This window comes from Anomaloglossus baeobatrachus, chromosome 2 (genome assembly GCF_048569485.1).
Source record: "Anomaloglossus baeobatrachus isolate aAnoBae1 chromosome 2, aAnoBae1.hap1, whole genome shotgun sequence".
Lineage (NCBI taxonomy): Eukaryota > Metazoa > Chordata > Amphibia > Anura > Aromobatidae > Anomaloglossus > Anomaloglossus baeobatrachus.
This window is the reverse complement of record NC_134354.1, coordinates 22,160,736-22,737,451: the sequence shown is the minus strand read 5'-3', so window position 1 is coordinate 22,737,451 and position 576,716 is coordinate 22,160,736. Positions and strand designations below refer to the sequence as shown.

The 576,716-nt window shown below is 47.0% G+C and overlaps 1 protein-coding gene across 4 annotated transcripts; it reads right to left on the bottom strand.

The window, feature by feature from the left end:
- Positions 1-307,417: 307,417 nt before the first annotated feature.
- ILDR2 (immunoglobulin like domain containing receptor 2) lies at positions 307,418-568,383 on the bottom strand. 4 transcript variants are annotated; one of them, XM_075334918.1, is made up of 10 exons: positions 568,045-568,383; positions 444,541-444,861; positions 438,006-438,125; positions 351,112-351,168; positions 325,089-325,235; positions 323,243-323,413; positions 322,285-322,398; positions 315,435-315,630; positions 310,094-310,721; positions 307,418-308,718 (listed from the first exon to the last, which is right to left on the bottom strand). In XM_075334918.1, the coding sequence occupies exons 1-10, from the start codon at positions 568,088-568,090 to the stop codon at positions 308,683-308,685; spliced, it is 1,836 nt and encodes a 611-aa protein (XP_075191033.1). In that variant the 5' UTR covers positions 568,091-568,383; the 3' UTR covers positions 307,418-308,682. The 4 variants fall into 4 exon arrangements, with proteins under 4 accessions (XP_075191033.1, XP_075191035.1, XP_075191034.1 ...); XM_075334920.1 differs by lacking the exon at positions 351,112-351,168; XM_075334917.1 differs by lacking the exon at positions 307,418-308,718 and having other exon boundaries at positions 309,002-310,721; positions 568,045-568,382.
- Between the last annotated feature and the right edge of the window lie 8,333 nt (positions 568,384-576,716).

Below are 576,716 nucleotides of genomic sequence, written 5' to 3'. Positions count from 1 at the left end.
GGTTTTTGTATCTTTGGAGTAGAGTCTCTTTGAGAAAATCTATAAATTTATAAGACTGTCAGAGAGTAGTAGAAGTCAACCTATATATTTGGGATTCAATAGTCATCCAGTATCTATTAAATTGTCCAACCATACTCCCCATCTTTTATGGTAAGTGCCGAATGAGTTATTAAATGTACCATGTTTCCTTTCAAATTTGTGATGTAGTATCAGCTTGTTGTTAATTTCTTTATATTTGGTATATTGTCACTATTCCAATTTGCTACAATGGAATTTTTTGTTATGAGGAGAATATGTATAATAATTGGAGTATGACAAGGGTTAATGGATTCTAGGTCCATTTACTGTGTGTAAATGATATCTGTGAATTGAGAGTGAAAGATCAGTCCACGAGGAGGAAGAAGCAGATTTCTCTGATATATATTAAGATATATAAAGTTTTCTTATTTTCATTTGTAGTAATAATTTATGACAAGAATAAGAAATTCATAAATACAATGATAGTGACTCTTTAAGAAATGACAGCTGTGCTGTGATCCCAGTTATTTCTTAGTGATTTCCCATAGAAACCTATTACGTCTCTCTGCTGAGGGATGACAACAATTGAAAGCAGCAGTGGCCGGCTCCCCATTCATACAGCTGATTTCACTGCAGACAGCCAAGGCCGCTGGTGGGCACAGACGACAAAAGACCCTTGTGCAAGAACAGGATATGGGCCCTTTACAGTCCAATAAGGTATCATAATCCACAATTACACCTGCTTTGGAGGTCAAAATGGGCCTCCTTACTAGAGATGAGCGAACCGGTCCCGGTTCGGCTCGAGGTCGGTTCGCCGAACGGAGCTCCCGTTCGAGTTCGGTTCGTCGAACGTTCGATGAACCGAACTCGAACCGCATAGGAAACAATGGCAGGTATTCACAAACACATAAAAACACCTAGAAAACACCCTCAAAGGTGTCCAAAATTTGACAAACAACTCACAACACAACACAAACACATGGGAAAGTGACAAGGACATATACTCATGCGAAAACAAAAGAGCAGGACAAGGAAAAAGTGGAGGACACACAGATATAGGCATGGCATGCCCTTCTAAAATCATGTAAAACACCGCAAGGTGACTCCAAGCGGAGTCTCCCTTTTTTCCAAAAATTGGGCCCCACACACACCCACCCCTTCAGTGGCAGCAGTTGTGCCCCAGTTGTACACTTCACAGCTAGATTTGCATCAAGCACATTCAAAAATACGCCATTCTTAACCGTCCCCAGGATGACACCGGGGTAGGTAGCAAAGTCTTTCCTGATCCCAGCTCTGTTCATCTTGGATCCTTTTAAAAAACACAGCAAGCAAGGGTTACTCCAAGCGGAGTCTCCCTTTTTTCCAAAAATTGGGCCCCACACACACCCACCCCTTCAGTGGCAGCAGTTGTGCCCCAGTTGTACACTTCACAGCTAGATTTGCATCAAGCACATTCAAAAATACGCCATAATTAACCGTCCCCAGGATGACACCGGGGTAGGTAGCAAAGTCTTTCCTGATCCCAGCTCTGTTCATCTTGGCTCCTTTTTAAAAACACAGCAAGCAAGGGTTACTCCAAGCGGAGTCTCCCTTTTTTCCAAAAATTGGGCCCCACACACACCCACCCCTTCAGTGGCAGCAGTTGTGTCCCAGTTGTACACTTCACAGCTAGATTTTCATCAAGCACATTCAAAAATACGCCATAATTAACCGTCCCCAGAATGACACCGGGGTAGGTAGCAAAGTCTTTCCTGATCCCAGCTCTGTTCATCTTGGATCCTTTTAAAAAACACAGCAAGCAAGAGTTACTCCAAGCGGAGTCTCCCTTTTTTCCAAAAATTGGGCCCCACACACACCCACCCCTTCAGTGGCAGCACTTGTGCCCTAGTTGCAAACAGGATGTTTTGATTTGCATCAAGCACATTCAAAAATACGCTATTCTTAACCGTCCCCAGGATGACACCGGGGTAGGTAGCAAAGTCTTTCCTGATCCCAGTTCTGTTCATCTTGGATCATTTATAAAAAACACAGCAAGCAAGGGTTACTCCAAGCGGAGTCTCCCTTTTTTTCCAAAAATTGTGCCCCACACACACCCACCCATTCAGTGGCAGCACTTGTGCCCTAGTTGCAAACAGGATGTTTTGATTTGCATCAAGCACATTCCAAATCCACAAGCATTTACTCTCCCCAGGATGACACAGGGGTAGTAAATTCCTTCTGGATCCATGACTTGTTCATTTTGATGAACGTCAGTCTTTCCACATTGTCACTGGACAGAGGCGTGCGCTTATCTGTCAGCACACACCCAGCAGCACTGAAGACACGTTCAGAGACAACGCTGGCAGCTGGACACGACAAAATCTCCAAGGCGTAACTGGATAGCTCTGGCCATTTTTCTAGATTTGAAGCCCAAAATGAGCAAGGCTCCATTTGCAAATGGCATCGATGTTCATTTGGAGATACTCCTGTATCATCCTCTCCAGCCGTTGACTATGTGTCAGACTTGTTGTCTCTGGTGGCCTTGCAAAGGAGGGTCTAAAAAAATTATGAAAAGATTCCATAAAATTGCTGTTACCAGCACCAGATACAGTGCCACTGGTACGGGTAGACTGTTGAAGATGACGAGACCGTCCCATGTTTGTCAAGTTACAACTGGGAGATTCCCTCCCTGCACCTGCACGGTTGTTTGGTGGAAAAGCCGAGCTAAGATCGAGTAACAGCTTCTGCTGATACTCCTGCATACGTGCGTCCTTTTCTATGGCTGGAATTATGTCACAAAATTTGGACTTGTACCGGGGATCTAATAGTGTGGCAATCCAGTAGTCATCATCACTTCTAATTTTGACAATACGAGGGTCATGTTGGAGGTAGTGCAACAAGAAGGCACTGATGTGTCTTGCGCAGCCATGCGGACCAAGTCCACGCTGTGTTTGTGGCATAGAGGTGCTAACCGTTCTTTCTTCCTCTAACATCTCCCCCCAACCTCTTTCAACAGAAATTTGACCAAGGTCTCCCTCATCTGCTGAGTCTTCCATGTCCATGGACAGTTCGTCCTCCATTTCTTCATGTTCTCCTGCACCTTCCTCAACATTTAGCCTGCTACCATGCGCCCTTGTTGATCCCTGTCCCCCATGGTCCCATGCCTGCCGCGTTGGTGATGATGAACGTCTGGACCTTGGTGATGTTGTTGTCCCTTGCGCATATGAATCCTCCTGTAGTTCCTCTCCTTCCTGTTGTCCCACCCCCTGACTCCGAATAGTGTTTAGCGTGTGCTCCAGCATGTAAATGACTGGAATTGTCATGCTGATAATGGCATTGTCAGCGCTAAACATATTCGTCGCCATGTCGAAACTGTGCAGAAGGGTGCATAGGTCCTTGATCTGAGACCACTCCATCAGGGTGATCTGCCCCACCTCTGCATCTCGTTGGCCCAGGCTATACGTCATGACGTATTGCACCAGGGCTCGGCGGTGCTGCCACAGTCGCTGTAACATGTGGAGAGTTGAATTCCAGCGTGTCGCCACATCGCATTTCAGGCGATGAACCGGCAGGCCGAAAGACTTCTGGAGCGATGCAAGTCGCTCAGCTGCGGCGCTTGAACGGCGGAAGTGAGCAGACAGTTTTCGTGCCCTGTTCAGAAGGCCATCTAGGCCGGGATAGTGTGTTAAGAATTGCTGGACAACAAGGTTCAACACGTGAGCCATACAAGGCACGTGTGTCACCTTGCCCAGGCGAAGGGCCGCACCCAGGTTTGCAGCATTGTCGCACACGGCCTTACCAGGCTGCAGGTTGAGCGGAGACAACCATTTATTAAACTCGGACCGCAGAGCTGACCACAACTCCTCAGCTGTGTGACTCTTATTCCCAAGACATGTCAAGCTAAAGACCGCCTGATGCCGTTGCGCTCTGCTGCCAGCATAGTAATGAGGTGTGCGTGATTCCTTCTGCGCAGTGAGAACGCTGGTGGCCTGACCAGGCAGGCTTGGGACGGAGGTGGAGGACCCAGATGAGGTGGAGGAGGCAGAAGCAGTGGCGGAACTTGGACAGACAGAGGATTGACACACAAGTCGTGGGGACGGCAAGACTTGTGCAGCAGACCCTTCAACATCTATCACCATAGTTACCCAGTGCCCAGTCAGCGACATGTAACGTCCCTGTCCATGCTTACTGGTCCAAGTATCGGTGGTGAAATGCACCCGTTCACACACAGAGTTTCTCAAGGAAGCGGTGATGTTGTGTGCGACATGCTGGTGTAGCGCGGGCACACCTTTCTTAGAGAAGTAGTGGCGACTGGGCATCTGGTACTGGGGCACAGCGACAGACATAAGGTCTCTAAAATCCTGTGTGTCCACTAGGCTTAAAGGCAGCATTTCGGTAGCCAAGAGCTTACAGAGGGATAGAGTCAACCTCTTAGCTTTGTCATGGGTCGCAGGAAGTGGCCTTTTATTTGACCACATCTGAGGGACAGAGATCTGGCTGCTGTGTGTAGACGGTGTTGAGTAGGGTGTCCCTGGAAAAATGCAGGTTTGTGAGGAAAGTGCAGGCGGAGACATGATGTTGCCTTCATCCAACGTTGGTGCTATCGATGTCTGAGAGAGCTGTACACACGCACTTGTTTCCCCTTCCAAACCAACTGACGACCTACCAAGCAAACTGCCTGTTGCGGTTACAGTGGTGGAAGTTGTGCGTGGAAAAAGAGGTGTGACAGCTGTCCCCACAGTCATAGAAGATGAAGAGCGCGCGGATGCACTGGAAGGGGCAGGCGGTGGATGGTTCGCTCCGCTAGGCCGCATTGCAGCAAGGTGAGCTTCCCACCGGGACATATGATATTTATTCATGTGACGATTCATGGAAGAAGTTGTCAAACTGCTGAGGTTTTGACCTCTACTAACAGAATCACGACAAATTTTACAGATCACATAATTTGGGCGATCTTTTGCTATGTCAAAAAAGGACCAGGCTAGGCAAGGCTTAGAGGGCATGCGACCTGTTGATCCACCCCGACTAGTGCTCAGAGGCAGAGTGGTGGCTGAGGATGCAGTTGTAGACGTGCTACCAGTACTCCGACTCTGTCCAGGAAGGCGCAAGGTAACTTCGTCATCAGTTGCATCCTCCTCCACCACCTCTGTTGACCTCCTCGAGTGCCTGACTGTGGGTTGACAGTAGGTGGGATCTAGAACTTCATCATCAATTGTTGTGTTTGCACTCCCCTCCCCCTCAGACCGAGCCTCTTCTTGCCCTGACCGAATATTTAAGTTGTCATCCCAATCGGGTATCTGCGTCTCATCTTCATCAGTATGTTCCTCATTGTCTATAACCACAGGTGTTACAGTTTGTGACAAAGGGTCAACATTATGCTCAGAAACTTGGTCCTCACGTCCTGAATCAGAGTCACAAAGGTTCTGGGCATCACTGCAGACCATTTCATGTTCTGTACTCACTGTAGCTTGGGAGCAGACCTCTGATTCCCAGGCTATAGTGTGACTGAACAGCTCTGCAGACTCAGCCATCTCAGTTCCACCATACTGTGCAGGGCTGATGGAGACTTCAGAGCTGGGAGAAAGCAAGTTTGATTGGGATGACAACTCAGAGGACTGGTGTTTTTTGGATGTGGTAGTTGAGGTGGCGGAGAGGGCACTTGTTGGACCACTTGAGATCCATTCAAGCATTTTCCTTTTTTGGCCATCATCTACCTTTGTTCCTGTTGTTCGTGTCCGTAAAAAAGGGAGCACATCGGATTGTCCACGGTAAGTAGTAGACATCTTACTTTTGCTGGTAGATGGTCTATCTTCAGCAGATGATAATGGAGCTTTGCCACCTTCCCCACGGACAAACCCTTTTTTTCCTTTTCCACCACGCCTCTTCCCCTTTCCACCAGCATCTGTCATTTTGCCACTCATGTTGATTGCGACAAGATTGTGCACTGAAAATGTGGTAGTAAAAATTGAGAGGTGGTGTAGATTGCAGCGGTGGTCTAGCTTTATTAACAGCAGAATAATAAAGAATAAATATCCCTGACAATGCAACTACGGCCCTTAAACTGTCAGCATAAATTGCTAGTATAATGGCTTAGTTATAATGAGTTGGAGTGTGCAATGCAGGCAGACGTGCTGCAAATATCTTTGCACTAGTGGGACTAGACAAAAGTCCAATAGCCACGTTTAGGATGCCACTAGGTACACTGAGTGTTTGCTAGTATAATGGCTTAGTTATAATGAGTTGGAGTGTGCAATGCAGGCAGACGTGCTGCAAATATCTTTGCACTAGTGGGACTAGACAAAAGTCCAATAGCCACGTTTAGGATGACACTAGGTACACTGAGTGTTTGCTAGTATAATGGCTTAGTTATAATGAGTTGGAGTGTGCAATGCAGGCAGACGTGCTGCAAATATCTTTGCACTAGTGGGACTAGACAAAAGTCCAATAGCCACGTTTAGTATGCCACTAGGTACACTGAGTGTTTGCTAGTATAATGGCTTAGTTATAATGAGTTGGAGTGTGCAATGCAGGCAGACGTGCTGCAAATATCTTTGCACTAGTGGGACTAGACAAAAGTCCAATAGCCACGTTTAGGATGCCACTAGGTACACTGAGTGTTTGCTAGTATAATGGCTTAGTTATAATGAGTTGGAGTGTGCAATGCAGGCAGACGTGCTGCAAATATCTTTGCACTAGTGGGACTAGACAAAAGTCCAATAGCCACGTTTAGGATGCCACTAGGTACACTGAGTGTTTGCTAGTATAATGGCTTAGTTATAATGAGTTGGAGTGTGCAATGCAAGCAGACGTGCTGCAAATATCTTTGCACTAGTGGGACTAGACAAAAGTCCAATAGACACGTTTAGGATGCCACTAGGTACACTGAGTGTTTGCTAGTATAATGGCTTAAGGCTACTTTACACACTGCGATATCGGTCCCGATATCGCTAGTGTGGGTAGCTGCCCCCATCTGTTGCGCGACACGGGCATATCGCTGCCCGTGCCGCACAACATCGCCCACAGCCGTCACACATACTTACCTGTCCGGCGACGTCGCTGTGACCGGCGAACCGCCTCCTTTCTAAGGGGGCGGTCCGTGCGGCGTCACAGCGACGTCACTGAAACTTCACTGAACCGCCGCCCAATAGCAGCGGAGGGGCGGAGATGAGCGGGACGTAACATCCCGCCCACCTCCTTCCTTCCGCATAGCGGCCGGGAGGCAGGTAAGGGGAGCCTCCTCGTTCCTGCGGCGTCACACGCAGCGATGTGTGCTGCCGCAGGAACGAGGAACAACCTCGTTACTGCTGCAGTAACGAGATTTGGGAATGGACCCCCGTGTCGCCGATTAGCGATTTTGCACGTTTTTGCAACGATGCAAAATCGCTTAACGGTGTCACACGCAACGGCATCGCTAATGCGGCCGGATGTGCGTCACGAATTCCGTGACCCCAACGACTCCGTATTAGCGATGTCGCAGCGTGTAAAGCCCGCTTTAGTTATAATGAGTTGGAGTGTGCAATGCAGGCAGACCTGCTGCAAATATCTTTGCACTAGTGGGACTAGACAAAAGTCCAATAGCCACGTTTAGGATGACACTAGGTACACTGAGTGTTTGCTAGTATAATGGCTTAGTTATAATGAGTTGGAGTGTGCAGAGGACAGGAGGGTACAGTGCCAGGGTTGTGGGGCTCTGGGTAGAGGAATGGAAGCCTGCCTTTCTATTCCCTCCTAATGGGGAAATGCAGCGACGAAATCCCTGACCTTAGCTACACAGACGCTGTCTCTGTTTTCAGGACCTGTCACCTATGGCTCTGACCCTGCCGGTACGAGCCCTTAAAAGGAAATATAGACAGTGCTATCCCTAAGCTTTCCAGCGCTGTGTATGGAGCGCATACAGCAGTATCGGCGATAGGACAAAGGACGGAGCTGCGCCAGTGATGTCTGACACCAAGGACGCAGAAGAGATAATGGCGTCCGGACGGGCAGATACTCGTTTTTATAATGCAGGGACATGTGACATGGACATCCTATCACACATGCCGTTGCTTCTCTGGCTAAAAGTACACTTAGCTGTGTGTGTTTCTGGGATTGGCTGCCATAATGGCCCTCCCCACTACACGCGCGTGCTTAGGGAAGGAAGACAAGGAAAAAAAAAAAAAAATGGCGATCGCCATTATACAAACAGCAGTGATCTGAAGGCGCTGTTCACGCACACTATACACTGAAATGTCATAATAGTGTGAGTCACAGAGTGACTTACACTATTACAGCGGAAAGCCAGCTAGGAATTAGCTGGTTTTTTGCTGTTAGAACCATTATCGAACGTTTCTAGAACTATCGAGCTTTTGCAAAAAGCTCGAGTTCTAGTTTGATCTAGAACAGGCCCCAAAATCACTCGAGCCTAGAACTGGAGAACCTCGAACCTAGAACCGCGCTCAACTCTACTCCTTACCTCTCCAGATTGCACCAATGATCTGTCCGCTCCTGGCCAAGGCTAAACAAGCAGTCCTTCTGCAGTTAATGCAAAGTAAATATAGTATTACATGAAGACCTTTTTGTTGATAGCTTTTTAGACTAATGGCTATGCCTAAACAGTGGGTCTGCCCTGTAAAAACATATTTTTGCTGTTTTAGAAGCTTTTTGACCTCTACCTTAGGTTTGGCCTCCCATTGAATGCAATGGGGTTCAAAATCGCTTGACGAACTGCATGGTGAACATCGGGAAGATTGGCAAACTGAACTTTGAAAGGTTCGCTCATCTCTAGCTGTAACTTGTAGGATTGCTTGATTAAAAGAAGGCCAAATGTGTTATGGCATACAGAAAGAAAAGAATACTGAACTCCTCCGGGATTAGGTTTTTTTAAAGAAAAACATTTTAAAAAAAATTAAAATGCCATTCTGAATACTGCGTTGTATTGCTTCATAATATGGTGCCCATTAGATTCTATGGAAAGATGCTGTTTTTTGTTTTACTCCCAGATCATTGCTTTTAGGAGAGGATATATTGCCCAGGGCCGGATTATAGAAAGGGCATATGGGGCATCAATTAGGCTTCTTCCAATGACTATGGACTGGTAAAATCACAACTGGATCATGAGGACTGGTAATCTGATAGGTGCAAATTAGTCCCCAATTCCAATGTTACAATGATGATGAGTGTCATTGTGCCCATCTGTTTGTTGCCTCCAAAGAATCCATGGATTTTATTATTGATCTGCCTTCGTTTTCGAGAAAGACTGTAGTTTTGGTAGTTGTGGATAGTTTCAGTAAGATGACGTATTTCATCCCGTTGCCAGCACCTCCAAATGCCAAAACTCTGGCTCAGGTGTTCATCCCTGAGATCTTGAAGCTTCACGGGGTTCCTTCTGATGTGGTCTCAGATCGGGAAACCCAGATTGTTTCCAAATTTTGGAAAGTCTTTAGTGCTCGACTGGGGGGCGGTTGTCTTTCTCTTCTGCTTTCCTTCCTCAATCGAATAGGTAGACCGAGCACACAAATAAAAATTTGAAACCTTAACTCGGTGACGGTGTTTTGTCTCCGAGAACCAGGAGTATTGGGCATCTTATTTACTATTTGCTAAATTTAAATAATCATCACCAGGAGTCTACTGGCAAGTCACCATTCTTTGATACATGTGGTTTTTATCCGCAGTTTGGTACCTTTAGTGGTAGGGGTGCTTCCTGAGGAGGAGCATTTTGTCTCATCAAACTCTTCTGTATGGCAAGGGTTCAGAGTAATTTGAAGCTCATGGGAGAGAGATACAAATGTATGGCTGATAAAAAAAACGCTTGGCAGGTCCGGACCTAAGTGTAAATGACTATGTCTGCTACCAGGAACATAAAGTTGAAGATTCGTTCCTGGAAGCTGGGGCCTAGGTTAATCGGTCCCTATAAAATAACCGCCGTCATTAAAGGGAACCTGTCAGGTCACCTATGCACCTAAACCCCCGAGCTGTTCTGTTTGCATATTGCTAATCCCTGTCTAAATGTCCCTGTATCTAGTAGCAATATAAGCATAAGGATCGGCACTCACAAAACAATTCTTTATAGTTGAAGAATTTATTCCATATCTTTCAATCCATTTTCATTCTATTTTCTTTCAAAAATTAAATGCAAGATGACGCACATTTCGGTCTAGAGATGCAGACCTTTTTGAAATCATATACATATATGGATTTCGTTGGTGGGGGTCCCTGGGCAGAAAATCTGGTGGGGGCCCCATAACGTTGACATTTTTAGCCATAACAGTAGAGCGCGAACTGTAGCATTTAGATATAAATCCAATGAGCATGTATCTTATCCTGTTCTGCCACATTCAGATTTACAGTACTACAATACAGATACAGTCCAGGATAACTCAAAGCCATCCACTTATACACAGAAAGTAGAGTTACTAACATATTTTTTATTGATCCCAATGTTAAGGCAGTCAGGGCCGGCTCCAAGTTTTTGTGGCCCCGGGTGAGTCTCAGTGGGCCCTATCCACACACAGACACGCACATGCAGGGATACATACATATACATATTTGAAGACAAATTCACAAAAATACATATAAACAGACAAATATATGCACAGTCATAAACACTGACATATATGCAGACACAGATGCATTACAGGTATTAATATGGGGAAGTTGCCAGCAGCCTCACTCACCTCTCCCGCTTGTTCACGTCCAGCTCCTCCAGGACATGTGACTGTGTTGCATGAGGGTCGTCGCTAACAGACATGAATACACACCGTGCACACTGACACAGCATTGCTGTATATACATCACAGGAGGGGCTGGGGGGCTACAATATATACATTACAGGAGGGGCAGGGGGCATAGACATTACTGTGGGGGGTATAGATGTTACTGAAGTGGCAAACAGCTCTGGTGGCCTACACATTACTGGGATGGGTGGCATAGTGCTCTGGGGGACTCATATAGTTCTGGGGGGCCACAAAGCCGGCTCTGATTCATACACTCACACAGCTCCGAATAACGCACACACAGACACACACACACACACACACACACAGCTCTGACACACACACACAAACAGCTCTAGTTATCGCCTTTTTTATCTCCTTTTTATACAAGAGCTTTAACATGTTGGGGGCAGCTGAGATATGTGCACACATGGCTCTGGGGGGCCACACACACAGATCTATGGGACAGCACATACAGTTCTGAGGGGCCAGCACACCACCGGAAGGCAGCGCTGTGTTGGAAGACGTGGGCTGGCGCTGCGGCTCCTCTTCATCTGTGGGACTCAAGCACACTGTGCGGTAGCCCCGCCCACAGATGAACTTCAAACCAGGAGCGTGCAGCGAACGCTGTGGACTGCGTGCCATTGTGGGTTAAAGGGACGGAAGCCGCACTTTCCTGCCGAGCTCTGCGGTCCCCGGAACTCGGCCCAGGGGCTGCAGAACTGACTGGCCCAAGGCTGTTCAGGGCCATGGCACTTGTTAATAAAATGGCGGCCACACAGATGGTGGTGGGTAGGGCCGTATTTGGCCTTCATGCTGCCCTAGGTACTGTAAGTGGTCGCGCCCCTCACTGACAACATAAAACTACGAGTCTGTGCACACAACATTATTTAAGACGGATCTTCTCTGTAACGCACTTGAAAAAGGGGTAAAATGGTAAATGAATGAAGATCAGCACTTGCTGCGCACACGTTTATAGGTTTTTAGGCTTCTTTCAACAGCTTCAGGTTTTCAAAGACACTATGTGGTTAAAACTGGCAACCAAACCATTTTTCAGGCTCCCGGGATGTGACTGACTAGTACAAAATACAATTTCAATTTAAGAAAACAAACAGAAAGCAAAAAAAAACCACTGGCGAGTCCTCGTAGCACACAATGAGCGCACTGGGAGGATTCACAAATCGAGTGACACAGAGTGACTGCAGACGTATCATTCTAGATCAGACAACCCTTTTAAAATTTGCTTCAAAATATATTTTTAATATGCAAACGAGGTGGCTTTGCTATACCAAAACAAAGACCCCACCAGCGATGCACTAAAGCGCCCTCATTTGCATGTTAAATAAAAGTAGAATTTTTTTAGCAAATATTATGGACGCATTCAGGTCATTTTCTCCCTTGAAACTGTGTAAATGTTAGTGCAGTGTAATGTCTGTGATAATACTCACTGATCGCTGATTTTTCATGTGCTGGACTCCATAATGACGTCACATCCACAGCTCGTCTCTGCAGACTTCCCTCTTCTCAGACTTCCTTATTCTGCAGCACATCTCAATATTGTGCCCTGAAAAATAACATTGTCATTATAATGTTCCTGAATAAAACAGCCACTAATGCTGTGTATTAAATAAGTCCTATGCTGTGACCCTGAAAAAAATAATTGCACCTCACTGTGCTCCCTGTAAAACGAAAATAACACTACCCCATACCGTGCCTCTTATTGTACATGGCCTCCACGCTATCCTCTCCTATAAAATATTCCCAACACACAGTCCCCCCATATATACTATGACCGCCACACCATCCATCCTTACATACTATGACCGCCACACCGTCCACCCTTGTGTACTATGTCCGCCACACCGTCCGCCCCCGTGTACTATGTCCACCACACCATCTGCCCTTGTGTACTATGACCGCCACACCATCCGCCCTTGTGTACTATGACCGCCACACGGTCCGCCCTTGTGTACTATGACCGTCACACTGTCCCCTATTATACTAAAACGCCACACTGTCCCCCTTATATACTATAACCGCCGCCCTTATAAGTTATACCAACTACACCTTCCTCAATTATGAAATATGATCTGCACACTGTCCTCACTTAATGCTGCCCCCTCCTCACAATGTCCCATGCATGCTGATCCCTCTCCATATGGAGCCCTCACACTGCCCCTCTCCATACTGAACCTCCCATGCTTCCCCTTCTCCATAATGGGACCTCCATGCTGCCCCACTCAATATACTTAGACCACCACACTACCTCATGCCTTATGCTAAGAGCCCCCACACACTACCCCTCTTTTCATACTGAGTCTCCTATATTGCTCCCCTCCATACTGAGCCCACACATGCTGCCCCATTTCCATACTGAGTCTTCCCACTGCCCCTCTCCATATTGAGCCCCATGCTGCCCCTTCTCCATAATGAGCTCCCAATGCTGCCCCCTTTTTCCATACTGAACCCCCAACATACTAAGTTCTTATAGTTTTCCCCATCAGTTTTGTCCCTTGCACTATCCCTCACTCTAGAAGCCCCCCTAAACCCACCCCCTACAGCAATAGCCCCTCTAAAACCATTTCCTACAGCCATCTAAACCTCATGTTCTCTAATAGGCCCCTTCCCCGTCTGTCTCCCCCTCCCCACACATACTGTCTGCAGCATTAGTCTGTCACCCCCTCCTTACATGACCAATCTGCTGCATTAGTCTGTCACCCCCCTCCCCACACATGCACAGTGTACAGCATTAGTCTGTCACCCCCCTCCCCACACAACCACAGTGTGCAGCATTAGTCTGTCACCCCCCTCCCCACATGCTGCACAGTTTGCAGCATTTGTCTGTCACCCCTCCACGCCGTGGAACTCCTCACCCAAGTCCCCGCGTGTAGCGCCACCTCCCTTGCAGAGCGATGTGACCCCCGAGTCCGTGAGAGGCTCGAGCCACCACCCGCAGTACGAGCACGGATCCGAGCGGCTCGGTGGTCGCAGCCGAGCCCGCGGGGCGGTACAGAGGTCTATACATGTAGAGTAATGGAAGAAACTGAACAGAGGTCCATATGTTGCGGGCGGAGGGGTGGGAACGGCGCTCGCCTGGGATCGCTGGCACTCGGGTCCGGTGCTTCTGCTCCTCGGTGGCTCGAGCACGGGGCCGGACCCGGGGCTCGAGCAGCGCCTCCTCGCCCACGAGTGAAAAGGGGAGATTTTTGGTGGAGATTTGAGGATGTCGGTCATGACGCCACCCACGGGTTGTGGTGATGGTGGGCACCACCGCTGCTCGTGACAGGGAATCCCAGGAGCGATGGCGGAGAGCAGCTGAGGTGTTGGCCCCTCCGTGGGTAGGGGGCTGTTGGTCCCGGGGCCCCGGTTGGAGAGTAGGGAGGAGGTATAGGTGCAGGTGCCGATGCGGGGAGGCAGCGTGGGCACGGGTGCAATGTTGCGGTGCCGGATGGCACTGTTGTACTCACTCAGACACAGAAGGACAGAGTCTCTGGTAAACCAAATGGCTGGATGGATGGGGCCCACAGCCGGCTGCGGTGTTCTCACTCTCCCCGGACGGGTTGATGGTGGCTGTCGTTTTCCTGCACCTGTGTAAGTGTGTTTGACTCCTATGGCTTCCCACGGGTAGTCCGCTCCCCGGCGTGTACGTGTCGGGAGAGCCCATTTGCCCACAGGCGCTGGCCCTTGGATCTCTGGCCCTTAGCGGTGGCACTTATCCGGACGGGTTGGGCTGTTGCCTTCTGACAGGACTTGGTTGGGAATGAACCCCTGAGGTCCAGACTGCAAACAGATAATTTGACCTTTACGGCGGCTCCTAGCCTGGTCGGGGTCTGAGTACCCTGCCTTGGAGTTTGGCTTCAATCTGCTCCCTGGTTCGGTACCGGCGGGCCACTGCCCGACCCCGGTCCTACGGTTCCGCTGACCTACGCCAACTCCTGCAGACGGCCACCACCGTCTGCCGACCTTGCTGAACGTGCCTGGGCTCCAACCCAGACACCAACAGTTTTCACTCCTCTCACGTTCACTGTCTAACACAAACTACTGTCTTTTCCCGCCTCCAGGCCTGTGAACTCCTCGGTGGATGGGGTCAACCGCCTGGCTCCGCCCCACCTGGTGTGGACATCAAGCCTGGAGGTTTTATTTTCTGAAAAGATAATTAACAGGGAAAAACAAACAAACAGTATGCATTTTCCTTTCTCTCCTTTTCATTGGGGGACACAGACAGTGGGTTCTATGGTGTCTCCAGGGGAGGCTTTACACTAGGTTTAAAAAAGAGTTAGCTCCTCCTCCCACAGCATATAACCCCAGCTAGGCGGGAACTAGCTCAGTTTCTTTTAGTGTCAGCAGGGAGGCTGTCACGTCTGGCCTGAGCCCCAGGCCAGCTCATGTTTTCCTAGCTTCCATATACGTTCAAGATGCTTATTTACACATTCCCATATGTGTCTCTCATCAACAGTTCCTTCGCTTTGCCGTAGGACACCGTCATTTCCAATTCAGGGCCCTCCCCTTTGGGCTGGCCACTGCGCCTTGGGTCTTCACAAAGGTCATGGCGACCGTCATGTCCATTTTACACCCCAGAGGCATCCTGGTCGTTCCCTATTTGGACGACCTTCTTGTCAAAGGGAGCTCTCTTCACGTTTGCTCAGAAAGCGTGCAGATTTGCCTAGACACGCTGTCAAGGCTAGGGTGGCTTATCAACTTCAAAAAGTCATCCCTCATTCCTCATCAGCGCATCACCTTTCTAGGTATGCTGATAGACACGGCTCAGTCCCGGGTTTTTCTTCTAGAGGAAAAGAGGTCTTCCCTGATCCGGGCCGCCCAATCCCTCCGCTCTCGCCGTCACACATCCCTTCGGAGTGGAATGAGAGTGTTAGGCAAGATGGTGGCGGTCATAGAAGCCGTGTCCTTTGCCCAATTCCATCTGCGCCCTCTACAACTGGATCTTCTATCCTCCTGGGACAAGAATCCAGCTTCCCTGGACCGGTCAGTCCGCCTATCTCGGTCTGCGCTCAGGTCCCTCGTCTGGTGGACTCAAGCCTCATCCCTATCTCAAGGGAAGTCCTTCTGCCCGGTCCACTGGCAGGTAGTCACGACGGATGCCAGCCTGATAGGCTTTGGGGCGGTGTTTCTCCACCACTCTGTTCAGGGACTCTGGTCTCCTTCCGAGTGCTCTCTGCACATCAATGTTCTGGAGATCAGAGCCATATTTTTGGCCCTTCAGAATTTTCAACTCCTACTATTGGGCCTCCCTTTTCGGATCCAGTCAGACAATGCCACGGCCGTGGCTTACATCAACCGTCAGGGAGGAACTCGCAGAAAGGCAGCGATGAAGGAGGTATCCAAGATTCTTCTTTGGGCAGAGAAGCACATCCCCATTATTTCAGCTGTCCATATCCCAGGGGTAGACAACTGGGCTGCAGACTTTCTCAGCAGGCAAGGTCTAGCGGCAGGGGAATGGTCCCTCCACGACAAGAGTGTTCCATCAGATCACTCTTTGTTGGGGACTCCCGGATGTGGACCTCATGACGTCTCGAATGAATGCCAAAATACGTCCCTTCATATCTCGGTCGAGAGACCCGCTAGCGCTCGGCTCCGACGCCCTAGTCTTTCCATGGTCGCAGTTTCGCCTGCCCTACATCTTCCCTCCGTTTCCTCTCATTCCGAGAGTAATCAAGAAAATCAAAGCGGAGGGAATCCCGGTGATCCTCGTGGCCCCGGACTGGCCCAGGAGAGCCTGGTATCCAGAGCTCCTCCAACGTCTCAGCGACACTCTCTGGCGTCTTCCCGACTGCCCGGATCTTCTGTCGCAAGGTCCAATATTCCACCGGAATACAGCACAGCTGCATTTGACGGCGTGGAGCTTGAATCCCTGATTCTAGCCAAATCAGGTCTTTCTTCCAGGGTAGTTCATACCATGCTTAATGCTCAGAAGCCTTCCTCTGCCAGCATTTACCACAGGACCTGGAAGACCTATCTTTCCTGGTGTGACCGTCATAATCGGTCGCCCCTGACCTTTTCAATCCCTAATGTTCTTGCTTTTCTGCAAGACGGTCTGGACTCGGGTCTTGCTCTCAGTACCCTTAAAGGACAAGTTTCTGCCTTGTCGATTTTTTCTCCAGAAGCGGCTGGCTTCTCGCCCTCAGGTCCGTACCTTTCTTCAAGGGGTAGCGCATTTGGTCCCTCCTTATCGCCACCCCTTAGATCCCTGGGATCTGAATCTGGTTCTGGGAGTCCTTCAACTTCCTCCTTTCGAACCTCTGAGAGAAATCTCTCTTCAATGACTGTCTTGGAAAGTTGCCTTTTTAGTTGCTATTACCTCTATCAGGCGAGTGTCCGAACTGGCAGCTCTTTCCTGTCGCTCACCTTACCTGATATTCCATCATGATAAGGTGGTCCTTCGGCCTTCCCCCGCCTTCCTTCCGAAGGTCGTATCCTCTTTCCACCTGAACGAGGACATTGTGTTGCCGTCATTCTGCCCGGCCCCGGTCCACTCCTTTGAGAAAGCCCTTCACACTCTCGATCTTGTCAGGGCTCTGTGGATCTACATCTCCAGAACAGCGCCGTTGCGCAAGTCCGATGCCCTCTTCGTCCTCCCAGTAGGACACAAAAAGGGCAACCCGACGTCTAAATCCACGATTTCTCGATGGATCAGGACTGCCATCTGTGAGGCATACAAAGCACGAGGTGCCATTCCCCCTCAATCTGTGCGGGCCCACTCTACACGAGCAGTGGGTGCCTCCTGGGCTATCCGCCATGAGGCTTCGGCGGCCCAACTTTGCAAGGCCGCTACCTGGTCCAGTGTGCACACGTTCACAAAATTCTACAGAGTGCATACGCATGCCTCCGCGGATGCTGCTCTTGGAAGACAAGTCCTTCAGGCGGCAGTGGCCCATTTATAAGTGGCCACTGCTCGGTTCTTGACAGTGTTTTGATATGAGTTCACTGCAGTTGCAGTTGTTAGTCAGCTCTTAGTCTGATGTTATACGTTATACACTGTTAATAGTTCAGTTCCCACCCAGGGACTGCTTTGGGACGTCCCACTGTCTGTGTCCCCCAATGAAAAGGCGAGAAAGGAAAGGACATTTTTGTGTACTCACCGTAAAATGTCTTTCTTGGAGCCTTTCATTGGGGGACACAGCTCCCGCCCTTGTGGTTTTGGTTACCCTTTTCCTACTGCTTTTACACCAAACTGAGCTAATTCCCGCCTAGCTGGGGTTATATGCTGTGGGAGGAGGAGCTAACTCTTTTTTTTAAACCTAGTGTCAAGCCTCCCCTGGAGACACCATATAACCCACTGTCTGTGTCCCCCAATGAAAGGCTCCAAGAAAGACATTTTACGGTGAGTACACAAAAATGTCCTTTTTTCAAATCTTCCCTGACGGGAGGCATGTTACTTCAAACGTTACCAATGGTAGTAAACATTTTTAATAACAACGGACGGGTCCCAGTTCTTCTGCTTTCCCACCCAAACAACCTAAACCTTTAAGCTGCCCCTAAGAAGCGGGCAGCACCCCTTTTCCCCAGTCCGGAAAACAGAACCTGGTTCAGGTTGCCCAAGCGGGAACGGGTACGGTGTCTCACACCCGACTGTCATTCAGGGAGCCCCACGTCCAGGGGGACCCCTGACCCCGGAGGATGGTCACCGGTCCTGGTGGTGACCGGACCCCAGCCTGCTCTGCTGCGTGTCCTACCTCCAACCTGCCTCTCCGGAGGCGGTTAACGGGACTCCAGCCCGGAATTATTTACAAGCCCAACAGTTTGTGGGTGGCCTGTTGGTTCTCGGCCATGTTCATGATTTCTCATGTGGAAAGGGCTGTTAGGGTTTAAGAAAACATAACTTAGGGTCCCAACGGGGGACAACAGTTCTGCAACGGGGGTCCGCTGCCTTTACTGCTCATCCTCATACTCCTCGCCTGGCTCTGGGCGAAGAATCACATCTTCCAACCCCTCCAGCACACGGCAGGTGCGGCGGGAGAGGGCCGCCCGACACCCGTTGTTCCCGCTCCGCGGGATGTAGGTGGCCTCCATATCATACAGGCCGAAGACTTCCTCCTCCTCTGAGACAGGCTCTATGTCAGTCCCTGAGCTGCTATCATCTGACTTCAAGTGGCTGGTGGCGGGGCCCAGCAAATCTGTTACGGTTTCCAGCTGGGCCCAGAACAGCGGGCTCCTCTGCGGCAGGCGGGTCATCGTCAGTTGTAGCACGGGGGCCCACCCTCGGCACCGCTGAACTAACCGCTCCTGCGGCCTGCACGGGGGCTTCAGTGCTCTGCTGGCTGGCGATCTCTCTGACATCCGGGCCCCGGCGGGGCAACATCACGGACTCCGCTTCCGACGTTGAGGGCAGTGGGCTGAGCGGGGAAGCAGAGGCAGCCAATATGGACGGTGGGGGAGACCATATAGGGGCCGGGAGCAGACCGGGCTCTTCAGCCGCAGCGGCCGGTCCCTCAGGGACATAAGGACGTGGGTCAATTACCAGCTCCTCTAAAATGGTCTCCACTCCATGCGCCCCGCACGACCGCAGCCAGCTCCTCCACTTCAACGGTCCATCGGTCTAGCAAGAGACACACTTGGGCCCGGTTGCGGCAGCACAGCAACATCACTTGGGTCTTCATCCACGCCGCTGTTCTGGGCGCGGGCTCTGGGGACTTACGCTTTTCCGATGGGGCAGACAGCTGTATGCTTGGGTCCCAGGAACAAAACGACTGGCAGAGTCCTGGCGTCCCTGCCCATTATCCCTTCGGTTACATGAGACAGGCCTTCACCCGCCCCCCCTTGGTTCTCTCTGGCACCTCCTTCTCATGGGGGCGGGGCTTCACCTTCACGCCTTCCCTGCTCTGGGAAGATGACTTGAGCGGGAATTTCCGCGCCCAAGATGGCGGACTTTCAAATTTTTCGGCCGGACACCGCCAGCGGAGACTGCAAGGCGCACTTCTACTGGTAAGTAGACGGGTAGGATCCTGTTTGTAAAGCCAAGTTGTCGCGGGCGGAGGGGTGGGAACGCCGCTCGCCTGGGATCGCTGGCGCTCGGGTCCGGTGCTTCTGCTCCTCGGTGGCTCGAGCACGGGGCCGGACGCGGGGCTCGAGCAGCGCCTCCTCGCCCACGAGTGAAAAGGGGAGGTTTTTGGTGGATATTTGAGGATGTCGGTCGTGACGCCACCCACGGGTTGTGATGGTGGGCACCACCGCTGCTGGTGATGGGGAATCCCGGGAGCGATGGCGGAGAGCAGCTGAGGTGTTGGCCCCTCCGTGGGTAGGGGGCTGTTGGTCCCGGGGCCCCGGTTGGAGAGTAGGGAGGAGGTATAGGTGCAGGTGCCGATGCGGGGAGGCAGCGTGGGCGTGGGTGCAACGTTGCGGTGCAGCGCGGTGCCGGATGGCACTGTTGTACTCACTCAGACACAGAAGGACAGAGTCTCTGGTAAACCAAACGGCTGGATGGACGGGGCCCACAGCCGGCTGAGGTGTTCTCACTCTCCCCGGACGGGTTGATGGTGGCTGTTGTTTTTCCTGCACCTGTGTAAGTGTGTTTGACTCCTATGGCTTCCCACGGGTAGTCCACTCCCCGGCGTGTTCGTGTCGGGAGAGCCCGTTTGCCCGCAGGCGCTGGCCCTTGGATCTCTGGCCCTTAGCGGTGGCACTTATCCGGACGGGTTGGGCTGTTGCCTTCTGACGGGACTTGGTTGGGAATGAACCCCTGAGGTCCAGACCGCAATCAGATAATTTGACATTTACGGCGGCTCCTAGCCTGGTCAGGGTCTGAGTACCCTGCCTTGGTGCTTGGCTTCAATCTGCTCCCCGATTCGGTACCGGTGGGCCACCGCCCGACCCCGGTCCTAAGGTTCCGCTGACCTACGCCAACTCCTGCAGACGCCCACCACCGTCTGCCGACTTTGCTGAACGTGCCTGGGCTCCAACCCAGACACCAACAGTTTTCACTCCTCTCACTTTCACTGTCTACCACAAACTACTGTCTTTTCTCGCCTCCAGGCCTGTGAACTCCTCGGTGGGTGGGGTCAACCGCCTGGCTCCGCCCTACCTGGTGTGGACATCAAGCCTGGGGGGTGGCAACAAGGATTTTGATTGACTGGTGTCACCTCACCAGGGAAGGGGGTGTGTGTGTGTGATGTTAGTGTACTGTGAACCCTGGGGGCCCAGGGCGTCACACATACATGTACACTAATGGAAGAAACTGAACAGAGGTCCCTACATGTACAGTAATGGAAGAAGCTGAACAGAGGTCCCTACATGTACAGTAATGGAAGAAGCTGAACAGAGGTCCATACATGTACAGTAATGGAAGAAGCTAAACAGAGGTCCATACATGTACAGTAATGGAAGAAGCTGAACAGAAGTCCATACATGTACACTAATGGAAGAAGCTGAACAGAGGTCTATACATGTACACTAATGGAAGAAGCTGAACAGAGGTCCATAAATGTACACTAATGGAAGAAGCAGAACAGAGGTCCATACATGTACAGTAATGGGAGAAGCAGAACAGAGGTCCATACATGTACACTAATGGAAGAAGCTGAACAGAGGTCCAAACGTGACGCCCTGGACCCTAGGGGTCACAGGTAACAACACCTACCACATTACACACACACCCCCATCCCTTGTGAGGACACACACAGTCACCCGAAAGGGAGACCTGATGCCTCCCTCAGGGCCAGTAGGGCACACCAGGTGGGAGGAGTCAGGCGGAAAGGTACGCCCACCGAGGAGACTACTGTCCTGAGGCAGGAGATACAAAGAGTCTAGTGAGAGATTAGTTGTAGAGTGACAGTGACAGGAGGTGTGGAGGAGCAGAGCTGTCAGGGACCTGGGTTTGAGCCTGAGATCCCCGTAACGTCAGGCAGGCAGACGGTGGTGGCCGCCTGCAGGAGTACCGGTACAGCAACCGGCGGAACCGTAGGGACCGGGCCAGGGTTGGAGCCCGTAGGGACCGGGCCAGGGTTGGAGCACGCCGGCCCTAAACTGGGGAGTCAACCATTTACCGGACCACCAGAAACCGGGTACTCAGACCCTGTCCTAGCTTAGAAGCCACTGAGTTTAGGCAAATTAACTGATTGCAGTCTGAACCTCACCCAAAGTCCCGAAAGAAGGCAAAAGCCCACCGATACCGGGTGAGAGTCACTGCCAAGGGCCAAACATCCGACGGGCCAGTGCCTGCGGGCAACAGAGGGCTCCTCCGGCAGCTAAACGCCGGGGAGCGGGCTACCACTGTCCAGGCAGGGAAGCCGAAAACCACAACAAGAGGTGCAAGGGAAAGGGGCCACCATCAGCCTCACAAGGGACATAAGCAGCCGGCTGCAGGACCCGACTATACCCGAACTTTGGTTTACCAGTGACTCTGAGTGTGAACTAATCGTGAGTACACCAGTGCCATCCGGGCATGACACCGCACCGAGCACAGCACCCTGTACCCCGACAACCACACCGTCGCCAGCCCCCTGGAAGAAACTGAACAGAGGTCTTTACATGTACAGTAATGGAAGAAGCTGAACAGAGGTCTTTACATGTACAGTAATGGAAGAAGCTGAACAGAGGTCCATACATGTACAGTAATGGAAGAAGCTGAACAGAGGTCCATACATGTACACTAATGGAAGAAGCTGAACAGAGGTCCATATATGTACAGTAATGGAAGAAGCTGAACAGAGGTCCATACATGTACACTAATGGAAGAAGCTGAACAGAGGTCCATACATGTACAGTAATGGAAGAAGCTGAATAGAGGTCAGTAGCCAAGGCCATACTTGTAGTGTAGGTTGTCCAACATCAAAAACCTGTTTACAATGCGTTCTGTTACTATGCCTGTTAGGCTGTCCACATTCTCCTTCCCACTGACTTTCAACAGATGAAATAAAGGACTGATTTTATAGCCAGTGAGATCCAACCTTTTCTTCTTCTAGCATGCCAAGGCCATACCCCTGGTAGCCAGTGGAAGTGTCATCTTAGGAATGGACAGGTGTTATCGTATAGAAATCTGGGGAGTGAAGGAGGATTTATACCAAGGTGTTAAGGGGGCTTTACACGCTACGATATCGTTACTGTTTTGTCGTCGGGGTCAAGTTGTTAGTGACGCACATCCGGCGTCATTAACGATATCGCAGCGTGTGACACTGACCAGCGACCTTAAGCGACCTCAAAAATGGTGAAAATCGTTCACCATGGAGAGGTCGTCCCAAACTCAAAAATCGGTAAGGGTTGTTTATCCAGGTAGTTCATCGCTCATGCGGCAGCACACATCGCTATGTGTGACACCGCAGGAGCGAGGAACGTCTCCTTACCTGCCGCCGGCCGCAATGAGGAAGGAAGGAGGTGGGCGGGATGTTACGTCCCGCTCATCTCTGCACCTCCGCTTTGATTGGCCGGCCGCTTAGTGACGTTGCGGTGACGTCGCTGTGATGCCGAACGTCCCTCCCCCTTGAAGGAGGGATTGTTCGGCAGTCACAGCGACGCCGCCGACCAGGTAAGTATGTGTGATGCTGCCGTAGCGATAATGTTCGCTACGGCAGCGATCACAAACGCATGCGCGACGGGGGCGGGTACTTACACGCTCGATATCGCTACAAATTGCTAGCGATATCGCTACCGTGTAAAGCCCCCTTTATTCCCTGCTTGACCTTTTATGAATAAAACAAAATAATAGAAGACATTTTTGAAAACTGTAGCCAGGAAGAGTGAAGCAGTGAGCGATAATCACTAGGAGCTCAGCCTGACATGTACCTGCACTTTACACCTTTATCTATAACAGCTGGAATTGCTGTACCTGTAACCACTTAAAACTATAGCACTTACATATTATCTCTCCTGCACAAATGAACACCCCCCCAAAACACCAGAAAATCATTTGTTCCTTTCTTCACCCCTCCAAAAACAGATTTAAAAATTGACTAGTTTGATATAATCCAAAATGGTACCAATGAAAAGTGGATACACGTTACCACCACATTACATGCACCCCATGCTCTTAAGGGGTGGAATGTAAAATACTTATCCATGAAGATACAAAATAAATCTACTACTACTAGCACATGATGGTGAATGGTTTTGTTTATTGCTAGTAAATATCTTTTTAAATTCTTAGGTTCCTCTCTGCCACTAGTCGTGTGAGCTCCACCGAGGGCAAAAGGACTATAAGTTGCCATTTTCTTGTTGTATTTATCCATCGGCACTCAGGAGAGGAAAAACCCCCGTGGGGAAACCTCTAGGGAACCATGGCCTACGGATAAGTGCCCTTCCCTGGGGGCACAAGGCAACATGTTGTCTTGTAGTGCCGGTCCACGGTCATATTATTGACTCCTGGTAGGATTTTCATAGTGTACAGCTCCATGGCTTAAGGATAAGAGCCCTTCCCTGGGGTCCCAAGTCAACATGTTGTCTTGTAGTGCTGGTCCACGGTCATATTATTGACTCCTGGTAGGATTTTCATGGTGTACAGCTCCATGGCTTAAGGAAAAGAGCCCTTCCCTGGGTCCGAAGTCAACATGTTGTCTTGTAGTGCTGGTCCACGGTCATATTATTGACTCCTGGTAGGATTGTCATGGTCTACAGCTCCATTGCCTAAGGATAAGTGCCCTTTCCTGTGGGAATAAGGCAATATGTTGTCGTGAAATGCTGGTCCACGGTCATATTATTGACTCCTGGTAGGATTTTCATGGTGTACAGCTCCATGGCTTAAGAATAAGAGCCCTTCCCTGGGCTCCCAAGTCAACATGTTGTCTTGTAGTGCTGGTCCACGGTCATATTATTGACTCCTGGTAGGATTTTCATGGTGTACAGCTCCATGGCTTAAGGAAAAGAGCCCTTCCCTGGGTCCCAAATCAACATGTTGTCTTGTAGTGCTGGTCCACGGTCATATTATTGACTCCTGGTAGGATTGTCATGGTCTACAGCTCCATTGCCTAAGGATAAGTGCCCTTTCCAAGGCAACATGTTGTCGTGAAATGCTGGTCCACAGTCATATTATTGACTCCTGGTAGGATTTTTATGGTCTTCAGCTTCTTCTTGTATTTGGACCCTGCAGATGCAGCAACAACCCCTAGCCCTGATTATGGCAAGGCGTAGGAGTAGATATGGCTACACTGCAGGTCATGGCCCTCAGGATACTCCTAGTGCTGGTGGAATAGGAACCGGTGAACAGCATTTCTCAGAGCTGTTCACTTCCAGGATTTTATCCTCCTCCAGATCCTGTGGAAAGCGTCCTTCAAAATACTGCCAAATGTCCTGCCGGGAGAGATAATAGGTTAGAAATAATTGTTATATGCCAATAGGATACATAAATTGGGACTGTCCTAAAGGGATAACATGTAAGTGGCAGTCAGTAAGAGGCTTCCACACTACACTCTGCTGACAGATTCATAGAATAAGAGATGGGCCTTAAAAAGTCACCTTATCCCCATCCCATTTACACTGACTCACCTGCGATGCGGTTTTACAGGTCTTCGATTAGATCTTACAGGCTTTGGTATTGATTTTATGACCTTCCATCCGTCATTGGCAAACGAGAATCCACAGAACAGTTTTTGATCTGTTTCGGCTATTGGTGGATGAAAGGCTTCAGTGTAGGACAGGACGTCTTTCATTGTATCTGATGTCATCACTGGTGGCTGCGGGGAGAAGATACAAGAGTGAGGTGTTCATAAAAAAGAAACAACAGAAATGTAATGCTGCCACTATCTTCTCTGGGTCATATACTTACAGGGGATAGCTGGAATGGAGGACATGATCTGGCTTCCTCTATATCTGTCCAGTTGATCTCCTTAAAGAATGGATGATCTCTTATGTTGTCCACAAATTTCTGTCGACTCTCTGGTGACTTATCCAAGAGCTGGGAACATATAATGAAGATGATTATTCAGTCTCTAGTCGTCCTCCATTTTCATTGTTTATTTAATTACATACAGTATATCTGCTGTATTACTGAGATGTGTCTTTATACTCACCCCCTCAATGATGGCTTTGAGTTGGGGATCCAATCCCTTTGGAAAGAGAGGATCATCATTGATTATTGTCTCAATGATGGTCTCAATAAATTTACCTTCATAGAATGGATACCTGCCAGTAGCCATCTGGTATATCACCACACCAGCAGAGAACCAGTCCACTGCCGTGTTGTAGGGCTCCTCTTGAAGAATCTGTGAAGACATGAAAAAGACAATAAGAACATTGTCCAGCCAGCAGAAGACATGGAGATGTCCAGCCTTGTACACAGTGATCACTCAGGGACATGTAGATGATTCCTTACCTCAGGAGCCATGTAGAAAAGGCTTCCGACACAATCTGAAGTTTTTGTATCGCCAAAGATGTTCATTACTGCGAGACCGAAATCAGCAATCTTCAAGTGACCGTTGCTGTCCAGTAAAATGTTCCCCGGTTTTATGTCTCTGGAAAGAGTTTACAAAATGCCATAATGTAATTATTATATTAGCCTGGCTGATGACATATTATGGCCTGAGATATCAAATGTCTACAGGGGGCATGAGGATGAGGGTATGATTTTATATACCAGGTCTAGACAGTGGAAGACGTGCTACACCTACCTGTGTATGATGCCTCTAGAGTGGAGAAACTGCAGCCCACAGATCAGCTCAGCTGCAATAAATCTAATGAGAAACAAAACCAACAGAAAACCATCAAAATCCAACATTTCATCAACTAAACTAAGAAACTAACAATGAAGTAAAGCCAGATGAGCCTGACAACTATTATCTTCATCTAATATATCCATGATCTGTCTTACCTGGTGACTGCAGTGGGAAATGGGGCATTGGTTGACATGATGTTTCGAAGGTCTCCTCCACTGAGATATTCCATGACATAGAATAAGTAGTCCTGTGATAAAACAGAGGAGATAATAGGTGTTACTGGTATAGTCTAGATATGAGATACTGGTGGTAATGTTATAATACATGTAATACTATGATAGTGGCCTAGAAGAACATTGCACACAGATGGCCATATAGACAGGCATTCATATAATATATTGAAGACCCAGAGCTGTTAGATCCTCAGCCTCTTACCTGGGACTGGAAGGTGGAAAAAGCCCGAGAAATGAATGGACTCTTCCTAGTCATCTCCAGGACCTGTCTCTCTATCAGGACATCATCTTTTAAGTTCTCAAGTAGGAACCTCTTCTTTACCATCTTCACTGCCACTTGTTGTTGTGAGGCTTGATGTGTGGCCAATATTACCTGTAGGATACAGAGCATTAGAACTGAAGGAAAGGCCCATCCTGCCATGAGATGTGACGAGAAGATATGAAGCAGAGATGTTTCTAGAGTCATATTACTGCTCCACATCATACACATGAAGTAGACGTCACCACAATTCCTAATACTTACTTTACCAAATCCGCCTTTTCCAATGATTTTATGGAAGGTGAAGCTCTCCAGTCCAGTCACAATGATGGGGGATTCAGCTGGGGTTGTACCTGATGGAGAGATAAGATGTATTATTCCAATATAATGCTAATGTGGCCTCTTATAGCAATTACAACATGGGGTTGGACAATATTAGAGCAGGGGTGGGATTAAGCCGATTCTGTCCGGTTCGGGAGAACTGGTTGTTAAAATAGTAGCCGGTTCCCAGAACCGGCAAGAAACAGCTTTGGCGATCCGGTTCCTCCCTGTATTCATTTGTGTTAGTGTCTCTAAGACTCTAACACAAATGAATCCCCGTACCTCCACGCTGCACTTCCGGGTTGAGTGGAGCCTGTCTCCCTGACCCGGCGTGCAGCAACGCGCTGACACTGCAGAGGTCATGGCAGCGTGGAGAGGTAGCTCCTCCTACTGCCATCTGTCAGCGTGCCTGCAGAGTGCCACGGAGGAGGACAGAAGACAGAGGAGAGGCCGCCGATGCTTGGAGCAGGTAAGCGCTCAGTGAGCCGAAGATGCAGGGAGAAGGCTGTATAAGAGGGCAGCTATATGGGGAGAGGGGCCACATAAGATGGCAGCTATATGTGGATATATGGGGAGAGGGGCCACATAAGAGCGGAGCTATATGGGGAGAGGGGCCACATAAGATGGCAGCTATATGTGGCTATATGGGGAGAGGGGCCACATAAGAGGGGAGCTATATGTGGCTATATGGGGAGAGAAGGCCATATAAGATGGGAGCTATATGTGGCTATGTGGGGCGAGGGGCCACATAAGATGGGAGCTATATGTGACTATATGGGGAGAGGGGCTACATAAGATGGGAGCTATACGTGGCTATATGGGGAGAGGGGCCACATAAGATGGGAGCTATATGGGAAAAGGAGCCATATGGGACAGAATCTGCAGTGGAAAAGGAGCACTGGGATGGGATCTGCAGGGGGAAAGGGGCCATAAAGCTATGGGATCTGCAGGGGGAAAGAGGCCATAAGACTATGGGATCTGCAGGGGGAAAGAGGCCATAATGGGATGGGATCTGCAGGGGGAAAGAGGCCATAATGGGATGGGATCTGCAAGGGAAAGAGGCCATAATAGGATGGTATCTGCAGGGGGAAAGGGGCCATAAAGCTATGGGATCTGCAGGGGGAAAGAGGCCATAAAGCTATGGGATCTGCAGGGGGAAAGAGGCCATAATGGGATGGGATCTGCAGGGGGAAAGAGGCCATAATGGGATGGGATCTGCAGGGGGAAAGAGGCCATAATGGGATAAGATCTGCAAGAGGAAAGAGGCCATAATGGGATGCGATCTGCAGAGGAAAGAGGCCACATGGGATGGGATCTGTATGGGGAAGGTCACCCATTCCAATTTTAGCAGGGCTCCTTTAGTAATAATTTTTAAAAACATCTTGTGCTGGACAGGAGAGTGAAGGTATAGAAGGGGAAAGAGATTATACTTTAAATTACTTGTATTTTTTGGTTGAGAAAAGTGCGTGAAAATGGGTGTGGCTAACAAAATGGGTGTGGTTACTGAATGGGTGTGGTTTTCAAATGGGCGGGGTTTACCGAGAACCTGTTGTTAAAAATCTGAATCCCACCCCTGTATTAGGGGGTATCAAAGAGAAATGACACAACAATCATAATAGGTGGGGTATTCTAAAGGTTCACAATCCTGTTAATTACTACTTTGTGGGCTATGGACTCTTTGGGTCTTAGATCTGCACTCACCTGACAGCTGCTCAGTGTCAGCTTTGGGGGACACGCTGGATCCATCATCAGCTTTGTCCCCCATCGCTTCTCCCCTTTTCATTTTGTTCACGATACTCTCCTGTATCGGGCTTCCAGGTCTTTTTGAAGCCTTGAAAATGTTTTTTTTGGTGCCATCTTTTTCACCCTCTGATGTTTCTATTCTTTTTTTTGGCACCTCATCTATGCTCTCTCTCTTTCTCAAACTCTCCATATTCAATTCAGGGTTAGCTTTGGGGGACACGCTGGATCCATCATCAGCTTTTTCTCCCATCACTTTTCCCCTTTTACTCTTGCTCACGATACTCTCCTGTATCGGGCTTCCAGGTCTCTTTGAAGGCTTGATAAGGCTTTGGTTGGTGCCATCTTTTTCACCCTCTGATGTTTCTTTTCTCCTTTTTCTTGGCACCTCATCTCTTCTCTCTCTCTCTCTCTTTCTCTTTCTCAAACTCTCCATATTTAGTTCAGGGTTTGCTTTGGGGGACCCGCTGGATCTATCATCAGCTTTTTCTCCCATCACTTTTACCCTTTTACTCTTGCTCACGATACTATCCTGTATCGGGCTTCTAGGTCTTTTTAAAGCCTTGATAAGGCTTTGGTTGGTGCCATCTTTGTCACCCTTTGATGTTTCTTTTCTCCTTTTATTTGGCACCTCATCTCTTCTCTCTCTCTCTCTCTTTCTCTTTCTCAAACTCTCCATATTCAGCTCCATAGATGAAATTCTGGGCTGAGGAAGGTCCTGTCCACCTCTAGAGCGCTCTCGGATAGCGTCTGGAACTGCTCTTCTAACAGGCCTTCTATTATTCAGTATTATATTATATATAACACCAAGATTTGCTAAGCGCAAGTAAAAATCGCCTTCACCCACTAAGTGATGAACACAAATGGACGATAGTAAAACTGCAGCAACATTCTGATGATTGTTCTATGACATCACAAAGGGCTTTGTGACATCATCACATTCTAAAGGTCACATGACAGGACCAAAGCCAAAGGTCAAATGACATCACAGAGAGAGCAGTGACATCATCTGTCGCTGCAGGGGAACTTGCAGTAGAATATCTGTGTCTGCCTGTAGCTTCTCCCTCTCTCCATAGAACTATTTGTGCACTAACTGTCATCTCCTAACTCAGTAATGGCAAAATCTGTACAAACTGGACTCAAAGTCATTGAGGAGTTTTTGCCAGCATTTTCATGTAAACATTTTTAAAATGTCATAAATGTTTTATGCAACTCTTAGTTGCACAAATGTTTTATGATTTTTTTTCTGTCCTAGTTGTACAAATGTGGACAGAGCTTGGGCGGAACGATGCAAGCTCATGGCTGCCAGACACATTCATCATAACTTGCTTGAAAAAAGTGGCACATTTTTTGCTAGAAATGTACTCCAATCACTGACTGGAGTATACCCCTGGCTGCACACATGGCAGTTGTAAGTTACGGCAAATTCATTGAAAGGTGCACACCTCTTATTGGATTTGGCGCATCTTACTTCAGCTGTGCTACACTGTGATTTTCAATCATTTTTATTGTATTTTAAATTTGAATAAATAAAACAGAATTAATTTCATTAATAAATTTGTTCGACTACATTATGAATAAGTATACTTACAGTAACCATTTAGTATATATAGGGGGTAAGGAAGGCGGGGTTAGGGAGGATAAATTAGGGAAGAACAACTTTATTGGGGCAAACCTAGGAAAAAAGGTGGGAAGGGTAAGTAGTAAAAGGGAGAATTAACCTTAAGTAATGAAGGAGGGGGAAAAAAAATATTATGTTGTAAAGAAAAGAAGGAAAGGAGAAAAGATAGAAAGAGAGAGAGGGTTGGGTAGTGAGGAACAGAGGTTTTTGTATCTTTGGAGTAGAGTCTCTTTGAGAAAATCTATAAATTTATAAGACTGTCAGAGAGTAGTAGAAGTCAACCTATATATTTGGGATTCAATAGTCATCCAGTATCTATTAAATTGTCCAACCATACTCCCCATCTTTTATGGTAAGAGCCGAATGAGTTATTAAATGTACCATGTTTCCTTTCAAATTTGTGATGTAGTATCAGCTTGTTGTTAATTTCTTTATATTTGGTATATTGTCACTATTCCAATTTGCTACAATGGAATTTTTTGTTATGAGGAGAATATGTATAATAATTGGAGTATGACAAGGGTTAATGGATTCTAGGTCCATTTACTGTGTGTAAATGATATCTGTGAATTGAGAGTGAAAGATCAGTCCACGAGGAGGAAGAAGCAGATTTCTCTGATATATATTAAGATATATAAAGTTTTCTTATTTTCATTTGTAGTAATAATTTATGACTAGAATAAGAAATTCATAAATACAATGATAGTGACTCTTTAAGAAATGACAGCTGTGCTGTGATCCCAGTTATTTCTTAGTGATTTCCCATAGAAACCTATTACGTCTCTCTGCTGAGGGATGACAACAATTGAAAGCAGCAGTGGCCGGCTCCCCATTCATACAGCTGATTTCACTGCAGACAGCCAAGGCCGCTGGTGGGCACAGACGACAAAAGACCCTTGTGCAAGAACAGGATATGGGCCCTTTACAGTCCAATAAGGTATCATAATCCACAATTACACCTGCTTTGGAGGTCAAAATGGGCCTCCTTACTAGAGATGAGCGAACCGGTCCCGGTTCGGCTCGAGGTCGGTTCGCCGAACGGAGCTCCCGTTCGAGTTCGGTTCGTCGAACGTTCGATGAACCGAACTCGAACCGCATAGGAAACAATGGCAGGTATTCACAAACACATAAAAACACCTAGAAAACACCCTCAAAGGTGTCCAAAATTTGACAAACAACTCACAACACAACACAAACACATGGGAAAGTGACAAGGACATATACTCATGCGAAAACAAAAGAGCAGGACAAGGAAAAAGTGGAGGACACACAGATATAGGCATGGCATGCCCTTCTAAAATCATGTAAAACACCGCAAGGTGACTCCAAGCGGAGTCTCCCTTTTTTCCAAAAATTGTGCCCCACACACACCCACCCCTTCAGTGGCAGCAGTTGTGCCCCAGTTGTACACTTCACAGCTAGATTTGCATCAAGCACATTCAAAAATACGCCATAATTAACCGTCCCCAGGATGACACCGGGGTAGGTAGCAAAGTCTTTCCTGATCCCAGCTCTGTTCATCTTGGCTCCTTTTTAAAAACACAGCAAGCAAGGGTTACTCCAAGCGGAGTCTCCCTTTTTTCCAAAAATTGGGCCCCACACACACCCACCCCTTCAGTGGCAGCAGTTGTGTCCCAGTTGTACACTTCACAGCTAGATTTGCATCAAGCACATTCAAAAATACGCCATAATTAACCGTCCCCAGGATGACACCGGGGTAGGTAGCAAAGTCTTTCCTGATCCCAGCTCTGTTCATCTTGGATCCTTTTAAAAAACAAAGCAAGCAAGGGTTACTCCAAGCGGAGTCTCCCTTTTTTCCAAAAATTGGGCCCCACACACACCCACCCCTTCAGTGGCAGCACTTGTGCCCTAGTTGCAAACAGGATGTTTTGATTTGCATCAAGCACATTCAAAAATACGCTATTCTTAACCGTCCCCAGGATGACACCGGGGTAGGTAGCAAAGTCTTTCCTGATCCCAGTTCTGTTCATCTTGGATCATTTATAAAAAACACAGCAAGCAAGGGTTACTCCAAGCGGAGTCTCCCTTTTTTTCCAAAAATTGTGCCCCACACACACCCACCCATTCAGTAGCAGCACTTGTGCCCTAGTTGCAAACAGGATGTTTTCATTTGCATCAAGCACATTCCAAATCCACAAGCATTTACTCTCCCCAGGATGACACAGGGGTAGTAAATTCCTTCTGGATCCATGACTTGTTCATTTTGATGAACGTCAGTCTTTCCACATTGTCACTGGACAGAGGCGTGCGCTTATCTGTCAGCACACACCCAGCAGCACTGAAGACACGTTCAGAGACAACGCTGGCAGCTGGACACGACAAAATCTCCAAGGCGTAACTGGATAGCTCTGGCCATTTTTCTAGATTTGAAGCCCAAAATGAGCAAGGCTCCATTTGCAAATGGCATCGATGTTCATTTGGAGATACTCCTGTATCATCCTCTCCAGCCGTTGACTATGTGTCAGACTTGTTGTCTCTGGTGGCCTTGCAAAGGAGGGTCTAAAAAAATTATGAAAAGATTCCATAAAATTGCTGTTACCAGCACCAGATACAGTGCCACTGGTACGGGTAGACTGTTGAAGATGACGAGACCGTCCCATGTTTGTCAAGTTACAACTGGGAGATTCCCTCCCTGCACCTGCACAGTTGTTTGGTGGAAAAGCCGAGCTAAGATCGAGTAACAGCTTCTGCTGATACTCCTGCATACGTGCGTCCTTTTCTATGGCTGGAATTATGTCACAAAATTTGGACTTGTACCGGGGATCTAATAGTGTGGCAATCCAGTAGTCATCATCACTTCTAATTTTGACAATACGAGGGTCATGTTGGAGGTAGTGCAACAAGAAGGCACTCATGTGTCTTGCGCAGCCATGCGGACCAAGTCCACGCTGTGTTTGTGGCATAGAGGTGCTAACCGTTCTTTCTTCCTCTAACATCTCCCCCCAACCTCTTTCAACAGAAATTTGACCAAGGTCTCCCTCATCTGCTGAGTCTTCCATGTCCATGGACAGTTCGTCCTCCATTTCTTCATGTTCTCCTGCACCTTCCTCAACATTTAGCCTGCTACCATGCGCCCTTGTTGATCCCTGTCCCCCATGGTCCCATGCCTGCCGCGTTGGTGATGATGAACGTCTGGACCTTGGTGATGTTGTTGTCCCTTGCGCATATGAATCCTCCTGTAGTTCCTCTCCTTCCTGTTGTCCCACCCCCTGACTCTGAATAGTGTTTAGCGTGTGCTCCAGCATGTAAATGACTGGAATTGTCATGCTGATAATGGCATTGTCAGCGCTAAACATATTCGTCGCCATGTCGAAACTGTGCAGAAGGGTGCATAGGTCCTTGATCTGAGACCACTCCATCAGGGTGATCTGCCCCACCTCTGCATCTCGTTGGCCCAGGCTATACGTCATGACGTATTGCACCAGGGCTCGGCGGTGCTGCCACAGTCGCTGTAACATGTGGAGAGTTGAATTCCAGCGTGTCGCCACATCGCATTTCAGGCGATGAACCGGCAGGCCGAAAGACTTCTGGAGCGATGCAAGTCGCTCAGCTGCGGCGCTTGAACGGCGGAAGTGAGCAGACAGTTTTCGTGCCCTGTTCAGAAGGCCATCTAGGCCGGGATAGTGTGTTAAGAATTGCTGGACAACAAGGTTCAACACGTGAGCCATACAAGGCACGTGTGTCACCTTGCCCAGGCGAAGGGCCGCACCCAGGTTTGCAGCATTGTCGCACACGGCCTTACCAGGCTGCAGGTTGAGCGGAGACAACCATTTATTAAACTCGGACCGCAGAGCTGACCACAACTCCTCAGCTGTGTGACTCTTATTCCCAAGACATGTCAAGCTAAAGACCGCCTGATGCCGTTGCGCTCTGCTGCCAGCATAGTAATGAGGTGTGCGTGATTCCTTCTGCGCAGTGAGAACGCTGGTGGCCTGACCAGGCAGGCTTGGGACGGAGGTGGAGGACCCAGATGAGGTGGAGGAGGCAGAAGCAGTGGCGGAACTTGGACAGACAGAGGATTGACACACAAGTCGTGGGGACGGCAAGACTTGTGCAGCAGACCCTTCAACATCTATCACCATAGTTACCCAGTGCCCAGTCAGCGACATGTAACGTCCCTGTCCATGCTTACTGGTCCAAGTATCGGTGGTGAAATGCACCCGTTCACACACAGAGTTTCTCAAGGAAGCGGTGATGTTGTGTGCGACATGCTGGTGTAGCGCGGGCACACCTTTCTTAGAGAAGTAGTGGCGACTGGGCATCTGGTACTGGGGCACAGCGACAGACATAAGGTCTCTAAAATCCTGTGTGTCCACTAGGCTTAAAGGCAGCATTTCGGTAGCCAAGAGCTTACAGAGGGATAGAGTCAACCTCTTAGCTTTGTCATGGGTCGCAGGAAGTGGCCTTTTATTTGACCACATCTGAGGGACAGAGATCTGGCTGCTGTGTGTAGACGGTGTTGAGTAGGGTGTCCCTGGAAAAATGCAGGTTTGTGAGGAAAGTGCAGGCGGAGACATGATGTTGCCTTCATCCAACGTTGGTGCTATCGATGTCTGAGAGAGCTGTACACACGCACTTGTTTCCCCTTCCAAACCAACTGACGACCTACCAAGCAAACTGCCTGTTGCGGTTACAGTGGTGGAAGTTGTGCGTGGAAAAACAGGTGTGACAGCTGTCCCCACAGTCATAGAAGATGAAGAGCGCGCGGATGCACTGGAAGGGGTAGGCGGTGGATGGTTCGCTCCGCTAGGCCGCATTGCAGCAAGGTGAGCTTCCCACCGGGACATATGATATTTATTCATGTGACGATTCATGGAAGAAGTTGTCAAACTGCTGAGGTTTTGACCTCTACTAACAGAATCACGACAAATTTTACAGATCACATAATTTGGGCGATCTTTTGCTATGTCAAAAAAGGACCAGGCTAGGCAAGGCTTAGAGGGCATGCGACCTGTTGATCCACCCCGACTAGTGCTCAGAGGCAGAGTGGTGGCTGAGGATGCAGTTGTAGACGTGCTACCAGTACTCCGACTCTGTCCAGGAAGGCGCAAGGTAACTTCGTCATCAGTTGCATCCTCCTCCACCACCTCTGTTGACCTCCTCGAGTGCCTGACTGTGGGTTGACAGTAGGTGGGATCTAGAACTTCATCATCAATTGTTGTGTTTGCACTCCCCTCCCCCTCAGACCGAGCCTCTTCTTGCCCTGACCGAATATTTAAGTTGTCATCCCAATCGGGTATCTGCGTCTCATCTTCATCAGTATGTTCCTCATTGTCTATAACCACAGGTGTTACAGTTTGTGACAAAGGGTCAACATTATGCTCAGAAACTTGGTCCTCACGTCCTGAATCAGAGTCACAAAGGTTCTGGGCATCACTGCAGACCATTTCATGTTCTGTACTCACTGTAGCTTGGGAGCAGACCTCTGATTCCCAGGCTATAGTGTGACTGAACAGCTCTGCAGACTCAGCCATCTCAGTTCCACCATACTGTGCAGGGCTGATGGAGACTTCAGAGCTGGGAGAAAGCAAGTTTGATTGGGATGACAACTCAGAGGACTGGTGTTTTTTGGATGTGGTAGTTGAGGTGGCGGAGAGGGCACTTGTTGGACCACTTGAGATCCATTCAAGCATTTTCCTTTTTTGGCCATCATCTACCTTTGTTCCTGTTGTTCGTGTCCGTAAAAAAGGGAGCACATCGGATTGTCCACGGTAAGTAGTAGACATCTTACTTTTGCTGGTAGATGGTCTATCTTCAGCAGATGATAATGGAGCTTTGCCACCTTCCCCACGGACAAACCCTTTTTTTCCTTTTCCACCACGCCTCTTCCCCTTTCCACCAGCATCTGTCATTTTGCCACTCATGTTGATTGCGACAAGATTGTGCACTGAAAATGTGGTAGTAAAAATTGAGAGGTGGTGTAGATTGCAGCGGTGGTCTAGCTTTATTAACAGCAGAATAATAAAGAATAAATATCCCTGACAATGCAACTACGGCCCTTAAACTGGCAGCATAAATTGCTAGTATAATGGCTTAGTTATAATGAGTTGGAGTGTGCAATGCAGACGTGCTGCAAATATCTTTGCACTAGTGGGACTAGACAAAAGTCCAATAGCCACGTTTAGGATGCCACTAGGTACACTGAGTGTTTGCTAGTATAATGGCTTAGTTATAATGAGTTGGAGTGTGCAATGCAGGCAGACGTGCTGCAAATATCTTTGCACTAGTGGGACTAGACAAAAGTCCAATAGCCACGTTTAGGATGACACTAGGTACACTGAGTGTTTGCTAGTATAATGGCTTAGTTATAATGAGTTGGAGTGTGCAATGCAGGCAGACGTGCTGCAAATATCTTTGCACTAGTGGGACTAGACAAAAGTCCAATAGCCACGTTTAGTATGCCACTAGGTACACTGAGTGTTTGCTAGTATAATGGCTTAGTTATAATGAGTTGGAGTGTGCAATGCAGGCAGACGTGCTGCAAATATCTTTGCACTAGTGGGACTAGACAAAAGTCCAATAGCCACGTTTAGGATGCCACTAGGTACACTGAGTGTTTGCTAGTATAATGGCTTAGTTATAATGAGTTGGAGTGTGCAATGCAGGCAGACGTGCTGCAAATATCTTTGCACTAGTGGGACTAGACAAAAGTCCAATAGCCACGTTTAGGATGCCACTAGGTACACTGAGTGTTTGCTAGTATAATGGCTTAGTTATAATGAGTTGGAGTGTGCAATGCAGGCAGACGTGCTGCAAATATCTTTGCACTAGTGGGACTAGACAAAAGTCCAATAGCCACGTTTAGGATGCCACTAGGTACACTGAGTGTTTGCTAGTATAATGGCTTAAGGCTACTTTACACACTGCGATATCGGTCCCGATATCGTTAGTGTGGGTAGCTGCCCCCATCTGTTGCGCGACACGGGCATATCGCTGCCCGTGACGCACAACATCGCCCACAGCCGTCACACATACTTACCTGTCCGGCGACGTCGCTGTGACCGGCGAACCGCCTCCTTTCTAAGGGGGCGGTCCGTGCGGCGTCACAGCGACGTCACTGAAACGTCACTGAACCGCCGCCCAATAGCAGCGTAGGGGCGGAGATGAGTGGGACGTAACATCCCGCCCACCTCCTTCCTTCCGCATAGCGGCCGGGAGGCAGGTAAGGGGAGCCTCCTCGTTCCTGCGGCGTCACACGCAGCGATGTGTGCTGCCGCAGGAACGAGGAACAACCTCGTTACTGCTGCAGTAACGAGATTTGGGAATGGACCCCCGTGTCGCCGATTAGCGATTTTGCACGTTTTTGCAACGATGCAAAATCGCTTAACGGTGTCACACGCAACGGCATCGCTAATGCGGCCGGATGTGCGTCACAAATTCCGTGACCCCAACGACTCCGTATTAGCGATGTCGCAGCGTGTAAAGCCCGCTTTAGTTATAATGAGTTGGAGTGTGCAATGCAGGCAGACCTGCTGCAAATATCTTTGCACTAGTGGGACTAGACAAAAGTCCAATAGCCACGTTTAGGATGACACTAGGTACACTGAGTGTTTGCTAGTATAATGGCTTAGTTATAATGAGTTGGAGTGTGCAGAGGACAGGAGGGTACAGTGCCAGGGTTGTGGGGCTCTGGGTAGAGGAATGGAAGCCTGCCTTTCTATTCCCTCCTAATGGGGAAATGCAGCGACGAAATCCCTGACCTTAGCTACACAGACGCTGTCTCTGTTTTCAGGACCTGTCACCTATGGCTCTGACCCTGCCGGTACGAGCCCTTAAAAGGAAATATAGAAAGTGCTATCCCTAAGCTTTCCAGCGCTGTGTATGGAGCGCATACAGCAGTATCGGCGATAGGACAAAGGACGGAGCTGCGCCAGTGATGTCTGACACCAAGGACGCAGAAGAGATAATGGCGTCCGGACGGGCAGATACTCGTTTTTATAATGCAGGGACATGTGACATGGACATCCTATCACACATGCCGTTGCTTCTCTGGCTAAAAGTACACTTAGCTGTGTGTGTTTCTGGGATTGGCTGCCATAATGGCCCTCCCCACTACACGCGCGCGCTTAGGGAAGGAAGACAAGGAAAAAAAAAAAAAAATGGCGATCGCCATTATACAAACAGCAGTGATCTGAAGGCGCTGTTCACGCACACTATACACTGAAATGTCATAATAGTGTGAGTCACAGAGTGACTTACACTATTACAGCGGAAAGCCAGCTAGGAATTAGCTTGTCTTTTTGCTGCTAGAACCGTTCTCGAACGTATCTAGAACTATCGAGCTTTAGCAAAAAACTCGAGTTCTAGTTTGATCTAGAACAGGCCCCAAAATCACTCGAGCCTAGAACTGGAGAACCTCGAACCTAGAACCGCGCTCAACTCTACTCCTTACCTCTCCAGATTGCACCAATGATCTGTCCGCTCCTGGCCAAGGCTAAACAAGCAGTCCTTCTGCAGTTAATGCAAAGTAAATATAGTATTACATGAAGACCTTTTTGTTGATAGCTTTTTAGACTAATGGCTATGCCTAAACAGTGGGTCTGCACTGTAAAAACATATTTTTGCTGTTTTAGAAGCTTTTTGACCTCAACCTTAGGTTTGGCCTCCCATTGAATGCAATGGGGTTCAGAATCGCTTGACGAACTGCATGGTGAACATCGGGAAGATTGGCAAACTGAACTTTGAAAGGTTCGCTCATCTCTAGCTGTAACTTGTAGGATTGCTTGATTAAAAGAAGGCCAAATGTGTTATGGCATACAGAAAGAAAAGAATACTGAACTCCTCCGGGATTAGGTTTTTTTTAAAGAAAAACATTTTAAAAAAAATTAAAATGCCATTCTGAATACTGCGTTGTATTGCTTCATAATATGGTGCCCATTAGATTCTATGGAAAGATGCTGTTTTTTGTTTTACTCCCAGATCATTGCTTTTAGGAGAGGATATATTGCCCAGGGCCGGATTATAGAAAGGGCATATGGGGCATCAATTAGGCTTCTTCCAATGACTATGGACTGGTAAAATCACAACTGGATCATGAGGACTGGTAATCTGATAGGTGCAAATTAGTCCCCAATTCCAATGTTACAATGATGATGAGTGTCATTGTGCCCATCTGTTTGTTGCCTCCAAAGAATCCATGGATTTTATTATTGATCTGCCTTCGTTTTCGAGAAAGACTGTAGTTTTGGTAGTTGTGGATAGTTTCAGTAAGATGGCGTATTTCATCCCGTTGCCAGCACCTCCAAATGCCAAAACTCTGGCTCAGGTGTTCATCCATGAGATCGTGAAGCTTCACGGGGTTCCTTCTGATGTGGTCTCAGATCGGGAAACCCAGATTGTTTCCAAATTTTGGAAAGTCTTTAGTGCTCGACTGGGGGGTGGTTGTCTTTCTCTTCTGCTTTCCTTCCTCAATCGAATAGGTAGACCGAGCACACAAATAAAAATTTGAAACCTTAACTCGGTGACGGTGTTTTGTCTCCGAGAACCAGGAGTATTGGGCATCTTATTTACTATTTGCTAAATTTAAATAATCATCACCAGGAGTCTACTGGCAAGTCACCATTCTTTGATACATGTGGTTTTTATCCGCAGTTTGGTACCTTTAGTAGTAGGGGTGCTTCCTGAGGAGGAGCATTTTGTCTCATCAAACTCTTCTGTATGGCAAGGGTTCAGAGTAATTTGAAGCTCATGGGAGAGAGATACAAATGTATGGCTGATAAAAAAAACGCTTGGCAGGTCCGGACCTAAGTGTAAATGACTATGTCTGCTACCAGGAACATAAAGTTGAAGATTCGTTCCTGGAAGCTGGGGCCTAGGTTAATCGGTCCCTATAAAATAACCGCCGTCATTAAAGGGAACCTGTCAGGTCACCTATGCACCTAAACCCCCGAGCTGTTCTGTTTGCATATTGCTAATCCCTGTCTAAATGTCCCTGTATCTAGTAGCAATATAAGCATAAGGATCGGCACTCACAAAACAATTCTTTATAGTTGAAGAATTTATTCCATATCTTTCAATCCATTTTCATTCTATTTTCTTTCAAAAATTAAATGCAAGATGACGCACATTTCGGTCTAGAGATGCAGACCTTTTTGAAATCATATACATATATGGATTTCGTTGGTGGGGGTCCCTGGGCAGAAAATCTGGTGGGGGCCCCATAACGTTGACATTTTTAGCCATAACAGTAGAGCGCGAACTGTAGCATTTAGATATAAATCCAATGAGCATGTATCTTATCCTGTTCTGCCACATTCAGATTTACAGTACTACAATACAGATACAGTCCAGGATAACTCAAAGCCATCCACTTATACACAGAAAGTAGAGTTACTAACATATTTTTTATTGATCCCAATGTTAAGGCAGTCAGGGCCGGCTCCAAGTTTTTGTGGCCCCGGGTGAGTCTCAGTGGGCCCTATCCACACACAGACACGCACATGCAGGGATACATACATATACATATTTGAAGACAAATTCACAAAAATACATATAAACAGACAAATATATGCACAGTCATAAACACTGACATATATGCAGACACAGATGCATTACAGGTATTAATATGGGGAAGTTGCCAGCAGCCTCACTCACCTCTCCCGCTTGTTCACGTCCAGCTCCTCCAGGACATGTGACTGTGTTGCATGAGGGTCGTCGCTAACAGACATGAATACACACCGTGCACACTGACACAGCATTGCTGTATATACATCACAGGAGGGGCTGGGGGGCTACAATATATACATTACAGGAGGGGCAGGGGGCATAGACATTACTGTGGGGGGGTATAGATGTTACTGAAGTGGCAAACAGCTCTGGTGGCCTACACATTACTGGGATGGGTGGCATATTGCTCTGGGGGATCCATATAGTTCTGGGGGGCCACAAAGACGGCTCTGATTCATACACTCACACAGCTCCGACAAACGCACACACAGACACACACACACACACACACACACACACACACAGCTCTGACACACACACACAAACAGCTCTAGTTATCGCCTTTTTTATCTCCTTTTTATACAAGAGCTTTAACATGTTGGGGGCAGCTGAGATATGTGCACACATGGCTCTGGGGGGCCACACACACAGATCTATGGGACAGCACATACAGTTCTGAGGGGCCAGCACACCACCGGAAGGCAGCGCTGTGTTGGAAGACGTGGGCTGGCGCTGCGGCTCCTCTTCATCTGTGGGACTCAAGCACACTGTGCGGTAGCCCCGCCCACAGATGAACTTCAAACCAGGAGCGTGCAGCGAACGCTGTGGACTGCGTGCCATTGTGGGTTAAAGGGACGGAAGCCGCACTTTCCTGCCGAGCTCTGCGGTCCCCGGAACTCGGCCCAGGGGCTGCAGAACTGACTGGCCCAAGGCTGTTCAGGGCCATGGCACTTGTTAATAAAATGGCGGCCACACAGATGGTGGTGGGTAGGGCCGTATTTGGCCTTCATGCTGCCCTAGGTACTGTAAGTGGTCGCGCCCCTCACTGACAACATAAAACTACGAGTCTGTGCACACAACATTATTTAAGGCGGATCTTCTCTGTAACGCACTTGAAAAAGGGGTAAAATGGTAAATGAATGAAGATCAGCACTTGCTGCGCACACGTTTATAGGTTTTTAGGCTTCTTTCAACAGCTTCAGGTTTTCAAAGACACTATGTGGTTAAAACTGGCAACCAAACCATTTTTCAGGCTCCCGGGAGGTCACTGACTAGTACAAAATACAATTTCAATTTAAGAAAACAAACAGAAAGCAAAAAAAAAAACACTGGCGAGTCCTCGTAGCACACAATGAGCGCACTGGGAGGATTCACAAATCGAGTGACACAGAGTGACTGCAGACGTATCATTCTAGATCAGACAACCCTTTTAAAATTTGCTTCAAAATATATTTTTAATATGCAAACGAGGTGGCTTTGATATACCAAAGCAAAGACCCCACCAGCGATGCACTAAAGCGCCCTCATTTGCATGTTAAATAAAAGTAGAATTTTTTTAGCAAATATTATGGACGCATTCAGGTCATTTTCTCCCTTGAAACTGTGTAAATGTTAGTGCAGTGTAATGTCTGTGATAATACTCACTGATCGCTGATTTTTCATGTGCTGGACTCCATAATGACGTCACATCCACAGCTCGTCTCTGCAGACTTCCCTCTTCTCAGACTTCCTTATTCTGCAGCACATCTCAATATTGTGCCCTGAAAAATAACATTGTCATTATAATGTTCCTGAATAAAACAGCCACTAATGCTGTGTATTAATAAGTCCTATGCTGTGACCCTGAAAAAAATAATTGCACCTCACTGTGCTCCCTGTAAAACGAAAATAACACTACCCCATACCGTGCCTCTTATTGTACATGGCCTCCACGCTATCCTCTCCTATAAAATATTCCCACCACACAGTCCCCCCATATATACTATGACCGCCACACCATCCATCCTTACATACTATGACCGCCACACCGTCCACCCTTGTGTACTATGTCCGCCACACCGTCCGCCCCCGTGTACTATGTCCACCACACCATCTGCCCTTGTGTACTATGACCGCCACACCATCCGCCCTTGTGTACTATGACCGCCACACGGTCCGCCCTTGTGTACTATGACCGTCACACTGTCCCCTATTATACTAAAACGCCACACTGTCCCCCTTATATACTATAACCGCCGCCCTTATAAGTTATACCAACTACACCTTCCTCAATTATGAAATATGATCTGCACACTGTCCTCACTTAATGCTGCCCCCTCCTCACAATGTCCCATGCATGCTGATCCCTCTCCATATGGAGCCCTCACACTGCCCCTCTCCATACTGAACCTCCCATGCTTCCCCTTCTCCATAATGGGACCTCCATGCTGCCCCACTCAATATACTTAGACCACCACACTACCTCATGCCTTATGCTAAGAGCCCCCACACACTACCCCTCTTTTCATACTGAGTCTCCTATATTGCTCCCCTCCATACTGAGCCCACACATGCTGCCCCATTTCCATACTGAGTCTTCCCACTGCCCCTCTCCATATTGAGCCCCATGCTGCCCCTTCTCCATAATGAGCTCCCAATGCTGCCCCCTTTTTCCATACTGAACCCCCAACATACTAAGTTCTTATAGTTTTCCCCATCAGTTTTGTCCCTTGCACTATCCCTCACTCTAGAAGCCCCCCTAAACCCACACCCTACAGCAATAGCCCCTCTAAAACCATTTCCTACAGCCATCTAAACCTCATGTTCTCTAATAGGCCCCTTCCCCGTCTGTCTCCCCCTCCCCACACATACTGTCTGCAGCATTAGTCTGTCACCCCCTCCTTACATGACCAATCTGCTGCATTAGTCTGTCACCCCCCTCCCCACACATGCACAGTGTACAGCATTAGTCTGTCACCCCCCTCCCCACACAACCACAGTGGGCAGCATTAGTCTGTCACCCCCCTCCCCACATGCTGCACAGTTTGCAGCATTTGTCTGTCACCCCTCCACGCCGTGGAACTCCTCACCCAAGTCCCCGCATGTAGCGCCACCTCCCTTGCAGAGCGATGTGACCCCCGAGTCCGTGAGAGGCTCGAGCCACCACCCGCAGTACGAGCACGGATCCGAGCGGCTCGGTGGTCGCAGCCGAGCCCGCGGGGCGGTACAGAGGTCTATACATGTACAGTAATGGAAGAAACTGAACAGAGGTCCATATGTTGCGGGCGGAGGGGTGGGAACGGCGCTCGCCTGGGATCGCTGGCACTCGCGTCCGGTGCTTCTGCTCCTCGGTGGCTCGAGCACGGGGCCGGACCCGGGGCTCGAGCAGCGCCTCCTCGCCCACGAGTGAAAAGGGGAGATTTTTGGTGGAGATTTGAGGATGTCGGTCATGACGCCACCCACGGGTTGTGGTGATGGTGGGCACCACCGCTGCTCGTGACAGGGAATCCCAGGAGCGATTGCGGAGAGCAGCTGAGGTGTTGGCCCCTCCGTGGGTAGGGGGCTGTTGGTCCCGGGGCCCCGGTTGGAGAGTAGGGAGGAGGTATAGGTGTAGGTGCCGATGCGGGGAGGCAGCGTGGGCACGGGTGCAATGTTGCGGTGCCGGATGGCACTGTTGTACTCACTCAGACACAGAAGGACAGAGTCTCTGGTAAACCAAATGGCTGGATGGATGGGGCCCACAGCCGGCTGCGGTGTTCTCACTCTCCCCGGACGGGTTGATGGTGGCTGTCGTTTTCCTGCACCTGTGTAAGTGTGTTTGACTCCTATGGCTTCCCACGGGTAGTCCGCTCCCCGGCGTGTACGTGTCGGGAGAGCCCATTTGCCCACAGGCGCTGGCCCTTGGATCTCTGGCCCTTAGCGGTGGCACTTATCCGGACGGGTTGGGCTGTTGCCTTCTGACAGGACTTGGTTGGGAATGAACCCCTGAGGTCCAGACTGCAATCAGATAATTTGACCTTTACGGCGGCTCCTAGCCTGGTCGGGGTCTGAGTACCCTGCCTTGGAGTTTGGCTTCAATCTGCTCCCTGGTTCGGTACCGGCGGGCCACTGCCCGACCCCGGTCCTACGGTTCCGCTGACCTACGCCAACTCCTGCAGACGGCCACCACCGTCTGCCGACCTTGCTGAACGTGCCTGGGCTCCAACCCAGACACCAACAGTTTTCACTCCTCTCACGTTCACTGTCTAACACAAACTACTGTCTTTTCCCGCCTCCAGGCCTGTGAACTCCTCGGTGGATGGGGTCAACCGCCTGGCTCCGCCCCACCTGGTGTGGACATCAAGCCTGGAGGTTTTATTTTCTGAAAAGATAATTAACAGGGAAAAACAAACAAACAGTATGCATTTTCCTTTCTCGCCTTTTCATTGGGGGACACAGACAGTGGGTTCTATGGTGTCTCCAGGGGAGGCTTTACACTAGGTTTAAAAAAGAGTTAGCTCCTCCTCCCACAGCATATAACCCCAGCTAGGCGGGAACTAGCTCAGTTTCTTTTAGTGTCAGCAGGGAGGCTGTCACGTCTGGCCTGAGCCCCAGGCCAGCTCATGTTTTCCTAGCTTCCATATACGTTCAAGATGCTTATTTACACATTCCCATATGTGTCTCTCATCAACAGTTCCTTCGCTTTGCCGTAGGACACCGTCATTTCCAATTCAGGGCCTTCCCCTTTGGGCTGGCCACTGCGCCTTGGGTCTTCACAAAGGTCATGGCGACCGTCATGTCCATTTTACACCCCAGAGGCATCCTGGTCGTTCCCTATTTGGACGACCTTCTTGTCAAAGGGAGCTCTCTTCACGTTTGCTCAGAAAGCGTGCAGATTTGCCTAGACACGCTGTCAAGGCTAGGGTGGCTTATCAACTTCAAAAAGTCATCCCTCATTCCTCATCAGCGCATCACCTTTCTAGGTATGCTGATAGACATGGCTCAGTCCCGGGTTTTTCTTCTAGAGGAAAAGAGGTCTTCCCTGATCCGGGCCGCCCAATCCCTCCGCTCTCGCCGTCACACATCCCTTCGGAGTGGAATGAGAGTGTTAGGCAAGATGGTGGCGGTCATAGAAGCCGTGTCCTTTGCCCAATTCCATCTGCGCCCTCTACAACTGGATCTTCTATCCTCCTGGGACAAGAATCCAGCTTCCCTGGACCGGTCAGTCCGCCTATCTCGGTCTGCGCTCAGGTCCCTCGTCTGGTGGACTCAAGCCTCATCCCTATCTCAAGGGAAGTCCTTCCGCCCGGTCCACTGGCAGGTAGTCACGACGGATGCCAGCCTGATAGGCTTTGGGGCGGTGTTTCTCCACCACTCTGTTCAGGGACTCTGGTCTCCTTCCGAGTGCTCTCTGCACATCAATGTTCTGGAGATCAGAGCCATATTTTTGGCCCTTCAGAATTTTCAACTCCTACTATTGGGCCTCCCTGTTCGGATCCAGTCAGACAATGCCACGGCCGTGGCTTACATCAACCGTCAGGGAGGAACTCGCAGCAAGGCAGCGATGAAGGAGGTATCCAAGATTCTTCTTTGGGCAGAGAAGCACATCCCCATTATTTCAGCTGTCCATATCCCAGGGGTAGACAACTGGGCTGCAGACTTTCTCAGCAGGCAAGGTCTAGCGGCAGGGGAATGGTCCCTCCACGACAAGAGTGTTCCATCAGATCACTCTTTGTTGGGGACTCCCGGATGTGGACCTCATGACGTCTCGAATGAATGCCAAAATACGTCCCTTCATATCTCGGTCGAGAGACCCGCTAGCGCTCGGCTCCGACGCCCTAGTCTTTCCATGGTCGCAGTTTCGCCTGCCCTACATCTTCCCTCCGTTTCCTCTCATTCCGAGAGTAATCAAGAAAATCAAAGCGGAGGGAATCCCGGTAATCCTCGTGGCCCCGGACTGGCCCAGGAGAGCCTGGTATCCAGAGCTCCTCCAACGTCTCAGCGACACTCCCTGGCGTCTTCCCGACTGCCTGGATCTTCTGTCGCAAGGTCCAATATTCCACCGGAATACAGCACAGCTGCATTTGACGGCGTGGCGTTTGAATCCCTGATTCTAGCCAAATCAGGTCTTTCTTCCAGGGTAGTTCATACCATGCTTAATGCTCAGAAGCCTTCCTCTGCCAGCATTTACCACAGGACCTGGAAGACCTATCTTTCCTGGTGTGACCATCATAATCGGTCGCCCCTGACCTTTTCAATCCCTAATGTTCTTGCTTTTCTGCAAGACGGTCTGGACTCGGGTCTTGCTCTCAGTACCCTTAAAGGACAAGTTTCTGCCTTGTCGATTTTTTCTCCAGAAGCGGCTGGCTTCTCGCCCTCAGGTCCGTACCTTTCTTCAAGGGGTAGCGCATTTGGTCCCTCCTTATCGCCACCCCTTAGATCCCTGGGATCTGAATCTGGTTCTGGGAGTCCTTCAACTTCCTCCTTTCGAACCTCTGAGAGAAATCTCTCTTCAATGACTGTCTTGGAAAGTTGCCTTTTTAGTTGCTATTACCTCTATCAGGCGAGTGTCCGAACTGGCAGCTCTTTCCTGTCGCTCACCTTACCTGATATTCCATCATGATAAGGTGGTCCTTCGGCCTTCCCCCGCCTTCCTTCCGAAGGTCGTATCCTCTTTCCACCTGAACGAGGACATTGTGTTGCCGTCATTCTGCCCGGCCCCGGTCCACTCCTTTGAGAAAGCCCTTCACACTCTCGATCTTGTCAGGGCTCTGTGGATCTACATCTCCAGAACAGCGCCGTTGCGCAAGTCCGATGCCCTCTTCGTCCTCCCAGTAGGACACAAAAAGGGCAACCCGACGTCTAAATCCACGATTTCTCGATGGATCAGGACTGCCATCTGTGAGGCATACAAAGCACGAGGTGCCATTCCCCCTCAATCTGTGCGGGCCCACTCTACACGAGCAGTGGGTGCCTCCTGGGCTATCCGCCATGAGGCTTCGGCGGCCCAACTTTGCAAGGCCGCTACCTGGTCCAGTGTGCACACGTTCACAAAATTCTACAGAGTGCATACGCATGCCTCTGCGGATGCTGCTCTTGGAAGACAAGTCCTTCAGGCGGCAGTGGCCCATTTATAAGTGGCCACTGCTCGGTTCTTGACAGTGTTTTGATATGAGTTCACTGCAGTTGCAGTTGTTAGTCAGCTCTTAGTCTGATGTTATACGTTATACACTGTTAATAGTTCAGTTCCCACCCAGGGACTGCTTTGGGACGTCCCACTGTCTGTGTCCCCCAATGAAAAGGCGAGAAAGGAAAGGACATTTTTGTGTACTCACCGTAAAATGTCTTTCTTGGAGCCTTTCATTGGGGGACACAGCTCCCGCCCTTGTGGTTTTGGTTACCCTTTTCCTACTGCTTTTACACCAAACTGAGCTAATTCCCGCCTAGCTGGGGTTATATGCTGTGGGAGGAGGAGCTAACTCTTTTTTTTAAACCTAGTGTCAAGCCTCCCCTGGAGACACCATATAACCCACTGTCTGTGTCCCCCAATGAAAGGCTCCAAGAAAGACATTTTACGGTGAGTACACAAAAATGTCCTTTTTTCAAATCTTCCCTGACGGGAGGCATGTTACTTCAAACGTTACCAATGGTAGTAAACATTTTTAATAACAACGGACGGGTCCCAGTTCTTCTGCTTTCCCACCCAAACAACCTAAACCTTTAAGCTGCCCCTAAGAAGCGGGCAGCACCCCTTTTCCCCAGTCCGGAAAACAGAACCTGGTTCAGGTTGCCCAAGCGGGAACGGGTACGGTGTCTCACACCCGACTGTCATTCAGGGAGCCCCACGTCCAGGGGGACCCCTGACCCCGGAGGATGGTCACCGGTCCTGGTGGTGACCGGACCCCAGCCTGCTCTGCTGCGTGTCCTACCTCCAACCTGCCTCTCCGGAGGCGGTTAACGGGACTCCAGCCCGGAATTATTTACAAGCCCACCAGTTTGTGGGTGGCCTGTTGGTTCTCGGCCATGTTCATGATTTCTCATGTGGAAAGGGCTGTTAGGGTTTAAGAAAACATAACTTAGGGTCCCAACGGGGGACAACAGTTCTGCAACGGGGGTCCGCTGCCTTTACTGCTCATCCTCATACTCCTCGCCTGGCTCTGGGCGAAGAATCACATCTTCCAACCCCTCCAGCACACGGCAGGTGCGGCGGGAGAGGGCCGCCCGACACCCGTTGTTCCCGCTCCGCGGGATGTAGGTGGCCTCCATATCATACAGGCCGAAGACTTCCTCCTCCTCTGAGACAGGCTCTATGTCAGTCCCTGAGCTGCTATCATCTGACTTCAAGTGGCTGGTGGCGGGGCCCAGCAAATCTGTTACGGTTTCCAGCTGGGCCCAGAACAGCGGGCTCCTCTGCGGCAGGCGGGTCATCGTCAGTTGTAGCACGGGGGCCCACCCTCGGCACCGCTGAACTAACCGCTCCTGCGGCCTGCACGGGGGCTTCAGTGCTCTGCTGGCTGGCGATCTCTCTGACATCCGGGCCCCGGCGGGGCAACATCATGGACTCCGCTTCCGATGTTGAGGGCAGTGGGCTGAGCGGGGAAGCAGAGGCAGCCAATATGGACGGTGGGGGAGACCATATAGGGGCCGGGAGCAGACCGGGCTCTTCAGCCGCAGCGGCCGGTCCCTCAGGGACATAAGGACGTGGGTCAATTACCAGCTCCTCTAAAATGGTCTCCACTCCATGCGCCCCGCACGACCGCAGCCAGCTCCTCCACTTCAACGGTCCATCGGTCTAGCAAGAGACACACTTGGGCCCGGTTGCGGCAGCACAGCAACATCACTTGGGTCTTCATCCACGCCGCTGTTCTGGGCGCGGGCTCTGGGGACTTACGCTTTTCCGATGGGGCAGACAGCTGTATGCTTGGGTCCCAGGAACAAAACGACTGGCAGAGTCCTGGCGTCCCTGCCCATTATCCCTTCGGTTACATGAGACAGGCCTTCACCCGCCCCCCCTTGGTTCTCTCTGGCACCTCCTTCTCATGGGGGCGGGGCTTCACCTTCACGCCTTCCCTGCTCTGGGAAGATGACTTGAGCGGGAATTTCCGCGCCCAAGATGGCGGACTTTCAAATTTTTCGGCCGGACACCGCCAGCGGAGACTGCAAGGCGCACTTCTACTGGTAAGTAGACGGGTAGGATCCTGTTTGTGAAGCCAAGTTGTCGCGGGCGGAGGGGTGGGAACGCCGCTCGCCTGGGATCGCTGGCGCTCGGGTCCGGTGCTTCTGCTCCTCGGTGGCTCGAGCACGGGGCCGGACGCGGGGCTCGAGCAGTGCCTCCTCGCCCACGAGTGAAAAGGGGAGGTTTTTGGTGGATATTTGAGGATGTCGGTCGTGACGCCACCCACGGGTTGTGATGGTGGGCACCACCGCTGCTGGTGATGGGGAATCCCGGGAGCGATGGCGGAGAGCAGCCGAGGTGTTGGCCCCTCCGTGGGTAGGGGGCTGTTGGTCCCGGGGCCCCGGTTGGAGAGTAGGGAGGAGGTATAGGTGCAGGTGCCGATGCGGGGAGGCAGCGTGGGCGTGGGTGCAACGTTGCGGTGCAGCGCGGTGCCGGATGGCACTGTTGTACTCACTCAGACACAGAAGGACAGAGTCTCTGGTAAACCAAACGGCTGGATGGACGGGGCCCACAGCCGGCTGAGGTGTTCTCACTCTCCCCGGACGGGTTGATGGTGGCTGTTGTTTTTCCTGCACCTGTGTAAGTGTGTTTGACTCCTATGGCTTCCCACGGGTAGTCCACTCCCCGGCGTGTTCGTGTCGGGAGAGCCCGTTTGCCCGCAGGCGCTGGCCCTTGGATCTCTGGCCCTTAGCGTTGGCACTTATCCGGACGGGTTGGGCTGTTGCCTTCTGACGGGACTTGGTTGGGAATGAACCCCTGAGGTCCAGACCGCAATCAGATAATTTGACCTTTACGGCGGCTCCTAGCCTGGTCAGGGTCTGAGTACCCTGCCTTGGTGCTTGGCTTCAATCTGCTCCCCGATTCGGTACCGGTGGGCCACCGCCCGACCCCGGTCCTAAGGTTCCGCTGACCTACGCCAACTCCTGAAGACGCCCACCACCGTCTGCCGACTTTGCTGAACGTGCCTGGGCTCCAACCCAGACACCAACAGTTTTCACTCCTCTCACTTTCACTGTCTACCACAAACTACTGTCTTTTCTCGCCTCCAGGCCTGTGAACTCCTCGGTGGGTGGGGTCAACCGCCTGGCTCCGCCCTACCTGGTGTGGACATCAAGCCTGGGGGGTGGCAACAAGGATTTTGATTGACTGGTGTCACCTCACCAGGGAAGGGGGTGTGTGTGTGTGATGTTAGTGTACTGTGAACCCTGGGGGCCCAGGGCGTCACACATACATGTACACTAATGGAAGAAGCTGAACAGAGGTCCCTACATGTACAGTAATGGAAGAAGCTGAACAGAGGTCCCTACATGTACAGTAATGGAAGAAGCTGAACAGAGGTCCATACATGTACAGTAATGGAAGAAGCTAAACAGAGGTCCATACATGTACAGTAATGGAAGAAGCTGAACAGAAGTCCATACATGTACACTAATGGAAGAAGCTGAACAGAGGTCTATACAGGTACACTAATGGAAGAAGCTGAACAGAGGTCCATACATGTACACTAATGGAAGAAGCAGAACAGAGGTCCATACATGTACAGTAATGGGAGAAGCAGAACAGAGGTCCATACATGTACACTAATGGAAGAAGCTGAACAGAGGTCCAAACGTGACGCCCTGGACCCTAGGGGTCACAGGTAACAACACCTACCACATTACACACACACCCCCATCCCTTGTGAGGACACACACAGTCACCCGAAAGGGAGACCTGATGCCTCCCTCAGGGCCAGTAGGGCACACCAGGTGGGAGGAGTCAGGCGGAAAGGTACGCCCACCGAGGAGACTACTGTCCTGAGGCAGGAGATACAAAGAGTCTAGTGAGAGATTAGTTGTAGAGTGACAGTGACAGGAGGTGTGGAGGAGCAGAGCTGTCAGGGACCTGGGTTTGAGCCTGAGATCCCCGTAACGTCAGGCAGGCAGACGGTGGTGGCCGCCTGCAGGAGTACCGGTACAGCAACCGGCGGAACCGTAGGGACCGGGCCAGGGTTGGAGCCCGTAGGGACCGGGCCAGGGTTGGAGCACGCCGGCCCTAAACTGGGGAGTCAACCATTTACCGGACCACCAGAAACCGGGTACTCAGACCCTGTCCTAGCTTAGAAGCCACTGAGTTTAGGCAAATTAACTGATTGCAGTCTGAACCTCACCCAAAGTCCCGAAAGAAGGCAAAAGCCCACCGATACCGGGTGAGAGTCACTGCCAAGGGCCAAACATCCGACGGGCCAGTGCCTGCGGGCAACAGAGGGCTCCTCCGGCAGCTAAACGCCGGGGAGCGGGCTACCACTGTCCAGGCAGGGAAGCCGAAAACCACAACAAGAGGTGCAAGGGAAAGGGGCCACCATCAGCCTCACAAGGGACATAAGCAGCCGGCTGCAGGACCCGACTATACCCGAACTTTGGTTTACCAGTGACTCTGAGTGTGAACTAATCGTGAGTACACCAGTGCCATCCGGGCATGACACCGCACCGAGCACAGCACCCTGTACCCCGACAACCACACCGTCGCCAGCCCCCTGGAAGAAACTGAACAGAGGTCTTTACATGTACAGTAATGGAAGAAGCTGAACAGAGGTCTTTACATGTACAGTAATGGAAGAAGCTGAACAGAGGTCCATACATGTACAGTAATGGAAGAAGCTGAACAGAGGTCCATACATGTACACTAATGGAAGAAGCTGAACAGAGGTCCATATATGTACAGTAATGGAAGAAGCTGAACAGAGGTCCATACATGTACACTAATGGAAGAAGCTGAACAGAGGTCCATACATGTACAGTAATGGAAGAAGCTGAATAGAGGTCAGTAGCCAAGGCCATACTTGTAGTGTAGGTTGTCCAACATCAAAAACCTGTTTACAATGCGTTCTGTTACTATGCCTGTTAGGCTGTCTGTGGGGGTGCAACACCATCAGTGATGCTCAAACCAAAATTCGTAACAAATTCCAGTCATGTTAGAAGAAGAAAAGGTTGGCAAGAAGTTGGGACCTGTTGAAGCGTGAGGACACGCGCAAACGGACGCCATTGTTTAGAGCACCCCACATTCTCCTTCCCACTGACTTTCAACAGATGAAATAAAGGACTGATTTTATAGCCAGTGAGATCCAACCTTTTCTTCTTCTAGCATGCCAAGGCCATACCCCTGGTAGCCAGTGGAAGTGTCATCTTAGGAATGGACAGGTGTTATCGTATAGAAATCTGGGGAGTGAAGGAGGATTTATACCAAGGTGTTAAGGGGGCTTTACACGCTACGATATCGTTAATGTTTTGTCGTCGGGGTCAAGTTGTTAGTGACGCACATCCGGCGTCATTAACGATATCGCAGCGTGTGACACTGACCAGCGACCTTAAGCGACCTCAAAAATGGTGAAAATCGTTCACCATGGAGAGGTCGTCCCAAACTCAAAAATCGGTAAGGGTTGTTTATCCAGGTAGTTCATCGCTCATGCGGCAGCACACATCGCTATGTGTGACACCGCAGGAGCGAGGAACGTCTCCTTACCTGCCGCCGGCCGCAATGAGGAAGGAAGGAGGTGGGCGGGATGTTACGTCCCGCTCATCTCTGCACCTCCGCTTTGATTGGCCGGCCGCTTAGTGACGTTGCGGTGACGTCGCTGTGATGCCGAACGTCCCTCCCCCTTGAAGGAGGGATTGTTCGGCAGTCACAGCGACGCCGCCGACCAGGTAAGTATGTGTGATGCTGCCGTAGCGATAATGTTCGCTACGGCAGCGATCACAAACGCATGCGCGACGGGGGCGGGTACTTACACGCTCGATATCGCTACAAATTGCTAGCGATATCGCTACCGTGTAAAGCCCCCTTTATTCCCTGCTTGACCTTTTATGAATAAAACAAAATAATAGAAGACATTTTTGAAAACTGTAGCCAGGAAGAGTGAAGCAGTGAGCGATAATCACTAGGAGCTCAGCCTGACGTGTACCTGCACTTTACACCTTTATCTATAACAGCTGGAATTGCTGTACCTGTAACCACTTAAAACTATAGCACTTACATATTATCTCTCCTGCACAAATGAACACCCCCCCCAAAACACCAGAAAATCATTTGTTCCTTTCTTCACCCCTCCAAAAACAGATTTAAAAATTGACTAGTTTGATATAATCCAAAATGGTACCAATGAAAAGTGGATACACGTTACCACCACATTACATGCACCCCATGCTCTTAAGGGGTGGAATGTAAAATACTTATCCATGAAGATACAAAATAAATCTACTACTACTAGCACATGATGGTGAATGGTTTTGTTTATTGCTAGTAAATATCTTTTTAAATTCTTAGGTTCCTCTCTGCCACTAGTCGTGTGAGCTCCACCGAGGGCAAAAGGACTATAAGTTGCCATTTTCTTGTTGTATTTATCCATCGGCACTCAGGAGAGGAAAAACCCCCGTGGGGAAACCTCTAGGGAACCATGGCCTACGGATAAGTGCCCTTCCCTGGGGGCACAAGGCAACATGTTGTCTTGTAGTGCCGGTCCACGGTCATATTATTGACTCCTGGTAGGATTTTCATAGTGTACAGCTCCATGGCTTAAGGATAAGAGCCCTTCCCTGGGGTCCCAAGTCAACATGTTGTCTTGTAGTGCTGGTCCACGGTCATATTATTGACTCCTGGTAGGATTTTCATGGTGTACAGCTCCATGGCTTAAGGAAAAGAGCCCTTCCCTGGGTCCGAAGTCAACATGTTGTCTTGTAGTGCTGGTCCACGGTCATATTATTGACTCCTGGTAGGATTGTCATGGTCTACAGCTCCATTGCCTAAGGATAAGTGCCCTTTCCTGTGGGAATAAGGCAATATGTTGTCGTGAAATGCTGGTCCACGGTCATATTATTGACTCGTGGTAGGATTTTCATGGTGTACAGCTCCATGGCTTAAGAATAAGAGCCCTTCCCTGGGGTCCCAAGTCAACATGTTGTCTTGTAGTGCTGGTCCACGGTCATATTATTGACTCCTGGTAGGATTTTCATGGTGTACAGCTCCATGGCTTAAGGAAAAGAGCCCTTCCCTGGGTCCCAAATCAACATGTTGTCTTGTAGTGCTGGTCCACGGTCATATTATTGACTCCTGGTAGGATTGTCATGGTCTACAGCTCCATTGCCTAAGGATAAGTGCCCTTTCCAAGGCAACATGTTGTCGTGAAATGCTGGTCCACAGTCATATTATTGACTCCTGGTAGGATTTTTATGGTCTTCAGCTTCTTCTTGTATTTGGACCCTGCAGATGCAGCAACAACCCCTAGCCCTGATTATGGCAAGGCGTAGGAGTAGATATGGCTACACTGCAGGTCATGGCCCTCAGGATACTCCTAGTGCTGGTGGAATAGGAACCGGTGAACAGCATTTCTCAGAGCTGTTCACTTCCAGGATTTTATCCTCCTCCAGATCCTGTGGAAAGCGTCCTTCAAAATACTGCCAAATGTCCTGCCGGGAGAGATAATAGGTTATAAATAATTGTTATATGCCAATAGGATACATAAATTGGGACTGTCCTAAAGGGATAACATGTAAGTGGCAGTCAGTAAGAGGCTTCCACACTACACTCTGCTGACAGATACATAGAATAAGAGATGGGCCTTAAAAAGTCACCTTATCCCCATCCCATTTACACTGACTCACCTGCGATGCGGTTTTACAGGTCTTCGATTAGATCTTACAGGCTTTGGTATTGATTTTATGACCTTCCATCCGTCATTGGCAAACGAGAATCCACAGAACAGTTTTTGATCTGTTTCGGCTATTGGTGGATGAAAGGCTTCAGTGTAGGACAGGACGTCTTTCATTGTATCTGATGTCATCACTGGTGGCTGCGGGGAGAAGATACAAGAGTGAGGTGTTCATAAAAAAGAAACAACAGAAATGTACTGCTGCCACCATCTTCTCTGGGTCATATACTTACAGGGGATAGCTGGAATGGAGGACATGATCTGGCTTCCTCTATATCTGTCCAGTTGATCTCCTTAAAGAATGGATGATCTCTTATGTTGTCCACAAATTTCTGTCGACTCTCTGGTGACTTATCCAAGAGCTGGGAACATATAATGAAGATGATTATTCAGTCTCTAGTCGTCCTCCATTTTCATTGTTTATTTAATTACATACAGTATATCTGCTGTATTACTGAGATGTGTCTTTATACTCACCCCCTCAATGATGGCTTTGAGTTGGGGATCCAATCCCTTTGGAAAGAGAGGATCATCATTGATTATTGTCTCAATGATGGTCTCAATAAATTTACCTTCATAGAATGGATACCTGCCAGTAGCCATCTGGTATATCACCACACCAGCAGAGAACCAGTCCACTGCCGTGTTGTAGGGCTCCTCTTGAAGAATCTGTGAAGACATGAAAAAGACAATAAGAACATTGTCCAGCCAGCAGAAGACATGGAGATGTCCAGCCTTGTACACAGTGATCACTCAGGGACATGTAGATGATTCCTTACCTCAGGAGCCATGTAGAAAAGGCTTCCGACACAATCTGAAGTTTTTGTATCGCCAAAGATGTTCATTACTGCGAGACCGAAATCAGCAATCTTCAAGTGACCGTTGCTGTCCAGTAAAATGTTCCCCGGTTTTATGTCTCTGGAAAGAGTTTACAAAATGCCATAATGTAATTATTATATTAGCCTGGCTGATGACATATTATGGCCTGAGATATCAAATGTCTACAGGGGGCATGAGGATGAGGGTATGATTTTATATACCAGGTCTAGACAGTGGAAGACGTGCTACACCTACCTGTGTATGATGCCTCTAGAGTGGAGAAACTGCAGCCCACAGATCAGCTCAGCTGCAATAAATCTAATGAGAAACAAAACCAACAGAAAACCATCAAAATCCAACATTTCATCAACTAAACTAAGAAACTAACAATGAAGTAAAGCCAGATGAGCCTGACAACCATTATCTTCATCTAATATATCCATGATCTGTCTTACCTGGTGACTGCAGTGGGAAATGGGGCATTGGTTGACATGATGTTTCGAAGGTCTCCTCCACTGAGATATTCCATGACATAGAATAAGTAGTCCTGTGATAAAACAGAGGAGATAATAGGTGTTACTGGTATAGTCTAGATATGAGATACTGGTGGTAATGTTATAATACATGTAATACTATGATAGTGGCCTAGAAGAACATTGCACACAGATGGCCATATAGACAGGCATTCAGATAATATATTGAAGACCCAGAGCTGTTAGATCCTCAGCCTCTTACCTGGGACTGGAAGGTGGAAAAAGCCCGAGAAATGAATGGACTCTTCCTAGTCATCTCCAGGACCTGTCTCTCTATCAGGACATCATCTTTTAAGTTCTCAAGTAGGAACCTCTTCTTTACCATCTTCACTGCCACTTGTTGTTGTGAGGCTTGATGTGTGGCCAATATTACCTGTAGGATACAGAGCATTAGAACTGAAGGAAAGGCCCATCCTGCCATGAGATGTGACGAGAAGATATGAAGCAGAGATGTTTCTAGAGTCATATTACTGCTCCACATCATACACATGAAGTAGACGTCACCACAATTCCTAATACTTACTTTACCAAATCCGCCTTTTCCAATGATTTTATGGAAGGTGAAGCTCTCCAGTCCAGTCACAATGATGGGGGATTCAGCTGGGGTTGTACCTGATGGAGAGATAAGATGTATTATTCCAATATAATGCTAATGTGGCCTCTTATAGCAATTACAACATGGGGTTGAACAATATTAGAGCAGGGGTGGGATTCAGCCAATTCTGTCCGGTTCGGGAGAACCGGTTGTTAAAATAGCAGCCGGTTCCCAGAACCGGCAAGAAACAGCTTCGGCAATCTGGTTCCTCCCTGTATTCATTTGTGTTAGTGTCTCTAAGACTCTAACACAAATGAATCCCCGTACCTCCACGCTGCACTTCCGGGTTGAGTGGAGCCTGTCTCCCTGACCCAGCGTGCAGCAACGCGCTGACACTGCAGAGGTCACGGCAGCGTGGAGAGGTAGCTCCTCCTACTGCCATCTGTCAGCGTGCCTGCAGAGTGCCACGGAGGAGGACAGAAGACAGAGGAGAGGCCGCCGATGCTTGGGGCAGGTAAGCGCTCAGTGAGCCGAAGATGCAGGGAGAGGGGCTGTATAAGAGGGCAGCTATATGGGGAGAGTGGCCACATAAGATGGCAGCTATATGTGGCTATATGGGCAGAGGGGTCACATAAGAGGGGAGCTATATGTGGCTATATGGGGAGAGGAGGCCATATAAGATGGGAGCTATATGTGGCTATGTGGGGAGAGGGGCCACATAAGATGGGAGCTATATGTGGCTATATGGGGAGTGGGGCTACATAAGATGGGAGCTATACGTGGCTATATGAGGAGAGGGGCCACATAAGATGGGAGCTATATGGGAAAAGGAGCCATATGGGACAGGATCTGCAGTGGAAAAGGAGCACTGGGATGGGATCTGCAGGGGGAAAGGGGCCATAAAGCTATGGGATCTGCAGGGGGAAAGAGGCCATAAAGCTATGGGATCTGCAGGGGGAAAGAGGCCATAATGGGATGGGATCTGCAGGGGGAAAGAGGCCATAATGGGATGGGATCTGCAAGGGAAAGAGGCCATAATAGGATGGTATCTGCAGGGGGAAAGGGGCCATAAAGCTATGGGATCTGCAGGGGGAAAGAGGCCATAAAGCTATGGGATCTGCAGGGGGAAAGAGGCCATAATGGGATGGGATCTGCAGGGGGAAAGAGGCCATAATGGGATAAGATCTGCAAGGGGAAAGAGGCCATAATGGGATGGGATCTGCAGAGGAAAGAGGCCACATGGGAGGGGATCTGTATGGGGAAGGTCACCCATTCCAATTTTAGCAGGGCTCCTTTAGTAATCATTTTTAAAAACATCTGGTGCTGGACAGGAGAGTGAAGGTATAGAAGGGGAAAGAGATTGTACTTTAAATTACTTTTATTTTTTGGTTGAGGAAAGTGCGTGAAAATGGGTGTTGCTAACAAAATGGGTGTAGTTACTGAATGGGTGTGGTTTTCAAATGGGCGGGGTTTACCGAGAACCTGTTGTTAAAAATTTGAATCCCACCCCTGTATTAGGGGGTATCAAAGAGAAATGACACAACAATCATAATAGGTGGGGTATTCTAAAGGTTCACAATCCTGTCAAATACTACTTTGTGGGCTATGGACTCTTTGGGTCTTAGATCTGCACTCACCTGACAGCTGCTCAGTGTCAGCTTTGGGGGACACGCTGGATCCATCATCAGCTTTGTCCCCCATCGCTTCTCCCCTTTTCATCTTGTTCACGATACTCTCCTGTATCGGGCTTCCAGGTCTTTTTGAAGCCTTGATAATGGTTTTTTTGGTGCCATCTTTTTCACCCTCTGATGTTTCTATTCTTTTTTTTGGCACCTCACCTATGCTCTCTCTCTTTCTCAAACTCTCCATATTCAATTCAGGGTTAGCTTTGGGGGACACGCTGGATCCATCATCAGCTTTTTCTCCCATCACTTTTCCCCTTTTACTCTTGCTCACGATACTCTCCTGTATCGGGCTTTCAGGTCTCTTTGAAGGCTTGATAAGGCTTTGGTTGGTGCCATCTTTTTCACCCTCTGATATTTCTTTTCTCCTTTTTCTTGGCACCTCATCTCTTCTCTCTCTCTCTCTCTTTCTCTTTCTCAAACTCTCCATATTTAGTTCAGGGTTCGCTTTGGGGGACCCGCTGGATCTATCATCAGCTTTTTCTCCCATCACTTTTACCCTTTTACTCTTGCTCACGATACTATCCTGTATCGGGCTTCTAGGTCTTTTTAAAGCCTTGATAAGGCTTTGGTTGGTGCCATCTTTGTCACCCTTTGATGTTTCTTTTCTCCTTTTATTTGGCACCTCATCTCTTCTCTCTCTCTCTCTTTTTCTCTTTCTCAAACTCTCCATATTCAGCTCCATAGATGAAATTCTGGGCTGAGGAAGGTCCTGTCCACCTCTAGAGCGCTCTCGGATAGCGTCTGGAACTGCTCTTCTAACAGGCCTTCTATTATTCAGTATTATATTTTATATAACACCAAGATTTGCTAAGCGCAAGTAAAAATCGCCTTCACCCACTAAGTGATGAACACAAATGGACGATAGTAAAACTGCAGCAACATTCTGATGATTGTTCTATGACATCTGTCGCTGCAGGGGAACTTCCAGTAGAATATCTGTGTCTGCCTGTAGCTTCTCCCTCTCTCCATAGAACTATTTGTGCACTAACTGTCATCTCCTAACTCAGTAATGGCAAAATCTGTACAAACTGGACTCAAAGTCATTGAGGAGGTTTTGCCAGCATTTTCATGTAAACATTTTTAAAATGTCATAAATGTTTTATGCAACTCTTAGTTGCACAAATGTTTTATGATTTTTTTTCTGTCCTAGTTGTACAAATGTGGACAGAGCTTGGGCGGAACGGTGCAAGCTCATGGCTGCCAGACACATTCATCATAACTTGCTTGAAAAAAGTGGCACATTTTTTGCTAGAAATGTACTCCAATCACTGACTGGAGTATATCCCTGGCTGCACACATGGCAGTTGTAAGTTACGGCAAATTCATTGAAAGGTGCACACCTCTTATTGGATTTGGCGCATCTTACTTCAGCTGTGCTACACTGTGATTTTCAATCATTTTTATTGTATTTTAAATTTGAATAAATAAAACAGAATTAATTTCATTAATAAATTTGTTCGACTACATTATGAATAAGTATACTTACAGTAACCATTTAGTATATATAGGGGGTAAGGAAGGCAGGGTTAGGGAGGATAAATTAGGGAAGAACAACTTTATTGGGGCAAACCTAGGAAAAAAGGTGGGAAGGGTAAGTAGTAAAAGGGAGAATTAACCTTAAGTAATGAAGGAGGGGGAAAAAAAATATTATGTTGTAAAGAAAAGAAGGAAAGGAGAAAAGATAGAAAGAGAGAGAGGGTTGGGTAGTGAGGAACAGAGGTTTTTGTATCTTTGGAGTAGAGTCTCTTTGAGAAAATCTATAAATTTATAAGACTGTCAGAGAGTAGTAAAAGTCAACCTATATATTTGGGATTCAATAGTCATCCAGTATCTATTAAATTGTCTAACCATACTCCCCATCTTTTATGGTAAGAGCCGAATGAGTTATTAAATGTACCATGTTTCCTTTCAAATTTGTGATGTAGTATCAGCTTGTTGTTAATTTCTTTATATTTGGTATATTGTCACTATTCCAATTTGCTACAATGGAATTTTTTGTTATGAGGAGAATATGTATAATAATTGGAGTATGACAAGGGTTAATGGATTCTAGGTCCATTTACTGTGTGTAAATGATATCTGTGAATTGAGAGTGAAAGATCAGTCCACGAGGAGGAAGAAGCAGATTTCTCTGATATATATTAAGATATATAAAGTTTCTTATTTTCATTTGTAGTAATAATTTATGACAAGAATAAGAAATTCATAAATACAATGATAGTGACTCTTTAAAAAATGACAGCTGTGCTGTGATCCCAGTTATTTCTTAGTGATTTCCCATAGAAACCTATTACGTCTCTCTGCTGAGGGATGACAACAATTGAAAGCAGCAGTGGCCGGCTCCCCATTCATACAGCTGATTTCACTGCAGACAGCCAAGGCCGCTGGTGGGCACAGACGACAAAAGACCCTTGTGCAAGAACAGGATATGGGCCCTTTACAGTCCAATAAGGTATCATAATCCACAATTACACCTGCTTTGGAGGTCAAAATGGGCCTCCTTACTAGAGATGAGCGAACCGGTCCCGGTTCGGCTCGAGGTCGGTTCGCCGAACGGAGCTCCCGTTCGAGTTCGGTTCGTCGAACGTTCGATGAACCGAACTCGAACCGCATAGGAAACAATGGCAGGTATTCACAAACACATAAAAACACCTAGAAAACACCCTCAAAGGTGTACAAAATTTGACAAACAACTCACAACACAACACAAACACATGGGAAAGTGACAAGGACATATACTCATGCGAAAACAAAAGAGCAGGACAAGGAAAAAGTGGAGGACACACAGATATAGGCATGGCATGCCCTTCTAAAATCATGTAAAACACCGCAAGGTGACTCCAAGCGGAGTCTCCCTTTTTTCCAAAAATTGGGCCCCACACACACCCACCCCTTCAGTGGCAGCAGTTGTGCCCCAGTTGTACACTTCACAGCTAGATTTGCATCAAGCACATTCAAAAATACGCCATTCTTAACCGTCCCCAGGATGACACCGGGGTAGGTAGCAAAGTCTTTCCTGATCCCAGCTCTGTTCATCTTGGATCCTTTTAAAAAACACAGCAACCAAGGGTTACTCCAAGCGGAGTCTCCCTTTTTTCCAAAAATTGGGCCCCACACACACCCACCCCTTCAGTGGCAGCAGTTGTGCCCCAGTTGTACACTTCACAGCTAGATTTGCATCAAGCACATTCAAAAATACGCCATAATTAACCGTCCCCAGGATGACACCGGGGTAGGTAGCAAAGTCTTTCCTGATCCCAGCTCTGTTCATCTTGGCTCCTTTTTAAAAACACAGCAAGCAAGGGTTACTCCAAGCGGAGTCTCCCTTTTTTCCAAAAATTGGGCCCCACACACACCCACCCCTTCAGTGGCAGCAGTTGTGTCCCAGTTGTACACTTCACAGCTAGATTTGCATCAAGCACATTCAAAAATACGCCATAATTAACCGTCCCCAGAATGACACCGGGGTAGGTAGCAAAGTCTTTCCTGATCCCAGCTCTGTTAATCTTGGATCCTTTTAAAAAACACAGCAAGCAAGAGTTACTCCAAGCGGAGTCTCCCTTTTTTCCAAAAATTGGGCCCCACACACACCCACCCCTTCAGTGGCAGCACTTGTGCCCTAGTTGCAAACAGGATGTTTTGATTTGCATCAAGCACATTCAAAAATACGCTATTCTTAACCGTCCCCAGGATGACACCGGGGTAGGTAGCAAAGTCTTTCCTGATCCCAGTTCTGTTCATCTTGGATCATTTATAAAAAACACAGCAAGCAAGGGTTACTCCAAGCGGAGTCTCCCTTTTTTTCCAAAAATTGTGCCCCACACACACCCACCCATTCAGTGGCAGCACTTGTGCCCTAGTTGCAAACAGGATGTTTTGATTTGCATCAAGCACATTCCAAATCCACAAGCATTTACTCTCCCCAGGATGACACAGGGGTAGTAAATTCCTTCTGGATCCATGACTTGTTCATTTTGATGAACGTCAGTCTTTCCACATTGTCACTGGACAGAGGCGTGCGCTTATCTGTCAGCACACACCCAGCAGCACTGAAGACACGTTCAGAGACAACGCTGGCAGCTGGACACGACAAAATCTCCAAGGCGTAACTGGATAGCTCTGGCCATTTTTCTAGATTTGAAGCCCAAAATGAGCAAGGCTCCATTTGCAAATGGCATCGATGTTCATTTGGAGATACTCCTGTATCATCCTCTCCAGCCGTTGACTATGTGTCAGACTTGTTGTCTCTGGTGGCCTTGCAAAGGAGGGTCTAAAAAAATTATGAAAAGATTCCATAAAATTGCTGTTACCAGCACCAGATACAGTGCCACTGGTACGGGTAGACTGTTGAAGATGACGAGACCGTCCCATGTTTGTCAAGTTACAACTGGGAGATTCCCTCCCTGCACCTGCACGGTTGTTTGGTGGAAAAGCCGAGCTAAGATCGAGTAACAGCTTCTGCTGATACTCCTGCATACGTGCGTCCTTTTCTATGGCTGGAATTATGTCACAAAATTTGGACTTGTACCGGGGATCTAATAGTGTGGCAATCCAGTAGTCATCATCACTTCTAATTTTGACAATACGAGGGTCATGTTGGAGGTAGTGCAACAAGAAGGCACTGATGTGTCTTGCGCAGCCATGCGGACCAAGTCCACGCTGTGTTTGTGGCATAGAGGTGCTAACCGTTCTTTCTTCCTCTAACATCTCCCCCCAACCTCTTTCAACAGAAATTTGACCAAGGTCTCCCTCATCTGCTGAGTCTTCCATGTCCATGGACAGTTCGTCCTCCATTTCTTCATGTTCTCCTGCACCTTCCTCAACATTTAGCCTGCTACCATGCGCCCTTGTTGATCCCTGTCCCCCATGGTCCCATGCCTGCCGCGTTGGTGATGATGAACGTCTGGACCTTGGTGATGTTGTTGTCCCTTGCGCATATGAATCCTCCTGTAGTTCCTCTCCTTCCTGTTGTCCCACCCCCTGACTCCGAATAGTGTTTAGCGTGTGCTCCAGCATGTAAATGACTGGAATTGTCATGCTGATAATGGCATTGTCAGCGCTAAACATATTCGTCGCCATGTCGAAACTGTGCAGAAGGGTGCATAGGTCCTTGATCTGAGACCACTCCATCAGGGTGATCTGCCCCACCTCTGCATCTCGTTGGCCCAGGCTATACGTCATGACGTATTGCACCAGGGCTCGGCGGTGCTGCCACAGTCGCTGTAACATGTGGAGAGTTGAATTCCAGCGTGTCGCCACATCGCATTTCAGGCGATGAACCGGCAGGCCGAAAGACTTCTGGAGCGATGCAAGTCGCTCAGCTGCGGCGCTTGAACGGCGGAAGTGAGCAGACAGTTTTCGTGCCCTGTTCAGAAGGCCATCTAGGCCGGGATAGTGTGTTAAGAATTGCTGGACAACAAGGTTCAACACGTGAGCCATACAAGGCACGTGTGTCACCTTGCCCAGGCGAAGGGCCGCACCCAGGTTTGCAGCATTGTCGCACACGGCCTTACCAGGCTGCAGGTTGAGCGGAGACAACCATTTATTAAACTCGGACCGCAGAGCTGACCACAACTCCTCAGCTGTGTGACTCTTATTCCCAAGACATGTCAAGCTAAAGACCGCCTGATGCCGTTGCGCTCTGCTGCCAGCATAGTAATGAGGTGTGCGTGATTCCTTCTGCGCAGTGAGAACGCTGGTGGCCTGACCAGGCAGGCTTGGGACGGAGGTGGAGGACCCAGATGAGGTGGAGGAGGCAGAAGCAGTGGCGGAACTTGGACAGACAGAGGATTGACACACAAGTCGTGGGGACGGCAAGACTTGTGCAGCAGACCCTTCAACATCTATCACCATAGTTACCCAGTGCCCAGTCAGCGACATGTAACGTCCCTGTCCATGCTTACTGGTCCAAGTATTGGTGGTGAAATGCACCCGTTCACACACAGAGTTTCTCAAGGAAGCGGTGATGTTGTGTGCGACATGCTGGTGTAGTGCGGGCACACCTTTCTTAGAGAAGTAGTGGCGACTGGGCATCTGGTACTGGGGCACAGCGACAGACATAAGGTCTCTAAAATCCTGTGTGTCCACTAGGCTTAAAGGCAGCATTTCGGTAGCCAAGAGCTTACAGAGGGATAGAGTCAACCTCTTAGCTTTGTCATGGGTCGCAGGAAGTGGCCTTTTATTTGACCACATCTGAGGGACAGAGATCTGGCTGCTGTGTGTAGACGGTGTTGAGTAGGGTGTCCCTGGAAAAATGCAGGTTTGTGAGGAAAGTGCAGGCGGAGACATGATGTTGCCTTCATCCAACGTTGGTGCTATCGATGTCTGAGAGAGCTGTACACACGCACTTGTTTCCCCTTCCAAACCAACTGACGACCTACCAAGCAAACTGCCTGTTGCGGTTACAGTGGTGGAAGTTGTGCGTGGAAAAACAGGTGTGACAGCTGTCCCCACAGTCATAGAAGATGAAGAGCGCGCGGATGCACTGGAAGGGGCAGGCGGTGGATGGTTCGCTCCGCTAGGCCGCATTGCAGCAAGGTGAGCTTCCCACCGGGACATATGATATTTATTCATGTGACGATTCATGGAAGAAGTTGTCAAACTGCTGAGGTTTTGACCTCTACTAACAGAATCACGACAAATTTTACAGATCACATAATTTGGGCGATCTTTTGCTATGTCAAAAAAGGACCAGGCTAGGCAAGGCTTAGAGGGCATGCGACCTGTTGATCCACCCCGACTAGTGCTCAGAGGCAGAGTGGTGGCTGAGGATGCAGTTGTAGACGTGCTACCAGTACTCCGACTCTGTCCAGGAAGGCGCAAGGTAACTTCGTCATCAGTTGCATCCTCCTCCACCACCTCTGTTGACCTCCTCGAGTGCCTGACTGTGGGTTGACAGTAGGTGGGATCTAGAACTTCATCATCAATTGTTGTGTTTGCACTCCCCTCCCCCTCAGACCGAGCCTCTTCTTGCCCTGACCGAATATTTAAGTTGTCATCCCAATCGGGTATCTGCGTCTCATCTTCATCAGTATGTTCCTCATTGTCTATAACCACAGGTGTTACAGTTTGTGACAAAGGGTCAACATTATGCTCAGAAACTTGGTCCTCACGTCCTGAATCAGAGTCACAAAGGTTCTGGGCATCACTGCAGACCATTTCATGTTCTGTACTCACTGTAGCTTGGGAGCAGACCTCTGATTCCCAGGCTATAGTGTGACTGAACAGCTCTGCAGACTCAGCCATCTCAGTTCCACCATACTGTGCAGGGCTGATGGAGACTTCAGAGCTGGGAGAAAGCAAGTTTGATTGGGATGACAACTCAGAGGACTGGTGTTTTTTGGATGTGGTAGTTGAGGTGGCGGAGAGGGCACTTGTTGGACCACTTGAGATCCATTCAAGCATTTTCCTTTTTTGGCCATCATCTACCTTTGTTCCTGTTGTTCGTGTCCGTAAAAAAGGGAGCACATCGGATTGTCCACGGTAAGTAGTAGACATCTTACTTTTGCTGGTAGATGGTCTATCTTCAGCAGATGATAATGGAGCTTTGCCACCTTCCCCACGGACAAACCCTTTTTTTCCTTTTCCACCACGCCTCTTCCCCTTTCCACCAGCATCTGTCATTTTGCCACTCATGTTGATTGCGACAAGATTGTGCACTGAAAATGTGGTAGTAAAAATTGAGAGGTGGTGTAGATTGCAGCGGTGGTCTAGCTTTATTAACAGCAGAATAATAAAGAATAAATATCCCTGACAATGCAACTACGGCCCTTAAACTGGCAGCATAAATTGCTAGTATAATGGCTTAGTTATAATGAGTTGGAGTGTGCAATGCAGGCAGACGTGCTGCAAATATCTTTGCACTAGTGGGACTAGACAAAAGTCCAATAGCCACGTTTAGGATGCCACTAGGTACACTGAGTGTTTGCTAGTATAATGGCTTAGTTATAATGAGTTGGAGTGTGCAATGCAGGCAGACGTGCTGCAAATATCTTTGCACTAGTGGGACTAGACAAAAGTCCAATAGCCACGTTTAGGATGACACTAGGTACACTGAGTGTTTGCTAGTATAATGGCTTAGTTATAATGAGTTGGAGTGTGCAATGCAGGCAGACGTGCTGCAAATATCTTTGCACTAGTGGGACTAGACAAAAGTCCAATAGCCACGTTTAGGATGCCACTAGGTACACTGAGTGTTTGCTAGTATAATGGCTTAGTTATAATGAGTTGGAGTGTGCAATGCAGGCAGACGTGCTGCAAATATCTTTGCACTAGTGGGACTAGACAAAAGTCCAATAGCCACGTTTAGGATGCCACTAGGTACACTGAGTGTTTGCTAGTATAATGGCTTAGTTATAATGAGTTGGAGTGTGCAATGCAGGCAGACGTGCTGCAAATATCTTTGCACTAGTGGGACTAGACAAAAGTCCAATAGCCACGTTTAGGATGCCACTAGGTACACTGAGTGTTTGCTAGTATAATGGCTTAGTTATAATGAGTTGGAGTGTGCAATGCAAGCAGACGTGCTGCAAATATCTTTGCACTAGTGGGACTAGACAAAAGTCCAATAGACACGTTTAGGATGCCACTAGGTACACTGAGTGTTTGCTAGTATAATGGCTTAAGGCTACTTTACACACTGCGATATCGGTCCCGATATCGCTAGTGTGGGTAGCTGCCCCCATCTGTTGCGCGACACGGGCATATCGCTGCCCGTGCCGCACAACATCGCCCACAGCCGTCACACATACTTACCTGTCCGGCGACGTCGCTGTGACCGGCGAACCGCCTCCTTTCTAAGGGGGCGGTCCGTGCGGCGTCACAGCGACGTCACTGAAACTTCACTGAACCGCCGCCCAATAGCAGCGGAGGGGCGGAGATGAGCGGGACGTAACATCCCGCCCACCTCCTTCCTTCCGCATAGCGGCCGGGAGGCAGGTAAGGGGAGCCTCCTCGTTCCTGCGGCGTCACACGCAGCGATGTGTGCTGCCGCAGGAACGAGGAACAACCTCGTTACTGCTGCAGTAACGAGATTTGGGAATGGACCCCCGTGTCGCCGATTAGCGATTTTGCACGTTTTTGCAACGATGCAAAATCGCTTAACGGTGTCACACGCAACGGCATCGCTAATGCGGCCGGATGTGCGTCACGAATTCCGTGACCCCAACGACTCCGTATTAGCGATGTCGCAGCGTGTAAAGCCCGCTTTAGTTATAATGAGTTGGAGTGTGCAATGCAGGCAGACCTGCTGCAAATATCTTTGCACTAGTGGGACTAGACAAAAGTCCAATAGCCACGTTTAGGATGACACTAGGTACACTGAGTGTTTGCTAGTATAATGGCTTAGTTATAATGAGTTGGAGTGTGCAGAGGACAGGAGGGTACAGTGCCAGGGTTGTGGGGCTCTGGGTAGAGGAATGGAAGCCTGCCTTTCTATTCCCTCCTAATGGGGAAATGCAGCGACGAAATCCCTGACCTTAGCTACACAGACGCTGTCTCTGTTTTCAGGACCTGTCACCTATGGCTCTGACCCTGCCGGTATGAGCCCTTAAAAGGAAATATAGAAAGTGCTATCCCTAAGCTTTCCAGCGCTGTGTATGCAGCGCATACAGCAGTATCGGCGATAGGACAAAGGACGGAGCTGCGCCAGTGATGTCTGACACCAAGGACGCAGAAGAGATAATGGCGTCCGGACGGGCAGATACTCGTTTTTATAATGCAGGGACATGTGACATGGACATCCTATCACACATGCCGTTGCTTCTCTGGCTAAAAGTATACTTAGCTGTGTGTGTTTCTGGGATTGGCTGCCATAATGGCCCTCCCCACTACACGCGCGCGCTTAGGGAAGGAAGACAAGGAAAAAAAAAAAAAAAATTATACAAACAGCAGTGATCTGAAGGCGCTGTTCACGCACACTATACACTGAAATGTCATAATAGTGTGAGTCACAGAGTGACTTACACTATTACAGCGGAAAGCCAGCTAGGAATTAGCTGTTTTTTTGCTGTTAGAACCATTATCGAACGTTTCTAGAACTATCGAGCTTTTGCAAAAAGCTCGAGTTCTAGTTTGATCTAGAACAGGCCCCAAAATCACTCGAGCCTAGAACTGGAGAACCTCGAACCTAGAACCGCGCTCAACTCTACTCCTTACCTCTCCAGATTGCACCAATGATCTGTCCGCTCCTGGCCAAGGCTAAACAAGCAGTCCTTCTGCAGTTAATGCAAAGTAAATATAGTATTACATGAAGACCTTTTTGTTGATAGCTTTTTAGACTAATGGCTATGCCTAAACAGTGGGTCTGCCCTGTAAAAACATATTTTTGCTGTTTTAGAAGCTTTTTGACCTCTACCTTAGGTTTGGCCTCCCATTGAATGCAATGGGGTTCAAAATCGCTTGACGAACTGCATGGTGAACATCGGGAAGATTGGCAAACTGAACTTTGAAAGGTTCGCTCATCTCTAGCTGTAACTTGTAGGATTGCTTGATTAAAAGAAGGCCAAATGTGTTATGGCATACAGAAAGAAAAGAATACTGAACTCCTCCGGGATTAGGTTTTTTTTAAAGAAAAACATTTTAAAAAAAATTAAAATGCCATCCTGAATACTGCGTTGTATTGCTTCATAATATGGTGCCCATTAGATTCTATGGAAAGATGCTGTTTTTTGTTTTACTCCCAGATCATTGCTTTTAGGAGAGGATATATTGCCCAGGGCCGGATTATAGAAAGGGCATATGGGGCATCAATTAGGCTTCTTCCAATGACTATGGACTGGTAAAATCACAACTGGATCATGAGGACTGGTAATCTGATAGGTGCAAATTAGTCCCCAATTCCAATGTTACAATGATGATGAGTGTCATTGTGCCCATCTGTTTGTTGCCTCCAAAGAATCCATGGATTTTATTATTGATCTGCCTTCGTTTTCGAGAAAGACTGTAGTTTTGGTAGTTGTGGATAGTTTCAGTAAGATGGCGTATTTCATCCCGTTGCCAGCACCTCCAAATGCCAAAACTCTGGCTCAGGTGTTCATCCCTGAGATCTTGAAGCTTCACGGGGTTCCTTCTGATGTGGTCTCAGATCGGGAAACCCAGATTGTTTCCAAATTTTGGAAAGTCTTTAGTGCTCGACTGGGGGGTGGTTGTCTTTCTCTTCTGCTTTCCTTCCTCAATCGAATAGGTAGACCGAGCACACAAATAAAAATTTGAAACCATAACTCGGTGACGGTGTTTTGTCTCCGAGAACCAGGAGTATTGGGCATCTTATTTACTATTTGCTAAATTTAAATAATCATCACCAGGAGTCTACTGGCAAGTCACCATTCTTTGATACATGTGGTTTTTATCCGCAGTTTGGTACCTTTAGTGGTAGGGGTGCTTCCTGAGGAGGAGCATTTTGTCTCATCAAACTCTTCTGTATGGCAAGGGTTCAGAGTAATTTGAAGCTCATGGGAGAGAGATACAAATGTATGGCTGATAAAACAAACGCTTGGCAGGTCCGGACCTAAGTGTAAATGACTATGTCTGCTACCAGGAACATAAAGTTGAAGATTCGTTCCTGGAAGCTGGGGCCTAGGTTAATCGGTCCCTATAAAATAACCGCCGTCATTAAAGGGAACCTGTCAGGTCACCTATGCACCTAAACCCCCGAGCTGTTCTGTTTGCATATTGCTAATCCCTGTCTAAATGTCCCTGTATCTAGTAGCAATATAAGCATAAGGATCGGCACTCACAAAACAATTCTTTATAGTTGAAGAATTTATTCCATATCTTTCAATCCATTTTCATTCTATTTTCTTTCAAAAATTAAATGCAAGATGACGCACATTTCGGTCTAGAGATGCAGACCTTTTTGAAATCATATACATATATGGATTTCGTTGGTGGGGGTCCCTGGGCAGAAAATCTGGTGGGGGCCCCATAACGTTGACATTTTTAGCCATAACAGTAGAGCGCGAACTGTAGCATTTAGATATAAATCCAATGAGCATGTATCTTATCCTGTTCTGCCACATTCAGATTTACAGTACTACAATACAGATACAGTCCAGGATAACTCAAAGCCATCCACTTATACACAGAAAGTAGAGTTACTAACATATTTTTTATTGATCCCAATGTTAAGGCAGTCAGGGCCGGCTCCAAGTTTTTGTGGCCCCGGGTGAGTCTCAGTGGGCCCTATCCACACACAGACACGCACATGCAGGGATACATACATATACATATTTGAAGACAAATTCACAAAAATACATATAAACAGACAAATATATGCACAGTCATAAACACTGACATATATGCAGACACAGATGCATTACAGGTATTAATATGGGGAAGTTGCCAGCAGCCTCACTCACCTCTCCCGCTTGTTCACGTCCAGCTCCTCCAGGACATGTGACTGTGTTGCATGAGGGTCGTCGCTAACAGACATGAATACACACCGTGCACACTGACACAGCATTGCTGTATATACATCACAGGAGGGGCTGGGGGGCTACAATATATACATTACAGGAGGGGCAGGGGGCATAGACATTACTGTGGGGGGGTATAGATGTTACTGAAGTGGCAAACAGCTCTGGTGGCCTACACATTACTGGGATGGGTGGCATAGTGCTCTGGGGGACCCATATAGTTCTGGGGGGCCACAAAGACGGCTCTGATTCATACACTCACACAGCTCCGACAAACGCACACACACACACACACACACACACACACACAGCTCTGACACACACACACAAACAGCTCTAGTTATCGCCTTTTTTATCTCCTTTTTATACAAGAGCTTTAACATGTTGGGGGCAGCTGAGATATGTGCACACATGGCTCTGGGGGGCCACACACACAGATCTAGCACATACAGTTCTGAGGGGCCAGCACACCACCGGAAGGCAGCGCTGTGTTGGAAGACGTGGGCTGGCGCTGCGGCTCCTCTTCATCTGTGAGACTCAAGCACACTGTGCGGTAGCCCCGCCCACAGATGAACTTCAAACCAGGAGCGTGCAGCGAACGCTGTGGACTGCGTGCCATTGTGGGTTAAAGGGACCGAAGCCGCACTTTCCTGCCGAGCTCTGCGGTCCCCGGAACTCGGCCCAGGGGCTGCAGAACTGACTGGCCCAAGGCTGTTCAGGGCCATGGCACTTGTTAATAAAATGGCGGCCACACAGATGGTGGTGGGTAGGGCCGTATTTGGCCTTCATGCTGCCCTAGGTACTGTAAGTGGTCGCGCCCCTCACTGACAACATAAAACTACGAGACTGTGCACACAACATTATTTAAGGCGGATCTTCTCTGTAACGCACTTGAAAAAGGGGTAAAATGGTAAATGAATGAAGATCAGCACTTGCTGCGCACACGTTTATAGGTTTTTAGGCTTCTTTCAACAGCTTCAGGTTTTCAAAGACACTATGTGGTTAAAACTGGCAACCAAACCATTTTTCAGGCTCAAGGGATGTGACTGACTAGTACAAAATACAATTTCAATTTAAGAAAACAAACAGAAAGCAAAAAAAAACCACTGGCGAGTCCTCGTAGCACACAATGAGCGCACTGGGAGGATTCACAAATCGAGTGACACAGAGTGACTGCAGACGTATCATTCTAGATCAGACAACCCTTTTAAAATTTGCTTCAAAATATATTTTTAATATGCAAACGAGGTGGCTTTGATATACCAAAGCAAAGACCCCACCAGCGATGCACTAAAGCGCCCTCATTTGCATGTTAAATAAAAGTAGAATTTTTTTAGCAAATATTATGGACGCATTCAGGTCATTTTCTCCCTTGAAACTGTGTAAATGTTAGTGCAGTGTAATGTCTGTGATAATACTCACCGATCGCTGATTTTTCATGTGCTGGACTCCATAATGACGTCACATCCACAGCTCGTCTCTGCAGACTTCCCTCTTCTCAGACTTCCTTATTCTGCAGCACATCTCAATATTGTGCCCTGAAAAATAACATTGTCATTATAATGTTCCTGAATAAAACAGCCACTAATGCTGTGTATTAAATAAGTCCTATGCTGTGACCCTGAAAAAAATAATTGCACCTCACTGTGCTCCCTGTAAAACGAAAATAACACTACCCCATACCGTGCCTCTTATTGTACATGGCCTCCACGCTATCCTCTCCTATAAAATATTCCCACCACACAGTCCCCCCATATATACTATGACCGCCACACCATCCATCCTTACATACTATAACCGCCACACCGTCCACCCTTGTGTACTATGTCCGCCACACCGTCCGCCCCCGTGTACTATGTCCACCACACCATCTGCCCTTGTGTACTATGACCGCCACACCATCCGCCCTTGTGTACTATGACCGCCACACGGTCCGCCCTTGTGTACTATGACCGTCACACTGTCCCCTATTATACTAAAACGCCACACTGTCCCCCTTATATACTATAACCGCCGCCCTTATAAGTTATACCAACTACACCTTCCTCAATTATGAAATATGATCTGCACACTGTCCTCACTTAATGCTGCCCCCTCCTCACAATGTCCCATGCATGCTGATCCCTCTCCATATGGAGCCCTCACACTGCCCCTCTCCATACTGAACCTCCCATGCTTCCCCTTCTCCATAATGGGACCTCCATGCTGCCCCACTCAATATACTTAGACCACCACACTACCTCATGCCTTATGCTAAGAGCCCCCACACACTACCCCTCTTTTCATACTGAGTCTCCTATATTGCTCCCCTCCATACTGAGCCCACACATGCTGCCCCATTTCCATACTGAGTCTTCCCACTGCCCCTCTCCATATTGAGCCCCATGCTGCCCCTTCTCCATAATGAGCTCCCAATGCTGCCCCCTTTTTCCATACTGAACCCCCAACATACTAAGTTCTTATAGTTTTCCCCATCAGTTTTGTCCCTTGCACTATCCCTCACTCTAGAAGCCCCCCTAAACCCACCCCCTACAGCAATAGCCCCTCTAAAACCATTTCCTACAGCCATCTAAACCTCATGTTCTCTAATAGGCCCCTTCCCCGTCTGTCTCCCCCTCCCCACACATACTGTCTGCAGCATTAGTCTGTCACCCCCTCCTTACATGACCAATCTGCTGCATTAGTCTGTCACCCCCCTCCCCACACATGCACAGTGTACAGCATTAGTCTGTCACCCCCCTCCCCACACAACCACAGTGTGCAGCATTAGTCTGTCACCCCCCTCCCCACATGCTGCACAGTTTGCAGCATTTGTCTGTCACCCCTCCACGCCGTGGAACTCCTCACCCAAGTCCCCGCGTGTAGCGCCACCTCCCTTGCAGAGCGATGTGACCCCCGAGTCCGTGAGAGGCTCGAGCCACCACCCGCAGTACGAGCACGGATCCGAGCGGCTCGGTGGTCGCAGCCGAGCCCGCGGGGCGGTACAGAGGTCTATACATGTACAGTAATGGAAGAAACTGAACAGAGGTCCATATGTTGCGGGCGGAGGGGTGGGAACGGCGCTCGCCTGGGATCGCTGGCACTCGGGTCCGGTGCTTCTGCTCCTCGGTGGCTCGAGCACGGGGCCGGACCCGGGGCTCGAGCAGCGCCTCCTCGCCCACGAGTGAAAAGGGGAGATTTTTGGTGGAGATTTGAGGATGTCGGTCATGACGCCACCCACGGGTTGTGGTGATGGTGGGCACCACCGCTGCTCGTGACAGGGAATCCCAGGAGCGATGGCGGAGAGCAGCTGAGGTGTTGGCCCCTCCGTGGGTAGGGGGCTGTTGGTCCCGGGGCCCCGGTTGGAGAGTAGGGAGGAGGTATAGGTGCAGGTGCCGATGCGGGGAGGCAGCGTGGGCAGGGGTGCAATGTTGCGGTGCCGGATGGCACTGTTGTACTCACTCAGACACAGAAGGACAGAGTCTCTGGTAAACCAAATGGCTGGATGGATGGGGCCCACAGCCGGCTGCGGTGTTCTCACTCTCCCCGGACGGGTTGATGGTGGCTGTCGTTTTCCTGCACCTGTGTAAGTGTGTTTGACTCCTATGGCTTCCCACGGGTAGTCCGCTCCCCGGCGTGTACGTGTCGGGAGAGCCCATTTGCCCACAGGCGCTGGCCCTTGGATCTCTGGCCCTTAGCGGTGGCACTTATCCGGACGGGTTGGGCTGTTGCCTTCTGACAGGACTTGGTTGGGAATGAACCCCTGAGGTCCAGACTGCAATCAGATAATTTGACCTTTACGGCGGCTCCTAGCCTGGTCGGGGTCTGAGTACCCTGCCTTGGAGTTTGGCTTCAATCTGCTCCCTGGTTCGGTACCGGCGGGCCACTGCCCGACCCCGGTCCTAAGGTTCCGCTGACCTACGCCAACTCCTGCAGACGGCCACCACCGTCTGCCGACTTTGCTGAACGTGCCTGGGCTCCAACCCAGACACCAACAGTTTTCACTCCTCTCACTTTCACTGTCTACCACAAACTACTGTCTTTTCTCGCCTCCAGGCCTGTGAACTCCTCGGTGGGTGGGGTCAACCGCCTGGCTCCGCCCTACCTGGTGTGGACATCAAGCCTGGGGGGTGGCAACAAGGATTTTGATTGACTGGTGTCACCTCACCAGGGAAGGGGGTGTGTGTGTGTGATGTTAGTGTACTGTGAACCCTGGGGGCCCAGGGCGTCACACATACATGTACACTAATGGAAGAAGCTGAACAGAGGTCCCTACATGTACAGTAATGGAAGAAGCTGAACAGAGGTCCCTACATGTACAGTAATGGAAGAAGCTGAACAGAGGTCCATACATGTACAGTAATGGAAGAAGCTAAACAGAGGTCCATACATGTACACTAATGGAAGAAGCTGAACAGAAGTCCATACATGTACACTAATGGAAGAAGCTGAACAGAGGTCCATACATGTACACTAATGGAAGAAGCAGAACAGAGGTCCATACATGTACAGTAATGGGAGAAGCAGAACAGAGGTCCATACATGTACACTAATGGAAGAAGCTGAACAGAGGTCCAAACGTGACGCCCTGGACCCTAGGGGTCACAGGTAACAACACCTACCACATTACACACACACCCCCATCCCTTGTGAGGACACACACAGTCACCCGAAAGGGAGACCTGATGCCTCCCTCAGGGCCAGTAGGGCACACCAGGTGGGAGGAGTCAGGCGGAAAGGTACGCCCACCGAGGAGACTACTGTCCTGAGGCAGGAGATACAAAGAGTCTAGTGAGAGATTAGTTGTAGAGTGACAGTGACAGGAGGTGTGGAGGAGCAGAGCTGTCAGGGACCTGGGTTTGAGCCTGAGATCCCCGTAACGTCAGGCAGGCAGACGGTGGTGGCCGCCTGCAGGAGTACCGGTACAGCAACCGGCGGAACCGTAGGGACCGGGCCAGGGTTGGAGCCCGTAGGGACCGGGCCAGGGTTGGAGCACGCCGGCCCTAAACTGGGGAGTCAACCATTTACCGGACCACCAGAAACCGGGTACTCAGACCCTGTCCTAGCTTAGAAGCCACTGAGTTTAGGCAAATTAACTGATTGCAGTCTGAACCTCACCCAAAGTCCCGAAAGAAGGCAAAAGCCCACCGATACCGGGTGAGAGTCACTGCCAAGGGCCAAACATCCGACGGGCCAGTGCCTGCGGGCAACAGAGGGCTCCTCCGGCAGCTAAACGCCGGGGAGCGGGCTACCACTGTCCAGGCAGGGAAGCCGAAAACCACAACAAGAGGTGCAAGGGAAAGGGGCCACCATCAGCCTCACAAGGGACATAAGCAGCCGGCTGCAGGACCCGACTATACCCGAACTTTGGTTTACCAGTGACTCTGAGTGTGAACTAATCGTGAGTACACCAGTGCCATCCGGGCATGACACCGCACCGAGCACAGCACCCTGTACCCCGACAACCACACCGTCGCCAGCCCCCTGGAAGAAACTGAACAGAGGTCTTTACATGTACAGTAATGGAAGAAGCTGAACAGAGGTCTTTACATGTACAGTAATGGAAGAAGCTGAACAGAGGTCCATACATGTACAGTAATGGAAGAAGCTGAACAGAGGTCCATACATGTACACTAATGGAAGAAGCTGAACAGAGGTCCATATATGTACAGTAATGGAAGAAGCTGAACAGAGGTCCATACATGTACACTAATGGAAGAAGCTGAACAGAGGTCCATACATGTACAGTAATGGAAGAAGCTGAATAGAGGTCAGTAGCCAAGGCCATACTTGTAGTGTAGGTTGTCCAACATCAAAAACCTGTTTACAATGCGTTCTGTTACTATGCCTGTTAGGCTGTCTGTGGGGGTGCAACACCATCAGTGATGCTCAAACCAAAATTCGTAACAAATTCCAGTCATGTTAGAAGAAGAAAAGGTTGGCAAGAAGTTGGGACCTGTTGAAGCGTGAGGACACGCGCAAACGGACGCCATTGTTTAGAGCACCCCACATTCTCCTTCCCACTGACTTTCAACAGATGAAATAAAGGACTGATTTTATAGCCAGTGAGATCCAACCTTTTCTTCTTCTAGCATGCCAAGGCCATACCCCTGGTAGCCAGTGGAAGTGTCATCTTAGGAATGGACAGGTGTTATCGTATAGAAATCTGGGGAGTGAAGGAGGATTTATACCAAGGTGTTAAGGGGGCTTTACACGCTACGATATCGTTAATGTTTTGTCGTCGGGGTCAAGTTGTTAGTGACGCACATCCGGCGTCATTAACGATATCGCAGCGTGTGACACTGACCAGCGACCTTAAGCGACCTCAAAAATGGTGAAAATCGTTCACCATGGAGAGGTCGTCCCAAACTCAAAAATCGGTAAGGGTTGTTTATCCAGGTAGTTCATCGCTCATGCGGCAGCACACATCGCTATGTGTGACACCGCAGGAGCGAGGAACGTCTCCTTACCTGCCGCCGGCCGCAATGAGGAAGGAAGGAGGTGGGCGGGATGTTACGTCCCGCTCATCTCTGCACCTCCGCTTTGATTGGCCGGCCGCTTAGTGACGTTGCGGTGACGTCGCTGTGATGCCGAACGTCCCTCCCCCTTGAAGGAGGGATTGTTCGGCAGTCACAGCGACGACGCCGACCAGGTAAGTATGTGTGATGCTGCCGTAGCGATAATGTTCGCTACGGCAGCGATCACAAACGCATGCGCGACGGGGGCGGGTACTTACACGCTCGATATCGCTACAAATTGCTAGCGATATCGCTACCGTGTAAAGCCCCCTTTATTCCCTGCTTGACCTTTTATGAATAAAACAAAATAATAGAAGACATTTTTGAAAACTGTAGCCAGGAAGAGTGAAGCAGTGAGCGATAATCACTAGGAGCTCAGCCTGACATGTACCTGCACTTTACACCTTTATCTATAACAGCTGGAATTGCTGTACCTGTAACCACTTAAAACTATAGCACTTACATATTATCTCTCCTGCACAAATGAACACCCCCCCAAAACACCAGAAAATCATTTGTTCCTTTCTTCACCCCTCCAAAAACAGATTTAAAAATTGACTAGTTTGATATAATCCAAAATGGTACCAATGAAAAGTGGATACACGTTACCACCACATTACATGCACCCCATGCTCTTAAGGGGTGGAATGTAAAATACTTATCCATGAAGATACAAAATAAATCTACTACTACTAGCACATGATGGTGAATGGTTTTGTTTATTGCTAGTAAATATCTTTTTAAATTCTTAGGTTCCTCTCTGCCACTAGTCGTGTGAGCTCCACCGAGGGCAAAAGGACTATAAGTTGCCATTTTCTTGTTGTATTTATCCATCGGCACTCAGGAGAGGAAAAACCCCCGTGGGGAAACCTCTAGGGAACCATGGCCTACGGATAAGTGCCCTTCCCTGGGGGCACAAGGCAACATGTTGTCTTGTAGTGCCGGTCCACGGTCATATTATTGACTCCTGGTAGGATTTTCATAGTGTACAGCTCCATGGCTTAAGGATAAGAGCCCTTCCCTGGGGTCCCAAGTCAACATGTTGTCTTGTTGTGCTGGTCCACGGTCATATTATTGACTCCTGGTAGGATTTTCATGGTGTACAGCTCCATGGCTTAAGGAAAAGAGCCCTTCCCTGGGTCCGAAGTCAACATGTTGTCTTGTAGTGCTGGTCCACGGTCATATTATTGACTCCTGGTAGGATTGTCATGGTCTACAGCTCCATTGCCTAAGGATAAGTGCCCTTTCCTGTAGGAATAAGGCAATATGTTGTCGTGAAATGCTGGTCCACGGTCATATTATTGACTCCTGGTAGGATTTTCATGGTGTACAGCTCCATGGCTTAAGAATAAGAGCCCTTCCCTGGGGTCCCAAGTCAACATGTTGTCTTGTAGTGCTGGTCCACGGTCATATTATTGACTCCTGGTAGGATTTTCATGGTGTACAGCTCCATGGCTTAAGAAAAAGAGCCCTTCCCTGGGTCCCAAATCAACATGTTGTCTTGTAGTGCTGGTCCACGGTCATATTATTGACTCCTGGTAGGATTGTCATGGTCTACAGCTCCATTGCCTAAGGATAAGTGCCCTTTCCAAGGCAACATGTTGTCGTGAAATGCTGGTCCACAGTCATATTATTGACTCCTGGTAGGATTTTTATGGTCTTCAGCTTCTTCTTGTATTTGGACCCTGCAGATGCAGCAACAACCCCTAGCCCTGATTATGGCAATGCGTAGGAGTAGATATGGCTACACTGCAGGTCATGGCCCTCAGGATACTCCTAGTGCTGGTGGAATAGGAACCGGTGAACAGCATTTCTCAGAGCTGTTCACTTCCAGGATTTTATCCTCCTCCAGATCCTGTGGAAAGCGTCCTTCAAAATACTGCCAAATGTCCTGCCGGGAGAGATAATAGGTTAGAAATAATTGTTATATGCCAATAGGATACATAAATTGGGACTGTCCTAAAGGGATAACATGTAAGTGGCAGTCAGTAAGAGGCTTCCACACTACACTCTGCTCACAGATTCATAGAATAAGAGATGGGCCTTAAAAAGTCACCTTATCCCCATCCCATTTACACTGACTCACCTGCGATGCGGTTTTACAGGTCTTCGATTAGATCTTACAGGCTTTGGTATTGATTTTATGACCTTCCATCCGTCATTGGCAAACGAGAATCCACAGAACAGTTTTTGATCTGTTTCGGCTATTGGTGGATGAAAGGCTTCAGTGTAGGACAGGACGTCTTTCATTGTATCTGATGTCATCACTGGTGGCTGCGGGGAGAAGATACAAGAGTGAGGTGTTCATAAAAAAGAAACAACAGAAATGTACTGCTGCCACCATCTTCTCTGGGTCATATACTTACAGGGGATAGCTGGAATGGAGGACATGATCTGGCTTCCTCTATATCTGTCCAGTTGATCTCCTTAAAGAATGGATGATCTCTTATGTTGTCCACAAATTTCTGTCGACTCTCTGGTGACTTATCCAAGAGCTGGGAACATATAATGAAGATGATTATTCAGTCTCTAGTCGTCCTCCATTTTCATTGTTTATTTAATTACATACAGTATATCTGCTGTATTACTGAGATGTGTCTTTATACTCACCCCCTCAATGATGGCTTTGAGTTGGGGATCCAATCCCTTTGGAAAGAGAGGATCATCATTGATTATTGTCTCAATGATGGTCTCAATAAATTTACCTTCATAGAATGGATACCTGCCAGTAGCCATCTGGTATATCACCACACCAGCAGAGAACCAGTCCACTGCCGTGTTGTAGGGCTCCTCTTGAAGAATCTGTGAAGACATGAAAAAGACAATAAGAACATTGTCCAGCCAGCAGAAGACATGGAGATGTCCAGCCTTGTACACAGTGATCACTCAGGGACATGTAGATGATTCCTTACCTCAGGAGCCATGTAGAAAAGGCTTCCGACACAATCTGAAGTTTTTGTATCGCCAAAGATGTTCATTACTGCGAGACCGAAATCAGCAATCTTCAAGTGACCGTTGCTGTCCAGTAAAATGTTCCCCGGTTTTATGTCTCTGGAAAGAGTTTACAAAATGCCATAATGTAATTATTATATTAGCCTGGCTGATGACATATTATGGCCTGAGATATCAAATGTCTACAGGGGGCATGAGGATGAGGGTATGATTTTATATACCAGGTCTAGACAGTGGAAGACGTGCTACACCTACCTGTGTATGATGCCTCTAGAGTGGAGAAACTGCAGCCCACAGATCAGCTCAGCTGCAATAAATCTAATGAGAAACAAAACCAACAGAAAACCATCAAAATCCAACATTTCATCAACTAAACTAAGAAACTAACAATGAAGTAAAGCCAGATGAGCCTGACAACTATTATCTTCATCTAATATATCCATGATCTGTCTTACCTGGTGACTGCAGTGGGAAATGGGGCATTGGTTGACATGATGTTTCGAAGGTCTCCTCCACTGAGATATTCCATGACATAGAATAAGTAGTCCTGTGATAAAACAGAGGAGATAATAGGTGTTACTGGTATAGTCTAGATATGAGATACTGGTGGTAATGTTATAATACATGTAATACTATGATAGTGGCCTAGAAGAACATTGCACACAGATGGCCATATAGACAGGCATTCATATAATATATTGAAGACCCAGAGCTGTTAGATCCTCAGCCTCTTACCTGGGACTGGAAGGTGGAAAAAGCCCGAGAAATGAATGGACTCTTCCTAGTCATCTCCAGGACCTGTCTCTCTATCAGGACATCATCTTTTAAGTTCTCAAGTAGGAACCTCTTCTTTACCATCTTCACTGCCACTTGTTGTTGTGAGGCTTGATGTGTGGCCAATATTACCTGTAGGATACAGAGCATTAGAACTGGAGGAAAGGCCCATCCTGCCATGAGATGTGACGAGAAGATATGAAGCAGAGATGTTTCTAGAGTCATATTACTGCTCCACATCATACACATGAAGTAGACGTCACCACAATTCCTAATACTTACTTTACCAAATCCGCCTTTTCCAATGATTTTATGGAAGGTGAAGCTCTCCAGTCCAGTCACAATGATGGGGGATTCAGCTGTGGTTGTACCTGATGGAGAGATAAGATGTATTATTCCAATATAATGCTAATGTGGCCTCCTATAGCAATTACAACATAGGGTTCAACAATATTAGGGCAGGGGTGGGATTCAGCCGATTCTGTCTGATTCAGGATAACCGGTTGTTAAAATAGCAGCCGGTTCCCAGAAGCGGCAAGAAACAGCTTCGGCGATCCGGTTCCTCCCTGTATTCATTTGTGTTAGTGTCTCTTTAAGACTCTAACACAAATGAATCCCCGTACCTCCACGCTGCACTTCCGGGTTGAGTGGAGCCTGTCTCCCTGACCCGGCGTGCAGCGACGCGCTGACGCTGCAGAGGTCACGGCAGCGTTGAGAGGTAGCTCCTCCTACTGCCATCTGTCAGCGTGCCTGCAGAGTGCCACGGAGGAGGACAGAAGACAGAGGAGAGGCCGCCGATGCTTGGAGCAGGTAAGCACTCAGTGAGCCGAAGATGCAGGGAGAGGGGCTGTATAAGAAAACAGCTATATGGGGAGAGGGGCCACATAAGATGGCAGCTATATGTGGATATATGGGGAGAGGGGCCACATAAGAGGGAAGCTATATGGGGAGAGGGGCCACATAAGATGGCAGCTATATGTGGCTATATGGGGAGAGGGGCCACATAAGAGGGGAGCTATATGTGGCTATATGGGGAGAGGAGGCCACATAAGATGGGAGCTATATGTGGCTATATGGGGAGAGGGGCCACATAAGATGGGAGCTATATGTGGCTATATGGGGAGAGGGGCTTCATAAGATGGGAGCTATATGTGGCTATATGGGGAGAGGGGCCACATAAGATGGGAGCTATATGTGGCTATATGGGGAGAGGAGCTGCATAGGATGGGAGCTATATGTGGCTATATGGGGAGAGGAGCTGCATAAGATGGGAGCTACATGGGAAAAGGAGCCATATGGGACAGGATCTGCAGTGGAAAAGGAGCACTGGGATGGGATCTGCAGGGGGAAAGAGGCCATAATGGGATGGGATCTGAAGGGGGAAAGAGGCCATAATGAGATGGGATATGCAAGGGAAAGAAGCCATAATAGGATGGTATCTGCAGGGGGAAAGGGGCCATAAAGCTATGGGATCTGCAGGGGGAAAGAGGCCATAAAGCTATGGGATCTGCAGGGGGAAAGAGGCCATAATGGGATGGGATCTGCAGGGGGAAAGAGGCCATAATGGGATGGGATCTGCAGAGGAAAGAGGCCACATGGGATGGGATCTGTATGGGGAAGGTCACCCATTCCAATTTTAGCAGGGCTCCTTTAGTAATAATTTTTAAAAACATCTGGTGCTGGACAGGAGAGTGAAGGTATAGAAGGGGAAAGAGATTATACTTTAAATTACTTGTATTTTTTGGTTGAGGAAAGTGCGTGAAAATGGGTGTGGCTAACAAAATGGGTGTGGTTACTGAATGGGTGTGGTTTTCAAATGGGCGGGGTTTACCGAGAACCTGTTGTTAAAAATTTGAATCCCACCCCTTTATTAGGGGGTATCAAAGAGAAATGACACAACAATCATAATAGGTGGGGTATTCTAAAGGTTCACAATCCTGTCAAATACTACTTTGTGGGCTATGGACTCTTTGGGTCTTAGATCTGCACTCACCTGATAGCTGCTCAGTGTCAGCTTTGGGGGACATGCTGGATCCATCATCAGCTTTGTCCCCCATCGCTTCTCCCCTTTTCATCTTGTTCACGATACTCTCCTGTATCGGGCTTCCAGGTCTTTTTGAAGCCTTGATAATGTTTTTTTTGGTGCCATCTTTTTCATCCTCTGATGTTTCTATTCTTTTTTTTGGCACCTCATCTATGCTCTCTCTCTTTCTCAAACTCTCCATATTCAATTCAGGGTTAGCTTTGGGGGACACGCTGGATCCATCATCAGCTTTTTCTCCCATCACTTTTCCTCTTTTACTCTTGCTCACGATACTCTCCTGTATCGGGCTTCCAGGTCTCTTTGAAGGCTTGATAAGGCTTTGGTTGGTGCCATCTTTTTCACCCTCTGATGTTTCTTTTCTCCTTTTTCTTGGCACCTCATCTCTTCTCTCTCTCTCTCTCTTTCTCTTTCTCAAACTCTTCATATTTAGTTCAGGGTTCGCTTTGGGGGACCCGCTGGATCTATCATCAGCTTTTTCTCCCATCACTTTTACCCTTTTACTCTTGCTCACGATACTATCCTGTATCGGGCTTCTAGGTCTTTTTAAAGCCTTGATAAGGCTTTGGTTGGTGCCATCTTTGTCACCCTTTGATGTTTCTTTTCTCCTTTTATTTGGCACCTCATCTCTTCTCTCTCTGTCTCTCTTTCTCTTCCTCAAACTCTCCATATTCAGCTCCATAGATGAAATTCTGGGCTGAGGAAGGTCCTGTCCACCTCTAGAGCGCTCTCGGATAGCGTCTGGAACTGCTCTTCTAACAGGCCTTCTATTATTCAGTATTATATTATATATAACACCAAGATTTGCTAAGCGCAAGTAAAAATCGCCTTCACCCACTAAGTGATGAACACAAATGGACGATAGTAAAACTGCAGCAACATTCTGATGATTGTTCTATGACATCACAAAGGGCTTTGTGACATCATCACATTCTAAAGGTCACATGACAGGACCAATGCCAAAGGTCAAATGACATCACAGAGAGACCAGTGACATCATCTGTCGCTGCAGGGGAACTTCCAGTAGAATATCTGTGTCTGCCTGTAGCTTCTCCCTCTCTCCATAGAACTATTTGTGCACTAACTGTCATCTCCTAACTCAGTAATGGCAAAATCTGTACAAACTGGACTCAAAGTCATTGAGGAGTTTTTGCCAGCATTTTCATGTAAACATTTTTAAAATGTCATAAATGTTTTATGCAACTCTTAGTTGCACAAATGTTTTATGATTTTTTTTCTGTCCTAGTTGTACAAATGTGGACAGAGCTTGGGCGGAACGGTGCAAGCTCATGGCTGCCAGACACATTCATCATAACTTGCTTGAAAAAAGTGGCACATTTTTTGCTAGAAATGTACTCCAATCACTGACTGGAGTATATCCCTGGCTGCACACATGGCAGTTGTAAGTTACGGCAAATTCATTGAAAGGTGCACACCTCTTATTGGATTTGGCGCATCTTACTTCAGCTGTGCTACACTGTGATTTTCAATCATTTTTATTGTATTTTAAATTTGAATAAATAAAACAGAATTAATTTCATTAATAAATTTGTTCGACTACATTATGAATAAGTATACTTACAGTAACCATTTAGTATATATAGGGGGTAAGGAAGGCGGGGTTAGGGAGGATAAATTAGGGAAGAACAACTTTATTGGGGCAAACCTAGGAAAAAAGGTGGGAAGGGTAAGTAGTAAAAGGGAGAATTAACCTTAAGTAACGAAGGAGGGGGAAAAAAAATATTATGTTGTAAAGAAAAGAAGGAAAGGAGAAAAGATAGAAAGAGAGAGAGGGTTGGGTAGTGAGGAACAGAGGTTTTTGTATCTTTGGAGTAGAGTCTCTTTGAGAAAATCTATAAATTTATAAGACTGTCAGAGAGTAGTAGAAGTCAACCTATATATTTGGGATTCAATAGTCATCCAGTATCTATTAAATTGTCCAACCATACTCCCCATCTTTTATGGTAAGAGCCGAATGAGTTATTAAATGTACCATGTTTCCTTTCAAATTTGTGATGTAGTATCAGCTTGTTGTTAATTTCTTTATATTTGGTATATTGTCACTATTCCAATTTGCTACAATGGAATTTTTTGTTATGAGGAGAATATGTATAATAATTGGAGTATGACAAGGGTTAATGGATTCTAGGTCCATTTACTGTGTGTAAATGATATCTGTGAATTGAGAGTGAAAGATCAGTCCACGAGGAGGAAGAAGCAGATTTCTCTGATATATATTAAGATATATAAAGTTTTCTTATTTTCATTTGTAGTAATAATTTATGACTAGAATAAGAAATTCATAAATACAATGATAGTGACTCTTTAAGAAATGACAGCTGTGCTGTGATCCCAGTTATTTCTTAGTGATTTCCCATAGAAACCTATTACGTCTCTCTGCTGAGGGATGACAACAATTGAAAGCAGCAGTGGCCGGCTCCCCATTCATACAGCTGATTTCACTGCAGACAGCCAAGGCCGCTGGTGGGCACAGACGACAAAAGACCCTTGTGCAAGAACAGGATATGGGCCCTTTACAGTCCAATAAGGTATCATAATCCACAATTACACCTGCTTTGGAGGTCAAAATGGGCCTCCTTACTAGAGATGAGCGAACCGGTCCCGGTTCGGCTCGAGGTCGGTTCGCCGAACGGAGCTCCCGTTCGAGTTCGGTTCGTCGAACGTTCGATGAACCGAACTCGAACCGCATAGGAAACAATGGCAGGTATTCACAAACACATAAAAACACCTAGAAAACACCCTCAAAGGTGTCCAAAATTTGACAAACAACTCACAACACAACACAAACACATGGGAAAGTGACAAGGACATATACTCATGCGAAAACAAAAGAGCAGGACAAGGAAAAAGTGGAGGACACACAGATATAGGCATGGCATGCCCTTCTAAAATCATGTAAAACACCGCAAGGTGACTCCAAGCGGAGTCTCCCTTTTTTCCAAAAATTGTGCCCCACACACACCCACCCCTTCAGTGGCAGCAGTTGTGCCCCAGTTGTACACTTCACAGCTAGATTTGCATCAAGCACATTCAAAAATACGCCATTCTTAACCGTCCCCAGGATGACACCGGGGTAGGTAGCAAAGTCTTTCCTGATCCCAGCTCTGTTCATCTTGGATCCTTTTAAAAAACACAGCAAGCAAGGGTTACTCCAAGCGGAGTCTCCCTTTTTTCCAAAAATTGGGCCCCACACACACCCACCCCTTCAGTGGCAGCAGTTGTGCCCCAGTTGTACACTTCACAGCTAGATGTGCATCAAGCACATTCAAAAATACGCCATAATTAACCGTCCCCAGGATGACACCGGGGTAGGTAGCAAAGTCTTTCCTGATCCCAGCTCTGTTCATCTTGGCTCCTTTTTAAAAACACAGCAAGCAAGGGTTACTCCAAGCGGAGTCTCCCTTTTTTCCAAAAATTGGGCCCCACACACACCCACCCCTTCAGTGGCAGCAGTTGTGTCCCAGTTGTACACTTCACAGCTAGATTTGCATCAAGCACATTCAAAAATACGCCATAATTAACCGTCCCCAGGATGACACCGGGGTAGGTAGCAAAGTCTTTCCTGATCCCAGCTCTGTTCATCTTGGATCCTTTTAAAAAACAAAGCAAGCAAGGGTTACTCCAAGCGGAGTCTCCCTTTTTTCCAAAAATTGGGCCCCACACACACCCACCCCTTCAGTGGCAGCACTTGTGCCCTAGTTGCAAACAGGATGTTTTGATTTGCATCAAGCACATTCAAAAATACGCTATTCTTAACCGTCCCCAGGATGACACCGGGGTAGGTAGCAAAGTCTTTCCTGATCCCAGTTCTGTTCATCTTGGATCATTTATAAAAAACACAGCAAGCAAGGGTTACTCCAAGCGGAGTCTCCCTTTTTTTCCAAAAATTGTGCCCCACACACACCCACCCATTCAGTGGCAGCACTTGTGCCCTAGTTGCAAACAGGATGTTTTCATTTGCATCAAGCACATTCCAAATCCACAAGCATTTACTCTCCCCAGGATGACACAGGGGTAGTAAATTCCTTCTGGATCCATGACTTGTTCATTTTGATGAACGTCAGTCTTTCCACATTGTCACTGGACAGAGGCGTGCGCTTATCTGTCAGCACACACCCAGCAGCACTGAAGACACGTTCAGAGACAACGCTGGCAGCTGGACACGACAAAATCTCCAAGGCGTAACTGGATAGCTCTGGCCATTTTTCTAGATTTGAAGCCCAAAATGAGCAAGGCTCCATTTGCAAATGGCATCGATGTTCATTTGGAGATACTCCTGTATCATCCTCTCCAGCCGTTGACTATGTGTCAGACTTGTTGTCTCTGGTGGCCTTGCAAAGGAGGGTCTAAAAAAATTATGAAAAGATTCCATAAAATTGCTGTTACCAGCACCAGATACAGTGCCACTGGTACGGGTAGACTGTTGAAGATGACGAGACCGTCCCATGTTTGTCAAGTTACAACTGGGAGATTCCCTCCCTGCACCTGCACAGTTGTTTGGTGGAAAAGCCGAGCTAAGATCGAGTAACAGCTTCTGCTGATACTCCTGCATACGTGCGTCCTTTTCTATGGCTGGAATTATGTCACAAAATTTGGACTTGTACCGGGGATCTAATAGTGTGGCAATCCAGTAGTCATCATCACTTCTAATTTTGACAATACGAGGGTCATGTTGGAGGTAGTGCAACAAGAAGGCACTCATGTGTCTTGCGCAGCCATGCGGACCAAGTCCACGCTGTGTTTGTGGCATAGAGGTGCTAACCGTTCTTTCTTCCTCTAACATCTCCCCCCAACCTCTTTCAACAGAAATTTGACCAAGGTCTCCCTCATCCGCTGAGTCTTCCATGTCCATGGACAGTTCGTCCTCCATTTCTTCATGTTCTCCTGCACCTTCCTCAACATTTAGCCTGCTACCATGCGCCCTTGTTGATCCCTGTCCCCCATGGTCCCATGCCTGCCGCGTTGGTGATGATGAACGTCTGGACCTTGGTGATGTTGTTGTCCCTTGCGCATATGAATCCTCCTGTAGTTCCTCTCCTTCCTGTTGTCCCACCCCCTGACTCCGAATAGTGTTTAGCGTGTGCTCCAGCATGTAAATGACTGGAATTGTCATGCTGATAATGGCATTGTCAGCGCTAAACATATTCGTCGCCATGTCGAAACTGTGCAGAAGGGTGCATAGGTCCTTGATCTGAGACCACTCCATCAGGGTGATCTGCCCCACCTCTGCATCTCGTTGGCCCAGGCTATACGTCATGACGTATTGCACCAGGGCTCGGCGGTGCTGCTACAGTCGCTGTAACATGTGGAGAGTTGAATTCCAGCGTGTCGCCACATCGCATTTCAGGCGATGAACCGGCAGGCCGAAAGACTTCTGGAGCGATGCAAGTCGCTCAGCTGCGGCGCTTGAACGGCGGAAGTGAGCAGACAGTTTTCGTGCCCTGTTCAGAAGGCCATCTAGGCCGGGATAGTGTGTTAAGAATTGCTGGACAACAAGGTTCAACACGTGAGCCATACAAGGCACGTGTGTCACCTTGCCCAGGCGAAGGGCCGCACCCAGGTTTGCAGCATTGTCGCACACGGCCTTACCAGGCTGCAGGTTGAGCGGAGACAACCATTTATTAAACTCGGACCGCAGAGCTGACCACAACTCCTCAGCTGTGTGACTCTTATTCCCAAGACATGTCAAGCTAAAGACCGCCTGATGCCGTTGCGCTCTGCTGCCAGCATAGTAATGAGGTGTGCGTGATTCCTTCTGCGCAGTGAGAACGCTGGTGGCCTGACCAGGCAGGCTTGGGACGGAGGTGGAGGACCCAGATGAGGTGGAGGAGGCAGAAGCAGTGGCGGAACTTGGACAGACAGAGGATTGACACACAAGTCGTGGGGACGGCAAGACTTGTGCAGCAGACCCTTCAACATCTATCACCATAGTTACCCAGTGCCCAGTCAGCGACATGTAACGTCCCTGTCCATGCTTACTGGTCCAAGTATCGGTGGTGAAATGACCCGTTCACACACAGAGTTTCTCAAGGAAGCGGTGATGTTGTGTGCGACATGCTGGTGTAGCGCGGGCACACCTTTCTTAGAGAAGTAGTGGCGACTGGGCATCTGGTACTGGGGCACAGCGACAGACATAAGGTCTCTAAAATCCTGTGTGTCCACTAGGCTTAAAGGCAGCATTTCGGTAGCCAAGAGCTTACAGAGGGATAGAGTCAACCTCTTAGCTTTGTCATGGGTCGCAGGAAGTGGCCTTTTATTTGACCACATCTGAGGGACAGAGATCTGGCTGCTGTGTGTAGACGGTGTTGAGTAGGGTGTCCCTGGAAAAATGCAGGTTTGTGAGGAAAGTGCAGGCGGAGACATGATGTTGCCTTCATCCAACGTTGGTGCTATCGATGTCTGAGAGAGCTGTACACACGCACTTGTTTCCCCTTCCAAACCAACTGACGACCTACCAAGCAAACTGCCTGTTGCGGTTACAGTGGTGGAAGTTGTGCGTGCAAAAACAGGTGTGACAGCTGTCCCCACAGTCATAGAAGATGAAGAGCGCGCGGATGCACTGGAAGGGGCAGGCGGTGGATGGTTCGCTCCGCTAGGCCGCATTGCAGCAAGGTGAGCTTCCCACCGGGACATATGATATTTATTCATGTGACGATTCATGGAAGAAGTTGTCAAACTGCTGAGGTTTTGACCTCTACTAACAGAATCACGACAAATTTTACAGATCACATAATTTGGGCGATCTTTTGCTATGTCAAAAAAGGACCAGGCTAGGCAAGGCTTAGAGGGCATGCGACCTGTTGATCCACCCCGACTAGTGCTCAGAGGCAGAGTGGTGGCTGAGGATGCAGTTGTAGACGTGCTACCAGTACTCCGACTCTGTCCAGGAAGGCGCAAGGTAACTTCGTCATCAGTTGCATCCTCCTCCACCACCTCTGTTGACCTCCTCGAGTGCCTGACTGTGGGTTGACAGTAGGTGGGATCTAGAACTTCATCATCAATTGTTGTGTTTGCACTCCCCTCCCCCTCAGACCGAGCCTCTTCTTGCCCTGACCGAATATTTAAGTTGTCATCCCAATCGGGTATCTGCGTCTCATCTTCATCAGTATGTTCCTCATTGTCTATAACCACAGGTGTTACAGTTTGTGACAAAGGGTCAACATTATGCTCAGAAACTTGGTCCTCACGTCCTGAATCAGAGTCACAAAGGTTCTGGGCATCACTGCAGACCATTTCATGTTCTGTACTCACTGTAGCTTGGGAGCAGACCTCTGATTCCCAGGCTATAGTGTGACTGAACAGCTCTGCAGACTCAGCCATCTCAGTTCCACCATACTGTGCAGGGCTGATGGAGACTTCAGAGCTGGGAGAAAGCAAGTTTGATTGGGATGACAACTCAGAGGACTGGTGTTTTTTGGATGTGGTAGTTGAGGTGGCGGAGAGGGCACTTGTTGGACCACTTGAGATCCATTCAAGCATTTTCCTTTTTTGGCCATCATCTACCTTTGTTCCTGTTGTTCGTGTCCGTAAAAAAAGGGAGCACATCGGATTGTCCACGGTAAGTAGTAGACATCTTACTTTTGCTGGTAGATGGTCTATCTTCAGCAGATGATAATGGAGCTTTGCCACCTTCCCCACGGACAAACCCTTTTTTTCCTTTTCCACCACGCCTCTTCCCCTTTCCACCAGCATCTGTCATTTTGCCACTCATGTTGATTGCGACAAGATTGTGCACTGAAAATGTGGTAGTAAAAATTGAGAGGTGGTGTAGATTGCAGCGGTGGTCTAGCTTTATTAACAGCAGAATAATAAAGAATAAATATCCCTGACAATGCAACTACGGCCCTTAAACTGGCAGCATAAATTGCTAGTATAATGGCTTAGTTATAATGAGTTGGAGTGTGCAATGCAGACGTGCTGCAAATATCTTTGCACTAGTGGGACTAGACAAAAGTCCAATAGCCACGTTTAGGATGCCACTAGGTACACTGAGTGTTTGCTAGTATAATGGCTTAGTTATAATGAGTTGGAGTGTGCAATGCAGGCAGACGTGCTGCAAATATCTTTGCACTAGTGGGACTAGACAAAAGTCCAATAGCCACGTTTAGGATGACACTAGGTACACTGAGTGTTTGCTAGTATAATGGCTTAGTTATAATGAGTTGGAGTGTGCAATGCAGGCAGACGTGCTGCAGATATCTTTGCACTAGTGGGACTAGACAAAAGTCCAATAGCCACGTTTAGTATGCCACTAGGTACACTGAGTGTTTGCTAGTATAATGGCTTAGTTATAATGAGTTGGAGTGTGCAATGCAGGCAGACGTGCTGCAAATATCTTTGCACTAGTGGGACTAGACAAAAGTCCAATAGCCACGTTTAGTATGCCACTAGGTACACTGAGTGTTTGCTAGTATAATGGCTTAGTTATAATGAGTTGGAGTGTGCAATGCAGGCAGACGTGCTGCAAATATCTTTGCACTAGTGGGACTAGACAAAAGTCCAATAGCCACGTTTAGGATGCCACTAGGTACACTGAGTGTTTGCTAGTATAATGGCTTAGTTATAATGAGTTGGAGTGTGCAATGCAGGCAGACGTGCTGCAAATATCTTTGCACTAGTGGGACTAGACAAAAGTCCAATAGACACGTTTAGGATGCCACTAGGTACACTGAGTGTTTGCTAGTATAATGGCTTAAGGCTACTTTACACACTGCGATATCGGTCCCGATATCGTTAGTGTGGGTAGCTGCCCCCATCTGTTGCGCGACACGGGCATATCGCTGCCCGTGCCGCACAACATCGCCCACAGCCGTCACACATACTTACCTGTCCGGCGACGTCGCTGTGACCGGCGAACCGCCTCCTTTCTAAGGGGGCGGTCCGTGCGGCGTCACAGCGACGTCACTGAAACGTCACTGAACCGCCGCCCAATAGCAGCGGAGGGGCGGAGATGAGCGGGACGTAACATCCCGCCCACCTCCTTCCTTCCGCATAGCGGCCGGGAGGCAGGTAAGGGGAGCCTCCTCGTTCCTGCGGCGTCACACGCAGCGATGTGTGCTGCCGCAGGAACGAGGAACAACCTCGTTACTGCTGCAGTAACGAGATTTGGGAATGGACCCCCGTGTCGCCGATTAGCGATTTTGCACGTTTTTGCAACGATGCAAAATCGCTTAACGGTGTCACACGCAACGGCATCGCTAATGCGGCCGGATGTGCGTCACAAATTCCGTGACCCCAACGACTCCGTATTAGCGATGTCGCAGCGTGTAAAGCCCGCTTTAGTTATAATGAGTTGGAGTGTGCAATGCAGGCAGACCTGCTGCAAATATCTTTGCACTAGTGGGACTAGACAAAAGTCCAATAGCCACGTTTAGGATGACACTAGGTACACTGAGTGTTTGCTAGTATAATGGCTTAGTTATAATGAGTTGGAGTGTGCAGAGGACAGGAGGGTACAGTGCCAGGGTTGTGGGGCTCTGGGTAGAGGAATGGAAGCCTGCCTTTCTATTCCCTCCTAATGGGGAAATGCAGCGACGAAATCCCTGACCTTAGCTACACAGACGCTGTCTCTGTTTTCAGGACCTGTCACCTATGGCTCTGACCCTGCCGGTACGAGCCCTTAAAAGGAAATATAGAAAGTGCTATCCCTAAGCTTTCCAGCGCTGTGTATGGAGCGCATACAGCAGTATCGGCGATAGGACAAAGGACGGAGCTGCGCCAGTGATGTCTGACACCAAGGACGCAGAAGAGATAATGGCGTCCGGACGGGCAGATACTCGTTTTTATAATGCAGGGACATGTGACATGGACATCCTATCACACATGCCGTTGCTTCTCTGGCTAAAAGTACACTTAGCTGTGTGTGTTTCTGGGATTGGCTGCCATAATGGCCCTCCCCACTACACGCGCACGCTTAGGGAAGGAAGACAAGGAAAAAAAAAAAAAAATGGCGATCGCCATTATACAAACAGCAGTGATCTGAAGGCGCTGTTCACGCACACTATACACTGAAATGTCATAATAGTGTGAGTCACAGAGTGACTTACACTATTACAGCGGAAAGCCAGCTAGGAATTAGCTTGTCTTTTTGCTGCTAGAACCGTTCTCGAACGTATCTAGAACTATCGAGCTTTAGCAAAAAACTCGAGTTCTAGTTTGATCTAGAACAGGCCCCAAAATCACTCGAGCCTAGAACTGGAGAACCTCGAACCTAGAACCGCGCTCAACTCTACTCCTTACCTCTCCAGATTGCACCAATGATCTGTCCGCTCCTGGCCAAGGCTAAACAAGCAGTCCTTCTGCAGTTAATGCAAAGTAAATATAGTATTACATGAAGACCTTTTTGTTGATAGCTTTTTAGACTAATGGCTATGCCTAAACAGTGGGTCTGCCCTGTAAAAACATATTTTTGCTGTTTTAGAAGCTTTTTGACCTCTACCTTAGGTTTGGCCTCCCATTGAATGCAATGGGGTTCAGAATCGCTTGACGAACTGCATGGTGAACATCGGGAAGATTGGCAAACTGAACTTTGAAAGGTTCGCTCATCTCTAGCTGTAACTTGTAGGATTGCTTGATTAAAAGAAGGCCAAATGTGTTATGGCATACAGAAAGAAAAGAATACTGAACTCCTCCGGGATTAGGTTTTTTTTAAAGAAAAACATTTTAAAAAAAATTAAAATGCCATTCTGAATACTGCGTTGTATTGCTTCATAATATGGTGCCCATTAGATTCTATGGAAAGATGCTGTTTTTTGTTTTACTCCCAGATCATTGCTTTTAGGAGAGGATATATTGCCCAGGGCCGGATTATAGAAAGGGCATATGGGGCATCAATTAGGCTTCTTCCAATGACTATGGACTGGTAAAATCACAACTGGATCATGAGGACTGGTAATCTGATAGGTGCAAATTAGTCCCCAATTCCAATGTTACAATGATGATGAGTGTCATTGTGCCCATCTGTTTGTTGCCTCCAAAGAATCCATGGATTTTATTATTGATCTGCCTTCGTTTTCGAGAAAGACTGTAGTTTTGGTAGTTGTGGATAGTTTCAGTAAGATGGCGTATTTCATCCCGTTGCCAGCACCTCCAAATGCCAAAACTCTGGCTCAGGTGTTCATCCATGAGATCGTGAAGCTTCACGGGGTTCCTTCTGATGTGGTCTCAGATCGGGAAACCCAGATTGTTTCCAAATTTTGGAAAGTCTTTAGTGCTCGACTGGGGGGTGGTTGTCTTTCTCTTCTGCTTTCCTTCCTCAATCGAATAGGTAGACCGAGCACACAAATAAAAATTTGAAACCTTAACTCGGTGACGGTGTTTTGTCTCCGAGAACCAGGAGTATTGGGCATCTTATTTACTATTTGCTAAATTTAAATAATCATCACCAGGAGTCTACTGGCAAGTCACCATTCTTTGATACATGTGGTTTTTATCCGCAGTTTGGTACCTTTAGTGGTAGGGGTGCTTCCTGAGGAGGAGCATTTTGTCTCATCAAACTCTTCTGTATGGCAAGGGTTCAGAGTAATTTGAAGCTCATTGGAGAGAGATACAAATGTATGGCTGATAAAAAAAACGCTTGGCAGGTCCGGACCTAAGTGTAAATGACTATGTCTGCTACCAGGAACATAAAGTTGAAGATTCGTTCCTGGAAGCTGGGGCCTAGGTTAATCGGTCCCTATAAAATAACCGCCGTCATTAAAGGGAACCTGTCAGGTCACCTATGCACCTAAACCCCCGAGCTGTTCTGTTTGCATATTGCTAATCCCTGTCTAAATGTCCCTGTATCTAGTAGCAATATAAGCATAAGGATCGGCACTCACAAAACAATTCTTTATAGTTGAAGAATTTATTCCATATCTTTCAATCCATTTTCATTCTATTTTCTTTCAAAAATTAAATGCAAGATGACGCACGTTTCGGTCTAGAGATGCAGACCTTTTTGAAATCATATAGATATATGGATTTCGTTGGTGGGGGTCCCTGGGTCTGGTGGGGGCCCCATAACGTTGACATTTTTAGCCATAACAGTAGAGCGCGAACTGTAGCATTTAGATATAAATCCAATGAGCATGTATCTTATCCTGTTCTGCCACATTCAGATTTACAGTACTACAATACAGATACAGTCCAGGATAACTCAAAGCCATCCACTTATACACAGAAAGTAGAGTTACTAACATATTTTTTATTGATCCCAATGTTAAGGCAGTCAGGGCCGGCTCCAAGTTTTTGTGGCCCCGGGTGAGTCTCAGTGGGCCCTATCCACACACAGACACGCACATGCAGGGATACATACATATACATATTTGAAGACAAATTCACAAAAATACATATAAACAGACAAATATATGCACAGTCATAAACACTGACATATATGCAGACACAGATGCATTACAGGTATTAATATGGGGAAGTTGCCAGCAGCCTCACTCACCTCTCCCGCTTGTTCACGTCCAGCTCCTCCAGGACATGTGACTGTGTTGCATGAGGGTCGTCGCTAACAGACATGAATACACACCGTGCACACTGACACAGCATTGCTGTATATACATCACAGGAGGGGCTGGGGGGCTACAATATATACATTACAGGAGGGGCAGGGGGCATAGACATTACTGTGGGGGGGTATAGATGTTACTGAAGTGGCAAACAGCTCTGGTGGCCTACACATTACTGGGATGGGTGGCATATTGCTCTGGGGGATCCATATAGTTCTGGGGGGCCACAAAGACGGCTCTGATTCATACACTCACACAGCTCCGACAAACGCACACACAGACACACACACACACACACACACACAGCTCTGACACACACACACAAACAGCTCTAGTTATCGCCTTTTTTATCTCCTTTTTATACAAGAGCTTTAACATGTTGGGGGCAGCTGAGATATGTGCACACATGGCTCTGGGGGGCCACACACACAGATCTATGGGACAGCACATACAGTTCTGAGGGGCCAGCACACCACCGGAAGGCAGCGCTGTGTTGGAAGACGTGGGCTGGCGCTGCGGCTCCTCTTCATCTGTGGGACTCAAGCACACTGTGCGGTAGCCCCGCCCACAGATGAACTTCAAACCAGGAGCGTGCAGCGAACGCTGTGGACTGCGTGCCATTGTGGGTTAAAGGGACGGAAGCCGCACTTTCCTGCCGAGCTCTGCGGTCCCCGGAACTCGGCCCAGGGGCTGCAGAACTGACTGGCCCAAGGCTGTTCAGGGCCATGGCACTTGTTAATAAAATGGCGGCCACACAGATGGTGGTGGGTAGGGCCGTATTTGGCCTTCATGCTGCCCTAGGTACTGTAAGTGGTCGCGCCCCTCACTGACAACATAAAACTACGAGTCTGTGCACACAACATTATTTAAGGCGGATCTTCTCTGTAACGCACTTGAAAAAGGGGTAAAATGGTAAATGAATGAAGATCAGCACTTGCTGCGCACACGTTTATAGGTTTTTAGGCTTCTTTCAACAGCTTCAGGTTTTCAAAGACACTATGTGGTTAAAACTGGCAACCAAACCATTTTTCAGGCTCCCGGGAGGTCACTGACTAGTACAAAATACAATTTCAATTTAAGAAAACAAACAGAAAGCAAAAGAAAACCACTGGCGAGTCCTCGTAGCACACAATGAGCGCACTGGGAGGATTCACAAATCGAGTGACAGAGTGACTGCAGACGTATCATTCTAGATCAGACAACCCTTTTAAAATTTGCTTCAAAATATATTTTTAATATGCAAACGAGGTGGCTTTGATATACCAAAGCAAAGACCCCACCAGCGATGCACTAAAGCGCCCTCATTTGCATGTTAAATAAAAGTAGAATTTTTTTAGCAAATATTATGGACGCATTCAGGTCATTTTCTCCCTTGAAACTGTGTAAATGTTAGTGCAGTGTAATGTCTGTGATAATACTCACTGATCGCTGATTTTTCATGTGCTGGACTCCATAATGACGTCACATCCACAGCTCGTCTCTGCAGACTTCCCTCTTCTCAGACTTCCTTATTCTGCAGCACATCTCAATATTGTGCCCTGAAAAATAACATTGTCATTATAATGTTCCTGAATAAAACAGCCACTAATGCTGTGTATTAAATAAGTCCTATGCTGTGACCCTGAAAAAAATAATTGCACCTCACTGTGCTCCCTGTAAAACGAAAATAACACTACCCCATACCGTGCCTCTTATTGTACATGGCCTCCACGCTATCCTCTCCTATAAAATATTCCCACCACACAGTCCCCCCATATATACTATGACCGCCACACCATCCATCCTTACATACTATGACCGCCACACCGTCCACCCTTGTGTACTATGTCCGCCACACCGTCCGCCCCCGTGTACTATGTCCACCACACCATCTGCCCTTGTGTACTATGACCGCCACACCATCCGCCCTTGTGTACTATGACCGCCACACGGTCCGCCCTTGTGTACTATGACCGTCACACTGTCCCCTATTATACTAAAACGCCACACTGTCCCCCTTATATACTATAACCGCCGCCCTTATAAGTTATACCAACTACACCTTCCTCAATTATGAAATATGATCTGCACACTGTCCTCACTTAATGCTGCCCCCTCCTCACAATGTCCCATGCATGCTGATCCCTCTCCATATGGAGCCCTCACACTGCCCCTCTCCATACTGAACCTCCCATGCTTCCCCTTCTCCATAATGGGACCTCCATGCTGCCCCACTCAATATACTTAGACCACCACACTACCTCATGCCTTATGCTAAGAGCCCCCACACACTACCCCTCTTTTCATACTGAGTCTCCTATATTGCTCCCCTCCATACTGAGCCCACACATGCTGCCCCATTTCCATACTGAGTCTTCCCACTGCCCCTCTCCATATTGAGCCCCATGCTGCCCCTTCTCCATAATGAGCTCCCAATGCTGCCCCCTTTTTCCATACTGAACCCCCAACATACTAAGTTCTTATAGTTTTCCCCATCAGTTTTGTCCCTTGCACTATCCCTCACTCTAGAAGCCCCCCTAAACCCACACCCTACAGCAATAGCCCCTCTAAAACCATTTCCTACAGCCATCTAAACCTCATGTTCTCTAATAGGCCCCTTCCCCGTCTGTCTCCCCCTCCCCACACATACTGTCTGCAGCATTAGTCTGTCACCCCCTCCTTACATGACCAATCTGCTGCATTAGTCTGTCACCCCCCTCCCCACACATGCACAGTGTACAGCATTAGTCTGTCACCCCCCTCCCCACACAACCACAGTGGGCAGCATTAGTCTGTAACCCCCCTCCCCACATGCTGCACAGTTTGCAGCATTTGTCTGTCACCCCTCCACGCCGTGGAACTCCTCACCCAAGTCCCCGCATGTAGCGCCACCTCCCTTGCAGAGCGATGTGACCCCCGAGTCCGTGAGAGGCTCGAGCCACCACCCGCAGTACGAGCACGGATCCGAGCGGCTCGGTGGTCGCAGCCGAGCCCGCGGGGCGGTACAGAGGTCTATACATGTACAGTAATGGAAGAAACTGAACAGAGGTCCATATGTTGCGGGCGGAGGGGTGGGAACGGCGCTCGCCTGGGATCGCTGGCACTCGGGTCCGGTGCTTCTGCTCCTCGGTGGCTCGAGCACGGGGCCGGACCCGGGGCTCGAGCAGCGCCTCCTCGCCCACGAGTGAAAAGGGGAGATTTTTGGTGGAGATTTGAGGATGTCGGTCATGACGCCACCCACGGGTTGTGGTGATGGTGGGCACCACCGCTGCTCGTGACAGGGAATCCCAGGAGCGATTGCGGAGAGCAGCTGAGGTGTTGGCCCCTCCGTGGGTAGGGGGCTGTTGGTCCCGGGGCCCCGGTTGGAGAGTAGGGAGGAGGTATAGGTGTAGGTGCCGATGCGGGGAGGCAGCGTGGGCACGGGTGCAATGTTGCGGTGCCGGATGGCACTGTTGTACTCACTCAGACACAGAAGGACAGAGTCTCTGGTAAACCAAATGGCTGGATGGATGGGGCCCACAGCCGGCTGCGGTGTTCTCACTCTCCCCGGACGGGTTGATGGTGGCTGTCGTTTTCCTGCACCTGTGTAAGTGTGTTTGACTCCTATGGCTTCCCACGGGTAGTCCGCTCCCCGGCGTGTACGTGTCGGGAGAGCCCATTTGCCCACAGGCGCTGGCCCTTGGATCTCTGGCCCTTAGCGGTGGCACTTTTCCGGACGGGTTGGGCTGTTGCCTTCTGACAGGACTTGGTTGGGAATGAACCCCTGAGGTCCAGACTGCAATCAGATAATTTGACCTTTACGGCGGCTCCTAGCCTGGTCGGGGTCTGAGTACCCTGCCTTGGAGTTTGGCTTCAATCTGCTCCCTGGTTCGGTACCGGCGGGCCACTGCCCGACCCCGGTCCTACGGTTCCGCTGACCTACGCCAACTCCTGCAGACGGCCACCACCGTCTGCCGACCTTGCTGAACGTGCCTGGGCTCCAAACCAGACACCAACAGTTTTCACTCCTCTCACGTTCACTGTCTAACACAAACTACTGTCTTTTCCCGCCTCCAGGCCTGTGAACTCCTCGGTGGATGGGGTCAACCGCCTGGCTCCGCCCCACCTGGTGTGGACATCAAGCCTGGAGGTTTTATTTTCTGAAAAGATAATTAACAGGGAAAAACAAACAAACAGTATGCATTTTCCTTTCTCGCCTTTTCATTGGGGGACACAGACAGTGGGTTCTATGGTGTCTCCAGGGGAGGCTTTACACTAGGTTTAAAAAAGAGTTAGCTCCTCCTCCCACAGCATATAACCCCAGCTAGGCGGGAACTAGCTCAGTTTCTTTTAGTGTCAGCAGGGAGGCTGTCACGTCTGGCCTGAGCCCCAGGCCAGCTCATGTTTTCCTAGCTTCCATATACGTTCAAGATGCTTATTTACACATTCCCATATGTGTCTCTCATCAACAGTTCCTTCGCTTTGCCGTAGGACACCGTCATTTCCAATTCAGGGCCCTCCCCTTTGGGCTGGCCACTGCGCCTTGGGTCTTCACAAAGGTCATGGCGACCGTCATGTCCATTTTACACCCCAGAGGCATCCTGGTCGTTCCCTATTTGGACGACCTTCTTGTCAAAGGGAGCTCTCTTCACGTTTGCTCAGAAAGCGTGCAGATTTGCCTAGACACGCTGTCAAGGCTAGGGTGGCTTATCAACTTCAAAAAGTCATCCCTCATTCCTCATCAGCGCATCACCTTTCTAGGTATGCTGATAGACATGGCTCAGTCCCGGGTTTTTCTTCTAGAGGAAAAGAGGTCTTCCCTGATCCGGGCCGCCCAATCCCTCCGCTCTCGCCGTCACACATCCCTTCGGAGTGGAATGAGAGTGTTAGGCAAGATGGTGGCGGTCATAGAAGCCGTGTCCTTTGCCCAATTCCATCTGCGCCCTCTACAACTGGATCTTCTATCCTCCTGGGACAAGAATCCAGCTTCCCTGGACCGGTCAGTCCGCCTATCTCGGTCTGCGCTCAGGTCCCTCGTCTGGTGGACTCAAGCCTCATCCCTATCTCAAGGGAAGTCCTTCCGCCCGGTCCACTGGCAGGTAGTCACGACGGATGCCAGCCTGATAGGCTTTGGGGCGGTGTTTCTCCACCACTCTGTTCAGGGACTCTGGTCTCCTTCCGAGTGCTCTCTGCACATCAATGTTCTGGAGATCAGAGCCATATTTTTGGCCCTTCAGAATTTTCAACTCCTACTATTGGGCCTCCCTGTTCGGATCCAGTCAGACAATGCCACGGCCGTGGCTTACATCAACCGTCAGGGAGGAACTCGCAGCAAGGCAGCGATGAAGGAGGTATCCAAGATTCTTCTTTGGGCAGAGAAGCACATCCCCATTATTTCAGCTGTCCATATCCCAGGGGTAGACAACTGGGCTGCAGACTTTCTCAGCAGGCAAGGTCTAGCGGCAGGGGAATGGTCCCTCCACGACAAGAGTGTTCCATCAGATCACTCTTTGTTGGGGACTCCCGGATGTGGACCTCATGACGTCTCGAATGAATGCCAAAATACGTCCCTTCATATCTCGGTCGAGAGACCCGCTAGCGCTCGGCTCCGACGCCCTAGTCTTTCCATGGTCGCAGTTTCGCCTGCCCTACATCTTCCCTCCGTTTCCTCTCATTCCGAGAGTAATCAAGAAAATCAAAGCGGAGGGAATCCCGGTAATCCTCGTGGCCCCGGACTGGCCCAGGAGAGCCTTGTATCCAGAGCTCCTCCAACGTCTCAGCGACACTCCCTGGCGTCTTCCCGACTGCCTGGATCTTCTGTCGCAAGGTCCAATATTCCACCGGAATACAGCACAGCTGCATTTGACGGCGTGGCGTTTGAATCCCTGATTCTAGCCAAATCAGGTCTTTCTTCCAGGGTAGTTCATACCATGCTTAATGCTCAGAAGCCTTCCTCTGCCAGCATTTACCACAGGACCTGGAAGACCTATCTTTCCTGGTGTGACCGTCATAATCGGTCGCCCCTGACCTTTTCAATCCCTAATGTTCTTGCTTTTCTGCAAGACGGTCTGGACTCGGGTCTTGCTCTCAGTACCCTTAAAGGACAAGTTTCTGCCTTGTCGATTTTTTCTCCAGAAGCGGCTGGCTTCTCGCCCTCAGGTCCGTACCTTTCTTCAAGGGGTAGCGCATTTGGTCCCTCCTTATCGCCACCCCTTAGATCCCTGGGATCTGAATCTGGTTCTGGGAGTCCTTCAACTTCCTCCTTTCGAACCTCTGAGAGAAATCTCTCTTCAATGACTGTCTTGGAAAGTTGCCTTTTTAGTTGCTATTACCTCTATCAGGCGAGTGTCCGAACTGGCAGCTCTTTCCTGTCGCTCACCTTACCTGATATTCCATCATGATAAGGTGGTCCTTCGGCCTTCCCCCGCCTTCCTTCCGAAGGTCGTATCCTCTTTCCACCTGAACGAGGACATTGTGTTGCCGTCATTCTGCCCGGCCCCGGTCCACTCCTTTGAGAAAGCCCTTCACACTCTCGATCTTGTCAGGGCTCTGTGGATCTACATCTCCAGAACAGCGCCGTTGCGCAAGTCCGATGCCCTCTTCGTCCTCCCAGTAGGACACAAAAAGGGCAACCCGACGTCTAAATCCACGATTTCTCGATGGATCAGGACTGCCATCTGTGAGGCATACAAAGCACGAGGTGCCATTCCCCCTCAATCTGTGCGGGCCCACTCTACACGAGCAGTGGGTGCCTCCTGGGCTATCCGCCATGAGGCTTCGGCGGCCCAACTTTGCAAGGCCGCTACCTGGTCCAGTGTGCACACGTTCACAAAATTCTACAGAGTGCATACGCATGCCTCCGCGGATGCTGCTCTTGGAAGACAAGTCCTTCAGGCGGCAGTGGCCCATTTATAAGTGGCCACTGCTCGGTTCTTGACAGTGTTTTGATATGAGTTCACTGCAGTTGCAGTTGTTAGTCAGCTCTTAGTCTGATGTTATACGTTATACACTGTTAATAGTTCAGTTCCCACCCAGGGACTGCTTTGGGACGTCCCACTGTCTGTGTCCCCCAATGAAAAGGCGAGAAAGGAAAGGACATTTTTGTGTACTCACCGTAAAATGTCTTTCTTGGAGCCTTTCATTGGGGGACACAGCTCCCGCCCTTGTGGTTTTGGTTACCCTTTTCCTACTGCTTTTACACCAAACTGAGCTAATTCCCGCCTAGCTGGGGTTATATGCTGTGGGAGGAGGAGCTAACTCTTTTTTTTAAACCTAGTGTCAAGCCTCCCCTGGAGACACCATATAACCCACTGTCTGTGTCCCCCAATGAAAAGCTCCAAGAAAGACATTTTACGGTGAGTACACAAAAATGTCCTTTTTTCAAATCTTCCCTGACGGGAGGCATGTTACTTCAAACGTTACCAATGGTAGTAAACATTTTTAATAACAACGGACGGGTCCCAGTTCTTCTGCTTTCCCACCCAAACAACCTAAACCTTTAAGCTGCCCCTAAGAAGCGGGCAGCACCCCTTTTCCCCAGTCCGGAAAACAGAACCTGGTTCAGGTTGCCCAAGCGGGAACGGGTACGGTGTCTCACACCCGACTGTCATTCAGGGAGCCCCACGTCCAGGGGGACCCCTGACCCCGGAGGATGGTCACCGGTCCTGGTGGTGACCGGACCCCAGCCTGCTCTGCTGCGTGTCCTACCTCCAACCTGCCTCTCCGGAGGCGGTTAACGGGACTCCAGCCCGGAATTATTTACAAGCCCACCAGTTTGTGGGTGGCCTGTTGGTTCTCGGCCATGTTCATGATTTCTCATGTGGAAAGGGCTGTTAGGGTTTAAGAAAACATAACTTAGGGTCCCAACGGGGGACAACAGTTCTGCAACGGGGGTCCGCTGCCTTTACTGCTCATCCTCATACTCCTCGCCTGGCTCTGGGCGAAGAATCACATCTTCCAACCCCTCCAGCACACGGCAGGTGCGGCGGGAGAGGGCCGCCCGACACCCGTTGTTCCCGCTCCGCGGGATGTAGGTGGCCTCCATATCATACAGGCTGAAGACTTCCTCCTCCTCTGAGACAGGCTCTATGTCAGTCCCTGAGCTGCTATCATCTGACTTCAAGTGGCTGGTGGCGGGGCCCAGCAAATCTGTTACGGTTTCCAGCTGGGCCCAGAACAGCGGGCTCCTCTGCGGCAGGCGGGTCATCGTCAGTTGTAGCACGGGGGCCCACCCTCGGCACCGCTGAACTAACCGCTCCTGCGGCCTGCACGGGGGCTTCAGTGCTCTGCTGGCTGGCGATCTCTCTGACATCCGGGCCCCGGCGGGGCAACATCACGGACTCCGCTTCCGACGTTGAGGGCAGTGGGCTGAGCGGGGAAGCAGAGGCAGCCAATATGGACGGTGGGGGAGACCATATAGGGGCCGGAAGCAGACCGGGCTCTTCAGCCGCAGCGGCCGGTCCCTCAGGGACATAAGGACGTGGGTCAATTACCAGCTCCTCTAAAATGGTCTCCACTCCATGCGCCCCGCACGACCGCAGCCAGCTCCTCCACTTCAACGGTCCATCGGTCTAGCAAGAGACACACTTGGGCCCGGTTGCGGCAGCACAGCAACATCACTTGGGTCTTCATCCACGCCGCTGTTCTGGGCGCGGGCTCTGGGGACTTACGCTTTTCCGATGGGGCAGACAGCTGTATGCTTGGGTCCCAGGAACAAAACGACTGGCAGAGTCCTGGCGTCCCTGCCCATTATCCCTTCGGTTACATGAGACAGGCCTTCACCCGCCCCCCCTTGGTTCTCTCTGGCACCTCCTTCTCATGGGGGCGGGGCTTCACCTTCACGCCTTCCCTGCTCTGGGAAGATGACTTGAGCGGGAATTTCCGCGCCCAAGATGGCGGACTTTCAAATTTTTCGGCCGGACACCGCCAGCGGAGACTGCAAGGCGCACTTCTACTGGTAAGTAGACGGGTAGGATCCTGTTTGTGAAGCCAAGTTGTCGCGGGCGGAGGGGTGGGAACGCCGCTCGCCTGGGATCGCTGGCGCTCGGGTCCGGTGCTTCTGCTCCTCGGTGGCTCGAGCACGGGGCCGGACGCGGGGCTCGAGCAGCGCCTCCTCGCCCACGAGTGAAAAGGGGAGGTTTTTGGTGGATATTTGAGGATGTCGGTCGTGACGCCACCCACGGGTTGTGATGGTCGGCACCACCGCTGCTGGTGATGGGGAATCCCGGGAGCGATGGCGGAGAGCAGCTGAGGTGTTGGCCCCTCCGTGGGTAGGGGGCTGTTGGTCCCGGGGCCCCGGTTGGAGAGTAGGGAGGAGGTATAGGTGCAGGTGCCGATGCGGGGAGGCAGCGTGGGCGTGGGTGCAACGTTGCGGTGCAGCGCGGTGCCGGATAGCACTGTTGTACTCACTCAGACACAGAAGGACAGAGTCTCTGGTAAACCAAACGGCTGGATGGACGGGGCCCACAGCCGGCTGAGGTGTTCTCACTCTCCCCGGACGGGTTGATGGTGGCTGTTGTTTTTCCTGCACCTGTGTAAGTGTGTTTGACTCCTATGGCTTCCCACGGGTAGTCCACTCCCCGGCGTGTTCGTGTCGGGAGAGCCCGTTTGCCCGCAGGCGCTGGCCCTTGGATCTCTGGCCCTTAGCGGTGGCACTTATCCGGACGGGTTGGGCTGTTGCCTTCTGACGGGACTTGGTTGGGAATGAACCCCTGAGGTCCAGACCGCAATCAGATAATTTGACCTTTACGGCGGCTCCTAGCCTGGTCAGGGTCTGAGTACCCTGCCTTGGTGCTTGGCTTCAATCTGCTCCCCGATTCGGTACCGGTGGGCCACCGCCCGACCCCGGTCCTAAGGTTCCGCTGACCTACGCCAACTCCTGCAGACGCCCACCACCGTCTGCCGACTTTGCTGAACGTGCCTGGGCTCCAACCCAGACACCAACAGTTTTCACTCCTCTCACTTTCACTGTCTACCACAAACTACTGTCTTTTCTCGCCTCCAGGCCTGTGAACTCCTCGGTGGGTGGGGTCAACCGCCTGGCTCCGCCCTACCTGGTGTGGACATCAAGCCTGGGGGGTGGCAACAAGGATTTTGATTGACTGGTGTCACCTCACCAGGGAAGGGGGTGTGTGTGTGTGATGTTAGTGTACTGTGAACCCTGGGGGCCCAGGGCGTCACACATACATGTACACTAATGGAAGAAGCTGAACAGAGGTCCCTACATGTACAGTAATGGAAGAAGCTGAACAGAGGTCCCTACATGTACAGTAATGGAAGAAGCTGAACAGAGGTCCATACATGTACAGTAATGGAAGAAGCTAAACAGAGGTCCATACATGTACAGTAATGGAAGAAGCTGAACAGAAGTCCATACATGTACACTAATGGAAGAAGCTGAACAGAGGTCTATACAGGTACACTAATGGAAGAAGCTGAACAGAGGTCCATACATGTACACTAATGGAAGAAGCAGAACAGAGGTCCATACATGTACAGTAATGGGAGAAGCAGAACAGAGGTCCATACATGTACACTAATGGAAGAAGCTGAACAGAGGTCCAAACGTGACGCCCTGGACCCTAGGGGTCACAGGTAACAACACCTACCACATTACACACACACCCCCATCCCTTGTGAGGACACACACAGTCACCCGAAAGGGAGACCTGATGCCTCCCTCAGGGCCAGTAGGGCACACCAGGTGGGAGGAGTCAGGCGGAAAGGTACGCCCACCGAGGAGACTACTGTCCTGAGGCAGGAGATACAAAGAGTCTAGTGAGAGATTAGTTGTAGAGTGACAGTGACAGGAGGTGTGGAGGAGCAGAGCTGTCAGGGACCTGGGTTTGAGCCTGAGATCCCCGTAACGTCAGGCAGGCAGACGGTGGTGGCCGCCTGCAGGAGTACCGGTACAGCAACCGGCGGAACCGTAGGGACCGGGCCAGGGTTGGAGCCCGTAGGGACCGGGCCAGGGCTGGAGCACGCCGGCCCTAAACTGGGGAGTCAACCATTTACCGGACCACCAGAAACCGGGTACTCAGACCCTGTCCTAGCTTAGAAGCCACTGAGTTTAGGCAAATTAACTGATTGCAGTCTGAACCTCACCCAAAGTCCCGAAAGAAGGCAAAAGCCCACCGATACCGGGTGAGAGTCACTGCCAAGGGCCAAACATCCGACGGGCCAGTGCCTGCGGGCAACAGAGGGCTCCTCCGGCAGCTAAACGCCGGGGAGCGGGCTACCACTGTCCAGGCAGGGAAGCCGAAAACCACAACAAGAGGTGCAAGGGAAAGGGGCCACCATCAGCCTCACAAGGGACATAAGCAGCCGGCTGCAGGACCCGACTATACCCGAACTTTGGTTTACCAGTGACTCTGAGTGTGAACTAATCGTGAGTACACCAGTGCCATCCGGGCATGACACCGCACCGAGCACAGCACCCTGTACCCCGACAACCACACCGTCGCCAGCCCCCTGGAAGAAACTGAACAGAGGTCTTTACATGTACAGTAATGGAAGAAGCTGAACAGAGGTCTTTACATGTACAGTAATGGAAGAAGCTGAACAGAGGTCCATACATGTACAGTAATGGAAGAAGCTGAACAGAGGTCCATACATGTACACTAATGGAAGAAGCTGAACAGAGGTCCATATATGTACAGTAATGGAAGAAGCTGAACAGAGGTCCATACATGTACACTAATGGAAGAAGCTGAACAGAGGTCCATACATGTACAGTAATGGAAGAAGCTGAATAGAGGTCAGTAGCCAAGGCCATACTTGTAGTGTAGGTTGTCCAACATCAAAAACCTGTTTACAATGCGTTAGGCTGTCTGTGGGGGTGCAACACCATCAGTGATGCTCAAACCAAAATTCGTAACAAATTCCAGTCATGTTAGAAGAAGAAAAGGTTGGCAAGAAGTTGGGACCTGTTGAAGCGTGAGGACACGCGCAAACGGACGCCATTGTTTAGAGCACCCCACATTCTCCTTCCCACTGACTTTCAACAGATGAAATAAAGGACTGATTTTATAGCCAGTGAGATCCAACCTTTTCTTCTTCTAGCATGCCAAGGCCATACCCCTGGTAGCCAGTGGAAGTGTCATCTTAGGAATGGACAGGTGTTATCGTATAGAAATCTGGGGAGTGAAGGAGGATTTATACCAAGGTGTTAAGGGGGCTTTACACGCTACGATATCGTTAATGTTTTGTCGTCGGGGTCAAGTTGTTAGTGACGCACATCCGGCGTCATTAACGATATCGCAGCGTGTGACACTGACCAGCGACCTTAAGCGACCTCAAAAATGGTGAAAATCGTTCACCATGGAGAGGTCGTCCCAAACTCAAAAATCGGTAAGGGTTGTTTATCCAGGTAGTTCATCGCTCATGCGGCAGCACACATCGCTATGTGTGACACCGCAGGAGCGAGGAACGTCTCCTTACCTGCCGCCGGCCGCAATGAGGAAGGAAGGAGGTGGGCGGGATGTTACGTCCCGCTCATCTCTGCACCTCCGCTTTGATTGGCCGGCCGCTTAGTGACGTTGCGGTGACGTCGCTGTGATGCCGAACGTCCCTCCCCCTTGAAGGAGGGATTGTTCGGCAGTCACAGCGACGCCGCCGACCAGGTAAGTATGTGTGATGCTGCCGTAGCGATAATGTTCGCTACGGCAGCGATCACAAACGCATGCGCGACGGGGGCGGGTACTTACACGCTCGATATCGCTACAAATTGCTAGCGATATCGCTACCGTGTAAAGCCCCCTTTATTCCCTGCTTGACCTTTTATGAATAAAACAAAATAATAGAAGACATTTTTGAAAACTGTAGCCAGGAAGAGTGAAGCAGTGAGCGATAATCACTAGGAGCTCAGCCTGACATGTACCTGCACTTTACACCTTTATCTATAACAGCTGGAATTGCTGTACCTGTAACCACTTAAAACTATAGCACTTACATATTATCTCTCCTGCACAAATGAACACCCCCCCAAAACACCAGAAAATCATTTGTTCCTTTCTTCACCCCTCCAAAAACAGATTTAAAAATTGACTAGTTTGATATAATCCAAAATGGTACCAATGAAAAGTGGATACACGTTACCACCACATTACATGCACCCCATGCTCTTAAGGGGTGGAATGTAAAATACTTATCCATGAAGATACAAAATAAATCTACTACTACTAGCACATGATGGTGAATGGTTTTGTTTATTGCTAGTAAATATCTTTTTAAATTCTTAGGTTCCTCTCTGCCACTAGTCGTGTGAGCTCCACCGAGGGCAAAAGGACTATAAGTTGCCATTTTCTTGTTGTATTTATCCATCGGCACTCAGGAGAGGAAAAACCCCCGTGGGGAAACCTCTAGGGAACCATGGCCTACGGATAAGTGCCCTTCCCTGGGGGCACAAGGCAACATGTTGTCTTGTAGTGCCGGTCCACGGTCATATTATTGACTCCTGGTAGGATTTTCATAGTGTACAGCTCCATGGCTTAAGGATAAGAGCCCTTCCCTGGGGTCCCAAGTCAACATGTTGTCTTGTAGTGCTGGTCCACGGTCATATTATTGACTCCTGGTAGGATTGTCATGGTCTACAGCTCCATTGCCTAAGGATAAGTGCCCTTTCCTGTGGGAATAAGGCAATATGTTGTCGTGAAATGCTGGTCCACGGTCATATTATTGACTCCTGGTAGGATTTTCATGGTGTACAGCTCCATGGCTTAAGAATAAGAGCCCTTCCCTGGGGTCCCAAGTCAACATGTTGTCTTGTAGTGCTGGTCCACGGTCATATTATTGACTCCTGGTAGGATTTTCATGGTGTACAGCTCCATGGCTTAAGGAAAAGAGCCCTTCCCTGGGTCCCAAATCAACATGTTGTCTTGTAGTGCTGGTCCACGGTCATATTATTGACTCCTGGTAGGATTGTCATGGTCTACAGCTCCATTGCCTAAGGATAAGTGCCCTTTCCAAGGCAACATGTTGTCGTGAAATGCTGGTCCACAGTCATATTATTGACTCCTGGTAGGATTTTTATGGTCTTCAGCTTCTTCTTGTATTTGGACCCTGCAGATGCAGCAACAACCCCTAGCCCTGATTATGGCAAGGCGTAGGAGTAGATATGGCTACACTGCAGGTCATGGCCCTCAGGATACTCCTAGTGCTGGTGGAATAGGAACCGGTGAACAGCATTTCTCAGAGCTGTTCACTTCCAGGATTTTATCCTCCTCCAGATCCTGTGGAAAGCGTCCTTCAAAATACTGCCAAATGTCCTGCCGGGAGAGATAATAGGTTATAAATAATTGTTATATGCCAATAGGATACATAAATTGGGACTGTCCTAAAGGGATAACATGTAAGTGGCAGTCAGTAAGAGGCTTCCACACTACACTCTGCTGACAGATTCATAGAATAAGAGATGGGCCTTAAAAAGTCACCTTATCCCCATCCCATTTACACTGACTCACCTGCGATGCGGTTTTACAGGTCTTCGATTAGATCTTACAGGCTTTGGTATTGATTTTATGACCTTCCATCCGTCATTGGCAAACGAGAATCCACAGAACAGTTTTTGATCTGTTTCGGCTATTGGTGGATGAAAGGCTTCAGTGTAGGACAGGACGTCTTTCATTGTATCTGATGTCATCACTGGTGGCTGCGGGGAGAAGATACAAGAGTGAGGTGTTCATAAAAAAGAAACAACAGAAATGTACTGCTGCCACCATCTTCTCTGGGTCACATACTTACAGGGGATAGCTGGAATGGAGGACATGATCTGGCTTCCTCTATATCTGTCCAGTTGATCTCCTTAAAGAATGGATGATCTCTTATGTTGTCCACAAATTTCTGTCGACTCTCTGGTGACTTATCCAAGAGCTGGGAACATATAATGAAGATGATTATTCAGTCTCTAGTCGTCCTCCATTTTCATTGTTTATTTAATTACATACAGTATATCTGCTGTATTACTGAGATGTGTCTTTATACTCACCCCCTCAATGATGGCTTTGAGTTGGGGATCCAATCCCTTTGGAAAGAGAGGATCATCATTGATTATTGTCTCAATGATGGTCTCAATAAATTTACCTTCATAGAATGGATACCTGCCAGTAGCCATCTGGTATATCACCACACCAGCAGAGAACCAGTCCACTGCCGTGTTGTAGGGCTCCTCTTGAAGAATCTGTGAAGACATGAAAAAGACAATAAGAACATTGTCCAGCCAGCAGAAGACATGGAGATGTCCAGCCTTGTACACAGTGATCACTCAGGGACATGTAGATGATTCCTTACCTCAGGAGCCATGTAGAAAAGGCTTCCGACACAATCTGAAGTTTTTGTATCGCCAAAGATGTTCATTACTGCGAGACCGAAATCAGCAATCTTCAAGTGACCGTTGCTGTGCAGTAAAATGTTCCCCGGTTTTATGTCTCTGGAAAGAGTTTACAAAATGCCATAATGTAATTATTATATTAGCCTGGCTGATGACATATTATGGCCTGAGATATCAAATGTCTACAGGGGGCATGAGGATGAGGGTATGATTTTATATACCAGGTCTAGACAGTGGAAGACGTGCTACACCTACCTGTGTATGATGCCTCTAGAGTGGAGAAACTGCAGCCCACAGATCAGCTCAGCTGCAATAAATCTAATGAGAAACAAAACCAACAGAAAACCATCAAAATCCAACATTTCATCAACTAAACTAAGAAACTAACAATGAAGTAAAGCCAGATGAGCCTGACAACCATTATCTTCATCTAATATATCCATGATCTGTCTTACCTGGTGACTGCAGTGGGAAATGGGGCATTGGTTGACATGATGTTTCGAAGGTCTCCTCCACTGAGATATTCCATGACATAGAATAAGTAGTCCTGTGATAAAACAGAGGAGATAATAGGTGTTACTGGTATAGTCTAGATATGAGATACTGGTGGTAATGTTATAATACATGTAATACTATGATAGTGGCCTAGAAGAACATTGCACACAGATGGCCATATAGACAGGCATTCAGATAATATATTGAAGACCCAGAGCTGTTAGATCCTCAGCCTCTTACCTGGGACTGGAAGGTGGAAAAAGCCCGAGAAATGAATGGACTCTTCCTAGTCATCTCCAGGACCTGTCTCTCTATCAGGACATCATCTTTTAAGTTCTCAAGTAGGAACCTCTTCTTTACCATCTTCACTGCCACTTGTTGTTGTGAGGCTTGATGTGTGGCCAATATTACCTGTAGGATACAGAGCATTAGAACTGAAGGAAAGGCCCATCCTGCCATGAGATGTGACGAGAAGATATGAAGCAGAGATGTTTCTAGAGTCATATTACTGCTCCACATCATACACATGAAGTAGACGTCACCACAATTCCTAATACTTACTTTACCAAATCCGCCTTTTCCAATGATTTTATGGAAGGTGAAGCTCTCCAGTCCAGTCACAATGATGGGGGATTCAGCTGGGGTTGTACCTGATGGAGAGATAAGATGTATTATTCCAATATAATGCTAATGTGGCCTCTTATAGCAATTACAACATGGGGTTGAACAATATTAGAGCAGGGGTGGGATTCAGCCAATTCTGTCCGGTTCGGGAGAACCGGTTGTTAAAATAGCAGCCGGTTCCCAGAACCGGCAAGAAACAGCTTCGGCAATCTGGTTCCTCCCTGTATTCATTTGTGTTAGTGTCTCTAAGACTCTAACACAAATGAATCCCCGTACCTCCACGCTGCACTTCCGGGTTGAGTGGAGCCTGTCTCCCTGACCCAGCGTGCAGCAACGCGCTGACACTGCAGAGGTCACGGCAGCGTGGAGAGGTAGCTCCTCCTACTGCCATCTGTCAGCGTGCCTGCAGAGTGCCACGGAGGAGGACAGAAGACAGAGGAGAGGCCGCCGATGCTTGGGGCAGGTAAGCGCTCAGTGAGCCGAAGATGCAGGGAGAGGGGCTGTATAAGAGGGCAGCTATATGGGGAGAGTGGCCACATAAGATGGCAGCTATATGTGGCTATATGGGCAGAGGGGTCACATAAGAGGGGAGCTATATGTGGCTATATGGGGAGAGGAGGCCATATAAGATGGGAGCTATATGTGGCTATGTGGGGAGAGGGGCCACATAAGATGGGAGCTATATGTGGCTATATGGGGAGTGGGGCTACATAAGATGGGAGCTATACGTGGCTATATGAGGAGAGGGGCCACATAAGATGGGAGCTATATGGGAAAAGGAGCCATATGGGACAGGATCTGCAGTGGAAAAGGAGCACTGGGATGGGATCTGCAGGGGGAAAGGGGCCATAAAGCTATGGGATCTGCAGGGGGAAAGAGGCCATAAAGCTATGGGATCTGCAGGGGGAAAGAGGCCATAATGGGATGGGATCTGCAGGGGGAAAGAGGCCATAATGGGATGGGATCTGCAAGGGAAAGAGGCCATAATAGGATGGTATCTGCAGGGGGAAAGGGGCCATAAAGCTATGGGATCTGCAGGGGGAAAGAGGCCATAAAGCTATGGGATCTGCAGGGGGAAAGAGGCCATAATGGGATGGGATCTGCAGGGGGAAAGAGGCCATAATGGGATGGGATCTGCAGGGGGAAAGAGGCCATAATGGGATAAGATCTGCAAGGGGAAAGAGGCCATAATGGGATGGGATCTGCAGAGGAAAGAGGCCACATGGGAGGGGATCTGTATGGGGAAGGTCACCCATTCCAATTTTAGCAGGGCTCCTTTAGTAATCATTTTTAAAAACATCTGGTGCTGGACAGGAGAGTGAAGGTATAGAAGGGGAAAGAGATTGTACTTTAAATTACTTTTATTTTTTGGTTGAGGAAAGTGCGTGAAAATGGGTGTTGCTAACAAAATGGGTGTGGTTACTGAATGGGTGTGGTTTTCAAATGGGCGGGGTTTACCGAGAACCTGTTGTTAAAAATTTGAATCCCACCCCTGTATTAGGGGGTATCAAAGAGAAATGACACAACAATCATAATAGGTGGGGTATTCTAAAGGTTCACAATCCTGTCAAATACTACTTTGTGGGCTATGGACTCTTTGGGTCTTAGATCTGCACTCACCTGACAGCTGCTCAGTGTCAGCTTTGGGGGACACGCTGGATCCATCATCAGCTTTGTCCCCCATCGCTTCTCCCCTTTTCATCTTGTTCACGATACTCTCCTGTATCGGGCTTCCAGGTCTTTTTGAAGCCTTGATAATGGTTTTTTTGGTGCCATCTTTTTCACCCTCTGATGTTTCTATTCTTTTTTTTGGCACCTCACCTATGCTCTCTCTCTTTCTCAAACTCTCCATATTCAATTCAGGGTTAGCTTTGGGGGACACGCTGGATCCATCATCAGCTTTTTCTCCCATCACTTTTCCCCTTTTACTCTTGCTCACGATACTCTCCTGTATCGGGCTTTCAGGTCTCTTTGAAGGCTTGATAAGGCTTTGGTTGGTGCCATCTTTTTCACCCTCTGATATTTCTTTTCTCCTTTTACTTGGCACCTCATCTCTTCTCTCTCTCTCTCTCTTTCTCTTTCTCAAACTCTCCATATTTAGTTCAGGGTTCGCTTTGGGGGACCCGCTGGATCTATCATCAGCTTTTTCTCCCATCACTTTTACCCTTTTACTCTTGCTCACGATACTATCCTGTATCGGGCTTCTAGGTCTTTTTAAAGCCTTGATAAGGCTTTGGTTGGTGCCATCTTTGTCACCCTTTGATGTTTCTTTTCTCCTTTTATTTGGCACCTCATCTCTTCTCTCTCTCTCTCTTTTTCTCTTTCTCAAACTCTCCATATTCAGCTCCATAGATGAAATTCTGGGCTGAGGAAGGTCCTGTCCACCTCTAGAGCGCTCTCGGATAGCGTCTGGAACTGCTCTTCTAACAGGCCTTCTATTATTCAGTATTATATTTTGTATAACACCAAGATTTGCTAAGCGCAAGTAAAAATCGCCTTCACCCACTAAGTGATGAACACAAATGGACGATAGTAAAACTGCAGCAACATTCTGATGATTGTTCTATGACATCACAAAGGGCTTTGTGACATCATCACATTCTAAAGGTCACATGACAGGACCAAAGCCAAAGGTCAAATGACATCACAGAGAGAGCAGTGACATCATCTGTCGCTGCAGGGGAACTTGCAGTAGAATATCTGTGTCTGCCTGTAGCTTCTCCCTCTCTCCATAGAACTATTTGTGCACTAACTGTCATCTCCTAACTCAGTAATGGCAAAATCTGTACAAACTGGACTCAAAGTCATTGAGGAGTTTTTGCCAGCATTTTCATGTAAACATTTTTAAAATGTCATAAATGTTTTATGCAACTCTTAGTTGCACAAATGTTTTATGATTTTTTTTCTGTCCTAGTTGTACAAATGTGGACAGAGCTTGGGCGGAACGGTGCAAGCTCATGGCTGCCAGACACATTCATCATAACTTGCTTGAAAAAAGTGGCACATTTTTTGCTAGAAATGTACTCCAATCACTGACTGGAGTATATCCCTGGCTGCACACATGGCAGTTGTAAGTTACGGCAAATTCATTGAAAGGTGCACACCTCTTATTGGATTTGGCGCATCTTACTTCAGCTGTGCTACACTGTGATTTTCAATCATTTTTATTGTATTTTAAATTTGAATAAATAAAACAGAATTAATTTCATTAATAAATTTGTTCGACTACATTATGAATAAGTATACTTACAGTAACCATTTAGTATATATAGGGGGTAAGGAAGGCAGGGTTAGGGAGGATAAATTAGGGAAGAACAACTTTATTGGGGCAAACCTAGGAAAAAAGGTGGGAAGGGTAAGTAGTAAAAGGGAGAATTAACCTTAAGTAATGAAGGAGGGGGAAAAAAATATTATGTTGTAAAGAAAAGAAGGAAAGGAGAAAAGATAGAAAGAGAGAGAGGGTTGGGTAGTGAGGAACAGAGGTTTTTGTATCTTTGGAGTAGAGTCTCTTTGAGAAAATCTATAAATTTATAAGACTGTCAGAGAGTAGTAGAAGTCAACCTATATATTTGGGATTCAATAGTCATCCAGTATCTATTAAATTGTCCAACCATACTCCCCATCTTTTATGGTAAGAGCCGAATGAGTTATTAAATGTACCATGTTTCCTTTCAAATTTGTGATGTAGTATCAGCTTGTTGTTAATTTCTTTATATTTGGTATATTGTCACTATTCCAATTTGCTACAATGGAATTTTTTGTTATGAGGAGAATATGTATAATAATTGGAGTATGACAAGGGTTAATGGATTCTAGGTCCATTTACTGTGTGTAAATGATATCTGTGAATTGAGAGTGAAAGATCAGTCCACGAGGAGGAAGAAGCAGATTTCTCTGATATATATTAAGATATATAAAGTTTCTTATTTTCATTTGTAGTAATAATTTATGACAAGAATAAGAAATTCATAAATACAATGATAGTGACTCTTTAAAAAATGACAGCTGTGCTGTGATCCCAGTTATTTCTTAGTGATTTCCCATAGAAACCTATTACGTCTCTCTGCTGAGGGATGACAACAATTGAAAGCAGCAGTGGCCGGCTCCCCATTCATACAGCTGATTTCACTGCAGACAGCCAAGGCCGCTGGTGGGCACAGACGACAAAAGACCCTTGTGCAAGAACAGGATATGGGCCCTTTACAGTCCAATAAGGTATCATAATCCACAATTACACCTGCTTTGGAGGTCAAAATGGGCCTCCTTACTAGAGATGAGCGAACCGGTCCCGGTTCGGCTCGAGGTCGGTTCGCCGAACGGAGCTCCCGTTCGAGTTCGGTTCGTCGAACGTTCGATGAACCGAACTCGAACCGCATAGGAAACAATGGCAGGTATTCACAAACACATAAAAACACCTAGAAAACACCCTCAAAGGTGTCCAAAATTTGACAAACAACTCACAACACAACACAAACACATGGGAAAGTGACAAGGACATATACTCATGCGAAAACAAAAGAGCAGGACAAGGAAAAAGTGGAGGACACACAGATATAGGCATGGCATGCCCTTCTAAAATCATGTAAAACACCGCAAGGTGACTCCAAGCGGAGTCTCCCTTTTTTCCAAAAATTGGGCCCCACACACACCCACCCCTTCAGTGGCAGCAGTTGTGCCCCAGTTGTACACTTCACAGCTAGATTTGCATCAAGCACATTCAAAAATACGCCATTCTTAACCGTCCCCAGGATGACACCGGGGTAGGTAGCAAAGTCTTTCCTGATCCCAGCTCTGTTCATCTTGGATCCTTTTAAAAAACACAGCAAGCAAGGGTTACTCCAAGCGGAGTCTCCCTTTTTTCCAAAAATTGGGCCCCACACACACCCACCCCTTCAGTGGCAGCACTTGTGCCCTAGTTGCAAACAGGATGTTTTGATTTGCATCAAGCACATTCAAAAATACGCTATTCTTAACCGTCCCCAGGATGACACCGGGGTAGGTAGCAAAGTCTTTCCTGATCCCAGCTCTGTTCATCTTGGATCATTTTTAAAAAACACAGCAAGCAAGGGTTACTCCAAGCGGAGTCTCCCTTTTTTTCCAAAAATTGGGCCACACAGACACCTTATCAGTGGCAGCACTTGTGCCCTAGTTGCAAACAGGATGTTTTGATTTGCATCAAGCACATTCAAAAATACGCTATTGTGGCGCCCCTGAGGCTTCCGTCGCCACACGTCATTGCACCCCACCAGCGGTGTGATGCCCCATTCTGGGAGAGGAAGAGAGTGAACTCCGGTCCCCTGGTAAATCCACACTACACCCATTGTTAGGCACATACTAGGACCAGGGAAAGTGGCAGGCAACCCTCCCATGCTGCATGCTGGGAGGGGCCGTAAGACCCATCCCCTGCTCCTATGGGTTACAGCTTAGCAACTGGGAGGTGGGAGGAGCCACAAGAGTGCAGACACAGATAGGAAGGTCTAGTGAAGTCAGTCTACCTCAGGGAGAGCAAGGGTAAAGAGCCAGCATGTAGTTGGAGAACAAGAACGAGAGAAAGGAGGGAAGAGGAGGCCTGCTGGAGGCAGGCAAGGAGGAGAAAGGAAAGAAAGAAAGAAAGAAGGAAGGAAAGCTCCAAGTCAGACAGGAGCAGAGAAACCAGAAGGAGACGCTTCCTGGTGAAGACCCTGGGACCCAGAGGTCCAGGTGACACCACATAGGAGACAGAAAGAGTCGCAGGGCCGCGGGTAGACCTGGAAGTATCACGAGCAGGCCTAGAGGTACCAAGGAGAGAGGGCCCTAGAAGTGCCACGGGTAGTTGTAGGCTGCGGTGGCCTGTTCCACAGTAACATCGGTGGAGGGACTAAGCTGCGACAGGGGACAGTCCCTAGAGACTGGAGGAGTGCAAAAACATCTCCAAACGGTAAAAACCGAGGCCCAGGGACGTTGTAAGCTCCCAGGGCCAGAACCCATAGCAGACTTCCAGAAAAGGGGTAATCAGCCGACAGGTGACCCCCCAGCCTGGAGGCTGTAGTGGAGGCCAAGCCAGGTCCATCCTAACAAAGGCAAGGCTAAGGAAGACAGCAGAAGCAAGAGACACTAAGCGAAGGGCACCGGCTTTCACTCTCAGAACCACCCAGAAACGGCGGAGGTCCCTGACAGTGGTCCCAGCAGTCCAAGGGTCCCTACAGCCGTGACAAGAAGTGTGAGTAAAGAACTTGAACTGCACCCTTGAAGTGGTCTCTGTTATTTCGGCTGCATAGACACTCACAAGCACCAACTGTGCCCCGGGCATTGCTCCACCTGTGGGGAGCAGTAAAACCATTGCTGCCATTACATCATCCCGGTGGCCTCACACAGCAGCGGCGGCATAATAGCCGCACACCACAGGTGGCGTCACAAACACAACCATTAACAAGCAAGCCACATATTCAACTGACACCCACCAGGGCCACGGAGCCGGGCCCAGCCACCACAGACTACCACCGGACTAGTCCGGCCCGGCACCGGGTGTCCCATAGCCCTGGGGTGGGCGAGTCACTATTCTTAACCCTCCCCAGGATGACACCGGGGTAGGTAGCAAAGTCTTTCCTGATCCCAGCTCTGTTCATCTTGGATCATTTTTTTTTTTTTTCCAAAACAATTTTTATTGATTTTACAAACTTATTTCAATATCGTATCAAAAGTAGTATGAGTTACAAAAGACAAGATTTCAGCTGTCGATAAGTATCATTGGAAGGGGTAGAATCCCCGCTCTATCTCCAATCCCGCTTCAGATTGCATTGACAAATAATGAATCAGAGTTAAAAAATCCAAACATAACATAAAACAAACCCCTGAACCCCTGTGCCATTCTCTAATAGTTCTAGTGCCAATGTCATGTCTTGATGACGTCATATTGTCTCGCCTTTATCCCTCACCTGGGTCCCTGCTAGTTAGTCCTCAGCTTTCCCAGACTATCCTGGATTTCATTTGTGAGGTACCACTCCGTATGTCTGAAGGGTGCCACTAAATGGTTTATGTCCTCCTGTTTGTAATGAACTTCTATAAAAGTTTTCCACCTCCTAAAAAACTTGGTTGTCAAATTATCCTTGTCCCTTTCTGCTTCTAATTTCTCCAGCCTCAAAAGGTTGTGCAGTTCACTGATGACTTCCCCTATGGCTGGGGCCTCCTCCTGTATCCAGTGCCTTAGGATGCATCTTTTAGCTATCATGGCTATGTCATGTATGATTACAAATGTTTTTTTGTCCTGAGCGTTCAATCCCCCTCTAACTCCACCCTCCAAAAAGTGGAAGATCCACACCATTAGTTCTAATTTGCAGGAAATTTTCCATGTTGTTTGAACTAACGCTCTGACTTGGTTCCAAAACCTCTTTATTGGACTGCATTCCCACAAACCATGCATCATGTCTGTTTTTTCTTTGTGGCACTTAGGACACCGTGCCACTCTGCCCGGTATGTTGAAGCCCAAAACCGCCCTGTGTAATATCCTAAATTGGGTGTCCCTCCAGCTCTCGTTAGTGACTTGTTTCCTCATCTGGACCCATCCTTTCAATATGACCTCCACCACTTCTCGTCCTTTCAATTGTTTTTCCCATGCTAGAAGTGTTCGACTGTCTTCCCTGGATATTAGCACACCTCTAAATGTTTGGTATATTCGGGAGACATTTACATTTGTTACGCTACATCCCATAAGCTCATCAATCATGCTCTTGTTCAATTCCCTTCCAATCTCACCAAGCTCTTTCAGTACTCCATGTTTCAATTGTTCGTACTGCATAATGTGGAGGCCGTTGAGATTGTACTTGTCAAGCACCTCCCGACCTGTCATCCATCTTCTCTCTTCCACATTCATGACATCTATCAGACTCCTAATGCCTCTCTCTTTCCATTTGAGGAATAATTTATTCTCTCTCCCCTGGAGAAAGTTTGGTGACGCCCAAGGATTTAGGTATTTTGATACCTTCCAGGAGAGTCCCAATTTCCGTCTAACCAATCTCCAGGCCAACATGGTGTCTCGAAATATAACCGAGTTTCTTATATGACCTTCAACCTTAGACATTGGGGAGTGTAAAATGGACGTCAGGTCCCATGGTTCTGCATACTTGAGTTCCGTTCCATAATCTGAGTGCCTGCTCGTTCCTCTCAGCCAGTCAATCACATGTCTCATAATGCATACAATGTTATACCCTCTGACATCCGGGAAATTTATCCCACCCTCCTCCACTGACTTCATCAGCGTGCGCAGCTTTATTCTGGGTTTCCTTCCCCTCCAAACAAAGTCTGCATACGCTGAATTAAGTCTGTTGACGTCTTTTAGTGTTATCAATAGAGGGATCGTCTGAAAGGGGTACAGCAGCCTAGGGAAGCTCATCATTTTTATGAGGTGACATCGTGCCAATAGTGGCAGGGGCAGCCCCTTCCAGCCCCTCAACTGGTTAATGATTTTTCTAATCAATGGACCATAATTCAATTTATAGATTAATTCCGTCGTTCTCCCTATATGTACTCCCAGGTACTTTACTGATGAGAGCGCTATAGGGATCCCATTCACATGACCCTCACTTGGGTTTCCCACAGTTGGTCCTTTGCCTCCGCTCAGGAATAAGAGCTCGCATTTTTTTTTGTTTAACTTAAAGCCTGAAAAGGCACCAAACTTTCCAATCATGTCAAGTGTCCATGGTAGGTCCGCAACAGGGTCTCCCATATACAAAATCACGTCATCGGCGAACAGCGCTAACTTCATCTCTTTTCCCCTTATTTTGATCCCTTTAAAACTATTGTGACCCTGCAGCACTCTTGATAGGGGTTCTATTGCAAGATTAAAAAGTAGGGGGGATAGCGGGCATCCCTGTCTCGTCCCTTTCATCAAGGGGAACACGTCGGACAAAAATCCCGGTGTGTGTATCCTTGCTCCCGAGTTGGCATACAAATTGTTAATGTAAAGTCTCATCCTACCCACTATCCCTGCGGCCTCCATCACCTTGTCCAACCAGTTCCAGTTAACATTGTCGAACGCTTTCTCAGCATCAAGCGTGACTAAAGCAGGGCTTGCCTTTCCCTCTGTACGCCCCAGTCTAACCGCATCAACCACTAATATCGTCTTTCTAATATTGGTCACTGCATTTCTTCCTTTTATAAACCCCACCTGGTGTTCTGAAATTAATCTAGGTAAGACTGCTGCCAGTCTGTCAGCCATGATTTTAGACATTATTTTTAAGTCCTGGTTGATGAGCGAAATGGGTCTATAACTCGAGGGGTCGTCCAGGTCCTTGGCTCCCTTAGGAATTAATTTAATGTACGCTATATTTGCATTTTTAGGGATTTCTGCTCCTCCCAGTATCGCATTAAAGACTGAGGTTAAATCCGGCGAAATCTGGTCCTTGAGGGCTTTATAAAATTCACTATTGAAACCATCGGGCCCTGGCGCCTTGTTAGTGCTAAGTTCCCCAATGGTTCTTGAGACCTCCTCCTCCGTGATGTTTGTATTTAGGGCCTCCCTTTCCTCCTCCGTTAATCTAGGTAGTTGGGCTTGTCGTAGCCACTCCGATTCGTCAGTCATGTCATTCTGTCCTGGTCCGTACAGCTTTCTATAATATTCTCCCAGCACCTTGTTAATTTCTTTAGGGTCCGAAGTCAACCCCCCATCCTTCGTTTTCAATGAAGAGATTACTGTCATTTTTCTGTTGCCTCTTGCTAGATTTGCCAACATCCTCCCCGCCTTGTTACCAAATCTATGAAGATCTGCCTCTTTATGTGACCAAAATAGTTGCTCCTTTTTTTTTGCCCACTCGTCAAAATCTCTCTTGGTTGCCAGCCACCTATCCCTTGCCCTGCTAGACCTGTCTGACAGATAATTAGTATACGCTAGACGTACTGCCTCACTGTGTAAGTTGTAATTTGCATTCGTCTTCCGTTTGACCATGGCAGCATATCCCATCAAGCGTCCTCTCAAGACCGCCTTTGCAGTTTCCCAGAACAAAATCGGGGTCACCCTGTGATCCCTGTTATCCTCTGAGAACTCCTCCCACCATTCTTTTATTATCCTGCGAAAATTGTCCTGTCTAAGGAGAAACGTCGGGAATCTCCAAATAATATCTGATCCCCTTTTGAATTTTTCTCTAAGGTCCACTCTCACCGGGCTGTGGTCTGAGATTACCATATTCTCAATCATACAGTTTTGCACACCATTCGCAAGTTCCATAGATAACCAGATCTGGTCTATGCGAGACCAACTGTTGTGCGGGTGAGAAAAGTGCGTATACTCTCTATCGTGCGGGTGAATTAGTCTCCAGATGTCTTTTAGGCCTACATCCTCCAGTGATACATCTCTGTGATTTGTTCCCTTATCCCCGGATCCTGGCTCCCCCTCTCCCTTGCTTCTATCCTCCACCGAGTCTGGCACTACATTGAAGTCCCCCGCCACTATGATGTTAGGCTCCTTGTCCGAGAGAATTATGGCTTTTATGGTGTCGTGAAACTGATTCTGCTTCGAGTTTGGGCCATAAATATTATATATGCTGAGTGTCCCCGCTGGGCTATTAATTATTATGTGCTGCCATCTTCCCTGGTCATCCTCTTCCTGAGCCACTATTTCATGTCTAAGTTGCTTGTTTATCAAAATCATTGTGCCCGCCTTCCTTCCTTGCGCCGCTGCCCCATATACTGAGCCCACCCAGTATTTTTTCATGCGAAAGAAATCTTCCTTCCCCAAGTGAGTTTCTTGTAATAGAGCAATGTCTGTTTTTAATCTTTTCAAGTGTCTTAGTACCATTGCTCGTTTGTTAGGTGATCTTAGGCCCTTAACATTCCATGTCGTTAGTTGCACCATGACTGTCTGGGTAATTTGCTCTTATCAATACCACCCCCCAGGTCCCCAGCTGTAGGAGAGACACGACTATCATTATATCCTTCACACGTGGTTTCCCCAGAATGGCATTTCTTTTCCCCAACTTGTGTGTAAACTCTTAAACAACATAAGCAAAGTATAAATCCTACAACAGTATAACAAGTTGTCCCTTTGGTGGGACTTTCGGCACTTTTTGCCATGCTAGTGACTTCCCTTTTTCCTGGCCAAAATATGAGTCTCCCTAGTCCCCCCCCAATAGACAGGTTCAGAGCTCTATCCCCCGCGTAAAACATAACGATCTGAAGTAATATGCAGAGATTAAAACATTATGTTAAAAGTGGTAGGACCTTAAAGAGAGTTCATCTACTGGGTTAGTCCTAGTTTCGTGGGACCTTCCTGTCGACCCATTCGTGCCCACTGTATTTGGACCTGCAAAGCAATCCACAAAGAGAGAAGAACAACGGAGCAGAGACAAAGAGATAAAAGAGCCCAGCATAGAGATAGATAAAGGATAACATAGCCAAGAAGCACGAGAGGGGAAAACACAGCGCAGAGGAGGAGAGAAGAAAGAAGCGAGGAGTAGTATCGGAAAAAAGGCAAGAGAGGTAGAACCGGGGAGGGCATAGAGAGAGAGAGGGGGGAAGCACCGAGGGGGGAAAAGAGGGGAAGGGAGAAAGAGAAAAGAAGGGAGAACACACCAGAGACAAATTAGGGGAGAGAAGGGAGGAGGTAGGGAAGAAAAGAGAGAGGGAGAGGAAGAAGAGAGAAGGGAAAGAAAGAAAAAAAAAAAGAAAGGAGAAAAAAAAAAAAAAAAAAAAAAAAAAAAAAGGGGGAGGAGGGGGGGGGAGAGTAGGTGACTTGTTCAGTCTCCCCTCCGTCCCCTTCACGCTGGCCTGTCCCCCTCGGCTCGGCCACCTTCCTCACTCAGGAGGATAGATAGATAAGGGCCAGTAGAAATCAGTTCAAGAGTCATCTTGTGTCTTGGTGTCTTTCAAGAACGCTGCTCCCTGGGTCCCATCCCTGGGCTAAACTGCTGGGCTGGACTGCATCTCCCCTCTCCACTGGCCTCGGGTTGTGTTTGCCTTCCTCGTTGTCCACCCTCTCCTCTCGAACCCGTTGGGGAACCTTTTCTGAAGTTTTCTCCTCCACTGGATCTCCTCTCCCGCCCCTCCGTCCGGTTCCCTTTATGTTCTGACATGAGAATATTTTCCGCCTCCTTGTGGTCTTTATAGTATGAGAACGAACCATTGGAGTTCCTGACCTTCAGCACTGCCGGGTAGAGTAGTTGGCATTTTATTCTTTTATTGTACAGAAATGTGCACAGTTTACTGAAGTCCTTCCTCCGTTTGGACACATCAACGGAATAATCCCCAAAGATCAGCAGTCTACTTCCTTGGTATTGTAAAGGTCGCTTTCGTTCTCTAAAGGCTTTCAGAATTTCCTCTTTGTGCTTGTAGTCAAGGTATTTGACTATCACCTGTCTGGCTCTTGAGGGCGGTTTATTGCTTGAATTTTGCCCTTCTCCCTCCTTCGCCTCTTGCTGCCTCAATGGTCCCACTCTGTGGGCTCTCTCCACTCTAAATTTCGCCTTTATGCCCAGCGCCTGTGGTAGTTCCGCCTCACAAATATTGTCCAGCTGTCCCGGTGTTACCGATTCTGGCAGCCCCACAATGCGAAGATTGTTTCGTCTCGATCTGTTTTCTAGGTCCTCTGCCTTGTCTCTCAGGTAATCATTAGATTTTACAAGAGTTGCTATCTGTGCTTGCATGGTCAAGATTGTCTCCTCAGAATTAGAGATTCTTTGCTCTGCTTCTGTGAGTCTCTTTGAATGATCAGTCAATTGCTTCTGCATGGCGGCTAGTGAAGTTTGTACGGCTGCCTCAATGGCTATTTTTATGTCTTTGGACAAGTGAGATGCTACTTCTACTGCCAGTTTTTTGTAATCCATATGGAACTCTTGCACTTGCATGTTTTGGTCAGCAGGTGGTGCTGTTTTCTTAGATCTGCTTATTTGCATTGAATCTCTGCCTCCCTCAGATGTCTTGTGATATTGTGATGTCATTAGATCCTGCTGTTGTTTTTTTTTTCCTCCTTTACAGGGGGTGCCTGAGGTTGATCTCCTCCTGTATTGCGACTGTCTCCCTCTGGGCCCTCTACTTCGCTGGGTTTCGTTTTCCTCCAGCCCTCCTGTTCCTCCATAGCTCCCCTCCATAACGCCAGCGTTTTCCTCTCCAGTCTCTCCCCCCACCTCCCCCTCATCCTCCCACTGTGAGCTGCCCTCCTCCGACCCCTGCAGCCACCTGTCTCCAGCTCCACATTCCTCTGTCTCTGCAGCCGCGTCCTCTGCTAATCCCTCGCTCCGACCCGGCTCCATCGCGTCTCTTCCCCGCACCTCTGGCTCCGCCCCCGGCACGCTCGTCGGCGCCATGTTCCTCTCCTCCATTCCCCTCATGTCCGCAGCGTCGCCGCCTCTCCCAGGCCCTTCACCGCCGCTGGCGCTCCTCAGCAGGTATCTATCCATAGCTGCAAATCTCCGCTTTCAGGCTGGGTCCCTCCCGTCCCGGACTCCGATGCGGGGGGGCTGCTTTCTGACTGCTTTTCTCGGGGGGGGGCAGGAGCTTCTCCTTTATGCCTCCACCGCGGCCAGGACCGGAACCGGAAGTCCTTGGATCATTTTTAAAAACACAGCAAGCAAGGGTTACTCCAAGCGGAGTCTCCCTTTTTTCCAAAAATTGGGCCCCACACACACCCACCCCTTCAGTGGCAGCAGTTGTGCCCCAGTTGTACACTTCACAGCTAGATTTGCATCAAGCACATTCAAAAATACGCCATAATTAACCGTCCCCAGGATGACACCGGGGTAGGTAGCAAAGTCTTTCCTGATCCCAGCTCTGTTCATCTTGGCTCCTTTTTAAAAACACAGCAAGCAAGGGTTACTCCAAGCGGAGTCTCCCTTTTTTCCAAAAATTGTGCCCCACACACACCCACCCCTTCAGTGGCAGCAGTTGTGCCCCAGTTGTACACTTCACAGCTAGATTTGCATCAAGCACATTCAAAAATACGCCATAATTAACCGTCCCCAGGATGACACCGGGGTAGGTAGCAAAGTCTTTCCTGATCCCAGCTCTGTTCATCTTGGATCCTTTTAAAAAACACAGCAAGCAAGGGTTACTCCAAGCGGAGTCTCCCTTTTTTCCAAAAATTGGGCCCCACACACACCCACCCCTTCAGTGGCAGCAGTTGTGCCCCAGTTGTACACTTCACAGCTAGATTTGCATCAAGCACATTCAAAAATACGCCATAATTAACCGTCCCCAGGATGACACCGGGGTAGGTAGCAAAGTCTTTCCTGATCCCAGCTCTGTTCATCTTGGATCCTTTAAAAAAACACAGCAAGCAAGGGTTACTCCAAGCGGAGTCTCCCTTTTTTCCAAAAATTGGGCCCCACACACACCCACCCCTTCAGTGGCAGCAGTTGTACACTTCACAGCTAGATTTGCATCAAGCACATTCAAAAATATGCCATAATTAACCGTCCCCAGGATGACACCAGGGTAGGTAGCAAAGTCTTTCCTGATCCCAGCTCTGTTCATCTTGGCTCCTTTTTAAAAACACAGCAAGCAAGGGTTACTCCAAGCGGAGTCTCCCTTTTTTCCAAAAATTGGGCCCCACACACACCCACCCCTTCAGTGGCAGCAGTTGTGCCCCAGTTGTACACTTCACAGCTAGATTTGCATCAAGCACATTCAAAAATACGCCATAATTAACCGTCCCCAGGATGACAGCGGGGTAGGTAGCAAAGTCTTTCCTGATCCCAGCTCTGTTCATCTTGGATCATTTATAAAAAACACAGCAAGCAAGGGTTACTCCAAGCGGAGTCTCCCTTTTTTTTCCAAAAATTGTGCCCCCCACACACCCACCCATTCAGTGGCAGCACTTGTGCCCTAGTTGCAAACAGGATGTTTTGATTTGCATCAAGCACATTCCAAATCCACAAGCATTTACTCTCCCCAGGATGACACAGGGGTAGTAAATTCCTTCTGGATCCATGACTTGTTCATTTTGATGAACGTCAGTCTGTCCACATTGTCACTGGACAGACGCGTGCGCTTATCTGTCAGCACACACCCAGCAGCACTGAAGACACGTTCAGAGACAACGCTGGCAGCTGGACACGACAAAATCTCCAAGGCGTAACTGGATAGCTCTGGCCATTTTTCTAGATTTGAAGCCCAAAATGAGCAAGGCTCCATTTGCAAATGGCATCGATGTTCATTTGGAGATACTCCTGTATCATCCTCTCCAGCCGTTGACTATGTGTCAGACTTGTTGTCTCTGGTGGCCTTGCAAAGGAGGGTCTAAAAAAATTATGAAAAGATTCCATAAAATTGCTGTTACCAGCACCAGATACGGTCCTACTGGTACGGGTAGACTGTTGAAGATGACGAGACCGTCCCATGTTTGTCAAGTTACAACTGGGAGAATCACTCCCTGCACCTGCACGGTTGTTTGGTGGAAAAGCCGAGCTAAGATCGAGTAACAGCTTCTGCTGATACTCCTGCATACGTGCGTCCTTTTCTATGGCTGGAATTATGTCACAAAATTTGGACTTGTACCGGGGATCTAATAGTGTGGCAATCCAGTAGTCATCATCACTTCTAATTTTGACAATACGAGGGTCATGTTGGAGGTAGTGCAACAAGAAGGCACTCATGTGTCTTGCGCAGCCATGCGGACCAAGTCCACGCTGTGTTTGTGGCATAGAGGTGCTAACCGTTCTTTCTTCCTCTAACATCTCCCCCCAACCTCTTTCAACAGAAATTTGACCAAGGTCTCCCTCATCCGCTGAGTCTTCCATGTCCATGGACAGTTCGTCCTCCATTTCTTCATGTTCTCCTGCACCTTCCTCAACATTTAGCCTGCTACCATGTGCCCTTGTTGATCCCTGTCCCCCATGGTCCCATGCCTGCCGCGTTGGTGATGATGAACGTCTGGACCTTGGTGATGTTGTTGTCCCTTGCGCATATGAATCCTCCTGTAGTTCCTCCCCTTCCTGTTGTCCCACCCCCTGACTCCGAATAGTGTTTAGCGTGTGCTCCAGCATGTAAATGACTGGAAACATATTCGTCGCCATGTCGAAACTGTGCAGAAGGGTGCATAGGTCCTTGATCTGAGACCACTCCATCAGGGTGATCTGCCCCACCTCTGCATCTCGTTGGCCCAGGCTATACGTCATGACGTATTGCACCAGGGCTCGGCGGTGCTGCCACAGTCGCTGTAACATGTGGAGAGTTGAATTCCAGCGTGTCGCCACATCGCATTTCAGGCGATGAACCGGCAGGCCGAAAGACTTCTGGAGCGATGCAAGTCGCTCAGCTGCGGCGCTTGAACTGCGGAAGTGAGCAGACAGTTTTCGTGCCCTGTTCAGAAGGCCATCTAGGCCGGGATAGTGTGTTAAGAATTGCTGGACAACAAGGTTCAACACGTGAGCCATACAAGGCACGTGTGTCACCTTGCCCAGGCGAAGGGCCGCACCCAGGTTTGCAGCATTGTCGCACACGGCCTTACCAGGCTGCAGGTTGAGCGGAGACAACCATTTATTAAACTCGGACCGCAGAGCTGACCACAACTCCTCAGCTGTGTGACTCTTATTCCCAAGACATGTCAAGCTAAAGACCGCCTGATGCCGTTGCGCTCTGCTGCCAGCATAGTAATGAGGCGTGCGTGATTCCTTGTGCGCAGTGAGAACGCTGGTGGCCTGACCAGGCAGGCTTGGGGCGGAGGTGGAGGACCCAGATGAGGTGGAGGAGGCAGAAGCAGTGGCGGAACTTGGACAGACAGAGGATTGACACACAAGTCGTGGGGACGGCAAGACTTGTGCAGCAGACCCTTCAATATCTATCACCATAGTTACCCAGTGCCCAGTCAGCGACATGTAACGTCCCTGTCCATGCTTACTGGTCCAAGTATCGGTGGTGAAATGCACCCGTTCACACACAGAGTTTCTCAAGGAAGCGGTGATGTTGTGTGCGACATGCTGGTGTAGCGTGGGCACACCTTTCTTAGAGAAGTAGTGGCGACTGGGCATCTGGTACTGGGGCACAGCGACAGACATAAGGTCTCTAAAATCCTGTGTGTCCACTAGGCTTAAAGGCAGCATTTCGGTAGCCAAGAGCTTACAGAGGGATAGAGTCAACCTCTTAGCTTTGTCATGGGTCGCAGGAAGTGGCCTTTTATTTGACCACATCTGAGGGACAGAGATCTGGCTGCTGTGTGTAGACGGTGTTGAGTAGGGTGTCCCTGGAAAAATGCAGGTTTGTGAGGAAAGTGCAGACGGAGACATGATGTTGCCTTCATCCAACGTTGGTGCTATCGATGTCTGAGAGAGCTGTACACACGCACTTGTTTCCCCTTCCAAACCAACTGACGACCTACCAAGCAAACTGCCTGTTGCGGTTACAGTGGTGGAAGTTGTGCGTGGAAAAACAGGTGTGACAGCTGTCCCCACAGTCATAGAAGATGAAGAGCGCGCGGATGTACTGGAAGGGGCAGGCGGTGGATGGTTCGCTCCGCTAGGCCGCATTGCAGCAAGGTGAGCTTCCCACCGGGACATATGATATTTATTCATGTGACGATTCATGGAAGAAGTTGTCAAACTGCTGAGGTTTTGACCTCTACTAATAGAACCATGACAAATTTTACAGATCACATAATTTGGGCGATCTTTTGCTATGTCAAAAAAGGACCAGGCTAGGCAAGGCTTAGAGGGCATGTGACCTGTTGATCCACCCCGACTAGTGCTCAGAGGCAGAGTGGTGGCTGAGGATGCAGTTGTAGACGTGCTACCAGTACTCCGACTCTGTCCAGGAAGGTGCAAGGTAACTTCGTCATCAGTTGCATCCTCCTCCACCACCTCTGTTGACCTCCTCGAGTGCCTGACTGTGGGTTGACAGTAGGTGGGATCTAGAACTTCATCATCAATTGTTGTGTTTGCACTCCCCTCCCCCTCAGACCGAGCCTCTTCTTGCCCTGACCGAATATTTAAGTTGTCTTCCCAATCGGGTATCTGCGTCTCATCTTCATCAGTATGTTCCTCATTGTCTATAACCACAGGTGTTATAGTTTGTGACAAAGGGTCAACATTATGCTCAGAAACTTGGTCCTCACGGCCTGAATCAGAGTCACAAAGGTTCTGGGCATCACTGCAGACCATTTCATGTTCTGTACTCACTGTAGCTTGGGAGCAGACCTCTGATTCCCAGGCTATAGTGTGACTGAACAGCTCTGCAGACTCAGCCATCTCAGTTCCACCATACTGTGCAGGGCTGATGGAGACTTCAGAGCTGGGAGAAAGCAAGTTTGATTGGGATGACAACTCAGAGGACTGGTGTTTTTTGGATGCGGTAGATGAGGTGGCGGAGAGGGCACTTGTTGGACCACTTGAGATCCATTCAAGCATTTTCCTTTTTTGGCCATCATCTACCTTTGTTCCTGTTGTTCGTGTCCGTAAAAAAGGGAGCACATCGGATTGTCCACGGTAAGTAGTAGACATCTTACTTTTGCTGGTAGATGGTCTATCTTCAGCAGATGATAATGGAGCTTTGCCACCTTCCCCACGGACAAACCCTTTTTTTCCTTTTCCACCACGCCTCTTCCCCTTTCCACCAGCATCTGTCATTTTGCCACTCATGTTGATTGCGACAAGATTGTGCACTGAAAATGTGGTAGTAAAAATTGAGAGGTTGTGTAGATTGCAGCGGTGGTCTAGCTTTATTAACAGCAGAATAATAAAGAATAAATATCCCTGACAATGCAACTACGGCCCTTAAACTGGCAGCATAAATTGCTAGTATAATGGCTTAGTTATAATGAGTTGGAGTGTGCAATGCAGGCAGACGTGCTGCAAATATCTTTGCACTAGTGGGACTAGACAAAAGTCCAATAGCCACGTTTAGGATGACACTAGGTACACTGAGTGTTTGCTAGTATAATGGCTTAGTTATAATGAGTTGGAGTGTGCAATGCAGGCAGACGTGCTGCAAATATCTTTGCACTAGTGGGACTAGACAAAAGTCCAATAGCCACGTTTAGGATGCCACTAGGTACACTGAGTGTTTGCTAGTATAATGGCTTAGTTATAATGAGTTGGAGTGTGCAATGCAGGCAGACGTGCTGCAAATATCTTTGCACTAGTGGGACTAGACAAAAGTCCAATAGCCACGTTTAGGATGACACTAGGTACACTGAGTGTTTGCTAGTATAATGGCTTAGTTATAATGAGTTGGAGTGTGCAATGCAGGCAGACGTGCTGCAAATATCTTTGCACTAGTGGGACTAGACAAAAGTCCAATAGCCACGTTTAGGATGCCACTAGGTACACTGAGTGTTTGCTAGTATAATAGCTTAGTTATAATGAGTTGGAGTGTGCAATGCAGGCAGACGTGCTGCAAATATCTTTGCACTAGTGGGACTAGACAAAAGTCCAATAGCCACGTTTAGGATGACACTAGGTACACTGAATGTTTGCTAGTATAATGGCTTAGTTATAATGAGTTGGAGTGTGCAATGCAGGCAGACGTGCTGCAAATATCTTTGCACTAGTGGGACTAGACAAAAGTCCAATAGCCACGTTTAGGATGCCACTAGGTACACTGAGTGTTTGCTAGTATAATGGCTTAGTTATAATGAGTTGGAGTGTGCAATGCAGGCAGACGTGCTGCAAATATCTTTGCACTAGTGGGACTAGACAAAAGTCCAATAGCCACGTTTAGGATGACACTAGGTACACTGAGTGTTTGCTAGTATAATGGCTTAGTTATAATGAGTTGGAGTGTGCAGTGCAGGCAGACGTGCTGCAAATATCTTTGCACTAGTGGGACTAGACAAAAGTCCAATAGCCACGTTTAGGATGCCACTAGGTACACTGAGTGTTTGCTAGTATAATGGCTTAGTTATAATGAGTTGGAGTGTGCAATGCAGGTAGAGGTGCTGCAAATATCTTTGCACTAGTGGGACTAGACAAAAGTCCAATAGCCACGTTTAGGATGCCACTAGGTACACTGAGTGTTTGCTAGTATAATGGCTTAGTTATAATGAGTTGGAGTGTGCAGAGGACAGGAGGGTACAGTGCCAGGGTTGTGGGGCTCTGGGTAGAGGAATGGAAGCCTGCCTTTCTATTCCCTCCTAATGGGGAAATGCAGCGACGAAATCCCTGACCTTAGCTACACAGACGCTGTCTCTGTTTTCAGGACCTGTCACCTATGGCTCTGACCCTGCCGGTACGAGCCCTTAAAAGGAAATATAGAAAGTGCTATCCCTAAGCTTTCCAGCGCTGTGTATGGAGCGCATACAGCAGTATCGGCGATAGGACAAAGGACGGAGCTGCGCCAGTGATGTCTGACACCAAGGACGCAGAAGAGATAATGGCGTCCGGACGGGCAGATACTCGTTTTTATAATGCAGGGACATGTGACATGGACATCCTATCACACATGCCGTTGCTTCTCTGGCTAAAAGTACACTTAGCTGTGTGTGTGTCTGGGATTGGCTGCCATAATGGCCCTCCCCACTACACGCGCGCCATTATACAAACAGCAGTGATCTGAAGGCGCTGTTCACGCACACTATACACTGAAATGTCATAATAGTGAGTCACAGAGTGACTTACACTATTACAGCGGAAAGCCAGCTAGGAATTAGCTGTTTCATTGCTGTTAGAACCATTATCGAACGTTTCTAGAACTATCGAGCTTTTGCAAAAAGCTCGAGTTCTAGTTCGATCTACAACAGGCCCCAAAATCACTCGAGCCTAGAACTGGAGAACCTCGAACCTAGAACCGCGCTCAACTCTACTCCTTACCTCTCCAGATTGCACCAATGATCTGTCCGCTCCTGGCCAAGGCTAAACAAGCAGTCCTTCTGCAGTTAATGCAAAGTAAATATAGTATTACATGAAGACCTTTTTGTTGATAGCTTTTTAGACTAATGGCTATGCCTAAACAGTGGGTCTGCACTGTAAAAACATATTTTTGCTGTTTTAGAAGCTTTTTGACCTCAACCTTAGGTTTTGCCTCTTATTGAATCCAATGGGGTTCAGAATCGCTTGACTAACTGCATGGTGAACATCGGGAAGATTGGCAAACTGAACTTTGAAAGGTTCGCTCATCTCTAGCTGTAACTTGTAGGATTGCTTGATTAAAAGAAGGCCAAATGTGTTATGGCATACAGAAAGAAAAGAATACTGAACTCCTCCGGGATTAGGTTTTTTTTAAAGAAAAACATTTTAAAAAAAATTAAAATGCCATCCTGAATACTGCGTTGTATTGCTTCATAATATGGTGCCCATTAGATTCTTTGGAAAGATGCTGTTTTTTGTTTTACTCCCAGATCATTGTTTTTAGGAGAGGATATATTGCCCAGGGCCGGATTATAGAAAGGGCATATGGGGCATCAATTAGGCTTCTTCCAATGACTATGGACTGGTAAAATCACAACTGGATCATGAGGACTGGTAATCTGATAGGTGCAAATTAGTCCCCAATTCCAATGTTACAATGATGATGAATGTCATTGTGCCCATCTGTTTGTTGCCTCCAAAGAATCCATGGATTTTATTATTGATCTGCCTTCGTTTTCGAGAAAGACTGTAGTTTTGGTAGTTGTGGATAGTTTCAGTAAGATGGCGTATTTCATCCCGTTGCCAGCACCTCCAAATGCCAAAACTCTGGCTCAGGTGTTCATCCCTGAGATCTTGAAGCTTCACGGGGTTCCTTCTGATGTGGTCTCAGATCGGGAAACCCAGATTGTTTCCAAATTTTGGAAAGTCTTTAGTGCTCGACTGGGGGGCGGTTGTCTTTCTCTTCTGCTTTCCTTCCTCAATCGAATAGGTAGACCGAGCACACAAATAAAAATTTGAAACCTTAACTCGGTGACGGTGTTTTGTCTCCGAGAACCAGGAGTATTGGGCATCTTATTTACTATTTGCTAAATTTAAATAATCATCACCAGGAGTCTACTCGCAAGTCACCATTCTTTGATACATGTGGTTTTTATCCGCAGTTTGGTACCTTTAGTGGTAGGGGTGCTTCCTGAGGAGGAGCATTTTGTCTCATCAAACTCTTCTGTATGGCAAGGGTTCAGAGTAATTTGAAGCTCATGGGAGAGAGATACAAATGTATGGCTGATAAAAAAAACGCTTGGCAGGTCCGGACCTAAGTGTAAATGACTATGTCTGCTACCAGGAACATAAAGTTGAAAATTCGTTCCTGGAAGCTGGGGCCTAGGTTAATCGGTCCCTATAAAATAACCGCCGTCATTAAAGGGAACCTGTCAGGTCACCTATGCACCTAAACCCCCGAGCTGTTCTGTTTGCATATTGCTAATCCCTGTCTAACTGTCCCTGTATCTAGTAGCAATATAAGCATAAGGATCGGCACTCACAAAACAATTCTTTATAGTTGAAGAATTTATTCCATATCTTTCAATCCATTTTCATTCTATTTTCTTTCAAAAATTAAATGCAAGATGACGCACGTTTCGGTCTAGAGATGCAGACCTTTTTGAAATCATATAGATATATGGATTTCGTTGGTGGGGGTCCCTGGGCAGAAAATCTGGTGGGGGCCCCATAACGTTGACATTTTTAGCCATAACAGTAGAGCGCGAACTGTAGCATTTAGATATAAATCCAATGAGCATGTATCTTATCCTGTTCTGCCACATTCAGATTTACAGTACTACAATACAGATACAGTCCAGGATAACTCAAAGCCATCCACTTATACACAGAAAGTAGAGTTACTAACATATTTTTTATTGATCCCAATGTTAAGTCTGTGAGGGCCGGCTCCAAGTTTTTGTGGCCCCGGGTGAGTCTCAGTGGGCCCTATCCACACACAGACACGCACATGCAGGGATACATACATATACATATTTGAAGACAAATTCACAAAAATACATATAAACAGACAAATATATGCACAGTCATATACACTGACATATATGCAGACACAGATGCATTACAGGTATTAATATGGGGAAGTTGCCAGCAGCCTCACTCACCTCTCCCGCTTGTTCACGTCCAGCTCCTGCAGGACATGTGACTGTGTTGCATGAGGGTCGTCGCTAACAGACATGAATACACACCGTGCACACTGACACAGCATTGCTGTATATACATCACAGGAGGGGCTGGGGGGCTACAATATATACATTACAGGAGGGGCAGGGGGCATAGACATTACTGTGGGGAGGTATAGATGTTACTGAAGTGGCAAACAGCTCTGGTGGCCTACACATTACTGGGATGGGTGGCATAGTGCTCTGGGGGACCCATATAGTTCTGGGGGGCCACAAAGACTGCTCTGATTCATACACTCACACAGCTCCGACAAATGCGCACACACACACACACACACACACACACAGCTCTGACACACACACAAACAGCTCTAGTTATCGCCTTTTTTATCTCCTTTTTATACAAAAGCTTTAACATGTTGGGGGCAGCTGCGATATGTGCACACATGGCTCTGGGGGGCAACACACACAGCTCTATGGGACAGCACATACAGTTCTGAGGGGCCAGCACACCACCGGAAGGCAGCGCTGTGTTGGAAGACGTGGGCTGGCGCTGCGGCTCCTCTTCATCTGTGGGACTCAAGCACACTGTGCGGTAGCCCCGCCCACAGATGAACTTCAAACCAGGAGCGTGCAGCGAACGCTGTGGACTGCGTGCCATTGTGGGTTAAAAGGACGGAAGCCGCACTTTCCTGCCGAGCTCTGCGGTCCCCGGAACTCGGCCCAGGGGCTGCAGAACTGACTGGCCCAAGACTGTTCAGGGCCATGGCACTAGTTAATAAAATGGCGGCCACACAGATGGTGGTGGGTAGGGCCGTATTTGGCCTTCATGCTGCCCTAGGTACTGTAAGTGGTCGCGCCCCTCACTGACAACATAAAACTACGAGTCTGTGCACACGACATTATTTAAGGCGGATCTTCTCTGTAACGCACTTGAAAAAGGGGTAAAATGGTAAATGAATGAAGATCAGCACTTGCTGCGCACACGTTTATAGGTTTTTAGGCTTCTTTCAACAGCTTCAGGTTTTCAAAGACACTATGTGGTTAAAACAGGCAACCAAACCATTTTTCAGGCTCCCGGGATGTGACTGACTAGTACAAAATACAATTTCAACTTAAGAAAACAAACAGAAAGAAAAAAAACCACTGGCGAGTCCTCGTAGCACACAATGAGCGCACTGGGAGGATTCACAAATCGAGTGACACAGAGTGACTGCAGACGTATCATTCTAGATCAGACAACCCTTTTAAAATTTGCTTCAAAATATATTTTTAATATGCAAACGAGGTGGCTTTGATGCACCAAAGCAAAGACCCCACCAGCGATGCACTAAAGCGCCCTCATTTGCATGTTAAATAAAAGTAGAATTTTTTTAGCAAATATTATGGACGCATTCTGGTCATTTTCTCCCTTGAAACTGTGTAAATGTTAGTGCAGTGTAATGTCTGTGATAATACTCACCGATCGCTGATTTTTCATGTGCTGGACTCCATAATGACGTCACATCCACAGCTCGTCTCTGCAGACTTCCCTCTTCTCAGACTTCCTTATTCTGCAGCACATCTCAATATTGTGCCTGAAAAATAACATTGTCATTATAATGTTCCTGAATAAAACAGCCACTAATGCTGTGTATTAATAAGTCCTATGCTGTGACCCTGAAAAAAATAATTGCACCTCACTGTGCTCCCTGTAAAACGAAAATAACACTACCCCACACTGTGCCTCTTAATGTACATGGCCTCCACGCTATCCTCTCCTATAAAATATTCCCACCACACAGTCCCCCCATATATACTATGACCGCCACACCGTCCATCCTTACATACTATGACCGCCACACCGTCCACCCTTGTGTACTATGTCCACCACACCGTCTGCCCTTGTGTACTATGACCGCCACACCATCCGCCCTTGTGTACCATGACCGCCACACGGTCCGCCCTTGTGTACTATGACCGTCACACTGTCCCCTATTATACTAAAACACCACAATGTCCCCCTTATATACTATAACCGCCACCCTTATAAGTTATACCAACTACACCTTCCTCAATTATGAAATATGATCTGCACACTGTCCTCACTTAATGCTGCCCCCTCCTCACAATATCCCATGCATGCTGATCCCTCTCCATATGGACCCCTCACACTGCCCCTCTCCATACTGAACCTCCCATGCTTCCCCTTCTCCATAATGGGACCTCCATGCTGCCCCACTCAATATACTTAGACCACCACACTACCTCATGCCTTATGCTAAGAGCCCCCACACACTACCCCTCTTTTCATACTGAGTCTCCTATATTGCTCCCCTCCATACTGAGCCCACACATGCTGCCCCATTTCCATACTGAGTCTTCCCACTGCCCCTCTCCATATTGAGCCCCATGCTGCCCCTTCTCCATAATGAGCTCCCAATGCTGCCCCCTTTTTCCATACTGAACCCCCAACATACTAAGTCCTTATAGTTTTCCCCATTAGTTTTGTCCCTTGCACTATCCCTCACTCTAGAAGCCCCCCTAAACCCACCCCCTACAGCAATAGCCCCTCTAAAACCATTTCCTACAGCCATCTAAACCTCATGTTCTCTAATAGCCCCCTTCCCTGTCTGTCTCCCCCTCCCCACACATACTGTCTGCAGCATTAGTCTGTCACCCCCTCCTTACATGACCAATCTGCTGCATTAGTCTGTCACCCCCCTCCCCACACATGCACAGTGTGCAGCATTAGTCTGTCACCCCCCTCCCCACACAACCACAGTGTGCAGCATTAGTCTGTCACCCCCCTCCCCACATGCTGCACAGTGTGCAGCATTTGTCTGTCACCCCTCCACGCCGTGGAACTCCTCACCCAAGTCCCCGCGTGTAGCGCCACCTCCCTTGCAGAGCGATGTGACCCCCGAGTCCGTGAGAGGCTCGAGCCACCACCCGCAGTACGAGCACGGATCCGAGCGGCTCGGTGGTCGCAGCCGAGCCCGCGGGGCGGTACAGAGGTCTATACATGTACAGTAATGGAAGAAGCTGAACAGAGGTCCATATGTTGCGGGCGGAGGGGTGGGAACGCCGCTCGCCTGGGATCGCTGGCACTCGGATCCGGTGCTTCTGCTCCTCGGTGGCTCGAGCACGGGGCCAGACCCGGGGCTCGAGCAGCGCCTCCTCGCCCACGAGTGAAAAGGGGAGGTTTTTGGTGGAGATTTGAGGATGTCGGTCATGACGCCACCCACGGGTTGTGGTGATGGTGGGCACCACCGCTGCTCGTGACAGGGAATCCCGGGAACGATGGCGGAGAGCAGCTGAGGTGTTGGCCCCTCCGTGGGTAGGGGGCTGTTGGTCCCGGGGCCCCGGTTGGAGAGTAGGGAGGAGGTATAGGTGCAGGTGCCGATGCGGGGAGGCAGTGTGGGCACGGGTGCAATGTTGCGGTGCCGGATGGCACTGTTGTACTCACTCAGACACAGAAGGACAGAGTCTCTGGTAAACCAAATGGCTGGATGGACGGGGCCCACAGCCGGCTGCGGTGTTCTGACTCTCCCCGGACGGGTTGATGGTGGCTGTCGTTTTCCTGCACCTGTGTAAGTGTGTTTGACTCCTATGGCTTCCCACAGGTAGTCCGCTCCCCGGCGTGTACGTGTCGGGAGAGCCCATTTGCCCGCAGGCGCTGGCCCTTGGATCTCTGGCCCTTAGCGGTGGCACTTATCCGGACGGGTTGGGCTGTTGCCTTCTGACAGGACTTGGTTGGGAATGAATCCCTGAGGTCCAGACTGCAATCAGATAATTTGACCTTTACGGCGGCTCCTAGCCTGGTCGGGGTCTGAGTACCCTGCCTTGGTGTTTGGCTTCAATCTGCTCCCTGGTTCGGTACTGGCGGGCCACCGCCCGACCCCGGTCCTACGGTTCCGCTGACCTACGCCAACTCCTGCAGACGGCCACCACCGTCTGCCGACCTTGCTGAACGTGCCTGGGCTCCAACCCAGACACTAACAGTTTTCACTCCTCTCACTTTCACTGTCTAACACAAACTACTGTCTTTTCCCGCCTCCAGGCCTGTGAACTCCTCGGTGGATGGGGTCAACCGCCTGGCTCCGCCCCACCTGGTGTGGACATCAAGCCTGGAGGTTTTATTTTCTGAAAAGATAATTAACAGGGAAAAACAAACAAACAGTATGCATTTTCCTTTCTCGACTTTTCATTGGGGGACACAGACAGTGGGTTCTATGGTGTCTCCAGGGGAGGCTTTACACTAGGTTTAAAAAAGAGTTAGCTCCTCCTCCCACAGCATATAACCCCAGCTAGGCGGGAACTAGCTCAGTTTCTTTTAGTGTCAGCAGGGAGGCTGACACGTCTGGCCTGAGCCCCAGGCCAGCTCATGTTTTCCTAGCTTCCATATACATTCAAGATGCTTATTTACACATTCCCATATGTGTCTCTCATCAACAGTTCCTTCGCTTTGCCGTAGGACACCATCATTTCCAATTCAGGGCCCTCCCCTTTGGGCTGGCCACTGCGCCTTGGGTCTTCACAAAGGTCATGGCGACCGTCATGTCCATTTTACACCCCAGAGGCATCCTGGTCGTTCCCTATTTGGACGACCTTCTTGTCAAAGGGAGCTCTCTTCACCTTTACTCAGAAAGCGTGCAGATTTGCCTAGACACGCTGTCAAGGCTAGGGTGGCTTATCAACTTCAAAAAGTCATCCCTCATTCCTCATCAGCGCATCACCTTTCTAGGTATGCTGATAGACACGGCTCAGTCCCGGGTTTTTCTTCCAGAGGACAAGAGGTCTTCCCTGATCCGGGCCGCCCAATCCCTCCGCTCTCGCCGTCACACATCCCTTCGGAATGGAATGAGAGTGTTAGGCAAGATGGTGGCGGTCATAGAAGCCGTGTCCTTTGCCCAATTCCATCTGCGCCCTCTACAACTGGATCTTCTATCCTCCTGGGACAAGAATCCAGCTTCCCTGGACCGGTCAGTCCGCCTATCTCGGTCTGCGCTCAGGTCCCTCGTCTGGTGGACTCAAGCCTTATCCCTATCTCAAGGGAAGTCCTTCCGCCCGGTCCACTGGCAGGTAGTCACGACGGATGCCAGCCTGATAGGCTGGGGGGCGGTGTTTCTCCACCACACTGTTCAGGGACTCTGGTCTCCTTCCGAGTGCTCTCTGCACATCAATGTTCTGGAGATCAGAGCCATATTTTTGGCCTTTCAGAATTTTCAACTCCTACTATCGGGCCTCCCTGTTCGGATCCAGTCAGACAATGCCACGGCCGTGGCTTACATCAACCGTCAGGGAGGAACTCGCAGCAAGGCAGCGATGAAGGAGGTATCCAAGATTCTTCTTTGGGCAGAGAAGCACATCCCCATTATTTCAGCTGTCCATATCCCAGGGGTAGACAACTGGGCCGCAGACTTTCTCAGCAGGCAAGGTCTAGCGGCAGGGGAATGGTCCCTCCACGACAAGAGTGTTCCATCAGATCACTCTTTGTTGGGGACTCCCGGATGTGGACCTCATGACGTCTCGAATGAATGCCAAAATACGTCCCTTCATATCTCGGTCGAGAGACCCGCTAGCGCTCGGCTCCGACGCCCTAGTCTTTCCATTGTCGCAGTTTCGCCTGCCCTACATCTTCCCTCCGTTTCCTCTCATTCCGAGAGTAATCAAGAAAATCAAAGCGGAGGGAATCCCGGTGATCCTCGTGGCCCCGGACTGGCCCAGGAGAGCCTGGTATCCAGAGCTCCTCCAACTTCTCAGCGACACTCCCTGGCGTCTTCCCGACTGCCCGGATCTTCTGTCGCAAGGTCCAATATTCCACCGGAATACAGCACAGCTGCATTTGACGGCGTGGCGCTTGAATCCCTGATTCTAGCCAAATCAGGTCTTTCTTCCAGGGTAGTTCATACCATGCTTAATGCTCGGAAGCCTTCCTCTGCCAGCATTTACCACAGGACCTGGAAGACCTATCTTTCCTGGTGTGACCGTCATAATCGGTCGCCCCTGACCTTTTCAATCCCTAATGTTCTTGCTTTTCTGCAAGACGGTCTGGACTCGGGTCTTGCTCTCAGTACCCTTAAAGGACAAGTTTCTGCCTTGTCGATTTTTTTTCCAGAAGCGGCTGGCTTCTCGCCCTCAGGTCCGTACCTTTCTTCAAGGGGTAGCGCATTTGGTCCCTCCTTATCGCCACCCCTTAGATCCCTGGGATCTGAATCTGGTTCTGGGAGTCCTTCAACTTCCTCCTTTCGAACCTCTGAGAGAAATCTCTCTTCAATGACTGTCTTGGAAAGTTGCCTTTTTAGTTGCTATTACCTCTATCAGGCGAGTGTCCAAACTGGCAGCTCTTTCCTGTCGCTCACCTTACCTGATATTCCATCATGATAAGGTGGTCCTTCGGCCTTCCCCCGCCTTCCTTCCGAAGGTCGTATCCTCTTTCCACCTGAACGAGGACATTGTGTTGCCGTCATTCTGCCCGGCCCCGGTCCACTCCTTTGAGAAAGCCCTTCACACTCTCGATCTTGACAGGGCTCTGCGGATCTACATCTCCAGAACAGCGCCGTTGCGCAAGTCCGATGCCCTCTTTGTCCTCCCAGTAGGACACAAAAAGGGCAACCCGGCGTCTAAATCCATGATTTCTCGATGGATCAGGACTGCCATCTGTGAGGCATACAAAGCACGAGGTGCCATTCCCCCTCAATCTGTGCGGGCCCACTCTACACAAGCAGTGGGTGCCTCCTGGGCTATCCGCCATCAGGCTTCGGCGGCCCAACTTTGCAAGGCCGCTACCTGGTCCAGTGTGCACACGTTCACAAAATTCTACAGAGTGCATACGCATGCCTCCGCGGATGCTGCTCTTGGAAGACAAGTCCTTCAGGCGGCAGTGGCCCATTTATAAGTGGCCACTGCTTGGTTCTTGACAGTGTTTTGATATGAGTTCACTGCAGTTGCAGTTGTTAGTCAGCTCTTAGTCTGATGTTATACGTTATACACTGTTAATAGTTCAGTTCCCACCCAGGGACTACTTTGGGACGTCCCACTGTCTGTGTCCCCCAATGAAAAGGCGAGAAAGGAAAGGACATTTTTGTGTACTCACCGTAAAATGTCTTTCTTGGAGCCTTTCATTGGGGGACATAGCTCCCGCCCTTGTGGTTTTGGTTATCCTTTTCCTACTGCTTTTACACCAAACTGAGCTAATTCCCGCCTAGCTGGGGTTATATGCTGTGGGAGGAGGAGCTAACTCTTTTTTTTAAACCTAGAGTCAAGCCTCCCCTGGAGACACCATATAACCCACTGTCTGTGTCTCCCAATGAAAGGCTCCAAGAAAGACATTTTACGGTGAGTACACAAAAATGTCCTTTTTTCAAATCTTCCCTGACGGGAGGCATGTTACTTCAAACGTTACCAATGGTAGTAAACATTTTTAATAACAACGGACGGGTCCCAGTTCTTCTGCTTTCCCACCCAAACAACCTAAACCTTTAAGCTGCCCCTAAGAAGCGGGCAGCACCCCTTTTCCCCAGTCCAGAAAACAGAACCTGGTTCAGGTTGCCCAAGCGGGAACGGGTACGGTGTCTCACACCCGACTGTCATTCAGAATATCAACAGAAGAAAAAAGACAGGTATTTTGCCGCGCTTGAAGACCATAGACTATGATGTCAGGCAAATGATTCTTTTTATTTCATCCTACGCGTTTCGGAGACCACAACTGTCTCCTTCTTCAGGTAAAGGAACTATTACAGAGACCAAGGAAGAGTGCTTTTAGAAAGCAGTCAAAAAAAAAAAAAAAAAGAGGGGAGGGAAAACAAAGGAAGGAAACCCTGCCCATGACATCAGGGCAGGGTTTCCTTCCTTTGTTTTCCCTCCCCTCTTTTTTTTTTTTTTTTTTGACTGCTTTATAAAAGCACTCTTCCTTGGTCTCTGTAATAGTTCCTTTCCCTGAAGAAGGAGACAGTTGTGGTCTCCGAAACGCGTAGGATGAAATAAAAAGAATCATTTGCCTGACATCATAGTCTATGGTCTTCAAGCGCGGCAAAATACCTGTCTTTTTTCTTCTGTTGATATTCTACTTGTGCAACAGGGCTGCTGCTGGACCTTTTTGGCGCTCACGTTATGCTGTTAAAGGAGTTGTGACTGGCACAACTCGATCAGGTGAGTGCATCACTTTTACATGATCTTTCCCACCCAATATATCGGGTAAGACCCTATTGCGCCTTCTCTCTCCTATTTAGACCGACTGTCATTCAGTGAGCCCCACGTCCAGGGGGACCCCTGACCCCGGAGGATGGTCACCGGTCCTGGTGGTGACCGGACCCCAGCCTGCTCTGCTGCGGGTCCTACCTCCAACCTGCCTCTCCGGAGGCGGTTGGACTCCAGCCCGGAATTATTTACAAGCCCACCAGTTTGTGGGTGGCCTGTTAGTTCTCGGCCATGTTCATGATTTCTCATGTGGAAAGGGCTGTTAGGGTTTAAGAAAACATAACTTAGGGTCCCAACGGGGGACAACAGTTCTGCAACGGGGGTCTGCTGCCTTTACTGCTCATCCTCATACTCCTCGCCTGGCTCTGGGCGAAGAATCACATCCTCCAACCCCTCCAGCACACGGCAGGTGCGGCGGGAGAGGGCCGCCCGACACCCGTTGTTCCCGCTCCGTGGGATGTAGGTGGCCTCCATATCATACAGGCCGAATACTCCCTCCTCCTCTGAGACAGGCTCTATGTCAGTCCCTGAGCTGCTATCATCTGACTTCAAGTGGCTGGTGGCGGGGCCCAGCAAATCTGTTACGGTTTCCAGCTGGGCCCAGAACAGCGGCTCCTCTGCGGCAGGCGGGTCATCGTCAGTTGTAGCACAGGGGCCCACCCTCGGCACCGCTGAACTAACCGCTCCTGCGGCCTGCACGGGGGCTTCAGTGCTCTGCTGGCTGGCGATCTCTCTGACATCCGGGCCCCGGCGGGGCAACATCACGGACTCCGCTTCCGACGTTGAGGGCAGTGGGCTGAGCGGGGAAGCAGGGGCAGCCAATATGGATGGTGGGGGAGACCATATAGGGGCCGGGAGCAGACCGGGCTCTTCAGCCGCAGCGGCCGGTCCCTCAGGGACATAAGGACGTGGGTCAATTACCAGCTCCTCTAAAATGGTCTCCACTCCATGCGCCCCGCACGACCGCAGCCAGCTTCTCCACTTCAGCGGTCCATCGGTCTAGCAAGAGACACACTTGGGCCCGGTTGCGGCAGCACAGCAACATCACTTGGGTCTTCATCCACGCCGCTGTTCTGGGCGCGGGCTCTGGGGACTTACGCTTTTCTGATGGGGCGGACATGCTGTATGCTTGGGTCCCAGGAACAAAACGACTGGCAGAGTCCTGGCGTCCCTGCCCATTATCCCTTCGGTTACATGAGACAGGCCTTCACCCGCCCCCCTTGGTTCTCTCTGGCACCTCCTTCTCATGGGGGCGGGGCTTCACCTTCACGCCTTCCCTGCTCTGGGAAGATGACTCGAGCGGGAACTTCCGCGCCCAAGATGGCGGACTTTCAAATTTTTCGGCCGGACAACGCCGGCGGGGACTGCAAGGCGCACTTCTACTAGTAAGTAGACGGGTAGGATCCTGTTTGTGAAGCCAAGTTGTCGCGGGCGGAGGGGTGGGAACGCCGCTCGCCTGGGATCGCTGGCGCTCGGGTCCGGTGCTTCTGCTCCTCGGTGGCTCGAGCACGGGGCCGGACGCGGGGCTCGAGCAGCGCCTCCTCGCCCACGAGTGAAAAGGGGAGTTTTTTGGTGGATATTTGAGGATGTCGGTCGTGACGCCACCCACGGGTTGTGATGGTGGGCACCACCGCTGCTGGTGATGGGGAATCCCGGGAGCGATGGCGGAGAGCAGCTGAGGTGTTGGCCCCTCCGTGGGTAGGGGGCTGTTGGTCCCGGGGCCCCGGTTGGAGAGTAGGGAGGAGGTATAGGTGCAGGAGCCGATGCGGGGAGGCAGCGTGGGCGCGGGTGCAACGTTGCGGTGCAGCGCGGTGCCGGATGGCACTGTTGTACTCACTCAGACACAGAAGGACAGAGTCTCTGGTAAACCAAACGGCTGGATGGACGGGGCCCACAGCCGGCTGAGGTGTTCTCACTCTCCCCGGACGGGTTGATGGTGGCTGTTGTTTTTCCTGCACCTGTGTAAGTGTGTTTGAATCCTATGGCTTCCTACGGGTAGTCCACTCCTTAGCGGTGGCACTTATCCGGACGGGTTGGGCTGTTGCCTTCTGACGGGACTTGGTTGGGAATGAACCCCTGAGGTCCAGACCGCAATCAGATAATTTGACCTTTACGGCGGCTCCTAGCCTGGTCAGGGTCTGAGTACCCTGCCTTGGTGCTTGGCTTCAATCTGCTCCCCGGTTCGGTACCGGTGGGCCACCGCCCGACCCCGGTCCTAAGGTTACGCTGACCTACGCCAACTCCTGCAGACGCCCACCACCGTCTGCCGACCTTGCTGAATGTGCCTGGGCTCCAACTCAGACACCAACAGTTTTCACTCCTCTCACTTTCACTGTCTACCACAAACTACTGTCTTTTCTCGCCTCCAGGCCTGTGAACTCCTCGGTGGGTGGGGTCAACCGCCTGGCTCCACCCTACCTGGTGTGGACATCAAGCCTGGGGGGTGGCAACAAGGATTTTGATTGACTGGTGTCACTTCACCAGGGAAGGGTGTGTGTGTGTGTGATGTTAGTGTACTGTGAACCCTGGGGGTCCAGGGCGTCACACATACATGTACAGTAATGGAAGAAGCTGAACAGAGGTCCCTACATGTACAGTAATGGAAGAAGCTGAACAGAGGTCCCTACATGTACAGTAATGGAAGAAGCTGAACAGAGGTCCCTACATGTACAGTAATGGAAGAAGCTGAACAGAGGTCCCTACATGTACAGTAATGGAAGAAGCTGAACAGAGGTCCCTACATGTACAGTAATGGAAGAAGCTGAACAGAGGTCCATACATGTACAGTAATGGAAGAAGCTAAACAGAGGTCCATACATGTACAGTAATGGAAGAAGCTGAACAGAGGTCCATACATGTACACTAATGGAAGAAGCTGAACAGAGGTCCATACATGTACACTAATGGAAGAAGCAGAACAGAGGTCCATACATGTACAGTAATGGAAGAAGCAGAACAGAGGTCCATACATGTACACTAATGGAAGAAGCTGAACAGAGGTCCAAACGTGACGCCCTGGACCCTACGGGTCACAGGTAACAACACCTACCACATTACACACACACCCCCATCCCTTGTGAGGACACACACAGTCACCCGAAAGGGACACCTGATGCCTCCCTGAGGGCCAGTAGGGCACACCAGGTGGGAGGAGTCAGGCGGAAAGGTACGCCCACCGAGGAGACTACTGTCCTGAGGCAGGAGATACAAAGAGTCTAGTGAGAGATTAGTTGTAGAGTGACAGAGACAGGAGGTGTGGAGGAGCAGAGCTGTCAGGGACCTGGGTTTGAGCCTGAGATCCCCGTAACGTCAGGCAGGCAGACGGTGGTGGCCGCCTGCAGGAGTACCGGTACAGCAACCGGCGGAACCGTAGGGACCGGGCCAGGGTTGGAGCCCGCCGGCCCTGAAGCGGGGAGTCAACCATTTACCGGACCACTAGAAACCGAGTACTCAGACCCTGTCCCAGCTTAGAAGCCACTGAGTTTAGGCAAATTAACTGATTGCAGTCTGAACCTCACCCAAAGTCCCGAAAGAAGGCAAAAGCCCACCGATACCGGGTGAGAGTCACTGCCAAGGGCCACCGAGGGCTCCTCCGGCAGCTAAACGCCGGGGAGCGGGCTACCACTGTCCAGGCAGGGAAGCCGAAAACCACAACAAGAGGTGCAAGGGAAAGGGGCCACCATCAGCCTCACAAGGGACACAAGCAGCCGGCTGCAGGACCCGACTATACCCGAACTTTGGTTTACCAGTGACTCTGAGTGTGAATTAATCTTGAGTACACCAGTGCCATCCGGGCACGACACCGCACCGAGCACGGCACCCTGTACCCCGACAACCACACCGTCGCCAGCCCCCTGGAAGAAACTGAACAGAGGTCTTTACATGTACAGTAATGGAAGAAGCTGAACAGAGGTCTTTACATGTACAGTAATGGAAGAAGCTGAACAGAGGTCCATACATGTACAGTAATGGAAGAAGCTGAACAGAGGTCCATACATGTACAGTAATGGAAGAAGCTGAACAGAGATCCATACATGTACACTAATGGAAGAAGCTGAACAGAGGTCCATACATGTACAGTAATGGAAGAAGCTGAATAGAGGTCAGTAGCCAAGGCCATACTTGTAGTGTAGGTTGTCCAACATCAAAAACCTATTTACAATGCGTTCTGTTACTATGCCTGTTAGGCTGTCTGTGGGGGTGTAACACCCTCAATGATGCTCAAACTAAAATTCGTAACAAATTCCAGTCATGTTAGAAGAAGAAAAGGTTGGCAAGAAGTTGGGACCTGTTGAAGCGTGAGGACACGCGCAAACGGCCGCCATTGTTTAGAGCACCCCACATTCTCCTTCCCACTGACTTTCAACAGATGAAATAAAGGACTGATTTTATAGCCAGTGAGATCCAACCTTTTCTTCTTCTAGCATGCCAAGGCCATACACCTGTTAGCTAGTGGAAGTGTCATCTTAGGAATGGACAGGTGTTATCGTATAGAAATCTGGGGAGTGAAGGAGGATTTATGCCAAGGTGTTAAGGGGGCTTTACACGCTACGATATCGTTAATGTTTTGTCGTCGGGGTCAAGTTGTTAGTGACGCACATCCGGCGTCATTAACGATATCGCAGCGTGTGACACTGATCAGCAACCTTAAGCGACCTCAAAAATGGTGAAAATCGTTCACCATGGAGAGGTCGTCCCAAACTCAAAAATCGGTAAGGGTTGTTTATCCAGGTAGTTCATCGCTCATGCGGCAGCACACATCGCTATGTGTGACACCGCAGGAGCGAGGAACGTCTCCTTACCTGCCGCCGGCCGCAATGAGGAAGGAAGGAGGTGGGCGGGATGTTACGTCCCGCTCATCTCTGCACCTCCGCTTTGATTGTCGGGCGCTTAGTGACGTTGCGGTGACGTCGCTGTGATGCCGAACGTCTCTCCCCCTTGAAGGAGGCATTGTTCGGCAGTCACAGCGACGCCGCCGACCAGGTAAGTATGTGTGATGCTGCCGTAGCGATAATGTTCGCTACGGCAGCGATCACAAACAATCGCATGCGCGACGGGGGCGGGTACTTACACGCTCGATATCACTACAAATTGCTAGCGATATCGCTACCGTGTAAAGCCCCCTTTACTCCCTGCTTGACCTTTTATGAATAAAACAAAATAATAGAAGACATTTTTGAAAACTGTAGCCAGGAAGAGTGAAGCAGTGAGCGATAATCACCAGGAGCTCAGCCTGACGTGTACCTGCACTTTACACCTTTATCTATAACAGCTGGAATTGCTGTACCTGTAACCACTTAAAACTATAGCACTTACATATTATCTCTCCTGCACAAATGAACACCCCCCCAAAACACCAGAAAATCATTTGTTACTTTCTTCACCCCTCCAAAAACAGATTTAAAAATTGACTAGTTTGATATAATCCAAAATGGTACCAATGAAAAGTGGATACACGTTACCACCACATTACATGCACCCCATGCTCTTAAGGGGTGGAATGTAAAATACTTATCCATGAAGATACAAAATAAATCTACTACTACTAGCACATGATGGTGAATGGTTTTGTTTATTGCTAGTAAATATCTTTTTAAATTCTTAGGTTCCTCTCTGCCACTAGTCGTGTGAGCTCCACCGAGGGCAAAAGGACTATAAGTTGCCATTTTCTTGTTGTATTTATCCATCGGCACTCAGGAGAGGAAAAACCCCCGTGGGGAAACCTCTAGGGAACCATGGCCTACGGATAAGTGCCCTTCCCTGGGGGCACAAGGCAACATGTTGTCTTGTAGTGCCGGTCCACGGTCATATTATTGACTCCTGGTAGGATTTTCATGGTGTACAGCTCCATGGCTTAAGGATAAGAGCCCTTCCCTGGGGTCCCAAGTCAGCATGTTGTCTTGTAGTGCTGGTCCACGGTCATATTATTGACTCCTGGTAGGATTGTCATGGTCTACAGCTCCATTGCCTAAGGATAAGTGCCCTTTCCTGTGGGAACAAGGCAACATGTTGTCGTGAAATGCTGGTCCACGGTCATATTATTGACTCCTGGTAGGATTGTCATGGTCTACAGCTCTATGGCCTAAGGATAAGTGCCCTTTCCTGTGGGAACAAGGCAACATGTTGTCGTGAAATGCTGGTCCACGGTCATACTATTGACTCCTGGTAGGATTTTTATGGTCTTCAGCTTCTTCTTGTATTTGGACTCTGCAGATGCAGCAACAACCCCTAGCCCTGATTATGGCAGGGCGTAGGAGTGGATATGGCTACACTGCAGGTCATGGCCCTCAGGATACTCCTAGTGCTGGTGGAATAGGAACCGGTGAACAGCATTTCTCAGAGCTGTTCACTTCCAGGATTTTATCCTCCTCCAGATCCTGTGGAAAGCGTCCTTCAAAATACTGCCAAATGTCCTGCCGGGAGAGATAATAGGTTAGAAATAATTGTTATATGCCAATAGGATACATAAATTGGGACTGTCCTAAAGGGATAACATGTAAGTGGCAGTCAGTAAGAGGCTTCCACACTACACTCTGCTGACAGATGCATAGAATAAGAGATGGGCCTTAAAAAGTCCCCTTATCCCCATCCCATTTACACTGACTCACCTGCGATGGGGTTTTACAGATCTTCGATTAGATCTTACAGGCTTTGGTATTGATTTTATGACCTTCCATCCGTCATTGGCAAACGTGAATCCACAGAATAGTTTTTGATCTGTTTCGGCTATTGGTGGATGAAAGGCTTCAGTGTAGGACAGGACGTCTTTCATTGTATCTGATGTCATCACTGGTGGCTGCGGGGAGAAGATACAAGAGTGAGATGTTCATAAAAAGAAACAACAGAAATGTACTGCTGCCACCATCTTCTCTGGGTCATATACTTACAGGGGATAGCTGGAATGGAGGACATGATCTGGCTTCCTCTATATCTGTCCAGTTGATCTCCTTAAAGAATGGATGATCTCTTATGTTGTCCACAAATTTCTGTCGACTCTCTGGTGACTTATCCAAGAGCTGGGAACATATAATGAAGATGATTATTCAGTCTCTAGTCGTCCTCCATTTTCATTGTTTATTTAATTACATACAGTATATCTGCTGTATTACTGAGATGTGTCTATATACTCACCCCCTCAATGATGGCTTTGAGTTGGGGATCCAATCCCTTTGGAAAGAGAGGATCATCATTGATTATTGTCTCAATGATGGTCTCAATAAATTTACCTTCATAGAATGGATACCTGCCAGTAGCCATCTGGTATATCACCACACCAGCAGAGAACCAGTCCACTGCCGTGTTGTAGGGCTCCTCTTGAAGAATCTGTGAAGACATGAAAAAGACAATAAGAACATTGTCCAGCCAGCAGAAGACATGGAGATGTCCAGCCTTGTACACAGTGATCACTCAGGGACATGTAGATGATTCCTTACCTCAGGAGCCATGTAGATAAGGCTTCCGACACAATCTGAAGTCTTTGTATCGCCAAAGATGTTCATTACTGCGAGACCGAAATCAGCAATCTTCAAGTGACCGTTGCTGTCCAGTAAAATGTTCCCCGGTTTTATGTCTCTGGAAAGAGTTTACAAAATGCCATAATGTAATTATTATATTAGCCTGGCTGATGACATATTATGGCCTGAGATATCAAATGTCTACAGGGGGCATGAGGATGAGGGTATGAGTTTATATACCAGGTCTAGACAGTGGAAGACGTGCTACACCTACCTGTGTATGATACCTCTAGAGTGGAGAAACTGCAGCCCACAGATCAGCTCAGCTGCAATAAATCTAATAAGAAACAAAACCAACAGAAAACCATCAATATCCAACATTTCATCAACTAAACTAAGAAACTAACAATGAAGTAAAGCCAGATGAGCCTGACTACCATTATCTTCATCTAATATATCCATGATATGTCTTACCTGGTGACTGCAGTGGGAAATGGGGCATTGGTTGACATGATGTTTCGAAGGTCTCCTCCACTGAGATATTCCATGACATAGAATAAGTAGTCCTGTGATAAAACAGAGGAGATAATAGGTGTTACTGGTATAGTCTAGATATGAGATACTGGTGGTAATGTTATAATACATGTAATACTATGATAGTGGCCTAGAAGAACATTGCACACAGATGGCCATATAGACAGGCATTCAGATAATATTTTGAAGACCCAGAGCTGTTAGATCCTCAGCCTCTTACCTGGGACTGGAAGGTGGAAAAAGCCCGAGAAATGAATGGACTCTTCCTAGTCATCTCCAGGACCTGTCTCTCTATCAGGACATCATCTTTTAAGTTCTCAAGTAGGAACCTCTTCTTCACCATCTTCACTGCCACTTGTTGTTGTGAGGCTTGATGTGTGGCCAATATTACCTGTAGGATACAGAGCATTAGAACTGAAGGAAAGGCCCATCCTGCCATGAGATGTGACGAGAAGATATGAAGCAGAGATGTTTCTAGAGTCATATTACTGCTCCACATCATACACATGAAGTAGACGTCACCACAATTCCTAATACTTACTTTACCAAATCCGCCTTTTCCAATGATTTTATGGAAGGTGAAGCTCTCCAGTCCAGTCACAATGATAGGGGATTCAGCTGGGGTTGTACCTGATGGAGAGATAAGATGTATTATTCCAATATAATGCTAATGTGGCCTCTTATAGCAATTACAACATGGGGTTGAAAAATATTAGAGCAGGGGTGGGATTCAGCCAATTCTGTCCGGTTCGGGAGAACCGTTTGTTAAAATAGCAGCCGGTTCCCAGAACCGGCAAGAAACAGCTTCGGCAATCTGGTTCCTCCCTGTATTCATTTGTGTTAGTGTCTCTAAGACTCTAACACAAATGAATCCCCGTACCTCCACGCTGCACTTCCGGGTTGAGTGGAGCCTGTCTCCCTGACCCAGCGTGCAGCAACGCGCTGACACTGCAGAGGTCACGGCAGCGTGGAGAGGTAGCTCCTCCTACTGCCATCTGTCAGCGTGCCTGCAGAGTGCCACGGAGGAGGACAGAAGACAGAGGAGAGGCCACCGATGCTTGGAGCAGGTAAGCGCTCAGTGAGCCGAAGATGCAGGAAGAGGGGCTGTATAAGAGGGCAGCTATATGGGGAGAGGGGCCACATAAGATGGCAGCTATATGTGGATATATGGGGAGAGGGGCCACATAAGAGGAGAGCTATATGGGGAGAGGGGCCACATAAGATGGCAGCTATATGTGGCTATATGGGCAGAGGGGCCACATAAGAGGGGAGCTATATGTGGCTATATGGGGAGAGGAGGCCATATAAGATGGGAGCTATATGTGGCTATGTGGGGAGAGGGGCCACATAAGATGGGAGCTATATGTGGCTATATGGGGAGAGGGGCTACATAAGATGGGAGCTATACGTGGCTATATGAGGAGAGGGGCCACATAAGATGGGAGCTATATGGGAAAAGGAGCCATATGGGACAGGATCTGCAGTGGAAAAGGAGCACTGGGATGGGATCTGCAGGGGGAAAGAGGCCATAAAGCTATGGGATCTGCAGGGGGAAAGAGGCCATAATGGGATGGGATCTGCAGGGGGAAAGAGGCCATAATGGGATGGGATCTGCAAGGGAAAGAGGCCATAATAGGATAGTATCTGCAGGGGGAAAGGGGCCATAAAGCTATGGGATCTGCAGGGGGAAAGAGGCCATAAAGCTATGGGATCTGCAGGGGGAAAGAGGCCATAATGGAATGGGATCTGCAGGGGGAAAGAGGCCATAATGGGATGGGATCTCCAGGGGGAATGAGGCCATAATGGGATAAGATCTGCAAGGGGAAAGAGGCCATAATGGGATGGGATCTGCAGAGGAAAGAGGCCACATGGGAGGGGATCTGTATGGGGAAGGTCACCCATTCCAATTTTAGCAGGGCTCCTTTAGTAATAATTTTTAAAAACAACAAAATGGGTGTGGTTACTGAATGGGTGTGGGTTTTCAAATGGGCGGGGTTTACCGAGAACCTGTTGTTAAACATTTGAATCCCACCTCTGTATTAGGGGGTATCAAAGAGAAATGACACAACAATCATAATAGGTGGGGTATTCTAAAGGTTCACAATCCTGTCAAATACTACTTTGTGGGCTATGGACTCTTTGGGTCTTAGATCTGCACTCACCTGATAGCTGCTCAGTGTCAGCTTTGGGGGACACGCTGGATCCATCATCAGCTTTGTCCCCCATCGCTTCTCCCATTTTCATCTTGTTCACGATACTCTCCTGTATTGGGCTTCCAGGTCTTTTTGAAGCCTTGATAATGTTTTTTTTGGTGCCATCTTTTTCACCCTCTGATGTTTCTATTCTTTTTTTTGGCACCTCATCTATGCTCTCTCTCTTTCTCAAACTCTCCATATTCAATTCAGGGTTAGCTTCGGGGGACACGCTGGATCCATCATCAGCTTTTTCTCCCATCACTTTTCCCCTTTTACTCTTGCTCACGATACTCTCCTGTATCGGGCTTCCAGGTCTCTTTGAAGCCTTGATAAGGCTTTGGTTGGTGCCATCTTTTTCACCCTCTGATGTTTCTTTTCTCCTTTTTCTTGGCACCTCATCTCTTCTCTCTCTCTCTCTCTTTCTCTTTCTCAAACTCTTCATATTTAGTTCAGGGTTTGCTTTGGGGGACCCGCTGGATCTATCATCATCTTTTTCTCCCATCACTTTTAGCCTTTTACTCTTGCTCACGATACTATCCTGTATCGGGCTTCTAGGTCTTTTTAAAGCCTTGATAAGGCTTTGGTTGGTGCCATCTTTTTCACCCTTTGATGTTTCTTTTCTCCTTTTATTTGGCACCTCATCTCTTCTCTCTCTCTCTCTCTTTCTCTTCCTCAAACTCTCCATATTCAGCTCCATAGATGAAATTCTGGGCTGAGGAAGGTCCTGTCCACCTCTAGAGCGCTCTCGGATAGCGTCTGGAACTGCTCTTCTAACAGGCCTTCTATTATTCAGTATTATATTTTATATAACACCAAGATTTGCTAAGCGCAAGTAAAAATCGCCTTCACCCACTAAGTGATGAACACAAATGGACGATAGTAAAACTGCAGCAACATTCTGATGATTGTTCTATGACATCACAAAGGGCTTTGTGACATCATCACATTCTAAAGGTCACATGACAGGACCAAAGCCAAAGGTCAAATGACATCACAGAGAGACTAGTGACATCATCTGTCGCTGCAGGGGAACTTGCAGTAGAATATCTGTGTCTGCCTGTAGCTTCTCCCTCTCTCCATAGAACTATTTGTGCACTAACTGTCATCTCCTAACTCAGTAATGGCAAAATCTGTACAAACTGGACTCAAAGTCATTGAGGAGTTTTTGCCAGCATTTTCATGTAAACATTTTTAAAATGTCATAAATGTTTTATGCAACTCTTAGTTGCACAAATGTTTTATGATTTTTTTTCTGTCCTAGTTGTACAAATGTGGACAGAGCTTGGGAGGAACGGTGCAAGCTCATGGCTGCCAGACACATTCATCATAACTTGCTTGAAAAAAGTGGCCAATTTTTTGCTAGAAATGTACTCCAATCACTGACTGGAGTATATCCCTGGCTGCACACATGGCAGTTGTAAGTTACGGCAAATCCATTGAAAGGTGCACGCCTCTTATTGGATTTGGCGCATCTTACTTCAGCTGTGCTACACTGTGATTTTCAATCATTTTTATTGTATTTTAAATTTGAACAAATAAAACAATTAATTTCATTAATAAATTTGTTCAACTACATTATGAATAAGTATACTTACAGTAACCATTTAGTATATATAGGGGGTAAGGAAGGCGGGGTTAGGGAGGATAAATTAGGGAAGAACAACTTTATTGGGGCAAACCTAGGAATAAAGGTGGGAAGGGTAAGTAGTAAAAGGGAGAATTAACCTTAAGTAACGAAGGAGGGGGAAAAAAAATATTATGTTGTAAAGAAAAGAAGGAAAGGAGAAAAGATAGAAAAAGAGAGAGAGGGTTGGGTAGTGAGGAACAGAGGTTTTTGTATCTTTGGAGTAGAGTCTCTTTGAGAAAATCTATAAATTTATGAGACTGTCAGAGAGTAGTAGAAGTCAACCTATATATTTGGGATTCAATAGTCATCCAGTATCTATTAAATTGTCTAACCATACTCCCCATCTTTTATGGTAAGAGCCAAATGAGTTATTAAATGTACCATGTTTCCTTTCAAATTTGTGATGTAGTATCAGCTTGTTGTTAATTTCCATTATATTTGGTATATTGTCACTATTCCAATTTGCTACAATGGATTTTTTTGTTATGAGGAGAATATGTATAATAATTGGAGTATGACAAGGGTTAATGGATTCTAGGTCCATTTACTGTGTGTAAATGATATCTGTGAATTGAGAGTGAAAGATCAGTCCACGAGGAGGAAGAAGCAGATTTCTCTGATATATATTAAGATATATAAAGTTTCTTATTTTCATTTGTAGTAATAATTTATGAAAAGAATAAGAAATTCATAAATACAATGATAGTGACTCTTTAAGAAATGACAGCTGTGCTGTGATCCCAGTTATTTCTTAGTGATTTCCCATAGAGATTTATTACGTCTCTCTGCTGAGGGATGACAACAATTGAAAGCAGCAGTGGCCGGCTCCCCATTCATACAGCTGATTTCACTGCAGACAGCCAAGGCCGCTGCTGGGCACAGACGACAAAAGACCCTTGTGCAAGAACAGGATATGGGCCCTTTATAGTCCAATAAGGTATCATAATCCACAATTACACCTGCTTTGGAGGTCAAAATGGGCCTTCTTACCTCTCCAGATTGCACCAATGATCTGTCCGCTCCTGGCCAAGGCTAAACAAGCAGTCCTTCTGCAGTTAATGCAAAGTAAATATAGTATTACATGAAGACCTTTTTGTTGATAGTCTAAAAAGCTAATGGCTATGCCTAAACAGTGGGTCTGCCCTGTAAAAACATATTTTTGCTGTTTTAGAAGCTTTTTGACCTCTACCTTAGGTTTGGCCTCCCATTGAATTCAATGGGGTTCAAAATCGCTTGACGAACTGCTTGATGAACATCGGGAAGTTTGGGATCTGAACTTTGAAAGGTTCGCTCATCTCTAGCTGTAACTAGGGGGGGATGGGACATGCAAGGAACGTAGGGAGGCTAGGAGTAATAAAGGTGTTAATAGGATTAAATGTCTACTGGCAAATGCAAGAAGTCTTGCAAACAAAATGAATGAATTGGAGACTCTTATGTCAACCATGGATTATGATGTGGTGGGCATTACGGAAACCTGGCTGGATGAAAGCCATGACTGGGTGACAAACATACAGGGTTATAGTACATTTAGGAAGGACAGGAAAGGCCAAAAAGGTGGTGGGGTGTGTATATTTATCAAATCTAACCTAAAACCTGTGTTGTATGATGACATTGAGGGGAACAGCAACAATGTAGAGTCAGTATGGGTAAATGTACATGGGGAGGGGAATAATGGAAAAATGCTAAATGGAGTTTGCTATAAGCCTCCTAACATACCTGAACAAATAGAGGGTGAAATGCTGGAACAAATTGAAAAGGCAGCTAATAATAATAATCGGGTTCTTATTATGGGGGATTTTAACTATCCAGACATTCAGTGGGACATAGAATCTTCTGGTTCTGCTAAAAGCTGTAAGTTCTTATCTACCATTCAGGACCATTTCCTCTCTCAGATGGTAGATGAACCGACCAGGGGAGATAATTTGCTAGATCTGGTCCTGTCAAATAGACCGGATACAATTTCAAATCTACAGGTCCGGGAGCACTTGGGCACCAGCGATCATAATATGGTAAGCTTCAACATAATATTCAATAGAACATTTCAAAGGGGGAATGCTAAAACCTGGAATTTTAGGAAAGCTGATTTCAACAAATTAAGGGAAGAGCTTAAATGTGTAGATTGGGACAGAGTCATGGTAACTGGGGATACCGAACATAAATGGGGTAAGTTTAAGGATATACTGCTAGAGTCCTGTAAAAAACTTATACCCAGTGGTAATAAAATGTCCAGGAATAAAAAGAAACCACTATGAATAAATAAGACTGTACAAAGTATAATAAAACAAAAACAAAGGGCGTTTAACATCTTAAAGGCTGAGAATACAGAAATAGCATTGCAGGAGTATAAAGATATCAATAGGCAATGCAAAAAAGAAATCAAACAAGCAAAACTAGCTACTGAAACAAAAATCGCCAATGACATTAAAATAAATCCCAAAATCTTTTATAAATACATTAATGCCAAAAGGAAAACAAAGGATAGTATCGGACCCTTAAAATATAATAACAAGTTAGTTATAGAGGACAAACAAAAAACTGAGATATTAAATAGGCATTTCTCATCTGTATTCACCAAGGAACTGACTGTACCAGAGATCATTCAACAAGTGAAAAATCAAAGTCCACCACCCGATATAATTAATTTAACACAAGATGAAGTACGCCTACGTCTGAGTAAATTAAACATTGACAAATCCCCAGGGCCAGATGGCATTCATCCACGAATATTGAGGGAATTGAGCTCCGTAATCGACAGACCGCTGTATCTCATCTTTTTAGACTCACTTGTAACAGGGTTGGTGCCTCAGGATTGGAGGATTGCTGATGTGGTACCGATATTTAAGAAAGGTAAGAGGGTAGATCCAGGCAACTACCGTCCAGTAAGCCTGACATCAGTAGTATGCAAAGTTTTTGAGGGCATTTTAAGGGATGACATGCAAAAATATATTGCAGAAAATAATATGATAACTGACAAACAGCATGGATTCATGAAAGATAAGTCGTGTCTAACCAACCTGTTGGGGTTCTATGAGGGGGTAAGTGCAAACCTGGATATTGGTAATGCAGCTGATGTGATTTATTTGGACTTTGCAAAGGCATTTGATACTGTACCACATAATAGCCTTATACTAAAGCTCCAGAAGCAAGGACTAGGGGACACAATATGCAACTGGGTAAGGAATTGGCTAAAAGATAGGAAACAAAGAGTAGTCATAAATGCTACATTCTCTAAATGGGCTATAGTCAGCAGTGGGGTGCCGCAGGGATCTGTGCTAGGACCAATTCTTTTTACTCTCTATATTAATGACCTTGTGGATGGGATTGATAGTACAGTGTCAGTCTTTGCCGATGACACCAAACTATGTAGGATATTAAAAACTGACCTGGATAGTACAATATTACAAAAAGATCTGGATAAGATGTCAGAATGGGCAGATACTTGGCAAATGAGATTTAATGTTGATAAATGTAAAGTAATGCACCTAGGACGGAGTAATCCTATAGCTGCGTATACATTAAATGGAAGTAAACTCGGGACTACAGAACAGGAGAAGGACTTGGGTATTCTCATACAAATAAGCTGAGCAGCAGCACTCAATGTCAGGCAGCAGCTGCTAAAGCAAACAAGATTCTAGGGTGTATAAAAAGAGAGATTAGATCCCGTGATCCCAACGTATTGTTACCCATCTATAAATCACTTGTAAGGCCACATCTGGAATACGGGATCCAGTTTTGGGCTCCACATTTTAAAAAGGACATTCAGAAGTTAGAGTCAGTTCAAAGGCGGGCAACTAGACTATTACAAGGAATGGAAGGCCTCCCATATGATGGCAGATTGAAAAAGTTAGATATGTTTAGCTTAGAAAAAAGACGTCTCAGAGGAGATCTCATTTATATGTATAAATACATGTGTGGTCAATATAAAGGACTGGCACATGACTTATTTCTTCCAAAAACAATACTAAGGACCAGGGGGCACTCACTGCGAGTGGAAGAAAAGCGATTCCGACACCTAAATAGGAAAGGGTTCTTTACAGTTAGAGCGGTCAGACTGTGGAATGCCCTACCACAAGAGGTAGTAATGGCAGATACTATAACAGCTTTTAAAAAAGGGCTGGATGATTTCCTCAGTACACAAAACATTGTTGGTTATAAATGACTTAGTGACTAAATGTAGAACTGGTGGAGGAAGGTTGAACTAGATGGACCTAGGTCTTTTTTCAACCTAAGTAACTATGTAACTATGTAACTTGTAGGATTGCTTGATTAAAAGAAGGCCAAATGTGTTATGGCATACAGAAAGAAAAGAATACTGAACTCCTCCGGGATTAGGGTTTTTTTTAAAGAAAAACATTTTTTAAAAAATTAAAATGCCATTCTGATTACTGCGTTGTATTATTATTATTATTATTATTATTTATTATTATTATTTATTTATAGAGCACCATTAGTTCCATGGTGCTGTACATGAGAAGGGGGTTACATACAAAATACATATACAAGTTACAGTAGACAGACTAGTACAGAGGGAAGAGGGCCCTGCCCTTGCGGGCTTACATTCTATAGGATTATGGGGAGAAGACAGTAGGTGGGGTGTAGATGGGGCGGCAGCTCCACACGGTGGTCGGGCAGCAGCTCCGCACGGTGGTGGGGCGGCAGCTCCGCACGGTGGTGGGGCAGTGAGGTCATTCAAGGTTATAGGCATTTCTGAACAGATGAGTCTTTAGGTTCCGTTTGAAGTTTGCAAGTGTAGTAGATAATCTGACGTGTTGAGGCAGTGAGTTCCAAAAGACTGGGGATGTTCGGGAGAAGTCTTGGAGGCGGTTGCATGAGGAGCGAATGAGAGAGGAGGATAGAAGGAGATCTTGGGAGGACCGGAGATTACGTTTTGGAGTGTAGCGAGAGATTAGTTCAGAGATATATGGAGGAGACAATTTGTGGATGGCTTTGTAAGTCAGTATTAGTAGTTTGAATTGGATACGATGGAAGATTGGGAGCCAGTGAAGGGACATGCAGAGAGGAGAAGCGGGGTGGTAGTGAGGCGAGAGGTGGATCAGTCGGGCAGCAGCATTAAGGATGGACTGGAGAGGGGCGAGCGTGTTAGCAGGAAGACCACATAGGAGGATGTTGCAGTAGTCGAGGCGGGAGATTATGAGAGCATGCACTAGCATTTTTGTAGATTGAGAATTGATGAAGGGACGGATTCTGGAAATATTTTTGAGTTGAAGACGACAGGAGGTGGTGAGGAATTGAATGTGTGGTATGAAGGACAAGGCAGAGTCAAGGGTCACTCCGAGGCACCGAACTTTGGGTGCTGGGGAGAGCGTGATGTTATTTATTGTAATAGATAGATCAGGTAGAGAGTGTAGGTGAGATGGAGGAAAGATGATCAGTTCAGTTTTGACCACATTGAGCTTTAGGAAGCGAGAGGAGAAGAAGGAAGATATAGCAGATAGGCACTCTGGGATTCTGGACAGCAGAGATATGACATCTGGGCCAGAGAGGTAGATCTGAGTGTCATCAGCATATAGGTGGTGCTGGAAGCCATGGGACTTTATGAGTTGTCCCAGGCCAAATGTATAGATAGAAAAAAGTAATGGTCCCAGGACAGAGCCTTGAGGGACACCAACAGAGAGAGGACGGGATGAAGAGGTTGTGTGGGAGTGGGAGACACTAAAAGTGCGGTTGGAGAGGTATGAAGAGATCCAAGAGAGGGCGAGGTCTCTGACACCAAGGGAAGAGAGGATCTGTAGTAGGAGGGAGTGGTCAACAGTGTCAAAAGCTGAGGATAGGTCTAGAAGTAGGAGTATAGAGAAGTGCTTGTTAGCTTTGGCAGTAAGTAAGTCATTTGTGATTTTTGTCAGGGCAGTTTCAGTGGAATGATGTGGACGGAAGCCGGACTGTAGATTGTCAAAGTGAGAGTTAGAGGAGAGGTGGGAGGAAATTTCAGCATGGACGTGCTGTTCCAGGAGTTTTGAGGCGAATGGGAGTAGCGATATGGGGCGATAGCTGGCAGCAGAGGTTGGGTCGAGGGAAGGTTTCTTTAGGATGGGTGTGACTGTTGCATGTTTAAAGGCAGAAGGGAAGGTACCAGTTGTTAAAGATAGGTTGAAGAGATGGGTTAAGGCTGGAATTAGGATAGTGGTGAGGTTGGGGAGGAGGTGGGTTGGGATGGGATCACGTGCACAGGTGGTGAGGTGCGCTTTTGAGAGAAGATGTGCAAGCTCTTCTTCGGTGATAGTGGAGAGGAAGTTTATGGGGGAGGAGCAGTGGTCTGTTATATGAAGGGGTTGTGGTGGTTGAGCAGAAAAGACTTGTCTGGTTTGGTCGATCTTTTCTTTGAAATATGTGGCATTGTGGTATTACTTCATAATATGGTGCCCATTAGATTCTATGGAAAGATGCTGTTTTTTGTTTTACTCCCAGATCATTGCTTTTAGGAGAGGATATATTGCCCAGGGCCGGATTATAGAAAGGGCATATGGGGCATCAATTAGGCTTCTTCCAATGACTATGGACTGGTGAAATCACAACTGGATCATGAGAACTGGTAGTCTGATAGGTGCAAATTAGAATCCCAATTCCAATGTTACAATGATGATGAGTGTCATTGTGCCCATCTGTTTGTTGCCTCCAAAGAATCCATAGATTTTATTATTGATCTGCCTTAGTTTTCGAGAAAGACTGTAGTTTTGGTAGTTGTGGATAGTTTCAGTAAGATGACGTATTTCATCCCGTTGCCAGCACCTCCAAATGCCAAAACTCTGGCTCAGGTGTTCATCCATGAGATCGTGAAGCTTCACGGGGTTCCTTCTGATGTGGTCTCAGATCGGGAAACCCAGATTGTTTCCAAATTTTGGAAAGCCTTTAGTGCTTGACTAGGGGGTGGTTGTCTTTCTCTTCTGCTTTCCTTCCTCAGTCGAATAGGTAGACCGAGCACACAAATAAAAATTTGGAAACTTAACTCAGGTGTTTTGTCTCCGAGAACCAGGAGTATTGGGCATCTTATTTACTACTAGCTAAATTTAAATAATCATCACCAGGAGTCTACTAGCAAGTCACCATTCTTTGATACATGTGGTTTTTATCCGCAGTTTGCTACCTTTAGTGGTAGGGGTGCTTCCTGAGGAGCATTTTGTCTCATCAAACTCTTCTGTATGGCAAGGGTTCAGAGTAATTTGAAGCTCATGGGAGAGAGATACAAATGTATGGCTGATAAAAAAAACGCTTGGCAGGTCCAGACCTAAGTGTAAATGACTATGTCTGCTACCAGGAACATAAAGTTGAAGATTCGTTCCTGGAAGCTGGGGCCTAGGTTAATCGGTCCCTATAAAATAACCGCCGTCATTAAAGGGAACCTGTCAGGTCACCTATGCACCCAAAACCCTGAGCTGTTCTGTTTGCATATTGCTAATCCCTGTCTAACTGTCCCTGTATCTAGTAGCAATATAAGCAGAAGGATCGGCACTCACAAAACAATTCTTTATAGTTGAAGAATTTATTCCATATCTTTCAATCCATTTTCATTCTATTTTCTTTCAAAAATTAAATGCAAGATGACGCACGTTTCGGTCTAGAGATGCAGACCTTTTTGAAATCATATACATATATGGATTTCGTTGGTGGGGGTCCCTGGGCAGAAAATCTGGTGGGGGCCCCATAACGTTGACATTTTTAGCCATAACAGTAGAGCGCGAACTGTAGCATTTAGATATAAATTCAATGAGCATGTATCTTATCCTGTTCTGCCACATTCAGATTTACAGTACTACAATACAGATACAGTCCAGGATAACTCAAAGCCATCCACTTATACACAGAAAGTAGAGTTACTAACATATTTTTTATTGATCCCAATGTTAAGGCAGTCAGGGCCGGCTCCAAGTTTTCGTGGCCCTGGGTGAGTCTCAGTGGGCCCTATACACACGCAGACACGAACATACAGATACGTACACATACAGGCATACATACATATACATATTTGAAGACAAATTCACAAAAATACATATAAACAGACAAATATGTCATGATTGACTCCTTTCTCAGCTGGAGCTGAGCCTTTTTTTTTAGTTTCACTTCTGATGCAAGTCACGTTAGGGGTTAATCCTTTCTGCCTCGTTCTGGAGGTCAGGCTGCTTTATTAGGGCACTGTTTCTCTTGGACTTCGCCAGTGATACTTCTGGCTCTGCTGTGTTCTGCTCTTGAGTGACCTGTTGTCTGCCCTGCCCCCTCCTGACCTCCGTGTTCACCTGACCTGTTAACCTCCTCTGTTGTCTGTTTCCATCAGTGTCTCTCCCGCTGTCTCCCTGTTCGTTCCTTATCTGTTTACCTTAATTCTGTCTTGTCTTTCCACTCCCCCTCGCTTCTAGGCTCTGATTTCCCGGCTACTGACTATTTGCTTCCCTCTGACTATGTTTAGACTTTGCCCTTGTGTACTTACAAGACCTCATGTTGTGACACGGCTTTCTGACGATTCTACTGCCGTCTGGTGAGCTTGACTAGTATTATCTCTGCTAGGGAATTCCCTGCTCATACGTTTCCTCCACTTTTACGCCCCCTAGTGGTTTACCAGCTAACTACCTTCTCAGATAGTTTCAGGAATCCTCTCAGTCCCACATTACTGCGCTGTACTGCTATTGTACATCTTAGAGTACAGCGTGACATTATCACTGGCCCTTACATTTTTACCCCTATGGATCCGTTACGTATCCTTACGGATCAGATGTATAATTTGACTCAAATGATCCAGGACTTATCCATTGAGCATAGAGCCCTAGCCTCTTCCCATACTCAACTCCAGGGGGAGCTTGCTGCTGCAGTAAAGGTTTTCCAGGGTTCCAATCACAGCCCGGTCCTGTAGATGTATCATTCCATTCTCCAGAACCCACGGTCATGCTCCCGGATAAGTTTTCCGGAGAGAAGGAGAGGTTTCACATGTTTCGGGAGAGCTGTAAATTACTTTTTTCTCTTAGACCCCGTTCCTCTGGGGATGATAGTCAGTGGGTGGGGAGGTGGGGATAATAATTTCCTTGCTTAGGGAGGGCCCTCAGACTTGGGCCTTTTCTTTGCCTCCGACAGCCCCTGAACGTATGTCTGTGGATAGGTTTTTTGATGCCCTAGGACTTATTTATGATGAACCGGACCGGGTCATGGTGGCAGAGGACAGGATCATGGGTCTCTCTCAGGTTAGACGCACTGCAGAGTGGTATTGTTCTGAGTTCAGGCAGTGGTCTACGACAGTTTCCTGGAATGATTCTGTTCTGAGATGCCAGTTTAGGAGAGGACTCTCTGATCATCTCAAGGACGCTCTGGCCCTTCATCCTCCACCCAGTTCTTTGGAGCAGGCCATGACCCAGGCAGTACGGATGGATCAGAGGTTGCGGGAGAGAGCAGTGACCCTGCGGGAAACCTCATTATGCCCGGTCAAAGCTGAGGTTGTTTCACTTGCGGAGCCCATGGAGGTCAGTGCCACAGATTCCAAGGAGAAGCAGAGGAGACGACGACGGGAGTGGAAATTGTGTTTCTACTGTGGAAGTCCGGGACATTGGAGGAAGGACTGTCCTACCTGTCCTCCTGCTACTAAACCGTCTGGAAACGCTTAGGCCTGGGTGATGTTCGAGGAGGTCACCCAGACCCTCAGGTACCCTTTTCCTCTTTCCAAAAAATTTTGCTTGAGGTGGAACTTGTAATAGGAGAATGTTGTATTCCAGCCTCTGCTTTCGTGGACTGTGGTTCCTCCATGAACTTCATTGACTCCAGTCTGGTTTCCAAAGCTAAGATAGGGACAGTTAGGCTAGAGACTCCGGTTCACATTATTGCTATTGATAGGACACCATTGTCACGAAATGTGGTTGAATTTGTCTGTGAGGAATTTTTGCTTAAAGTGGGGTCCCTTCATCAGGAACTTATTTCATGTTATATCATGGATAATCTCCCTGCTGGACTGGTGCTGGGATTCCCCTGGTTGCACATGCATAATCCTGTAATTGACTGGGACTCTCGCGATATTGTTAAATGGGGTCCTAAATGTTCTAATGGTTGTCTTATCACTGTTCAGGTGTCTTCAACTAATCTGGAGGGTATTCCGGAGTACCTGAAGGATTTTGGAGACGTGTTCTCTGAAAAAGAGGCTGAGGTCCTGCCACCCCACCGTCCTTACGATTGTGCTATTAACCTGGTTCCAGGTGCCAAATTACCCAAGGCCCGTTTGTATAATCTTTCTGGCCCGGAACGCACTGCCATGAAAAATTACATATCCGATAGTTTACGTAAGGGACACATCCGTCCTTCTGTCTCGCCTGTTGCTGCTGGGTTCTTTTTTGTTAAGAAGAAGGATGGTGGCCTACGCCCTTGCCTCGATTTTCGGGAACTTAATAAGATCACGGTGAGAAATACCTATCCACTTCCACTCATCCCGGACCTCTATAATCAGTTATCTGGAGCTAAATGGTTCTCCAAGCTTGATCTCAGGGGAGCCTATAACCTCATTCGCATTCAGGAAGGGGATGAGTGGAAAACGGCATTCCTTACCTCAGAGGGCCTTTTTGAAAACTTGGTCATGCCTTTCGGCCTTACTAATGCTCCTGCAGTGTTTCAGAATTTTATGAATGATATTTTCTCTGAATTTATTGGCTGTTTTATGGTTGTGTTCCTAGATGATATTCTTGTCTTCTCGTCCAACAAAGAGTTTCATATTGATCATGTACGTACAATACTTCATAGGTTACGGGAGAATTCCCTATTTGCTAAACCTGAAAAATGTACTTTTTGTGTCCAAGATATCACCTTTCTAGGTTTTATTCTGTCTGCTGATGGTTTTCGGATGGATCCCAGAAAAGTACAAGCCATTTATAATTGGGTGCAACCCAGAGACCTCAAGGGTCTGCAGCGTTTTCTGTGTTTTGCCAATTATTACAGGAAATTTATTAAAGGGTTTTCTCAAGTGGTCAAGCCACTCACAGATCTCACCCGCAAGGGGGCTGATCTTAGGGAGTGGTCACCGCAGGCGATAGAAGCATTTCTGAGGTTAAAGGAATGTTTTATGACTGCTCCTGTACATGTTCAACCTGACCTCTCTCAGCCGTTTATTGTGGAGGTTGATGCTTCAGAGGTGAGTGTGGGGGCGGTGCTCTCCCAAGGACCCGCTACTTTAACTAATTTAAGACCGTGTGTCTTCTTCTCCAAAAAATTTTCTTCTGCTGAGAAGAATTATGATGTGGGGAATCGAGAGTTGTTGGCCATAAAGTTGGCCTTCGAAGAATGGAGGCATTTTTTGGAGGGGGCTGTTCATCGGATCACTGTTATTACGGACCATAAAAACCTGTCTTACATCGAGTCTGCTAAACGGTTGACTCCTAGACAGGCTAGGTGGTCACTTTTTTTTTCCCGTTTTCACTTTTCCATTACTTTTCGGCCCGGTTCTAAGAATGTTAAGGCGGATGCGTTATCTCGCAGTTTGGATCCGTTTTCGCCTCCCGAACCTCCTTCCTCCATTCTTCCTCATGGGGTAGTCGTTGCTGTTTTATCCTCCGGATTGGAGGCTGAGATTCGTTTTGCACAGGCATTGGCCCTTCCTTCATTGCCTGATGCCAAATTGTTTGTTCCTGTCCAGTTTCGATTACGGGTTCTCCAGGAATTTCATGACTCTGTGCTTGGTGGTCATCCGGGGGTCTCAGCTACTCGTAAGGCTATTGCCAGGTTGTTTTGGTGGCCCTCTATGTACTCCGATGTCGCTGTGTTTGTGTCTGCTTGTGATGCGTGTGCACGTGCTAAAGTTCCCCATAACCGGCCGGCCAGGGAATTAGTGCCCTTACCAATTCCAGATAGGCCCTGGACTCATTTGCCCATGGATTTTATCACTAATTTACCTGTTTCCGCTGGCAAGACTGTTGTTTGGGTGGTGGTGGACAGATTCAGCAAACAGGCGCATTTTGTTCCCTTGTCGGGATTACCTAATGCTGAGACTCTGTCCAAATTGTTTATTGAACAGGTGGTTAGATTGCATGGCATCCCTGTTAACATTGTGTCCGACAGGGGGGTTCAGTTTGTTTCCAAATTTTGGAGAGCATTTTGTAGACGGCTGGGTATTGAGTTGTCCTTTTCTTCATCTTACCATCCCGAGACTAATGGGCAGACTGAGAGAACTAATCAGTCATTGGAACAAATTCTGCGGTGTCTGGCTACGTCTCAGCAGGATGATTGGTGTTCCTCACTGCCTATGGCTGAGTTTGCTTTCAATAACCGGGTCCATCAGTCAATGGGTACTACTCCATTTTTTTGTAACTATGGATACCATTCCCATTTCGGTGAATTTTCCAGACTTGATTCTGGGTGTCCTGGGGATGATTCTGCAGTTCAGCAGTTGGAGGAGGTTTGGAGGGAGGTCCGGCATAATGTTGAGGTGGCTTTAGAGCGGCAAAAGCGCTCTGCTGACAAGAGACGATCGGTAGGATTTAATTTTCAGGTGGGGAATAAAGTTTGGTTGTCTACCAAAAACATTCGTCTGAGAATTCCTTCCACTAAGTTGGGTCCAAAATTTATTGGTCCGTATGAGATCATCGAGATTGTCAACCCAGTGGCTTTCGTCTGCGGTTACCGCAGTCCTTTCGCATTTCTAATGTGTTTCACAAATCTCTGCTCAAGCCTTTTGTTTCTTCTGTTTCCGAGTGTCCTCATCCCCCTCGTAGTTCGCTTCAGTACTTGGTACATTGGAGGGGTTACGGACCGGAGGAGCGATCCTGGGTTCCGGCACGATCTGTCCATGCTGACCGACTTACTCGTGCCTTTCATAGAAGGTTTCCTGGGAAACCTGGGGGTCCGGTGGCCCCCCCTTGAGCAGGAGGTACTGTCATGATTGACTCCTGGCTCAGCTGGAGCTGAGCCTTTTTTTTTAGTTTCACTTCTGATGCAAGTCACGTTAGGGATTAATCCTTTCTGCCTCGTTCTGGAGGTCAGGCTGCTTTATTAGGGCACTGTTTCTCTTGGACTTCGCCAGTGATACTTCTGGCTCTGCTGTGTTCTGCTCTTGAGTGACCTGTTGTCTGCCCTGCCCCCTCCTGACCTCCGTGTTCACCTGACCTGTTAACCTCCTCTGTTGTCTGTTTCCATCAGTGTCTCTCCCGCTGTCTCCCTGTTCATTCCTTATCTGTTTACCTTAATTCTGTCTTGACTTCCCACTCCTCCTCGCTTCTAGGCTCTGATTTCCCGGCTACTGACTATTTGCTTCCCTCTGACTATGTTTAGACTTTGCCCTTGTGTACTTACAAGACCTCATGTTGTGACACGGCTTTCTGACGATTCTACTGCCATCTGGTGGCCTTGACTAGTATTACCTCTGCTAGGGAATTCCCTGCTCATACGTTTCCTCCACTTTTACGCCCCCTAGTGGTTTACCAGCTAACTACCTTCTCAGATAGTTTCAGGAATCCTCTCAGTCCCACATTACTGCGCTGTACTGCTATTGTACATCTTAGAGTACAGCGTGACAAAATATATACACAGTCATATACACTGACATATATGCAGACACAGATGCATTACAGGTATTAATATGGGGAAGTTGCCAGCAGCCTCACTCACCTCTCCTGCTTGTTCACGTCCAGCTCCTCCAGGACATGTGACTGTGTTGCATGATGGTCGTCGCTAACAGACATGAATACACACCGTGCACACCATGCACACTGACCTAGCATTGCTGTATATTCATCACAGGAGGGGCTGGGGGGCTACAATATATACATTACAGGAGGGGCAGGGGGCATAGACATTACTGTGGGGGGGTATAGATGTTACTGAAATGGCAAACAGCTCTGGTGGCCTACACATTACTGGGATGGGTGGCATAGTGCTCTGGTGGACCCATATAGTTCTGGGGGGCCACAAAGACTGCTCTGATTCATACACTCACTCCGACACACACACACACACGCGCACACGCGCACACACACACACACACACACACACACAGCTCTAACACACACACAAACAGCTCTATTTATCGCCTTTTTTATCTCCTTTTTATACAAGGGCTTTAACATGTTGGGGGCAGCTGAGATATGTGCACACATGGCTCTGGGGGGCCACACACACAGCTCTATGGGACAGCACATACAGTTCTGAGGGGCCAGCACACCACCGGAAGGCAGCGCTGTGTTGGAAGACGTTGGCTGGCGCTGCGGCTCCTCTTCATCTGTGGGACTCAAGCACACTGTGCGGTAGCCCCGCCCACAGATGAATTTCAAACCAGGAGTGTGCAGCGAATGCTGTGGACTGCGTGCCATTGTGGGTTAAAGGGACGGAAGCCACACTTTCCTGCCGAGCTCTGCGGTCCCCGGAACTCGGCCCAAGGGCTGCAGAACTGACTGGCCCAAGGCTGCTCAGGGCCATGGCACTTGTTAATAAAATGACGGCCACACAGATAGTGGTGGGTAGGGCCATATTTGGCCTTCATGCTGCCCTAGGTACTGTAAGTGGTCGCGCCCCTCACTGACAACATAAAACTACGAGTCTGTGCACACGACATTATTTAAGGCGGATCTTCTCCGTAACACACTTGAAAAAGTGGTATAATGGTAAAAGAATGAAGATCAGCACTTGCTGCGCACACGTTTATAGGTTTTTAGGCTTCTTTCAACAGCTTCAGGTTTTCAAAGACACTATGTGGTTAAAACAGGCAACCAAACCATTTTTCAGGCTCCTGGGGGGTCACTGACTAGTACAAAATACAATTTCAATTTAAGAAAACAAACAGAAAGCAAAAAAAACCCACTGGCGAGTCCTCGTAGCACACAATGAGCGCACTGGGAGGATTCACAAATCGAGTGACACAGAGTGACTGCAGACGTATCATTCTAGATCAGACAACCCTTTTAAAATTTGCTTCAAAATATATTTTTAATATGCAAACGAGGTGGCTTTGATGCACCAAAGCAAAGACCCCACCAGCGATGCACTAAAGCGCCCTCATTTGCATGTTAAATAAAAGTAGATTTTTTTAGCAACTATTAAGGACGCATTCAGGTCATTTTCTCCCTTGAAACTGTGTAAATGTTAGTGCAGTGTAATGTCTGTGATAATACTCACCGATCGCTGATTTTTCATGTGCTGGACTCCATAATGACGTCACATCCACAGCTCGTCTCTGCAGACTTCCCTCTTCTCAGACTTCATTATGCCCTGAAAAATAACATTGTCATTATAATGTTCCTGAATAAAACAGCCACTAATGCTGTGTATTAAATAAGCCCTATGCTGTGACCCTGAAAAAAATAATTGCACCTCACTGTGCTCCCTGTAAAACAAAAATAACACTACCCCATACTATGCCTCTTAATGTACATGGTCTCCACGCTATCCTCTCCTATAAAATATTCCCACCACACAGTCCCCCCATATATACTATGACCGCCACACCGTCCATCCTTACATACTATGACCGCCACACCGTCCACCCTTGTGTACTATGTCCGCCACACCGTCCGCCCCTGTGTACTATGTCTGCCACACCGTCTGCCCTTGTGTACTATAACCATCCCACTGTCCGCCCTTGTGTACTATGACCGCCACACCATCCGCCCTTGTGTACTATGACCGCCACCTGGTCCGCCCTTGTGTACTATGACCGTCACACTGTCCCCTATTATACTAAAACGCCACACTGTCCCCCTTATATACTATGACCGCCGCCCTTATAAGTTATACCAACTACACCTTCTCCATAATAAGCTCCCAATGCTGCCCCCTTTTTCCATACTGAACCCCCAACATACTGAGTCCTTATAGTTTTCCCCATCAGTTTTGTCCCTTGCACTATCCCTCACTCTAGAAGCCCCCCTAAACCCACCCCCTACAGCAATAGCCCCCCTAAAACCATTTCCTACAGCAATAGCCATCTAAACCTCATCTTCTCTAATAGGCCCCTTCCCCACAATCCCCAGTCTGCCGCATTAGTCTGTCTCCCCCTCCCCACACATACTGTCTGCAGCATTAGTCTGACACCCCCTCCTTACATGCCCAATCTTCTGCATTAGTCTGTCACCCCCCTCCCCACACATGCACAGTGTGCAGCATTAGTCTGTCACCCCCTCCCCACACATGCACAGTGTGAAGCATTAGTCTGTCACCCCCTTCCCCACACATGCACAGTGTGCAGCATTAGTCTATCACCCCCCTCCCCACACAACCACAGTGTGCAGCATTTGTCTGTCACCTGTTGTGAATGTTAGTTATGTTTTGTCTGCTGGGAGGCTCCCTCTGGTGGCCAGGAATGGTTTGTACTTGGACCAGGTGTGTTGTGCAATGGGCGTTTCCTTTGTTAACTCTCTGCTTATTTAAATCCTGGTCTGATAGCAGGCTATGCCGGATGTCAGTTGTTCTTTGTATCAGCAGCCTGCTTAATTCTGCTCCACACCACATCTACCCCAGATAAGTGCTTGCTCTTTATTTATTGTTTGGTTCTTTTGCTCTTATATGGGTTTGTCATTTGCTGTGGTTGTTTTCAGTATATTTGCATGCAGGGATTTTCCCCCTCAGTTGCTTGGCTGGGGAACTCCCTGCAGTTCTGTTTGGAGTATAGCTCCTTTAAGTCCATGTGTTTGTGGCTTTTTTTGAATTTGTTATGATTCTTGTTTTCTATTCATTGGTATGACAAGAGCACCTGGTATAGGACGGAGTTCAGATCGTGCGATCCGAGGGCCTTTTTGTACTATCAGGAATTTGGAATTTTGCAGGGTTTTACTCTGGCCACCATCAGTCCCTTTCCTGTCCTTTCCTATGTTAGTCAGGGGGGGCCTCACCTTTTGCTAATCCTCTCATCCATCTGTATATTGTGTTTTTCCTATATCACCGCAGTCTTTGAATGTGGGGGGCTTGCTATTCTTGTCTATTTTCTGAGGCAGAGAGTTATTCATCTTTCCTTCCTTTAGGATAGCTAGTTCTCCGGCTGGGTTTGCGGTGCACAGGATGTTAGTTCACCCCTCGGCTACTTCTAGTGTTGATGGTTAGTAAGGGGATGGCGGCCAGATTAGTTGCCAACGCTCTTGTCACCTTTCACCAATGATTTGTGGTGGTCTTCCATGGTTCCGGATCATAACAGTACATCCGGCCAACAATTTTAAAGGGTACTCTTAAGATTTTTTTTTTGGTGTTTTTCCTCTTCTTTGGGTTCAGTGGAAGATTTATTTTTTCTAGCATGGATGAATTGGGTGAGCGTGTTTCTCATCTTGATGCTAAGGTTCAGCGTATAGAATCTTATCTTGCACAGACTCCCCTTGCAGAGCCTAAGATTCCCGTTCCTGAATTTTTTTCGGGGATAGGTCGAGATTTTTGAGCTTCAAAAATAATTTTTAATTATTTTTTGACCTGCGCCCTATGTCCTCAGGGAATCCCGTACAGCAGGTTAAGATTGTCATCTCCTTGCTGCGTGGTGACCCTCAGGACTGGGCCTTCTCTTTAGCGTCTGATGATCCGATTCTCAGTGATGTGGACTCCTTTTTTCAGGCCTTGGGTTTATTATATGACGAACCCAATATTGTGGACCAAGCAGAAAAATTCTTGTTGTCCTTAACTCAGGGTTTGGATTCTGCAGAAACGTTTTGACAGAAATTTCGAAAGTGGGCGGTCTTTACCAAATGGAATGATGATGCGCTTGTGGCTCTTTTTCGGAAGGGTGTTGCTGATTTTGGGAAGGATATAATGGTAGGATTTCCTGTCCCTTCTGGTCTTGATGCCTCTATGACCTTAGCCATTCAGATTGATAGACGGTTACGTGGGCGCAGGAAGATACCTGCTAGTTTTGTGCCTGTGGAACAGCCTTTGGAGCCTATGGAGTGTGATAGGGTCCTTTCTAATACTAGTCGGCAGGGGTTCAGATGGAAGTATAGACTGTGCTTCTATTGTGGAGACGCTTCTCATAACATCTCTGTCTGCCCTAAACGTGAAAGGAGATTGGCTACTTCTGTTACTGTGGGTTCTTTGCAACCAAAGTTTCTTTTGTCTGTCACATTGATTTGCTCATTGTCTTCCTTTTCTGCATTTGCCTTTGTGGACTCAGGGGCAGCACTCAATTTGATGGATTTTTGGTTTGCTAGGGATTGTGGTTTCCCCATGGTTCCTTTGCAAACTCCTATTCCTTTAAGGGGCATTGATGCTACCCCTTTGGCAGAACATAAACCACAATTTTGGACCAGGTGCCTATGAGAGTTGCACCAGCGCATCAGGAAACTTGTACGTTTTTAGTATTGCATAATCTACAGGATACCTTGGTACTGGGATTTCCGTGGTTGCAGACCCATAATCCAGTTCTTGACTGGAGATCCTTGTCGGTAGCTATTTGGGGTTGTCAAGGTGTGCATCAGGACCTTTCCGTGTCGTCCACGTCTGCTCAGGCAGTTGATGTTCTGGCCTTCCTGTCTGATTTCCGTGATGTATTTAATGACCAGGAATCTGATTCTCTGCCCCCACACCTGGACTGTGACTGTGCCATTGAGTTGGTGCCCGGTTGTAAATTTCCCAAGGGGCGGAGTTTCAACTTGTCTGTGCCCGAACATGATGCCATGCGGTCATACATCAGGGAATCATTGGAGAAGGGGCACATTCGGCCCTCATCTTCTCCTTTGGGTGCCGGCTTCTTCTTAGTTGCTAAGAAAGATGGGTCGTTGAGGCCTTGTATTGATTACCGTCTTCTTAATAAAATTACGGTCAAATATCAGTACCCTTTGCCTCTGATGTCTGATCTGTTCTCTAGAGTGAAGAGTGCCAAATGGTTTACGAAACTGGATCTCAAGGGTGCGTATAATCTCATCCGTATTAAGGAGGGTGATGAATGGAAGACGGCTTTTAATACTCCTGAGGGGCATTTTGAGTACCTAGTGATGCCTTTTGGGCTCACTAATGCACCCTCCGTCTTCCAGGCCTTCATGAATGATATTTTTCGGGACCTTATTGGTAAATTTTTGATTGTGTATTTGGATGACATCTTGATTTTTTCTGATGATTGGGACTCTCATGTTGGGCAAGTACGGGCTGTTTTTCAGATACTTAAAGATCATGCACTGTACGTTAAGGGGTCAAAGTGCCTCTTTGGGGTGCAAAGGATTTCCTTTTTAGGCTTCATCTTGTCTCCCTCCGCTATCGAAATGGACCCGGTTAAGGTTCAGGCTATTTACGACTGGGTGCAACCGACTTCTCTAAAATCTCTGCAGCGGTTTTTGGGGCTTGCTAATTTTTACCGTAAATTTATAGCCAATTTTTCTGCCATTCTCAAACCTCTGACAGATTTGACAAAGAAGGGAGCTGATGCTGAGCATTGGACCCCAGAGGCAATTGTGCCCTTCCAGGAGCTTAAAAGGCGATTCACTTCTGCCCCAGTCCTGCAGCAACCTGATGTGTCTCGCCCATTTTAAGTTGAGATCGATGCCTCAGAGATCGGAGCAGGCGCTGTTCTGTCTCAACGAGACGCTACTTCGGGTAACCTTAAGCCCTGTGCCTTTTTCTCTCGGAAGTTTCCTCCTTCTGAACAGAATTATGATGTGGGGAACCGGGAATTATTGGCTATGAAGTGGGCATTTGAAGAGTGGAGGCATTGGTTGGAGGGGGCTAGGCATCAAATTGTGGTGCTTACGGACCACAAGAATCTCATCTATCTGGAATCGGCCAAGAGGTTGAATCCTCGGCAGGCCAGGTGGGCTTTGTTTTTTACCCGGTTTAATTTTGTGGTCTCTTTTTTGCCGGGCACCAAGAATGTTAAGGCCGATGCCCTTTCCAGGAGTTTCTGAACTGACTCTTTGGAGGTTGTCGAACCGTCTACTATCCTGAATGATGGTGTAGTTTTCTCGGCTAATTTCGCCTGATCTGCGGTTGGCACTGGCAGAATTTCAGGGGGATAAACCTGAGAGATGTCCTACCAGGAAACTGTTTGTCCCGGACCAATGGAGAGACCGAGTTGTCTCTGAGGTTCATTGCTCTGTTTTGGCAGGTCATCCTGGCATTTTTGGTACTCGGGATCTTGTGAGACGCTCTTTTTGGTGGCCTTCCCTGTCCCGGGATGTCCGTCTTATTGTGCAGTCGTGTGGAGTTTGTTCTAGGTCCAAGCCCTGTTGTTCACGTTCTAGTGGTCTATTATTGCCTTTGCCGGTACCTAAGAATCCTTGGATGCACATCTGTATGGATTTTATGTCAGAGCTTCCCGTCGCTCAGAAAATGACTGTGATTTGGGTGATCTGTGACAGATTCTCCAAGATGGTCCACTTGGTTCCCCTATCTAAGTTGCCGTCTTCATCAGAGTTGGTGCCTTTGTTTTTCCAACATGTTGTTCGTTTGCATGGTATTCCCGAAAACATTGTTTCTGACAGAGGGGTGCAGTTTGTATCCAGGTTTTGGAGGATTTTTTTATTCCAAATTGGGTGTTCAGCTGTCTTTCTCCTCTGCGTTTCATCCTCAGACCAACTGTCAGACTGAAAGGGCCAACCAGACTCTGGAGGCCTATTTACGGTGTTTTGTTTCTGCGGAAAAGGATGACTGGGTTTCGTTTTTGCCTTTGGCTGAATTTGCCCTTAACAATAGAGCTAGCTCTACCATATTGGTGTCCCCCTTTTTCTGCAATTTTGGGTATCACCCTAGGTTCCTCTCAGGGCAGCTTGAGGCGTCTGACTGTCCAGGGGTGGATTCGGTGGTCAACAGAATGCAGCAGATTTGGGGGCAAGTAGTAGATAAATCGTTTCAGTCCCAAGAAACTGCCCAAAAGTTTGCCAACCGGCGTCGGACTGTTGGTCCCCGGTTTAAAGTAGGGGACATGGTGTGGTTGTCCTCTAAAAATATTCCAATGAGAGTTCCATCTCCTAAATTTAAGCCCAGATTTATTGGACCTTATAAGATTTCGGAGATTATCAACCCTGTATCTTTCCGTTTGACTTTGCCTGCATCATTTAAGATTCACAATGTCTTCTATAAGTCCTTGTTGAAGAAACATGTGGAGCCAACAGTTCCTGCAGCAGCGCCTCCTGACCCTGTTTTGGTACAAGGGGATCTGGAGTATGAGGTTGAAAAAATTCTGGATTCCCCTCGCAGTAGGCGTCAGCTTCAGTACCTTGTGAAATGGAAGGGTTATGGGCAGGAGGATAACTCTTGGGTTGTGGCTTCTGACATTCATGCGGACAGGTTGGTTCGCGCCTTCCATCATGCTCATCCCGAGCGACCCGGTGGCGTTGGTGAGGGTTCGGTGACCCCTGCTCAAGGGGGGGGGTACTGTTGTGAAAGTTATGTTTTGGCTGCTGGGAGGCTCCCTCTGGTGGCCAGGAATGGTTTGGACTTGGACCAGGTGTGTTGTGCAATGGGCGTTTCCTTTGTTAACTCTCTGCTTATTTAAATCCTGGTCTGATATCAGGCTATGCCGGATGTCAGTTGTTCTTTGTATCAGCAGCCTGCTTAATTCTGCTCCACACCACATCTACCCCAGATAAGTGCTTGCTCTTTATTTATTGTTTGGTTCTTTTGCTCTTATCTGGGTTTGTCATTTGCTGTGGTTGTTTTCAGTTTATTTGCATGCAGGGATTTTCCCCCTCAGTTGCTTGGCTGGGGAACTCCCTGCAGTTCTGTTTGGAGTATAGCTCCTTTAAGTGCATGTGTTTGTGGCTTTTTTTGAATTTGTTAGGGGATTCTTGTTTTCTGTTCATTGGTATGACAAGAGCACCTGGTATAGGACGGAGTTCAGATCGTGCGATCTGAGGGCCTTTTTGTACCATCATGAATTTGGAATTTTGTAGAGTTTTACTCTGGCCACCATCAGTCCCTTTCCTGTCCTTTCCTATGTTAGTCAGGGGGGGCCTCACCTTTTGCTAATCCTGTCATCTAGAATAAACAGGAGAGAACGGGGATACTAGGACCTCATTTTCTAACAAGGGGACCATATGCTCAGTCCATGAAAGGACCATTGGGACGCCCTGAGTGCTATGAGGATCCTCTAGGGTAAAAGGTGGATGGATCGTTTCTGGGTGAGACCATTCCATTTTTAAACCATTTAAAAACAGTGATTTATTGTGACCCAGTGGTACTGAGGTGGTCCATATCCTGTTGGTAGCTGCCCTGTTTTTACAGATATACAGTGGTCAGTCTACCAGATTGTTATCAACTAAGAAGTGACCTTCTGGCCGTTTGAAACTAACAAGTGACCTTCTGGCCGTTTGAACTCCTCCTACATGCTGAGGAGAACTGTGTGTTGTTCTGGCTTTTTTAGATAACATTTTAATTGAGGTTGGGATCTCCGGCTTCTTTTAAGGAGTATATTAAAAGTTAAGTGTTATTTCTCGTACCCCGGCTGTTTATTCTAATTGATGTGGTACCTTACCAGTGGCTAATTCTAATCCTGTCATCTATCTGTGTATTGTGTTTTTCCTATATCACCGCAGTCTTTGAATGTGGAGGGCTTGCCAGTAGCGTAGCTAGCGGGGGGCAGAGGGTGCCGCCGCCCCGGGCCCCGTGCTCAGAGGGGGCCCACCCGGAGCTGCAATACCATTAACTATATCAGCGTGCACAGCGCGCCGATATAGTTAACCTCTGCGGAAGTGCGGAGGAGACATGATCTCCCTGCGCTGCTGCGGATGACAGAGCACACGCAGGACACAAAGTCCCAGCGTGGTGACGTCATCCCTCAGCGCCGAGTGGGGGGGGGAGGCAATTGCCCCCCAGGCTGCTCTCCCAGCTATTGTTGAGGGTCGGCCGCGGGCCGCCTGCTGCATAATGTCATTATAACACACATGGCCGCGCAGAGTGAATTGCGCGCGGCCGTGTCTCTTGTACTATGATGTGGCCGGCCACACTGACAAGCGCAGACAGTGCTGACCACTGCATAGTACAGGAGACCCGGCCGCTGGCATGCACAGTGGGCGGCCACGTGCGTTATAATGACGTCATGCAGCGCGCGCTGCCTCCATCCAGTGTTGTGGCTGCATCCCAGTGATTAGAAGCTGACTGGGTAGTGGGCGTGACCGGCTTTGTTAGTGGACGTGGCCATGTTTCCTCCCGTCCACTATAATCATGTAGGCTTCGCCCCCCCTCTCCCCCTGCGCCCCCCTGCACCCTCCATCTGGAGGTCTTACCTCGGTCCCCGCTTCTATCATAAAGAACTCCAGGACACCTGGAGTTTCTTTCTGTCCTCACCTGCGTTGCTATGGCCCCGCCCCTTCTGATCACATGGGCGTGACGTCACCACAGGTCCTTTAGTTTAGAGGGATTTACCATGGCATGAAACAAGGCTGTGGTTGCATGAGCGAGAAGTGTCCCCCAATCATCAAAAGTAAAAAGCACCTCCAGTATGTGTCTGTGTGTATAGGATTGTGTCTGTCTTTTGTGTATGATTATTTGTATGTGAATGTTTTCAAATATGTATACACTTCTATGTGATTATATCTGTGTATGTGTCTGTATATATGTGTGTGTATATGGCTTTATGCAGGTGTCTGTATGTGTATACGGTTGTATGCAGGTGTCTGTATGTGTATACGGCTGTATGCAGGTGTGTGTATGTGTGTACGGCTGTATGCAGGTGTCTGTATGTGTATACGGCTGTACGCAGATGTCTGTATGTGTATACGGCTGTATGCAGGTGTCTGTATGTGTATACGGCTGTACGCAGATGTCTGTATGTGTATACGGCTGTACGCAGGTGTCTGTGTATACGGCTGTATGCGGGTGTCTGTATACGGCTGTACGCAGGGGTGTCTATGTGTATACGGCTGTACGCAGGGGTGTCTATGTGTATACGGCTGTACGCAGGTGTGTGTATGTGTATACGGCTGTACGCAGGTGTCTGTAAGGAGCTGTAGGCCCATCATACTGTGTATAGGGGAGGTGTAGAAGTATATTATGTATAGGGAAGGGGTAGAGGCATCTTACTGTGTATAGGGGAGCCATGGGAACATCATACTGTGTATAGGGGAGGTATAAGGGCTTCATACTGTGTATAGACGAACTGTACATGGGAGGGACATTATTAAATGTTAAGTGGACACTTAAGAACCATTATTGTTATAGGGGCAGTCAGGGTATTGTGACCGTGAAAGGCACACTGGGGGCTCTATTACTTTCTAGGAACAATATGTGGGCACCTTTCTAGGGCACTTACACAGGTCATTAATATTTTCTAGGGGGAAATGTTACCATTTAGAGGGCATAAATGAGGCATTTTACCATGTAAAGAGCACAGTGGTGGCATTATTATGTGAGGGCACAGTGGTGGCATTATGTGGAGGCACAGTGGTGGCATTATTATGTGGGAGCACAGTGGTGGCATTATTATGTGGAGGCACAGTGGTGGCATTATTTTGTGGGGGCACAGTGGTGGCATTATGTGGTGGCACAGTGGTGGCATTATGTGGGGACACAGTGGTAGCATTATGTGGGGGCACAGTGGTGGCATTATTAAGTGGGAGGCACAGTGGTGGCATTACTATGTGGGGGCACAGTGGTGGCATTATTATGTGGGGGCACAGTGGTGGCATTATGTGGGGGCACAGTGGTGGCATTATTAAGTGGGAGGCACAGTGGTGGCATTACTATGTGGGGGGCACAGTGGTGGCATTATGTGGAGGCACAGTGGTGGCATTATGTGGGGGCACAGTGGTGGCATTATGTGGAGGCACAGTGGTGGCATTATGTGGAGGCACAGTGGTGGCATTATTATGTGGAGGCACAGTGGTGGCATTATGTGGAGGCACAGTGGTGGCATTATTATGTGAGGGCACAGTGGTGGCATTATTAAGTGGGAGGCACAGTGGTGGCATTATTAAGTGGGAGGCACAGTGGTGGCATTATGTGGGGGCACAGTGGTGGCATTATGTGGGGGCACAGTGGTGGCATCATTAAGTGGGAGGCACAGTGGTGGCATTATGTGGGGGCACAGTGGTGGCATTATGTGGAAGCACAATGGTGGCATTATGTGGAGGCACAGTGGTGGCATTATGTGGAGGCACAGTGGTGGCATTATTATGTGGAGGCACAGTGGTGGCATTATGTGGAGGCACAGTGGTGGCATTATGTGGAGGCACAGTGGTGGCATTATGTGGGGGCACAGTGGTGGCATTATGTGGGGGCACAGTGGTGGCATTATTAAGTGGGAGGCACAGTGGTGGCATTACTATGTGGGGGGCACAGTGGTGGCATTATGTGGAGGCACAGTGGTGGCATTATGTGGAGGCACAGTGGTGGCATTATGTGGAGGCACAGTGGTGGCATTATTATGTGGAGGCACAGTGGTGGCATTACTATGTGTGGCAGTAAGAGGAGCATGGTTTTTGTGCCACACGGCAGGTGCAGTAATAGGGACACACACGGCAGCAGTGGCTCAGTATTGGGGTGACGGCAGGATGAGGGGTTTGTGCAGGTTGGGATTAGATGGGGTTCGGTGCCGGAAGTGTGAGGAGTCAAATGTGTCTTTGTTGTAATTTCTGTAGATGAGTTGTGGCTGGAAGAAGTCGTCATGTTGGTCTGGGCCAGATGGAAAACACAGAAAAGGTGAACAACTCCATCCGAAAGAACGTCAGCTGTAAGTCACCATCTATAACTGCACTGTGATCTCTTGTATGTGCTGCAGCACCGATATCTACCACTATATAGTCACCATATAGCGGTAATATCATTGTCATCTGCCGAGGTTTTACTATACCCACGATTAGTCTGCGCCACCATAGTTATCATGGTTACCTGGTAAGGGGCCCACTCAGATGTTTTGCCCCCCCTGAGCTGAAACCCTAGCTACGCCACTGGGGCTTGCTATTCTTGTCTATTTTCCGAGGCAGAGAGTTATTCATCTTTCCTTCCTTTAGGATAGCTAGTTCTCCGGCTGGGTTTGCGGTGCACAGGATGTTAGTTCACCCCTCGGCTTCTTCTAGTGTTGATGGTTAGTAAGGGGATGGCGGCCAAATTAGTTGCCAATGCTCGTCACCTTTTACCAATGATCTGTGGTGGTCTTTCATGGTTCCGGATCATAACAGTCACCCCTCCATGCCGTGGAACTCCTCACCCAAGTCCCCGCGTGTAGTGCCAACTCCCTTGCAGAGCGACGTGACCCCCGGGTCCGTGAGAGGCTCGAGCCACCACCCGCAGTACGAGCACGGATCCGAGCGACTCGGCGATCGCACCCGAGCCCGCGGGGCGGTACAGAGGTCCATACATGTACAGTAATGGAAGAAGCTGAACAGAGGTCCATATGTCGCGGGCGGAGGGGTGGGAACGCCGCTCGTCTGGGATCGCTGGCGCTCAGGTCCGGTGCTTTTGCTCCTCGGTGACTTGAGCACGGGGCCGGACTCGGGGCTCGAGCAGCGCCTCCTCGCCCACGAGTGAAAAGGGGAGGTTTTTGGTGGATATTTGAGGATTTCAGTCGTGACGCCACACACGGGTTGTGATGGTGGGCACCACCGCTGCTGGTGACGGGGAATCCCGGGAGCGATGGCGGAGAGCAGCTGAGGTGTTGGCCCCTCCGTGGGTAGGGGGCTGGTGGTCCCGGGGCCCCGATTGGAGAGTAGGGAGGAGGTATAGGTGCAGGTGCCGATGCGGGGAGGAGCGTCGGCGCGGGTGCAATGTTGCGGTGCAGTGCGGTGCCGGATGGCACTGTTGTACTCACTCAGACACAGAAGGACAGAGTCTCTGGTAAACCAAACAGCTGGATGGACAGGGCCCACAGCCTGCTGCGGTGTTCTCACTCTCCCCGGACGGGTTGATGGTGGCTGTCGTTTTCCTGCACCTGTGTAAGTGTGTTTGACTCCTATGGCTTCCCAAGGGTAGTCCGCTCCCCGGCGTGTACGTGTCGGGAGAGCCCGTTTGCCCGCAGGCGCTGGCCCTTGGATCTCTGGCCCTTGGCGGTAGCACTTATCTGGACGGGTTGGCCTGTTGCCTTCTGACGGGACTTGGTTGGGAATGAACCCCTGTGGTCCAGACCGCAATCAGATAATTTGACCTTTTCGGCAGCTCCTAGCCTGGTCGGGGTCTGAGTACCCTGCCTTGTTGCTTGGCTTCAATCTGCTCCCTAGTTCGGTACCAGTGGGCCACTGCCCGACCCCGGTCCTACAGTTCCGCTGACCTACGCCAACTCCTGCAGACAGCCACCACCGTCTTCCGACCTTGCTGAACGTGCCTGGGCTCCAACCCAGACACCAACAGTTTTTTACTCCTCTCACTTTCACTGTCTACCACAAACGACTGTCTTTTCCCGCCTCCAGGCCTGTGAACTCCTCGGTGGGTGGGGTCAACCGCCTGGCTCCGCCCTACCTGGTGTGGACATCAAGCCTGGGGGGTGGCAACAAGGATTATGATTGACTGGTGTCACCTCACCAGGGAAGGGTGTGTGTGTGTGTGATGTTAGTGTACTGTGACCCCTGGGGGTCCAGGGTGTCACACATACATGTACACTAAGGCTATGTGCCCACGCTGCGGATTTCTCGCAGATTTTGCCGCGGATTTATCGCGGATTTACCGCGGATTTCCTGAAAATCTGCAGCAGTGGCACTTCCCAGCCATTTCAATTGCATTTTGGAAATGCTGTGTCCATGCTGCGGATTTTTCCGCGGCGGATTTGCCGTGGATTTTGATCCGGAAAAATCTGCAGCATGTCAATTATTGTTGCGGATTTTGGTGCGGATTTTGGCTATAGAATTGAGAAAAAAAAAAAATCAGCATCAAAATCCGCGGCAATTCCGCGGTAAATCCGCGGCAAATCCACGGCAAAAAAAAGGTGCGGATTTGCCGCGAAAGTCGCGGATTTTTATGCAGAAAAATCAGCAGCAACATTCTACCGTGGACACATAGCCTAATGGAAGAAGCTGAACAGAGGTCCCTACATGTACAGTAATGGAAGAAGCTGAACAGAGGTCCATACATGTACACTAATGGAAGAAGCTGAACAGAGGTCCATACATGTACAGTAATGGAAGCAGCTGAACAGAGGTCCATACATGTACAGTAATGGAAGAAGCTGAACAGAGGTCCATACATGTACAGTAATGGAAGAAGCTGAACAGAGGTCCCTACATGTACAGTAATGGAAGAAGCTGAACAGAGGTTCATACATGTACAGTAATGGAAGAAGCTGAATAGAGGTCCATACATGTACAGTAATGGAAGAAGCTGAACAGAGGTCCATACATGTACACTAATGGAAGAAGCTGACCAGAGGTCCATACATGTACAGTAATGGAAGAAGCTGAACAGAGGTCCATACATGTACACTAATGGAAGAAGCTGACCAGAGGTCCATACATGTACACTAATGGAAGAAGCTGAACAGAGGTCCATACATGTACAGTAATGGAAGAAGCTGAATAGACGTCCATACATGTACAGTAATGGAAGAAGCTGAACAGAGGTCCATACATGTACAGTAATGGAAGAAGCTGAACAGAGGTCCATACATATACAGTAATGGAAGAAGCTGAATAGACGTCCATACATGTACAGTAATGGAAGAAGCAGAACAGAGGTCCATACATGTACAGTAATGGAAGAAGCTGAACAGAGGTCCATACATGTACAGTAATGGAAGAAGCTGAACAGAGGTCCATACATGTACAGTAATGGAAGAAGCTGAACAGAGGTCCCTACATGTACAGTAATGGAAGAAGCTGAACAGAGATCCATACATGTACAGTAATGGAAGAAGCTGAACAGAGATCCATACATGTACAGTAATGGAAGAAGCTGAACAGAGGTCCCTACATGTACAGTAATGGAAGAAGCTGAACAGAGGTCCATACATGTACAGTAATGGAAGAAGCTGAACAGAGGTCCCTACATGTACAGTAATGGAAGAAGCTGAACAGAGGTCCCTACATGTACAGTAATGGAAGAAGCTGAACAGAGATCCATACATGTACAGTAATGGAAGAAGCTGAACAGAGATCCATACATGTACAGTAATGGAAGAAGCTGAACAGAGGTCCCTACATGTACAGTAATGGAAGAAGCTGAACAGAGATCCATACATGTACAGTAATGGAAGAAGCTGAACAGAGATCCATACATGTACAGTAATGGAAGAAGCTGAATAGAGGTCCCTACATGTACAGTAATGGAAGAAGCTGATCAGAGGTCCATACATGTACACTAATGGAAGAAGCTGAACAGAGGTCCATACATGTACAGTAATGGAAGAAGCTGAACAGAGATCCATACATGTACAGTAATGGAAGAAGCTGAACAGAGGTCCATACATGTACACTAATGGAAGAAGCTGAACAGAGGTCCATACATGTACAGTAATGGAAGAAGCTGAACAGAGGTCCATACATGTACAGTAATGGAAGAAGCTGAACAGAGGTCCATACATGTACAGTAATGGAAGAAGCTGAACAGAGATCCATACATGTACAGTAATGGAAGAAGCTGAACAGAGGTCCATACATGTACAGTAATGGAAGAAGCTGAACAGAGATCCATACATGTACAGTAATGGAAGAAGCTGAATAGAGGTCCCTACATGTACAGTAATGGAAGAAGCTGAACAGAGGTCCATACATGTACAGTAATGGAAGAAGCAGAACAGAGGTCCATACATGTACAGTAATGGAAGAAGCTGAACAGAGGTCCATACATGTACAGTAATGGAAGAAGCAGAACAGAGGTCCATACATGTACAGTAATGGAAGGAGCCGAACAGAGATCCATACATGTACACTAATGGAAGAAGCTGAACAGAGATCCATACATGTACACTAATGGAAGAAGCAGAACAGAGATCCATACATGTACACTATATGGAAGAAGCTGAACAGAGGTCCATACATGTACAGTAATGGAAGAAGCAGAACAGAGGTCCCTATATGTACAGTAATGGAAGAAGCAGAACAGAGGTCCATACATGTACAATAATGGAAGAAGCTGAACAGAGGTCCATACATGTACACTATATGGAAGAAGCTGAACAGAGGTCCATACATGTACAGTAATGGAAGAAGCTGAACAGAGGTCCATACATGTACAGTAATGGAAGAAGCTGAACAGAGGTCCATACATGTACAGTAATGGAAGAAGCAGAACAGAGGTCCATACATGTACACTAATGGAAGGAGCAGAACAGAGATCCATACATGTACAGTAATGGAAGAAGCTGAACAGAGGTCCCTACATGTACAGTAATGGAAGAAGCTGAACAGAGGTCCATACATGTACAGTAATGGAAGAAGCTGAACAGAGGTCCATACATGTACAGTAATGGAAGAAGCTGAACAGAGGTCCATACATGTACAGTAATGGAAGAAGCTGAACAGAGGTCCATACATGTACAGTAATGGAAGAAGCTGAACAGAGGTCCATACATGTACACTAATGGAAGAAGCTGAACAGAGGTCCATACATGTACAGTAATGGAAGAAGCTGAACAGACGTCCATACATGTGTAACGGGGTGCCAGGGGTGCCTCTGGCCTTGTAGTCGTGGCCCTTGCACTCAGGCTTACCCCTGGTTCCCCCGTCACTATGGGGACAGGAGATGACTTGGTGGGGCAGAGTGTGGTGGTGATGCAGATGTTATCCGGCGCACAAACACTCTTCAGGCAGGGTTCGATGCAATGAACAAACATTCTTTTATTCTTCACAAAGTCCCAAACAAAGCAATAAAGGTGATGATACGCTTTCTTAGCTGGGGGAAGCCTGTCCTTGCGTCCCCTCCAGTGGGGATGTGCCTGGCTACTCCACTTCGCCCGGCTCCCACTTCTGGCTACCCACAGCCCGGACCCACACCGGACTGCTTCACACTATGAGGTTCCGCCCGCTCCTTTTCTCACCGGCTTCCCTGCTTTCCAGCTCCCACACTCTGCCCCGGCTCTGCTGCTCCGCTCCTGTCCCCGAGACGACTGCTCCCTTGATCTAATCTTTTCCTCACACCCTTGCTCTCTCCTCCCCTTGTCTCTGCCGGCTCCTCCTCCCCACTGTGGTGACAGCCGTCCCACCCGGCCACTAGGGGTACCCTAACACAATGCACATGCACATACAAATAAAACATTTTTATTAATAACATTTCCGGGTTAACTATGCTCCCTTTTGCAGGGGGTCTGCTCACCCACTGCACATGTACAGTAATGGAAGAAGCTGAACAGAGGTCCATACATGTACAGTAATGGAAGAAGCTGAACAGAGGTCCATACATGTACAGTAATGGAAGAAGCTGAACAGAGGTCCATACATGTACAGTAATGGAAGAAGCTGACCAGAGGTCCCTACATGTACAGTAATGGAAGAAGCTGAACAGAGGTCCATACATGTACAGTAATGGAAGAAGCTGAACAGAGGTCCCTACATGTACAGTAATGGAAGAAGCTGAACAGAGATCCATACATGTACAGTAATGGAAGAAGCTGAACAGAGGTCCATACATGTACAGTAATGGAAGAAGCTGAACAGAGGTCCATACATGTACAGTAATGGAAGAAGCTGAACAGACGTCCATACATGTACAGTAATGGAAGAAGCTGAACAGAGGTCCATACATGTACAGTAATGGAAGAAGCTGAACAGAGGTCCATACATGTACAGTAATGGAAGAAGCTGACCAGAGGTCCCTACATGTACAGTAATGGAAGAAGCTGAACAGAGGTCCATACATGTACAGTAATGGAAGAAGCTGAACAGAGGTCCCTACATGTACAGTAATGGAAGAAGCTGAACAGAGATCCATACATGTACAGTAATGGAAGAAGCTGAACAGAGATCCATACATGTACAGTAATGGAAGAAGCTGAACAGAGGTCCATACATGTACAGTAATGGAAGAAGCTGAACAGACGTCCATACATGTACAGTAATGGAAGAAGCTGAACAGAGGTCCATACATGTACAGTAATGGAAGAAGCTGAACAGAGGTCCATACATGTACAGTAATGGAAGAAGCTGAACAGACGTCCATACATGTACAGTAATGGAAGAAGCTGAACAGAGGTCCCTACATGTACAGTAATGGAAGAAGCTGAACAGAGGTCCATACATGTACAGTAATGGAAGAAGCTGAACAGAGGTCCATACATGTACAGTAATGGAAGAAGCTGAACAGAGGTCCCTACATGTACAGTAATGGAAGAAGCTGAACAGAGGTCCATACATGTACAGTAATGGAAGAAGCTGAACAGAGGTCCATACATGTACAGTAATGGAAGAAGCTGAACAGAGGTCCATACATGTACAGTAATGGAAGAAGCTGAACAGAGGTCCATACATGTACACTAATGGAAGAAGCAGAACAGAGGTCCATACATGTACAGTAATGGAAGAAGCTGAACAGAGGTCCATACATGTACACTAATGGAAGAAGCAGAACAGAGGTCCCTACATGTACAGTAATGGAAGAAGCTGAACAGAGGTCCATACATGTACAGTAATGGAAGAAGCTGAACAGAGGTTCATACATGTACACTAATGGAAGAAGCTGAACAGAGGTCCATACATGTACAGTAATGGAAGAAGCTGAACAGAGGTCCATACATGTACACTAATGGAAGAAGCTGAACAGAGGTCCATACATGTACAGTAATGGAAGAAGCTGAACAGAGGTCCATACATGTACAGTAATGGAAGAAGCTGAACAGAGGTCCATACATGTACAGTAATGGAAGAAGCTGAATAGAGGTCCATACATGTACAGTAATGGAAGAAGCTGAACAGAGATCCATACATGTACAGTAATGGAAGAAGCTGAATAGAGGTCCATACATGTACAGTAATGGAAGAAGCTGAATAGAGGTCCATACATGTACAGTAATGGAAGAAGCTGAACAGAGGTCCATACATGTACAGTAATGGAAGAAGCTGAACAGAGGTCCATACATGTACAGTAATGGAAGAAGCTGAACAGAGATCCATACATGTACAGTAATGGAAGAAGCTGAACAGAGATCCATACATGTACACTAATGGAAGGAGCAGAACAGAGGTCCATACATGTACACTAATGGAAGGAGCAGAACAGAGATCCATACATGTACAGTAATGGAAGAAGCAGAACAGAGGTCCATACATGTACAGTAATGGAAGAAGCTGAACAGAGGTCCATACATGTACAGTAATGGAAGAAGCTGAACAGAGGTCCATACATGTACAGTAATGGAAGAAGCTGAACAGAGGTCCATACATGTACAGTAATGGAAGAAGCAGAACAGAGGTCCATACATGTACAGTAATGGAAGGAGCCGAACAGAGATCCATACATGTACACTAATGGAAGAAGCTGAACAGAGATCCATACATGTACACTAATGGAAGAAGCAGAACAGAGGTCCATACATGTACAATAATGGAAGAAGCTGAACAGAGGTCCATACATGTACAGTAATGGAAGAAGCTGAACAGAGGTCCATACATGTACAGTAATGGAAGAAGCTGAACAGAGGTCCATACATGTACAGTAATGGAAGAAGCAGAACAGAGATCCATACATGTACACTATATGGAAGAAGCTGAACAGAGGTCCATACATGTACAGTAATGGAAGAAGCAGAACAGAGGTCCATACATGTACAGTAATGGAAGAAGCAGAACAGAGGTCCATACATGTACACTAATGGAAGGAGCAGAACAGAGATCCATACATGTACAGTAATGGAAGAAGCAGAACAGAGGTCCATACATGTACAGTAATGGAAGAAGCTGAACAGAGGTCCATACATGTACAGTAATGGAAGAAGCTGAACAGAGGTCCATACATGTACAGTAATGGAAGAAGCAGAACAGAGGTCCATACATGTACAGTAATGGAAGGAGCAGAACAGAGATCCATACATGTACACTAATGGAAGAAGCTGAACAGAGATCCATACATGTACACTAATGGAAGAAGCAGAACAGAGGTCCATACATGTACAATAATGGAAGAAGCTGAACAGAGGTCCATACATGTACACCAATGGAAGAAGCTGAACAGAGGTCCATACATGTACAGTAATGGAAGAAGCAGAACAGAGATCCATACATGTACACTATATGGAAGAAGCTGAACAGAGGTCCATACATGTACAGTAATGGAAGAAGCAGAACAGAGGTCCATACATGTACACTAATGGAAGAAGCTGAACAGAGGTCCATACATGTACAGTAATGGAAGAAGCAGAACAGAGGTCCATACATGTACAATAATGGAAGAAGCTGAACAGAGATCCATACATGTACAGTAATGGAAGAAGCAGAACAGAGGTCCCTACATGTACAGTAATGGAAGAAGCTGAACAGACGTCCATACATGTACAGTAATGGAAGAAGCTGAACAGAGGTCCATACATGTACAGTAATGGAAGAAGCTGAACAGAGGTCCATACATGTACAGTAATGGAAGAAGCTGAACAGAGGTCCATACATGTACAGTAATGGAAGAAGCTGAACAGAGGTCCATACATGTACAGTAATGGAAGAAGCTGAACAGAGGTCCATACATGTACAGTAATGGAAGAAGCTGAACAGAGGTCCATACATGTACAGTAATGGAAGAAGCAGAACAGAGGTCCATACATGTACAGTAATGGAAGAAGCTGAACAGAGGTCCATACATGTACAGTAATGGAAGAAGCTGAACAGAGGTCCATACATGTACAGTAATGGAAGAAGCTGAATAGAGGTCAGTAGCCAAGGCCATACTTGTAGTGTAGGTTGTCCAACATCAAAAACCTGTTTACAGTGCGTTCTGTTGCAATGCCCGTTAGGCTGTCTGTGGGGGTGTAACACCCTCAGTGATGCTCAAACTAAAATTTGTAACAAATTCCACTCATGTTAGAAGAAGAAAAGGTTGGCAAGAAGTTGGGACCTGTTGAAGCGTGAGGACACGCGCAAACGGCCGCCATTGTTTAGAGCACCCCACATTCTCCTTCCCACTGACTTTCAACAGATGAAATAAAGGACTGATTTTATAGACAGTGAGATCCAACCTTTTCTTCTTCTAGCATGCCAAGGCCATACACCTGGTAGCCAGTGGAAGTGTCATCTTAGGAATGGACAGGTGTTATCGTATGGAAATCTGGGGAGTGAAGGAGGATTTATACCAAGGTGTTACTCCCTGCTTGACCTTTTATGAATAAAACAAAATAATAGAAGACATTTTTGAAAACTGTAGCCAGGAAGAGTGAAGCAGTGAGCGATAATCACCAGGAGCTCAGCCTGACGTGTACCTGCACTTTACACCTTTATCTATAACAGCTGGAATTGCTGTACCTGTAACCACTTAAAACTATAGCACTTACATATTATCTCTCCTGCACAAATGACCCCCCCCCCAAAACACCAGGAAATCATTTGTTCCTTTCTTCACCCCTCCAAAAACAGATTTAAAAATTGACTAGTTTGATATAATCCAAAATGGTACCAATGAAAAGTGGATACACGTTACCACCACATTACATGCACCCCATGCTCTTAAGGGGTGGAATGTAAAATACTTATCCATGAAGATACAAAATAAATCTACTACTACTAGCACATGATGGTGAATGGTTTTGTTTATTGCTAGTAAATATCTTTTTAAATTCTTAGGTTCCTCTCTGCCACTAGTCGTGTGAGCTCCACCGAGGGCAAAAGGACTATAAGTTGCCATTTTCTTGTTGTATTTATCCATCGGCACTCAGGAGAGGAAAAACCCCCGTGGGGAAACCTCTAGGGAACCATGGCCTACGGATAAGTGCGCTTCCCTGGGGGCACAAGGCAACATGTTGTCTTGTAGTGCTGGTCCACGGTCATATTATTGACTCCTGGTAGGATTTTCATGGTGTACAGCTCCATGGCTTAAGGATAAGAGCCCTTCCCTGGGTCCCAAATCAACATGTTGTCTTGTAGTGCTGGTCCACGGTCATATTATTGACTCCTGGTAGGATTGTCATGGGCTACAGCTCTATGGCCTAAGGATAAGTGCCCTTTCCTGTGGGAACAAGGCAACATGTTGTCGTGAAATGCTGGTCCACGGTCATATTATTGACTCCTGGTAGGATTTTTATGGTCTTCAGCTTCTTCTTGTATTTGGACCCTGCAGATGCAGCAAGAACCCCTAGCCCTGATTATGGCAGGGCGTAGGAGTAGATATGGCTACACTGCAGGTCATGGCCCTCAGGATACTCCTAGTGCTGGTGGAATAGGAACCGGTGAACAGCATTTCTCAGAGCTGTTCACTTCCAGGATTTTATCTTCCTCCAGATCCTGTGGAAGACGTCCTTCAAAATACTGCCAAATGTCCTGCCGGGAGAGATAATAGGTTAGAAATAATTGTTATATGCCAATAGGATACATAAATTGGGACTGTCCTAAAGGGATAACATGTAAGTGGCAGTCAGTAAGAGGCTTCCACACTACACTCTGCTGACAGATTCATAGAGTAAGAGATGGGCCTTAAAAAGTCACCTTATCCCCATCCCATTTACACTGACTCACCTACCATGGGGTTTTACAGGTCTTCGGTTAGATCTTACAGGCTTTGTTATTGATTTTATGACCTTCCATCCGTCATGGGCAAACGTGAATCCACAGAATAGTTTTTGATCTGTTTCAGCTATTGGTGGATGAAAGGCTTCAGTGTAGGACAGGACGTCTTTCATTGTATCTGATGTCATCACTGGTGGCTGCGGGGAGAAGATACAAGAGTGAGATGTTCATAAAAAGAAACACAACAGAAATGTACTGCTGCCACCATCTTCTCTGGGTCATATACTTACAGGGGATAGCTGGAATGGAGGACATGATCTGGCTTCCTCTATATCTGTCCAGTTGATCTCCTTAAAGAATGGATGATCTCTTATGTTGTCCACAAATTTCTGTCGACTCTCTGGTGACTTATCCAAGAGCTGGGAACATATAATGAAGATGATTATTCAGTCTCTAGTCGTCCTCCATTTTCATTGTTTATTTAATTACATACAGTATATCTGCTGTATTACTGAGATGTGTCTTTATACTCACCCCCTCAATGATGGCTTTGAGTTGGGGATCCAATCCCTTTGGAAAGAGAGGATCATCATTGATTATTGTCTCAATGATGGTCTCAATAAATTTACCTTCATAGAATGGATACCTGCCAGTAGCCATCTGGTATATCATCACACCAGCAGAGAACCAGTCCACTGCCGTGTTGTAGGGCTCCTCTTGAAGAATCTGTGAAGATATGAAAAAGACAATAAGAACATTGTCCAGCCAGCAGAAGACATGGAGATGTCCAGCCTTGTACACAGTGATCACTCAGGGACATGTAGATGATTCCTTACCTCAGGAGCCATGTAGAAAAGGCTTCCGACACAATCTGAAGTTTTTGTATCGCCAAAGATGTTCATTACTGCGAGACCGAAATCAGCAATCTTCAAGTGACCGTTGCTGTCCAGTAAAATGTTCCCCGGTTTTATGTCTCTGGAAAGAGTTTACAAAATGCCATAATGTAATTATTATATTAGCCTGGCTGATGACATATTATGGCCTGAGATATCAAATGTCTACAGGGGGCATGAGGATGAGGGTATGAGTTTATATACCAGGTCTAGACAGTGGAAGACATGCTACACCTACCTGTGTATGATACCTCTAGAGTGGAGAAACTGCAGCCCACAGATCAGCTCAGCTGCAATAAATCTAATGAGAAAAAAAACAACAGAAAACCATCAATATCCAACATTTCATCAACTAAACTAAGAAACTAACAATGAAGTAAAGCCAGATGAGCCTGACAACCATTATCTTCATCTAATATATCCATGATCTGTCTTACCTGGTGACTGCAGTGGGAAATGGGGCATTGGTTGACATGATGCCTCGAAGGTCTCCTCCACTGAGATATTCCATGACATAGAATAAGTAGTCCTGTGATAAAACAGAGGAGATAATAGGTGTTACTGGTATAGTCTAGATATGAGATACTGGTGGTAATGTTATAATACATGTAATACTATGATAGTGGCCTAGAAGAACATTGCACACAGATGGCCATATAGACAGGCATTCATATAATATATTGAAGACCCAGAGCTGTTAGATCCTCAGCCTCTTACCTGGGACTGGAAGGTGGAAAAAGCCCGAGAAATGAATGGACTCTTCCTAGTCATCTCCAGGACCTGTCTCTCTATCAGGACATCATCTTTTAAGTTCTCAAGTAGGAACCTCTTCTTTACCATCTTCACTGCCACTTGTTGTTGTGAGGCTTGATGTGTGGCCAATATTACCTGTAGGATACAGAGCATTAGAACTGAAGGAAAGGCCCATCCTGCCATGAGATGTGACGAGAAGATATGAAGCAGAGATGTTTCTAGAGTCATATTACTGCTCCACATCATACACATGAAGTAGACGTCACCACAATTCCTAATACTTACTTTACCAAATCCGCCTTTTCCAATGATTTTATGGAAGGTGAAGCTCTCCAGTCCAGTCACAATGATGGGGGATTCAGCTGGGGTTGTACCTGATGGAGAGATAAGATGTATTATTCCAATATAATGCTAATGTGGCCTCCTATAGCAATTACAACATAGGGTTCAACAATATTAGGGCAGGTGTGGGATTCAGCCGATTCTGTCCGATTCAGGATAACCGGTTGTTAAAATAGCAGCCAGTTCCCAGAACCGGCAAGAAACAGCTTTGGCGATCCGGTTCCCCCCTGTATTCATTTGTGTTAGTGTCTCTTTAAGACTCTAACACAAATGAATCCCCATACCTCCACGCTGCACTTCCGGGTTGAGTGGAGCCTGTCTCCCTGACCCGGCGTGCAGCGACGCGCTGATGCTGCAGAGGTCACGGCAGCGTGGAGTTGTAGTTCCTCCTACTGCCATCTGTCAGCGTGTCTGCAGAGTGCCACGGAGGAGGACAGAAGACAGAGGAGAGGCCGCCGATGCTTGGAGCAGGTAAGCGCTCAGTGAGCCGAAGATTCAGGGAGAGGGGCTGTATAAGAGGGCAGCTATATGGGGAGAGGGGCCACATAAGATGGCAGCTATATGTGGATATATGGGGAGAGGGGCCACATAAGAGGGGAGCTATATCGGGAGAGAGTCCACATAAGATGGAAGCTATATGTGGCTATATGGGGAGAGGGGCCACATAAGAGGGGAGCTATATGTGGCTATATGGGGAGAGGAGGCCATATAAGATGGGAGCTATATGGGGAGAGGGGCCACATAAGATGGGAGCTATATGTGGCTATATGGGTAGAGGAGGCCACATAAGATGGGAGCTATATGTGGCTATATGGGGAGAGGGGCCACATAAGATGGGAGCTATATGTGGCTATATGGGGAGAGGGGCTTCATAAGATGGGAGCTATATGTGGCTATATGGGGAGAGGGGCCACATAAGATGGGAGCTATATGTGGCTATATGGGGAGAGGAGCTGCATAGGATGGGAGCTGTATGTGGCTATATGGGGAGAGGAGCTGCATAAGATGGGAGCTACATGGGAAAAGGAGCCATATGGGACAGGATCTGCAGTGGAAAAGGAGCACTGGGATGGGATCTGCAGGCGGAATGAGGCCATAATGGGATGGGATCTGCAGGGGGAAAGAGGCCATAATGGGATGGGATCTGCAAGGGAAAGCCATAATAGGATGGTATCTGCAGGGGAAAAGGGGCCATAAAGCTATGGGATCTGCAGGGGGAAAGAGGCCATAAAGCTATAGGATCTGCAGGGGGAAAGAGGCCATAATGGGATGGGATCTGCAGGGGAAAAGAGGCCATAATGGGATGGGATATGCAAGGGAAAGAGGCCATAATGGGATGGGATCTGCAGAGGAAAGAGGCCACATGGGATGGGATCTGTATGGGGAAGGTCACCCATTCCAATTTTAGCAGGGCTCCTTTAGTAATAATTTTTTAAAACATCTGGTGCTGGACAGGAGAGTGAAGGTATAGAAGGGGAAAGAGATTATACTTTAAATTACTTGTATTTTTTGGTTGAGGAAAGTGCGTGAAAATGGGTGTGGTTACTGAATGGGTGTGGTTTTCAAATGGACGGGGTTTACCGAGAACCTGTTGTTAAAAATTTGAATCCCACCCCTGTATTAGGGGGTATCAAAGAGAAATGACACAACAATCATAATAGGTGGGATATTCTAAAGGTTCACAATCCTGTCAAATAAAACTTTGTGGGCTATGGACTCTTTGGGTCTTAGATCTGCACTCACCTGACAGCTGCTCAGTGTCAGCTTTGGGGGACACGCTGGATCCATCATCAGCTTTGTCCCCCATCGCTTCTCCCCTTTTCATCTTGTTCACGATACTCTCCTGTATCGGGCTTCCAGGTCTTTTTGAAGCCTTGATAATGGTTTTTTTGGTGCCATCTTTTTCACCCTCTGATGTTTCTATTCTTTTTTTTGGCACCTCATCTATGCTCTCTCTCTTTCTCAAACTCTCCATATTCAATTCAGGGTTAGCTTTGGGGGACACGCTGGATCCATCATCAGCTTTTTCTCCCATCACTTTTACCCTTTTACTCTTGCTCACGATACTCTCCTGTATCGGGCTTCCAGGTCTCTTTGAAGCCTTGATACGGCTTTGGTTGGTGCCATCTTTTTCACCCTCTGATGTTTCTTTTCTCCTTTTTCTTGGCACCTCATCTCTTCTCTCTCTCTCTCTCTTTCTCTTTCTCAAACTCTTCATATTTAGTTCAGGGTTCGCTTTGGGGGACCTGCTGGATCTATCATCAGCTTTTTCTCCCATCACTTTTACCCTTTTACTCTTGCTCACGATACTCTCCTGTATCGGGCTTCTAGGTCTTTTTAAAGCCTTGATAAGGCTTTGGTTGGTGCCATCTTTGTCACCCTTTGATGTTTCTTTTCTCCTTTTATTTGGCACCTCATCTCTTCTCTCTCTCTCTCTCTTTCTCTTTCTCAAACTCTCCATATTCAGCTCCATAGATGAAATTCTGGGCTGAGGAAGGTCCTGTCCACCTCTAGAGCGCTCTCGGATAGCGTCTGGAACTGCTCTTCTAACAGGCCTTCTATTATTCAGTATTATATTTTATATAACACCAAGATTTGCTAAGCGCAAGTAAAAATCGCCTTCACCCACTAAGTGATGAACACAAATGGACGATAGTAAGGCTGCAGCAACATTCTGATGATTGTTCTATGACATCACAAAGGGCTTTGTGACATCATCACATTCTGAAGGTCACATGACAGGACCAAAGCCAAAGGTCAAATGACATCACAGAGAGACCAGTGACATCATCTGTCGCTGCAGGGGAACTTGCAGTAGAATATCTGTGTCTGCCTGTAGCTTCTCCCTCTCTCCATAGAACTATTTGTGCACTAACTGTCATCTCCTAACTCAGTAATGGCAAAATCTGTACAAACTGGACTCAAAGTCATTGAGGAGTTTTTGCCAGCATTTTCATGTAAACATTTTTAAAATGTCATAAATGTTTTATGCAACTCTTAGTTGCACAAATGTTTTATGATTTTTTTCTGTCCTAGTTGTACAAATGTGGACAGAGCTTGGGAGGAACGGTGCAAGCTCATGGCTGCCAGACACATTCATCATAACTTGCTTGAAAAAAGTGTCAAATTTTTTGCTAGAAATGTTCTCCAATCACTGACTGGAGTATATCCCTGGCTGCACACATGGCAGTTGTAAGTTACGGCAAATTCATTGAAAGGTGCACACCTCTTATTGGATTTGGCGCATGTTACTTCAGCTGTGCTACACTGTGATTTTCAATCATTTTTATTGTATTTTAAATTTGAACAAATAAAACAGAGTTAATTTCATTAATAAATTTGTTCGACTACATTATGAATAAGTATACTTACAATAACCATTTAGTATATATAGGGGGTAAGGAAGGCGGGGTTAGGGAGGATAAATTAGGGAAGAACAACTTTATTGGGGCAAACCTAGGAAAAAAGGTGGGAAGGGTAAGTAGTAAAAGGGAGAATTAACCTTAAGTAACGAAGGAGGGGGAAAAAATAGTATTATGTTGTAAAGAAAAGAAGGAAAGGAGAAAAGATAGAAAGAGAGAGAGAGGGTTGGGTAGTGAGGAACAGAGGTTTTTGTATCTTTGGAGTAGAGTCTCTTTGAGAAAATCTATACATTTATAAGACTGTCAGAGAGTAGTAGAAGTCAACCTATATATTTGGGATTCAATAGTCATCCAGTATCTATTAAATTGTCTAACCATACTCCCCATCTTTTATGGTAAGAGCCAAATGAGTTATTAAATGTACCATGTTTCCTTTCAAATTTGTGATGTAGTATCAGCTTGTTGTTAATTTCTATTATATTTGGTATATTGTCACTATTGCATTTTGCTACAATGGAATTTTTTGTTATGAGGAGAATATGTATAATAATTGGAGTATGACAAGGGTTAATGGATTCTAGGTCCATTTTCTGTGTGTAAATGATATCTGTGAATTGAGAGTGAAAGATCAGTCCACGAGGAGGAAGAAGCAGATTTCTCTGATATATATTAAGATATATATAGTTTCTTATTTTCATTTGTAGTAATAATTTATGAAAAGAATAAGAAATTCATAAATACAATGATAGTGACTCTTTAAGAAATGACAGCTGTGCTGTGATCCCAGTTATTTCTTAGTGATTTCCCATAGAGACCTATTACGTCTCTCTGCTGAGGGATGACAACAATTGAAAGCAGCAGTGGCCGGCTCCCCATTCATACAGCTGATTCCACTGCAGACAGCCAAGGCCGCTGGTGGGCACAGACGACAAAAGACCCTTGTGCAAGAACAGGATATGGGCCCTTTACAGTCCAATAAGGTATCATAATCCACAATTACACCTGCTTTGGAGGTCAAAATGGGCCTTCTTACCTCTCCAGATTGCACCAATGATCTGTCCGCTCCTGGCCAAGGCTAAACAAGCAGTCCTTCTGCAGTTAATGCAAAGTAAATATAGTATTACATGAAGACCTTTTTGTTGATAGTCTAAAAAGCTAATGGCTATGCCTAAACAGTGGGTCTGCACTGGAAAACCATATTTTTGCTGTTTTAGAAGCTTTTTGACCTCTACCTTAGGTTTGGCCTCCTATTGAATCCAATGGGGTTCAGAATCGCTTGACGAACTGCTTGGTGAACATCGGGAAATTTGGGATCTGAACTTTGAAAGGTTCGCTCATCTCTAGCTGTAACTTGTAGGATTGCTTGATTAAAAGAAGGCCAAATGTGTTATGGCATACAGAAAGAAAAGAATACTGAACTCCTCCGGGATTAGGTTTTTTTTTTAAAGAAAAACATTTAAAAAAAAAATAAAATGCCATCCTGAATACTGCGTTGTATTACTTCATAATATGGTGCCCATTAGATTCTATGGAAAGATGCTGTTTTTTGTTTTACTCCCAGATCATTGCTTTTAGGAGAGGATATATTGCCCAGGGCCGGATTATGGAAAGGGCATATGGGGCATCAATTAGGTTTCTTCCAATGACTATGGACTGGTAAAATCACAACTGGATCATGAGAACTGGTAGTCTGATAGGTGCAAATTAGTCCCCAATTCCAATGTTACAATGATGATGAGTGTCATTGTGCCCATCTGTTTGTTGCCTCCAAAGAATCCATGGATTTTATTATTGATCTGCCTTCGTTTTCGAGAAAGACTGTAGTTTTGGTAGTTGTGGATAGTTTCAGTAAGATGGCGTATTTCATCCCGTTGCCAGCACCTCCAAATGCCAAAACTCTGGCTCAGGTGTTCATCCATGAGATCGTGAAGCTTCACAGGGTTCCTTCTGATGTGGTCTCAGATCGGGAAACCCAGATTGTTTCCAAATTTTGGAAAGCCTTTAGTGCTTGACTAGGGGGCGGTTGTCTTTCTCTTCTGCTTTCCTTCCTCAGTCGAATAGGTAGACCGAGCACACAAATAAAAATTTGGAAACTTAACTCAGGTGTTTTGCCTCCGAGAACCAGGAGTATTGGGCATCTTATTTACTACTAGCTAAATTTAAATAATCATCACCATTCTTTGGTACATGTGGTTTTTATCCGCAGTTTGCTACCTTTAGTGGTAGGGGTGCTTCCTGAGGAGCATTTTGTCTCATCAAACTTTTCTGTATGGCGAAGGTTCAGAGTAATTTGAAGCTCATGGGAGAGAGATACAAATGTATGGCTGATAAAAAAAACGCTTGGCAGGTCCGGACCTAAGTGTAAATGACTATGTCTGCTACCAGGAACATAACGTTGAAGATTCGTTCCTGGAAGCTGGGGCCTAGGTTAATCGGTCCCTATAAAATAACCGCAGTCATTAAAGGGAACCTGTCAGGTCACCTATGCACCCAAAACCCCGAGCTGTTCTGTTTGCATATTGCTAATCCCTGTCTAACTGTCCCTGTATCTAGTAGCAATATAAGCATAAGGATCAGCACTCACAAAACAATTCTTTATAGTTGAAGAATTTATTCCATATCTTTCAATCCATTTTCATTCTATTTTCTTTCAAAAATTAAATGCAAGATGACGCACGTTTCGGTCTAGAGATATAAATAAATCCATAGATATAAATCCAATGAGCATGTATCTTATCCTGTTCTGCCACATTCAGATTTACAGTACAACAATACAGATACAGTCCAGGATAACTCAAAGCCATCCACTTATACACAGAAAGTAGAGTTACTAACATATTTTTTATTGATCCCAATGTTAAGGCAGTCAGGGCCCGCTCCAAGTTTTTGTGGCCCCGGGTGAGTCTCAGTGGGCCCTATCCACACACAGACACGCACATGCAGGGATACATACATATACATATTTGAAGACAAATTCACAAAAATACATATAAACAGACAAATATATACACAGTTATATACACTGACATATATGCAGACACAGATGCATTACAGGTATTAATATGGGGAAGTTGCCAGCAGCCTCACTCACCTCTCCCGCTTGTTCACGTCCAGCTCCTCCAGGACATGTGACTGTGTTGCATGATGGTCGTCGCTAACAGACATGAATACACACCGTGCACACCATGCACACTGACCTAGCATTGCTGTATATACATCACAGGAGGGGCTGGGGGGCTACAATATATACATTACAGGAGGGGCAGGGGACATAGACATTACTGTGGGGGGGTATAGATGTTACTGAAGTGGCAAACAGCTCTGGTGGCCTACACATTATTGGGATGGGTGGCATAGTGCTCTGGGGGACCCATATAGTTCTGGGGGGCCACAAAGACTGCTCTGATTCATACATTCACACAGCTCTGACACACGTGCACACACACACACACACACACAGCTCTGACACACACACAAACAGCTCTAGTTATCGCCTTTTTTATCTCCTTATTATACAAGGGCTTTAACATGTTGGGGGCAGCTGAGATATGTGCACACACGGCTCCGGGGGGACCACACACACAGCTCTATGGGACAGCACATACAGTTCTGAGGGGCCAGCACACCATCGTAAGGCATCGCTGTGTTGGAAGACGTTGGCTGGCGCTGCGGCTCCTCTTCATCTGTAGGACTCAAGCACACTGTGCGGTAGCCCCGCCCACAGATGAACTTCAAACCAGGAGCGTGCAGCGAATGCTGTGGACTGCGTGCCATTGTGGCTTAAAGGGACAGAAGCAGCACTTTCCTGCCGAGCTCTGCGGTCCCCGGAACTCGGCCCTGGGGCTGCAGAACTGACTGGCCCAAGGCTCTTCTGGGCCATGGCACTTGTTAATAAAATGGCGGCCACACAGATGGTGGTGGGTAGGGCCGTATTTGGCCTTCATGCTGCCCTAGGTACTGTAAGTGGTCGCGCCCCTCACTGACAACATAAAACTACGAGTCTGTGCACACGACATTATTTAAGGCGGATCTTCTCTGTAACACACTTGAAAAAGTGGTAAAATGCTAAAAGAATGAAGATCAGCACTTGCTGCGCACACGTTTAGGGGTTTTTAGGCTTCTTTCAACAGCTTCAGGTTTTCAAAGACACTATGTGGTTAAAACAGGCAACCAAACCATTTTTCAGGCTCCTGGGGGGTCACTGACTAGTACAAAATACAATTTCAAGCAAAAAAAAAACACTGGAGAGTCCTCGTAGCACACATTGAGCGCACTGGGAGGATTTACAAATCGAGTGACACAGAGTGACTGCAGACGTATCATTCTAGATCAGACAACCCTTTTAAAATTTGCTTCAAAATATATTTTTAATATGCAAACGAGGTGGCTTTGATGCACCAAAGCAAAGACCCCACCAGCGATGCACTAAAGCACCCTCATTTGCATGTTAAATAAAAGTAGATTTTTTTTTAGCAAATATTATGGACGCATTCAGGTCATTTTCTCCCTTGAAACTGTGTAAATGTTAGTGCAGTGTAATGTCTGTGATAATACTCACCGATCGCTGATTTTTCATGTGCTTGACTCCATAATGACGTCACATCCACAGCTCGTCTCTGCAGACTTCCCTCTTCTCAGACTTCCTTATTCTGCAGCACATCTCAACATGGTGCCCTGAAAAATAACATTGTCATTATAATGTTCCTGAATAAAACAGCCACTAATGCTGTGTATTAAATAAGCCCTATGCTGTGACCCTGAAAAAAATAATTGCACATCACTGTGCTCCCTATGAAACAAAAAAAAAACACTACCCCACACTGTGCCTCTTAATGTACATGGCCTCCACACTATCCTCTCCTATAAAATATTCCCACCACACAGTCCCCCCATATATACTATGACCGTCACACCGTCCATCCTTACATACTATGACCGTCACACTGTTAATGCTGCCCCCTCCTCACAATGTTCCATGCATGCTGATCCCTCTCCATATGGAGCCCTCACACTGCCCCTCTCCATACTGAACCTCACATGTATCCCCTTCTCCCTAATGGGACCTCCATGCTGCCCCACTCAATATACAGTACTTAGACCACCACACTACCTCATGCCTTATGCTGAGAGCCCCCACCACACTACCGCACTTTTCATACTGAGTCCCCTATATTGCTCCCCTCCATACTTAGCCCACCCATGCTGCCCCATTTCCATACTTCCCACTTCCCACTTCCCACCCAGTCTTCCCACTGCCCCTCTCCATATTGAGCCCCATGCTGCCCCTTCTCCATAATGATCTCCCAATGTTGCCCCCTTTTTCCATACTGAACCCCCACCATACTGAGTCCTTATAATTTTCCCCATCAGTTTTGTCCCTTGCACTATCCCTCACCCTAGAAGCCCCCCTAAACCCACCCCCTACTGCAATAGCCCCCCTAAAACCATTTCCTACAGCAATAGCCCTCTAAACCTCATCTTCTCTAATAGGCCCCCTCCCCACAATCCGCACTCGGCCGCATTAGTCTGTCTGCCTCTCCCCACACATACTGTCTGCCGCATTAGTCTGTCTCCCCCTCCCCACACATACTGTCTGCAGCATTAGTCTGTCACCCCCTCCTTACATGCCCAATCTGCTGCATTAGTCTCTCTCCCACTCCCCACCCATGCACAGTGTGCAGCATTAGTCTCTCACCCACTTCCCCACACATGCACAGTGTGCAGCATTAGTCTGTCACCCCCCTCCCCACACATGCACAGTGTGCAGCATTAGGCTGTGACCCCCTCCCCACACATGCACAGTGTGCAGCATTAGTATGTCACCCTCCTCCCCATGCATGCATATTGTGCAGCATTAGTCTGTCTCCCCCCTCCCCACACATGCACAGTGTGCAGCATTAGTCTGTCACCCCCTCCCCACACATGCACAGTGTGCAGCATTAGTATGTCACCCTCCTCCCCATGCATGCATAGTGTGCAGCATTAGTCTGTCACCCCCTCCCCACACATGCACAGTGTGCAGCATTAGTCTTTCACACCCTCCCCACACATGCACAGTGTGCAGCATTAGTATGTCACCCTCCTCCCCATGCATGCATAGTGTGCAGCATTAGTCTGTCACCCCCTCCCCACACATGCACAGTGTGCAGCATTAGTCTTTCACACCCTCCCCACACATGCACAGTGTGCAGCATTAGTCTGTCACCCCCCTCCCCACACATGCACAGTGTGCAGCATTAGTCTGTCACCCCCTCCCCGCACATGCACAGTGTGCAGCATTAGTATGTCACCCTCCTCCCCATGCATGCATAGTGTGCAGCATTAGTCTGTCACCCCCTCCCCACACATGCACAGTGTGCAGCATTAGTCTTTCACACCCTCCCCACACATGCACAGTGTGCAGCATTAGTATGTCACCCCCCTCCCCACGCATGCACAGTGTGCAGTGTGGCGCCCTGGACAAGCCAGGACGTCACAGGTACTGCAACAACACACCCTACACCCCGGTTAGGAACACCGAAGTCAAACACAAATCTTTGTTGCCTCCCTCCAGGGGCTGATGTCCACACCAGGTGGGGCGGAGCCAGGTGGTTGGCTCCACCCACTGAGGAGTTCAAAGTCCTGGAGGCGGGAAAAGGAAGGGAGTCGAGTTCTAGGAGTTGTAGTGTGAGGAGGTAGTAGTGGAGGAACTGACTGACCGTGTCCGGGTACGTGGCCCGGGCACCTGACAGCAAGGTTGGCAGACGGTGGTGACCGTCTGCAGGAGAGGCCGATTGACGCACAACCGTGAGGACCGGGGACGGGCGGTGGCCCGCCGGTACCGAACCGGGGAGCGAAGAGAAGCCAGCACCATCCGACAGGGCCTACGGACCCCGACCAGGCTAGGAGTCGCCGTAAAAACGGTCAAATCCGTCAGCGACGGGAACCTCCGAGGTTTCCCAGCAGCAAAGACCCGACTGAAGGCAACCGCCCAAACCGTGAGGGAGATAAAGCTACCGCCAGAGCTAGAGCTCCCAGGGCCAGAGCCTGCGGGCAAAGGAAGGGCTCCCTTAGCCAACATACCGCTGGGGAGCGGGCTATCAGTGGGAAGCCATTGGGGCCGAGAACAGAATACCTATGCAGGGAGAGACAGTTACCGCCAACCTACCGGGAGTGACCGCCGCAGCCGTCTGTGGGACTCGTCCATCCAGCCGTTTGTTTTATCAGAGACTCCGTGTGCGTTACTGGCTGAGTAAGTACCACCGTGCCGTCTGGCACTGCACTGCCCCTCGACCCTGCACCCGGCCAGGCCCCGCAACCCACCTTCCGACCTCCACCACCGGGCCCCGGGACCACCAAAAACCCCCCTACCCACGGAGGGGAGAAAACATCTCAGCTGCTCCCTGTCAACGTTCCCGGGATCCCCGTACAGAGCAGCGGTGGTGTCCCAACCTCACCACAAACCGTGGGTGGCGTCACGGACAATATCCCTACACCAAAAACCACCCCTTTCACTCACGGGCGAGGAGCGCCACTCGAGTCCCAGGGATCCGGCCCACCGCTCGAGCCACCGAGCGAGCAGCAGCCGGACCCGAGAAGTGGGTGAGCGCAGCGTCCCCTCCCCGCCCGCGACAACTTGGCGTCACGAACAGGATCTTACCGCTCTTCCGTCAGGTAGAGGTGCGCCTTGTGTCCCGCCGGAGGTGTCCGGACGAAAATTTTTGGAAGCCGCCATATTGGGCGAGAAAAGTCCCCGCTCGAGCGTCTTCCCGAGCAGTGGGGGCGCGAAAGCTGAAGCTCCGCCCCTGAAGAGGAGGTGTCGGAAAGACACCAAGGGGGCACGGATGGCGTCTAGCCGCATGTAGCCCGCGGCTATAAAAGCAGGAACGCCAGGACCCTGCGGCCATTTTTCCGGTTCCTGGAAGAGGCCGCTGCTCAAGATGCTGAGTCCGACCGACAACACCGTAGTCCCCGCGCCCGCGCCCGGCACCGCAGCGTGGGTGGAAGTCCGGACCGTCCAGCTAAGCAGCCGTCTGCAGGTCCGCATGCAGCTCCTCCTGGAGGAGTGGGAGGCCGACATGGCGGACATGGTGGCGGCTATAAGGAGACGCGAGGCGGAGGAAGATTTGGAGGAGCGGGTAAGAGACCCACGTCCCTGTATTCCCGAGGAATCGGCCGTCGCGGCTGAGGGGCCCGGCCTGCACCCGCTCACCCTGCTGTCTCCCCCGCTACCCGCATTAGTCGCTACCACCCCGCCACTAGGCCCGCTACCCGTCCAACCGGTAGCGGTACCCCGCCCGTCCGCCCAAGCGGACCGACCTGCAGCAGAAGCCCGACCCCATCCCGAGCCGCTTCCTTGGAAGCTACCGAAGACAGCGCCCGATGCCGTACCGATTCCGGCAGGCCGCTCCGTGCAGGAGGTTAAGCGGGAGACGATCCCTGTGCCCATCCCCCACGCCCCGGCTGAGGCCGCGCCGGGTCGCCGCTGTGAGGCAGCACCCCAGGCCATGACACCGCGGGACCTTCCACCCAGAATGCCAGTAGTGGGCAGCGTGAAGGGGGTCTCGCGGGGCCCGACCCGTGCGCCGGGGCCCGCAATAGCCCCCTATTGGGACAGGGAACAGACCCCGCTTGGCCAGGAAATCGCGGACAGAGGAGGAAGGCGGAGCTGGTGGCCCGCACGATTAGAGAAAAGGAAAGCCTCCGCAGAGCCACCTTCTGTGTACGGGGCCCGATCTACGAGGGGCAAGTACAGAGATTTGATGTCCGTCGGGGGTACAGATTCATATATGAACCGGGCCTGGAGGCCGAGGTCTTTGTAGCACGCCGGGACGTCAATGCCCATCTGCCGGAGGACCACCCGGGCCGTAACCTATTCCCAGGAGATCTGGTGCAGTACACCCGACACTGCAGGGAGAGGGGCTGGTTTGCCCTGGACGCCAAGCTGAGGGGTAGCCAGGAGGCCCAAGCATCAGCCCAACCCCCTTCTCCGTCCGCTGAGGTGGATTCACAGTAAGGTGGCAGTCCCTCCGTTGCACCGTTGTCCCCGTTGGGACCATCAGTATGTTGTTAAATGTTGAATGATAAGAAAGATGAATCAACCGGACTGTTACCAGATTGACACCGTGATTGAACCGGTCGTTGCCGGCAACTAGTCCCCGTAGGGACTTTCTGCAACCGTTGCGTAAGGGAACAAGCCCGAGAACTCGCAGGGCAACCACAAACTTAGTGGAGTGTAAATATAGTTGTTGGCTTGATACCGTAACTGCCTCCGGAGAGGCTGATTTGGGAGGATGGGCCTGGAGAAAAGGGATAGCCCAGGCCCGCCACTACCGTAACCGGTGGCGATCCTCCGGGGGTCAGGGGTCTCCCTTTGACGTGGGTCCCCTGAAAGAGACCATACCCGCTCGGGCAATTTGGTTCTGGACTGGGGCAAGGGGTGCTGCCCATTTTCTTAGGGGCAGCATCAGGGCCAGGTTGTTTGGGTGGGGGGAGAGCGGAAGCCGTTACCGTTTAATAAAAGACAACCATTTAATAATGTTAAAAAGAAAGTGCCTCCCGTAAAGGGAAGTTTATAAAGTATGCTTATGTTGAATGTATATATGTTTTACCGTTTTCTATTTTTCTACAGTTAACATAATGAAAACCGGTGATGGACGAGCAGCCCGCGGACGGTCTGCGTTTAACCAAGGGGGAATGTGGCGCCCTGGACAAGCCAGGACGTCACAGGTACTGCAACAACACACCCTACACCCCGGTTAGTAACACCGAAGTCAAACACAAATCCTTGTTGCCTCCCTCCAGGGGCTGATGTCCATACCAGGTGGGGCGGAGCCAGGCGGTTGGCTGCACCCACCGAGGAATTCACAGTCCTGGAGGCGGGAAAAGGAAGGGAGTCGAGTTCTAGGAGTTGTAGTGTGAGGAGGTAGTAGTGGAGGAACTGACTGACCGTGTCCGGGTACGTGGCCTGGGCACCTGACAGCAAGGTTGGCAGACGGTGGTGACCGTCTGCAGGAGAGGCCGATTGACGCACAACCGTGAGGACTGGGGACGGGCGGTGGCCCGCCGGTACCGAACCGGGGAGCGAAGAGAAGCCAGCACCATCCGACAGGGCCTACGGACCCCGACCAGGCTAGGAGTCGCCGTAAAACCGGTCAAATACGTCAGCGACGGGAACCTCCGAGGTTTCCCAGCAGCAAAGACCCGACTGAAGGCAACCGCTCAAACCGTGAGGGAGATAAAGCTACCGCCAAAGCTAGAGCTCCCAGGGCCAGAGCCTGAGGGCAAAGGAAGGGCTCCCTTAGCCAACATACCGCTGGGGAGCGGGCTATCAGTGGGAAGCCATTGGGGCCGAGAACAGAATACCGGTGACCACCAAAAACCCCCCTACCCACGGAGGGGAGAAAACATCTCAGCTGCTCCCTGTCAACGTTCCCAGGATCCCCGTACAGAGCAGCGGTGGTGTCCCAACCTCACCACAAACCGTGGGTGGCGTCACGGACAATATCCCTACACCAAAAACCACCCCTTTCACTCACGGGCGAGGAGCGCCGCTCGAGTTCCTGGGATCCGGCCCACCGCTCGAGCCACCGAGCGAGCGAGCAGCAGCAGCAGCCGGACCCGAGCAGTGGGTGAGCGCAGCGTCCCCTCCCCGCCCTCGACAGCAGCATTAGTCTGTCACCCCCTCCCAACACATGCACAGTGTGCATTAGTCTCTCCCCCATCCCCTACACATGCACAGTCTGCCGCATTAGTCTTTCCCCCCTCCCCCACACATGCATAGTGTGCAGCATTAGTCAGTGTGTAGGCGCTGGTACTTCCGGGGTCAATCAGCGTCCTGAGCCCGCAGTTTGTTTTCGCATCTTAAAGACGCAGATATAATTAAATAGAGGAGGTGCGCCTCCTCCCCCCCACCTCCCGAAAACGCAGCTGATTTATTAGACTGTCTTTACGGAAGGGGAGAAGATGTGAAGAAAAAAAAATTGCTGACGGGTGCTAGTGGCAAGTATGGCACTGGTGGTGTGGACCCCTTAGAAGCTTTTTTGGTGGGGCCCTGGGGCTGGAGCCCCGCCTTTAATCTGGCCCTGGGTATTGGGGAGATATTGTTTTATAACATTTAATTAGGGAGGCAGAGGGTCATACTTCTTTTGTCCTCCTTTTCATGTTCACTAATTTTATGACCATGAAACCACGCAATATATTATATTTTATTTTGTGTGGCTTCATGGTTATATACACATGATCACATTAATTATTGTTCACTACACGTTTAATTGATGTGTTTCACATATATTAAAAATAAATATAAATTATGTATAACACTTCATGCATATTTACACTTGTTGACATTATAATATGCTGTTAACTATTTTTCACGCACACTTTCTTTTTAAATATATCAATTGTTCACTATTTTTTGTGATTTTATGATTGTTGAGTTTGTATGGTTCTGGAATATTTTTATTTTTTGTTATTGTGTATGTGAGAATGTGTGTATGTATACAGTGTGTCCACTCATATCCTGTTCACCGCTATTAACTTGAGAATGGCGGCAGCTATAGGCATAGAAGTGGTGTCTAGGTATAGTAAAGTAGCCATGCGCTTCGCAATGAAACCACCTATAGCGCCACCTGGTGGAAAACAACGGAGTTAGCATTTTTATATCGAAAATGGAACGAGATACCGAAAAAGAGTGAATTACAAAGTTGTAGGGCATCATCAATTCAATACGAATCGACACCTTGTATACAGAAATGCTATAATTAGAACGTGTAAAACTCACAGGGCTGCGGACGTGAAGCGATACCTCATGGAAACCTTCCTACAAGTTATTGGGTATGGTGGCTGCGTGGAGTGGCCTCCGCTCAACTGACCTAACCCCATTGGACTTCTTTCTGTGAGGTCACATCAAACAGAAGGTGTATGCGACCGCTCCACCAATGACTTGTAGGAAGGTCTCCATGAGGTATCGCTTCACGTCCTCAGCCTTGTGAGTTTTACACGTTCTAATCATAGCATTTCTGTATGCAAGGTGTCGATTCGTATTGAATTGATGATGCCCTACAACTTTGTAATTCACTTTTTTTCTCTATCTCGTTCCGTTTTCGAGATAAAAATGCTAACTCCGTTGTTTTCCACCAGGTCGCGCTATAGGTGGTTTCATTGCGTAGCGCATGGCTACTTTACTATACCTAGACACCACTTCTATGCCTATAGCTGCCGCCGTTTTCAAGTTAATGGCGGTGGACAGGATATGGGTGGACACACTGTATGTGTGTGTTTACATACGTGTTGATATGTAATTGATATATTCCTGAATATTGTGGGCACTTCATGAATTATGTTGATTATTATATATTAATATTGGAAATTTTCTTTATATATTAAAGATTTTCATATTTATTGTTATATATACATCGTATTATTGTATTTTATATTTGATTATGCATGTAATGTAGTCATATTTAAGTATGTGCAATTTATACTGTGCATTTCCCCTGGGCTGTAAAAATTCTATGCGTAGTAATCCTTGTATTGCGCGGTGCTGTTTATTGTGCCCGTGCTTGATTTCAGGGTATTTACATGCCTATGTGATGTCACCTCATGCCTACTGTGCGTGTCTGATAACTCATCTCCTGGGCTGTAATAAGAACACTAAGCGCAGTAATCCTTGTACTGTGCGCCACCGTGTTTTATGGCAGCGCTTGCATTCGGGATGTGTACGTCCTCGTGTGATGTCACCTCATGCCCATTGCGTATGTCTGGTGACTTAACTGATGATGACGCGCCCTAGACCTGCGGTCATGTGCCCAATCATGGCGGCACCCGATAACAAAATACGGGATATGATTTTGATGGCGCTTGGTGTATTAGCCCCAGGATAAAAGGAGCCCTCTGCCCCCTCTACGTCACTCCCTGAGGAAGCGTTTGTGAAATGCGCGTTGCAGGGGAGCTTTGTTGTGAATACGTTTTCCAGTTTGGGGCTCCCTCTTGTGGTCAGTGCTGGCGGTGCAGTTGCTGTGTGGAATGAAAGCCACACACCTGTACAGGACTGGCAATCAGGATCAGATTGGGGTATTTAACTTAGTAGCTTTCTCTTGTTACTTGCCTGTGGTCAGTTTCTCCCTGTGTGTTAAAGACATTCTGTATCCAGCCCTGCTCACTACCAGAACTCCTCTCTGATAAGTGGTCTTTGTACATCTGCTGTTGGTTTTCCACTTTCTTGTTGTTTTTTTCTGCTTTGATACTATGCTTGATTCCTATTTTGTCTGTGTGGAGTTCTTGGTGGAATGGGATCATTCCCTGCTGGGAGTGTCTGTATACTTAGCTCCATGATTCTGCAAGGTATTATGTTTGTCATGCTTGGTATTAATTCAGTCCCTCATCTGTATTAGTGTTTTTGCATCCCAGTAACATCAGAGTGCTGATATAGTGGGGGAGAGCCTTAGTGGGCTAAGGATTTTTCCATATCAGAAGTGCTGGTATATATTAGGGTTTTTACGGCTGCAGACAGTTGCTCTTTCCTATCCTTTTCTTTAAAGGTAGTTTGGGCCTCACCTTTGCTAAACCTGTCTTTTCTAGCTTTGTATTGTGTTTTTCTATATCACCGTAGCCTTTACATGTGGGGGGCTATCTATCTATCTTTGGGGACTACTCCGAGGCAGATTAGCTTTTCTACATTTCTCTCTGTTAGAGTATTTCGTTCTTCGGCTGTGTCGAGGCGTCCAGGTCATTGTAGGCACGCCCCTCGGCTACTGTTAGTTGTGTGTCAGGATTAGGTCTGCAGTCCATTAAGGTTCCAGCCACTCTGTTGCCTTTTGGGATTCTGCATTTTTTGATCCTCCTCGGTCCCTGAATCATAACAGAGATGGTTCACACTTAAGTTCCAACATGACAGCAGGTAATTAGTTGATCTCAGGGGGCTTTTCCTGGTTGGTCTATAGACCTAGATATGTGCAGGGATTAAAAGATATTTGTAATTTTTGAAATACACTCTGAATTGGCTGGGCACTTGTCAGGAAAAAATCTTGCTTAGAAGGAAAATTAATACAGATATAAACTTAAAAGAAATAGTATACACTGTTGTGAATGTCAGTTATGTTTTTGCTGCTGTGAGGCTCCCTCGTGTCTCCAGGAATGGTTTGAACAGAGACCAGGTGTGCTGGAGCAATGGGCGTTTCCATTGCTAACTCTCTGGCCATTTAAACCTTGGGAACATGAGAGGACAACGGAGTTTTGTGGTGAAAAAGTTTAAAATGTAATTTTATTGAGACAAATATTAAAAGATGAATGCAATTTTACATTTCCACAAAACACAACAATAAATACATGTATAAATAAGAAGTTAATTATATAGATAAGGTAGTACGGTGGGTAGGCAAGCGATGGTGGCCAGATGTACATCCTATCCCTTAATAACCTATGAGCAATCACCAGGTAAATAACCACCATCAGAGAAAGGTTAGAGGCAATGGGAAATACCTAGGCGCCGGTGCACACAGCCCGCCGGTGGAAGAGGAGCTCTGCGTGGAGGACCCGACGTACGTTTCGCAAAGGATTATGGTCGCTTATTCATGGGTACGTACCCATGAATAAGCGACCATAATGCAGAGCGCACGAAAGAAGTGACATGTCACTTCTTAGAACGCGCGCTTCGGGCAGCAGCCGAAGCGCTGCGCTCTAATACGCCACGTGCGAACGTCTCCTGCACAATCTCCATAGATTGTGCTGGGGATGCAGGACGAATGCAGTTACACTGCGGTGCAGATCACAGCGTAACTGCATGCAATTACGCAATGTGCGCACATAGCCTTATATTGTTTTGTTCTTTTTGTTCTTATCTGGGTTTGTCATTTACTGTGGTTATTGTCAGTTAATTTGCAGGCAGGAATTTTCCCTCTCTGTGGCTTAGCTGGGAAGCTCCCTGCAGCTATGTTTGGAGATTTGATCCTATAAGTCCATGTGTTTGTTGCTTCTTGAACTTGTAATTGTTCCTGTTTTCTGTTCATTGGTTTGTCAAGAGCACCTGATATAGAACGGATTTCAGATCGTGCGATCTGAGGGCTTGTTGTACTATCAGGTATTTGGAATTTTGTAGTGTTTTTCTCTGGCCACCATCAGCCCCTTTCATATCCTTTCCTATTTAGTCAATGGGGCCTCACCTATGCTAATCCTATCATCCATCTGTGTATTGTGTTTTCCTATATCACCGTAGTCTTTGAATGTGGGGGGCTTGCTATACCTTTGCGGTCTATTTCTGAGGCAGAGAGTTGGTGCCTTTGTTTTTCCAACATGTTGTTCGTTTGCATGGTATTCCCGAAAACATTGTTTCTGACAGAGGCGTGCAGTTCGTATCCAGATTTTGGAGGATTTTTGTTCCAAATTGGGTGTTCAGCTGTCTTTCTCCTCGGCGTTTCATCCCCAGACCAACGGTCAATCTGAAAGGGCTAACCAGACCCTGCAGACCTATTTACGGTGTTTTGTTTCTGCGGATCAGGATGATTGGGTTTTGGTTTTGCCTTTGGCTGAATTTGCCCTTAACAATAGGGCTAGCTCTATCACATTAGTGTCCCCATTTTTCTGTAATTTTGGGTATCACCCCAGGTTCTTCTCGGGTCAGCTTGAGGCGTCTGACTGTCCAGGGGTGTATTCTGTGGTAAACAGAATGCAGCAGATTTGGGGCCAGGTAGTGGATAAATTGTTTCAATCCCAAGAAACTGCCCAAAAGTTTGCCAACCGGCGTCGGACTGTTGGTCCCCGGTTTAAAGTGGGGGACATGGTGTGGTTGTCCTCTAGAAATATTCCTACGAGGGTTCTGTCTCCTAAATTTAAACCCAGATTTATTGGACCTTATAAGATTTCGGAGATTATCAACCCTGTTTCTTTCCGTTTGGCTCTGCCTGCATCATTTAAGATTCACAATGTCTTCCATAAGTCCTCGTTGAAGAGACATGTGGAGCCAACAGTTCCAGTAGCAGCGCCTCCTGACCCTGTTTTGGTACAAGGGGATCTGGAGTATGAGGTTGAAAAAATTCTGGATTCCCATCGCTGTAGACAGAAGCTTCAGTACCTTGTGAAATGGAAGGGTTATGGACAGGAGGATAACTCTTGGGTTGTGGCTTCTGACATTCATGCGGACAGGTTGGTTCGCGCCTTCCATCACGCTCATCCTGAGCGACCCGATGGCATTGGTGAGGGTTCGGTGATCCCTCCTCAAGAGGGGGTACTATTGTTAATGTCAGTTATGTTTTTGCTGCTGTGATGCTCCCTCTTGTGGCCAGGAATGGTTTGGAAAGAGACCAGTTGTGCTGGAGCAATGGGCGTTTCCATTGCTAACTCTCTGCCTATTTAAACCTTGGTCTGCTGGCAGTCTGAGCCGGTTCTCATTTGTTCTTTAGTTTTATAGCCTTCTCATCTTGCTCCAGACCACATCTACCTCAGATAAGTGCTTGGTTCTTTCTTATGTTGTTTTGTTCTTTTTGCTCTTATCTGGGTTCATCATTTACTGTGGTTATTGTCAGTTTATTTGCATGCAGGAATCTTCCCTCTCTGTGGCTTAGCTGGGAAGCTCCCTGCAGCTATGTTTGGAGATTTGCTCCTATAAGTCCATGTGTTTGTTGCTTCTTGAATTTGTAATTGTTCCTGTTTTCTGTTCATTGGTTTGACAAGAGCGCCTGATATAGGATGGAGTTCAGATCGTGCGATCTGAGGACTTTTTGTAGGGTTTTTCTCTGCCCCTTTCCTATCCTTTCCTATTTAGTCAGTGGGGCCTCACCTTTGCTAATCCTATCATCCATCTGTGTATTGTGTTTTCCTATATCACTGCAGTCTTTGAATGTGGGAGGCTTGCTATACCTTTGCGGTCTATTTCTGAGGCAGAGAGTTATTCATCCTTCCTTTCTTTAGGATAGCTAGTTCTCCGGCTGGGTTTGCGGTGCATAGGATGTTAGTTCACCCCTCAGCTACTTCTAGTGTTGATGGTTAGTAAGGGGATGGCGGCCAGATTAGTTGCCAATGCTCTTGTCACCTTTTTTGCTAATGATCTATTGTGATCCTCCATGGTTCCGGATCATAACAATATACAATTCTGTACCCCATTGAAAAGGAGAATCATGTGTTTATGTTGGAATTCTTGGTGTAGCCTGCTCCCTTGTCATATGGTTTTATTTTTTATTTTAAAATTGTCTGTGCGATTTGTGTTTTTAATGAATTTTTGCTGCTATCAATAAAGCTCTTGTTATGATTAGTGAGTGGTGTTATATTGAATACTATCACTGGGATAACTAGTAGGGCCATGTCCCGGATATGTCTATGTGTGGTGGCTCTTGAAGCGCTGACCCCAGCAGCGTCCACTCTTTGTGAATCTCCCCCAAATTTTTGAATGGCCTTTTCTTAACAATCCCATCATGGCAACAGTTATCCCAGTTGCTTGTGCACCTTTTTCTAGCACACATTTTCCTTCCTCTAAACTTACCAATAATATGCTTGGATACAGCACTCTGTGAAGAGCCAGCTTCTTTAGCAATGACCTTTTGTGGCTTACCCTCCTTGTGGAGTGTCTCAATGACTGCCTTCAGGACATCTGTCAAGTCACCAGTCTTCCCCATGATTGTGTAGCCGCCTGAACCAAACTAAGGGACCATTTTAAACGCTTGGGAAGCATTTGCAGGTGTTTTGTGGTAATTGTTCTAATTTTCTGAGATAATGACCTTTGGGTTTTCAGTGGCTGTAAGTCATAATCATCAACATTAACAGAGATAAACACTTGAAATAGATCCCTCTGTAACGACTCTATATAATATATAATAAACATGTGAAATAGTCCCTCTGTGTGTAATGTCTCTATATAATAAACACATGAAATACAGTGGGTACGGAAAATATTCAGACCCCTTTAAATTTTTCACTCTTTGTTTCATTCCAGCCATTTGCTAAATTCAAAAAAGTTAATTTTTTTTCTCATTAAAGAAGTTGTCCAGTTACCAAAACTGATTTTTTTTTTTCTGATAAATCTTGCTAATATGTGCCCCTCAACACATCTATTATGTTTTTTCAGCAAAATTACCTTTTATTGTGCACTAGCAGCACACGGTCATTGCTGGCTCCAGCTCTGATGGGGTTAATCTCTCCTCTGACTTCCTGTGTTCAGTTCCTACAAGTCCCAGAATTCTTTGTGGCTCTAGGGCGGTGTCTGGCTTATCTAACACACCCATTGTGTCTAATACACCCACTCTGCTCCCACCCAAACCCTCCTCCCTGCCTCTTCCCAGTGGATGTGCACTGAGATCAATCATACAGAGACAGCAGCAGCTCTACACAGCCAGGGGAAGAAAGTGTGTGTGCGCGTATATACAGTGTGTGTGTGTGTGTATATACAGTGTGTGTGTGTATATACAGTGTGTGTGTGTATATACAGTGTGTGTGTGAGTGTGTATGTGTGTGTGTGTGTATATATACAGTGTGTGTGTGTGTGTGTGTATATACAGTGTGTGTGTATATACAGTGTGTGTGTGTATATAGAGTGTGTGTGTGTATATACAGTGTGTGTGTGAGTGTGTGTGTGTGTGTATATATACAGTGTGTGTGTGTGTATATACAGTGTGTGTGTGTATATACAGTGTGTGTGTATATACAGTGTGTGTGTGTGTATGTGTGTGTATGTGTGTGTGTATGTCATACTCACCTGTCTGCAGGGTCCCGGTGCCATGCCTGCTTCCAGGCCCTGTCTCGGTCCCGCCGCTTCGGCTGTGTGCAGTCTCCCCGGGGCACGCACGAAGCTTGCAGGACCTGGCGGTGGATCACCTGATGCAGTCACCTGACGCATCAGCTGATCGATTCTCGTGGTGTCGCCGGCTTTTTCGCGCCCGGCCGGCTATCATCTGATCCTGCCGTCAGGGGACTTCATCAGCTGATTACCGGCCGCTCCTGCAGTGATGGGCCAGGATCAGACTCCGCTGCAGGAGCTGCCGGTAATCAGCACAGACGTGAGTATTTATTTATTTATTTATTTTTTGCACTGATGCTTCAGCTGATTGTATAATCGGCTTTTATATAATCAGCTGATGTGTCATGTGATTCACGTAGTTTAACCTGACACATCATCTGATCGCTTTGCCTTCCAGCAAACCGATCAGATGATATTGGATTCTGATTGGACGGCGCGGGACCCTTGACCCAGGATTACTGCGGAGGGGGGTTTATTTCAATAAAGATGGAGTCACTAATTGTGTTGTGTTTTATTTCTAATAAAAATATTTTTCTGTGTGTGTTGTGTTTTTTTTTTATCATTACTAGAAATTCATGGTGGCCATGTCTAATATTGGCGTGACACCATGAATTTCGGGCTTAGGGCTAGCTGATAATATACAGCTAGCCCTAACTCCATTATTACCCAGCTAGTCACCCGGAATCAGGACAGCTGTAAGAGTTGGATACAGCGCCAGAAGATGGCGCTTCTATGAAAGCGCCATTTTCCGGGGTGGCTGTGGACTGCAATTCGCAGTGGGGGGTGCCCAGAAAGCTTGGGCACCTTCACTGTGGATTCCAATCCCCAGCTGCCTAGTTGTACCTGGCTGGACACTAAAATTAGGCGAAGCTTACGTCATTTTTTTTTTAAATTATTTCATGAAATTCATGAAATAATTAAAAAAAAAAAGGGCTTCTCTATATTTTTGGTTCCCAGCCGGGTACAAATAGGCTGCTGGGGGTTGGGGGTAGCCCGTACCTGCCTGCTGTACCCGGCTAGCATACAAAAATATGGCGAAGCCCATGTCATTTTTTTTTTCTTTTTGGATAAAAAACTGCATACAGTCCTGGATGGAGGATGCTGAGCCTTGTAGTTCTGCAGCTGCTGTCTGCTCTCCTGCATACACTAGTGAATGGAGGATGCTGAGCCTTGTAGTTCTGCAGCTGCTGTCTGCTCTCCTGCATAAAATGAACATTTTGAATAAGGAAATGACATCAGACCTTTTTTATTTTTTTCATCAACAATCTTTAATGGCATTGTGCACTGATTAAAAACGCAGTGAGCAAAAACGCAGCAAAAAAGGCACCAAATCGCGGCAAAAACGTGACATGCAGCACCGCAGGTGACAGAGCAGAGCAAGTTGGTGACATGCTCTGCTCTGACACATAGTGTGCTGCATGTCACTGTATCCACTCTGGGACTTGTTGTGCAGGTGACCGGATGATACATGTCACTAATTTGCTCCACTCTGTGACTTCTGCTGCATTGTTCCAACTGTATACACTCTCACCTGAACAAGTCTCAGAGTGGGGCAGTTAGTGACATGTATCATCCGGTCACCTGCACAACAAGTCCCAGAGTGGTGAAAGATAGTGACATGCAGCACACTATGTGTCAGAGCAGAGCATGTCACTGTCTTCACTCTGGGACTTGTTGTGCAGGTGACCGGATGATACATGTCACTAACTGCCCCACTCTGTGATTTCTGCTGCATAGTACCAACTGTATACACTCTCACCTGCACAACAAGTACCATAGTGGAGACAGTTAGTGACATGTAGCATCCGGTCACCTGCACAACAAGTGCCAGAGTGGAGAAAGATAGTGACATGCAGCACACTATGTGTCAGAGCAGAGCATGTCACTGTCTCCACTCCGCTGACCTCACAGCCTGTACACGCTGCGATGGATGCAGGGGGACACAGAACAAGTAATCGGCCGACACTGGGAGTAATCTGATTACTTGGGATGAATTGAGCAGTAAAATGCTCTGGTGCTCGATGGGCGAAGCCCATGCCGATTTTTTTTTAAAAAAATTCATTAAAAATAAAAAAACAAAAAAATCACATTGTTTGTGGGCTCCCGCTGCATTTTCTATTGCTAAGGGTAACCAAAGCAGCTACTGGCTGCTAGCCCCCGCTGCTTGGTGTTACTTTCACTGGCAATAGAAATGCAGGAAGCATTTTTTTTTATAAAGGTTTTTCCCTGAAAACATTTTTAAGAAAATGACGTGGGCTTCGCCATATTTTTGTATGCTAGCCAGGTACAGCAGGCAGCTACGGGCTGCCCCCAACCCCCAGCTGCCTAGTTGTACCCGGCTGGGAACCAAAAATATAGAGAAGCCCTTTTTTTTCATGAATTTCATGAAATAATTAAAAAAAAAAAAAAATGATGTGGGCTTCACCAAATTTTTGAGTCCAGCCAGGTACAACTAGGCAGCTGGGGATTGGAATCCACAGTGCAGGGTGCCCAAACTTTCTGGGCCCCCCACTGCGAATTGCAGTCCACAGCTGCCCCAGAAAATGGCGCTTTCATAGAAGCGCCATCTTCAGGCGCTGTATCCAACTCTTCCAGTGGCCCTGGTGGCAGGTGGCACGCTGGGTAATAAGGGGTTAATACCAGCTATGTTTTACCAGCTGGTATAAAGCCCGAGATTCTTAATGTCAGGCCAAGTTTAACCTGGCCATTAAGAATCTCCAACAAAGGGTTTAAAAAAAAAAAAGACATCACACAGAGAAAAATACTTTATTAGAAATAAATACACAGACACAGTAGGGACTCCATGTTTATTACTCCCTCTCACCCTTCCACGATGGAGAGATTTCTGTACTGACCATGCCAGGAGAGAGCGAGGAAAAGAGAGCGAGCGGGGGGGGAGAAGAGAGCGAGCGGGGGAGAGAAGAGAGCGAGCGGGGGAGAGAAGAGAGAGAGGGGGGAGAAGAGAGAGAGGGGGGGAGAAGAGAGAGAGGGGGGGAGAAGAGAGAGAGGGGGGGAGAAGAGAGAGGGGGGGAGAAGAGAGAGAGGGGGGAGAAGAGAGAGGGGGGGGAAGAGAGAGAGGGGGGGAAGAGAGAGAGGGGGGAGAAGAGAGGGAGGGGGGGAGAGAGGGAGGGGGGGGAGAGAGAGAGGGGGGGAGAAGAGAGAGAGGGGGGGAGAAGAGAGAGAGAGGGGGGAGAAGAGAGCGAGAGGGGGGAGAAGGAGAGCGAGCGGGGGGGAAAAAGAGAGCGAGCGGGGGGGAAGAGAGCGAGCGGGGGGGGAGAAGAGAGAAAGGGGGGGAGAAGAGAGAGAGTGGGGGAGAAGAGAGAGAGGGGGGAGAAGAGAGAGAGGGGGGAGAAGAGAGAGAGGGGGGAGAGAGAGAGAGGGGGGAGAAGAGAGAGAGAGGGGAGAAGAGAGAGGGGGAGAAGAGAGCGAGCGGGGGGAGAAGAGAGCGAGAGGGGGGGGAAGAGAGCGAGCGGGGGGGAGAAGAGAGCGAGCGGGGGGGGGAAAAGAGAGCGAGCGGGGGGGAGAAGAGAGAGGGGGGGAGAAGAGAGAGAGGGGGGGGAGAAGAGAGAGAGGGGGGGAGAAGAGAGAGAGGGGGGGGGAGAAGAGAGAGGGGTGGGAGGAGAGAGGGGGGGAGAAGAGAGGGAGCGGGGGGGGGAGAAGAGAGGGAGCGGGGGGAGAAGAGAGCGAGCGGGGGGGGGGGAAGAGAGAGGGAGGGGGGGGAGAAGGGAGAAGAGAGGGAGGGGGGGAGAGAGAGGGAGGGGGGAGAGAGAGGGAGGGGGGGAGAAGAGAGAGAGGGGGGGAAGAGAGAGGGGGGGGAGAAGAGAGTGGGGAAAGAAGAGGGGGAAGCAGAGGTGCTCTGTCACCAACTGTCTCCACTCTGTGACTTGTGGTGCAGGTGACAGAGTGCAGACAGTTGGTCCCATGCAGCAGAACAGATGGCAGAGCACAGCGGTGACATGCCTGTCAGTGTCTTGCTGCTGGGAGGAGCAGATGATCACACTGCCCGACACTGGCCGCTCTCCTGACATCGCAGCAGAGCGGGCGGGTGGACAGTGTGATCACATACTTACGTGCAGGGGGGGGATTCAGCTGAAGACCCCCCCCCCTGCACTGCACACTGGCGCCCCGTGCCTCACACCATCTGCAGGACGCCGACTCCACACAGACGTCCTCCGGATCCTCCCCTCGATGCTGAGCTGTGACGTGCGGTAGTCACCGCCCACAGCCCTGTCACTCAATCTGAGTGGCGTCGGCATCCTGTGACGTACCCGTCTTGTTTGAGAGCCCGGAAATGCCGGGACGTCAGAGGATGCCGGCGGCCACAGCTCCAGGGGGTCATGTGACAGGCACTGAGCGTGCAGCATAGCGCCGCTCAGTGCCAGAAATGGAAACAGAAGCCAATGCAGAAGATGCAGACAATGGTAAGTGAGAATCATTGGGGAAAAAACAAAAATGGGTGAACCACCCCTTTAATGTGCACTCTGCACCCCATCTGCCATCTTGACAGAAAAAAACAGAAATGTAACATTTTTTTCAAATGTATTAAACAAGAAAAACTAAAATATCACATGAACCCTTTGCTCAGTATTGAGTAGAAGCACCTTTTTGAGCTAGTCTAGCCATGAGTCTTCTTGGGAATGATGCAACAAGTTTTTCACACCTGGATTTGGGGATCCTCTGCCATTCTTCCTTGCAGATCCTCTCCAGTTCCGTCCAGTTGGATGGTGAATGTTGGTGGACGCCATTTTCAGGTCTCTCCAGAGATGCTCAATTGGGTTTAGGTCAGGGCTATGGCTGGGCCGGTCAAGAATTGTCACAGAGTTGTTCTGAAGCCACTCCTTGTTATTTTAACTGTGCGCTTAGGGACTGTAATGCTGCCACCAGGGGGAGCCAGAGCTCTGCAGCAGACGACACTACACAGAGCAATGAGAACTAGGAAGGAAATGCACAGCGTTCTCATGCACTGCCTAATCATCACAGCTGAGAGGCAGAACTGCAGGTATGTGAGGAATAGTCAGACAGGCTGGGTCAAACACCGTACGGGCAGAAGCAGGACCGGAGGAGCAAGCAGAAGCGAAGTCAAAGTCAGGCTAAGGTCAGTATCGGAGGAAGCAACCGAGTGGGGAATAGGAGGGGGGACACAGGACAACAGGGACGACCAGGGAACAGAACACAGACAAGGGCACGGGGGCACAGGAACAGACAGATCAGGATATCACTCACAAGACCAGCAATCACAGGCAAAGCAGAGCTAAGCTTATAGCCGGCGCTGGTTCACTGGAAGTGTCAGCTTTTAAGGCATCCAGGGGCCGGAAGTGAGGCCCGAGAGAAGGCTTTGCCCCCTAGCCATGTGGATAGGGAGGCGAATCATGACAGGGTCAATGTCTTGTTGGAAGGTGAACCTTCGGCCAAATCTGAGGTCCAGGGCACTCTGGAAGAGGTTTTCTTCCAGGATATCTCTGTACTTGGCATATTCATTTTTCCTTCAATTGCAACCAGTCGTCCTGTCCCTGCCCTGTAGCATGATGCTGCCACCACCATGTTTCACTGTTGGGATTGTATTGGGCAGGTGATGAGCAGTGCTTGGTTTTCTCCACACATACTGCTTAGAATTATCACCAAAAAGTTCTATCTTCATTAGTGTTGAGCGAGTATGCTTGTTACTACTCGGTACTCGCACGAGTATCACTGTACTCGGGCTACTCGGCGGGTACCGAGTAATTTCGCGATACTCGTGCTGTACTCGTGGTCTTCATTCCTGCATGTTGGCGCTCTTTTGAGAGCCAGCCCTCATGCAGGGATTGGCTGGCTGACCACTGCAATGCCACAGCCCTGTTAGTTGTGGAATTGCAGTGATTGGCCGGCCCTCACAGCATGACCGTGCCTTTAGCCCGACACTTCCCCGCTCGGCTAAGCCCCCTCCCGCACTCCACTCCACATGTATATATATATACACGCATACACACACGCACGTTTTTTTTTTTTACTTTACATTTTTATGGTTTCTACATGCTGCCGGGGGTCATTTCAGAATAATACTCGGGTCTCCCATAGGATAACATTGGGCTCGGTGCTCGGGCCGAGTACACGAGTATCTTGGGATGCTCGGCCCGAGCCTCGAGCACCCGAGCTTTTTGGTACTCGCTCATCACTAATCTTCATCTCATCAGACCAGAGAATCCTATTTCTCATAGTCTGGGAGTCCTTCATGTTTTTTTTTTTGCTAACTCTTTGTGGGCTTTCATATGTCTTGCACTGAAGAAAAGCTTCCATTGGGCCACTATGCCATAAAGTGGAGGCTGCAGTGATAGTTGACTCTGTGGAACTTTCTCCCATCTCCCTACTGCATCTCTGGAAATGACTCAGCCACAGTGATTTTGAGGTTCTTCTTTACTGCTCTTACCAAGGCTCTTCTCCCATGATTTCTCAGTTTGGCTGGACGGCCAGGTCTAGGAAGATTTCTGGTGGTCCCAAACTTCTTCCATATAAGGATTATGGAGGTTACTGTGCTCTTAGGAACCTTGAGCACCGCAGACGTTCTTTTGTAACCTTGGCCAGATCTATGCCTTGCCACAATTCTGTCTCTGAGCTCCTTGGGCAGTTCATTTGAACTCATGATTCTCATTTGGTGTGACATGCAGTGTGAGCTGTGAGGTCTTATATAGATAGGTGTGCGCCTTTCCAAATCAAGTCCTATCAGTGTAATTACACACAGCTGGACTCCAATGAAGGAGAAGAACCATCTCAAGGAGGATCACAAGGAAATGGACAGCATGTGACTTAGATAGGAGTGTCTGAGCAAAGGGGCTGAATACTTTGACCATGGGATATTTCAGTTTTTCTTGTTTAATAAATTTGCAAATATTTCTACATTTTTTTTTTTCTGACAAGATGGAGGATGGGCTTCAGAGTGTATATTAATGAGAAAAAAATGAACTTTTTTGAATTTACCAAATGGCTGCAATGAAACAAAGAGTGAAAAATTTCAAGAGGTCTGAATACTTTCCGTACCCACTGTAGATCCCTCTGTGTGTAATGACTCTATATAATATATAATAAACACGTGAAATAGATCCTTCTGTGTGTAATGACTCTATATAATATATATTGGAATATATTCCTCTGTGTGTAATGACTCTATATAATATATATATATAGGAATAGATCCCTCTGTGTGTAATGACTCTATATAATATGTAGGAATAGATCCCTGTGTGTGTAATGACTCTATATAATATGTAGGAATAGATCCCTGTGTGTGTAATGACTCTATATAATATGTAGGAATAGATCCCTCTGTGTGTAATGATTCTATATAATATGTAGGAATAGATCCCTCTGTGTGTAATGACTACATAATATGTAGGAATAGATCCCTCTGTGTGTAATGACTCTATATAATATATGTGTTTCTCTTTCTGTATTGAATTACTGAAATAAATTAACTTTTTGATGATATTCTAATTTATTGAGATGCACCTGTAGATATTCAAATTCAATAAATGCACTGATTGGGACAAGAGAGAGGAATGTATTGAAGTCAGAGTTGATTACATTTTTTATATAATTTATGCATATATTATGAATTTGTTGGGGTGTCGTTTAGGCCATGTCCCCTCTTGCTAAGCTCTGCTCATTTTAAAAAAAATTGTCAGAGCTGGCATAAGAATAAGAAAGTTGCAAAAGGTTGTCTGGTGTTGATAATTTGGGCAATTAATGCAAAATGAATAATAAATGAACTTTGCAAAATGTTCACAATTATGCTATTTGGGACCTAGAAAGTTATTTGCTAGTTTTGTTTTGTTTCATTTTTTTCTACTCTGAAGACAAAAAATACAGATTGTTATGCAGGTTTTTGTTTAGTTTTATGCACAGCACTGTTATTGTTCCCCCAGGTCTCAGTACTAATTTGCTTGTGGTGATGAAGACAGCAGCTATTACTGTTTGTCACTTGATGGTGATTTTTTTTCTTTATCATTGCAGTATAAACTTTATGACGTTTGGTTCATGTAACTTGCCTTCTTCTGTGTAGGGTGAATAGGGGTTGATCGTTAATGATTGACAAAGTAAGGCACATTAGCAGGCTCATGCGGATCTCATTTACCCCTTTAAAACATTTGATGAGTCCATGGTTTCCATAATCGAAGCTAGAAAAATAACTATATTTACTAAGACCCTGTATAAGATTCTTCATCCAGCTCTGTGACTCAAATATACCGTATTTTTAAGTCGCACTGGATAAGGCTCACCCCAAATTTAGAGGGAAAAAAAGATTAAAAAAGGGGGTCCATCTTACAAGCCAGTGGTGATTTACTGGAAGCGGGCAGCAGTGGTGGTGGAGCAGGGTCACAGGAGGTAGGGGCGGTGGTGGAGTAGGGCAATGCTGCGAGCGGTGCGGCGGGTGTCCAGATGCTCGCTGCAGGCGAAGTGAGACAAAAAACTTCCAGAAACTGTCAGCAGTGCGGGCTTCAAAGAAATGGTGCCTGGAGTTGGTGCGTGCACAGATGGAGCTCTCGTCTCAAGATCTCATCTGCGCATGCGCCATCTCCGAGCGTCATTTTCCTTAAGTCCATTGCTTGGAGATCAAAGGGCTGGAGGCAGTGCGTATGCGGATGAGATCTGGACCCAATAGCTTCATCTGTGCAGGTGCTGACTACGGGCGCCCGTATTTGAAGTCCACACCATTGACAACATTTTCAGGATGGCACCCGCAGCCCCTGTACTTCGCAGCCCGTAGACCCAGCACACCATAGCGCCTGTGGTCCACAGCGCCAGCACAGCACCCACGGCTCGCAGCCCCAGCACAGCACCCATGGCCCCAGGACAGCACAGCACATGTGGCCCCAGGACAGCACAGCACCCGCAGTATTGCTCCTGTAATCCCTCTCCACCATCCCCAATAAGCAACATCCAGATTATGAGATGCACCCCTCATTTTCCTCCCAAATTTTTGGGAGGAAAAGTGTGTCTTATAATCCGAAAAATACAGTAATTCAACCCAAAATTGAAAGTGATGAACCATTTTATTTTTGTACACTCGAACTATTCGAGCAGGCACTGAAAGATAACTTCCAGTATACGTTTTTATGACTCCAACTATAGGATTCCAAAGGTCTTCAACATTCTGTGGAGAAGTGCATCTATTTTTACAGGTAAAATATATCTTTGTACCGTGTGTTTTTACAAACTGCAAACTAACACTATTTCTGGCCTTTGTGATTATTCAGATGCTCCACAAGACTTGATTTACGGCTATAACATTTTCCACATTCTGAACACAAGTATCATTTCTCCCCTGTATGAGTTTTTAGACGCTCTACAAGAATCGACTTCTGGGTAAAACATTTCCCACAAACTGAACATGAGTACTGTTTCTCCCCGGTGTGAATTCTTAGACGTTCTACAAGATTAGATTTATGATTAAAACATTTCCCACACTCTGAACAGGAATTTAGCTTCACTCCTGTGTGAATTCTCTGATGTTCCAGAAAAGTTGATCTCTGACTCAAACATTTCCCGCATTCAGGACACGAAAATAGCTTCTGTACCGTATGAGTTCTCTGATGTATAACAAGACTTGATTTCTGTCTAAAACATTTCCCACAATCTGAACATGAAAATGGCTTCTCCCCTGTGTGCGTTATCTGATGTGTAACAAGAACTGATTTTTGGGTAACACATTTCCCACATTCCGAGCATGAATACGGCTTCTCTCCTTTATGAGTTCTTTGATGCACCTCAAGATTTTGTTTATGTTGAAGCCACTTCCCGCATTCCAGACATGGATATGGTCTCTCTCCTGTGTGAACTCTCAGATGTCTTTTGAAGTGATGTTTAAACCTAAACCTCTTCCCACATTCCAGACACGAATATCGCTTCTCTCCTGTGTGACTTAGGTGAGGATCATCAAAATCCGATTCCCTAGTGAAAAATACCCCACCTTCTGAAAAAGGCCTTTCATCTATTTCAATTATCTCAAGCATTGAAAGATAAGAATCTTTTTTAAAATGTGCCCCACATTCAGAATTTGCAAAGATTTCACCCAGTCCTTTGCTATTTGGTAACTGATTATCTTCAACTTCATAAATAGGTGATGAAGGAAGATGTCCACTAAAGCCGCTCATCCAGTCTTCATCTAGAAAAACATGAACATTGAATTTTAATAATTTCTTTGTGAAAACCCATGTATAATGAGTAAGACATTTAAAAAAAAGTCTCAACAGAGCTGGCATTTTATATTTCACATATTCAAATAATTTTTCCCTTTTTATCATGACACAAGGAGCCTAAGTTTCATGTTGTTTTTTATATTTCTTCCCCCCGATATTAGTATTAAAAGTTAAAAAAAGGAAATATGGGTCAATTTTTCACTTTTTTGTGACCAAAAGGGACTACGAAAAAAAATAAATGATAAAATTCTGCTCTCTTGCCGTAAAAAATATTTTTATATTTTGGACATATGTTTTATTTAACAAGGTGTGCGGCTAATTAAAGCAATCTGAACTGGCAGTGGCTTTATTTTATCATTTAATTTATTTCACGGCATTATGCCTTGCATAAGTTCATAAAAGATTTTTTGTGGAGGGGGTTTAACATTTAAATACATTTTTATTTTGCTGAGTATACTTTTAACTGAGGCAAATCTAATTGCAAATTCAGCGCCCCGGCTGCACAACTGAGGGAATCTGGGTCTCCTCGACCCGAGCAGCTCATGTTCTCGAGCAGATCCCAGCGATCACACGATTGATGGGTCCAGAGGAGTAAAAGCGGTCAGAACTTCCTATACTTTATACATAGAGTTTATTCTGCAATTTTTATACAGCGATCAGGAAGGCAGAGATGATGATAAACCAGCTCTGCTTCTCTATGGGGAGTTGGGCTGTGTCTGACAGCCCAACTATACTTTATACATAGAGTTTATTCAGCAATTTGTATACAGCTATCAGGAAGGCAGAGATGATGCTAAACCAGCTCTGCCTTCTCTATAGACAGTTGGGCTGTGTCTGTTTGTCCCTGTCTGATCTGATTATTTGTTTTTCTGTATTTTGTGTTCTTTTGGTATTTTTGTTCTCTCATTGTTAACAGGGGTACCTGGTATAGTGGGGGTGAGGTCGTATGATCTCGAGGGCCTTTCTGCTACAAGGAGTTTGGTATTTTGCTGTAGGGATTTTACACTGACCACAATCAGTTCTCTTTCCTTTCCTTTGTATCTAGTTAGTTGTGCCTCGCCTTTGCTAATTCTATTTTTCCTATCTGAATATTGTGTTTTTTCTAGATCACCATAATCTTTATATGTGGGGGGCTGCATACTCCTTTTGGGGACTGCTCTGAGGCAACGTAGTTTTCCTCATTTCATTCTGTGAGGCATAGCTAGTTTCTCAGGCTGTGATGTAGTGTCTAGGATTTTAGGAACGCTCCACAGCTACTTCTAGTGTGGTCCGATAGTCAGGGGATTGCGGTCAGTTCAGATTCCAACTACTCTTGTTTCTTGGTGTTTTTTCACCTATGGGAGTATTTTTGTAATCTTCCACGGTTACTGGATCATAACAGAGTTTATTCAGCACTTTGTATACAGCGATCAGGAAGGCAGAGATGATGATAAACTAGCTCTGCCTTCTCCATGGGGAGTTGGGCTGTGTCTGACAGATCGATTTCCCGCTCCTGCTTTCTCTGCAATGACGTAACCCTGGGGACAGGATTGTCTCAATATAGCAGGGTTTCCAGCTGTATTTAGTGGGGATTTTACAAAGTTACTCAAATTTCCTAAGCCACACATTCTCTTTTCACCTATATGGAATCACATTGTAGCAGTGCCAAATAACAGAATGGAATGTAGTGGCACATATTTAATTAGTCACAATAATGACCAAGAGGAAAACATTTCCTACAGTTATCCCATTAATATAGTAATTGCAATCAGTGTAAATGTATCCTGAAATGTATAATGAGGGAAAAAAAAATTATATTCCTCGGAACCGAGTGATTAAACAACATGTTACCATCAAGCGATCCAACTCACTGGACAAGGAATTCAGAAAAAGATCAGCAGGTGTGTGATTAACATCTATTTATATAAGGCTCTTACCATTCGCAGACATTGAAATGGGTTTTTCCACTGCGCACGCCGTTGCATCAGAACTTTCCTGCAGGGACCCTGTCACAAACCACCGGGGGGGTCACTCAGAAATCCCCCGCGCTGGCTACCAGTACGTCACAATCGGGGGGTAACAAGTGGGGGTCACCCCTACTTTATACCTCCCGACCGACAGACCGAGCACGTGACGCGCTCTCTAGCGCCCCTCTTATAGTCAGGCCAATTATGGAATTGCCCGACAATAAGCAAGGAGGCCGCTATACTACTTATGCCGATTATTGAAGGGTCCCCGGTGAGAGTAAGGTATATATTCCCCCGACCTCCGCACAATAATCCTTGGCACAACTCGCTGCCACCAACCGATTTACGGTAACTATTAGCCGAACACACAGACGTGGGATTCAAGATCGAGATAACAGAACAGCCCAAGATTAATTATATAATTTAATCGCCTAAAGCACACTAGAAACTACAATATATACAATAGGGAATCTACAGAATATACATATGTCAGAGTACAGTTACAGATAAAGCATGGGTTACAAACAGGCATACACAGTTCAATCAGTTACCTTGTTGCGTCTGGCCACAGGGGGGCGCTGTAGACCAGGTTTCCAGGAACTCCCACAGATGTTTCCTACACGTGCCCCCAGCGAGAAGAACCTTGGAAAATGGCCGAAGCAGGGTTATCAACCTGGGCAAATCCAGGTCTCCTCCTACCTTAGTGACCTCACGGGGAAGCACTGCCACTCCCCCTGCATGGACCAGAATTATCCAGAAAAGGGGATTTTGGCCATAACTGTGCCTGGGAGCGTCGTAGACGGACGCCAATGCTCTCATTGTGACAGTTATGAATTTAGCTGCAGAACGAGGGGACTCATGACCTGTCTACGAGTTCCCATATGGCTGATATCACGTTTGGTGTGTTTCCCAATGTCCTACTTCCATAAAAAGGGTGTGCCAGCATCGTCCACATGCGGAGACACCATTGTTATGGTTGCCATATTTATCGGAGATATGGCTTGCGAGATATGAACCATTTTCTACTGGAGTCGTTCTGTCTGGCTATTTCCAAGCCTTGCTAATGAGATACAACTCTTGTTACAGGGTGACGGCAGGGAGTCATCCTGGATCCATTGTCCTCACATCATCTCATCTCCATATCAGAGGAGATGGCCATGAGTTGTGTAAGTGGAATGTGACACCTTCCAGATGCTGTACATTTGGAACAAGAAGGGAGGGGGGCACTGCCAGGGAGTGATGAGAGCAATTATGACTTCTCGTCATAATTCCTCTTCATATCCCAGGCTTTACCTCACACCTCCCCCCTTTTGAGGGCGCTAGGGGGCAGCACACTCCGGTGTTCCCCCGTGCGCCCGTCCGCGACCTCTCCTTGTCGGGACAGCCCGTCTGCGTTACCGTGGTCACGGCCCCTTTTGTGGCGAATGGTGAAGTCGTATTGCTGGAGCGCAAGGCTCCATCGCAACAATCGCCCATTCGTCCCAGAGACGGTGTGCAACCAGCTGAGGGGATTGTGGTCCGTCTCCACGATGAAGTGGCGCCCGTATAGATAGGGTTGCAGACGCTGCAGGGCCCACACTATGGCCAGGCACTCCTTCTCCATTGTAGAATAGGCCACTTCCCTTGGTAACAGCTTCCTGCTCAGGTACAAGACTGGGTGCTCTTGGCTCGCAGAGTCCACCTGGCTGAGCACCGCACCGAGGCCGAAGTCACTGGCGTCGGTCTGTACTACAAACGGCCGCGTGAAGTCGGCTGCCTGTAGCACGGGCGGGCTGGACAGGGCGTCCTTTAGGGCCCGGAAGGCTGTCTCGCAGTCCATTGTCCAATCGACTGCAGAGGGCAGCTTCTTCTTGGTGAGGTCCGTCAAGGGCTTTGCCAGGCTACTATAGCATGGAACAAACCTCCTATAGTACCCAGCGGTCCCCAAGAAGGACATCACCTGCTTCTTGGTCCTGGGGGTGGGCCAGGATGCGATGGCCTCCACTTTCTCAGGCTCGGGCTTCAGCGTTCCCCCACCTACCCGGTGACCGAGGTACTGGACCTCGCTCATGGCCAGCTGACACTTTCCCGGCTTGATGGTCAAACCTGCCCGGTGGATCCGCCTGAGCACCTGTGCTAGATGCTCTAGGTGGTCCTCCCAGGTGGGACTGAAGACGGCAATGTCATCTAGGTACGCGGCCGCGTACCCTTCAAGTCCCTTGAGCAGGGTGTTGACCATCCGCTGGAAAGTGGCAGGGGCATTCCTCATCCCGAATGGCATCACCGTGGACTCGTACAGTCCAAATGGGGTAATAAAGGCAGAGCGTTCCCTGGCCTTGCGAGTCAGGGGGATCTGCCAATATCCCCGGCTCAGATCCATGATGGTCAGGTACTGAGCCCCGGCCAACTGATCGAGCAGGTCATCGATGCGTGGCATTGGGTACGCATCGGCGACCGTGACAGCATTGAGCCCCCTGTAGTCCACGCAGAACCGAGTGGTTCGGTCCTTCTTAGGGACGAGGACTACAGGCGAGGCCCAAGCGCTGTTGGATGCCTGGATCACCCCCAGCTCCAGCATCTCGTCAATCTCCTGGCGCATGTGTTGCTGCACCTCCAGGGAGACCCGATATGCTGAACGCCGGATCGGGGGATGATCCCCAGTGTCCACGTGATGGACAGCCAAGTCAGTCCTTCCGGGCTGGTTGGTAAACAACCCCCGGAAGGGGTGTAGGGTGGCCCACAGCTGGGACCGTTGGTCCTCCAAGAGCTGGTGGCCAACCTCCACATCCTCAATGGATCCGCCTGCCCTAACCTGGGCTAGCATATCCAAGAGGGTTTCCGCTTCTCCCTCCTCGGGCAGGTTGCACACGGGGAGCGCACATGCCTCCCGCTCATGATGTGCCTTCATCATGTTCACATGGAAGGGCTTCCGCCTTCCACGGGCAGGGTCCAGGGTGACCAGGTACGTCACAGGGTTGAGCTGCTGGTACACGAGGTATGGGCCTTCCCAGGCTGCCTGAAGCTTGTCCTGTGGTACGGGGACCAGTACCCACACCTTTTGACCCACTTGGTAGGTCCTCTCACAAGCGTTCTGGTCGTACCAACGCTTCTGATCGGCCTGGGCTTGAGCCATATTGTCGTGTACCAGTTGCGTCAAGGCCTGCATTTTGTCCCGGAAGCGCATGACATACTCGATGACCGACACTCCAGGGGTGGCCAAATCCCCTTCCCAAGCCTCTTTCACCAGAGCCAGGGGGCCCCGCACACGTCGCCCGTACAGGAGCTCAAACGGTGAGAATCCTGTTGAGGCCTGTGGAACCTCCCGGTAAGCAAATAACAGGTGTGGGAGATACCGCTCCCAGTCACGCCCATGGGAGTCGACCAACATCTTAAGCATCTGCTTTAAGGTGCCATTGAACCGCTCGCACAGGCCATTAGTCTGTGGATGGTACGGGCTGGCCACCAGATGTCGCACCTGGACTTGCTTACAGAGGGCCTCCATCAGCTGGGACATGAATTGGGTCCCCCGGTCAGTGAGCATTTCCTGGGGAAAACCCACTCGGGAGAAAATCTCCAGCAATGCGGTGGCCACCTTGTCAGCCCGAATGGACGACAAGGCCACTGCTTCTGGGTACCGGGTGGCATAGTCCACTACCGTCAGTATGAAGCGTTTCCCGGAGCTGCTGGGGATGGCCAGCGGGCCGACCAGATCCACAGCCACCCTCCTGAAAGGCTCATCGATGATTGGCAGAGATACCAGTGGGGCTTTGGGGCGTGGCCCCGCCTTCCCCACTCTCTGACAGGTTTCACACGAACGGCAGTAGGCAGCCACATCGGCCCCCATTTTTGGCCAGTAGAAATGCTGGTTTAACCTGGCCTTGGTCTTAGCGATCCCTAGGTGTCCGGCCATCGGAATCTCATGTGCGATCCGCAACAACTCCGTCCGGAACGGATAGGGTACCACCAACTGTCGGTCCCTGGGCCACGCCTCCGGTGAACCCTGCTGGACCGTGGCCCGGTACAGCCGTCCTTGGTCCCAGACCACTCGCTCCGGGTCCGAGTCCGAGGGAGGCTGTGCCGCCTGCTCCTTTAGAGCTTTCAGGCTGTCGTCAGCTTCTAACGCTGCCTGAAACTCCTGACTAGATGTGGCCAGAATCGACGAGACTGTCACATCTTCAGTCAGTACCCCGGGACCTGTGTCCTGGCCTCCACCTGACTCGGCTGCCACTTGGTCAGAAGGGGAAGAGCTATCGGACCTCCGGGAGGCCCCTTGGCTTCCAGCACTCCCACTGCGGGTGACAGCGGCCACAGCCGCTGCGACCGTGGGTCGTGCCTGCTCCTCCTCCGTTCCTGACCAAGTCGCCGGTTCAGGCAGACCTACCTGGCTTCCTGACACCCCGGTTGTGGGGGAACCCTGCACCGAGATCTTACCTGGGAGCACTTCCGCTCCTGGACCGGCCCCAATCTCACCTGCCGGTTCCCCCCCTGCAGCAACAGAACCCCGCTGTGAAATCTCTGGGGACCCCACATTTGCTGTGGTAGCCCCCACCCCACACACTGGTCCTCCCCCTGCAGCACCCTGCTCTCTGCTTATCCCTGCAGAGGGCAGCAGATCCCAGCTCACAGGCTGGTTACTTGTAGAGGCATTGTCACACCTTTCTCTGACCCCCTCCCCTGTCACAGCTGCAGCTGCGTGTGTGTCTATGGTGTCTGTGCAAGCAGAAATATCAGAGTTCACTCCCTCCTCCCTTACATCATTCATAGATAACACATTAACATTGTCCGGAGGCACGTCAGCACTGGCTGAAGGTTCAGCCTTTGGGGCGGGGCCAAACTGGGAGGTTATTTGCCCCAAATCTGTCCCAAGTAGCACGTTTGCAGGGATCCGATCAGTTACCCCCACCTCCCTCACCCCTCGCCCTGCGCCCCAGTCCACATAAATGTCAGCAACAGGCAGCGCCGGGTCAGTGCCTCCAATCCCGGAGACAGCGAGGGTTTTTCCAGGGATCAAGTCTTGGGGGGACACCATCTCAGGCCGCACCAGAGTCACCTCCGAGGCGCTGTCTCGCAGTCCTATGGTCACAGACTGGCCGACGGTGACAGGTTGGAAGCTGTCCAGGGACCTACCACCACCCCCACCCACACAATACACCTTGGGCGGCCCTTGGGACGGGGACGGAGCCGGGGCCTTGGGACGCTGAGGGCACATGGCCTTGAAGTGTCCAGGTAGGTTGCACTGGTGGCACCGTCTTGGTTCTGCCACGGGCCTGGAGAGGGGAGTTGAGGGGGACACCCCCTGCAGTCTAGGGGCAGGTGGGGCAGTCGCAGAGTTCATCTTACCCCCTCTCCAGGTGCTGCTGGTGGCTGCTCTCCTGGCTTCAGGAGCCCGATTGTTGGTGTAGTCATCGGCCAGGGCAGCTGTAGCCGTGGACCCCTTTGGTTTCTGGTCTCGGATGAACTGGCGGAGATCCTCAGGGCAGTTCCACAAGAGTTGCTCCGTGATGAACAAGTCCAGGATCTCCGGTCCGGTGGAAAGCTGCAGGCCTTGGGTCCAGTGGTCGGCAGCTCGGGCAAGTGCCCGCCGGTGGTCAGCCCAGGAGTCCTTTGGTCCCTTCTGTAGCGTCCGGAACTTCTTGCGGTAGGACTCCGGGGTGAGGTTGTACTGTTGGATCAGGGCCCGCTTGATGGTGTCGTAGCCCTGATCCGCCTCAGCAGGCAAGTCCCCAAGGATATCCAGGGCCTTACCCCTTAAACGGGGGGTCAGGTATTTGGCCCACTGGTCCTTGTTCAGATGATGCTGCAAGCAAGTCCGTTCAAAAGCAGTCAAGAAAGAGTCCAAGTCTCCATCCTTCTCCAGCACTGGGAAGTCCTCAACACGGACCTTTGGAAGTTTGGTGTCTGGAAGGTCACGGGTGGCTGATGAGGGCCGGAGCCGAGCTAGCTGCAGCTGGTAGTTACGCTCTGCCTGGCGCTCTTCACGCGCTGCTTGCCGCTCACGCTCGGCCATGAGTTCCTTGTAGCCCTCCCGGTCTCCAGCCTGGCGTAGGGCCATAGCCATTTGAAGAAGGCTATCCGAGCCTCCCAGGCTCGGTGGAATGGCACGTGGTGATCTGCGGCCCGCTGCGGAGCCTGGTGCTTCACTGTCCATTGCAGAGCGGAGGGCTGGCGTCTGGCTCGTTGAGGACCCTTGGGCGAGCTGCTCCTCATCTTGTCCAGCAGTGCCCGGTTGTGCAATGTCCTCTGCAGAGCTGTTTTCTGGCGTCGAGCTCCTGGAGGACTCGTGGACAACCTCCTCATCGTCTCTGGCCTGAGCATCGGCCATTCCTTTGGCTTTGCTCCTGGTGCTCTCAGCCATTCTTGCAGACTTTTGGTCACTGACACAGAACTGACACCTGATGCCTCCACACACCTTACAGTATCTGCACTCTGACACTCTAGTGTTGAGCTAGTCTGAAGACCCCAGCAGCCACAGCTGCTGCAGGCAGTCTTTAGTGTCTGGGAGTATGGGTCTCACACTCACACACACTATTATCTCGATCCCACCGCTTGCCACCAATATGTCACAAACCACCGGGGGGGTCACTCAGAAATCCCCCGCGCTGGCTACCAGTACGTCACAATCGGGGGGTAACAAGTGGGGGTCACCCCTACTTTATACCTCCCGACCGACAGACCGAGCACGTGACGCGCTCTCTAGCGCCCCTCTTATAGTCAGGCCAATTATGGAATTGCCCGACAATAAGCAAGGAGGCCGCTATACTACTTATGCCGATTATTGAAGGGTCCCCGGTGAGAGTAAGGTATATATTCCCCCGACCTCCGCACAATAATCCTTGGCACAACTCGCTGCCACCAACCGATTTACGGTAACTATTAGCCGAACACACAGACGTGGGATTCAAGATCGAGATAACAGAACAGCCCAAGATTAATTATATAATTTAATCGCCTAAAGCACACTAGAAACTACAATATATACAATAGGGAATCTACAGAATATACATATGTCAGAGTACAGTTACAGATAAAGCATGGGTTACAAACAGGCATACACAGTTCAATCAGTTACCTTGTTGCGTCTGGCCACAGGGGGGCGCTGTAGACCAGGTTTCCAGGAACTCCCACAGATGTTTCCTACACGTGCCCCCAGCGAGAAGAACCTTGGAAAATGGCCGAAGCAGGGTTATCAACCTGGGCAAATCCAGGTCTCCTCCTACCTTAGTGACCTCACGGGGAAGCACTGCCACTCCCCCTGCATGGACCAGAATTATCCAGAAAAGGGGATTTTGGCCATAACTGTGCCTGGGAGCGTCGTAGACGGACGCCAATGCTCTCATTGTGACAGTTATGAATTTAGCTGCAGAACGAGGGGACTCATGACCTGTCTACGAGTTCCCATATGGCTGATATCACGTTTGGTGTGTTTCCCAATGTCCTACTTCCATAAAAAGGGTGTGCCAGCATCGTCCACATGCGGAGACACCATTGTTATGGTTGCCATATTTATCGGAGATATGGCTTGCGAGATATGAACCATTTTCTACTGGAGTCGTTCTGTCTGGCTATTTCCAAGCCTTGCTAATGAGATACAACTCTTGTTACAGGGTGACGGCAGGGAGTCATCCTGGATCCATTGTCCTCACATCATCTCATCTCCATATCAGAGGAGATGGCCATGAGTTGTGTAAGTGGAATGTGACACCTTCCAGATGCTGTACATTTGGAACAAGAAGGGAGGGGGGCACTGCCAGGGAGTGATGAGAGCAATTATGACTTCTCGTCATAATTCCTCTTCATATCCCAGGCTTTACCTCACAGACCCCACAAAAAAACAAAAGAAAAAAGTAACCATGGTTTGATCTATATCCAAACAAACGTAAAACTCACTACAGGCCATGACCGATTTAACAAAATTAGAAGGATCTCTTTAAGTAATGATTACACAAGATAAACATTCAACTAAGTACAAAATATATTTCAGTTTTTCTGCATGAAATGATCCAAGCCTATCTTCAATCGGACGAATGTGCTTATTATCACTAGCTCTTCTATTCAGCTTTACTACAGTTTTATAGTAAAGAGGCCTTTTATCTCCACTGGAGACTGGAACTTCTTGAGCTCGAGAGTGGCCGCTCTTGTCTTTTTTTCTCTTTCAATACGCTCAATTAAAATTAGTGGAAAAAGCAGTCATTACGGGATAGTAAGTATGTAAATCACATAAGAAGCGATCACATAAGAGTGTGAAAAGCGAAGTAACAGTAAGTAGATTACTCATTGTTAACATTCTACATAAATGTCCCAGACATACCATTAATTTACAGAGGATTTGCAGAAAGTTCATGGATGGTGTGATATTGTGGGTTTTGTATTATTTTGTGTAGGTTCGTATTTTAGACGTGCTGCTCTGTCTATTCTATGTATTATTTGTCCTGTCTGCAGGTTTATAACCCCACTGCAGTGTTTCTGTCCCTAGGTGTGGGGGAGGGGGGCCTGGAATCTGGATTTATCCTCTGGGGGAGAAGCTGCGGCTACAGGCAGCACCCCAGGGAGCAGTTGAGAAACCCTGATTTCCCTGGAAAAGGACTGCTGGAGGATTGTGACTGAACCCCGGGACATTACTGGTCTACTTTACCCTCTGTGTGGTGGACTATTTGATGGACCTTCTGACTTGCTTGGAATAAATGTTTTTTGGATCTCTTGCTCTGTTGATTGTGTGATATGGGAGAAGGACCCTGTGACAGTTCAGCCTTACTTACCTGATGATCCAGTTTGACATTTCTCTGTATAGTTTTTGGATTCTCCAGAGAATCAGGACTGGAAAATTTTTCTGGTACATTTGTCCTACTGAAACTACCTAATAGAAATAAATACAGTAATTAATGTTTGTTTTTTTTTTTTAATATGTGATAGGGTGAACACTTAACCAGGGTTCACTTGTGTTGCCTACTGCCTGATTCTAAGTGGTATGGATCGAGTGCATGCTTGAAAAATGAGATCAGACACACAGTCGGATAATCATCTTTCCTCGACCAAGGTCGGCCCGGAACTGCTTTATTTCAACTGAAACATGCCCTGATATAACCTTGGAACAGGACATGTCCGGATGTGTTCATTGGTCAGTGGGTTGAACAATGTGTTAGTCCATGAGCTGATTGATGAGCGTCATCGTAGGCGGGTCTATGTCATCTGGGGCCATCTTGGTGATGCTGATGGGTGGGTCTATGATGTCATTGGGGGTGGGGCCATCTTGGGTTCCTCTGAAGACTGACTGGCTTATGTATAGAGAATCAATTTCATTGAACACACTTCTCACAGTGTACAGAGGTTAAAGGGAACCTGTCTGCAGAAATTTTGCAATAAACCTAAAAGATTCCCCTTCTGCAGCTCCTGGGCTGCATTCTAGGAAGGTTCCTATTGTTATTGTGCCCACTTTTAGACCAAAATAAATACTTTATAAAGTGGTGCCTTTTCCTATGCAAATCTTGTTAATCGTACACGGGAGCGGGCTGTCTGCTGTTCGTTATTCTGCCTCCTGCTGCTTTACGCCGTCCCCATCGCTCAATTTCATACTTCAGGACGCCGCCCAGTGCACTCGAGGTCTCGCGCATGCGCCGTGCCACTATAGCGGGACTGCACAGTGTGACCGCTGGTGACGTGTTGCGCAGGCGTGAGATTATGGGCGGCACTGTGATTTTCATCAGCAAGTACCCGCCCATAATCTCGTGCCCGCGCTTTCCCCTCTGCCTCCACCGTTCTGCGCAAGCGCTGGCCAGATGAATCCACGTAACCTCTTACCAAGATGGGAAAGAGGTGACTTGGGGTCATCTGGCCAGCGCTTGTGCAGAACGGTGGAGGCAGAGGGGAAAGCACGGGCACGACATTATGGGCGGGTACTTGCTGATGAAAATCACAGCGCCGCCCCTAATCTCACGCCTGCGCAACACGTCACCAGCGGTCACACTGTGCACAGTGCACAGTCCCGCTAGAGTGGCACGGCGCATGCGCGAGACCTCGGGCGCACTGGGCGGCATCCTGAAGTATGAAATTGAGCGATGGGGGATGGCGTAAAGCAGCAGGAGGCAGGATAACGGACACCAGACAGCCCGCTCCCGTGTACGATTAACAAGATTTGCATAGGAAAAGGTACCACTTTATAAAGTATTTATTTTGATCTAAAAGGGGGCACAATAACAATAGGAACCTTGCTAGAATGCAGCCCAGGAGCTGCAGAGGGGGAATCTTTTAGGTTTAGTGCAAAATTTCTGCTGACAGGTTCCCTTTAATTAAGTATTTGATCTAATGGCTCTCCTCAACAGTTGAATCTACATGATCCTCAAATTCGTACTCTCCGCTATTATTAAAGGGTTATTCTAAGCTTATGTCTTGAGCAGCACACAGCTCTCCAGTCTCTTTACTTCTCTTGTTGTTGGGTGGGTGAGCACTCCTTGAGTGATACTTCTGGTTCAGTGGCTTCTTCCTACTGCTAAGCTTACGAAACTTTGATATTTCAAAACTTCTTCTGAAGGCTACACTTTTATTACTACATTTAAACAAGCAGTGATTAGGAGAACTGCTCTGATAAATGTCAGGGACTGGTGATTTGCGGGGATGAGAACAGCAGCTTAGTCAGCAGCTAACTGCTGTATAAAAATCAATGGGGTACAGCGTTGACTGGTATCTTAGGAGTTAGCAGGGTCTGGTGGTTGATTTCCTTGGCATCAAGTGGTCATTGTAAAAAAAGGAAAGCAGATCGAAAAAGCAAGTCAATTGCAAATTTGCTTATTTTCATGATGTCTAACTAATTAAAGCAATTTCATAACATGAGAATACCCCTTTAAGGAAGATCTCTTTTCTTACCATGAGACATAAAATTCCAGACAACAAATCCCCTTTGAATACGTTGAGTGTGGGCAATCCCTCAAAAACTACCTATGATTATTGACCTGTTCTAACCTGAAATATTGATTAGCAAAGGACCTGACTCTTCAGCAAGAGTCTAGTCCGAACTTACTGGTTGTGGGATTCCAGCATGCTTAGAGGCGTCCCACAACCCCCGTCGGTAGCACTCGCAGGCAGGCTATAAGACATTACTGTTTTCTCTATATGAGAACTGCCTGTAGCATTAAAACAACGGTAACTTTATTAGTTTTAATACAGAAGACAACGCTCATTTAGTCAAAACCACTAGCCACCACTCATTTTAGGAAATTAACCAAAAGAAGACGTCTTAGGCTACTTTCACACATCCGGTTTGAGCCGTGCGGCTCAATCCGGCTGTAAAACCTAGGCAACGGATGCGGCGAAAACACCGCATCCTTTGCATACGTTTTTACATGCGGTCGGTCCGGTTTTTTCCGGTTGCGGCACGCTACTGAGAATGCGCAGTGGAAGAAACCGCATGCGGCGGCCGGATGCGTTTTTTCCGCATCGCGCCGCATCCGGCGTCCATAGGCATGCATTGAAAAATGTGCCGCAGCGGCGCGATGCGTTTTTTTTTGCCAGAGCAAAAAACGTTGCAGGCAACGTTCCATCCGGCTGCGGCATCGGCTAAATCTGCCACATGCGGCAAAAACCGGACCGAACGCAAGCCCATGCGGCACAATACGGCACTAATGTAAGTCTATGCAAAAAACCCCGCAACCGGCGGCAAAAAAAATGGTTGCGGTTTTTCTGCAGAGCGCCGTATTGTGCCGCAGAGCAAAAACCGGATGTGTGAAAGTAGCCTTACAGATATGGATTGATATCTTTTTCTCTTAAGAATGCCAGGACACAACATAAACACTGGAGGAGCAGAAAATATGCCCCCCCCCAAAAAAAAAAGACATTGATGAAAATAAATGTATATTGGCACTTCCCAGGATTGGAACTCTAAAGAATTGTTGGTATCACAGATGGCTACGGATGTGGTAGTAGGGCTCTTTCACATCCATGGACCATTCCTTAACCAAGAATCAGCAAAAACACTAGTGCATGCCCTCATTATCTCCCATCTTGACTACTGCAACCTCCTGCTCTCTGGCCTCCCTTCTAACACTCTTGCATCCCTCCAATCTATCCTAAACTCTGCGTCCTGACTAATCCACCTCTCACTTCGCTATTTCCCGACCTCTCCTCTCTGCCAATCCTTTCACTGGCTTCCCATTGCACAAAGACTCCAGTTCAAAACACTAACCATGACATACAAAGCCATCCACAACCTGTCTCCTCCATACATTTATGACCTAGTCTCCCGGTACCTGGCCGCACGCAACCTCAGATCCTCACAAGATCTCCTTCTCTACTCCCCTCTTCCCACAATCGCATATAAGATTTCTGCCGTGTCTCTCCCAGACTCTGGAACACTCTACCTCAGCATATCAGACTCCCAGCTACCATGGAAAGCATCAAAAGGAACCTGAATATCCATCTCTTCCGAGAAGCCTACAACCTACAATAACCCTCAGACCAGTACATCACTGCGCAACCAGCTCTACCCGCACCTACTGTATCCTCACCCATCCCCTGTAGACTGTGAGCCCTCGTGGGCAGGGTCCTCTCTCCTCCCTCCTGTACCAGTCTGTGCCTTGTATTGTTCATGATTATTGTACTTGATTTTATGCATACCCATTATACTTGGAAAGCACCATGGAATAAATGGCGCTATAATAATAATAAAAAATAATAATAATAATACACTCTCACGATTTTCCTATATGCCCGTGCAGGAACAGACTTACCCCATATTTATGGTTATGTACAGACTTGACTCAATGTATCAAACAGAATCACTGTGATTGGCTGCAGCGGTTGGGTGACTAGAATAGCGCTTCATCGAAGAAACATCTGATAACGCACTCTTTCCACCTGACCGCTGCATTTTAGAAATCTTATTCATTTTGCTATTACTTTAAAAGGCTTACTTTTTCCCTGCATAAAAAAATGCTACGTGTGAACAAACCCTTAGAATGTACTTGATTGATATACATCTTCTTAAAATAATACATGAGATTTATGAAACGCTCTTACCGGTCGGTGAGATGGGTATGTGTTTTTCAACTTCACTTATTGGTGCACCATCACTTTCCTGCAAGGATCTCACATTAAAGACAACAGATAAAGGGAAGAACAAAACTTGGTTTATTTTATATCCATGTGTAGGTCTAAACACTCCTAAAAAGCACAAACTAATCTACTGTAGAAGAAAGGTCTCCTCCTTTAGAGAGCATCAACAATCAACCAAATATTTTACATCAATTCACCAATGCTACAGCTGTAACAGTAAAGAATTATTTTGGAACCGTTGGCGATTGAACCTTTTTATCTCCCATCAGAGGCATCATGTTTGTTCCTTGTATTGACCACTCAGTAAAAGGTTGCCGACAAGTATTGCTTGCATGTCTTGTGTATAGAAGTACAATTATGCCATGCCACCCTCTTAGACATTTCTGAAGAAACTTTCATTACTTTTCCTGGCCTCTAATAACTTTTTTTAGGGGGTTGTGCGGAGTAGAAGAAAAATAATCTTAATGATGGGTTGTTATCAAATAAAAAATAGTGACACCCTTACCACCGAGACCCCAGGGGATCCAAAACGTAGTGCATTGGTGCTCGGCACTGTAGGTGATGAGTGCACCGTATAGATATCTCTGTGACTGGCTGCAGCAGTTGGAAAACCAGAACAAGACATCTCCGGAGAAAGATCTGATAACGCACTCTTCAAATCACCTCACCACTGCAGCCTGTCATAGGTTTCAATTATACTGTAACATCTAGATTAGGCAGTCATGCCTTCCAGAGCCGACAATGTCCACTGCAGCAGCCTATGCTGGATCCATGATGTTAGCAGTTTATCCCGCCAGTTGTGAGGTGCGGCCTCTGTGGATCAGGCTCATTTTTCCAATGCATCCCACAGATGATCGATCAGATTGAGAACTTGGAAATTTGGAGCCTTGTGTCTCTTAAACCATTCCTAAAACATCTTTGCAGTATACATTACCTTTCTGAAAGAGGCCACTGAAATACCCCTACCATAAAGGGGTCTAATGGGTTAAAGCAATGTTTAACCCTGTGATGGTAGAAAATGGTGGGTTGTGTATCATTTTGTGTAGGTTCGTATCTTAGGCGTGGTGCTCTGTCTATTCTATGTACTATTTGTCCTGTCTGCAGGATTATAACCCCCTGCAGTGCTTCTGTCCCTAGGTGTGGGGGAGGGGTGGCCTGGAATCCACCCAAACTCTCTGGTTACCTGGGAGATTATTCAGTCAGGCTGAGAAGGACAAGAGACAAGCAGGAAGATTCATCCTCTGGGGGAGAAGCTGTGGCTACAGACAGCACCCCAGAGAGCCGTTGAGAAACCCCGATTTCCCTGAAAAAGGACTGTTGGAGGATTGTGACTGATCCCCGGGACATTTATCCCATTACTGGACTACTTTACCCTTTGTGTGGTGGATTATATTATGTACATTCTAATTTGCTTGGAATAAATGTTCTTTGGATTGTTCCATCATCTCTCGCTCTGTTGCTTGTGTGATACCGGAGAAGGACCCTGTAGCAAACCCATTACCAACATATGACGTACATTTACACTGGCTCCCTGACCTTGATGTGGGCTCCCATGCCGAGCCTCCATCATTCCTGCAGATGATCGCTTGCATTTTTCCCACCTGCATCATTCCTGGGAGATGATGGCTTGCACTCTTCCTGTAGTGCTATCTGTGTGCAGATAAGCGATGCTCAGGAACTGGCTGCTGTTATGATGTAAAAGTGTGTGCAATTGCTTCTTCAGACCAAACTATCAAAGATGCAATAGGATTTTTACAGGATGAAAAGGGTGACGTGGTCAAAAATGATTTTGAGAAAGCCAAACTTTTAAATTCCTTTTTTGCAACCGATTTGTCTAAAAAAGCAAATGTAACATCATCTGATCTTCACTGTAGTATCGCAGGAATAAAAGAATCCACACATCTATAAAACAGAGAGATAATGAGGGAACGCTTAGCTAATTGAAATTAATTTAAATCCCCTGGTCCAGATAATTACATCCTAGGGTACTGAAAGAGATAGCAGAGGCAATTTCAGAACAACTAGCCAGTATTTTTTTAAATTCCTGTAGAACAGAAGTCCCAGAAGATTGGAGAAGAGCAAATGTTGTCCCTATCTTCTAAAAAGGAAAGAAATGAAGCCAGGAAACTACAGGCCAGTGAGCCTTACTCCTATACCAAGAAAGATCTTTGAACAAATTATTAAACAGCATCAATGTAAGTATCTGGATAAGAATACAGTAATTAACCATAGACAGCATGGGTTTGTAGCAAACAAGTCATGCCAGACTAATCTAATTTCCTTCTATGATGGAATCACTGAGTGGGTGGATCAGGGAAATGCAATGAATATAGCATACTTCAGCTTCAGCAAAGCATTTGATAAAGCATCTCATAGCAGCTTTATTTAAAAAAAAGACCAAGTAGCGGATAGGCATGGCTACAGTTAGGTAAATTCATAACTGGCTCAGTGATCATACTCATAGAGTGGCAATAAATGGTTGCACATCTAATTGGAAGAGTGTTTCAAGTGGGCTACCACAAGGCTCTGTTTTGGTCTCAGTGTTTTATAAATGATCTAAATAAGGGAACTGTAGGTAAACTAATCAAGTTTGCATAAGATGCAAAGCTAGGATGGATAGCTAACATTAGAGAAGAAAGGATTCAGAAGGATCTAGATAAGCGGGAAAAGTGGGCAGTGCCTAACAAAATGGTATTTAACAGGGAGAAATGCAAAATTCTACACCTGGGCAATAATAGAACTAAGCAACAGCACGTGTGAAGAAGACTTGGGTATACTAATAGATCACACAGACTGCACAGGAGTCAACAGTATGATGCAGCAGCAAAAAAAGTCAAACACAGTTCTGAGATGTATACAGAGATGCATATAGTCTAGATCACGTGAAGTAATTTTTCCTCCCTCTTCTCTTCTTTGATCAGACCTCATCTGCAATACTGTGTCCAATTCTGGCCACCACATTTTAAACAAGACATATAAAAACTGAAGCAAGTTTAGAGAAAAACTACCAGGATGGTGCGTAGACTGCAAACTATGTCCTACAAAGAAGGTTTAAAGGATCTGGGAATGAATGTTTAGCTTGCAAAAAAGAAGGCTAAGAGGAGACTTAATTGCTACAAATTGTCTACAAATATCTGAAGGGCTGTTTCAGTGTAGCGGAATCATACTTATTCTCATTTGTACATGGAAACATGAGAATCAATGGAATTAATCTGAAAGGGAGAAGATACAGATTAGATCCTTATTTGAACCATTTTCGGTAAGTACTAACCACAGCATTCCTTCACAATTTGGCCCTCGTCACAGTCACACAAATCCTTACTAGAGATGAGTGAACATGTGGAAGCTTGGTTTGGCGGGTTCAGCCGGACTTTACATAAAGTACAGTTTGGGACCCGGACTTGACCTGAACCCCAATGGAAGTCACCAATTGGGCAGTTTGGGTTTCCACCCACATGCAGCCAGCCATAAATAGATCACTTCTAGAAGAGGGTGGGTGAGGATTTTTCATATATACACATATATATATATTTTTGTTTGTTTGTTTGTGCACACTACATCCAATCACGCTGCTGTTACCCCCAATGCGAGCCGTTCAAACACAGCAAGAGGCTCGCACTGGGATGAGAACCAAGCGTACCCAAGCATAAGCGATGCTCACACGAGTGGTTTGCATACGTAAATCACCCAAATTCTGTTTTTAGTATGTTTGGTACGAACAACGAACCTTGAATTTGTTAATCTCTAATCCTTACGATTGCCAATCTTTTAAAGAGAAACTTCAAAAATTGATTGTACACTTGTTGCCTGATATATCCCACCCCCAAACCCTCTTGAAATTCTCCGTTATTACAGCCTAATCAACGTTATTCTCTTCACCGGTCAGTGGTTTTAATTACGTACGGTGGAACCTTGGTTAACGAGAACAATCCATTCTGGGAGTGTGCTTGTTAACCAAGTTACTCGTCTAGCAAAGCAAGATTTCCCATAAGAAATCATTGCAATGCAGACAATTCGTTCCACAACTTGTTAAATGTCCCATCCTGGTCCCCTATTGTGCCATTCCACACACACATAAACACGCACAAACGCACACAAACAGGCACGCACACACACATTATGCTCACCTTACGTTCCGTTCCATTGTCGACCTCCTGGATCTTGCAGTTCGCCAGTACAGGATATGTATCGGGTAACCATCGCGACCGATGCCGGGACTTCCGCTGCCAGAGCGCTGACATCAAAGGCAGGAGCCGCTTGCCTCTGATTGGTCAGCGCGCTGCCTTTGAGTAGCGGCTGACAGCAGAAGTTCCTCCCTCGTCGCGATGGTTAACGATACACATCCTGTAGCGGCGAACTACATGAACCGGGATGGAACGGAAGGTAAGGTGAGCATAATACTGTATGTGTGTGTGCGCGCATGTGTGCTTGTGTGTGCTTGTGTGTGTTTGTGTTTGTTTGTTTGTGTGTGTTTGTGCGGACTGTAAAAGCGGTTCAGAGTGCGGTGGATGTATGGAACCGGAAATGTGTGCGGTGAGTAATTTGCTGGTACGGCAAAGCTTGCTCGTAAAGTGAGTTACAAATTTACAGCAAGCTTTGCTCGTTAAGCGGAATAATCGCTAACTGAGTTACTCATTAACCAGAGGTTCCACTGTAATTGACCGGTGTACACTGTTACTGGAGAAATTTACTAGAAACCTTCATTGCATCAGTTTCTAAAGGATTTGCCGAAAACTGATGAAAGGGTCATGGGCGCCCAACGACTTGCAGAAATCTCAGCTTCCGCTACCTGATGATCCAGTGGGAGACTTTGGATTTTTTCTGCATGGTCCTGACAATGAATAGGGCTGGGAAACGTCTCCAGTGAATTTCTTCTGCTTGAGTCATCTATAGGAAAAAATATCAGTGATTGAATTCAATGTTAATCAGATGAATGTACATTATGAAACCTCTCTTCTGCTCACTCAGCCAAGGTCTCCTCTTACCCCGTGATGTGAGAGAAAGGCGTTCTTGTATCTTGAATTCCTTATACAGATCCTTGTGTCCTTCTAGATACTCCCACTCCTCTGTGGAGAAATAGATGGTGACGTCCTGACATCTTATAGGTACCTGTCAGACAATAAAAGTCATTAGCAGACACCTTGGCATTGTTATATAATTTCTCCACGTTCCCGGCAGTGCTCACCTCTCCGGTCAGCATCTCGGTGATCTTCTTAGTAAGTTCTAGAATCTCCTGCTCATATATCAAAGATGGAAGTGGGAAGGTCTGTCTCGGTCTTGCTCCTTTCATCTGACATGTGGGGGGAGAGTTACACTATCGGGTGACTTTTTCACTACTGTGTAATCCTGTGTATGGCGATACACTGATCACTATATATATCCTAATACTCCATCTTTCCCATCATTGACCTGTTTTATTAATAAATCTGTGTGCGCAGAGTACCGGTCATCGCCGTGATGGGCCCCAGCCGATCCCGGATGAAGCAGAGGTCACCACCAGTGTTGTGAAGCATGTGAGACCTTCCTCCTTGCGCCATGTAGTGTGGATCCCCGTGGCATGGAGCTACTTGGGGACCCCAGTGTCCTTGGCTTTAGTTGCCATCCCATACGCAGGCAGCGCGAAACTTGTTATGGACCCGACCGTGGCCATGGCTCCTGTCTCTATCTGCTGCTGTGCCCCAGGACTTGGTGGTGGGCAAAGGGACGTGAAATCCCCCCTTCCCTGCAGATTCTGGCAGTCCAACGTGAAGTATGTTCTGCCCTAGGGCTTCTGCACCCTGTGGTATGCCAGTCCCGAAGGGGCTGTTGGGGCTCACCCTCCGGCTACTGTGTTACTCCTCTGTCTCACAGCTCCACTCGGTCGTCTCCTGCTTCTCTCTCGGTCTGCCCAGTACCTGGTCGGCCCCTCTGGGGGGGAGCCTGTCAGCATCCCCCCAGAGGCCTTGCTGTTGTCTGTCTCAAGCTATGTTCTCTGCTGTGTGTCCAACTGCTCTACAAACTATTCTGAGGTAAAACTCCTTCTAAAGTAAAACTAAGTTTGTTCGCTCACTTCCCAGGCAGCCCCCACCTTTTTGATGACTTATCCTACCCAGGAATTTCCCAGCCTGGCTTCCTGAGTAATCTAAGTGCTGGGTCACTAACTGGGTGTTTATGTAAGTGTATTGTGTAAGCTCCAAGCATCAGCGGTTAACCTCCTCTTACCCGAGATAACCATTTCACCTTAAAAAAGATGCAATACTCTGTGGCAACTGAAGCCTCAGGGGCGCCACACATGCACTTACTTTGAGTGAATATGGCTGCCTCAGAGATATTTGCCAATTTACTTGATAGTCTGAAGTCTCCCACTTGCTAAGATGCTGCAATACCTTCCGGGAGAGTTGACCAATATACTGTAATTATATAACAATGGAAACACATATCTACATACATGCCAACTGTAAAAAAAAAAATTGCTGGGGTTCCCACAATTTTTCGGTGTGACCCATTTGTGCCGCACATATTTTGTGGCTCTAATGTAAATTATAACACCAGTAAATAATATTAAAGGGGTGGTCTGAGAGCATTTTTCTCCTAACTTCTTATCTTTTTGTCTCATAATCAAAGCTATTTTCTTAATTACTTGCTTTAAAAATTCCCTACCTTTCCCTAAGTATACTATCTAACAGCTGCTGTGTTTTTGTTTTTTTATTTCCTGTCTGATGATTCGTTTGAGTACCCCAGTGCATGTGTTTCGCCCCAGGGATGTTGTTCCTCTTCAGGGATGCCACAGGGCTTCTTCAGTATGGCAATAGGTACTGTCAGTTTTGTATATGTTGTGACGCCACTCACGGCTTGCGGTAAGGGATATGGATGACCGCCACTGCAGATTTTACGAGTGTCTGGGGCTGATGGTGTCGGCAGTCAGATGATGTAGCCTCCCGTGAGCGAGGCAGGCCCCAGGAACTCGGGTAAGCAGAGTAGCGGGTCCGGAATAACACAGGCTAAGTCCAAAAGTCTTTAACTGGTTTTTACTCACTCATATGTTATTGTGAGCTGACCTGGGCGTTGCTGTGATGAACCAGGTAGGACCAGAGGCTCCTTCGGGCCAGTCTGAGGGTAACCGGTTGGCTTGCCTTCCTAGCACTTCTGTCTTCGGATAACCCCCTGACCTGAAGTACCATGGGGGTCTATCCAGGGAGTCACTACTGCCTTTTCTCCCCTGTGTTCGGCCCGTTTGCCACCAGCGTGGACCAGGTGAGATGGCTGCAAGCTCTGTCTCCTTATGGGACCCTGCGTTGCTGCTGAGGCTCGGACTCTGTGTGGTTGGTGAGGTACTTGTAGTTCCCCTCACCGTCAGGTTTAGCAGATAGTTAAACTGGAGTCTGCTCTAGGGACCTGTACCCCGTACGTGCCTAGTCACCAGGAGCACCTCTTTACTCTGACTACTCGGTGACCGTTCTCCCCCGCTAACTGTCACTACACCGTGCAGGGTCTGACTAGTGTGAGCTCGCGTATGTGCCTCGCGACCGCTGCGCTCCACTACCAGACTGGCTCTCCTTTCTTCCTGACAACCTCTCCACTTTATCTCTCAGCCCCTCCGCTCCACCCCTTCATGAGATTTGAACGCTAGCCCCCTATGGAGACTACCCAAGGGTCCCATCTACTGGTGTAGGAGACCTGGTTGCTATGTGTCTGTGCGTACACACCTCATTCTGGCCCTTAGGATTACCTGGAAGTACTGTCCCATCATGGGTGCAGTACTCAGTGGTGCCTGACCGGATCAGGGGCGCCACACATGCTGGGATAGTCAAATCGTCAAAAGGGGTCAGCGTCTGCAGTCACTTTCACAGCCTCTGCCCCTCCCTGAAACGGAGCATCATCAGTGACGCTCATTTCAGGGACGGTGCTGTCACTGCTGTGTCCCTGAGTGCCGTCCTAGTGTGCTGCCCCCCCTTCCTGTGCGCTGCCCCCCCTTCCTGTGCGCTGCCCCCCCCTTCCTGTGCGCTGCCCCCCCTTCCTGTGCTCTGTCTCCCTTGTGCAGTATCTCCCTCCTCGCCTGTACGATGAGCACAGCGTTCGGACTGTTGTCGGTTTATGAACAGTACTAAGCCGGCAGCAGAGGGGGCCCTTTTTGAGGGCTTATTTGTTGCTCTCTGAGCTGACATTTTTGAGCTAGATACGATATTTGATCGCCTTTAATTGCATTTTATTGCAATGTTGCGGCAACCAGCCATCCTGATGCAGCAAAATAGACCCAAAGCATGATAATGGCAAGGTAAGGAGGGAGAAGTGGGGCGGGGGGTGAAAATGGATCCAGCACCTGCAAAGATATTTAGTATAAAAAGGAAAAAGCGGGAAGCCACACACAAAACAGAAAACATATTACATCCTTACGCGTTTCGGACAGGGGAATAAAAACATGTTCTTAGTCATATGGATCCATTTTATTCCTTCTCCCCCTTCTCGCTCCTTACCTTGCCATCATCACGCACCAGAGTTGGCTGACCTGGAGGCTCCGTGCACCGCATACCTGAGGCTCCTACCCTGGTAAGCTGAAATTCACTTTTTTTCTTTTTTGTTGCCCAAAGCATGATACCATGTTTTACAGATGGCATGAGCATTTTATGGTGTAATGCAGTGTTTTTCTTTCTCCATAACACTTCTCATTTATACCAAAGAAACTCTTTTAGGCCTCTTTCACACATCCGTGCAAAACACACACGTTTTGCATGGTCCGTGGTGTAGGTGCGTGCATGTGTCCGTGTGTATGTTCAGCTCGTGCAGTCCCTGGGCTATCCATGGGACATCCAGATAGCACACGGACAGCATGTACTTGTATACTCACCTATTCCCTGTGTTGGTGTTGCTTCCTGATCCACGGTGCAGTGAATATTCATGAGCATAATGAGCGGGCCCGGAAGCAAGTGACAGCAGGGCCAAAGACAGCAGCGCATGGATACAGGTGAGTATAGAAAATAATTTTATTTCAAAGATGCATATTTTCTCCGGTACATGTCACAGGGATCACATCAGTGTGCGGTCCGTGTGACATCAGTGCTGCCGGAGATAAACTGTCATGTCACCGTCTGGAGCACATTGACACGTATGTGCTACACACAGTCTATGTTAAAAACACAGACGTGTGCGCAAACCCAATGGGTCTATGTGTATCCTTGTTGTCTCCGGTACATGTGAAAACAGACAGAAAAGAGGTCTTAAACCTGCTTTACACGTTACGATTAAGCATACGATATCGTATGCGATCGTAACCGCCCCCATCGTATGTGCGGCACGTTCAATTTGTTGAACGTGTCGCACAAACGATTATTTGCTGTCACACGTACTTACCCTTCCATACGACCTCGATGTGGGCGGCGAACGTCCACTTCCTGGAGTGGGAAGGACGTTCGGCGTCACAGCGACGTCACGCGGCAGCTGGCCAAGAGAAGCGGAGGGGCGGAGATGAGCGGGACGTAAACATAACGCCCACCTCCTTCCTTCCGCATTACCGGCCGGGAGCCGTGGGACGCAGGTAAGATCTGTTCATTGTTCTCGGGGTGTCACACACTGCGATGTGTGCTACCTCGGGAACATTGAACAACCTCACGTTCAATTTTTAGCAATTGAACGACGTGCGTGCGATGAACGTTTTAACGTTCAATCGCAATCGCACGTAGCTGTCACACGCTACAATATAACTTACGATGCCGGATGTGCGTCACTTACGACGTGACCCCGCCGACATCTCGTTAGATATATTGTAGCGTGTAAAGCCCGCTTTAGTTTCAATAGCCTTCTTACTTGTCCAGGTGATCTATAGCACAGTGTAGACAAGCAGCCATGTTCTTTTTGTAGAGCAGTGGCTTTCTTCATGTAATCTTTCTATTGTAATATCATTGTACCCTTTTCCCCCGAAAATAAGACACTGTCTTATATTGTTTTTGTACTGACAAAAGCACTAGGTCTTATTTTCAGGGGGTGTCTTAGGGCGGCGTCACACGCTACGATATATCGGGCGATAAGTCATCAGGGTCACGGATTCCGTGACGCACATCCGGCATCGTTTGAGATATCGTAGCATGTGACAGCTCCGAACGACTGTGAACGAGCAAAAATACTCACCTAATCATTGCTTGTTGACACGTCGTTCATTTTCATAATCTCGTTCCTCCTTCTGCGTGCCCGTTGTTCGCCGTACCCGAGGCAGCACACATCGCTACGTGTGACACCCCAGGAACGATGAACACAGCTTACCTGCGTCCCGCCGGCAATGCGGAAGGAAGGAGGTGGGCGGGATGTTACGTCCCGCTCATCTCCGCCCCTCCACTTCTAATGGGCGGCCGCTGTGTGATGTCGCTATGGCGCCGAACGTCCCACCCCCTTCAGGAAGAGGATGTTCGCCGCCCACAGCGAGGTCGTTCGGGAGATAGTACGTGTGACGGCAGTAAACGACTTTGTGCGCCACGGGCAACAAATTGCCCGTGACGCACAAACGACGGGAGCGGGTGCGATAGCTCATGCGATCGCATGATAAATCGTCTCATGTAGCGCCGCCCTTATTCTCAAGGCGACATGGTTGGGGGTAAGTTTACTCTTCACAAAAAGCAGACCCCCACTTCCCAGGATCCTCATACTTACCAACCCCGGGCGTCTGTATGGCTCGCCAATTTCCCTGTGATCTCCCAGCAGGTGTGCTGCACGCCTCCCCTGCATCTGGCCGACACTCGCATAGCTCACACTCACTCATACTCATACAGACACACACACATCAGATTCCACATCGTTATTCCCTGTGATCTCCCAGCAGCTGTGCTCCTCTACATCTGACTGACACATACATACATCAGATCTCACACACACACACACACACACACACACACCATTTCTCCCTGTGATCTCCCAGCAGCTGTGCTCCTCTACATCTGACTGACACATACATACATCAGATCTCGCACACACACACACACACACACACACCATTTCTCCCTGTGATCCCCCAGCAGCTGTGCTCCCCTGCGTCTGGCCGACGCTCACACATCAGAACACAGACACAAACACACAGCTTTCACATCATTGCTCCCTGTACTTTCTGGTGAGCGCTCGCAGCCGCTGTGCTGCACGCCGTCCTCCTCTGTCTCCTGCCGACACTCACAGATCCGATCGCATACACTCACAGTCACACATCAGACAGCATACACACACACATCTGATCGCATACACTCACACACACTCACGATATCGCACATACCTGTACAATCGCACGCACACACTCACAACATCCGGAGATATCACATGCTTCCGGCCATGTGATCATCCGGCAGGTCCTGGAAGGTCACTGCACTGCACAGGATCACAGGAGAAGCAAGCGATATCGCTGGATGTGGTGAATGTGTGGATGCGATCTGTAGTGTGTGTGTGTATGTGTGTGTGTGTGATCTGTAGTGTGTGTGTGATCTGTTGTGTGTGTGTGTGTGTGTGTGTGTTCTGCCACAGGACCCTAATGCGCTCACCTGTGCCCGGTTGGCATCTGGTGAGTATTATTGCGGGGTCTTCTCTCTTCTTTCTTTTGGGGTTGTCCGCTGTCTATAATGAAGTGTCCTGAAGTGTCTTTAACTTTTTTACCGCTGCATGACACTTCATTATTGACCATGGCTAGGTTGTATTTTCAGGGGATGTCTTATATTTAAGCATCCCTGAAAACTCCCGCTAGGTCTTATTTTCAGGGGAGATCTTATTTTCAGGGACACACGGTAGTGTAGCGTTCTGATGGTGGGACTCATGAAAATCAGCATTAGCTAATCTGAAAGAGTCCTTTAGTTTTTAGACCATACCTTGGGTTCGTTGTGATCTTGCAGACTGTTGTACCCCTTGCTCTTGCAGTGATCTTTGTTGGTGGACCACTCTGAGGCCTCTTTCACACGCCCGTGAAAAACCAAGCACGTTTTTCACAGATGTGTCAGAGGTGCGTTTTGGCCTCTGTGAGCCGTGTTTATGGGCTACGTGTGTTCTCCGTGTGTTATCCGTGATAACACACGGAGAATGGGAACTTTCTACTCACCTGTCCCTGGCGTCCGTGGTTCTGATCTTCGGTCTCCAGCCCTGCCCGCTGCTGCTGCTTCCGGCCGCAGTGAAGTGAATATGCAATGAGCATAATGAGCGGTGGTCGGCAGCAAGTGACAGCAGCAGCAAAGACAGGAGGGCTGGAGAAGGTGAGTCAAGTTTTTTTTTTCCTCAGACACGTGTGTTTTCTCCGGCGCGCGTCACACGGAACACCCCCGTGTGGTCCGTTTGCGCTCCTTGTGACACCCGTGATGCCGAAGAAAAACGGATATGCTTCCGTTTTTAACGCACCAACAAACGTATCACGCACACGGACACACGCACCGTATGGAAAAACGAACGTGTAACTCAATACATTAACATTGGAGTACGTGTGCCCGTGTCTCCGGTACGTGCAGGAACGGACCTAACACGTACCGGAGGCACGTGCGTGTGAAGGAGCCTTAGGGACGGTGATGGTCTTAAATTTGCTCCACTTGTACACAATCTGACTGTGGATTAGTGGAGTTCAAAGTCTTTAAACATGGTGTTGTAATCTTTTCCAATCTAATTAGCAATAACTCTTGTCATCAGAAATCTCCTCAGTTTGTGCAATGAGACACTTCCTCAAGCGATTATGAAGATCAGATTTTTTTTTTTATAGCTCCTGTTATTTAAATAAAACAGGTCGACCACTCACACCCAATTGTCATCCCATTGCTTGAAAACATCACACTCTCATCTCACCTTCATAATCTTCTAATCCTAAGGTTCACATTTACAGATATGGGATATTACATAGTTTTTCTCAATAAAAACATGAAAAAGTAAATATTTTTCACTCTTTTGATTTGGTTTTCTTTATCTACTTTTGTGGCTAATGTGAAAATTGAAACTCTTTGGACACCAAGGTAAAAGATATTTCTGGCGCCAAACCACACAGCTCATCACCCCAAGAGCACCATCCCCACAGTGAAATATGGTGGTGGCAGCATCATGTTGTAGGGATGTAAGGGCAGGTAAAATAGTCTGAGTTGAGGAGAAAATGGATGGTGCAAATTACGGGGATATTCTTGAACAAAACCTGTTTCAGTCTGTCAGTGATTTGAGACTGTGACGAAAACAATGACCCAAAGATACTGGTAAAGCAACACTTAAGTGGTTTAAGGGAAAACATATAAATGTATTGGCATTGCCTAGTCAAAGCTCAGACCTTAATCCAATGGAGAATCTGTGGTCAGACTTGAAGATTGCTGTTCACCAGAGAACCCCATGTAACTTGAAGGAGCTGGAGCAGTGTTGCTTGACGAATGGGCAAAAAATCCCAGTGGCAAGATGTGGAAAGCTAATAGAGACTTATGCAAAGAAGCATGCAGCTGTAATTGCTACAAAAGGAGGTTCTATAAAGTATTAACTTTAGGGGGGGTGAATAGTTATGCACACTGAGGTTTTCAATTATTTTGTGCTATTTGTTGTTTGCTTCACAATAAAAGCAAAACCAAATGTTCACAGTTGTAGGCATGTTCTTTAAATAAACTGATGCAAACCTTCAAAAACAAAAGAGAAATTCCAGGACGTGAGGTAGGAAGTCTTGAAAAATACCAAGGGGTGGTGAATACTTATGCAAGGCACTTTAACGATATAATCCAGTCAAAATGTCAAAATTGAGCTGCTCATTTAAACCCTGGAGTGTCAGTCGGAAAATGTACCTTGCAGGATCATCAGATCCTTGTAGCCCCTCTTATCAATGCTCATGAATTTCAATGAGACACTTTCATCCCCATGTTTTGAGTTATTGTTTTGCTATTGGGGTGTCCCTTTTATGTTATTGTCACCAATATGATCACTAATTCTTCAGTTCCAAACTCGTGGACTTTCTGGGAGAGGTTTGGAAAATAGAGACGTCTTCCAGAGTCATAGAGACAAGATATTTGGTGAATGGCCCGTAAACTTGCCACTTCTTATTTTTGCGCTTTCCCTTTCTTCTGGATGGCACAGCTCAATACCAGGATGTCCGCAGCTGTGTATTTGAACATGATGAAGTCAAAGGTGAGCAGTTTTAGGTCCATATAAGACTTATAGAGTGTTTGTGTACCGCCCCGCACTCGGCTGCAGCCGAGCCGCTCGGGTCCGGGCTCGTTGGTGGGTGGCTCGAGCGCCTCCGGACCCGGGGTCACTTCTCTCTGAAAGGGGTGCTGGCGCTTTTGGAGGGGGGTAGGTAGGTGCACGGCCGGAGCCGTGTTTGAGTTCGTGACGCCACCCACGGGATGTGGTGAAGTTGGACACCACCGCTGCGATTACTGGGCACCCGGGGGGAGATGGTAGTGCAGCAAGATGTTAACTCCTCCGTAGGAAGGGATGATGGCCCCGGGACCCGTTGGGCCGTGCAGGGTGCTGCGCGGCCGGATGGCACTGTTGTACTCACAGTTATTGACACACACAAGTCTCTGGTAAACCAAGTTGATGGTGGTCGGTGCCTGCGGCCGGCTGTGTCTGGTCCCCCACCCGGTTCGGTGGTCTTGGCCTTTCTCCTGCACCGTGTTGTGTACTAGGGCTGCCTGCGCCTCAGCGTCAGGAGTCCGCTCCCCGGCCTTGTAGATGTCGGGAGAGCCCTTTTGCCCACTGACGCTGACCCGTGGGATCTCTCTGCCTGTGCGATGGCTTTCTAACCCCCTCGTTGGGCTGTTGTCTTCAGTCTGGACTTGGGTGGGAAAGGACCTATAGTCCAGACCGCAATCAGTTAATTAACTCAGTCCAGTGGGTTCTGGACCTCGTTTCAGGGTCTGAGTACCCTCCTTTGTGCTCCGGTTTCCGAGTTGGTTCCCTGGGTCGGTACCGGCGGGCCACGACCCTGTCCCGGTCCACCACGGTTACACCGGGCCATCTTCCCGGCTCCTGCAGGCTAAGGCCACCGTTTGCCTCCTAGCCAAACCCGGCACCCGTCAGACTCCTTCCCTCCACTACTGACTACTCACTACTGACTAATGTTTTTCCCGCCTCAGGCTCTCTGAGCTCCTCGGTGGGCGTGGCCAACTGCCTGGCTCTGCCTCCTGGTGGTCCATCCAGTCCTGAGGGGGGTGACTAGGGTTTAAAGTTTCGCTGATGACACCTTATTGGGAGACAGGTGTAATGCGGGGGTCTACCTGTGACTACCTGGCTAGTCCAGGGCGTCACATTTGTAGAAAGCATGGTCTAGTTTGGGGTCTATAAACACCAGAGCGCTGATCTGTATTCAGGGTGTGAGTTACTATTTTGCACTAAAAGTCATTTTAACGATGATGGGACTCTAATTAGATATCAATACTATGTGGAGGCTCGGGACACAAAGAGGGCCATTGCTATGTGAGGGCATCCTAACTGAGTGTGGCTGGCACAAGAACAAGACCGTGAATTTACATGGTAACACACACCAAAGCTAATCATTACCCAACTTCACCCTCTCGTATAAGATGCTTTAAGTCTTGCAGTCATTTTGATAGCTATTAGCAAGTTAAACCTTCGTACTCGTGACACGTTCTCAGTGGCTTTCTATTATTTTTTTACATTATGTACAGTTTAATGTAATGAACAATAAATTTTGCAGATTAGTCATAGTCTCAGCCTGGCACGAGCGAGGATTTGCAAAGAAGAGGGAGGAATATTCTGGTAACTTCTAAATCGAAAATTAATCTCTTATTTTTCATGAAAAAGTTGGGTTATTTCCATTGCTCAAAAGAACAGAAGAAAGTGAATGCACCTTAAGGGCGGCTTTGCACGTTGCGACATCGCAAGCCGATGCTGCGATGTCGCACGCGATAGTCCCCGCCCCCGTCGCAGGTACGATATCGTGTGATAGCTGGCGTAGCGAAATTTATCGCTACGTCAGCTTCACATGCACTCACCTGCCCTGCGACCGTCGTTCTGGCCGGTGACCCGCCTCCTTCCTAAGGGGGCGGGTCGTGCGGCGTCATAACGACGTCACACGGCAGGCGGCCAATAGCGGCGGAGGGGCGGAGATGAGCAGGATGTAAACATCCCGCCCACCTCCTTCCTTCCGCATATCCTACGGAAGCCGCGGTGATGCCGGTAGGAGATGTTCCTCGCTCCTGCGGCTTCACACACAGCGATGTGTGCTGCCGCAGGAGCGAGGAACATCGGACCGTCGCGTCAGCGTAATTATGGATTACGCCGACGCTGCACCGATGATACGATTACGACGATTTTGCGCTCGTTAATCGTATCATCTTGGCTTTACACACTACGATGTTGCATGCGATGCCGGATGTGCGTCACTTTCAATTTGACCCCACCGACATCGCACCTGCGATGTCGTAGTGTGCAAAGCCCGCCTAAGTCCTTAGATCATGCCTCCTCTCTTGCTTTGTGAGTGTTGTGACCTCTCCTCCTCGGCATTCGTCGACCCCACTCTATAATGTTACCTGGTCTCCATTTTCTGGCCGAGTTGCTGTGGTTCTTTTCTCTCTTCAATAATATCACAGACGTGTTGGGAAGATTTAGGAGGCACTGTTCTATTATGTTGTACTAACACTGGTGCTTCCTCACTTGATGCTATCTGTCCAGTAAAGGGTATGGTGGCAGACGGGAGTAATATTCCTCCTTGCACTGATGAGCAGCAGGGAAGAGGTCAAACCCTGGCCTGGACCTTCTCTGATATTCTGGCTTTTCGGGGCAACACCTGATTTGGAAAACTGAAGCAGGTTTTGTGGGAAACCTGAAAGGACTGGCCTCCGGTACCTATGCTATACTGTTTGACAAGCTGGACTTTTGCGTTGCATACCTGACTGAAGTAAGACTGCATTTTTCTGTTTGTTGCCAGGGTGAATAAAGCACTGAGTTTGGGACTGAAATCCTGTGTGCGCTTCTTTACTGAATCCCTTCCATTGCCTACCAGGGCTGATTCCCTAGATTGGTGGCTTGAAGTGGGAAAAACCAGACGAGGATATCTGCAGAGATGGAGATTGCAGTGAAAGCGCTCATGGCGGTCGCCAAGCTGCAACAGGAGGCCACCCGGCTGACGCAAATATTTAACCAGCAAGAGCAGGAGATCAACCAGTTGTTGGTATAGCATGTGACGGAGCTACAGACGTCAGGAGCTCTTCAAGTGGTCTACAAAGCGGTCCGTTCGGCAATTCACAAAATGGAACCATCGAATGACATCGAGACCTTTCTGACTATGTTTGAGAGTGGCTGAGAGAGCGAGTTTATCTCAGGATCAATGGGCAGAAGTCATCGCTCCAGTTCTAATGTCAGGACCCCAGCAGGCCTATTTTGCTTTACCGGTTAAGCAAGCAGTGGAATACGCAATTGTCAAGGGAGAAATCCTGCTATGATTTTGCGTAAATGAGATTGTGGGGGCCTAGTGGCTGCATCAGTGGTAACTTAACCCTTCCAAGCCAGCGCGGTTCTATTATTATGACCACCTGATACAGAAGTGTTTACAGCCTGAGGTACAATCCCCCACTGCTTTGGTGGACCACATAGTTGCTGATAAATTCTAGAGGGCCTTACCACACTCCTTCCAGTGCTGAGTGGGGCAGACATCCCCTAATTATGTGCTCCAGATGGTCGACCTTATAACGGTACAGGTCTCTTGAGGAGCTTCGAGGATGGCCTCAAGGGTGGGTGGCAGGAAAGTCCCAAACGTCCCCATCCCGTCAGGCAGAGCCAAGTAGGGCAAACGTGCCGCAAATGTGGCCGGAAACATGCCGCAAATGCTGACAATGCCAGAAGCCAGGCCATGTAAGGGCCGGCTGCCCACACTTTACTGAACCCATGGTCATAAACTTTGGGTACCGACAGTCCCTGTATATTCAAAGGGTCGTGCGACTAGCAACCTGGAAGTTCCCAATGATGTAACTAATGTTTAAGTTGAAATAAAGGGCACCTGGACTGTGGCCCTGCTGGACTCAGGGAATCCTATGACCCTGGTGCGGGCCAACCTGGTATCACCGTCTGTTTTGTCCAGGGGAGCTTAAAATACTATCCCACAGCACTAGTAATGATAAACACCCCAGCCGGGAAGCGGTACCATGAGGTGAGAGTGGTTTTAAATCTGCACTACGAACTAGTAGGTGGAAGGGACTTTCACTTATTTTATGTGTGTTTTTCTGTTTGTTATCAGTATGAATAAAACACTGAGTTCGGACCCAGAACCTCATATAAGTCTATAGGAGCCCACACTTGTGTCCTGTAAAATGGTGTTAGTAAGGCCTGGTGGACTGCAAAAGAGGGATTAAAGGAGGACAATTATACTTATGAGTTTCTTTGCAGCTGTCACATTGCTTCCGGGTCCTTTCATTAACCCTTATGAATATGCACTGCTTCCCCCGCCCACTCTCTGTGACAGCATCTGTGATTGCTTGCAGTCAGACTGCTGACATCTGTGATTGGTTGCCCTCACAATAGCTGCCTGGGTCCCGGAGTGGTGTGTAAAAATAAATAAATAATTTGAAAAAATGGCGTAGGGTCCAGCACAGATTAAGCAGACAGCTGGAGGCTGCAGCCCCGAGCTGTGTGCGTTTTCTTGGTGGCTATGTACTAAAATATCAGGGAGCCTATGTGAGCTTTTTTAAAATTATTTAAAAAAATTAAAAAACAGCATGTGGTCCACCCCAATTTTAATACCCAGCCAAGATAAAGTGGACACTTGGGCCTGGTACTCTCAGGTTGGGGAGGCCCATGGTTATTGGGCCCTCCCAGCCTTAAAAAAGCAGCCTCCAGCTGCCCCAGAATTGGTGCATCCCTTAGATGTACAAATCCTGGAGCTTTACCCTGCCCAGTAGTGGTGGCAATCAGTAATATGTGGGGTTATTGACATCTGTGATTTGTCAAAAACTCACAGCTGTCAACAAGCCTGAGGTTAGTAATTGAAAAGGGGTCTATGAGACCCCCCCCCATTACTAATCGTGTAAATACAAATAAAGAGAAATAAACACAAAACACAGAGAAAAATCCTTTATTAAAAAAAACAAAAAAACTTTCTTTCTCCAATTTATTAACCCTCAAAATACTCCTGCATGTCCGGAGTACAGTAATTCACAGACACAACGTCCCACAATGATCCCAGCTCTGCTACATCTGAGGTTGCAGTGCACAGTAACATTAGAAACCGTGACCAAGCACTACGGCATCAGGGCACACCGACAAAGCTGCAGCTGTGTTAGCGGTGATGTTAGTGAGTTCACCTGAGGTCACAGCTGGCGGCTCCCTACTGGAAAAAGCCTCATACATTCAATATTACCCCACTGGGACAAATGTGGAACAAATGGGTTGATCTGATATACATAAGTTTTACATTACCTGTGTAAAGGTGGAGAAGATGTCGAACACCCTCTCTGAAGACTCCTGAGAGTATTTTTGTAACTTATTGTTTTTATGAGTGTTTCTTGATGTAGGCTGCAGATTGCTGTTGTTCTGGGCTCCACAGGGTTATCTGTAAAGCCAGCCCATGGTTTGGAAGGAGTTAAATGGGCCTTTTATATCAAGTTCCTGGTTTTAGTAAAAAAAGACACAGAGATAAGTAAAGACACCCCCCCCCCCCAGTTTAGTTCTAGCCATAATTGGGTATGTGTTAAGAGCAGACCTGCAAGATAGCATGTTTCAGCATCAAGTAGTGACATCATGCAAGTTGGGGCACCTAGTGGAAACAGATTTAAAACAAGTCTTAGGGGTACTTTGCACGCTGCGACATAGCTAGCTGATGGTAGTGATGCCGAGCGCGATAGTCCCCGCCCCGTCGCGATATCTTGTGATAGCTGCCGTAGCGAACATTATCACTACAGCAGCTTCACACGCACTTACCTGCCCTGCGACGTCACTCTGGCCGGCGAACAGCCTCCTTCCTAAGGGGGCGGGTCGTGCGGCGTCACAGCGACGTCACACGGCAGGCGGCCAATAGAAGCGGAGGGGCGGAGATGAGCGGGACGTAAACATCCCGTCCACCTCCTTCCTTCCTCATTGCAGGCGGGACGCAGGTAAGGAGATGTTCCTCGCTCCTGCGGCTTCATACACAGCGATGTGTGCTGCCGCAGGAACGAGGAACAAGATCGTACCTGTTGCTGCAGCGAAATTATGGAAATGACCGACACTACACCGATCACCGATTTTTGACGCTTTTGCGATCGTTTATTGGTGCTTTTAGGCTTTACACGTTGCAACGTCATTACCGGAGCCGGTTGTGCGTCACTTTCGATTTGACCCCGACGATATCGCAGTAGCGATGTCGCAACGTGCAAAGTACCCCTTAGTGTTTGCCACACCTGGAGTTCTCGGCATAGTGTCACATCTCCACCAGAGTCCGCTCCTGCAACTTCTCCATCGGTCACCAGGCACTGCCATATTTCCACTGGGGGCAGTGCTGGTGATAGAGTAGGAATCAGTACCAGTGGTTCTGGTGGGCGCAGTCTCCACTCATCCACTAAACTGGCTTTGACTGAGACCTGCAGTACCACTGGCTGACTGTGGTGGTGTGTGCCTTCCAGCTGATGTTACCACCTTTGAGCCACAGCCAATGAGAAGGCACCACACCCTTCTTCTTCCTCTTCCAGTCTGCTGGTCCCTGCCAGCTATAGGCTTTGTATTATTACTGCTGCGTCTCTGGTTCACACCTTGCTCTTGTACTATTGATCCCTGTGTTTTTTTACCTCTGCCTGACGACTCTCCTGCCTGCTCTTTTTGTACTTTGCTGCCGTTACCGGTTTGACCTTAGCCTGATTTCCTGACTACTCTTTTCCTGCTGATTTTGACTCTTTTTGTTCCTCCTGGTTTTGTCCCTGCCTGACAATTACTCTTCCTTGGATATAGGCAGCAATCTTCTGGACCCTGTAGTAATTCCAGATCCCTGTACAGAGGTTAAAGGGTTTCGGGATTCTCGACGTAGTCTGTCCTTGTCAGTCACCCTGAGCAGATGTCACACAAAGAGACAGGATCACCAGGCTGGAACATGGTTATAAGAAGTAGCATCTTGAAGAGCGTAAGATTGTAGTGCAGCGGTCATAACGAAACACATTGAGCCATGTGTCCCTGTACTAGGAAGATGGAGGTCCTCATCATAACCTGTTGTACCATTACAACATTTTACACAAGTAATGTGCCATCATCTCTAATCTTTAAGTGTAAACCTCTGCAATGCAGTGCAGATGAAAATTGTAATATTTATTCACTTATATAGCGCCATTAATTCCACAGCGCTTTACATACACCAGAAACACTGTCTCTATTGGGGCTCATAATCTAAATTCCCTATCAGTATGTCCTTGGAGTATTAAGCAATATTCTTGCTTCCTGTTCAAGTTCATGTTTATTTTCTTAAAGATGTCTGACTTCTTCACCGCGGAGTTAAGGGGGCTTTACACGCTGCGACATCGCTAATGCGGAGTCGTTGGGGTCACAGAATTTGTGACGCACATTCGGCCGCATTAGCGATGTTGCTGCGTGTGACACCGATGAGCGATTTTGCATCGTTGCAAAAACGTGCAAAATCGCTCATCGGTGACATGGGGGTCCATTCTCTAATATCGTTACTGCAGCAGTAACGATGTAGTTCGTCGCTCCTGTGGCAGCACACATCGCTATGTGTGACGCCGCAGGAACGAGGAAGCTCTCCTTACCTGCCTCCCGGCCGCTATGAGGAAGGAAGGAGGTGGGCGGGATGTTACGTCCCGCTCATCTCCGCCCCTCCGCTGCTATTGGGCGGCCGCTCAGTGACGTCGCTGTGACGCCGCACGGACCGCCCCCTTAGAAAGTCGCCGGGCAGGTAAGTATGTGTAACGGGTCTGGGCGATGTTGTGCGGCACGGGCAGCGATTTGCCCGTGTCGCGCAACAGATGGGGGCGGGTACCCACACTAGCGATATCGGGACCGCAGTGTGTAAAGTAGCCTTTAGAGTGTCCCAAGTCGTATGGTTAGGGTGAACACTTAACCAGAGTTCACGCGTTGCCTGCTGCTGGTTCTAAATGGTGGTGGATCAAGCGCATGCTTGAAAAATTACATCAGACACACAGTCAGATATTCATCTTTCCTTGATCAGAGGTGGCCAAGAACTAACTGATTTATTCCAAGAGCATGCTCTTGAAAAACTAGGAAAAGGCGCATGGACAGCCCTACAGTGGGCATACTTGGATGTGTCCATTGGTCAGTGGGTTGAACAATGTGTTAGTCCATGAGCTGAGTGGTGGGCATCATCGTAGGCAGGTCTATGATGTCATTGGATGGATCCATGCTGATGGGAAGGTCTATGATGTCATCGGTTGCAATCTTCTTTATCTCTGAAAACTTGGTCCACGTAAGGCAAATCGACACACTTCTCACAATCCCCTGTCAAGAGGGTAATCAAGTATTTTGATCTAATAGCTCTCCTCAACAGTATCATAACCTGGCAGGACATAACATGAAGTTGCCTTCTCATCAGTTAACAGCACATGCACACATCCAGGGATACCCTAATAGGGTATTTAGAGACCGAGGAGTACACAATGACACGTGCCGTCCTTTACACCTGAATGGGCGACAGTGAACTTCTCTCAGGGAAATAACCTAATCAGCATTTTTTGTTTAAGCCAATTTGTCAAGAGAAAAAACCTCTGCATGCTGCAATTGGCTGCAGTTCTCGAATCACAAGATCCCTGGAACCCTGGTCGAACGGCGCCCCCCTGTGGCCAGACGCATAAGGTAACTGCCTGATCTGCCTCTGTTTGTAACCATGTCTTATTTGTAGATGTACTCTGACCTATATATGTATATTCTGTAAATTCCATATGTAGTATCTAGTGTGCCTTAGGCCGATTAAAATATATAATTTAATCTTGGGCTGTTCTGTTATCTCGATCCTGAACTCCACGTCTGTGTGCTCTGCGTAATAGTTATCGATTGGTGGCAGCGAGTTTATGCCAAGGATCATTGTGGGGTGACCAGTGAGATTTGGGAAGGTTTAGATATATTCCGTCCGCGGAGGTCGGGGGAATATATACTTTACTCTCACCGGGAACCCTTCAATCATCGGCATAGTAGAATAGCGACCTCCTTGCTTTGTACATTTTGAGCTGTTTGGTTGTATTTTCACTGTAACAGATGGGAACATTTTTGTTTTTTATTTCGTTGGCCAAATAATTCTGCACAGAGATATTCTCCTAAGAAAGACAAAACCTAACTTTTACTTTCTTAAATATTAAGATCATACCATACCAGTCGGTACCGCAGGACTGGCGCATAGCAAATGTGGTGCCAATATTCAAAAAGGGGACAAAAACTGAGCCGGGAAATTATAGGCCGGTAAGTTTAACCTCTACGGTTGGTAAAATCCTTGAGGGTTTCTTGAGAGATGCTATACTGGAGTATCTCAAGAAAAATAACCTTATGACAGAGTATCAACATGGGTTTATGAGGGATCGATCCTGTCAAACTAATTTGATCAGCTTCTATGAAGAGGTAAGTTCAAGCCTGGACCAGGGAAATGCAGTGGATGTTGTGTATATGGACTTTTCAAAAGCTTTTGATACGGTGCCACACAAAAGGTTGGTACATAAAATGAGAATAATGGGGATAGGGGAAAATATGTGTAACTGGGTTAAAAACTGGCTCAGTGATAGGAAACAAAGGGTGGTTATTAATGGTACGTACTCGGACTGGGTCTCAGTTCATAGTGGGGTACCACAGGGGTCAGTATTGGGCCCGCTTCTTTTCAACATATTTATAAATGACCTTGTTTGGGGCATGCGGAGTAGAATTTCAATATTTGCAGATGATACTAAACTCTGCAGGGTAATCAATACAGAGGAGGATAATTTTATATTACAGGGAGATTTATGTAAATTGGAGGATTGGGCTGAGAAGTGGCAATTGAAGTTTAATGTAGATAAATGTAAGGTCATGCACATTAACATTTATGATTATGTACTTAATTGTAGAACACTGGGTAAAACAGACACAGAAAAAGACTTGGGTGTATGGGTGGATGGTAAACTTCACTTTAGTGGACAGTGTCAGGCAGCTGCTGCCAGGGCTAATAAAATAATGGGATGTATTAAAAGAGGTAGAAGTGTTCATGAAAAAAATATAGTTCTACCTCTGTACAAGTCACTAGTGCGACCGCACTTAGAATACTGTGTACAATTCTGGTCACCGATATATAAGAAGGACATAGCTGAACTGGAGAGGGTGCAGAGAAGAGCGACCAAGATTATTAGAGGAATGGGTGGGCTGCAATACCAAGACAGGTTATTAAACTTGGGGTTATTTAGTTTGGAAAAACGAAGGCTTAGGGGGGATCTAATAACAATGTATAAATATATGAGGGGACAGTACAGAGACCTTTCCAAAGATCTTTTTACACCTAGGCCTGCGACTGGAACACGGGGGCATCCGCTACGTCTTGAGGAAAGAAGGTTTAATCACAACCACAGACGAGGATTCTTTACTGTACGAGCAGTGAGACTATGGAACTCTCTGCCGCATGATGTTGTAATGAGTGATTCACTACTAACATTTAAGCAGAGCCTGGACGCCTTTCTTGAAAAATTTAATATTACCAGTTATGTATATTAGATTTTATGACAGGGTATTGATCCAGGGAACTAGTCTGATTGCCGGATGTGGAGTCAGGAAGGAATTTTTTTCCCCATTGGAACTTGTTTGCCACATTGGGTTTTTTTTTGCCTTCCTCTGGATCAACATGTTAGGCTACGGGTTGAACTAGATGGACTTAGGCGGGCTTTGCACGCTGCGACATCGGTAACAATGTGTTACCGATGCTGCAGCGATAGTCCCGCCCCCGTCCCCCGTCGCACGTGCAATATCTAGTGAAAGCTGCCGTAGCGATTATTATCGCTACGGCAGTTTCACACGCACATACCTGCCGTGCGACGTCCCTCTGGCCGGCGACCCGCCTCCTTCCTAAGGGGGCGGGTCGTGCGGCGTCACAGCGACGTCACACGGCAGGCGGCCAATTGAAGTGGAGGGGCGGAGATGAGCAGGATGTAAACATCCCGCCCACCTCCGTCCTTCTCATTGCAGCCGGCGGCAGGTAAGGTGAAGTTCCTCGCTCCTGCGGCTTCACACACAGCGATGTGCACTGCCGCAGGAACGAGGAACAACATCGAACCTGTCGCTGCACCGGCATTATGGAAATGTCGGAGGCTGCAGCGATGATACGATAACGACGCTTTTGCGCTCGTTCATCGTATCATCTAGGATTTACACGTTGCGATATCGACAGCGACGCCGGATGTGCGTCACTTTCGATTTGACCCCACCGACATCGCACCTGCGATGTCGTAGTGTGCAAAGCCGCCCTTAGAGTCTCCCTTCAACCTTAAAAACTATGATACTATGATACTATGATAGGAGAATGTTAACCTTTTACATTCACAGACGGAGATGTTCAATAAAAAAAAAATACAAATTATGCACAATTAAGCATAGTGTATATATACTTTTTTTTTACTATTTGTTTTAAATTGTTTCCAAATATGACTTTTCTGAGGCTTGTTGATAGAATTCATCGGGGAGTCCTTTAAAGGTGATCGCGTCCACGCTGAAGCTGCAGCCACTTACTGAGCTGTTTTGGTCATAGGTGTAAGAAAGCTGTCAACCGAACTCTCATTTAATTGTTAGATATTCCTCCAGACACCCACATAGAGCGGCTAAATGGGTAAAGGCCAATAAGCCACTTCCAGACCCCGGGAGCTTATCTCCAAAGGAGGAAAGTATTTAGGCCTACAATACCCTCCAGCATTCCTTCTTGGAATGTCCACCCCGATACATGGACCGCTGTGTGACCCTGTCAAAATGGCACATTCATCCAGCGTACAACTATAACAACGTGCTTGAGCAAACTTATATAAAGGTTGGCAACAATTTTTTATACAATCACTTTTATCTGCCGAAGTTCTCTGATTGCTGAGCTCTGTATGACCTTTACACACCTCTGATTGACAGCTGGTGGGGGACATACTTGGATTAACTGGCCGCAGGGTTACTTGTCCTCTTGTAATAATGTCCTGCTCATAAAATAATTATTTTATCAAAACTACAGCAGGCTTTTTGGTGAAGATTGATTAGGGCCATCTAAAGCCTGCTTTACACCATACGATCCAGCATACGATATCGTATGCGATCATACCCGCCCCCATCGTATCAATTTGTTGAATGAGTCGCACAAACGATTCTTTCCCGTCACACGTACTTACCCGTCCAAACGACCTCGATGTGGGCGGCGAATATCCACTTCCTCGAGTGGGAGGGACGTTCGGCGTCACAGCGACGTCACGCGGCAGCCGGCCAATAGAAGCGGAGGGGCGGAGATGAGCGGGACGTAAACATCCCACCCACCTCCTTCCTTCCGCATTGCTGGCCGGGAGCCGCGGGACGCAGGAAAGATCTGTGCATCGTTCCCGGGGTGTCACACACTGCGATGTGTGCTACCCCGGGTACGATGAACAACCTGACGTTCAATTTTTAGGAATTGAACGTCGTGCGTGCGATGAATGTTTTACCGGTCAATCGCAATCACACGTAGCTGTTACACGCTACAATGTACCTTACGATGCCGGATGTGCGTCACTTACGACGTGACCCCGCCGACACATCGTAAGATATATTGTAGCGTGTAACGCGGGCTTTACTCAGGGTCAGTTTGGTACTGCCCTTGTAAGGGTTGGAGTCAATGGGGTTTGAGGAGTCAGTTAGTCCATTCCAGGGAAAGAGCTCCACGCCAGGCTGCGGACAATCATCTGATCCATCCATGCCTCTGACCCCATCCGAAAACTGACCTGGCGTATGGGTGAGACCAACCCTTTATTGTCAATTGTGTGATTGCACATTGTACCACAGCATTGATTTGTATGCATTATCAATAGGCAAAATTAAGTCATATATATTGTCGTTATGGCCATACCCATATTTTTGTTCCAAATAACACCACTGTGATTTTGGTTTATTTCAGGGATTATGGTCAACAGAATTAGGACAATATATATGGACGTATGTCTTGTTTCATTGAAGAAACACTAACTTTATATATTGTATCAATACGTTCTCAATAGAGGTTTCTGTTCTCACTAGAACGCACCTAGCTTTAAATTCATAAGACTGGGATTTTTTTTCCCTATTATTCAGATCAATGCATGTTATAATTATATGACACTAACGTGACATTATTGAATTTTTTGAACCTTTTCTGATAAAGAATTATATACACCATCTTCAATAAGAGTGGTGTTTTTGACATAGGTTCGTTCATGGTTGGTCCTTTTTGGACTTGAATGTTGTTTTCTTGGTTTGCACAATTTTTTTATGATTGCATCACTGCGCAATTTTTTAAGATTTATTGATTAAAAGTTATGTATTATAATTTCCTCTATTATTGCTGCCAATTGATCCAAAACGACAGCAAGCAGCCTTGTAAGTGACACATCACTCGAATTAGGGTCTCTGCCCCTACGTCATGCTGACAGTTTAGGTAGCAAAAACGTAGAGATTTCCTTTAAGTAGAGTAAATGTTTAAAGTGCTCAGATCGGTTCAAAATAATAAAATAGATAATGCCTACGCTTAAGAGATCCCCTTGCAGGGCTGGTTTGGCACCTACCTGGTTTTATAGACGCAGAGGGGCGGTGAGCGTCTGAGGGTGGACCCACTGGGCCGTACACCGGACTCCCCTAGAGGAGCTAACCTTGCGTTAACCCCTATACAGGGATTGTCAGGCGTAGCCCCAGGGAGCCTAGACGCATGACTACCTGGAACAGTAGTATCGACTCTTATGGACACAAATCTCAGACGTGGTATCCTGGACGTGGCAGGACGGAGATGGTGGCTCAGACGTAGCAGCTCGGAGGTGGTAACTCGGACGAGACAGCACGGGAGTGGTGACTGAGATGTAGCAGCACGGAAGAGGTGGTAGCAGCAGGCTCTAGGAAGAGACACAGGTTAGGGGGTACAAGTAACTGGTATGCAGAACTAGACACAGTAACGGGTATGGGACCTGAGAACTTGCAACGCACTTTGGATAGGTAATGTTGCTCAGGTGCCTCCCCTAAGGGAAGAGTGTCTTAAATTCCTTTAGGGTGATTGTTGACCTCAAGGACTACTTCCGGGTAATAGGATGCTGGCCCTTTAAGAAAGGCCTGGATGCAGGAGGAGGCTGGGGCAGGAACGGGGCGCATGGGACCGCCAGACAGGTGAGTGGACCCGAGACCGGGCGCTACACCTGGTTCCCACTCATCTGTGCTTTCTCATTCCACACTCATCATACTAGAAATGGTCAGAAATGCCCACTCTTTCAGGCGCTGATCATATTATTGACCCACCTCAGCCAGTTATTTCCAGCCTTTTTTTGCGTGTAGAGGATAGGACCAGGAGCCATGGAGCAGCAGAGACTGTGCAAATACCAAACGGGACTCGCACGGTTTAGTTCCATTTCATTTTTTTCATTCTAACCGTCTGAGCACATTGAACAAATTTTATTACTAGAAAGACCCTGTAACAAATGTGTAGTAAAGGTAGAGTTTGAGGTTTTGTGCCATTTTTTTCCCTTTTTGCTTAAGATACAACTCTATACTTGACCAGACTTTTGTCCTTTCTGACTCGATGCTCGGCCAGACTTTCTGTCCAATCAAAAGATGCTTTCATCCATGGGACGACTGCTTATAGAAGGGCATATGGCCCAAATGACACACAGTCTCCTCCAATGAAGTCTAGTGCGCCTGCCTTCAGCAGATGTGTAGGTCCCGGACATCAAGAGTCTATCAAACCATGTGTGCGAAACGGCCGTCGTCCACTGGGGGCCTGCACCCGGCTCTTTCTCCGCTATTTTTATCTGCACCAAATGAATTAAATAAAGCACTTTGGAATATTGGATGGACTGTGCCTTGGTTTTTTTCTCTTTTTGGATCGGATCTGCTATTTAAATGTATTTTCTTTCCTTTGGTGAAGAGAGGGTTAATGTCGGTATTCCCTGCCAGCAAGCAGTCTCATTACAATCTCAGGTGTTTCTGGTTTCACTCCTAAGTCTCTTTATATACCCTCTGCTACCAAGAGAGGGGGACAATTATACTCATTCATTTTAATGCTTGGCCTAGAGGTGAAAGGAGCTGCTGAAACCATTTCTTGAATTTGCTGTTGTGGCTGCAGTCTTGGTCCTGACTGCAGCAGTTGTTTGTTGTTTTCCGCCTGTCTGTCTTCCCTCCCTGGTATGTTGTTTCAGTGCAGCGTTAGGACTAGTGATCCTTACCTACCCACTCTTTAGCCATGACTATTGTAGGGTCACTCAGGGCTTTAGGTTTCTGCTCGGCGACAGGTGAGTAACCTGTATAGGAACTGGCTAGGGTACCGTGGCAGGTAAGTGAAGGACGTGTCTGTATTCCCTCTCACTAGCAATAGGGCTCACTGTTTCTTAAAATATCTTGGTGTACCCCTTTGTTGTCACGGTTACACCTGTTAAGTCGTGTGTTTAGCCTCACACCGGACTTTCCCCAAGCCTATCATGACAGATTGATGGCAGAACCGGCAGGTCAGAATTTTGGCTGAGAATTTCTGTAGAATATAGGTATATACCGTATTTTTCGGATTATAAGATGCACTTTTCCTCCCAAAAATTTGGGAGGAAAATGAGGGGTGCGTCTTAAAATCTTAATGTAGCTTACCGGGGAGTGGTGAAGAGGGGTCAAAGAAGGCAGGGACAATGCTATGGGTGTGCTGCCGGCGCTGCTCTGTGCATAAGGCGGCGCGGTGATGGGGTTCGGCTCTGTATTGTTTGGCGCGGCCGGGCGCGGCTCTGTGCGGCTTGCTCTGCATTTGAGGCAGAGATCTGCTCTGTTTGGGGCTGTTCTGTTCGGCGCAGCTCTGCTCTGTGTGGGGCTGTTTACTCGGCGCATCTCTGCTCTGCGCAGGGCTTCTCTGCTCTGTGCATGGCTGCTCGCCGAGGTGGGCGGTAAGGCACCGGCCATTCTAAAGATGTCAGCGGTGAGGGGTTCTTCAAATAATGGGGCCTAGAGTCGGCGCATGTGCAGAGGGAGCTCTCAGCTCAAGCTCTCATCTGTGCACGCGCGCGGACTCCGGCTGCCATTATTTGAAGAAGCCCTCACCGCCGCCATCTTCACAATGGCTGGTGCTTTACCGCCAGCCACAGCGAGCACAGCCGCCCTGCACAGAGCAGAGCCGCACTGAGCAGAGCAGCCCCATAGTGAGTATCTGGGCCCCCCACTCTACCACTCACAGCATCGCCGTACTCCAGTACCGCCCTTGCCTCCTGTGACCCCCACTCCGCTGCTTGCCCCCCTCCCTGGCCTCCCTGGTAAGACACCACCGAATTATAATACGGACCCCATTTTTTTTTTCCTCCAAATTTGGGGTGCGTCTTATAATCCAGTGCGTCTTATAAAATGAAAAATACGGTAATCATTAGCTGAACTTTAATGTTTTTACTTTCTACTATTATTACATTTGCCCTTGGGGACTAAAGTTAGTATTTAGAGATCTAGACCCTCCACACACTGACATTGCTTCCATCGCAGCACCTTCCGCTCACATCAGCCGTCTGGGAATTAATAATGTGCATACGGTCCAGGCTCCGGTCTACGATCCATTCTTTTAGATCTTACCTCGATAATCACAGACGGCATCCGACAAGTTAGAGGATCCATTTCCAAAGTGGCCTCGACCCGAAACCTCCTTTAGAACTTATTACAACCGTTGCGATCATCCTCAATGAAACTTAGTTCATCAAAGGTAATCGGTGTGATGGAGAAAGCCGTGTACAAGGGATACGAGAAAATGCACAAACGGATTGTCTTAAAGGGATACTGGTATATTACCATCAAAGTAATGTAGCCCTATTGGAAATTAGCTGTAGTTACCACCATTGAGGTTACTATTATGTTGTTTTTTTTATCCCTTTTTGTCTTTTATTAGTAGGTTTCAATAAATATCTATGTTTGCTTTTTCATCTCGTAGTTGGGGTCCTATAGTGTACATTATAGATAAAATATCAGCCATTTTTGTCACCTTTGAGCTATGAGCTAGCTTGGTACAGATACGTAGCCCCTGTTCACTTCCCCCTCTTTTTCTGTGGTTCCTCCTCTTAGGTTAAGGACATGCTAGGAGGCCAAATATACAAATCAAGAAAGACATTAATGAAGACAAATGAGAGAAAAAAACCCTACAGTGATATCCTAAATCAATAGACATAATACAAATATAATAGTCATGACTGTACAAAAGCCATGTTTGTTCCAAGGTTTACAGCTCATTAAGAGAGACCGCTGGATGTCAGCAACAATGGTGTTATATTCCCATGGGGAGCGGGCGAGACGGGAGACATCATGTTTGACGCATTCTTTTGTCAGGTAATGCGTAGTCAATAAAGGTCTCCATGGCAACACTGCGATATACACACCAAGGAGCCGTTGTCAGACATTAGTGCCCGGCCACGAGTGCGATGTCTGAATTCCCATTCATAAAATAATAAAAGAAGGACCAGCTTGTCCTCGTGTATCCTTCTTCGGGCATGCTGGGAGCTGTAGTTTTGGAACAACTTGCAATACTACTCTACAGAGCTTATGAAACATTAAAAAATCCTGGCCACATCTTCCAGAGTGATTTCTATCCATATTGTGTCTGTCAAGCTGCAATACCTTTATATCTTTATTTGATGGCTTGTGACTATCCATCTTCCTTTTGATTACATTCCAGAGGTTTTCAATGGGGTTCAGGTCTGGAGATTGGGCTGGGCATGACAGGGTTTTGATGTGGTGGTCCTTCATCCACACATTGATTGACCTAGCTGTGTGGCATGGCGCATTGTGCTGCTGTAAAAAACAGTTGAGGAACATTGCCTGAGCAGAAGGAAGCAGCTGTTTTTCCAGGATAACTTTGTATGCGGCTTGAGTCATACGTCCTTCGCAAAAATGTTTGTTGAATTTTCTTTACCTAATTTTCCTAATTTTCAGCTTTGCCCAACACCTGGTCGTCTAATGATTAAATGGAGACCTGGAGAGGCGTACAAGCCACCGTGTCCCGCACCCCGCCGTATGAATCAAGCCGCATACAAGGTTATCCTGGAAAAACAGTCGCTTCCTTTGGGCAGCGCAGGGGTCCTGGGTTCTAGTCCCACTAAGGACACCATCTGCAAGGAGTTTGTATGTTCTCCCCGTGTTTGCGTGGGTTTCCTCCGAGTTCTCCGGTTTCCTTCCACACTGGAAAGACATACACATAGGGACTCTAGATTGTGAGCCCCAATGGGGACAGTGTTCCCAATGTATGTAAAGCGCTGTGGAATTAATAGCGCTATATAAATGAATAAAATTATTATTATTTGCTTCTGCTCAGGTTTGTATATGTAAAATATGAACCTGGCCTGAAGAATGAACTGCAAAATGTCCGTGCCCTTTGGAGTATGTCATTATGGTGACATGACGACACTTTCAAGATCACGAAGGTGGCCCATTTTAGTGGCTTCTTAAAAAGTGCATTTGAGCCAGCTTGACTAAAGGCTACTTTACACACTGCGATATCGGTCCCGATATCGCTAGTGTGGGTACCCGCCCCCATCTGTTGCGCGACACGGGCAAATCGCTGCCCGTGTCGCACAACAGCCGTCACACATACTTACCTGTCCGGCGACGTCGCTGTGACCGGCAAACCGCCTCCTTTCTAAGGGGGCGGTCCGTGCAGCGTCACAGCGACGTCACTGAAGCGTCACTGAACCGCCGCCCAATAGCAGCGGAGGGGCGGAGATGAGCGGGACGTAACATCCCGCCCACCTCCTTCCTTCCTCATAGCGGCCGGGAGGCAGGTAAGGGGAGCTTCCTCGTTCCTGCGGCATCACACGCAGCGATGTGTGCTGCCGCAGGAAGGAGGAACAACTTCGTTACTGCTGCAGTAACGATTTTTGAGAATGGACCCCCGTGTCGCCGATTAGCGATTTTGCACGTTTTTGCAACGATGCAAAATCGCTTATCGGTGTCACACGCAGCAACATCGCTAATGCGGCCGGATGTGCGTCACAAATTCCGTGACCCAAACGACTCCGCATTAGCGATGTCGCAACGTGTAAAGCCCGCTTTAGTATCACACATGGTGTTTCCCTTTAGTGGACAAATGTAAGATCCTATATCACTTTCTTTACCTATGAAATGTTTTACTCACTGTATTTAGGCCGTGTGCCCATGTGGTGGTTTTTTTGCACTTTTTATGCTTTTTTTTTCTTTGCTTATTTTAATCAATAAAAGCAAGGAAAGAGCATCCCTGGATAGTCTATGAGAATCCTGACTTGCTGTGCACTCATTGCTTTGTTTTTCCTTGCAGTTTTTGTTGCTGAAAAAAGAAGCAGCGTGTTAATTGTTTCTGTGTTTTTTTACTTCAATGGAGTCAGTGAAAAACACAGGGAAAAATGGCATGTGTAATGCACGTTGTTTTTTGTGTGTGTTTTTATGGGATTTTTTTACGTCACTGGGGTTCCCTGCAGCCATTTCCTCATCTCACGGTCTATACTGCGGGACCTTGCTGCAAGGAACATTGGTAATGTCACAAGGTGAATCGAGTTAATGCCGGCGGATCACCAGGGCTTCCTGCAGATCCGCCGGCATGAACTCTGTTCACCTTGTGACGTCACTGGAGTTCCCTGCACCTAGGCCACATAGCCAGTGTCTGCAGACATTTTCTCGTCTCGCGGTGTTAACCGCAGGACCTTGGTGCAGGGAACTTCGGTGACGTAGGTTCCTTGGTATGTGAGGCGATCCGTACCTCAGTAACCAGGGGTTGTCAACGTCAACAACGAGCAGTTCTGGGTGCATATTGCTAATCCCTGCCTAAAGGCCGCTTTACACGCAGCGACATCGCTAAAGCGATGTCGTTGGGGTCACGGAATTAGTGACGCACATCCGGCGCCGTTAGCGATGTCGTTGCGCGTGACACCTACGAGCAATCGATAAAGGTCGCAAAATTGTGCCGAATCGCTAATCGTTGACATGCTCCCCTGTTCCCGATTATCGTTGCTGTTGCAGGATGCAGGTTGTTTGTCGTTCCTGCGGCAGCACACATCGCTACGTGTGACACCGCAGGAACGAGGAACCTCCCCTTACCTGCAGCCGCCGGCAATGAGGAAGGAAGGATGTTGGGCAGGATGTTAGGGCTGCTCATCTCCGCCCCTCCGCTTCTATTGGGCGGCCGCTTAGTAACATCGCTGTGACGCCGAATGAACCGCCCCCTTAGAAAGGAGGCGGTTCGCCGGTCACAGCGACGTCGCTAGGCAGGTAAGTAGTGTGACGGGGGCTAGCGATGTTGTGCGGCTGTGCACCACAGGCAGCGATTTGCACGTGACGCACAACCGATGGGGGCGGGTACGCATGCTAGCGATATCGATATCGCAGCGTGTAAAGCGGCCTTTTGGCTGAGGCCACACGGGGATTACTATGAGTCCTCGCATGACACTCGGCTCACACAGCACAGCACAGCAGAAGCCGAGTGGCATGCGAGTGGCATGCGACTGTGGTCTGATCGCACGAGCTACGGAGGGCAGTGCCCGGTGCTGCGGAGGAAAGGGAGGGATTTATCTCCACATCTCCTCCATTGCCGGCTGATGCAAGAATCATACTGCTCTCGCGTTACACCAGTGTAATGCGAGTGCAGTGCGATGTTTCTCTTGCCCCCATAAACTTGAATGGGTGCGAGTGAAACAGGATCGTATTGCACCTGCAGCATGCTGCGATTGTTTTCTCGTTCCGATTAAGGCTGAGAAAAAAATTGCTCATGGGAGCGGCCTCATAGAGTAATATTGGTCCGAGTGGAATGCAATTTTTTTTTTTTTATTCGCATTCCACTCACTCGATATTTTTCGCGGTGTGTGCTGACCCTAAGGCTATGTGCGCATGCGGTGGTTTTTTTTTATGCTGCATTTTTGAGCGTTTTTTGCTGCAAAAAAACGCACAAAAATGCACCCGCAGCAAAAACGCAGTGGTAAAAACGCATGCGTTTTTGCCGCGTTTTTCATCGCCGCATTTTGCTGCGTTTTCCCAATGCATTGCATGGGTGGAAAACGCAGTAAAACGCAGAAAAGAATTGACATGACCATTTTTTTTTTTCAGCTCAAAAACGCAGCTAAAAAAAAAGTGTGCGGACAGCAAAAATGAAAACTCATAGACTGCTGGGGAAGCAAAGTCATGCAGTTTTGAGCCCAAAAACGGCTCAAAAACGCCGCAAAAAACGCACTGTGCGCACATAGCCTAACTGTCCCTATATCTAGGTAGCATAGATAAAGAGATCTTTAGAAAAAGTATTTCTAAAGATTCTCTATGATATGGTAATGAGCGCAGGGAGTAGTCGCAAGGGCGTTATATCCCCTGACTAGGCCCCTGTGGGCGTGCTAACATGCTAAGAGCGCGGACTAGTCACAGGAAGTAATGCCCTTGCAACTAGTCGCTGGCCTCATTTGCATATCATAAAGGATCTTTAGAAATGCTTCTAAAGATCTCTTATTCTATGCTAGTGTATACAGGGACGGTTAGGCAGGGATTAGCGATATTCACCCAGAACTGCTCGTGATTCTGGCTGTATATTGCACCCGACAGGTTCCCTTTTAAGTTTTTATACGCTCTAAAGGGCTGCAACAAAATATGCTAGTGCAGGGGAAATATTGATATTTTTTTATGATTAGATCATTTTTTGAAGGTATAACATTGAGATCCAGAAATTATAGGCAACAACTCAATAATGCATTTAAAACAGAGAACACAAGAGTCTTTAAATTCACCAAGGTATAAAAACACCCCATAGACATCGTAGTACAAATGTAAAAAACATTTTATTAATAATAATGCACAGGGTATTACAAAAATTACAGAGCAATAATCAAGATAACCGGAATGGGTAGTGAAGGAAGAGGGGAGAACCCCACGTGACCCAGGATAAATGTCAAATATTGAAAGCAGGACCTATTAACCAACATATATATGTATATAGTAGCCAACTGTCCATAGAAAAAGCCCCACATGGGGACCAAAAAATCCAATGTGCCGCTAGTTAATGGCCCAAGACATAGACATATGGCTAACTATCAGGTCATACATCAAGAATAGATGTCAAATATTGAAACCAGGACCTATTAGCCAAATATATATGTATAGTAGCCAACTGTCCATAGAGAAAAGCCCCACATGGGGACCAAAAAACCAATGTGCCGCTAATTAATGGCCCAAGGCATAGACATATGGCCAACTATCAGGTAATACATCAAGTATAGCCAGAGGCCCATATATCAAAGACTGACACAAAAGGCCAGGATTCACTATACAGCTGGGCTGTAACAAACAGCGATGTCGCCCGACGAAGTATTACACGAAACACGTGTTGGGACGTCGGTCCCCACGTGCCCCTCAGGATCTCTGGACCTTCTACTTATCACTGGTAAGCCCTCATGTCTTATGAATAGTCGGTTAAGCTATGCAGCTTGGGCACCTCTGATTTGTTTATGAGGTTACAGCCCAGCTGTATAGTGAATCCTGGCCTTTTGTGTCAGTCTTTGATATATGGGCCTCTGGCTATACTTGATGTATTACCTGATAGTTGGCCATATGTCTATGCCTTGGGCCATTAATTAGCGGCACATTGGTTTTTTGGTCCCCATGTGGGGCTTTTCTCTATGGACAGTTGGCTACTATACATATATATTTGGCTAATAGGTCCTGGTTTCAATATTTGACATCTATTCTTGATGTATGACCTGATAGTTAGCCATATGTCTATGTCTTGGGCCATTAACTAGCGGCACATTGGATTTTTTGGTCCCCATGTGGGGCTTTTTCTATGGACAGTTGGCTACTATATACATATATATGTTGGTTAATAGGTCCTGCTTTCAATATTTGACATTTATCCTGGGTCACGTGGGGTTCTCCCCTCTTCCTTCACTACCCATTCCGGTTATCTTGATTATTGCTCTGTAATTTTTGTAATACCCTGTGCATTATTATTAATAAAATGTTTTTTACATTTGTACTACGATGTCTATGGGGTGTTTTTATACCTTGGTGAATTTAAAGACTCTTGTGTTCTCTGTTTTAAATGCATTTTTTGAAGGTGCAGGTTTATATTTCTCAGTTTGGAAGTTCGGAATTTACAAGCCGAAAACCTGAGGCTGCGACAGTGAAGGAAAGGGAGGAGGGGACAGTAGAGAGAGCGGAAGAGACAAATAAGAGGCGGCATTTCTGCTTTCTAGTATGTTTTATTTCACCCCGGAGCTGGATTCACAGCTACAGTGCCTTCAATGTTCCGGATAGAGCCTGAAAAAGGAATAACTGGTGAAAGGTGAAAGACACAAAAATATAATGGCCAGAAGTTGTGTTAATTTTTACCTGCACAATTTCAAGAGCTTAAAGGCCCCGTTACACGCAAGGACGTATCTAACGATTTATCGCCGGGGTCACGGATTCCGTGACGCACATCCGGCATCGTTAGCGCCGTCGTTGCGTGTGACACCAACGAGCAACCGTTAACGATGGAAAATACTCACCAAATCGTCCATCGTTGACACGTCGTTCATTTTCATAAAAATCGTTGAGGACGCAGGTTGTTAGTCATTCCCGAGGCAGCACACATCGCTACGTGTGACACCCCGGGAACGACGAACTTACCTGCGGCCGCCGGCAATGAGGAAGGAAGGAGGTGGGCGGGATGTTACGGACGCTCATCTCCGCCCCTCCGCTTCTATTGGGTGGCCGCTTAGCGACGCCGCTGTGACGGCGCACTATTCACCGGCCACAGCGACGTCGCTAGGCAGGTAAGTCCGTGTGACTGCTCCTAACGATATTGTGCGTCACGGGCAGCGATTTGCCCGTGACGCACAAACGACGGGGGTGGGTACGCTCGCTAGCGATATCGCTGCGTGTAAAGCCCCCTTTACTCTGAAAAATACCCTGAAACTACGAGTATACTTTAACTTAGTTGACAATTTGGGCTTCCATGAATGAAATATTTTTGTTTCTTTCTAGCAAATCCCATTAATCCTAGATCAAAAATTGACATGAGGGTAATTTAGGGAAACAAGTCAACACTTTCATCTCTTTTTCGTGTTCTTCACTCCTTCCCAACTAATTTTTGCAGTGTAGCTGGGTGCATTATGCTGTTGAAAGAGGGCAAAGCCAATAAGGAATATCGCTGCTATGAAGGGGGTTACCTCCTTCCATTGCGCAAAGGTCCATTTCTGATATTTAAGTTCCTATTGTAGGAGCCTTAAAAAGGGACCAGAAATTGCGACACCGAGAAACAGAAAAGTCGTGGAATTTTGGAAATCACAAGATGGAAATGTAGCGCCCCTGAGCCACTCAGGTCACTATAAGGAACTGCATCCTCTAGGGGATTCAGGACCTACCCCCTGGGACCTGGAGTATTGGTGCCGATACCACCAAATCACAACCAAAATCCTAGTTCTCCACTCCACACTGGGAATACAGGGTTAATCTGTAATGCGATGGTCGCCATGGGAACGAGTCCAGTGATTAGCCAGCCCGGTGGGAGGGGTCAGTCAGATAGAGAACAGTGACACACAGTGAGGTGTGCAGACGTGTCCGTGCAACGGTGACCCCGGGGGCACGAGAGAGAGGTCGCCAGGTACTGCTGTGAGCAGAGCACGCACAGGGCACAAGGTCCTAGATCAGGCGCCAGTTCTATATGGTCTGATAAACACCTGCCCGGTGGGAAACCTTTATGGACTTCACCGGACCAAATAATCCGGGGGCATCAGCAGTAAACTAGGATCGGGGGTTGGACACTTACCTCCCCACAGGGTCCGCACTGCCTGCCGTATGGAGAAGGAGACTGTACCACAAAAGGGACAGTCGGGCCCCGAACGTTCCAGGCTACGGGACCCAACCAACAGAGAGTGTCGGGGACAGAACAACCTGGGTCACTAAATAGGCACTGATACTCCAAGGGACCTGAACCAGTAATCCATTGGTCGGAGTGAGACTTTTCATTACAATCTGGTGTGGTCTCCGTTATTGCCCTGCACATCTCCCAGGCGCGGCCCTACCTGCGGAGGGCCTAACATCATTACTGCAACCACCACCAGCCCTGGGAGTACCTACATTCAGCAGCGGCGGTTCTATACCTTTAACCGCAACCCGCAGGTGGCGTCACGTACACTAACTTTCATCCCTGCTGTAAATAATCCCCCTTTTTCAAGAGGAGCCCCAGGGCACGGGACCAGGTAACGGACACCCAAAGTGACATTCCCATTTACAACCGCCCAGGACCGAGTACCCCTTTCCCTGGGCGACACAGAAACATTAGTGATGAAAAATTGGATACAAAACTTTCAAAACATCTGGATTTAATCAGTATTGAGGATAAGGAAGCTAGAGGGATCCATCTACCATACGTCACCTCACACCATAATCCCAGAGGCAGGGCTGGTGTAACGCTCCCTTGTGAAGGCCTCGTCACTGCATCCAAGACAAAAGCAGGACTCATCTCTGAAGACATCACTCCTCCATTCCAGCCTCCATTGTCGTCTTGCTCTTCACCATGATCACCTTTGAAAGCGGTGGTGTGAGGTCAATGAAGAGGCCTTCACGAGGAAATGTCACATTGGTCCTACTTCTGGAATTATAGTGTGGGGTGGTATAATGTACAGTAGCCCGTCCCCTCTAGTCTTCATTCCAGGTTCACTAACAGCTCAGTGTTACATTAATTTGGTGATGAAACCAGTGATAGAGCTATTTGTGCAACAGTCATGGTCTGCCTGTGTTTGGGGACTAGTGACAGCTTTAGGACTGGAGTCTCTGCTCTTCATCTGGACTCTAATGTTGTTTGGTTTCTCTTGGTGCAAAAACAGTTAATGCCATTTTTGATGCTAGCAGCTTTTCTGCATTGCTTCTCAGCTGTAGCTGTTCTGTTGCCACGACCCTTGTTGTTTAAATACCAAGGTTTCCCAGCAATCCTTGCTGATTATACAAAGCCATTTGTATGCAAGCCGCCTTGGTGAAAGGAGCTGCTATGGATTCGTCCGGATATCGTATCATCTCCACTTTGGTTGTTTTCCCCGTTTGTCTCACCTACCCTTTGTTCTATTAGCGTAGCGGTGGGTCTAGTTAACCTTACCCCCCACTCCCTAACCAGGACTATAGTAGGGATTTTTCAGGGCTTCGGGTATTCCTGTGAGGAACCTCTATAGGGTCTGGCTAGGAGTGCAGAGTAAAGCACCAGGAAAGAGCAGGTGGTGTCCCATCTACCCTCTCACTACAGCCAGGGCCCACTGTTTCATTGTATTCCCGGTGTCCACCTTGTTTGTGGTGTTGTTGTGGTGTGTTTTTGTTGTGCATCAGACACCTGTAGGTCTGAACGCACCCGCCACGTGTGAAAGTGTGACACCAAGTGCCCCAGGAGAAATTTTTCAACTTGATTGGCCACAAGTTGCTGGTGTTACTGTGAGCAGCCTGTGTGGCCTGCAGCATCTCCGGACTTGTATTCCATTTAGCACAAATGGGACATCAATGGTCATCAAGTGCAAAGGGAGCTGCCAGCAGAGGATCTTGATGATTTGAGCCATGGTGCATTTATCGTGGCACAACATTCCACAGACGACCATTAATAACCTCAGTAATAGCAGCAGAGGCTGTAAGTGATGGAGATTCTGCACAGGGAGCATATTCTGCATACTAAAAATAATAATAAAAATAATTTTATTTTTTTTCCTAATTGCCATGTCCTTAACATGTCTCCGTCCTGTGATTTTTCCTTCTTGGTGTTGCAAATTCAGCATTGAGGGGTGTATAATATAATCTATGTATCCCTCTATCTATCTATCCCTCTCTCTATCCATCCCTCTATCTATCTATCTATCTATCCCTCTCTCTCTATCCATCTATCCCTCTATCTATCTATCCCTCTCTCTCTCTATCCCTCCCTCTCTCTATCCCTCTATCTATCTATCTATCTATCCCTCTATCTATCCCTCTATCTATCTATCCCTCTATCTATCCCTCTATCTATCTATCTATATCCCTCGATCTATCCCTCTATCTATCTATCTATCTATATCCCTCTATCTATCCCTCTATCTATCTATCTATATCCCTCTATCTATCCCTCTATCTATGTATCTATCCCCCTCTCTATCTATCTATCCCCCTCTCTATCTATCTCTCTATCTATTCCCCTATCAATCCCTCTCTCTCTATCCTTCTCTCTATCTATCCCTCTATCTATTCCCCTATCTATCCATCCTTCTATCTATCTATCCTTCTATCTATCTATCTATCTCTCTATCCCTCTATCTATCCCTCTATCTATCCCTCTATCTATTCCCCTATCTATCCATCCTTCTATCTATCTATCCTTCTATCTATCTATCTATCCCTCTATCCCTCTATCTATCCCTCTATCTATCCCTCTATCTATTCCCCTATCTATCCCCCTATCTATCTATCCTTCTATCTATCTATCCCTCTATCCCTCTATCTATCTATCCCTCTATCTATCCCTGTATCTATCTATCTATCTATTCCCCTATCTATCTATCTATCTATCTATCTATCTATCCCTCTATCTATCTATCCCTCTATCTATCTATCTATCCATCCCTCTATCTATCCATCTATCTATCCCTCTATCTATGTATCTATCTATCCCTCTATCTCTCTATCTATCTATCCATCTATCTATCTATCTATCCCTCTATCTCTCTATCTATCTATCTATCTATCTATCTATCCCTCTATCTATCCTTCTATCCATCTATCTATCCCTCTATCTATCTATCTATCTATCCCTCTATCTATCTATCCCTCTATCTATCTATCTATCTATCTATCCCTCTATCTATTCCCCTATCTATCTATCCCTCTATCTATCTATCTATCTATCCCTCTATCTATCCCTCTATCTATGTATCTATCTATCCCTCTATCTATCTATCTATCCCTCTATCTATCCCTCTATCTATGTATCTATCTATCCCTCTATCTATCTATCTATCTATCTATCTATCCCTCTATCTATCCCTCTATCTCTCTATCTATCTATCCCTCTATCTATCTATCCCTCTATCTATCTATCACTCTATCTATCCCTCTATCTATCTATCTATCTATCTATCTATCTATCTATTTATCTATCCCTCTATCTATCCCTCTATCTATCCCTCTATCTATCCCTCTATCTATCTATCTATCCCTCTATCTATCTATCTATCCCTCTATCTATCCCTCTATCTATCCCTCTATCTATCTATCCCTCTATCTATCTATCCCTCTATCTATCTATCCCTCTATCTATCTATCCCTCTATCTATCCCTCTATCTATCCCTCTATCTATCTATCCCTCTATCTATCTATCTATCTATCTATCTATCCCTTTATCTATCCCTCTATCTATCCCTCTATCTATCCCTGTATCTATCTATCTATCTATCCCTCTAGCTATCCCTCTATCTATCCCTCTATCTATTCCCCTATCTATCTATCTATCTATCTATCTATCCCTCTATCTATCTATCTATCCCTCTATCTATCCCTCTATCTATGTATCTATCTATCCCTCTATCTCTCTATCTATCTATCCCTCTATCTATCTATCTATCTATCCCTCTATCTCTCTATCTATCTATCTATCCCTCTATCTATCTATCTATCCCTCTATCTATCCTTCTATCCCTCTATCTATCCTTCTATCTATCTATCTATCTATCCCTCTATCTATCTATCTATCCCTCTATCTCTCTATCTATCTATCTATCCCTCTATCTATCCTTCTATCCCTCTATCTATCCTTCCATCTATCCCTCTATCTCTCTATCCCTCTATCTCTCTATCTATCTATCCCTCTATCTATCTATCCCTCTATCTATCTATCCCTCTATCTATCTATCCCTCTATCTATCTATCCCTCTATCTATCCCTCTATCTATCCCTCTATCTATCCCTCTATCTATCTATCTATCTATCTATCCCTCTATCTATCTATCTATCTATTTATCTATCCCTCTATCTATCCCTCTATCTATCTATCCCTCTATCTATCCCTCTATCTATCCATCTATCTATCTATCTATCTATCTATCTATCTATCTATCCCTCTATCTATTCCCCTATCTATCTATCCCTCTATCTATCTATCTATCTATCCCTCTATCTATCTATCCCTTTATCTATCCCTCTATCTATCCCTCTATCTATCCCTCTATCTATCTATCTATCCCTCTATCTATTCCTCTATCTATCTATCTATCCCTCTATCTATCTATCCCTTTATCTATCCCTCTATCTATCCCTCTATCTATCCATCTATCTATCTATCTATCTATCTATCTATCCCTCTATCTATTCCCCTATCTATCTATCCCTCTATCTATCTATCTATCTATCCCTCTATCTATCCCTCTATCTATGTATCTATCTATCCCTCTATCTATCTATCTATCCCTCTCTATCCCTCTATCTATGTATCTATCTATCCCTCTATCTATCTATCTATCCCTCTATCTATCCCTCTATCTCTCTATCTATCTATCCCTCTATCTATCTATCTCTCTATCTATCTATCTATCTATCTATCTATCTATCTATCCCTCTATCTATCACTCTATCTATCCCTCTATCTATCTATCTATCTATCTATTTATCTATCCCTCTATCTATCTATCCCTCTATCTATCCCTCTATCTATCCCTCTATCTATCCCTCTATCTATCTATCTATCTATCCCTCTATCTATCTATCTATCTATCTATCTATCTATCTATCCCTCTATCTATCCCTCTATCTATCCCTCTATCTATCTATCCCTCTATCTATCTATCCCTCTATCTATCTATCTATCTATCTATCTATCCCTCTATCTATCCCTCTATCTATCCTTCTATCCCTCTATCTATCCTTCTATCTATCCCTCTATCTATCTATCCATCTATCTCTCCCTCTATCTATCCCTCTATCTATGTATCTATCTATCCCTCTATCTATCTATCTATCTATCCCTCTATCTATCCCTCTATCTCTCTATCTATCTATCCCTCTATCTATCTATCTATCCCTCTATCTATCTATCACTCTATCTATCTATCACTCTATCTATCTATCCCTCTATCTATCCCTCTATCTATCTATCTATCTATTTATCTATCCCTCTATCTATCCCTCTATCTATCTATCCCTCTATCTATCCCTCTATCTATCCATCTATCCCTCTATCTATCTATCTATCTATCCCTCTATCTATCCCTCTATCTATCTATCCCTCTATCTATCTATCCCTCTATCTATCCCTCTATCTATCTATCTATCCCTCTATCTATCTATCTATCTATCCCTCTATCTATCCCTCTATCTATCCCTCTATCTATCCCTCTATCTATCTATCCCTCTATCTATTCATCTATCTATCTATCTATCCCTCTATCTATCCCTCTATCTATCTATCTATCTATCCCTCTATCTATCCCTCTATCTATCCCTCTATCTATCTATCTATCTATCTATCTATCTATCTATCCCTCTATCTATCTATCCCTCTATCTATCCCTCTATCTATCCCTCTATCTATCTATCCCTCTATCTATCTATCTATCTATCTATCTATCCCTCTATCCCTCTATCTATCTATCCCTCTATCTATCCCTCTATCTATCCCTCTATCTATCTATCTATCCCTCTATCTATCTATCTCTCTATCTATCTATCTATCTATCTATCCCTCTATCTATCTATCTATCTATCTATCCCTCTATCTATCTATCTATCTATCTATCTATCCATCTATCCCTCTATCTATCTATCTATCCCTCTATCTATCTATCTCTCTATCTATCTATCTATCTATCTATCCCTCTATCTATCTATCTATCTATCTATCCCTCTATCTATCTATCTATCTATCTATCTATCTATCTATCTATCTATCTATCCATCTATCCCTCTATCTATCTATCTGAAGAGGTTTGAGGGCTCTTGACAATAATACCTCTACTTTTACTTCTCTTCCTCAGAGATCTGCACCTGTGGATTATCTTCCCGCCATTGTTGTCATCCCTGAGTGCCTCTGATGAAATACCAATCTTTACACATAAAAGGCTTTTTTCCTCCGGCTATAAACTATGATTTGTCAGATTACAGATCGTGCGGCGCTCAGCTGAGTGTATGGAGATGATCGTATGTATAGAATTGACTGTCTGCCTTTATTTACATTTCAATGCACAAACACAAAGCAAATAACTGTCTTTTCAGAGCGTCCATGATAAATGCAGGAAGAGGAGAAGCCTCATCATCTACACACAGCGCAGCACAAGCCCCAACAATTCACAATTATCATCTATTGTGGATTTTGATTTTTTAAATCGGACAAATTACAATGTAGATGATTTCCACATCTATCCATGTTTGTGTACAAATAGTATAATATTATAGTAGTTATATTCTTGTACATAGGGGCAGTGTTATAGTAGTTATATTCTTGTACATAGGGGCAGTATTATAGTAGTTATATTCTTGTACATAGGGGCAGTATTATAGTAGTTATATTCTTGTACATAGGGGCAGTATTATAGTAGTTATATTCTTGTACATAGGAGCAGTATTATAGTAGTTATATTCTTGTACATAGGGGCAGTATTATAGTAGTTATATTCTTGTACATAGGAGCAGTATTATAGTAGTTATATTCTTGTACATAGGGGCAGTATTATAGTAGTTATATTCTTGTATATAGGGGCAGTATTATAGTAGTTATATTCTTGTACATAGGAGCAGTATTATAGTAGTTATATTCTTGTACATAGGAGCAGTATTATAGTAGTTATATTCTTGTACATAGGGGCAGTATTATAGTAGTTATATTCTTGTACATAGGAGCAGTATTATAGTAGTTATATTCTTGTACATAGGGGCAGTATTATAGTAGTTATATTCTTGTACATAAGGAGCAGTATTATAGTAGTTATAATCTTGTACATAGGGGCAGTATTATAGTAGTTCTATTCTTGTACATAGGGGCAGTATTATAGCAGTTATATTCTTGTACATAAGGGGCAGTATTATAGCAGTTATATTCTTGTACATAGGGGTCAGTATTATAGTAGTTACATTCTTGTACATAGGGGCAGTATTATAGTAGTTATAGTCTTGTACATAGGGTTAGTATTATAGTAGTTATATTCTTGTACATAGGAGCAGTATTATAGTAGTTATATTCTTGAAAATAGGAGCAGTATTATAGCAGTTATATTCTTGTACATAGGGGGCAGTATTATAGTAGTTATATTCTTGTACATAGGAGCAGTATTATAGTAGTTATATTCTTGTAAATAGGAGCAGTATTATAGTAGTTATATTCTTGTACATAGGGGCAGTATTATAGTAGTTATATTCTTGTACATAGGGGCAGTATTATAGTAGTTATATTCTTGTACATAGGGGGCAGTATTATAGTAGTTATATTCTTGTACATAGGAGCAGTATTATAGTAGTTATATTCTTGTACATAGGGGGCAGTATTATAGTAGTTATAATCTTGTACATAGGGGCAGTATTATAGCACTTATATTCTTGTACATAGGGGCAGTATTATAGCAGTTATATTCTTGTACATAGGAGCAGTATTATAGTAGTTATATTCTTGTACATAGGGGCAGTATTATGGTAGTTATATTCTTGTACATAGGGGCAGTATTATAGTAGTTATATTCTTGTACATAGGGGCAGTATTATAGTAGTTATATTCTTGTACATAGGGGCAGTATTATAGTAGTTATATTCTTGTAGATGGTGGCAGTATTATAGTAGTTATATTCTTGTACATGGGGGGCAGTATTATAGTAGTTATATTCTTGTACATAGGAGCAGTATTATAGTAGTTATATTCTTGTACATAGGGGCAGTATTATAGTAGTTATATTCTTGTACATAGGAGCAGTATTATAGTAGTTATATTCTTGTACATAGGGGCAGTATTATAGTAGTTATATTCTTGTACATAGGGGGCAGTTTTATAGTAGTTATATTCTTGTACATAGGGACAGTATTATAGCAGTTATATTCTTGTACATAGGGGCAGTATTATAGCAGTTATATTCTTGTACATAGGAGCAGTATTATAGTAGTTATATTCTTGTAGATGGTGCCAGTATTATAGTAGTTATATTCTTGTACATAGGGGGCAGTATTATAGTAGTTATATTCTTGTACATAGGGAGCAGTATTATAGTAGTTATATTCTTGTACATAGGGGGCAGTATTATAGCAGTTATATTCTTGTACATAGGGGCAGTATTATAGCAGTTATATTCTTGTACATAGGAGCAGTATTATAGTAGTTATATTCTTGTACATAGGGGCAGTATTATAGTAGTTATATTCTTGTAGATGGTGGCAGTATTATAGTAGTTATATTCTTGTACATAGGGGGCAGTTTTATAGTAGTTATATTCCTGTACATAGGGGCAGTATTATAGCAGTTATATTCTTGTACATAGGGGGCAGTATTATAGTAGTTATATTCTTGTACATAGGGGGCAGTATTATAGTATATTCTTGTACATAGGGGCAGTATTATAGTAGTTATATTCTTGTACATAGGGGCAGTATTATAGTAGTTATATTCTTGTACATAGGGGGCAGTATTATAGTATATTCTTGTACATAGGGGCAGTATTATAGTAGTTATATTCTTGTACATAGGGGCAGTATTATAGTAGTTATATTCTTGTACATAGGGGGCAGTATTATAGTAGTTATATTCTTGTACATAGGGGGCAGTATTAGTTATATTCTTGTATATAGGGGCAGTATTATAGTAGTTATATTCTTGTAGATGGTGGCAGTATTATAGTAGTTATATTCTTGTACATAGGGGCAGTATTATATTAGTTATATTCTTGTACATAGGGGCAGTATTATAGTAGTTATATTCTTGTACATAGGGGGCAGTATTATAGTAGTTATATTCTTGTACATATGGAGCAGTATTATAGTAGTTATATTCTTGTACATAGGGGCAGTATTATAGTAGTTATATTCTTGTACATAGGGGCAGTATTATATTAGTTATATTCTTGTACATAGGGGCAGTATTATAGTAGTTATATTCTTGTACATAGGGGGCAGTATTATAGTAGTTATATTCTTGTACATAGGGGCAGTATTATAGTAGTTGTATTCTTGTACATAGGGGCAGTATTATAGTAGTTATATTCTTGTACATATGGAGCAGTATTATAGTAGTTATATTCTTGTACATAGGGGGCAGTATTATAGTAGTTATATTCTTGTACATAGGAGCAGTATTATAGTAGTTATATTCTTGTACATAGGGGGCAGTATTATAGTAGTTATATTCTTGTACATATGGAGCAGTATTATAGTAGTTATATTCTTGTACATATGGAGCAGTATTATAGTAGTTATATTCTTGTACATAGGGGGCAGTATTACAGTAGTTATATTCTTGTACATAGGAGCAGTATTATAGTAGTTATATTCTTGTACATAGGGGGCAGTATTATAGTAGTTATATTCTTGTACATATGGAGCAGTATTATAGTAGTTATATTCTTGTACATATGGAGCAGTATTATAGTAGTTATATTCTTGTACATAGGGGGCAGTATTATAGTAGTTATATTCTTGTACATAGGAGCAGTATTATAGTAGTTATATTCTTGTACATAGGGGGCAGTATTATAGTAGTTATATTCTTGTACATAGAGACAGTATTATAGTAGCTATATTCTTGTACATAGGGGCAGTATTATAGTAGTTATATTCTTGTACATATGGAGCAGTATTATAGTAGTTATATTCTTGTACATATGGAGCAGTATTATAGTAGTTATATTCTTGTACATAGGGGGCAGTATTACAGTAGTTATATTCTTGTACATAGGAGCAGTATTATAGTAGTTATATTCTTGTACATAGGGGGCAGTATTATAGTAGTTATATTCTTGTACATATGGAGCAGTATTATAGTAGTTATATTCTTGTACATATGGAGCAGTATTATAGTAGTTATATTCTTGTACATAGGGGGCAGTATTATAGTAGTTATATTCTTGTACATAGGAGCAGTATTATAGTAGTTATATTCTTGTACATAGGGGGCAGTATTATAGTAGTTATATTCTTGTACATAGAGACAGTATTATAGTAGCTATATTCTTGTACATAGGGGCAGTATTATAGTAGTTATATTCTTGTACATAGGGGCAGTATTATAGTAGTTATATTCTTCTATATAGGGGGCAGTATTATAGTAGTTATATTCTTGTACATAGGGGTAGTATTATAGTAGTTATATTCTTGTACATAGGGGCAGTATTATAGTAGTTATATTCTTGTACATATGGAGCAGTATTATAGTAGTTATATTCTTGTACATAGGGGCAGTATTATAGTAGTTATATTCTTGTACATAGTTGGCAGTATTTTAGAAGTTATATTCTTGTAGATGGTGGCAGTATTATAATACAGTAGATATAGGAGGTGATATTAATCTATTTGTTTTGTAAGAATTAGCTAAATGAGCATAAGGTGGTATTCATATGTTTGTGCCTGACACACAGTGCTAAGCAAAAGTATTCACCCCCTTGGCATTTGTCATGTTTTGCTACATTATAACCTTGAATTTCAGTTTGTTTGTTTTTTGAGGGTTTGCATTACTTCGTGTATAGAACATGCTTACAATGTGACCAATTGGTTTTCATTTTATTGTGAAGCAAACAACAAATAGGACAAAATAACTTAGTGTGCATAACTATTCACGCTCCTGAAGTCAATACTTAGTAGAGCCTCCTTTTGAGGCAATTACAACTGAAAGTCGCTTTGTATAAGTCTCTATGAGCTTTCCACATCTTGTCACTGGAATGTATGCCCATTCCTCAAGGCAAAACTACTCCAGCTCCTTCAAGTTAGATGGTTTGCTCAGGTAAACAGCAATCTTCAAGTCTGACCAGAGATTCTCAATTGGATTAAGGTCTGGGCTTTGACCCAGCCGCTCCATTACATTTACACACTTACCTTTAAACCACTCAAGTGTTGCTTTAGCAGTAGCTTTTGGTGATTGTCTTTTTGGAAGCTGAATTTTCATCCCAGTCTCAAACCACTGACGAACTGAATCAGGTTTTGTTAAAGAATATCCCTGTATTTCACATCATCCATCTTCTCCTCAACTCGGACTATTTTCCTTGTCCCTGCTGCCAAAAAACATCATGATGCTGCCACCACCATGTTTCACTGTGGGGATGGTGTTCTTGGGGTGATGAGCTGTGTTATTTTGGCACCAGACGTAGCGTTTACCTTGGTAGCCAAAAAGTTCAATTTTGCTCTTCTCTGACCACAACACCTTCCTCCATACATTTTGGTAGTCCGCCACATTAGCAAAATCAAAATGAGCCTTACCCTTTTTGGCGGCAAGTAAAGACTTTTTTTTTTGCCACTCTTCCATACAGGCCAGCTCTATGGAGTGTACGGCTTATTGTGGTCGTATGGACAGATACTCGACTATCTGCTTGGGAACTCTACAGCTCCTTCAGAGTTACCTTTGGTCACTGTGTTGCCTCTTTAACACTCTCCTTCCCCAGGCTGAGAGTTTTGGTTGGCGGCCGTCTTTTGGCAGGTTTGTTGTTGTACCATGTTCTTTCCATTTGAAGATAATGCATTTGATTAGTGCTTCTGGGATCATTAGAGTTTGGGATATTTTTTTTTAGAACCCAACCGGGACTTGTACTTCTCACCACTTTATCTCTGATTTGTTTGGAGAACTCCTTGGACTTCATGGTGTTGTTTGAAGATCTCCTAGATTTTCATGGTGTTGTTTGGAGATCATCTTGGTCTTCATGGTGTTTGGAGATCTCCTTTGTCTTCATGGTGTTGTTTGTAGATATCCTTGGTCTTCGTGGTGGTGTTTGGAGATCTCCTTGATCTTAATGGTGTTGTTCGCAGATCGTCTTGGTCTTCATGGTGTTTGGAGATCTACTCTTGTTTTCATGGTGTTGTTTGGAGAGCGCCTTATTCTTTATGGTGTTGTTTGGAGATCTCCGTGGTCTACATGGTGTTTCAGATCTCCTTTGTATTCATGGTGTTGTTTGGAGATCTCCTTGGTCTTCGTGGTGTTGTTTGGTGATCTCCTGGGTCTTCCTGGTGTTTGGAGATCTCTTTGTCTTCATGGTGTTGTTTGGAGATCTCCTTGTTCTTTATGGAGTTGTTTGGTTAGTCGTGTCTCTTGCTTAACCCCTTAACGACTGCGGGCAGTAAAATTACGTCCTAGCGGTCATAACGTTACTGCCCGCGGTCTGCTGGCAGCAGCATGCTGCGATCGGCACACATCTCAGCTGATTTTCACAGCTGAGATGTGTGCCTGCTAGGCCTGAGCAGAATCGTTATCTGCTCGTGCCGTTTAACCCCTTATATGGCGCTGTCAATATGTGACAGCGCCATTATAAGCGCGATCGCGGTAAACTTTTACTTACCGCCCGATACCGGAAGTCACGTGACGCGATCACTTGACTTCCGTTAGTTGTCATGGTAGCACAGGGTTATGTGATGACTCCTGTACTTCACCTGACTTGCTTTCACTTTCGCTGTGCCCGCTGCACAGTGAAAAAGACAGTGAGCGTATCTGCTATTTACAGCTAGGTAGCTGTGATCAGCAGATAGTGCAGAGCGATCGGACTGCTGATCGCAATAGCCCCCTAGGGGGACTAGTAAAATAAAAAAAAAAAAAAAGTTATAAAAAAAGTTTTAAAAAATTAAAAAAAAACCAAAAACACCTAAAAGTTCAAATCACCCCCCATTCGCCCCATTGAAAATTAAAAGGTTAAAAAAAATAAAAAATATACACACATTTGGTATTGCCGCGTTTAGAAACGCCCGATCTATCAAAATATAAAATCAATTAATCTGATCAGTATACGGCGTAGCGGCAAAAAATTTCCAAATGCCAAAATGACTTTTTTTGTCGCCACAACTTTTGCGCAAAATGCAATAAGAGGCGATCAAAACGTAGCATCTGCGCAAAAATGATACCGTTAAAAACGTCAGCTCGAGACGCAAAAAATAAGCCGTCACTGAGCCATAGATCCCGAAAAATGAGAACGCTACGGGTCACGGAATATGGCGTAAAACGTGTGCCACTTTTTTCGGACAAACTTCCGATTTTTTTTTAACCCCTTATATAAAAGTAAACCTATACATGTTTGGTGTCTACGAACTCGCACTCACCTGAGACATCACACCAACACATCAGTTTTACCATATAGTGAACACAGTGAATAAAATATCTCAAAAACCATAGTGCTATCGCACTTTTTTTTTGCAATTTTTCTGCATTTGGAATTTTTTTGCCATTTTCCAGTACACTATATGGTAAAACTGATGGTTTCATTTAAAAGTACAGCTCGTTCCGCAAAAAATGAGCCCTCACATGACCATATTGACTGAAAAATAAAAAAGTTACGTCTCTCAGAATGGCGAACAAAAAAAACGGAAAGCGAAAAATCGGCCGGTCGTGAAGGGGTTAATGGTGTTGCAGCCTCTGTGGCCTTTCAGAAAAGGTGTGCATATACTGACAGATCCCAGGACATTTAGATTGCACACAGGTGGACTTGTTTCCACTAAGCATGTGCTTTATGATAGTAATTGCTTGAACCAGAAATTTTTAGGGGTGAACACATATGCGCATGGCAATTTTTATTTTGGATTCACCGTGGATCCAGCGTGGGCCACTCCGGAGGTCTTCATTAGCTCTGGACAAAGTCAACAGGACGGCTGCAGATAACAAGAAGAGTGCAAAATATGAGAAATATCTGATGACACACGCTTCTACTCTCCTGGACGCTGCAGCAATTATGTTGATTTCTGACTGAAGAAAACATTGTTTCCTGAGAAGGAAAGGACTGTTACTTCATTCTACGTAAAGTTAGAGATCAATCTGCACTAATTATTGATGGACGGAAAATAGCGATATATCCAGATTTCTCATCGGAGGTCCAGATAAAAAAAGGGCACAATTCTGGGTCATAAAGCGAAGACTACGGGATAAGCAGATTCCTTATTCCATGCTGTATCCGGCCCGGCTCAGGGTACTTGCCATGGGTGGAGTCCATATTGAATCTTCCTCTGATGTTTTCGTATGGTTGGACTCAAATAAAAAGTCCTTGCCCTTTGGAGCTGGATGACGGGACTTTACCTGAGCGTCAGGACCGAAGCTGTGGTCCTGAACCGCAGGACTCTGTCCCTACCGGATTTCTTTATCTACAGACATGCCCAAATAATTGTATCGGAGTAATTAGAATTTGTGTGTTTGGTCTGTACTATACATAATTTTAATTGTATTATTGTTGCCCTCTATATACCGCCTCCATATTTGGCGGAAAGCCTTAAAAAATATTATATCTTGTTGGTTCTCTCTCGGAGACGCCAGTCCTTATTGTGTAGGATTTTAATAATTATATCTTTAACCATACTGGGATAAATTCCATGCTGGTAACATCCCCCAAAATTCACTATGTACCTCTTTATACCACGTGTTAGAAGAAACTGGATTGATAGATCTTTGGAGAATTCGGAGCCCAGAAGTTAGACAATAGTCATGCTGTTCCTCCTCTTACCATTCAAGAATAGACATGGCCACAAGGTCTAAGGATCTGCATCAATGATTCCGTATACTAAGACGGTACAATATTGGCCAAGGAGTGTGTCGGATCATTCACCGATACATTTACAATTAACACTAGAACTACTGGACTCGTGACACCTACTAGAACTACATAGTGCGAAGTAGTCAAAATGACTACCTCTGTAGATCTAGTGTTAAAGCTGAACTTGCGGGCGGATCTTTATTGCGTTTAAACCCTACAGTTAATGGTCACGTCAATTGGGAGTAGGCTCTCAAAATACGTCCATTTTAACAAATGGTCAGCATCTAAGAGATGGGTTTGGGATGCTATGAAAGCATACATGACAGGGGTCCGTATTGTTGAAATAAGCAAATCCAAAAGAGAGAGCAGACTCATCAACTGCAACAGGAGGCAAAATGCATCAAAGCTCCTACTCAAGGTCATATGCTGGACTGGAGGAATGCCCAAAAAATGCTGTCTGATCATTGTGGTGTCCCCAAAACAGCTTTTTAATAAACTTTTTTTTGTGGAGGGTGAAGGCGCTGGACACCTTTTACCTACTATAGTTAAAGGGAACCTGTCACCAGGTTTTTCTCATATAAGCTGTGGCCACCACCATTGAGCTCTTATATACATTATTCTAAAATACTGTATATAAGTGCCCAGGCCGCTGTGTAAAATGTAAAAAACACCTTTATTAAAGTCACCTAAGGGGCGGTCCGGTCTGATGGGTGTCGCTGCTTTCCGGTCTGGAGCCTCCTCTTTGCGGCTTTCTCCATCCTCCTTCTTCTGAGGCCCATGTGCATCCTACGTCATCCACACTAGCTGGCATTGAGGTCCTGAGCAGGCGCACTTTGATCTGCTCTACTCAGGGTAGTGCGCATGGGCGGGCGGTCTTTACTTTCTTCTTGCCTGCGCAGGACCACAGCAGGGCAAATCAAAGTGCTCCTGCGCAGGACCGCAATGCCGGCCTGGGCTGGATTGAAGGAGGCTGGAGACTGGAGCAGAGAGGAGGCGCCGGACTGGAGAGCAGCGACACCCATTGAACCGGACGACCCTCATAGGTGAGTATTATAAAAGTATTTTTTTCCATTATACAGCGCGGTCTGGGCTCTTATACACAGTATTCTAGAATACTGTATATAAGAGCTCAGTGGTGGTGGCCACAGCTTATAGCCGCCAAATCTGGTGACCAGGTTCCCTTAAAAGCACAAACAGGCATGGCACATATAAATAGGCTGGTGGCATTAGTTGGGGGGATAGTCGCTGATAATGAGGAAATAATAATTTTCACCTCTATTACACCAATGTATACAAGTCGAAGGCCACCTTTTTGGAGAGACATGTTTACTCCTATATTGATAGAATTACAATTCCCAGGGTATTTGAGAGAATTGTTAGATTGGTCTTTGACCTTAGAGGAGCTGCACGGAATGCATGAATTGGTATTGGCATGGATTGGTATTGGTATATATATCCTACGTCATATGCAAAGGATTGTTAAAAATCCACATTTTATGACTTTTAGTATCGCTTCTTCCAGGTGGCGCTGCACTAGAGTTTGTCTCCTTTCCTGGAGAGACAATTTGGATTGGTATTGGGATGGATTGGTATTGCTACCCAATCTTCTATAGGTATTGGATGAGGAGCGGGAGGTGGGCTCATTGCCAGATTCTAGGAAAAAAGACATTATTGCCTTAATATTAAAACGGGCAAAGGAGCCATCACCGATGGATTCTTGTAGACCAATATGGTTTCTCCCAGTTGATGTCAGACTAATAGCTAATAGGATGATAAGGGTCATCAGGGAACTAGTGCAAGAAAACCAGGCCGGGTTTATGTCTAATGCGTCTACAGTAGTTGATCGAAGACGTCTCTTCCTGAATCCAGATGAATTCACATGGGGTTGGTAGTGGCGCGATTCTGTCTTTGGACGCTACAGTGTCGAATGGAGCCATCTCTGGGCAGTAGTAGAGAGGATGGGATTTGGTCTTAATTTTATTGCATTGATTAGCTAGCTTTATAGTTCCCCAACAGCTGGACTCCGAGTGATGGTCATCTATACAGGACAGTTAATTTAGGAAGCGGCACCAAGCAGGGCTGCCCTTTATCACCTCTTCTTTTTGAACCTTTGACATGGCAGTCTTGAAATTCAAGAAGCTTTGTTGGATTTCAATGTGGCAAAATTGAGGAGTGTGTGAGTCTGTACATGGATGACATGCTACTTTTTTTTGGGTGATGCGATGAACTCAAAAAGTCCGATAATGGAAATGATAGTACCATTCGGTAGGTGGTCCGGAGTGTTGATCAACTAGGATAAATCAGTGTTGATGCCCATGGACCCAATGCCTTCTTCTCGACCATGAACGTAATATCAAATTCAGGCTATAAATCGATATAAGTCGATAAATTCAAATATTTAGGTATCAATGTTAGTACCAATCCCAAGAAGTAAGTAACACTTAACACAGACCCCTTGTTGGACCAATTTAGAACAAAGGTAAACACTTGGTCTAAACTCCCACTTTCCGTTGTAGGACGAGGAAACCTTATAAAGATGATCCCAATGCCCTAGTTACTTTATCTGCTACATAATGGCCCTTGTTGACTTCTCCCTTTGGTGTTTCGTAAAATGCAAACTATGTTCAGAGAAGTAATATGGCGAAAAAAACAGGCTAGGATAAAATTAATAAGCCTTCAACGTAGTAAGGATGCAGGTGGGCTTGCTATTCCTGACCCCTGGCCATATTTCATTGCATCCCAGTTACAACAATTTCACGGTTGGGGTAATCGAGAGTATGGGTAGAATGGGAGCGGTGTTGATACAGGGTTTAAATTGGTCATTACCGTTATTTGTGTTGGAGACTGATGCTTTTCCTGGTAAGGGACCATAGACCCCTACACTTGCTTTAAAGTATAAGTTGTGGAACAGGGGAAAGAGATACATAAACATCTCGGAGTGCATCAAGTTCACGCCAATTTGGCACAACCCAATTCTTAGTGATCTATCCAACCTGGAAAGTTTCTCTAAGTGGGAACAGAGAGGGATATGCATGTTAGATCAGCGGTACATAAATCTCATCCTTAAAGGGAACCTCATGTTTATAATACCGAACGGTCGGTGCGGAGCAGGCAGGTTGTTTGGGCGTCTCCGTTCTCCAGGTCCCACGCCTCCTCTTTTGCCCATCGTTGTCCTCCTTCTGAAGCTAGTGTGGATGATGCGTTCTACGTCATCCACACTAGCCGACAGTGACTAGCCCTGCTCGGAAGATCAAAATGCACCTGCGTAGGACCTCACTGTTGGCTAGTGTAGATGACGTAGAACGCGTCATCCACACGAAGGAAGACAAAGATGGCCGAAAGAGGAGGCGTGGGACCCGGAGAAAGGAGACACCTATCCGACCTGTCTACTCCGCACCGACCGTTAGGTAAGTATTATACACATCCAGTGACAGGTTCCCTTTAAGAGCTTTCAGCAGCTCCAGGAGGAATTTAATTTTCCGCACACTTGCCTTTTTCAGTACTTGCAGGTCAGACATGTCCTCTCTGCCCAATTAAACATAGATCTAGCGATTCAACACCATTTCATAATAGATTCTGTTGCTTCTGCAGATAACACAAAAGGCCTGATCTCCACTCTTTATAAGAACATGTTTGATTCTCAGACAAGCAATTGCAGCCCATTCTAAATGGCTGGCGGATGAGGGCCGTATACCACTGGAACACTGGGATGAAATCTCAGAAAATGTTCCTAAACTGTCACCGTGTGAGGCTCAGAGACTTTCCCAAATATATCTTATTCGTTGAGTTTATAAGGCCTCAAGATTTTTGCATAAGATTGGACTTCGCATAGAAGCAAGGTGTCCCAGATGTGGATCTGAAGAAGCGCACCTGCTACACATGTTCTGGGAATGCAGAAAGCTGGGAACTTTTTGGAAGGGAGTCCTTTCCTTAGTGGTTACAGTGTATGGAGTGAGATTGTTGACAAACCTACGTACACTGGAGATCAAAATTGGAGCACACTGTCTGATCACTTGTTTTTTTCAGTAATTAGGTCATCTCCATTGATGACCATGCTCCGGTTTTGTGTAAGGGGTGCACCATACCACTAGAACAGGGTTTTAAAAAAGATCCTAAGTTTATCAACATAAAGACTATTTTGCCGAAAACGTGATGATGATAATTAGAGAGCAGCAATGACTGTAGAGAGACGATCAGTAAATGTTCTGCAGGTGACAACAGTCACAATCAGTAGGACATGCACCGGCCGTCGCTGTGAATGACTTCAGCACGTCTGCAGCCACAGGACATCACTTGTCTCTCACACTGCTCTGCGGGGATTTTGGCCCACTCTTCTTCCAGTCTCTTCCACAGGACATCACTAGTCTCTCACACTGCTCTGCGGGGATTTTGGCCCACTCTTCTTCCAGTCTCTTCCACAGGACATCACTAGTCTCTCACACTGCTCTGGTGGGATTTTGGCCCACTCTTCTTCCAGTCTCTTCCACAGGACATCACTAGTCTCTCACACTGATCTGGTGGGATTTTGGTCCACTCTTCTTCCAGTCTCTTCCACAGGACATCACTAGTCTCTCACACTGCTCTGGTGGGATTTTGGTCCACTCTTCTTCCAGTCTCTTCCACAGGACATCACTAGTCTCTCACACTGCTCTGGGGGGATTTTGGCCCACTCTTCTTCCAGTCTCTTCCACAGGACATCACTAGTCTCTCACACTGCTCTGGGGGGATTTTGGCCCACTCTTCTTCCAGTCTCTTCCACAGGACATCACTAGTCTCTCACACTGCTCTGGTGGGATTTTGGCCCACTCTTCTTCCAGTCTCTTCCACAGGACATCACTAGTCTCTCACACTGCTCTGGGGGGATTTTGGTCCACTCTTCTTTCAGTCTCTTCCACAGGACATCACTAGTCTCTCACACTGCTCTGGTGGGAGTTTGGTCCACTCTTCTTCCAGTCTCTTCCACGGGACATCACTAGTCTCTCACACTGCTCTGGTGGGATTTTGGTCCACTCTTCTTCCAGTCTCTTCCACAGGACATCACTAGTCTCTCACACTGCTCTGGTGGGATTTTGGTCCACTCTTCTTCCAGTCTCTTCCACGGGACATCACTAGTCTCTCACACTGCTCTGGTGGGATTTTGGCCCACTCTTCTTCCAGTCTCATCCACAGGACATCACTAGTCTCTCACACTGCTCTGGTTGGATTTTGGCCCACTCTTCTTCCAGTCTCTTCCACAGGACATCACTAGTCTCTCACACTGCTCTGGGGGGATTTTGGTCCACTCTTCTTTCAGTCTCTTCCACAGGACATCACTAGTCTCTCACACTGCTCTGGTGGGAGTTTGGTCCACTCTTCTTCCAGTCTCTTCCACGGGACATCACTAGTCTCTCACACTGCTCTGGTGGGATTTTGGTCCACTCTTCTTCCAGTCTCTTCCACAGGACATCACAAGTCTCTCACACTGCTCTGGTGTGATTTTGGTCCACTCTTCTTCCAGTCTCTTCCACAGGACATCACTAGTCTCTCACACTGCTCTGGGGGGATTTTGGCCCACTCTTCTTCCAGTCTCTTCCACGGGACATCACTAGTCTCTCACACTGCTCTGGTGGGATTTTGGTCCACTCTTCTTCCAGTCTCTTCCACAGGACATCACAAGTCTCTCACACTGCTCTGGTGTGATTTTGGTCCACTCTTCTTCCAGGCTCTTCCACAGTTCTTTGACTGTTGTGGGTTTCTTGGCCATAACTTCACCAAGGATTTTCTGGAGGTTTTCTATTGGGTTTAGATCAGGACTCTGGGCTGTGAACATTTCATTGTTTCAAGGAGCTGCTTTCCACATTTTGTTGTCTGACAGGGGGCATTGTTCTGCATGAAAATTGCTGGCTAATTGAGTGATGAACGCAAGTAAGGAACCATGTGTTATGAAAAAGGTTCTGATCCACACTTGCATTCACTCTGTCATGTAACTGTATGAGAGGTCCAACTCCTCCTGCAGAAAACATTCCCCAAACCATGACACTTCCTCCACTGCCTATCACTGACTTCTTAACACACTTTGGGTTCAGTCTTTTCCCAGTTTATCGACAATTATAATGTTTCCCATCAGTCCCAAATAAATTAAACTTGCTTTCATCACTAAAATAACTTGTGGACACTTCTCCTCTGTTCACACATCATGCTCATCACCAAAGGTGAGTCTAGCCTTTTGATTCTTTCTGCTAATGAGAGGTTTGGTCACTGCAGAGTCGGCTTTCAGTCCAAATGCTCTTAAACATTGTGACATTGTATGACGAGACAGATCCTTACCCTTTCCTGTGGTGAACTGGCGAGCAATTCCAGCTGCAGTGTTGAAATAATTACCCATGGAGATTCTCCACATTATCCTGTCCTCTCTTGCATTTGTTTTTCAAGGGCGACCAGCCTTCTTGTGGGACTTGAAAGAGTTTGTGATGATGTAAAGATGCAATATTCTCGAAGTCACAGACTTGGAACCACCAACTTCTCTTGCGGATAGGGTCACCCCATTGCCCTTCATCTGGACAACCTGCTGCCGGAGGGTTTCAGTCACTTTGGAACAGCACACCATTTTTGCAAAGTCAGTGCAAACTGGAAAGTTCGGCTGCCAGTTACATACGGTTTGTCAGATAATTAAGGATATTAGGACCAGGTGGCAGATACACCATTAACTTGCAGGCATCTGAAATTTCTAATTTTGATCAGTGTTCTTATACTTTATCTCATTTACATTTTTATTATTTGCTTTACAATAAATTCTATTTATGAAAAAAGCATTTCCTGATATTAGGATATAATCACATAGGATGACACAATAATCGCAACATTTAAGAAATTGTGTGTTCTCTAATTTTGATCTCCAGGGTATACCGTATTTTTCGCTTCATAAGACGCACTTTTTTCGCCCACAATTGTGGGTGAATTAGGGGGGTGTCTTATACAGTGAATCTAGCTTGCTGGGAGCGCTGTGGAGCGAATTCGCCGCTGTTGCCAACTTCCTGCAACCGTGGCACCAGTGGAGCAATGTTGTCATTGCTGTGAGCCCGTAGCTTGGGTGTCATGTTGGCGCAAGGAGGGCACCATGGATCTCCAGGCAAATGGCTGTGGAGGCAGGTGCCATGGATCTCTCGGCAAATGGCTGCGGAGATGGGCGCCATAGATCTCAGAGTCGCGATCTCTATCTGCGCCGCCTACAAAGCGATGGACTTAAGGAAAATAGCTGTGGAGGCCGACGCCATGGATCTCCTGGCAAACTGCTGTGGAGGCAGGCGCCATGGATCTCCCAGCAAATGGCTGCGGAGATGGGCGCCCTAGATCTCGGAGCCGAGATCACTATCTGCGCCGCTTCCGAAACTATGGACTTCAGGAAAATGGCTGCAGAGGCGGCACAGGTGTAGATTGAGATCTCAGAGAGCCAAGATCTCTATCTGCCGATTCGCCGCCTCTGCAGCCATTTTTCTGAAGCCTATGGTGCCATTTCTTTGAAGCCCGGACCGCTGACTTGTTCAGGATGTCCCCTGCCTAACCACCCGCAGCACACAGCCCGCAGCATCGCTCCTACCTCCATTCTCCACCCTTCTCACCCTCCCCTGTAAGCTACATTCCTGGATATTATCTCTGCTTCACAAGGCTGCCGAGCCACGACCGCCCCTGCCTCCTGTGACCCCCGCTCCACCACCTCTGCCGACCCCCGGTAAGACACTTTTTTCCCCTAAATTTGGGGTGCATATTATAATCTGGTTCGTCTTATAAAACGAAAAATACGGTATGTATTTTTGGACTTCTTGAGGATGGATGCTCCTTTGTCTTTGGCTATTGGACACATATCAAGGTCTTAAACTCTTGGCATTCGACTTGTTAGATGTACAGCCCCCTAATATAGGTGAAATGAGACGCAAGGTAATTTATCTGGTTAGAGAAGAGCGTCTATAAAAAACAGAATTCGTTAAGCACATTTGAGAAAATATGAGGTCCTTGGATGGACACTCCGGGGCTACCATCGAAATCTATTACTTGGAGGCTGAATAGCTATAATACTGTCATCCGGTTAAAGGGAACCGGTCACCTAGAATATGCGTTCTGACCTATCAGCAGATGCATGTGTGCCCTAATTACACCTCCCTACCCATCCCTGGGCTGTCAAATTGTATAATATGAAAGTAATAAACGTTTTATTACCTTCATATTTCCTATGCAAATAGCAGGGTATTTGGTCCCATGGGCGGCGCCTTGCCCTATGGACGTCTGCATACTTTCCGTGGTATCACGCCCGTGTGGGCGTGATACCATGGAGTCACAAGAGCGACGTCCCCGTTGCTCATTCTATCCTGCGCGCATTGCAGCAGGCTTCTCTTGCGGGTTCTCCTTGTCAGTTTCAGACGCGCAATGCGCATGGGCAGTGCGCGTCAGAAGCCGGCGCGTGAACACCCGGAAAAGAAGCCTGCCGCAAGGCGCGCAGGATAGAATGAGCGACGGGGACGTCGCTCATATGACTCCATGGTATCACGCCCACAGGGGCGTGATACCACGGAAAGTATGCAGACGTCCATAGGGCAAGGCGCCGCCGATGGGACCAAATACCCTGCTATTTACATAGGAAATATGAAGGTAATAAAACGTTTATTACTTTCATATTATACAATTTTACAGCACAGGGATGAGTAGGGAGGTGTAATTAGGGCACACATGCATCTGCTGATAGGTCAGAAAGCATATTCTAGGTGACAGGTTCCCTTTAATGCGATGTGTGCCCCGGTGGTTGAAAGATATGGTGGAATGGATTTCTCTTCTTTGTTGGGGTTTTGTAAGCGTGGGATTGGGTGTTATGACTATAAAAGTCATATATATCTTAAGCTCTTAAGCTTTTGTCTTAATTCTGTAAGGATTTACTTTACAATGTAAAATGTCTTTGTTGTTTATTTTTCAAGAAAAAATAATCTGATTTATAAAAAAAAAAAGATTTCTATCACAATTTTTTTTATTTTCTTTTTTTTTTTTTAATAACAAAATCATAAAGAGACAATGAATCATCTGAAAGGCAGCGGAAAATTCTGTTCACAGTTCTGTACAAGCCCTTCTAGAAAGTGTATATACATTAAGATCAAGCCAGGGCCGACCTTCCACGCTCTCCATTATCTCGTACTTACCCCAAATTACAACGCATGAGCATTTCCCATCATGCAATGCTGAAGACAAACGTCAGCATCACCGAACAATACAAAAATATTCTGAATCTAGTAAAGACAATAGTGTCCGTCTTTGGAGCAAATGGCTGAAAAAAAATCGCCGGTTGTAGCCGAGAGTGAAATTAGAACTTCTGCATAACGGGATAACAAAGATTGGAAGGTTAAAAAAACAAAAAAATTCTACCATGCAGGAGTCCGTACGACTGAGATCCATTTTTATGGCCAAGTGAATCTGTCTCTTTACACTTCTAATAATTAAAAAAAAAAATAAAATAGAAAAATAAAAAAAAAAGAAATAATAATTACTGTAGCGATGGGAATGTAATCATGAGCAATTACTACAAAGAAAATAAATAACAGTAAATTATATGTTACATCAGCTGATTCATCCAGATATTTACTCTGGCACAAATTCACATAAAGCGACATTTTTTTAACCCCTCGTTTCTTGCGCTTTAATTTTTTTTCCTCCTCTCTTTACCAAAATCCATAACTGTTTTATTTGTAGTTGTACGAGGAGTTTTTCTTTTTCAGGATGAGTTGCAGTTTTGAATAACATGACTCACTTTTACCATTTCATATACTGGAAAACTAGAAAAAAAAAAATTCAAGTCCGATGAAATGACGGAATTTTTTTTATTTTTGCTCTTTTTTAGGGTTTTGTTTTTATGGCATTGTGTAAGTTAAAATGACCTGGCAATATGAGCCTCCAGGTTAGTACGATTACGGAAATACCAATTATATATATTCTTTTAGAATTATAAATTGTATTGATGTTATTATTGCTTTTTTTTGGCATTAAAATAGATTATTATTATTATTATTATTATTATTAATAATAATAATAATAATTTGCATCTCAATTGCCATTGTTATTATTATTATTTTATATAATTATTAATTGTATTATTAATTGTATTGTTTCATTAATAATTGTATTATTACCTTGTAGTAATATTATTATTATTATTATTATTATTATTATTATTAATTCACAACTCAATTATTACTGTTATTAGGATTATTATTTTTTTATAATTAATTGTATTGTTTTTAATAATTGTATTACTATTTGTAGTAATAGTAATAATAATTTTAATAATTGAGATGCAAATTATTATTACTATTACTAAAAATAGTAATACATTTATTAATAAAAACAATACAATTATATAAAATAATAATAATTGAGATGCAAATTATTATTATTATTTATAATTATTAATTGCACTATTATTGTATTATTTTTAGTAATAATTTTATTATTTTTTAATAATAATAAATAATAATTTTATATTTATATACACAAACTGCAGTATGGAGGCCCCCCCCCAGCTGCCGTAGTACCCTGCATACAGGAGGGGAGATGGATGGGTGACTAGTACTGTACACCATCGGAGACTGACAGCGACAGTTACAGGTCTTTTCGGCAGCAATCAGAACTTTAGTTTAGCTCTGGTCGCTTCTGTGACATGTAGATGAAGATGTATCATTCAGCTATATTTTTCTACAAATGGTGCAGGCTCAGCTCCTGCGCCCACTCCATAAAACTGCACAAATGCACAGTACGTCGCAGATCGAGAAGTGTTTAAAATATTATTTTTTATTCTGTTTTCTTTTCCCTAATGTCTTCTCATTTAGTATTGCAGATTTTTATTTTTTTTATTTTTTTTTTAGGAAAAATGTGTCAAAATAAATAAAAAAGGGGGGGATTTTTTTTCCTCAATATACTCAGCCTAAAGGCTTATTACCATGGCCATGTTGTGGCACCATACAACTTCATAGAGTTGTGAAAAATCATAATAGGAGCCATAAACTTTGATATTCTAGATTGTGAGCCCCAATGGGGACAGTTTTGCCAATGTATGTAAAGCGCTGTGGTATTAATAGCGCTCTATAAATATTATTATTATTATTATTTTTGGGCTCTAAAAAAAAATATCTTGGAAAGTTCTGCCAACATTTCTGCCCCAGAATCACTGATTAAAAAGAATGTCTCCATACATGAAGCACATGGAGTCCCTACATCGTCATGCTGCAAGGACGTAAGTGCTGAACAGAATAACAATATTTTAGATTTTTTTTTATAATTTTTTTTTTTTAATATGCCTTTATGGGAAATTGGCCCATAGTTATAACCTTGGATATTTTCAAGCTGTGTAATGATGTAAATGTAGGAATGTAAAATTAAAATGTATGAGTTATGTCCGGATGAATCCATGCAGGTTACATCATATAAACAGAAATACTGAAAGGTAAAAGAACAAAAAAAAACAAAAACAAATCGACACTTTTACGCATAAAGATTCTAATGCAGAAAATACTGTACTATTATATTAACTACTTTTATAAAACTAAAATACAAAATCATAAAAACCTCAAAAAGCAACACAATACATTCACAGTACATTCACTCCTTTTGGGAGTTTGCTTTCGGTTGGCAGAATCCAATAAATTTTTACAAAAACAGAAAGAATAGTGTTTGCAAAAAATTGATACAAAAAGTCACATGTAAATGATTTCTTGCATTAAAGGTACTTGTGACATGGTAAAAACAGGAATAAGGGGGAGTGAGAAAAGATATATGATAGCAGTGAACACAAAAAAAAACCAAACTAAAAGAGAGGTACAGTAGCACCTTTGCCATGTAAACAATGGGGAAAATTAGCTGAATTCACAGACACGACAAGAGCGAGCCGCAACATTTTTAAGACATACAATTATAGAAGATTTTTAAAATTTCAATATCTAATGTGAAAATAGTTTATTTAATGTATTTTAATAGTTCATTGGGTGATTTACAACTATTAAAAATATAGAATTGATTCTGAAATCTTGTCACTAAAAATCTTAAGAGTATTTTAAACTTTTTTTGGGAAATCCAAAATATTTAACATACTTGTCACTTGTTCAAAAATAATTGTAAACATCCCCTACTTGCCACGATTCTGCCGCTCTTTTCCGTTTTGCTCTACGTCGCTCCATTGCAGAGATATTAAAATTTTATGCTTTTGGAGTGCGGTATGTGAAATGTCTGCTTGTAGCACAAATGGGCATTTAAGGTTAAATACCTTGTAAAATCCCTGAGTTTCCTTGATTGTGATGCGCTTTTCCTTTTTGCTCTATGTCGCTTCATTGCAGAGATATTAAAATGTGATGCTTTTGGAGCGCAGTATGTGAAATCTCTGCTTGTAATGTAACTGGGTGTTTCTTCAGAGTCTTCTCTTTCATCCCTCATTCTCAGCTGCTGCCAGTCACAGCTGGGCAGCTAATCTAGTAGTCTCAAATGCTGCCGAACTATGCTTGGCAGCATCTGAGAGTGGAGGATGAAAGAGAAGACTCTGAAGAAACAGCCAGTTGCACAACAAGCAGAGATTTCACATAGTGTGCTCCAAAAACAATAAATGTGAATATCTCTGCAATGGAGCGACGCAGAGCAAAAAGGAAGAGTGTCAGAATTAGGGGAACTCAGGGATTTTAGAAGGTATTTAACCCTAAGCAACGCCCAGTTGCACAACAAGCAGAGATTTCACATATTGTGCTCCAAAAACATTTAATGTGATATCTCTGCAATGGAGCGATGCAGAGCAAAAAGGAAAAGAGCGTCAGAATTAGGGGAACTCATGGATTTTAGAAGGTATTTAACCCTAAGAAACCCCCAGTTGCACAACAAGCAGAGATTTCATATAGTGTGCTCCAAAAACAATAAATGTGATATCTCTGCAATGGAGCATTGCGGAACAAAAAGGAAAAGAGCTGCAGAATCAGGGAAACTCAGGGATTTTACAAGGTATTTAACCCTAACACCCAGTTGCACTACAAGAAGAGATTTCACATACTGTGCTCCAAAAGCAATAAATGTGATATCTCTGCAATGGAGCATCGCAGAGCAAAAAGGAAAACAGCGTCAGATTTAGGGAAACTTGGGGATTTTACAAGGTATTTAACCCAAATTATTTGATCAAATGACAGGTCCTTTTCATGTAATTTTTTTTTTAAAAAGTTGTGTCTGTGAATTCGGCCCACTTTACACAAAGACATCACTCGTCCTTTCCTGGGACACTGTGAATGAGAGGCACAAAGAGGTTGGATGGTACAAAAATAACACTGTTAAGAGTGTGAGACATAAGGAATGTTGGAGAATGGAGGCAATTTCCACCCCTGTTAAGTTTTTGTTTAGGAACAGGAGTAAGATTATACTAAGGCTAGTCCTAACACAATCTAAAATTGTGCCAAGTTGTAATGCCCCGCTATACTCCACATTTTTTTTTAAAGGTCCATTTTTTTTTGGTTGGGTTGTAAACCCAGCAGGAGACCATTGCTTCCAACTTAAGGCCCAATGCATATGGTCTACTAACTATTTTTAAGATCTTCCACGCCAAGTAGGGGTTCCTTGGAGCACAGTGGCTAATGGCTCTGCCTCTTGTAACCAGGACTGCCTCAGTACCTCCTCCAATGAGAATCTTCCTTAAGTCTTTCACGGTTTCAGACAACGAGGGACATCCTGTTTGGAAAATCACCCTGCGAAAAATAATAAACAGTAAGATATGAACATGACAAAAATGGAGAACAAAAATGATTAACCTGTCCCTGTCTTTGGTCCAAGACCCCAACTAATTGCCCCCTCCCAAAATTTTTGAATTTACTAATTTAGAATAGGACATCGTAAAGTACATTTCTACACGAGAGAGTCACAAAAACAAGGAGGAAACAAAGGGCAGGTCTTAGACCGGACAAATGATCCATGGCATGCATAGATGGAAGGACAAGATGACGTATGGAGTGGAGTGTCTTATGTCGGAAGAATGGATAAAAATTTTTTGCTTGTACAAAATTGGATGTTTTCCCTCAAACTTTGTGTAAAAAAACCCCAAAAACACACAAAACTACAAGGAGAGAATGTAATTATTAAGGAATAAAGGAAACCACCCGTCTGTTTTTGATTTTTTAAACTTTTTTTTTCTTTTCGATTTAATACATTTCAAAAAGTTTTATACATTAAATAAAAAAAGCTGCCACATTTACATGTTCGTGTAAATAAATTTGGGAACAAAAATAATTAGCAGCAGCGACACAAACAGTTTAATATCTGTACAAGTCTAGAATATTTTTTGCTTTTTTTTATTATTATTGTTGCAAAAAAAAAATAGACTTCTGGTGAAGTGACTTTAAAATTCAGAGTCTTTTTTTTGGAACTGCACAGACAATGCGGCATTAAACTTTTTGACTTTTTTTTTTGTTTCTACAACATTTCATTCTTAGTTCCGTCACATCAATAATATAACCACAAAAAAAGAAAATCATCCTAAAAAAAAAAAAAGTGGAACCACCCGAAACGCCCACATTTGTAGCTTTTATTAGTGGTTTACAAAGATTTTTTTTTTAACTCAAACATGTATCCCAATTTCAACCATGCCTGCACAAGACAAGTTACATCTGGAGCTGAATATACAGAATAAATATATATTTATATATAAAAAAAGACATAATTAACCACTCATTGTCCATAGCCCATGTTTTTTTCTTGTGTTATTTTTGATTTATTTTTTCGACAAACCCGAAAAAGGGGACAAAAAAGTCCTGGTTTCGAAATATGGTCAAACAGGAGCTGCCTTTCTACAGCATGCGTTTCCCAATTAGTATCATGTTAATGGTCCACCGACATTGTGTAATCAAGTATCATGTTAATGGTCCACCGACATTGTGTAATCAAGTATCATGTTAATGGTCCACCGACATTGTGTAATCAAGTATCATGTTAATGGTCCACCGACATTGTGTAATAGTGTCCTCACACACACACATCCTACCCAAGTTTTTGTTAAATTTTTGACAAAGCCCGCCAACCCCATTTGGCTTGTGACCCATTCATGTAAAAAAAGAAGGCTTTTCTCACTGTTTTACTTGGTTGGTCCTTTTTCTTCCTCTTGTCGGAGGCGCTGAGATAGGAGTGTTCTCTTGAGCGAAAGGGGAGAGCCCTGGCAAGCTCTCTCTCGCAGTACGGCGGAAGCGAGTCTTCTTCCTCGACTTTGTGATCTTTGCCGTCTCCCGTCTTGAACGTTGGAGATCGACCGTAGCTGCGACTTGAATTTTGCCGCAAGCTGAGTTTGGACGGGGTTATGCAGGCTTCCTCGATACCCCTCGATTTCCTTTCAAGAACACTGCTAAGGTATGCGTCGTCGTAACTCTGCCCCATCCGGGATATCCTTTTGGGCAGATGCTTGTCCTCTGGGGCTCGTATCCTAGACGGGCTGAAGGACCAGCCTCTTTCGGTATCTGAAAACAGTTCCCTGCCGTGGTTTCTCTTTCCATAGTAGTCATCGGTTGAGCTGTCCTGGTATAGGGATCTTCCTCTCAACTCGGACCTCTCGAACCTTGGTCCTGTCCCGGGGCCTCGGCTGTCGGATCTGCGGGACCTTTGTTTATATGAGTCTGTGTATTGAGCTAACTCGTCCGTAGAGATGGCTTGGACTGCCATGGGGAAGGCTTTTCTTTCTAACACCTCCGATGTTGGCCTTTGAAGGCTGAAAAATTAAACAAAATTTAGAATGGGGTAACAGATATGAACAAATCTTAAACACCCAGTAAAGGGAATCTGTCACCAAGTTTTTGCCATATTGTAAAGGTTCCAGCGATGTGTCCCTTACAAGGCTGGTTTCTGTAGTTTTCTAAAATCACTGTTTTATCAGCAGGAGGTTATCCTTAGAGGACTACTAACCCTGCTGCCCGGAAGTCCTCCATACTGATAACATCTGTGTAACTACTCGCCCCACCACTGATTGGCAGCTTTCTGTGTACACTGTGCACGAGCACAGGCTGTCAATAATGGTGTGGGTGGGGTGATCGAGAGCTCAGCATTCAGAGAACTGATAGATCTGCGGCAGATAAATCACTGATAGTATTAACTGCAAGCAGCCCAATAAGTGACACATGGCTGGAATCAGGGTCTCCACATCATGCTGTTCTCAATGGTCTAAAAAAACCTGGTGACAAATGATCTTTAAAGGGAAACTAATACATTATATCATATAAATAAGACTCCCCCTTATCTCATACATTAATTATATATGTTTCAATGTTGTTAATAGGTATTAACATTTTTGTGTAGAATTTTTTTTCTATATATGAATTTAGAGTCACTGTGTACATACATTACATTACTGATCCTGTACTGATCCTGAGTTACATCCTGTATTATACTCCAGAGCTGCACTCACAATTCTGCTGGTGCAGTCACTGTGTATATACATTACTGATCCCGAGTTACCTCCTGTATTATACTCCAGAGCTGCACTCACTATTCTGCTGGTGCAGTCACTGTGTACATACATTACTGATCCTGAGTTACACACTGTATTATACTCCAGAGCTGCACTCACTATTCTGCTGGTGCAGTCACTGTGTACATACATTACATTACTGATCCTGAGTTACATCCTGTATTATACTCCAGAGCTGCACTCACTATTCTGGTGGTGCAGTCACTGTGTACATACATTACTGATCCGGGTTACATCCTTTATTATACTCCAGAGCTGCACTCACTATTCTGCTGGTGCAGTCACTGTGTACATACATTGCATTACTGATCCTGAGTTACCTCCTGTATTATACTCCAGAGCTGCACTCACTATTCTGCTGGTGCAGTCACTGTGTACATACATTACTGATCCTGAGTTACATCCTGTATTATACTCCAGAGCTGCACTCACTATTCTGCTGGTGCAGTCACTGTGTACATACATTACATTACTGATCCTGAGTTACCTCCTGTATTATACTCCAGAGCTGAACTCACTATTCTGCTGGTGCAGTCACTGTGTACATACATTACTGATCCTGAGTTACACACTGTATTATACTCCAGAGCTGCACTCACTATTCTGCTGGTGCAGTCACTGTGTACATACATTACATTACTGATCCTGAGTTACATCCTGTATTATACTCCAGAGCTGCACTCACTATTCTGCTGGTACAGTCACTGTGTATATACATTACATTACTGATCCTGAGTTACCTCCTGTATTATACTCCAGAGCTGCACTCACTATTCTGCTGGTGCAGTCACAGTGTACATAGATTACATTACTGATCCTGAGTTACCTCCTGTATTATACTCCAGAGCTGCGCTCACTATTCTGCTGGTGCAGTCACAGTGTACATAGATTACATTACTGATCCTGAGTTACCTCCTGTATTATACTCCAGAGCTGCACTCACTATTCTGCTGGTGCAGTCACAGTGTACATAGATTACATTACTGATCCTGAGTTACCTCCTGTATTATACTCCAGAGCTGCACTCACTATTCTGCTGGTGCAGTCACAGTGTACATAGATTACATTACTGATCCTGAGTTACCTCCTGTATTATACTCCAGAGCTGCACTCACTATTCTGCTGGTGCAGTCACTGTGTACATACATTACTGATCCTGAGTTACACACTGTATTATACTCCAGAGCTGCACTCACTATTCTGCTGGTACAGTCACTGTGTACATACATTACATTACTGATCCTGAGTTACACACTGTATTATACTCCAGAGTTGCACTCACTATTCTGCTGGTACAGTCACTGTGTACATACATTACATTACTGATCCTGAGTTACACACTGTATTATACTCCAGAGCTGCACTCACTATTCTGCTGGTGCAGTCACTGTGTACATACATTACATTCCTGATCCTGAGTTACCTCCTGTATTATACTCCAGAGCTGCACTCACTATTCTGCTGGTGCAGTCACTGTGTACATACATTACTGATCCTGAGTTACATCCTGTATTATACTCCAGAGCTGCACTCACTATTCTGCTGGTGCAGTCACTGTGTACATACATTACTGATCCTGAGTTACCTCCTGTATTATACTCCAGAGCTGCACTCACTATTCTGCTGGTGCAGTCACTGTGTACATACATTACTGATCCTGAGTTACATCCTGTATTATACTCCAGAGCTGCACTCACTATTCTGCTGGTGCAGTCACTGTGTACATACATTACATTACTGATCCTGAGTTACACACTGTATTATACTCCAGAGTTGCACTCACTATTCTGCTGGTACAGTCACTGTGTACATACATTACATTACTGATCCTGAGTTACACACTGTATTATACTCCAGAGCTGCACTCACTATTCTGCTGGTGCAGTCACTGTGTACATACATTACTGATCCTGAGTTACCTCCTGTATTATACTCCAGAGTTGCACTCACTATTCTGCTGGTGCAGTCACAGTGTACATACATTACATAACAGATCCTGAGTTACCTCCTGTATTATACTCCAGAGCTGCACTCACTATTCTGCTGGTACAGTCACTGTGTACATACATTACATTACTGATCCTGAGTTACACACTGTATTATACTCCAGAGTTGCACTCACTATTCTGCTGGTACAGTCACTGTGTACATACATTACATTACTGATCCTGAGTTACACACTGTATTATACTCCAGAGCTGCACTCACTATTCTGCTGGTGCAGTCACTGTGTACATACATTACATTCCTGATCCTGAGTTACCTCCTGTATTATACTCCAGAGCTGCACTCACTATTCTGCTGGTGCAGTCACTGTGTACATACATTACTGATCCTGAGTTACATCCTGTATTATACTCCAGAGCTGCACTCACTATTCTGCTGGTGCAGTCACTGTGTACATACATTACTGATCCTGAGTTACCTCCTGTATTATACTCCAGAGCTGCACTCACTATTCTGCTGGTGCAGTCACTGTGTACATACATTACTGATCCTGAGTTACATCCTGTATTATACTCCAGAGCTGCACTCACTATTCTGCTGGTGCAGTCACTGTGTACATACATTACTGATCCTGAGTTACCTCCTGTATTATACTCCAGAGCTGCACTCACTATTCTGCTGGTGCAGTCACTGTGTACATACATTACTGATCCTGAGTTACCTCCTGTATTATACTCCAGAGTTGCACTCACTATTCTGCTGGTGCAGTCACTGTGTACATACATTACTGATCCTGAGTTACATCCTGTATTATACTCCAGAGTTGCACTCACTATTCTGCTGGTGCAGTCACTGTGCACATACATTACATTACTGATCCTGAGTTACATCCTGTATTATACTCCAGAGCTGCACTCACTATTCTGCTGGTGCAGTCACAGTGTACATACATTACATTACTGATCCTGAGTTACATCCTGTATTATACTCCAGAGCTGCACTCACTATTCTGCTGATGCAGTTACTGTGTACATACATTACTGATCCTGAGTTACCTCCTGTATTATACTCCAGAGCTGCACTCACTATTCTGCTGGTGCAGTCACTGTGTACATACATTACATTACTGATCCTGAGTTACATCCTGTATTATACTCCAGAGTTGCACTCACTATTCTGCTGGTGCAGTCACTGTGTACATACATTACATTACTGATCCTGAGTTACCTCCTGTATTATACTCCAGAGCTGCACTCACTATTCTGCTGGTGCAGTCACTGTGTACATACATTACATTACTGATCCTGAGTTACATCCTGTATTATACTCCAGAGTTGCACTCACTATTCTGCTGGTGCAGTCACTGTGTACATACATTACATTACTGATCCTGAGTTACCTCCTGTATTATACTCCAGAGCTGCACTCACTATTCTGCTGGTGCAGTCACTGTGTACATACATTACTGATCCTGAGTTACATCCTGTATTATACTCCAGAGTTGCACTCACTATTCTGCTGGTGCAGTCACTGTGTACATACATTACTGATCCTGAGTTACCTCCTGTATTATACTCCAGAGCTGCACTCACTATTCTGCTGGTGCAGTCACAGTGTACATACATTACTGATCCTGAGTTACCTCCTGTATTACACTCCAGAGCTGCACTCACTATTCTACTGGTTAAGGGGAGATTGACTTGGGCAAACATTTTCTACCATCTCCTGTCGAGTCAGAATTAGGAAACCAGAACAGATCTAGGCAGCGCTGGAATGGTAGTGTATGGGAGTTGGTGAGTATTGTTTTTTCATTGTTTTTTAACACATACTGAGTCATTTCGTAAAAAAAAAAAAATACTCATCAGACACTCCCTATTACTTACTGTCTATGCAGAGGATTTTTAGCTCCGCAAGTGAAAGCTAGAGGTGTGACCTTTATGGACATGTCAGTGATAGTCTGCGGAGGTGATGACTGTACGGCTCGGGGGTAAATGCTTTACAATCACTCACCTACTCCTGAATTCATCTCGGAATTTGGAACAAGCTGAGGGTCTGGCTGTGGCTCCCACCACCCCTGACCAGTACTCCTTATCTCCGTCAATGGTGCAGCTGGTGGGTAACGGCTTCCTGCGGACTTGTCGATAGGAACGGTTAAATTGTGTGCTGTCTTCGTGCAGGGAGCTCAGCTCTGAGATTGTGTGGCTGTCTGAAAAAAAGACGGGGAAAGCAGAAACAATGAGCGAAACGCTAAGGAGCCCCCCTTTCCTAAAAATAAACAAGAAAGCTCCTTTACTTAGCGCAGCAAGACTATTCCTGGGAAAGCTGGGTGACACTATCAATGTAGCATTTCTTTCAGCAACCATAGGAGGACCCCACTGCAGTAAGATTGTAGAACTCCAATTGAATTCAATTGTATTGCATCAATTCAGATTGGCAGGAGCTCCCCCTAGTGGTGACTGTATACAGATATACAGTTGTGCTCAATCGTTTACACACCCCTGCAGATTTTTTTGCTTTCTTGGCTTTTTTTCAGCAAATACGAATGATAACAGATAATCTTTTTTTCCCACTCATGGATAGTGGTCGGGTGAAGCCATTTATTGTCAAACTACTGTGTTTTCTCTTTATAAATCATAATGACAACCAAAAACAACCAAATGACCCTGATCAAAAGTTCACACACCCCAGTTCTTAATACCGTGTATTGTCCCCTCTAACATCAATGACAGCTTGAAGTCTTTTGTGGTAGTTGTGGACGAGGCTCTTTATTTTCTCAAATGGTAAAGCTGCCCACTCTTCTTAGTCAGATGGTAAAGCTGCCCATTTTTCTTGGTCAGATGGTAAAGCCGCCCATTCTTCTTGGTCAGATGGTAAAGCCGCCCATTCTTCTTGGTCAGATGGTAAAGCTGCCCATTCTTCTTGGTCAGATGGTAAAGCCGCCCATTCTTCTTGGTCAGATGGTAAAGCTGCCCATTCTTCTTGGCGCTTCCAGTTCCTGTAAATTCCTGGGCTTTCTTCTATGCACTGCGTGCTTGAGTTAGTGGCTTAATGATATTGAGGTCAAGAGACTGAGATGGCCCCTCCAGAACCTTCACTTTGTTCTGCTGTAGCCAATGACAGGTCGACTTGGCCTTGTGTTTTGCATCGTTGTCATGTTGGAACATCCAAGTACGTCCCATGCGCAGCTTCCGGGCTGATGAATGCAAATTTTTCTCCAGCATTTGCTGATAATGTGCTGCATTCATCTTTTCTTCAACTGTGACCAAGGTTCCTGTGGCTTTGTAGCTCCCCACATCATCAGTGATCCACCTCCGTGCTTTACGGTAGGAATGGTGTTCCTTTCATCATAGGCCTTGTTGACACCTCTCCAAATGTAAAGTTTATGGTTGTGGCCATAAAGTTCGATTTTGGTCTCATCACTCCAAATTACCTTGTTCCAGAAGTTTGGAGGCTTGTGTCTGTGCTGTTTGGAGGCTTGTCTCTGTGCTGTTTGGAGGCTTGTCTCTGTGCTGTTTGGAGGCTTGTCTCTGAGCTGTTTGGCGTATTGTAGGCAAGATACTTTGTGGTATTTGTGTAGTAATGGCTTCTGGTGACTCAACCATGCAGCCCATTTTTCTTCAAGTACCTCCTTGTTGTGCACCTTGAAACAGCCGCACCACTAGTTTTCAGTGAGTCCTGTATTTCAGCTGATGATATTAGTGGGTTTTTCTTTGCACCCCAAACAATGTTCCTGGCAGTTGTGGCTGAAATTTTTATTGCTCTACCTGATCGTGGTTTGGTTTTTAAAGAGCCCCTGATTTTCCATTTGTTAATCACAGTTTGAACACTGCTGAATGGCATTATCAATTCCTTGGATATTTATTTTTGTATCCCTTTCCTGTTTCATACAGTTCAACTATCTTTTCACATAGATCATTTGACAATTCTTTTGCTTTCCCCATGACTCACAATCCAGAAACGTCAGTGGCTGGATAAAAGATGCAAGAGTCTGTCTGGATCTCAGAAACTCACTCAGCTTTTATACACACACTGATTACAAGCAAACAGGTCACAGGTGAGGATGTCACCTTTATTAGCCATTCACACCCATTTGTGCCAACTTCTGTGCATGTTATCTGGCCAAAATCACCAGGGTGTGTGAACTTTTCATCAGAGTCATTTGGATGTTTTTGGTTGTCATTATGATTTAAAAATAGAAAACACAGTAGTGACAATAAATGGCTCCACCCGACCACTAACCATGAGCGGAAAAATAGATTTTGGTTATCATTCATAATGTCTGAAAAGGCCATGAAAGCGAAAAATGTGCCGGGGTATGTAAACTTTTGAGCACAACTGTAATCTTATGTATCTCTGTATACAGAGAGCTCCCCCTAGTGGTGACTGCAGGCAGGATCTTATCATGTATCTCTGTATACAGGGAGCTCCCCCTTGTGGTGGCTGCAGACAGGATCTTATCATGTATCTCTGTATACAGGGAGCTCCCCCTAGTGGTGGCTGCAGACAGAAGCTTATCATGTATCTCTGTATACAGGGAGCTCCCCCTAGTGGTGGCTGCATACAGGATCTTATCATGTATCTCTGTATACAGGGAGCTCCCCCTAGTGGTGGCTGCAGACATGATCTTATCATGTATCTCTGTATACAGAGAGCTCCCCCTAGTGGTGACTGCAGGCAGGATCTTATCATGTATCTCTGTATACAGGGAGCTCCCCCTAGTGGTGGCTGCAGACAGGATCTTATCATGTATCTCTGTATACAGTGGCTCCCCCTAGTGGTGGCTGCAGACAGGACCTTATCATGTATCTCTGTATACAGGGAGCTCCCCCTAGTGGTGGCTGCAGACAGAATATCATGTATCTCTGTATACAGGAAGCTCCCCTAGTGGTGGCTGCAGACAGGATCTTATCATGTATCTCTGTATACAGGGAGCTCCCCCTAGTGGTGGCTGCAGACAGGATCTTATCATGTATCTCTGTATACAGGGAGCTCCCCTAGTGGTGGCTGCAGACAGGATCTTATCATGTATCTCTGTATACAGGGAGCTCCCCTAGTGGTGGCTGCAGACAGAATCTTATCATGTATCTCTGTATACAGTGAGCTCCCCCTAGTGGTGACTGCAGACAGGATCTTATCATGTATCTCTGTATACAGGGAGCTCCCCCTAGTGGTGGCTACAGACAGGATCTTATCATGTATCTCTGTATACAGGGAGCTCCCCCTAGTGGTGACTGCAGACAGAATCTTATCATGTATCTCTGTATACAGGGAGCTCCCCCTAGTGGTGGCTGTAGACATTTTTTATCATATACAGTATCTCTGTATACAGGGAGCTCCCCCTAGTGGTGGCTGCAGACAGGATCTTATCATGTATCTCTGTATACAGGGAGCTCCCCTAGTGGTGGCTGCAGACAGGACCTTATCATGTATCTCTGTATACAGGGAGCTCCCCCTAGTGGTGGCTGTAGACATTTTTTATCATATACAGTATCTCTGTATACAGGGAGCTCCCCTAGTGGTGACTGCAGACAGGATCTTATCATGTATCTCTGTATACAGGGAGCTCCCCTAGTGGTGGCTGCAGACAGAATCTTATCATGTATCTCTGTATACAGTGAGCTCCCCCTAGTGGTGGCTGCAGACAGGATCTTATCATGTATCTCTGTATACAGGGAGCTCCCCCTAGTGGTGACTGCAGACAGGATCTTATGTATCTCTGTATACAGGGAGCTCCCCCTAGTGGTGGCTGTAGACATTTTTTATCATATACAGTATCTCTGTATACAGGGAGCTTCCCCTAGTGGTGGCTGCAGGCTGAGTATCATATCTTTGTATATGATGTGCTCCCCCTAGTGGTGGCTGCAGACAGAATATCATGTATCTCTGTATACAGGGAGCTCCCCCTAGTGGTGACTGCAGACAGGATCTTATGTATCTCTGTATAGAGGGAGCTCCCCCTAGTGGTGACTGCAGACAGGATCTTATCATGTATCTCTGTATAGAGGGAGCTCCCCCTAGTGAAGGCTGCAGACAGAATCTTATCATGTATCTCTGTATACAGGGAGCTCCCCCTAGTGGTGGCTGCAGACAGGACCTTATCATGTATCTCTGTATACAGGGAGCTCCCCCTAGTGGTGGCTGCAGACAGGACCTTATCATGTATCTCTGTATACAGGGAGCTCCCCCTAGTGGTGGCTGCAGACAGACTCTTATCATGGTGTCTCTGTATACAGGGAGCTCCCCCTAGTGGTGGCTGCAGACAGGATCTTATCATGTATCTCTGTATACAGGGAGCTCCCCCTAGTGGTGGCTGCAGACAGACTCTTATCATGTGTCTCTGTATACAGGGAGCTCCCCCTAGTGGTGGCTGCAGGCTGAGTATCATATCTTTGTATACGGTGAGCTCCCCCTAGTGGTGGCTGTAGGTTGATATTTTATCATGTAGTGTAAGAAGAGAAGCATAAGATTTAATCTCTATGTACTATATGGGGTAGATTTATTAATGTACCTACATTAATCTGCACAGTGCGCCATACACAGTACAGCATCAGCGCCAATAAGGATTGGTGAATATTATCTTACAAAAAATAAACAAAACTACATTCTTGGACGACCCACATCTATTGGTGTTGATTGATGACGTTTTGCAGGTGGCCATGGACTATGCCTATGTGAAGCCCGTGTATAGAGCTGGCAGTGTGCCATCAGTGTGCACCGGGGCTGGCTCGTTAGTCACTTGTGTAGCTTCTGCTCTCATTAGTGTCACGGCTTCCATTCATATTTCCTGGTAATCGGCGAAACCTCATGAATTCCTGGAGATATCGTCCTAAGGGCCGGGTCCTGACCGAATCTTCTCCTCTCCTAATTTCTGTAGATCTCTTTACTCTTAGCTGTCAGAGGAGGAGGCCGCAGTAACAGGGCCAGGTATCTGCAGGGTCTGCATTGTCTAGGGGTCTGTATTATTAGGGGGTCTTGCCTGGGGTCTGTAATTAGGGGTCAGGTTTGGGGCCTGTATTATTAGAAGTATAGCATGGGTCTGTTTTATTTAGAGATCTGATCTTGACCTGGATTTTTTAGGGGTCTGTATTATTTAGGGGGTCTGGTCTGGGGTCTACATTGTTTGGGGCTCTTGTCTGAGGTTTGTATTTAGGGGTTAGGTCTGGGGTCTGTACTATTAGAAGTATGGCATTGTTTTATTTAATGTTCTGGTCTAGAGCCTGCATCATTTAGGGGTCTGGTCTTGGGTCTATATTGTTTGGGGGGTCTTGCGTGGGGTCTATATTTAGGGCTTTGGCCTGGGGGGGTCAGTATTATATAAGTATCGGATCTGAGTTCTGTATTTAGGGGTTAGGCCTGGGGACTGTGTTATTAAAATTATGATGTGGGTCTTTATTATTTAGGGGGTATGGTTGGGTGTCCAGATTATTTAGGCATTCTAGCCTAGGGTCTGTATTTTTTAGGGGTCTGGAGCCTGCATTATTTAGGGGACTCTATTATTTAGGGGTCTGGTCTGGGTTCTATATTGTTTGAGAGTCTTGTCTGGGGTCTGTATTTAGGGGTTAGGTCTCGGGACTGTATTATTAGAAGTATGAAGTTTAGGTGGCATGGATGGGTGTTCAGATTATTTAGGGGTTCTAGTCTAGGGTCTGTATTATTTAGGGGTCTGGTCTAGGGTCCTATTGTTTGGGGGTCTTGTCTGGGGTCTGTATTTAGGGGTTAGGTCTGGGGACTGTGTTATTAAAAGTATGATGTGGGTCTTTATTATTTAAGGGGTATGTTTGGGTGTCCAGATTATTTAGGTGTTCTAGTCTAGGGTCTGTATTATTTAGGAGTCTGGAGCCTGCATTATTTATGGGTCTGTATTATTTAGGGGTCTGGTCTGGGTTCTAGATTGTTTGGGGGTCTTGTCTAGGGTCTGTATTTAGGGGTTAGGTCTGGGGACTGTATTATTAGAAGTATGATGTGGGTCTTTATTATTTGGGGGTATGGTCTAGGGTCTATACTGTTGGGGGGTTTTGTCTGGGGTCTGTCTGGCCTGTGGGTCGGTATTATGTAGGTGGTATGATTGGGTCTTCAGAATATTTAGGGGTTCTAGTCTAGGGTCTGTATTATTTAGGGGTCTGGTCTGGGGTCTATATTGTTTGGGGGTCTTGCCTGGGGTCTGTATTTAGGGGTTAGGTCTGGGGACTGTATTATTAGAAGTCTGATGTGGGTCTTTATTATTTAGTCTAGGGTCTATACTGTTTGGGGGTCTTGTCTGGGGTCTGTATTTACAGGTCATGGCCTGTGGGTCAGTATTATTTAGGTGGCATGGATGGGTGTTCAGATTATTTAGGGGTTCTAGTCTAGGGTCAGTATTATTTAGGGTTCTGGTCTTGGGTCTATATTGTTTGGGTGTCTTTATTTAGGGGTTTGGCCTTGGGTTGGTATTATTTAGGTATCTGGTCTGAGTTCAGTTTTAAAGGGTCTTGTCTGGGGTCTGTATTAGTTTAGGAATACCCCCATTAGGCTCCCGTCCTGGTTCCATTTTCTAGCTATCACAAACACGGGAACTTCTTGAGGAGCAGAACCCAGCAGCGCCGTTCCGGAGCCTTCTCCTGTAACCAGACACAAGGAGGCAGCCATACTTCAGTCCTTATAAAAGCCGCTAATTCCAATGTGTCTGTGTTTATGAACGGACTATAATACATTTCTGCGCTGGGAACAATGCGAGGCTGGAAGTGACGGCTCGTAGCCGGTGACTCATTGTGTAGGTGGCCGCCAAGTTCACAGAAAAATGACTCAAACGAACAGATTCTGGAATCTTGGATTAAACCCCCGACTCTGCTACAAGAGGAGACGTTCTGTACGGAGCACTCACATCGCTCTCGCATCCTGCGCGCTGGGTCAAACTGCGCCAGCTCCTTCTCCACGTAGTACAGAACCTTCATGGAGTCCCGCTCCTTGTCCGCCTGGATTCGGTAACCTTTACGCACTAGTGAAAAAAACCGATATGTCACATTAATGACTGGCGAGTATATACTATGTTATCTAAATTCTATGTATATTGGACAGGTCACTGCTTCCCACAAGTGTCCTAAAAATACTCTGTGCTGCTGGGCGACCCTGACCCTCAGTCTACGGGTAGGACTCCACTTTACGAGAGACTCGAGCATATCTGGCATCACATCACCCCGGACGGCCTGCCTCTGTTCCGATGGGAGCGTCTCAGCTGCACAGAAATAGAGGCAGCTGATCCGCTCCTATCGGGAGAGAGGCAGGCCGTCCGGGGTGATGCGTTGCGAGATACCCTCGAGTCTCTCGCATGTGGAATCCTACCCTACCACATACAGTCCTGTTTTCACCAATATCATCCCATGAGCAGACAAGTCACTGCCTCCCACCAGCTCAGCACACCGCTCTTCTGAAATACTCTGTGCTGCTGGGCGACCCTGACCCTCAGTCTACGGGTAGGACTCCTCTTTATGAGAGACTCGAGCGTATCTCACATCACATCACCTGGGATGGCCTGCCATTTTCCCACGGGAGCGTCTCAGCTGCACAGAAATAGAGGCAGTTGACCTCCTCCTGTCGGGAGAGAGGCAGGCCGTTCCGGGAGATCCGAGGCGAGATACGCTCAAGTCTCTCGCAAGTGGAATCCTACCCTACCACATACAGTCCTGTTTTCACCAATATCATCCCATGAGTGGACAGGTCACTGCCTCCCACCAGCTCAGCACACCCCTCTTCTGAAATACTCTGTGCTGCCGGTTGAACTTGCTCCTTCTGCCCCATAACTCTTGGTCCGTGATCCCCATCATGGGCAATGTTGGATTTACCATTTTGGCCTCCTAACGAGTCGCTTTGCACCAGCGGTGGAACATGCTGCTTTTCCATTATCATTGGGGCTGGCACTGGAGCCACAGGGACTGTGGAGATGTAATACGGAGGGCAGGCAGTGGGAACGGTGGGGGGATAGCCAATCTTTGCAGCCTTGCCCGCTTCATACACTGCGTAAAAAAGAAAAAAAAAAAAAAGAAAAACACAAGGTGGCATAAAAAAAATAACCTCAACATACAGTAAAGAAGTTAAACTTGACGGATAAGCCCAAATTAGGCTGACAGATTGATTCAGTCCGGATCAAAACTGCGCCGATAGCTTTGAGGGGGAGAAAGAGTTAAAAAATAATAATAATACGATATGGGGGTCTACATTCCCGGAGTGCAAAAAGATCGGTAACAGGGGAAGAGAAGGGGGAAGAGAAGGGGAAGAAAAGGGGAAGAGGAAGAGGAGGGAAAGAGAAGGGGAAGAGAAGGGGAAGAAAAGGGGAAGAAAAGGGGAAGAGGAAGAGGAGGGAAAGAGAAGGGGAAGAGAAGGGGAAGAGGAGAGGAAGAGGAGGGGAAGAGAAGGGGAAGAGAAGGGGAACAGGAGAGGAGGGAAAGAGAAGGGGAAGAGAAGGGGAAGAGAAGGGGAAGAGGAGAGGAAGAGGAGGGGAAGAGAAGGGGAACAGGTGAGGAGGGAAAGAGAAGGGGAAGAGAAGAGGAAGAGGAGGGAAAGAGAAGGGGAAGAGAAGGGGAAGAGGAGGGAAAGAGAAGGGGAAGAGAAGGGGAAGAGAAGAGAAGGGGAAGAGAAGGGGAAGAGAAGAGGAAGAGAATAGAAGGGGAAGAGGAAGAGAAGAGAAGGGGAAGAGAAGGGGAAGAGAAGGGGAAGAGAAGGGGAAGAGGAAGAGGAGAGGAAGAGAAGAGAAGGGGAAGAGAAGGGGAAGAGGAAAGGAAGAGAAGGGGAAGAGGAGAGGAAGAGGAGAGGAAGAGAAGGGGAAGGGAAGAGGAAAGGAAGAGAAGGGGAAGAGAAGAGAAGAGGAAGAGAAGGGGATGAGGAGAGGAAGAGGAGAAGAAGAGAAGGGGAAGAGAAGGGGAAGAGGAGAGGAAGAGGAGAGGAAGAGAAGAGAAGGAGAAGAGAAGGGGATGAGGAGAGGAAGAGGAGAGAAGGAGAAGAGAAGGGGATGAGGAGAGGAAGAGGAGAGAAGGAGAAGAGAAGGAGAAGAGAAGGGGAAAAGAAGGGGAAGAGGAGAGGAAGAGGAGAGGAAGAGAAGAAAAGGGGAAGAGGAGAGGAAGAGAAGAGGAGAGGAAGAGAAGAGGAAGAGAAGAGGAGAGGAAGAGAAGAGGAAGAGGAGAGGAAGAGAAGGGGAAGAGAAGGGGAAGAGAAGAGGAAGAGGAGAGGAAGAGAAGAGAAGGGGAAGAGAAGGGGAAGAGAAGACTCCTGCAGATATGAGAGACCTGGAGACGTTTATAAAGAAGAGTCCTAAATTCCAGGTGAGAGGAGGAAGAAGCTTGTTGACGTGTATAGGAGGCGACTGATGGAGGGGATTTATCCCAGAGGGTAAAGGGTGTGCAACCAAATATTAAGTTGAGAGGGAGAACAATATTGTCCGACCCATTTTTCGAGTTTTAAGTCCAATTTGCCTTTTAATTCTCTGCTTTTTTGTGTTATTGCAATACATAAAGAAAATAAATGTGTGTATAACAAATGTGTGTAAGAAATACTTCATTTTCTGGAACAATTACAATGGTGTAAACACTTTCGGCCATACCTGTATTTAAGTCACATAAACCATAAATAAAACCCGACAGAGTAATACTATTTGTTTTCCCTTAGGGCTGGTACAGTGACACACGTGATACTCACAGGCTCGGGGACAGCAGCAGGTTTCTGGGCAGCACGGGCAGCGCACGTAACAGCAACAGCTGTGGGGGCAGCATTGGCACCAACAAAGGCCCACCATGGCGAAGAAGAGGAACGTGCCGAGTATGACCAGGCAGACGAACACCCATTCTGCAAATGACAAAGAAGATTAGCTGATCAGTATACAATAAAGATCCCAATGCACCTACATGCCGCCATTGAGCTTATCCTCGCTCTACCTGTGCCGCCATTGAGCCTATCCTCGCTCTACCTGTGCCGCCATTGAGCCTATCCTCGCTCTACCTGTGCCGCCATTGAGCTTATCCTCGCTCTACCTGTGCCGCCATTGAGCTTATCCTCGCGCTACCTGTGCCACCATTCTCTAATTACCGCTTTAGCTTGTTTTTTTTTACAATGGGGTTGACGCTGTAATAAAGCTCCTTTAAGGGACGGACGAGCGCCTCTTAAAGGGGCCAGCCAAAGAATAATCTTCATACCAGTCGTAGATACATAAACTTTGGATTCCAAGCTTTGACACCTATAACCCAAAGTGGATTGTTGCCATAAAGGAGCCCCGACAAAGAAGGGATGACTTCTTTTTAAAGGAAATTTCCAGCCAAAGAATATCCATCTCACTAGTCTTAGATACATGGATGCTGGACTATAAACTCAATCATGAAAAAAAACGAAGGTCCTATAGAGAAAAAGAGAGGCTTTGGCAGCAATGTTAGCGATGTATCAGCAAGGCCTTAAGGCCTCTTTCACATAAGTTTTTTGCCATCCGACAGAATCCAGTTTGATGCAACGGATCCGGAAAAAAACGATCCGTCTCATTTTTTCCCTTGAGGCCAAAGGTTATTTGCTAGGGAGGAGGGAGAGAGAGAGCGAGAGAGAGCGAGAGAGAGAGCGAGAGAGAGGAAAGGAAGAGAGCGAGAGAGAAAGGAAAGGAAGAGAGAGAGAGGGAGAGGAAAGGGAGAGAGCGAGAGAGAGAGAAAGGAAAGGGAGAGAGAGAGAGGGAGGCGAGAGAGAGGAAAGGAAGAGAGCGAGAGAGAGAAAGGAAAGGGAGAGAGCGAGAGGGAGAGGAAAGGGAGAGAGAGAGAGATAGAGAAAGGGAAAGAGAAAGGGAGAGAGAGAGGGGGAGAGAGAGAAGGAGAGAGAGAGGGGGGGAGAGATAGAGAAAGAGAGAGAAAGAGGGAGAGAGAGAAAGGGGGAGAGAGTGTGGGAGAGAGAGTGTGGGAGAGAGGGAGCGAGAGAGAGAGGGAGAGAGATTGTGAGAGAGGAAGAGAGTGTGAGAGAGAAAGGGAGAGAGAGAAAAAGTGTGGGAGAGAGGGAGGGAGAGAGAGTGTGAGAGAGGAAGAGAGTGTGAGAGAGAGTGTGAGAGAAAGGGAGAGAGAAAGAGAGAGAGGGGGAGAGACAGAGAGGGGGAGAGGGAGGGAGACAGAGAGAGAGAAAAAAGACAGGGAGAGGGAGGGAGAGAGAGAGAGAGGGAGAGAGAGAGAAAGAGAGGGAGAGAAAGAGGGAGAGAAAGAGGGAGAGAGAGAGAGAGAGAAAGAGAGGGAGAGAAAGAGAGGGAGAGAGAGGGTGAGAGAGAAAGTGTGGGAGAGAGAGGGAGAAAAGAGGGAGAGAAAGAGGGAGAGAGAGAGAGAAAGAGAGGGAGAGAGAGCGAGAGAGAAAGAGAGGGAGAGAGAGAGAGAGACCAGAAATGAATTTACATCTCATCTGAGCATGCTCAGTTAAAAAAACAGATCCGTCGGTGGAATGTATTTTTTGCTGGATTACGCCGGATCCGGCGCCCATAGGCTTTCATTATACAACACATCCCATTCCGGATCCGATGCGTTTTTTTTTTGCTGGTGACAAAAAACGTTCCATTGTGCGTCCTTTCCAGCAGCTGGATAAGCACACGGAATGAAACGCGAGGCCATGCGGCACAATCCGGCGCCAATACAAGTCTATGAGGAAAAAAACGGATCCGGCAGCAACAGACGTCGGATCCGTTTTTTCCGGAAACCGCCGGATTGTGCCTGACGGCAAAAAACTGATGTGTGAAAGAGGACGAAGACAATGGTGACTATGTCTTTGGAAGGACTTAAAGCAGAGCTCTAGACTGGCAGGAAATATTTGGCCACAACTTTTTGAACTTCAAAAAAAACCCTTTACATTTTCAAATACTAACTTCCAAAGCACAAAAAAACACAATGGACACCAAATGTGGGTGATTGACATGAGTCTGGAGGAATCACAGAGCGAGGTGGATGGAGACACCTGAAGAATGGGACACTAGGTGACTAATAGAAGGTCAGCCTAGTCCGGGGCCGTATTTGTGTGCGCTTTTCAGAAAATGAACAGATCTTCCCTCGTGTCGTCAAATACAAATTACAGGATTCCTAGAGGTGCCACTAGAGGGTGCTAAGTGCATTCAGATTTATACACCTCCCATTAAAGGGGATGTTGTCATGGGTGTCTCACGCTTGATAGACAGTCCTGTGGTGTCCGGTTGTAGAAGGTCGCAGCGTTTAGCTACACAAGCTGCTCTCTAACATTCTTTTCTTCTCTGCTTGAGGTTAATCCTTTTCCCTTTAGGACCCTGCGGATATCCTCAACTTACAGCTGTTGATCATCAGCATTTCCCTTTTTGTCCTTAAATACTCTCATTCCCCCTGGTCTTTGCTGGTGATAGAGTTAAAAATCTATAGAGGCCTTGGATGCAAGCAGGCGGCTTGCATCCATCTTTGTTGCTGTTCTTCTCCTTGTTCTTCTTGTAGATGTTACTGTTCATTTCCCCGTTTGTTATCGCTGTGTCTTTAGAGTTTAGTGGGGTTGACTAAGCGCTCATGCCATCCGCTCCCTACCTAGGGCCCAGTTCAGAGTCAGTCAGGGTCAGGTATCCTGCTCGGCGCAAAGGTGCGGAACCTATCTAGGGTGGTCAGGGGAGCCAATGGTCAGTGGAAGGTTTAGTCAGGGGTCACCATCTTCCCCTTCCCTAAATACAGGGTTTCCCTATTTTCACATGTCTAGTGTGACAGATATCTGGAATTTACGGATAAAAAAAAAGACAATTTTTTTTATTTAGTATTTTTAGAATCTATTTTTTTGCCATTTTCTCGTGATACATTAACTTTAATCAGGGCTTACCCAAATAGACCCACCCGCACTACCGAGCCATCAATTCCGGGGGCACCGGTGTACGCCACTGACAACGTGTTATTACAGACGCCTTCAGGTAGCTTTATAAAGTTGCCCGCGATGCATTAGCGGCTCATTATTAAACAGCAGAACGCGAGCGCTGCTACGTTTCACTATGGCAACACTGCCGGATAACCGCGCTGTTTACGGAGGAGCCTTTGTATAGAAGGCCCAAGATCCTCTTCACCAACATTCAGTGTAAATCAAGCAGCAAAGAGCATCACCCTGAGAACGCCAGACAAGTCCGGACCACCCGGCTATGCTGTACCCGCTGTGCGGGGGACATCAGTGCAAGTTAAAGCGTTGTCCCCTTTTAGGGACATATATTTTTAACTTAAATTCATGTGTTTAGCACTAAAATCATTTTGGCAATCCTTTGCCATCCTTCTACAGCCTCAGCATCTATTGAGTCAACTGAGAATCCTTCAGTGAGCTCATTTTGACAGTCTTTTTCTCTTTTTTTTGTCTAATTTTTTACAGACTATGTTAAGGTTGAACGCGAAGAGAAAACAGAAATCCTGTAAAAGCCAACCGGTGCAAATTTTTTAACTGAACCCAATTGCAAAAAATATTTTTTAGCCCCCAAAAACATGTATGGAAGTATAAAAACAAAAATGCCGCCTAAGGTGGTCAGCCCCTTTGGAGTTCAGCAGTGGAGTAAAGAAAAATCTGAGCCAAATGTTGGCAGACGACTCCTTTCCTAACTTCACCACATATATGCACACTCGGCTCATCTGAGTGTTCATATATTTTCAATAGGGGGAGAGGAAAAACTGCTGACACCCCTGAAACAAAAAAAGGATTGGACATGGAATCCCCCCCCCCTCCATCGGTGGTTGGAAATCGTTGGGTTTGTGTCACACTGAGTTTTGCTTAAAACTCGCTGATTTTAATGGCGGCATCAGACGCTATTCACACTACTGATTCTGACTCTCTACCCTATGGTTTCTCCGAGTTACACAGGCAGGCTCAGGCGTCGACCAGCTGTAGGCTGATTAATGGTCAGACTAGCAAGAGTTAACCTTATCTGGGATCACATGTTCTTGGAAACCTATCACATTTACTCTCTGCCTTTTTAAGATGGTAGAATCTGTCTTCCCTTGCCGACTATAGTATATTGCTGGGTTGGTCTCTGTGCTGTTGTGTTCCAGTTCTGCTGGTGATTATATTGCGTGAGGTTGGAGTTGTTGTAGAGTTCTCTTGTCGTCTTGTTGTTTCCTCCCTGCTCTTACTTTCCTCCTTAGCTCTTATTGTCTTATTCCTTTGTGTGAGCGTGCTGTGAGATAGAGTTTTGGTTTCCCCTGTTTGTTTATCTCTGTTGGTGTCATCACACTCCTGTTCCAGCGCTCCCCCCGGGGTTGGGGGTATAAGATCAGGGCTGGCCAGGAGCAGGGCCAGGAAGGCGGCTCAGACATCCTCACCTTCAGAGTGGACAACAGTGCAGCTTCTCAGTGAGGGCTACATTCATTGCATTAAAAGTCACAATCTGGGATAAAAGGCTATAAAATATGGGAAAACACAACATAAATGGTTCCACTGCTGTGAACACACAAGAGAAAGTAATTACTAGTGCTCTATGGCGGCAAAAACCTCTGCCCACATGGTACTTCTGTTAAAGCGTAATGTCGCCCCCACATGGTGCAGACTGGTACTGATCACATCTGCCCTCTGTGCTGCGCACTCCAACCAAATAATGAATGCGAATAAAACATCTATTCTCCTGTAAGAGGGATTAAGAATAAATCACTAGAAGAGCGGAAGAAGGGCGGCATCAATTCTGGAGGAAAGCGGCCGAGGCATGTGTTACCCTCCAAATGAACAGGATTCTGATCTTTTATTTTTACTTTTTTGACATATGTGTAATTGGAAGGAACATAAGAGGAGGTAAATTATCCTAAAATCTGATCCGTCATGGGACTACAAGGTAACAAGCAGCCCAAGGGTCACCACGTGAAAACCAAAAAACTGGTATCCCAAATTTACTACTATGATACTAGATACAATAGAAAACCTACTATAATACTGCTCCTATGTACAAGAATATAACTACTATAATACTGCCCCTATGTACAAGAATATAACTACTATAATACTGCCCCTATGTACAAGAATATAACTACTATAATACTGCCCCTATGTACAAGAATATAACTACTATAATACTGCCCCCTATGTACAAGAATATAACTACTATAATACTGCCCCTATGTACAAGAATATAACTACTATAATACTGACACCTATATACAAGAATATAACTACTATAATACTGCTCCTATGTACAAGAATATAACTACTATAATACTGCCCCCTATGTACAAGAATATAACTACTATAATACTGCTCCTATGTACAAGAATATAACTACTATAATACTGCCCCTATGTACAAGAATATAACTACTATAATACTGCTCCTATGTACAAGAATATAACTACTATAATACTGCTCCTATGTACAAGAATATAACTACTATAATACTGCCCCCTATGTACAAGAATATAACTACTATAATACTGCTCCTATGTACAAGAATATAACTACTATAATACTGCCCCTATGTACAAGAATATAACTACTATAATACTGTCCCCTATGTACAAGAATATAACTACTATAATACTGCCCCCTATGTACAAGAATATAACTACTATAATACTGCCCCTATGTACAAGAATATAACTACTATAATACTGCCCCTATGTACAAGAATATAACTACTATAATACTGCCCCTATGTACAAGAATATAACTACTATAATACTGCTCCTATGTACAAGAATATAACTCCTATAATACTGCCCCTATGTACAAGAATATAACTACTATAATACTGCTCCTATGTACAAGAATATAACTACTATAATACTGCTCTTATGTACAAGAATATAACTACTATAATACTGCTCCTATGTACAAGAATATAACTCCTATAATACTGCCCCTATGTACAAGAATATAACTACTATAATACTGCTCCTATGTACAAGAATAAAACTACTATAATACTGCCCCCTATGTACAAGAATATAACTACTATAATACTGCTCCTATATACAAGAATATAACTACTATAATACTGCTCCTATGTACAAGAATAAAACTACTATAATACTGCCCCCTATGTACAAGAATATAACTACTATAATACTGCTCCTATGTACAAGAATATAACTACTATAATACTGCCCCCTATATACAAGAATATAACTACTATAATACTGCCCCCTATATACAAGAATATAACTACTATAATACTGCTCCTATGTACAAGAATATAACTACTATAATACTGCCCCCTATATACAAGAATATAACTACTATAATACTGCCCCCTATGTACAAGAATATAACTACTATAATACTGCCTCCTATGTACAAGAATATAACTACTATAATACTGCTCCTATGTACAAGAATATAACTACTATAATACTGCCCCCTATATACAAGAATATAACTACTATAATACTGCCCCCTATGTACAAGAATATAACTACTATAATACTGCCCCTATGTACAAGAATATAACTACTATAATACTGCCCCTATGTACAAGAATATAACTACTATAATACTGCTCCTATGTACAAGAATATAACTCCTATAATACTGCCCCTATGTACAAGAATATAACTACTATAATACTGCTCCTATGTACAAGAATATAACTACTATAATACTGCTCTTATGTACAAGAATATAACTACTATAATACTGCTCCTATGTACAAGAATATAACTCCTATAATACTGCCCCTATGTACAAGAATATAACTACTATAATACTGCTCCTATGTACAAGAATAAAACTACTATAATACTGCCCCCTATGTACAAGAATATAACTACTATAATACTGCTCCTATATACAAGAATATAACTACTATAATACTGCTCCTATGTACAAGAATAAAACTACTATAATACTGCCCCCTATGTACAAGAATATAACTACTATAATACTGCTCCTATGTACACGAATATAACTACTATAATACTGCCCCCTATATACAAGAATATAACTACTATAATACTGCCCCCTATATACAAGAATATAACTACTATAATACTGCTCCTATGTACAAGAATATAACTACTATAATACTGCCCCCTATATACAAGAATATAACTACTATAATACTGCCCCCTATATACAAGAATATAACTACTATAATACTGCCCCCTATGTACAAGAATATAACTACTATAATACTGCCCCCTATATACAAGAATATAACTACTATAATACTGCCTCCTATGTACAAGAATATAACTACTATAATACTGCCCCCTATGTACAAGAATATATCTACTATAATACTGCCCCTATGTACAAGACTATAACTACTATAATACTGCTCTTATGTACAAGAATATAACTCCTATAATACTGCTCCTATGAATTAATAATACGCTCCCACTGACAATATGGCTGGAGCTGCAATGTAGTTGCTTATTAACTCTTCGGGTCGGGGTCTGGGTATAATGGGACATTCTTCTGTTATTCATTCTGATTCCCGATCAATTATCACAATTACATATTCTGTGTTAGATGAAGTGAATGAAGCGTCATTTATTGTCAGATAATGGTCGGGGCTGTGTGTGGGGTCAGGGTCTGGGGTGACTGAGCGGGGGTGAGTTTATCTGGGTATGTACGTGCCCCTAACCGCGGCTCTTACAACAAACACATAATAGCGTCACTGTGCCGAGCGCCGAGGTCACTTCAATTACATAATGCACAGCAGCGAGCGGCTCAATAATATAGACCAAGCGAGGAAGAAGGAAAACGCAGTCTTCATGTTAAGATCTGCTTTATTTAACTCTTTCACAACGAAGATTTCGAAAAAAAAATAAAATATATATATATTATATATACACAGTACAGACCAAAAGTTTGGACACACCTTCTCATTCAAAGAGTTTTCTTTCTTTTCAGGACTTTGAAAATTGTAGATTCACATTGAAGACATCAAAACTATGAATTAACACATGTGGAATGCAATACTGAACAAAAGAGTGTGAAATAACTGAAAATATGTCTTATATTCTAGGTTCTTCACAGTCGCCGCCTTTTGCTTTGATTACTGCTTTGCACACTCTTGGCATTCTCTTGATGAGCTTCAAGAGGTAGTCACCGGAAATGGTTTTCCAACAGTCTTGAAGGCGTTCCTAGAGATGCTTAGCACTTGTTGGCCCTTTTGCCTTCACTCTGCGGTCCAGCTCACCCCAAACCATCTCAATTGGGTTCAGGTCTGGTGACTGTGGAGACCAGGTCATCTGGCGTAGCACCCCATCACTCTCCTTATATACTGTATATATATACACATATCTACAGTGTGTCCACCCATATCCTGTCCACCGCCATCAACTTGAGAACGGCGGCAGCTATAGGGATAGAAGTGGTGTCTAGGTATAGTAAAGTAGCCATGCACTACGCAATGAAACCACCTATAACACCACCCGGTGCAAAACAACGGAGTTAGCATTTGTTATCTCGAAAACAGAACGAGATAGAGGAAAAAAAGTGAATTACAAAGTTGTAGGGTATCAGCAATTCAATACGAACCGACACTATGCATACAGAAATGCTATGATATGAAACCCATTACCCAAGGAGAACCAAATTAGAAGCCGGACCAGGGGAGTGCAAATATTTTTATTTATCTAAAAAAAAGTCTAAAAAATAAAAATTGCCTAAAAGCCATACTTTCACTTAAACAAAAAAGGCACAAAAAATATGATAAACTGTAGAAATAACTTTCCTGGATTTGCCACAGACGGCATTGGAATCCACCCAGATTGGGCACCGTGAAGGCACAATACTGCGAAGGCGTAACTAATGGGATGTGCTTTATTTTTCCAGGTTTTATCGCAAGGTGAGTGAGGGTGGATGGTTTCTGTTATAGCAAGCTTCTTCCCAGCTGTAGATGACGAGCCCATGGGGTCGGAGGTTACTCGTCACCGGGCCACGGTTCTTCTCCTGGGTCGCCGCGGTGGCCTCACCCGGGTCTGTGACCGCGGTCCAGTGTGGGTGTAGTTGTTTGTGATGCCACCTGTGGTGTGCGGCTAATATGATAGCCGCCGCTGCGGGTGCTTTCTCTTCTGGGGCGGATGGTGACGCTGCTCGGGTGTTTCAGCTCTCCACAGGTAGAGCTAGGCCTCAGGGAGGACGATGGCGGTAGTAGTACTTGCCTATGGCGGAGAGGCGCGATGGTGAGGGCGCCAGCAATGACGGGACGACACAGAGTGCAGTTCAAGGTCTTTTTACTCACTGAAGTCACTCTGCCCTTGGTGTGCCACGTCCCACTGTAATGGGCTCCAACCGATCCCGGATACTTCGGAGGTTGAGGCCGGTGTCTCCCTTCGATGGTTTCCCTCCACCCCAGCTCCTGGGCCGTGGAATGGGTCACGGGTGCCTTCTGCACTCCCCGCGAACCCTGGGATGCCCCTTCTTTCCTAAGAACCCGGGTCGAGCCCCCAGCTCCGGACCACGGGCCCCGAATTATCCGTGTCTTTGCTTGCTTTTGTCCCCTGAGTCCATCCTGACGCTTCCTGTGCCCGTAGCTAACTTCTGACTGACTTGTGTGTGTGATGGCTCCTCACTTCCCCCGTTGGCTTCCCGGATTTCTGAACTAGTGGGCAAGAGGTCCCATACCTCATGATGGCCACCCCAGCGGTCACAGTGGAAGAGCTCCCATGTTGTTTTGGATGGGTGTTTTGGTGGTGGTTTACCGGTGACGACCTCCTCCGTATCCGAGATGAGTACTGCTTACCCTGTGGTGCCTGAAACCTCAGGGGCGCCACATAGACATAGTACCCTCCAACCCTCCCATTTTCAGAGATTCCATATACCGGAGGCTAAAAGGTTATGAATTTTTTTTTATTGCTTTGTTTTTTACTATCTCTTTATATGCCCATAGTGGGAATAAACAAGGCTTCACTCACCAATGCCGGGGGCATCGGGGGGGGGGGCATATTCAGGGGTTAAACATTTTGCAAGCAGCGGAGTTAATTAATACAATCAGGGGTGGACTGTGTAATTGTGAGAGCGGTTATTACCTCGACTACTAGACTGGGTTGCAGGTTCATTCATGATACGCGCTCTCGTTGCTCTACTTTACAATCAGTGTAATTAGGCCCTGCCATCTGCTCAGCGGAAGCAAAACGGACATTAGTGCGTGGGCCGGGGCACCGCCATCGCGCTGTAATAGCTCCCAAAGAACAGCCCTAGTAATGAGTGAACCGTGAGATCTCTGCCCTATGCTGCGCCTGCTGCCCACGTAAAGGCCGCTGGGTGCATGAAAAGCGTAACCAGCGGCCGCAGGAAACTCGTCACTGCAGAATAACCACATTTTTGGGATATTTAGGCTCCAAGGGTTCTTTACAGTTAGAGCAGTCAGACTGTGGAATGCCGACCACAAGAGGCAGTAATGGCAGATACTATAACAGCTTTTATAATCAGGGCTGGATGATTTCCTCACTACACAAAACATTGTTGGTTATAAGTGACTTAGGGACCAAATGAAAAATTGGTGGAGGAAGGGGAACTAGATGGACCTAGGTCTTTTTTCAACTATGTAACCCTATCCGGTGCCCTTTTACGATAGTGTTCCACTGCATGGTGACTAATTATTGGACTCTCGCATAACTTTACACAGTTTTGTCAATCTGATTGGCCAACACTTCTCTGAAGCTCCACCCTTTATATTTATTGGGGATAGACACTCCCCCGAGGATCCCTCCACGAGTTACAACACAGATTCAAGACCTTCCAGTAATAACGGCAACCAAAGAGCTTCAATAACTGAAAAAGCCACATCTTAAACAACATCTGCTGCCACTGGAGTGTGTCACGGTTGACAGACAGTCCTATGGTGTCCGGCTGTAGAAGGTCGGAGTGTTTGGCTACACAACATTCTATTCTACCTGCTGTGGTGTAAAGGCGATCCTATGTATCTTCGCTGCTTGGGGGTTAATCCCTTTACTTTTAGGAACCTGCGGATATCATCAACTTTGATCTGTTAATCATCATCACTTTTCCTTGTGTCCTTAAATACCCACATTTCCCCTTAGTGTTTGCGGGTGATAAAGTTATATTCCTAGACAGGCCTTGGATGCAGTTGGCTTCTATCTGAAGAAACGTTGTTGTTTGTTGCTGTTCCTCTCCCTGAGTTTCTTGGAGTTATCTGTTCACTTCCCCCTGTTTGTTCTTTAGAGCTTAGTGGGGTTGACTAAGTGCTCACCCCATCTGTTCCTTACCTAAGGCCAAGTTCGGGGTCATCCAGGAACAGGTATCCTGCTCAGCGCATATAAGCGAAACTTATCTAAGGTGGTCAGGGGAGCCAGGGGCTAGTGAAAAGTTTGGTCAGGGGTCACCATTTCCCTCTTCCCTAGACACAGGGTTTCCCTTCACTGTCACAGTACACGTAGTATTTCCCCATACCCAGCATGACACCCTAACAATCAAAGCACCTATGATGTACAGCGACTATTGCAGGATCCTCAGAGCCGGAAAAACACTACTAACAGCAAAAGCAGCTGAGCCTGAAGTAAATGCAAAAGCCATAGAATCCTTAGAAATGATGATAACCACGAAACCCCCTGTAAAATGCTCAGGACCCTCATTAACAGCGTCAGCGAAACCTCCAAAAAAGAAGTACCTGAAGCTGCTTAAATGGAAAAGTGAATGGTTGGGGCTGTAGATGGCGTGTCACTGCCCCAAGTGTGATGTCATCATACCATAACAGGTCCAAGTGTCATGGGTGTGTCACGGGTGACAGCCAGTCCTGTGGTTTCTGGCCATAGAAGGTCACACCGTTGGCTGCGCAGAATGCTCCTTGGCTTTCTGTTATTCCTGCTGTCAGTATTCATTGGTATAGGTAGCTTTCCTGCTGGATTCATCGCTCTCCCTTTTGGACCGAGTAGGATCTCTCCTTCCACCCAGCTGCTGATTATCAGTATTCTCTTGGTGCTTAAATACCCCTTCCTTCCTTGGACTGGTGCTGGTGATATTTTCATTTCTTTCAAGCCCTGGTTGCAAGCAGGTGGCTTGTACTCCTCTGGTATTGTTGCTGAAACTTTGCTGAACTTCTGCCTGAGTCATCTGTAGATAAGTAGTTCATGCTTTTCCCCTGTGTGTCCCCCTTGTGTCTTCTATAGTGATTAGTGGGGTTGACGAAGAGCTCATCCCATCCGTTCCTTACTTAGGGTCCAGCACTAGGGATACTTAGGGTCAGGTATCCGGCTCGGCGCCTAGGTGAGGAATCTATCTAGGGTGGTGAGGGACCCCAGGGACCAGCAGTAGGTTTGGTCAGGGGTCCCCATCTCCTCCTTCCCTTTTGTTGTTCGCTTGGTACTTCCCCGTACCTAGTGTTGACACATAGAATATCTCCTGGTGGGCTCCCCGGGTATCTGCGTCCACTAACGTTCATGTAGAACTTTTACTAAAATTTTCATGTTTGTCTTTCGAAGTGTTAACCTCTCGTCCTCCGCATCCCTCTCCTCTCCGGTTGCTCCCCCCCCCATCTCGTACTGTCGTCCGCTACAATGAATATTTTATTTCCAGCCATGAGTGATGAAATCTAACAATCCATAGTATGCATTATTCACCGGTCCACTCTATTCATTATTCAGCGAGTATTTCTTTCTGGGGACGGATGGAATAAATTTGAATTTTGAGAAATAACATTTTCGAGATCAGGTCTAATATTTATGTTGCGTTTTCTCCATCCATCTCGATGTGACGTTCAAAGCGACATTCGCAAAATACTTGGCCTTTGACGTAGTTTTTCCACCAGTTTGCATATTTGAATATATTGATGCGGAGCTTTATACTCCGTCTGCCTCACTGACATTGTATTCATCGTATGCTGAATTCCGCTCTATCGGCTCTTAGAATCCTGTAGGTTTTCCGGTTCAGGCATATATCTCAGTTTACCACCATACCTCTAGGGCATAACCCAAATCTTCCAAGCTCGTCTCCAGGTTTTCTCTCGTGCTGCAACCGAACTCTGGAATGCGCTTCCCCAGACAAACTGATTACTTCCCAATATCCAATGTTTAAAGGTTTTCAGGTACCAGAATATTAAGAAATCTCAGATAACTGTTATACAGAGTTATATAAAACTAAATTATAAACTGGCCATACACATCAGATCACTGTCAGACGATGGATCATTTGGCCGGCAGCGATCTCTCCCGGCTTCCAGTTTGGGGCTCCCTCTTGTGGTCAGTGCTCGTAGTGACGTTGGCTTGCAGAATAGAAACCAAACAGCTGGGGAGGACTGGCAATCAGGGTGTTCTGAGTGGGCCTATATAACTGAGTAGTGTTCTCTTGTTCCTTGCCGGTGCTCAATGTATCTACTGTGTGCTAAGGACATTCTGAAACCAGCCCTTTTCTCTGTGTCTACCAGAACTCCTCTCAGATAAGTTGGTCTTTGTACCTCTGCTTATGGTTTTCACTTTCTTGTTATTTTGCCTGTGTAGAGTTCTTGGTGGAGTTGGATCATTCCCTGCTGGGAGTATCTGTGTACCTTGCTCCATGTTCTGCTATGTATTGTGTTTTGTCATGCTTGGTACTAAATTCAGTCTCTCCTCTATATCAGTGTTTTCTTGGATCCCAGTATCTCCAGAGTACTGATATAGTGGGGGAGAGCCTGTGTAGGCCCAGTATTTTTCCATATCAGGCGTGCTGGTATTTACTAGGGTTTTTACGGCTGTAGTCAGTGCTCTTTTCTATCCTTTCCTATGCAGATAGTTTTGGGTCTCATCTTTGCTGAATCTATTCTCTAGCTATGTATTGTGTTTTCCTATATCACCGTAGTCTTTACATGTGGGGGCTATCTATATCTTTGGGGACTACTCCGAGGCAGATTAGCTTTTCTAATATTTCTCTCTGTAAGAATATTTAGTTCTCCGGCTGTGTCGAGGCGTCAAGGTCATCGTAGGCACGCCCCACGGCTACTTCTAGTGGTGTGTAGGTATTAGGTCTGCAGTCCGTTAAGATTCCAGCCACTCTGGTTATTTTTTGGGTTTCCGAGTTTTTGTCCTTTTTCTGATCCTCCTTGATCACTGAATCATAACAGGCCACATGGTGACAATTAAGACCCATTATCTATTCGTAGAAAGTAGCTTAAAGGGGTCCTTCGCTGAAAACAAGTTTTCACCTCTACACAAGTTAGGTGCTAATTTATTGATGGGTGGGGGGGCCGACTGCTGGGACCCGCACCGCTCAGCTGAATGTGGCAATTTCATCCCTGTTATTGCGCATGCTCGACTGCAGCTTCATTCATTCCCTATGGGGAAGCATCGCGTTGCGCTCGGCTTTTTCCGTCAACCCTACAGACGTGGAATGGACTGGTGGTTGGGTATTCGACCTACGGCTCTATTTTGGATAAACGTGTCCTGTTGGTGCTGACCACCACTGATCAGTCAGTTATTACCAGTCCTGAGGACTGTTATTTACCAGACAACCACTTTAGGTATCAAGTATTTTTCCAACCACTACACCAATGTTTCTATCTTGTGTTTGCCCGTTCCCTTCTAACTCTCATCTACAGAATACTCCCCAGTTCAGTACATTTTTACCATCTTGCCCATGCAGTATGTTTTCCCAATCTGAATCTTGTCGCTTAATTTCCATTATTTCTCTTGTGCTGCCCCAAAACTTTGGAATGCGCTCCCCCACACAATCTGATTTAGTCTTCTGACTCCTTTCCTTAGTCATCTGATTGCTTTCCTTTTATGACAATTACAATTTTACTCACTAATATCTGTCCTAGACTTACATTGTTGGGTTTTGCTGTTGTAGATTCCAGCTTTCAGCAGAATTATTTTACTTAGGACATACAGCGACTATTATCTGCATCATCCCCAACATGAAGACTACAGAAAGAGAATTGACACTGAGAAAGCAAAGAGGTCACGTTGCATAGTAATAATTAACAGACTGTCCCTACAGCATAAGCCTGCAGCTGTTTTATACCTACTGCCCAGGTCAGGGTCAGCCAGGGCCAGGTATCCTGCTCGGTGCTTAGGTGTGCACCACTATAAGAGTCCACACATAGCACCCAGAGTCCTTATGGGTCAGTACTGCAAAGCTCCAGGAGGGACAATATTGTTCTAGTAACAGTCTCAAAAGAATAATTTATATTAAAAAAATATATGAAAGCCAAGAAAAAATAAACTCTCTGTATGCCCCAGAACTTGAAGGAAGTAAGAATGCGCTGAGCTGGAAATTTTCTCCTGATTGTCTGTAGGATAAGAAGCGGTGCCCGAGATCTGAAGAAATGCTGACTCCTCACAAGAATCAATTAATTATCCACATCCCGAGCTTTAAGGAAATGATAAACTTGAAAGATGAAATATCGCACTAATGCATGAGTAAGGGATTGTAACAAGCTAAAATGTAGGCAACTTCAGGTATAGAAAAATAGCAGGCACTCACCGGTTTGTTGGAGTTTTTCAGAATTTATTCTTCAGACATACAGGGGAGGGATAAGATTGCTTTGCACACGGACGATGGTGGCCGTTTCATACCTGTTATCGGCGCTTCAACGGGTCCATCTTGGACCCGTTGAAGAGCCGGTAAAAGGTGCGAAATAGGTACACTCTTGATTCCGTAAGTGTCATGTCCCCACCAGAGTCCGCTCCTCCGACTTCTGCTCCGATCACCAGGCAACGCCGTGTTCCCGCCATGGCTAGTGCTGGTGATGGGAGAGGAGTCGGTTCCCGTGGCTCTGCTGAGGGCAAGCTCCACTCATCCACTAGGCTGGGTTTCCCTGGAACCTGCAGTACCACTGGCTGACTGTAGGTGGCGTGTGTCTTCCAGCTGAAGTTACCATCATTCACGTGCAGCCAATGGGAAGACACCACACCCTTCTTATTCCCCCTCCTGTCATCTGACCACTGCCAGAGATAGTTCTATTCCTGGTTCCTGTGTTATTTGTATAGTGATTCCGGTGTGCTGATCTCTGCTTGTTTCTTGACTACCCTTCTGCCTGCTGTTTTTGTACCTCGCTGCCCGATCCGGATTTGACCACCGCTTGTTTTCTGATTACGTCCTTGTCTGCCGATTCTGTCCCTGTTCTGCTATTCCTGGTTTGACCCTGCCTGACGACTACTCTCATCGGACTGCAGCCTTCCACAAGTAGTGATCTCCAGGGCCTTGTGTAATTCCAAATCCCTGTATAGGGGTTAAAGGGTTTCAGGGTAATGGGGGTCCTGCTTGTCGAGTGGCTTCCCTCTAGTCTGTCCATTACAGCCTGCCTGAGTCTGTGGATCTAGGCAGGCGTTACAGTAAGGCAAGCAGTTATTTTGATCCTTCTCTCTCAAACCTCCTGTTGAAAGTGCTGTTTTAGCCAAGTTCATGCTCTTTTAGAAGATGCTTTGAACTGCTGCTCTAGCAAGAATCTGGACTCAAACACAATTGAAGCAAAAAAGCGCACAAAGTCAGATCGATTGTATGTAGTGTCTCCGTAAAACCTTGTTTTCACATGTCAAAACTGTTATTCTGTATTATTTTTTGCAGGTGTCCACATCAAAATATGGACTAGCAATCTGCTCTGATTAGTAAATATTTTGATGTGCTTTTCTGCATTTTTCCCTTTTTTATGTTTTTTTGGTGCAGATTTTAAGCAGGATACTACCATTAAACGCATTTTTTTCTTCAGGCTCCTCATCGAAGCTGTGAGGCAGTGATGGGTGTCATATACGAGGGTCGATACGTGTCCCCCAGGATGTGGCAATGGGACGGATCTTTCTCTCCAGGTTGCATCTGGCAAGTGACCCATGACCACGGTTTACATGTAAAACCTGCAGAAAAAAGCAGGTGGGGGGTGTTGTTGTCAGAAACAGAGCTGAAGGTACTCAATCTGTATGAGCTGAACGCAGAGCCAGAGACTTGGCTGAAGACCTACGCCGCAGAGGTTCCTACAATAGTGCATGTGCCGCCTGTGCCAAACTAAATGTGGACAAGACCGAATGCAATACGGAAGTAAAGGTCTCTGTTTGATCTGAAGTTTGCAATTAAAGGCTTTCTTTCTTTGAACTAAACTTACCTGGGCCAGCTTTACTGGTGTAAGGTCTACGTCCCTACATTTGGTGGGGAATGCGGGCAACCAATTCAGGCATACCCCAATACCGCATGTCCTAGATTAAACCAGTGAAGCTGCAACTCCAACCAGCAAACAAAATAGAGGAACTGCTTAAACAGTTGGTCCTCTCAGATGCACAACAACCTGTTATTGCAGCCTTGTAAGAGACCCCACCACGGCTGACCCCAGTCAGGTTGGCTGTAAAGAAAGATGGGTCCAAAGGATGACCTGGAAGCGTTTGTGACAACTCAACATCTGGCTATTTGTGTGGAGGTGAGCTGTTCTTAATGAGGTCTGACATACGATTCCTTTGTTAAATCAAGAGACGTTAGCCATTGTCTCATGTCAGACTGATCGAAGCTCTATTGTCTGTAAATGTTGATTGCCTTAACCCTTCTAACTACATAATTCAGAGGAAAATTATGCAGTCATTTTGAACTAGCGTCCAATGAGAGAGCAGCCATCTCCACCAAAAAAAGAACTGAGGGGTATAAAAGGGCCTTGCTTCTGTCACCATAGAGTTATTCTATAAGCCCTTAGCCAAGGATCTACAGTTCCAGCTAGAGGATCACAGAAGTGCTACAAGATATTCTACATGACCTCCACCTAGGAGCTACGGTTCCAGCTGGGGGATCACAGAAGTTCTTCACTTCAGATATTCTACATGATCTCAGCCGAGAAGCTTCGGTTTCAGCTGGAGGATTACAGAACTGCTCAATGCTGAGTCCACAACTTTGCATGGAGAACCCAGGTTGGGACAACTCGGTCGCCTGGCAGCATATCTTGCTGTGCTAGTTCAGCTTGCTACTATCTCCTCTCAGTGGGTGCCCGCTAAAAGCTAGTTGCCGCTGGCTGGGATACTTGGCCCTAGAAGAACTGGCAGGCTAGCGGAAGGGTGAGACTCGGTTGCTTGTAGTACTTTGTGTTCTAGCTGGGAACATCAAATATATTTTTTCCTGTTGGTGAACCAAGAACGTCTTACCAATATGTAGTTCCCTCACCGTGTGTTGTCTGAGTAGTGTTCTGCCCATGGAGAAGGAGTTTGGGCATTGAGTGGCATGAGCTCTGGTCCATGCATTCTTTCTGAAGACAGCCAGGTCAGCGGATGAGAGCATCAACTGGCCCTTGTGTCTCCAAAGTCTTCATCACCATTTCTGAAAGAACAGTGGAGCAGGAAAATCTGCTGCCAGACCAGTGGGCAGAAGTGGTGGCCCCATTGCTGATGGGAGATGCCCAGAAGGCATATTTCAACCTCAGCCCTGAGAACGTCCAGAACTACAGAAAACTCAAAGGTTAGTTCCTTACCCGGATATGTGTCAACATGTATTTACGGACACGACAAGTGTAACAATGGACCTTTGTGGAGTCCCGACCAGCCAGGTCTCAGGCAAATGACTGGTTGCATGCAGTGAAAAAATAAATCAAACATGAGACCATGAGCCCTGGTCAGCTGGTAGAGAGGGCTGTAGTTGACCTTTTTGTGGGGACTCTGCCAGTTGCCGTACTGCGCTGGGTGGGACAACAGGACCCATGCATCTTAGATCAGTTGGTTAGCCTGTTCAATTAATATGTGGACAACCCAGAACTTGGTGCAGGACTCTGCCCAGCTGTGGGTAACTCGCCTGCCTCTTAACGCCAATGAGCCTGGAAAAGGGGCAAGTTCCTCTGGGACTGGCACTGAACCTGAAGATGCCGGGTCAGTCAAGGATATTTGCCATAGTGGGTCACCTTCTTAAGAATGTAAACCCATTAGGGTCCGCCTGAAGGGCCTTTGCAGAGAGGTCGAGGAGACCATCAATCCCAAAGCTACAAGTGATCAGGGACACTTTTTCGACAACTCAGCTCCAGGGTCTAACACTGGCCCAGGAAAGGGTAACAGTGATTAACAGTGATTAATGGGATGGTCGAGCAACCTGGTGGTTTTTCCTAACATGGCAGTAAACAAGGAGTTGTTATACCGGGTTGACAATATTTGGGAGGAAGTTCTAGAGCAGGTGGTAGTACCTCAGCCTTACTAGTGAGCGGTGCTTGAGTTGGCCCACAAACATGTGATAGGTAGCCATCTGGAGGCTAAAGATACGCAAACGTGCATACTACAGGGCTTATGCCGAGGTTCAGAGATTTTGCAAGTCTTACCTATAGTGTCAGCTGACCTCCTGCACGGTAATCTCCGCAGTCCACTGGTGCTTCTGCTACTATAGAGGTACCTTTTGAGCGGATTGCCATGGATCTGGTAGATCCAATAGTAATGTCGGTCCATGGCCTCTGGCACATATTATGCCACCTTTTACCCAGAGGCAATTCTTCTACGACCTAACTTGGTGAAGAGCAATTTTTCATGTTTTGCCGCATTGGGTTGTCAACGGATCTGGGTATTCCTTTTATGTCCAAGGTGACAAAGGAATTGTGCAAATTGCTCTAGGTCAAGCAGTTGCGTACGTCGGTGTATCAACCCCAGACAGATGGTTTGGTGGAAATATTTAATAGAACATTAAAATCTATGATAACAAGAGTAATATACAAAGATTGGAGGCTCTGGGATATGTTACTGCCATATTGAATGTTTCCCGTCCAAGAGATGCCACAGTCTTCAAAAGGGTTTTCTCCGTTCAACCTATAATATGGCAGACATCCCAGTGGCCTGCTGGATATTGCTAAAAAGACATGGGAACAGGAGCCTACTCCCCAGAAATGCATGATAGAACCCATTGCTAGTATGCAAGACCAAATTGCGGCAGTGATGCCCATTGTAAAGGAACATTGATGTCCAAGTAGCTCAGAGCTGAGGGTACAATAGAAAGGCCACAGTCAGATCCTTTAAAAAAAGGGGATCGAGTTTTGGTTTTGGTGCCCACCACAGAAAGTAAGTTCATGGCCAAGTAGCAAAGGACTCTGAAGTTTGGGAAAAATTAGAGGAGGTGAATTAAATCTATTAAAGGCATTGAAAAACGCAAATAAGAAAGTGTCTACATTGGACCTGACGACAATGGTCCGGTGGGAGGCCAGTAACGTGGAAGACGGAGTGAAGACAGGTGATACTCTCTTGAGACAGCAAAGGTGGGAGTCTTGCAAATTGGTGCAGTAGAATAAGGACATCTCCTCTAGAACTCCTGGGCCCTACAGCTGTGGTCCCACATTACACTGGCACCAAGCCACACGTAAGGGTGTGAATGAAACCGTATCGTAAACCGGGGCAAGCCATTGCAGAGGAGGGAAAAAAATGCTCCATCTAGGAGTAATTGAGGAGTCCCTGAGTGAGAGGGCCAGTTTCATTGTACGGATTCCAAAGCCGGACGGATCGTTAGGATTTTGTCAAGATTTTCGGAAATGGAATGAAGTGTCAAATGTGACCTTTAGCCAAAGGCTCGAGTAGATGACCTGATTGAAAGACTGGGTCAGGTATTTCACGACACTGGATCCGTCCAAGGATTATTGACAGGTGTTTCTGACAGCGTTTGCAAAAGAGAAGACCACCTTCATCACACCGAAGAGTCTCTATCACTATATTGTCTTGCCTTTCGGGTTACAAAAGGCTCTGGCTACATTTCAAAGGCTGAAGGACACAGTTTTAGAGCCCCATCAGATGTATGCGTCCCCGTACTTGGATATTATCATCTATAGTAACGACTGGCATACTTACTTGTCCCAGGTATAAGTGGTGGTGGATTCGCTCAAAGCTGCGAATCCATAAAAATGTGCAATAGGACTCGAGGAAGTCCGCTACTTGGGGTATGTTATTGGCCGAGGCATCATCAAACCACCAAATAAACAAAATCAAGGCCATTTAAATCCAGCCCCGATCTCTTACTACGAAACAGTTAAGAGCATTACTCGGCATCATTGGGTTTATACCCAATTTTGCCGGGAGGTTGGCACCCACCCTTCACCTATCTCCTAAAGGGAAGGAAGTCCGCCATGGTTTGGTAGAACCCTCAGGAGGAGGAGGCGTTCCAGTCCCTGAAGTTGGTGTTGTGTGGTCAGCCCATCCTCATTAACCCCAACTTCAGGGACAAGTTTAGGTTCAAACAGATGCCTCCAGAAAAGACCTGGGAGCATTTCTCTGTCAGGAGGTGAATGAAGAGGAACATCCGGTCACCTACTTGAGTAGGAAGCTCACCCCGGCAGAGAAATATTATAGTGTAGTGGAGAAGGAGTGCTTGGCCATTAATTGGGCCTTGGAGTCCCTACACTATTACTTGTGATGGATCATTCACCTCTGGTATGGATGTGTAATACGAAGGAGAGGAACGCTCGGGTCACCAGATGATTTTTGTCATTACAAAACTTTAGTTTCAAGGTAGAACATCGAGCTTGGAAGTGGCAAGGAAATGCTAATTATGCTCATAGAATATTCACTGTACCTCGGAGCTGAAACCCGGAGTATCGCTGGGGATATCGCCAAGGACAGCACTGTGGACAGCATCACCAGGGACAGGTGAGTATTCAGCAAGCAGTGTGTGTGCAGTGACGGCCAGGAGGTCATTGAAGTCTGATGATCTCGGTTCGTCACTGCACACACACTGCTTGCTGAATACTCATCTGTCCCCAGCGCTGTCCCCAGCGGTGCTGTCCCCGCGATGCTCCTGCTTCCAGGTCCGAGGTGCAGTGAATATTCAGTGAGTATAATGAGCGGGGGTCAGAAGCAGGAGACAGCGGAGCCGAAGAAAACAGCGCTGGATACAAGTGAATATAGAAAATCTTTTTATTTCAAAGACACTTGTTTTCTCCGGTATGTGTCACACTGATGTTACACGGATCACATCAGTATGCAGGCCATGTGACACCCGTCCTGCCGAGAAAAAACGTACATGTCTCCTTGTGTGCGTGCGGGGCCAAGCAGGGTCACACGGTTCATCTGAAAACACGGATGTATGTAACTTTAGGCCTCTTTCACACGTCAGTGATTTTCGTATGTATATGACAGCTTTTATACGTACCAGAATCACTGACATACGCAGACCCATTAAAATCAATGGGTCTGTGCAAACATCAGTGATTTTTCACTGACCGTGTCTCGGTGATTTTGGCACGGAGACATGTCCGTTTTTTTCTGGCATCACTGATGTCCCACAGACTACACTATGGTGTGATCTGTGAAACACGTACCAGAAAAACACGTACATTGAAAATAAAAAGCTTTTTATACACGCCTTCTCCAGGAACGCTGTCTCCGGCCGCTGCTCTCTGCTACTTCCAAGCCACCTCGTTATTCTCATGCATATGCATCTAGGCACTGCACAGCTGACCCTGAAGTAGCTTAAGAGGGGAGACAGCTGGATACAGCAGAGCCGGAGACATCAGCACCACGGATGAGTTTACCTTCATGTGCTACTGTATCACGGATCACTGATCACGGATAGCACATGTAGAACCCACGTGTGACGTGAATCACGGCAAATGGAAGGACATATGCGTTTTTAACATGTCGGTGAAAAACGTCTGTGATTTTCATTGACCTGGGAAACAGGCCTATAGAATAACATAGGTACGTGTGGCATCACGCATGTCACACGTACCTGAAACACGGACGTCTGAAACCGGCCTAAAAGAGCTCAACTAGGCAGGTAAAACAGCACTCTCAGCACAGTGATTAGAGAGAAGGAAGCAAAATAGGATAATGGAGTATCTTATAAAGATTTATAACTTTTTCAGAAGCTGATCAATGATTAAATAAAATTGCAAAGTTACTCTTTAAAAGAAAGCTGCCCTGAAGAACAGCATGCACTGGTACTGAGGCTCATCGCTCGTGTGATCCCCATTTATAAGAATTAATGAGGTTCTACAAGATTAGAAAATCCCAGAAACAGCGCCACACATGTCTATGGGCTGCGTTTGGCACTGCAGCTCTATTGAAGTTAATGGATCTGAGCTGCAATACCAGACACAACCTGAGGATCGGGTGTGGCGCTGGTTTCATAATGAAAGCAGCAATGATTGGCTAATATGTGCTACCTCTTTAATATCTATTATTTAAAAATGAGAGTTACAGAGGGATTACAGATTAGCAAATCAGGGCGGCTTTTATTATGAAAACGGTTCACTTACGGACTATATATTAATTGTCAGAGGTGACGGGGGGGGGGGGGGGGGCGCACGTACTACCGGGGGCACAATGGATTTTTGTTGGAATTAGAATAGACTATAATGCAAAAAATGACCAGGACAGTGCCCCTGCTCATGCTCAGCCACAATGGCCCAGGACAGCGCCCCTGCTCCTGCTCAGCCACAATAGCCCAGGACAGTGCCCCTGCTCATGCTCAGCCACAATGGCCCAGGACAGCGCCCCTGCTCCTGCTCAGCCACAATAGCCCAGGACAGTGCCCCTGCTCATGCTCAGCCACAATGGCCCAGGACAGCGCCTCTGCTCCTGCTCAGCCACAATGGCCCAGGACAGCGCCCCTGCTCATGCTCAGACACAATGGCCGAGGATAATGCCCCTGCTCCTGCTCATCCACAATGGCCCATAATGACACCCCTTGTCATGCTCAGCAACAATGGCCCACGATGACACCCCTTGTCATGCTCAGCAACAATGGCCCACAATGACACCCCTTGTCATGCTCAGCCACAATGGCCCACAATGACACCCCTTGTCATGCTCAGCAACAATGGCCCACAATGACACCCCTTGTCATGCTCAGCAACAATGGCCCACAATCACACCCCTTGTCATGCTCAGCAACAATGGCCCACAATGACACCCCTTGTCATGCTCAGCCACAATGGCCCACAATGACACCCCTTGTCATGCTCAGCAACAATGGCCCACAATGACACCCCTTGTCATGCTCAGCAACAATGGCCCACAATGACACCCCTTGTCATGCTCAGCCACAATGGCCCACAATGACACCCCTTGTCATGCTCAGCAACAATGGCCCACAATGACACCCCTTGTCATGCTCAGCCACAATGGCCCACAATGACACCCCTTGTCATGCTCAGCAACAATGGCCCAGCACAACGCCCCTGCTCCTGCTCAGCGACAATGACCCAGCAGATCATCTGAAGTATCACATAGGCCATTAACATTTCAGATAAAATGTATTAGCTCCCCTCTGAAAGAGAGACCGTTGCTACGGAGCCATATAAGAAGCACCTTTCTTATGTTCCCGCAATCTATCAGAGCCCCCAGGCAACGGTGTTGCATTGGTAGTCCATAAAGGTTGCCCTAAATGCCAAAATCCATGGGAACACATCATTTCGACCCAGGCCCTTCCCCCACTGTCAAGTGATCAGCATCAACACGTGCTGCTTTTTCAGTGAGTGCCCACCTGAGAGCGCCACAGGAGAGATGAGTTGGTCACTGACTGCTGCACTCTGCATAGGCAGCAACCGAATTGAGAAATTGCAAAGCTCAGCATAATGAAGTGGGCTTTACCATCTCAGTTACACCAGCCGATGACCAACTCCTTCACTGCTGCGCTGCGCATGGGCAATAATGGAAATGACAGAAAATGACTAACTAATGAATGAAGACCGTACCGAATCAGATCCAGAGTACACCATTCAATACGGCTTTCAGTTATTCGTAAAAGCTGCTATCCCATTTTTTAGACTTTTTCTAACCATATGTAAGGGCTAGGGTAATAAAATATTAACATAAAATAGTTATTTTCTTTATTTATTTTTTTACTATTTTATGTAAATATTTTATTACCCTAGCCCTTGGTGAAATTGTTTTTGTTTTCTTTAGTATATAAAGTTATACGCTGTTAGTTGTTTGCTTTATTTTTTTTATTTTTTTTATTATTTTATGTTAATATTTTATTATTCTAGCCCTCGGTGAAAAAATGTTTGTTTTTTAGTATATAAAGTTATGCTCTGTTAGTAAAAAAAATAAATAAAGAAAATAACTAACAGAGCATAACTTTCTATACTAAAAAACAAACATTTTTTCACCGAGGGCTAGGATAATAAAATATTAACATAAAATAATAAAAAAAATAAAGCAAACAACTAACAGCGTATAACTTTATATACTAAAAAAATAAAAAAATTTTCACCAAGGGCTAGGGTAAAAAAATATTTACATAAAATAAATAAAAAAAATTAGGAAAACAACTAACAGCGTATAACTTTATATACTTAAAAATAAACATTTTTTCACCAAGGGCTAGGGTAATAAAATATTTACAAAAAATATAAAAAAAAAAAAAAATAAGGCAAACAACTAACAGCATATAACTTTATATACCTAAAAAACAAACATTTTTTTCACCAAGGGCTAGGGTAATAAAATATATACATAAAATAATAAAAAATGAAAGCAAACAACTAACAGCGTATACCTTCATATAAAAAAACAAACTTTTTTCTTCCTGAAATTACAACACATGGGCTTGGTGGGATATATATCAGATAGGTAGAAAGAACGCAGAGATTGCTAACATTTCACAGGCTGTGGGGAGCCCAAAAATACTTGTCATACCCCATATCCTGGGAACCCATGTACAATAGTGGCGCAGGCACTGGTGATCCATGTGTACCACTTGCCCCCGGGGGCTCCATTTTTATCCCTTTGATGTTTTTGTCTTTGTCAAATCTTAAGAATATTTACCGGAACCTGAAAGCTACATAACAAGCCCGGTAACAAGTCCCCGAGCCTCCTCAGATATGAACAGCGTATAACACAGAGATCGTCCTGATAGGAAAACCTGACCTGGCGGAGAGTGGAGACAGATGGAAGAGACAGATGGATGAATAACAGATCTGTAGAAACACTTAGAAGATGACACTGGGTACCTGGCATAAATTCCACTTCAAAACTGGGCAACAGATCAGCAAGCACCCCTGTCTTGCCTGGAAGAGAGAAAGAGGAAAGAAAAGAGAGAAATTAGTTTTTGAAAATCGTCCCTAGAAGAGCAGAAATAAGGAGGAAAGGTTGGTGTAGGAAGACATTACAGGGATGACCTGGTCAGGAGCCAGCCCCACCAGTGAGGTCAAGAGCCAGCACCACCAGTGAGGTCAAGAGCCAGCCCCACCAGTGAGGTGAAGAGCCAGCCCCACCAGTGAGGTCAAGAGCCAGCACCACCAGTGAGGTCAAGAGCCAGCCCCACCAGTGAGGTGAAGAGCCAGCCCCACCAGTGAGGTCAAGAGCCAGCACCACCAGTGAGGTCAAGAGCCAGCCCCACCAGTGAGGTCAAGAGCCAGCACCACCAGTGAGGTCAAGAGCCAGCCCCACCAGTGAGGTCAAGAGCCAGCCCCACCAGTGAGGTCAAGAGCCAGCCCCACCAGTGAGGTCAAGAGCCAGCCCCACCAGTGAGGTCAAGTGCCAGCACCACCAGTGAGGTCAAGAGCCAGCACCATCAGTGAGGTCAAGAGCCAGCACCACCAGTGAGGTCAAGAGCAAACCCATCTACGCCATTCGTTTCTTTATCTCCTAAAGTTTGGTTTCCACCACGTACCAAGTTCCTTCATCATTGGCTGAACGTTAGCGCTCTTCTTATTGTATCCCATAATGTGATTATTAATTTCTTTATATGGTTTTACAAGGATTTGAGAGAGTATTCTGGAGGAGCATAAGTTCCTGAAAATCATCTCTAGATCGTCCCTAGAAGAGTCTTGACAGAGGCAGTGGAGGAAGATATAATGGGGCTGAACTGGTTAGGAACTAGCACCACCAGTGAGATCCTTCTACAACCATTGGAGAGGAGCAAATTGATGGTCCCGCGGCCACGTCAGCTCCTACCAGCCAGAATCCCGCCACCTCTTCCGATTTGTAGACCCACCATAACGTAATCAATGCAGTCTGATGAATGTATGATGTCAGGCCAAACCTACTAATCAGAAGAGGCGCCAAGGATTTCATTATCTACGATTTAGTATGTTATCTACTGAATATAGAGGTGTTATCACTATAGTACAGGATGGGAAGGAGGTGAGCTGTCACATCACCTATTTTGAATGCTGGATCCTAAGTTATCTACTGTATACAGAGGTGTTATCAGTCATTGTACAGGAGGAGGTGAGCTGTGGCATCACCTATTTTGAATGATGGATCCTGTGCTATCTACTGTATGTAGAGGTGTTATCAGTCATTGTACGGGAGGGGGTGAGCTGTGACATCACCTATTTTGAATGATGGATCCTGTGTTATCTACTGTATGTAGAGGTGTTATCAGTCATTGTAGTAGAGGAGGTGAGCTGTGACATCATCTATTGTGAATGGTGGATCCTGTGTTATCTACTGTATATAGAGGTATTCTAAATCATTGTACAGGAGGAGAAGGAGGTGAGCTGTGACATCACCTATTGTGAATGGTGGATCCTGTGTGATCTACTGTATATAGAGGGGTTATCAGTCTTTGTACAGGAGGAGGAGGAGATGAGCTGTGATACCCCCTGTTGTGAATGGTGCATCCTGTGTTATTTACTGTATATAGAGGTGTTACCAGTCATTGTCCAGTAGGAGGAGGTGAGCTGTGACATTACCTATTGTGAATGCTGGATCCTATGTTATCAGCGGTATATAGAGGTATTATCAGTCATTGTACAGGAGGAGGAGGAGGAGGTGAGCTGTGACATCATATATAGCAAATGTTGGATCCTGTGTTATCTACTGTATGTAGATGAGTCACCTTTGATTGTGATCATGTCTGTGATAGACTGCTGAAAAGTCATCCATACAGAACAGGAAGTATGAGATTCTGATTTTTTCTTTTAATATACCGTACATATAGTGATATGACAAATTGAAGAAATCATTATCAACATTTTTTTAAAAAGATGCATTTAAAAAAAAAAAAATAAATATGTAAACTATAAATCATTTTCTAATGACACATTCCCTTTAAGATTCCAGCATATTCCAGACAACATTTTCTGTCTTGCCATTATTGAGCATCTTCGTTTTTTCTATAATTTTATACCGGGTCACCAATGACTTTTGCATATTTTACAAGGATTTATGAAGATATAATAATATTCAGATCACTCCTTCAAAATCAGCACCAAATCATCCCGAGAAATAGACTGGACAGAGGCGAGAAGGGGAAGACGTGAAGGAAGACATCGAGGGATTGAACTTGTCAGGAACCAAAACCACTAGAGAGATCCTTCTAAAGCTTAGCTCCCACCACATATCAGAAGACTTTCCTTGACCATCGGCTGATAATAGTGCCCTAGGTCTATGGAGAGGGTCCCTAGAGGACCACCAGAAATCATAGATGGAGTTTGCACCAACAACTTCACACAGTGCTCCTCCAAAGTAGGAGAGTCTGGAGACTCCAGTACACCTTGCTCTTCATCGGTTGCCTTCTCCTCGGTGTCTATGTTGGATTATTTCCAGAAATGTCGACAGTGATTTTGCTTTGATGGTTTTTTATGCAGAGATATCCCATTACAACGTAATAAGCGCCATTAGTCTAGTAATACAATTTGTCTCGAAAGCTGTTAAGGTTCCATAAATCGAAGATGAAGAAGAAGGAAAGTCTCGTAAAAACTAAGTTACAGATCTGTGAATAAAGCCTTGAGTCACGAGGCCCTGAAGGCATCTCCAGTCTCACGTTACATGGTGGACGGGATTCATAAAAATAAGGTGTAAAGAACGTACACAGGGGACCCGAGAAGTAACCGATAAGATCTGAGGAAAGAGAAGGGAGACCTCCGAAGAAAGAGAAAATATAACAAGGATCTGGAAAAAATGAAAGGAAGTGTGGATAACAAAGAATCAAGATTAAGGAGGGTAAAGGGAAACTTAAGATTTAATATATATGATCAGAAGGGAAATGAGAAATACAGTTAGGTCCAGAAATATTTGGACAGTGACACAAGTTTTGTTATTTTAGCTGTTTACAAAAACATGTTCAGAAATACAATTATATATATAATATGGGCTGAAAGTGCACACTCCCAGCTGCAATATGAGAGTTTTCACATCCAAATCGGAGAAAGGGTTTAGGAATCATAGCTCTGTAATGCATAGCCTCCTCTTTTTCAAGGGACCAAAAGTAATTGGACAAGGGACTCTAAGGGCTGCAATTAACTCTGAAGGCGCCTCCCTCGTTAACCTGTAATCAATGAAGTAGTTAAAAGGTCTGGGGTTGATTACAGGTGTGTGGTTTTGCATTTGGAAGCTGTTGCTGTGACCAGACAACATGCGGTCTAAGGAACTCTCAATTGAGGTGAAGCAGAACATCCTGAGGCTGAAAAAAAAGAAAAAATCCATCAGAGAGATAGCAGACATGCTTGGAGTAGTAAAATCAACAGTCGGGTACATTCTGAGAAAAAATGAATTGACTGGCGTCCACGGATCACAACAGTGGTGGATGATCGCCGCATACTTTCTTTGGTGAAGAAGAACCCGTTCACAATATCAACTGAAGTCCAGAACACTCTCAGTGAAGTAGGTGTATCTGTCTCTAAGTCAACAGTAAAGAGAAGACTCCATGAAAGTAAATACAAAGGGTTCACATCTAGATGCAAACCATTCATCAATTCCAAAAATAGACAGGCCAGGGTTAAATTTGCTGAAAAACACCTCATGAAGCCAGCTCAGTTCTGGAAAAGTATTCTATGGACAGATGAGACCAAGATCAACCTGTACCAGAATGATGGGAAGAAAAAAGTTTGGAGAAGAAAGGGAACGGCACATGATCCAAGGCACACCACATCCTCTGTAAAACATGCTGGAGGCAACGTGATGGCATGGGCATGCATGGCTTTCAATGGCACTGGGTCACTTGTGTTTATTGATGACATAACAGCAGACAAGAGTAGCCGGATGAATTCTGAAGTGTACCGGGATATACTTTCAGCCCAGATTCAGCCAAATGCCGCAAAGTTGATCAGACGGCGCTTCATAGTACAGATGGACAATGACCCCAAGCATACAGCCAAAGCTACCCAGGAGTTCATGAGTGCAAAAAAGTGGAACATTCTGCAATGGCCAAGTCAATCACCAGATCTTAACCCAATTGAGCATGCATTTCACTTGCTCAAATCCAGACTTAAGACGGAAAGACCCACAAACAAGCAAGACCTGAAGGCTGCGGCTGTAAAGGCCTGGCAAAGCATTAAGAAGGAGGAAACCCAGCGTTTGGTGATGTCCATGGGTTCCAGACTTAAGGCAGTGATTGCCTCCAAAGGATTCGCAACAAAATATTGAAAATAAAAATATTTTGTTTGGGTTTGGTTTATTTGTCCAATTACTTTTGACCTCCTAAAATGTGCAGTGTTTGTAAAGAAATGTGACAATTCCTACAATTTCTATCAGATATTTTTGTTCAAACCTTCAAATTAAACGTTACAATCTGCACTTGAATTCTGTTGTAGAGGTTTCATTTCAAATCCAATGTGGTGGCATGCAGAGCCCAACTCGCCAAAATTGTGTCACTGGCCAAATATTTCTGGACCTAACTGTACAAAGATTCTAAGGAGGAAGAACGGATGCATGAGATCTAAGGAGGAAGAACGGATACATGAGATCTAAGGAGGAAGAACGGATACTTGAGATCTAAGGAGGAAGAACGGATGCATGAGATCTAAGGAGGAAGAACGGTTGCATGAGATCTAAGGAGGAAGAAAGGACGCATGAGATCTAAGGAGGAAGAACGGATATATGAGATCTAAGGAGGAAGAACGGATGCATGAGATCTAAGGAGGAAGAACGGATGCATGAGATCTAAGGAGGAAGAACGGATGCATGAGATCTAAGGAGGAAGAACGGATGCATCAGATCTAAGGAGGAAGAACGGATGTATGAGATCTAAGGAGGAAGAACGGATGCATGAGATCTAAGGAAGAAGAACGGATGCATCAGATCTAAGGAGGAAGAACGGATGTATGAGATCTAAGGAGGAAGAACGGATGCATGAGATCTAAGGAGGAAGAACGGATATATGAGATCTAAGGAGGAAGAACGGATGCATGAGATCTAAGGAGGAAGAACGGATGCATGAGATCTAAGGAGGAAGAACGGATGCATGAGATCTAAGGAGGAAGAACGGATGCATGAGATCTAAGGAGGGATAACGGATGCATGAGATCTAAGGAGGAAGAACGGATGCATGAGATCAAAGGAAGAAGAACGGATGCATGAGATGTAAGGAAGAAGAACGGATGCATGAGATCTAAGGAGGAAGAACGGACGCATGAGATCTAAGGAGGAAGAACGGATGCATGAGATCTAAGGAGGAAGAACGGATATATGAGATCTAAGGAGGAAGAACGGATACATGAGATCTAAGGAGGAAGAATGGATGCATGAGATCTAAGGAGGAAGAACGGATGCATGAGATCTAAGGAGGAAGAATGGATGCATGAGATCTAAGGAGGAAGAACGAATATATGAGATCTAAGGAGGAAGAATGGATACATGAGATCTAAGGAAGAAGAACGGATGCATGAGATCTAAGGAGGAAGAACGGATGCATGAGGTCTAAGGAGGAAGAACAGATGCATGAGATCTAAGGAGGAAGAACGGATGCATGAGATCTAAGGAAGAAGAACGGATGCATGAGATCTAAGGAGGAAGGAGGGACGCATGAGATCTAAGGAGGAAGAACGGATGCATGAGATCTAAGGAGGAAGAACGGATGCATGAGATCTAAGTAGGAAGAACGGATACATGAAATCTAAGGAGGAAGAATGGATGCATGAGATCTAAGGAAGAAGAACGACGGATACATGAGATCTAAGGAGGAAGAACGGATACATGAGATCTGAGGAGGAAGAACGGATACATGAAATCTAAGGAGGAAGAACGAATGCATGAGATCTAAGGAGGAAGAACGGATGCATGAGATCTAAGGAGGAAGAACGGATGTATGAGATCTAAGGAGGAAGAACGGATGCATGAGATCTAAGGAGGAAGAATGGATGCATGAGATCTAAGGAGGAAGAACGGATACATGAGATCTAAGGAGGAAGAACGGATACATGAGATCTAAGGAGGAAGAACGGATGTATGAGATCTAAGGAGGAAGAACGGATACATGAGATCTAAGGAGGAAGAATGGATGCATGAGATCTAAGGAGGAAGAACGAATGCATGAGATCTAAGGAGGAAGAACGAATGCATGAGATCTAAGGAGGAAGAACGGATGCATGAGATCTAAGGAGGAAGGAGGGACGCATGAGATCTAAGGAGGAAGAACGGATGCATGAGATCTAAGGAGGAAGAATGGATGCATGAGATCTAAGGAGGAAGAATGGATACATGAGATCTAAGGAGGAAGAACGGATACATGAGATCTAAGGAGGAAGAACGGATGCATGAGATCTAAGGAGGAAGGAGGGACGCATGAGATCTAAGGAGGAAGAATGGATGCATGAGATCTAAGGAGGAAGAACGGATACCTGAGATCTAAGGAGGAAGAACGGATACATGAGATCTAAAAAGGAAGAACGGATACATGAGATCTAAGGAGGAAGAACGGATGCATGAGATCTAAGGAGGAAGAACGGATGCATGAGATCTAAGGAGGAAGAACAGATGCATGAGATCTAAGGAGGAAGAACGGATGCATGAGATCTAAGGAGGAAGAATGGATGCATGAGATCTAAGGAGGAAGGAGGGACGCATGAGATCTAAGGAAGAAGAATGGATACATGAAATCTAAGGAGGAAGAATGGATGCATGAGATCTAAGGAGGAAGAATGGATGCATGAGATCTAAGGAGGAAGAACGGATGCATGAGATCTGAGGAGGAAGAACGGATGCATGAGATCTAAGGAGGAAGAACAGATGCATGAGATCTAAGGAGGAAGAATGGATGCATGAGATCTAAGGAGGAAGAGCGGATGCATGAGATCTAAGGAGGAAGAACGGATGCATGAGATCTAAGGAGGAAGAACGGATGCATGAGCTCTAAGGAGGAAGAACGGATGCATGAGATCTAAGGAGGAAGAAAGGATATATGAGATCTAAGGAGGAAGAATGGATGCATGAGATCTAAGGAGGAAGAACGGATACATGAGATCTAAGGAGGAAGAACGGATACATGAGATCTAAGGGGGAAGAACGGATGCATGAGATCTAAGGAGGAAGAACGGATGCATGAGATCTAAGGAGGAAGAATGGATGCATGAGATCTAAGGAGGAAGAACGGATACATGAGATCTAAGGAGGAAGAACGGATACATGAGATCTAAGGAGGAAGAACGGATACATGAGATCTAAGGAGGAAGTACGGATGCATGAGATCTAAGGAGGAAGAACGGATACATGAGATCTAAGGAGGACGAACGGATGCATGAGATCTAAGGAGGAAGTACGGATACATGAGATCTAAGGAGGAAGAACGGATACATGAGATCTAAGGAGGAAGAACGGATGCATGAGATCTAAGGAGGAAGTACGGATGCATGAGATCTAAGGAGGAAGAACGGATGCATGAGATCTAAGGAGGAAGAGGAATACATGAGATCTAAGGAGGAAGAGGAATACATGAGATCTAAGGAGGAAGAACGGATGCATGAGATCTAAGGAGGAAGAGGAATACATGAGATCTAAGGAGGAAGAACGGATGCATGAGATCTAAGGAGGAAGAGGAATACATGAGATCTAAGGAGGAAGAACGGATGCATGAGATCTAAGGAGGAAGAGGAATACATGAAATCTGAGGATAAAAGAGGAAATATATGGCACCTAAAAGTGAAGTAAGAATATGTGTGATTTGAGGAGGAAGAAGAGATCCATGGGAATGGGGGGGGGAGGAAAAAAGGACACATAAGATGTGAGGAGACAAGAGAAGTACATGGGATCTGAGAAGGAAGACGGGATGCATGAGAGCTAAGAAGGAAGTAGGAATACATGTGATTTGAAGAGGAAGAATAAATATGGGACATGAGGAGGAGGAAGAAACATGGGATAAGATGAGGAACGAAAATATGGAACCTAACGAGGAAGAAGAAATACATAGGATCTGAGGAGGAAAGAGGGATACATGAGATTTGAGAAGAATAAAGGCCCAGTTACACGCAAGGACGTATCTAAAGATATATCGCCGGGATCACGGATTCCGTGACGCACATCCGGCCTCGTTAGCGACGTCATTGCGTGTGAAACGTACGAACGACCGCTAATGATCAAAAATACTCACCTTATCGTTGACACGTCGTTCTAATCCCAAATATCGTTGCTGTTGCAGGAAGCAGGTTGTTCATCGTTCCTGCGGCAGCACACATCGCTACGTGTGACACCGCAGGAACGAAGAACATCTCCTTACCTGCGTCCTCTGGCAACGAGGTGGGAGTCACTTTCTTTCGGCTGCTCTCCACTCCTCCGCTTCTACTGGACGGCTGCCATGTGACGTCGCTGTGACGCCGCACGAACCGCCCCCTTAGAAAGGAGGCGGTTCGCCAGCCACAGCGACGTTACTAGGCAGGTAAGTAGTGTGACGGGGACTAACGATATTGTGCGCCATGGGCAGCGATTTGCCTGTGACGCACAAACGACAGGGGCAGGTGCGATTGGCAGCGACATCACTAGCGCTATCGCGGCATGTAAAGTGCCCTTAAGGAGGAGGTAGGAATATACTATATGATTTGAGGAGTAAGTAGAAATACATAGGATCTGAGGAGGAAGGAGATATATATATAAGATCTAAAAATGAAGTATGAATACATGTGATTTGAGGAGAAAGAAGAGATCCATGGAAATTGAGGAGGAAGAAGGGACACATGAGACGTGAGGAATGGGAAGATATATGGGATTTGAGAGGGCAAGATATATACGAGGATCTGAGGAGGAAAGAGGGATGCATGAGATATGAGAAGAATAAATGGATACATGGTATAGAAGGAGGAAGTAGGAATATATGTGACTTAAATGCGAAGAGATACATGGGATCTAGAGAGGAAGAAGGGAAACCTGTAATGTGAGGAGGAAGGAGAAATGCAAAGGAGAAATACATGAGATCTGAGAAGGAAGAATGGATATATGGCATCTATGGAGAAAGTAGTAATATTTGTGATTTCACGAGGAAGAAGAGATACCTGGGATCTAAGAGGAGAGAAGGGATACATAGAATCTGAGGAGGAAAAAAGAATGCATGGCATCTGAGAATGGAAGAAGGAATATAAGGAGCCGTACGGTGGCTCAGTGGTTACTTTGCAGCGTTGGGGTCTTGGGTTGTCCACCAAGGACAGCATCTGCAAGGGGTTTGTATGTTCTCCCCGCGTTTGCATGGGTTTCCTCCCAATCTCTAAGGACATAATGATAGGACTTTAGATTGTGAGCCCCAGTGGGGACAGTGATGACGAGGTCTGAAAAGTGCTGCAGACTACAGGTGGCTTAGGGCAGGATGATGCAGCTCCTGGAGTGACGGCAAAGCACGTCTGATCCTAGCGCAGTGACAACATGGCGGCACGCAGGGCCTCTGACATCCTATGCCGCCATCGGTGCTTTACAGGAGCACTCGTCAGGATCTTGGTTTAGCTGAGTATATTATGTTTTCTTATTTTAACTAAAACTTGTGATGTGACGTGGAGGAACAATGGGGAAGGGGGCCCTGATACACTGTAGGGGCTGCAAAGTATGGGGGCTATGGGGCCATTGAATAGTTGCAGCTAATATGGTGGCCATTATACATTTTGGGGACTACTGGGGGGGGGGTCATTAAAAAGTGTTATGCGGGAGAAGTGAGGACAACATATTGTGCATAGTGGAGCTGTGGGCCCACCATACTGTGTATAGGGGAGCTGTGGGCCCACCATACTGTGTATAGGGGAGCTGTGGGCCCACCATACTGTGTATAGGGGAGCTGTGGGCCCACCATACTGTGTATAGGGAAGCTGTGGGCCCACCATACTGTGTATAGGGGAGCTGTGGGCCCATCATACTGTGTAGAGAGGAGCTGTGGACCCATCATACTGTGTAGAGAGGAGCTGTGGACCCATCATACTGTGTATAGGGGAGCTGTGGGCCCACCATACTGTGTATAGGGAAGCTGTGGGCCCATCATACTGTGTATAGGGGAGCTGTGGGCCCACCATACTGTGTATAGGGGAGCTGTGGGCCCACCATACTGTGTATAGGGAAGCTGTGGGCCCATCATACTATGTATAGAGGAGCTGTGGGCCAATCATACTGTGTATAGGGGAGCTGTGGACCCATCGTACTGTGTATAGGGGAGCTGTGGGCCCACCATACTGTGTATAGGGGAGCTGTGGGCCCATCATACTGTGCATAGGGAAGCTATGGGCCCATCATACTGTGTATAGGGAAGCTGTGGGCCCATCATACTGTGTATAGGGGAGCTGTGGGCCCACCATACTGTGTATAGAGGAGCTGTGGACTCACCATACTGTGTATAGGGAAGCTGTGGGCCCATCATACTGTGTATAGGGGAGCTGTGGACCCACCATACTGTGTATAGGGGAGCTGTGGGCCCACCATACTGTGTATAGGGAAGCTGTGGGCCCATCATACTATGTATAGAGGAGCTGTGGGCCCATCATACTGTGTAGAGAGGAGCTGTGGACCCATCGTACTGTGTATAGGGGAGCTGTGGGCCCATCATACTGTGTATAGGGGAGCTGTGGGCCCACCATACTGTGTATAGAGGAGCTGTGGACCCATCATACTGTGTATAGGGGAGCTGTGGGCCCATCATACTGTGCATAGGGAAGCTATGGGCCCATCATACTGTGTATAGGGAAGCTGTGGGCCCATCATACTGTGTATAGGGGAGCTGTGGGCCCACCATACTGTGTATAGAGGAGCTGTGGACCCATCATACTGTGTATAGGGGAGCTGTGGGCCCACCATACTGTGTATAGGAGAGCTGTGGGCCCATCATACTGTGTATAGGGGAGCTGTGGACCCATCATACTGTGTATAGGAGAGCTGTGGGCCCACCATACTGTGTATAGGGGAGCTGTGGGCCCACCATACTGTGTATAGAGGAGCTGTGGCCCACCATACTGTGTATAGGGGAGCTGTGGGCCCACCATACTGTGTATAGAGGAGCTGTGGGCCCACCATACTGTGTATAGGGAAGCTGTGGGCCCATCATACTGTGTATAGGGGAGCTGTGGGCCCACCATACTGTGTATAGGGAAGCTATGGGCCCATCATACTGTGTATAGGGGAGCTGTGGGCCCACCATACTGTGTATAGAGGAGCTGTGGACCCATCATACTGTGTATAGGGGAGCTGTGGGCCCACCATACTGTGTATAGGAGAGCTGTGGGCCCATCATACTGTGTATAGGAGAGCTGTGGGCCAATCATACTGTGTATAGGGGAGCTGTGGGCCCACCATACTGTGTATAGGGGAGCTGTGGGCCCATCATACTGTGTATAGGGGAGCTGTGGGCCCATCATACTGTGTATAGGAGAGCTGTGGGCCCACCATACTGTGTATAGGGGAGCTGTGGGCCCACCATACTGTGTATAGAGGAGCTGTGGACCCATCATACTGTGTATAGGGGAGCTGTGGGCCCACCATACTGTGTATAGGGGAGCTGTGGGCCCACCATACTGTGTATAGAGGAGCTGTGGGCCCACCATACTGTGTATAGGGGAGCTGTGGGCCCACCATACTGTGTATAGGGGAGCTGTGGGCCCACCATACTGTGTATAGGGAAGCTGTGGGCCCATCATACTATGTATAGAGGAGCTGTGGGCCCATCATACTGTGTAGAGAGGAGCTGTGGACCCATCATACTGTGTATAGAGGAGCTGTGGACCCATCATACTGTGTATAGGGGAGCTGTGGGCCCACCATACTGTGTATAGGGAAGCTGTGGGCCCACCATACTGTGTATAGGGAAGCTATGGGCCCATCATACTGTGTATAGGGGAGCTGTGGGCCCACCATACTGTGTATAGAGGAGCTGTGGACCCATCATACTGTGTATAGGGGAGCTGTGGGCCCACCATACTGTGTATAGGAGAGCTGTGGGCCCATCATACTGTGTATAGGAGAGCTGTGGGCCAATCATACTGTGTATAGGGGAGCTGTGGGCCCACCATACTGTGTATAGGGGAGCTGTGGGCCCATCATACTGTGTATAGGGGAGCTGTGGGCCCATCATACTGTGTATAGGAGAGCTGTGGGCCCACCATACTGTGTATAGGGGAGCTGTGGGCCCACCATACTGTGTATAGAGGAGCTGTGGACCCATCATACTGTGTATAGGGGAGCTGTGGGCCCACCATACTGTGTATAGGGGAGCTGTGGGCCCACCATACTGTGTATAGAGGAGCTGTGGGCCCACCATACTGTGTATAGGGGAGCTGTGGGCCCACCATACTGTGTATAGGGGAGCTGTGGGCCCACCATACTGTGTATAGGGAAGCTGTGGGCCCATCATACTATGTATAGAGGAGCTGTGGGCCCATCATACTGTGTAGAGAGGAGCTGTGGACCCATCATACTGTGTAGAGAGGAGCTGTGGACCCATCATACTGTGTATAGGGGAGCTGTGGGCCCACCATACTGTGTATAGGGAAGCTGTGGGCCCATCATACTGTGTATAGGGGAGCTGTGGGCCCACCATACTGTGTATAGGGGAGCTGTGGGCCCACCATACTGTGTATAGGGAAGCTGTGGGCCCATCATACTATGTATAGAGGAGCTGTGGGCCCATCATACTGTGTAGAGAGGAGCTGTGGACCCATCATACTGTGTATAGGGGAGCTGTGGGCCCATCATACTGTGTAAAGGGGAGCTGTGGGCCCATCATACTGTGCATAGGGAAGCTATGGGCCCATCATACTGTGTATAGGGAAGCTGTGGGCCCATCATACTGTGTATAGGGGAGCTGTGGGCCCACCATACTGTGTATAGAGGAGCTGTGGACCCATCATACTGTGTATAGGGGAGCTGTGGGCCCACCATACTGTGTATAGGAGAGCTGTGGGCCCATCATACTGTGTATAGGGGAGCTGTGGGCCCATCATACTGTGTATAGGAGAGCTGTGGGCCCACCATACTGTGTATAGGGGAGCTGTGGGCCCACCATACTGTGTATAGAGGAGCTGTGGCCCACCATACTGTGTATAGGGGAGCTGTGGGCCCATCATACTGTGTAGAGAGGAGCTGTGGACCCATCGTACTGTGTATAGGGGAGCTGTGGGCCCACCATACTGTGTATAGGGGAGCTGTGGGCCCATCATACTGTGCATAGGGAAGCTATGGGCCCATCATACTGTGTATAGGGGAGCTGTGGGCCCACCATACTGTGTATAGAGGAGCTGTGGGCCCACCATACTGTGTATAGGGAAGCTGTGGGCCCATCATACTGTGTATAGGGGAGCTGTGGGCCCACCATACTATGTATAGAGGAGCTGTGGGCCCATCATACTGTGTAGAGAGGAGCTGTGGACCCATCATACTGTGTAAAGAGGAGCTGTGGACCCATCATACTGTGTATAGGGGAGCTGTGGGCCCACCATACTGTGTATAGGGAAGCTGTGGGCCCATCATACTGTGTATAGGGGAGCTGTGGGCCCACCATACTGTGTATAGGGGAGCTGTGGGCCCACCATACTGTGTATAGGGAAGCTGTGGGCCCATCATACTATGTATAGAGGAGCTGTGGGCCCATCATACTGTGTAGAGAGGAGCTGTGGACCCATCATACTGTGTATAGGGGAGCAGTGGGCCCACCATACTGTGTATAGGGGAGCTGTGGGCCCATCATACTGTGCATAGGGAAGCTATGGGCCCATCATACTGTGTATAGGGAAGCTGTGGGCCAATCATACTGTGTATAGGGGAGCTGTGGGCCCACCATACTGTGTATAGAGGAGCTGTGGACCCATCATACTGTGTATAGGGGAGCTGTGGGCCCACCATACTGTGTATAGGAGAGCTGTGGGCCCATCATACTGTGTATAGGGGAGCTGTGGACCCACCATACTGTGTATAGGGAAGCTGTGGGCCCATCATACTGTGTATAGGGGAGCTGTGGGCCCACCATACTGTGTATAGGGGAGCTGTGGGCCCACCATACTGTGTATAGGGAAGCTGTGGGCCCATCATACTATGTATAGAGGAGCTGTGGGCCCATCATACTGTGTAGAGAGGAGCTGTGGACCCATCGTACTGTGTATAGGGGAGCTGTGGGCCCATCATACTGTGTATAGGGGAGCTGTGGGCCCACCATACTGTGTATAGAGGAGCTGTGGACCCATCATACTGTGTATAGGGGAGCTGTGGGCCCATCATACTGTGCATAGGGAAGCTATGGGCCCATCATACTGTGTATAGGGAAGCTGTGGGCCCATCATACTGTGTATAGGGGAGCTGTGGGCCCACCATACTGTGTATAGAGGAGCTGTGGACCCATCATACTGTGTATAGGGGAGCTGTGGGCCCACCATACTGTGTATAGGAGAGCTGTGGGCCCATCATACTGTGTATAGGGGAGCTGTGGGCCCACCATACTGTGTATAGGGGAGCTGTGGGCCCACCATACTGTGTATAGAGGAGCTGTGGCCCACCATACTGTGTATAGGGGAGCTGTGGGCCCACCATACTGTGTATAGAGGAGCTGTGGGCCCACCATACTGTGTATAGGGAAGCTGTGGGCCCATCATACTGTGTATAGGGGAGCTGTGGGCCCACCATACTGTGTATAGGGAAGCTATGGGCCCATCATACTGTGTATAGGGGAGCTGTGGGCCCACCATACTGTGTATAGAGGAGCTGTGGACCCATCATACTGTGTATAGGGGAGATGTGGGCCCACCATACTGTGTATAGGGAAGCTGTGGGCCCATCATACTATGTATAGAGGAGCTGTGGGCCCACCATACTGTGTATAGAGGAGCTGTGGACCCATCATACTGTGTATAGGGGAGCTGTGGGCCCATCATACTGTGCATAGGGAAGCTATGGGCCCATCATACTGTGTATAGGGAAGCTGTGGGCCCATCATACTGTGTATAGGGGAGCTGTGGGCCCACCATACTGTGTATAGAGGAGCTGTGGACCCATCATACTGTGTATAGGGGAGCTGTGGGCCCACCATACTGTGTATAGGAGAGCTGTGGGCCCATCATACTGTGTATAGGGGAGCTGTGGGCCCACCATACTGTGTGTAGAGGAGCTGTGGACCCATCATACTGTGTATAGGGGAGCTGTGGGCCCACCATACTGTGTATAGGAGAGCTGTGGGCCCATCATACTGTGTATAGGGGAGCTGTGGGCCCACCATACTGTGTATAGGGGAGCTGTGGGCCCACCATACTGTGTATAGAGGAGCTGTGGCCCACCATACTGTGTATAGGGGAGCTGTGGGCCCACCATACTGTGTATAGGGGAGCTGTGGGCCCACCATACTGTGTATAGAGAAGCTGTGGGCCCATCATACTGTGTATAGGGGAGCTGTGGGCCCACCATACTGTGTATAGGGAAGCTATGGGCCCATCATACTGTGTATAGGGAAGCTGTGGGCCCACCATACTGTGTATAGAGGAGCTGTGGACCCATCATACTGTGTATAGGGGAGCTGTGGGCCCACCATACTGTGTATAGGAGAGCTGTGGGCCCATCATACTGTGTATAGGAGAGCTGTGGGCCCATCATACTGTGTATAGGGGAGCTGTGGGCCCACCATACTGTGTATAGGGGAGCTGTGGGCCCATCATACTGTGTATAGGGGAGCTGTGGGCCCATCATACTGTGTATAGGAGAGCTGTGGGCCCACCATACTGTGTATAGGGGAGCTGTGGGCCCACCATACTGTGTATAGAGGAGCTGTGGACCCATCATACTGTGTATAGGGGAGCTGTGGGCCCACCATACTGTGTATAGGGGAGCTGTGGGCCCACCATACTGTGTATAGAGGAGCTGTGGGCCCACCATACTGTGTATAGGGGAGCTGTGGGCCCACCATACTGTGTATAGGGGAGCTGTGGGCCCACCATACTGTGTATAGGGAAGCTGTGGGCCCATCATACTATGTATAGAGGAGCTGTGGGCCCATCATACTGTGTAGAGAGGAGCTGTGGACCCATCATACTGTGTAGAGAGGAGCTGTGGACCCATCATACTGTGTATAGGGGAGCTGTGGGCCCACCATACTGTGTATAGGGAAGCTGTGGGCCCATCATACTGTGTATAGGGGAGCTGTGGGCCCACCATACTGTGTATAGGGGAGCCGTGGGCCCACCATACTGTGTATAGGGAAGCTGTGGGCCCATCATACTATGTATAGAGGAGCTGTGGGCCCATCATACTGTGTAGAGAGGAGCTGTGGACCCATCATACTGTGTATAGGGGAGCTGTGGGCCCACCATGCTGTGTAAAGGGGAGCTGTGGGCCCATCATACTGTGCATAGGGAAGCTATGGGCCCATCATACTGTGTATAGGGAAGCTGTGGGCCCATCATACTGTGTATAGGGGAGCTGTGGGCCCACCATACTGTGTATAGAGGAGCTGTGGACCCATCATACTGTGTATAGGGGAGCTGTGGGCCCACCATACTGTGTATAGGAGAGCTGTGGGCCCATCATACTGTGTATAGGGGAGCTGTGGGCCCATCATACTGTGTATAGGAGAGCTGTGGGCCCACCATACTGTGTATAGGGGAGCTGTGGGCCCACCATACTGTGTATAGGGGAGCTGTGGCCCACCATACTGTGTATAGGGGAGCTGTGGGCCCATCATACTGTGTAGAGAGGAGCTGTGGACCCATCGTACTGTGTATAGGGGAGCTGTGGGCCCACCATACTGTGTATAGGGGAGCTGTGGGCCCATCATACTGTGCATAGGGAAGCTATGGGCCCATCATACTGTGTATAGGGGAGCTGTGGGCCCACCATACTGTGTATAGAGGAGCTGTGGGCCCACCATACTGTGTATAGGGAAGCTGTGGGCCCATCATACTGTGTATAGGGGAGCTGTGGGCCCACCATACTATGTATAGAGGAGCTGTGGGCCCATCATACTATGTAGAGAGGAGCTGTGGACCCATCATACTGTGTAGAGAGGAGCTGTGGACCCATCATACTGTGTATAGGGGAGCTGTGGGCCCACCATACTGTGTATAGGGAAGCTGTGGGCCCATCATACTGTGTATAGGGGAGCTGTGGGCCCACCATACTGTGTATAGGGGAGCTGTGGGCCCACCATACTGTGTATAGGGAAGCTGTGGGCCCATCATACTATGTATAGAGGAGCTGTGGGCCCATCATACTGTGTAGAGAGGAGCTGTGGACCCATCATACTGTGTATAGGGGAGCTGTGGGCCCATCATACTGTGTATAGGGGAGCTGTGGGCCCACCATACTGTGTATAGAGGAGCTGTGGACCCATCATACTGTGTATAGGGGAGCTGTGGGCCCACCATACTGTGTATAGGAGAGCTGTGGGCCCATCATACTGTGTATAGGGGAGCTGTGGGCCCATCATACTGTGTATAGGAGAGCTGTGGGCCCACCATACTGTGTATAGGGGAGCTGTGGGCCCACCATACTGTGTATAGGGGAGCTGTGGCCCACCATACTGTGTATAGGGGAGCTGTGGGCCCATCATACTGTGTAGAGAGGAGCTGTGGACCCATCGTACTGTGTATAGGGGAGCTGTGGGCCCACCATACTGTGTATAGGGGAGCTGTGGGCCCATCATACTGTGCATAGGGAAGCTATGGGCCCATCATACTGTGTATAGGGGAGCTGTGGGCCCACCATACTGTGTATAGAGGAGCTGTGGGCCCACCATACTGTGTATAGGGAAGCTGTGGGCCCATCATACTGTGTATAGGGGAGCTGTGGGCCCACCATACTATGTATAGAGGAGCTGTGGGCCCATCATACTGTGTAGAGAGGAGCTGTGGACCCATCATACTGTGTAAAGAGGAGCTGTGGACCCATCATACTGTGTATAGGGGAGCTGTGGGCCCACCATACTGTGTATAGGGAAGCTGTGGGCCCATCATACTGTGTATAGGGGAGCTGTGGGCCCACCATACTGTGTATAGGGGAGCTGTGGGCCCACCATACTGTGTATAGGGAAGCTGTGGGCCCATCATACTATGTATAGAGGAGCTGTGGGCCCATCATACTGTGTAGAGAGGAGCTGTGGACCCATCATACTGTGTATAGGGGAGCTGTGGGCCCACCATACTGTGTATAGGGGAGCTGTGGGCCCATCATACTGTGCATAGGGAAGCTATGGGCCCATCATACTGTGTATAGGGAAGCTGTGGGCCAATCATACTGTGTATAGGGGAGCTGTGGGCCCACCATACTGTGTATAGAGGAGCTGTGGACCCATCATACTGTGTATAGGGGAGCTGTGGGCCCACCATACTGTGTATAGGAGAGCTGTGGGCCCATCATACTGTGTATAGGGGAGCTGTGGGCCCATCATACTGTGTATAGGAGAGCTGTGGGCCCACCATACTGTGTATATGGGAGCTGTGGGCCCACCATACTGTGTATAGAGGAGCTGTGGGCCCACCATACTGTGTATAGGGAAGCTGTGGGCCCATCATACTGTGTATAGGGGAGCTGTGGGCCCACCATACTGTGTATAGGGAAGCTGTGGGCCCATCATACTGTGTATAGGGGAGCTGTGGGCCCACCATACTGTGTATAGAGGAGCTGTGGACCCATCATACTGTGTATAGGGGAGCTGTGGGCCCACCATACTGTGTATAGGAGAGCTGTGGGCCCATCATACTGTGTATAGGGGAGCTGTGGGCCCACCATACTGTGTATAGGGGAGCTGTGGGCCCATCATACTGTGTATAGGAGAGCTGTGGGCCCAGCATACTGTGTATAGGGGAGCTGTGGGCCCACCATACTGTGTATAGAGGAGCTGTGGACCCATCATACTGTGTATAGGGGAGCTGTGGGCCCACGATACTGTGTATAGGGGAGCTGTGGGCCCACCATACTGTGTATAGAGGAGCTGTGGGCCCACCATACTGTGTATAGGGGAGCTGTGGGCCCACCATACTGTGTATAGGGGAGCTGTGGGCCCATCATACTGTGTATAGGGGAGCTGTGGGCCCACCATACTCTGTATAGGGAAGCTGTGGGCCCACCATACCGTGTATAGGGGAGCTGTGGGCCCACCATACTGTGTATAGGGGAGCTGTGGGCCCACCATACTGTGTATAGGGGAGCTGTGGGCCCATCATACTGAGTATAGAGGAGCTGTGGGCCCACCATACTGTATATATGGGAGCTGTGGGCCCATCATACTGTGTATAGGGAAGCTATGGGCCCATCATACTGTGTATAGAGGAGCTGTGAGCCCACCATACTCTGTATAGGGGAGCTGTGGGCCCACCATACTCTGTATAGGGGAGCTGTGGGCCCACCATACTGTGTATAGAGGAGCTGTGGCCCACCATACTGTGTATAGGGGAGCTGTGGGCCCATCATACTGTGTAGAGAGGAGCTGTGGACCCATCGTACTGTGTATAGGGGAGCTGTGGGCCCACCATACTGTGTATAGGGGAGCTGTGGGCCCATCATACTGTGCATAGGGAAGCTATGGGCCCATCATACTGTGTATAGGGGAGCTGTGGGCCCACCATACTGTGTATAGAGGAGCTGTGGGCCCACCATACTGTGTATAGGGAAGCTGTGGGCCCATCATACTGTGTATAGGGGAGTTGTGGGCCAATCATACTGTGTATAGGGGAGCTGTGGGCCCACCATACTGTGTATAGAGGAGCTGTGGACCCATCATACTGTGTATAGGGGAGCTGTGGGCCCACCATACTGTGTATAGGAGAGCTGTGGGCCCATCATACTGTGTACAGGGGAGCTGTGGGCCCATCATACTGTGTATAGGAGAGCTGTGGGCCCACCATACTGTGTATAGGGGAGCTGTGGGCCCACCATACTGTGTATAGAGGAGCTGTGGGCCCACCATACTGTGTATAGGGAAGCTGTGGGCCCATCATACTGTGTATAGGGGAGCTGTGGGCCCACCATACTGTGTATAGGGAAGCTGTGGGCCCATCATACTGTGTATAGGGGAGCTGTGGGCCCACCATACTGTGTATAGAGGAGCTGTGGACCCATCATACTGTGTATAGGGGAGCTGTGGGCCCACCATACTGTGTATAGGAGAGCTGTGGGCCCATCATACTGTGTATAGGGGAGCTGTGGGCCCACCATACTGTGTATAGGGGAGCTCTGGGCCCATCATACTGTGTATAGGAGAGCTGTGGGCCCACCATACTGTGTATAGGGGAGCTGTGGGCCCACCATACTGTGTATAGAGGAGCTGTGGACCCATCATACTGTGTATAGGGGAGCTGTGGGCCCACCATACTGTGTATAGGGGAGCTGTGGGCCCACCATACTGTGTATAGAGGAGCTGTGGGCCCACCATACTGTGTATAGGGGAGCTGTGGGCCCACCATACTGTGTATAGGGGAGCTGTGGGCCCATCATACTGTGTATAGGGGAGCTGTGGGCCCACCATACTGTGTATAGGGAAGCTGTGGGCCCACCATACCGTGTATAGGGGAGCTGTGGGCCCACCATACTGTGTATAGGGGAGCTGTGGGCCCAACATACTGTGTATAGGGGAGCTGTGGGCCCGTCATACTGAGTATAGAGGAGCTGTGGACCCACCATACTGTATATATGGGAGCTGTGGGCCCATCATACTGTGTATAGGGAAGCTATGGGCCCATCATACTGTGTATAGAGGAGCTGTGAGCCCACCATACTCTGTATAGGGGAGCTGTGGGCCCACCATACTCTGTATAGGGGAGCTGTGGGCCCACCATACTGTGTATAGGAGAGCTGTGGGCCCATCATACTGTGTAGAGAGGAGCTGTGGGCCCACCATACTGTGTATAGGGAAGCTGTGGGCCCACCATACTGTGTATAGGGGAGCTGTGGGCCCAGCATACTGTGTATAGGGGAGCTGTGGGCCCACCATACTGTGTATAGGGGAGCTGTGGGCCCACCATACTGTGTATAGGGGAGCTGTTGGCCCACCATACTGTATATAGGGAAGCTGTGGGCCCACCATACTGTGTGTAGGGGAGCTGTGGGCCCACCATAAAGTGTATAGGGGAGCTGTGGGCCCACCATACTGTTTATAGGGAAGCTGTGGGCTGTAAGTCATATAATATATCACTGTACTGTAATCTTTTGTATGGTCTGGAGGACTGGTATATACCACTATATGGTCACTGTATGGCGGTAATATCACTTATGGTATTTATATGGAGATGTATTTTCAGCCTGGTCATTCGCTGAGGTTCCCTTATACCCACAATAAGAGTGCACCACCGTAGTTATAACCAGGGCTCAATCAGCAGTGCCCCCTCCCCAATTCCCAAACTGAACCCCAATGTACGCCTCTGGAAAGGAGACACAGATTATGGGCAGATAATTGATCCATGGGATTCAGGACAGAAGAAGGGAGCATTAGGAGAGATAAGGATTCCTGGGATCTGTAGAGAAACAAGAGAATCCGAGGATTAAGGACAGAGAATTTTGGAAATGTGGAGGAAAAATGTAGAAACAAATTGCAGCAAAAAGGACAAAAACAACAATATAAAAGAATCAGCAAAAGTAAAATCTTCTACTGAACCCATCAGCGTATGATAAAGCCGTGTGTTACATGGACACGTCATGTACGAGGAGCGGCCGGCGACTGATCTCCTCCATGAGTCACTTCTATCAGTCCATAGACCTGCAGCGATGAAATCACGGCGTGAATATAAAACACCATCCTCACAGCCAGAAGCCGCGAATATAGGGCAGAGCGCTACACCCTGCCCTCCGCTACTGAAATATTCATTGTATGGTGGCGTCACTTATATCAGCGGTGAACACGGAGACCCCCGCGGCAATGTATAACGCACTACGTGATCGGGGACGTGATTATTCACCCTCCTACACGCTGTAAGTCATAGGAATGAGCCACGGTATACATACGACAGATGTGGAGTATCGCACTTCAAGGGACGGTCAACATAGAAAATCCCTTTTATTTAGAATTTGGCATGATGTAAGTTCACCTGTCTCACCTGGTCCGATTAAACACCAGGGTAACAATTCAACAAAAGGCCGTGGTGCTATGGAGATGGGATCGGGGTCACCTCCTAACACCTGAGGCTAATCACAACACTCACTAATATCCATAGACGGGTCCTTCCCCCGTTCGCCATCACGTGCCTAGGCCCTCGCTGGCCCTGAACTCACCCTGACTAGTAAAGGCCAGCAAGTCATTAGTCTCGCTTCTGCAATAAGACAACACGAGTTAGGAAAGACAAAACAAATAACACTCCAGCAGGAACTTCTCAGCTGCAACTGAAGAGACACCTCAGGTTTCTCCTTCAAAGTGGACAGCATTGGTATGAACTATAGCCTGTATAAGGAAGGAGTGAGGATACTTGTAGCAGAAGGGATTAAACAGAAGCAAGGAAAAAATAGATGTCCGCTCACCTATAGCCGAAGGGGGAACCACCGCATCCAGGACTTGTGCACGGAAAGGGAAACCGGCAATCCAAGTAAGTGTAGAGGAACTCCAGCAGCAAAGTCCACGGATAATAAAACCAAAATTTCTTTATTGATTCATGAGACTGACTAAGAACCATGTGGTTCGAAACGCGTCCTCAGAAACTGACTAAGAACCATGTGGTTCGAAACGCGTCCTCTGTTTGCATAGGACCCTGTCTGGATAATTTTATGTATTTTTTTAAATGAATCAATAAAGAAATTTTGGTTTTATTATCCGTGGACTTTGCTGCTGGAGTTCCTCTACACTTGTAGCAGAAGGGAGTTGCTGCAACTGAGATTACAACTACCTGTTAGATCATTGCCGGATAGAAAGGAACCTTAACCCCTTCAGTACAAATATGCTCCAACCAGCACAGGTATGAGCTATAGCCGAGATACGAAGGAGTGAGGAGCGGATACTTGTAGCAGAAGGGATTTGTGGCAGCTGAGATTACAACTACCTGTTAGATCACTGCAGGATGGAAAGCAACCTTAACCCCTTTAGTACAAATACAGTCTAATCAGCATAGGTATGAGCTAGAGCCAACATTCGAGGAGTGAGGAGTGGATATTTATAGCAGAAGGGAGTAGCTGCAGCTCAGAATACAACTACCTGTTAGATCACTGCAGGATAGAAAGGAACCTTAACCGCTTCAGTACAAATACGCTCCAACCAGCATAGGTATGAGCTATAGCCGACATAAGAAGGAGTGAGGAGCGGATAGTTATAGCAGAAGGGAGTAGCTGCAGCTAAGATTACAACTACCTGTTAGATCACTGCAGGATAGAAAGGAACCTTAACCACTTCAGTACAAATACGCTCCAACCAGCATAGGTATGAGCTATAGCCGACATACGGAGAAGTGAGGAGCGGATATTTATAGGAGAAGGGAGCGGCTGCAGCTGAGGTTACAACTACCTGTTAGATTACTGCAGGATAGAAAGGAACCTCAACCCCTTTAGTACAAATACTCTCCAAACAGCATAGGTATGAGCTATAGCCGACATACGGAGGAGTGAGTAGCAGATATTTATAGAAGGGAGCAGCTGCAGCGGAGGTTACCACTACCTGTTAGATCACTGCAGGATAGAAATGGCCCTTAACCCCGTCAGCACCAGAAGGAATTAAATACGCTCCAACTCAGGGTAAACTAGGAGCAGGCACTAAAGTGGATCAGTGATCAACAATACACTGTGACCTTCTGATCCCAGATCCCCTTGAGATCACATCAGGCCGTGACAGACAAGCACTTGATCACGATCCTTAATGATCAGCGATCGCTAAGAGAATGTAATAAGTGTTCAATACCCCTACACTGCCCCAACAGGAGAAAAGAGGTATTACACCATTTACAGTCGAATCAATAGACAGTGTGTAATAAAAGAAATTCTACTGTATTTAAAAAAAAAAAAATGTCTTTAAAATCATCTAATCTGGAATCGTGAATGTTTCGAATCAGCTTTTGACAACTGGACATTTTCCCAGTATGTTTTCTATCTATTTTCCCCCTTTAATCCCGTTTCGTCCTATCCGCAGGGTGCGTGTTACACGAATGTTAGGACGCGGCAGTTGCCGGCGGTGACATTCCCAAGCGCAAAATAAAATAAAACCAAATTTTAAGTTGATTTTCTCCCTCTACAGAACAATAAAACTATAATTAAAGATATTACATCAGAGCTTTGTGCCGGAGGCCAAAATGTGCTGCGAGCCGGCGAGGAAAAATGAGCAGAAACACCTGCGTGCTATCGGCGCGGCGCTGGGACAATCATCCCGGTATTAGTGAAGGGCTAAATAAGATTTATGGCCCCGGATGCCAATCTTACAGGATTGCGCTGATGTTCTATATTCTCCTTGTGAGATGAAATTCCTATATATAGTTCCTGGAGGGTCCGGGGAAGGTGTCAAAGCAGGTGAGTCATCAATACAGGAGAACGTACGGCGCTGATTGTAGTGGGAAGACGGGTAAAACAGTCTGCATTAATACTGTCTTAAAGGGAACGTGCACATTAGTGCCCCATTTTTTTCCCTTCTACACTGGAGATCAAAATTGGAGAACAATGTATGATCAGTTGCTTTTTTCAAAAATAATGTAATCTCCATTGATCACCATGCTCCGGAGTAAGGGGTCACCATGCCACTAGAACAGGGTTTTACAAAAGATCCAAAGTTTATCAACATAAAACTTATATTTTGCCCAAACCGTGATGATGATAATTAGAGAGCAGCAATGACTGTAGAGAGATGATCAGTAAATGTTCTGCAGGTGACAACTGTCACAAGCAGTAGGACGTGCACCGGCCGTCGCTGGGAATGACTGCAGCACATCTGTGGCCACAGGTCAGCACTAGTCTCTCACACTGCTCTGGGGGGATTTTGGCCCACTCTTCTTCCAGTCTCTTCCACAGGACATCTCTAGTCTCTCACACTGCTCTGGGGGGATTTTGGCCCACTCTTCTTCCAGTCTCTTCCACAGGACATCACTAGTCTCTTGCACTGCTCTGGTGGGATTTTGGCCCACTCTTCTTCCAGTCTCTTCCACAGGACATCACTAGTCCCTCACACTGCTCTGGGGGGATTTTGGTCCACTCTTCTTCCAGTCTCTTCCACAGGACATCACTAGTCTCTCACACTGCTCTGGTGGGAGTTTGGCCCACTCTTCTTCCAGCCTCTTCCACAGGACATCACTAGTCTCTCACACTGCTCTGGGGGGATTTTGGCCCACTCTTCTTCCAGTCTCTTCCACAGGACATCACTAGTCTCTCACACTGCTCTGGGGGGATTTTGGTCCACTCTTCTTCCAGTCTCTTCCACAGGACCTCACTAGTCTCTCACACTGGTCTGGTGGTATTTTGGTCCACTCTTCTTCCAGCCTCCTCCACAGGACCTCACTAGTCTCTCACACTGCTCTGGGGGGATTTTAGCCAACTCTTCCTCCAGTCTCTTCCACAGGACATCACTAGTCTCTCACACTGCTCTGGAGGGATTTTGGCCCACTCTTCTTCCAGGCTCTTCCACAGAACATCACTAGTCTCTCACACTGCTCTGGTGGGATTTTGGCCCACTCTTCTTCCAGTCTCTTCCACAGGACATCACTAGTCTCTCACACTGCTCTGGGGGGATTTTGGCCCACTCTTCCTCCAGTCTCTTCCACAGGACATCACTAGTCTCTCACACTGCTCTGGGGGGATTTTGGTCCACTCTTCTTCCAGTCTCTTCCACAGGACATCACTAGTCTCTCACACTGCTCTGGTGGTATTTTGGTCCACTCTTCTTCCAGTCTCTTCCACAGGACATCACTAGTCTCTCACACTGCTCTGGGGGGATTTTGGTCCACTCTTCTTCCAGCCTCCTCCACAGGACATCACTAGTCTCTCACACTGCTCTGGGGGGATTTTGGCCAACTCTTCCTCCAGTCTCTTCCACAGGACATCACTAGTCTCTCACACTGCTCTGGTGGGATTTTGGCCCACTCTTCTTCCAGTCTCTTCCACAGGACATCACTAGTCTCTCACACTGCTCTGGTGGGATTTTGGCCCACTCTTCTTCCAGTCTCTTCCACAGGACATCACTAGTCTCTCACACTGCTCTGGGGGGATTTTGGTCCACTCTTCTTCCAGTCTCTTCCACAGGACATCACTAGTCTCTCACACTGCTCTGGGGGGATTTTGGCCCACTCTTCTTCCAGTCTCTTCCACAGGACATCACTAGTCCCTCACACTGCTCTGGGGGGATTTTGGCCCACTCTTCTTCCAGTCTCTTCCACAGGACATCACTAGTCTCTCACACTGCTCTGGGGGGATTTTGGCCCACTCTTCTTCCAGTCTCTTCCACAGGACATCACTAGTCTCTCACACTGCTCTGGGGGGATTTTGGCCCACTCTTCTTCCAGTCTCTTCCACAGGACATCACTAGTCCCTCACACTGCTCTGGGGGGATTTTGGCCCACTCTTCTTCCAGTCTCTTCCACAGGACATCACTAGTCTCTCACACTGCTCTGGGGGGATTTTGGCCCACTCTTCTTCCAGTCTCTTCCACAGGACATCACTAGTCCCACACACTGCTCTGGTGGGATTTTGGCCCACTCTTCTTCCAGTCTCTTCCACAGGACATCACTAGTCTCTCACACTGCTCTGGGGGGATTTTGGCCCACTCTTCTTCCAGTCTCTTCCACAGGACATCACTAGTCTCTCACACTGCTCTGGGGGGATTTTGGTCCACTCTTCTTCCAGTCTCTTCCACAGGACATCACTAGTCCCTCACACTGCTCTGGGGGGATTTTGGTCCACTCTTCTTCCAGTTTCTTCCACAGGACATCACTAGTCTCTCACACTGCTATGGTGGGATTTTGGCCCACTCTTCTTCCAGTCTCTTCCACAGGACATCACTAGACTCTCACACTGCTCTGGAGGGATTTTGGTCCACTCTTCTTCCAGTCTCTTCCACAGGACCTCACTAGTCTCTCACACTGCTCTGGGGGAATTTTGGCCCACTCTTCTTCCAGTCTCTTCCACAGGACATCACTAGTCTCTCACACTGCTGTGGGGGGATTTTGGCCCACTCTTCTTCCAGTCTCTTCCACAGGACATCACTAGTCTCTCACACTACTGTGGGGGGATTTTGGTCCACTCTTCTTCCAGTCTCTCCCACAGGACATCACTAGTCTCTCACACTGCTGTGGGGGAATTTTGGCCCACTTTTCTTCCAGTCTCTTCCACAGGACATCACTAGTCTCTCACACTGCTCTGGGGGGATTTTGGTCCACTCTTCTTCCAGTCTCTCCCACAGGACATCACTAGTCTCTCACACTGCTGTGGGGGAATTTTGGCCCAGTCTCTCCCACAGGACATCACTAGTCTCTCACACTGCTGTGGGGGAATTTTGGCCCACTTTTCTTCCAGTCTCTTCCACAGTTCTTTGACTGATGTGAGTTTCTTGGACATAACTTTGTCCCTGAGGATTTTCCAGAGGTTTTCTATTGGGTTTAGATCAGGACTCTGGACTGTGGCCATTTCATTGTTTCCAGGAACTGCTTTCCCCGTTTTGCTGTGTAACAGGGGGCATTGTGCTGCATGAAAATTGCTGCTGATTGAACGATGAACACAAGTAAGGAACAACGTGTTGTGAAGAAGGTTCTGATCCACACTTGTATTCACTCTGCCATGTAGCTGTATAACAGGTCCAACTCCTGCAGCAGAAAACATTCCCCAAATCATGAAATGTCCTCCACCGCCTTTCACTGACTTCTTAACACACTTTGGGTTCAGTCTTTCCTCAGTTTCCCATGAGACCCAAATAAATTAAACTTGCTTTCATCACTAAAATAACTTGTGGACACTTCTCCTCTGTCCAAACAACATGCTCCTCACCAAAGGGGAGTCTAGGCTTGTGATTATTTCTGCTAATGAGAGGTTTGGTCACTGCAGACTCTGCTTTCAATCCAAATGCTCTTAAACGTCGTGACACTGTATGACGAGACAGATCCTTACCCTGTTCAGTGCTGAACTGCTGAGAAATTCCAGCTGCAGTGGTGAAATGATTACCCATAGAGATTCCCTGCATTATCCTGTCCTCTCTTGCGAGGGCGACCAGCCTTCTTGGGGGACGTTGAAGAGTTTGTGATGTTGTAAAGATGTAATATTCTCGACATCAGAGACTTGGTGAGACCAACTTCCCTTGCTATGGCTGCTGAGTCACCCCTTTGGACTTCATCTGGACAACCTGCTGCTGGAGGGTTTCAGTCACTTTGGAACGGCAAAGTCAGTGCAAACTGGAAAGTTCGGCTGCCAGTTACATAGGGTTTGTCAGATAATTAAATAAATTAGCACCAGGTGCCAGATTAACAGAAATAACTTTCAGGTATCTGAAAGTGTTCTCTAATTTTGATCTCCAGTGTTTTATCATTGCACTCATCTTCCTAAATGTAGAAGCCACGGTCATACGAGAGGGATTCAAACACGCGGAAAAAACAAAAAACAAACTTGGAATAAAACAGCAGTCCGGGGACACGAAAAAGGAGGACGAATACGAGCCGTGCTTGATAAAAACACCCTGTGTTGGCGGATGTTTTTGTGCAGAGTCTCGCATGGATTTGGCTCCGCGCTTTCTGCCGGTCGGATGAGGACGGTGAAGATGATAACGGGAGTTGGTGGTTTTCCCAACTTGGCAGAATGATGGCGATTACTCAGGAGTCACATATTAATGATTTCCCAACCATGATGAATATAGGGTAGCAGGAAAAGGAGAATATCGTGTGTGACTGAGGGGTACTAATGTATAGGGGACCCCAAAACAGCACTTATCTAAAGCTAGTAACATTTTTCTCCCCTTTGGGATACTGATTGTTGCCACATGATGGTGCTAATGTTTAGTTCTCATGCCTTCAGTTTTATAATATCTTAAAGAATTAGAGCAATATAGCTTCTTTCTTAAGAAACAGCGCCACCCCTGACCATGGGTTGTGTCTGGTATTGCATCTAAGTAAATGGAGTGTGCCTGCAATACCGTGAACAGTGGTGGAGGGGTTTTTTAAAGAAAGAAGCCATGTTTTTCTAATCCTAGGCAATCCCTTTAACTCCTTAATATTTTTATGCCTAGACAATAAATGTTAGCCTTAAAGGGGCTGTCCAGGACTGTTAGGGGTCTGAAATTTGGTGGCCAAAGATGGGTCACTACAGGTCCTTACACTTTGTAGTGACCATTCTCGGGTACTGGTATTACAGACCCCCCACCGATCAGATACTGATGACCAGGGCCGGACTGGCCATAGGGCAATTCTGGCAGATGTCAGAAGTGTCGGTCCCTGTAGTGGGCTGCTCGATCCACGGCCACTCCCTCTTCTGCTGCATGCACGGTAGGCAGCATTAGTTTGCACGATAATGCTGTGCTGATGACATATCCTCCTGACCTATCCTATTTCTGACCACCAGGGTTACAGTAACATCCTAAAGCGGTTGTCTAGGTTTACAAACACAGCTGTTTTCTTCCAAAAACAGCGCCCCCCTAGACTGCAGGTTGAGTTTGGTATTACAGCTGAGTCCCAGTAGTATTGGTCTACTACTGGAGTCCAGGATGTTTTGCTCACAGAGGAGATTCTAGACTGGATACAACTGTCACAAACCCTCAGCTGTGGAAGTGTTAGGTTAGGTTTACAGCCTCTGAATAGAAACAGGAATGTTTCCATTAACTGACAGCAAGCAGAGATATTAAAGATGGTGAGGAGATGAAGCACGAATATAGTAAATAGTTTTATTGGTATCAGAACACCACTACTATGACTACTCTCATAAAAAGATTTTATTAGATATCATAAATATTAAAACAGAACAATAGTCATGTTCTTATTTCTTCAAAGCATTTAAGATCACATAGACATACATATAACGTGCAGGTGTCAACCGAGGCTAAACCCACGCCTGAGCGCGGCCTCAGAAAGTGGTTGATATAGAGGAGGACAGAATATACAGTTAGGTCCAGAAATATTTGGACAGTGACACAAGTTTTGTTATTTTAGCTGTTTACAAAAACATGTTCAGAAATACAATTATATATATAATATGGGCTGAAAGTGCACACTCCCAGCTGCAATATGAGAGTTTTCACATCCAAATCGGAGAAAGGGTTTAGGAATCATAGCTCTGTAATGCATAGCCTCCTCTTTTTCAAGGGACCAAAAGTAATTGGACAAGGGACTCTAAGGGCTGCAATTAACTCTGAAGGCGTCTCCCTCGTTAACCTATAATCAATGAAGTAGTTAAAAGGTCTGGGGTTGATTACAGGTGTGTGGTTTTGCATTTGGAAGCTGTTGCTGTGACCAGACAACATGCGGTCTAAGGAACTCTCAATTGAGGTGAAGCAGAAGATCCTGAGGCTGAAAAAAAAAGAAAAAATCCATCAGAGAGATAGCAGACATGCTTGGAGTAGTGGTGGATGATCACCGCATACTTTCTTTGGTGAAGAAGAACCCGTTCACAACATCAACTGAAGTCCAGAACACTCTCAGTGAAGTAGGTGTATCCGTCTCTAAGTCAACAGTAAAGAGAAGACTCCATGAAAGTAAATACAAAGGGTTCACATCTAGATGCAAACCATTCATCAATTCCAAAAATAGACAGGCCAGAGTTACATTTGCTGAAAAACACCTCATGAAGCCAGCTCAGTTCTGGAAAAGTATTCTATGGACAGATGAGACCAAGATCAACCTGTACCAGAATGATGGGAACAAAAAAGTTTGGAGAAGAAAGGGAACGGCACATGATCCAAGGCACACCACATCCTCTGTAAAACATGGTGGAGGCAACGTGATGGCATGGGCATGCATGGCTTTCAATGGCACTGGGTCACTTGTGTTTATTGATGACATAACAGCAGACAAGAGTAGCCGGATGAATTCTGAAGTGTACCGGGATATACTTTCAGCCCAGATTCAGCCAAATGCCGCAAAGTTGATCGGACGGCGCTTCATAGTACAGATGGACAATGACCCCAAGCATACAGCCAAAGCTACCCAGGAGTTCATGAGTGCAAAAAGTGGAACATTCTGCAATGGCCAAGTCAATCACCAGATCTTAACCCAATTGAGCATGCATTTCACTTGCTCAAATCCAGACTTAAGACGGAAAGACCCACAAACAAGCAAGACCTGAAGGCTGCGGCTGTAAAGGCCTGGCAAAGCATTAAGAAGGAGGAAACCCAGCGTTTGGTGATGTCCATGGGTTCCAGACTTAAGGCAGTGATTGCCTCCAAAGGATTCGCAACAAAATATTGAAAATAAAAATATTTTGTTTGGGTTTGGTTTATTTGTCCAATTACTTTTGACCTCCTAAAAAGTGGAGTGTTTGTAAAGAAATGTGACAATTCCTAGACTCTGATAACCTTAGACCATCCCGGACATGAAATAGTCCTCTCACTATAACTCTATATGAAAAGGGAACAGGCATCATTTCCTGAATAAGAGGACCCCTTTTTTCCCCTGTGTCCTTTCTAAGAAGTGACTCATTCATATCCCCTGATGATCCCCTTTTACTTCGTTAGGGGGGGTGAAACGCGTCGGGAGAGCTGGGGGGTCCATAAGCTAAGTGGAACTCCAGGCTCTTACCTAACCAATCCAGCAAATTTATATTAGGGAAACTATACCTAACATAAGAACCCTGGACATCTAACGCATTTTTGTACCTGTTTGTCTATGGTTCTGTCTATGCACTTTATCACTTTTTTTGGTGGTGGTTACCCCCGCTACAGGTCGGTAAGGACAGTGAGGCGCACGTATACCTCAAGTATAGAGAAGTTCTATGGTAGTTAGGACATTTATCCACTAGCCATAAGGAAGATACAGTAAACATTCAACCAGTATCAGCCTGACAGTGACTTAGTAACAACTATATTCTGTCCTCCTCTATATCAACCACTTTCTGAGGCCGCGCTCAGGCGTGGGTTTAACCTCGGTTGACACCTGCACGTTATATGTATGTCTATGTGATCTTAAATGCTTTGAAGAAATAAGAACATGACTATTGTTCTGTTTTAATATTTATGATATCTAATAAAATATTTTTATGAGAGTAGTCATAGTAGTGGTGTTCTGATATAATTGCTACCTCAATACTAACCTTTGTGGTTCTAGTGAGTTTTATTGGTATAAAATGATGTGATGCTGCGGCGTCCTCCCCCGCAGCAGTAATGTCACAATCCCGGAGAAGTGCCACATTGTATCCGCCGAATGTGACGGGTTCTGATTTGATACAAGAAGTTATGAAAACAGCTGGGATCCTGTCACCAGTAATAAGATCACGACCCGCGGACGCCGACATCCCGGAAACTGTATATTGGTTATTACGCTACACGGGGTTTATACGTGAAGTCTCCAGAAGCTTATGTTATATATAAGACGCGGGCTGAGACGTCTGTGCAGCTGGTGGTAGACATGCTGGGACTTGTGGTTCCAGTGGAGGATAAGAGACCAAGGGACACATAGATTACATAGAGACCTGAAAAGATTTAATTTGTTATGTGAACATTTAAGCTCTGCTACATCAAGCTCATCCTCTGCTACATGTGACCAACTCAGCCCTGCTACATCAAGCTCATCCTCTACTATATGTGACCAGCTCAGCTCTGCTACATCAAGCTCATCCTCTGCTACACGTGACCAACTCAGCCCTGCTACATCAAACTGATTCACTGCTACATGTGACCAACTCAGCCCTGCTACATCAAACTGATCCTCTTCTACACGTGACCAACTCAGCTCTGCTACATCAAAATCATCCTCTGCGACATGGGACCAACTCAGCTCTGCTACATCAAACTAATCCTCTGCTACATCAAACTCATCCTCTGCGACATTTGACCAACTCAGCTCTGCTACATCAAACTCATCTTGTGCTATATGTAACAAAACTCAGCTCTAATCCATTAAACTCATTGTTGTGACATGGGCCAGGCTCGCCCTGGAGGGGCGACATGTGACCAACTCAGCTCTGCTACATCAAACTCATCCTCTGCGATATGTGACCAACTCAGCTCTGCTACATCAAACTCATCCTCTGCTACTTGTGACCAACTCAGCTCTGCTACAAACTAATCCTCTGCTACATCAAACTCATCCTCTGCGACATGTGACCAACTCAGCTCTGCTACATGAAACTCATCCTCTGCATATGTAACAAACTCAGCTCTAATCCATTAAACTCATTGTTGTGACATGGGCCAGGCTCGCCCTGGAGGTGTGTGTAAGTGTTTACTGGGTCTTCACTAGAGCCTCTGATGGGGAGGATAGGCTAGGCTGCCGGTAGCCATAAGGTACCACTCCAGGGAAGTCCCCGGCACTACAGCAGCTGACTGAGAGGTCAGAACCCAAGTACGAGGTACAGGAGGGCCAGACAGAGGCGTAGTTAGAGGGTCCAAGGTCAGGGCAGGGAGCGCAGGGTCAAAGCCGAGGTCATGAGTGGAAAGGTCAGACAGGCCGGGTTTTCAAGCCGGGTCGATAATGGGAGAACCAAGCTTCTAGCAGGCTAGGACTCACGTTTGGGCAAGGAGTGTTGGGAGGAGCTGCGTAAAATAGACCCTGTTCACATGGGATAGAAACCTCTGCAGGACACAGCAGGACTAAATTACTGCAGAGACCGGCAGCACCCCCTAATGGAAGCCACGAGCAGCAGTGCAGAGGAATACTGCAAAAGCTAACTGAGCTCGGAGACCTGACACAAGAATCCGTGTGGCGACCATAGTAAGAGGGGTGACACAGAGGAAGTAAGAGAGTTGCCCCCTCTTCTTTAGGCCAGGTAGATGGAGAAAACACTCCAGGATGACAGATATTCTTTGCAGGTTCCCAGAATCTCTCCTCAGATCCAAATCCATTCTAATCCACCTAATAGTTGGTCCTCCTCCGAACCTTTTTAGTCCCGATGTTCTGAACCTCGAAGACGTTTGAGGGGTCCTCAGGAACAACAGTAGCGGAAGTAGCATGGGACTTTGAGAAGCGATACAGAACCACCGGCTTCAAGAGCGAGACATGAAGCCTTAGATCTACAAGGAGCTGAAGATGGTAGGTCATCGGATTAAGCAACTTGATGATTTTTGTACAGGCCGAGGTACTGGGGAGTGAACTTGTACGATGGCACCTTCAGGCGAATATTCTGGGATGACAGCCAGACTTCATCTCCGGGAAGGGACTGAGGCGGAGACCCTCTCTTCTTGTCCGCATGAGTCTTCATCTGAGACACGGTCTTAAGGAGTGAAGCCGGGGTCTGTTGCCAGATCTCTAGAAAATTGCCGTTTGAGGCATCAGCTGCTGGTAACCAGGAGGAAGCAGACACAAGAGAGGGCACTTGAGGATGCTAGGAGTATACCACAAAGAATGGAGATGGCAAAGGTAGGTCTCGAGAATCCAATTTATCCGGTCTACTTGCCTTTTGGTCTACGGAGGAAAAATCCATCTAGATATTCAGCAGCTTTCACAGAGCTCTCCAAAACTCTCGAGTGAACTGGACTCCACGGTCAAAGACTGTGGAGAGGAATACTGCAGAGATGAAACACATGCTGAAAGAACCACGTTACAAGCTTGGAAAACCAACCAGAGGAATGAAGTGAGCCATCTTGGAGAACCGATCCACCACAACCCAGATGGCACTGCAACCCTCAGACAAAGGCAGGTCCGTAAAGAAGTCCATAGCAATATGTTGCCAGAGAGCAGAAGGAAACAGCAGAGGCTGGAGGAGACCAGCAGCCTTGTCCCTGGAAGACTTGTTTCTAGCGCATTGTGAACAAGTCTTTATGAAGTCTTGGATATCCTTGTCCAGCGTGGGCCACCAGAAGCGGAGAGCAATGAGTGAACTTAGGTATGCCCATATGGCCAGCCAACTTGGATTCATGACCCCAAGACAAAATTTTCTTCCTCTTAGCCATAGGGACAAAGGTCTTGCCTGAAGGAATGGGGCTGCTTCAACATTCCTGGCCGGGTCATGGATGTGCTGAGGTTCCTCCAGGGAATCTGAGGTTCTTCCAGGGAATCGATCTCATCAAAGGAAGGAGACAGGGCACCGGCTTTAACATTCTTCTCCGTAGGACAAAAATGTAATTTGAAGTTAAAATGAGAGAAGAAGAGTGCCCAACTGGCTTGACGAGGAATCAACTGCTGCTTGGACTGCAGGTAGGTCATATTCTTATGATCCATGTATATTTCCTTCCACAGAGCTGGGACCCTCCATTAGATGTTATCATTCCTCGAGAGCCATCTTGATAGCCAGAAGCTTATCATACCCTATACTGTAGTATCATTTTGGTCAGCTGGTGAAAACAGTTTGGAGAAAACAAACACAAGAGAAACAGGCTTCCCAGACGAATTGCTCAGTAACAGCACTGACTCAGCACTGATAGATGAGCCATCTACCTCTAGGAGAACCTGCTTGTTGGGATCGGGTGGGGGTCATGCAAAAAACGTAGCACTACCGAAAGCCACTTTCAAATGCTGGAAGGCTGATATGGCCAACTATGGACAGTTCTTGACATTAGGACTCTCCTTGGTTAAGGCCGACACAGGATCTATAAAGGGACAAGAAGTGTGGGATAATTTGCCTGTAGAAGTTGGCAAAACCCATGAAGCGCTGGATGGCACGCAGACCTTGAGGATGAGGCCAGGAAAAAGCAGCAGAAACCTTCGCTGGATGCATTTCAAGATCTTGGTTGGAAACAATGCAGCCGAGGAAACACAAGGAGATTTTTTTTTCAAAGACATATTTGGTCAATTTGGCAAATTGTTCTCCCTGAATCGCTGAACTTCTTGGAGATGTTTCCTATGGGAAAGCAGATCAGGGGAGGATATCAGGATGTCGTCCAAGTACCCAACCACGGAAACACAGAGGAGATCATAGAAGATGTCAATAATGAACTCCTGAAAAACAGCGGGTGTATTACAAAGCCCAAAAGGGCATGACGAGACATTCTCATAGTGACCATCATGGGTATTATAGGCTCTTTTCCATTTGTCGCCCTTTCGGACACAAATTAGGTTGTAAGCCCCTCACAGGTCCAATTTACAGAAAATCTTAGCTCCACGGATTCTGTCAAATAGCTCAGAAATCAAAAGCAGAGGGTACTTGTTTTTTATAGTAATTTTGGTAAGACCACAATAGTCTACAGGAGCGTAGGAAAGCGTCCTTCTTAGTCACAAAGAAGAAGCCGGCACCAGCAGGAAAAAAGGACTTATGAATGAATCCCTTGACTAAATTTTCTTATTACTTCACCCCCGAGGTGGTGAAGTATCAAGAAGACGGTCGACGGGACAGTTATAAAGTCTGTGGGGTGGAAGGACCACAGCCTTCATTTAACAGGAGAGGAGAGAAAAGGCCCGAAAATTTGTTGGGCAGCGAGGCAAGGTTCGAAGAAGTCGGATTCTTGGGCATGACCTTGGCTAGGTAGTTGGAAGCATAGTGCGGTTCCCAATAAAGTACCTGAATTCCCATAAGGTAATCTTCTCAGTATCCAGAACCCCAATTTGCAGTGTGATGAAATGAACAGGTTCAGGCAGGAGTTGACCATCGATGGAGACAACAGGTGAGGGATGATCCAGCTGTTGTGTAGGAAGTTGACAGACCGGATCCAGGTGAATGAAGATGCCCAAAAAGCTGGAATCTAGAAGGGCAGCTGCTGAGAGGGACCACTCCTGCCAAGTCAAGATAACTTCAGTGTGAAGCTTATCACCTAGGGTTATATCCGGATAACTCTAGGTGCTGGAGTTTCCCAGTCTCACTGGGCACTGGCAAACAAAATGCCCATTGCCTCTACAATACAAACATGTCGTTCCTACAGAGAGAGCTTAGCCAGCTCCACCTGCATTGGCTCAAGGACTTGTGGAGCGGCTTGCAGTAGCAAGGGAAAGTAGAAATTCAGGGCCAAGCTGGGTGACCTTTGGGCACAAGGAGGCTCCGTAGATTGTTCCATGGCTCGCTCTGGGAAGTGGAGATAAATCCTGGTGGCCAAGTGTATAAGGGTATACAGAGAGGATAGTAGATCTGTGCATGCCAACTCATCCTTGATACAACCGGACAGACGCTGTCAGAAGGTCGCCACCAGGGCCTCTTCATTCCAAGCTAGCTCTACTGCCAGAATACGGAAGCACAAGACATTCTGGTTCACCAAGTCCATGCCCTTGTATACAAAAGGGACAAAGCAACTTGGCAGTGCGGCCTGAGACCTTAAATACCTGGAACATATCCATGAACTCCTTATTTTGCGGGTCCCCTGACCACGATGCTCCCAGGTGCGATTTGCCCCAACCAGGGCTTGTCTGGACAGCAGCAAGACCATAAAGGCTATCTGTCTGATCAGTAGGGAAGAGATGTGCGTGAAATGGATCTCGCACTGGTTAATGAAAACGTGGCTCTCCTTGGGGGTCTCTACTATATTGTGACAGAAGTTGAAGCTGGAGCTTAACAAATCCACCAAAGACTAGAGCATTAGGCATTTCCTTTGAAGACAGCGATGGCCCTGGGGAGAGTTGACCAGACGTGGTAGAGGCGAAAGGCAGAGCGGACATTGCAGCAGATTGACCCTGGAGAAGGGTTGTCACCACACCTACGTACATCAGCTGGTCCTGACATTCACGCTGAGAGCAGACCTTCTCATACAAAACTTGTACAGTAAACTTGGTATCCCTGGGACCTGACTTTTCAAAGGCAACCATGACCCAAATGTAATGTCATGCTGGTGGGTGTGGACCACGGGCTGAGCTGAACGTGGAGGGGTGTGACCAAGTGTCTACTGGGTCTTCACTAGAGCCTCTGATGGTGAGGATAAACTGGGCTGCCGGTAGACACCAGGTACTACCCCAGGGCAGTCCCCGGTACTGCAGCAACTGACTGCAGGATCATACGTGCGGGAACAAGGTACAGGAGGGCAAGAGAGGGGCGTAATCAGGAGGTCCAAGGACAGGCCAGGCAGCACCGGATGCGAGTACAAAGCCAGAAGTGGAGAGGTCAGACAGGACGGGTAAGCAAGCCGGGTTGATAACAGGAGACAGAATATGGAGGAATGCATAACCATGGTGCTAGCGGGCTAGGAACCACAATCAGGCAAGGAGTGGTTGGGAGAAGCTCCCCAAAATAGACCCTGTTCACATGGGAAAGTAACTGCTACAGGACACAACAGGACTAAATGCCTGCAGAGACCGACAACACCCCCCTAAGACCTACTCAGCTCTGCTACACCAAACACATTCTCTACTACATGTGACTAACTCAGCTCTAATACATCAAACCCATCCTCTGCTACGGATCACCAGATTCACTCTGCATATCTGTACTGTATCTAGGGATTGTGTGTGGGCTCCTACTGTATATAGGGGGCTATGTGGGGGCTCATACTGTATATAGGGGGCTGTGTGTGGGCTCATATTGTATAGAGGGAGGATATGTGTAGGCACATATATATAGGAGGGCTATGTGGGGGCTCATACTGTATATAGGGGGCTATGTGGGGGCTCATACTGTATATAGGGGGCTATGTGGGGGCTCATACTGTATATAGGGGGCTGTGTGTGGGCTCATATTGTATAGAGGGAGGATATGTGTAGGCACATATATATAGGAGGGCTATGTGGGGGCTCATACTGTATATAGGGGGCTATGTGGGGGCTCATACTGTATATAGGGGGCTGTTTGTGGGCTCATAATGTATATAGGGGGCTGTGTGTGGGCTCATACTGTATATAGAGGGCTGTGTGTGGGCTCATACTGTATATAGGGATTGTGTGTGGGCTCATACTGTATATAGGGGGCTGTGTGTGGGCTCATACTGTATATAGAGGGCTGTGTGTGGGCTCATAACGTATATAGGGGGCTGTGTGTGGGCTCATACTGTATATAGGGGGCTGTGTGTGGGCTCATAATGTATATAGGGGGCGGTGTGTGGGCTCATACTGTATATAGGGGGCTGTGTGTGGGCTCATAATGTATATAGGGGGCTGTGTGTGGGCTCATAATGTATATAGGGGGCTGTGTGTGGGCTCATACTGTATATAGGGGGCTGTGTGGAGGCTCATACTGTATATAGGGGGCGGTGTGTGGGCTCATACTGTATATAGGGGGCTGTGTGTAGGCTCATACTGTATATAGGGGGCTGTGTGTGGGCTCATAATGTATTTATGGGGCTGTGTGTGGGCTAATAATGTATATAGGGGGCTGTGTGTGGGCTCATAATGTATATAGTGGGCTGTGTGTGGGCTCATGCTGTATATAGGGGCTATGTGAGTGCTCATACTGTATATAGGGGGCTGTGTGTGGGCTCATAATGTATATAGGGGGCTGTGTGTGGGCTCATGCTGTATATAGGAGCTATGTGAGTGCTCATACTGTATATAGGGGGTGGTGTGTGGGCTCATAATGTATATAGGGGGCTGTGTGTGGGCTGATGCTGTATATAGGGGCTATGTGAGGGTTCATACTGTATATAGGGGGCTGTGTGTGGGCTCATAATGTATATAGGGGGCTGTGTGTGGGCTCATAATGTATATAGGGGGCTGTGTGTGGGCTCATACTGTATATAGGGGGCTGTGTGGAGGCTCATACTGTATATAGGGGGCGGTGTGTGGGCTCATACTGTATATAGGGGGCTGTGTGTAGGCTCATACTGTATATAGGGGGCTGTGTGTGGGCTCATAATGTATTTATGGGGCTGTGTGTGGGCTCATAATGTATATAGGGGGCTGTGTGTGGGCTCATAATGTATATAGTGGGCTGTGTGTGGGCTCATGCTGTATATAGGGGCTATGTGAGTGCTCATACTGTATATAGGGGGCTGTGTGTGGGCTCATAATGTATATAGGGGGCTGTGTGTGGGCTCATGCTGTATATAGGAGCTATGTGAGTGCTCATACTGTATATAGGGGGTGGTGTGTGGGCTCATAATGTATATAGGGGGCTGTGTGTGGGCTGATGCTGTATATAGGGGCTATGTGAGGGTTCATACTGTATATAGGGGGCTGTGTGTGGGCTCATAATGTATATAGGGGGCTGTGTGTGGGCTCATAATGTATATAGGGGGCTGTGTGTGGGCTCATAATGTATATAGGGGGCTGTGTGTGGGCTCATAATGTATATAGGGGGCTGTGTGTGGGCTCATAATGTATAGAGGGGGCTGTGTGTGGGCTCATGCTGTATATAGGGGCTATGTGAGGGCTCATACTGTATATAGGGGGCTGTGTGTGGGCTCATACTGTATATAGGAGCTGTGTGGAGGCTCATACTGTATATAGGGGGCTGTGTGGAGGCTCATACTGTATATAGGAGCTGTTGGAGGCTCATGCTGTATATAGGGGCTATGTGAGGGCTCACACTGTATATAGGGGGCTGTGTGAGGGCTCACTGTATATAGGGGTCTGTATGAGGGCTCATAATGTATATAGGAGCTGTGTGGAGGCTCATGCTGTATATAGGGGCTATGTGAGGGCTCATACTGTATATAGGGGGCTGTGTGAGGGCTCATACTGTATATAGGGGGCTGTGTGAGGGCTCATACTGTATATAGGAGCTGTGTGGAGGTTAATACTGTATATAGGGGGCTGTGTGAGGGCTCATACTGTATATAGGAGCTGTGTGGAGGCTCATACTGTATATAGGGGGCTGTGTGTGGGCTCATACTGTATATAGGAGCTGTTGGAGGCTCATGCTGTATATAGGGGCTATGTGAGGGCTCACACTGTATATAGGGGGCTGTGTGAGGGCTCACTGTATATAGGGGTCTGTATGAGGGCTCATAATGTATATAGGAGCTGTGTGGAGGCTCATGCTGTATATAGGGGCTATGTGAGGGCTCATACTGTATATAGGGGGCTGTGTGAGGGCTCATACTGTATATAGGGGGCTGTGTGAGGGCTCATACTGTATATAGGAGCTGTGTGGAGGTTAATACTGTATATAGGGGGCTGTGTGAGGGCTCATACTGTATATAGGAGCTGTGTGGAGGCTCATACTGTATATAGGGGGCTGTGTGTGGGCTCATACTGTATATAGGGGGCTGTGTGAGGGCTCATACTGTATATAGGAGCTGTGTGGAGGCTCATACTGTATATAGGGGGCTATGTGAGGGCTCATACTGTATATAGGGGGCTGTGTGTGGGCTCATACTGTATATAGGAGGCTGTGTGTGGGTTCATACTGTATATAGGAGGCTGTGTGTGGGTTCATACTGTATATAGGAGCTGTGTGGAGGCTCATACTGTATATAGGGGCTGTGTGAGGGCTCATACTGTATATAGGAGCTGTGTGGAGGCTCTTACTGTATATAGGGGCTGTGTGAGGGCTCATACTGTATATAGGAGCTGTGTGGAGGCTCATACTGTATATAGGGGCTGTGTGTGGGCTCATACTGTATATAGGGGCTGTGTGAGGGATCATACTGTATATAGGGGCTGTGTGTGGGCTCATACTGTATATAGGTGGCTGTGTGTGGGCTCATACTGTATATAGGAGGCTGTGTGTGGGTTCATACTGTATATAGGGGGCTGTGTGAGGGATCATACTGTATATAGGGGGCTGTGTGAGGGATCATACTGTATATAGGGGGCTGTGTGAGGGCTCATACTGTATATAGGGGGCTGTGTGAGGGCTCATACTGTATATAGGGGGTGTGTGTGGGCTCATACTGTATATAGGGGTGTGTGTGTGGGCTCATACTGTATATAGGGGGCTATGTGAGGGCTCATACTGTATATAGGGGGCTATGTGTGGGCTCATACTGTATATAGGGGGCTGTGTGTGGGCTCATACTGTATATAGGGGGCTGTGTGTGGGTTCATACTGTATATAGGAGGCTGTGTGTGGGTTCATACTGTATATAAGGGGGTGTCAGCAAACTTATTTCTTCTCAATATTAAGTGATGCAATTAATTTAATATAATATAATGTTAATATTAATATTGAGCAGAATTAATATCAGCCTTTTAGTTCGGCCTGCACACCAGTCACAGTGTCTCATGTGGCCCCTCGGGAAAATAAATTGCCCACCGCTGTCTCAGAGGATTGTCTGCGCTGTATGCCATGCATTGTAGCAAACCTTCAGCTGTGCAGAGTATCAGGTCTGTACAGTTCCAGCCTATAGGAATGTGCCCATTCACTGACAGCAAGCAGAGATTTCTGATCTGTTCTATCTGTAAATGGATTGTCTACCATTGTAGCAATATTCTATTCGGCAAATGTGCACAATAATGTCCCCATTCACTGACAGCAAGCAGAGGAATGTTCCCTTATTGCTTCCCGCATGGTAGCATACAGGCGGAGTATGTCGGGGATACGACCCTATTAGTTTTCTTGTCAGCTCGGTACTTATTAGTGATTGCGGCTGTGGCGGCACTGATCCGCGCGCACACACAATGCCGGCTCTGCTCAGCGCTCCATCCCGTATTAAAATGAAATTGCTTGGAGATCACAGAGGCCGCCTCGCGGAGCAGTGAGCGCAGCATCCGCCGGGTAGCACGCCGCCCGCACCGGTCATGTATAGCAGAGATGTCGTCAATGCTCCGCAGACCAGAAAATACAAGACGTGTAATTCAGAGCGTACACTGTTCCGGAGAGCAGCGCGCACGTTCACTCCCGTATGACTCAGCACAGAACTGTTCACTTTGTAGGAAAACGGCAGCACCGGAGCTCCGCAGCACCCGCCCAAAGCTCTGACCCAAGAACTGACCCGGTCCCAAGAGTCAATGCAGCCCCTGACATTCTTATTACTCCCCACAGTGCTCTTAATGACATTATTCACAATTCTGCAGCCTTCAGAGCTGAAATCTCCCAGCATTCCCTGCTTGTTCAGTGTCTGGGTCACCTTTACACCGGGCTATGTAGTCATATAGGTATACGAACTGCCCATCCCTTACATGCATTATTGGAGCTGGCCTAAACTGCTAGAGGTGAATCTGTCCACCAGCTTGCTGACTGTTTCCAATCAAATGTAGCGCTGAAAAGCCGACACTGAAAATAAAGATAAGGCTAGTTTCACACTTGCGTTGGACGGGATCCGTAGCATTGCGTTGTGTGACGCATGCAACGGATGCGTTGCATATAGTGGCACAACGCATGCTACAGATCGTACAAAATAACGCAATCCGTTGTAGTTTTTTTTCCTTGACTTTACACATCTGAGCATGCGCAGTTGTGTAAAGACAGCTGCGTTAACGGAATCCGTCAAATGACGCATTCTAACGGAATCCGCCACCATAGGCGTCCATTATAAAAACAACGGACGCCTAACGGAATACTGCAGGTTGCGTTTTTTTGACACTCCGCCAAGCAGAAAAACGTTACATGCTGCGTTCCATCCGCCCGACGCAGCGTCAAAATAACGACGCTGCGTCGTCCAGCGGATGCAACGCAGACACTTGCGTTAGGCTAGTTTCACACTTGCGTTCAGCGCATTCCGTCACTATGGAGAATAGCGCAGCACTGCGCTATTCTTCATAGACTTGTATGGACGACGCACTGTAACGCAAGTGTCTGCGTTGCATCTGCTGGACGACGCAGCGCCGTTATTTTGACGCTGCGTCGGGCGGATGGAACGCAGCATGTAACGTTTTTCTGCGCTTGGCAGAGTGTCAAAAAAACGCAACCTGCAGGAATCCGTTGGCGTCCGTTGTTTTTATAATGGACGCCTATGGTGGCGGATTCCGTTAACGCAGCTGTCTTTACACAACTGCGCATGCTCAGATGTGTAAAGTCAAGGAAAAAAAACTACAACGGATTGCGTTATTTTGTACGATCTGTAGCATGCATTGTGCCACTATATGCAACACATCCGTTACATGCGTCACACAACGCAATGCTACGGATCCCGTCCAACGCAAGTGTGAAACTAGCCTTACAGTGCGTCGTCCATACAAGTCTATGGAGAATAGCGCAGTGCGTTAACGGACTGCGCTATTCTCCATAGTGACGGAATGCGCTGAACGCAAGTGTGAAACTAGCCTAAAGGAGACAAATCAGGGCTCGGCCGCCCCTGAGCTCAGATTATTACATCAACAGGAGTTTCTTTGCATTCCTGCAAAAAACAAAGATGGGGAGGAGGGGGATGGAGCTGCAGACTGTTACCCAGAAAAAGTACAGATGGGGAGGAGGGGGATGGAGCTGCAGACTGTTACCCTGCAGAAGTAAAGATGTGGAGGAGGGAGAGGGAGCTGCAGACTGCTACCCTGCAAAAGTAAAGATGGGGAGGAGGGGGATGTAGCTGCAGACTGTTACCCAGAAAACGTAAAGATGGGGAAGAGGGGGATGGAGCTGCAGACTGTTAACCTTACGGAAGTAAAAATGGGGAGGAGAGGGATAGAGATGCAGACTGTTACCCTGCAGAAGTAAAAATGGGGAGGAGGGGGATGAAGCTGCAGACTGTCACCCAGCAAAAATAAAGATGGGAAGGAGTGGGATGGAGCTGCAGACTGTTACCCTGCAAAAGTAAAGATGGTGAGGAGGGAGAGGGAGCTGCAGACTGTTACCCTGCAAAAGTAAAGATGGAGAGGAGGGGGATGTAGCTGTAGACTGTTACCCAGAAAACGTAAAGATGGGGAGGAGGGGGGTGGAGCTGCAGACTGTTAACCTTACGGAAGTAAAAATGGGGAGGAGAGGGATAGAGATGCAGACTGTTACCCTGCAGAAGTAAAAATGGGGAGGAGGGGGATGAAGCTGCAGACTGTCACCCAGCAAAAGTAAAGATGGGGAGGAGGGGGATGGAGCTGCAGACTGTTAGTATTTCAGTAAAGCAGCAGTAGATGAGAAAGCACAGTTTGGGCATCACAGGGACAGAAATCTGCCCCCCACAAAACAATGCCCCTAATAAAACTACAATACAAAGACACAACACCCCCCCCACCCCCAAACACTGCCATAAGGGGTCCTTACAAGTAGCGCCACTAGAGTTCTTCCATCTAGTAGTACTGCCATCAGATTATGCTTCATAACAATGTCAGCAGAGTGCCCCTTAAAGAGTTTTGCCGCATAATAAACAGATTTAGTAGAGTGCCTCCAAACAGCAACACTGCACCAGAGCAGCCCCATACACAGTTCCAGAAAAGGGGCCGAACAAGGCTGCCAGCGGAGGACTTCCTTACACAGTGCTAGAAGTGTCCCTGCATAAAAGGTGACATTACAGTGTCAGCAGAGTGACCTCTAACCATTGCCAGAACAGAGCCTGCCCATGAAACAGTGACACAGCAGAGCCCCCAAAATAGTGACACAGCAGAGCCCCCAAAACAGTGACACAACAGAGCCCCCAAAACAGTGACACAGCAGAGCCCCAAAACAGTGACACAGCAGAGCCCCCAAAACAGTGACACAGCAGAGCCCCCAAAACAGTGACACAGCAGAGCCCCCAAAACAGTGACACAGCAGAGCCCCCAAAACAGTGACACAGCAGAGCCCCCAAAACAGTGACACAGCAGAGCCCCCAAAACAGTGACACAGCAGAGCCCCCAAAACAGTGACACAGCAGAGTCCCCAAATAAGTGACACAGCAGAGCCCCCAAAACAGTGACACAGCAGAGCCCCCAAAACAGTGACACAGCAGAGCCCCCAAAACAGTGACACAGCAGAGCCCCCAAAACAGTGACACAGCAGAGCCCCCAAAACAGTGACACAGCAGAGCCCCCAAAACAGTGACACAACAAAGCCCCCCAAAACAGTGACACAGCAGAGCCCCCAAAACAGTGACAGAGCAACGCCCCCAAAACAGTGACACAGCAGAGCCCCCAAAACAGTGACACAGCAGAGCCCCCAAATCAGTAACACAGCAGAGCCCCCAAATAAGTGACACAGCAGAGCCCCAAAACAGTGACACAGCAGAGCCCCCAAATCAGTAACACAGCAAAGCCCCCAAATAAGTGACACAGCAGAGCCCCAAAACAGTGACACAGCAGAGCCCCAAAACAGTGACACAGCAGAGCCCCCAAAACAGTGACACAGCAGAGCCCCAAAACATGACACAGCAGAGCCCCCAAAACAGTGACACAGCAGAGCCCCCAAAACAGTGACACAGCAGAGCCCCCAAAACAGTGACACAGCAGAGCCCCAAAACAGTGACACAGCAGAGCCCCAAAACAGTGACACAGCAGAGCCCCAAAACAGTGACACAGCAGAGCCCCCAAAACAGTGACAAAGCAGAGCCCCCAAAACAGTAACACAGCAGAGCCCCCAAAACAGTAACACAGCAGAGCCCCCAAAACAGTGACACAGCAGAGCCCCCAAAACAGTGACACAGCAGAGCCCCCAAAACAGTGACACAGCAGAGCCCCCAAAACAGTGACACAGCAGAGCCCCCAAAACAGTGACACAGCAGAGCCCCCAAAACAGTGACACAGCAGAGTCCCCAAATAAGTGACACAGCAGAGCCCCCAAAACAGTGACACAGCAGAGCCCCCAAAACAGTGACACAGCAGAGCCCCCAAAACAGTGACACAGCAGAGCCCCCAAAACAGTGACACAGCAGAGCCCCCAAAACAGTGACACAGCAGAGCCCCCAAAACAGTGACACAACAAAGCCCCCCAAAACAGTGACACAGCAGAGCCCCCAAAACAGTGACAGAGCAACGCCCCCAAAACAGTGACACAGCAGAGCCCCCAAAACAGTGACACAGCAGAGCCCCCAAATCAGTAACACAGCAGAGCCCCCAAATAAGTGACACAGCAGAGCCCCAAAACAGTGACACAGCAGAGCCCCCAAATCAGTAACACAGCAAAGCCCCCAAATAAGTGACACAGCAGAGCCCCAAAACAGTGACACAGCAGAGCCCCAAAACAGTGACACAGCAGAGCCCCCAAAACAGTGACACAGCAGAGCCCCAAAACATGACACAGCAGAGCCCCCAAAACAGTGACACAGCAGAGCCCCCAAAACAGTGACACAGCAGAGCCCCCAAAACAGTGACACAGCAGAGCCCCAAAACAGTGACACAGCAGAGCCCCAAAACAGTGACACAGCAGAGCCCCAAAACAGTGACACAGCAGAGCCCCCAAAACAGTAACATAGCAGAGCCCCCAAAACAGTGCTAGGACAGAGCACCAAAAACCAGTGTCAGAACAGAGCCCCCCCCCCCACCCCCGAAACAGTGCCAGAACAGTGACTGTCCCAAAACAGTGCCAGGACAGAGCCTACACCCCCCCCCTCCCAAAAAAAAAAACAGTGCCAGGACAGAGCCTGCCCCACCACCCCCCAAAACAGTGTCAGAACAGAGCCCACCCCCTCTCATAGCAGTGCCAGAATAGAGTTCCCCTGGAACAGTGCCCGAAAATATCTCCAATAAACAATACTGTTAGCAGAGTATTCCCTATTTACAATGCTACCCGCAGAGCCTAAAATATCTCCAATAAGCAACACTGTCAGCAGAATGCCCCTTAAACAGTGCCCCCCTCAGAAAAGAGAGCCTGCCATAAAAATACTGTCAGTGGACTATTCCCTCTTTGCAATGCTACCAGCAGAGTGCCCCTCCAAAACCGTGCCTATAAACAATACTGCAAGTAAAGCCCCCTATGCAGAGTTATGTCACACACAGTCTCCAATATTACATTGTCACCTGTGCAGCAGAATGTCGCTAATGCACAATCCTGCCAGCAGAGCGCCCCCTAGAGAGCGTGAGAGGACGGCCGCCTCACTAACAGTGCCAGACGTGGGATTCAGTAATAATATTTTCCCTGCCTGCAGCAGCCATCAGGGGGCGCTACCACACACACTGAAGTCAGTAGCAGCAATGCACGCGCTCCCCGCAGATATTCGTGGCTCTACAAGGTCACAAGGAGCCCCCCGCCGTTCCAGGCAGCGTTCATACATCTATATTAGTTTCTGCACTGTAACCACAGAGGGACGATTCATCACGGAGAAATATATATAAATATGTCTGCTAATCTCACCCGTCGCTGAACGCAGCGCTCCATGAGGCCTGGCTGACTGATTACCATGAGGCAGAGACGTGACCGCTGCGGGTCTAATATCCATCATTAACTCTACAGACGCAGCACCGGGTCATTGATCAGTACCGGAGGCGCCGCTGACAGAAGGCCTCACGCACGCACAGCTGTCATATGGAACCAATCTGGGGTGGGACAGTATCGTTATATATCAATTCGTCATGATGTTTCATCAGATATCACAATCTGGCGGTATTCTTCCAGGAGAAAATGTATCTGTATTACGGTGCTATACAGATGCACTGTATGGCGGTATATGAAATATCTATAGTTCCATGGTAGGGAGCTGCAGGAATGTGTGGGCTTGGGCTACAATAAACCGTCCCGATCCTCTTTACTCATTTTTCACACATCCGTTTTGTTTTGTCTTCTTTGCGGGCGAGTTGTAGTTTTTCAATGGTCATTTTACAGGATATTGCAGTAAAGTGACCAAAGGTTCCAGTTACCTTGGGTCACCCAAGAAAAAAAATGTAAAAAAAAAAAACAATGAAAAATGTATATAAAAAAAAATGAAAATAAAAAATATTATATCATCCTTGTTTATCAAAATGTGTTCACGGGTGAAGTAAAGTGATCTTCAGTTGCCCAATAAAAAAAAAAAATGTAAAAAAACAATGAAAAATATAAAAAAAAAAAAAAATGGAAAGAAAATGTTTTCAAAATCTGTTCACGGGTGAAGTAGTGACCAAAGGTCCAAGCTACCTTGTGTTGCCCAATGGAAAAAAAGTGTAAAAAAAATCAATGAAATATATTTATATATATATATATATATATATATATATATATATATATATATATATATATATATATATATATGTATATATATATATATATTTTTTTTTTTTTGTTTATGGGACAACCCAAGGTAACTTAACTTCACCCGTGAATACAGTTTGAAAGAAAAGGATGATTTTATATATATATATATATATATATATATATAGATATACACACACACACACATACATACAGTATATATATATATATATATATATATATACATACATACACACACACACACACACACAGTATATATATATATATATATATATATATGTATATATATTATATCATCCTTTTTTTTCAAACTGTATTCACGGGTGAAGTGAAGTTACCTTGGGTCGTCCCATAAACAAAAAAATATTAAAAAAACAATGAACAATAATTCAATCATCTCCGTTTTCCAAAACGTATTGGCGGGGTGCGCAGTAGTGTGAACTAACATTTTTTTTGCGGTGAATTGAAGAAAAAAAAAAAATCCCCGAAATGTCAAAATCGTTTTATGGTTAAAAAAGTGGAATAAAAAAAGATCCGAATGGGGTATGGACCCCAAAAATGTAATGATGCAGCTCGTAATGCAAAAAAAGTACACAAAAAAACCATAATACAACTCAATTGATGAAAACAAAAAAAAAAAAAAGTTATGTGCAGGGAGGAAAAATCGAACTGGGAGCTGGCCCTTTCTGTAATAACTTACACTTGAAAGGAAAGAAAAATAAAAAATTGCAAAAATTTGTATTTTTTTTTCCCAATGTGATATATATATATATATATAACTATATAACGATATATATATATATATATATATATCTATATCTCTACATCTATATATATATATATATATATATATATATATATATATACGTATATGTGTATATATATATATATATGTATATGTGTATATATATATATATATGTGTATATGTGTATATATATATATATATATATATATATATATATATATATATAGATATATAAAAAAAAATCTATTTTATCTGGTTAATCCGACACGAGTGTCTTCCCCCCATTATGCCCGTATTTTAATAAGCCTCTTTAAATAAGCCACAAAGGGGCCATTCAATTCCATGAATGGTTGCCATGACGACGTGGCGGAGGCCTAGCAAAGGCTTTGCACAAAAAAAAAAAAACGAAAAACAAGAGCGAGACGACCGTAAGTGTATTCCCAGTAATTAGGAGCCGGCCGCTTGTGATGAAAAAAAAATGGACGTGGAGCAACAAGTAGGACACCATCCAAGCATTAGGCCGGCAGCGGCCATGGCGACGCTACTAGATTTATAGGCCGAGTGCGTCCAGAGTAATTCTCCCCTGATTTTTAGGGGTTTTTTTGCTTTTTTTGTGTCCCCGTCGCTTCTGCTGTTTGTAAATGTTAGAGGGACGAGGCGGCGGGAGCTCCGAAAGATCAAAGGCCTAGCGGGCAACAAGACCTCTGGAAGGCTGTTGCCATAGAAACTTTAGTCGCTGAGGCCTTTAATGGAAAAAAAAATGTTCATTGTAAGCCGCACGCTGCTCAAAAAAAAAAAAACTTAACGGGAGGGTGGAAAATCCTTGGCAACGCGGCAGCATTTTAAACAGGATAAGTGGAAGTGGCGGCGGCAGAAGAACTCGGTGACTCACGCCGAGGTAACAACGACGTGAAGGAGAATATATTTAGGAGACACAAGGATGGCGGAGGGGGGGGAGAAAATCCACAGCGTGTCAGCCGCGTAATGCTGACAGGATCGATCAAGCCGCGCGCTCCCTCTTCTACCTGAGGAACGGCTTGACATCTCAGCCCCCGGAGCACAGGCCTTCGAAACGTCAACGTCGATTTGACAAGGTTCATCATGGGGCCTTCCAGCCATCTCGTACGTAACACGACCTTTTCCAAGATGACACCAAGGAAATTCTCATTATGGAAGTCCCTGCGGAGGACGAGGGAGGAAACTCATCTTTTAGGATGGCAGGCGGGGGGCTTCAATGGAGTAAGAAAAGAAAACACCTTGAAGATCTTCCGGTAATTAATACCCAGTAGGAATGGTGTCAGTAATCTGTGCCCTCTGGCTCCTCGCAACGTCAGCGATAGGAAGCGGATGGGTCGCTTTATGGGGTCCTGGAATCAATTCAAACCATCTCCATTATACAGTGTCCCCCAAAAAATCATCAAAACAGATCCGATCACTTTTGAGCAGGGATTATACAAAGACTAAAACCCTTTCAGTCTGGGACTGTCCCCAATTTGGACTGAATTTTGACTGCGACTTATTTGAATAAATTGGGGACTCTAGGCAGACTACCATGTAAAGTAGACATTAACATCAACTTGAGCACCATAAACCACCAGAGATATTAGTCCTGACATCACTCCGGACCACCAGGAGTATTAAAGGAAGGCCATCACTACACCTCCGCACTAAGTGAAAATATGGAGAAAGATGGCAAAGTTTAGCATAATTACAAGAATTTTGTTCCAATGCACTAAAAAACCAATCTTTGATAATCTTATATTTGCCCCATAATGATCAAACATCGAAAACCTGGGAAATCTGAGTAATTGATACTGACAATATGGCGGCACTGTCAATGTCTATTACTGAGGCATTGTGGTGGTGTCTCCTATGAGGGTATTGTGATTGCGTCTTTTATGGAGGCACTGTAGTTGTGTCTCCTAAGGTTATGGTTGTGCCTGCTATGGGGGCACTGTGCTACCATTATGTAACATGAATACATGAATACTTTAGGACAACCAGGACACAAGTATCATAACATGATCCATGATCAACATACAGAGGGGTGCCAAGACTTATGTTGAACAATGTGCCCTAGATTTACAGCCCCTGGCCTATAGATAACAAGAGAGTGGAAGACTTAAAGGGTCCTTATGGCTGCTCACATGGGAAGGTAACGATATGAGAATTGTCACGGGTGACAGACAGTCCTGTGGTTTCTGGCAATAGAAGGTCACAGCATTTGGCTGCGCAAAATGCACCCTTACTTTCCTGCTGTCAGTATTAATTAGTATAGGTAGTTTTCTTGCTGGATTCATCTCTCTCTTCCTTTTGGACCCAAAACGTGCTCGCCTTCCACCCAGCTGCTGATCATCAGTATTCTCTTGGTGTTTAAATACCCCTTCCTTCCTTGGACTGGTGCTAGTGATATTTTCAGTTCATTCAAGCTCTGGTTGCAAGCAGGTGGCTTGTACTCCTCTGTGATATCATGGTTGAAAGATTGCTGAACTTCTACCCGAGTCATCTTTGGATAGGCATTTCATGCATTTTCCCTGTTTGTCCTCCCTGTTTCTTCTATAGTGTTTAGTGGGGTTAATGAAGAGCTCATCCCACCCTTTCCCTATTTAAGGCCCAGTACTAGGGATACCTAGGGTCAGGTATCCAACTCGGTGCATAGGTGCGAAATCTATCTAGGGTGGTGAGGGACCCCAGGGACCAGCGGTAGGTTTGGTAGGGGTGGCCATTCTCCCCTTTCCTAGACACAGGGCTTCCATTCCCTTCCCATTGTATATCCCCGTACCTAGCGTGACAAGAATAAGGTATGGAACACATTTTTTTTAGCTATAATGATTACATAAAGTATTGTTACATCAGACTTTGGGAGGCAATCACGATGTGTGGCCGTAGAGGCGATGCGCTGCACATAGAGAGGTGCTGAACACACTGGGTTAAGGTAGACAGCCCCGATGCAATGGGACCCAAACATCCCCAGCGTAGGTGACCCACAGGCCTGAAGACAGAAGCCACTACTGTCTCACTTATTATTCAGGGGGTGAATGCTACTGGAAAGACACTATTGTTATTGCTGAAAACCAAGACATCTGCATGCAACCACTAAGCTTTCTACCTCTCGATGAGTTGCAACTGACAAGTTTTGTTCCTCCTCGTGAGACATAATAAGTAAAGGATAATGCTTTCATTGACGTCTGGTATTGAAACAGCTACTGCTGCTGTTCTGCACCTTACAGTAAGGCTATCAGGCCTGTTTGTATACATAGCACAGCGAGGTGTATGTGATGCCATCACTGTAGACGTATACGGGATCCATCAGGTGCCTCTCGAGCTGTGGGGATTGTTTTTTTTATAACATTTCTTACTATAAGTCCCATTTTTTAAAATCAACCTCTTACACGTGCCCTGTCTCGGATTATGAGATGACTCTGCTCATTCTGTCCCAGTTTATGCAGTAAAGCTGATGAATAAAACAATAAATATTTACACATTTTTGCAATTTTTTTTGTAAACAGTCACATAAAAAACTGTTTTTAAAGATACTGCTCAGTATGCCAAGAACATGAATGACTCCTCGGTGGGTGGGGGACGGGTTCTGATCTTTTGCTCATCCAAAACAGTCCTGTGGGGTATGTGCTCGGTTCTTGGCCCCCCAAAAAGGTCCACATGTCTACTTATGTCTGGGGAGAAGGCGATGGCTCCAGAAGATTAGTGAAGTACTCAGCACGCTGGGAATAATCTGCTCCAGGAATGCAAAGTTGGATTAAGAAAATGAACCTGTGCGTCGCCTGTCAAAGTAATTTCAATCCGGCTGATCTGACGTGATTACTTACCGTCCTCGTCTGCTGGATCAGACAGCCGGGACGCACTCGGAATAAAACGACCGCCGTCAGCTTTACCAGGCAGAGATGGAATATTTGCTTAATTGAGTCGTTCTGAAATGTTCATCTAGAGATGATTATTTTACGGCGAGAAGACACTTAAAGAACATTTTTCCCCGAACTTCAAGAAATCCTCTGTAAATACGAGTCCTCTCTTACGTCAAGACGGTAAAAATTTTAGATTCAGCGGTGAGAGGAGTCTCTAAAAATGCTGTACGATAAGCAATACGGAACTGCAGAGGCTCCAGAGGGGAATGTAACCCAAAAAAGACCAATGTGAAAGAGTATTTTTTTAAAAAATTAAGCCAGGACATGATTCTACTGATTGCTGGGGTACAGTCTATAACCCCCCTGTACATGGTGAACCATCACTGCAGGGCCGGAGCTGCCAGGGTGGAAGCTGCTCCATCAATAAGCAGATTTTGGGCCCTGGGACCCCTCCATGATCTCCAGAATCTTGGTGACAGATGCTATGTGTCATAACATTCTTACCGTTTACTTACTGTTTTTGTATTGAATGCATTTTTTTAAAAACCTTTTTGACAATATTTTTTTTTCATTATCATAATCTGAATTTAAAAACAAATAAAAAAAAAAAAAAAGAAATTTTGCAATTTTCACAATGGCCGCTATGGATATTTAAAATTCACACATTATGTTTTCAACAGATCCACCATTCACAATAGGTGATGTCACAGCTCACCTCCTCCTCCTCCTGTACAATGACTGATACCAGCTCTATATACAGTAGTAGATAATACAGGATCCACCAATTACAATAGGTGATATTACAGCTCACCTCCTCCTCCTCCTGTACAATGACTGTTAATACCTCTATATACAGTACATAACACAGGATCCACCATTCACAATAGGTGATGTCACAGCTCTCCCCTTCCATGACTGATAACACCTTTATATACAGTAGAAAATACAGGATCCACCAATTACAATATGTGATGTCACAGCTTACCTCCTCCTTCTTCTGTACAATGATTGATAACACCTCTATATACAATAGATAATACAGAATCCCACATTCACAATAGGTGATGTCACAGCTCTCCTCCTCCTCCTGTACAATGACTGATTATACCTCTATATACAGTAGGTATCACAAGATCCACCATTCACATCAATTACAATATGTGATGTCACAACTCACATCCTCCTCCTTTTGTATGATTGATAACACCTCTATATATAATAGATAATACAGGATCCGCCATTCACATTAGGTGATATCACAGCTCACCTGTTCCTCCTCCAGTACAATAACGGATACCAGCTCTATATACAGTAGATAATACAGGATCCACCAATTACAATATGTGATGCCACAGCTCACGTCCTCCTCCTTATGTACAATGATTGATAACACCTCCTCTGTATATACAATAAATAATACAGGATCCGCCATCAACAATAGGTGATGTCACAGCTCACCTCCACCTCCTACTGTACAATGACTGATAACACTTTTATATATATATATATATATATATATATATATATATATATATATATACTAGATAATGCAGGAGCCACAATTCACAATAGGTGATATCACAGCTCACCTCCTCCTCCGGCACAATGACTGATTAACACCTCTATATACAGTAGATATCACAGGATCCCTAATTCACAATAGGTGATATCACAGCTCACCTGTTCCTCCTCCAGTACAATAACGGATACCAGCTCTAAATACAGTATATAATACAGGATCCACCAATTACAATATGTGATGTCACAACTCACGTCCTCCTCCTTCTGTACAATGATTGATAACACCTCTATATACAATAGATAATACAGGATCCGCCATTCACAATAGGTGATATCACAGCTCACCTGCTCCTCCTCCAGTACAATGACTGATACCAGCTCTATATACAGTAGATAACACAGGATCCACCATTCACAATATATGATGTCACAGCTCACCTCCTCCTCCTGTACAATGACTGATAACACCTCTATATACAGTAGATAACACAGGATTCCCCATTCACAATAGGTGATATCACAGCTCACCTGTTCCTCCTCCAGTACAATAACTGATACCAGCTCTATATACAGTAGATAATACAGGATCCACCAATTACAATAGGTGATATTACAGCTCACCCCCTCCTCCTCCTGTACAATGACTGGTAATACCTCTATATACAGTACATAACACAGGATCCACCATTCACAATAGGTGATGTCACAGCTCACCCCTTCCTCTTCAATGACTGATAACACCTTTATATACAGTAGATAATACAGGATCCAACAATTACAATAGGTGTTGTCACAGCTCATCCCTTCCTCTTCAATGACTGATAACACCTTTATATACTGTAGATAATACAGGATCCACCATTCACAATAGGTGATGTCACAGCTCACCTCCTCCTCCTGTACAATGACTGAATACACCTCTATTTACAGTAGCTAACACAGGATCCACCATTCACAATAGGTGATGTCACAGCTCACCTCCTGCCCCTCTCTTCACAATGACCCTTGCACATCCTAGCAGCTGAGGCAGTCCATCGCTCCTAATGTACGTGTAAACTCTTAAACTATGATTTTAAAATAGCCCCACTGGCTGGCTTGAAAATTGCAAGATGAATGCTGAATGTTTTTAATACACAGTCACATGAAAAAAAAATATTGCCAAAAACTAAAAGAAATGCAGATTTAAGCTAAAAATGTATTGTACGTGTGGATCGCTAGCAGCGGTCTCCAACATTTGGTTACGCCATAAATATATGAGATGGGAACTATCCATTCAAAGGGGCTGTTAGGATGTTATATCCATTTATGGTCAGTGGGGGTCCGACCAGTAGGCGCCCACCAATGCTGAAGATGAAGGCGACACAGCCCTGGAGTAGCACTGCTTTTCCTGCAGAGACAGTATGGCTGCACAGATCTCAGGATCAGAGGGGCCCATCTAGTGGTATGGGGTATTTTGCGCCGATTCCAATCGAGGGTGGGATCTCCCACCGCAGCCGCCCATCCCTACATCAATACTTGGCCGTCGTATCCAGAGCGGTCCCCATCAGTCACTCGTGGGAGACCTCCGCTCCTCGGGCCTCGTCTCTCCGCTGACACATGCTTCTATCTGTCAGGCCACAGATGGATATTATTGCTTTAAGCCGTATGAGACCTTATCGGAGAGAATGCGGGTACAGTGTGTCTGATGCTCGCCGGGCCGAGATGTGCACAACCAAAAAGAGGACTCATCGTGTATCTAAAAGATTAATTCAATTTTTTTTAATTAACTTTTCAGTTTGAAGGGTTTTTTTTCTGCATAAATCTGTAGTGAAAAAAATGGATTGTTCTTTGTTCTTTCATCAATTTAGAGTTTTCTAAAAACCCCATCTAGAGTGAAAAATTAAATAAAAGCAAAAAAAAAAAAGAGGGGAGAGGAGGGAGATGGAGCTGCAGCCTTGAATTTGAATGAAGAGGGAGGAGGAGCAGTTAGGGAGGAGATTTTGATTGGCTAAGAGAGTCATTAGAGGGAGGAGCAAAGGAAAGGAGGATTTTGATTGGCTAAGTGAGTCATGAGAGGGAGGAAAAGAGGATTTATATTTACTAAGTGAGTCATGAGAGAGAGGAGGAGCAGAAGAAAGGAGGATTTTTTTTTGCTAAGAGCAGCACGAGAAGTAAAAAGAGCCATAGGTTAGAGTGATTTTGATTGGCTAAGAGAGTCATAAGAGGGAGGAGGAGCAGAGGAAAGGAGGATTTTGATTGGTTAAGAGAGTCATGAGAAAGAGAAGGGGCATGGGAAAGAAGGATTTTGATTGGCTAAGAGAGTCATAAGAGAGAAGGAGCAAAGGAAAAGATAATTTTGATTGGCTAAGAGAATCATGAGGAGGAGCAGAGAAAAGGAACATTGTGATTGGCTAAGAAATTCATGAGAGTAAGGCAGACCAGAGAAAATGAGGATTTTTATTGGCTAAGAGTCATAAGAGGGAGGAGGAGCAGAGGAAACGAGGATTTTGATTGGCTAAGAGCGTCATAAGAGGGAGGAGGAGCAGAGGAAAGGAGGATTTTGATTGGCTAACAGAGTCATAAGAGGGAGGAGGAGCAAAGGAAAGGAGGATTTTGATTGGCTAAGAGAATCATGCGAGAAAGGAGCAGAGGAAAGGAGCATTGTGATTGTCTAATAGAGTCATGAGAGGGAGGAGGAGCAGAGGAAAGGAGGATTTTGATTGGCTAAAAGTAGAATGAGACGTAAAAAGAGCAGGAGGTTAGAGCACATTTCCGATATGACACCAGGAAGGGCCCGACCAGTGACGCACGGATCCAAATTAATGTAGATCTACTGAAACCAACAGAACAGAAAATTGCTAAAATCTGCATCAAACATTTCTGATTCCATCATATCTACCACAAAACTAATCTAACTAATGATGGCTACCGAGCCGTAGCTACCCGGTCCCCTCCTCCAGATGATAAACTACAACTCCCAGCATGCACTGCAAGCCAACAGCTGTTACGGCATGTGGGGAGTGTAATTCAGCCATCATGTATGCGAAGCACATGAGTGATTAATAACTAATGTAAAGTGTATTAATGTCCAGATAAGAAAAATCGTACGATATATAGCTACTAGTTGTTTTGTAATATGCCACAAACGTGCCAGCTATATCTGCTATTACCGTACTTATATTATTATATTCCACTCATAATTGCTAGCTATGAGTCACACCTAACACAGGAGGCTCCACAAAGCCCTGGATGCAGCGTTTCCATTGTCTTCGTCCAATTACCCCTGATGAAGCCTATGAGACCGGCGAAACGTTGTGTTCTGTTTTATATAATTGATCCACGGACCTTTCTATTTCGCGTTGTCTATGAATCACTGCTAGCCATTTTCATCAAAATATATAATTATGGCTATTGATCTTAAATGAATAGCAAATTACATCTGGCGCGTTTCGCCAATATCAATCATCTACCGGCGGTCAAAGGAGTCTCAAATCAGTTTTTTTCTGGACAATAATAAACTTTAGTTTTAATCACTAGTTTCCAGCACATACATGATAGATGCCGTAGTTGGGCACATATTTGTGGAGTTAGTGGTGGAATAAAGAATGTGATCTACCTGCCGCCGACTGTAAGTTAGGAGCAGCTGGAGGACATTGTGCAGAGACCAGAACTCTCACATTCACAATGTGGATATTTTCATTAGGAAAAATACCCCTTAAATGACAGAGATGGAGCTCAACGTCCAAATAAATGTAAAAGGGTCAAAGAGACGTAATCAGGGACAGTCCATTAGGTGCTGTGCTCGGGACGGACGCCCGGCGCGTGATCCCTAATGATTTCCTATTACCTTTCTGGAGGGAACCAGATGCAATTGCCATTGACTGCAATAAAACTAATTGACCGCAATTCTTGTCCTGTCTTTTACATGTCTCCTCTCTGTCTTGGTGTTACGTGATGAGAATAAAGAACCAATCTAAGCATCCGTACCACATATATGTCTGTCTGTATACACTGCAGCCAAGGCAAACCCAAGTGCAATAACAAAAAAAAATGGCTGCATGTACATAAACAGATCTAGTCCAGAACTGAACTCACTATTCTGCTGGTGCAGTCACTGTGACATACATTATATTACTGATCCTGAGTTACCTCCTGTATTATACTCCAGAGCTGCACTCAATATTCTGCTGGTGCAGTCACTGTGTACTTACATTACATTACTGATCCTGAGCTACATCTTGTATTATACTCCAGAGCTGCACTCACTATTCTGCTGGTGCAGTCACTGTGTACATACATTACATTACTGATCCTGAGTTACCTCCTGTATTACACTCCAGAGCTGCACTCGCTATTCTGCTGGTGCAGTCACTGTGTACATACATTACATTACTGATCCTGTACTGATCCCGAGTTATATCCTGTATTATACTCCAGAGCAGCACTCACTATTCTGCAGGTGCAGTCACTGTGTACATACATTACTGTTCCTGTGTTATATCCTGTATTATACTCCAGAGCAGCACTCACTATTCTGCTGGTGCAGTCACTGTGTACATACATTACATTACGGATCCTAAGTTACCTCCTGTATTATACTCCAGAGCAGCACTCACTATTCTGCTGGGGCAGTCACTGTGTACATACATTACATTACTGATCCTGTACTGATCCTGTATTATACTCCAGAGCAGCACTCACTATTCTGCTGGTGCAGTCACTGTGTACATACATTACATTACTGATCCTGAGTTACCTCCTGTATTATACTCCAGAGCTGCACTCACTATTCTGCTGGTGCAGTCACTGTACATACATTACATTACTGATCCTGAGTTACCTCCTGTATTATACTCCAGAGCTGCACTCACTATTCTGCTGGTGCAGTCACTGTGTACATACATTACATTACTGATCCCGAGTTATATCCTGTATTATACTCCGGAGCTGCACTCACTATTCTGCTGGTGCAGTCACTGTGTACATACATTACATTACTGATCCTGAGTTACCTCCTGTATTATACTCCAGAGCTGCACTCTCTATTCTGCCTGGTAACTTGAATTAGTTGATAGATGCCTCCAGCAGAGAAGTGGGGGCAGTGATGTGATATCTGTAAAATGCTGTGGAATTATTGGAGCTATAAAATGAATAAATGCTCTGCGCAGACACTGAACAAGCAGCGTGTCCTGGGATGATGTAAATGTAGCGGTTGATCAGAACAGGCTAAAGATATTTGCAAGGTGTGGAAACAGAGGATCAGTAACCAGGCAGTAGCCACTGAGCAGAAGTTGCAAAAGTAAGCACCCCCTTTCAGTTGTTCCTGCTGTTGTGGGATGTTTGGAGCTGATGTTACAGCAGAGACTTCAGTGGATTTGTGCAGCATGGCTGACGTCGTCCCATCTCCCAGGAGCAGCCATTAGTGGCTACAGCTGCTCCAATTACTGTGGGCATTATGAGAAGGATTTATCAGGGGTCGGCAGAATTCGGCGGCCTTCGTGTCGTCCTACAAACGAGACACAATGGGGTTTATGTTCGACAGCAGAATGTAATTTCTGCTCCTGCGCTGGAGCTGAGGAGCGCGTCTGTAGCATCACTCCGTGGGATGGAGCGGCCCACTCACTAATTCCCCCAGTGCATCTGCTTTTAGCATTCAGAAATCTAAGCAGAAAACACCAGGAGCGAAGCGCTGAGATGATGAAATCCACACGTCTTTAAGGAAATTAGGAAAGACAACCAGTCACAATGTAACGTCTGCCCCGACCAAGATCCCCACCCAAGGAGAAGCGGAGATGCCTGGATGTCTGCAGTGTTTCTGAAGCTCTAGACATGGTGGGGGCCCAATAGACGTCATCAAAGGGGTTCTCCAGATTAGAAAAAACATTTTTCACACACCCTATGTCCCACAGAGGTTTTACAAACATCACTGACTGTCATGGCGGTGTCGGATTTTGACACTTCGCCTGATAACTTCTCTGATGTCTGTGATCAGCGCGGGCAGAATCAGGTGTCAACCCACAGATTGGTAGTTTATAGGCAAGCTAGCAAGAGTTAATCTCTGCTGGTCTGCTTGTTAGTCTCCTTTGATCACATGTTGTGGGGAAGCCAATCACATTTGCTCCCCTCCTATATATGCTGGCTGGATCATTCCACTTATGCCAGCTATAGTTTATCTTAGCTGGTCTGATGCATCACAACTGCTCCCCTCCTATGTATGCTGGCTGCATCATTCCACCTATGCCAGCTGTACTTTATCTTGGCTGGTCTGGTGAATCACATCTGCCCCCCTCCTATGTATGCTGGATGGATCATTCCACCTATGCCAGCTATAATTTATCTTAGCTGGTCTGGTGAATCACATCTGCTTATTTCCTATATATGCTGGCTGGATCATTTCACCTATGCCAGCTATACTTTATCTTGGCTGGTCTGGTGAATCACATCTGCCCCCCTCCTATGTATGCTGGATGGATCATTCCACTTATGCCAGCTATAATTTATCTTAGTTGGACTGGTGAATTGCATCTGCTCCCCTCCTATATATGCTTGCTGGATTATTCCACCTATGCCAGTTATAGTTTATCTTGGCTGGTCTGGTGAATTACATCTGCTCCCCTCCTATATATGCTGGCTGGATCATTCCACCTATGCCAGCTATAATTTATCTTAGCTGGTCTGGTGAAACACATCTGCTCCCCTCCTATATATGCTGGCTGGATCATTTCACCGATGCCAGCTATAGTTTATTTTAGCTGGTCTGATGAATCACATCTCCTCCCCTCCTATATATGCTGGCTGGATCATTTCACCTATGCAAGCTGTAGTTTATTTTAGCTGGTCTGAAGAATCACATCTACTCCCCTCCTATATATGCTGGCTGGATCATTTCACCTATGCCAGCTGTAGTTTATCTTGGCTGGTCTAGTGAATCACATCTGCTTCTTTCCTATATATGCTGGCTAATCATTCCACTTATGCCAGCTATAGTTTACCTTAGCTACTCTGGTGAATCACATCTGCTTCCCTCCTATATATGCTGGCTGGATCATTCCACCCATGCCAGCTATAGTTTATTTTAGCTGGTCCGGTGAAGCGTTGTGATCCAGACTATCTGGTGGTTGTAGTACTTGTTGCTGTGTGTAGTTGTGGTGTTAACCCTTGTTTTTTTGTTACTACCTTCCTGCTTTTGCTTTTCTCCTGAGTATCTCATTGTTTGTTCTTCTGAGTTTGCAGTGTGTCACAGGTTTTTTTTTCCTGTCTGTCTTTTTCTGTGTTTCCATCTCACTCCTAACCCTTCTTTTCCTCGTGAGAGGGAGGAATCAGATTAGTTCTTGTCAGGAGCATAGCTAGGCATGAGAATCAGGCATCTCCACCATCAGGCGTAACCCTGAAGTTAGGGATAGCCTAGGGACCCCTAGCATGAGGGACAGCATAGGAGGCCCTTGTCCCTCGTTATCCTACATTTACATTGTGACACCCTATAACGAAATTTGGAGTTAATAGTGGGTTGGTCCTTTGTTCAGGATCCTCATCTCTCACTCTGGTGGCCCCATCCTTCATTATAAACAGACCACTGATATGAATGGACACCGTGTAATGGCCATTTTTGCCCATTTGTTTAAGAGACATTCATGGGTGCTGCTATAAGGTTACTACCATATTAGCAATCCTTTAGGACAAAGCAACGCGTTTCGGAGGCCGACCGCCATCAAGATAGGGAAATAGCTTTTAGCAATTATGAATTGGTTGTTTTAAACCTTAAGGCAACATGAAACAATCTTTGGGGACCAGGCTATCAATGGCCAAGCCTACTTAGAACAGGTTGGGAAGCACAAAGACTGCAGGACCGAGCTGGCGTCTTTACACCGAGAATCAGTCAACTGGATCTGAGCCGTGGAGAATCCAATGAGTAGCCATCCATTATCCTTGACAAAGGCCCCCTCCCCTATACATATGCACAAGCCTCACCGAATGAATCCCATCAATCACGGCAGAAGGGACTAGAGATTAGCCCACCTCCGTATACCAGGAACCTTCTTGGAGAAGAGACCGTAGACATTAACTTTCCCTACAGAATCAATGAAAAAGACTGATTAAATCTAACCATCAAGTCGAGGCGTGCGCTCGCTAATCACCGGCCGTTTATCAGGACGGACCCCGCTCTGTAATTAAGCCCCGCTCCATATAAGATGAGATGTAGTGATCTGCAATCCTGATGATTGAGTCGACTCCTGGCTTAATAAATACCATGACGTCAATATCACTCCATCAGGAGGTGAGGAGAGGTGGAAACACATGAATCCGTGCAACAAAGAAACTCATATCTTGCCTGGACTTCAAACTGATACATTGTAGCAAACCAACAGAGATATATGTGTAGCTGATGCGTTACCGGCATTCTCTAAGCTGGATACAATTGTAACCACTAGTGATGAGCGAGCACTAAAATGATCGAGTGCTCGTTACTCGAATCGAGGGGACCCCAGGCTGTTTTTGTTAATTATTTATAAATAATCTTAAAAAAAAAAAGTGTGGGGTCCCCCCCAATTTTGATAACTGTCCAACGTAAAGTAGACAGCTTGGGGCTGGTATTATTAGGCTAGGTAGGTCCATGGTTTTTGGTTGGACCCGTAGAAGTGCTTTTGGGCACGAAACGGCCGTCGTCCTGAGGGGACCCGCAGCCAGCTCTCCTCCCGCTTTTTACCTGCACCGTTGGATGAAATAAAGAACGTTAATATCTGGATCTTCGTTCGTATGTGTCGTTGTTTTTCTATCTATTTGCTGGCTTTATCAGGCTGGGTAGGTCCATGGTTTTTGGTTGGACCCGTAGAAGTGCATTTGGGCACGAAACGGCCGTCGTCCTGAGGGGACCCGCAGCCAGCTCTCCTCCCGCTTTTTACCTGCACCGTTGGATGAAATAAAGAACGTTAATATCTGGATCTTCGTTGGTATGTGTCGTTGTTTTTCTATCTATTTGCTGGCTTTATCAGGCTGGGTAGGTCCATGGTTTTTGGTTGGACCCGTAGAAGTGCTTTTGGGCACAAAACGGCCGTCGTCCTGAGAGGACGCGCACCCAGCTCTCCTCCTGCTTTTTACCTGCACCGTTGGATGAAATAAAGAACGTTAATATCTGGATCTTCGTTGGTATGTTTCGTTGATTTTCTATCTATTTGCTGGCTTTATCAGGCTGGGTAGGTCCATGGTTTTTGGGTCCTTCCCAGCCTGAAATTAGCAGCCTGTAGCTCCCCTCAAATTGGCGCATCACATTAAATGCGCCAATTCTGGCACTTCGCCTCGGCTCTTCCCAATTGCCCTACTACGGTTGCAATCGGGGTAATGGTGCTTGGGGTTGAAGTCAACTGTGAATTGTCAGCTGGCATCAAGCCCAGGAGTTAGTAATAGAGGGGCGTCTATCGGACACCCCATTACTAACCCAGTAAGTGTAAAAAAAAATTTAAAAAACCCACGGAAATGGGGAAAAAAAAGTGTATTTGAAAAAAGACTCCGCAACACTATCTCTCGTTCACAAATTTATTTAAAAAAAAATGAAGATCTGATGTAATCCATTGTGCAGTAGTCCTGGGATGTCCCCAGAATCCATACTCCAACCAATGGAGCCTCCTTCAGAGATCGAGGCTCTAGAGGTCACTCCCGGTCAGTGACAGGTACGGAATGTCTCACAGGCGGTGATGTCACTGAGTTACTGACGTCTGATGCTGACCTAGAGTGACCTATGGAGCCTCAATCTCTGAACAAGGCTCTAAAGTTGGAGTACGGATTTGGGGGATATTGTGGGACCTCTACACAATGGATTACGCCAGATCTTCATGTTTTTTTGTTAGTTTTTTTAAATAAATTGAATGAGGGATCGTGTGAGGGAGTATTTGGCCAAATAAACTATTTTTTTACTGTGTGTGTGTTTTTTTTCACTTTCCACTTACTGGGTTAGTAATGTCTGATAGACACTTCTACATTACTAACCCCTGGGATTGATGCCAGCTGACAATTCACAGCTGACACCAACCTCAAAAAATATGACCCTGATTACTACAGCACCAGGGCAAGCGAGAAGAGTCGGGGAGAAGAGCCAGTATTGGTGCCAATAATTGACGTTCCACTTCTCGGGCAGCTGGAGGCTACAAATTTTATACTTGGAAAGGCCAAATAACCATAGACCTTCCCAGCCTGATAATAGCAGCCTACAGCTGTCTGCTTTACCTTGGCTGGTTGTCAAAAATGAAGGGAACCCCAGGCCGGTTTAAATTATTTATTTATTAAATTAGCCTAAAAAGACCCTTTAGTGCCACATAAAAGGCAAAAAAGGGTGCAGGTGTATAACCCTGCCTATATGCCTGCTCTAATCTAAGCTCTCCCTCCTACATCAACCCTCACTGAACTGCGTGTGCCGAGCATCGTGTCCCCAGGTCACATATAAGACCTGATGATGTGATGCAGCTGGCCAATCACAGTAATGAAAGAAGCCAACATGGCTAAGGCATTACCAGGATTAGAAGGCAGTCCCCAAATGTTTAGTGGCTGAAAAACAGCTGCGAAACATGCGGGGGCCAGGACTCGAGCATGCAGCTCGAGCACCAGAGATACTTGGCCGAGCACATACATACTGCATATACAGTGTGTCCACCCATATCCTGTCCACCGCCATTAACTTGAGAACGGCGGCAGCTATAGGCATAGAAGTGGTGTCTAGGTATAGTAAAGTAGCCATGCGCTACGCAATGAAACCACCTATAGCGCCACCTGGTGGAAAACAACGGAGTTATCATTTTTTTCTCGAAAATGGAACGAGATAGAGAAAAAAAGTGAATGACAAAGTTGTAGGGCATCATCAATTCAATACGAATCGACACCTTGCATACAGAAATGCTATGATTAGAACGTGTAAACCTCACAAGGCTGAGGACGTGAAGCGATACCTCATGGAGACCTTCCTACAAGTCATTGGGTATGGTGGCTGTGTGGAGTGGCCTCCGCTCACCTGACCTGACCCCATTGGACTTCTTTCTGTGATGTCACATCAAACAGCAGGTGTATGCGACCCCTCCACCAACATTGCAGGACCTACGACGACGTATCACAGATGCTTGTGCAGACGTGTCACCTACCATATTGCACAATGTGCAGCAAGATACAGTATGCTGTGCAGAGGCCAGATGTGCATTGCAGCAAGATACAGTATGCTGTGCAGAGTCCAGATGTGCATTGCAGCAAGATACAGTATGCTGTGCAGAGGCCAGATGTGCATTGCAGCAAGATACAGTATGCTGTGCAGAGCCCAGATGTGCATTGCAGCAAGATACAGTATGCTGTGCAGAGTGCAGATGTGCATTGCAGCAAGATACAGTATGCTGCGCAGAGGCCAGATGTGCATTGCAGCAAGATACAGTATGCTGTGCAGAGTCCAGATGTGCATTGCAGCAAGATACAGTATGCTGTGCAGAGGCCAGATGTGCATTGCAGCAAGATACAGTATGCTGTGCAGAGCCCAGATGTGCATTGCAGCAAGATACAGTATGCTGTGCAGAGTGCAGATGTGCATTGCAGCAAGATACAGTATGCTGTGCAGAGGCCAGATGTGCATTGCAGCAAGATACAGTATGCTGTGCAGAGTCCAGATGTGCATTGCAGCAAGATACAGTATGCTGTGCAGAGTCCAGATGTGCATTGCAGCAAGATACAGTATGCTGTGCAGAGTCCAGATGTGCATTGCGGCAAGATACAGTATGCTGTGCAGAGGCCAGATGTGCATTGCAGCAAGATACAGTATGCTGTGCAGAGTCCAGATGTGCATTGCAGCAAGATACAGTATGCTGTGCAGAGTCCAGATGTGCATTGCAGCAAGATACAGTATGCTGTGCAGAGTCCAGATGTGCATTGCAGCAAGATACAGTATGCTGTGCAGAGGCCAGATGTGCATTGCAGCAACATACAGTATGCTGTGCAGAGTCCAGATGTGCATTGCAGCTGACGGGGGCCACCAAGAGCATCAAAGTTAAATAAGCGCATTATGTGTGCCCAGCATTCAATGTTTTGGGGGGGGGGTCATGGGTTTCATATCATAGCATTTCTGTATGCAAGGTGTCGATTCGTATTGAATTGATGATGCCCTACAACTTTGTAATTCACTTTTTTTCTTTATCTCGTTCCGTTTTCGAGATAAAAATGCTAACTCCGTTGTTTTCCACCAGGTGGCGCTATAGGTGGTTTCATTTTGTAGCGCATGGCTATTTTACTATACCTAGACACCACTTCTATGCCTATAGCTGCCGCCGTTCTCAAGTTAATGGTGGTGGACAGGATATGGGTGGACACACTGTATGTGCCGTATGTATAGACAATGTGCACTGTGTACATGCAGTATATATAGAACATATGAGCTATGAATAGAAGACATGCATTATGTGTGTGCGGTATGTATAGAAAATGTGCAGTTTATAAGGGGGGTATGTATAGTACACATGCGATATGTATAAGAAAAATACCCTGTGTATATGCAGTAGATATAGGAAATGTGTGATATGTATGTGCAGAAGTGATAGAAAATGTACTGTATATATGTGCGGTATGTATAGAAAATGGCAGTATTTATGGAATAAGTGCAGTTTAGAGGATGGTCAGTATATATAGGATATGTGCAGTACGCATAGGAGACACTGCATAAATAAAGCCAATTAGGTGGAATATGACAAGAACACTCTTATGTGGGTACTGTGACTGTCACTCATATGGACAATCTGGCTGTGCTATGGGGTTACTGTTTGTTAGGACGGCACATCGGTTGTCACTGTTATAAGGGCACTGTGCATGTGACTATTATAGGGGCCTGTGAATGTGACTGTAATGGGGGCACTGTGGATGTGACTGTTATGGGGGCACTGTGAATGTGACTGTTATGGGGGCACTTTGGATGTGACTGTTATGGGGGCACTGTGGATGTGACTGTTATGGGGGCACTGTGGATGTGACTGTTATGGAGACACTGTGGATGTGACTGTTATGGGGGCACTGTGGATGTGACTGTTATGGGGGCACTGTGGATGTGACTGTTATGGGGGCACTGTGGATGTGACTGCAATGGAGGCACTGTGGATGTGACTGTAATGGGGGCACTGTGGATGTGACTTATGGGGGCACTGTGGATGTGACTGTTATGGGGGCACTGTGGATGTGACTGTTATGGGGGCACTGTTGATGTGACTGTTATGGGGCACTGTGGATGTGGCTGTTAGGGGGGCACTGTGGATGTGACGATTATAGGGGCACTGTGAATGTGACTGTTATGGGGGCACTGTGGATGTGACTAATGGGGGGGGCACTATGAATGTGACTTATGGGGGCACTGTGGATGTGACTGTTATGGGGGCACTGTGGATGTGACTGTTATGGGGGCACTTTGGATGTGGCTGTTATGGGGACACTGTGGATGTGACTGTTATGGGGGGCACTTTGGATGTGGCTGTAATGGGGACACTGTGGATGTGACTGTTATGGGGGCACTGTGGATGTGACTGTTATGGGGGTACTGTGGATGTGACTGTTATGGGGGCACTGTGGATGTGACTGTTATGGGGGCACTTTGGATGTGGCTGTAATGGGGACACTGTGGATGTGACTGTTATGGGGGCACTGTGGATGTGACTGTTATGGGGGCACTGTGGATGTGGCTGTAATGGGGACACTGTGGATGTGACTGATATGGGGGCACTGTGGATGGGACTGTAATGGGGGCACTGTGGATGTGACTGTTATGGGGGCACTGTGGATGTGACTGTTATGGGTGCACTGTGGATGTGACTGTAACGGGGGCACTGTGGATGTGACTGTGATGGAGGCACTGTGGATCTAACTGTTATGGGGCACTGTGGATGTGACTGTTTGCGTGCACTGTTGATGTATCTGTTATGGGGGCACTGTGGATGTGATTGGTATGTAGATACTGTAGTCACCACTAGTATGGGGACACCGTGAATGACGCTGTTATTGATGCACTGTGGATATGACGATTGTGAGGGCATTTGTTGGAGCTGCGGCTGCCATGGTTATGGGGGCACTGTGAATACGATAGTTAAAGTGGCTACCAGCAGTACAGGGGAGCTTGCCACTAGTACCGTATTATGGGGGTACTCTATACATTTCTATGCACCTCAGACGTCCCCATACTCTCCGGCCTTCATGGCTTATACAAACTTTAGCAAACATGGCTACATGAACCAAAATGGTGGCCAATAATATTGGAAGCAGCGCGGCTTCTAGGCATCCTGCGCTCACCATCTATACAAAGTATAGGAGAAAAATGGCCGTCATTCCGTACAGACAAGTAATATGAGTGAAGCGAAAAATCTGAAAGAAAAGTAAAAACATACACATAAAACCCCTGAGTTCTTGTATCTTTGTGTGTTTATATTGTAGGCCAAAGAGCAGGTGTAATAATGGCGGTGACAGCGCTCGGAGCGCGGCCTTCCAGTGAGGTCCACAATGCAGCTCCGCGTCCTCCTTTCTTTGTGACCTTTTCGTTCTTTTTTTCCATTTCTCATTTTGTGTAGTTTGCTGAAGGGAAAGGTCACAAGTCCCGCCATCTTGACAACGCGGCGTGCTGGGAGTAAATTACCGCATGCAGTTACCTCACGGCTGAACAGAATCTCAAGAAGACGACCGTTACCTCAGCTCCTAAACAAGAGGCCATCTTCACAAAGTCATAGGCGATGTCTATAGCACCTCACTACGTAAAAAGAGACAGGTCCTCCAAGACTATAAACAAGTCCTCCATCTACACATCACTATATAGATCGCCGATCGATAACCCATATACTGCCGGCTCCAGGCCTAGGTGACCCAAACTGACAAGGAGCCCCCGTATACCACACCTCACAACTAACAAGCTTTGAGCATGGTAATCATGGGCCCACCAAGCCCGGGTTAACTGCTAAGCATACACTGCCTAGCAACCAGTCTTTTATAAGAGATTGATATACCTGACATGGTTGCTATACATACACTGCCTAGCAACCAGTATGCTATACAACGTTCATATACCTGATATGATTGCCAAGCATAAACTGCCTAGCAACCAGTCTTTTATAAGATTGATATACCTGACATGGTTGCTATACATACTCTGCCTAACAACCAGGTTTTTTTTATAAGAAAATATTATAGGTGACATGGTTGCTATCCATACACTACCTAGCAACCAGTCCTTTATAAGAGATTGATATGCCTGACATACTTGCTATACATACACTGCCTAGCAACCAGTCTGTCATACAACGCTCATATACCCAATATGATTGCCACGCATAAATTACCTAGCAACCAGTCTTTTATGAGAAATTCAAATGCCTGACATGGTTGCTATACATACACTGCCTAGCAACCAGTCTGTTGCACAATGTTCATATACCGCATATGATTGCCACGCATAAATTACCTAGAAACCAGTCTTTTATAAGAAATTGATATACTTGATATGGTTGCTAAGCATACACTGCCTAGCAACCAGTCTGTTTTACAATGTTCATATACCCGATATGATTGCCACGCATAAATTGCCTAGCAACCAGTCGTTCATAAGAGATTGATATACCTGACATGGTTACTAAACATATACTGCCTAATAACCAGGTTATTTTTAGAAGAGAATAATATAGGTGACATGGTTGCTATACATACACTGCCTAGCAACCAGTCTTTTATAAGAGATTGATATGCCGGACATACTTGCTATACATACAGTGCTTAGTAACCAGTCTTTTAGAAGAGATTGATATACGAGACATGGTTGTAAGCATACATTACCTAGCAACCAGTCTATTATACAACATTCCAATACCTGATTTGATTGCCAAGCATAAACTGCCTAGCAACAAGTCTTTTATAAGAGATTGATATATCTGACATGGTTGTCATACATACACTGCCTTGCAATCAGTCGTTTATAAGAGACTGACATACAGTACCTGGCATGGTTGCTAAGCATACACTGCCTAGCAACCACTTTTATTTATAGGAGATTTACATTGAAATATTCTTATATTAGATAACTGATATATAGGGGATTTATAGCCTGACATGGTTTCTAAACATACACTGCCTAGCAACCAGTCTGTTATACAAGATTCATATACCCAATATGATTGCTAATCATAATCTCCCTAGCAATCTGCGTTTTATACGAGATTGATATGGCTAATACGGTCCCTATGCATACACTGCCTCACAACCTTTCTTTTATACGAAATTGATATGGCTGGTACGGTTACTATGCATACACACTCTAGGAACCAGTATTTTTTATGCGAGGATAAATAAGGCTGAAATCGTTGCTCTGCATATACTACCCAGCAACCAGTCTTTTATATGAGATTGAAATGGCCGATATGATTGCTATGCATATACTGCCTAGCAACCAGTTGTTTTTTGTATTTTTTTTTTGTATTTTAGTTGTTTATTATAGTAGTTATATTCTTGTAAATAGAGCAGTATTATAGTATATTCTTGTACACAGGGGGCAGTATTATAGTAGTTATATTCTTGTACATAGGGGGCAGTATTATAGTAGTTATATTCTTGTACATAGGGGCAGTATTATAGTAGTTATATTCTTGTATATAGGGGGCAGTATTATAGTAGTTATATTCTTGTACATAGGGGCAGTATTATAGTAGTTATATTCTTGTATATAGGGGGCAGTATTATAGTAGTTATATTCTTGTACATAGGGGCAGTATTATAGTAGTTATATTCTTGTATTTAGGGGCAATATTATAGTAGTTATATTCTTGTACATAGGGGGCTGTATTATAGTAGTTATATTCTTGTACATAGGGGCAGTATTATAGTAGTTATATTCTTGTATATAGGGGCAATATTATAGTAGTTATATTCTTGTACATAGGGGCAGTATTATAGTAGTTATATTCTTGTACATAGGGGCAGTATTATAGTAGTTATATTCTTGTATATAGGGGCAGTATTATAGTAGTTATATTCTTGTATATAGGGGCAATATTATAGTAGTTATATTCTTGTATATAGGGGCAATATTATAGTAGTTATATTCTTGTAGATGGTGGCAGTATTATAGTAGTTATATTCTTGTACATAGGGGCAGTATTATAGTAGTTATATTCTTGTATATAGGAGCAGTATTATAGTAGTTATATTCTTGTACATAGGGGGCAGTATTATAGTAGTTATAATCTTGTATATGTGTAAAGCTCTTACAATGTAAGGAGACAATACATCACTTGTTCTTATTTGAGTTGCGATCATGTTTTTGGGTATTAGGAGATGAAAGGTTTAATGAACCGGTTGTCAAGGCAACTTATATTTTCTGGGTTGTGTCTGTCAATTTTCCTAAGTACAAAAAAAAAAGAAAAAAGGTTTTATCCAATTGTAAACAATGTGATGACGAGCGGTGATTCATAAAGAGGAAATATTAGGGGGGGTTTCATACAAGGGGGGCAACAGGTAGGGGGATTAATCAGTGTGTAAATGCCCAGTGCACTGCTAAGTGCTATACAGTCTACAGTATATCTATCGATCTATCTATATATATATATATATATATATATATATATATGCATACATACATATATATATTTCACAGTATATATGTAAATTCCTTGATCCTTGCTGTGTCTTGATACCCTTACCACGGATTATCCCTTTTGTGATTCAATAGAGGATATCAGGGACCTTTCCTTGTGGAATCCACACCAATTAAGAATAAGAACATACCCTGCATCCTAAAACCGCGCAGATTGCATCTGGATTTGGACCCGTGACCTGCACCTAAATCCAGGCACCAGCCTGAATCCTCATGAGCTTAATGCATTAGGCCCCTCTCGGTTGGAGTGCTTCAAATTGGGAGAGCCCCAACTGGTTTTCATTAAGGAGAGTGTTACTGGTGATGCTCCCCGGGAAAAAATATGCAAATTGGAAAAAAATGTGTCTTTTAGCCTACATAGTATACAGTAAATAACCTGGCGCTAAAGCTGCAATCTATACTGGAGTGGCTCTTTCCGATGAGCCGCCATACTCTACTGTGCGCGACACTTCAGTGACAGCACAGTGACAGCCCGACAGGCGCCATCACTATTGATGCACCTCTCGATGCAGAACTGTACACACCGCGTTCCGCTCAGCGTCCGGCCAGGAAGATAAGCGGTCTTATCACCAAAGCGCAGCCGCTTGTGGCCAGCATTACCGACGCCTCCATCCTTCCTTCCCTGGCTAGAAGCTCGATAATACTTAGTTACGGTCTTCGTGGCTTGAATTTTCATATATTGCATTTATGTCCGAGGAGGAGGAGGAGGGGGGGGGCCGGGGCTTTTTTTTTCCACCTAAGATTTGAAATTTACGGCCGTAGAAAGTTATTTTCCGCATGGCGTCTCGTTACTACTGGAAGCCACCATGACCATGTGTTATCCCTGGACGAACAACCATGTAACGCTACGGCTTTAACCTTTTATTACCTAGCTCTTGTGCAACTACAACTCCCAGAATGCCCTGACAGATCTAGGGTTTGGAGAGTGGTTATAAAGGGCGTCTCTCGCTCTCAAGGAGGTTTTTACAAGCATCGCCGACTGTCATGGCGGCGTCAGGTTCTGCGGAGATTACAGATTCTTGCACTCTGCCTGCTGACTTCTCTGAAGTCTGTGATCAGCGCAGGCGGACTCGGGCGTCAACCCACAGACTTGTAGTTTATAAGCAGTCTAGAAAGAGTTAATCTCTGCTAGGCTGCTTGTTATTCTCCTTTGATCACATGCTGTGGGGGAGCCAAGTCAGGTCACATTCACTCCACTCTTATATATGCTGGCTGGACCCTTCCTTTAATGCCGGCTATAGTTTAGCTATACTGGTCTGGTGAGGTGTTATGATCCAGACTTTCTGGTTGTTTTTGTACTTTACTGCTGTGACAGGTTCTGATAATATTGTGACGGAGCCAATAACATCTGCTCCCCTACTATATATGCTGGCTGGACCCTTCCTTTAATGCCAGCTATAGTTTATCTAAACTGGTCTGGTGAGGTGTTGTGATCCAGACTTTCTGGTGGTTGTTGCACTTTACTGTTGTGAGAGGTTGTGAACACATGTTGTGAGGGAGCCAATCACATCTGCTTCCCTACAATATATGCTGGCTGGACCCTTCCTTTAATGCCAGCTATATTTTATCTATACTGGTCTGGTGAGTTGTTGTGATCCAGACTTTCTAGTGGGTGGTTGTTGTACTTTACTGCTGTGAGAGGTTGTGATCCCATCTTGTGAGGGAGCCAATCACATCTGCTCCCCTACTATATATGGCGGCTGGACCCTTCCTTTAATGACAGCTATATTCTATCTAAACTGGTCTGGTTAGGCGTTATGATCCAGACTTTCTAGTGGGTGGTTGTTGTACTTTACTGCTGTGAGAGGTTGTGATCACATCTTGTGAGGGAGCCAATCACATCTGCTCCCCTACTATATATGGCGGCTGGACCATTCCTTTAATGCCAGCTATATTCTATCTATACTGGTCTGGTGAGGCGTTGTGATCGAGACTTTCTGGTGGTTGTTGCACTTTACTGTTGTGAGAGGTTGTGATCACATGTTGTGAGGGAGCCAATCACACCTGCTCCCCTACTATATATGCTGGCTGGACCCTTCCTTTAATGCCGGCTATATTTTATATATACTGGTCTGGTGAGGTGTTGTGATCCAGACTTTCTGGTGGTTGTTGTACTTTATTACTGTGAGAGGTTGTGATCACATGTTGTGAGTGTGCCAAACACATCTGCTTCCCTACTATATATGCTGGCTGGACCCTTCCTTTAATGCCAGCTATAGCTTATCTATACTGGTCTGGTGAGATGTTGTGATCCAGACTTTCTAGTGGGTGGTTGTTGTACTTTATTACTATGAGAGGTTGTGATTTCATGTTGTGAGGGATCCAATCACATCTGCTCCCCTACTATATATGGTGGCTAGACCCTTCCTTTAATGCCAGCTATAGCTTATCTATATTGATCTGTTGATCTGTTTTGATCCAGACTTTCTGGTGGTTGTTGTAGTTAATTGCTTTGGGATGTTGTGGTGTTAACCCTTATTATCCTTTTTTTGCTGCCTTCCTTCTCTTGCTTTTCTCCTTAGTCTCTTAATGTTTGTTCCTGTGAGTTTGAGTGATGGTTTTTCCCTGTCTGCCTTTATTTGTATTACCATCTCATTCCTGCTCCTTCCTTCTAGATTTGTTCTGGTCAAAACAGTAGGGCACGGGACTTCGGCATCACCACCATCAGTGGTAATTCGAAGGTTAGGGATAGCCTAGGGTTCCCTAACGTGAGGGACGGTATAGGAGCCCCTGTTCCTCGCTATCCTAAAGTCACATGTTGACAGCAATGCCCCATTTCTCCACTGGTGGTGCTGCAGGGAAATTTAACACTTACTGGCAGGTTTCCCCACTGATCACTGTGGATCCTCTTGGAGTAACAGCAAGTATGAGCTTTTTTGATATCTTTATTGTCAAGGGGCACATCTAAAAAATAGAAATTCTCCAAAACGGAGAACCACTTTAAAGGAAAAACGATCTTTCTTCCTCTTCTCAAAATGAATGATCTGCATAAATACATAAAATATATTTGGGGACTGGGATAAAGGCAATCATTCTCTCATAACCCATAGGCAACATATTTTTTTTTTCTTCACAAAGCTGTAAAATTTTAAAGGGTCTTGTTAAATCTCAAGGGTCTTTTTGAAGAAATGTCTTCTTCTCAAGAGCCTAATTTCAGGAGATAAGAATCTTATTATCTCATCTATTTACAGAAGATTAAGCTGTGTGCCTTCCTTATGTATAAAACTAATTCCCTGGGCCAAAAGGGAGGAATAATGGCAGATCTAGTTGGGTTAACGCTTTACAGGGTTATTCTCAATATTGGAAATTATCGCTTATGTACCGCCCCACGCCCTCGGCTGCGGCCGCCGAGCCGCTCGGATCCGTGCTCGTGTACTGCGGGTGGTGGCTCGAGCCTCTCACGGACCTGGGGGTCACGTCGCTCTGCAAGGGGGGGCTTGGCGCTACGCGCAGGGGTTGCGGGTATTTGGTTTTGGAATGATAGTTCGTGACGCCACCCACGGGTTGTGGTGATTGTGGACACCACCGCTGTGGTGGAGGTACGGGGATCCCGGGAGCGGTGTAGTAGCGCAGCTAGGTGTTGACCCCTCCGTGGGTAGGGGATGTTGGTCCCGGGGCCCGGTTGTGGGGGCCAGGGTGCAGGGCGAGGTGTTGCGGTGCAGCGCGGTGCGGTGCCTGATGGCACTGGTGTACTCACTCTGATACAAGACACTGGAGTCGCTGGTAAACCAAACGGAGTGATGAACGGGGCCCGCAGCCGGCTGCAGCTTTTCCTGTTAGGTTGGTAATGTCCGCTTTTCTCCTGCACCTGTGTGTGAATCTTGACTCCTGTGCCTGGGCACAGGTAGTCCGCTCCCCAGCATATAAGTGTTGTAGGAGCCTGTTTGCCCACAGACGCTGACCCTTTGGATCTCTTGCCTTTGGCGGTGGCACTTATCCGGAATGTTTGGGCTGTTGCCTTCAATCGGGACTTAGGTGGGAATGAACTCCTGAGGTCCAGACCGCAATCAGTTGATTTGACTATGGTGGTGGCTTATAGCCTAGTTCGGGGTCTGAGTACCCTGCCTGGTGCTCCGGTATCCAGTTGGCTCCCTGGTTCGGTTCCGGCAGGCCACTACCCTGCCCCGGTCCCTTACGGTTCCACCGGTCGTATTCTCGGTCTCCTGCAGGCGGCCACTACCGTCTGCCTCCTTGCCAATGGTAACTGGGCTCCAACCCAGCCACTGGAGTAGTCTTTGGCAGCCTGGACACAGGTCTGCTTCTGGACACAACCTCCCTCAACTCCCTTGAACTTGACTCTTCCAGAGCCAGACTACAACTCTCTGTTTTCCCGCCTCCAGGCCTGTGAACTCCTCGGTGGGTGGAGCCAACCGCCTGGCTCCACCCCACCTGGTGTGGACATCAAACGTGGAGGGTGGTGACAAGGATTTTGTGTTTGACTGCTGTTACCTAACTGGAAAGGGTGTGATATTGTGTGTGTGACTACCTGGGACAACCTGGATAGTCCAGGGCGTCACACTTATACACAGGACAGGTGGTAACTTGCTGATTGGTAGAGGACCAATCCACTGGGAAAGGGATCGCCCAGCGTACAGTGCTGCACAGAAGTTACAAGGCGGGATGGAAAGGGTAGGAAGGTCCTTACGATGGGCAGAAGGGAGACAGGTCACCACCTGACTAACCTAACTCTGCACCTCGAGCTCCTTAACATCCCTAAACGGGTCATTCCCCCCGCTGCCGTCACGTGCCTAGTCCCTAGCTATCCTTCCATTCACCCTGGCTAGTGAGAAGGCTGGTAAGTGAACTAGACTACACCGCTGCAGTAATAAAACAAAGGGTAAAGATGACAGAGAGGTGAACAAAGGCGAAAAAGTATATACTCAAACTTTCACAGTTACAGCCGCGGACCAGTTCTACAAGCAACAGGACTCCAGCAGCTACAAGAAGCTTCTTCACTCCAAGGTGGTCAGTTCAGAATGAATCTATAACTGGCATCATGTGATGGAATATGGGACTATTTAAAGAAGAAGGAGTGGTGATAAGACTAACCAGGAACTACCAGCAAGGAAAAGGTCATTAATAGGGATGATCGAATACCTCAAATACTCGGCTACGCCCATATTCGACGAATAGGTCGCCGCTATTTGACTCTTTGCGAATATTCGATGTGAAATGTAAGTCTATGGGAAACCCGAATAATTGCCGAATAGCAACTATTCGGGCTTCCCATAGACTTACATTGCACATCGAATATTCGCATAGCGGCAACCTCTTTGTCGAATCTTCGTGAAGCCGAATATTGCCAAATATTTGTGATATTCAGTCATCCCTAGTCATTAACCCTTGCTACAACAAAAAAAAGCAACTAGGTTTAAAATCCAGAGTCTCATAATGTGAAAGTGAGTTGCCAAATCTGTCATAAGTCTCCCAAGGACAGGAGACCCTCGAGACACATTCACTTTGATCCCTGAAAAAGGTGAAAACTGCTGCAACCACCCCATGAATTTTTACACACATGGAACTCTTGCTTCATTCATGTCATGCAATGTTCGGCTCTGCAAGCACCTGGTGGCTCAGCGTCGTCAGACTCTGTCCACACCACAAAGTCTAACAAGCAACCTGAGGCTTCTATATTGTTCAGTCAGAGCTGGACGTCGGCTGATTCGGGTTCACTGATCTTCAGCTCTGCAGGAGCTTTTTTCCAGTATGCGCCAATGATGGCTTCCGCGATCCTAGTCTTGTCGGTGAACCTGTTTATGGTGATCTGTGTTGCGATTTTGAGTGGTGTGGACGTTCCTCTGTTGTGCGTTACTTCATTCCCTTTTTCGTTGTTCCCCTGTACACATATTGTCTCTCCTGTGTGTGTTGAGTGCTTTGTGTACGAGTTTCCATTCTCCCTTGTCAGTGTGGTTTTGTGTGTCTTTGTTATTGTGTTTTCTGGCCCGCCCCAAGGGTGGGGGAGAGAGGGAGTAAGATCAGGGCTCAGACAGAAGTTAGGGTCACACTGGGGGCTCAGACCTGGCTACCATCAAGCCTACCTCCGAGATAAGGGACAGCGCAGGGTCTCGAGTCTGAAGGCCAGCGTAGGGGTCCCTGTCCTGTCATTACATATTCCGTGACAATTCATCGAAAGTTAGCTACAATTTCTTCCCCCACTGACATCACATGATGTCAATCAATCACCATCATCACGGGACTGTACGTTATTGTGTCATCTGCTGGGATTAGTCTTTTTTGGAAGAATAAACTGCTCATAAAGTGTCTTAATCCCAGCAATCAAGTGCAACCTCTGTAGGGACCCCTAAGAATCAGCCAATCACAGGGTTCCTTGATCGTAGTAATCCGGTGCAGTGTAGAACCTGGAATTAAGGGTTTAATATCCCTGCAGCACCTCTGCAGGCGAGTAATGGTACTACACAATTTTCTTTAAAACCAGTGTGTGTCGGGTCCTCCAGACCTAGAGACCCTTTTGGTTACTATTCGTCACTTCAGAATTCGAGCCAATTTGGATATCTGAAATGGTTTTTCTAATCCAGACAACCCCTTTAACTACCCTTCCCCTTAATAACCTATGATTTTCCTCTGCAGACCAATTTCTCCCACCTCCGCAGAGTGTAAGCTTTTCTTTTCCTAATTCGATCCGGTGAAGAGGAAATGTCAGGAGGTAGCATCTGTTTTTTTCTGTCTAATTAATTTGCGGCCAAATGAGCAACGCCGCCTAGCTGCGATGATTTACTAACATTGTCATCTCCCCGACCTTTTCCGTGTTGGTATCCGGAGTGGGATGAATGTGATCCTTTAGAACTGGTGATGAACGCCGTGTGTTTGCCTAAGACTCGCAATTTACATCTGTTTTGTGTGACGCATCCGCACGAGGCGAAGGATGGAAAGCGTGAGATGCTCAATGAGTCCTACGGGAGCCAAGTCGAAAACAAAAGGCAGAATTACTGAAACGTGCGTAAAGCAGAGCCCGGCACCGGCAGCTAAAATCTCGTCATCCACGGGAACGAATAGGGAGTTTTAATTTTACATGTATAAAGATTAATCATCGTATAATAAAAAGTTCCGTAACTGTCTGTGTTGATTTATTACATTTATCCTTGCGTCAGAGAATGCAAACATTGTTATCTACACTTCCATTCAAAAGTTTATTTCCTTATTTTTAAAAGAAAAGCACATTTTTTCAATGCAGCTAACATTAAATTAAACAGAAATACCCTCTTTACATTGTTGATGTGGTATAAATGACTATTCTGGCTGCAAACGTCTGGTTTTTAATGCAATTTCTACATAGGTGTATAGAGGCCCATTTCCAACAACCACCACTACAGTGTTCTAATGGTACATTGTGTTTGCTAACTGTGTTAGAAGGCTAATGGACGTTTAGAAATCCCTTGAAAACCATTGTGCAAGTATGTTAGCACAGCTGAAAACAGTTTGCTGATTAGGGAAGCTATAAAACTGACTTTCCTTTGAGCTAGTTGAGAATCTGGAGCATTACATTTGTTGGTTCCATTAAACTCTCAAAATGGCCAGAAAAAGAGAACTTTCATGTGAAACTCGACAGTCTATTCTTGTTCTTAGAAATGAAGGATATTCCATGCGAGAAATTGCCAAGAAACTGAGGATTTCCTACAACGGTGTGTACTACTCCCTTCAGAGGAGAGCACAAACAGGCTGTAACCAGAGTAGAAAGAGGAGTGGGAGGCCGCGCTGCACAACTGAGCAACAAGACAAGGACATTAGAGGCTCTAGTGTGAGAAATCCACGCCTCCTCACAGGTCCTCAACTGGCAGCTTCATTAAATAGTACCCGCAAAACGCCAGAGGCGACTCCGGGATGCTGGCCTTCAGGGCAGAGTGGCAAAGAAAAAGCCATATCTGAGACTGGCTAATAAAAGGAAAAGATTAATATGGGCAAAAGAACACAGACAATGGACAGAGGAAGATTGGAAAAAAGTGTTATGGACAGACGAATCGATGTTTGAGGTGTTTGGATCACACAGAACAACATTGTGAGATACAGAAGAACTGAAAAGATGCTGGAAGACTGCCTGACGCCTTCTGTCAAGCATGGTGGAGGTAATGTCATGGTTTGGGGTTGCTTTGGTGCTGGTAAAGTGGGAGATTTGTACAAGGTAAAAGGGATTTTGAATAAGGTAGGCTATCACTCCATTTTGCAATGCCATGCCATACCCTGTGGACAGCGCTTGATTGGAGCCAATTTCATCCTACAACAGGACAATGACCCAAAGCCCAGCTCCAAATTATGCATGGACTATTTAGGGAAGAAGCAGCAGCTGGTATTCTGTCTCTAAATGGAGGGGCCGCCCAGTCACCAGATCTCAACCCTATAGAGCTGTTGTGGGAGCAGCTTGACCGTATGGTACCAAAAAGTGCCCATCACCAATCCAACTTGTGGAGGGGGGAAGCATGGGGGGAAATATCTCCAGATTACCTCCGCAAATTAACACCTAGAATGCCAAAGATTTGCAAAGCTGGAATTGCTGCAAAGGAGCATTCTGTGCCGAAAGCAAAGTGTGAAGAGAAAATTATTATTTCATGTAAAAATCATTATTTCTGACCTCGTCACTGTCTGCACGATATTCTCTATTCATTATGCAACTCATCTGATAAATAAAAGTAGGATTTTTCATGGAAAAGACAAAATTGTCTGGAGGACCCCAAACGTTTGAACGGTAGTGTACATTGAAAAACGTAAGAGCTTTTACAACAGAAATGTTGCACCTTATACACCCAGACAATAGAAATCCTGACAAATTTAAAACAAATTTTAATCCTAAAACTATTGGTATGGCTACACAGGTCCTAGTACAACAATAGAAATGATATCTCTCTTGTAGAAATCCGATGTTCCATTGCTGAGAAATTGAGCTTTGAACCCAACATACAAATGAGCATGTCAGAGCACTCGGTGTACATAGACACGCCCCCAATACACGTCCAGGCTAATTTGCATGTAGATTCAAAGCTTGATTTCTCAGCACTGGTACATCGGATTATTATGAAACAGGTATCATTTTTCTTGTAGTATTAAGATCTATACAACAGTATCGTAGGTTTCAGTAGTGCCAACTTAATGATAGCATCCCTTTAAGCTGTTTAGTTCATATATTTATGACTAGACTATATAAACGCAGCAAACTCTCAGCTGTGATATGTTCTGTAGGAGGTGTTTGGATGTTTGCGCTCCACACTTCACGTTTTGGGCCTAGAAATAGACTGACATCTTCCATTATCACCCATCACAGTAGGGAATAATGGCAGGCACCACTCATATAAGACAACTGCAACAGACCCAAAAAGATTCATGAGATTACGAACGTGAAGGAGGAAAAAAATGCAAATAGTCACTAATATATTATACACATAATCAAAAAAATCCTGTCCACACGGGATTATCTGATGCCCAGGGTTAATCCACTGCAGAAAATCTGCATTAAATCATGCTGCTCTTTTGTGGAAAGGGTGCGTTCACATGTAGCAGATACAGTGCAGATTTTTCTGTAGCTTATCAATCACTTATGAGCTTCATGTTATGTGAAGATTTTACGGTATATTATTTTGTGGATTTGCTGCAATTAATTTTGCGCGAATTGGCTTATGAAATCTGCACAATTTGGCGATTTCAGGGCAGAAATTCACAGCAATGTGTAAATTTGTTGACATCGCACTATTGAAAATTTGTGCAGAAAGAATTTGTTTACCTATACCTCAAAAGTAAGAAGAAGCCAAAAGAAAAAACAAAGTCAGATAGAGAAAGAAAATAGTAAAAAAGAATAACCCCAGAGGAAGCCAGAGAGGTGGCGATACACATTGAAGTCACAGTTCAATTTTTAGGTTTCTTTTGAAGGTTTAGGATGGGACAGTCTGAAATACATTTACTTATACATCAAAAGTAGGTGTAAGAAAAAATAAAAGGAAAAATCTATGTCAGTTACAGAAAGAAAATATTACAGAAGGATAACCCCAGAGGAAGCCATAGAGGTGGTGAAACACGTTACAGTTACAAGTGAATTTTTAGGTTTCTTTTGAAGATTTAGGATGGGACAGTCTGAAATACATATACATCAAAAGTAGGTGTAAGAAGAAGCAAAAGGAAAAAATAATGTCAGATACAGAGAGAAAATATTATTAAAGAATTATCCCAGAGGAAGCCATAGAGGTGGTGAAACACATTAAAGTCACAAGTCAATTTTTAGGTTTCTTTTGAAGATTTAGGATGGGACAGTCTGAAATACATTTACCTATATATCAAAAGTAAGTGTAAGAAGAAGCAAAAGGAAAAAATAATGTCAGATACAGAACGAAAATATTATTAAAGAATAAAGAATAACCCCAGAGGAAGTCATAGAGGTGGCAAAACACAAAAGTCACAAGTCAATTTTGAAAGTTTAGGATGGGACAGTCTGAAATAGAGCATTCCATAGTATGGGCGAAGCACGGGAAAAATTGTGAAGACAGGTGTGAGCGGAGCAGAGAAGAGGAGAGTGAAGAAGAAGGAGATCTTGTGATGGACTGGAGATTAGGTGTGGAGAGGTATCAGGGGATTAGGTCAGGGGACAGGGTGTGGACCAGAGATTATGTGTAAGGAGGAAGTGGGAGATTGCATTGGAGAGATATGGAAGTCATGGAGTGGGGAGTAGAAATGAGAGATTTGATTTGTAGAACCTTAGTCCTGTAGCTGCCAGACGAGAGACTCTAGAACCTCCCCCTCCTGCAGGACTGGAAAAGACTCTGCCGACGCCCGGCTGATGCACTAGGAGAGACCAGGTTGCCTGTTGGACTTTGGTCCAGTGGCTGCCAGACGAGAGACTCTAGAACCTCCCACTCCTGCAGGACTGGAAAAGACTCAGCCGACACCCGGCTGAGGCACTAGGAGAGACCAGGTTGCCTGTTGGACTTTGGTTCAGTGGCTGGCAGACAGGAGACTCTAGAACCTTCCACTCCTGCAGGACTGGAAAAGACTCAGCCGACACCTGGCTGAGGCTGAGGAACTAGGAGAGACCAGGTTGCCTGTAGGACTTTGGCTTAGTGGCTGGCAGACAGGAGACTCTAGAACCTCCCACTCCAGCGGGACTGGAAAAGACTCAGCTGACACCCGGCTGAGGAACTAGGAGAGACCAGGGTGCCTATTGGACTTTGATTCAGTGGCTGGCTGATGGGAGACTCTAGAACCTCCCACTCCTACAAGACTGGAAAAGACTCTGCCGATGCCCGGCTGAGGAACTAGGATAGGCCAGGTTGTCTGTTGGACTTTTGTCCAGTTGCTGGCAGATGGGAGACTTGAGAACCAACTTCTACTTGGCCAAATCCTGACCGCATCTCCAGATTTGGTGGCATACAAGAAGTCACACCAGGCCTGGGAATACAAGCAGGTAGGAGGTGATTCGTAGGTCTATGGCTTGGCAGCTGTAGACAACCAATGTGGCCTGTAGACCAGGGTCCTGTGAATCAATCCACACAACTCTAGTGGGGAGGCAACAGGGGATTAGGTCGGTAATGTATGGAGGGGACAGATTATATACTGGAGATTATGAGTTCGGAGTTATCAGGAGATATGTGGGGGAGGTAAATTATGGACCGGAGCAGATTAGGCCCGAGAAGGCCTCATATTGTTAGAGGGAAGAGGCAGAGTTGAGCACGGATTGGACGGGTGTAAATACTTTTTGCACAATCTCATATACATCACAGCACAAACATATCCGCGTTATACTGTAAGTACAATACAATAAGGGTGTACTTATTTTTTGCTCTTATAAAACCACAAATCTACCGCTATGTATATCCTTCACTCCCCATCACCGGGGGATCGATATCCTTGTATCTGCTCTCCGATCTCGTCCTGTATCTGCCGCCTAATAATTACAGCAGTCACAATTATTCTGCCATTAACCCCCCCATTGTAATGTCACCGGGGAGAGCGACAGGGGTTAATGGGTCCAGCGATCAGTTACGGAGACACTGCCATTCTGTACGGAGATCCCGAGGATCCCAGATACACCAAAAATGCCGGAATTATGTAACAGACGGCGCACTCGCAGCCGCGGTATATCCCCGAGAGGTGCAGATATTAAAAGTTTAATGGCCCCTCAGTCGCCGGCTGCAGTAATGATGTCTTCCTAAATGAATCTCATTTTAAGCTCTACGTTTAGGCTGAAATTATCCCTCCAAGCCACTCAGCCGAAATTAACATTCACTCCTATAGAAAGCACAACACCCCACCCGCCCCGCGCCTGCTCCTCCACGGAGACCTCGCTGCAATTATCCGATAGGGAATCTTTCAGAAACGATTAATCCTACAGACGTCATCAGGGATTCCCTACCGAGAGTGTGTGCGGTTGCGCTTTTCGAGTCGGTGACTACTTCTGATCTCCATGTAACTGCGAGCACCAGGGTGTTAAAGGGATTGTCCATAATTTTTTTTTATATAGGATCCATGGTTGTGTTAAAATTCCTCAGTTACCCTGCCGACCTCATCACTTTCATTTCTGGCAATGAACATCATATGACCACTGCAGCCAATCAGCGACCATTGATTGGCTGCAGAGGTCACGTGCCATCCAAAAAAAAGGCAGCTTCCAAGCTCTCTCTTGCCTCTCAGACGGCACGGTCCGAAAAAAAGACCAGTCACCTAATCAAGGGCCTAAGAGAAGAACCTTAGGGTCACCTGCTGAGATGAGTCCAATGGAGTCTATCCTGAAATTCACATATTAAAGGGAACCTGTCAACAGATTTTGGCTTTCTAAACCAGGACTGGCATCTTAAAGGGACTCTGTCATCAGATTTCTGCAATGTAACCTGAAGACAGCATGCTGCAAGTGTTAAAACAGAGATTTCAGCCCTGTGTCTGTTATCTTCTTGTTAGCTTAAGCCTCTTATCTTTATCATTAGTGAGTCTCAGCAGTATGAGTTTTAGTCCAACTCCGCCCCTTCTGTGATTAACAGCTTCTGTCTATGGAAATGTACACTGAAACCCTGGTGTGGGTGGGGACAGCTGTCCCAGCTCTGCTACATGCAAAATCTAAAATCTTTCACTATGCCAGAACGGCTGCACACAGTAATCTAAGTGATACATCATTGAACTCAGGGCCTTTTTGCATACATCATGCTAAGGTAGTAAAACCCTGATGACAGATTCCCTTTAAGCAGCATTCTATAAAAGATGCATCTTGTGCCCTGACTCCCCCTGCAGACCCCACAAATACCTTTATAAAATCTCCCGCCATGTATATCAATTTGTTGGTCCGGTCTGATGGGCGTCCTATTTTGAGGCTCCTCTCCCTCCTTTTGGAGCTGACCTCGGCCTCAATTGATGATTGATGTGGATGAAGCTTCTGGCTCCATTAACTAAGCCAGGCAAAATCGGGCCAAAAATATAAGTGTGCAACGTCTCTGCGCAGGTGCGAGTTTTTACCTGGCTACGTACATCACGACACAGTTGTCGACAGCCACATTGCCAGGTAAAATCTTTGCCTGCGCCAAGAACTCTCCAGTTCACGTACGCACACGTATGTTTTTGTCCCTGCCCGCCGTAGGGCAGAGAAAAGTGCGCATGCATGAGCTGGAAATGTCTCTGTGCAGGCACCAGATGTGGATGGTGCTGGAGGTGTCATCCATGTCAATCATCAAAGGATGCCGAGATCAGCGCCAAAAGGAGGGACAGGAGCCGCAAAATAGTACGCCAATCGGACCAGACTGAAGAATTTACATATATGGCGACAGATTTTATAAAGGTATTTGTGGGGTGTACAGGAGGAGTCAGGGCACAACATGTACCTTTTATAGAATGCAGCACAGGCGCTGCCTAAGGTGCTAGTCTTGGTTTAGATAGCCAAAATCTGGTGACAGGCTCCCTTTAAATATCCTACAGAATCACAGAGATGACTGATAAAATTCAGCTTGGCTGCAGCCACCACTAGGTGGAGCTCCTTACTGGAGTGTTACAGCTATAAGCTGTATACAGTGAGCTCCTTCTAGTGGTGGCAATAAGAAGAAAAAAATATTTGGAACTCGCAAAGTAATTATGGTGAAGAGTTTTAGAATTTTTTATTTTGGAGGTCCAAAAGTAAGTTTCAAAACTGACCTTACATCATGTTGATGGACAGCGATTTTGGGGAATGAAGAAACAAGGCAGCGGAATGAGGAAATGAGGCCTGTGTCGCGGTATGTGGACGTGGTAATAAGAAGCCACGACTTTAGCATGTAACTTTGCTGTATCCCTATAGATGTATCCGCCAATAAACGATATCTACTCCTCTATGTATGTAAGAATTGGAGGGTAGTACTCACCCATTACAAGGACCTCTACACGATCTTCATTTTTTCCTTCCAGATCGTCAGAGACGGCGACAAGGCAATAGTAGAGGCCGCTGTCTCCCCACTGCACGGTGCCAAACTCAAGATCCGCATCTAGAACCAAGGACAAACACCGGCAAAATTACAAGAGCCAAGAAGAGAGATCACCGTACGGCAAAAGTGTCCTCCGCTCCTAAATAAACTCTATAATATAAAAGTTATCCAACTTTATACAATACTTTGTATTTCAATTCTTCGCTTTTTTTAAGATTTAAATTGGCCGTCAATGAATGGACCCATCCTCTGCAAGATCACAGCCTCCAGTGACCAAAGAACAGGATTCGGGAACTTTTCTTCCTGGTATCACCCCTATTACCAAATACAGACTGTCATGCACCATTCCCCAGCCTCCAGTGACCGTAAGGGGTGGGCATAGGTAATTTTTTTCATGTTAGCACCCCCTGCTTCCAATTTTAGCCTGCTACTTTCATTCACTTTTCAAAGACTTCAGTGGTCCATCACAGGGCAGGTAGTGGGGGCCGGTGTCAGGCTTCCACCAGGGGGCGCAGAAGCAGAATGGAGATAGAACTCCAAAGAGCAGTTAGACTAAAGCCCACAAGGGGGCACCACGCACCTGTGAAAGGGTAGTCAGCAGGCCTAAGGGGTACTTTGCACGTTGCGACATCGCTACTGCGATATCGTTAGGGTCAAATCGAAAGTGACGCACATCCGGCGCCAGTAACGATGTCGCAACGTGTAAAGCCTAGATGCGCCAATTTACGATCGCAAAAGCGTCGTAACTAAATCGGCGATCTGTGTAGCGACGGTCATTTCCATAATTTTGGGACGACCGCTGTTACGATGTTGTTCCTTGTTCCTGCGGCAGCACACATCGCTGTGTGTGAAGCTGCAGGAGCGAGGAACATCTCCTACCTGCGTCCACCGGCAATGAGGAAGGAAGGAGGTGGGCGGGATGATTACGTCCCGCTCATCTCCGCCCCTCCGCTTCTATTGGCCGCCTGCCGTGTGACGTCGCTGTGACGTCGCACGACCCGCCCCCTTAGGAAGGAGGCGGTTCGCCGGCCAGAGCGACGTCGCAGGGCAGGTAAGTGCGTGTGAAGCTGGCGTAGCAATAATGTTCGCTACGCCAGCAATCACAAGAGATCGCTGCTGCGACGGGGGCGGGGACTATCGCGCTCGGCATCACTAGCATCGGCTAGCGATGTCGCAGTGTGCAAAATACCCCTAAGTCTTAACGAGGAAGTCACGTCTGAACAAGGGAGTGATCAAGCCGTAATAAGGTGGAAGCACGAGGGTCAGGAGCCAAGAGGTCACGTCAGAAGCCAAAAAGGGGAAGCAGAGTCGTGGTCAGGAAACGTTATCGAGGTCAGAGGCCGGGAGAGCAAGTAAGTACAAAAGAGGGGGAGGGGACCGAGTTACAAAACGAGTTCGGGGTCTGGGAGACAGGGCAGACAAACAGTACAAGGGAAACGGAGGTCAGGGAGAGGTAAGATGGGTAGCGGGACGGATCAGGGCTAACTCATAAGAACCAGTTGTGCACGCCGCAGAGCAGGAACTATTACTGGCAGCGTTCCGGAGGTCTCCACACCATAGTAAAGCGGCGTGAGTTCCGGAACGAGGCACAACAGAACAGATCCCTCCCACCTGACTTAACCCTGTCAGAGTCAAGCTATAGTCATGAGGCAGGAACTTGTCTTCATGTTATCACCCCCACCTTCCAATCTCAGTGTGCTACGGTCATCTTGCTTTACAAAGCCTTCATAGATTGGTCACTGTACAGGTAGTGCGGGCAGGTACTTGTCTTCACGTTATCACCCCTCTTACAATTAGCCCGCTACTGTCATGTCTGCCCTGGTACAGTCTCCAATGATCACAGTGCACATATGTGTGTGAGGGGGGAGCAGAAACTTTTCTTCATGTTATCATCACTCGTTTTATCTTTAGCCTATTACGGTCATCTGTCTTCCTATACAGCTTCCAGTGATCACAGTGCACACAGGCGGATGGGCAGGAACTTTACTTCATGTTATCACCTCTCTTACCCTTGAAAGCCATGGACATCACCAAACGCTGGGTGTCCTCTTGTGTGAGGCTTAACTGTAGCGGACTTCAGTTGTTGCTGTTTATGGCTCTTTCTGCCTCAAGCTTTGTCTTAATCCTATGAAATGCATCTCAATGGGGCTGAGATCTGGTGAGGACTCGGCCATTGCAGAATATTCTACTTCTTTGCTTTCGCAGAATGCTTTGGGTCATTGTCCATCTGTTTTGTGAAGCGCCGTCCAACCGACTTTGCTGCATTTGGTTGAGTCTGAGCAGAACGTCTCGGCTGATGCACTTCAGAATTCATCCGGCTGCTTCAGTGTTCAGTCATCTCATGAATAACCACCAGTGCCCCAGAGCCATTGTAAGCCCGGCACACCACCTCCGCTATGTGTTTCGGAGAATGTACCTTCTCCAGACTTTCTTCTTCCCATCATTCTGGTACAGGTTGATCTTAGTTTCATCTTTCCACAGAAGCTTTTCCTGAACTTGGCAGCTTCTTTAGATGTTTTCTGGTAAAGTCTAATCTGGCATTGCTATTTTTCAGGCCCATTAATGGTTTGCACCTTGGGGGGACCCGAGTGTATTTGCTCTCATGAAGTCTTCTCTTTATGGTGGACTTAGTTACTGAAACAATGACTTCACGCGGAGTGGTCTTCACTTGGAGGCATGTTGTGAAGGGGTTTTATCTATGGATGATCACAGAATCCTTTCCATGGTGAAGAAAACTTCACAACATACCTCCAAGTGAAGACCACTTTGCGTGAAGACATTGTATTAGTGTCTTTTGTGGACGTCCAGGCTTTTTTTTAATTCAAAGCTGTCACGGGTGGGTCACAGTTGACAGACAGTCCTGTGGTGTCCGGCTGTAGAAGGTCGCAGCGTTTGCTACACAAACTGCTCAATAATATTCTATTCTTCCTTCCATGGTGTAATGGTATCCTATGTATCTTCTCTGTTTGGGGTTAATCCTTTTCCTTTTAGGACCCTGCAGATATCCTCACCTCTCAGCTGTTACATCTCATCACTGTCCCTTGTGTCCTTAAATCCCTACATTTCCCCTTGGTGTTTGCTAGTGATGGAGTTAAATTTCTATTCATTCTTGAGCACAAGCAATCGGCTTGTAATCATCGGGGGGAACGTTGATGTTTGTTGCTATTCCTCTTCCATGAGTCATTTGGAGATAAACTGTTTGTTTACTTTCCCCCCTGTTTTTTTTCTGAGTCCTCTTTAGAGCTTAGTGGGGTTGACTAAGTGCTCATACCATCCGTTCCCTACCTAGGGGCAAGTTCAGGGTCACCCAGGGCCAGGTATAGTGCTTGGTGCATAATTGTGGAACCTATCTAGGGTGGTCAGGAGAAGGTTTGATCAGAGGTCACCATCTTCTCCTTCCGTAGACATAGGGTTCCCTTCCCTAACTTTTTGCAGATTGCAAAAAGGGAGACATCAGTTCACCACAGCGCTCTTTTTCTTGCAGAATGTACCAAACTGTTGACTGTTTGGCCGCTCCTAACTATTCTACTATGTCTCTGACATGATCAGCCTAATGATGCTTGCTTTCTCTTCCATTGAGAGCTCCTTTGACCATATGCTGTGGGTTCACAGCAATAGCTCCAAATGCAAATACCGCACCCGGAATCAGCTCCAGACCTTTTCCTCCTTAATTGATGAGAAAATCATCCATACAGCCCATTAAAGAGCTTTTCAGATAATTGTCCAATTACCTTTGGTCATTGAAAAAGAGGCAACTACGTATTAAAGAGCTGTAATTCCTAAACCCTTCTTCCAATTAGGATGAGAATACCTTCAAATTAAAGCTGAAAGTCGGCACTATAAGCTCAGATTGATTAGAACTGGATATGGAATATTTTTGGAAAATGCCAAAAACTTGTGTCACTGTCCAAATAATTCTGGACCTAACTGTAATTCAGATTTATGAATGTGTTCCTATCAAGTTACAGCAAGCAGAGATCTTGCAAAAAGTGAAGAAATGAAACACAAAGTGTAATAAAAAGTTGTATAACTAATAATAAAACATTAATTAAGATTTAGCTACATAATATCTGATATTATTTACAGTATGCACAGATAAAAAAAAGACGTAATCTATAACAACCATATCTTGCGCTAATAAAAATGCCTACAGTCGTCCTTTATTCTGCCCCCGGCTCCATAAAACCTTTATATTTTAATGACCAATCACAATGCAATAAAGTGAATCACTGAACCGAAAAATGAAAATTATAACGATCATGAGCTCGCAAGAGTAACGGCGGCAATAAACTGTGACAAAGACGCAACGGAATGAGATGACATAATGTGTAATGTCACCACAATCCTTCACCCGCCACAACCAGCTTTATAGAGTTTAAAGGGATAGTGATCCAGGGTATCAGGCCAGATGCCGGTCCCCATATAAGTCTACAGGGACCAGAATCCAGCGCTTAAAAATGGTGGTGGAAAGGATAGGGAGATTGGAGCTGACGCGCCATAGTTACCGAATCACCAGCGCTGTTGTACACTCCCACAGCTCCTCCTTCAATACAGATACCGCATACGTCTACAGGCTGCAGACCCTAGCCTTGCACTTATCTTGGCTGTGTATCAAACTAAAAGAGACCCCATGCTGTATTTTTTTATTATTTAAATAAATAATTTAAAAAAACAGCGTGCGGTCCCCCTCAATTTTGATACCAAGCCAAGATAAAGCCCGACAGCTGGGGGCTGGTATTCTCAGGCTGGGGAGACCCATGTTCATTGGGCGCCTCCCCCAGCCTAAAAATATCAGCCAGCAGCCGCCTAGGATTGTCACATCCATTAGATGTAATAATCCCGGCACTTTACCCGGCTCTTCCCGATTGCGCTGGTGCGGTGGCAATCGGGGTAATATAAGGGGTTAACGTCAGCTCACAGCTGCCACTAAGCCCTAGATTAGTAAAGAGAGGTGTCTATGAGACCCCCACCATCATTAGTCTGTAAGTGAAAAGAAATAAACACAAACACCGAAAATCCTATATTAAAAATAAAATCCACAAACATCCTCTTTCACCACTTTATTAACCCCCAAAACACCCCTACAGATCCGACGTAATACACACGAGGTCAAACGACGATTGAGCTCTGAAATTACAGCGCGCGATCCTAGATCCATGTCCACACACTATAACTGCAGGCAGAGAATAAGCCGCGATTAGCGGTGACGTCACTCAGGTGATTTGTGGTCACAGCTGGATGTTATCATGGTCCTCCACCTGTGACCGCAAATAGCCTAAGTGATGTCACCGCTCACTCAGTCCATGGATGAACCTCACAGCGGGCAGTCATATTCTAAGGCGCTCAATGTGAGCTTGAGAGGCAGCAGAGCTGGAATTGTCGTGGGCCCTCATGTGGATTATTTCGGACCTGAAGGGTATTGGGGGTTAATAAAGAGGTAAAAGAGGGTGTTTTTGGTTTTTTATATCAAATAAAGCATTTTTTTGCTGTTTTGTGTTTATTTCTTTTCAATTACAGATTAGTAAAAGGGGGGGTGTCTCATCGATGCCTGTCATCACTAATCTAGGGCTTAGTGGCATCTGTGAGCTGACATTAACCATTTATATTACCCCAATTGCCACCGCACCAGGGCAATCGGGAAGAGTCGGGCAAAGTGCTGGGATTGACACATCTGTGCTTGATATGGTAATATGGGATATGGGGGGACCCTAAGCCAAATTTTTAAATTTATTTTTACTATACAATAGACCCGCAGACTGGGTCTGTGATTGGTTGCAGTCAGACGCTGTCACACAGACTGGGGGTGCGTCTGACTGCAACCAATCACAGACACCGGTGGGCGGGGAAAGCAGTGAATATACATGAGGATAATGAGCGGCCATATCCCCCCAAACACCACTCTCGTGTCCCCAGAATTGTTCAGGGAAAGAGGAAACTTATTTTCTAGGGAAAATAGTAATTAATTAAATATTCCGCTCAGTCTACAGCGTTATCTCGGCTGACGTCACCGATCACGGCCCTTTAAGTTTTACGGCCGGATGACAGCGGGGGTCGAGGCTGGAGCCGGTCATGTTGCTTATGAGAAAATGGTTACGATTTATTACAAAAATCAATATTCTTAAAAAAAAATAAAAAGGATACAATGAAACACACAGAAAATTGCAATGTTTTTCTGAAGGACGGTGATAATGTCCTGTGGCGGTGTAATTTAATACAAGACATGCGGTATTCATCTAGCGTCCGATCGTTACTCGTTTCCGCCCACAATGTGATTTTTCCCAAAGCCATTCCTGGTCTTAGGACGTTCCAGTTTATAAAAGTAGCAAAAGTTGAACATCTCCTTTAAGGCCCCTCTCGGTGAAGGGGAGCTTCTAATAATGACCGGTGTATCGTTGAATTGAACCTACTAGCCAAATGGACTTATTTCCCACACCGTGGCAATAAAATGCTCCGTTATATCGCCGCACTGCCTTACCATTCACAATGGTGACCGCCCGTCCCTTGTAGAAGTCTCCCAGTGTCACACTGTCCCCCAGTTTGGAGGCCACTGGTCGCACAGTCCTGCTGCCATCAGCACAGTCCAGATACTGGTTGCCCCCCATATTGCTTTTGCTGGGGGGTTTTCCGATGCCTAAAGCCTCTTCTGTACGGTCCTGGCAAAAAGATTTGTATTTCCACTGGACCAAGACGGGCTGCGAGGAGGTGGTGGAGTAATGGCACCGCAGCAAGGTAGACTGGAACAGCATGACCGATTTCTTGTGCTCAGGCATCGTCACTTGTACCGCGCGGGACAGACCTAAGGAGCAAAAAGAAGAACGATACGTCAATGACAAGAATATAACTACTATAATACTGCCCCATGTACAAGAATATAACTACTATAATACTGCCCCTATGTACAAGAATATAACTACTATAATACTGCCCCTATGTACAAGAATATAACTGCTATAATACTGCCCCTATGTACAAGAATATAACTACTATAATACTGCTCCTATGTACAAGAATATAACTACTATAATACTGCCCCTATGTACAAGAATATAACTACTATAATACTGGCCCTATGTACAAGAATATAACTACTATAATACTGCCCCTATGTACAAGAATATAACTACTATAATACTGCCCCTATGTACAAGAATATAACTACTATAATACTGCCCCTATGTACAAGAATATAACTACTATAATACTGCTCCTATGTACAAGAATATAACTACGATAGTACTGTTCCAATGTACAAGAATATAACTACTATAATACTGCCCCTATGTACAAGAATATAACTACTATAATACTGCCCCCTATGTACAAGAATATAACTACTATAATGCTGCTCCTATGTACAAGAATATAACTACTATAATACTGGTCCTATGTACAAGAATATAACTACTATAATACTGCCCCATGTACAAGAATATAACTACTATAATACTGCCCCCTATGTACAAGAATATAACTACTATAATACTGCCCCCTATGTACAAGAATATAACTACTATAATACTGCTCCCTATATACAAGAATATAACTACTATAATACTGCCCCATGTACAAGAATATAACTACTATAATACTGCCCCTATGTACAAGAATATAACTACTATAATACTGCCCCTATGTACAAGAATATAACTACTATAATACTGGCCCTATGTACAAGAATATAAGTACTATAATACTGCCCCTATGTACAAGAATATAACTACTATAATACTGCCCCTATGTACAAGAATATAACTACTATAATACTGCCCCTATGTACAAGAATATAACTACTATAATACTGCTCCTATGTACAAGAATATAACTACGATAGTACTGTTCCAATGTACAAGAATATAACTACTATAATACTGCCCCTATGTACAAGAATATAACTACTATAATACTGCCCCCTATGTACAAGAATATAACTACTATAATGCTGCTCCTATGTACAAGAATATAACTACTATAATACTGCTCCTATGTACAAGAATATAACTACTATAATACTGCCCCATGTACAAGAATATAACTACTATAATACTGCCCCCTATGTACAAGAATATAACTACTATAATACTGCCCCCTATGTACAAGAATATAACTACTATAATACTGCCCCCTATGTACAAGAATATAACTACTATAATACTGCCGCTATATACAAGAATATAACTACTATAATACTGCCCCTATGTACAAGAATATAACTACTATAATACTGCCCCCTATGTACAAGAATATAACTACTATAATACTGCCCCCTATGTACAAGAATATAACTACTATAATACTGCCCCTATGTACAAGAATATAACTACTATAATACTGCCCTCTAGGTACAAGAATATAACTACTATAATACTGCCCCTATGTACAAGAATATAACTACTATAATACTGCCCCTATGTACAAGAATATAACTACTATAATACTGCCCCCTATGTACAAGAATATAACTGCTATAATACTGCCCCTATTTACAAGAATATAACTACTATAATACTGCCCCCTATGTACAAGAATATAACTGCTATAATACTGCCCCTATTTACAAGAATATAACTACTATAATACTGCTCCCTATGTACAAGAATATAACTGCTATAATACTGCCCCTATTTACAAGAATATAACTACTATAATACTGCCCCCTATGTACAAGAATATAACTGCTATAATACTGCCCCTATTTACAAGAATATAACTACTATAATACTGCCCCCTATGTACAAGAATATAACTGCTATAATACTGCCCCTATTTACAAGAATATAACTACTATAATACTGCCCCCTATGTACAAGAATATAACTGCTATAATACTGCCCCTATTTACAAGAATATAACTTCTATAATACTGCTCCCTATGTACAAGAATATAACTACTATAATACTGCTGCTATGTGCAAGAATATAACTACTATAATACTGCCCCTATGTACAAGAATATAACTACTATAATACGGCTCCCTATATACAAGAAAATAACTACTATAATACTGCTCCTATGTACAAGAATATAACTACTATAATACTGCTCCTATGTACAAGAATATAACTACTATAATACTGCCCCCTATGTACAAGAATATAACTACTATAATACTGCTCATATGTACTAGAATATAACTACTATAATACTGCTCCTATGTACAAGAATATAACTACTATAATACTGCTCCTATGTACAAGAATATAACTACTATAATACTGCCCCCTATGTACAAGAATATAACTCCTATAATACTGCTCATATGTACTAGAATATAACTACTATAATACTGCTCCTATGTACAAGAATATAACTACTATAATACTGCCCCTATGTACAAGAATATAACTACTATAATACTGCTCCTATGTACAAGAATATAACTACTATAATACTGCTTCTATGTACAAGAGTATAACTACTATAATACTGCCCCTATGTACAAGAATATAACTACTATAATACTGCTCCTATGTACAAGAATATAACTACTATAATACTGCTCCTATGTACAAGAATATAACTGCTATAATACTGCCCCTATGTACAAGAATATAACTACTATAATACTGCTCCTATGTACAAGAATATAACTACTATAATACTGCTCATATGTACTAGAATATAACTACTATAATACTGCCCTTATGTACAGGAATATGAAACTACAGATTATAAATACACCCCAGTTGCGGAGGTTTCATGGTGAGACGTGTGATATTTCGGTGTATACGGATTGTGTGCAGTGTTTGGCGGTCTTGTGACATCGCTGATCATTATTTTCTCATTACTGTGTTTATTTTCTTGCTCATTGTTTGTATTTCAGGATAATTTTGTTGAAGTACATGAGACTCTATCTAGTAATAAGTCTCTGTGGCTGCGGTTTCTGGCACAATTCCTGGCGTCTCTGTGCGGTGCCGCGACATATACGTGTAAACATATTTATCTGTGGAAACCTTCATTATAACTGTTTATTATACAATAAATAGAAAACAATGTGCGGTAATCATTTAGTGTTTTGTAGTCGAGTTTATATTAATGTTAGGATGTGTCAGGTGCAGATCCAGCAATAACGGGACGTCACAGCCCATGACCGGGCGTTCTGCACATTGTCAGGCTAAGAGCTCAACCAATCTGCATCTTAAAGGGAACATGCCAGCATATTTTTCATATGGATGTAGTGGTTCGGTTTTGCAGATGGTCGTCTTCCAATTAAAATGACACCTTTCTTGTAGAGATCCGAAGAGCCAGTCAAGAGAAATCTAGCTTAGAAGTCCTATGCAAATTAGCCAGGAAGTGCATTGTGGGCGTGTCACTGCACTCAGACTACTGGTTCCCAGTGCACTTCCTGCCACACTTCTACAATAGATTTCTCATGATTGGCATATCACATCACTACAATAAAAGTATCATTTTAATTGGGAGATGAGCACCTATATAGCTCCCCCTAGTGGTCAGGAGAGGTTGTGTAATGCTCACAGCAGGAGATAGTAAAGCGGCGAGAAGGAATGGACGCACCGGACCACAGGGGGAGGGACTTGGCTAAGCGCCCATCACGAGATAGACGCCGGGTGCTACTCCCAGGGACTGTGGAAGCTGACTCCATGGATGGAAAACAGGACACAGTCACTAGTGTAGCAAAGACCTTCAGGATAACTGAGACTGGTGGCATGGCCGGGGTAGATGGGCACAGTCTCTATTATACAAGGACCTACGGGGTCGCTGAGGTGAATGGACAGTCTCAAGTATAGCAAACACCTCCGGGGTAGCTGAGACTGGTGGCACAGCCGGTGTGGACAGGCACAGTCTCTAATATAGTAAGGACCTCCGGGGTAGCTGAGACTGGTGGCACAGCCGGTGTGGACAGGCACAGTCTCTAATATAGTAAGGACCTCCGGGGTAGCTGAGACTGGTGGCACGTCCGGGGTGGACAGGCACAGTCTCTAATATAGTAAGGACCTCCGGGGTAGCTGAGACTGGTGGCACAGCCGGTGTGGACAGGCACAGTCTCTAATATAGTAAGGACCTCCGGGGTAGCTGAGACTGGTGGCACGTCCGGAGTGGACAGGCACAGTCTCTAATATAGTAAGGACCTCCGGGGTAGCTGAGACTGGTGGCACAGCCGGTGTGGACAGGCACAGTCTCTAATATAGTAAGGACCTCCGGGGTAGCTGAGACTGGTGGCACAGCCGGTGTGAACAGGCACAGTCTCTAATATAGTAAGGACCTCTGGGGTAGCTGAGACTGGTGGCACAGCCGGTGTGGACAGGCACAGTCTCTAATATAGTAAGAACCTCCGGGGTAGCTGAGACTGGTGGCACAGCCGGTGTGGACAGGCACAGTCTCTAATATAGTAGGGACCTCCGGGGTAGCTGAGACTGGTGGCACAGCCGGTGTGAACAGGCACAGTCTCTAATATAGTAAGGACCTCCGGGGTAGCTGAGACTGGTGGCACAGCCGGTGTGGACAGGCACAGTCTCTAATATAGTAAGGACCTCCGGGGTAGCTGAGACTGGTGGCACAGCCGGTGTGGACAGGCACAGTCTCTAATATAGTAAGGACCTCCTCCGGGGTAGCTGAGGCTGGTAGCACGGCTGGGGTGGACAGGCACAGTCTCTAGTATAGTAAAAACCTCTGGGATAACTGAGGCTGGTGGCACGGCCAGGGTGAACGGGCACAGTTTCTATTATAGCAAGGACTTACGGGGTCGCTGAGGTGGATGGCATGGCTGGGGCAGATGGACACAGTCTCTAGTATAGTAAGGACCTCTGGAGTAGCTGAGGCTGGTGGCACGGCCAGGGTGGACAGGCACAGTCTCTAGTATAGTAAGGACCTCCGGGGTAGCAGAGGCTGGTGGCACAGCCGGGGTGGATGGACACAGGGTACTGACGGGACCGGGAAACAGGCAAGGGCACTGTACACATTAACAGAAGCACAGGGGACAAGGGGACCTGACAGCCATATGGCTAGGGCACAGAACCACTAACTAACTGAACATGTATGTTGATCAGGCACCTCCCAAAGTGGGAGGGTGCCTTAAGTACTCAGTGCCTCTCAGCGATAAGCTGAGAGGCACTTCCAGGAAATTGTGTGCTGACCCTTTAAGAGGAGAGAGGTGCACGCACACGCCCTAGGAGCACTCCCAGAGCCGCGGGCCCCAGGAGGGGGAAGCATGAACCATCCACGTGGAGGAGCGCGGGGACGTCTTCATGCCCGTCACCCGTGTCGCGGACTGTCTCCTAACTGCTCATGAATTTCATGGCCCCTAATGATCTCCCAATTACAGAATGAGGCTTGATATCGACTGAATTAAACATTACGACTAAATTAACAATCACAATCTCACAAATCCTTCCTCCTGTTGATCTGACTAATGTGTAAATGGCAAATATCGTTTCCCTACGTGTCCCTTAGTCTGGGCCCACAGGGCAGCAGTAAGCCATCGGGTCCCGTTCTTGTCCATAGCACTTGTCGTCAGGTGTTCAAAACAGCTAGTAATATTTTACTTCGGCCTTCAAAAGCGTGCACCCCGAGAATAGTACCCCCAATCACACGAGCAGAGGTGAGGGGGCGCAGACTGGAACACTGGACCCCATCTATGTGAGCAAGGAAGACGAGAGAGCTTTGTAGTTCTGGAATCTATATTTGAGCTCCCAGGCCACAATGTGTCACACTATAACATTTCATGAAGACCAGACCACATAGCCCACCATCAGTAGCATACCACAGAGTGAGCCTACCATCAGTACCATAACACAGAGCGAGCCCACCATCAGTACCATAACACATAGCCCACCATCAGTACCATACCAAAGAGCGAGCCCACCATCAGTACCATAACACAGAGCCCACCATCAGTACCATAACACAGAGCCCACCATCAGTACCATACCACAGAGAGAGCCCACCATCAGTACCATAACACAAAGCCCACCATCAGTACCATAACACAGAGCCCACCATCAGTACCATACCACAGAGCAAGCCCACCATCAGTACCATAACACAAACATCAGTACCATACCACAGAGCGAGCCCACCATCAGTACCATAACACAAAGCCCATTATCAATACCATACCACACAGTGAGCCCACCATCAGTACCATAAACACAAAGCCCACCATCAGTACCATAACACAAACATCAGTACCATACCACAGAGCGAGCCCACCATCAGTACCATAACACAAAGCCCATTATCAATACCATACCACACAGTGAGCCCACCATCAGTACCATAACACAAAGCCCATTATCAATACCATACCACACAGTGAGCCCACCATCAGTACCATAACACAGAACCCCCCATCAGTACCATACCCCACAGCTCCCCATCAGTATATACCACAGAGCCCCTCATGTCACAGAACCTGCCATAAGTGCACACTATAGATTACCGCCATATACCGCTTATGAGCTGCACAGATTAATACAGACACATACGGCGTCCATGACACATGATCGATGCTGGATTATCAGATTTTTCTGGATTAATTCTGTAAAAATGTAAACTTCAGAAACCGTACAGAAAATGATCGTGGTGACAAGAAACGTGATGCTCTGCAGCCCTACGTGACGCTCTGCAGCCCTGCGTAACGCTCTGCAGCCCTGCGTGACGCTCTGCAGCCCTACGTGACGCTCTGCAGCCCTGCGTGACGTTCTGCAGCCCTGCGTGACACTCTGCAGCCCTGCGCGACGCTCTGCAGCCCTACGTGACGCTCTGCAGCCCTGCGTGACGCTCTGCAGCCCTACGTGACGCTCTGCAGCCCTGCGTGACGCTCTGCAGCCCTGCGCGACGCTCTGCAGCCCTGCGCGACGCTCTGCAGCCCTGCTTCCCGTATCATAGATTGTGTCGCTATGTGGAATATGGGTCAGGATTGCTGACGGGTCCACGGGGAGTTTCCTCTGTGGTCCAGAATATGGCAAGTATACGAGGTCACGGTTCGGTGGGGCGTCCGGCTCCCCCAGGATCAGAAAGACAAAGGAACTTCTAGGAAATAATTACGCTGCCTCCGAACGGCCCCGGCCACCGGCATAACCTACTTTCTAAATTAAAGGCACATTACTGAGCGTGCCTGGTATTTATAGACGTACCGCCTGGAATAATGAGCAACCTGCAGCCCTGGGTAACCCACATTCCTGGAGCGCAGGCATGGGGGGGGGGCTTCTGGGTAACCCCCGAAATACAGCGTCAGAAGGATTTCTATTTTATGCTCCAGTCACAGGCAAAGCTGCAATCAGATTTCTCCATAGGTCACATTCCAGCCTGCAGAATTCTGAGTTCAGCTCTAGATGTAACTGGAGCGCAGATCCTGTTGATAAGAAATACATGTCCCAGATGGGACAATCTCTTAAGTGGACGTTAAACACTTACTGCCAGACCCCCCATAGGCTACAGCACGTCTCTGGAGGACTCAGCAATGAGAATTGTGTAATGCTTTGCTTTTCCTGCGGGGGCGCTGTGGAGAAGTTAAACACTTATTGCCAGAGCCAGATTATAAATGATTGTTGCAGGACACATGTAGCACTGGTATCTCTGCAGAGATGCAGACTTACTCACCGCCTCGGCCGGGTCGCGTTCACCTCCACACTCCCCCGACCATCCACGTGTGCTGCTGCCTCCACCTCCTCCCGGGCCCTGTTCATGCCGCACAGGGTTCCCAGGCGTGCACCTAAGACGCACACATGCACACTGGCCCTCCTCTTAAAGAGGCGGTGTGCTATTTCCAGGAAACGCCTCTCTGCCTACAGCTGAGAGGCAAAGTGTATTTACGGCATCCTCCCATTAGGGGAGGTGCATGTGCAACGCTTCTAGTCATTTAGTCTCTAGTTTGCTACCTAGCTAGTTGTCAGGTCCTGAGCTCCTGTCCAGTTATCCCTGTGTCCGTCTCCAGTACCTGCCTTCCCATGCCTGTCTATTGTTGGTATATACAACAGATGAGGACTTCTTTATATGTGTGAAGGAGGACTTTATGTTGATCTAACAGTAGATGGCGATGTTGTAAAGTTTCCTTACTCACTGTATTGTAAAAAGTCTTGTTTCTTTTTGGTTTCACTTTTTTCTTCCTGATGCAATGCTGTATGACTGTGCATTTCTATTTACCTCATGTTCTCTCAGAAGTAAAGAGCTTGTAATCCCATGTAATCTGCTCTGTGAACTATCTTCTGCAACCCGGAAGCTAGACGCTGTGCAATATCTATCCCTGCTGTGCCCACCAATCCTGTCCATACCCACCTCTGTCCAGCCTGCCTCCATCAACCCACCTGTACCCAGCTATTCCTGAGTCTGTCACCTGTCCTGGGGGTCAGCTGCCTCAGTCCTGGTCACTGCCCTGGGAGTGGTACCTGGCATCCACCTTGCGGTGGGCACTAAATTAAGCTCCTCCCACTAAAGGGTAAGCCCGGGTCCCATTTGTGGTCCAATGGGTCCACTAATCCCTCTCGCTACCTTTACATCGGCTGTGAGCATTACAAGTAAGAACTATGTAATACTCTGCTTTCCCTGTGGGGGGTGCTGTGGAATTGAATAATTGCTGCCAGGAAATCCCCCATAGATTACAGCAGATCTCTGGAGGACCCATCAATGAGAACCAGGGCTGTGGAGTCGGAGTCGGAGTCGTGGAGTCGGAGTCGGAGTCGGAGCTCATTTTGGTGGAGTCGGAGTCGGTATAAAATGCACCGACTCCGACTCCTAAAATATATAATAAATTGGGGACAGGAGTGCAATGCAGAATGTGCTGAATATTTTACTAAATAATAACATTTAGTATAATGCTTATATTTAAGTGAAAAATTTATTGTAGTACAATGTGAACATCAGACATTTAATTGTTTTTATGATACAATAATCAAGATATTTGGATAGAACATAAAATATTTATTGGAATACAACTTTAGAACACAAAAAACTAATAAATTGTAAATATGTAATATATATATATATATATATATATATATATATATATATATATATATACACACAGTGTATATACACACACAAGATATATATGTAATCTACTGTATATTACATAGTGTATTACATATTTACAATTTATTACAGTTTTTTGTGTTCTAAAGTTGTATTCCAATAAATATATTTTATGTTCTATCCAAATATCTTGATTATCGTATCATAAAAATTATTAAATGTCTGATGTTCACATACACATATTCATGTACTACAATAAATTTTTCACCTAACTAAGCAATATATGTAGGAGTCGGAGTCGGAGCCGGAGTCGGAGTCGGTGCAAGAGAATTTGAGGAGTCGGAGTCGGAGTCGGAGTCGAAGGTTTGGCTTACCGACTCCACAGCCCTGATGAGAACTGTGTAATGCCTCATTTTCTCTGTTGGGGAGCTGCAGCGAAGATAAACACTTGCTGAGTGGTTTCTCCATAGACTATATCATATCTTTGGAGGACTGTGTAATTCTTTGTGTTCCCTGTGGGGACGCTGCAGAGACGTTGAACACACACTGCCACGTTCCCCTGTAGATCACTGCAGATCTCTGGAGGACCCATCAATGAGAACTGTGTAATACCTTGCTTTTCCTGCGGGAGTGCTGTGGGGAAGTTGAACACACACTACCAGATTCCCCTGTAGATCACTGCAGATCTCTGGAGGACCCATCAATGAGAACAGCGTAATACATTGCTTTTCCTGTGGGAGTGCTGTGATGAAATGAACACACACTGCCAGGTTCCCCTGTAGATTACTGCAGATCTCTTGAGGACCCATCAATGAGAACAGTGTAATACCTTGCTTTTCCTGCGGGAGTGCTGTGGGGAAGTTGAACACACACAACCAGGTTCCCCTGTAGATTACTGCAGATCTCTGGAGGACCCATCAGTGAGAACAGTGTGTGTTCATCTTCCCCACAGCACTCCCACAGGAAAAGCAAAGTATTACACTGTTCTCATTAATGGGTCTTATACTGTATCTTTGCAGGACTGTCTAATTCTTTGTGCTGCCTGTGGGGGCACTGCAGAGACGGTGAACACACACTGCCAGGTTCCCCTGTAGATTACTGCAGATCTCTGGAGGACCCTTCAATGAGAACAGTGTAATACTTTGCTTTTCCTGCGGGAGTGCTGTGAGGTAGTTGAACACACACTGCCAGGTTCCCCTGTAGATTACTGCAGATCTCTGGAGGACCCATCAATGAGAACAGTGTAATACTTCGCTTTTCCTGCAGGAGTGCTGTGGCGAGGTTGAACACTTCCTGTTGGCTTCTCTAGATGTCCCCGCTGACATTTTTTTCTCATTTTATGGTATTATACGGTATACTCTGAATATGACAAGGTGGAGATGACAATTTCTGTGATCTTTGGGAGATTTATCCCACCGTCCTGCGCACGTTTCGGCTGGTGGTCCACCGTCCGGTGTCGGGCTTTTCAGGTTGGTGGAAGATGAGACGTTAATTACCTGTAATGTGTGTGTTCCTTAAGGAGATAAATTCCGGCGCCCGTCTCGGGTAGCCATGGTGATGTCCCGATTAGCTTTGGATTAAGCCCCCTTCCATGGATTTGTACTTTGCCGTTAACCCCTTCGCTCACAGCTGAGACATACAATGGTACCTCCGACAGGATCCTTAATGAGCAACTGATCAAAGCTCGGATCTGATTGGCGGCGCGGAGCCCACGATATCTGCGCCAATTTAATGAGCTCTTTACGGAGCGCGCTGCCAGGATCGTTACCTTCAAACACCGCCATAAAAACGTGAAATATTCATACACTAGAAGGATTTAAAGCTTCCAATTTAAGAAGGTAATTAACATCTTCTACTGTTTGAGTAAGTATTCACCCCCCTCCCTATTATAGTCTCTTCAGACTAATTCTCAGCTATACAATCCCAAGTAACTCCCTGGCTGTAAATCATCCGTGTCAGAGATTACTCAAATGTGCCATGTTTACAGGGTGTAAATACTTATGCATCCCATTACTTACTGTGACAGTACAGAAATCATTACCAGTGATTCAATTTAAGAAGACTAAAGGGGGCAAATACTTTTTATTCTTAGCTACATGAAGCTCTAGAATATATTGTGCAATCTCCTTTTCCCAGTAATCGCCATCCAGAGCAGATGACATACCGCTATACTATGCAGTATCTGCAAGTAATCGCCATCCAGAGCAGATGATATACCGCTATACTAGGCAGTATCTGCAAGTAATCACCATCCAGAGCAGATGATATACCGCTATACTGCCCAGTATCTGCAAGTAATCGCCATCCAGAGCAGATAATATACAGCTATACTGCCCAGTATCTGCAAGTAATCGCCATCCAGAGCAGATGATATACCGCTATACTATGCAGTATCTGCAAGTAATCGCCATCCAGAGCAGATGATATACCGCTATACTAGGCAGTATCTGAAAGTAATTGCCATCCAGAGCAGATAATATACCGCTATATTGCCCAGTATCTGCAAGTAATCGCCATCCAGAGCAGATGATATACCGCTATACTATGCAGTATCTGCAAGTAATCGCCATCCAGAGCAGATGATATACCGCTATACTAGGCAGTATCTGCAAGTAATCGTCATCCAGAGCAGATGATATACCGTTATACTGCCCAGTATCTGCAAGTAATCGCCATCCAGAGCAGATGATATACCGCTATACTGCCCAGTATCTGCAAGTAATCGCCATCCAGAGCAGATGATATACCGCTATACTGTCCAGTATCTGCAAGTAATCGCCACCCTGAGCAGATGATATACCGCTATACTAGGCAGTATCTGCAAGTAATCGCCATCCAGAGCAGATGATATACCGATATACTAGGCAGTATCTGCAAGTAATCGCCATCCAGAGCAGATGATATACCGCTATACTGTGCAGTATCTGCAAGTAATCGCCATCCAGAGCAGATGATATACCGCTATACTGCCCAGTATCTGCAAGTAATCGCCATCCAGAGCAGATGATATACCGCTATACTGCCCAGTATCTACAAGTAATTGCCATCCAGAGCAGATGATATACCGCTATACTAGGCAGTATCTGCAAGTAATCGCTATCCAGAGCAGATGATATACCGCTATACTATGCAGTATCTGCAAGCAATCGCCATCCAGAGCAGATGACATACCGCTATACTATGCAGTATCTGCAAGTAATCGCCATCCAGAGCAGATGATATACCGCTATACTGTGCAGTATCTGCAAGTAATCGCCATCCAGAGCAGATGATATACCGCTATACTATGCAGTATCTGCAAGTAATCGCCATCCAAAGCAGATAATATACCGCTATACTGTCCAGTATCTGCAAGTAATCGCCACCCTGAGCAGATGATATACCGCTATACTAGGCAGTATCTGCAAGTAATCGCCATCCAGAGCAGATGATATACCGATATACTAGGCAGTATCTGCAAGTAATCGCCATCCAGAGCAGATGATATACCGCTATACTGTGCAGTATCTGCAAGTAATCGCCATCCAGAGCAGATGATATACCGCTATACTGCCCAGTATCTGCAAGTAATCGCCATCCAGAGCAGATGATATACCGCTATACTGTGCAGTATCTGCAAGTAATCGCCATCCAGAGCAGATGATATACCGATATACTAGGCAGTATCTGCAAGTAATCGCCATCCAGAGCAGATAATATACTGCTATACTGTCCAGTATCTGCAAGTAATTGCCATCAAAAGCAGGTGATATACCGCTATACTAGGCAGTATCTGCAAGTAATCGTCATCCAGAGCAGATGATATACCGCTATACTGTGCAGTATCTGCAAGTAATCGCCATCCAGAGCAGATGATATACCGCTATACTGCCCAGTATCTGCAAGTAATCGCCATCCAGAGCAGATGATATACCGCTATACTGTGCAGTATCTGCAAGTAATCGCCATCCAGAGCAGATGATATACCGCTATACTGTGCAGTATCTGCAAGTAATCGCCATCCAGAGCAGATGATATACTGCTATACTGTCCAGTATCTGCAAGTAATCGCCATCCAGAGCAGATGATATACCGCTATACTGTCCAGTATCTGCAAGTAATCGCCATCCAGAGCAGATGATATACCGCTATACTGCCCAGTATCTGCAAGTAATCGCCATCCAGAGAAGATGATATACCGCTATACTGTCCAGTATCTGCAAGTAATCGCCATCCAGAGCAGATGATATACCGCTATACTGTCCAGTATCTGCAAGTAATCGCCGTCCAGAGCAGATGATATACCGCTATACTAGGCAGTATCTGTAAGTAATCGCCATCCAGAGCAGATGATATACCGCTATACTAGGCAGTATCTACAAGTAATCGCCATCCAAAGCAGGTGATATACCGCTATACTAGGCAGTATCTGCAAGTAATCGCCATCCAGAGCAAATGATATACCGCTATACTATGCAGTATCTGCAAGTAATCGCCATCCAGAGCAGATGATATACCGCTATACTAGGCAGTATCTGCAAGTAATCGTCATCCAGAGCAGATGATATACCGCTATACTGTGCAGTATCTGCAAGTAATCGCCATCCAGAGCAGATGATATACCGCTATACTGCCCAGTATCTGCAAGTAATCGCCATCCAGAGCAGATGATATACCGCTATACTGTGCAGTATCTGCAAGTAATCGCCATCCAGAGCAGATGATATACCGCTATACTGTCCAGTATCTGCAAGTAATCGCCATCCAGAGCACATGATATACCGCTATACTAGGCAGTATCTGTAAGTAATCGCCATCCAGAGCAGATGATATACCGCTATACTAGGCAGTATCTACAAGTAATCGCCATCCAGAGCAGATGATATACCGCTATACTAGGCAGTATCTACAAGTAATCGCCATCCAGAGCAGATAATATACCACTATATACCGTTATATAAGTGTCCTCCGCGGAGTATTGTCTGTTGTGGTCACGGCTGCGGGTGAATTATCGGATGAGCGGTTTCTGGCGGTTTTCTGCAGGCGCTGACCATTCAGGTCTCGGTGACGTCGTCCATCCTCGAGTCTTATCAGTTCCTTCCAGGAATCTCCCAAGAATGGAGAAATGTCATCTGCGGTCTGCAGAGCATCGCCCGAGAGCCCGGTAATTGTCGGAGAGGCCCTTTATTCTTGTGTAAGAGCCGCCACTTATGTCGCCCCGCCAGCTGCGCCACAAAGCTGCCGTAATGCGCTGAACGCTATTTCCTCACATCGGAGTGGCGGTACTAATTCTTCATTATCGTCCATTAGCTGTGGCTGCTCTCCCACACTGATGAGTAAATCCGGAATGAAAGATTCTCCATCTCTGGGAACAAATTTATTTACTTTTTTTTAACTTTAATGCATGTAATGCGGGCACTTTCGTTTTTTTCCTCTTCTTCTTCCTAAAGCCAAAACTTTTATTTTTCTATTTTTTTGTAGTGGACACCATTTACTTGCACTGAAAATGGGAAAAAAAAAACCTTCAAAGCAGCTCCTTTTTGCGTCAGTTGCAGGAGCTCAGCAGCTCCCTCTAGTGTCAGTTGCTGGAGCTAATCAGTCCCCTCTAGTGTCAGTTGCAGGAGCTCAGCAGCTCCCTCTAGTGTCAGTTGCAGGAGCTCAGCAGCTCCCTCTAGCGTCAGTTGCAGGAGCTCAGCAGCTCCCTCTAGTGTCAGTTGCAGGAGCTCAGCAGCTCCCTCTAGTGTCAGTTGCAGGAGCTCAGCAGCTCCCTCTAGTGTCAGTTGCAGGAGCTCAGCAGCTCCCTCTAGTGTCAGTTGCAGGAGCTCAGCAGCTCCTTTTTGCGTCAGTTGCAGGAGCTCAGCAGCTCCCTCTAGTGTCAGTTGCAGGAGCTCAGCAGCTCCTTTTTGCGTCAGTTGCAGGAGCTCAGCAGCTCCCTCTAGTGTCAGTTGCAGAGCTCAGCAGCTCCCTCTAGTGTCAGTTGCAGAGCTCAGCAGCTCCCTCTAGTGTCAGTTTCTGGAGCTCATCAGTCCTCTCTAGTGTCAGTGGCAGGAGCTCAGCAGCTCCCTCTAGTGTCAGTTGCAGAAGCTCAGCAGCTCCCTCTAGTGTCAGTTGCAGGAGCTCAGCAGCTCCCTCTAGTGTCAGTTGCAGGAGCTCAGCAGCTCCTTTTTGCGTCAGTTGCAGGAGCTCAGCAGCTCCCTCTAGTGTCAGTTGCAGGAGCTCAGCAGCTCCCTCTAGTGTCAGTTGCTGGAGCTCATCAGTCCCCTCTAGTGTCAGTTGCAGGAGCTCAGCAGCTCCCTCTAGTGTCAGTTGCAGGAGCTCAGCAGCTCCCTCTAGCGTCAGTTGCAGGAGCTCAGCAGCTCCCTCTAGTGTCAGTTGCAGGAGCTCAGCAGCTCCCTCTAGTGTCAGTTGCAGGAGCTCAGCAGCTCCCTCTAGTGTCAGTTGCAGGAGCTCAGCAGCTCCCTCTAGTGTCAGTTGCAGGAGCTCAGCAGCTCCTTTTTGCGTCAGTTGCAGGAGCTCAGCAGCTCCCTCTAGTGTCAGTTGCAGGAGCTCAGCAGCTCCTTTTTGCGTCAGTTGCAGGAGCTCAGCAGCTCCCTCTAGTGTCAGTTGCAGGAGCTCAGCAGCTCCCTCTAGTGTCAGTTGCTGGAGCTCATCAGTCCCCTCTAGTGTCAGTTGCAGGAGCTCAGCAGCTCCCTCTAGTGTCAGTTGCAGGAGCTCAGCAGCTCCCTCTAGCGTCAGTTGCAGGAGCTCAGCAGCTCCCTCTAGTGTCAGTTGCTGGAGCTCATCAGTCCCCTCTAGTGTCAGTTGCAGGAGCTCAGCAGCTCCCTCTAGTGTCAGTTGCAGGAGCTCAGCAGCTCCCTCTAGCGTCAGTTGCAGGAGCTCAGCAGCTCCCTCTAGTGTCAGTTGCAGGAGCTCAGCAGCTCCCTCTAGTGTCAGTTGCAGGAGCTCAGCAGCTCCCTCTAGTTTCAGTTGCAGGAGCTCAGCAGCTCCCTCTAGTGTCAGTTGCAGGAGCTCAGCAGCTCCTTTTTGCGTCAGTTGCAGGAGCTCAGCAGCTCCCTCTAGTGTCAGTTGCAGGAGCTCAGCAGCTCCTTTTTGCGTCAGTTGCAGGAGCTCAGCAGCTCCCTCTAGTGTCAGTTGCAGAGCTCAGCAGCTCCCTCTAGTGTCAGTTGCAGAGCTCAGCAGCTCCCTCTAGTGTCAGTTTCTGGAGCTCATCAGTCCTCTCTAGTGTCAGTGGCAGGAGCTCAGCAGCTCCCTCTAGTGTCAGTTGCAGAAGCTCAGCAGCTCCCTCTAGTGTCAGTTGCAGGAGCTCAGCAGCTCCCTCTAGTGTCAGTTGCAGGAGCTCAGCAGCTCCTTTTTGCGTCAGTTGCAGGAGCTCAGCAGCTCCCTCTAGTGTCAGTTGCAGGAGCTCAGCAGCTCCCTCTAGTGTCAGTTGCTGGAGCTCATCAGTCCCCTCTAGTGTCAGTTGCAGGAGCTCAGCAGCTCCCTCTAGTGTCAGTTGCAGGAGCTCAGCAGCTCCCTCTAGCGTCAGTTGCAGAAGCTCAGCAGCTCCCTCTAGTGTCAGTTGCTGGAGCTCATCAGTCCCCTCTAGTGTCAGTTGCAGGAGCTCAGCAGCTCCCTCTAGTGTCAGTTGCAGGAGCTCAGCAGCTCCCTCTAGCGTCAGTTGCAGGAGCTCAGCAGCTCCCTCTAGTGTCAGTTGCAGGAGCTCAGCAGCTCCCTCTAGTGTCAGTTGCAGGAGCTCAGCAGCTCCCTCTAGTTTCAGTTGCAGGAGCTCAGCAGCTCCCTCTAGTGTCAGTTGCAGGAGCTCAGCAGCTCCTTTTTGCGTCAGTTGCAGGAGCTCAGCAGCTCCCTCTAGTGTCAGTTGCAGGAGCTCAGCAGCTCCTTTTTGCGTCAGTTGCAGGAGCTCAGCAGCTCCCTCTAGTGTCAGTTGCAGAGCTCAGCAGCTCCCTCTAGTGTCAGTTGCAGAGCTCAGCAGCTCCCTCTAGTGTCAGTTTCTGGAGCTCATCAGTCCTCTCTAGTGTCAGTGGCAGGAGCTCAGCAGCTCCCTCTAGTGTCAGTTGCAGAAGCTCAGCAGCTCCCTCTAGTGTCAGTTGCAGGAGCTCAGCAGCTCCCTCTAGTGTCAGTTGCAGGAGCTCAGCAGCTCCTTTTTGCGTCAGTTGCAGGAGCTCAGCAGCTCCCTCTAGTGTCAGTTGCAGGAGCTCAGCAGCTCCCTCTAGTGTCAGTTGCTGGAGCTCATCAGTCCCCTCTAGTGTCAGTTGCAGGAGCTCAGCAGCTCCCTCTAGTGTCAGTTGCAGGAGCTCAGCAGCTCCCTCTAGCGTCAGTTGCAGGAGCTCAGCAGCTCCCTCTAGTGTCAGTTGCAGGAGCTCAGCAGCTCCTTTTTGCGTCAGTTGCAGGAGCTCAGCAGCTCCCTCTAGTGTCAGTTGCAGGAGCTCAGCAGCTCCCTCTAGTGTCAGTTGCTGGAGCTCATCAGTCCCCTCTAGTGTCAGTTGCAGGAGCTCAGCAGCTCCCTCTAGTGTCAGTTGCAGGAGCTCAGCAGCTCCCTCTAGTGTCAGTTGCAGGAGCTCAGCAGCTCCCTCTAGCGTCAGTTGCAGGAGCTCAGCAGCTCCCTCTAGTGTCAGTTGCAGGAGCTCAGCAGCTCCCTCTAGTGTCAGTTGCAGGAGCTCAGCAGCTCCTTTTTGCGTCAGTTGCAGGAGCTCAGCAGCTCCCTCTAGTGTCAGTTGCAGAGCTCAGCAGCTCCCTCTAGTGTCAGTTGCAGAGCTCAGCAGCTCCCTCTAGTGTCAGTTTCTGGAGCTCATCAGTCCTCTCTAGTGTCAGTGGCAGGAGCTCAGCAGCTCCCTCTAGTGTCAGTTGCAGAAGCTCAGCAGCTCCCTCTAGTGTCAGTTGCAGGAGCTCAGCAGCTCCCTCTAGTGTCAGTTGCAGGAGCTCAGCAGCTCCTTTTTGCGTCAGTTGCAGGAGCTCAGCAGCTCCCTCTAGTGTCAGTTGCAGGAGCTCAGCAGCTCCCTCTAGTGTCAGTTGCTGGAGCTCATCAGTCCCCTCTAGTGTCAGTTGCAGGAGCTCAGCAGCTCCCTCTAGTGTCAGTTGCAGGAGCTCAGCAGCTCCCTCTAGCGTCAGTTGCAGGAGCTCAGCAGCTCCCTCTAGTGTCAGTTGCAGGAGCTCAGCAGCTCCTTTTTGCGTCAGTTGCAGGAGCTCAGCAGCTCCCTCTAGTGTCAGTTGCAGGAGCTCAGCAGCTCCCTCTAGTGTCAGTTGCAGAGCTCAGCAGCTCCCTCTAGTGTCAGTTTCTGGAGCTCATCAGTCCTCTCTAGTGTCAGTGGCAGGAGCTCAGCAGCTCCCTCTAGTGTCAGTTGCAGAAGCTCAGCAGCTCCCTCTAGTGTCAGTTGCAGGAGCTCAGCAGCTCCCTCTAGTGTCAGTTGCAGGAGCTCAGCAGCTCCCTCTAGTGTCAGTTGTAGGAGCTCAGCAGCTCCCTCTAGTGTCAGTTGCAGGAGCTCAGCAGCTCCCTCTAGTGTTAGTTGCAGGAGCTCAGCAGCTCCCTCTAGTGTCTGTTGCAGGAGCTCAGCAGCTCCCTCTAGTGTGAGTCGCAGGAGCTCAGCAGCTCCCTCTAGTGTCAGTTGCAGGAGCTCAGCAGCTCCCTCTAGTGTCAGTTGCAGGAGCTCAGCAGCTCCCTCTAGTGTCAGTTGCAGGAGCTCAGCAGCTCCCTCTAGTGTCAGTTGCAGGAGCTCAGCAGCTTCCTCTAGTGTCAGTTGCAGGAGCTCAGCAGCTCCCTCTAGTGTCAGTTGCAGGAGCTCAGCAGCTCCCTCTAGTGTCAGTTGTAGGAGCTCAGCAGCTTCCTCTAGTGTTAGTTGCAGAAGCTCAGCAGCTCCCTCTAGTGTCAGTTGCAGGAGCTCAGCAGCTCCCTCTAGTGTCAGTTGCAGGAGCTCAGCAGCTCCCTCTAGTGTCAGTTGCAGGAGCTCAGCAGCTCCCTCTAGTGTCAGTTGCAGGAGCTCAGCAGCTCCCTCTAGTGTCAGTTGTAGGAGCTCAGCAGCTCCCTCTAGTGTCAGTTGCAGAAGCTCAGCAGCTCCCTCTAGTGTCAGTTGCAGGAGCTCAGCAGCTCCCTCTAGTGTCAGTTGCAGGAGCTCAGCAGCTCCCTCTAGTGTCAGTTGTAAGAGCTCAGCAGCTCCCTCTAGTGTCAGTTGCAGGAGCTCAGCAGCTCCCTCTAGTGTCAGTTGCAGGAGCTCAGCAGCTCCCTCTAGTGTCAGTTGCAGGAGCTCAGCAGCTCTCTCTAGTGTCAGTTGCAGGAGCTCAGCAGCTCTCTCTAGTGTCAGTTGCAGGAGCTCAGCAGCTCTCTCTAGTGTCAGTTGCAGGAGCTCAGCAGCTCTCTCTAGTGTCAGTTGCAGGAGCTCAGCAGCTCTCTCTAGTGTCAGTTGCAGGAGCTCAGCAGCTCCCTCTAGTGTCAGTTGCAGGAGCTCAGCAGCTCCCTCTAGTGTCAGTTGCAGGAGCTCAGCAGCTCCCTCTAGTGTCAGTTGCAGGAGCTCAGCAGCTCCCTCTAGTGTCAGTTGCAGGAGCTAATATTAAGCTCAGTAATTAGTGTGTGTACATTGAGCTCCCCTAGTATTAACAGGCATTTTTTTTTATTTGACCCCCTTAGTATGGTCCCCCTGTGCATAAAGATGCACAGTGAAAAGGATATCGTTAACGGAGGACCCCCTTTAATTGGCCCCCAGCTGCTTATATAGGATATACAGCCCATAATAGCACCAGTCTACATAAGGCACCACGTGTACATTAAATGTCATGAAGCTGTGATCTTCATGTTGTTTTCCTGATGAATCATCGCACTATGTTAAAAAAGAACAAAATGATCCTGTCTGACGGCAAAACAGAGAATAACTATTAGAACGTCTAGAAACGTAAAAACAGCCCAAAAATAAACAATAAAGGACAAAAAGGTTCCAAAAACGACGTCAGAATGCGCCATTGTTCATCCAAAGATATCTGAAGAACATTTTCAGATTTAGAACATCTGCAGAAGTCCCAAGGTGTCCCTGGTGTCTACTGTTGTAGGGGAGACATCACGGACGTCTGGAAGTGTTGGCTATTCTCCAATATGTTCTATAGCACCTCCACTGTATCACCTTGCCACAATGTGACTGCAGGATAGCGAGGGACAGGGGCTCTTATGTTGTCCCTCAAGCTAGGGGACCCTAGGCTATCCCTAACCTCAAGGTTACCCCTTATGGTGGAGATGCCTGAGTCCCATGCCTGGCTATTCCCCTGACCAGATCTGATCTGTTACCCGACCCTCTCTAGGGAAGAAAGGAGCAGGAGTGGGATGGTAACACGGATCATGACAGACAGGGGAAACCCAAAATTTAGGCACACCGCAAACTCACAGGAACAAACAATAAGAGACAAGGAGAAAAGCAAGAGCAAGAAGGCAGCAACAAAAAGACAACAAGGGTTAACACCACAACCACTCACAGCAATAATGCAAAACAACTACCAGTGAATCTAGATCACAACATCTCATCAGACCAGTATAGATAAACTATAGCTGGCATTAATGAAATAGTCCAGCCAGCATATATAGGAGGGGAGAGAACGTTATTGGCTCCCCCCACAGCATGTGATCAAAGAGACTAACAAGCAGCCCAGCAGAGATTCACTCTTCTTAGCCTGCCTAAGCCTGTGAGTCGACGTCTGAGTCTCCCTGCGCTGATCACAGACCTCAGAGAAGCTAGCAGGAAGAGTGCCAGAATCCGTAGTTTCCACAGATCTTGTTGCCGCCATCATAGTTGACGATGCCAGGAAAAATCTCCTTGTGACACACCTTCTCCGACTGTCTATGCTACAGGAGGCGATCTATCTGGCTGTGCTGCTTAGTGGCTATGGTCTGCTGAAGTGTCGGGGCCTGCTGAAGTGTCGGGGCCTGCTGAAGTGTCGGGGCCTGCTGAAGTTTCGGGGCCTGCTGAAGTGTCGGGGCCTGCTGAAGTGTCGGGGCCTGCTGAAGTGTCGGGGCCTGCTGAAGTGTCGGGGCCTGCTGAAGTGTCGGGGCCTGCTGAAGTGTCGGGGTCTGCTGAAGTGTCGGGGCCTGCTGAAGTGTTGGGGTCTCCTGAAGTGTCGGGGCCTGCTGAAGTGTCGGGGTCTGCTGAAGTGTCGGGGTCTGTTGAAGTGTCGGGGTCTGCTGAAGTGTCGGGGCCTGCTGAAGTGTTGGGGCCTGCTGAAGTGTTGGGGCTTGCTGAAGTGTTGGGGTCTCCTGAAGTGTCGGGGCCTGCTGAAGTGTCGGGGTCTGCTGAAGTGTCGGGGTCTGCTGAAGTGTCGGGGCCTGCTGAAGTGTTGGGGTCTGCTGAAGTGTTGGGGTCTGCTGAAGTGTCGGGGCCTGCTGAAGTGTTGGGGTCTGCTGAAGTGTTGGGGTCTGCTGAAGTGTTGGGGTCTGCTGAAGTGTTGGGGTCTCCTGAAGTGTCGGGGCCTGCTGAAATGTCGGGGTCTGCTGAAGTGTCGGGGTCTGCTGAAGTGTCGGGGCCTGCTGAAGTGTTGGGGCTTGCTGAAGTGTTGGGGCCTGCTGAAGTGTCGGGGCCTGCTGAAGTGTTGGGGTCTCCTGAAGTGTCGGGGTCTGCTGAAGTGTTGGGGTCTGCGGACATGTGCAGGGAATGATGCGAGCTGAGCACGTGGCTCGCATCAAAGTCAGTGACGCCACCAAAGATGTATAGGTAGACATGAAGGGGTTAACTACATTGCCATGTCTACAGTATAGGATATATGGATAATTTTTGGTTTGAATGAGACCCCCATCACAACCCATTTGTTATCAAACTGAAATGTATATTCACTCCCTACAAAGACTGGAACTCATAAGGACTGAAAGACACTTATCTATGGTATTGAGTCATTACAAGCCTTGTGCCTTTAGGCTATGTGCACACGCTGCGTTTTTTTGACGCTGCGTTTTTGTGCGTTTTTGGCCGCTAAAAACGCACAAAAACGCACCTGCGTCGAAAAAACGCGGCAAAAAACGCACGCGTTTTGCCGCGATTTGGTGCGTTTTTTTGCTGCGTTTTGCTGCGTTTTTGCTCACTGCGTCCTTATGCGTTTTTTATCAGTGAACAAAAAAAAAAAAAGGTCTGATGTCATTTCCTTCTTCAATGTGTTCTTCATTCTCCACTAGTGTATGCAGAAGAGCAGACAGCTGCAGAACTACAAGGCTCAGCATCCTCGATCCAATAGTGTATGCAGGAGAGCAGACAGCAGCTGCAGAACTACAAGGCTCAGCATCCTCCCTCCAGGACTGTATGCAGGATTTCTTTGCCCCCCCCAAAAAAAAAAATGACGTGGGCTTCGCCATATTTTTGTATGCTAGCCGGGTACAGCAGGCAGGTACGGGCTGCCCCCAACCCCCAGCTGCCTATTTGTACCCGGCTGGGAACCAAAAATATAGGGAAGCCCTTTTTTTTAAATTATTTCATGAATTTCATGAAATAATTTAAAAAAAAAATGACGTGGGCTTCGCCCCATTTTTGAGTCCAGCCGGGTACAACTAGGCAGCTGGGGATTGGAATCCACAGTGCAGGGTGCCCATGCTTTCTGGGCACCCCTGCTGTGAATTGCAGTCCCGCAGCCACCCCAGAAAATGGCGCTTTCATAGAAGCGCCATCTTCTGGCGCTGTATCCAACTCTTCCGGCTGCCCTGGTGACGGGTGGCTCGCCGGGTAATAATGGGGTTAGGGCTAGCTGTATATTATCAGCTGGCCCTAAGCCCGAAATTCATAGTGTCACGCCAATATTAGACATGGCCACCATGAATTTCTAGTAAAGATAAAAAAAAAACACAACACAGAAAAATATTTTTATTAGAAATAAAACACAACACAATTAGTGACTCCATCTTTATTGAAATAAACCCCCCTCCGCAGTAATCCTGGGTTAGGGTCCCGCGCCGTCCAATCCGGATCCAATATCATCTGATCGGTTTGCTGGAAGGCAAAGTGATCAGATGATGTGTCAGGATCAAGGCCTGAATCACATCACACATCAGCTGATTGTATAAAAGCCGATTATACAATCAGCAGATGCATCGGTGCAAAAAAAAAAAAAAAATAATAATAATACTCACTTATGTGCTGATTACCGGCAGCTCCTGCAGCGGAGTCTGATCCTGTCCGATCGCTGCAGCAGCTGCCGGTAATCAGGGATGAAGTCTCCTGACGCATCCGCTGATACCGGCCGGGCGCTCGCGTCACCGCGATACTTACGATCACCTGATGCGTCAGGTGACTGCATCAGGTGATCCATCGCCAGGTCCTGCATCCATCGGAGCTTTCCCGGCCGTCTGCACACAGCCGGAGCGGGGGTGGCGATACCGTGAGAGGAGACGGGAGCGGGCATGGCACCGGGAGTCTGCAGACAGGTGAGTATAACTTTTTTTTTTTTTTTCTACTGTTAACTTTTGTTTTCGCAGCCGCTTCCACCTCCCGCCCGTACATGGCGCCGCACGGCAGCATACATGCACAGGACCGGAGGTGGACGCGGCGGTGACGGTACCGGGAGGATTCACGCTTCTGTGTATACTGACAGAAGGAATCCTCTTCCTGTACACGTCACTATACTGCCCACCTCCTGCGTTTATAGCTGAGTTTTTGGTCTTAGAAACGCACCAAAATGCAGCTATTTGCGTTTCTCATTGCGTCTTTCAACATCCCATTGAACTCAATGGATGAAAAGCGCAGTGAAAAACGCGGGAATAATTGACATGCTGCGTTTTTGTGGCACCACAAAAACGCAGCTGAAAAAAAACGCTGTGTGCAGACAGCAAAAATGAAAACCCATAGACTTTGCTGGGGAAGCAAAGTCATGCAGTTTTGAGGCCAAAAACGCACCCGAAAAACGCGCAAAAACACCGAGAAAAACGCACCGTGTGCACGTAGCCTAAATCTCTAAATATCTTGATATCTGCCACAGTGGTGGGTGGGGACCCAATGCACCAACGGTGTCCAGACTCGAAGGCACATAAGGAGTTTTGGGCGTGACCCTGGCGAGGCCGTTGTCAGCAGAACACGGACCCCAATCAAGCACTGAACCGGTCGAACAGTCAATAACCAGTGTGTGAAGAAGCAACCAAGGAAGACCCAGAAGAACAGAATTCACAGATCGGAGTAGCATGAAGAACATTTTTTTGGAATATCAGGTCATCCACGGAACAAAGATAGATCTCGGAGTACAAATTCATCCTCCATATTGCTGGATAATCCCTGCCAAAAGGTGACTACCAGGGCTTCTGCATAACAAGCCAGCTCCACAGCTCGCATACGAATGTGTAAAGCATACTGAGCCACAGAGTCCGCATCCTCTCTCAGAGTCAAAAGGGAAGAGGCAGCAGAGGATATGTGGCCAGGAGCCTCAAACACTGCTTGGAACATCTCCAGAAACCACCTGAAATCGTCGATTTCTGGTCCACCAAGCTCACAAAAAGGATTTGCCCAGACGAGAGCTCGACCAGTCAGGAGAGAAACCACAAACACAACCTTTGGTCTGAAGGAGCATGAAGAGTGAAATGGATCTGGCACTGGTTAATAAAGCCACAACTCTGAAGCTTAGCTGTGCCACCAGACACTGGAGCCTTCAGCGGTTCCCTGGGAGAGGCAAACCGTCCAGAGGTAGGATGACCAGACACGGCAGAGGCGTGGGACAAGGTGGACAAATTCTGCATCTGGGTAGCCATCACATTAATTGCCTGCATGAGCTGGTCCAGACGTTCCCATTGCGAACAGACTTCATCATCGTATTTGACTTTGCATCATTGGGTCCCGATCTGTAAGGTCACTGTGGTGGGTTTCCCTATGAGGGCTGCAACTAAAGGTCTACCAGAGTAGAAAAATTGACAGCGTCCCAGGGGTATTCAAACCGTCTTGGCCTAAAGGTCTACCAGGTCTTCACTAGAGCCTCAGATGGTGAGGATAGACTGCGATACCAGTAGACACCAGGCACCACTCAAGGGATGTTCCCCGGAATGCAGCAGATGACCAGAGGGTCAGACAAGCAGGAGTGAAGTACAGGAGGGTAATGCAAAGGCGTGGTCAGAAGGTCCAAAGTCAGAGCAGGCAGCACGGGATCAGAGTATAAAGCTGAGGTCAGGATCAGAGAGGTCAGACAGATTGGATAAACAAGATGAGTCGAAATCCGAGTAAACATGCATGCACAGGATCCGGAGGCCAGCAACTGAGAACCAACGATTGGGCGACGAATAGCGGGTGGAAGCGCCTGATATATCACCAGCTAGCAGGTGATAGGCTGGGGAAGCAAATCTCTGAAGCACAGGGTGAATATAAATTTCAGAGTTTGGCCGCAGCCCCGTATGACTCACAACCAGCGATGGTTAGATACTGGGTGAAGCAGAGCGAAACACATGGTGAGTATGGCGGCACTTAGAAGGCATGCGAGTCACAGGGGGACAATATGTCTACAATTTACAGTATAATATAAGGCTGTGTATAATTTTGTGTACGTTCGTATTTTAGGAGTGGTACTCTGTCCATTCTGTGTACATTGTCCTGTTTGCAGGGTAATCACCCCCTGCCGGGCTTTTGTCCCTAAGTCTAGGGGAAGGGGGACTGGGATCCACCAAACTCTCTGCTTACCTGGGAGATTATTGAGTCTGTTTGAGAACTTCAAGAGAGAAGCAGGAAGATTCATTCTCTGTGGGAGAAGCTGCGGCTCCCCAGAGAGACCTGGACATGTATCGCTTACTGGACTCTATCCGTGTTTCTGGACTATTTTACCCTGTGTATGGTGGATTATTTTATGGATCGTCTGATGTTGCTTGGAATATATGTAGTTTGGATTGTTCATCCATTTGTCGCTCTGTTCATTGTGTGATATGGGAAAAGGACCCCGTGACAATTATGTACATAGGTTACTATGTATAGTGGTTGTTCTGTACTATCTGTTTTGTATAATTTTATATATACATTCATATCGTATATTTCCTATAGTTCATCATCATTAACCTTTTAAAAACTGTAAATTTCTTGATTAGTGAAATGACGGCCAGTTTCCCACTGTCATAATATAGAAGACCCCAGGGGTGATAAAATGTATGTTGTAATATAAATTCAAAGATGCCGACATATTGTGCCCATGGGCTATAAGTGATCATCTCATCAGGATCATGGGCTAATGTCAACGGACGCAACAGATGAGTTATTTCACAGGATTCTGTTCACTGGAATCCTGTGGAAAAACGTATCCGTCGCGTCCGTTACAACCGTTGTGCGTCCATCTTACGACGGATCCATCGTGATCCATCTGTGTTTGGGACAGCGCAATGGGAGCGCTAGACATGCTGGGCATGCTCAGTAGAACATGACGGAATCCAGCACCATAGACATCCATTAGGCTATGTTCACATTTCCGTTATTTAGGATCAGTCACAATCCATCGCTCTGATAAACAACGCAATCCGTTTGGCGGACTCCGTTGTTTCCCATAGACTTGTATGAGCTGCGGATTGCGACTGTTGACCCTACGTTGCATCTGCCGCGCGGTGCATCAGTCGTTTACTGACTGACCGTCGGGCGGGAGGGACGCAGCATGCAACGTTTTTTGTTGCGACAAAAAAACGCACCCCGCACGATTCCGTTGGAATCCGTCAGGAGGTATAATGTAAGTCTATGGTGCAGGATAACGTTATCCTGCGTCACACTTTACTGAGCTTGCCCAGCATGTCCCCGCCCATGCAGGTTTTAAACTGAAATGATCGCCCGCAGGCCGGCTTTACAGAGCTATCAGCTGATCTCCTGGCGGACGGCTTTTGAGAGCGATCAGCTGATTTCCTGGCGGCCAGCTTTTGAGAGCGCTCAGCTGATCTCCTGGCGGCCAGCTTTTGAGAGCGATCAGCTGATTTCCTGGCGGCCGGCTTTTGAGAGCGCTCAGCTGATTTCCTGGCGGCCAGCTTTTGAGAGCGCTCAGCTGATCTCCTGGCGGCCAGCTTTTGAGAGCGCTCAGCTGATTTCCTGGCGGCCGGCTTTTGAGAGCGCTCAGCTGATTTCCTGGCGGCCAGCTTTTGAGAGCGCTCAGCTGATTTCCTGGCGGCCAGCTTTTGAGAGCGCTCAGCTGATTTCCTGGCGGCCAGCTTTTGAGAGCGCTCAGCTGATCTCCCGGCGGCCGGCTTTTGAGAGCGAACAGCTGATCTCCCAGCGGCCGGCTTTTGAGAGTGATCAGCTGATCTCTCGGCGGCCGGCTTTTGAGAGCAATCAGCTGATCTCCCGGCGGCCGGCTTTTGAAAGCAATCAGTTGATCTCCCGGCGGACGGCTTTTGAAAGCAATCAGCTGATCTCCCAGCGGCCGGCTTTTGAGAGCGAACAGCTAAAAAGCCGGCCGCCAGGTGATCAGCTAATCGCTCTGAAAAGCCGGCCGTCGGACGATCAGCTGATCATTCTCAAAAACCGGCCTCTGGCTTTTCAGAGCGATCAGCTGATCGTTCTCTCTCTCTCTCTTTATACCTAAGGAATCCGCTTTCTCATGACAATCAATTCCATTTTCATCACTCGTTGTACAACGCATCAGTCACAAGCATCAAGCAACGCAGGTGACTGATGCAAAAAAACGCAAATGTGAACATAGCCTTATACCTCTTGATGGACTGCGATGGAATCCTGCACATTGTGCTTTTTTGCAGCTCCAAAAAACGTTACAGTGTCAGTTCCTTCCGCCCGACGGTCAGTCATTCCACGGCCATCAGTTGCAATCCGTCGTTATTACAAGTCTATGGGGAAAAAACTGAATCCTGCAAAATATTTAGCAGGATACTGTATTTTCTCAAGGCAACGGATTGCCTTAAAAGTCTCTCCTTTCGGTAGAGCTTTCACAAACTGCTTCATCAGTCCAATCTTAATGAGGAGTGGTGGAGTCACGTGGTGGTGACTAGCAGGGTTCAACAGATACCAGGAAACCCCCAGCAGGTGTCACAACATGTCGTAAATTCCAGGATTTCTTTTTAATTAATAAATTGTTGAACGAGGGAGTGTGGGGGAGTGCTTATCCATAGAGGCCACAATACAACGGAGGTCCCTAGTTCTAGGGATAGAGGAGCGGGGTCACCACTTGCACTCACCTACGGCTGAACCCTTCACTCCCTGACATCCCTATAAGGGTTCTTTCACACGTTCCTAAGCCCTCGCTTGCCCTAAACTCACCCTGACTAGTGAGCAGGTCGACAAGAGCACTAGTCCCGCCTCTACAATCCAGAAACACAAGGGTAGGAAAACAGACAGGGGAAAAAGACATTAAAAGGAAAAACACTCCAAGCAGCTATTATGCAGCTAACACCACAGCTGAACACAACCCAAAAAAAGCTTCTTCCACTGCCAGGCTCCTTCCAAAGTGGACCACATAGAAATGAGGATTCAGATTCTATCACTGGCATCAGTTGATCAGGCACATAACTTTAAATAGTGAAGGGCAGTGATCGTAAAGAGCTGCACCTGAGATTAAAAGCTACAGCCAGCAGCCAGGCGGGAAGGGTGCTCAACCCTTACAGCACTACTAGCAAGGTGTCACTCAAGTAACAGCAGTGGATCAAGGAGCTGTGACCTTCTGATTACAGACTCGCCCAAGGTCCCCCCAGGTCGGGACACACTCATGACAGGTGGCTGGAGAACTTTACTGGGATCACAACGAAGTTTTCTGAAACTATGTTCTTGAGTCCAGGTTGCGAAGATGTTCTCATTGGCCAACTTTTTTGGCTCCAGTGATGAGTCCTAAACGGCTGTCCCATCACATATAAAGCATGGATCCTCCTCGCGGCCCAAGGAGCAAAAAGAGAGCTTTCAGAGCACCACATATTGACCATCTTTGATCCTCGTAGCTAAGTTTCTTGAGAATAAAGTCTAACTTCTCACAGCTTTCCTTCAAGCTTTCTCTGCTTCTGTACCACGAAGGACAGCGAAAACTGACCCAAAAGAGAGAATCCAAACTTTGCCCCTGGTCAAATTGGACAAAGTACTACCGAGCCATCGTCATTACATGGGTAAAGAAAAAAAAAGCTGGAACTAAAGGAAGTGTGGATGGAAAAAGGAGAAAATCGGTGCTCAACGGAAAATGTTCAAGGTTTTCGTAAAGTGCATTGAGAAGACGTAGCCAATAGGAGACGCTGAACCTGGAATATACGGTCTCTGTATAGAAATCACCCCCCCAAATCCCGACTCTCAATTAGTTATTTCCTGTCCTCAAAAACAACAGCCATAAAACATTGTGTACAGAACGCCTCTTCAGTGCGACTGTCAGGAGAGAGATTACGGAATAAATCCAATGAAAGGACGTCTGCCGTAGAGCTCTAGGGACAAGGCTTACCATGCTTTATTAACTTGTTATGCTACCGAGAAGGAATTACAGTACATGGATCCGTAAGCCCAAAGATACCGGTGACCCCTGGGGGGAGGGCGCAAACGTCATCTACCCAAAATACTCCTTTCAGCCCCAGTTTTGTAGACTTCTTCGGTTTAGTAGTCACAGCCGTCCTCGTCTACTTCTCCGCACTCCTTTTTCTCCCCTAAGTGTCACAGCACGCCTCCCAATCTAATGACCTCTCCTACTCCCTGCCAGTCCTGACCCGCGTCTTTCATAGTATAGTAGCCCCTTTACTTCTCCAACAGTCGCTCAAACACCCTTCAATCTCCTCACCAGTCAAAGCGGACTCGTTATTCTCCCCAATAGTCATAGCAAGCCTCCTCTAATTAGCCAACAGCCCCCTTCCTTAGTAGTCACAGCAGCCCCCTCCCCACTTTCTCACTAGTCACAGCAGAGTCTTGTCCCTTCCTCATTAGTCACAACAGCCCCTGTCCCCACTTTCTCACTAGTCACAGCAGTCTTGTCCCCTCCTCATTAGTCACAACAGGCCCCTCCCCACTTTCTCACTAGTCACAGCAGACTCTTGTCTCCTCCTCATTAGTCACAGCAATTTCTCCAGCAGTCACAGCAGGATCCCCCAATTTTTCTAGCAGTCCTAGCAGCATCTCCCAATTTCTCTAGCAGTCACAGCAGCATCTCACAATTTCTCTAGCAGTCACTGCAGCCTCTCACAATTTCTCTAGCAGTCACAGCAGACTCTCACAATTTCTCTAGCAGTCACAGCAGCCTCTCACAATTTCTCTAGCAGTCACAGCAGTCTCTCACAATTTCTCTAGCAGTCACTGGAGCCTCTCACAATTTCTCTAGCAGTCACAGCAGCCTCTCACAATTTCTCTAGCAGTCACAGCAGCATCTCACAATTTCTCTAGCAGTCACTGGAGCCTCTCACAATTTCTCTAGCAGTCACAGCAGCATCTCACAATTTGTCTAGCAGTCACAGCAGCATCTCACAATTTCTCTAGTAGTCACAGCAGCATCTCACAATTTCTCTAGTAGTCACAGCAGCATCTCACAATTTCTTTAGCAGTCACTGCAGCCTCTCACAATTTCTCTAGTATTCACAGCAGGATCCCCCAATTTTTCTAGCAGTCCTAGCAGCATCTCACAATTTCTCTAGCAGTCAATACAGCCTCTTACAATTTCTCTAGCAGTCACTACAGCCTCTCACAATTTCTCTAGCAGTCACAGCAGCCTCTCACAATTTCTCTAGCAGTCACAGCAGCCTCTCACAATTTCTCTAGCAGTCACAGCAGCCTCTCATAGTTTCTCTAGCAGTCACAGCAGCATCTCCCGATTTCTCTAGCAGTCATAGTAGCCTCTCACAATTTCTCTAGCAGTCACAGCAGCCTCTCACAATTTATCTAACAGTAACATTAGCCTCTCCCAATTTCTATAGCAGTCACAGCAGCCTCTCAGTTTCCCCTGGAGTCACAGCAGAGGTCCCACTGGCTGCTTACCCACTAGTCGCCGCTGCCTTCTTCACTTTCCCAGTGGTCTCGCACACACTCCAGAGCCTTTGTACACTGCTTTCTCCATCAGTCCCAGTGTTATTATTGTATGACATTTTGGGATAGCCGCTGTGAGCTTTCTCTGCCCAGCAGGAGTGGTCTGTGTTTGCTTCTGCCAGGGGAGGAGTGGAATGCCGTGAGTGACAATTTGGCCCCTAGTGGAACCACCTGGCCACAGAATGCATGAAGGCCATGGAGCAAACGGGCATGAAACGGCTATTTCTCTACGAGCCGGGTTTTGGCAAGTTCGGCAATATGTAAATTTCACTTCTGAAAGGATGGTCAATGCAAACAAAAACAGTTGTGCCAAGAGTCAGCCGACGACCCGAGAAGTCCCCTCCAGACAATGACCGTCGTGTCCCCCTCGTTCCTCTTCAGCCCCCTATGTAAATGAAGTCTGTTTAAGCTAATTAGCTCAATGAGTTTCAGGTGCATGGCAGGCAGCCCAGATTCTACGGTGCCGGTTTCAACAAAGTGGTTGCACACTGAGAGGGGCACGCTCGGGCAGCTGTGACTGGCACATTAACCTCATGAGATCTCCGAAGGTTAAACGCCTTTTGCCGTAAGTCGTCCAGCATCGGCGACCGCCACGTATCGCGTCCACACTTCCATGCGGCGTGCACGGTGATGAATTTTTTCTGCCATCCCCCCTCCCCACCCATTGTGCTAAGGGCAGACAGTCACCGCCAGAGAAGATGACTTCAATAATTATACCTTTTAACGCTGGGAATCATTCAGAACGCGAGGCGTGGAATAATTACTGGACAGAAACGCTTTGGCTAATGACCGCCAAACAAGTGCGGGGACTTAAGATGCTTTATTAAAAATCGAGCACAAAAGGGGAATAGAATTTTTGACTTTGGTAACATAATTCAGCAATTCGTGCTCCAAACTCCACACTGCTCATTACTCCTATCTTCTCCTTCCTCGCCCCTTTCAAAACTCTTCATTCTTTTCTGAATAGCTCTTAAAGAGGACGTGTCACCGGGTCAAAATTGTTCATTCTTTTCTTTATTGGCGCTGTTCTTCTGAGTATTTCATTTTTTGTATTTTTAAAATCCGCCATATGATTGCAGAGATATGAGCCTTTTTATTTAGTGCTAAATTTTATGTTCCTTGGGGGTGTGGCTCACAGGATCCTCTAGGGCGTGTGTTTAGGCTGATCTGCATAACTAGTCACGCCTCCTTGATAAATAACCCTAAATAAAAAGGCCCATATCTCTGGTATTACATGGTCGATTTAAAAAAAAAAAAAAAAAGAAAAAGAAAATGGACTACTCAGGGGAGAGGTGCTAATAAAATAAAAGCAGAAACTGGTTACAGAACGGGTACTGGTTTAATAGACAGAAGACATTATTTTCTATCAGCCAGTAGAGGTGCTATCACGGGTGACAGACAGTCCTGTGGTGTCCAGCTGTAGAAGGTCACAGCGTCTGGCTGCACAAATTTCTCCCTGACCTTCTATCATTCCTGCTTGGTTTTCATCCCTTTCCCTTTAGGACCCTGTGGCGTTCTTCAGCCTGTCAGCTGCTATTCATCAGTACTTCCCTTGCCTTTAGATACCTTCACTTCATATTACTCAGTGCTAGTGACCTTTCATACATCTTTAGGCTATGTGCACACGCTGCGTTTTTTTGACGCTGCGTTTATGGCTGCTAAAAACGCACCCGCGGCAAAAAACGCATGCGTTTTTACCGCGATTTGGTGCGTTTTTGGCTGCGTTTTGCTGCTTTTTTGATCTCTGCGTTTTTCTGCATTTTTCCAATGCATTGCATGGAGGGAAAACGTAGAAAAACGCAGGAAAGAATTGACATGTCCATTATTTTATTTTATTTTTTAAGCTCAAAAACGCAGCTTAAAAAAAAAGTTGTGTGCGGACAGCAAAAATGAAAACTCATAGACTTTGCTGGGGAAGCAAAGTCATGCAGTTATGAGGCCAAAAACGCACCCGAAAAACGCGCAAAAACGCCGTGAAAAACGCACTGTGTGAACTTACCCTTATCAAGTCCTCAGTGCAAACAGGTGACTTGCCTACATCAGGAAAATCTTGGTGGCTGCTGCAGTGTAATGCTCCCGGCTGGTGTAGGAGCAGCAAGTGGGCTCACCCTTTAGTGGGAGGGGCTTAACTAAGCATCTACCACGAGGCGGACGCCAGGTACCACTCCCAGGGCAGTGACCGGGAAGGTGGCAGATGACCCCCAGGACAGGAGACAGACTTGGGTACAGACACAGATGCGGGCAGATACAGGTGGAATGACCGAGGCATACAGGCAGGCAGGTACGGACAGGTATGGTGGGCACGGCAGGGACAAATAGGTATGGGAAGGCAGGTACAGGTGACTGACACAGGGATAACGGGACAGGATCTGAGGACATGACAACTAACTAGCAGCAGATTGGTATACAAACTAGCTAACTAATGTCTTAGTTAGCTAAGACATTGTACAGGCACCTCCCCTAATAGGTGGGTGCCTTAAATACACAGTGCCTCTCAGCCATAGGCTGGAAATAGCGCACCGACCCTTAACAAGGGGGGCCGGTGCGTGCTCCCTAAGCACACTCCCTCAGGAGACCTGGGCGACATGGGAGGGGAAGGAGGCAGCAGCACATTTCGATGATCAGGGGAATGCAGAGGAGAATGTGAGCCGGCTGGGGAGGTAAGTAAGTCTGTGTTCCAGCAGGGACGCCGGGGCTACATGTAGTTTCTCTCGTTGAGTCAACTAGAGATAAGTTGCTAGTCATTTGTCCTCGTTTTTTATCCCTATGTGTCCTTTAGCGCCTAGTGGAGTTGACTAAGTGCTCATCCCATCCGTTCCCTTCCTAGGGCCTATTTCAGGGACAGTCAGGGTCAGGTATCTGGCTCGGCGCATAGGTGCGGATCCTATCTAGGGCGGTGAGGGAATTCAGGACCCAGAGGTAGGCTTGGTCATGGGTCACCATCTTCCCCCTCCCTAGATACAGGGTTTCCCTTCGGTTTTGCCATTGGCTTGGGGTACTTCCACATACCTAGCGTGACAGGTGCTCTACCTGTGCTTGAGTTGTAAGTCTCTCTGTGCATTGAAGGTGCAGGTGGGAAGTAACTCCTGCGTAAGAAATAAATTGGTGCACTTGCATCATCACCTATAACCTCTTAAAAATAATACAGACCGCCAGGCTAAAAGTCAAGCCAACGCTAACATATAAATTAATCCAGACAAGACGTAAATGTCACACCCAAATGTCATTCCAGAGCGTACAGGACACTCAGCATGCAGTGCAGCACAAGGGTAACAACGGGGATGGTAAAGAAGGAAAGCCCTGACGATAGAGAGAGGGGAGAGGAGATCCATAACGTCCCTATACGGGTTCCTCCCCTGTTGCCGCCACATGCCTAGGCCCTCGCTTGCCCTGAACTCTCCCTGGCTAGTGAGAAGGCCAGCGAGAACACTAGTCTCCCCACTGCAATAGTACAACACAAGGTAAGGGAGACAGACGGAAAATAGGCACAAAAAGGTAAAAACTTAGAGCTCCTCCAATGCAGCTTAACACCACAGCTGCAATAGTCACAACTCCTCAGCTTCTTCCAGGGACCGTCTCCTTCCAAAGTGGTCAGCATAGAATGAGAATCTATAACTGGCATCAGATGGTAAGACATGTGACTTTTTATAGTGAATGTGTGTCGCCCAGGGATATGGGGTACTCGGTCCTGGGCGGTGTACGTTTACAGGGGAGTTAAGATAATGTTCACTTGTGACGCCACTTTCGGTGTTGCGGCTATGTGTAATGGAGCCGCCGCTGCACAATGGCCACCACTGGGGCTGGTGTTAGTGGCAGCCTGGATAGTAGGCCCTCCGCAAGCAGGGCCAAGCCCCAGGGGGTAGATGATGTGACAGATGAGAGAAGAAGGAGGTCCACACAAAAGCTCAGTGCAACTGGTTTTACTCACTGTCCGGTGATGGTAACTGGTTACCCGAGGCCGGATGGTTTCACCTCCAGGTTCCCTTGTACCCAGTGGCAGTCAGTAATCTGGTGCCTTCTTCCCCTGCACCTGGCTCTGGTAAGTGGGTCCCTGTGGCGTAGAGTAACTGGGGGTCCCCATCTGGTTGTATTGTTCCACTGCTGTCCGCCTGACGGTCACGTGAACCCTGTGGCGTTGGAGTCTCGGGTCCGGTCCCCGTTTCTCCCTTTGCTACTGAGTCTTCGGATTCTTAGGGCCAGCAAGGTCCTTGATGGTCCCCTCGCTGTGCAGGTGTTAACAAGCCTGCCTGGAGCTTCTGCTTGTCCCAGGGTCCTGTACCCCGTCGGAGCGTAGTTCCGGAAGTACTCCACCATACTCCACCGGCAACTACCCTCCTGAGCACCAGGTTACTGCTCACTCCACGACCGTCCGTCTCTTCACCTCCACTGTCTTACTACTGTCCCCTTCTGTCCACAGTCCGCCCCTCCCACCTGGTCAACTAGTGGACTGGACTGGCTCCACCTCTAGGCGGCCATCCATGGATCCGACCCTAGCTGGATGACCATTGTATGGGGGATTGTTGGGGAAAACTGGGATTTGTGTGTGTTTGTGTGTTACCGGCACTGGGTTTCCGGGTCCCTAAGGAGGTAGGCCCTTCATCCCGGTGGGGATGCAGTACCTTGTAGCTCCCAGATGGCTTCAGGGGCGCTACAAATGGAAGTGCTTCCAAAAGAGCTGCACCTGAGATTAAGGCTACAAAGGATAGCCAGACAGGAAAGAGTCCTTAACCCCCTGCGAAGGTGTACACCCTGGAAACAATAAGGCATTGTGACCTTCTGGTCCCGGTCTCCCCAAAGTGGGACACACTCATGACACCAGATCAGAGACCACTTACCGCTGCCAGATTGGCTTTTTTCAGGTCCAGGTGCCGATACATAGAGTTCTGATAAAATCTGGGGTCAAGACAATGTGTATGGAGCCCAAGAAGACGCGACCTAGGTACAAAGCTTGGAAAGTTGTGTCGATCCGGTGGCTCAGAACTGATAATTAGGTCCAGCGTCTCCGCTCTACGAGGAAAACGTTCAGCATCTGTTCCTCAGGTCTTGTAATGACTTTGTACTGGAGACAGTGTTAATTAGTGGGATGGAGCCCGCACCGCAAGAGAAAGCTGAGCACGGGGAATCACAGCGGAGAAAGATCATCAATCGCATCCTCCGCAGGCGGTGGCCTCGGCCGGATCCAAAGCCAAAGTGACCAGAAGTCGATAATCAGGGAACAGTAAAAATGAAAGGATAATTAGAGAAGCGCTCCCAGTGGAGATGACCGCTCGCCAAGACTCCTACAAGACGTGGATGTGACGAAGGCCCCAGTGTAGAAAGAGCATTCAGACGATGTACAGCCTCTACGGGGAGAGAGGAGTACGGCAAGGTCTTACCCATCTGCCTAGAAAACTAAAGGATCAAGTGAACAATATTAACCTGCCCGATCCTTATCTATCTGACATCGGTCAGGGGGTGCAGTGGTGGGGGATAAATACCAAATTTAATGTCCTGACATCGGTCAGGGGGTGCAGTGGTGGGGGATAAATACCAAATTTAATGTCCTGACATCGGTCAGGGGGTGTAGTGGTGGGGGGATAAATACCGACTTTAACGTCCTGACACTGGTCAGGGGGTGCAGTGGTCGGGGGATAGATACCAACTTTACTGTCTTGACCGGTCAGGGGGTGTAGTGGTGGGGGGATAGATACCAACTTTACTGTCCTGACATCGGTCAGGGGGTGTAGTGGTGGGGGGATAGATACCAACTTTACTGTCTTGACCGGTCAGGGGGTGCAGTAGTGGGGGGGATAGATACCAACTTTACTGTCTTGACCGGTCAGGGGGTGTAGTGGTGGGGGGGATAGATACCAACATGAATGTCCTGACCGGTCAGGGGGTGCAGTGGTGGGGGGATAGATACCGACTTTACTGTCCTGACATTGGTTAGGGGGTGTAGTGGTGGGGGGATAGATACCAAATTTAATGTCCTGACATCGGTCAGGGAGTGTAATGAGGAGCTAAGGTCAGCATCCCTGGTGGTCTAGGGTAATAATAAGCTAATGTCAGCATCCCTGGTGGTCTAGGGTAATAAGCAGCTAATGTCAGCATCCCTGGTGGTCTAGGGTAATAATAAGCTAAGGTCAGCATCCATGGTGCTCTAGGGTAATAATAAGCTAAGGTCAGCATCCCTGGTGGTCTAGGGTAATAATAAGCTAAGGTCAGCATCCATGGTGGTCTAGGGTAATAAGCAGCTAATGTCAGCATCCATGGTGCTCTAGGGTAATAATAAGCTAAGGTCAGCATCCCTGGTGGTCTAGGGTAATAAGCAGCTAAGGTCAGCATCCCTGGTGGTTTAGGGTAATAAGGAGCTAAGGTCAGCATCCCTGGTGGTCTAGGGTAATAAGCAGCTAATGTCAGCATCCCTGGTGGTCTAGGGTAATAAGCAGCTAAGGTCAGCATCCCTGGTGTTCTAGGGTAATAAGCAGCTAATGTCAGCATCCCTGGTGTTCTAGGGTAATAAGCAGCTAATGTCAGCATCCCTGGTGGTCTGGAGTAATAAGCAGCTAATGTCAGCATCCATGGTGCTCTAGGGTAATAAGCAGCTAATGTCAGCATCCCTGGTGGTCTAGGGTAATAAGCAGCTAAGGTCAGCATCCCTGGTGGTCTAGGGTAATAAGCAGCTAATGTCAGCATCCCTGGTGGTCTACGGTAATAAGGAGCTAATGTCAGCATCCCTGGTGGTCTACGGTAATAAGCAGCTAAGGTCAGCATCCCTGGTGGTCTAGGGTAATAAGCAGCTAAGGTCAGCATCCCTGGTGGTCTATGGTAATAAGGAGCTAATGTCAGCATCCCTGGTGGTCTAGGGTAATAAGCAGCTAATGTCAGCATCCCTGGTGGTCTACTGTAATAAGGAGCTAATGTCAGCATCCCTGGTGGTCTACGGTAATAAGCAGCTAAGGTCAGCATCCCTGGTGGTCTAGGGTAATAAGCAGCTAAGGTCAGCATCCCTGGTGGTCTACGGTAATAAGGAGCTAATGTCAGCATCCCTGGTGGTCTAGGGTAATAAGCAGCTAAGGTCAGCATCCCTGGTGGTCTAGGGTAATAAGGAGCCAAGGTCAGCATCCTTGGTGGTCTAGGGTAATAATAAGCTAATATTCAGCATCCCTGGTGGTCTAGGGTAATAAGCAGCTAATGTCAGCATCCCTGGTGGTCTAGGCTAATAAGCAGCTAAGATCAGCATCCCTGGTGGTCTAGGGTAATAAGGAGCTAATGATAGCATCCCTGGTGGTCTAGGGTAATAAGCAGCTAAGGTCAACATCCCTGGTGGTCTAGGGTAATAAGGAGCTAATGATAGCATCCCTGGTGGTCTAGGGTAATAAGGAGCTACTGTCAGCATCCCTGGTGTTCTAGTGTAATAAGGAGCTGATGTCAGCATCCCTGGTGGTCTACGGTAATAAGGAGCTAATGGTCAGCATTCCTGGTGGTCTAGGGTAATAAGGAGCTAATGTAAGCATCCCTGGTGGTCTAGGGTAATAAGGAGCTAATGTCAGCATTCCTGGTGGTCTAGTGTAATAAGGAGCTAATGTAAGCATCCCTGGTGGTCTAGGGTAATAAGGAGCTAATGTCAGCATCCCTGGTGGTCTAGGGTAATAATGAGTTAATGTCAGCATCCCTGGTGGTCTAGGGTAATAATGAGTTAATGTCAGCATCCCTGGTGGTCTAGGGTAATAATGAGTTAATGTCAGCATCCCTGGTGGTCTAGGGTAATAATGAGTTAATGTCAGCATCCCTGGTGGTCTAGGGTAATAATGAGTTAATGTCAGCATCCCTGGTGGTCTGGGGTAATAAGGAGCTAAATCGCTACACTAAACAAAGAAACTCAAGAAGTATCCAACTGTTGGATGGCGGGCATGTAATATGACAGCCTCCCTGTAGTGGGCGCTATTCACAGTTTTATGGAGCCGTTCCTGCGGTGCTCATCAGGTGATTGCGGCTCCAGGGCTGTCTCATAAGAAGTGACACGTTGCGGAGTCAGAGGCTGCTTGCTGATGGTTTCCAGGCGGTCGTACATTACTTATACACACAGTATACCCCGTGTTTTCTGCTCCATTTTCTGCCCTCAGAGGCTGCTTGCTGATGGTTTCCCGGCGGTCGTACATTAGTTATTATACACACAGTATACCCCGTGTCTTGTGCTCCATTTTCTGCCCTCAGAGGCTGCTTGCTGATGGTTTCCAGGCGGTCGTACATTACTTATACACACAGTATACCCCGTGTCTTGTGCTCCATTTTCTGCCCTCAGAGGCTGCTTGCTGATGGTTTCCAGGCGGTCGTACATTACTTATACACACAGTATACCCCGTGTTTTCTGCTCCATTTTCTGCCCTCAGAGGCTGCTTGCTGATGGTTTCCAGGCGGTCGTACATTACTTATACACACAGTATACCCCGTGTCTTGTGCTCCATTTTCTGCCCTCAGAGGCTGCTTGCTGATGGTTTCCCGGCGGTCGTACATTACTTATACACACAGTATACCCCGTGTCTTGTGCTCCATTTTCTGCCCTCAGAGGCTGCTTGCTGATGGTTTCCCGGCGGTCGTACATTACTTATACACATAGTATACCCCGTGTCTTGTGCTCCATTTTCTGCCCTCAGAGGCTGCTTGCTGATGGTTTCCAGGCGGTCGTACATTACTTATACACACAGTATACCCCATGTTTTCTGCTCCATTTTCTGCCCTCAGAGGCTGCTTGCTGATGGTTTCCAGGCGGTCGTACATTACTTATACACACAGTATACCCCATGTTTTCTGCTCCATTTTCTGCCCTCAGAGGCTGCTTGCTGATGGTTTCCAGGCAGTCGTACATTACTTATACACACAGTATACCCCGTGTTTTCTGCTCCATTTTCTGCCCTCAGAGGCTGCTTGCTGATGGTTTCCAGGCGGTCGTACATTACTTATACACACAGTATACCCCGTGTTTTCTGCTCCATTTTCTGCCCTCAGAGGCTGCTTGCTGATGGTTTCCAGGCGGTCGTACATTACTTATACACACAGTATACCCCGTGTCTTGTGCTCCATTTTCTGCCCTCAGAGGCTGCGCTCAGCAGTAAGACGTTCTCGTCTCCGGCACTATCGCACGCTCCTTGTAAATGGCGAGCAGCGGGGAGCGCGGGCGACACTGAAGACGGCAGATTGATGCCGCCGTTAACAAGACGCGAATCATTGGCATAATTGCATTATCCTGAGAGGCAAATGCAGGGAAATGTCCCTAAACTGCCGCAGATTTATCTCTCGCCGCTTACACAGAGAACGTGGCACATGAACGGCGGGATTACAAATCCAAAATCCAAAAAACACCCCAAAAACTGGACACGGGTGAACCGGACCGCAGACAAATCTGCACCACAGGCGAAATAAATCCGAACAGCGCCCCCTGGTGGTCACCGCAGGCCGGCAGATTACACCACTACTGAGCGCTGGGCTCGTGTCATGGTGTCGGCTGCAGTATTATTTATTCTCTCTACAGCGTTTAGTAATTGGATACTTTAGTACGTTCACATTTATGAGCACTATATGGCAGTATAACGTAGGCAGTAGTACCATGAAGGCCCAGTGTATCGCACTCCTATACAGCGATGATCTTTCTATATTATACCTTAGTGTGTTCAGTGTTATTTCAGGACTGTCGGGGGCTTCCATTCAGCACAATGTGGCGGTATTATTTAGCTATGTTTATTTGAGCAGTATTGTAACAGTTTTATTTATTTTTTTCTCCTAATAGTGCAGTTCTCTAACACAGTATCACACATGAATGATCATCATCAGCCTAGATACACCGGCTAATATCACATATTATAGGCTTAGATACATAAGGTAGCCAACCTATGATCAGTTAAAAAAAATGCACAGCAGACAGTATCACACAGGAGAGGATTAGATACACAGCTGAGCAGACAGTATCACACAGGAGAGGATTAGATACACGGCTCAGCAGACAGTATCACACAGGATAGAATTAGATACACAGCTCAACAGACAGTATCACACAGGAGAGGATTAGATACACAGCTCAGCAGACAGTATCACACAGTATAGGATTAGATACACAGCTCAGCAGACAGTATCACACAGGAGAGGATTAGATACACAGCTCAGCAGACAGTATCACACAGGAGAGGATTAGATACACAGCTCAACAGACAGTATCACACAGGAGAGGATTAGATACACAGCTCAGCAGACAGTATCACACAGGAGAGGATTAGATGCACAGCTCAGCAGACAGTATCACACAGGAGAGGATTAGATACACAGCTCAGCAGACAGTATCACACAGGAGAGGATTAGGTACACAGCTCAGCAGACAGTATCACACAGGAGAGGATTAGGTACACAGCTCAGCAGACAGTATCACACAGGACAGGATTAGATGCACAGCTCAGCAGACAGTATCACACAGGACAGGATTAGATACACAGCTGAGCAGACAGTATGACACAGGAGAGGATTAGATACACGGCTCAGCAGACAGTATCACACAGGAGAGGATTAGATACACGGCTCAGCAGACAGTATTACACAGGAGAGGATTAGATACACAGCTCAGCAGACAGTATCACACAGGAGAGGATTAGATAAACAGCTCAGCAGACAGTATCACACAGGAGAGGATTAGATAAACAGCTCAGCAGACAGTATCACACAGGAGAGGATTAGATACACAGCTCAGCAGACAGTATCACACAGGAGAGGATTAGGTACACAGCTCAGCAGACAGTATCACACAGGAGAGGATTAGGTACACAGCTCAGCAGACAGTATCACACAGGACAGGATTAGATGCACAGCTCAGCAGACAGTATCACACAGGACAGGATTAGATGCACAGCTCAGCAGACAGTATGACACAGGAGAGGATTAGATACACGGCTCAGCAGACAGTATCACACAGGAGAGGATTAGATACACGGCTCAGCAGACAGTATTACACAGGAGAGGATTAGATACACAGCTCAGCAGACAGTATTACACAGGAGAGGATTAGATACACGGCTCAGCAGACAGTATCACACAGGAGAGGATTAGGTACACAGCTCAGCAGACAGTATTACACAGGAGAGGATTAGATGCACAGCTCAGCAGACAGTATCACACAGGAGAGGATTAGATACACAGCTCAGCAGACAGTATCACACAGGATAGGATTAGATACACAGCTCAGCAGACAGTATCACACAGGATAGGATTAGATACAGCTCAGCAGATAGTATTACACAGGATAGGATTAGATGCACAGCTCAGCAGACAGTATCACACAGGAGAGGATTAGATACACAGCTCTGCAGACAGTATCACACAGGAGAGGATTAGATGCACAGCTCAGCAGACAGTATCACACAGAAGAGGATTAGATACACAGCTCAGCAGACAGTATCACACAGGAGAGGATTAGATAAACAGCTCAGCAGACAGTATCACACAGGATAGGATTAGATACACAGCTCAGCAGACAGTATCACACAGGAGAGGATTAGATACGCAGCTCAGCAGACAGTATCACACAGGACAGGATTAGATACACAGCTCAGCAGACAGTATCACACAGGATAGGATTAGATGCACAGCTCAGCAGACAGTATCACACAGGAGAGGATTAGATACACAGCTCAGCAGACAGTATTACACAGGAGAGGATTAGATACACGGCTCAGCAGACAGTATTACACAGGAGAGGATTAGATACACAGCTCAGCAGACAGTATCACACAGGAGAGGATTAGATAAACAGCTCAGCAGACAGTATCACACAGGAGAGGATTAGATGCACAGCTCAGCAGACAGTATCACACAGGATAGGATTAGATACACAGCTCAGCAGACAGTATTACACAGGAGAGGATTAGATACACAGCTCAGCAGACAGTATTACACAGGAGAGGATTAGATACACGGCTCAGCAGACAGTATCACACAGGAGAGGATTAGGTACACAGCTCAGCAGACAGTATTACACAGGAGAGGATTAGATGCACAGCTCAGCAGACAGTATCACACAGGAGAGGATTAGATACACAGCTCAGCAGACAGTATCACACAGGATAGGATTAGATACACAGCTCAGCAGACAGTATCACACAGGATAGGATTAGATACAGCTCAGCAGATAGTATTACACAGGATAGGATTAGATGCACAGCTCAGCAGACAGTATCACACAGGAGAGGATTAGATACACAGCTCTGCAGACAGTATCACACAGGAGAGGATTAGATGCACAGCTCAGCAGACAGTATCACACAGAAGAGGATTAGATACACAGCTCAGCAGACAGTATCACACAGGAGAGGATTAGATACACAGCTCAGCAGACAGTATCACACAGGAGAGGATTAGATAAACAGCTCAGCAGACAGTATCACACAGGATAGGATTAGATACACAGCTCAGCAGACAGTATCACACAGGAGAGGATTAGATGCACAGCTCAGCAGACAGTATCACACAGGAGAGGATTAGATACGCAGCTCAGCAGACAGTATCACACAGGACAGGATTAGATACACAGCTCAGCAGACAGTATCACACAGGATAGGATTAGATGCACAGCTCAGCAGACAGTATCACACAGGAGAGGATTAGATACACGGCTCAGCAGACAGTATCACACAGGATAGGATTAGATGCACGGCTCAGCAGACAGTATCACACAGGAGAGGATTAGATACACGGCTCAGCAGACAGAATCACACAGGAGAGGATTAGATACACAGCTCAGCAGACAGTATCACATATGACAGGATTAGATACACAGCTCAGCAGACAGTATCACATATGACAGGATTAGATACAGCAAAGCAAACAGTATCACACAGGATAGGATTATATACAGCTCAGCAGACAATATCATACATGATAGGATTGGATACATCCACTGATTGTATCACACATAAGATTAGATACATCTCCAGACTGTATAACACAATAGGATTAGATACACAGCTCAGCGGACTGTATCACATGCCAGGTTTAGATACATCTGTAGACTGTATCAAACACGATAGGAGTAGATAAATTTGTAGTCTATATCGCACATGATGGGATTAGATGCACATATGTCCCTCTTACGCGGTACAACCCTCCATATGGTGTAATCTGCAATCAGTTTCAAGAAGAACAAAGCACCGAAGCTTCTCCTCCAGAGAGGACGTTACTGACCGGCACCAGCACATTGTGAGAGGCAACATGTCAGCCTCACAGGACCCAAGGCACGAAAAATGGGACTATACCCAGAAAGCACAAACACAGGGCTCAGATAGGAGGTCGCTATAGATCCAGCTCCATCGCCATGGTGATACTAAATGTAAACTACACATTAAACATCTCCTGTCACTGATGGAACCCAACAGGAGTGATATTCTTATCTAAGAAACATTATAAACAAGGCCGAGTGATCGTGTGAGGAAAGAGCGATCATCCAACATACATTTCTTATTACCATCCCATATTAGCATTAGATACATCCCGACTGCATCACCTGAGCCTAAAGAATCTATACATGGAAACATATATTCAGGAAAAAAGAACTTCCGGGATGATTCATTGCTAGTGATGAGTGGGCACTACCATGCTCAGGTGCTCAGTACTGGTAACTAGTGATGAACGGGCACTACCATGCTCGGGTGCTCAGTACTGGTAACTAGTGATGAGCGGGCACTACCATGCTCGGGGGCTCAGTACTGGTAACTAGTGATGAGTGGGCACTACCATGCTCAGGTGCTCAGTACTGGTAACTAGTGATGAGCAGGCACTACCATGCTCGGGTGCTCAGTACTGGTAACTAGTGGTGAGCGGGCACTACCATGCTCGGGTGCTCAGTACTGGTAACTAGTGATGAGCGGACACTACCATGCTCGGGTGCTCAGTACTGGTAACTAGTGATGAGTGGGCACTACCATGCTCGGGTGCTCAGTACTGGTAACTAGTGATGAGGGGGCACTACCATGCTCAGGTGCTCAGTACTGGTAACTAGTGATGAGCGGACACTACCATGCTCGGCTGCTCAGTACTGGTAACTAGTGATGAGCGGGCACTACCATGCTCGGGTGCTCAGTACTCGTAACTAATGATGAGAGGGCACTACCATGCTCAGGTACTCAGTACTGGTAACTAGTGATGAGCGGGCACTACCATGCTCGGGTGCTCAGTACTGGTAACTAGTGATGAGCGGACACTACCATGCTCGGGTGCTCAGTACTGGTAACTAGTGATGAGCGGGCACTACCATGCTCGGGTGCTCAGTACTCGTAACTAATGATGAGAGGGCACTACCATGCTCGGGTGCTCAGTACTGGTAACTAGTGATGAGCGGGCACTACCATGCTCGGGTGCTCAGTACTGGTAACTAGTGATGAGCGGGCACTACCATGCTCAGGTGCTCAGTACTGGTAACTAGTGATGAGCGGGCACTACCATGCTCGGGTGCTCAGTACTGGTAACTAGTGATGAGCGGGCACTACCATGCTCGGGTGCTCAGTACTGGTAACTAGTGATGAGCGGGCACTACCATGCTCGGGTGCTCAGTACTGGTAACTAGTGATGAGCGGGCACTACCATGCTCGAGTGCTCAGTACTGGTAACTAGTGATGAGCGGGCACTACCATGCTCAGGTACTCAGTACTGGTAACTAGTGATGAGCGGGCACTACCATGCTCGGGTGCTCAGTACTGGTAACTAGTGATGAGCGGGCACTACCATGCTCAGGTGCTCAGTACTGGTAACTAGTGATGAGCGGGCACTACCATGCTCGGGTGCTCAGTACTCGTAACTAGTGATGAGCGGGCACTACCATGCTCAGGTGCTCAGTACTCGTAACTAGTGACGAGCGGGCACTACCATGCTCAGGAGCTCAGTACTCGTAACTAGTGATGAGCGGGCACTACCATGCTCGGGTGCTCAGTACTGGTAACTAGTGATGAGCGGGCACTACCATGCTCGGGTGCTCAGTACTGGTAACTAGTGATGAGCGGGCACTACCATGCTCGGGGGCTCAGTACTCGTAACTAGTGATGAGCGGGCACTACCATGCTCGGGTGCTCAGTACTGGTAACTAGTGATGAGTGGGCACTACCATGCTCGGGTGCTCAGGACTCGTAACTAGTGATGAGCGGGCACTACCATGCTCGGGTGCTCAGTACTGGTAACTAGTGATGAGCGGGCACTACCATGCTCGGGGGCTCGGTACTCGTAACTAGTGATGAGCGGGCACTACCATGCTCGGGTGCTCAGTACTGGTAACTAGTGATGAGCGGGCACTACCATGCTCGGGTGCTCAGTACTGGTAACTAGTGATGAGTGAGCACTACCATGCTCGGGTGCTCAGTACTGGTAACTAGTGATGAGCGGGCACTACCATGCTCGGGTGCTCAGTACTGGTAACTAGTGATGAGCGGGCACTACCATGCTCAGGTGCTCAGTACTGGTAACTAGTGATGAGCGGGCACTACCATGCTCGGGTGCTCAGTACTCGTAACTAGTGATGAGCGGGCACTACCATGCTCGGGTGCTCAGTACTCGTAACTAGTGATGAGCGGGCACTACCATGCTCGGGTGCTCAGTACTCATAACTAGTGATGAGCGGGCACTACCATGCTCGGGTGCTCAGTACTCGTAACTAGTGATGAGCGGGCACTGGATAAATCACAGGCGGTGGAGTATTGAGCCGTGTCCTCCGCATCGGGGAGGCGCATCTGTCTGGTAACAGCGGCGGTGATGACGCAGACACAGGATGAATTGAACCTTCATTATGAAAAACATTAAAGGGACAATTGTAGGAATCAGCTTTGTGTGCAGCGGAGGCAGAGGACGCTCCTGCGCCGCAGCGTGTTTAGTCCTCAGATGCTGGGAAGGTCAGGACAGTTAACTCCGCAGATCATTTCTTCTGACTTCTTCTATTTACCAACGCGCACAAAACAAATTGAATTTTCGGAGCTCGAGTCTTCGGTTTATGGTGGAATTATCTTTTTAGAATTGAAAGCTCGGAGCGCTGCTGTGGAGCTTATTTTTAGCTCAATGAAGAGCGTTTATCAGAATTTCCAAACAAAACATGTATTTACATAGTGGCAGGCGGCCGGCGTGGTGAACATGGCCACTGTGTGAAGAGTGAAAAAATGAAGAAAAAATAAAATACAACTCACATCCAGAGCTGAAATCAAAATTCTGCTGGAGACAGGATAAGTCTGCCTCACTGTCAGTCATGTGACCTGACAGCTGAGTACCCACAATACACTGCTCTCTGGTCACAAAATGCTGAAAGTATTTTTCTAGGCTAAATATCTGTCCAATAAAATCCTCAGGATGATGAGGACTCCTGTGTGAAAAGATTAATAGTGGCCAAGGGAGAGAAGGAGATATCCCAGTCCTATTGATGTCTTCATCCCGGCTGTGGGACTCCCACTAATCATTCACTTCTCCTCTGAAAATAGGAGAGAGGCCTTTAGTTGCTTAGAGGTGACCTTAGGTTCCTTTGGAACCTCATAGACTAGGGATTCTCAACTCCATTCCTCAGGACCCAAAAACAGATCATGTTTTCAGGTTTCCCCTCAATATTAGACAAGGAATAATTCCACAACCTGTGCAACATTAAGGAAATCCTGAAAACATGATCTGTTGGTGGGTCTTGAGGACTGGAGTTGAGAAACACTGTCGGAGACTATTATTTGCCTTTGCTCTTGGAGTGTTTGATGATATGCCACTAGGTGTCATTAGAAGCTACTAGAGACAGGGAAGTCAAACACGCCGATGGTCAGAAGCCAGGAAGTTAGATAAGGTACACAGGGAGCGAGCAGTGCCCGGGGTCAGGGTACAAGCCAGAGTTCAGAAGCCAGAAAGTCAGATAAGGTACACAAGGAGTGAGCAGAGCCATGGTCAGGGTATAAGCCAGAGTTCAGAAGCCAGAAAGTCAGATAAGGTACATAGGGAGTGAGTAGAGCCTGGGTCAGGGTACAAGCCAGAGATCAGAAGCCAGAAAGTCAGTTAAGGTACACAGGGAGCGAGCGGACCCGAAAACAGATTACAAGCCGGAAGTCTGAAGCCAGGAAGTTAGGTAAGTTACACAGGGAGCGAGCGGAGCCGAGGTCAGGGTACAATCCGGAGGTCAGAAGCAAGGAAGTCAGATAAGGTACACAGGGAGCGAGCAGAGCTGGGGTCAGGGTACAAGCCAGAGATCAGAAGCAAGGAAGTCAGATAAGGTACACAGGTAGTGAGCGGAGACAAGGTCAGGTTACAAGCCAGAAGTCAGAAGCCACGAAGTCAGATAAAATATACAGGGAGCGAGCAGAGCCGGGGTCAGGGTACAATCCGGAGGTCAGAAGCCAGGAAGTCAGATAAGGTACACAGGGAGCAAGCAAAGCTGGGTCAGGGTACAAGCCAGACGTTAGAAGACAGGAAGACAGATAAGGTAAACAGGGAGTGAGCAGAGCCGGGGTCCGGTTACAAGCCAGTAGTCAGAAGCCAGGAAGTCAGATAAGGTACACAGGGAGCGAGCAGAGCCTGAATCAGGTTACAAGCCAGAAGTCAGAAGCCAGGAAGTCAGATAAGGTACACAGGGAGCAAGCTGAGCCGAGGTCAGGTTACAAGCCAGAAGTCAGAAGCCAGGAAGTCAGATAAGGTACACAGGGAGCGAGCGGAGCCGAGGTCAAGGTACAAGCCAAGTATTCAGGTAAGGTACACAGGGAGCGAGCGGAGCTGAGGTCAGGGTACAAGCCGGAGGTCAGAAGCTAGGGGGAAAATGTCACAGTTAGGGGCACAGGCAGGGAAAGGTAACAAATGTCCGGAGTAGGGAGACAAGATCAGAACAGCAAAACTGATGGGAACCAGAGAACTCACTGCAGAGAAGGAACTATGATTGGTAGCATGAAGTTGATCTCTAATGAAGTCGAGCACTCACCCGGAACGAGGCGCATGAACCCAGGCCCCATCCCTGCACCAGCACAGGACCCGAAGGCTGAGAAGCAACCCGTGACCTGGAGCATAATACAACACATTGACTCTGCTGGAGAGCAAAGCCCTGCGGATCACGAAAGACTGATCTTTGTTTGAAATAATGGTCTTGAATTTCCGTCGTTTGTACACAAGCTTTTTGACTCCGGATTGATGGAGTCCCAACTCTTTAGAGATGGTTTCCAGCCTTCTGAGACCCTCAGAAATCTACTTTGCTCGTGCCATAATACAAATCCACAAACATGTTGTAAAGATCAGACATAGATAGTTCCCTGTATTTTGAATAAAACAGGTCGCCCACTCACATCTGATTGTCAACCCATTGATTGACAACTCCAGACTGAAATGGAAGCTTCAAATTATCGGCTAATCCTAAAGGTTCACTTACTTTTGCCACTCACATTGGATCATTTTTTTAAATTCCAATTTTTTTTTTTATCTTATCTGGTTTTTTTGGCTTTATATGTACATTTAGGACTTATGAAAAATTCTGAATGCTTCACAAACGTTTAAACACCACTGTGCGATAACAAACTCTAAAATTTTGTTTTTGGACCACCCCTTTAATTTATAATATTTATTTTACTTTTTCTATTTTTCCAAGGACAGTCAATAAGGATGCAAATGCACAAAAATGACAGGAGAGAACAATGCGATCTTTGTTCCCTCCATGTCACAGGCATCACAAGGGAGGCTCTCCCAGGTCAAGGCCGTGGCAAACAGCTCCATATAGCTCAGCTTCCCGCATAACAGTAAGCAAGGCATATCTGAAAGGGTAGTATTTGACTTATTCGATACCTCCCATCTTTTGGATCATCTGTAAGTGTCAGAAAACATGCCTAGAACGCCTCCTAAAGAACATTTCCAGACTACAGGCTCCTATGATCCATGTGTCGGCTGTAAAGCAAAATCTTTGAATGCCGTAAACAGTAGTTTAGGCAACATGGCCGGCCTTCATAACATCCAGAAAACAAAAAATAAAAAGCAAAACAAAAATAAAAGCAAAACAATAAAAAGTAGGTTAAAAAAAAAAAAAAAAAAAGAATATGTATCAGAACTGCCAAAAATTTGTAAAAAAAATGATGCATTCCCTTTAAGGAGGACCTATTACTTGCCTCAAATATGTTTGTTTGTTTTTACCTGGTGTGAATGCCTTTGTTCTCCTGAATCCGGCGATGTTTTTCTTTTGTTCCTGCGCCTCTCCGTTCCTGAGATATGGCCGACTCTTCTATTTTTATAAATCTACTCTTGTTTTACAAGTGGGCGTGGTCCTCTACTTTTTTCTGTTTGCTTTTTTTTGAGGATCACGCCTACATGGTTAACAAGCCTAGATTTATACAGAGGGTAAAAATGGCTATATCTCAGGAAAGGAGAGGCGCAGAACAAAAAGAAAAACAAAGCCGGATTCAGGAGAAAAGCGGAATTTACACCGGGTTAAAAAATAAATAAATGATGCATTCCCTTTAAGGATGACCTGTCACTTGCCAAAAATATGTAACTTTTGTTTACCTGGTGTGAATGCCTCTGTTCTCCTGAATCCAGCGATGTTTTTCTCTTGTTCCTACGCCTCTCCGTTCCTGAGATATGGCCGTCTCTTCTCTTTCTATAAATCTATTCTTGTTTTACAAGTGGGTGTGGCCTCAACTCTTTTTTGTGGGCATTTTCTTGAGGACCACACCTACATGGCTAACAAGGCAGGAGGGTAGAAATGACCATATCTCAGGAAAGGATTGGCATAGAAAAAAAAGAAAAGCAACATCGGATTCAGGAGAAGAGCGGCATTAACATTAAAAAAATAAACAAATTGTGCATTCCCTTTAAGGAGGTCCTGTCACTTGCCAAAAATATGTATTTTTTTAACCTGGTGTGAATGCCTCTGTTCTCCTGAATCCAGCGATGTTTTTCTCTTGTTCCTACGCCTCTCCGTTCCTGAGATATGGCCGTCTCTTCTCTTTCTATAAATCTATTCTTGTTTTACAAGTGGGTGTGGCCTCAACTCTTTTTTGTGGGCATTTTCTTGAGGACCACACCTACATGGCTAACAAGGCAGGAGGGTAGAAATGACCATATCTCAGGAAAGGATTGGCATAGAAAAAAAAGAAAAGCAACATCGGATTCAGGAGAAGAGCGGCATTAACATTAAAAAAATAAACAAATTGTGCATTCCCTTTAAGGAGGTCCTGTCACTTGCCAAAAATATGTATTTTTTTAACCTGGTGTGAATGCCTCTGTTCTCCTGAATCCGGCGATGTTTTTCTCTTGTTCCTATGCCTCTCCGTTCCTGAGATATGGCCGACCGTTCGCTTTCTATAAATCTATTCTTGTTTTACAAGTGGGCGTGGTCCTCAACTTTTTCCTGTGGGCATTTTTTTGAGGACCACGCCTACATGGCTAACAAGCCTAGATTTATACAGAAGGTAGAAGTGGTCATATCTCAGGAAGGGAGAGGCGCAGAAAAAAAAGAAAAACAACGCCGGATTCGGGAGAAGAGCGGCATTTACACCAAGTTAAAAAACAAACAAACAAACATGTTTAGGTCTTTCTGAAAGAAACTAAAAGCTGTCTAGAAAATCCCCAATTTGCATGCGCTCTATCTTTTTGTGGTCCTGCAGGCTTCAAAGTCATAGCCTCAGAGACAACAAAATTAAAAGTTTACGAAGGGCAGCAAAACTTTTTGCACCGCTGTGTGTGCGAGGCGCCAGCGGCGGCTTCTGCTGAACATGGTGTTTCCTCTAGTTAGAAATGCAAATAGAAAATTCATCACAGGATTCTGCTGACCGAGGACGTCAGCTGCCAAAATATCGGTATTACTTGCACTCAGCACTTCTCTGTCGCCTATCAGTGCTCCTGGCCGGACAGCGGAAAAAAAAGTGTCCCTCCAGGCCTATGGTCGGAGATCATGCTGCCCTCAAAAAAAAATTAGGAAAGGAAGGCTGACCTAGAAATCAGATTTATTTAATGGTTTTCGTATATATACAATACACATATATATATATATATATATATATATATATATATATATATATATATATATATATATATATATATATATACACACACACACATTTTATATTTATATATATATATATATATATATATATATATATATATATACATATACACACACATATTTTATATATATATATATATCTATATATATATATATCTATCTATATATACACATTTTTTTATATATATATATATATATATATATACATATATATATATATATATATAAAATTACATATATATATATATAGATATATATATATATATATATATATATAGATAGATAGATATACACATAAAAATATGTATAAATATATATAAAATATATATATATATATATATATATATATAAAATTTTATATATATATATATATATATATATATATATATATATATATATATATATATATTACGGTATATATAAAAAAGATAAAAGGAGCACCGCCTATAGATCTTATACTAAAACTCTCCTACCGTTTTGTGTATATCGATCTATGTGTTTCCAAGGTTACAGACTACAAACCTTTTTGTAGTCTGGTCCTGATCTGTCTCTTCTTACTACATTCATAGAGGTCAGCACAAATAGAAAAAAAAATATGGGTATATCACTGCAAAATCTGACTACACCATGTTTGTTTGTAGTCTGTTACCATGGAAACAACTAGTTCTGTATCACTATGTTACTTAGCAAAGGACAGGGGTTCCCATACTGTCCCTTAAGTTAAGGCAGTCTAGGATATCCCTAACCTCAGGGTTACCCCTAATGGTGGAGACACCGGAGTTTCGTGCCTTTCTATACTCCTGAGAAATAATACCTTAATACCCCCCAGTGAGGGATGGGGTGGGTGCAAGATGGTAAACAGATAAGGACAGACAAGGGAAAACCAAACACTCTGACATACTGCACTCACACAGGACAAAACAAAGAGAGACAAGAGCAGGAGGGTGGCAACAAGGGTTAACACCACAACTGCACACAGCAACAGGTATCACACCAGATAGTCGGGATCACCACACCTCCCTAAACCAACAAAGAAAAACTATAGCTGGCATAGGTGAAAGGATCCAGCCAGCATATATAGGAGGGGAGCAGATGTGATTGGCCCAAACACTGCAGGTAATCAAAGGAGACTAACAAGCAGAGTAGCAAATATTAACTCATCAAAAAGGCAACAAGGGTAAACTCCACAACCACACACAGCAACAGGTATCACACCAGATAGTCGGGATCACCACACCTTCCCAAACAAACAAAGATAAACTATAGCTAGCATACGTGGAAGGATGAAGCCAGCATATATAGGAGGATAACAGATGTGCTTGGTTCCCCCACAGCAGGTGATCAAAGGAGACTAACAAGTAGAATAGCACAGATTAACTCCTGCTAGCCTGCCTCTGAATTAGCACTCAGCAGGTCGACTCCCGAGTCAGCCTGCGCTGATCACAGACACCAGAGAAGTTATCAGGCGGTGTGAACAGATCCCGACACTGTCATGACAGTCGGTGAAGTTTGTGAACGTCTCCGTATGAGACTGCAGACACAAAAATTTTGTATTGTAGATTCTCTGAAACAATAAAAAAAGATAAAATTTTCCCTTTAATCATTGCACGATAAGTATAAAGAGTTCAATTTTTCACAATCTCTGCTTGCTGTCAGTGAATGAGTTTGAAATCATGTCTCGATAAGATTGCTACCATGATATCTCATCTTTTTGACAAGCAAAAAGGCGGCACATACTGCCCTGGGGTGAATATACAGTCCATCAATCAGGGATTGTGATACATGTGTGCCGCCATATGAGGGGAGACAGTGGCTGCCCGCATGAGTGACCCATCACAATTACTGAGGCTCCCTCTATAAACAGAGGCCGAGATGCTGACCGCACGCACCGCTGCTCCCTTTGCATGCAGAACATTCCATAGATTGCATTGCTTACCGATGATAACTGTTCATCCCGAGCCTCCTGATTCACGAATAGAATCACAGAGATACAGTAAAGACTGACATTCAGAGCAGAGCAAAAAGCCCCCCCAAAAAAACAGCAGAGACCATGAGATTTCTCAGTAGTGATGTTGGTGCAAAGTAGACAAGAGAACTGCCCCTCAAAAGGTCCCATTGTGGGGAACAATGGGTATAAAAGGTCACATTGTGGGGTACTGTGGATATAAAAGGGTCACATTGTGGGGTACTGTGGATATAAAAGGTCACATTGTGGGGTACTGTGGATATAAAAGGTCACATTGTGGGGCACTGTGGGTATAAAAGGTCACATTGTGGGGTACTGTGGATATAAAAGGGTCACATTGTGGGGTACTGTGGATATAAAAGGGTCACATTGTGGGGCACTGTGGGTATAAAAGGTCACATTGTAGGGCACTGTGGGTATAAAAGGTCACATTGTAGGGCACTGTGGGTATAAAAGGTCACATTGTAGGGCACTGTGGGTATAAAAGGTCACATTGTGGGGCCCTGTGGATATAAAAGGTCACATTGTGGGGCACTGTGGATATAAAAGGTCACATTGTGGGGCACTGTGGGTATAAAAGGTCACATTATAGGGCACTGCGGCTATAAAAGGTCACATTGTTGGGCACTGTGGGTATAAAAGGTCACATTATAGGGCACTGTGGGTATAAAAGGTCACATTATAGGGCACTGCGGGTATAAAAGGTCACATTATAGGGCACTGCGGGTATAAAAGGTCACATTGTTGGGCACTGTGGGTATAAAAGGTCACATTGTTGGGCACTGTGGGTATAAAAGGTCACATTGTTGGGCACTGTGGGTATAAAAGGTCACATTGTTGGACACTGTGGGTATAAAAGGTCACATTGTTGGGCACTGTGGGAATAAAAGGTCACATTGTGGGGCACTGTGGGTATAAAAGGTCACATTGTGGGGCACTGTGGGTATAAAAGGTCACAATGTGGGGCACTGTGGGTATAAAAGGTCACATTGTAGGGCACTGTGGATATAAAAGGTCACAATGTGGGGCACTGTGGGTATAAAAGGTCACATTGTGGGGCATTGTGGGTATAAAAGGTCACATTGTGGGGCACTGTGGGTATAAAAGGTCACATTGTGGGTATAAAAGGTCACATTGTGGGGCATATTGGGTACATGGAAATCCGTGGCAGTCATGGAAGGAATGAGGTGTAAAAAGTGAGACGTCCGGGCAGAAAACTCCGCAGGGGCGTGTCTCTGAGTACTGAGTCCTGTCTGATAAGCGGTGGTAATAACTGGTCATTGTATGACGGTATTATTTATATGTAGAGGTAAAATATAGGTATCAATATTGGAGCAAGTCAGGCTAAAAGGGGCCATATTTTAAGTAAACCACCTTTATGTAAGAATCTTCTGCCCACCCCCATATCCCTTTAAGACCCCCTAAGAGGCTATATGTGTGGCAATGGTGTGGCCCTAGTGATGGGCCCTCAGCATCCCATAGTAAAGATCACCATCGTTCAGTAATGGTTGAGGAGACTTAGAGCAGGCGCAGGAGGGCGACGCGGGGACTCGTAATTCCCAAATTTTCCCGCGGTGTAACTTCATCTCGATCACTTCCCGTCTCCGGCCGTACGATGTAGGTCAGGAGCTTCCCGTCTCCGGCCGTACGATGTAGGTCAGGAGCTTCCCGTCTCCGGCCGTACGATGTAGATCAGGAGCTTCCCGTCTCCGGCCGTACGATGTAGATCAGGAGCTTCCCGTCTCCGGCCGTACGATGTAGGTCAGGAGCTTCCCGTCTCCGGCCGTACGATGTAGGTCAGGAGCTTCCCGTCTCCGGCCGTACGATGTAGATCAGGAGCTTCCCGTCTCCGGCCGTACGATGTAGATCAGGAGCTTCCCGTCTCCGGCCGTACGATGTAGGTCAGGAGCTTCCCGTCTCCGGCCGTACGATGTAGGTCAGGAGCTTCCCGTCTCCGGCCGTACGATGTAGGTCAGGAGCTTCCCGTCTCCGGCCGTACGATGTAGGTCAGGAGCTTCCCGTCTCCGGCCGTACGATGTAGGTCAGGAGCTTCCCGTCTCCGGCCGTACGATGTAGGTCAGGAGCTTCCCGTCTCCGGCCGTACGATGTAGGTCAGGAGCTTCCCGTCTCCGGCCGTACGATGTAGATCAGGAGCTTCCCGTCTCCGGCCGTACGATGTAGGTCAGGAGCTTCCCGTCTCCGGCTGTACGATGTAGATCAGGAGCTTCACGTCTCCGGCCGTACGATGTAGATCAGGAGCTTCACGTCTCCGGCCGTACGATGTAGGTCAGGAGCTTCACGTCTCCGGCCGTACGATGTAGGTCAGGAGCTTCACGCTCTCAAGATAAACGACACTAAAAAAAAATCTCTACGTGACAAGAATGGGGACACGTCGCCCGGAAGACACTTAAGGCTATGATTAAATAATAACCGCAAGCGAAACTATGCGGCGTCACTCAACCTCTGCCCGGCCGGGGTCACCAATTATTCCATCACTTGCAACCCTTAAAGGGGCCGATGATCGAAAACATAGGGTGAGACTATGCAGGTGGAGAGAGGAAGCAGGACTCACAGTCTTTCTCTATGGGAGCAGGACTCACAGTCTTTCTCTACAAGTGAAAGGGGCAGCAGGACTCTCAGGCTTTCTCTATGGGAGCAGGACTCACAGGCTTTCTCTATGAGTGGGGGGAAGCAGGACTCACAGGCTTTTCCTATGGGAGCAGGACTCACAGACTTTCTCTATGGGAGCAGGACTCACAGGCTTTCTCTATGAGTGGGGGGAAGCAGGACTCACAGGCTTTCTCTATGGGAGCAGGACTCACAGGCTTTCTCTATGAGTGGGGGGAAGCAGGACTCACAGGCTTTTCCTATGGGAGCAGGACTCACAGGCTTTCTCTATGGGAGCAGGACTCACAGGCTTTCTCTATGAGTGGGGGGAAGCAGGACTCACAGGCTTTCTCTATGGGAGCAGGACTCACAGGCTTTCTCTGAGTGGGGGGAAGCAGGACTCAGCAGGGGAGATAATTTGCTAGATCTGGTTCTGTCAAATAGACCGGATACAATTTCAGATCTACAGGTCCGGGAGCACTTGGGCATCAGCGATCATAATATGGTAAGCTTCAACGTAATATTCAATAGAACATTTCAAAGGGGGAATGCTAAAACCTGGAATTTTAGGAAAGCTGATTTCAACAAATTAAGGGAAGAGCTTAAATGTGTAGATTGGGACAAAGTCATGGTAACTGGGGATACGGAACATAAATGGGGTAAGTTTAAGGATATACTACTGGAGTCCTGTAAAAAACGTATACCCTCTGGTAATAAAATGTCCAGGAATAAAAAGAAACCACTATGGATAAATAAGACTGTACAAAGTATAATAAAACAAAAACAAAGGGCATTTAAAATCTTAAAGGCTGAGAATACAGAAATAGCATTGCAGGAGTATAAAGATATCAATAGGAAATGTAAAAAAGAAATCAAACAAGCAAAACTAGCTACTGAAACAAAAATTGCCAATGACATTAAAATAAATCCCAAAATCTTTTATAAATACATTAATGCCAAAAGGAAAACAAAGGATAGTATCGGCCCCTTAAAATATAATAACAAGTTAGTTATAGAGGACAAACAAAAGACTGAGATATTAAATAGGCATTTCTCATCTGTATTCACCAAGAAACTGACTGTACCAGGGATCATTCAACAAGTGAAAAATCAAAGTCCACCACCCGATATAATTAATTTAACACAAGATGAAGTACGCCTACATCTGAGTAAATTAAACATTGACAAATCCCCAGGGCCAGATGGCATTCATCCACGAATATTGAGGGAATTGAGCTCCGTAATCGACAGACCGCTGTATCTCATCTTTTTAGACTCACTTGTAACAGGGTTGGTGCCTCAGGATTGGAGGATTGCTGATGTGGTACCGATATTTAAGAAAGGTAAGAGGGTAGATCCAGGCAACTACCGTCCAGTAAGCCTGACATCAGTAGTATGCAAAGTTTTTGAGGGCATTTTAAGGGATGACATGCAAAAATATGTTGCAGAAAATAATATGATAACTGACAGACAGCATGGATTCATGAAAGATAAGTCGTGTCTAACCAACCTGTTGGGTTCTATGAGGGGGTAAGTGCAAACCTGGATATTGGTAATGCAGCTGATGTGATTTATTTGGACTTTGCAAAGGCATTTGATACTGTACCACATAATAGCCTTATACTAAAGCTCCAGAAGCAAGGACTAGGGGACACAATATGGAACTGGGTAAGGAATTGGCTAAAAGATAGGAAACAAAGAGTAGTCATAAATGGAACATTCTCTAAATGGGCTATAGTCAGCAGTGGGGTGCCGCAGGGATCTGTGCTTGGACCGATTCTTTTTACTCTCTTTATTAATGACCTTGTGGATGGGATTGATAGTACAGTGTCAGTCTTTGCCGATGACACCAAACTATGTAGGATATTAAAAACTGACCTGGATAGTACAATATTACAAAAAGATCTGGATAAGATGTCAGAATGGGCAGATACTCGGCAAATGAGATTTAATGTTGATAAATGTAAAGTAATGCACCTAGGACGGAGTAATCCTATAGCTGCGTATACATTAAATGGAAGTAAACTCGGGACTACAGAACAGGAGAAGGACTTGGGTATTCTCATTACAAATAAGCTGAGCAGCAGCACTCAATGTCAGGCAGCAGCTGCTAAAGCAAACAAGATTCTAGGGTGTATAAAAAGAGAGATTAGATCCCGTGATCCCAACGTATTGTTACCCCTCTATAAATCACTTGTAAGGCCACATCTGGAATATGGGATTCAGTTTTGGGCTCCACATTTTAAAAAGGACATTCAGAAGTTAGAGTCAGTTCAAAGGCGGATAACTAGACTACTACAAGGAATGGAGGCCGCCCATATGATGACAGGTTGAAAAAGTTAGATATGTTTAGCTTAGAAAAAAGACGTCTCAGAGGAGATCTCATTTATTTGTATAAATACATGTGTGGTCAATATAAAGGATGGCACATGACTTATTCCTTCCAAAGATAGTACTAAGGACCAGGGGGCACTCACTGCGAGTGGAAGAAAAGCGATTCCGACACCTAAATAGGAAAGGGTTCTTTACAGTTAGAGCAGTCAGGCTGTGGAATACACTACCACAAGAGGTAGTAATGGCAGATACTATAACAGCTTTTAAAAAAGGGCTGATGATTTCCTCAGTACAAAACATTGTTGGTTATAAATGACTTAGTGACTAAATGTAGAACTGGTGGAGGAAGGTTGAACTAGATGGACCTAGGTCTTTTTTCAACCTAAGTAACTATGTAACTATGTAACTATGTAACTATGACTCACAGGCTTTTCCTATGGGAGCAGGGCTCAAAGGCTTTCTCTATAAGTGAAAGGGGGAGCAGGACTCACAGGCTTTCTCTGTATGGGGGGAAGCAGGACTCACAGGCTCTCTCAGTATGGGGGGAGCAGGACTCTCAGGCTTTCTCTGTATGGGGGGAGCAGGACTCACAGGCGTTCTCTGTATGGGGGGAGCAGGACTCACAGGCTTTCTCAGTATGGGGGGAGCAGGACTCACAGGCTTTCTCAGTATGGGGGGAGCAGGACTCACAGGCTTTCTCAGTATGGGGGGAGCAGGACTCTCAGGCTTTCTCTGTATGGGGGAGCAGGACTCTCAGGCTCTGTATGGGGGGAGCAGGACTCACAGGCTCTCTCAGTGTGGGGGGAGCAGGACTCACAGGCTTTCTCAGTATGGGGGGAGCAGGACTCTCAGGCTTTCTCTGTATGGGGGAGCAGGACTCTCAGGCTCTGAATGGGGGAGCAGGACTCTCAGGCTCTGTATGCGGGAGCAGGACTCTCAGGCTCTGTATGCGGGAGCAGGACTCTCAGGCTCTGTATGGGGGGGAGCAGGACTCACAGGCTTTCTCAGTATGGGGGGAGCAGGATTCACAGGCTTTCTCAGTATGGGGGGAGCAGGACTCACAGGCTTTCTCAGTATGGGGGGAGCAGGACTCTCAGGCTTTCTCTGTATGGGGGAGCAGGACTCTCAGGCTCTCTCTATGAGTAGGAGGCCTAATACATTTATAAATGATAATATACTTTGAAATCTGGAATTAACAATAGACTCAGCCCACCCTTGTATCAGCGAGTCCATGCGTACCGGGCCCTGTACCCAGTATATACCCATCTGGATTCTGATGGCAAGATCTAATATTTTCAATCATTGTTCTGGAGATTGCTCTGCCGTAAACTTGTAAGTAACTCAGGATTCGGTGAATCGGAGAGTGTGGGCAGTAAACAAACCTCACAAGACCCCGGGGATTTGGTGGACATCAGACAGAATGTGAGATTTGATAATGTTCGGATGATACAATCCGCACTGATCTCACTTGTTCCTTTGAAGACTTTAGACTCTCTCCATCTTCCCGCTAATAAATATAAGAGATGTGAGAGGAATTTCAATGGTTTGTGACATTTTACAAAACACAAATAATAGTCAATATCAAAAATGTAAAATATCTGAGTATTGTGCGATATATTGTACACTGGAATGGTGGAACGTACGCAACATTGTCATACAGTACATAGATATATTGTACACGTGATACACCGGGATGGTATACTGTGTGATACACCGGGATGGTATACTGTGTGATACACCGGGATGGTATACTGTGTGATACACCGGGATGGTATACTGTGTGATACACCGGGATGGTATACTGTGTGATACACCGGGATGGTAAACTGTGTGATACACCGGGATGGTATACTGTGTGATACACCGGGATGGTATACTGTGTGATACACCGGGATGGTATACTGTGTGATACACCGGGATGGTATACTGTGTGATACACCGGGATGGTATACTGTGTGATACACTGGGATGGTATACTGTGTGATACACCGGGATGGTATACTGTGTGATACACCGGGATGGTATACTGTGTGATACACCGGGATGGTATACTGTGTGATACACTGGGATGGTATACTGTGTGATACACCGGGATGGTATACTGTGTGATACACCGGGATGGTATACTGTGTGATACACCGGGATGGTATACTGTGTGATTCACCCGGATGGTATATTGTGTGATACACCGGGATGGTATACTGTGTGATACACCCGGATGGCATACTGTGTGATACACCGGGATGGTATACTGTGTGATATACCGGGATGGTATACTGTGTGATACACCGGGATGGTATATTATGTGATACACCGGGATGGTATACTGTGTGATACACCGGGATGGTATATTATGTGATACACCGGGATGGTATATTATGTGATACACCGGGATAGTATATTATGTGATACACCGGGATGGTATACTGTGTGATACACCGGGATGGTATATTATGTGATACACCGGGATGGTATACTGTGTGATACACCGGGATGGTATACTGTGTGATACACCGGGATGGTATATTATGTGATACACCGGGATGGTATACTGTGTGATACACCGGGATAGTATATTATGTGATATACCGGGATGGTATACTGTGTGATACACCGGAATGGTATATTATGTGATACACCGGGATGGTATATTATGTGATACACCGGGATGGTATATTATGTGATACACCGGGATAGTATATTATGTGATACACCGGGATGGTATACTGTGTGATACACCGGGATGGTATATTGTGTGATACACCGGAATGGTATATTATGTGATACACCGGGATGGTATATTATGTGATACACCGGGATGGTATATTATGTGATACACCGGGATAGTATATTGTGTGATACACCGGGATGGTATATTATGTGATACACCGGGATAGTATATTGTGTGATACACCGGGATGGTATACTGTGTGATACACCAGGATGGTATACTGTGTGATACACCGGGATGGTATATTATGTGATACACCGGGATGGTATATTATGTGATACACCGGGATGGTATATTATGTGATACACCGGGATGGTATACTGTGTGATACACCGGGATGGTATACTGTGCGATGCACCTGGATGGTATATTGTCTGATACCCCATGATGGTATATTGTGTGATACACCTGTATGATATATTGTGTTAAGCCCCAGGATGGTATATTGTGTATACACCTGTATGATATATTGTGCTATACCCCAGGATGGTATATTGTGTGATACACTGGGATAGTATATTGTTTGATACATTGGGATGGTATACCGTGTGATACCCCGTGATGGTATATTAGGTGATACACCAAGATGGTATATTGTGAGATGCACCGGGATGGTATATTATGTGATACACCGGGATGGTATACTATGTGATACACCGGGATGATATACTATGTGATACCCCGTGATAGTATATTGTGCGATTCATCGGGATTGTATATTGTGCGATATCCCAGGATGGTATATTGTGTGATACACTGGGATAGTATATTGTTTGATACATTGGGATGGTATACCGTGTGATACCCCGTGATGGTATATTAGGTGATACACCAAGATGGTATATTGTGAGATGCACCGGGATGGTATATTATGTGATACACCGGGATGGTATACTATGTGATACACCGGGATGATATACTATGTGATACCCCGTGATAGTATATTGTGCGATTCATCGGGATTGTATATTGTGCGATATCCCAGGATGGTATATTGTGTGATACACCTGTATGATATATTGTGTTATGCCCCAGGATGGTATATTGTGATACACAAGGATGGTATATTGTGATACACAAGGATGGTATATTGTGTATACACCTGTGTATGATATATTGTGTGATACACCTGTATGATACATTGTGCTATACCCCAGGATGGTATATTGTGTATACACCTGTGTATGATATATTGTGTGATACACCTGTGTGATATATTGTGTTATGCCCCAGGATGGTATATTGTGTGATACACAAGGATGGTATATTGTGTATACACCTGTGTATGATATATTGTGTGATACACCTGTATGATACAGTTAGGTCCAGAAATCTTTGGACAGTGACACAATTTTGGCGAGTTGGGCTCTGCATGCCACCACATTGGATTTGAAATGAAACCTTTACAACAGAATTCAAGTGCAGATTGTAACGTTTAATTTGAAGCTTTGAACAAAAATATCTGATAGAAATTGTAGGAATTGTCACATTTCTTTACAAACACTCCACATTTTAGGAGGTCAAAAGTAATTGGACAAATAAACCAAACCCAAACAAAATATTTTTATTTTCAATATTTTGTTGCGAATCCTTTGGAGGCAATCACTGCCTTAAGTCTGGAACCCATGGACATCACCAAACGCTGGGTTTCCTCCTTCTTAATGCTTTGCCAGGCCTTTACAGCCGCAGCCTTCAGGTCTTGCTTGTTTGTGGGTCTTTCCGTCTTAAGTCTGGATTTGAGCAAGTGAAATGCATGCTCAATTGGGTTAAGATCTGGTGATTGACTTGGCCATTGCAGAATGTTCCCCTTTTTTGCACTCATGAACTCCTGGGTAGCTTTGGCTGTATGTTTGGGGTCATTGTCCATCTGTACTATGAAGCGCCGTCCGATCAACTTTGCGGCATTTGGCTGAATCTGGGCTGAAAGTATATCCCGGTACACTTCAGAATTCATCCGGCTACTCTTGTCTGCTGTTATGTCATCAATAAACACAAGTGACCCAGTGCCATTGAAAGCCATGCATGCCCATGCCATCACGTTGCCTCCACCATGTTTTACAGAGGATGTGGTGTGCCTTGGATCATGTGCCGTTCCCTTTCTTCTCCAAACTTTTTTCTTCCCATCATTCTGGTACAGGTTGATCTTTGTCTCATCTGTCCATAGAATACTTTTCCAGAACTGAGCCGGCTTCATGAGGTGTTTTTCAGCAAATTTAACTCTGGCCTGTCTATTTTGGAATTGATGAATGGTTTGCATCTAGATGTGAACCCTTTGTATTTACTTTCATGGAGTCTTCTCTTTACTGTTGACTTAGAGACAGATACACCTACTTCACTGAGAGTGTTCTGGACTTCAGTTGATGTTGTGAACGGGTTCTTCTTCACCAAAGAAAGTATGCGGCGATCATCCACCACTGTTGTCATCCGTGGACGCCCAGGCCTTTTTGAGTTCCCAAGCTCACCAGTCAATTCCTTTTTTCTCAGAATGTACCCGACTGTTGATTTTGCTACTCCAAGCATGTCTGCTCTCTCTCTGATGGATTTTTTCTTTTTTTTCAGCCTCAGGATGTTCTGCTTCACCTCAATTGAGAGTTCCTTAGACCGCATGTTGTCTGGTCACAGCAACAGCTTCCAAATGCAAAACCACACACCTGTAATCAACCCCAGACCTTTTAACTACTTCATTGATTACAGGTTAACGAGGGAGACGCATTCAGAGTTAATTGCAGCCCTTAGAGTCCCTTGTCCAATTACTTTTGGCCCCTTGAAAAAGAGGAGGCTATGCATTACAGAGCTATGATTCCTAAACCCTTTCTCCGATTTGGATGTGAAAACTCTCATATTGCAGCTGGGAGTGTGCACTTTCAGCCCATATTATATATATAATTGTATTTCTGAACATGTTTTTGTAAACAGCTAAAATAACAAAACTTGTGTCACTGTCCAAATATTTCTAGCCCTGACTGTACATTGTGCTATACCCCAGGATGGTATATTGTGTGATACACCTGTATGATATATTGTGTTATGCCCCAGGATGATATATTGTGTGATACATAAGGATGGTATATTGTGTGATACATAAGGATGGTATATTGTGTGATACACCTGTATGATATATTTTTCTATACTCTAGGATGGTACCTTGTGCGATACCCTGGGATAGTATATCATCTGATACACTGGGATAGTATATTCAGTGATAAACCCAGATGGCATATTACGGGATACAATGGGAAGGTTTATTTCTGAATAGATTGTGCAATATACATATGTATATTTCATTTATTTTAGGGTTGCTGGCCCTTTAACTAATATGTATCACAGCACATTACAATTCATTAGCATCATATAATGACACTAGTGGGGGGTCCCACAATAATAACCTCAGCCGCCAAACCTGACAGACCGTCAAGCAGCGTGTACAAGAGGAATGTCAGAGGCAGATCTCGGTGCCGCCGGTCCGCACTCCTCCCGCCGCTGTTATAATCTCTCTGCTCCAATAAGCCTTTTAATAAAGCTTTATTTTTCTTGTATTCTATAATGCTGCTCTGAGATCCGTTTAATGCTGAAAATCTGCACAGTGGGACTGTGAACACTTTACAAAATGAGCTGAAATAATTGTTCCGGAGACGCGCGCCCCACATCTGCCGCCTTGCTGGCGCGAACACTAGATTACGACGCTGCGTAGTTTTTGTAACAAAGCCGTTTAAAACACCTGGGCTCCTTCCATGTGCGTGATATTAGTAGATCACATCCCGCGGCTTTCCACGGAGCAGCCGGAGCTGTCATTACTATAACAATGCCCCGCGGCTGCAAGGTTAATGTGTGTACGCGCCTTCAATACTACGGAATTAAAGGGAAGGTTCTGCCCCACCTCGGAGATGCTACCAACCTGTTATTAATTTATAGGAAAAGCATTGGTAATGGTTCCTGGGCGGCCACAGATCAGGCGCTAAATAGAAATCAGAGTACAAGAATGGTGAATAGGAGAGTCAGTTTTTGCTCCTATTTTATTCCCACTGCTCCCATGAGCATTCCGTGAGCATTCCGTGAGCATTCCGTGAGCATTCCGTGAGCATTCTATGAACATTCTATCAGCATTCCATATGCATTCCATCAGCATTCCATGACCATTCCATGAGCATTCCATATGCATTCGATAAGCATTCCGTGAGCATTCTATGAGCATGCCATATGCATTCCATAAGCATTCCGTGAGCATTCTATGAGCATTCCATAAGCATTCCGTGAGCATTCCGTGAGCATTCCATGAGCATTCCATGAGCATTCTATGAGCATTCCATGAACATTCTATCAGCATTCCATGAGCATTCCATGAGTATTCCATGAGTATTCCATGAGCATTCTGTGAGCATTCTATGAGCATTCCATAAGCATTCTGTGAGCATTCCGTGAGCATTCTGTGAGCATTCCATAAACATTCCGGGAGCATTCCGTGAGCATTCCATGAGCATTCCATAAGCATTCCGTGAACATTCTATCAGCATTCTATGAGCATTCCATGAGCATTCCATATGCATTCCATAAGCATTCTATGAGCACTCCGTGAGCATTCTGAGCATTCCATATGCATTCCATATGCATTCTACGAGCATTCCGTGAGCATTCCGTGAGCATTCTATGAGCATTCTATCAACATTCTATCAGCATTCCATATGCATTCCATATCCATTCTATGAGCATTCCATGAGCATTTTGTTTTTTTGGGGGGAGTTTTCTGCCATACGATTCCAGAGATATCAGCTCTTATATTATGTCCGACTTTTATGGTCTTGACAAAGTGGCATGGTTGACAGGGTAATTATGAAAAGCAGCCTAAAGATATGCCCCTGAGGATCTCGTGAGTCATGTTCTCTTTGAAAAAAACCTTAATAATTAGCAAAAATCAGCACTGGGAATAAAACAAGAGCAACAAATTGATGTGTTGACACAGGTCCTTTTTAAGACAAGCTAGACCAGAGAAGTTTGGACCAGGGCGGTCCATAGAAAGTGGGGCAAAGTACACAGGTGTACAAAAAAAAGGAGAATGAAAATACCAGTGACGCTACTAGTTTCAAAGATCTGGAGAAGTGCACTTGCCCCATCCTTCTAGCACAGGTACACTTGGATCCGGTTGTCACAATGACTATGGGATAATGGGGAACGGTGGCTCCCTCAAGCTAGGGAGCCCTATGCTATCCCTATCCTCATGGGTACTCCTGATGGTGGAGATGCCGTAGTCTCCTTCCTGGCCTGCTCCAGTTCGGATCTGTTTCCCCCTCCCACCAGGGAGGGACAGGACAGGCAGGCGATAAAAACTTACTGAAATAAAGATAGACAAGGGGAAAACAAAACTCTGTAGCACATCATGAACACACAAAGGTAAAGACAATAAGAAAATCAGGAGGAAACACAAGAGAAGGAAGGAAACTACAAAACAACAACTGCACCAAGCAATGAGGATAACTTTCACCAGTAAGTCTGGGACACAACACCACATACACCAATAGAATAAGCTATAGCTGGCACGGGTGGAAGGGTTCAAGCAGCATAAATAGGAGAGGAGCAGATCTGATAGGCCTCCCCATAACATGTGATTAAAGGAGCAAGCAGACCAGCAGAGATTAACTCTTGCTAGCCTGCCTATGAATCAGCACACAGCAGGTGTTGATCCCAGACACCAGATAAACCATCGAGTAGAGTATCAGAATCTACAATCTGAACAGAGCCCAACACCGTCATGACAGTCGGCGAAGTAACTCCGCGCGACACTTGTAGCCATAGGTTCCCTGCCCTCTCTGTCCTGTAGGCCACAGGCAGTGTAATAAAGACACTGCATTGTGCCATATGGGAAAAGGAGGACTTTGTGCCTCGGATTAGAGGAATATACTACATAGAGGGCCCAATAGTTGTCTTGCCTGGACACTGGTATATAAGAATACTGATTTTTACACTCTTATTGATAGATTTGTCGCCATTTTTTCCCATCTGAGCAACATCATGTTCTCTTGCCTGCAGAGCTTACAATTTATAAAGATGTAGCAGAGCTAATGTAGCTGTTTTTTCCCCGCTGTAATCTTATGTGAATTCTTACTATATTTTGGGATATGCCACTAACAAACTCACCTCTTGCATTTAATGAATTCAGGTTTGCTAGATCTGTACAACTTGGACAAGTCGGACAGTCTGGTTGCTAGGGATTCACTGCCTAACAACTAGTCTATTATGTTATATTGCGTTGCCATGCAGAATGTCCTTAGCAACCAGTCTGTCACAGATTTGGGGGGATTAAAACTTGATTCCGGAAATAGATGGGGTCTGGTAGACATAAATAAAGTCGGCCATATTCATCTCTTTCCACCATAAAATCATATTTTTCTAAATGTGTAGAACCTCCTCAAGGCTTCAGGACCTGACTAGGCCCGAGTTTCCATTCAGGAAAGTTGGGTATATGAATTGGTAAATGACGTTGTAAGAGGGGGGTGTATCATTGTGGTAAATTTTTATTTTTGTTAGTTTAGTAAAGCCGAGTGATAAGCCCTCATAGTGGCTTCCATAGTGGCTGCCATATTGATTGAGTGGCTGCCATAGTGGCATAGTGGCAGCCATATTGTTGCGGATTTGCAGATTTTTACGTTGGATTGTGGCGTCTAATATGCCAGAAAATGTCTGTCCTCTTACAAGACTAAAAGATTTGAGTCTGAGAAAACCTATAAACATGGCGTGGGTATCTCATCACTCAGCTTTGCGAGGAGCAGATAAATCAAGATTTACCAGGGAAGCAGATTTTATCTCGTTGTGTCATATTTGCCATTCAGGACTCCAGGAAAGCTTGGTGACAACTCTATAATGATGACTTAGTGATGATTTTAGTGTTTGTCACCCAGCTTTTCTCGGAACAAACTACATTAATTAGTGAAGATGGAAGACATAGTGAATCACTAAAGAGGGAGCGTTATATGCCGTTCAGGACTCCAGGAAAGCTTGGTGACAACTCTTTATAATGATGACGTAGTGATGATTTTAGTGTTTTCCCCCAGCTTTTCTCGGAACAGACCAGATTAATTAGTGAAGTCGGAAGACATAGTGCAGTGATGGCGAACCTATGGCACGCGCGCTGTTGCCACATTCACCCACTTTGAACTGTCGGTGTGATCACGCCGGCAGTTCAAAGTTGTGTTTAGCAGAGGAGACATTTCTCCTCCCTCTGACACTCCTCCTCTCCTAGGCCGCAGGCCTGTTGCCTAGGAGACGAAAGCAGAGTCAGAAAGCGGCACCAGCGTCTTGTGGCCGTGCGGGAACTGAACTGACTGAGGACCCAGCGGCGCGCAGCGGTGGAACAGGTGCTGGAACGTGAGGGTTTATTTTTATTTATTTTTTTTTTATTTTTAAACTGTGCGGCTGTGCCAAGGTGTGGGGGGACAGTGCCAGCACGTGGCAAACATGGCTGCAAGGATGGGGGAAGCGTGAAGGATTGGAGAAACGTGCAAAGATGGGGGAAACGTGCCAAGATGGAGAGAAACGTGCAAAGATGGGGGAAACATGGCTGCAAGGATGGGGGAAACATGGCTGCAAAGATGGGGGAAACATGCAAAGATGGGGGAAACATGACTGCAAGGATGGGGGAAACATGCAAGGATGGGGGAAACATGGCTGCAAGGATGGGGGGAAACATGGCTGCAAGGATGGGGGGGGACATGCCAGGATGGGGTACATTTAGCAGGAAGGGGAACATGCCAGGAAGGGGTACATTTACCAGGATGGGGTATACATTTACCAGGATGGGGGGATTATATTTACTAGGATGGGGGGAAACATGCCAGGATGGGGGTACATGAACATGCCAGGATGAGGAAAAATGCCAGGATGCGGAACATTTCGAAGGAAGGGTGACATTTATCAGGATGGGGTACATTTACCAGGATGGGGGAAACATGCCAGGATGGGGGTACATGAACATGCCAGGATGAGGAAAAATGCCAGGATGCAAAACATTTCGAAGGAAGGGTGACATTTATCAGGATGGGGTACATTTACCAGGATGGGGGAAACATGCCAGGATGGGGGTACATGAACATGCCAGGATGAGGAAAAATGCCAGGATGCAAAACATTTCGAAGGAAGGGTGACATTTATCAGGATGGGGTACATTTACCAGGATGGGGGAAACATGCCAGGATGGGGGTACATGAACATGCCAGGATGAGGAAAAATGCCAGGATGCAAAACATTTAGAAGGAAGGGTGACATTTATCAGGATGGGGTACATTTACCAGGAAAGGGGACATTTACCAGGAAAGGGGACATTTACCAGGATAAGGGAACATGCCTGGATGGGGTAGAATTACCAGGATGGGGTCATTTAACAGCATTACGGAACATGCCAGGATGGGATACATTTACAATGATGGGGTACATTTGCCAGAATGGATGACATTTACCAAGAATGGGGAATATGCTTGGATGGGGTACATTTGCCAGGATGGGGCCATGATGTGGACAAATATACCAGAGTGTAGGAAATATATATCAGGATGGGGGACATGTTTACCAGGAAGTGGCCCAGGAAGGGGGACATAACTACACAATGAAGGGGGAGGGGAGCAACTCGTACGTCTTTATGGGATTTCAGGATGTTCAGACTTTGAAATGTAGATGTGGATTACAGGGTGACCTCTGATTGTATTCCAGGTTAAAATCTCTGTCTAATATGCTGCAATTTTTTCCAGAAAGATCAATCCAACTGCTGTGTCTGGAAAGGGCAGGGGCTCAGCTTCAATGTGTGGTAAGCATGAGCGTGATGAGAAGAGAAGACGGCAAAGGTAAGGTTAAAATCAATTATTTACATAATAGGATTGGTTGGCACTTCGGAAAAAAAAATGGGTTTAGGGCTACAGTTTGGGCACTCGGCCTGTAAAAGGTTCTCCATGACTGACCTAGTGTATCACTGCAGAGGGAGCGTTATTTGCCATTCAGGAGACCAGGAGAGATGAGTGACCCCAATAATTAGGCCACACTAGAAGGGAGAAGCCATTTCTCAGCTCTCTGGCCTGGGTTAATGATTCCTTAAATTGAGAAATCCATTTGACAGCAGCAGTATTTACCCGCAGTAATGTCATTATGTCCGGGGTTACTGATGGCGCCCCCCGAGCTATTCTCATAGTACCGCGCAGTGGCATGGCAGGCGGGAGTGATAAGCGGGCCCTGTCCTTCCGAGCCGCCGCCAGTGCCCGCACGTCAGGGATTAGACATAATTCCACTGCCCGCAAGACAATAAAATAGAAACAAAGCGTCTCCCTCAGTCGTCCCCTCCCGTAATTACCAGACAATCGCTCGATGGCCTCGTCAGAGAACATTACACTCTTGTCATTGGATTTGCCGCCGTCTCTCCGCTATTTGTACCACTCACACTCTTGGGCCTTGTCCACAGAGCTTACAATTCATTTTTTACTCGGTCCCAAGTTAAAGGAGAACCATGCTCTATAAAATATTTGTAATAATTCATCTGCTTTCCCGATACCAGTGTGGCAGCTAAGTTCCATCACGTCTTATACTGTGGTCACCTCCAGAGCTGCATTCAGAATTCTGCTGATTTCCTTTCACAGCCGATCACCACAATTACTGGAGCAGATCACTTCTCAGCAGTGTTTCTGTCTCTCGGGTATTGATTGCCCTCGGGGACAATGATTTACACACAGAACGTGACTCCGTACAAAGGTCTAATCCCGGATGGCAGAACCAAGGTCACCGAGTGTACAACATAGGATACCGGTCAGTACACAGGGTGGTCTGTGCCTGGGAAAGCTCCATCATTACAGACGTAATAAACCCCAGCACGGGATCGATAAACTGTACGGAGACAAATCCTGGGCCGAGCGCCCTAATCACTGAATTCCAGTTTCTCCTTCAGTCTCAGTGTCCCCGATGTATAAAGATCTCACTGATACCAGCGCGTCCTGTAATAGTAGCCACAGGGGCAACAACTCCGTTCATGACATTTCTTCCACCTGAGAGTGATATTATTGAGAAGTGGAAAGAACCACAGCAACTGAACCACGAAGTGGAGCCCACATAACGTGGCCGAGGGCTGAAGAGCAGAGGGCAGAAAAGTCCCCACCGCTCTGCTGACCCCATAACAACAGAGTCCAGACCTCCTCTGGTATCAGTACAAACACCGCACCTGCCGGGGGTCTTCATGGCCGAGCAGCTGCAGTCGTACATCACCAGGCACAATGCCGAGCCGTACATCACCAAGCACCATGCTGAGTCGTACATCACCAAGCACAATGCCGAGCAGCTGCAGTCGTACATCACCAGGCACAATGCCGAGCCGTACATCACCAAGCACAATGCCGAGCCGTACATCACCAAGCACAATGCCGAGCAGCTGCAGTCGTACATCACCAGGCACAATGCCGAGCCGTACATCACCAAGCACAATGCCAAGCCGTACATCACCATGCACAATGCCGAGCCGTACATCACCAAGCACAATGCCGATCCATACATCACCAAGCACAATGCCGAGCGTGAGATGAAGCGGTGTAAAGCCACCACCACTGGACTCTGGAGGAGACGTGTCTGTGCACTGACGGTTCACGCTTCCCTATCTGCATTTGGTGTACGAGTCTGGGTTTGGTGAATGGAGGACGTAACCCCCTGACTGCATTGTGCCCGCTGTGCTGTACAGTTTGGTGGAGGATGCTGCTGCTCTGGGCTGCTAGCAGGGATCAGCCTCGGCACCTTAGTTCAGTGATGGGAAATCTTAATTCTTCAGCACAAGACATTGTGTTGAACTGTAGCTGCAGCTTTGTGGGATGAGTTTGGGGAAGGAGCTTTTCTGATCCTCTTGACAACTGCACAAGGTCCATACAGACACGGTGGGGGGGGTTAATATGGATTAGATGTAGATGGATTTTTGCACACTTCATACATAGCAGGTGTCGGGTATTGATCTTACGTCGGACCCCTCCGCAGTCGTGATTTCTTCTATCCACCATTCATTACTTTACACATCCGCGTCCCATGTAATGGTTCTGCTCCGGCAGCTACCCCCTCGGGTGATTCTCATTCTGGAGTAGCGGGGCGGCAGGCGGAGCGGTATACAGCATCGTGCCATCTGCCGGGCTCCTGCCGATGGGATGGAGATTTCATACCGCCGTCTGCGGCTCCATCTATGGCGGACACCTCCGGGGCCATCTGTAAATTCTCTCGCAGCGACAATGTGACAAAATCACTTTTTCAGTAAGAATCTGGTTACGAGATGAAAATGACATCACTGGCGTCCCCTGACGGTATAACGTATCAGTCTGCATCCAGGCTTTTTATCTCACAAAGCATTGTCCAGACTGGATACAACTGTAACAAACTCTCAGCTGTGAGACATTTTATATCTGTTCGCTGGATGCGAATGAGAAAGTTTCCGTTCACTGACAGCAAGTGGACATATTGCAAAAAGGGCAAATGGTGACCCTGGCTGCCATCACTGACCCAGCAATAAAATCATGCTAGCAGGTGAAAGATGAGGCACCGCCGCTGGCATGAGTATAGGAAGTACGGCAGCTGGCACTAACATAAGATGTGATACCCCTGGCACTAATATAAAAGGGTGCTGTGGCTGGCTCTCCTTTAGGGGCACGGTGGCTGGCATGGTTTCCTTGTTATGCACTAGCCATGATTGTCACGGGGTGTGACGGAATCACTACGAACAAGGGAGCCTAAACTGGCCCTGATCCCAGAGATACGCCTAAAGGTGGTGATGTTTGGGCCGCCTTCCTATCCCTAGCTTCTGAACAACCCTGGTCTAGTGGCCTCCCCTCCCTCCACCCAGGAGTGATTAATGCCATGCAAATACACAGACGGGGGGGGAACCAAAACTCACCCAGGAGTGATTAATGCCACACAAATACACAGATGGGGGGGAAACCAAAACTCAACCTCACAGCAATCACTCACAGAGGTATAGACAAGACGTGATCAGTAGGAAACTAAAGGAAGGGAGGAAATAGGTAACAAGTATTTCGACAACACCCCAAAGAGCACACAGGAGTTCACCAGCAACAAAATATCAAAGCAAAAGGACCAGGATCACATAAAGCTATAATCGGCATGGAGAAACCAGCACCACCCTCTTAAAAAGGGCGGAGGCGATTGTGATTGGTCTCCTGCAACATGTGACTCAAGTAGTAATCCACAGGCTAGCAGAAATGAACTCCTACAAGCTCAATTACTAACAAGAGCACAGCTGGTTGACGCCCGAGCCTGTCTGTGCAACTCAAAAGCAGCATTGTGTGGAGTGTCTGACTGTGCTGTGTGAATAGAGTCAGAAGTAGTCCTGACACTCGGCGAGTTTTGAGCCAGACACTGTGTGACAATGACTGACTAGTCCTAGGTTACTCCCTATACATTACCCAAGGCGACTCCTTCTGGTATAAATATGGCGCACCCTTGGTTTTTGCGTCTCAGATGCCGCCATTTTGCATCACGGTCGTACAATGTTTAGTCTGTATTCCGCCGCTCTCGGAGACGAGCCTGGTAATTGTATGTGTGCATAAATTAATGAGCGGCTGGCACGGCACCTAACTAAACAAAGGACTCATTAATTGTGCGGCTTTAGCCAAGGCTGGGGCTGGCAATTCTCAGGAATTCATAAGTGCCGGGCACTTTTTAACCCTAGAAATGCATTTCCCAGGATCGGTCGATCCCATTAATGCCAACCTTTCACTAAGAGCAAAGAACTGCAGTCGTGAGTTGTGGTAAAATGATCAAAGACCGCACTGACCCTGAGAGTGACCAGAACTGTGCACTGCAGCTTCATGACCTGGGTCTCCATGGTGGAGCATCTGCACAATGCCAGGTGTCTGCTGGAGACCAGAACTGTGCACCTCAGCTTCATGACCTGGGTCTCCATGGTGGAGCATCTGCACAATTCCAGGTGTCTGCTGGAGACCAGAACTGTGCACCTCAGCTTCATGACCTGGGTCTCCATGGTGGAGCATCTGCACAATTCCAGGTGTCTGCTGGAGACCAGAACTGTGCACCTCAGCTTCATGACCTGGGTCTCCATGGTGGAGCATCTGCACAATGCCAGGTGTCTGCTGGAGACCAGAACTGTGCACTGCAGCTTCATGACCTGGGTCTCCATGGTGGAGCATCTGCACAATGCCAGGTGTCTGCTGGAGACCAGAACGGTGCACCTCAGCTTCATGACCTGGGTCTCCATGGTGGAGCATCTGCACAATGCCAGGTGTCTGCTGGAGACCAGAACTGTGTACTGCAGATTCATGACCTGGGTCTCCATGGTGGAGCATCTGCACGATGCTAGGTGTCTGCTGGAAACCAGAACTGTGCGCCACAGCTTCATGACCTGGGTCTCTATGGTGGAGCATCTGCACAATGCCAGGTGTCTGCTGGAGACCAGAACTGTGCACCTCAGCTTCATGACCTGGGTCTCCATGGTGGACATCTAAAAAAGGCCAGGTGTCTGCTGGAGACCAGAACTGTGCACCTCAGCTTCATGACCTGGGTCTCCATGGTGGAGCATCTGCACAATGCCAGGTGTCTGCTGGAGACCAGAACTGTGCACCACAGCTTCATGACCTGGGTCTCCATGGTGGAGCATCTGCACAATGCCAGGTGTCTGCTGGAGACCAGAACTCTGCACCACTGAACCATGACTTGTGTCTCCATGGTGGAGCATCTGCACAATGCTAGGTGTCTGCTGGAGACCAGAGCTGTGCACCGCAGCTTCATGACCTGGGTCTCCATGGTGGAGCATCTGCACAATGCCAGGTGTCTGCTGGAGACCAGAACGGTGCACCACAGCTTAATGACCTGGGTCTCCATGGTGGAGCATCTGCACAATGCCAGGTGTCTGCTGGAGACCAGAACTGTGCACCACAGCTTCATGACCTGGATCTCCATGGTGGAGCATCTGCACAATGCTAGGTGTCTGCTGGAGACCAGAACTAAGCGCCTCAGCTTCATGAGCTGGGTCTCCATGGTGGAGCATCTGCACAATGCCAGGTGTCTGCTGGAGACCAGAACTGTGCACCGCTGATTCATGACTTGGGTCTCCATGGTGAACATCTAAAAAAGGCCAGGTGTCTGCTGGAGACCAGAACTGTGCACCACAGCTCCATGACCTGGGTCTCCATGGTGGAGCATCTGCACAATGCCAGGTGTCTGCTGGAGACCAGAACTGTGCACCACAGCTTCATGACCTGGGTCTCCATGGTGGAGCATCTGCACAATACCAGGTGTCTGCTGGAGGGACGTAAAGCACGTCGTCGCTGCACTCCTTTCCCATCGTCTCCAATGACTCGTGATTTTGAGTCCATTTACCCCCTAATCCATATATAAATCGGGAATATCTGCCAATTTTCCTGCCTGATCTGGCATGGTCCTCCCTGCTGGATTAAAGTAGATGCAATAAAACTTGAAATCAGATCACTGGGGCCGAACATCTAAAATCTATATTCTTGTAGATTGCCATGAGGCTGCCAAAAACGGCATAAAAATGTATATGAGTTTACCACGAATTCCCGACGCAGATTGCGGCAAAAAACATCTCATGTTAATGTCCCCGAGAAGCGCGATCATCATATAATGAAATGTTCTGCAACTTCTAATACACTTAGCGGTTCAGTCTGTCGGCGGCTGCACATTGTCTGCTTGCTGCCTGCTTGCTGATGTCTGCCTATGTGTTATCACATAATGAACACAGTGCAGAAAATGACGGAAAAATAAAAGACCAAGGTCGTAAATAATCTCAGACCAGGCCCCTTAAATAAATGCAGACCCTAGACCAGACCCCTAAATAGAAACCTCCTCCCATCTATTTATACAAACCATAGACCAGACCCCATAAATAAAGACATAAACCTCCCATAAAGACTCCCCCCCCCTTAAAAAAAAAAAAAAGACAGACCCCTCTGTATACAGAAGCCATATTAAACAGATGCCGGTCCAGACCACCTGGTGTAACATTGCTACACATGAATGAATAGTGCTGCTCTGAATACTGTGGACCAGAGAAATAACATGAATATTGCCAGCCAGAGTGCTCCTATAAATATTGCCAGCCAGAGTGCTCCTATAAATATTGCCAGCCAGAGTGCTCCTATAAATATTGCCAGCCAGAGTGCTCCTATAAATATTGCCAGCCAGAGTGCTCCTATAAATATTGCCATCCAGAGTGCTCCTATAAATATTGCCAGCCAGAGTGCTCCTATAAATATTGCAGCCAGAGTGCTCCTATAAATATTGCCAGCCAGAGTGCTCCTATAAATATTGCCATCCAGAGTGTTCCTATAAATATTGCCATCCAGAGTGCTCCTATAAATATTGCCATCCAGAGTGCTCCTATAAATATTGCCATCCAGAGTGCTCCTATAAATATTGCCATCCAGAGTGCTCCTATTAATATTGCCATCCAGAGTGCTCCTATAAATATTGCCATCCAGAGTGCTCCTATAAATATTGCCAGCCAGAGTGCTCCTATAAATATTGCCAGCCAGAGTGCTCCTATAAATATTGCCAGCCAGAGTGCTCCTATAAATATTGCCAGCCAGAGTGCTCCTATAAATATTGCCAGCCAGAGTGCTCCTATAAATATTGCAGCCAGAGTGCTCCTATAAATATTGCCATCCAGAGTGCTCCTATAATTATTGCCATCCAGAGTGCTCCTATAAATATTGCCATCCAGAGTGCTCCTATAAATATTGCCATCCAGAGTGCTCCTATAAATATTGCCAGCAAGAGTGCTCCTATAAATATTACCAGCAAGAGTGCTCCTATAAATATTGCTATCAAGAGTGCTCCTATAAATAATACCAGCAAGAGTGCTCCTATAAATATTGCTATCAAGAGTGCTCCTATAAATATTGCCAGCAAGAGTGCTCCTATAAATATTGCTATCAAGAGTGCTCCTATAAATATTACCAGCCAGCGTGCTCCTATATATATTGCCATCCAGAGTGCTCCTATAAATATTGCAGCCAGAGTGCTCCTATAAATATTGCCATCCAGAGTGCTCCCTATAAATATTGCCATCCAGAGTGCTCCTATAAATATTGCCATCCAGAGTGCTCCTATAAATATTGCCATCCAGAGTGCTCCTATAAATATTGCCAGCCAGAGTGCTCCTATAAATATTGCCAGCCAGAGTGCTCCTATAAATATTAGAAGCCAGAGTGCTCCTATAAATATTGCAGCCAGAGTGCTCCTATAAATATTGCAGCCAGAGTGCTCCTATAAATATTGCCATCCAGAGTGCTCCTATAAATATTGCCATCCAGAGTGCTCCTATAAATATTGCCAGCCAGAGTGCTCCTATAAATATTACCAGCTAGAGTGATCCTATAAATATTGCCATCCAGAGTGCTCCTATAAATATTGCCAGCCAGAGTGCTCCTATAAATATTGCAGCCAGAGTGCGCCTATAAATATTACCAGCCAGAGTGCTCCTATAAATATTGCCAGCCAGAGTGCTCCTATAAATATTACCAGCCAGAGTGCTCCTATAAATATTGCCATCCAGAGTGCTCCTATAAATATTGCAGCCAGAGTGCTCCTATAAATATTGCAGCCAGAGTGCTCCTATAAATATTACCAGCCAGAGTGCTCCTATAAATATTACCAGCTAGAGTGCTCCTATAAATATTGCCATCCAGAGTGCTCCTATAAATATTACCAGCCAGAGTGCTCCTATAAATATTGCCAGCAAGAGTGCTCCTATAAATATTACCAGCCAGAGTGCTCCTATAAATATTGCAGCCAGAGTGCTCCTATAAATATTGCCAGCAAGAGTGCTCCTATAAATATTGCCATCCAGAGTGCTCCTATAAATATTGCCAGCCAGAATGCGCCTATAAATATTACCAGTCAAAGTGCTCCTATTCGTAATGCCACCTAGAGTGCTCCTATGCGTAATGCCAGCCAGAGTGCTCCTATGCGTAATGCCAGCTAGAGTGCTCCTATGCGTAATGCCAGCTAGAGTGCTGCTATCTATCTATCCCACTATGAAGACAATCGGAGTGCCCGGATTTCTAGTGCCACGCACGGTGCATAGTTTCGAACATCCGTGGCACAGTGTGAGTAGTTTGGAGGCAGGAGGAGTGATCTGTGCCATGGCTGGCCTTCGTGATTTGCCATCCAGCCTCCCCAGACACTGCCGCCCTGCCCGGGAGATTACTAGACTGGGGCTTTTGATCCCGGTACTATGGGGGGGTTCTGTATACTGGTGCAGACTGGGGCTTTTGATCCCGGTACTATGGGGGGGGTTCTGTATACTGGTGCAGACTGGGACTTTTGATGCTAGTACTATGGGGGGGTTCTGTATACTGGTGCATACTGGGCTTTTGAGGCCAGTACTATGGGGGGGTTCTGTATACTGGTGCAGACTGGGGCTTTTGATGCCAGTACTATGGGGGGGTTCTGTATACTGGTGCAGACTGGGCTTTTGATGCCAGTACTATGGGGGGGTTCTGTATACTGGTGCAGACTGGGCTTTTGATGCCAGTACTATGGGGGGGTTCTGTATACTGGTGCATACTGGGCTTTTGATCCCGGTACTATGGGGGGGTATACTGGTGCAGACTGGGGTGAGGATGGGAAGTGGATCTGAGCGGCAGCGGCTGATGAGAGGACAGAGCGCTGCTCCGGAGACTCCAGATTACAGGGAACGTCTCCCATGTCTCCGCCGATGGCTTCTGCTTCCAGCTTTTTTTTTTTTCCTTTCTTTTTTTTTTACTCTGCAGCTTGTCAAAAAAAATCAGACGGCTCATTGTAGTTGCCCAGATACGAGCAAAGCTGGAGCTGTGCGGGGGATGGGAGCGAGCAGGGAAGGCGGGGAGGAAATACATTTAGCCTGGGTTATATCATGGTGTATGAGCTGCAGTACCACACACAACCTGAGGACAGGAGGGGCGCTGTGTATGGAAGTCCAGAGAGGTGACATCCTGGAGGTGAGACAAGAAGGTACACAGGGACTTACCAGTAATAACCTAACTCAATACCAAGGACCAAACTTCTCTCCCGCCCTCCCCCCGTGGGCAGGTGTGGCACAGGTGGGGGCCTGACATTTGCAATTTTCGAGAAATATTACACATGAAATAAGCAATCAGCCAGCCCCCTTCATGGGGATTCAGAATATTTTTGCCCTAATGCAGATAGAAGAAAGGGGGGAGGCTCCTGCTGCACATAGAGGAAAGTGGGGAGGCTCCTGCTGCAGATAGAGGAAAGGGGGGAGGCTCCTGCTGCAGATAGAGGAAAGGGGGGAGGCTCCTGCTGCAGATAGAGGAAAGGGGGGAGGCTCCTGCTGCAGCTAGAGGAAAGGGGGGAGGCTCCTGCTGCAGCTAGAGGAAAGGGGGGAGGCTCCTGCTGCAGATAGAGGAAAGGGGGGAGGCTCCTGCTGCAGATAGAGGAAAGGGGGAGGCTCCTGCTGCAGCCAATTGTCTTATATGTAATATGAGTCAAAACAGGATCAAAGGAAAGGCAGAGATTAAAGGGGTTATCCAGCCTTGAAAAAATCATTGTTTATCCTTTAGACCAAGGCATCCAATGTTAGACAGCTGGTGATCCCTTTATCAGCGCCCCCTTTTGATGAGTTTCAGTCTTTACATCGGTTGTAGGCTGGTTCACAGTCATCTGTGTCGGTGTACCCAATACCTTTCTACTGGAGCAACAAAATGGCTGAGAAATCGCTCTAAAGTGGCCGAGATACTGAGACAGACTACAGGAAGTGGAGAGGGACTTTTTCTCACTACAGGAAGTGGGGAGGGACTTTTTCTCACTACAGGAAGTGGGGAGGGACTTTTTCTCACTACAGGAAGTGGGGAGGGACTTTTTCTCACTACAGGAAGTGGGGAGGGACTTTTTCTCACTACAGGAAGTGGGGAGGGACTTTTTCTCACTACAGGAAGTGGGGAGGGACTTTTTCTCACTACAGGAAGTGGGGAGGGACTTTTTCTCACTACAGGAAGTGAAGAAGGTCTTTTTCTCACTACAGGAAGTGGAGAGGGACTTTTTCTCACTACAAGAAGTGGAGAGGGACTTTTTCTCACTACAGGAAGTGGAGAGGGACTTTTTCTCACTACAGGAAGTGGAGAGGGACTTTTTCTCACTACAGGAAGTGGAGAGGGACTTTTTCTCACTACAGGAAGTGGAGAGGGACTTTTTCTCACTACAGGAAGTGGAGAGGGACTTTTTCTCACTACAGGAAGTGGGGAGGGACTTTTTCTCACTACAGGAAGTGGGGAGGGACTTTTTCTCACTACAGGAAGTGGAGAGGGACTTTTTCTCACCACAAGAAGTGGAGGAAGGAATTTTTCTCACTACAATAAGTCGAGGTGGGACTTTTTCTCACTACAGGAAGTGGAGGTGGAACTTTTTCTCACTACAGAAAGTGGGGAGGGACTTTTTCTCACTACAGGAAGTGGAGAGGGACTTTTTCTCACTACAGGAAGTGGAGAGGGACTTTTTCTCATCACAGGAAGTGGAGGTGGGACTTTTGCTCACTACAGGAAGTGGAGGTGGGACTTTTTCTCATCACAGGAAGTGGAGAGGGACTTTTTCTCACTAAAGGAAGTGGAGGTGGGACTTTTTCTCATCACAGGAAGTGGAGGTGGGACTTTTGCTCACTACAGGAAGTGGAGGTGGGACTTTTTCTCACTACAGGAAGTGGAGGTGGGACTTTTTCTCACTACAGGAAGTGGAGGTGGGACTTTTGCTCACTACAGGAAGTGGAGGTGGGACTTTTTCTCATCACAGGAAGTGGAGGTGGGACTTTTGCTCACTACAGGAAGTGGAGGTGGGACTTTTTCTCATCACAGGAAGTGGAGGTGGGACTTTTTCTCACTACAGGAAGTGGAGGTGGGACTTTTTCTCACTACAGGAAGTGGAGGTGGGACGTGGGACTTTTTCTCATCACAGGAAGTGGAGGTGGGACTTTTGCTCACTACAGGAAGTGGAGGTGGGACTTTTTCTCATCACAGGAAGTGGAGGTGGGACTTTTGCTCACTACAGGAAGTGGAGGTGGGACTTTTTCTCATCACAGGAAATGGAGGCGGGACTTTATCAGTTTACAGTAAATGGGGCAAGGCTTTGTCTCTCTACAGGAAGTGGGAGCAGGTATTTTTCTTACTACAGGAAGTAAGGATGGGAGTTTCTCTAAAGGTATGGTTGGACTCGTCTATGTCTCTGGTCTTGCTCTCCTGTCTGGCATAACAGAAAGGTCCAGTGCAGACAAGCTGGCAATGGCAGAAGCAATGCATGCTGGGAAGCGAAGGAAAGGAAGTTCCAGCTCTTATTGTGACGGCAAAATGCTGCTGAGGAGGAAGTGCCCAATTTGAAAAGAAAGTGGATTACAAGTTACAGAGTGTAAAAAAGGTGAAGTTCCTGGATCTTTGAAACAGGTATCTGTGCCAAAAGTAGTATATCCTTCCTACATGAATAATGTGAGTGCACAGGAGCGCTCTGAATCTCACTCACCATTCCTGGAGGGTACGAGGACCTGCCAACTATAAAAATGCAAATATGTCCTGGGCACATGCGTCCAGTAATCCATCAATTACACAGAAACGCAAAATTTGGGTTTATGACTTTTTTTTTCAAACCCAACGACTGATTCTTATGTTTTCTTCTGCCCGGATTTCAAAAAAATGCCTCTATTTTTAACCATCACGTATGGATTTTGCACAAATGGCGCATAAAAGCGACATCAACAAGAAAGATTGTATTGTAGCCAAAAATATGCACAATATTATATAAAAATATATTCAACATTTGTTGGCCCATTATTCTGTATGGAGGGCTATGTGGGGCCCATTATTCTGTATGGAGGGCTATGTGGGGCCCATTATTCTGTATGGAGGACTATGTGGGGTCCATTATTCTGTATGGAGGGCTATGTGGGGCCCATTATTCTGTATGGAGGGTTATGTGGGGCTCATTATTCTGTATGGAGGACTATGTGGGGCCCATTATTCTGTATGGAGGACTATGTGGGGCCCATTATTCTGTATGGAGGGCTATGTGGGGCCCATTATTCTGTATGGAGGACTATGTGGGGCCCATTATTCTGTATGGAGGGCTATGTGGGGCCCATTATTCTGTATGGAGGACTATGTGGGGCCCATTATTCTGTATGGAGGGCTATGTGGGGCCCATTATTCTGTATGGAGGACTATGTGGGGCCCATTATTCTGTATGGAGGGCTATGTGGGGCCCATTATTCTGTATGGAGGACTATGTGGGGCCCATTATTCTGTATGGAGGACTATGTGGTGCCCATTATTCTGTATGGAGGGCTATGTGGGGCCCATTATTCTGTATGGAGGGCTATGTGGGGCCCATTATTCTGTATGGAGGGTTATGTGGGGCCCATTATTCTGTATGGAGGGCTATGTGGGGCACATTATTCTGTATGGAGGGCTATGTGGGGCACAGTATTCTGTATGGAGGGCTATGTGGGGCCCATTATTCTGTATGGAGGACTATGTGGGGTCCATTATTCTGTATGGAGGGCTATGTGGGGACCATTATTCTGTATGGAGGGCTATGTGGGGCTCATTATTCTGTATGGAGGACTATGTGGGGCCCATTATTCTGTATGGAGGACTATGTGGGGCCCATTATTCTGTATGGAGGGCTATGTGGGGCCCATTATTCTGTATGGAGGGCTATGTGGGGACCATTATTCTGTATGGAGGGCTATGTGGGGCCCATTATTCTGTTTGGAGGACTATGTGGGGCCCATTATTCTGTATGGAGGGCTATGTGGGGCCCATTATTCTGTATGGAGGGCTATGTGGGGCCCATTATTCTGTATGGAGGGCTATGTGGGGCCCATTATTCTGTATGGAGGGCTATGTGGGGCACATTATTCTGTATGGAGGGCTATGTGGGGCACATTATTCTGTATGGAGGGCTATGTGGGGCCCATTATTCTGTATGGAGGACTATGTGGGGCCCATTATTCTGTATGGAGGACTATGTGGGGCCCATTATTCTGTATGGAGGGCTATGTGGGGCCCATTATTCTGTATGGAGGACTATGTGGGGCCCATTATTCTGTATGGAGGGCTATGTGGGCCCATTATTCTGTATGGAGGGCTATGTGGGGCCCATTATTCTGTATGGAGGGCTATGTGGGGCCCATTATTCTGTATGGAGGGCTATGTGGGGCCCATTATTCTGTATGGAGGGCTATGTGGGGCCCATTATTCTGTATGGAGGGCTATGTGGGGCCCATTATTCTGTATGGAGGGCTATGTGGGGCCCATTATTCTGTATGGAGGGCTATGTGGGGCCCATTATTCTGTATGGAGGGCTATGTGGGGCCCATTATTCTGTATGGAGGGCTATGTGGGGCTATTATTCTGTATGGAGGGCTATGTGGGGCTATTATTCTGTATGGAGGGCTATGTGGGGCCCATTATTCTGTATGGAGGGCTATGTGGGGCCCATTATTCTGTATGGAGGGCTATGTGGGGCCCATTATTCTGTATGGAGGGCTATGTGGGGCCCATTATTCTGTATGGAGGGCTATGTGGGGCCCATTATTCTGTATGGAGGACTATGTGGGGCCCATTATTCTGTATGGAGGACTATGTGGGGCCCATTATTCTGTATGGAGGGCTATGTGGGGCCCATTATTCTGTATGGAGGGCTATGTGGGGCTATTATTCTGTATGGAGGGCTATGTGGGGCCCATTATTCTGTATGGAGGGCTATGTGGGGCCCATTATTCTGTATGGAGGGCTATGTGGGGCCCATTATTCTGTATGGAGGGCTATGTGGGGCCCATTATTCTGTATGGAGGGCTATGTGGGGCCCATTATTCTGTATGGAGGGCTATGTGGGGCCCATTATTCTGTATGGAGGACTATGTGGGGCCCATTATTCTGTATGGAGGGCTATGTGGGGCTATTATTCTGTATGGAGGGCTATGTGGGGCCCATTATTCTGTATGGAGGGCTATGTGGGGCCCATTATTCTGTATGGAGGGCTATGTGGGGCCCATTATTCTGTATGGAGGGCTATGTGGGGCCCATTATTCTGTATGGAGGGCTATGTGGGGCCCATTATTCTGTATGGAGGACTATGTGGGGCCCATTATTCTGTATGGAGGGCTATGTGGGGCCCATTATTCTGTATGGAGGGCTATGTGGGGCCCATTATTCTGTATGGAGGGCTGTTACGAGGGGGACCCGGGGAAGCGTGCCAAGATGGGGAATGGACAGCTTCCGCCGGTCAAGGTCCACTGTGCGGTGTAAGGGACCGCTGCTATGGTAGGTGAAGAGTGAGCGGGTTGCTGCTAGCGATCGTCTGGAATGTCACAGACGATCTATGTACACCGGTCTGCCCTAACCCGTGTGGGTTGTATGGCAGGGATCACACGGCTCGGTGTACCTGTTGCACGGTGAAGCACAGAGGTGCCCACGCACGTGTGCCAGTGGAAGTCACGAGAATATGGCACGAGGGTAGCACAGAGGTGCCCACGCACGTGTGCTTTCAATAACCAGGTGAGTCCAGTGGAGACTCGAGGAGCTCACCTGGGACAGGAACACGGCCTGTAGAAGGAGCTACTGCCGGAGCAGCAAGGCAGGGACACGGCCTGCAAACCAGGTGCTGCCTAAGCAGCAAGGGCCAAGCCCACAGAAGAAGATAATGCCTGAGCAGTGGCGTGGCAGCACGCTGCCAGACATCCAAACAAAGAAGGACGGTCGCGCGCCGCCATGATGGCAGGAGGAGCTTTTAAGGAGGTGTAGCTCCAGCCAAGGGCGGCCGCGAGGCGGAGATGACGGACTTGACCCAATCAGGATCCACGACATCCCAACCTGGCCAGTCAGGATTCACCACGTCACCAGCCTTGTCATCAAGCCGTGTGACGTCAGTGGGCGAATCAGGATCCACCAAGCATAGCACATGCTCACCCTCCTGCCTCTGGGAAATAGAGGCGGGATCCTCGGTCTTACAATGTGTAGAGATAACGGGAGTCTCACTGCTTCCCTGAGCAGCAAACCTCTGCACATTGCGCAACCTCACAGACCTTCGAGGCTGCTGAGCAGGAGAGTCTGCGGCAGGCCAGGAATGGGAGACCGCCTCATTTCTTGCAACAGGAGTACCACTAGGTGTCACCCTTGTGCTGCCTCTCTGAGGAGGTTTCTCCTGCACTCTGCGCAGTCTGGCAGACCTTCGGCGCTGCTGAGCAGGAGCGCTCGTGGCAGGCAAGGGTACTGTCTCATTCCTTGCCACAGGAGAGCCACGAGGTGTAATAGAGGGCTATGTGGGGCCCATTATTCTGTATGGAGAGCTATGTGGGGCCCATTATTCTGTATGGAGGGCTATGTGGGGTCCATTATTCTGTATGGAGGGCTATGTGGGGCCCATTATTCTGTATGGAGGGCTATGTGGGGCCCATTATTCTGTATGGAGGGCTATGTGGGAAACATTATTCTGTATGGAGGGCTATGTGGGGCCCATTATTCTGTATGGAGGGCTATGTGGGGCCCATTAGTCTGTATGGAGGGCTATGTGGGGCCCATTATTCTGTATGGAGGGCTATGTGGGGCCCATTATTCTGTATGGAGGGCTATGTGGGGCCCATTATTCTCTACGGAGGGCTATGTGGGGCCCATTATTCTGTATGGAGAGCTATGTGGGGCACATTATTCTGTATGGAGGGCTATGTGGGGCACATTATTCTGTATGGAGGGCTATGTGGGGTCCATTATTCTGTATGGAGGGCTATGTGGGGCCCATTATTCTGTATGGAGGGCTATGTGGGGCCCATTATTCTGTATGGAGGGCTATGTGGGGCCCATTATTCTGTATGGAGGGCTATGTGGGGCCCATTATTCTGTATGGAGGGCTATGTGGGGCACATTATTCTGTATGGAGGGCTATGTGGGGCCCATTATTCTGTATGGAGGGCTATGTGGGGCCCATTATTCTGTATGGAGGGCTATGTGGGGCACATTATTCTGTATGGAGGGCTATGTGGGGCACATTATTCTGTATGGAGGGCTATGTGGGGCCCATTATTCTGGACCAGAGAAATGCAAGTAGTCAGGCGGCTGCCGGTGCAGTGTCCCTCTAATGTCCCCTTCCCACCTGGGGGGAGACGATGAGGTCCCTCTGACTCACTCTTCAGCCGTATCACAAGTGGGAGTTATTGTTCTGACAGTTACTTAGATCGCTCGCAGGCAAGGAAAAAATCACATTCTTCTAAACACATTAGGATTTCTTCACACATCCTCAACACGGGGAAAAGCAAGTGTTATGGCAAGTACGCAGGTAGAAGAAAAATGGAGACAAATACGTCATCCTTAGCCGCTAATGTCAGGGCATCAGCATCACCCGGAAAATCACCGGCAAATAATAATACCGTCAGATATCCAGTCAGAAATTACCATTAACTGTTTACTATAAAATTATAAAAAGGTGATACCAATGTAGAAACCACAGGAACCAACACAGACGTCACAGGAGTAATCACCCAACTTTTCCAGTCTCCTTAGTGGAAAATGGATGTAGACTACCCATAAATACCTCATAGGAGTAATCACCCAGCTTTCCCAGCATCCTCCACATCAGATACATTCGTCATACGGGTTATTACCCAACTTTCCCAGTCTCATCAGTTGCAGATGGATCAAGATTGGCCATAAAAACTTCACAGAAGTAATCACTCAGCTTTCCCAGTATCCTCAACAGTAAATATAGTCTTCATCTTCATCAGGGTTATTGTCCATTTTTTCCAGTCTTTTTAGTGGAAAATGGATGTAGACCACCTATAAAGACTTCACAGGAGTAATCATCCAGCTTTCCCAGTATCCTCAGTAATGAATACAGTTCTCGCTGGTGTAATCATCCAGCTTTCCCAGTATACTCAGTAATGAATACAGTTCTCGCTGGTGTAATCACCCAGCTTTCCCAGTATCCTCAGTAACGAATACAGTTCTCACTGGTGTAATCATCCAGCTTTCCCAGTATCCTCAGTAACAAATACAGTTCTCACTGGTGTAATCATCCAGCTTTCCCAGTATCCTCAGTAATGAATACAGTTCTCGCTGGTGTAATCATCCAGCTTTCCCAGTAGTCTCTATAAGAAATACAGTCCTCACAAGCGTAATCACCCAGCTTTCCCAGTATCATGTATAATAATTGCATCTACATATGCTGCCATAAATAACCACAGGCCATAAATGTGAATCCAGCTCTGGGGTGAGATAAAACACTTACTAGAATGCTACAGCTGGGGTTGTGTTTCTTTCTGACTAAGATGTCAATAGTCAGCTGTAATCTAAGCCTTAAGTGAGCAGGCAGCTTAACTTGTATTGACCAAGATGGATGGAGAAGTGGCTCATAAGTGGAGGAAGAAGCAGATTTTTCTATTAAGATATATGATGAAATTTCATATAGTTGCTTGATTTCTAGAAAGTCTGATGATTTAGGTCCCGCTGCAGTGAGGGGGTAGAGACCGCACCATGGTATTCCTTACCCCATTAGTCACGCGGACTTCTAGGAAGTCGAAGTGGCAACCTACACAGCAGCCATTATGGCCGTCACAGAAATTCTGTGGGTTATTTGAGGTAGAGTATGATGTTTACTATGTGACGCTGCGCAGACCCAAAGGAGTCGCGTCTGGAAAAACATTTTTTTCAAAAGAGGAGACCCCGGGAGAAGACGCTGAACATATATTATTCATAGGGAGAGCGCTGAGCGACGAGACGCGAGGTGACAGCCGCTACCGAAGACCCTGATGTGATAAAACGCCGCGCACAAAAGCTTCTAAATACCAAAAACTGGTGAGTAAAGCTGACAAATATCTATACCACCCAGCTTTCCTACACGTCTAACCGGAAAACCTCATGAGGTGCAGCGCGTAAGACAAGTGACCTGAGAAAGCAGAGATCCTGGCCACCCTCCCCCCAAACAGAACAGAATATAAACCGATTATGGGATCATTGTTCTTATTATTGAGGGAAAATACTTTTAATATGGAAAGGTAATAAACACCCGATAGGTTGGGTCCAAACCCCCCTCATTACTGTCCAGGAATGACCAGAAAATATTTTTTATGTAGAGCTAATTTTATAGTCTTTTCCAGGAGACATGGCTCACAGGATCCTCCAGGGCGTGTCTTTAGGCTACTTTGAGTGACACATAGGATCCTCTAGGGTGTGTCTTTATTCTGCTTCGTGTGACTCACAGGATCCTCCAGGGCGTGTCTTTAGGCTCCTTTGTGTGGCTTATAGGATCCTCTAGGGCGTGTCTTTACGCTGCTTTGTGTGGCTCACAGGATCCTCTAGGGTGTGTCTTTAGGCTGCGTTGCGATGCTCATAGAATCCTCTAGGGTGTGTCTTTATGTTGCCTTGTGTGACTCATAGAATCCTCTAGGGTGTGTCTTTAGGCTGCTTTGTGTGGCTCACAGGATCCACTAGGGTGTGTCTTTAGGCTGCGTTGCGTGGCTCAAAGGATCCTCTAGGGTGTGTCTTTAGGCTGCGTTGCGTGGCTCACAGGATCCTCTAGGGTGTGTCTTTAGGCTGCGTTGCGTGGCTCACAGGATCCTCTAGGCTGTGTCTTTAGGCTGCGTTGCGTGGCTCACAGGATCCTCTAGGGTGTGTCTTTAGGCTGCGTTGTGTGGCTCACAGGATCCTCTAGGGTGTGTCTTTAGGCTGCGTTGCGTGGCTCACAGGATCCTCTAGGGTGTGTCTTTAGGCTGCGTTGCATGGCTCACAGGATCCTCTAGGGTGTGTCTTTAGGCTGCGTTGCGTGGCTCACAGGATCCTCTAGGGTGTGTCTTTAGGCTGCGTTGTGTGGCTCACAGGATCCTCTAGGGTGTGTCTTTAGGCTGCGTGGCTCACAGGATCCTCTAGGGTGTGTCTTTAGGCTGCTTTGCGTGGCAGGCATCCTATCAGGCGCAGGCATCCTGTCAGGCGCAGGCATCCCTATCAGGGGCAGGCATCCCTATCAGGGGCAGGCACCCTATCAGGCGCAGGCTTCCTATCAGGCGCAGGCTTCCTATCAGGCGCAGGCATCCTATCAGGCGCAGGCATCCCTATCAGGAGCAGGCATCCTATCAGGCGCAGGCATCCTGTCAGGCGCAGGCATCCCTATCAGGGGCAGGCATCCCTATCAGGGGCAGGCATCCCTATCAGGAGCAGGCACCCCTATCAGGAGCACGCATTCTGTCAGGCGCAGGCATCCCTATTAGGCGCAGGCATCCTGTCAGGCGCAGGCATCCCTATCAGGCGCAGGCATCCCTATCAGGCGCAGGAATCCCTATCAGGGGCAGGCATCCCTATCAGGGGCAGGCATCCCTATCAGGGGCAGGCATCTTACCAGGGGCAGGTATCCTTATCAGGCGCAGGCATCCCTATCAGGAGCAGGCATCCCTATCAGGAGCAGGCATCCCTATCAGGAGCAGGCATCCTATCAGGCGCAGGCATCCTGTCAGGCGCAGGCATCCTGTCAGGCGCAGGCATCCTGTCAGGCGCAGGCATCCCTATCAGGGGCAGGAATCCCTATCAGGGGCAGGAATCCCTATCAGGGGCAGGAATCCCTATCAGGGGCAGGCATCCCTATCAGGGGCAGGCATCTTATCAGGGGCAGGTATCCTTATCAGGCGCAGGCATCCCTATCAGGAGCAGGCATCCCTATCAGGAGCAGGCATCCTGTCAGGCGCAGGCATCCTGTCAGGCGCAGGCATCCTGTCAGGCGCAGGCATCCTGTCAGGCGCAGGCATCCCTATCAGGGGCAGGCATCCCTATCAGGAGCAGGCATCCCTATCAGGAGCAGGCATCCCTATTAGGCGCAGGCATCCCTATTAGGCGCAGGCATCCCTATTAGGCGCAGGCATCCTATCAGGAGCAGGCATCCTGTCAGGCGCAGGCATCCTGTCAGGCGCAGGCATCCCTATTAGGCGCAGGCATCCTATCAGGCGCACGCATCCTATCACGAGCAGGCATCCTGTCAGGCGCAGGCATCCTGTCAGGCGCAGGCATCCCTATCAGGCGCAGGCATCCCTATCAGGCGCAGGCATCCCTATCAGGCGCAGGCATCCCTATCAGGCGCAGGCATCCCTATCAGGCGCAGGCATCCCTATCAGGCGCAGGCATCCCTATCAGGGGCAGGCATCCCTCTTAGGCGCAGGCATCCCTATCAGGCGCACGCATCCCTATCAGGCGCACGCATCCCTATCAGGGGCAGGCATCCCTATCAGGGGCAGGCATCCCTATCAGGCGCAGGCATCCCTATCAGGAGCAGGCATCCTATCAGGCGCAGGCATCCTGTCAGGCGCAGGCATCCTGTCAGGCGCAGGCATCCCTATCAGGGGCAGGCATCCCTATCAGGGGCAGGCATCCCTATCAGGCGCAGGCATCCCTATCAGGAGCAGGCATCCCTATCAGGAGCAGGCATCCTGTCAGGCGCAGGCATCCCTATTAGGCGCAGGCATCCTGTCAGGCGCAGGCATCCCTATTAGGCGCAGGCATCCTATCAGGCGCAGGCATCCTGTCAGGAGCAGGCATCCTATCAGGCGCAGGCATCCCTATTAGGCGCAGGCATCCTATCAGGCGCAGGCATCCTATCAGGAGCAGGCATCCTGTCAGGCGCAGGCATCCTGTCAGGCGCAGGCATCCCTATCAGGTGCAGGCATCCCTATCAGGCGCAGGCATCCCTATCAGGCGCAGGCATCCCTATCAGGGGCAGGCATCCCTATTAGGCGCAGGCATCCCTATCAGGCGCACGCATCCCTATCAGGGGCAGGCATCCCTATCAGGCGCAGGCATCCCTATAAGGCGCAGGCATCCTATCAGGCGCAGGCATCCCGTCAGGCGCAGGCATCCTGTCAGGCGCAGGCATCCCTATCAGGTGCAGGCATCCCTATCAGGCGCAGGCATCCCTATCAGGCGCAGGCATCCCTATCAGGGGCAGGCATCCCTATTAGGCGCAGGCATCCCTATCAGGCGCACGCATCCCTATCAGGGGCAGGCATCCCTATCAGGCGCAGGCATCCCTATAAGGCGCAGGCATCCTATCAGGCGCAGGCATCCCGTCAGGCGCAGGCATCCCGTCAGGCGCAGGCATCCTGTCAGGCGCACGCATCCCTATCAGGCGCAGGCATCCCTATCAGGAGCAGGCATCCCTATCAGGCGCAGGCATCCTATCAGGCGCAGGCATCCCGTCAGGCGCAGGCATCCCGTCAGGCGCAGGCATCCCTATCAGGGGCAGGCATCCCTATCAGGGGCAGGCATCCCTATCAGGGGCAGGCATCCCTATCAGGGGCAGGCATCCCTATCAGGGGCAGGCATCCCTATCAGGGGCAGGCATCCCTATCAGGGGCAGGCATCCCTATCAGGGGCAGGCATCCCTATCAGGCGCAGGCATCCCTATCAGGCGCAGGCATCCCTATCAGGCGCAGGCATCCCTATCAGGGGCAGGCATCTTACCAGGCACAAGCCTAATATATCTTGCGAAAGTCCCAAAATTTCTGTGACTGTTCCAATTTTTCAGATACAGTCCAGGCAAATTTGGTGATGACTAAAGTAGGTCAAAAAGGGTGGGGCATACAGTTAGGTCCAGAAATATTTGGACAGTGACACAAGTTTTGTTATTTTAGCTGTTTACAAAAACATGTTCAGAAATACAATTATATATATAATATGGGCTGAAAGTGCACACTCCCAGCTGCAATATGAGAGTTTTCACATCCAAATCGGAGAAAGGGTTTAGGAATCATAGCTCTGTAATGCATTGCCTCCTCTTTTTCAAGGGACCAAAAGTAATTGGACAAGGGACTCTAAGGGCTGCAATTAACTCTGAAGGCGTCTCCCTCGTTAACCTGTAATCAATGAAGTAGTTAAAAGGTCTGGGGTTGATTACAGGTGTGTGGTTTTGCATTTGGAAGCTGTTGCTGTGACCAGACAACATGCGGTCTAAGGAACTCTCAATTGAGGTGAAGCAGAACATCCTGAGGCTGAAAAAAAAGAAAAAATCCATCAGAGAGATAGCAGACATGCTTGGAGTAGCAAAATCAACAGTCGGGTACATTCTGAGAAAAAAGGAATTGACTGGTGAACTTGGGAACTCAAAAAGGCCTGGGCGTCCACGGATGACAACAGTGGTGGATGATCGCCGCATACTTTCTTTGGTGAAGAAGAACCCGTTCACAACATCAACTGAAGTCCAGAACACTCTCAGTGAAGTAGGTGTATCTGTCTCTAAGTCAACAGTAAAGAGAAGACTCCATGAAAGTAAATACAAAGGGTTCACATCTAGATGCAAACCATTCATCAATTCCAAAAATAGACAGGCCAGAGTTACATTTGCTGAAAAACACCTCATGAAGCCAGCTCAGTTCTGGAAAAGTATTCTATGGACAGATGAGACAAAGATCAACCTGTACCAGAATGATGGGAAGAAAAAAGTTTGGAGAAGAAAGGGAACGGCACATGATCCAAGGCACACCACATCCTCTGTAAAACATGGTGGAGGCAACGTGATGGCATGGGCATGCATGGCTTTCAATGGCACTGGGTCACTTGTGTTTATTGATGACATAACAGCAGACAAGAGTAGCCGGATGAATTCTGAAGTGTACCGGGATATACTTTCAGCCCAGATTCAGCCAAATGCCGCAAAGTTGATCGGACGGCGCTTCATAGTACAGATGGACAATGACCCCAAGCATACAGCCAAAGCTACCCAGGAGTTCATGAGTGCAAAAAAGTGGAACATTCTGCAATGGCCAAGTCAATCACCAGATCTTAACCCAATTGAGCATGCATTTCACTTGCTCAAATCCAGACTTAAGACGGAAAGACCCACAAACAAGCAAGACCTGAAGGCTGCGGCTGTAAAGGCCTGGCAAAGCATTAAGAAGGCGGAAACACAGCGTTTGGTGATGTCCATGGGTTCCAGACTTAAGGCAGTGATTGCCTCCAAAGGATTCGCAACAAAATATTGAAAATAAAAATATTTTGTTTGGGTTTGGTTTATTTGTCCAATTACTTTTGACCTCCTAAAATGTGGAGTGTTTGTAAAGAAATGTGACAATTCCTACAATTTCTATCAGATATTTTTGTTCAAACCTTCAAATTAAACGTTACAATCTGCACTTGAATTCTGTTGTAGAGGTTTCATTTCAAATCCAATGTGGTGGCATGCAGAGCCCAACTCGCCAAAATTGTGTCACTGTCCAAAGATTTCTGGACCTAACTGTATATACATACCATTGCAAAAAAATAGGCAGGCCAGGTGGGTGGAACTCTACAAATCAGGTCAGGGGTGTTCCCGGATAGGACTGGGGGCATGATAGACCCCCCCAGAACTTTTAATTCAGTCTTTTTTAGCCACTGGCTTCCTCATCTGTTGGGAACTAATTCAGGGGACCAACAGGACAGATGCTGGAGGTGGTCGACCACCATCTATATCATGTGGATGTGTCCTAAACTCTTCTGAAGGGAGTACCCTTATGGGTACAATGATATACTTTAATAGCAAAAAGAATTATCACGATTTGCAGAATTTTTGGAATTTTTTGTACCAATGCAATGGTAGCCTTCATAATGAGTAGATTGTCACATAAATTCGGACTTGTAAAGCCTCGTTTGGCTCGGAAGTGCCAAATACTATAAATGACGACAGCTTTAATGAATTTCTACAGACACCATAGCATCTCACCACAGAGGAACCCTGAGATTTGCCAAAATATGAATCGATCTGATAAAAAAAGCATTGTTTTCCTATGTGAAATGCGGCAGAAGTAACCATATATTCTACCGCTATACCCTATTGCTGTCAGGAAGGGTGAAGGACAAATTTGTTACATTAAAGCTGCACATCTTCACATGTTCACATTGATGGCTTTTCCTCAGTTTTAGCCGTCATTGCTTTGGTGGGTGTAAAAAAGTCCACACAGATGAACTGCAGTACACACAATCCGCCTGTGGGGGCGCTGCGTGCTACAGGTGCACATTCAATGTCACAGATAGTCTGGCACCGCCGATTAATTACCTAATTAACATGTAGCCAGCCCGGGGGAAAACTACAGAATCATTTACACGCAGCAGGGTCATGTGCAGAATGTAGAGGTGACGGTAAAGTGTGCATCGCCTATGGCAACGGAACACTTGTTTAAATTATACAAGATTCCAAAATGACAGCTGGAATCTGAATGGTTGCCATGAGCAACAGTACTGACCACAAATACAGCTTCATAAAGCCTTGCTCCATTTAGGTGGTCCATGAAAGTCAGGCCCCACACAATAACCCATCTAAACCAGGACCCTCAAAAGGAGCCCACCCATATCCAACCTGGCTGAAAACCCAACCAGAGCAGACAAAAAGCCAGAATCAGGAAGGGGATAGGGACAAGAGAGGTGTGTCAGTGACTGGAGGAACAGAATGTGCCCCCACCCCGGATGTGTCCCGATCCAGCACCGATAGATAGAGGGATAGATAGAGGGATAGATAGATAGATGGATAGATAGATGGATAGATGGATAGATAGATAGATAGATAGATAGATAGATAGATGGATAGATAGAGGGATAGATAGATAGATGGATAGATAGAGGGATAGATAGATAGAGGGATAGATAGATAGATAGATAGATAGATAGAGGGATAGATGGATAGAGGGATAGAGGGATAGATAGATAGATAGAGGGATAGATAGATAGATAGATAGAGGGATAGATAGATACATAGAGGGATAGAGGGATAGAGGGATAAATAGATGGATAGAGGGATGGATGGATGGATGGATGGATAGATGGATAGATAGATTGATAGATAGCTAGAGGGATAGATAGAGGGATAGATAGATAGATAGATAGAGGGATAGATAGATAGATAGATAGATAGATAGATAGATAGATAGATAGAGGGATAGATAGAGGGATAGAGGGATAGATAGATAGATAGATAGAGGGATAGATGGATAGATAGAGGGATAGATGGATAGAGGGATAGATGGATAGAGGGATAGAGGGATAGATAGATAGAGGGATAGATAGAGGGATAGAGGGATAGATAGATAGATAGATAGATAGAGGGATAGATGGATAGAGGGATAGAGGGATAGATAGATAGATAGAGGGATAGATAGAGGGATAGATAGATAGATAGATAGATAGATAGATAGATAAAGGGATAGATGGATAGAGGGATAGATGGATAGAGGGATAGATGGATAGAGGGATAGATGGATAGAGGGATAGATGGATAGAGGGATAGATAGATAGATAGATAGATGGATAGAGGGATAGATAGATAGATAGATAGAGGGATAGATAGATAGATAGAGGGATAGATAGATAGATAGATAGAGGGATAGATAGATAGATAGATTGATAGATAGAGGGATAGATAGATAGATAGATAGATAGATAGAGGGATAGATAGATAGAGGGATAGATAGAGGGATAGATAGAGGGATAGATAGAGGGATAGATAGATAGATAGAGGGATAGATAGATAGAGGGATAGATAGATAGATAGATAGATAGATAGATAGATAGAGGGATAGATAGAGGGATAGATAGATAGAGGGATAGATAGATAGATAGAAGCAGGGGAGAACATATGGTGGTGGTGGGGTGGACTAGATTCACTTTTCCAGAGAGGAGGCCACGTGTATACATACTGAGCGCAGGCCGCACATGACACACATTACATAAGCGTCATTAACGTATGTGGGCGTCTGATTTGTTCTCTTCTCCTTAATGAAATCCTCACACGGTGTGAATCTTACGCAGCATCACAGCAAGGAGCGAAAAACACCAACGACCAACATGGGGGCAAATCACCTCTGCCAACAACATAGGCAGACATTGCTGGGTACCATAAGATGGGTGAGGGGTGATCACACGCTGAGTAGGTCTGTGGCAATATGTTACTGACCCCATGTAGAAGACTATAAATACACTAAAAAATTGCCCCAATGTACAAGACTATAACTACTATAATACTGCTCCTATATACAAGAATATAACTACTATAATACTGCCCCCTATGTACAAGAATATAACTACTATAATACTGCCCCCTATGTACAAGAATATAACTACTATAATACTGCCCCCTATGTACAAGAATATAACTACTATAATACCGCCCCTATGTACAAGAATATAGCTGCTATAATACTGCCACTATGTACAAGAATATAACTACTATAATACTGCCCCTATGTACAAGAATATAACTACTATAATACTGCCCCTATGTACAAGAATATAACTACTATAATACTGCCCCTATGTAAAAGAATATAGCTGCTATAATACTGCCCCTATGTACAAGAATATAACTACTATAATACTGCCCCTATGTACAAGAATATAACTACTATAATACTGCTCCTATGTACAAGAATATAACTACTATAATACTGCCCCTATGTACAAGAATATAACTACTATAATACTGCCCCCTATGTACAAGAATATAACTACTATAATACTGCCCCTATGTACAAGAATATAACTAAAATAATACTGCCCCTATGTACAAGAATATAACTACTATAATACTGCCCCCTATGCACAAGAATATAACTACTATAATACTGCCCCTATGTACAAGAATATAACTACTATAATACTGCCCCTATGTACAAGAATATAGCTGCTATAATACTGCCCCTATGTACAAGAATATAACTACTATAATACTGCCCCTATGTACAAGAATATAACTACTATAATACTGCCCCCTATGTACAAGAATATAACTACTATAATACTGCCCCTATGTACAAGAATATAACTACTATAATACTGCCCCCTATGTACAAGAATATAACTACTATAATACCGCCCCTATGTACAAGAATATAACTAATATAATACTGCCCCTATGTACAAGAATATAACTACTATAATACTGCCTCCTATGTACAAGAATATAACTACTATAATACTGCTCCTATGTACAAGAATATAACTACTATAATACTGCTCCTATGTACAAGAATATAACTACTATAATATTGTCCCTTATATACAAGAATATAACTACTATAATACTGCTCCTATATACAAGAATATAACCACTATAATACGGCCCCCTATGTACAAGAATATAACTACTATAATACTGCCCCCTATGTACAAGAATATAACTACTATAATACTGCCCCCTATGTACAAGAATATAACTACTATAATACTGCCCCCTATGTACAAGAATATAACTACTATAATACTGCCCCTATGTACAAGAATATTACTACTGTAATACTGCTCCCTATGTACAAAAATATAAATACTATAATACTGCCCCTATGTACAAGAATATAACTACTATAATACTGCCCCCTATGTACAAGAATATAACTACTATAATACTGCCTCCTATGTACAAGAATATAACTACTATAATACTGCCCCCTATGTAAAAGAATATAACTACTATAATACTGCCCCTATGTACAAGAATATAACTACTATAATACTGCCCGCTATGTACAAGAATATAACTACTATAATACTGCCTCCTATGTACAAGAATATAACTACTATAATACTGCCCCATGTACAAGAATATAACTACTATAATACTGCTCCTATGTACAAGAATATAACTACTATAATACTGCCCCTATGTACAAGAATATAACTACTATAATACTGCCTCCTATGTACAAGAATATAACTACTATAATACTGCTCCTATGTACAAGAATATAACTACTATAATACTGCTCCTATGTACAAGAATATAACTACTATAATATTGTCCCTTATATACAAGAATATAACTACTATAATACTGCTCCTATATACAAGAATATAACCACTATAATACGGCCCCCTATGTACAAGAATATAACTACTATAATACTGCCCCCTATGTACAAGAATATAACTACTATAATACTGCCCCCTATGTACAAGAATATAACTACTATAATACTGCCCCCTATGTACAAGAATATAACTACTATAATACTGCCCCTATGTACAAGAATATTACTACTGTAATACTGCTCCCTATGTACAAAAATATAACTACTATAATACTGCCCCTATGTACAAGAATATAACTACTATAATACTGCCCCCTATGTACAAGAATACAACTACTATAATACTGCCTCCTATGTACAAGAATATAACTACTATAATACTGCCCCCTATGTAAAAGAATATAACTACTATAATACTGCCCCTATGTACAAGAATATAACTACTATAATACTGCCCGCTATGTACAAGAATATAACTACTATAATACTGCCTCCTATGTACAAGAATATAACTACTAAAATACTGCCCCATGTACAAGAATATAACTACTATAATACTGCTCCTATGTACAAGAATATAACTACTATAATACTGCCCCTATGTACAAGAATATAACTACTATAATACTGCCTCCTATGTACAAGAATATAACTACTATAATACTGCTCCTATATACAAGAATATAACCACTATAATACGGCCCCCTATGTACAAGAATATAACTACTATAATACTGCCCCCTATGTACAAGAATATAACTACTATAATACTGCCCCCTATGTACAAGAATATAACTACTATAATACTGCCCCCTATGTACAAGAATATAACTACTATAATACTGCCCCTATGTACAAGAATATTACTACTGTAATACTGCTCCCTATGTACAAAAATACACCCATTACTATAAAATAATTTATTAGGATCTCTATGATATCACAAACATCAGAAAACCCGGAAGCTTCCGAAAACATCAGAATGTAAAATGAGCAGCGTGCGTAGATGCAGACAGGCAGAACTCCCAGCTATGCCTCGCATTAATCAGATATGACAAGTGGCAGCCATGAGACTGGAACGTGCGCTGTGATATATCCGTACAATACACAGAGAGAAGTTTAGGAAACTGAATATAACACATTTCATCTTATTACTAGACACCCTGCACCATTATAGTAAAGGGACCTACTGTCATTAAAATTTTAGATGGTCCTACAAAAGGAGGCAGACGACAATTGTGTCTAGACATTTCCTTACATCATCTTAAAATCTGAAATTCTTTTTTATAGTTATCCATAAAAGTTCCCATTCCTCCACCCATGAATAATACATAGAAAATACTACATTATTATTTCCTAATTCTACAATATGTTTTCTGATACTAATAGAGATAAATGATTATGTATGCCTGCAGCCACCACTAGGGGGAGCTCCCTGTATCCAGAGATACATGATAAGAGCCTGTCTGCAGCCACCACTAGAGGGAGCTCCCTGTATACAGAGATACATGATGAGATCCTGTCTGCAGCCACCACTAGGGGGAGCTCCCTGTATACAGAGATACATGATAAGATCCTGTGTGCAGTCACCACTAGGGGGAGCTCCCTGTATACAGATACATGATAAGATTCTGTCTGCAGCCACCACTAGGGGGAGCTCCCTGTATACAGAGATACATGATAAGATCCTGTCTGCAGCCACCACTAGGGGGAGCTCCCTGTATACAGAGATACATGATAAGATCCTGTCTGCAGCCACCACTAGGGGAAGCTCCCTGTATACAGAGATACATGATAAGATCCTGTCTGCAGCCACCACTAGGGGGAGCTCCCTGTATACAGAGATACATGATAAGATCCTGTCTGCAGCCACCACTAGGGGAAGCTCCCTGTATACAGAGATACATGATAAGATTCTGTCTGCAGCCACCACTAGAGGGAGCTCCCTGTATACAGAGATACATGATAAGCTCCTGTGTGCAGTCACCACTAGGGGGAGCTCCCTGTATACAGAGATACATGATAAGATCCTGTCTGCAGCCACCACTAGAGGGAGCTCCCTGTATACAGAGATACATGATAAGATCTTGTCTGCAGCCACCACTAGGGGGAGCTCCCTGTATACAGAGATACATGATAAGATCCTGTCTGCAGCCACCACTAGGGGGAGCTCCCTGTATACAGAGATACATGATAAGATCCTGTCTGCAGCCTCCACTAGGGGGAGCTCCCTGTATACAGAGATACATGATAAGATTCTGTCTGCAGCCACCACTAGAGGGAGATCCCTGTATACAGAGATACATGATAAGATCCTATCTGCAGTCACCACTAGGGGGAGCTCCCTGTATACAGAGATACATGATCAAATCCTGTCTGCAGCCACCACTAGGGGGAGCTCCCTGTATACAGAGATACATGATAAGATCCTGTCTGCAGCCACCACTAGGGGGAGCTCCCTGTATACAGAGATACATGATAAGATCCTGTCTGCAGCCCCACTAGGGGGAGCTCCCTGTATACAGAGATTCATGATCAGATCCTGTCTGCAGCCACCACTAGGGGGAGCTCCCTGTATACAGAGATACATGATAAGATCCTGTCTGCAGCCACCACTAGGGGGAGATCCCTGTATACAGAGATACATGATGAGATCCTGTCTGCAGTCACCACTAGGGGGAGCTCCCTGTATACAGAGATACATGATAAGATCCTGTCTGCAGCCACCACTAGGGGGAGCTCCCTGTATACAGAGATACATAATAAGATCCTGTCTGCAGCCACCACTAGGGGGAGCTCCCTGTATACAGAGATGCATGATAAGATCCTGTCTGCAGCCACCACTAGGGGGAGCTCCCTGTATACAGAGATACATAATAAGATCCTGTCTGCAGCCACCACTAGGGGGAGCTCCCTGTATACAGAGATTCATGATCAGATCCTGTCTGCAGCCACCACTAGGGGGAGCTCCCTGTATACAGAGATACATGATAAGATCCTGTCTGCAGCCACCACTAGGGGGAGCTCCCTGTATACAGAGATACATGATAAGATCCTGTGTGCAGTCACCACTAGGGGGAGCTCCCTGTATACAGAGATACATGATAAGATCCTGTCTGCAGCCACCACTAGGGGGAGCTCCCTGTATACAGAGATACATGATAAGATCCTGTCTGTAGCCACCACTAGAGGGAGCTCCCTGTATACAGAGATACATGATAAGATCCTGTCTGCAGTCACCACTAGGGGGAGCTCCCTGTATACAGAGATACATGATAAGATCCTGTCTCCAGCCACCACTAGGGGGAGCTCCCTGTATACAGAGATGCATGGTAAGATCCTGTCTGCAGCCACCACTAGGGGGAGCTCCCTGTATACAGAGATGCATGATTTAAGCTGCTGATTTAACACATAGAGGATTATGTAGACTGGATACAACTGAAACAAACCCTCAGCTGTGAGAAGTATTGCAGACCCTCCATAATGATTAGTGGATGATGGTAAATTTAGGGCATCCTCCTAATAAGAGCTGGCGCTCCAGGCTGATATGACGCGGGTGGGATCCTGTCTTCCGTTCCTCCAGCGCTGATTTGCATTTCCTCCGCGATGGCTGCGGCAGGAGGAGACGCGCGTTTCACTTTTTTGAGGTTTTAGCTTTTTTTTCCCCACACTTCAGAACTAATTAATTTCTCGGGATTACTCAGCGAGTTACCCGACACTTCAATTAACGCGTCCTCGCGATCAGTCAGGTGATTCGGAGAGGGAACATTACGCAAGAATATAAGGAGGGGGAGGGGACCGCCGAATCTAAAATTATGCAAATGTATGCTAATGAGCGTCCTGCTCTGCGGACTAACGATGCACTGCGTCAATTATTAATGGTAATTAAGCGTGCGGAGGAAAACAGACATTGCGATACGACTCCGGAGAGCGGGAGAAGGTCTCGGCGGAGGGCCGGCGTTGTCGGTGCGTTTCTGAATCCCGCAAAAAAGTAGTTGACTGTTGTCCTATTTTTAGGGGCTGTAATTACCGGTGTCACGTAGGTCGTTATTCACCAACCACTGACACACACATGGGATGTACTTACATTTTCGCACATACTTTATTACTCCAGATTCTATCTTGTACTCCAGTCACAACCAGAGCTGCACTGGGACAGATTAGTTGTTAGCGGATCCCATCCCCGATCCATTGACTCTATAGTGTATGGCGCTGGGTCACATTGTGGGAGATGACGGGATTACGGCCAAAATGTCATTAGAAAGTCCATCTCCCACAATGCATCACTCCAGAGAGCTGCGGGGTGCGTTATATGCTCATCTACAGTATAATAATGGACGCGGCTCTGCACATGTGACTGCCAGATTACTACCCAGAATCCTCACCAGATAAAGAAAGGATTTCCAGAGTTACACAACAATAAAGGTAGCGCCTGTCTGCTATCCCTGACCTGCAAAAAGTATAAAAAGTATAAGGCTATGCGCCCACGCTGCGGAAAATGCGCGGATTTTGCCGCGGATTTCTTGCGGAAAAGCCGCGGAGTTTCCGAAAATCTGCAGCAGCGGCACTTCCCAGCCATTTCTATGGCATTTTGGAAATGCTGTGCCTATGCTGCGGATTTTTCCGCGGCGGATTTGCCGCGGATTTTGATCCGGAAAAATCTGCAACATGTCAATTATTGTTGCGGATTTTGATCCGGATTTTGGCTTCAGAATTGGGAAAAAAAAAAACAAAAAACCGCGGCAATTCCGCGGTAAATCCGTGGCAAATCCGCACCTTTGAAAAGGTGCGGATTTGCCGGGAAAGTCGCGAATTTTCATGCAGAAAAATCTGCAGCAACATTCTACCGTAAACACATAGCCTAATACTGCCCCCTATGTACAAGAATATAACCACTATAATACCTCCTCCTATGTACAAGAATATAACTACTATAATACCTCCTCCTATGTACAAGAATATAACTACTATAATACTGCCCCTTATGTACAAGAATATAACTACTATAATACTGCTCCTATGGACAAGTATATAACTACTATAATACTGCTCCCTATATACAAGAATATAACTACTATAATACTGCCCCTATGTACAAGAATATAACTATTATAATACTTCCCCTATGTACAAGAATATAACTACTATAATACTGCCACTATATACAAGAATATAACTACTATAATACTGCTCCTATGTACAAGAATATAACTACTATAATACTGCCCCCTATGTACAAGAATATAACTACTATAATACTGCTCCCTATATACAAGAATATAACTACTATAATACTGCTCCTATAGACAAGTATATAACTACTATAATACTGCCCCCTATGTACAAGAATATAACTACTATAATACTGCTCCCTATATACAAGAATATAACTACTATAATACTGCTCCTATAGACAAGTATATAACTACTATAATACTGCCCCCTATGTACAAGAATATAACTACTATAATACTGCTCCTATGTACAAGAATATAACTACTATAATACTGCCTCCTATGTACAAGAATATAACTACTATAATACTGCCCCTATGTACAAGAATATAACTGCTATAATACTGCCCCTATGTACAAGAATATAACTACTATAATACTGCCCCTATGTACAAGAATATAACTACTATAATACTGCCCCTATGTACAAGAATATAACTGCTATAATACTGCTCCCTATGTACAAGAATATAACTACTATAATACTGCTCCTATGTACAAGAATATAACTACTATAATACTGCCCTATGTACAAGAATATAACTACTATAATACTGCCCCCTATGTACAGGAATATAACTACTATAATACTGCTCCTATGTACAAGAATATAACTACTATAATACTGCCCCTATGTACAAGAATATAACTACTATAATACTGCCCCCTATGTACAGGAATATAACTACTATAATACTGCCCCTATGTAGAAGAATATAACTACTATAATACTGTCCCCTATGTACAAGAATATAACTACTATAATACTGTCCCCTATATGCAAGAATATAACTACTATAATACTGTCCCCTATATACAAGAATATAACTACTATAATACTGTCCCCTATGTACAAGACTATAACTACTATAATACTGTCCCCTATATACAAGAATATAACTACTATAATACTACTCCTATATACAAGAATATAACTACTATAATACTGCCCCTATTTACAAGAATATAACTACTATAATACTGCTCCTATGTACAAGAATATAACTACTATAATACTGCCCCCTATGTACAAGAATATAACTACTATAATACTGCCCCTATGTACAAGAATATAACTACTATAATACTACCCCTATGTACAAGAATATAACTACTATAACACTGCTCCTATGTACAAGAATATAACTACTATAATACTGCTCCTATGTACAAGAATATAACTACTATAATACTGTCCCTATGTACAGGAATATAACTACTATAATACTGCTCCCTATATACAAGAATATAACTACTATAATACTGCCCCTATGTACAAGAATATAACTACTATAATATTGCCCCCTATGTACAGGAATATAACTACTATAATACTGCCCCTATGTAGAAGAATATAACTACTATAATACTGTCCCCTATGTACAAGAATATAACTACTATAATACTGTCCCCTATATACAAGAATATAACTACTATAATACTGTCCCCTATATACAAGAATATAACTACTATAATACTGTCCCCTATGTACAAGACTATAACTACTATAATACTGTCCCCTATATACAAGAATATAACTACTATAATACTACTCCTATATACAAGAATATAACTACTATAATACTACCCCTATGTACAAGAATATAACTACTATAATACTACCCCTATGTACAAGAATATAACTACTATAACACTGCTCCTATGTACAAGAATATAACTACTATAATACTGCTCCTATGTACAAGAATATAACTACTATAATACTGCCCCCATGTACAAGAATATAACTACTATAATACTGCCCCCTATGTACAAGAATATAACTACTATAATACTGCCCCTATATACAAGAATATACCTAGTATAATACTGCCCCCTATGTACAAGAATATAACTACTATAATACTGCCCCCTATTTACAAGAATATAACTACTATAATACTGCTGCTATGTACAAGAATATAACTACTATAATACTGCTCCTATGTACAAGAATATAACTACTATAATACTGCCCCCTATGTACAAGAATATAACTACTATAATACTGCCCTTATGTACAAGAATATAACTACTATAATACTGCCCCTGTGTACAAGAATATAACTACTATAATACTGCCCCCTATGTACAAGAATATAACTACTATAATACTGCTGCTATGTACAAGAATATAACTACTATAATACTGCCCCCTATGTACAAGAATATAACTACTATAATACTGCTGCTATGTACAAGAATATAACTACTATAATACTGCCCCTATATACAAGAATATAACTACTATAATACTGCCCCCTATGTACAAGAATATAACTACTATAATACTGCCCCTATGTACAAGAATATAACTACTATAATACTGCCCCTATATACAAGAATATAACTACTATTATAGTGCTCCTGTGTACAAGAATATAACTATGAAAATACTATATACTGTACATAGTATATTGTGCTCCCCGCACAGTTCCCTTTCTGCAGACTATGGCCACTTCCATGTTTTGCTTGCCTTGCTGGGTGGATGGGGGGTGATCCCATCCCTCGAGGACCTTGACACAGAACTATGTCTGCAATGTCTGGGAGTGCTCATCATCAACATTCACCTCCTCTTTGTCCTGTTTATATTCTCTGCTGGAAAGCTTTAAAGCAGTGATCCACCCGAATTAGAGACCACCCAGAGTACTAGAAAGGGGGTCAGAAAGGATGAGGTTGGCCAAATCCATAAGTCACGTATACATTTAGCAGAGTTATTGCTGTAGAAAAAAAAAGACATCCAAACATCCTAACAATGCCGCTAGCCGAAAATTTACAAAAGGGAACGTGTAAAGCTGAATGATATAAATGAATGCTACACTAGATGGAGAAAAGTATGTGCACCCCTCCGGGGGCTTTTGTCACCTCCTATTCAACTTCCATAGACATTACTGTAGAGTCGACCCTTCTACTAGGTTTTGGAGGCGTCTGTGGGAATTTTTGCACCTTAATAGAGAAGAGCATTTTTGAGGCTCGGGCTCACAATCTCTGGTCTGGTTGTTGGATGGGGCTGAGGTTGGGCTCAGTGCGGCCGTCATGATCTCCCCCCTTCGAGTCTGTCTGGAGCTTCTGCACTGGGCACAGTTATGGGGATAAGAAAAGGGTCCCCCCAAAATCTTCCCAGAAAGCCGGAAGTCACAATTGTCCACAATGTCTTGTACTGAAGCATTAGGATTTCCCTTCAATGGAATTATTGGGTCGAGACCGAACCCTGATAATAGCCGAAAGCATCATCCACCTCCACCAAACTGTACAGGGGGCACAATGCAGTCAGGGGGTAACGTTCTCCATTCACCAAACCAAGACTCCTCCATCAGATAGAGCAGTGTGATCCGTCACTACACAGAACATGTCTCCTCCAGAGTCCAGTGGTGGCTTTACACCACTACAGCTGACTCTCTGCATTGTGCTTGGTGATGTACGGCTCGGCATTGTGCTTGGTGATGTACGGCTCGGCATTGTGCTTGGTGATGTATGGCTCGGCATTGTGCTTGGTGATGTACGGCTCGGCATTGTGCTTGGTGATGTACGGCTCGGCATTGTGCTTGATGTATGGCTCGGCATTGTGCTTGGTGATGTACGACTCGGCATTGTGCTTGGTGATGTACGACTCGGCATTGTGCTTGGTGATGTACGGCTCGGCATTGTGCTTGGTGATGTACGGCTCGGCATTGTGCTTGGTGATGTACGGCTCGGCATTGTGCTTGGTGATGTACGGCTCAGCATTGTGCTTGGTGATGTACGACTCGGCATTGTGCTTGGTGATGTACGACTCGGCATTGTGCTTGGTGATGTATGGCTCGGCATTGTGCTTGGTGATTTACGGCTCGGCATTGTGCTTGGTGATGTACGGCTCGGCATTGTGCTTGGTGATGTACGGCTCGGCATCATGCTTGGTGATGTACGGCTCGGCATCGTGCTTGGTGATGTACGGCTCGGCATTGTGCTTGGTGATGTACGGCTCGGCATTGTGCTTGGTGATGTACGGCTCGGCATTGTGCTTGGTGATGTACGGCTCGGCATCGTGCTTGGTGATGTACGGCTCGGCATCGTGCTTGGTGATGTACGGCTCGGCATCGTGCTTGGTGATGTACGGCTCGGCATCGTGCTTGGTGATGTACGGCTCGGCATTGTGCTTGGTGATGTACGGCTCGGCATTGTGCTTGGTGATGTACGGCTCGGCATTGTGCTTGGTGATGTACGGCTCGGCATCGTGCTTGGTGATGTACGGCTGCAGCTGTTCGGCCATGAAGCCCCCGGCGGGGGCAGTGTTTGTACTGATGTTACCAGAGGAGGTCTGGACTCTGCAGTTATTGGGTCAATAGAGCAGTGATGAGTTTTTGTGCCCTCTGCTCCTCAACCCTGCCCCCCCCCCCCGTCCTGTAATGTTACGAAGTCTCTACATCATGGCTAAGTTGCTGCAGCACCTTCCACTTCTCAATGATATCACTCACAGGTGGAAGAAATGTCATAAATGGACTTGTAACCCCGTTGGCTCCTATTACAGGACGCGCTGGTATCAGTGAGATCTGCACCATTCTCTCATGTTAGTAATGGCAGATGGCATGGCGAATACTATAGAGTCTAGACTGGGGGCAATGGGGTAGATCTTATATGAAGGTGGCAATGGGGCTGAATGTTATACATCGGGGGCGAGGGGGCCAGATATTATACGCCAGGAGGGAGGGTCCAGATGTTATACACTGGGGGGCAATGGGGCCGTAGGTTATATACTGGGGGCAATGGGGCTAGATCTTATATGCAGGGGGCAATGAGATGAGATGGTATACACCGGGGGCCAGATGTTATATACTAGGGGCAATGGGGCTAGATCTTATAAGCAGGGGGCAATGAGATGGGATGGTATACACCGGGGGCCAAATGTTATATACTAGGGGCAATGGGGCTAGATCTTATAAGCAGGGGGCAATGAGATGGGATGGTATACACCGGGGGCCAGATGTTATATACTAGGGGCAATGGGGCTAGCTCTTATACGCAGGGGGCAATGAGATGGGATGGTATACACCGGGGGCCAGATGTTATATACTAGGGGCAATGGGGCTAGATCTTATACGCAGGGGGCAATGAGATGGGATGGTATACACCGGGGGCCAGATGTTATATACTAGGGGCAATGGGGCTAGCTCTTATACGCAGGGGGCAATGAGATGGGATGGTATACACCGGGGGCCAGATGTTATATACTAGGGGCAATGGGGCTAGATCTTATACGCAGGGGGCAATGAGATGGGATGGTATACACCGGTGGCCAGATGTTATATACTAGGGGCAATGGGGCTAGCTCTTATACGCAGGCAATGAGATTAGATGGTATACAGCGGGAGCCGGATGTTATATACTAGGGGCAATGGGGCTAGCTCTTATACGCAGGGGGCAATGAGATGGGATGGTATACACCGGGGGCCAGATGTTATATACTAGGGGCAATGGGGCTAGATCTTATACGCAGGGGGCAATGAGATGGGATGGTATACACCGGGGGCCAGATGTTATATACTAGGGGCAATGGGGCTAGATCTTATACGCAGGGGGCAATGAGATGGGATGGTATACACCGGTGGCCAGATGTTATATACTAGGGGCAATGGGGCTAGCTCTTATACGCAGGCAATGAGATTAGATGGTATACACCGGTGGCCAGATGTTATATACTAGGGGCAATGGGGCTAGCTCTTATACGCAGGCAATGAGATTAGATGGTATACAGCGGGAGCCGGATGTTATACACTGGGAATGAGGGTCTGGATGTTATACATAAGGGGCAATGGAGCCGGAGGTTATACACCGAGGTTGAAGGGCTGGATGTTATACAACATGGAGGCAATGGAGGCCGGATGATATGTCCTGGGGGCAATGATGCGGTCATGTTATACACTGGGGGCGAGGGGGGCGAATGTTATATACTGGAGGGAAACGTGGAATGGTGTCATACACTGGGGGCAATGGGGCTGGATGTTGTTCATGAGGGGCAATGGGAATTAAGGAAAAAATGGAATTCACGGATTGTCGTACAGCCCCGTTCTTCTCTACATATATTGTGTTGCTTCCCTGTTTCGCAGACAATTCCTTCGCTTCGGTCTCATCAGAACAGCCATGTTTGTCAGGCTTGACCTTTACTCGGGAAAACTACTGACACAAATAAGGCGTCTTTTCTGTCCCGCGTCATGTGTGGGTCACTCGCGCGGCACGGATCCTATTATCAGACACGTCGCGTGCCCTGTAGAGTCAGCACAAGACACAGATCTCATTTAATATTTAGTCAGGGTTCACATAAATATCGGCAAATTGCAGACGTGCCGGAGAGCCAGTGCAGCCGCGAGCGATTGTCTGCAGCGTGGACGGGTGCAAGATCCGTGGAGGAGAATGGCGCACGCTGCGGGATTTTATCCCCTTCACACACCTCAGGCAGTGGCACACTGACCGAAAAATACGATCCTCTGAACCCAGCCTAAAGACACCATGATTTATTAACCTCTTCACGATCCTGCAATTTGTCATTTTTGCACTTTTGTCTTTATCTCTTCACCTTCCAGAGCAATAACCATTTTTATGTTTCTGTCGACATATTAGGGCTTTTTTTTTTTCACGGGACAACACGTAATTTCGAATCACACCATTGATTTTACCATACTATGCACTGAAAAATGACTCCAACACTATGAAAGACAAACGCAATTCCACCTTTTTTTTAGGTTTTGTTTTTATGGCTTTGATTGCATGGTAAAAATTACTTGGAAAATTCAGTACCAGTACGGCAAAATCAAATTTGTGGTTTTTTTTTAACTTCTATATTTTAATGGCTTTAAAAAAAATTCTGAACTTTTGAAAAAACTATTCCCTTCGATGGAGCTGGATAAGGGCTTGTTGTTTTTTGAGCTTTTTGATACTATTTAGTGGCATATATGACATATTGATCGCTGTTCATTGCATTTTGGGGGGGGGGGAGGTGCAACAAGAGAATAAAGGCAGTATATAGGAATATTGTATGAAATCGCCATAGTTACCTTTAGCAACCAATCACAGCGCAGCTTTCATTTTACCAGAGCTCTTTAATAAATGAGACCTGAGCTGTGATTGGTTGCTAGTGCTACAGAGCCAGTTTCGATAATTGAGGCCTACTCTCAATAAACAGCCTAACCTAAAAGAAAAGCCTGTCTATGTAGCTCATAATAATCAGTCAATGTAAAATCTGACATGAAAGCTGTGCTGTTATTGGTTGCTATGGGCCAGAGACAATTTCAATAAATGAGGCCTACTCTGCGCGAACACCCTATCTTAAAGTAAAATGTATCCTTGTTGCCAATAGCAACCAATCATAGCGCAGCTTCTATATGTCAAGAGTAAAACATGACATGAAAGCAGCTCTGTGATTGGTTGCTATGGGGCAGAAAGCATATCAATAAATGAGGCCTACTCTCCGCAAACAGCCTATCTTAAAGTAAAACAAATCCTTGTTGCCCACAGCAACCAATCATAGCGCAGCTCCTATATGTCGAGAGTAAAATATGATGTGAGAGCAGCGCTGTGATTGGCTGCTACTGCCTCACGGTTACTATTTTTTTTATTTGTTTCCCCCAAGACATTCGTGTGGGGAGGTGGCCATCTTTTGTAAAATAGGAAAATTGGTTTAGGCCAGGTTCACACTATGTTGTTTTTTCTTTTTCTTCTCAGGCGTTTTTCTACTATACATTTCACTATAGGTTAAAACAAAATAAAAACAAATAATAATATAAATATTATATATATATATATATATATATATATATATATATATACACACACACACACACAGTGTATAATATATATATAATTATATATTATATATAAAAAAGCATCGTGTGACTGAAATACTGTACATCAAGACAAAATACGGTTGTGAAAAAAAATTTATGAATTTCATGATGTTTTTATCACAAGCTCCCCTCGCCCCAAAAAATTACAGGAAGAAAATGTTATGGAAGCCAAAGACCGGGATTAGGCGGCCATATTTCAAGATCCTTGTATGGACGGCAATGCTCGGAGCCTCATGAGTGGTCTGAACCATAACTTGCAGCTACATTAAGAATTGTGAAGAGATAGAGAAGACCCTCGTCACGGTTCCCCTGCTCCCTACTGCATCTTGATTGGCATGATGAAGTCAAAAGGGATGATATGGTGGGGATGGGCAGCGCTGGCGAGATTGAGCTGCTCAACATCAACAGCGGAAGTGTACCGATGAAGCGGGAGTAGCTTACACCTGAATCGCTGTTGCCCCCTACTCCAATCTGGCGCCCGACAAGATTTGACAGCATAGGTCACACGTAGTTATGGCCGGCCGTGTGCTGCAGCCTTAGGGCTCATGCAGACAGTTTCTCATGTACGAGTTATATCCATTGCTGTGTTTATGGCGCAGTGCTGTGTACAGGCGCAGTGCTGTGTTTATGGGTGCAGACAGTGTAGTTTTTATGGGTGCAGTGATGTGTTTATGGGGCAATGCTGTGCTTATGGGCGCAGTGCTTTGTACAGGCACAGTGCTGTGTTTATGGGTGCAGTGATGTGTTTATGGGCGCACTGCTGTGAACGGGCGCAGTGCTCTGTTTATCAGCACAGTGCTGTGTTTATGGTGCAGTGCTATGTTTATGGTGCAGACAGTGCTGTACTTATGGATGCAGTTCTGTGTATGGGCACAATGCTGTGTTTATGGGCGCAGTGCTGGGTACAGGCGCAGTGCTGTGTTTACGGGCGCAGTGCTGTGTTTACGGGCGCAGTGCTAGACTCTTCTGAAACACAAGCGTTCGCCCTATCTTAACTTCTGCTTTCTTAGGCCTCCGACACACATCCGTTAAAACCACGCACGTGTAATACGGGACGTTTTTCAGATCCGTGATCCGTTTTGTTGTCCGTTTTTATGGTCCGTGTGGCCTTTGTATGACCGGCGTATGCTAGCCGTGTGTGCGTGTGTAATGCCCGTGTGTGCGTGTGATTTGTAACTGACGTGTGAATGTTTTTTTCCGTGTGAAATGTTCCGTGTTTAATGTAAAATGTCGTGTTTGATTACCCGCAGACAGCAGACAGAGTTGTGCGCTGAGAATGAACTCGGGTGAACTTCACCCGACTTCATTCTCATACCGCGGCTCTGTCTGGGTGTCGCGTACTGATTAGCGGTCACCCGTGAAGGACTCACCGATGACCGCTAATCCCCTGAGTGACTGAATTGAGCAGCGCGATTAGCACTGCCATCACTCAGGTTACCCGCGGCTAGCTTGAGTCCACCCCTTGTGACCGCAACTCACCTGTGACTTCATCGCTGTCACTCGGGCGACTTGCTATCACAGGTGGAGGATCCAGCGGTGGCCGCGAGTAACCTCAGTGACAGCTCAGCTAATCGCGATACTCACCTCAGTTGCTGCATGGAGCTGACAGGAGCGGCGGAGTTCTTCTGCAGCTTCTGTCACCTTCATGTAGCAGAGCTGGAAGCGACACGGGACCTCCGTGGATTACGCCGGACATGGATGGGTATTTGGGGCATAATAAATTAGTGAACGAGGGGGTTTTTTTAGTGTTATTTCAAATAAAGTTTTTTTCGTTGTGTGTGTTTATTTACTGTAACTTACAGATTAATCATGGAAGGTATCTTGGGGAGACGCCTGCCATGATTAATCTAGGACTTATTGGCAGCTATGGGCTGCCAATAATTCCTTTTACCCTGATTGCCAACGCACCAGGGCAATTCGGGAAGAGCCGGGTAGAGTCCCAGAACTGTCGCATCTAATGGATGCGGCATTTCTGGGCGGATGCTGGCTGATATTGTTAGGCTGGGGGGCTCCCCATAACAAGGAGCTCCCCATCCTGAGAATACCAGCCTTCAGCCGTGTGACTTTACCCTGGCTGGTATCAAAATGGGGGGGAACTGCACGTCGTTTTTTTTTTTTAATTATTTATTTCTTTTACTGCACAGTATAGATCCGCCCACCGGCAGCTGTGATTGGTTGCAGTGAGACAGCTGTCACTCAGCGTGGGGGCGTGTCTCACTGCAACCAATCAGGCGCCGGTGGGCGGGCAAAGCAGGGAATACGAGATGGATTAATGAGCGGCTGGCTTTTTCAAAATAGTAAAAGCCGCCGGAGCAGTGTGAATGCCGTGCAGCGCCGCGCCGGAGATCGGTTATCGGTAAGTATGAGAGAGAGGGGAGACTGACCGACAGACAGAGAGACAGACAGACAGAGAGAGACCGACCGACGGACTAAGGGAGATTGACCGACATAGACAGAAGAAAGAAAGAATAGCCGACATCACTACAAAAAAAAGCACAAAACGTACACGGAGCATACAGAGATGCATCCGTGTCACGTACTTGTGCGCACCAAACCATTGACTTTCATGGTGTCCGTGTGTGCGTGTTCCGTGCAGTAAACTGACATGCTGCCGTGCAAAACGGATACACATACGGATCACGGACACACGGACATGATGAAAAACGCAAGTTTGACCACAAACATAGATTAACATTGGTGCACGTTTGTCCAGGTCTCCAGTATATACGGAAACGGACAAAACACGCACGTTTTTAACGGATGTGTGTCGGAGGCCTTAGGCTAAGACCCCACGTTGCTTTTTACCTGCTTTTTCAACTGCAGCGTTTAATGCCAAAATGGATGTGTTCTGCTTTTCAAGCAAAGTCTATGGGAATTTGGGTTTCTTGTCCGCACTATGCAGTTCAAACTGCAGCCTTTTTGTGGCAGAAATTTGGGCAAAAACTCAGCTTTGCAGTGCAAAACCCAAATAGCAAATCAATTCACATGTCAGTTGTTTTTGCTATTTGATATTTCTTGCTTTTTGCTACTTCTCATTGACTTCAATTTTAACAAAATGCACCGCAAAAACAATTGACAGGGTCGTTTTCTGAACACATGGTTTTTGACCAAACTTATGCAAATTTTGAGATGCGTTTGGAAACGCAAAGTGCGGACAAGAAATCATGAATTCTCATTGTCTTTAATGGAAAACCAAAACGCATGCATTTGGGCACAAAAACGCTGCAGTTCAAAACTGATCCTAAACGCACCTGAAACGCAGGTGAAAACGGAAAGTGCGCACATAGCCTTAGGCTAGTTTCACACTTGCGTTCAGCGCATTCCGTCACTATGGAGAATAGCGCAGTCCGTTAACGCACTGCGCTATTCTCCATAGACTTATATGGACGACGCACTGTAACGCAAGTGTCTGCGTTGCATCTGCTGGATGACGCAGCGTCGTTATTTTGACGCTGTGTCGGGCGGATGGAACGCTGCATGTAACGTTTTTATGCGCTTGGCGGAGTGTCAAAAAAACGCAACCTGCAGGAATCCGTTTGGCGTCCGTTCTTTTTATAATGGACGCCTATGGTGGCGGATTCCGTTAGAATGCGTCATTTGACGGATTCCGTTAACGCATCCGTCTTTACACAACTGCGCATGCCCAGATGTGTAAAGTCAAGGAAAAAAACCTATAACGGATTGCGTTATTTTGTACGATCCGTAGCATCCGTTGCATCTGTCACAACGCAATGCTACGGATCCCGTCCAACGCAAGTGTGAAACTAGCCTTAGCCTAATACTATATTCCCATAGTGGGAAAACAAGGATTATTTTCTGTTGCGTATTTGCTTGAATAGGAAGAAACCTCATGCACATGGCAGAAAAATATCCAGAGCGCAAACTGAGAGAAGCTGCGGACATGAGCCCTAAAGCTCTGCTAAAAATGTCCCCCTTTGGGCCAAGTTCAGATTGTAAGCTATTTTATAAGCTATTTTAATTTTTGCGACTTTTTGTGCTTTTTTTATATGCATTTTATTGCTTTTTTCAGCTGTGGTTTTGGTTTTTAGTTTTTTTTGGTAGGTCGGGTTTTAAATAAATCATTTAAGCCGATGGCAAAAATCTGCAAAAAAACACCAAATGTTTACAACAATAGAAAACTGACAAGCTGCGGATCCAAATGTGCGGCCTCGTCCCGCTCCTTCCATATCTGACGTGGTAAATGCCGCTGCTCACATCCACATATACAGAATTCCCTAAGACCCCTAATATATTCTCAAGTCTTTTGTGCCCATGCCCATATTGTGAGCCCGGCTTTGTCATACCGGGTGGAGGTCCCGCTTCTTACACCCCTCCGCATCTGCCACTTGTAAAGAATAAGACAAAGGCATTGTCCTCGCCTCCGCTCCTCCAGATCTGGTGACCTCGCCTTCCAGTTAACCCAAGAAAACCTTTCCCACAGCCGAGATCCAGACAAATCTGGCAAATCTGCAAAGTTATGCCGAGATAAATCCCTACCCCACCCCCGACTGCAAAACTCGTCAGGAGAACGGAAAGCTGCGTACAATGGTGGTCACCCAGCTTTTCTGAGGTCATTAACTGCAATTCTACAGATGTTTCTGCTATTCAGGAGACTAGGAAAGCTGGGTAGTCACACCTGTGGAAAATGGGAATTTGTCCAGTAATTGTTGCAAAACGTTATGTATTTGCCATTCAGGAGACTGGAAAAGTAAGGTGACAGCCCCTATTGGGAATGCATTAGATGTACCCAAGTTTTTCAAAACTTCTGGACGACAATTCTGCTTAGTGTTTTCATATACCCTGGGCTCCTTATAAAGGAAACTTAGATGTATTTGCTTTTTAGAAGACTAGGAAAGCTGGGTAGTCACACCTGTGGAAAATGGGAATTTGTCCAGTAATTGTTGCAAAACGTTATGTATTTGCCATTCAGGAGACTGGAAAAGTAAGGTGACAGCCCCTATTGGGAATGCATTAGATGTACCCAAGTTTTTCAAAACATCTGGACGACAATTCTGCTTAGTGTTTTCATATACCCCGGGATCCTTATAAAGGAAACTTAGATGTATTTGCTTTTTAGGAGACTAGAAAAGCTGGGTGAGAGCCACAATAAGAGCTATATTGGTTGTCACCCAGCTTTTCCAGTTTCCTGAATAGACCGCAAATCTACTTACCGTAGTTATATAGTGATCTACCTGAAAGGTTACTATTGCTGAAAAACTAGATGGTTTTGTCATTTATGAGTCTGGGAAAGCTGGGTTGGAAACCCTGTGGGAACGACAAATCCAAACATGCCTTATTGCTGCAATACTTGATTTTTCATTCAGGAGACTGGGAAAGCTGGGTTGGAAGCCCTGTGGGAACTATGAATCAGAACATGCTTTATTGCTGCAAGACTCCATTTTCCATTCAGGATACTGGGAAAGCTGGGTTGGAAACCCTGTGGGAACTACAAATCCGAACATGCCTGCAATACTCTATTTTTCATTCAGGACACTGGGAAAGCTGGGTTGGAAATGCAACGGAAACTATAAATCGTAGCATGCATTATTGCTGCAAGACTCCATTTTTCATTCAGGAGACTGGGAAAGCTGGGTTGAGAGCTTGTCTGTTGTATGTCACTCAGCTTTCCCATAATGCATATCTAATTAATGCAGAGTCTGGGAAAGATGGGTTACATCCATAGTGACCTTCTTAGGCTACTTTCACACATCCGGATTTTTGCTCTGCGGCACAATACGGCGTTCTGCAGAAAAACCGCAAACGTCTTTTGTAACGCCGGTTGCGTTTTTTTTTTGCATAGACTTACATTAGTGCCGTATTGTGCCGCAGGGGCTTGCGTTCGGTCCGGTTTTTGCCGCATGCGGCAGATTTAGCCGATGCCGCGGCCGGATCGAACGTTCCCTGCAACGTTTTTTGCTCCGGCAAAAAACACCGCATCGCGCCGCATCCGCCCGCTGCGGCGCATTTTTCAATGCATACCTATGGAGGCCGGATGCGGCGCGATGCGGAAAAAAACGCATTCCGCTCGCCGCATGCGGTTTTTTCCACTGCGCATGCTCAGTAGCATGCCAAAACCGGACGGGCCACATGTAAAAACTTATGCAAAGGATGCGGTGTTTTCGCCGCATCTGTTGCATAGTTTTCACAGCCGGATTGAGCCGCACCGCTCAAACCGGATGTGTGAAAGTAGCCTTAGACTTGTGCTGTAATATGTCCCAAACTTTCTTACTGCTGAAAAATGAGATACAGTCACCATTCAGGAGACTGGGAAAGCTGGGTGAGCGTTTAGTATAGTACTGTACGGTGTATGTACCATTATATAAAGTCACACTATTTTGTATTTATCTACAAAAGGGCTGGGCAGGGGTGCCATGCAGAGGTCTGGGAAAGTTGGGTGCTAGTCCCCATGGGCAGGGTATAGTGGAAGCAATATATTAGTTGTTTCCAGACAATAGATACTTATATACTTCATACATATATGGAGGCAGCTGACTGGTCCTGTTCCTAGATGGCACAGTGGTGCAGTGCCAGTGCCCGGCCTCTGCCCATACGTAACGACTGCTACTTTAATCCTCACCTCTGGGATCTGGAATCTAATGTTTGCACAAAGCAATCACAGCCTCTTCCTGGGCGCGGATCAATCCTGCTGGTTAATATTCCGGTCAGCGGGAAGTAAGAATGATAACATACAAATGTGATCGGCGGCGGCGCGGGCTGGAGGTGCTGATGTCAGCCGGATGGTGTCACGCATAATAATCTCTCCTTATTATTATGCAGCTTCATAACTGAGAGAGAGGAGACGAGCGCAGGAACCGGAGTGAACAATCACTGCCTGAGAGCATCATAGGATCCCCAGCACCAGCCTCACGCCGGGCACCGGCGGGGCACTGCGCACATCCACACGTAGTGTAATGAGAACAACATTAATATTACTGTCCGGATAAGTGTCACGCCAGAGCTGTGCACCCTAGCAATCCCCAGCAGCAGCGGCACACAATCCCCAGCAGCAGCGGCACACAATCCCCAGCAGCAGCGGCACACAATCCCCAGCAGCAGCGGCACACAATCCCCAGCAGCAGCGGCACACAATCCCCAGCAGCAGCGGCACACAATCCCCAGCAGCAGCGGCACACAATCCCCAGCAGCAGCGGCACACAATCCCCAGCAGCAGCGGCACACAATCCACAGCAGCAGCGGCACACAATCCACAGCAGCACTGGTACACAATCCCCAGCAGCAGCGGCACACAATCCACAGCAGCACTGGTACACTTTCCCGAGCAGCATCGACACATCATCCTCAGCAGCACATCATCCTTAGCGGCACATCATCCTCAGCGGCACATCATCCTCAGCGGCACATCATCCTCAGCAGCAGCGGCACATCATCCTCAGCAGCAGCGGCACATCATCCTCAGCAGCAGCGGCACATCATCCTCAGCAGCAGCGGCACATCATCCTCAGCAGCAGCGGCACATCATCCTCAGCAGCAGCGGCACATCATCCTCAGCAGCAGCGGCACATCATCCTCAGCAGCAGCGGCACATCATCCTCAGCAGCAGCGGCACATCATCCTCAGCAGCAGCGGCACATCATCCTCAGCAGCAGCGGCACATCATCCTCAGCAGCAGCGGCACATCATCCTCAGCAGCAGCGGCACATCATCCTCAGCAGCAGCGGCACATCATCCTCAGCAGCAGCGGCACATCATCCCCAGCAGCAGCGGCACATCATCCTCAGCAGCAGCGGCACATCATCCCCAGCAGCAGCGGCACATCATCCTCAGCAGCAGCGGCACATCATCCTCAGCAGCAGCGGCACATCATCCTCAGCAGCAGCGGCACATTATCCCCAGCAGCAGCGGCACATCATCCTCAGCAGCAGCGGCACATCATCCTCAGCAGCAGCGGCACATCATCCTCAGCAGCAGCGGCACATCATCCTCAGCAGCAGCGGCACATCATCCTCAGCAGCAGCGGCACATCATCCTCAGCAGCAGCGGCACATTATCCCCAGCAGCAGCGGCACATCATCCTCAGCAGCAGCGGCACATCATCCTCAGCAGCAGCGGCACATCATCCTCAGCAGCAGAGGCACACCATCCACAGCAGCACAGGCACACCATCCACAGCAGCACAGGCACACCATCCACAGCAGCACAGGCACATCATCCCCATTAGCATCAGCACACCATCCCCAGTAGCACCGGCACGTCTCCTGTTGTATCCCAAGCTCTTCTCTGTCTCCAACACAAAGCAAGAGTGAAGTGTCTTAATGCTGCGTGCTGTGCAGTGTATACGAGCACTGTGCAGTGTATACGAGCGCTGTGCAGTGTATACGAGCGCTGTGCAGTGTATACGAGCGCTGTGCAGTGTATACGAGCGCTGTGCAGTGTGCATGGATGGGTGCAGTGTAAATAGGTGCAGTGCAATGTGTATGGGTGCAGTATATGGTAAAGTGCAGTGTACAGTGATTCAGTGAACAGAAATCTGTATGAGCGCAGAGCAGCAGGGGTGTAACTACAATGGGTGCAGGGGATGCAGACACACCCGGGTCCTGGAGTCTTGGGGGCCCAAAAAGTGCCTTTGGTCAAATGAAAAGACCAACACCATTAAAGTCTTGCAATAATCGGTGCCCCATTGGAGATTTTGCATTGGGGCCCATGAGCTTCAAGTTATGCAACTGCTGAGCAGTGTGTATAGATGCAGTGTAGAGTGTATGGGCGCAGTGCAGTGTTTTTGGTCAGTGCTGTGTACATGTGCAGGCAGTGACGTTTGTTAGGATGCAGTGCAGTGTGTATGGGCGCAGTGCAGTGTGTATGGGCGCAGTGCAGTATGTATGGGCGCAGTGCAGTATGTATGGGCGCAGTGCAGTATGTATGGGCGCAGTGCTGTGTTTATGGGCGCAGTGCTGTGTTTATGGGCGCAGTGCTGTGTTTTTGTCCGCAGTGCTGTGTTTAAGGATGCAGTGCTGTGTTTAAGGATGCAGTGCTGTGTTTAAGGATGCAGTGCTCTGTTTATGGGTGCAGTGCTCTGTTTATGGGTGCAGTGCTCTGTTTATGGGTGCAGTGCTCTGTTTATGGGTGCAGTGCTGTGTTTATGGGCGCAGTGCTGTGTTTATGGGCGCAGTGCTGTGTACAAGTGCAGTGCTCTGTTTATGGGTGCAGTGCTATGTGTACTAGTGCAGTGCTCTGTTTATGGGTGCAGTGCTGTTTTTCTGGGCGCAGTGCTGTGTACAGGGGCAGGGCTGTGATGCGATCGGGTGACATTTTCTGGAGTAAACTTTCATACAGGGGCAACGATTTTGTGCCTCTTGTGAGGAGCCCGCTGCCCCCTTGTGAGGAGCCCGCTGCCCCTTGTGAGGAGCTCGCTGCCCCTTGTGAGGAGCCCGCTGCCCCTTGTGAGGAGCCCGCTGCCCCTTGTGAGGAGCCCGCTGCCCCTTGTGAGGAGCCCGCTGTCCCTTGTGAGGAGCCCGCTGTCCCTTGTGAGGAGCCCGCTGCCCCCTTGTGAGGAGCCCGCTGCCCCCTTGTGAGGAGCCCGCTGCCCCCTTGTGAGGAGCCCGCTGCCCCCTTGTGAGGAACCCGCTGCCCCCTTGTGAGGAACCCGCTGCCCCCTTGTGAGGAGCCCGCTACCCCCTTGTGAGGAGCCCGCTGCCCCCTTGTGAGGAGCCCGCTGCCCCCTTGTGAGGAGCCCGCTGCCCCCTTGTGAGGAGCCCGCTGCCCCCTTGTGAGGAGCCCGCTGCCCCTTGTGAGGAGTCCGCTGTCCCTTGTGAGGAGCCCGCTGCCCCCTTGTGAGGAGCCCGCTGCCCCCTTGTGAGGAGCCCGCTGCCCCCTTGTGAGGAGCCCGGTGCCCCCTTGTGAGGAGCCTGCTGCCCCCTTGTGAGGAGCCCGCTACCCCCTTGTGAGGAGCCCGTTGCCCCCTTGTGAGGAGCCCGCTGCCCCTTGTGAGGAGCCCGCTGCCCCTTGTGAGGAGCCCGCTGCCCCTTGTGAGGAGCCCGGTGTGCCCCTTGTGAGGAGCCCGCTGTCCCTTGTGAGGAGCTCGCTGCCCCCTTGTGAGGAGCCCGCTGCCCCCTTGTGAGGAGCCCGTTGCCCCCTTGTGAGGAGCCCGCTGCCCCCTTGTGAGGAGCCCGCTGCCCCCTTGTGAGGAGCCCGCTGCCCCTTGTGAGGAGTCCGCTGTCCCTTGTGAGGAGCCCGCTGCCCCCTTGTGAGGAGCCCGCTGCCCCCTTGTGAGGAGCCCAGTGCCCCCTTGTGAGGAGCCCGCTGCCCCCTTGTGAGGAGCCCGCTGCCCCCTTGTGAGGAGCCCGCTGCCCCCTTGTGAGGAGCCCGTTGCCCCCTTGTGAGGAGCCCGCCGCCCCCTTGTGAGGAGCCCGCCGCCCCCTTGTGAGGAGCCCGTTGCCCCCTTGTGAGGAGCCCGTTGCCCCCTTGTGAGGAGCCCGTTGCCCCCTTGTGAGGAGCCCGCTGCCCCCTTGTGAGGAGCCCGCTGCCCCCTTGTGAGGAGCCCGCTGCCCCCTTGTGAGGAGCCCGCTGCCCCCTTGTGAGGAGCCCGCTGCCCCCTTGTGAGGAGCCCGCTGCCCCCTTGTGAGGAGCCCGCTGCCCCCTTGTGAGGAGCCCGTTGCCCCCTTGTGAGGAGCCCGTTGCCCCCTTGTGAGGAGCCCGCTGCCCCCTTGTGAGGAGCCCGCTGCCCCCTTGTGAGGAGCCCGTTGCCCCCTTGTGAGGAGCCCGCTGTCCCTTGTGAGGAGCCCGCTGCCCCTTGTGAGGAGCCCGCTGTCCCTTGTGAGGAGCCCGTTGCCCCCTTGTGAGGAGCCCGTTGCCCCCTTGTGAGGAGCCCGCTGCCCCCTTGTGAGGAGCCCGCTGCCCCCTTGTGAGGAGCCCGCTGCCCCCTTGTGAGGAGCCCGCTGCCCCCTTGTGAGGAGCCCGCTGCCCCCTTGTGAGGAGCCCGCTGCCCCCTTGTGAGGAGCCCGCTGCCCCCTTGTGAGGAGCCCGTTGCCCCCTTGTGAGGAGCCCGTTGCCCCCTTGTGAGGAGCCCGCTGCCCCCTTGTGAGGAGCCCGCTGCCCCCTTGTGAGGAGCCCGTTGCCCCCTTGTGAGGAGCCCGCTGTCCCTTGTGAGGAGCCCGCTGCCCCTTGTGAGGAGCCCGCTGTCCCTTGTGAGGAGCCCGTTGCCCCCTTGTGAGGAGCCCGCTGTCCCTTGTGAGGAGCCCGTTGCCCCCTTGTGAGGAGCCCGCTGCCCATTCGCAGCACAAGACATGAGATTATGTGATGTGAATAATCCGGCAGAATAGCACCCTATCACAGATTACCCGCTGCCCACGATCCAGAGACAATGTGAATGGGAAGGGTACGGTGCAGCCCCCCGAATACAGAGACATAGCGGTGTGCGTGCTCCTCACCGTGTGCCCACACGCCACCGTCACCTTGGATACACATAACGGGGCACCGCTGCCAACAATCTGTTGATTTACTGAACACACTGAACTGTGCCCGCACCCGGAGGTCACCCCCAGACAATGCCCTCCGCGGCTTCACATGTGCCCATTGTCTGCTGCGGGCACAGACTGGAATCAGCCATCAGCTCATGTCCACACAATGCCAGTGACTGATGCCCCCGCTGTCTAGGAAACACACATCACCCCCCAGCCCCGGAGCCCCCCATCTGCTGGGTATGGGCACAGCAGCCCCAATACTGGGCAGAGAAGGGGTCCCCAGCACCGCGCACCCCCCGGTGCCCTCTGGGCAGATAAGTTGCATGCGGCACTCACCTGTGGCACACAGCACAGCAATGCAGCCCAGTATAGTGGCAGCCATAGCCCAGTCCTGCCGCAGCTTCCATCCAGCGCCCGGTGCACACACAGCGCGGCCAGCACCTGGCACCGACTCTCCGCTGTCTGCGGGGCTCCGAGAGCGGAATCTACCACTGCGCCAGCGAGCGGGGGGAGGCGGAGAGAGTGTGCCGATCCGCCCGACCCTGCCGCACAGCAGGTGGGAGCCGCTCACCTCCCCGCCCCCCTCTCCGCGCCATGGTACAGCCCGGACCCACAGCCGCCTGTAGTGCCTCACTGCTGCCCTGCACCAGAGCCGCACATCACCGGGCACTGCCTCCAGAGCCGCACATCACCGGGCACTGCCTCCAGAGCCGCACATCACCGGGCACTGCCTCCAGAGCCGCACATCACCGGGCACTGCCTCCAGAGCCGCACATCACCGGGCACTGCCTCCAGAGCCGCACATCACCGGGCACTGCCTCCAGAGCCGCACATCACCGGGGCACTGCCTCCAGAGCCGCACATCACCGGGGCACTGCCTTTAGAGCCGCACATCACCGGGCACTGCCTCCAGAGCCGCACATCACCGGGCGCTGCCTCCAGAGCCGCACATCACCGGGCACTGCCTCCAGAGCCGCACATCACCGAGCACTGCCTCCAGAGCCGCACATCACCGGGCACTGCCTCCAGAGCCGCACATCACCGAGCACTGCCTCCAGAGCCGCACATCACCGGGCACTGCCTCCAGAGCCGCACATCACCGGGCACTGCCTCCAGAGCCGCACATCACCGGGCACTGCCTCCAGAGCCGCACATCACCGGGCACTGCCTCCAGAGCCGCACATCACCGGGCACTGCCTCCAGAGCCGCACATCACCGGGCACTGCCTCCAGAGCCGCACATCACCGGGCACTGCCTCCAGAGCCGCACATCACAGCGCACTGCCTCCAGAGCCTCACATCACCGGGCACTGCCTCCAGAGCGGCACATCACCGGGCACTGCCTCCAGAGCGGCACATCACCGGGCACTGCCTCCAGAGCCGCACATCACCGGGCACTGCCTCCAGAGCCGCACTTCACCGGGCACTGCCTCCAGAGCCGCACATCACCGGGCACTGCCTCCAGAGCCGCACATCACCGGGCGCTGCCTCCAGAGCCGCACATCACCGGGCCCTGCCTCCAGAGCCGCACATCACCGGGCACTGCCTCCAGAGCCGCACATCACCGGGCACTGCCTCCAGAGTGGCACATCACAGCACACTGTCTCCAGAGCCGCACATCACCGGGCACTGCCTCCAGAGCGGCACATCACCGGGCACTGCCTCCAGAGCCGCACATCACCGGGCACTGCCTCCAGAGCCGCACATCACCGGGCACTGCCTCCAGAGCCGCACATCACCGGGCACTGCCTCCAGAGCCGCACATCACCGGGCACTGCCTCCAGAGCCGCACATCACCGGGCACTGCCTCCAGAGCCGCACATCACCGAGCACTGCCTCCAGAGCCGCACATCACCGAGCACTGCCTCCAGAGCCGCACATCACCGGGCACTGCCTCCAGAGCCGCACATCACCGGGCACTGCCTCCAGAGCCGCACATCACCGGGCACTGCCTCCAGAGCCGCACATCACCGGGCACTGCCTCCAGAGCCGCACATCACCGGGCACTGCCTCCAGAGCCGCACATCACCGGGCACTGCCTCCAGAGCGGCACATCACCGGGCACTGCCTCCAGAGCGGCACATCACCGGGCACTGCCTCCAGAGCCGCACATCACCGGGCACTGCCTCCAGAGCGGCACATCACCGGGCACTGCCTCCAGAGCGGCACATCACCGGGCACTGCCTCCAGAGCGGCACATCACCGGGCACTGCCTCCAGAGCGGCACATCACCGGGCACTGCCTCCAGAGCGGCACATCACCGGGCACTGCCTCCAGAGCGGCACATCACCGGGCACTGCCTCCAGAGCGGCACATCACCGGGCACTGCCTCCAGAGCCGCACATCACCGGGCACTGCCTCCAGAGCCGCACATCACCGGGCACTGGCTCCAGAGCCGCACATCACCGGGCACTGCCTCCAGAGCCGCACATCACCGGGCACTGCCTCCAGAGCCGCACATCACCGGGCACTGCCTCCAGAGCCTCACATCACCGGGCACTGCCTCCAGAGCCGCACATCACCGGGCACTGCCTCCAGAGCCGCACATCACCGGGCACTGCCTCCAGAGCCGCACATCACCGGGCACTGCCTCCAGAGCCGCACATCACCGGGCACTGCCTCCAGAGCCGTATATCACCGGGCACTGCCTCCAGAGCCTCACATCGCCGGGCACTGCCTCCAGAGCCGCACATCACCGGGCACTGCCTCCAGAGCCGCACATCACCGGGCACTGCACATCACCGGGCACTGCCTCCAGAGCCGCACATCACCGGGCACTGCCTCCAGAGCCGCACATCACCGGGCACTGCCTCCAGAGCCGCACATCACCGGGCACTGCCTCCAGAGCCGCACATCACCGGGCACTGCCTCCAGAGCCGCACATCACCGGGCACTGCCTCCAGAGCCGCATATCACCGGGCACTGCCTCCAGAGCCGCACATCACCGGGCACTGCCTCCAGAGCCGCACATCATCGGGCACTGCCTCCAGAGCCGCACATCACCGGGCACTGCCTCCAGAGCCGCACATCACCGGGCACTGCCTCCAGAGCCGCACATCACCGGGCACTGCCTCCAGAGCCGCACATCACCGGGCACTGCCTCCAGAGCCGCACATCACCGGGCACTGCCTCCAGAGCCCAACATCACCGCGCACTGCCTCCAGAGCCGCACATCACCGGGCACTGCCTCCAGAGCCGCACATCACCGGGCACTGCCTCCAGAGCCGCACATCACCGGGCACTGCCTCCAGAGCCGCACATCACCGGGCACTGCCTCCAGAGCCGCACATCACAGCACACTGCCTCCAGAGCCGCACATCACCGGGCACTGCCTCCAGAGCCGCACATCACCGAGCACTGCCTCCAGAGCCGCACATCACCGAGCACTGCCTCCAGAGCCGCATATCACCGGGCACTGCCTCCAGAGCCGCACATCACCGGGCACTGCCTCCAGAGCCGCACATCACCGGGCACTGCCTCCAGAGCCGCACATCACCGAGCACTGCCTCCAGAGCCGCACATCACCGGGCACTGCCTCCAGAGCCGCACATCACCGGGCACTGCCTCCAGAGCCGCACATCACCGGGCACTGCCTCCAGAGCCGCACATCACCGGGCACTGCCTCCAGAGCCGCACATCACCGGGCACTGCCTCCAGAGCCCAACATCACCGCGCACTGCCTCCAGAGCCGCACATCACCGGGCACTGCCTCCAGAGCCGCACATCACCGGGCACTGCCTCCAGAGCCGCACATCACAGCACACTGCCTCCAGAGCCGCACATCACCGGGCACTGCCTCCAGAGCCGCACATCACCGGGCACTGCCTCCAGAGCCGCACATCACCGGGCACTGCCTCCAGAGCCGCACATCACCGGGCACTGCCTCCAGAGCCGCACATCACCGGGTACTGCCTCCAGAGCCGCACATCACCGGGCACTGCCTCCAGAGCCGCACATCACCGGGCACTGCCTCCAGAGCCGCACATCACAGCGCACTGTCTCCAGAGCCGCACATCACCGGGCACTGTCTCCAGAGCCGCACATCACCGGGCACTGCCTCCAGAGCCGCACATCACAGCGCACTGTCTCCAGAGCCGCACATCACCGGGCACTGCCTCCAGAGCCGCACATCACCGGGCACTGCCTCCAGAGCCGCACATCACCGGGCACTGCCTCCAGAGCCGCACATCACCGGGCACTGCCTCCAGAGCCGCACATCACCAGGCACTGCCTCCAGAGCCGCACATTACAGCACACTGCCTCCAGAGCCGCACATCACCGGGCACTGCCTCCAGAGCCGCACATCACCGGGCACTGCCTCCAGAGTTGCACATCACCGGGCACTGCCTCCAGAGCCGTATATCACCGGGCACTGCCTCCAGAGACGCACATCACCGGGCACTGCCTCCAGAGCCGCACATCACCGGGCACTGCCTCCAGAGCCGCACATCACCAGGCACTGCCTCCAGAGCCGCACATCACCGGGCACTGCCTCCAGAGCCGCACATCACCGGGCACTGCCTCCAGAGCCGCACATCACAGGGCACTGCCTCCAGAGCCGCACATCACCGGGCACTGCCTCCAGAGCCGCACATCACCGGGCACTGCCTCCAGAGCCGCACATCACCGGGCACTGCCTCCAGAGCCGCACATCACCGGGCACTGCCTCCAGAGCCGCACATCACCGGGCACCACTGCTGGTTTACTACATTGTGTCCTGCATCTCTTTACAGGACCTCTGCTTGCTGTCACCCAATGGATTCATTGCTGTGCACATTACTTGTTCAGACCAAACACCCATCCCAGCCCCTGCACACTTGTTACTGTTGTGACACACTTTGCCTGCACTGATACATTGTAACAAACTCAAGCAGATACCTGCACAGACTGTATTGCAGCTATTGCAGGGTTTTTATGCATTTTTGAGTGCAGATTTGTCACAAAACTACGAGCAAATGTCAGAAAGTGAATGAGAATCCTGAAGTATAGTGCACACTTTCAGTATTTTCTCTTTGCAGCTTTCACCCATTTTAAGGCTATGTTCACACATTGCGTTTTGGGTGCGTTATTTGTTTATAGTAAAAATTTAAATAAAGTTAGTTTCATTCATCACTTAAGCAGAAAAAAACGCAATGTGTGAACATAGCTTAAAAATGCTGAAATAATTGTCATGCCGCTTCTTGCAAAAATGCAGCAGTTTTCCGTTTCAGTGAGGGGAAAAAAAAAATCATCTGTGTGTGTGTGCTGGAGAATTCTGGAATCTTATTCCAAAAAAAGGGGCAAAAACACCGCGTAGGATCACAGCCTAATGAATGGGAAAAAACTGCATCAAAAAACGCGCGTTTATGCTGCTGCTTTTTTCCTGCCAAGAGTTGCTGAAAACCGTGCACCAAATAATTAACGTGTGCAGGCCTCTTTCACACGTCCTTGTCTCCGGTACGTGTTTGGTCCGTTTCCTCACGTACCGGAGACACGGGCACACGTAGACCAATTTAAATCAATGTGTTCTGCCATGGACCGTGTGTCCGTACGCTCCACACGTCAACATGTCCGTTTTTCTCCGGCATCACGGGTGTCACACGGAACGCAAACGGACCACACGGAGGTGTTCCGTGTGACACGCGCCGGAGAAAACACGTGTATGAGAAAATAATAAAAAAAAACCTTTACTCACCTTATCCAGCCCTCCTGTCTCTGCCGCTGCTGTCACTTGCTTCCGACCACCGCTCATTATGCTCATTGAATATTCACTCCACTGTGGGCCGGAAGCAGCAGCAGCGGGGAGTCGGCAAGACCGGAGACCAAATATCAGCACCACGGACAGCGACGCCAGGGACAGGTGAGCAGAAAGTTCCCGTTCTCCGGGTGTTATCACGGAGAACACACGTGTGCCATAAACACGGCTCACGGAGGGCAAAACGCACCTTTGACACGTCCGTGAAAAATGTGCGTGGTTTTTCACGGACGTGTGAAAGAGGCCTTAGGCCATGTGTAAACTAGAAATTGACTTTTTCTTAAGGAAAATCCGGTCCCTCTGAAAGAAAACCGCACCTGCGGTAAAAAACCGCAACAAAATCCGCTTGCAGTTTTACCGCGGTTTGGTGCGGATTTGCCGCGGTTTTTCCACAGGTTTGTCCCTGCGGATTTTTACCATTATCTATGGCAAAAACCGCAGGTACCTGCGGAAAAGAAGTGACATGCTCATTAATTCCGCAGCGGAAAATCCACGGGTATAAAAAAAAACGCAGTGTGTGCACAGCATTTTTTAAAACTCAAAGGTTTTGCTGGGGAATGACTGCAGAAATGTTAGACACATTTTCTGCGGCAAATCCGCAGCGTGCGCACAGGGCCTTAAGGAGTAAATTCTTATGAACTGGAAAAGACTGCCAATATCTTAACTTTCGGATTTGCATGTAGAATATCGACAGTGGATTACGGGGCCAGCATGTGGTTGCAGTTTTAGCTATTCTCCTCCATGAACTGCAGAATGTTTCAATACAGAAATTGTGCTGTGGACCGTCTCGGACTGGCCAGCAGGGGGACAGGAGAATTCCCTGGTGGGCCCACACACATGAGCAGTGCACCTGATGCGCTCTATGCAGACAGAGGCGACACAAAGTATCTCATTTAGGTAAAAAAAAATTACCTATTTCATTACTACATGGAAGCATAGACTGAAATTAAACATAAGGGCAGCAGCAAGTGGGCCCCCAAAATCAATATTACTGATGGGCTCTTGGTACCCCAGTAAGACCCTGACTGTGGGTAAAAATGGCTGCGCCATTATTTTATATGGTAAAATTAATATTGCTCCCAATGCATTCTCTTTCGGATATAGCGCCACCCCTGACCACAGGTTGTATGTGGTATTGTATCTCAGCCCCATTAACTTCTGTTAGGCCCCCTTCACACGTCCGTGAAAATATACGCACGTGTGTTACGGGCCGTTTTTCGGGTCCGTGTCCCGTTTTTGTGTCCGTTTTTATGGTCCGTGTGGCATCAGTGTGAATTGCGTATGCTAGCCGTGTGTGCGTGTGTAATGTCCGTGGGTGCGTGTGAAACATAACTGACATGTGAGTGTAATGTCCGTGTGAAATGTTCCATGTGTGATGTAAAATGTCGTTGATACATAACCTCCGACAGCAGACAGAGTCGCGCGCTGAGAATGAACTCGGGTGAACTTCACCCGACTTCATTGTCATCCCGCGGCTCTGTCTGGGTGTCGCGTACTGATTAGCGGTCACCCGTGAAGGACTCACCGGTGACCGCTAATCCCCTGAGTGACTGCAGTGAGCAGCGCGATTAGCGCTGCCGTCACTCAGGTTACCCGCGGCTAGGTGGATCCTCCACTTGTGACCGCAACTCACCTGTGACTTCATCGCTGTCACTCGGGCGACTTGCTGTCACAGTTGGAGGATCCAGTGGTGGCCGCAAGTGACCTGAGTGACAGCTCAGCTGATCGCGCTACTCACCTCAGTTGCTGCGTGGAGCTGACAGGAGCGGCGGTGTTCTTCTGCAGCTCCTGTCACCTTCATGTAGCAGAGATGTAAGCGATGAGGGACCTCCGTGGATTACGCCGGACATGGATGGGTATTTGGGGCATAATAAATTGGTGAACGAGGGTTTTTTGTAGTGTTTATTATTCCAAATAAAGGATTTTTTCACTGTGTGTTTATTTACTGTAACTTACAGATTAATCATTGGGGTGTCTCATAGACGCCTGCAATGATTAATATAGGCCTTATTGGCAGCTATGGGCTGCCAATAAGTCCTTATTACCCCGATTGCCAACGCACCAGGGCAATTCGGGAAGAGCCGGGTAGAGTCCCAGAACTGTCGCATCTAATGGATGCGGCATTTCTGGGCGGCTGTTGACTGATATTGTTAGGCTGGGGGGCTCCCCATAACGTGGAGCTCCCCATCCTGAGAATACCAGCCTTCAGCCATATGGCTTTAGGCTATGTGCGCTCTGCACCGCACCAAAAGGTGCGCTTCAGAGTGCAGCTGAAAAGCTCCGTCCTGAAGCGCATGGTACTGGCAGAGAACGTGCGCTCTGCCTGCAGCTCCTGCCATAGACAGAGCAGGGGCTGCCGGCAAAGCGCACGGAAGAAGTGACATGTCACTTCTTAGAACGCGCGCTTCGGCCAGCAGCCGAAGCGCTGCGCTCTAAGACGCCACGTGCGCACGGCCCCTGCACAATCTCCATAGATTGTGCAGGGGACGCATGCAGTTACGCTGCGCTACAAAGCGCAGCGTAACTGCATGAATTACGCACACGTGCGCACATAGCCTAACCCTGGCTGGTATCAAAATGGGGGGGAACCGCACGCCGTTTTTTTTTAATTATTTTTATTTTTTTTTTACTGCACAGTATAGACCCGCCACCGGCTGCTGTGATTGGTTGCAGTGAGACAGCTGTCACTCAGCGTGGGGGCGTGTCTCACTGCAACCAATCATAGGCGCCGGTGGGCGGGGAAAGCAGGGAATACGAGATTGAATAATGAGCGGCCGGCTTTTTCAAAATAGTAAAAGCCGCCGGAGTTTATTTTACAGCTATACATCGCCGCGCTGGTGATCGGGGAACGGTGAGTATGAGAGAGGGGGAGACTGACCGACAGACAGAGAGAGGGACAGACAAGACAGGGAGATTGACCGACATACACAGAAATAGAAAGAATGACCGACATCGCTAGAAAAAAACACCAAACGGACACGGAGCATAGTGAGATGCATACGTGTTTACTAACGTGCGCACAGACCAATAGACTTTCATGGTGTCCGTGTGTGCGTGCTCCGTGTAGAAAACGGACATGCTTCCGTTCAACACGGAAACACATACGGATCACGGACACGCGCACACGGACATTATGAAATAACGCACGTGTGACCTCAAACCTAGATTAACATTGGTGTATGTTTGTCCGTGTCTCCGGTACATACGGAAACGGAACAAACACGCACGTGTTTCACGGACTTGTGAAGGGGGCCTTACACTGGGTTCCAATACCA

Coding starts and splice junctions, on each gene's coding strand:
- ILDR2 (XM_075334917.1), bottom strand. CDS start 568,090: ATGGCTGCCACTATACTGGGCTGCATTGCTGTGCTGTGTGCCACAG. Junction 444,862..568,044: donor TGCTGTGCTGTGTGCCACAG/GTGAGTGCCGCA, acceptor TTTGCTCCTTAG/GTCTGTCCCGCGCGGTACAA. Junction 322,399..323,242: donor CTCGTTAGGAGGCCAAAATG/GTAAATCCAACA, acceptor TTTTTTCACTAG/TGCGTAAAGGTTACCGAATC.